The 521,171-nt window shown below is 40.0% G+C and overlaps 1 protein-coding gene across 4 annotated transcripts; it reads left to right on the forward strand.

The window, feature by feature from the left end:
- Positions 1–4,716: 4,716 nt before the first annotated feature.
- On the forward strand, positions 4,717–478,686 carry LOC124593680 (ATP-binding cassette sub-family C member 4-like). Of its 4 annotated transcripts, none has more exons than XM_047131977.1 (26): positions 4,717–4,770; positions 93,944–94,036; positions 109,814–109,924; positions 120,039–120,173; positions 121,209–121,413; positions 128,154–128,376; positions 174,875–175,031; positions 196,761–196,899; positions 232,764–232,874; positions 232,966–233,199; positions 253,849–254,135; positions 273,192–273,375; positions 275,823–275,969; positions 300,683–300,876; positions 331,541–331,818; positions 342,807–342,886; positions 365,153–365,303; positions 374,304–374,410; positions 374,790–374,913; positions 379,085–379,255; positions 382,773–382,900; positions 395,794–396,039; positions 412,016–412,188; positions 453,539–453,668; positions 456,422–456,532; positions 478,465–478,686. In XM_047131977.1, exons 2-26 carry the CDS (start codon positions 93,960–93,962, stop codon positions 478,498–478,500), a joined length of 3,939 nt encoding a protein of 1,312 aa, XP_046987933.1. In that variant the 5' UTR covers positions 4,717–4,770; positions 93,944–93,959; the 3' UTR covers positions 478,501–478,686. The 4 variants fall into 4 exon arrangements, with proteins under 4 accessions (XP_046987933.1, XP_046987935.1, XP_046987934.1 ...); XM_047131978.1 differs by having other exon boundaries at positions 4,723–4,779; XM_047131979.1 differs by lacking the exon at positions 275,823–275,969.
- Positions 478,687–521,171: the final 42,485 nt, after the last annotated feature.

Consider the following 521,171-nt stretch of genomic DNA (forward strand, 5'->3'; position numbering starts at 1 on the left):
CATATACTTCAAACTTGTGCGTTATACCTCATGCAAATACTACCAAATGGAGTGTGGAGGTGATGTCAGTAGATTAATCAATAACCAATGAAAAGTTACCAAATTTCTTTGAGCAAGTTTTTAAGTTGTCCTTTATAAATGCCGACATTGCATTAATTCTTCTATGCACAGTCATCCATTTTTCTCAAGATGTTAATTGATTCTGCACGAATCTTTTTAGTAGCTAACTGAAAACAATTTTTGACTACTTATTCTTCTGCAAATGGCCGCAACTTTTTACTATAAGACGAGATATTTCAAAATCGTTTCTGTTGCAGTTTCTGAGTCTTTAGCAGGTTTTCTGAACATCGCTTGCTGAGATGCCAGTTCTCATTTCAAGGTAGACGTAGTTGTTCTGACAATTCAGAAAATGAAGAATGCAAACTTTCGTAGTGTCTCTTACGTTGTATTCCATTGGGATGGCTACAACACATTTGCAAATAATGCAGACAACATAATTCAGCGATGTATTTTTCGGATCAACTATCTTGAAACTGCCGCTTCTCGTTCTGTAATTTGCACTTTGTAGCACGACAGTCTGTTGTAAAGGGAAGACATTTCATTCAATCACGAACACCCGACCGCGGGCGCACAGACTGGATCATATTCGTGTTGACCATGGAGGTAGAATAAGGGGAGATGGCGCTACAGACTTACGCTGTAAGTTGTTTTGAAACCAGTGGGCGGGGCCTGCCGCCATCTTGGATCCCCCAAAACATTAGCAGACGAGTGTTTACAATTGCTTCTTGTTCGTTATTTCTGTCTTGTGCACTCGATATTTATTCTATATAGTAAATGTTATACTGTTTTAGTGAACAACACAGTATAAGGAACGCAACTTCATACGTTTTTCTGGTCTTAAATGCGTATTCGATACAGTACTACGACACGAAAATATGACGCTTTCTGGTCTCACTACTGTAATTCCTTTTTGTTTATACACTTCGAATAACCGAGAAGAGAAGTATGTGCTATGAAAAGCGTGCTTTCTTAACCAATTTCTATTCACTTTCATTGTGTTTGTGTCGATAATTGATAAAGCCAGAACTTCAAAAGCAATGATTGATAGTTTAGAGGTACCGATTTGTATTCGTTGCATTTTCAAGTCAAATGCAAATTTTAAATTTTTTATCAAAACACTTCACAACTACACGGAATCAAACCACCAGAAGCGAATGTTTTGGGGTAGGTAACATGGCGGATCTTCACTTGGGTTGGCTTCAAGTTTGTGACGTCATGACAACTCCTCTTATTATTACCTCCATGGTGTTGACAGCCGAATTCAGCTTGTCAGGAGCACGTGGAGGGCCAGTCTCACGCTCCACAGATGGGGTTGTCTTTGGACTTCCACACCGGCCGCTAAGGCGACCGCCTGACCGAGAGAATGCTTCCGTTGGGCAGCACAATAGCTGGTTTTTTCTCATGGCTGCATTTCCGGTCCAGTGCAAAATAAAGGCTTACCCTGAAATTGAAAAAAAAAAATATATATATATTGAACCGTATGTATCAGTGAAGAACCAGTAGGCGCATTTGAATCGGAAAAGATTGTAGATTACACCTGTGAACACTCGCCTTCGATATCCGCATTAGTTTATAAGTTACTGTTAAGTTAAATGTTGCAAGTAATTCCTGAACAGTAAAAGTGAATATCTTGGCAATGTATTATCCGACTGCATCAAACGAGGTGTCTACAGATACATCTCATTGAACTGTATCGGATTGTCATAGTAGATTTACTCAAATTATTCACTTATTTAAATGAGAGGCCGAAAAGTGGATCTTGCACAATTAGAAACAGCTTTTCTTGCTGAGTAAATAGAGAAACATTAAAAGTAGCGGCGGTACCCTAACTTTAGATAAGCCAGCTGGTGTGGCCGTGCGGTTCTAGGTGCTCCAGTCTGGAACCGCGTGACCGATATTGTCGCAGGTTCGAATCCTGCCTCGGGCATGGATGTGTGTGATGTCCTTAGGTTAGTTAGGTTTAAGTAGTTCTAAGTTCTAGGGGACTGATGACCACAAATGTTAAGTCCCCTAGTGCTCAGAGCCATTTGAGCCTAACTTTAGATATATAGGAAATTATGTAATGTAAAGTTTAAATTTTTGTCAATACTGCCACTTGTAAATCTGAAAACGGAGAAAAACCATAGAAATTATTGTTTATAAATAAAGTATTGCAGATAAAACTGATAACAGCACAATGTTTCTCAGAAAATTTCCTTTTGATTTGATGTATCATATGTGTATAGAAGGTAAACATTAAGAATTTCAGCATTTTTCACGTGTACTAGTTTAACTGACTTCAGTGGTGCTTGACTGAGGTTTTCTGGGTGAACAGCGGCATTTTGGTGTAAAGTCTAGGTTCAGACGCCGTTGGAGGCGGTCAAGCTATGTTAGTCTGTTATGAGAAAGTTTTATCTGATCAGCGGTGAAATCGCCGCTAGTTCGCGTGTAAGAATTACTCAGAGCTCCTACTTTCGGACATAGACATTTTTCGGCATCTGATGAAATTGTTGCTTTCGGGAAATTGTTACTTTCCGGGTTGCGTGTGAAACAAGCCGGACTTATAAGGCTTCAATGTGTAGCATTGTGGAATTTATAGTTTGATATACTACGAAACTTTATCAGGTTTCTAAAGATAACTCGCGCAACTAATCGTGGTTTATTCAAACGCCTCCAAGATCTTAATAAACTCGGGCAGGTTCTGAAGTTAATTTATTGCGTGACTGTGACTTTCGATTTTTCTGTGTTCTTGTTGGAAATAAATTCGATTTTGTGAAACTTCAAAAAATACGCGTGTGCATACCTGATTTTTGCATAGCAAATCTTACCTGCATTTATATTAGGGACTTTTGTGGAATATTGAGTACATTCCCACGAATGTGAGTTGGTGCCCCATAGACGAAACGTAGCAAAACTCGTAAGTCCAACCACATTTACGGGGGCCCACTGAAGAGTTTGAGCTGTGTCATGTGTGGGTAAATCTTTTTGTGCAGTGGCACATGGGTAAGGTCTTATGGGACCAAACTGCTAAGGTCATGGTCCCTAAGCCTACACGCTGCGTAATCTAACTTAAACTAAATTAGGCTATAGACAACACACACACCCATGCCCGAGGCAGGACTTGAACCTCCGACGTGGGGAGCCGCACAGACCGAGAAAAGACGTCGCGGCGGCGGCGCATGGGGACTCCTACCTGGTGCTGAACTTGTGAACCGTTTAGAACTTTGGTTTCCGGCGAGTTGACGAGAGAGATTGTATTTTATTTCATCATCCACATCACACGCACATTCCCATACAACCCATACGGTCGCAACTTCCCATTTAATTTTAAATCTTCTGCAAGTGGGGCAGTGAATCTTCACTAAAACGCTTATGAAGAGAAAGCCAAAAATACACGTACTCTAACAAACGATTATTGTGTAAAAACTTTGTACAGAATTAGTGAGCGATGACCGTGAGGTAAAAACTTACAGCTTCAAAGAAATACATACACCGTTAGTAGTACCTAGCCACCGGCAAGGTTCATATACCTGAAGATGTCGGACAGTTGCTCGGAGGAAATATTGTGGAATTTGTACAACGTCATCCGGCGGCAAACCCGCGAAAACTTTGGTTCAAATGGCTCTGAGCACTATGGGACTCAACTGCTGAGGTCATTAGTCCCCTAGAACTTAGAACTAGTTAAACCTAACTAACCTAAGGACATCACAAACATCCATACCCGAGGCAGGATTCGAACCTGCGACCGTAGCGGTCTTGCGGTTCCAGGCTGCAGCGCCTTTAACCGCACGGCCACTTCGGCCGGCCCCGCGAAAACTGTTTACAACATATCCGCCGGGAAAACTTGAAGAGTCACAAATACATATGACAGTTGCTTATCTTTTTCGCAAAAAATTCGAAACACTAGTGAGTAGGGCGATGAAGCTCTGTGACGCAAGGTATTGTATATAATGTAGGGTACATAAAACACTAACAACTAAATAATGTCGTTCCCTGCTGGCCCACGTGCAGCTCTTGTTGTGGCTGCACTGTTGTGCAAGTGCGCAAGTTCAAAAATGAAGTGCCGTGAAACAAGTTATTATTCCGGATTCGGATCCCACTGCTCCAACACCCGCTACACTGGCGTGGTTCAAAAGAACCATTTCCCATAAGAGCCCGACCTCTTCTTTCCGGGAGGGAATGAAACATGAGTAAAACAATTTTACAAGAATGAACGGTGACGGGCGGACCGCCACTTCAATGAACGGTGACGGGCGGACCGCCACTTTCTTCAGAGGTTGAAGCATCTCCATACACCGCAATCCACCGTACGATGCATGGCGGAGGCTACCTTGTGCCGCTGCTAGTCATTTCCTTTCCCTTTCCACGGCCGACCGCGTGCGGTACGCGGTCTGTGTGTCCCTGATTTATTCCGTCCGAAGAGATACTTCTAGATATTTTATGTTTTCGACAAGTACAGCGACTGTTCACTGATAAGGAAATCGAACGATATTGAATAATTTTGCGTGTTTACGCACATTACGTTTTATTTTGGCGTCAGCAGCCATTGGACGTGGCACTTCTCGATTCGCGCGATGCTTACAAGTTGGCAGAACCGACCTTGCGCATGCGCACTAGCAAGTTCGTTGCCCATGTCACAAACGTGCAGCGCGTCGGTCCACAGCTGAGTAGCGGCTTTGGCGTCGCAGTAGGTGTGAGCGTTTGGTGCAAGTCGATCTGTCCGTTACGGAGGTAAGTACCGTAAGTAAAAGCATAATATGACAATGCGTATCTTTTATTTCTTATGCCGTGCAGAACTCTGCGTATTGAATTTAGAGCGAAAGATCAGTTCGAGGTTTTTATACTTGCTGAAAAAGTAATTCCGCGATGATCGCGGATGCTAAACAACATACCGCACTCACGACAATAACTGCTGAAATTAGGAATTGATATGTTTCTGTCTACTATAATACATTTATTTCAAGGTTGCATTGGAGTTTCCTGAAAGTTATATCGGTGTGATTTATAGCGGATTTCTTTTGACTTCGGAGGCTAGGTACATCTACATACATACTCGGTAAGCTACCATTTGATGCATGGCGGGGGTACCATGTGCCACTGCTAGTCAATTTTTTTCCTGTTCCACTCGCAATTCGACCGAGAGGTAAAGGACTGTTTGAATGCATTTGTGCGAGACCCGATTTCCTTGTCTACACGGTCCCTGCGCAGGCTATACGTTTGTGGCAGTAGGATCGTTCTGCATCTGTCATAAATGCCTTTTCTCTAATCGTTCGCTTAGCATTTCGCGAAAAGGACGTCTGCTTCCCTTCAGGAATTCCCACACGAGTTCGCCGAGTGTTTCCCTAATACTCGCGTGTTGATCATTCCTACTGCTTACAAATCTAGCAACACGCTTCTGAATTACTTTGATGTTTTCCTGCAATACCACCAGGTGGGAATCCCAAACACTCAAGCTGTAGTCAAGAGGGGGACTTAATAGACAAGTTACGCTGCCCTAGAATTCTCACAATAAACCGAAGTCGGCCATTCGCCTTCAGCATATACAGCTAGACTCAACTAAACAATGTTAAGTGCAAGGGCAGAAGGTACATCTTATTGCACCAGTTATCAGGGCTTCTAGCCATTCCATTCACGTATGGAGAGCGGTGAGGACTTCAAATGCCCATGTGCGAGCTGCAATTAATCTAATCTTATCTTCACGATCTGTACCGGGCCGATACCTGGGGTGTTGTGGTACATTATATAAAGCTTGCTCTTGAAACTTTGTGTGTAGGCTTTTTTGGGATAGTTTACGTCCATCTTCAAGAGTCTACCAGTTCAGTTTCTTCAGCATGTCTGAGACATTCTCTCACAGGCCAAACAAAGGCGTGACAATTCGCAGTGCGTTTTTCTGCACGCCTTCAGTATCCTCTGTTAGTTGTATTTGGTACGGGTCCCAAACATTTGAGCAATATTCTGGAATGGTTCGTACAAATGTAAGCAATCTTCTCTGTAGACTAGTTGCACTTTCCCAGTACTCCACCAGTAAACCAAAAAGTACCATCTGCTTTACCCACAAGTGAGCCTATTTGATCATTGCATTTCATATTACTACAAAGTGTAGCACCATTTATTTGTATGAATTGACCGACTCCAACTGTGAGCCACTGATACAGTGTTATAGTCATAGAATACTACGTTTTTTTTTGTTTTGTGAAGTATAGAGTTTCACATTTCTGAACATTTAAAGCAAGCTGCCAATCTTTACATCACTCTGAAATCTTGACAATACCTGACTGAATATTTTTGCAGCTTCCTTGAGACAGTACAGTACTTCATTTTAGATAACCGCATCATCCGCGTAAAATATTGTCTACAGGATCGCTAAGTACAACATAAGCAACAAGGATTTTAACTTACTATTCTGAGTATCTCCGCAAATATACTTCTACATCTGTCGACGACTCTCCATCCAAAATAACATGGTGCGTTCTCCCTTAAAATAAAAATAAATAAATAAAAACAGGCCAATCCAGTCACAATTTTCGCTTGAGACCCTTGAGACCTTCAAGCGTCATGTTTTTGATAAGAAGCATAGACGAGGTAGTCAAATGCGTTTCAGAAATTGAGAAATACTGCACATACCTGACCACATTGGTCCATGCCTTTCAGTTTGTCGTGTGAGAAAAGTGCAAATTGCCTTACACATGATCAGTGCTTTCAGAACCATGCTGGTTGGCATCGAGAGGGTCATTCTTCTCGAAATACCTTATTAGAATGATTTAGTTTGAGCTCTTAATACGCTGACCGAAAACATCGGAACATCAAAAAATAATTAATGTAGAATAGTGAAGTTCTGTGAATTCTGTCTGGTAATAAAGAGGGATCCAGAAAAATGTAGACATTTTTTGATAGTCATCAACAAACAAAATGACATATCGCTCCAATTTTGCATAGTAGCGTAGTCCATAGTTTTCTTAACAGATCTTGGCATGCGTTTTCCTGCAGATGACAGTGCAACAATGATCCTGAAAAATGTAGACATTTTTTGATAGTCAACAAACAAAATGACATATCGTTCCAATTTTGCATAGTAGCGTAGTCCATAGTTTTCTTAACAGATCTTGGCATGCGTTTTCCTGCAGATGACAGTGCAAGATGAATAAAGTAAGAACATCGTTTAAGCAACGAAAGGCCGTAATGAAGTGGTGCTGGATGTACGAAAGCATGATGGAGGTACAACGGCAATGGCGTAATGTGTACTGAACTCATCCACCGACTCGTAGAATAATTTATAGTGTTCTGAATAAATTTGAAGTCGACGGTACTGTTTAAGATGTGCGTAAGGAAGGTCTGGTCAACCAAAAACATCAACAACTCCAGCTTCCAGCGCTGTTGTGTTGCAAGGTTTTACTAGGTTACCTCAAACATCTTTGAAGCAGGGGGCACGGGGTAAGCCGATCAAGCGAACGATGAATTGTGAAGGCAGCAAAGTGAGAAATGTACGTTCCAAGATCACTGTACGCTGTGAACGAGGATGACCCGGATCGAAGGCTGGAGTACTGCGAGTGGTTTGAAGGCATCCTTTGCGAGGATAAACGGTTTGCAGGGATGGTCATCTGGTCTGAAGAGGCGCAATTCAAACTGAGCCGTTCTTGAAACCACCATAACTGCGTGTCCTGGGCCCCTGAAAATCCTCACGTTCACATGGACAAATATGTTACTCTACCGGTTGTTAACGTTTGGTGTGGTTTGTCATCATGCTGTTTGAATCGGCCATTCTTCTTTGAAGGAACGGTAACTGGTGAGGTGTCTCTTCATACGCTGAAAACACTGATTTTACGTGCCATCGGAGAGGCGTCTCGGAAAGAATTTACCTACAAAAAGATGGTGCTCCGTCTCACTACCGCAGAGATGTCAGAACCCACTTGGGTGAAAAGCTACCTGCATGATGGATAGGTGTAATAGCAGCTGTTGAGTACCCACCACAATCTCCAGATCTTACCACTCTTGACGTCTACCTGCGAGGATCTTGAAAAACGAAGTTTGTCAATAGATACAAGTTACGCTGAACGATCTACGAGATACCATCGAGGCGTTCTGTGCAGCTACCATACTGACAACACTCACAGACGTAGTTCGGTCAACAGTTCAGCATCATCGACGTTATTAGGCTGCTAATAGAGGCCACTTTGAACCTTCCCCCCATACAAGAATTATAACGGTGTTTCATTTTGTTTCATTAATACTATCAAAGAATGTCTACATTTTTCTGGACCTCTCTGTGTATTAAAGTGATTAACACTGTGAGATCATCGGTTAGTGTTAGCGCGAGATGAGTCATTGCAAATGTGAACTACTGGTACGCCGGCCGGAGTGGCCGAGCGGTTCTAGGCGCTACAGTCTGGAACCGCGCGACTGCTACGGTCGCAGGTTCGAATCCTGCCTCAGGCATGGATGTGTGTGATGTCCTTCTGTTGGTTAGGTTTATGTAGTTCTAAGTTCTAGGGGACTATTGACCTCAGAAGTTAAGTCCCATAGTGCTCAGAGCCATTTGAACCATTTTGAACTACTGGTGCATTAACGACGGGTGTAGCTGCCAGAATGTTGAAGGCAAGGATGCAAACGTGTATGCATTGTGTTGTACAGGTGCAAGATATCAGTTTGTAGGATAGAGAACATGCCTGTTGCACTTGGTCGTTCAGTACAGGGATGGTTAATACTGTTTATGGATGACGCTGGTGTTGTAATCTGATGACATGTGCTCCACTGGAGACAAACCTGGTGGTCGATCAGGATAAGGAAATATGTCGAGACGCTGTAGAGTATGTTGGGTTACAACAGCGGTATATGGGCGAGCGTTATCCTGTTGGGCAAAAAACCCCTGGAATGCTGTTCATGAATGGCAGCACAACAAGTGGAATCACCAGACTGATGTACGGAGCTACAGTCACGGTTAGTGGAATAACCACGAGAGTGCTGCCGTTGTCACACGATAAATCAGTTACACGATAAATCAGTCTAATCTGTTGTTGTTGTTGTGGTCTTCAGTCCTGAGACTGGTTTGATGCAGCTCTCCATACTAATCTATCCTGTGCAAGCTCCTTCATCTCCCAGTACCTACTGCAACCTACATCCTTCTGAATCTGCTTAGTGTATTCATCTATTGGCCTCCCTCTACGATTTTTACCCCCCACGCTGCCCTCCAATGCTAAATTTGTGATCCCTTGATGCCTCAGGACATGTCCTACCAACCGATCCTTTCTTCTAGTCAAGTTGTGCCACAAATTTCTCTTCTCCCCAATCCTATTCAATACCTCCTCATTAGTTATGTGATCTACCCACCTAATCTTCAACATTCTTCTGTAGCACCACATTTCGAAAGCTTCTATTCTCTTCTTGTCCAAACTATTTATTGTCCATGTTTCACTTCCATACATGGCTACACTCCATACAAATACTTCCAGAAACGACTTCCTGACACTTAAATCTATACTCGATGTTAATGAATTTCTCTTCTTCAGAAATGCTTTCCTTGCCATTGCCAGTCTACATTTTATATCCTCTCTACTTCGACCATCATCAGTTATTTTGCTCCCCAAATAGCAAAACTCCTTTACTACTTTAAGTGTCTCATTTCCTAATCTAATTCCCTCAGCATCACCCTACTTAATTCGACTACATTCCATTATCCTCGTTTTGCTTTTGTTGATGTTCGTCTTATATTCTCCTTTCAAGACACTGTCCATTCCGTTCAACTGCTCTTCCAAGTCCTTTGCTGTCTCTGATAGAATTTCAATGTCATCGGCGAACCTCAAAGTTTTTATTTCTTCTCCCTGGATTTTAATACATAATCCAAATTTTTCTTTTGTTTCCTTTACTGCTTGCTCAATATACGGAATGAATAACATCGGGGAGAGGCTACAACCCTGTCTCACTCCCTTCCCAACCACTGCTTCCCTTTCATGTCCCCCGACTCTTATCACTGCCATCTGTTTTCTGTACAAATTGTAAATAGCCTTTCGCTCCCTGTATTTTACCCCTGCCACCTTTAGAATTTGAAATAGAGTATTCCAGTCAACATCAAAAGCTTTCTCTAAGTCTACAAATGCTAGAAACGTAGGTTTGCCTTTCCTTAATCTTTCTTCTAAGATAAGTCTTAAGGTCAGTATTGCCTCACGTGTTCCAACATTTCTACGGAATTCAAACTGATCTTCCCCGAGGTCGGCTTCCACCAGTTTTTTCACTCGTCTGTAAATAATTCGTGTTAGTATTTTGCAGCTGTGACTTATTAAACTGATAGTTCGGTAATTTTTACATCTGTCAACACCTGCTTTGTTTGGGATTGGAATTATTATATTCTTCTTGGAGTCTGAGGGTATTTCCCCTGTCTCGTACATCTTGCTCAGCAGATGGTAGAGTTTTGTCAGGACTGGCTTTCCCAAGGCCGTCAGAAGTTCTAATGGAATGTTGTCTACTCCCGTGGCCTTGTTTCGACTCAGGTCTTTCAGTGCTCTGTCAAACTCTTCACGCAGTATCGTATCTCCCATTTCATCTTCATCTACTAAAAGTCGTAAATTCAACTAAATACCTAGGTATTACAATTACGAACAACTTAAATTGGAAAGAACACATAGAAAATGTCGTGGGGAAGACTAACCAAAGGCTGCGTTTTATTTGCAGCACACTTAGAAAATGTAACAGACCTACTAAGGAGACTGCCTACACTACGCTTGTCCGTCCTCTGTTAGAATACTGCTGCGCGGTGTGGGATCCTTACCAGGTAGGACTGACGGAGTACATCAAAAAAGTTCAATGAAAGTCAGCACGTTTTGTATTATCGCGAAATATGGGAGAGAGTGTCACAGAAATGATATAGGATTTGGGCTGGAAATCATTAAAATAAAGGCGTTTTTCGTTGCGACGGAATCTTCTCACGAAATTCCAATCACCAACTTTCTTCTCCGAATGCGAAAATATTTGACACCGACCTACATAGGGCGGAACGATCACCACCATAAAATAAGGGAAATCAGAGCTCTTACGGAAAGATATAGGTGTTCAGACTTTCCGCTCGCTGTTACCAGATTGAAATAATAGAGAATTGTGAAGGTGGTTCGATGAACCCTCTGCCAGGCACTTAAATGTGATTTGTAGGGTATCGATGTAGATGTCATACGAGATCGCACCCCAGACCATAATTCCAGGTGTAGATCCAACGTGTCTAGCACGCAGACGGGTTGGATGCAGGTCCTCGACTGGCCTCCTCCTAACCAACGCACTGCCATCACTGGCACAGAGACAGAACCAGCTTTCATCAGAAAACACAACAGACCGCCACCCTGCCCTCCAATGAGCTCTCGTTCGACACCTCTGATGTCGCAAATGGCGGTGGTTTGGGCTCAGTGGAATGTGTGCTAAAGGAAAACTGGCTCGGAGCTTTCCTTGAAGTAACCTACACTACTGGCCATTAAAATTGCTACACCAAGAAGAAATGCAGAGGATAAACGGGTATTCATTGGACAAATATATTATACTAGAACTGACATGTGATTACATTTTTACGCAATTTGGTTGCATAGATCCTGAGAAATCAGTACCCAGAACAACCACCTCTGGCCGTGATATCGGCCTTGATACGCCTGGGGATTGAGTCAAACAGAGCTTGGATGGCGTGTACAGGTACAGCTGCCAATGCAGCTTCAACACGATACCACAGTTTATCAAGAGTAGTGACTGGCGGATTGTGACGAGCCAGTTGCTCGGCCACCATTGACCAGACGTTTTCAATTGGTGAGAGATCTGGAGAATGTGCTGGCCAGGGCACCAGTCGAACATTTTCTGTATCCAGAAAGGCCCGTACAGGACCTGCAACATGCGGTCGTGCATTGTCCTGCTGAAATGTAGGATTTCGCAGGGATCGAATGAAGGGTAGAGCCAAGGTTCGTAACACATCTGAAATGTAACGTCCACTGTTCAAAGTGCCGTCAATGCGAACAAAAGGTGACCGAGACGTGTAACCAATGGCACCCCATATCATCACGCCAGGTGATACGCCATTATGGAGATGACGAAAACATGCTTCCAATGTGCGTTCACCGCGATGTCGCCAATCACGGATGCGACCATCATGATGCTGTAAACAGAACCTGGACTCACCCGAAAAAATGACATTTTGCCATTCGTGCACCCAGATTCGTCCTTGAGTACACCATCGCAGAGGCTCCTCCTGTCAGTGATGCAGCGTCAAGGGTGACCACAGCCACGGTCTCCGAGCTGATAGTCTATGCTGCTGCAAACGTCGTCGAACTGTTCGTGCAGATGGTTGTTGTCTTCGAAACGTCCCCATATGTTGACTCAGGGATCGAGACGTAGCTGCACGATCCGTTACGGCCATGCGGATAAGATGCCTGTCATCTCGACTGCTAGTGATACGAGGCCGTTGGGATCCAGCACGGCGTTCCGTATTACCCTCCTGAACCCACCGATTCCATATTCTGCTAACAGTCATTGGATCTCGACCAACGCGAGCAGCAATGTCGCGATACGATAAACCGCAATCGCGATAGGCTACAATCCGACTTTTAAAAAGTCGGAAACGTGATGGTATGCCTTTCTCCTCCTTACACGAGGCATCACAACGTTTCACCAGGCAACGCCGGTCAGCTTCTGTTTGTGTATGAGAAATCGGTTGGAAACTTTCCTCATGTCAGCACGTTGTAGGTGTCGCCACCGGCACCAGCCATGTGTAAATACTCTGAAAAGCTATTCATTTGCATATCAGAGCGTCTTCTTCCTGTCAGTTAAATTTCGCGTCTGTAGCACCTCTTCTTCGTGGTGTAGCAGTTTTAATGGCCAGTAGTGTATTTGTAACAGTTCGTTGTGTCACTGTAGTGCCAACTGCTTCTCAGATTGCCGCTGCAGATGCAGAACAATGCTCCAGAGCCATTCGCCAAACGCGATGGTCTTCCCTGTCGGTAGTGCCATGTGGCCGTTCGGAGCCCGGCCTTCTTGCGACCGTACATTCTCGTGACCACCACTGCCAGCAGTCATGGACAGTGGCTACATTGCTGCCAAATCTTTCTGTAATATCGCAGAAGGGACATCCAGGTTCTCGTAGCCCTACTCAGTGAGGTGTTGTTAATGGCTTCTTCGTCGTCTTGAAAGCATTCTCTACTAACATCAACTCACCACATCAGCTCTCAAGGTAACTAACACTCACGACCCTTACAGCGTGTATTTAAAGTAAACCTAATTTACATCCTCGTAGTTGTGCTGCTTGCACCAGTCTTAAGCAACTGGCGCGAAATTATAATATTGTCTTTCAGATGTAGAAACACGCCTACCTACTTTCGTTAATGTCGCACAACTTCTTGGTGTTGTGCTGTTTTTCCGTCAACGTATGTCCCAAAATTCTACAAGAAATGGATGTCAAGGATATGGGATGCAAGTTTTGCGGATCAATTCTGCTACCATTCACGTAGAAGGGTGTGACCTTCTACAACTACACTGCACAGTTTTTTTTTCGAGGGAGCTTCGATAGATTATAATTAAAATAAGGGCTAACTCAGCCGCAGATTCAGTTTAGAATCTGATAGGGAATTAGGTCCTAGAGATTTGTTCAGTTTTAAGGATTTCGCCTCTTTCTCAACACCACTGACTCTAATATCTGTTTTACCCATCTCTTAAATGGTACGAGATTTAAACTGGAGCAATACTACTGTGTTTTTCGTTGTAAAGGAACATCTGAAAACCGAGTTAACCATGTCTGCTTCTGCTTTGCTGCTCTGAGTTTCAGTTCCTGTCTCGTCCAAGACACACTAGCTTTGGTGCCACTAACAGCTTTTACACATGACCAAAATTTCTTTGGATTCTGCGAGAAATTTTTCAACAGTAATCTGTTGCGGTAGTAAATTTATATCTCTATCATGAGAGGGGTTCCGAACTATCTGTTCAAGGTAGTTATCAGAGAAAACATTTAGTAATGTTTCACAGTATGTCTTGTCACACCCACCATTAACAGAACTGTAACTATCCCAGTTGATTGATGGATGATTAAAGTCCCCTCCGATTGATTGGGGAGCTTACGTACAAGCGAACTGAGGTATCCATCAAAGTTTTCAGTTACATCAGGAGGTGAGTGCGGTGGTCGATAGAAGAATCCAATTACAATTTTTACAATTTTACGGCCAGACCTAGCACTGAGTCTTGACCAAACAATCTCACAGCAACTTCAATCTCTTTCTCTATGGATTGGAGTTTCTTGTCTACTGCCACAAATACACCGACTCAGTACCCCATTAGTCTGTCTTTCCTATTTACACTTAAATTTTCCTCTGACCGACGTTATGTGCTCGATCCATTTCAAGTCCCTTTGCAACTTTTCGCTTGGATATTAAATCGACGTGAATATGACAAACATCACACCACTAATAGTGTATTCAGACATTGCTTGATCGTTTTTCTTGTTCATCTACGTTAATTTACATTTAATCACATTTATAGCAAGCAGCCATTGATAAAACCAAATAGATATTCCATCCAAGTCACCTAAAGACAATACTTTTCCGTACACTACAACGCCATGAGCAGTCAGTCACTGATATCAAAAAACTTTTCTGCATAAATTTTCACATTATTCGAACTGCACCATGTAAAATTACAGTATTATATTTTGTTGGCGAAGGAGTTTAGTGGGTGTGCAAATCAGCGGAGTACTCGTAGAAGGATGCTCCTTCGTGCTGCTCGAAACGTACTAACGATAAGTGGGTGACCATTATTTTGCTTGAAATGCAGGTGTTCATATTATACCAGGAGAAAACATGAGATATATTCCTATAAGGTGACTGATACTTTTAATATTTAAAACACAGAACGAGGCAATCATTACTGGTTCACAAGGAAGTGAATTTCATAACTGAGCTTCACTAATGAAATGAAATGAAATGTCGTGTGGCTAGGGCCTCCCGTCGGGTAGACCGTTCGCCTGGTGCAGGTCTTTCGATTTGACGCCACTTCGGCGACCTGCGCGTCGATGGAGATGAAATGATGATGATTAGGACAACACAACACCCAGTCCCTGAGCGGAGAAAATCTCCGACCCAGTCGGGAATCGAACCCGGGCCCTTAGGATTGACCGTCTGTCACGCTGACCACTCAGGTACCGGGGGCGGACAGCTTCACTAATGCCAGTCATTGTTCCATTTGTCCCACTAGACGAAAGAAGCTTTGAAATGGTAGTGACAGTAGATAGTGATAGTGGTAATAGACAGCGGTCGGTCGAAGTGGGATGACTGTGAAAGCTTTTAGTTTAGAAGCGTGGAAGACTACTTCTGTAATCTGGCTGACATTGGTTGTTCTGTAGAACAGCACTTCTACATGTGTGCATCTTTCTTCATTGGTTCTGGCATCTTCCTCAAGCAGATCCCGTGTTGTGTATAACTTCCTTTTTCCACCATTGGCAATAGTGTAACATGGCTGACATACCTCTCGGATCCTTTTCAGTTATTTGATGGAACTATTGCCTTTCTTATCAATATCTACCATTAGAAGTGTCTTACGTGCTTGTATAGCTAAACACCTTGTGAGATTTGCGCAGCAGATTCCCGACCATAGATCTGGTACATCGATCAGACTCCGTGGTTTTTAAGCGGTTTTCCACGCTCGTATAGACGAAATCTGGACTGGTCCCCTATTTCCGACTCAGGAAATACGATAAACAGTTAACTACAATAGCACACAGAATAAAGTTTACGAGATTTGTATAGATATAGCCCTCTCGACTTCCCTGACTTAGGTTAACTGTTGACGGTGGCGATAGGTTGTGCATAAGGCCACAAAATTACATTAAAATAACAAATTTGTGAAATTATGAAAAATAGGAGACCGTGTACCACGAAATGAACGCTAGGAAAGAGAGAGAATTGAATCACATTGTTGAAGCAACAATTACCGCCCATCTTCTTGTTTTCCTTAACCTTGGCCTTCGCTGTCAGACTTGCCTTGCGTGATGAATTTTTGCTAATTTGCTCCATCCCTCTTGACCATACGTCTAAGCAATTGAAGACACTTTTTATGGATGCATGAAAATAAATGTTTTACGGTGTTTTGTCTTTGGACCATGTGCATATTAGTTCTGCTTCCATCTCTGGGTCACTCGCAGTATTCTTCACCGAGGCCCATGTTGAAGGCATCAATGCTGTTTTTGTCATTTACCTCAGCGGTCCAGATTTAGAAGATTCCAAATTTATTATTTTGTTCCGTTTTTATTTTCGTTTCTTCTGTGTATACCTTTACGAGCAAGGAACGATGTCGCTAGTGGTTAATACAAGTACTCGTGTATAGGAGGAGTGAGTTCCATTCACCTCCCTGTCTTCCGAATTTAGGTTTTTTGTAAGTCACCTCAGGGAAACGCCAAAATGGTACTTTAAAACAGTGTGCTAGCGACTTACTTTCCCAATCTTTGTCTAAATTAGCTTGCGCTCTGCCTTACGACTTCGATGCGACGGGCTGTTTAGCTGTAGCTCTCCTTCATGGTACAGTAGCCACAGACCGATGGGATAGAGACGTTGGGCAATGTGTTGGATGTGAATGATTCACGAAGGATTGTTGGAGTACAATGTCTCATCGACATCATTGTTGATGGGGCGTAGCTTAGTAGCAAGATGGAATCATCTGTGGCCTTGGTGAAGACACCGTTCTGTTATTCACTTTAAGAGATTTGGAGTAGCCCCTTAAAACTTAAAGCCGGCCGTTGTGGCCGAGCGGTTCTAGGTGCTTCAGTCTGGAACCGCGCGACCGCTACGGTCGCAGGTTCGAATCCTGCCTCGGGCATGGATGTGTGTGATGTCCTTAGGTTAGTTAGGTTTAAGTAGTTCTAAGTTCTGGGGGACAGATGACCTCAGATGTTAAGTCCCATAGTGCTCAGAGCCATTTGAACCCATTTAAAACTTAAATATGGATGCACAAGTAGGTATTTGAATTCCTCCTCACTAGAATACGGATCTGTGGACCTCCCCAATAGGTTAAAACTACACCTATATCTACATCGATACTCCACAGTCCACCTTACGGCTCGTGGCAGAGGGTATCGCGTACCACTACCAGTCATTTCCTTCCCAGTTCCATTCGTAAATAGAACGAGGGAGAAACGACTTTCTACTTGCCTCTATATGGGCCCTTACTTCTCGTATATTATATTTGTGGTCCTTAAACGAAATATATGTTGGAGGCAACAGAATCGTTCTGCAGTGAACTTCAAATGCCAGTTCTTTAAATTTTCTCTATTGGTTTCCTCGTAAAGAATGTCGCCTTCCCTCATGGGATTACCATTTGAGTTCCCGTAGCATCTCTGTAGTACTTGCATGTTGTTCGAACATACCAGTAACAAATCTAACAGTCGACCTCTGAATTCCTTCGATGTCTTCATTCAATCAGACCTGGCACTGATCTCCAACACTCGAGCAGTACTCACATGACCTACACTTTCCCAGAATTCTCACAATAAACCGAAGTCGACCATTCACCTTTCCTACTGCAATCCTCACATTCTCGTTCCATTTCATATCGCTTTGCAACGTTACGTTCAGATACTTAAACGACGTGGCTGTGTCAAGCAGGACACGACTAATGCTGTATCCGCCCATTAACTAAAAGTTCTCTTCATTTAAAGTTATCTGCCGTTCATCACACCAACAAGAAATTTTGTCTAAGTCATCTGGTATCGTCCACGGTCACTGAACAACGACGCCCTGTTGCACATCACAGGATCATACGCAGACAATTACATATTGCTGCGCGCCCGTCATATCATTTAAATATACAAAGAATAACAGCGGTCCTATCACAGTTCCCTGGGGCACTCCTGACGATACCCATGTCTCTGATGAAGATATTCTGTCGAGGACAACATACTGGGTTTTACAACTTACGAAGTCTTCGAGCCAATCAAATATCTGTGAACGTATTCGATATGCCCATACCTTCCTTAACAGCCTCCAATGGGACACCATTTTAAAAGCTTTCAATAATTCTAGAAACATGGAAACTGCCTGTTGCCCTTCATCCATAGTTCGCATTGCATCATGTGAGAAAAGGTGGGCTGGCAAGCATGTTCTAACTGACTGAGCAATCCAGGCACACCCTATGACGATTCTAAGGTGTAATCTGCCAATACCTCTCTCTTATTTTCAATGTTTCACAGGCTCTCTCATGAACTTTGTTAGATTAGCACCAATGGTAGAAAACCACTCGCATGCTGCCCCACCACACAGACAGATGTATCAGCTCAGTGTTAGTCTGAAGAAATAGCATGTAGTGGCCATTGGCTAGTAGCATCTATAAAATCTCGAAACTGTTACACGGTTTGTCTCATAGCTGAAAACGACAGATCGCTCGAGATACTAAAACCCTCTAGTACCGTACGGCAGAGCGGTGACTTTCTTCCTCCTGGATCCTGAACATAAATAAATGTAACATCTTGCACATAGATAGAAAGAGAAATCCACTACTGTACATCTACGCTATTGATGACAAATTTCTGGAAGTAGTATACAGGGTGTTACAAAAAGGTACGGCCAAACTTTCAGGAAACATTCCCCACACACAAAGAAAGAAAATATGTTATGTGGACATGTGTCCGGAAACGCTTACTTTCCATGTTAGAGCTCATTTTATTACTTCTCTTCAAATGACATAATCATGGAATGGAAACACAGCAACAGAACGTATCAGCGTGACTTCAAACACTTTTGTTACAGGAAATTTCAAAATGTCCTCCGTTAGCGAGGATACATGCATCCACCCTCTGTCGCTTGAAATCCCTGATGCGCTGATGCAGCCCTGGAGAATGGCGTATTGTATCACAGCCGTCCACAATACGACCACGAAGAGTCTCTGCATTTGGTACCGGGGTTGCGTAGACAAGAGCTTTCAAATGCCCCCATAAATGAAAGTCAAGAGGGTTGAGGTCAGGAGAGCGTGGAGGCCATTGAATTGGTCCGCCTCTACCAATCCATCGGTCACCGAATCTGTTGTTGAGAAGCGTACGAACACTTAGACTGAAATGTGCAGGAGCTCCATCGTGCATGAACCACATGTTGTGTCGTACTTGTAAAGGCACATGTTCTAGCAGCACAGCTAGAGTATCCCATATGAAATCATGATAACGTGCGCCATTGGGCGTAGGTGGAAGAACATGGGGCCCAATCAAGACATCACCAGCAATGCCTGCCCAAACGTTCACAGAAAATCTGTGTTGATGACGTGATTGCACAATTGCGAGCGGATTCTCGTCAGCCCACACATGTTGATTGTGAAAATTTACCATTTGATCACGTTAGAATGAAGCCTCATCCGTAAAGAGAACATTTGCACTGAAATTAGGATTGACAAATTGTTGGCTGAACCATTCGCAGAAGTGTACCCGTGGAGGCCAATCAGCTGCTGATAGTGCCTGCACACGCTGTACATGGTACGGAAACAACTGGTTCTCCCGTAGCACTCTCCATATAGTGACGTAGTCAACGTTACCTTGTACAGCAGCAACTTCTCTGACGCTGACATTAGGGTTATCGTCAACTGCACGAAGAATTGCCTCGTCCATTGCAGGTGTCCTCGTCGTTCTAGGTCTTCCCCAGTCGCGAGTTATAGGCTGCAATGTTCCGTGCTCCCTAAGACGCCGATCAATTGCTTCGAACGTCTTCCTGTCGGTACACCATCGTTCTGGAAATATGTCTCGATACAAACGTACCGCGCCACGGCTATTGCCTCGTGCTAATCCATACATCAATTGGGCATCTGCCAACTCCGCATTTGTAAACATTGCACTGACTGCAAAACCACGTTCGTGATGAACACTAACCTGTTGATGCTACGTACTGATGTACTTGATGCTAGTACTGTAGAGCAATGAGTCGCATGTCAACACAAGCACCGAAGTCAACATTACCTTCCTTCAATTGGGCCAACTGGCGGTGAATCGAGGAAGTACGAAACTAAAATGAGCTCCATGGAAATTAAGCGTTTCCGGACACATGTCCACATAACATCTTTTCTTGATTTGTGTGTGAGGAATGTTTCCTGAAAGTTTGGCCGTACCTTTTTGTAACACCCTGTATATCGTAAAATATCAAAGAGTAACTATGCAGAGAGACCTTAAGTGGAATGGCCACACAAAACAAATAGTAGGAAAGCAAATGCCACACTGAGATACACAGGAAGAATCTTAAGGAAATGTAACTCATCCACGAAAGAAGTGACTTGCAAGGCGCTTATTCGACCGATTCTTGAGTACTGTTCATCGGTCTGGGGCCCTTACCAGGTAGGACTGTCAGAAGAGAAAAAGAAGATCCAGCAAACAGCGGCGTGTTCCGTCACGGGTTCTTTAAGTCGGCGCGAGACCGTTACAAAGCTGCCCAACAAATTCCAGTGGCAGACACTACAAGGGAGGCATTGTACATCAGAGAGAGAACACTTTCAGGAAAGAGTCGGATAACGTATTATTTCCTTCCCATACATCTCGCGAAATGATCACGATAGCAAAATTTGAGAAATTAGAGTTCATGCAGAGGTTTTCCGACAATAGTTCTTCCCATGTGCCATTCGCGAGTAGAACAGAGAAGGGCAGATCAGTTAGTGGTACCAGAAGCATTCTCCGCCACACACCGTCAGGTGGCTTACGGAGTATTCGTGTGGATGTAGAAAATGGTTCCAATCATCTTTTGATGATCTCATCTTCTGCAGCAACTCACACGACTGCCCGGTTAGAAAACGAATAATTGTTCTCCACTGAATGAGCTGTAGCAGAAGCAGTCGCAGCAAACGATTATAAAGGGTGCATCAAAAGTTCTCTATTGCTAACTTAACTGAGCTATTAAATGATAAATAGTCTTCCAATGAATAGTGCGATGTACAGGGTGTATATGAAGTCCGGGAACACTTACCATTATTTATTGCACAAGAACCAAACATTGTACAGATATCATACATATGTCATTTTGAAGAGAAACCCTGAAAGTTTTATTTCATGTGTACCGCCACAGCGTAGTTTGGTAATTTGCTGACAGTCAGCGCTAGTCGCAAACATGGCGAGTTCAGGCGTGGAGCGAGCTTTCTGTGTATTGGAGTTTGACAAAAACGAGCGTGCTACAGCAATTCAACGGCTGTTTAGAACCAAGTACGGTAAGAAGCCACCAACAAGGAAGGCCATTTACGACTGGCACAACAACTTCGTTACGACGAGTTGCTTGTCCCGGTAAAGAGAAGCGAACGTCCCAGAGGGAGTGAAGTGAATGTGGAATGTGAAGTGCATATGAGAGACGTTAATAAGGAGTCAAAAGAAATCACATACCGAATGTTTGTAAAAAAAAAAAAAAAAAAAAAAAAAAAAATTTTAAGTGTTTCTCTTCAAAATTCAATATGTATTACATCTGTACAATGTTTAGATCTTGTGCAATAAATAGTTGAAAGTGTTCCCAGACTTTATGTGCATCCTGTATTGTATATACGTAGTCTGAAGTTACAATTTCGACATTGACACGCAAACACATTCACTCTTAGTAGCCAGCTTACGATATTTAACTGGAGTTGTTACCGGAAAGTTTAGGAACAGATGTTCTGTGTTTTCGAATGCTCGCAATTCGGTCACTTAGAATGTTCAGTTCTCAGATACTGCGTGCACAATACGCAAGGTTCAGTTTGCACAGAAAATCCGGAATTCGCACTTCTCTATCACTCTTGCGCAATTACTTTATGGCACTCCACAGTCAAGTCTAACTCACAACTGTAAGTACGTATCAGAGTTCCTGGTACACGAGTATGAACATTATGACGCCTGAGCTCCGAATGAATTCTAGACTCCGCAAAGCATTTCTCTAGCCTAAAAAATACCCTCGAATCTTCTGTCTTCTGATTTGTGAAGAACTTAATATCCAGTCAACTATCAGCATATGTTTCATGCTTTTCCATTACCATGAACTGGCGAATTATACATCACAAATTTTCTCTGAGCGTATGACTCATTGACTCTGTACACCTACAGTTCTCATGCTACCACATAGACCGTTAATAAATGTAACAATATTCATTTATCATATTACTTCGCATTCACACCTTCATTCAAACTAATAACTAAACATATTAAATAAGCAATAATTAATAAGAGATATTATATTAGCAGAAGATAACACACAGTTTCCAAAAAGACATTGATTTGACAGTTTATGAGTTCAATGCCTGTATGATCCTGACATCTCTCAACTGTAGCTGGAACTATTAGCAGCTGCTGGACCACAAGTGCACATCTGTCTATAGAAAGGTACCAGAACTGCTCTCATTAAAAAACGGTCACAACGCCCATATAGTACTAGGGACAGAAAGTTGGCTGAAACCAGACGTAAACAGTAATGAAATCCTAAACTCAGATTGGAATGTATACCGCAGAGACAGGCTGGACAGTGAAGGGGGAGGCGTGTTCATAGCGATAAGAAGTGCAATAGTATAGAAGGAAATTGACGGAGATCCGAAATGTGAAATAATTTGGGTGAAGGTCACGGTTAAAGCAGGCTCAGACGTGGTAATTGGATGTCTCTATAGGCCCCCTGGCTCATCAGCTGTTGTGGCTGAGCACCTGAAGGATAATTTGGAAAATATTTCGAGTAGATTTCCCCACCATGTTATAGTTCTGGGTGGAGATTTTAATTTGCCGGATATTGACTGGGAGACTCAAACGTTCATAACGGGTGGCAGGGACAAAGAATCCAAATTTTTTAAGTGCTTTATCTGAAAACTACCTAGAGCAGTTAAACAGAGAAACGACTCGTGGCGATAACATATTAGACCTTCTGGTGACAAACAGACCCGAACTATTTGAAACAGTTAACGCAGAACAGGGAATCAACGATCATAAAGCGGTTACTGCATCGATGGTTTCAGCCGTAAATAGAAATATTAAAAAAGGTAGGAAGATTTTTCTGTTTAGCAAAAGTGACAACAAGCAGATTACAGAGTACCTGACGGCTCAACACAAAAGTTTTGTCTCAAATACAGATAGCGTTGAGCATCAGTGGACAAAGTTCAAAACCATCGTACAATATGAGTTAGATGAATATGTGCCAAGCAAGATCGGAAGAGATGGAAAAGAGCCACCGTGGCACAACAACTGAGTTAGGAAACTGCTGCGGAAGCAAAGGGAACTTCACAGCAAACATAAACATAAACATAGCCAATGCCTTGCAGACAAACAAAAATTACGCGAAGCGAAATGTAGTGTGAGGAGGGCTATGCGAGAGGCGTTCAATGAATTCGAAAGTAAAGTTCTATGTACTGACTTGACAGAAAATCCTAAGAAATTTTGGTCTTATATCAAAGCGGTAGGTGGATCAAAACAAAAAGTCCAGACACTCTGTGACCAAATTGGTACTGAAACAGAGGATGACAGACTAAAGGCCGAAATACTAAATTTCTTTTTCCAAAGCTGTTTCACAGAGGAAGACTGCACTGTAGTTTCTTCTCTAGATTGTCGCACAGATGACAAAATGGTAGATATCGAAATAGACGACATAGGGATAGAGAAACAATTAAAATCGCTCAAAAGAGGAAAGGCCGCTGGACCTGATGGGATACCAGTTCGATTTTACACAGAGTACGCGAAGGAACTTGCCCTCCTACTTGCAGCGGTGTACCGTAGGTCTCTAGAAGAGCGTAGCGTTCCAAAGATTGGAAAAGGGCACAGGTCATCCCCGTTTTCAAGAAGGGACGTCGAAGAGATGTGCAGAACTATAGACCTATATCTCTAACGTCGATCAGTTGTAGAATTTTGGAACATGTATTATGTTCGAGTATAGTGACTTTTCTGGAGACTAGAAATCTACTCCGCCGGCCGAAGTGGCCGTGCGGTTAAAGGCGCTGCAGTCTGGAACCACAAGACCGCTACGGTCGCGGGTTCGAATCCTGCCTCGGGCGTGGATGTTTGTGATGTCCTTAGGTTAGTTAGGTTTAACTAGTTCTAAGTTCTAGGGGACTAATGACCTCAGCAGTTGAGTCCCATACTGCTCAGAGCCATTTGAACCATTTTGAAATCTACTCTGTAGGAATCAGCGTGGGTTTCGAAAAAGACGGACGTGTGAAACCCAGATCGTGCTATTCGTCCACCTGACTCAGAGGGCCATAGACACGGGTTCACAGGTAGATGCCGTGTTTCTTGACTTCCGCAAGGCGTTCGATACAGTTCCCCACAGTCGTTTAATGAACAAAGTAAGAGCATATGGACTATCAGACCAATTGTGTGATTGGATTGAAGAGTTCCTAGATAACAGAACGCAGCATCTCATTCTCAATGGAGAGAAGTCTTCCGAAGTAAGAGTGATTTCAGGTGTGCCACAGGGGAGTGTCATAGGGCCGTTGCTATTCACAATATACATAAATGACCTTGTGGAAGACATCGGAAGTTCACTGAGGCTTTTTGCGGATGATGCTGTGGTGTATCGAGAGGTTGTAACAATGGAAAATTGTACTGAAATGCAGGAGGATCTGCAGCGAATTGACGCATGGTGCAGGGAATGGCAATTGAATCTAAACGTAGACAAATGTAATGTGCTGCGAATACATAGAAAGATAGTTCCCTTATCATTTAGCTACAAAATAGCAGGTCAGCAACTGGAGGCAGTTAATTCCTTAAATTATCTGGGAGTACGCATTTGGAGTGATTTAAAATGGAATGATCATATAAAGTTGATCGTCGGTAAAGCAGATGCCAGACTGAGATTCATTGGAAGAATCCTAAGGAAATGCAATCCGAAAACAAAGGAAGTAGGTTACAGTACGCTTGTTTGCCCACTGCTTGAATACTGCTCAGCAGTGTGGGATCCGTACCAGATAGGGTTGATAGAAGAGATAGAGAAGATCCAGCAGAGAGCAGCGCGCGTCGTTACAGGATCATTTAGTAATCGCGAAAGCGTTACGGAGATGATAGATAAACTCCAGTGGAAGACTGCAGGAGAGACGCTCAGTAGCTCGGTACGGGCTTTTGTTAAAGTTTCGAGAACATGCCTTCACCGAAGAGTCAAACAGTATATTGCTCCCTCCTACGTATATCTCGCGAAGAGACCATGATGATAAAATCAGAGAGATTAGAGCCCACACAGAAGCATACCGACAATCCTTCTTTCCACGAAGAATACGAGACTGGAATAGAAGGGAGAACCGATAGGGGTTCTCAGGGTACCCTTCGCCACACACCGTCAGGTGGCTTGCGGAGTATGGATGTAGAAGTAGATGTAGATCTGTCACAAGAGATTCGTGACCCATCTACATCTACATGCATACTCCGCAATCCACAACTAGCATCTTCTCTCCCTGTTCCACTCCCAAACAGAACGAGGAAAAAATGACTGCCTATATGCCTCTGTACGAGCCCTAATCTCTCTTATCTTATCTTTGTGGTCTTTCCGCGAAATGTAAGTTGGCGGCAGTAAAATTGTACTGCAGTCGGCCTCAAATGATGGTTCTCTAAATTTCCTCAGCAGCGGTTGACGAAAAGAACGCCTCCTTTCCTCTAGAGACTCCCACCCGAGTTCCTGAAGCATTTCCGTAACACTCGCGTGATGATCGAAACTACCAGTAACAAATCTAGCAGCCCGCCTCTGAATTGCTTCCATGTCCTTCATCCTTCCTGAGCATTCACCGAATTGCGCTGTTAAACCACGGTGGGTCTTTTCCGTCCGTAACCCACTTTTTCGGCACATACTTGTCCAATGCGTGATTTACAATGTGTTTAAAATTCGCCCATAATTGTTCAACGTCCATTGTACCGGAAGTAAATGAAGTCGATTTATTTACTAAGTGGGATGCTAACAACTGCTTATCTGCTCTTTCTAGGAAGAATACTCTCCTAGCCTTCTTGACCGCCTTTTTAACTTTCGTAACCATAGTAGTAATGATAACATCATGATCACTAATCCCTGTCTCAACACTGACACCGTCAACGAGGTCTGGTCTGTTCGTGGCTACCAGATCTAAAATTATTTCCATTACGCGTTGGCTGTCGATTTAGCTGCTCAAGACAGTTTTCGGATAATGTGTTCAAAAGAAAATCACATCGTCTGTATGAAGCTATGGTGTCAGTCACATTAATGTGATCACCTGTCATAAGGTTGAATAACAACTTTTGCAGTACAGACCACTGCTAGATGTGTAGGAAAAGTGTCAGCGAGGTTGTGGAAGGTATCGACAGGGATGTGAAGCCATGCCAACTGGTGCCTTGGCGAGCTGCGCTAGGTTTCTCGGTTGAGGTTCCATGGTGTGAACAGTCCCTCAACTGTGTTTAAGGATACAGGGTACTTAAAAAAGGTGGAAAAATCGAAATTTTTAATGACATTATTAAATTCTATAGTCTTTCCTGATTGCATTGGTACATACATTATAGGGTTTCAATTGAAAAATGACCTATATATAGCAAATTTTAAAGTTACGGGTCATGTATGCCGCCACGCCCCCTTTATTTTTGTTACAGAAACCAGTATTATTTCGAAAAGAACTGTGAACTTTCTCTGTACAGTGATTATACGTATGATACATTGTATATGTTGGTAGCAGTGCAGGTTTCTAGTATCTGTAAATGATCATCTTTGCTAGTATTTACTTTTGTTTTGCTGATGCAGTTTGTTCAAGAGTTACTGAATGTTTGTTGCCCAAGTGCTACATATATATGTGGAAGTGCATATCCTTTATTGTGCAATAAATACGAACTATGCCATGCATTAAGGAATTCGATAAAAGGAAATTCTGTGGTAACCAGTTCACAAACAAAGCAATACACACTGTTGAAAGTAACCTATGTATCAGTTCTTTATGGAAGAAACTCCCACATGGCACACCTCCTGGTGATTCAAATTTTTGTGTTAATAAAGGCGCTGTCTGTAGTGGATTTGTTGTTGTTGATGTGGGCATCTTACCTTCTTTGATAAAGGAAGTGGCGAAATGCAAACAATGTGATGGTGTAGGCTGTCTGAAAATAACAGAACACCAAAGTAGCAGAAAGGGTTTAGCGTCAAAATTAGTTGTTCTGTGTAGATCCTGCAGTAAATCTACCTCGAAAATGACTTGGAACATTGTACATAACTCATATGATATGAATTTGAACTTAGTGTATGCAATGTGAGCAGTAGCAAAAGGAAAAAAGGCTGCTCAAAGGTTTTGTGGTTTGATGGACCTTCCTCCGCCTTCCAGTGGTTCAGCAAGTACATAAAAATACTTTTAGGTGCCTTGAAGGTTGTGTGTAAAGCATTGTACTGTGTTGTGTGTAAAGCATTGTACTGTGTTGTGTGTAAAGCATTGTACTGTGTTGTGTGTAAAGCATTGTACTGTGTTGTGTGTAAAGCATTGTACTGTAAATATTAGTGGAACCAGGGACATTGCTGTTGCACTTGGTGGGACATGGCAACGTCGAGGACATCGTTCCTTGAATGGTGTTTTAAGTACTACTTCTCTTGAGAATGGAAAAGTTGTTGATGTTGAGTGCTTATCTAAGTACTGCCACACCTGCCATGTTAACACTGAAGGACATATTGAACATCAGTGTTCTGAGAATTATGATGGTTACAGCGAAGGTATGAAATGTGATGGAGCTCTAAAAATACTTCAGAGGTCGGTGCCCGTTTATAATGTTAGATATATGAAGTACACAGGCGATGGGGACTCTAAAACTTTCAATAAAATTAATGAGTTCAATGTTTATGATGATACCTTGGTAACAAAACTGGAGTGTTGCGGACATATGCAAAAGAGGATGGATGCTATGAAGAGAAATGAAAGGAAAGTTGCTATCTGATGGAAAATCTCTGTCTGGCCGAGACAGGTTGACAGAAACTGAAATAGACCTTCAGAGTTACTGTCCACCTGCTTAGCTGGTGGTAATGTGCTTGCCTCCCGTGCAAGCGGGCCCGGGTTTGATTCCCGGCCGGGTTGAAGATTTTCTCCGCTTGTGGACTGGGTGCTGTGTTGTCCTCATCATCTTTTCGTCCTCGTCACCAGCGCTCAAGTCGCCTAATGTGGCGTTGAATTAAATAAAACTTCCACTTGGCGGCCGAACTTCACCCAATGGAGTGAGGCCAACGATGCCATACGCTCATTTCCATTTCAGTGTTATTATGGACTGGCCATTAGACGAACTGCACCTCTGAATGATGTTACAGCAGTGAGAAAAGCTGTATCGGCCACCTACTCTCATAAGTTGTCCACAGATGACCATCTTGTTCACGGACTTTGTCCTAAGGAACAGATTCTTGGTGTGGTTACCAGAAAGGAAAAGGAAACATTCTCTTCCTGACCCTGTTATGAATGAAATAAAACCAATTTTTAGATACCAGAGTGACCCTGTTTTGCTTAGTAAATGTCTTTATGGGGGCACTCACAATACAAATGAAAGTTCCAGCCATTGCATATGGGAAAGATAGTCAAGAATGTTTTTGTACGACTAAATACATTAAAAGTTGGTGTACTAGATGTAGTGATATCTTTCAATCGCGGAAAGTTGGAAGTCCTGAGAAATTTAGGCATACAATGTGGCTCTAATATGGAAGACCAATTGCTTGCATGTGACAGATAATGGCTGCATGAAACTGAAAGATTTGCTCTTCAAGTTACCAAAGAAGCAAGAAGTGCTAAAAGGAATGCCAAGAGGAAGCTTGAAGATGAACAAATGCTGCAGTATGAAGACTATGCTTCAGGAATGATCTGAGGCACAGTTTAATTGGTCTCATATCTTCATTCGCAGTTTCTCACTAGTTGTATTTTTCAGAATTCAGGTACAAATATTTCCTAGAGTTTATAAAGCATTGCTCTAATTTTGTTCTTGAACTTGCAGTAGTCCATACTTATGTAGTAGACCTAAGCTTTATTGCAGAATCAACTAAATTATAAAAAATAACATTTTTATTAGGAAAAAAATTATAAAAATTAAAATCTAATGTGTGATATTTTTTATCTTTGTAATATACATAATAGGTGGAATTAAATAGGTCTAGTACCTCAGCCATCATGCCATGCGTATCTGGTAAACATCTGGCCTCCTTCAAATGTATAGCATTGGATTAAATAGTACCTCAATTTGAGGAAGCATTTTGGAACAAAATTGCATCAATTTCATTGTAATTTCTTTAATAACCCTAAGCAGGATCAAAAATATTCCAAATACTTCTAATTTGTTTAGAAAGTGTGTTGAATTACCTGATATCAACAAAAAATCTGTAAAACATATAAATTATAAACAGTGCCTGAAAGAAGTAAGTGCCGATTTTTACATAATATTGAGCTGGAAAAGTACCCTGTATCCGTAAATCAGGAGAGTCTGGTGACCAGGGGAGTACAATAAACTCATCCTGGTGCTGTTCAAAACATGCACGCACACTGCGAGCTGCGTAGCACATTACATTGTCCTACTGGTAGATGCCGTCGTGTCGAGAAACAAGAAACAGCATGTAGGGGTGGAGATAGGTGTAAACTTGTGTAGATCCATTGTGCCCTCCAGAATGACGAGATCATCCAGGGAATTCCACGAAAACATCCCCCAGTGCATAATGCCACTAGTAGGAGACTGTTTACTTTCAGACGTTTCACGGCGTACACGCCAATGGCCATCTGTCCTATGGAGCATAAAACGTGATTCATCTGAAAGGGCCACCTTTCGCCAGCCAGTGGACGTCCAGTTACGGTGTTGGCGTGCAAATTCCAGCCTTCGTTGTCGATGAACGGCAGTCAGGACGGGTGCATGAACCAGGAGCCTGCTGTGGAGTTCCAACAGTTGCAAGTCTATCCATCCAGATACACACCACAGCTGTCGTTCACTCCTGTCAATTATGTCCAGTGGTGCATACAGTTGTCTTTGTACCGGTTTTGTATAACGCCATTTTACCATGCACGGCATCTTTAACCACGCCAGCAACAGTTTACACACTTAGCTGTTTCGGAAATGCTTCCATCCTTGGCCCAAAAGCCAATGATCATGCCCTTTTGGAGATCAGATAAATTGCTCCGCTTCCACATTGCAGCAACGACTGCTTTGTTTCTGCCCCGCCCCCCCCCCCCCCCCCCCCTCCCCACCTCCGACACTCTGTATATACATTTCGCCGCTAGCGCTAGCACCTGCCATTTGTGATGGGTTATCCCACGATAACATCGAACAGAGAACAGAGGTGATGGTCACAGTAACGTGACTGGATCAGGTAGTTGCTATCCTTAAACTGCCATAGGCGCAATGTAAAGGCTCTATGCCTCAACTGTTGTACCTTCAGTTCGCAATGTTATGTAAAACAGGCTGCCAGGTTAAACTATGTGCTAGATCGGAAATCGAACACGGAATCTATCCTTTCACACCAATGCCCTGATGGACTTCCTATGCACGATTCACGACCCAACTGTAAGTAGGCTGTTTAGGTTTTTTTATTGGTAACGCCACGTAGCGCTCTGTATGAAAATCACTGGCTGTGCTGTGTGCAGTGTGTGGCTGGTTTGCATTGTTGTTCGCTATTGTAGTGTTGGGCAGCTGGATTATATAAGTAGGCTGTTTGGGTTTTTTTTATTGGTAACGCCACGTAGCGCTCTGTATGAAAATCACTGGCTGTGCTGTGTGCAGTATGTGGCTGGTTTGCATTGTTGTTCGCTATTGTAGTGTTGGGCAGCTGGATGTGAACAGCGCGTAGCGCTGAGCAGTTGGAGGCGAGCCGCCAGCAGTGGCGGATGTGGCGAAGTGAGATGGCGGATTTTTGAGAGCGGATGATCTGGACGTGTGTACATTTGTAAGAATGGATGTCATGAACTGCTATATATATTATGACTTTTGAAGACTATTAAGGTTGTTTGTTCTCTATCAAAGTCTTTCATTTGCTAACTATGCCTATCAGTAGTTAGTGCCTTCAGTAGTTTGAAACTTTTATTTAGCTGGCAGTAGTGGCGCTCGCTGTATTGCAGTAGTTCGAGTAACGAAGATTTTTATGAGGTAAGAATTCATGAAAGGTATAGGTTATTGTTAGTCAGGGCCATTCTCTTGTAAGGATTATTGAAAGTCAGATTGCGTTGCGCTAAAAATATTGTGTGTCAGTTTAGTGTGTGTCAGTTTAGTAATGTCTGAATACGTTCAGTTTTGCTCAGCTGTTTGAAAATTAAATAATGTAAGAGGTTTATCAGCACAGTAATTCATTAATTTTTCTAAGGGGACGTTTCACAACCTCGCAGATTCACTTCAGCATCCACCTTATGGTGTGGCGGTTGTACTGCCAGTACCTCTCCCACACATACATCTTCAGAGACGCTGTGATAAGATGTTTGAAAACAGCTGACAGTCCACTGCACAGTGAAAGATTCATTGTACAAACCTACCCTTAGGCTGTGGCTAAGCCATTTCTCCGCACTATACTCTCTCCCAGGAGTGCTAGTCCTGGAAGGTGTGCAGGAGAATTTCTGGGAAGTTTGTAAAGCAGGAGAAGATGTACTGGCTGAAGTGGAGCTGTGTGGATGAGCCGTGAGTCGTGCCCGGCTATCTCAGTGGGTACAAGTATTGTCCCCAAAAGACAAGGTTCCACATTCGAGTCCCCGTGTATCACACAGTTTTAATCTGCCAGACTTTTTGAAATAAGTGCGTACTGTGCTGCGAAGTAAGAGATTCATCTGGTATACTGTAGTGTTTCCAGTCAACATTAAATTTTTTTAGAATGTAAATATAGAAAGTACTCGCTGGTAACAAAACATTACCAACTATACTCTCTCGGTTAAGTATGCTGTAGGAACGGGAGAGTGGGGTAATTCCGAACACTTAAGGGAGAACTGAATTAAAACAAAACCAGATAAAGTTACGAATACTATTTATTAGTGAAACATTACTTAAGCGAGTCAATCTCAAGTTCGTATAATCAACGTAGATAAATTTTCAATATGAAATCAAATATTAACAAAGAAATGAAACCTTGGTGTCGAGGATTACTCCACAGAGCATGGGATAGTTTCGGATGGTGGTGATGGTGGTGGGCGAGGGAGGGGGGGCGGGGGGGGGGGGAAATCATGGACATAGTCTAATGATCACATAAGTCACAGTTAAAGCCTCTTGATGTACTTTCACCACTCGTGCAGTTTTCGTGGGCTCATAAGTTACATTTGTAACATTTTATCCAATGACAAACTGCCTGTTGGCTTCTGTCTCTGGTTCTTCGGCCGATGTTCGTCTGATGGTTTTTCTGACATTTCGCCAGCACGAGTGGCTGGCATTATCAAAGTTTCACCCTCCATTACTGGTGGTGGAGTGGAGCAGAGCTCGCGGCCGCAGACTATAAGCACGTGGCGCGCCAACATCAAAGGGCTTCTCCGCTGTCATCGCTAGTGCGGTCCTTTTGCTACCTGTGACGATCGTTCGCTGCAGCACGGGAAGCCAGGGTCCGTTTACCTTGAGGCTTTCTTCTTTCTTGTTGGAGCTATTCTCGTGTTTATGTACTTCTATAGCGTCTCTGAACAAGCGGGTGTTATAGTTCTTCTCTACAGCTAGAAGATCTGTGTCGCGTGCTCTGCCACAGCCGATTTCTCCCCCTGCCCCAACCTGAAATGTCGCTTATGTTCTGTGATCCTAGTGTTGATTGACCGTCCAGTCAGTCCAACATAAACTTTTCCACATATGCACGGTATGTAGTATATTCCCGACATTGGAAGTGGGTCCCCTTTCTCCTTTGGCGATCTCCTTCTCCTAGTGAACTTGTTTTGTTATTGACATCCTTAATGGCTCTCTCTATGTCGTCTGATTTGTATTTGGTGAGATCCGTGTTTCTTTGGTAATTTCGTGGCATCTGAAGCAGATGTAGGTGTAATTCGGGCAGTCGGGATTACCCTACTCGAAATGTCCAGCATTACCCATCACACAGTAACGCAAAACAATGTTTTTCTTTGAGGTTAAACTCGCATGTGCACGGGGCGATGACGTAAACATGTTGTTTAATTAGTTATTAATTCTCAGAAACGATACCTAAAATATTTGCTTGTTCTAGTTTACTCATACGTTATATGAAAGTGTTGAAAAAATATGAAGCAAACTTATTACCTTGTACAGCGAGCACGGTGTCATTTCACACCTGTTTGTTCGGCACTGCGTTCATGCGCGATTCTCGATTGTGCCGTTGGAATTACCTTCATCCTTCTCTAACATAGCCAAACATAGGTATCCTACATTAACTAAAGTCCGTAATTCCCCCACTCTCCACTGGGAATTACCTGTTATAAGATGGTAGCCTTAGTACGTTTGGTGATTAACAAATACAATTTTTAAATTGTTTTGAGATCTATTTTGTAAAAAAATGTGCTTCAGTTCCTCCATTCTTCTCCCTCTTACAAAATTAATGGCTGGTCTCCTCCTCCCAAACCCACCAGGTCAGACTTCGGATATGCTCTGAGTAACTCTCCTGGAAAAAAGGGTATCAACACCACATACATTTACATCTTTGTATTTTCGCTGCATAGTAATTGATCTGTTAGATTTGTGTTGCTTAAAACAACGGATGCGATTTCTGTAGCTTCAGCGATCAACTCATTCTGTTAAGATGACTGAAAAGTATACGCCCGAAATATTATTTCTGGAAATGGAATTGCTGCAGTCGCATGCCCGAAATTTAATGGATCGGCAAACAGATTGCTTGCAGGATAAATCATTCGCTCTACAAGGGAATGTACGATGTGTTAAAACATCTTGCCAGCAAGCTGCCTGTCTAAGGAATGCTGGCATTATCCTATAAGGCTGTTTCAGTACAGTACGCGCTCAGCTCTATAGTGTAAGATTAAAGCGAAAATTGGGTTGAGAGTTAACAAGTGACAATAGTATTCGCAAGTAATTGCACCAGAACTGGCGTAAAGAAACATCCGCTTTCACCAAAGAGAATTGGTATTGTCCCCTAAAAAAGAGCTCGCTGATATGAACGTATATATTTCTACAAAGCTTTGTTACAAGACCAGAAAAATATATGGTCGGACATCATTTCAAGGGGAAGTTATGTGTAACACCAGTCCTGATAACCTAAGCCCTTTCATATAAATATATCAGCTCTTTGGGAATACTGTTTGTTTAACGTCATTATATTCCTATTTAGCATTCAGCAGCTTGTGAGGCGTTCACTTTGACGCTGGTTGATGACAAGAGTTAGCTAAATTTATTTTGCCCTCTACAATTCTAAGTCTCCATCGAGCCGCGAGTGCTGCAAATGATGGCACGGCAGTGCTTTGCCAGAGGACGTCCTCTTGCCGCTAACGGGACTTTCGAGGAGAATGGGACTTCCAGACTGCTGAGTCACTGTACGCTCTCGCAGTAGGCTTGCAGCTAGTGGTTTCGAATCTCAGATATGAAACACCTGCTTTCATCGTTGGAATTGACGCAGAAAGACAAGGAAGTTCGGTAATGCGCTATACATTGTCTCCAAATTGTATTCTGCATTAAATTTGAACCCATTCCACAGTCTTTTATGAAATACGGATACAAGGGATTGCTAAATGAGATTTTTCAAGCAGAGAGACGTCATAGAGGATGCCCCAAAAGTACAGCCTTTTCTTTCTCCCATGCCCGTCATCAAGTCTCTACACACATTCATCACGATCATCTACACTGAGCACAGCTGTCACACTTCGCATAGGAAAGATATCAATGAGTCCGAGTTTCGAAAAATCGTTCTAAATTACATCTACATATATACTCCGCTAGCCACTAAGCGGTGTGTGGCGGAGGGAACAATTCGCGCCAAAGTCATATTCCCTCCCCCCTCTGTTCCACTCACTGATCGCGCGAGAGAAAAACGACTGTCTGAACCCCTCAGTACGAGCCCTTATTTCCTTATCTTTGAATGGTGATCATTGCGCGATTTGAAAGTTGGTGGTAATAATATATGCTCTACATCCCCGGCGAAGACCGGATTTCGGAATTTAGAGAGCACCCCCTTCCGTTTAGCGCGTCGTCTATCTGCAAGTGTGTCCCACTTCAAACTTTCTGAGATTTGTAACGCTCTCGCGATGGCTAAATGCACCAGTCACGAATCTTGCCGCTCTTCTTTGGACCTTCTCAATCTCTTGAATCAGACCCGACTGGTAAGGGTCCCATACAGACGAACAGTATTCTAAGACTGGACGAACTAATGTATTGTAAGCAATTTCCTTTGTTGAAGGAATGTATCGCTTCAGGATTCTACCAATAAACCGAGTTCGCCTTGCCCGTTACTTGAGTAATCTGATCATTCCATTTGATATCATTTAGAATAGTCACACCCAGATACCTGACTGATGTTACCGCTTCCAAAGACTGGGCATTTATTTTGTACTCGTACATTAATGGGGATTTTCACCTTGTTATACGCAATAGGTTACACTTACTAATACTGAGAGATAACTGCCAGTCATTACACCAAGCATTAATTTTCTGCAAATCCTGATTGATTTGTTCACTACTTTCGTGTCATACTACTTCCCTGTAGACACCAGCATCATCGGCAAACAGTCCAGTGCCACTGTCAATACCATAAACCAGATCGTTTATGTAAATTGTAAAAAGGAGCGGACCCATCACGCTGCCCTGGGGCACACCTGGAGTTATGCTTGTTTCTGTTGAAGTCCTCCCATTCAGGACGGCGTATTGCTCTCTGTCTGTTAGAAAACTTTCTATCCAACCGAAAATGTCATCGGATAGACTGTAAGTGAACTACTCACCAGAGTCGACCAGTAAACAATATTTTTTAAAAAATCGCTAGGATGAACCCCAGAAGATCAGGCATTGAAGCCACTGAGCATCCACCGTGTCATCTTCTGCATTATGGCGTCATTTGGATGCGGCATGGGAGCGCATGGGGCCAGCAAACTCCTCTTCCAGCTATGGACAACTTTCCAGACCTAGGAGATGCCACTTGTCGGTCAAGTAGCCCCTTAGGTGGCGTTATGAGACTGGGTAAACCCCGTTCCAGTCCTTCTACCAAGGAAAGTAGCCTTGTCACTGTCGGGAATTGAATTCGCGTCTTTCGTATGGCAGACAGACGTGGTGACGTCTCAGCTACATCAAACAATGTACGATTTTTGCCTTCATCAGCATTATCACGCCTGTCATTTGATCTTCACTATCCTTTGTGGTCTTGAGAGCTATACGCAACTACATTGCTCCTGAATGTTTCCTGATGTTTTCTGCTCACCGTCCATTAGCTTGTCATTTCCATGCAAACCTTTATTAGTTCTATGATAGTTCTGTGGGCGGCAAATAGTGGTACGTCTGCAAATAAAGTTCATAAATGTTCTTCGGATCAAGCTTGAAAGGCTACTATTCTCGATACCCTATCAAAAATTGCGGTATCAGCAGTCCATTTTCTTGCTATATCGTTGGTGTTCTAGAAGGTCGGGAAGTTACGGGTACAACGATAGGGTTCAAATGGTTCAAATGGCTCTGAGCACTATGGGACTTAACATCTATGGTCATCAGTCCCCTAGTACTTAGAACTACTTAAACCTAACTAACCTAAGGACATCACACAACACCCAGTCATCACGAGGCAGAGAAAATCCCTGACCCCGCCGGGAATCGAACCCGGGAACCCGGGCGTGGGAAGCGAGAACGCTACCGCACGACCACGAGCTGCGGACACAACGATAGGGGAAACCCTGAGAGACTGCATGCGTTTCTGCACCGTGAAGGCGCATCGAGAAGGTGGCCAAAGTAAGCCCTTTGGCTCTGGTCCAGAGGCACGAATGAAAGTTTAATCATGCAGTATATAGAGTCTAAAAGTGAAAAGAAGAGGCGTACGAGTTGCATTCGCGATTAAATATCCAAGGGAGTAATATGTCAAGTAAAAGTATGATAGTCTTCTCGAAGGAAATCGACATCGCTGTCTAAGTAAATTCAGTGCTGTGAGACTCTGATATGAAACTATAAGGTTGTCGGCGAATGAATTAATAAATCTGTGTTTGACTGAGTGAGTGTTATCATTTCAAGAGAATCGTTGATTATAATTCCCTGTGTATAGAGGGACTGGCAATGACAAGGAAAGCGTTTCTGAAGAAGAAAAGTGTGTTAACATCGAGTATAGATTTAAGTATTAGGAAGTCTTTTCTGAATGTATTTGTATGGAGTGTAGCCATGTATGGAAGTGAAACATGGACGATAAATATTTTAGACAGGAAGAGCATAGAAGCTTTCGAAATGTGGTGCTACGGAAGAATGCTGAAGATTAGATGGCTAGATCACGTAACTAATCAGGAGGTACTGAATAGATTGGCTCAAATGGCTCTGAACACTATGGGACTTAACTGCTAAGGTCATCAGTCCCCTAGAACTTAGAACTACTTAAACCTAACTAACTTAGACATCACACTCATCCATGCCCGAGGCAGGATTTGAACCTGCGACCGTAGCGGTCGCGCGGTTACAGACTGTAGCGCCTAGAACCGCTCGGCCACCTGGCCGGCGTACTGAATAGAATTGGGGAGAAGAGGAATTTGTGGCACAACTTGACTAGAAGGGATAGGTTAGTAGAACATGTTCTGAGGCACCAAGAGATCACCAATTTAGTATTGGAGGGCAGCGAGGAGGGTAAAAACCGTAGAGGGGGACCTAGAGATGAATACACTAAGCAGATTCAGAAGGATGTAGGTTGCAGTTGTTACTCGGAGATGACGAAGCTTGCAGAGGATAGAATAGTATGGAGAGCTGCATCAAACCAGTCCCTGGACTGAAGACCACAACAACAACAACAACAACAACAACAACATGATGTACAGAGGAATCAGTGCACAGGTTGGTCTAGACGCTCGGCTCAGTCAGTAACCGCCGACGTAGTTGATGTGCCGCACCCCGTTACACTTGTCCGATAGTCATAAAACTCAATGAACCTTACATTATAAATCACTGTAAAAGGGGGTTACAAACTGTTTGAGCCTCACGGGGAACAAAGGAGGCACCAGCATCTCACTGACGTCAACATTTTATCCACATAAAAAGGTAGTCACACTACGAAACATGTGTAACTACGTACAGGAACAAATAGTGGTACATATGAAAGACCATTCTTTTGAAAATGGGATGAATTAGACACTCTAAATTATTGTCTTACATTATATTTATTACATGTTTATCAGAAAAGACAGGGAGTAAAATCTTTTTTTGCGATACTGCCGGAGTCTATAATAGATATCCTAGCGCAAATTGCATCTGCACCATATTGGAGTAATATTGTGTATGTTTATGGGTAGTTACAAACGGAGTTCTGCAGTAATAATCAGAAAATTCTTCGGAAAGCTCCTTAGAGCTCAGTTCTCCTTACTTATTTAGTGTTAGTTTCAACCATCAGCCATGGTTGCAGTATGAGTCAAAGAGTGGGAATACACTACTGGCCATTAAAATTGCTACACCAAGAAGAAATGCAGATGATAAACGGGTATTCATTGGACAAATATATTATACTAGAACTGACATGTGATACATTTTCACGCAATTTGGGTGCATAGATCCTGAGAAATCAGTACCCAGAACAACCACCTCTGGCCATACTAACGGCCTTGATACGCCTTGGCACTGAGTCAGACAGAGCTTGGATGGCGTGTACAGGTACAGCTGCCCATGCAGCTTCAACATGATACCACAATTCATCAAGAGTAGTGACTGGCGTATTGTGACGAGCCAGTTGCTCGGCCACCATTGACCAGACGTTTTCAATTGGTGAGAGATCTGGAGAATGTGCTGGCCAGGCAGCAGCCGAACATTTTCTGTATCCAGAAAGGCCCGTACAGGACCTTCAACATGCGGTCGTGCATTATGCTGCTGAAATGTAGGGTTTCGCAGGGATCGAGTGAAGGGTAGAGCCACGGGTCGTAACACATCTGAAATGTACCGTCCACTATTCAAAGTGCCGTCAATGCGAACAAGAGGTGACCGAGACGAGTAACCAATGGCACCCCATACCATCACACCGGGTGATACGCCAGTATGGCGATGACGAATACACGCTTTCAGTGAGCGGTTACCGCGATGTCGCCAAACACGGATGCGACCATCATGGTGCTGTAAACAGAACCTGGATTCATCCGAAAAAATGACGTTTTGCCAATCGTGCACCCAGGTTCGTCGTTGAGTACACCATCGCAGGCGCTCCTGTCTGTGATGCAGCGTCAAGGGTAACCGCAACCACGGTCTCCGAGCTGATAGTCCATGCTGCTGCAAACGACGTCGAACTGTTCGTGCAGATGGTTGTTGTCTTGCAAACGTCCCCATCTGTTGACTCAGGGATCGAGACGTGGCTGCACGATCGGTTACAGCCATGCAGATAAGATGCCTGTCATCTTGACTGCTAGTGATACGAGGCCGTTGGGATCCAGCACGGCGTTCCGTATTACCCCCCTGAACCCACCGATTCCATATTCTGCTAACAGTCATTGGATGTCGACCAACGCGAGCAGCAACGTCGATAAACCGCAATCGCGATAGGCTACAATCCGACCTTTATCAAAGTTGCAAACGTGATGGTATGCATTTCTCCTTCTTACACGAGGCATCATAACAACGTTTCACCAGGCAACGCCGGTCAACTGCTGTTTGTGTATGAGAAATCGGTTGGAAATTTTCCTCATGTCAGCACGTTGTAGGTGTCGCCACCGGCGCCAACCTTGTGTGAATGCCCTGAAAAGCTAATCATTTGCGTATCACAGAATCTTCTTCCTGTCGGTTAAATTTCGCGTCTGTAGCACGTCATCTTCGTGGTGTAGCAATTTTAATGGCAAATAGTGTATGTGTGGAGTGACCGTTAAGAAGTGCATAACGGAATTTTTGTCGGTTTGCCAGGAAGCGCTGCAGAGTTTGAATGTATTACATCGCTAGTGCAGGCAGGTCCCTCTCACAGAGGTCATGTACAAGCTGCGTGTTAAAAGTTCGGGGAATGCTCTCATAAAATAAATTAAACAAGATTTACCAACAAAATACCTTTTCTGGCCTTCAAAGTAATCACCAGTAACTACAGAGCAGTTCTGGTATCTGTCGTAAAGCCGTTGGAAACGTGTTTACAAACGATTTTTTGTGGAATCGCTCGTACGTTAGATATCCGCAACGTCTGCGTGCTCAACGGGAGATGAATGTTGTTAAACACCCTCCTTATTCTCCATATTCGGTGCTGGCGGACTTCTCCCCACCTTGAATTAGCCCTGAAATGCTTAACCCCTTGCAGACGTTGCGCATGACTACGGTGCTTCGAACAATTCCACGAGAAGCTTTTGGTGACGGTTTCGAACAGCTCTGCAGCTGATGTTAGAATTGGCTTGCAGCTAATAACGGTTACTTTGGAGACCAGTAAAGGTGTTTTGTTTATGTCTTCTGTTTCCTTTATTTTCTGACACCATTCGCCGAACTTTTCAGATGCAATTTGTATCTTACACGTGCTTTTTAAAGGCATGTTGATAATTTGCGTTCGACATCTGTAATGGAGTTGTCTTAAAGCTTTTAAGAGATGATCGCAAGGGCATTTCGCTTGTTGACAAGTGTCACAACTCAAATGTCGCTATTTTTTTCATTATAGAAAATAAGGGATTGCCATCGCAATTTTTAGATTCGTCACTACGGTTCGCCATGTTGTTTTTGATTTTGTAAGTTATGCTGCGGCGGCATTGCGAAATGGCTTCCTAGTACATCAAAGTGAAAATGTCCCTGAAAATCGAATTTTGAGTTATTACGTGCAGCAAATTCTTCCGGTTTTCCTTTTTTTAAATGCATGGTTAATCTTCCCTCATCCTAAGGGAAAATAATTATTGATCGCAAATACTTCTTCTCCGACCAACAAGTACCGGTACTAAAGTTTCCTAGGGTAACTAATTTAAAAAGAGCACCATGATTTGGATATCTGTACTATCTAGAGGTAATGACTCATTTTTACAGACGAGCATAAAATTGTTCGAAATGTTATTACATTCAACAAACTGACTGGTAGTACGCTCGCACAGTACAGAATTTTTCTAGCATTTCGCTCGTTAATACATGGCTACAGAGTCACATTAGTTAGACCTACCATTTTACGCCTTCACTACATTGTGTCTCTAGAATATTAATAACACACCAAGCGTCTCTTATTAGTATGATGACTGTAATTAGACCTTTTTTAATACACATGTGCGGGAAGACACTTTCCTCCATTGACGAATTTTGAATTGCACCCTTAGTAGCAACTGTTCAGCACCGATGCCATTAAACGCGTGAAAACAGAGCAAATAGGTGGGGCAGTAAAGCTTATTTCGTAGGGAAAAATGTGAGCAACAGACCCCTCCCTCCTCCCTCAACGTAAATATTTCCGTGTGATGTTGGCTATACACGCAGTATGCTATGTGATCATAGTGACTCTAAAAGATCTGCATGCATACAGTACAGGCAATTCTACAGTCAACGAAATGCAGCCAACAACGGTAACGGCCAACACCAACGGACGTCACTTTCTACCCCCACCCCTCCCCGACACACACACACACACACACACACACACACACACACACACACACACACACTCCCATTTTCTCAGAAGAAACGGTTGTTTCAAGATTATGTTGGACATAGTCCGTAAATCATCTAATACCTTCTCTGAAGTTCCTTTTGTTTTCATATACATTACACTACATTTCATTAATACTTGTTCTTGGATCACGAATACATTTCGTAAAGATGTGGAACGTGTCAGTTTAACATAAGTTTTCATTAGACATTTTTTTCTTTTTTTTAAGTTAGTACTTCTGTAAGTAGGCTGTTTAGGTTTTTATGTTGGTAACGCCACGTAGTGCTCTGTACGAAAATCGCTGACTGCGCTGTGTGCAGTCTGTAGCTGGTTGGACTCATTGTTGGAATATTCGCTAGGGTAGTGTTGGGCAGTTGGATGAGAACAGCGCGTGGCGTTGGGTAGTTGGAGGTGAGCCGCCAGCAGTGGTGGATTTGGCAAGAGAGATGCCAGTGTTTTGAGGGGTTACTATGACCGGACGATCTGGACGTGTGTCCGCCACAAAAAGGAAATTTGGAAGACTGGATGTCATGAAGATCCCAACGGCCTCGTATCACTAGCAGTCGAGATGACAGTCATCTTATCTGCATGGCTGTAACGGATAGTGCAGCCACGTCTTCATCCCTGAGTCAACAGATGGGGACTTTTGCAAGACAACAACCATCTGCACAAACAGTTCGACGACGTTTGCAGCAGCATGGACTATCAGCTCGGAGACTGTGGCTGCGGTTACCCTTGACGCTGCATCACAGACAGGAGCGCCTGCGATGGTGTACTCAACGACGAACTTGGGTGCACGAATGGCAAAACGTCATTTTTTCGGATGAATCCGGGTTCTGTTTACAACATCATGAGGGTCGCATCCGTGTTTGGCGACATCGCGGTGAACGCACAATGGAGGCGTGTATTCGTCATCGCCATACTGGCGTATCACCCGGCTTGATGGTATGGGGTGCCATTGGTTACACCCCCCCCAGGGGGTCCACAACTCTTTCGTGGATACGTGCGTGGCGAGCACGGGGCCCCGAGCCATTGCAGCCTTCTTTCTCTCCCGGGCTGCATTTCCTTTCCCTTCCCCTCCTTTCCCCTCCATACCCCTTTCCCCTCGCCCTCTCCTCTCCCTCTATTGGTGTCCTTGCTTATGTTGGCCCCCGCTATCCTCCTGGTTCTGTTGGTTTTACACTCCGGCTTTGTTGCGTAATCATCTCCTCCTTTTGGCATTCCTTGGTCCCCCTCTGGGGTTTGACCTCCATTCCAAAATTTCTCTTCCGTAGTGTGAGCCATTTGGGGAAGAGCACCTTACCTAGTGTCTCCGACGTGTGCCCTACTAGTACATTCCGCCTTTTCTTTTACGTCGTTGTCTGATGCTAGGGTGCATAGCCAGCACGGTAGCCAGCCCGTGTGGTGGGGTCGCTATGTACCCTTTTGGTTGAGCCCCCTGAACACACAGGGATCACACTTCTGATACCTGAGCTGTGACCTCCTCATGCATGCCTTGGAGTGGTTGCTCGTCATCCTGGAGCATCGGAACTCCCGGCAGTGGCCGCCGTGCCAGACGGCCCTTGCTGTGGCTGGGTGGCGCCCGTGAGGAGAGCCCCTGATCGGAGTGGGTGGTATCAGGGCGGACGCTATGCAGATGAAACGCATACGGGTCCAAAACTCTGGCCGCTCTTCTGCGGCAGTCTCTCTGCGTGGTACTGATTCCTCAAGTGCTGCTTCTCTTGCCCCTTCGGCCTTCCCTTCCGTGGCTACCCCCTGGGAGGAGGGTCAGGCCCGTCGTCTAGGGGCAAAACCTTTCCCCCGTTATCTAGTTTGTACCAGGACTGATGGAGATACTTTCACCAGTGTCAAACCTTTATTCTTTGTGGAACACATTGAAGACAAGTTCGGCGAAGTGGACTCCCTGAGCAAGATGTGGTCGGGTTCGTTACTGATAAAAAGTGCTTCGGCTGCCCAATCTGCGGCCCTTCGTGCCTGTACCCATCTTGGCACAATTCCCGTGTCCATTACCCCTCACCAGTCCCTAAATATGGTACAAGGTGTGATTTTTCACAGAGACCTCATCCTTCAAACTGATGAGGAACTTCGGGACAATCTCGGACGGCGGGGTGTTCACTTTGTTCGGCGTGTTCAGAAGGGTCCTAAAGATAATCGTATTGATACTGGTGCCTTTATCCTGGCATTTGAAGGGGATACCCTTCCTGAGAATGTTAAGATTATGGTCTATCGCTGTGATGTGAAGCCGTACATCCCACCTCCTATGCGGTGTTTTAAGTGCTTGCGTTTTGGCCACATGTCTTCTCGCTGTACCCAGGACCCTCTCTGTGGTGACTGTGGACGTCCACTCCATGAGGGGAGTCCCTGTGTTCCCCCTCCTGTATGTGTAATTTGTCATGGTAGTCATTCTCCACGTTCAGCAGATTGCCCAGCCTATAAGAAAGAAAAAAAGATACAGGAGTATAAGTCTCTTGATCGTTTAAGCTACACAGAGGCCCGTAAGAAATATGCACGATTGCACCCTGTGTCCATGACATCTAGTTACGCCTTGGTTACCTCTTCATCCCTTCCTCCCCCTTCCTTACCCCCATCCCGGACCCCTCTCCTTCCCCCCTCCCCTGCGGCTCCCACACCTTCTCCTCTGGGCGCCGCTCCCCCTCCCCAGCCGGAGAAGTGTCCCACTCCTTCGGCGTCTGCCGGTCAAGGGCGCCTCTCCCGGGATGCCCCTTCCCGGCACCTTCCAGGTCAAAGGTCTGCTGCAGCGCGGCGACCGCGAGAGCCGCGGTCTATCGGCCCCCAGGTCGCCCGGTCTCTTTCTGTTCCTGATCTTGCTGCAGCTGGCTCCATTATGCCACACAGCCCTCCTCGATCTCAGCCTGAAAAGAAGAAGAAACATAAGTCCCGGGACAAAGAGCCTCTGGTGTCACCGGAGGTCCCTTCCCCGGCTTCACAACCGGATTCTGACCTGTCGTTTATGGATGTCGCCCCCTCCTTGTCGGTGACGGGTGGGGACCCGGCGGTATGACTGGATTTAGCGTGTTCAGCCCTCATTTAAACCATCGTTCTGTGGTTCTCCAATGGAATTGTAATGGCTACTATCGTCACCTTCCGGAATTGAAATCCCTTCTTTCGTCCTACTCAGCAGCTTGTGTGGTTCTCCAGGAATCTCATTTTACTGATGCTCACTCACCGACCCTCCGTGGGTTCCGTGTTTTCTGTCGAAATCGGGTCGGACCCTTGCGGGCTTCTGGTGGCGTTTGTACGTTGGTCTGTACAGACATTGCTAGCACGTGGATTCCTCTCCAAACTACATTGGAAGCGGTTGCTGTTAGGGTCCACTTAGACTCTGCAGTCACAGTATGCAATCTTTATCTCCCTCCTGACAGGACTCTTACACCTGCTGCCTTAACCACCCTTCTTCAGCAACTTCCTCCTCCCTTCCTCCTCCTTGGGGATTTTAATGCTCATCATCCTTTGTGGGGCAGTGCCTTTCCATCTAGACGAGGTCTTCTTATAGACCAATTTGTTGCAGACCACGACCTGTGCCTTCTCAATGATGGCTCCCCTACTCATTTCAGTGCTGGTCATGGTACATTTTCTGCCATTGATCTTTCTCTTTCTTCTCCCTCTCTCCTCCCCTCATTACACTGGTCGCCACACGACGACCTTTGTGATAGTGACCATTTCCCGTTGATTATCACGCTCCCTTCCCGCTCCCCGATGGACAGGTTACCTCGTTGGTCTTTCCACCGCGCCGATTGGCCTCTATATACTGCACAGGTCGAGTTTTCTCCCTCTTTGTCGGGTTGTATTGATGACGTCCTACGTGACGTGTCTGACGCGATTGTTCGCGCTGCTAACCTTGCTGTCCCGCGCTCATCTGGACAATTTCGTCGTCGGCAAGTCCCGTGGTGGAGTACGGCCATTGCCATTGCCATCCGTGATCGCCGTCGAGCTTTGCAACACTTTAAGAGGCACCCATCTGTAGCCAGCCTTTCTACCTTTAAGCGCCTTCGCGCTAAAGCCCGTTATTTAATCAAACAGAGCAAGCGGATATGTTGGGAACGATTCGTTTCTTCCCTTGGTTCCACTGTCCCTCTGTCACGGGTATGGGCTACACTTCGCTCTCTCCAAGGTTTCCATCGGCAGTCCACCCTCCCAGGCCTTCACCTCCCAGATGGCATTTGTACGGACCCATTAGTTCTCGCAGAACATCTTGCGACCCATTTTGCAGTGGCATCAGCGTCGGCCTCCTATCCAGCTGCTTTCCTTCATCAAAAACAGCAGGCTGAAGCTGTCACCTTATGTTTCACCACTTGTGAGTCAGAATCTTACAACGAACCTTTCACTGAATGGGAATTTCTTTCTGCTCTATCTTCTTCTCATGATACGGCCCCTGGCCCAGATTCCATTCATAACCAGCTGCTTCAACATCTCAGTGCTCCACAACGGCACCATCTTCTTCGGGTGTTTAACCGTATCTGGCTCCAGGGTGACTTCCCTTCTCAGTGGAGGGATAGCATTGTGGTTCCTGTCCTTAAGCCTGGTCAGAACCCCCTATCTGTTGACAGCTATCGGCCAATTAGTTTGACCAATGTTGGTTGTAAGTTACTTGAACGGCTGGTAGCCCGTCGGCTCACTTGGGTCCTCGAATCTCGGGATCTATTGTCCCCTTACCAGTGTGGCTTTCGAGAGGGACGATCTCCAATCGATCATTTGCTTCGCTTGGAATCCGCAGTTCGGCAGGCTTTTTCCCAGCGCCGCCATTTGGTTGCAGTGTTTTTTGACCTTCGCAAGGCCTATGACACGGCCTGGCGCCATCACATCTTACTAACCCTTCATCAGTGGGGTCTTCGGGGCCCACTCCCGATTTTTATCCGCCAGTTCCTGATCCATCGGTCATTCAGAGTTCGAGTTGGTACTGCTTTTAGTTCTCCACGGACCCAGGAGACGGGCATCCCACAGGGTTCTGTCTTGAGTGTCCTTCTTTTCCTCATTGCTATCGATGGACTTGTGGCCTCTGTCGGTCCCTTGGTTGCCCCTGCCCTGTATGTGGATGATTTCTGCATTTGGGTTAGTTCCTCCTCGATGCCATCTGCAGAACGGCAGCTCCAGGTGGCTATACGGCGTGCCTCTGCATGGACCCTCTCACACGGGTTTCAATTCTCTCCTTTAAAATCGCGGGTGGTCCACTTCTGTCGCCGTACTACGGTCCACCCTGATCCAGAGCTCTATCTCGCTGCACAAAGATTGCCTGTGGTTCCACAGTTTCGTTTCCTAGGTCTTCTTTTCGACAACAAGCTCACTTGGCTGCCCCATATCAGACTCCTGAAGGTAGGTTGTTTCCGTAAACTCAATGTCCTTCGCTTCCTTGCCCACTCCTCCTGGGGTGCGGACCGTTCCCTCCTCCTCCGTCTTTATCGTGCTCTAGTTCTGTCACGTTTGGACTATGGTTGTCAAGTTTATGGTTCAACTGCTCCTTCCACGCTGCACGTGCTGGATCCAGTCCACCGTCGTGGTATCCGTTTGGCCACCGGTGCCTTCCCTACTAGCCCTGTTGATAGTCTCCTGGTTGAAGCTGGGATCCCCCCCCCTTTCTGTTCGGCGGTCCCAGCTTCTGGTGTCTTATGCCCTTACTATCCGTTCTTCTCCCGCTCATCCTTCCTATTCTATCCTATTCCCAGACCATGGACGTCGCCCGCCTGACTCCCGCCCTCGGGCGGGTTTACCGGTTGGGCTGCGCCTTGCGTCTCTTAACCGTGATTTTCGGCTTCCTTCTTTGTCCTGTCTTCCTCGCTCCCTCCTCTCCACCCCTCCTTGGTTAGTTCCTCGGCCTCGAATTCGGATGGATCTCCGCTGCGGTCCGAAAGATTCCGTTCCTTTTTCCGCCAAATTTTATGGGAGTTTCGGGATGCTGTTGTTTTTTACACTGATGGCTCTAAATCTGCTGATCATGTTGGGTATGCCTTCACGTCCTTTGTTGGAACGGAAAATCATCTACTGCCACCCTCATGTGGGGTGTTTACTGCGGAATTGATGGCAATTTCCCGGGCCCTTACCTTTATTAAACAATCCCAACACAACCGCGTTTTGTTATGTACGGACTCGATGAGTGGCCTTCTTGCTATTGACCGGTGTTTTTCGCGCCATCCCTTGGTCTCTGCCATCCATGACCATCTCGCTGATCTTCACCGTGCTGCTTGTTCCATTGACTTCCTATGGGTCCCGGGCCATGTGGGTATCCCGGGTAATGAGCTCGCTGATCGTTTGGCTGGGGGAGCAGTTACTTACCCCCCGTTTTCTGTAACCCCTCCTGCAGCGGATTTACGGCTTCACATCAAATCTCACTTTGCACAGTCATGGGCCAATTCTTGGGAGGCTACTCCACTGTCTAATAAACTTCGTGCCATTAAGGTGAATCCAGGCCCATGGCGTTCTTCCTTTAGCCTCTCCCGCAAGGACTCGACCACACTGTGTCGTCTCCGCATTGGCCATACCAGGCTGACCCATGGTTTCCTTTTGCGTGATGAGCCACCCCCGCTATGTGGTTGTGGAGCCTTCCAGTCAGTGGCCCACATTTTGGTTGAATGCCCCCTTCTTTTGGCTCTGCGTGCTAAGTACAGACTCCCCCACACTTTACCTTTTATGTTGGCTGACGATTCCCGGATGGTCTCTCTGGTTCTAGGTTTCCTCCGGGAGAGTGGTTTTTATTCTCAGTTTTAAAGTTTTTAATCTCCCTCTGGTGTTGGGGCAGGGCGGTGAGTGTTTGGGTGTCTCCCACTGTAGGCAGTGTTCAGAGATTCCCGATTCACCTCCCTGACCGGAATCCTCTTTTCTTTCCCTTTTACTCTGTTTTTACCCCTTCTTTTTAAGGCTTGGTTAGTTTTTCTATTCCCATACGTACTTTCTGCATTATAGCAGTTGTACCTTTTAAGTCACAGGTGGTCTTGCCTATGCTGCTTCAGCGTAGTGTTGGGTTCGTTCTCTTGCCAACTTCCCTCATTTGTTTTTACTAATGACAACGTGACTGCCCTTTTACGTTTCCCCTTTATCCGTTTTATTTTTCTGACTATACTGAGATGTCCCGTTAGCAGAATGGAGTCTATTTGAAACAAGGGACTGATGACTTTGCTGTTTGGTCCCTTTAACCTCAAACAACCAACCAACCAACCATTGGTTACACGTCTCGGTCACCTCTTGTTCGCATTGACGGCACTTTGAACAGTGGACCTTACATTTCAGATGTGTTACGACCCGTGGCTCTACCCTTCATTCGATCCCTGCGAAATCCTACATTTCAGCAGGATAATGTACTACCGCATGTTGAAGGTCCTGTACGGGCCTTTCTGGATACAGAGAATGTTCTACTGCTGCCCTGGCCAGCACATTCTCCAGATCTCTCACCAATTGAAAACGTCTGGTCAATGGTGGCCGAGCAACTGGCTCGTCACAATACGCCAGTCACTACTCTTGATGAACTTTAGTATCGTGTTGAAGCTTCATGGGCAGCTGTACCTGTACACGCCATCCAAGCTTTGTTTGACTCAATGCCCAGGCGTATCAAGGCCGTTATTACGGACTGAGGTGGTTGTTCTGGGTACTGATTTCTCAGGATCTATGCACCCAAATTACGTGAAAATGTAATCACATGTCAATTCTAATATAATATATTTGTTAAATGAATACCCGTTTATCATCTGTATTTCTTCTTTGTGCAGCAATTATATATATATATATATATATATATATATATATATATATATATATATATATATATATAAATCTCTTTCATTTGCTAACTATGCCTATCAGTAGTTAGTGCCTTCAATAGTTAGAAACTTTTATTTAGCTGGCAGTATTGGCGCTCACTGTATTGCAGTAGTTAGAGTAACGAAGATTTTTGTGAGGTAACTGATTCGTGAAAGGTATAGGGGATTGTTGGTCAGGGCCATTCTTTGGAGGGATTATTGAAAGTCAGATTGCGATGCGCTAAAAAAAATATTGTGTGTCAGTTGAGTGATGATCAGAATAAGTAAAGAGAGAACTGTGTGAGTACGTTCAGTTTTGCTCAGCTGTTTGAAAATCAAATAACGTAGTTTACCAGCACAGTCATTCTTAATTTACGAAGGGGACGTTTCACTTCAGATGTAAAAAATCATCTATTGGGTAGGCGTTGTCATTCAGAAATTCTTTTAATTTGTTTTTAAATGTTGGTTGGCAAAGCTATTTGGCAAATGACCAAAGATTTTTATGGCAACATATTTCATCCCTTGCTGTTCCATAGTCATGATGAGCATGATGATGAGCAAAATATGAATGTATTAAATTGAAACCACATAAATAATGTGACGTAGGAGTACAAAACAAGTAATGTATTCATTTCAGTCTTAAGTCTTAGAACACAAGGCCACAGTTAACAATTATCTGCATCGCTCCACTCCACGGGCTGTTGGAAGCCAGTCAGCGACGTTCGCCCTTCGTCCCACTGGTCAATTATCTCACTTTCTGCGATTGCAGTCTATACAATCTGTGAAAAAGTAAATCCTAATTTCGGAAACAGTTTTCCGCTGTCGTTTTTACAAGGGTCGGTCAAAAAGTAATCCCTCCTTTGTTTATTCTTCTTAAATAAAGGTTGTTAAGTGAAAATTTATATTTTTGGCACTATACCGCAAAGCTTCTGCTCCAATTCACTGCAGTAGTAACTTCCTGCATCAACAGATGCCAGTACTGCAATCGCTTGCAAAATGACCGACTTCGATAATCGTACTAGATAGCATTCTGTGACACCATTATTGAAAGCTGAAAGTGAAACTTTCACGGATGTAAGTATGGTATGTATGTATGTTCAACATACAACATCCTAAGCTACTGGGTAGATTCTGCACTCTTCCAGGTGCCATATGTTGAGATCTTTTACACATTTCGTCAATGAAAACCACTGGCTCTGTCTTTTATTTCAATCATCTTATAAGTTATGGGAGCAGCTTAAGTTAGACCATGAGATGTCCAGCTTTCTATGAGAGCCAATGGATCGAAATGTGTTAATGTCGGTTTAGCATCTGACCCTGACCTCAAAGCCACGGCGAACAAAAAAGTGTGTGGCTGTATACACATCTGCAGTCATACACTGCTTGGATGTGTTACAGTAGAAAAAAATAATGTATCAAACTGTTTATGAAAGAACAACATGTGAACTCTCTCCTTGTGATTGATAGTCTGTGGGATATGGTCTTCTTCCAGTACAGGCAACAAAACTTTACACAGGTCTGTGCAAACAACTTCGATCACAGACCATCTGATCCAATGGACCACTACATATCACCACATATGCCCAATGTCAACGCACAGACTGTATTTGTTTTCGATATATCAGAAGAGAGAGAGAGAGGTGGTAATATCTTGTCAAATCCTGCAGCAGCAAAGTTTTTATAGTTTGTAGTTTTATTCTGCTAGATGTTATAAATATAATGAGGAGAGAGAGAGAGAGAGAGAGAGAGAGAGAGAGAGAGAGAGAGAGAGAGAGAGAGACTGTCCTGTCAACGAAGTCTCTGACACAGTTACGGTGCCATATTTCTATGTAGTAACTTTAGGAATACGGTAAAGGAGATCATGACGTACACTGAGTGATATTTATAGACCATCATTCGATATCGATTAACTGTAGGTGTTCTTCTAAATTTCTTTATGCACTCAGCATACCCTCTGCTGTGCCGGGTGTGAATTTTCTCCTGTATATTAGTGTGCCATTTTTCTTGTTGTGATAGCACTCTACCCTGTCACTGATGGGTGGGGAACTAGACACCCTTCTAACAAGGGAACCTCCCCATCGCACCCCCCTCAGATTTAGACACAGTGGATAGGCCTTGAAAAACTGAACACAAATCAATCGAGAAAACAGGAAGAAGTAGTGTGGAACTATGAAAAAATAAGCAAAATATACAAACTGAGTAGTCCATGTGCAAGATAGGCAACATAAAGGACAATGATAGCTGATGAGCGCCGTGGCCTCGTGGTTAGAGTGAGCAACTGCGGAACGAAGAGTGAAAATTTTACTTTCTTTATTTTCGCAAAGTTACGATCTGTCCGTTCATTCATTGACGTCTCTGTCCACTGTAATAAGTTTAGTGTCTGTGTTTTGCGACCGCACCGCAAAACCGTGCGATTAGTAGACGAAAGGACGTGCCTCTCCAATGGGAACCGAAAACATTTGATCGCAGGTTCATAGGTCAACCGATTCCTCCACAGGAAAACACGTCTGATATATTCTTTACGACACTGGTGACGGCATATGCTTCACATGAAAGGAATATGTTGTCGACCCACCTAACTTGTACACTTGGCGAATGGGTAAAAAGATTCTTCTACCTTGCCCGATTTAGGTTTTCTTGTGGATGTGATAATCACTCCCAAAAAAGTGATGAAAACATAAGAGTTTGTCACATAAACTGCAACAAATGAATGCAACAGTTTCACAGTCGCACAGTTTTGCCTGTGCTCTATCAAAACATACGTTTTTAACGTTTTAAAATTTTTCCGTGTGTAGACCGTCAAATCCTGCATATGTCCAAGCAAATCTGAACGTGTCCTGGAATTTTGGAGAGCGAAGTTGATTATGTGTGAGTGCCTGAACTTTGATAATTGTGTGAAAACAAAAAATTAAACTCCTCTCTCGAGGGTAGACTTTAACCAATGACCTCTCGTTCCACAAGTGCTCACGCTAACCACGAGACCACAGCGCTCCTGAGCTAAGACTACCCTTGATGTTGCATATCCTTCGTATGGACTACTCAGTTTGTATATTTTGCTTATTTTTTTCATAGTTCCACACAACTTCTTCCTGTTTTCTCGATTGATCTGTGTTCAGTTTTTCAAGGCCTATCCACTGTGCCAACGTATAACTAAATCTGAGGGGGGTGCGATGGGGAGGTTCCCTTGTCAGTATGCGTTCCGCAGCCTTCGTGTCTGCGTGTGTCATGAGCATTTACGTGGAAATTTGAGTAGATTCAATATCGATCACTGACAAATGTGGGCACTGGATGTATTGATAACATCTGAATTCCTACCTGTTCGGTCATTCTGGACATCCTCCACAGCTGGGTGGTCTTGTCCAGCAGGTTGAGTCCTGCTGCATTCGTTGTACGATAACGAGAAGCAAGTTCATGGTGGCAACAAGCACTGTGTGGCCTCTGACTTGGGGTACTGCATGTGGACATCAGGATATGAGCATACTGGATGTACTAGCACTTCAGTTATCCCTGACATCTAACCGTGACAATACTACTGTGGAACGGAACATGGTTTAAGTGTATGCTGTGTACTGCTTGTCAGTAGAATCCAGTGGACCCTGCATGAAGCAGAAAGGTGGGAATGGTATTCGTTGTTGTTACCGACCTCTCATGTGTTAGAGCCTTCGTCCTCCTCCTCTTCTTCCTCTTCCTTACTCTTCATCCTGGTGTAGCTGGGAGGACCAACTTAGGGATTATATAGTACTTTAAAAATCAATAACAACGTCCAATTCCCGATTGATCAGTTTTTGTGTCCGATAGTGGTATTGAGAGAACATGTACCAGTTCAGCCCCATGCCGTGTCTCCCGAAAACTGTTTAAGGACATTGCATGCAATTTAACTGAAATTCTCACTACCATTTTCATCTACCTCCAACATATTGGTTGTCCCGCCAAATGATGTGTTGTGCTTTTGTCCACCAATAGGAGACAAGGAAAAAATCCAAAATGGGTAAGAGTAGGGTACAGAAACCGGGCAATTGTGTATCAAATCCGAGAATTTCTCGACAATTACGCCAGTCTTAGCATCCATCAATAGGTACCATGGAAAAACAGCCCCACACAGAGGGTGTTGAATTAATTAATTAGTCAATCAGTTTGATAGAGTTAGGGTAGCTCAAGTGGGCTATTTCCAAGACATACACAGCTGAGGATATAACAGGTACTTGTTATTTTGTTCAGGACAAAGGAGGGGTTTCAAGTCAATAGCAGTGCTGTATTATGGGACAGTTTGGTCTGCTGGTTTGAGGTACAAGTGCTGCTACTGGAAGTAGCCACTTGAGGTGGGAATTCCTCAGCAAACCACTTGAGGTGGGAATTCCTCAGCAAAGACACTGCTGCGAAAAAAGGGCACTGCAGCTGCGGGGTGGCCTGGCGGCTGAACAGCCAAAAAGAAAAATGTAGCTTGCGTCCACAGTCGCGGTCAACGAAGCTCTCTGGCTGCTCAGGCTGCATTGTGTAGTTTCAGTATTAATCAATAGCCATTGTATGGTTGACATGCTAATACTGGGGGATGTGCACTTATCGGTAGACGACCGGCTGTCCTCACAGTGCGTTGCGTTGGACACTGTCGCTCGGCACAGCACAACAGATGGCGTGGCGCACGTGACGACGTTTTCTTCACTAGATATGTTTAGTGGAAATGTTGTGTTGGAAGAGGGTGCCTGTGTTGTCAAACATCGGTGTATACGAGACTTTGGATATATTTAGCGCTGTGATCTATTTGTGACGGAAATTTAATTACTTGACTTGCAAAATGTTTGTGTGTGATTCCCAAACGTTGAAAATACGTTTTGTTTAGAAGAAGACTCATCATAAGGTGACAGTGAGTGTTTTAGGTGATATCTGATTTCTGTAAATTGTTAAACAATTAATTTAAAAGGATATTGAAAGTGTACTATTTCCAACAATTTTTTATATTGCAATTGCGTGAGCTCTCACTTCGTCCCCTGCATTAGCCAGTAGGAACACTGTATTCTGATGGGTGGGGAATACCGCCTATATGTCTTTGGAGATGTTGGTTAACACACAAACAGGAAATTGAGAGAGAGCAGAGCTGGGTTTCCAGGTATCAGATATCAAAGGGTTACCAACACATGAAGGTTTTGTTCAGGGGATAGCAAGATTCCTGGTCTGCGTGTCACATGAGCGGACCTTGTGTGCGAGCCTCTCTTCCGATTTGTGTGCACGGGAATATGTGAGGTGGGTGGCGCATGGTGCGACCCAGTGGATGGCAGACGGTGCATGCTTTTGGATCAGAAAGTTTTTGACAGGGTAATTATGTGCACTAAGTTACGTTGATGTCGATTTCGTGACAGTATTCTTTGCGCCATTGGAAAAAAAGTGATCCATTTAATTATTTCTTTTCAATGTGTTTCACAAGACCTTCATCTACCAAAACAGCAGAGAATGCTGAGCTTTTCCCCCCATGTAAAAGAGAGATTCAACGCCTGCAAATTGAATTTTATAAATAAACAATATATTATTGCTCTCCTGTGAACTCCTTTCTCCCAGGAGTGCTAGTCCTGCAAAGTTCGCAGGAGAGCTGCTGTGAAGTTTGGAAGGTAGGAGACGAGGTACTGGCAGAATTAAGGCTGTGAGGACGCGTCCTGAATCATGCTTGGGTAGTTCAGTCGGCCTTTGGCAGTGCTGCGGTGAGGACGCGCTGTTTGTGTTAATGCTCCGGAGCAGGTGCTCGTGTTGTTTACATTGTACTCGGCTATTTCGCGTGTGCCGTACACAGCATATACACTCCTGGAAATGGAAAAAAGAACACATTGACACCGGTGTGTCAGACCCACCATACTTGCTCCGGACACTGCGAGGGGGCTGTACAAGCAATGATCACACGCACGGCACAGCGGACACACCAGGAACCGCGGTGTTGGCCGTCGAATGGCGCTAGCTGCGCAGCATTTGTGCACCGCCGCCGTCAGTGTCAGCCAGTTTGCCATGGCATACGGAGCTCCATCGCAGTCTTTAACACTGGTAGCATGCCGCGACAGCGTGGACGTGAACCGTATGTGCAGTTGACGGACTTTGAGCGAGGGCGTATAGTGGGCATGCGGGAGGCCGGGTGGACGTACCGCCGAATTGCTCAACACGTGGGGCGTGAGGTCTCCACAGTACATCGATGTTGTCGCCAGTGGTCGGCGGAAGGTGCACGTGCCCGTCGACCTGGGACCGGACCGCAGGGACACACGGATGCACGCCAAGACCGTAGGATCCTACGCAGTGCCTTAGGGGACCGCACCGCCACTTCCCAGCAAATTAGGGACACTGTTGCTCCTGGGGTATCGGCGAGGACCATTCGCAACCGTCTCCATGAAGCTGGGCTACGGTCCCGCACACCGTTAGGCCGTCTTCCGCTCACGCCCCAACATCGTGCAGCCCGCCTCCAGTGGTGTCGCGACAGGCGTGAATGGAGGGACGAATGGAGACGTGTCGTCTTCAGCGATGAGTGTCGCTTCTGCCTTGGTGCCAATGATGGTCGTATGCGTGTTTGGCGCCGTGCAGGTGAGCGCCACAATCAGGACTGCATACGACCGAGGCACACAGGGCCAACACCCGGCATCATGGTGTGGGGAGCGATCTCCTACACTGGCCGTACACCACTGGTGATCGTCGAGGGGACACTGAATAGTGCACGGTACATCCAAACCGTCATCGAACCCATCGTTCTACCATTCCTAGACCGGCAAGGGAACTTCCTGTTCCAACAGGACAATGCACGTCCGCATGTATCCCGTGCCACCCAACGTGCTCTAGAAGGTGTAAGTCAACTACCCTGGCCAGCAAGATCTCCGGATCTGTCCCCCATTGAGCATGTTTGGGACTGGATGAAGCGTCGTCTCACGCGGTCTGCACATCCAGCACGAACGCTGGTCCAACTGAGGCGCCAGGTGGAAATGGCATGGCAAGCCGTTCCACAGGACTACATCCAGCATCTCTACGATCGTCTCCATGGGAGAATAGCAGCCTGCATTGCTGCGAAAGGTGGATATACACTGTACTAGTGCCGACATTGTGCATGCTCTGTTGACTGTGTCTACGTGCCTGTGGTTCTGTCAGTGTGATCATGTGATGTATCTGACCCCAGGAATGTGTCAATAAAGTTTCCCCTTCCTGGGACAATGAATTCACGGTGTTCTTATTTCAATTTCCAGGAGTGTAGATCACCATGGCGCACCAATACAGAAAATCGAAGCTCAAATTTACATTCCGCAGCGAATTTGCGCGACCTAAAGCACTAAAGTCGACCTAAAGTCGAACGATTCCTACGAGAAGAGGCAAAAATCTCGGCGACCGACATTCTTAGCATTCACTTGTCTATTGTGAGAAGCGTCGTATATGTCAAGATCATCAATGATGCAACACGTGAATGGATCCTTTGGGAGACGAAACAGGGGCTCCGTTTCTGCCATGTCAACGTGTGGACTGTGCATGTCGATTATTCTGGCATGGGACTCCGCATGATCAAACTTTTCAAACTTCCATTCGAACTACCGGCGGAGGATGTTGTGGCAGCACTGCACCCCTATGGCATGGTGCATAATCATACTGCGACAAAATGGACGCAATTCCAGACATATCATGTATTGAACGGAGTCTGCCAGGTCCGAATAGAACTTAAAAGACATCTAACTTCACATCTGAATATCGGTGGTTGCCGTTCCATCGTCATCTGCGACAGGCAACTGAAGACCTGCTCTGGTTGTGGGAAGGAGGGACACCTCAGATCCGAATGTATCCAATGTCGAATCACTCAACTGTCGCCGGCTGACGCGGACTGACCATCGCAGTCGACACTGCTTCCTGTGACTTCTGCAGCAGCCCTCACGACTGCTACCACTTCACCACAAAATCCAATATCCACTATTGAGTCACCGGCTCTCTAGAAACGATTACAGGTGAGGTTTGGGGAGATGCGGAGTTGCCAATACACTCCAAAGCCCCATAGACAATACCAATCTCAATGGATAACTTAGCATCTGCGATTCGACAACAAGCATATTGTATCGCCACGATTAACCTCAATATGATAAGAATGGCAGTGAAGATCCAGTTGCTGCGCGAGATGCTTCGTTCTTTGGATGTTGAACTGCTCCATTGCAGGAAGCGTATATAGCAGCCCTCCCCGTTTTCTACAGTTGTGTGACATATATATCACTGGCGGACAGAAATGGCAGCAGTATGGCAATACTAGTGCGCCACGGAATTGCCATCGAAGAAGTGACTTACCTTCCCACCGAGCGAGGTGGCGCAGTGGTTAGACACTGGACTCGCATTCGGAGGGACGATGGTTCAATCCCACGTCCAGCCATCCTGATTTAGGTTTTCTGTGATTTCCCTAAATCACTCCAGGCAAATGCCGGGATGGTTCCTCTGAAAGGGCACGGCCGACTTCCTTCCCCACTCCGATGCGACCGATGACCACGCTGTCTGGTCTCCTTCCCCAAACCAACCCACCAACTTACCTTCCATCAGGCAGGGGGCTGGCGATCACAGCACTGGGCACGTGCATCATTAACATTTACGCTCCATCAGGAACTGACCAACGCCACGAGCGATCACAGTTCTACTCAGAGGATATGGCCCCCCATCTTTATTAGTTGCTTTGATCAGTATATCTTTGGCGGCGACTTTAACTGTGTGCTCCACCCCAAAGACCAAGTCCCACATTTCTCAGCTTGTCAAGAACTTCGGCTAATGGTTCGAGATCTGCTTCTCACCGACACTTGGGAGAAAATGCATGGTGACCGTTCCAGACCCATATACCTTACTAGTCATTCAGCCAGTCGCCTAGACCGCATTTATATCTCACAAGCTCTAGCGCCAGGAGTGTTGGATGCCGAACATTGGCCGCTTGCCTTCTCCGATCATAGTGCTTTCATATGCACAGTCACTCTACAGCAGCAGTGGATATGGCGCAGCCGTGGACCCTGGAAGCTGAATGTGGCACACCTTCAAGACCCAGAATGCTGTCAGATTGTCGCCAGCACGTGGCTGGATTGCGAACATCGTCTTCCCCAATATCCTTCGACTCTGACATGGTGGATGGAATGTGCAAAACCAGCGTTTCGGTGTGTGCTAACACAATATGGAAAAGACATCGCAGCATGGCATCATCAAACATTGGACTTTTATTACACAATGCTCCGCTAACTCGCCACCCAACCACCATCACCAGAACGACAACTGAAAAGCCGCTGAATTAAAGGTAAAATATTGTCTCTTACAAGGCAATGTTTGGAGGGGGTCATTGTGCAGTCGCAACGTCAAGACTGAGCAGGAAGAGAAAACCCGTCTATGCATCACATTGTACTCGACAGCCACTTATGCTGACAGCAGCTGATCATGGACCTCATTTTGCCTTATGGTAGGGTCGTAATGACTCAGGCGGCGGTTGCAGCGGTCTTTGCAGGTCACTATTGCCGGTTTTATGAAGAGGTGACTATGGAGGAAGCGGACGATCACGACATACTGCAGCACGTGTTGCACACCCACGACAATGCAACAGCACCGTCGCTTTTACTTTGGTTCACACAGGACGACATCGAGGACGCGCTTAACAAGGGAGCACTCAACAAGTCGCCCAGGCCAGATGGACTGCCGCTCGAGTCTTATCGGACTTTCCGTGATCTCATGATGCCCCAATATATCACCATGTACCGAGAAGTGATGACCCCCAGTTCCCACGTGCCACCTGGACTCGTGGAAGGTCTCCTCATCTGATACACAAGCCTTCCAGAGGTCGGAGGGTCGAGGACTACTGGCCAATTACAATGCTAAACTCGGACTATAAAATCTTCGCCCGACTACTCGCCAGCCACATACAGAAGGTTCCGCCACTACTCCTATCCATGGAGCAAACGACACAGAGCGGAGTGACCAACATGCAAACAGCAACCAGCGAATGCAGGGATTTAATAGCCATCGCCACATCCTGTCGCCTTCGAGCTGCTCTGATCTCCATTGATTTCGACCACGCCTTCGACAGAGTTCACTACAAGTTCCTTCTGTCAGTTATGCCCCGCATGTGCTTCCCACCTGATTTTTTTCAACATCTTTCAGCGCCTTTTCCACGTAGCTCCATCCTGTGTACTGGTGAATGGATGGATTGCAGGTCCTTTGCCGATCTGGCTGTCAGTTCGCCAAGGATGCCCACTCTCCATGATCCTTTATGCGATCACACTAGAACCACTTGTCAGAGGGTCGAAAAACAGGCTCTTGGGCATGTCATTGAGGGATCACACCTTTCACTGCAGGATATATGCTGATGACCTTCTATTACTTGTCTGATCTGGTGAGCAGGTAAGCTTGGTGATACAATGGCTCAGTCGATGTGGATTGGCAGCAGGAAGCCTCATGAATGTGGCCAGATTGGCAGCAATGCCTATTGGGAGAGGTTTATAGAAGGGCGCTTTAGCCTCACTCCCAATAGCCAACAAGATCCGGTTCTTGGGCATAACATTTACACAGGATGTGCACCGCAGAGCTGCCATGAACTATGAACGATTACTACAGGTGATACGCACAGAAGTTCGCCGGAACTTATTTCGATTGATGGACCTCCTATATTGTGTGGAATGCCTCAACCTTCACATGGCGACTAATATGATCCACATGGCTTAGGTTCTACCAATATCACTAGCAATGGCATGCAGACGGCAAGCAGCGTTTGGATATTACCTTACCGCTGGACTCCTATTCAGAGTCCGCTGTGAAACACTTACCCTCCCTCCGCGTGAAGGAGGACTGGGACTTATAACCGTACAAGCGAGAGCTACAGCGTTATACTTGTGCACAATGATGAATTTGTGGACCCATCAAGATGCTTCCCTTACAGGACGTCTGTTAGAGGAATTTCTGCTGGCGTCTCTTCTGCCACCTGTCACGATGGCACACATTACTCCCTCACTCTCGCGTCTCTCGGTATTTATTGTTGAGTATAGTTACATACACCCAGACATTCCCAACACTCGCACTCCCAAGGCGAGAGACATTTACAGTTTGCTGCTAAGGTCCATCCCTTGCAATGTAATTGAGAGGGAAGCCCAACTACCCTATGGCCTGCAGTTTGGAGAGCAGTCCAGAAGCTGTTCCTCACCACGTGGGTACGAGCCACGGGGTACCAGGTTGCGAATGGAAAGTTGTAACATGGCAAAGGCTGCATGCTATTAGGATGACGGATTCCCCCCTTTGCCCGCGTTGAGACCTCATGGATACTGACAAACACCATTTAAATGTGGATCGGCGTTAGAGGTACAGCTACTAGTGCAGAAGATCCTCGCCTGCTACCTACGTATCGCACGCTGCGCAGTTGAGCCACAGCTCCTCCTTTGTCTGGAGAATACTTATTTCCCGCCTGTGAAGACTCACGCTCTCACATGGTTTAAAGGCATGTCCATATACTACCTCTTTCGAGATGATAAGACGATACATGATTACTGGCAATTTCTCCAGGACAGTCATAGCACACTTGAGCATACACCCCAATAGCAACAGCTATTTGTGAACTATTTGCGCAGTGTCTTCGATATCCCCCATCACAGTTGGGGAGAACCGGGCAGAGAATGACCACCCTTATGGAGTTCCACACACTGCGAAATGTTTATCAACTTGGAACATGGCATCTGTATGCAGATGGGCCATGCACATGGAGTGGTGTGCAAAACTTGCTTACATTTTTCTTTCTCTGTTATCTATCATTGTACAATTAGTTTCAAATTCCATTTCATAATTTTGAACATACCCTTCTTCTGTTATTGCTATGGATGTAAACTCTGATTTTGCTTGTCATAACTGACAGACGCCCTTTCCCTACAAAAAAAAAAAAAAAAAAAAAAAAAATGTGGTAGAGCACTTGCCCACGAAAGGCAAAGGTCCCGAGTTCATGTCTCAGTCCCGCATACAGTTTTAATCTGCCAAGAAATTTCATATCAGCACACACTCGGGTGGCAACGGCCTTGCCGCAGTGGATACACCGGTTCTCGTGAGATCACCAAGTTAAGCGCTGTCGGGCGTGGCTGGCACTTGGATGGGTGACCATCCAGCGGGCATGTGCTGTTGCCATTTTTCGTGGTGCACTCAGCCTCGTGATGCCAATTGAGGAGCTACTCGACCGAATAGTAGCGGCTCCGGTCAAAGAAAACCATCATAATCATAATGACCGGGAGAGCGGTGTGCTGACTACACGCCCCTCCTATCTGCATCCTCAATGAGGATGACATGGCGGTCAGATGGTCCCGATGGGCTGCTTGTAGCCTGAAGCCGGAGTGCTACTACACACTCCAGTGCAGAGTGAAAATCTCATTCTAGAAATATTGAGTTATGTAGTAGACAGGAACAGCTTGAGTTAACTAAAACTGCACAGTTCTTCGGGTTGCCAGCCCATACTGCTTGTATTGAGAGATTGTTCTCCTTAGTACAGGCACAGTGGACAAAGGAGAGAAATAGACTCACTATTGACACTGTAAAAGGGACTGCAATGGTGACATTTAATTTTAGAAATTTGTATTACAAGAACTTTTTTAAAAATTTTTGTCAAGAAAAGTAACTATTAAAAAAGATTAGCCTAGTCAAATGAAAAACACATGAGTTCTAGAGTGTTGTAGGTGTGTGAGATGTGCATAATGTTTTTATCGTTTGTTTCTTAAGTAATACATTTAAGAAATAAAAAGTGTCCTCTTTTTTCTTCCTAAAATATGGAAAAGTCCTCTTTTTGGCATTCTGAGATCTGGCGACCCTAAACTGGTTAATGGTGGTAAGTTGGGAAGAAGGCATAGCTCTTACACAGACACTGTCAACAGCACTGCAGCAAGCACAATAATAACAAGGAAATACCAATGTCATTTTAAAAAAATCCTACACACTGTGCGTTTGCAGTCATTACAATGGCTAGATCAAGTTGAAATTCGTGTCAGTTGTGAGAGAGACTTTAGGTGTGCTTGTTGGTTTGCGTGGTTGTGTCATGGATAATTCAGTTTAACATGGAAGCTGCAACAGAGTCAAGTTGGATTAAACGTTGTGACCAGCGTTCCTGCATCAGAATCGAATCTCTACGTGGAAAGAGCCCAACAGAAATTTGAAACACTTTGAGCGAGGTCTGTTGGAATGGTGTGAGGGATCGTAGCACAGTGTCACTTTGGTCTTCTCGTTTCTGTGAAAGTTGAGTAAGTACTGAAGACAATCTAAGAAGTGGAAGGCCATCAACCACAACAGAAAACGCCTCATAGGTTATTCATGGTAACGTTTTGAGGGAGGATCGACGAAAGACTTGCCCATATGAGGCTAGAATGTCTATCACTTCAATTTAAAGAATTGTAACTGAAAATTTAAAGATGAGAAAAGTTGGTGGCCCATGAGTTCCGCATGATCTGAGCGAAGAGCAGAAAGCAGGTCCCAATAGAATCAGAGAAGAATTGCTTCAACGTTATCGAACAGAAAGAGAAGAGTTTCTGAAGCCCATAGAAGTCTGGTGGATAACAATCTGCCCTTTGTGAAAGTTATTTACGTTGGTGAATTTCCCCATTTGCTTTGTTTCACAAATTGAAGGAACAACTATATGGAAAACGTTTTGATACAGTTGCCAAAGGTTCCAGTGAGGTGACCCGAGTAATCAGACAGCTCAGCAATGATGGTGTCCTATCAGGGATACAGAAGTTGCCAAAACGTTGAAAATCTCTCATAAGTAGGAACTGAGGTTATATTTAAGGCCTGTAAGGATATTTTGTAAAATAAATTACTTTTTTCAGTTCTATCTTACAGCGTGCAGAATTTTTGAAATGAGCCTCGTATATACGTAAATAGCTTTATCGCTGCAAAACTAAAGACTTTTTTGACTCAGTAAGCGATCTCATTTTTCAGTTTTTTTAAACATTGACGAGCCGATGACTGTGGCATCACTAAGGACAGGACAAAGCTCAGATGAACTCGGAAGAAGAAATGGAATGGCGGTGACCTCGTTGTACAAACCATGTGGCATTCTCTGGTTTTAAAGAAAAACGAACCTCTTGCGTAATGTCGATTGGATCATGATTTGTCCCTATCTCCTCTCCATTGCAAATCAAAATACGTTGGAAGTTCAACCTCTCTGTTGGTCCATGCAAAATTCACTGGCGAACCAAAACATTAATGACTACTAACGCAGTAAAGCAACGATTCTGCGTAGTATGGATTCGACAGGCCTTGGTTAGGGTGGTTATGTGGCACCAGGCCCATATGAACTGATCGCGCAGTTCCCGTAAATCCTGGGGGTTTGTGGCCATGGAGCTGGCACCCGATGGCGTCCCAGGTGTGTTTCATCAGGTTCAGATCAGGCGAATTTTGTGGCCAGGGCATCAATGTGAGTTCACTATCGTGCTCCTCCAACTGCTGCTGCGTGATTCTGGCATTGTTACATGGACAGGTATCCTCCTAGGAAATCACATAGCAGTGGGCGAAGACACGAAATATGAAGGGACGCACACTGTCCACAGAGATACTCATGTACTTCACAGCTGTCACAGTGCTTCAATTACTACCATACACTATGTGATCAAAGGTATCCGGACACCTGGCTGAAAATGACTTACAAGTTCATGGCGCCCTCCATCGGTAATGCTAGAATTCAATATAGTGTTGCCCCAACCTTAGCCTTGATGACAGCCTCCGCTCTCGCAGGCATGCGTTCAATCAAGCGCTGTAAGGTTTCTTGGGGTATGACAGCCCGTTCTTCATGGAGTGCTGCACTGAGGAGAGGTATTGACGTCGGTCGATGAGGCTTGGAACAAAGTTGGGGTTCCAAAACATCCCAAAGGTATTCTATAGGACTGTGCAGGCCAGTCCATTACAGGGATGTTATTGTCGTGTAACCACTCCACCACAGGACGTGCATTATGAACAAGTGCTCTATCATGTTGAAAGATGCAGTCACCATCCCTGAATTGCTCTTCAACAGTGGGAAGCAAGAAGGTGCTTAAAACACCAATGTAGACCCGTGCTGTGATAGTCCCACGCAAAACAACAACGGGTGCAAGCCCCCTCCATAAAAACCACGACCACAATACAACACCACCGCCTCTGAATTTTACTGTTGGCACTACACACACTGGCAGATGACGACATTCACCAGGCATTCGCCATACCCACACCCTGCCATCGGATCGCCACATTGTGTACCGTGATTAGTCACTCCACACAATGTTTTTCCGCTGTTTAGTAGTCCAATGATTACGCCCATTGTACCAAGCGAAGCGTCTTTTGGCACATACCGACGTGATGTGTGGCTTACGAGCAGTCGCTCGACCATGAAATCCAAGTTTTCTCACCTCCTGCTTAACTGTCATAGTACTTGCAGTGAATCCTGATGCAGTTTGGAAATCCTGTGTGATGGTCTGGATAGATGTCTGCCTATTATACATTACGACCCTCTTCAACTGTCGGCGGTCTCTCTGATTCAATAGAGGAGGTCGGCCTGTACGCTTTTGTGCTGTACGTGTCCTTTCACGTTTCCACTTCACTATCGCATCGGAAACAGTGGACCTAGGGATGATTATCAGTGTGGAAATCTCGCATTCAGATGTATGACACAAGTGACACCCAATCATCTGACCACGTTTGAGGTCCATGAGTTCTGCGGAGGCGCCACATTCTGCTCTCTCACGATATCTAATGACTGCAGAGGTCGCTGGCAGTAGGCAGTAGGTGGCAGCACAATGCGCCTAATATGAAAAACGTATGTTTTTCTGGATGTCCGAATACTTTTGATCACATAGTGTAGGTCCCACGAAAGCACAAGTGAATTTCCACCGTAGCATAATACTGCTCCCATCGACCTGCATCCATGGCACACTGCTTGTTTCGAGCAGCCATTTTCCTGGTTCTTGGCATACCCAAACACCTCCACCGACCTGATGTAACAAGAAATGTAATTCTTCTGACCAGGCGACACGTTTTCAGTGATTCATGGGTCCTATTACGATTACCCCCTGCCCACTGCAATCATCGTTGATGATGTCATCAGGTCGTAGGCGTCGTCTGCTGTAGGATTCAATATTTAACAATTTGCGCTGGATGGTGTGCTCCAGAATACTTGTTCCTGCACCAGCATTGTGTCCTGTCGTGAAATCTGTCTGAGGTCGCCGCCAATCCTGCTTTACAGAGTGGGCAAGCCACACATCTCTACGTTCTGCAGTGAGATGTAGTTGTCCAACAACTTATCACTAATTTCGTTTCACTGTCCTTCAAATCACTATCCATAGATCCGCACGACAGTGTTACACAAACAGCTGAACGATTTCGCCTTTTCCGAGATGCAGGCGCCAGGCCATAACAATCTGATCTTTGTTAAAGTCCCTTGCATTGGTGGATGCCCCATTTTGGCCCGTAACTCTAGAATGATTCCCATTCGTCTGTGCTCCTTATATATACTTTCCTTGCCGTGTCACGTGATTGTAACGTAGTGGCGGATACTGAAAAACGACAAGGAGGTGGCACTAAGGATATCTTGGACTACCTTCACTTTTCCCTTTTCGGCGAATAGTCCGTATTTATAACGCTACGTATCGAAGGTTCTCTGTACAAAAAAAAAAAAACAAAAAAAAAAAAAAACCAGTAGAATATTCGTGGCTTTTCTCGAACAAATGCCAGACAGAATAATGTATCGCGATCACTAGAATGGCTGCGACTTTTCTCGTAGGTATGTGTTAGCTATCTATGTGCCAGATGGAAACGTATAAAATATGATGCGGACGCGCATGCTACATAGGAAAGCACAACTACTCGATAACTCGATTCGATCAAGTCGACTGACGAAAGAAACAAACGAATAGCGTGCAGGCTGACTGGCGGGAGCGGCGTGGGTGGTAATGCAGGCGGCCCCACGGCTGGGAGGGGGGCGCCACTCGCACCCCGTTATGTGTCCGCCACTGTTGCCAAGTCACCAGGTGGCTTCGATCTCATGGTGGGCAGTGTATTTGTTTGTACCATCCTGAAATGTGGAAACATTTCACAGCTGTTTCGATAGCTGATAATCACAGTAACATGATGTTACACAATATTGCACTGACCGTCTAAAACTGAAACTTGATCACCCGCAAGATCGAGAGGCGAAGAAGCAGTTTAAGTCCAGGGCATTCCTCCCTGATGCCGGAACATTTCGTCGAAATTGGACGGAATCTAAAGGAAACATCATGTCAAAGTAATCTTCCACCCAACAGGAAAGACAAGTGCTCTTACCGGTTCGCCGTAGGACGATCTGGAATTGCAAAGAGTTAGAATCTACGGAATACCTTTCCAACGTGGGATAGCCGGCATTGGTCAGGCAATGCACTCTGTGTGTGAAAGATGCGTTGAACGTGATCACCATACTCACCAGTAAGTTAGCCATGACCGGGCATTGCATCTCCAAAGAACATTCCATGGATTATTCTGCCACTTAAATCTTGGCCTCAACAAGATCCTTATCGGATTCATTTATTAAGGAATGAGTGCAAATACGTTTGGCGAAAGATCCTATTAACTGTGATGGCGGCTTTCATCTGCATGAGGCATGGGACCCGACGATCTCTTTAATATCTACAGGAAGAAAACATTTTATGACTAGTGACACATCTAGTGACAGCTAGTTTCATTAATTAGACATCTGAATTTTAAGTCCACAAGCACGCATTCTGACAGAGATCGTGCACGTAGTATCACTATTACGCATATGCCTGCACGTGATAGATGGAGCAATATGTTCGTCATGTAATGGCTGCTCTTGTGCATACGTCTCTGCCACAATTTTTCAGTATAAAGTTAGTGATGTGAACTAGGGATCTCCAGAAGTAAACACTCATGTGAAGATGCCTGAATGGTTGTAAGCTGAAGTATCATGGCAAGACGTCGACGTCATCCAGCTGAAATCCAGAAACTCAATGGAATAGGCTAAACATGATTTCAATAAATTAGGAAAAACTCTTAAAATGAGCATTAGCTTGGGAAGAAATAAAGCAACTGATTCGAGGGCTGGTCGAAGTTTTGACATATTCTACGAGAATTTTCCTCTTGAATGTTTTCCTTAGTTGTTTAAAAGTAACTCGCATCTTTGGTATGCTCCAAACTGTATACTTGTGTCTATGTGTTTTTTCAGTAATAAATTAACGAAATCAAAGAGTAGGAACAGTCTCAAGGATTCCAGAATGTGGTTTTCACTCTGCAGCTGAGTGTGTGTCATATGAAACTTCCAGGCAGATTAAAACTGTGTGCCTGACAGAGACTCGATCTCGGGACCTTTGCCTTTCGTGGGCAAGTGCTCTACCATCTGCGCTATCAAAGCACGACTCACACCCGGTCCCCACAGCTTTACTTCTGCCAGTATTTCGTCTCCTACCTTCCAAACTTTACAGAAGCTCTCCTGCAAACTTTGCAGAACTAGCACTCCTGAAAGAAAGGATACTGCAGAGACATGGCTTAGCCACAGCCTGGGGGATGTTTCCAGAATGAGATTTTCACTCTACAGTGGAGTCTCGGTCGGGCACACGGTTTTAATCTGCCAGGAAGTTTCATATCAGCACACACTCCGCTGCAGAGTGAAAATCTCATTCTGGAAACATCCCCCAGGCTGTGGCTAAGCCATGTCTCCGCAGTATCCTTTCTTTCAGGAGTGCTAGTTCTGCAAGGTTTGCAGGAGAGCTTCTGTAAAGTTTGGAAAGTAGGAGACAAGATACTGGCAGAAGTAAAGCTGTGGGGACCGGTTGTGAGTCGTGCTTTGGTTGCTGAGATGGTGAAGCACTTGCCCGTGAAAGGCAAAGGTCCCGAGTTCGAGTCTGTCGGGCACACAGTTTTAATCTGCCTGGAAGTTTCAATCTCAAGGATGTTTATCTGACTGGAACAATTCATATGATGACCAACAGTTTTACTTCAAACACTCAAATAATGATACCACTTCATTTTTCCTGTTCACACTTTTTAGAAATCTACACTGAAACCTTCACAAACTACTAACTGGTTCTTCTTTCCTGATAGGTAGCTCAATAATGAAACTAGATTTCCCATAAATACCTGAAAGTTTCCTAGATTGTTACAATTACAATTATCTGCAGTAACAACGCACAGGTAAATACTTCTGCGTTCTGATCTACATAAAAACTGTTTCTTTGAATATTTTCAGCTTTGTGTACAACTTGAACACATGTTGCAACTCCTCCTTTTCCCATTTAACTCTACACAAAAATGATGCTGCTTTATAATCCATGACATGTAACTTCAGTAGTGGGATAAGGGAGTTTCTGTGGCATTTTGCTAGTGTGAATTGCATACATTCAATGTGAAACTTAATTAATTCATAACCCCCTGGGGATTAACTGATTTACGACTCCCTGGGGATAATCAGTCATTCTGAAAAATCCCCACCCATCCCCCTCCCCCTCCCCATTTACCTATTAATATGTTAAATGATTTATGACCACCTGTGAATAATCCATCCTTCTGAGAAACATCCCATCCCTCCTTCTCCCCCTCCAATTAACCTATCGTTATACTAACTGATTTATGATTCCTTGGGGGTAATCTGTCCTTCTGAGAAACCCCTACCCTATCCCTCACCATCCCCCTCTGGGAAATCCCCAAACTCTCCCTCCACCTTGCTGTCACAAGTACTTTTGATATCAAATTAACTGTCTAATAAATAAACTGATAAATTAATTAACTGCTCCTGTCTGGGAAATCCTCCAGCCCTCCAACCTCCACCACACCCCTCCCCTCCTCCACCTGGAAATTATCGGGAAAAAAACGCAGTCTGTGCTGGAAAGGAAGGATCTCATGCCATGAATTTCAAATCAATGCCAATAATATATTGCTGTATATTCTTTGTTTGTGTGGGAGTCAAGGCTTCTCCCTAGCAGGAAATACCTTACAAAATTGACTGAGTGTCTGGAATATTTTAATTTGTGGAAAAAACTCTCGTCATATATCTGTGGTGTTGTATGAACCGACATGTGATTACACAAGCCCACTACCCATATCTAGAGAAAAGAACGTTTGGATTGTGTCTTCATACCAAACATGTTGACAGATGTGAAAATTACCGAACTACCAGTTTAATAAGTCAAAGCTGCAAAATACTAACACGAATTCTTTACAGACGAATGGAAAAACTAGTGGAAGCCGACCTCGGAGAAGATCAGTTTGAATTCCGTAGAAATGTTGGAACACGTGAGGCAATACTGACCTTACGACTTATCTTAGAAGAAAGATTAAGGAAAGGCAAACCTATGTTTCTAGCATTTGTAGACTTAGAGAAAGCTTTTGACAATGTTGACTGGAATACTCTCTTTCAAATGATAAAGGTGGCAGGGGTAAAATACAGGGAGCGAAAGGCTATTTACAATTTGTACAGAAACCAGATGGCAGTTATAAGAGTTGAGGGACATGAAAGGGAAGCAGTGGTTGGGAAGGGAGTAAGACAGGGTTGTAGCCTCTCCCCGATGTTGTTCAATCTGTACATTGAGCAAGCAGTAAAGGAAACAAAAGAAAAATTTGGAGTAGGTATTAAAATCCATGGAGAAGAAATAAAAACTTTGAGGTTCGCTGATGACATTGTAATTCTGTCAGAGACAGCAAAGGACTTGGAAGAGCAGTTGAATGGAATGGACAGTGTCTTGAAAGGAGGATATAAGATGAACATCAACAAAAGCAAAACGAGGATAATGGAATGTAGTCAAATTAAATCGGGTGATGCTGAGGGAATTAGATTAGGAAATGAGACACTTAAAGTAGTGAAGGAGTTTTGCTATTTGGGGAGCAAAATAACTGATGATGGTCGAAGTAGAGAGGATATAAAATGTAGACTGGCAATGGCAAGGAAAGCTTTTCTGAAGAAGAGAAATTCGTTAACATCGAGTATAGATTTAAGTGTCAGGAAGTCATTTCTGAAAGTATATGTATGGAGTGTAGCCATGTATGGAAGTGAAACATGGACGATAAATAGTTTGGACAAGAAGAGAATAGAAGCATTCGAAATGTGGTGCTACAGAAGAATGCTGAAGATTAGATGGGTAGATCACATAACTAATGAGGAAGTATTGAATAGGATTGGGGAGAAGAGAAGTTTGTGGCACAACTTGACCAGAAGACGGGATCGGTTGGTAGGACATGTTCTGAGGCATCAAGGGATCGCCAATTTAGTATTGGAGGGCAGCGTGGAGGGTAAAAATCGTAGAGGGAGACCAAGAGATGAATACACTAAGCAGATTCAGAAGGATGTAGATTGCAGTAGGTACTGGGAGATGAAGAAGCTTGCACAGGATAGAGTAGCATGGAGAGCTGCATCAAACCAGTCTCAGGACTGAAGACCACAACAACAACAAGAACCAAACACAGGGCAGACATCCCAAGGACCATGCCAGCCAGGAGATTACATCATTGCACACCAACTCACCGTCTGCTGGTAGCAGCAGTGTGCACAGGCTTCTGACACCACACCTCAGCATGTGTAGCTGCCAACTGTCCATCATTAAGCATACATCTTCTGGTATTAGGATGTCAGCCGTACAGACACTATTGAGCAATCATGAAATTATACGATACACACTGAGCGCCCAGAGAGATCCGCTGTCTGTAACAGTGGATGCAAGCTACGATTTTTGTGACCGTGCAACAGCCAAGTTATCCAACATCTGTGGCCCTCTTTGTTCACAGCAGCATCTTTTGCTGGGGAATTACCTCCTCAAGTGAGTACTTCTGGTTGCAGCACCTGCACCTCAAACCAGCAGTCCCAGATGGCCCATAATACTGTGCTCCTATTCACTTAAGACCCCTAGTTTTCCTGAATGAAGTAGAGGATACTCGGTAAACACCCAGCTGTGGATGTCTTGGAAATAGTCCATTTGCCCTAACCCCATTTCATCAAATTGATCAACTAATTAATTAAATCGATACCCTATGTGTGGGAAAGATTTTCCTTACTTCCTGTTGATGGATACTAGGACTGACATATATGGTGGGAAATTCTGCGACTATCCACGATTCAAAATATCCACGGGTGCACTGCCGGTCTACAGTGTCCAACGGGCACAATATTTTGGCAATCATACATGTCGGCATCATCAGGTGAACTGACGGACTGAGCTCCTGTGAACGTGCCGGCACGGAGATCCGTACGCTATGGCTGCTCAGAGGGAACTGGGTTCGGTCGCGGCCAAATAACTCCCTAAATACACCCTTATCCCACTATTAACTTCTCCATTCTTTGGTTATACAGTGCTCAGAGGCACAGAACATCATTCACTTCAGAATTTTCCACGTCTTCAAGATTTACACAAAAGTTCATCTATCTTGTTTTTCAGCCTCCTAATGTTCTTATGAAACAATTTTATTTTATTTTTCTGGAAACTGTTTCATACATTATGTTTCTGTTATAATTACTTTCATGACTGTTTTTCTATAACCTGACTCTAACCGAAAAATGTGCCCCTTCTGACTTCAGTAATCACAAGGATTTTGCCTCGTTTGCTTGTGGCATCCCTTATACTTTCTGCAAGGTGCTAAGCTAATCTGCCCTACCCTCTCCTAAAGGTGTGGCCCATGGCTTTTGTATCCCCATCTCCCAATTGTAACAAGGGATACTACACAGATATAAGACTTTGTTTCAGTCAAAAGCGACCTTTCAGCTGTACATAGTTGGCAGTTGTATTGTCCCACGATTGGTCATGGCGCTGCTAAACCCCCACAGACCCCACACCAGTGTGACTGTTGCTGCTCCTGTTTCCTCCAGGACACTTTAATTCTATCTTCTAAGTTGCTCCTGCTACTATTAACGACCTGATCCCTGCACAAACGTCTATGTTGTATCACCTGGGTAAACTCAGCACTATGTTTCATGATGTTTGTAACCAGATATTCTACACCTAGCTTTTTCTGTAGTTACTGTCAAAAATGGTTCTGCAATCAGTGTATTTTGTCCACGGAATTGATTTCAAAGTACTCTGATGCAAGATCACCCACTTGTATCATTCAAAAATTGTGTTACGTTATTCAAATGACCACTTACACCTTATTCTAATGCCATTAATCTCGAACTTTCAAAATGACAATAAGCCTGTAAGCCACCTAATTTCCAATACTCTTCACACAAACAAGCTACAGGTTTCAATTTGTTCTTGAGTCTGGATTTTTTATTCATTCTAATTGTAAAGCAATCTTAATTACAAAAATAAAAGTGTTAGATAATGTGACTAATGGTGTTGTACTGTTTTGGCTATATCATATACATTTGTGCCATTTGGATTGCATGCAGCCCTCTTTGTCTTCTGAATGACTGGACAACTGATTACGATCATTATTTTTCAAGTAGTTCTTTTTTGAAAACTTAACTTCACAAATGCATGTTAATGGAAGTAGTATTAAATAAAGGTATGGTCTCGTAACTTTTTATAATTACTAGGCACACATCCCCTGTTTGTAATGGTATTCTAAAAATAGAAGTTTAAGCTGTGTGTCCTATTGAAGCTTTATTATTTCATTTATTCACAGGACGTGTACATTGGCATGTTTTGCAGAAATGATTTGCATTTGAACCATGTCGGCCTGTGGATTATATGTCAACACTGACATTGTGGCACAACACCACCCACCTGTAAGATATGTCTGCAGTTCTTGTTGTCACTATAAACCAAAGGTAATGGATTAGTGTGACTTGAGTGGACATTCACGGTGTCTCGCAGATGTATGCAGGAACTGTACCACCAAATCAGTGAGTTTGAAAGAGGGTGCTTTATTGGTATGAGAGAATGTGATGCATCCATCTGGGAAACTGGTGCTTGTGTGGGACGAAGTGCCTCGTCAGTGCAATGGGTGTGGGCAGATTGGTTTATGGGTGGCCGTATAACACGATGAGATGGGTCAAGTCACACCACCCAGACCACCCCCAAGAAGATCGCCTCATCGGAATGGCATTGCAGGATACATCTACATCCTCCTTAGCTCTGGTGCAACAGTGGAACACATTGTACACTATCAGCGTTACAGTTCTTTGTCATTTATTGCATGAGTTATGTGTGAGTCGTCCACTTCCCTGCCAGCCTTTGATGAATGTGCAGAAACATGCTGGACAACAATGGTGTATGGAATGACGTCGCTTGGGACAGAATTGGCATCAGACAGCGTTTTCAGACGAATTCAGTTTCTGTTTGAATGTGATGGTCGAATTTTGGTTTGCCACAGAGAGGGGACTGGGACCACAGTGAGTGCATTCGCAGAAGGTGTACAGCACCAACTCAAGGCCTTGTGATATGAGGTACTATTGGGTACAACAGCAAATCACAGTTGGTGTGTGTAAAGGGCACTGTGAGCAGTTGACCTACATGAATGACATGCTGCAACCTTTCTGCAGAACACCCCAGATGCCATTTTTCAGCAAGACAATGCATGGCCACATGTTGCTGCATGAACACATGCCTTCTTGGTGTCACAAGATGGCAGCCTTTTGCCCTGGTCCACCAGATCACTAGACTTGCCGCTAACCGAAAATGTGTGGGATATGGTGAAACAATGGGAGTAGGCGGGCTACAGTGGTGCGACCCCAAAGTACCGTTATCCAAGATGGCGGCCGTGGCATCAGCTGATGATGTCATCGAAGATGGCGGCCGTGATGTCAGTTGTTGATGCAAGTACTGTCATCCAAGATGGCGGCTGTGACACCAGCTAATGATCCAAGATAGCGGCTTTTGGCTGGAAGTTTGAATTTTGGTAGGAAGATAGGTCAATTGGGCTGTCTCCACTAACCTAAGTCATCCGACCACCACCACTCTCTAGGAACTGGAGAGGAAAAGGACTCAGCCTGTGCTGGACATAAGTCCTTGTTTTGCATGCAGTCTTTATTTAAACAATTAGAGGCAGCACCACCATCAAGTGTTCGCCATGAGGTCCAGAGTCCAACTGACTTAGTACACAGTACTGCCACCAGAGGGCACTCTCGTCCCTCCCCTGACATAATCCTAGGTGGCGGTCTGGGGGAAAAATGTTCTAGCAATTTATTTAGGGACGGATTTCACATAGTTTATTTATTACACTGATACAAAACAAACGCTCTGACATGCTTGGGGTCATGCCACACAGCCTACAGACCTGCAAACTACTCATAAATCACTGAAACAATGCGGTACACTGAAGCGCAGACCTGCAAACTACTTGTAAATCACTGAAATAATGCTTATATAACGCTCTGCCAACATGCTCACAACGCTTAAACAGCCAGAAATAATGTAGTTTACAAACACTCATTGACAAAGTCCTCCATGGATCCCCCACTCAAAGAAAAGGAACATGTCAGCATTGGTCAATAATTCAATGCTGCACTTTGTTTTGTTGGGTATTGCGTCCCAAGACAACACAGGTGCCATGTAATAAAAGGTGGGATCCAGAGAATATGTGGTCATGCATAGACTCTGGAATTTCTCAAAAACACCTGCAAGCAAGTGCACGTCTGTGTCCATGTAATGCTGTGCACACTCTCCTAAAGTGGAAATATTGAATTCCCACCAGACATTCACAGCATGCTTATACTCTGCATCTGTTATGGCATGGCCTGTAAGGTTACTGGAGAATGCAACTGTGTCAGGTAGCCTGGTTTCGTTGAGTTTCGGCATACTATCCACATACTCATATTGGAAAAACCCCTTCCTAGTCACAAGCTGCAACTTTTCCTCATCGGGAAATGCAGCTCAAGTGATATGCATATCCCCCCGAGGTAGGGTTTCAATGAGTTTCTGGAGTGGCACCTGCATAAAATGTAGCGTATCAAGGAATCAGAGTGTAAATCTTTGCATGATTTGTTTGGAGAATGAAATGTATTTCTCGACACTCTCAGGTAGGACACTGACCTGATCTTTCTCCAAACCATAATCAGCCAACTGCTCAACTAGAAAGTGAGTGTCATACCCACTGAAATTGTGGAAGAAAACAGGTATGTGTCTAGGTAGCTGGTACTTCAAATTGCACACATTGTGAGCTGCACCACGGAACTTCCCCGTAAGATGACAGTAGTCCCTACGAGTAGTTTCCACTTTTCCATCTAACGGCAGCCCACAAATATGACAGTCAACCATGCTATTATAAAATCTTCATTCTCCTTCGATTTGGTCATGGACATGTTACTGCTCTAAAGCTTTTCGAGCTCAGTGAGCAGCCAAACTGCAGGGCTGTCCCAAAACGTAAGATTTGTAGCAGTTAAGACTGGAATCATATGATGATACAATTTGGTATGCTGCCGCATATGGTACATGTTTTTCTGTAAATGTGGTATGTGAGGCTGCAGGGTCACATTCACAGTTGGTCACAGGAGCGACGAAGCATTCAAAGTCGGCGCACACTACAAACAGGCATCGCTCCTGGTGGTGCGCATTCCTGAACTTTATGAATTTGTTGTCCTCAGTAAGCATAATAACATGTACTGGATCCTTGGCAGTGGAGTCTACTAGATGTGCAGGCAATAACTTGTCTGAGGAGAAATAATTCAGGCACCTTAAGCAAATTTACTTTTTACACTTATAGTTATTCAATTGGCTGTAAAGGAGTCGGGACATGTCTTTGAGCCAAACATAGTGATAATTATCACTTTCAGAAAAGAACAGCATATTTACATGCAGCTCATGCTCACCGGCAGATTTTGAGAAATGGAGTGGGCTGACGACGATATGCTTGTTTTACTCATCTGATATGCTTTTCTTCTCCAGGCCATACCGGTATTCTGCACCTCAAATTTAGGTATGTCCTGGGTCTTGATGGGGAACTCTATACCATCAAAGTTGTAACACCCAAGAATATTATCACCTACATCATATGTACTCGGATGCTCAGGATGATCTCTGTAATTGTACTTTCTTTCGCAAGCCAGGACTGACCATTAATTTCAACATTAATACATGCCTGCTTATTAGCTGTATCTTTAGGGAGCTCGATATAGCTAGACCCTCCATTTACCGGATCATAGACATGTGTATGGATGTCCAGGTGTAGAATTCTGCTGAGTGCTTTGGTTGAGCCTCTCACTTCCATCTCGGAAAATCGGCCCAATATAGCATTCAAAGTGGATTTACGAAACCACTCGGTGATTGATGGGCTCCACTTTATCACACCATTCCCCCCCCCCCCCCCAAAAGATAATGAAGACTCATCTCTTCAACAGCTGACTCAACATTTGGGGGGGGGGGGGGGGGGTGCGATAATTTGATGCAAAGCAGTACACTGCACTTATTGGGGGGATACTGTGGATCAGTCTATGGATGCAAATTCTTTTAAAATTAAGTGGTACAGCTGGCTGTCAGATCATCCATTCTATGACATTAAAGAATTCTTTGAGATGCCTGAGGAGAATATAAGCATTTAAAAGTTGTCTGTAGTTAAACATATTATTTTGTGTTGTGGTTAATCGTGTGTAATTACAAAGTTTATACTATAAACAATAAAATAAAATGGTTGGCTCTGAGCACTATGGGACTCAACTGCTGAGGTCATTAGTCCCCTAGAACTTAGAACTAGTTAAACCTAACTAACCTAAGGACATCACAAACATCCATGCCCGAGGCAGGATTCGAACCTGCGACCGTAGCGGTCTTGCGGTTCCAGACTGCAGCGCCTTTAACCGCACGGCCACTTCGGCCGGCCAACAATAAAATACCTTATTATATTAGATTATAAGATAGCTTGTTGCGTTAGCTTTTAAAAGCTATCCTTTGTAATTTGGTACACGGCCATGCTTCAAATGTATTTATAATGTATTGACCGAAGTTTATTTTGTTATTCTGTATGTACCAGTACATCTTGTATGACGAAGCCAATATCATTGTAAAATGATCTATGGTGAATAAAATTCTTGAAATTCTTGAAAATTCTTGAAATTCTTGAAATCATTGACTAACTTGAGGAGCTCTGTTTCCACGACAGGAATCCATGCCCTTAGAAATCCAGCAGGGTCGCAGTACCCTTCTGCCTTATTCTTGATCCTGGTGAACGAGATTTGCTCCTCAAAAGCATCTGCAATCACAGAATGCTCTAACTGTGGTATGGTATCACTGACCTTACGCCCTTTACTAAAAGGATGAGAGAGGAAACTGCCACTAGCCATAGGATCTTCTCTGTTACTAATACTATAACTACAACTAGTCGATGGAGTTGACGAGGTGGACAGGGGTATGTACTATACCTCATGTGATCAGCGAGGATGTGATGGTGGAGGAGGAGATACTGCGAAATTGGACCACTGCGAGCAGCCTGGTTGCTGCAGCCTTAACCCACTAGCCTGAGGGATAGCGGCCCACGGATGCCAGAGTGATGCTGTGGAGGCCGCGGCTGGGGCAGGGTTGGGGCGTGAGGCAGCGGCGGCGGGGTGGCGGCTCTGTCCTCCTCCTAGTGAGAGCAGCCCGGGCTGGGTGCAGGCAGAGCATAACAGATGATGCTAGCTCGTTTCTGTGGACTCACCCCAGCTTCACTTAGCCTGAAACCACTTGCAGAGGCACCTGCAGCTACCTGCAGCCTCTGCCGAGCAGATGACAAAGGGGTGCGAGCCGGTATGCTAGCAGGGACCTGTCGCTTTCACAGCCCAATGTACATCTGGGGAAGCTGCAGGAGCATGCACCGTGTGCTGAGAGGATGGTTCTGTAAAGATAGGATGGAAGAAATAAGAATTCACATCCACATTATATGAGGAAGGGAACATTTGTTCATATAATAGCAACAACAACAACAACAACAACAATAACAATAATAATAATAATAATCATGGTAATGACCTAATTCACCCTGCTGGCAGGACTGCATCCCTTCCCAAATACCTGCATCCAGGAGAAGGTCCTGCATTCAGTTTGGCATTGTGTATCCCCACTCCTCAGCCATTTCATGTATCCACTCAGGCACTGGGGGTGATGGACCCAGATCTACAGACGTATCCTCATCAATAGACTCTGTAACATGAAGTGCATGAATTCAGCAAAGGAACTTCATTAAACAAACATGCTCTAAAGCAATACAATCTCCATCAGATGTCTGCACATATACTCTAAAGTAGGATGCACAAACAGAACCACAATAATACAAGACAAAGAAATCCAGACTCACAGTATTGAAGTGAGGAAGACTGCTGTTGTTCTCTCATCTCCTCTGCAAACTTTGGATTTATTTTTGCCAACATCTCTAGCCTGAATGCTGAAATGAAACAAGTGAATATAGTGTAGGAGAGAGAGAAAGAGAGAGAGAGAGAGAGAGAGAGAGAGAGAGAGAGAGAGAAATAAAATGTCCGCGACTGTATGCTCAAGAACTGAAACAACTTTCTATTCCATGTGCTGAAGATTGATCACACACAAAAGAAAGATAATCATAACTTACGTTGTGTCTCGGATGAGCAGACACGTTTAATCTCATCAGAACTGTGAGCGAGACCATTTACACTCCTCTTCATGGTGTAAGAATACAGACACATGCACACAAACACACACATATGAATTCTGAGATGAACTAAAGAGGAATGAGAAAGACTGTTGGAAAGCGATTCATTATATAGATGTGATGACCCAGCATCACGTGATCTCAGCGTGAACCAATGGGTGAGGGGGGGGGGGGGGGGAAGGTTTTGGGTGGGGCTGGGCTCACTAGCAGTCCTAGTGAATGAAAGCTGAACCAGCCAGATGCTTCCAGTACCTCGAGGAGACCTGAGCCTCCAATAATTTATGGATTTACAGCGAAAGAATTCATACTGGAATACACGGTGGATGATATTGCATTTGGAATCATTGGGTACAGTACAAGCTCAACTGTGGAGAATGCAATTTGTCTGTGAGCTTAGTGATTTTCGAAGGTAAATTCCAGGTTGCTAGTATTAAAACTAGTGTTTCTTACATTTAGCTTAGCTTTGTAAATGCTGAAGCAAATGATTTAGAAAGTCTTGAGATGATAAAACGTAGAATTTCAGTATTTAGGAATGGTGTACAGCGGAAAACATGAAATCCTGAGCTATTTTCGTAAACAGGTTCTGTTAGCAGAAGAATTTCCATGCAGACAAGCTGAGACATCACGAAAGCTCGTTCAAAAGTGAACGTTAACTGTTTATGGGACGCTATACAATTTCTGAGAGTTCGACTTGGCTCTTATTTTACAAAGTCATGTGATGTCAGTATAACATTGAAAACCTTTTATTTGGTGAGTCACCATGCGGACGTTTTGCGGCGATGCATCAGCCTTGCTGGGTACATGTGCACGGCTAAATGCATCTCATATGTGCCATTAGTATTGGTAGTGAGAAAGGAGCCTGTGCTATTCTGGAACAGATTTCTATAGCGTCAGCAATGGTAAACACACATGCTGCCCAGAGGCGTTTCGCGTATGGGACTGGTGTGAGCACGCCTTTGAGTTCTGTGATGTCAGCATAACACTCGAAGAACTCTAACTGTATACCCAAAAAGAGACGTGACTTTCACCTGCTTGCAGCAGCAGTGTGAGAGTGATGTCTCGCACTGGCTTGCATCAGGTGGTGGCTAGCGGTGGCGGCGACGTGTGCACGCCCTTGGAGCCTCTGATACATTGACGTTAGTTCGAAAGCATTTTTATGTGCAACGTGTGTTTGTGCACAACATTATTTCTGGCTGTTTAAGCATTGTGAGCTTGTTGGCACAGCGTTATATATGCATTATTTCAGCGATTTATGAGTAGTTTTCAGGTCTGCACATCAGTGTAACCCATTATTTCGGTGATTTACAAGTTGTCTGCAGGTCTGTATGTAGTGTAATGCACTATTTTGACAATTTATGAGTTGATTTCGTATCCTCACATCAGTGAACTGCATTATTTACGAGTAGTTTGCATGTCTGTGTGCTGTGTAGCGCATTATTTCAGTGATTTAGAAGTTGTTTGTATGTCTGCAGAGCGTTTAACATGCGTTATTTCGGTAATTTACGAGTAGTTTGCAGGTCTGTAGACTGTGTGGCGTGACCCCAAGCATGTCAGAGTGTGTGTTTTGTATCAGTGTAATAAATAAACTATGTGAAATCCGCCCCTAAATAAATTGCTCGAAAATTAATGAAGTACACTGCTTCCTCTCTCCAGCAGCGCAGCACAGGCTGAGTCATTTTCCCGCCATTTTTCCCCCAGACCACCATCTAGGATTACATCGTGGGAGGGACGAGAGTGCCCTCTGGTGGCAGTACTGTGTACTAGGTCAGTTGGATTCTGGACATCATGGTGAACACACTTGATGGTGGTACTGCCTCTATTTGTTTAAATAAAGACTGCATGCAAAATAAAGACTTGTGTCCACCACAGGCTGAGTCCTTTTCCCCTCCAGTACCTAGGAAGAGGTGGTGGCCGGATGACTTAGGTTAGTGGAGGTAGCCCATTTGATCTATCTTCCCACCAAAATCCAAACTTCCTGTCAAAAGCCGCCATCTTGGATAATGGTACTTGCGTCATCAGCTGGCGTCATGGCCGCCATCTTGGGTAATGATACTTTGGGGTGGTACCCCTGTAGCCCCACTACTGACGGGTGCAGCACTTTGACCCAGTGCTAACCACCACAGATGAACTTTGGAACCAGGTGAATGCAGCATGGATGTCTATACCACAAGAGGCTATTCGCGCCTTATATGCGTTGATGCCATCATGCTTGGAACAAGTTATCAGGGCTCATGGTGGACCCTGTGCCTACTAAGCAACAGGACACATCCTGAACTGAGGTGACTGAAATACTAATCAAATCTGCGGAAGATATGAATGTACATTTCCTGCAAATATGAACACCCTATCTCTAGTCGTTCAAGGTGTTCTGTTTTTCTTCTGAACATGAGTGTGTATATTGCCTGACTAATTCAGCATCAGTGAAAGGTTTCATATTTTTTCGCAAGAATATTACATACTTCATATGATGTTTTTGTGACAGCTTCATTTTGTCTGACTAACATTAGTACAACATTTTATTGATGACAAATTGTTGATTTTAGATGAGCATGCTTTTCATTTGTTTAATTTGAATCTAAAGGATACACTACTCTAAGTGAACTATACTTACTTGTGTAGTGGCGAAATAAATTGTATCTCTTTCATTCCCACAACCGTTTTCTAGCACATTGAGCAAACATCATTACCTTCTTTGTGGTGACATATAAAACAAAATTCTAATTCCCATTTTTTTGGAAACTTCTATTCTATTCACGGGCTCACAGATGGGATGTTTACCTTGCACACTTCTCCCTAAGTAATGTGAACGAGTTTTTGTGATGGGGACTTGAGCTCAGGCCCTGTCAGTCAGAGCACTGTTGTAACGTAAAGAATTATCCTGTGCATGTCTGGGATATAGGACGACTCAATGTCGTGAAAAACCGAGATTGTCCGGTTTTTTCATCATAACATACAGTAACCTGAAAAGTTGTTTCGATATGCTCAAATGTCCCAGAATTCAGTTTCAAACATATTTTACGAAATTGTAAGTTTTTAAAGATTTCGCTCAGTTAAAGAGAATACGACACCATAAATTGATACTATTTAGCTTATTTCTCTAACCTCCATAATCCCACAGTAGTCACAGCATCAATATTGATACACCTAAACAATAGTTTATTTTGAGTGGGTCTGTGGCTGGAGATTATTAATAGTTGTAGTGTTGTAACAGTTCCAGGCATTGCAACTTGAAAAAAGTTGTGAAAATTGTCCGATTTTCGCACTATTTCCCCACTGTCAATGGCAGAATAGTGTAGTTGTTGGTGTTATGGCAGACAAACTGCAGCAATGCTGAAACGTACCTACAAATTCAGAGACAGTTGTAAGGAATGGAATATTATCTAGAAACGTCGATTGATTACGAAGAAAAGTGTTCGGTATGAAAATGTTTTATTAGTATCAGTCATGGTAGGCAGTCTGACTTAGTTGATCATATTATATCAGAGGAATGCTTTAACAGATTTAGTGCAACGAGCTGTAGTAAAATTCTACAAAATTATTTTGGGAAACCTCAGTCAAGTGAAGTCACGAAAGTTCGAGCAGCCAAGCTTACATGTGGTAGAAGATAACAAAACCATTAGGCAGTATTCACACGGGGGTACTTATGTCTCCGAGTGACTGAGATACTCTGCAACCAAGAGACACTGCATGTGTATTTAGATGGGGTCATTCACACAGGGATACTTCAGTAGTGGCGCTCCAGTCACCATGACTTGGATGCTATGTGACCCAACGTGCTAGTCGCCTAGTCTCCCAGTCTCTCAGTTGCATTCGTACCATTGGAATGCGCAATGCGTGGACAAATGTTTAATTTGAAATTCGTGGGAGAAGTGGAGAAATATCTGGAACTATAAAATTACAAATTAAAAGGGTATTCAAGGAAGGAGGTGTCAGAGAGAGCATGGCACAAAGTAGCTATGGAAGTTGATCTATCAGGTAAGTTCATTATCAGTAATTAAAATTTTTAACATAAAATAAGTATGCCCTACTTGCTATGCTTTAATATCAATTTTATTGACAAACTAACCAGCGATTTATAAGCACCCACCATATAATGAATGTAATAAAAATGTAACTAAAGCGTTTTTAATTATGTATTAATACGTAAATGGAAATGTGAAGAAATTCATTTATAAATTTTACAGAAATACACATCACACATAAAAATTTTTGTAAAGAAAGACAATTATAGTAGATCGTGATTATTTTTGATTCAGTATTTCCACTGCCATGGGAGGGAAGCACGAGGTGTCAGAAGGTAGTTGGCTAAATAATTCCTTATTTCATAAGCAGTAGAATGAGGATGTAGTGCAATGTCTTTCCCTTGCTGGATTTCGACTGTTGGCGTTACGAAGCTGTTGCACTGTTGTTCACCACAACTGTATTGGATACCCTCATGTTTTTGCATGAAATTATGCAGTATGCACACGGATTTTGTTATGTCACTACACTTCCTGTAGTTCAAGAATGAATAGGACTGCTCAGGATTTGGAACTTCTGTGTCAGCATTCCAAATGCACATTCGACAGATTTTCTTCCTCTGCTTGATCAATGATAATAAATTCTCTTCACATTATCAAGTGTTCTTTCTGGGTACGGTGGCATCAAGTAGCATGACAACGTAAACACTTCATCTCCTACAACATAATAAGGGAAATTATATTCATTTTCATCATCTGTAAATCTTACATTTGTAATCCAGTGTTTGGTTGCTGAAGCACGAAAAATCCCTCCATCACTATTTCTACCTGCATAATGAGTTTCAATGATAATGGGTAAACCAATAGCATCACTGCATGCCAACAGTACTCTGGTACTGTTTACAGCTGAAGTTAGCTGAATCCGTCCCAGCTAATTTTTTAATGTGGATATGTTTCCCGCCCAATGCGTCTAAGCTATTACGCAACCTTTAACCTACAATTTATATTATTCTCACTGTAAGGATGAACCCACAACTTTTCCTTCTGTACCAACACTAATAATAATACTGTATTATAATATGTTCATCACTAATAGAGTCACTAGACATAGTACTACTGGGGCACAGTGAACAAAACAGCGTGCTACATAAGTTCTTTGCCCATAGCTTTACCAAGTGCTTTAATTTTCTGTTCACACTGCAAGTGACTTGGCAGTATAGGAGACTTGTGTCATGCCTGTGTGAATGTGATTGGCCTCTCGAGTCGTCCAGTCTCTCAGTCTCTCTGTTGTCAGGTAGCTGGGGACCTGATTTGAGTAGCCCCATGTGAATAGGACCTTAGCTCTAGTGATTGTTCTAATGTGCTTAACAGTGTTATGTTTAGATGATTCTTCCATTGCAAAAAAGTTTTGTTCAGCAAGAACTAAAGTATCAGCCTTAGTAAAAGAAGGCATTACTCCCCAGAGTTTAAAGGAAAGCTTAGATAACATCTGTGTTCTACGGGTTATTCACTGATGCTTTCAATCATGAACTGCTAAAATATTTCCGTTTGTTGTTCAGTTTTTCTATGTTAATGAAATGATTCACTCTAAACTTTTGAAAGTGAGTTCTGTACCTAAAGAAACATCTGATGAAATTTTAACATTTTGTATGAATACCGCTGAAACGTTTGATCTTGAAAAAAATAAATGTGTGGCATTTTGTGGAGACAATACAAAGTTCAGCTGTGGTGGTTTAAAAAGACAAAGCAAATGAAATGTATTTATAAAATTAAAGACAACATTGTGTGAAAATATTGAAGGGCTATGCTGCCATGCACATCTTTCGCACATTTGTGTGCAGGCATCTGCTGATGATAGTTTGAGCTGTGATGCTGAAACTATCTCAGATCACAGAAGATCTGGGAAACTATCATTATGAAGGTATTCTCGTACTTTTCTGTATAAAAAAGGTAGAACAGAGAGGCTTAAGGAGCTTTGCGATTATGTAGAGATTGAATATACGAATCTACACATATATGCTGCAAATCACCATGAGGTGCATGGCAAAGGATACATCACATTGTACCAGTTATTAGGGCTTCTTTCCAATCCATTCACGTATGAATTGTGGGAAGAATGATTGCTCGAATGCCTCTGTGCATGTAGTAATTATTTTACTTTTATTCTCACAATCCCTCTGTAAGCAATTCATAGGGGATTGTAGCATATTCCTAGAGCCATCATTTGAAGTTGGTTCTTGAAAATTTGTTAATAGTCTTTCTCAGGATAGTTTACGTCTGTCTTCAGGAGTCTTCCAGTTCAGTTCCTTCAATGTATCTATGACTCTCTCCCACAGACGAAACAAACCTGTGACCATTCATGCTGCCCTTCTTTGTATACATTCAATCTCCCCTGTTAGTCTTATTTGGTATGGATCCCATGCACTTGAGCAACTATGGGACGCACAAGTGATTTGTATGCAAATTCCTTTTTAGACTGATTAGACTTCCCCAGTATTCTAATAATTAACCAAATGTAATGTATCACTCAAAAACCTGCTGGTTATCACTATTTCCAGCAGTTGAATGAATCATCAGGCTGTTTTTAACCCCTGAAATTTTTTTCTCTTAGTGAAGGCTCTGTGTCCCTCTCTTTCTCTCACACTGTCATTGTCTCCACTCTTGCTATAGCACAACCACTGTCTAATGCATTCCAGTATTTATTATTTTTCCATCTTGTTCCCACCACCACTGACTCCTATCTCAGCATAAAAAAGCACTAATATGTTCACATGAAAAAATTTTAGGGAAATTTTGTAAAGGTGCTGAGGAAGGTAGAATGATGGATCTGGTACTGCACTTTTCTGTTAGAATCTTTGAAAACATGAACATATACACTTTTTTTGTGCACCAATAAGAGCATTTTTCGGCTATGCATGATGTGTTCACAGTTGTGAATGTGGACAACCATCAGCTATTTAATGGTGTGTGGCCATGAAAATTTATGCCGGACCGGGACTCGAACCCAGATTTTCCGCTTATTGTGTGTGGCCACCTTACCATTTGGCTCCTCAAGCATAACTCAAACTCGAACCCAAATTTCCATATTTCGTCAACCACGTGTCAACAACCAGTACTCGTACATCCAATATGAATATTCCCGTACAGGGGAGACAGTTTACTTGAAAGTCACATACCTGTTGCAGGTGGATAATTATGATATTGCAGTGCTTGTGTCATTTTGAATTATGATGCACAATATTCATTCAGACATGTTTTTCGGGTTTTCTCAGGAACTACCAATGAACTAAATGGTGCCTCAATAAGTCCCTTAAGGTCCACCTTAGACAACATCTAATACGAAAAGACCCAACCGTTTTGTTTCTTTTGCTGAGCTAGAGGAAATGTGTATTATTCAAACTTTGACCCTATAGGACAGTTACAGGAAAATGATCCTTCTGCTGTGTATGGAAATGGTCCCTAACCCAAAGGCTATCCAAAAGACATAAACTTACACTTCTATCACCAATAGAACCTGAGGTATGAGCCCCAGGAAAATTCTGTTTTTATGCATGGCGTTATGGAACATATCAGGCAGTTCATGCCATCACATGTGTAAGTTGGTGTGGTATCATGGAGTAAATCCATGCATTGTTGATCTTGAAGCTGTGCCTCTGCATCTTTACTGCAGTCAGTCTGTGCAGAGGATGTTGATGCGTAACAGGTAGCCAGCAACTAATTTTTCTGCACCATGCAGGTGCCTAACATTGGTCATGAACCATGCTGTATAATCGAGGTGGCAGAATCATCGAGGATTACAGACCAAATCTGCTAAATGTCAATGGTTGATGTAGTTGTTGAATGGCCTCGTTTCTATGTCACCTTTGAAGTGATGAATTGCTTCGTACATTGCCAGTAGTTAACGGCTGTAGGCTCGGCTCTTACTCTGTGAAACAGTCAGTTTATGTGAGAAACTGGAATGGTTGATGTATGCCTGCCACTACTTGTTACAGAATCGCTCCAACAGCAATGTCACTCAAATCAGTAGTAATCATCCATTGGGCATGCAGAAGTGGGTATGCCAATGTTGTAGGTGTGACGCATGCAAGGAGTTCATTCAAGCTTAAGTTTGGTGGTAATATTCTTGCCTGCAAGAGCTACTGTGAATGGTGCTCGAATGGTGGCTGCATGAGGAAGATGGTGACAGTATAAATTAATTATCTTGAGGAAACAATGTAACTTATGAAAGTCCTCTACTGACAGCAGTTGGGAATTACATACGTTCACTGTGGTGTAGGGCAAATACCAGCTTTTTTGATGATGTATCCAAGAAGCACAACTACAGGTTTCCAAAATTGGCATTTATTATCATTAATCACTACATCAATGACAACAAGTCTGTTGGGAACTTGTTTAAGATGCAGTTTCTGGGTAGCCCATGAACTATCAGAAAGTGCCACGATGCCAGCCTGTAAAAGTTTGACTGCCTCTATGGCAATGTGAAGCTTGTCTGATGGTACTTGTATGGCCTGTGGTCCACAGGATGACCTAGGATGACAGTAAACATGTGGAATGTTCTGTTGTGAGTAGCACATTATGTAAATAACACTTACATTTGCGCAGAGGGCGTATGAGCATTTGATGTTTCAATGGGAGCTCAAGAGCAGGAAGCTCTTTACTGAACTGGGTCATGTGTGGAAATTGTGTGAATGCAGATACTGCTGGGGAGGATGCTGTTGTAATACTGAGATCAAGTGGAGATGGCATGGTGGAGTCATCCAGAACAGGCATGAGTGAATGTCGTGTGTGAGAACCATCCAGGCAACATTGTGTGACATTGAGTTCCTTCAACACTTGGCAGATTGCATGACATATAGCACTCTGTTCATCCTGTGGACCTAATGATTCCATTCTCATGTCAAAATAATGCAGTTGCAGTTTTTGCAGTTTGATGAGGGATACGATGCATTCATGCGGGTGTTGTTGATGTTAATTGGTCAAGACACAATGTTGAGTGCCATCTGGAAGAAATGTGGTAGAGCCGTGCTATGCCATTGGGGGGGGGGGGGATAACCAATGATGCCAATAATGAAATGGCCACTATCCTGATGGATCAGATTACTGCAAACCAAGTCCAGTAACAGTCATAAATTGCCAAGGAAGTCAGCACAAAGCACCAGATCATGGACATCTGCATTAAGGAGGTTCCTTGTAAAGAGTTTCCCAAGACTGAGATCCACGGCATGAGGCTAGGCCTATAAACTGTGATGGAATGGTCATTCACTACACAAAGCTGTGTGGCAGAAACAGCACTCAGTATTTTAAGGTAGACTTGGAGGTGAGGTACTCATGTTGGAACACATTTCAATGAGGAAATATTGTTGACAGATGCTGTCAAAGATGTAGAGTCTGCTACAGTGTGGTGATGGTGGTGGGGAAGAGTTTTAGTTAATGCAATGTGAAGCAAAGTGACTTCAAAAGGCCTTTGTGATCCAGTGCACTTATTACAGACCACATATGACTGTTGGATAGTGACATGATGGGTGGCAGTTCCACACAGTCTCGCTGAATTGCATTTGGAACCAGCAAAACTGTCCCCTTACTACCATGACAGTGTGCAGTGCATGTTTACCAGTTGTGGGGATGTTTGTTGTGGTTGCATGAAGGTCACCATCCCCTGTAGCAGAGATGATGTCATGTTTTGTGGCAGCTGTAGTGAAGCAGCATGTGCAGTATGGCTGCTGTGAGAGATGTTTAGTGGTATTGTTTTTTGCAGTATTTATACATTGCTGAAGTTATGAAATCATAAAGAATCTGCCTGTTTATTTCTGCTTGCAGTGCAGCAACTCATATTCATAAAAAATCATTGCAAGTTTTGCTTGGGGCAGAAACTTGATGACCCAAGGGCTCGGGCATGATGTCTGGCCTCAGTTTGAAATCCACTAGTGTGCGTGGCTGGCACCAAAACTGTGGAGACATCCTGCCCACCATCTATTCATCACAAATAACTTATTGTAACTGTTGCTCCTGTGTCTGGGAGAGACGTTTGAGAAGAGCAGTTTTCAAGGGAAGGAATTTATTATCAGCTGGGGGTGAAAGAATAATGTCACTGATCACATCTGTGTGTTCACTGAAGTGACTGAATAACATGATGAATTTGATGCTGTCATTTGATATATGTGTGACAAGGATGTTCTCAACAGTTGCAAACCAGATAATGGGTTGATCTGGGCGAAATGGCAGTAGGTTAGGTTGTGCACTGTAACAGTTGGGGATGTTGTTGCTGAATGGTCATGCCAGTAACCAAGGCAAAATCCAGAGTGGTACATGGATGAATGCTCAGTACCCAGAAGCAGCAGGGTCATAGATGCACTAAGAACATCTAGAATTGTGTGGCAGTGTGGGCCACATTGTGCAGTGAAATGGGTTGAACGTGTTTGAATGCAGCATATGAATGCATCAACAATAGCAAACATTAAAAACTGTGGCCATTTGAGCAGCTGAAGCACAGTAGTTGTCTGGCCTGTATGCAGAATACAGTCTGGAATGAAATCACCATTTCCTTTGTTTGGTACCATTGTCCAATTCTGTAGTGAGCCATTGACAAAAGTCGTGTTTGGTTTTAAAGAATATCACTTACTGTGGACTCAGCTGTAAAACACTGCACACTTCCATATAGAAATCGTCCTATCTTGAGAACTGCGACATACGGCAGTTGCATAGTGGCTGCATTGTCAGTACGTAGTACCTGAAGCTGGGAACAAAGGAGTGAAAAATGATCCATATGTGGTTGTTGTGTACCACTAATTCAGAATCTTACCCTGGTATAAGGTAAGGGTGACAATTAGTAATGACACAGTGCTGGTTAGAATACTCTTTATTTATCACATGGTGCAGATACAAAAGTATGTCACACTGCTTGGCAGTCCACCTTACTAAGATATGCTTGGCAAGGAGCCAAGAACAAAGTAGATGGTCAAAGAAGTTCCTCTCTCATGGTGTTCCCACATATGGAACCCTCACAGTAATGCTAGCAGTTGTCAGTAACAGCTGATAGTTCATCAGTTCCATGTACACCACTTTCTCCAGCCTCACCAATGATAAATCCACCAATATCACAGTCTGAGCAATACATGCTGCTTACAAACTAGCATGTCTTCACTCCATGGCATTTTTTATATGAACAATCACTACTAAACTGGCTGAGTTCATGAGAGAACATAGAAGAACTGTCCACCTTGTAAACACACAGTTGCTGAGCATTCTGTACATCTTGACTCAATGTATATGAGTGTCTGATGCACCAAAAGGGCTATTTAGGTCCTCTTACCCAGTACTAGTTCCCCTAAGCTCCAGAGATGGGAACTAGTCCCACAAAATTTCATCATACCCTGACAGACTTGTGGACTTAAGCTCCATTAGCACCCCCTCCTTTTTTTACAGTTTTACATTTTTATTTATTTATTTATGAAGATTTTTCTAATTATTTTTTACTTTATTTCTTCTCTCTTCTCTCCTGTATACAATCTTTGGTTTTTCTCTGTCTCTTTTTTTCATTTCCCACCTAATTCTTTATTACATAATATTAAAAATTAATTTTTCCTCATCTTATTTCATCTTTACTTCTCACTCTGTTCTTATGATCAGCTGTGTAGTGAATCCATCACAGTTCTTACCAGTGATTGATCTCCTACTCCATCTGACACCTCTCTGTTTATCTCTGATTCCCTTAGCTTCGCTACAGGTTGGTCCCTCATATCATGGGGCCTGAGTGATCTGGCCCTCCTTTCTTTATACAGGAATTCCTGAGGAATGGATCAATAATTCTGAAAGCTAGGGTAGTTCTTTCTTTATCTGTGTGTGTGTGTGTGTGTGTGTGTGTGTGTGTGTGTGTGTGTGTGTGTCTAGAGACTCTACTTAGAATTTTGTCCTCTGAAGTTAAGTGCTGGCTAGCCATGCTATGTGCTTGTTATTTTGTAGCTTTCTCAAGTGAATTTTGCTTTTGATAAAAATCATTATCTAAGTGACTGATATTTCAGTCATCAAAAAAGTGAGATATTGGAACAAGCAGAAAGATAATGATGACAACAGAATTTGAAAGTTCTTATGCATTGTTGATTTTGGGATTATGTGAATACCATTACACCTTTTGCAAAAGAAATTTTCAGTTCAATAACGAAGAGTAACACAATCCAAAATATGAATATTTTCTTACAGATTGTCTTTCCCTTTTAGATTAATTGCAATTAAGTGTTGAAATTGTCTATTAGTTTACCTTTCAATTTTCTTACCTGGCCAGCATAAGGTATAATACCTGTATATACATAAAAGGAAATACTTTGTTTAGATTTATTTTTACGTGTTTGCTGTTGTTGTTGTGATCTTCAGTCAAAAACTGGTTTGATGCAGCTCTCCATGCTACACTATCCTCTTCATCTCTGAGTAACTACTGAATCTACATCCTTCTGAATCTGCTAATTGTATTAATCTGTTGGTCTCCCTCTACAATTTTTACCCCCCCCATTTCTCTCAAATACTAAACTGGTCATCCCCTGATGTCTCAAAGTGTATCTTATCAACTAATCCCTTCTTTGGGCCAGGTTGTGTCACAAATTTCTTTTCTCCCCAATCTTTTTCAGTACCACCTTATTAGTTATGTGATCTACCCGTCCAGTCTTCAACATTCTTCTGTAGCACAACATTTCAAAAGCTTCTATTATGTTGCTATCTAAACTATTTATCATCTATGTTTTGCTTCCATACATCACTATACCCCAGACAAATACCTTCAGAAAAGACTTCAGAGCACTTAAATGTATATTTGATATTTACAAATTTCTCTTCTTCAGAAATACTTTTCTTGCCATTGCCAGTCTACATTTTGTATCCTCTCTATTTCAGCCGCCATCAGTTATTTTACTGCCCAAATAGCAAAACTCTTCTAATACACTGAGAGTCTCATTTCCCAATCTAATTCCCTCAGCATCAACTCATTTTATTTGACTACATTCAGTTGCCATTTTTTGCTTTTGTTGATGTTATCTTAGATCCTCCTTTCAAGACACTCTCCATACTGTTCATCTGCTCTTCCAAGTCCTTTGCTGTTCCTGAAAGAATTCCAGTGTCATCAGCAGATCTCAAAGTTTTTATTTCTTCTTCCTGAACTTTAGTTCCTACTCCTTGGTTTCCTTTTCTGCTGGTTCAGTGTACAAATTGAATAATGTGGGTGGTCTGCTACAACTTTGTCTCACTCCCTTCTCTACTACTGCTTCCTCAGCACTTATTACTGCTTTCTGGTTTCTGTACAAGTTGTAAATATCCTTTTGCTCCCTGTATTATATCCCTACTACCTTCAGAATTTCAAAGAGAGTATTCCAGTCAACATTGTCAAAAGCTTTCTTTAAGTTGACAAATGCTATAAACATACACTTGCCTTTCTTTAACCAGTCTTCTAAGATAAGTTATAGGGTCAGTATTGCCTCAAGTGTTCCTCATTTCTCCAGAATCCAAAGTGGTCTTCCCCTGTCAGCTTCTATCAGTTTTTCCGTTCTTCTGTAAAGAATTCCTGTTAGTAGTTTGCAATCATGATTTATTAAACTTATAGTTTCATGATTTTTATACCTGTCAGCAACTGCTTGCTTCAGAATTGGAATTATTACATTCTTCTTGAAGTCTGATGGTATTTCATCTGTGTCACACATTTTGCGCACCACATGGAAGAATTTTGTCATGGCTGGCTCTCCCAAGGCTATCAGTAGTTTAGATGGAATACCGTCTACTCTTGGGGCCTCATTTCTACTTAGATTTTCCAGAGTTCTGTTAAATTCTTCTCACAGTATTGTATCTTCCTTCTCATCTTCATCTACATCCATTCCCCTTACTATGATATTACCTTCAAGCTCATTTCCCTTGTATAGACCCTTTATGTACCCCTTCATCTTCAGTTTTCCCTTCTTTGTTTAGGAGTGGTTTTCCATCTCAGCTCTTGATGTTCATACAGCTGTTTCTATTTTCCTCAAATGCCTCATTAATTTTCCTTTAAGTGGTATCTATCTTTCCTCTAATGAAATATGCTTCTATGTCCTTATATTTGTCTTGTAGCCATTCCTGCTTAGCAATTTTGTACTTCCTGTCAATCTAATTTTTTAAACATTTGTATTCCCTTTTGCCTGTTTCATTTGCTGCATTTTTATATTTTCTCCTTTCATCAGTTAAATTCAATATGTCTTGTGTGATCCAAGGATTTCTACTAGTCCTTGTTTTTTTTTTTACGTATTTGATCCTCTGCTGCCATCACTGTTTCATCTCTGAAAGCCACCCATTCATCTTTTATTATATTCCTTTCACCTGTTCCACTCAACCATTGCCTAATGCTCCCTTGAAACTCTCATCTATCTCTAGTTCTTTCAACTTGTCCAGGTCCCATCTCTTTAATTTTCTACCTTTTCCCATTTTTTTCAGTTTTAATCTACAATTCATAACCAATAAATTGTGGTCAGAGTTCACATCTGCTTCTGGAAATGTCTTACAATTTAAAATCTGGTTCCTAAATCTCTGTCCAACCATTATGTGATCAATCTGAAATCTTCAGCTGTCTCCAGATCTCTTCCACTTATACAACCTTCTTTTATGATTCTTATACCAAGTTTTAGTGATGATTAAATTATGCTCTGAGAAAGATTTTACCAGGTGGCTTCCTCTTTCATTCCTTTCTCTGAGTCCATATTCACATATGTTCCAGCCCCCTTCAAAATTAAATGTTGCTCTTCTTTAACTATCTGACTAATTTCTTTTATTTCATCATACATTTCTTCAATCTCTTCCGCATCTGCAGAGCTATTTGGAATATAAGCTTGTGATATGTGCTACCACACAGGGCTTTGTGTCTGTCTTGGCTACGATATTGCATTCACTATGCTGTTCATAGGAGCTTAGCCGCATTCTAATTTTCTTATTCATTATTAAACTCAATTCCGCATGACCCCTATTTGATTTATATTTATAACCCCGTATTCACTTGACCAGAAGTCCTGTTCCTCCTGCCACTGAATTTCACTAATTCCCACTATAGCTAACTTCAACCCATTCATTTCCCTTTTTAAATTTTCTAAGCTACCTGCCTGATTAAGGAATCTAACATTTTCATACTCCGATCTGTAGGATGCCAGTTTTGTGTCTCCTGATGACAACATCCTCCTGTGTTTATCCCTTTTTTAATTGTTTTTATTTGATTTGTGAGGACACAAACTTTCCAATTTATATTAAAATTATGTTGCTAACAAAGATGATTTTGTAGTTTCCAGAGCGCAGCCATGAATGAGGAGGAGGACATTACCACCACACCACATCCGAGGAGTTCAGCAAGCCCACTCTCTGCACTCACATTCTGGTAAGGGTGACTAATACTGTCATTCATGGTGGATAGAAGGGGCAAAAATAAGTGTAATGCACCAGAAATATGTATTATAAAAAATGAATGTATTAGATTCTTGCATAAGTCAATTAGGTTTCTGCATTAGTTACACTACATTTTTGTTTCATAGTCTAAGTACTTAATTCATAAAATTGCTTTACCACTTGTCAACTGGCAGCCATTGTTTGAAGTGTTATATTTGTAAATATGCATTGAGTTTTGTTGACTTCAAAATAGTTCACATTTTTTGGACGACTAAGTAATGTGCAATGATAAACCATAAGTTAAAGAAAAGATCGTGTTTGATAGTTTTTCTTTTTTGAATTCCTGTAAGTACACAGGCAGGTTGAAAATGATGAAAAACAACCAAAAAACTGCAACAAGTGCTGCTGAAACTTGATAATGCATGATAAAACAGTCAGTCATGTCCTCAGTTAGGAGGTTATTTCAGTCCTCTTCCTTATTGTGTTATTGTGCACTCATATTTCAGATGTCCTTGTTCTTTATCCAATTGTGTTTGGTAAATTTCTTGAACAATAAAGAGGTTTCATAAAATGATAATTAATAATCTTCTAAGTTCTGAATCAGCAAATATCTTCAGACATGGAATCAAGAAATTACCCAACATTGGTAGAGAGTCATAGATAATGGAGCAGGATGTATTTTACAATAGTCTCCACCTTGTGTTTTTGTATAGCAATAAATATATTTGTGACAGCTACATAAGTCTATGAACTTAATAAAATTAGATGTTTATGAGTGCACATTTATTTACTTGAATGTTTTGCGTGGAGTCATCAATATGAGGACTTTTGCAAATGTCAAATACATGTAGGTCTTAGCATTACTGGCAGTAATTACAACAATCAATACTGCTGTTCAAAATACATTACAATCTTTAGATGTATTAGTACAACAGGAATCATTTGTTTACCACATACCATAAAAACACTGGAATCATCTTATGTCTAGCTTGCAAATAGAGGGTGAATCAAAAAGAAAGAACAGATTTCAGTTGGTTATCACAAAGAAACTCTGAAAGAAAGAAACAAATTGTGCATGTCACTGGATAGAAGAAGGTTCAGAGTCTTACATCAGGGTGAATATGCTCTGGGACAACTGGCAAATCCAGGAAAAATTCGGGAATTTTTTCATTTGGGACAAGTATAGAAGAAGTCCAGGAATTTTTCAGAATTTCAGGAATTTTTCATTATTTTACTTTTCAGCTAAATTTTTGTAATTTTGAAGAGCTGATACTTTAACAAGGAATGTTACTTTAGCTCACTACTGCAGCATAAAACATAAATGAGAGAATAACACCAAAATAACACTTTAGTTTCAAGGAAAATGCACTATTTACAACAACAAAACAGTGCACATACGAGCATCTACTGGCAGCAAAATGTGTCCGAAGATTATGCAGTAATTTGCAACAACCAGCTGCTTTTGATGCGTCTTTCTTGTGGGCCTCATTTTGGTGAGCATGACTGTTTACATTTGTAACAGGTCGTGGGAAAATTTTCCAAATGGTAGTTTGAAAAGTGTTACTTTCAAAGTAAATATCCGCTTACACAAGATGAATTATGTTACATGTGAGAATGTGCGATGAATATCTTAAATTAAAGTGTTAGATTCTCATTCAAAACTTAACAGTGACGACAAGACATTTAAATAAATTTTAGGTCCAAAAGACCACCTATTTAAGCCATTATTCAATATTTTACTGGCACATTTGTGTTTGATGTTTCTTAAAAAAGGTAACACATGCTAAAAGAGATCAAGTTTCTAGGTCAGTTCTCCATATTTATTTAATTCACTCATAGATTACAAATTATGTAGTAAATATATCTAAAAACACAGATGATGTGACTTACCAAACGAAAGTGCTGGCAGGTTGATAGACACACAAACAAACACAAACCTACACATGAAATTCAAGCTTTCGCAACACACTGTTGCCTCATCAGGAAAGAGGGAAGGAGAGGGAAAGACAAAAGGATGTGGGTTTTAAGGGAGAGGGTAAGGAGTCATTCCAATCCCGGGAGTGGAAAGACTTACCTTAGGGGGAAAAAAGGACAGGTAAACACTCACACACTCACACACACACACACACACACACACACACACACACACACACACACACACACACACACACACACACACATATCCATCCGCACACACACAGACACAAGCAGACATTTGTAAAGGCAAAGAGTTTGGGTAGAGATGTCAGTCGAGGTGGAAGTATTGAGGCAGAGATGTTGCTGAAAGACAGGTGAGGTATGAGCGGCGGCAAATTGAAATTAGCGGAGATTGAGGCCTGGCGGATAATGAGAAGAGAGGATATTCTGAAGGGCAAGTTCCCATCTCCGGAGTTCTGACAGGTTGGTGTTAGTGGGAAGTATCCAGATAACCCGGACGGTGTAACACTGTGCCTAGATGTGCTGGCCGTGCTTGCCCTCACCCACCTAATCCTTCACCTACACATCAACTCAGCCAATGAACACACCCGTCAACTCCTATCCTTAATAAAAGTCCTCAATCTTTCCTCTCCCACATCCACACCGGCTGTTCAGAGCAGCCTCCTACAGGCCAATCGCAAATTAGAACAGCATGCCACCCTCCACCTCAAAAAACTATCCAATCTCATGGTTTCCCACCTCCGGAAAGGCAACTCACTCACCCTTCACAGCCTTTCCAGCAAACCTCAACCTCCTCTCATTGCACACAGACCCAGTCTCTCCCATCTACTCAATGTCCTACTTCCAGCTCCACTCCCCCCAAAACCTCAAAATTCCAATCAACACAATCTGGAACCACAACACCCTAATTCAGTAGTTAACCTTTCCTCCAAACCTCTCTCCCAATCCGAAACCTCTGTCCTATCCAAAGGCCTCACCTTCAGCCCCACTCCCAGATTCAACCAAACAGCCCTTGTCAAAGATTTACTGTCCTACACCAGTACTCTCTACTGGAAATATCACTTTGCCACGAAGAAAAATGATCCTAACCCTACTCCTAATGGTCCAACTCCCCAAGACACTATCCAAATTGAACCCTGCCTGGAATAGTTCCATCCTCCGTCACAGCGGGACCCACCTCCTCTTCCTCAAAATCACCCTCTCCAAACTTTCCAGGAATTTCTGACTTCCAGCCTTGCCTCTCAATCCTTCTTAAAAAACCTTAATCCTACTCCCAACATCACCACTGCTGAAGCCCAGGCTATCCGTGATCTGAAGGCTGACCGATCCATCGTCATTCTTCCGGCGGACAAGGGTTCCACAACCGTGGTACTTGATCGTCGGGAGTATGTGGCTGAGGGATTGCGTCAGCTTTCAGACAACACCACATACAAAGTTTGCCAAGGTAATCCCATTCCTGATGTCCAGGCGGAGCTTCAAGGAATCCTCAGAAGCTTAGGCCCCCTGCAAAACCTTTCACCTGACTCCATCAACCTCCTGACCCCACCGACACCCTGCACCTCTACCTTCTGCCTCCTTCCTAAAATTCACAAACCCAATCATCCTGGCCATCCCATTGTAGCTGGCTACACCAAGCCCCCACAGAACATATCTCTGGCTATGTAGATCAACACCTTCAACCCATTACATGCAGTCTCCCATCCTTCATCAAAGACACCAACCACTTTCTCGAATGCCTGGAATCCCTACCCAGTCTGTTACCCCTGGAAACCATCCTTGTAACCATTGATGCCACTTCATTATACACAAATATTCCGCACGTCCAGGGCCTCGCTATGATGGAGCACTTCCTTTCACGCCGATCACCTGCCACCCTACCTAAAACCTCTTTCCTCATTACCTTAGCCAGCTTCATCCTGACCCACAACTTCTTCACTTTCGAAGGCCAGACATACCAACAATTAAAGGGAACAGCCATGGGCACCAGGATGGCCCCCTCGTATGCCAACCTATTCATGGGTCGCTTAGAGGAAGCCTTCTTGGTTACCCAGGCCTGCCAACCCAAAGTTTGGTACAGATTTATTGATGACATTTTCATGATCTGGACTCACAGTGAAGAAGAACTCCAGAATTTCCTCTCCAACCTCAACTCCTTTGGTTCCATCAGATTCACCTGGTCCTACTCCAAATCCCATGCCACTTTCCTTGATGTTGACCTCCACCTGTCCAATGGCCAGCTTCACACGTCTGTCCACATCAAACCCACCAACAAGCAACAGTACCTCCATTATGACAGCTGCCACCCATTCCACATCAAACGGTCCCTTCCCTACAGCCTAGGTCTTCATGGCAAATGAATCTGCTCCAGTCCGGAATCCCTGGACCATTACACCAACGACCTGAAAACAGCTTTCGCATCCCGCAACTACCCTCCCGACCTGGTACAGAAGCAAGTAACCAGAGCCACTTCCTCATCTCCTCAAACCCAGGACCTCCCACAGAAGAACCCCAAAAGTGCCCCACTTGTGACAGGATACTTTCCGGGACTGGATCAGACTCTGAATGTGGCTCTCCAGCAGGGATACGACTTCCTCAAATCCTGTCCTGAAATGATCCATCCTTCATGAAATCCTCCCCACTCCACCAAGGGTGTCTTTCCGCCATCCACCTAAGCTTCGTAACCTCTTAGTTCATCCCTATGAAGTCCCCAAACCACCTTCCCTAACCTCTGGCTCCTACCCTTGTAACTGCCCCCGATGTAAAACCTGTCCCATGCACCCTCCCACCACCACCAGTCCTGTAACCTGGAAGGTGTACACGATCAAAGGCAGAGCCACGTGTGAAAGCATCCACGTGATTTACCAACTGACCTGCCTACACTGTGAAGCTTTCTATGTGGGAATGACCAGCAACAAACTGTCCATTCGCATGAATGGACACAGGCAGACAGTGTTTGTTGGTAATGAGGATCACCCTGTGGCTAAACATGCCTTGGTGCACAGCCAGCACATCTTGGCACAGTGTTACACCGTCCGGGTTATCTGGATACTTCCCACTAACACCAACCTGTCAGAACTCCGGAGATGGGAACTTGCCCTTCAGTATATCCTCTCTTCTCGTTATCCGCCAGGCCTCAATCTCCGCTAATTTCAATTTGCCGCCGCTCATACCTCACCTGTCTTTCAACAACATCTTTGCCTCTGTACTTCCGCCCCGACTGACATCTCTACCCAAACTCTTTGCCTTTACAAATGTCTGCTTTTGTCTGTGTATGTGCGGATGGATATGTGTGTGTGTGTGTGCGCGAGTGTATACCTGTCCTTTTTTCCCCCTAAGGTAAGTCTTTCCGCTCCCGGGATTGGAATGACTCCTTACCCTCTCCCTTAAAACCAACATCTTCTCGTCTTTCCCTCTCCTTCCCTCTTTCCTGATGAGGCGACAGTTTGTTGCGAAAGCTTGAATTTCGTGTGTATGTTTGTGTTTGTTTGTGTGTCTATCGACCTGCCAGCACTTTCATTCGGTAAGTCATATCATCTGTGTTTTTATATATATTTTTCCCACGTGGAATGTTTCCCTCTATTATATTCAAATTATGTAGTAACAATGACAGAAGTATAATTATCCTTGAAAAAAATAAAAAAAAAAGCAGCAAAAAATTTTTGGTGACCAATATTGTAATGATAGCTTAGCTTTTCTTGTGGTTATACTGTCTGTATATTAATTTAAACCATTAACTTTCTCTGTTTGTGTTGGCACTACTTAATAGTGATGTTTCTAGGAGCTGACTACATTACATGTCCTATGTTCTGTATATCTGCTGTAATTGGCTGGTGAGATCATGTGACACAAGCTACAATTGGCTGACAAAAGTGCATCGCAATTTTTTTTTTCAGTTCTTCAGAAGTTGCCATGCTGTAATTGCTGGAATCCGGGTTTATACTTTTGTAGTGCAAAAATATAATGTAAATGTTGCCGCGCGTCAAAGATCTTTCCAAAATGGAAGTTCCAATGCTGGTGTATAAATCCTTCACCTTTCAAAGGACTGATAAGTTTTACAGCTCCAAGAAAAAGTATATTGTCACTTAACAGGGAAAAAGCATAATTTTACGTATGAAAAAGTGTATTTTCACTGGAGAAAAAGTGTATTTTCAAACGGGAAATCCAGGAAAAACATAGGAATTTTTTTTCTTGTCTGTGTATACACCCTGTGTATTTGCACAGGCACAATGGCATGCACTCACTATGAACGCCATACATTTCTCAAGAAACGTCAATATGGTAGTCCATTTCATTCCAAACATAAATCAACAAGTCACTGTTTATTGAATTGTCAACTTCAGCGGTTTGATTTCTCAGATTTTGAAGCGTAGTTGCCTTATGTGGGACAAAGACTCTGTCTTTTATATACCACCACAGAAATAAATCACAAGACGTGAGGTCTGGTGTCCTGGGAGGTGAAAAACAATGAACGAGATCTTATTGGCCACCTCTTCCAATCCAATGTTGTGGGATGGTGTTGTTAGGATAACACTGCACCTCAATGTGAAAGTGAGACAGTCTGGTGTCATGCATGAAAATGAAATAATTGGAATCTTGAAGTTGAGGAAACAACCAATTTTGCAGCTTCTCCAGGTGTGACAATTCTGTCACAGCTTTCTCTGCAAAAAAAGCAAGGTCCATAAACTTTGTGAACAGAAGTGGTACAAAACACATTGAATTTTAGGGAGTTCGTTTCACGTTTGATGGCGATGCCAAGATTTTTGTGATCCCCAAATTCTTACATTATGGCAATTTTCTTTACCTGGCAGATGAAGTGTCAGTTCATCTTTTCAGACAAATTGTTCAAAAAATATGTCCTCTACCATAGCCTGGAGAATTGAAATGCAAAATTTGTACCTTCTTTTACGATCACCAGGATACAGTTGCTGCAGTAACTGAAACTTGTAAGGCTTTGTCAAGGCATAGTTTCAGAACATGCTACACTATTATTTTTGGAAGTTGAACTTCCTGGCCTGCTCATCTTGTGGACATCTCAGAGCTTCATTTGAACATGTCTTGGAGAGGCTGAACAGTTTCATCAGATTTTTTGGCTGACCACCCTTTGAATATGCAATCAACTTCCAATAACTTTGTATGCCAGTTATAAATCTGCTTGTGCAGAAGTGGCTTCTTGTTGAATCAATGACGGAATGCTCATTTCAATTTTCAGTTGAACAATAGCTTGACTACTTGCAAATTCCAATGATTTCTCTTGTGGTGTGGTTGCCATGTTGCTACAAACCACATCACAACTGTGTCAAAATTTTGAAACTTCCTCCATCCAAAGGCATGCACAATGTAGTTCTATCTTTTATAGTTTGTAATAAACAAATGAAATCTGTTCTTTCTTTTTAAACACTTCTGTACATTATTTTAATGTTTACTCCTTTAAAATTTGTCAAGTGAATTTGGTTTTATTTTGAACTTTCTCTTTCTTTTCCTTGTTCTTCTTCTACTACTTCCTCCCCCCCACCCCTCCCCCCCACCCCAGTACAACTTTAAAAGGACTTTTGAAGGACAGCTTACAGTATTATATGTTATCAAACCATTAATGTTTGGGCTCTGGTCTGAGACTTTTAGTTTAGTTCTTTATCTGAACTAGTTACCATAGGACTTGGTATTGTTGTCATGTATATCACTACTTGTAATTACTTCAGTCGTGTGGGAGATAAAAAAAAGTAATTAATTTATATAGGTACAGTGAATAGATGGTGAAATATTTGTATTGTATGAGAACTTCATGGAAAGAACCTTTATAGCCCAGTCCATGCATAATCCTCAACCCCATTTTTTTGTATCTGCAGGGTATGTCAGCAGCACAACTTCATATTTTTATGTGGTAGCTAAATTATGGATAGATTGTCCCATAATATGAAGTTTTCAGAGTGTGGGTGGGCACCATTTTGGACAGGTACACACACAAATTTCATGCAGCTAATCCACCAAAGATTTGAGTCCAAATGGACACCTAAGAATTTACAGTTATTTGCTTCCACCACCATTATACCACTTAGGTCATTTACAAATGAGTCTTGTGAGCTGCCAGTTGCAGATATTGGCAACTGGGATTTACTTACATTGACCTTTAGTCAGTGAGCATGGAAATATGTACTTAATTCTAATTCACCATTAATTCTTGAAAATTCCACTTCCTCACAGTCTTTTCCACGGAATAAAACTAATGTGCCACAGCATAATTTACAATGTGTGAGTTAAAGAGATGTACAGTGTTATTAATATAAGCTAGAAAAAGGAAAGGGCTAATGAGGGAGCCTTTATGGACTTCTCGTCTCACTGTTTAGCTTGTAGATTTGAAAGCTAAAACCGTATTTTTGATTTTATGTGTAAGTTTGGTACACTATTTCTGTTTCATCCGGACTTGACTGTAAGTTTCATTGATGCATCATTGGTATTGTATGCCCACAGATCTTTTTTAAGAGAAGCCCATGATTTACTGAGTAAAAAGGTTTTCTCAGGTCTAGGAATATTCCAGCAATGTGAATACTGAGTCCTATGTTACTGTATACAGTGGCAGATACAGAAAAACCTCAAGGAGGGGGTGCTAAAGATATCTTGAGCTACCTTTACTTTTACCGTAATAAAAAATGATCAAGTCACATGCAAAGTTTAAGGAATTATTTAAACTGATTATACACATATACAACACAATGCCATCTTACGATATAAAAAAGTTACAATTGTGGTTCTCTTCCTTAAATGATGAATTATATGCACTTATTCTTTCTGGCAAATTGGTTAATTACATCATCAATAGGACAATCAATATCAGGGTAAGTGTTAAGTGGAGCTATGCCATTAAGTCGATCTTCCGTATTTATAAAGCTACGTATCGAAGGTTCTCTGTACAAGAAAACAGTATAATATTCACAACTTTTGTTGAACAAATGCCAGACAGAATAACATATTGAGATCATTAGAATGGCCGTGACTTTTCTCCTAGGTATATGTTAGCTATCTATGTGCCAGACAGAAGTGTATAAAATACGATGACACAGATTCACATACTACATGGGAAAGTATAACTATTCGATAACTCGATTCAGTCGAGTCGACTGATGAAAGAAATGAACAAATAGCATGTGGGCTGACTGGTGGGGGCAGTGTGAGTGACAAGGGAGGCACCTGCCCCGCCCCCGCCCCCCCATATATATCTGCCACTGACTGTATACTTAATGAAGAAACTGATAACAGTAGTGGCCTTGCTTAGGTCTTTCCTAAATCCATGCAGTAATTGCTGAGCATTCCGAGCCTTGAGAAGAAGGCCATAATGTTAAAATAATTATTGTACAGTGAAGTGCCACAGGTTTTACCATTGCTGACTACATGGTTACATTATAAATTGTGTGAAAGATATCTCTCTCTCTCTCTCTCTCTCTCTCTCTCTGTGTATGTGTTTGTGTGGGTGTGGGGAAATGGGGGGGAGGGGAAGCATGTGTCACGATGCTTGTCTACAAACTGAACTTTGGTGTTTAACATCGTTTTTTATATTATCTGCTGCCCAAATATTCCTTCTCTATGTATTGAATGGTTGCCACTTTTAATATCATTGTTACATTTTGTCTCTACAATTTGCTATTTTTATTTTAATTACTAGTGTCCTTTCTCCAACTGAGCTTCAGCTTTCTCTCATCATATCCTGAAATGAGAACTTTTCCTCATTGTCGTTTCCATTTCTCCCAAAGTGGTATTCTACTGCCCACTCAACCACTGTAATATCCTTGACAGGACACATGTTGTAGGCATTTCCTGGCCAACTGCAAAACCAGCCATGTATCCTACCAAGTTCACAGCTATCACTACACTGGATTCTTTATGGGTATGACCAAGAACCAAACTCCCACCTCGATGAAAGTTCACCACATAACTATGGTCAACAGCCATTTAGACCACCCAGCTGAGTGTGCTGTGCAGCATAATAGGCTGAACTTTTGTGGCTGCTAGACAACCAAGGCAATCTGGATGCAACCCTACACCAACATCAATACTATGAAAAGGATTAGTACTCACTTTATAGTGGAGATGCTGGGTCGCAGATAGGCACAAGAAAAAGACTGTCAGCAAGCAAGCTTTTGACCAAAAAGGCATTCATCAGAAGTAGACAAAACACACGCACACACACACACACACACACACACACACACACACACACACACACACATATGCACACAGTCATGCAAACACAGTTCACACACACCTGACCACAGTCTCTCCCTGCTGAGGCCAGGCTGCCAGCCAGAGACTGGTCATGTGGGTGTGAGTTATGTTTGTGTGAGTATGTGTGTATGTATGTTGTCTATTTCTGATGAAGGCCTTTTTGGCCAAAAGCTTACTTTCTGACAGTCTTTTTGTTGTGCCTATCTGCAACTTAGCATCTCTGTTATATGCTGAGTAGTAACTATCCTTTTCATAGTATTGTCATTATTCCATTCTGTATTTTTCATTGTTTGATTTTGTTTACACCAACATCAGCTTTTCTAAACTGCACAAATAGAAATAATCCTTCCACCATTTTCTGGGATCTTCCCACACTCCCTTTTTAGCCTCAGTATCTTGTTAGTCCTTGCCTTTCACGTGTTCCAGTCTCTCTTCTTCTCTCATCCTATTTCGTCCTCCTGCCCCCTATGCCATCTCTCACTTGTATCATCTGGTAACAGCTCAACAGATGTATTGTTATCTCTCTTTTTTTTAGAAATTTTTAAGTGCTATATTGCTCTTTAATTATTTGCTCAGGAAAAACATGTTTTGGTCTAATCTCGTTATAGAATTATAAATTCTACATTTAAATTATAATTAACTTTAATTCTGAGTCCACATTGGCAATGTTTGCCCTTATTTGGTGTCCTTCAGTCTCACTGATTACTTGCCTCATCCAATTATCTTACAATACACATTTGGTGATTTTTTTTTTTTTTTTTTTTTCTTTCATTGATGGTTTTGCTTCTGTCGGGACAATGCTAATGCAGTCTATTTCATTCTTAGATAAGATCCAATGTTTAGTGTGTCATCCATACTTTTACTGGCTCAAGTTTTCTCCTCCATAATTTTTTCTGTGCCACTTTGGTAAATGATATCCTTGATCATAAAATGTAGGCTTTCATGGCCAGTATTGACATCTTTGGTTCCCATGGAACAAAAATCAGTCAGGGATATAAAAAAATATCTCCTTATTGTCTCCCTGCATATAGACCCTTGACATATTTTTTGTCTTATTTCTATGTCATCTAGAGATTTTATGACTTTTTGCTTTTTTAATTGGTATTCCAACTTATCCCTATATAAGTTAGCTACAGAATTCTTAAGCATATTTTAAGGTCAAACATAATAAATTTCTGTGACAGAGGAAAGCTTCTATCCACAAATCAACATGGATTTAGAAAGCATCACTTGTGCAGAAGTCATCTATCCCTTTTATCACACAATATCCTGTGTACCTTGGCTGAAGGGAAATAGGAAAATTTAATAGGCCGTTTCTAGACTTCCAGAAAGCATTTGAGACAGTGGTACAATGCAGACTGTTAACAAAGGTCTGAGCATACGGAATAGGTCATCTGGTATGTGAGTGGCTTGAAGACTTTTTAAGCTTTCTAAGTAACAGAACCCAGTATGTTGTCCTGGATGACAGGTGTTCAGGAAGTGTGCCAGGAAAGTGTGGTAGGACTGCTCTTGTTCTCTATGTACATAAAAGATCTGACGAATAGGATGAGCAACAATAAGAATCTTTGTCAATGAAGTTGTACAGAATAGTGTCATTTTTAAGTGAATGCATGGGGATACAAGATGACTTGGACAGGATTTGTAATTGGAGCAGTTAATTGCAGCTTGCTCTAAAAGTGGAAAAATGTAAATTAACGCAAATTAGTAGGAAAAACAGTCCTATAATGGTAAACACAGTGTGCTGCGTGACACGGTTGTGTTGATCAAAATTTAGGCATAACATTGCAAAGCAACATGAATTGTATGGGTATGTAGGGTAAGCTATAGGGAAAGCAAATGGTCGACGGCAGTTTATTGGGAGAAATTTAGGAAATGTAACTCATTTGTTAAGGAGATCATGTATCAAAAACTTGTGCATTCCATTCTTGAGTGGTGCTCAAGTGTTAGGAAACCCCACCAGGTTGCATTAAAGGAAGAGGTTGAAGCAATTCAGAGGTGTGCTGCAGTTTGTTACTGGTAGGTTCGATCGAAACGTATTACAGAAATTATATGTGAACTCAAGTCGAAATCCCTGGAGAAGACATTATTCTTGCAAAACCTATTGAGAAATCTTAGGGAACTGGCATTTATGACAGAGTGCAGAACAATCCTACTCTCACCAACATCCATCTTGCATAAGGACTATGAACCAAGATGTACATCTACATCTACATCTGCATGTTTAGTCTCCTAAGGCCACCTTATGGTGTGTGGTTGAGTGTACTTTGTGTATCACTATCACTTCTTTCCTTTTCCTGTTCTGGTTGTGAGTGGTTTATGGATAAGACAATTGCTGGTATGCCCCCATGTGATATCAAACCCCTCTGATGGCCTTTTCATGAGATATACGTTGGAGGAAGTAATGTATTGGTTGACTCCTCCAGGAACTTAAGCTGTCTGAACTTTTACAGTAAATCACACCACAATGCAGAATGCCTCTCTTTCAGTGTCTGTCATTGAAGTTGGCTGAGTACCTCAGTGGTACATTTACGCTTCATAAATGAACCTGTAATAAAAACATGCTGCTCTTTCATGGAGCTTCTCTATTTTCCCTATCAGTTCTCTCTGGTTCAGATCCCAGAGTGATGAGCAGTGTTCAAATTTTGGTCAGACTAGAGTTTTGTAATCTGCTTCGTTTGTGGATGGACTTAATTTCCTGAGGATTCTTCAAATGAATCTCAGTCTGGCATCTTCTTTACCTGCGATTAGTTTTATGTGGTCCTTCCATTTTAAATTGCTCCATGGACATACTCTTAGATATTTTATGGCTGTGACTACAATTGCATAATCATACAATGTGGCTCTTTCTGTGTACTCATCTGCAGAGTATTACATTACAAGATAAGAGAAATCAGAGCTCACATGCAAGCATATAAGCAGTCATTTTCTCCAGTTCCTTTTGCAAGTGGAACAGGAAATGGAGTGACTAGCAGTGGTATCAGGTACCATCCACCATGGTGGTTTGCACAGTATATATGTAGAGGTTCATGCATGTCTTCTGTTACCTTTGTTGTTTCTCATACGATAGTAAATCTGTACTTTTCATAGGTCACCTACCCAAGCTTACAGCTTTCACATTATAAATGTAGTAATCTATCATAGAAGTGCTGTGTATTAATCACATAGCCAAAAACAAATTACTGAATGATACTCTACTTTATCAATGAGCTGTGCCATTTTGTTTTGAGTCCTCAGTGCTATGCCACTGTATTGTGATTCAGGGATTTCAGAGTGTATGAGGACAAACAAACAAAAAATTTAATTTATTTTGTTTTTAAGAGGATAATTAAAACTTTATGACCATCCTTTGTACGTCAGTCATTTGCTGGATAATGTTAGATTGTGTGAAAAATTCTCTGATGACAGCAACATTGTAATCACAGATAAAAAAAACAGTAGAACTCTTATATTAGAAAAATCGGATGAGACCTTTATGGATGTTTGATGGCCAATATACAATAAATTAACAGTAAACAAAGAAAACACACTGCATGATCTCCAGCTTGAAGAGGGAAAAACAATGCTCTTAAATTAAATATAAATTATAACTAGATAGACTATGTAGCAAATACAGAATTTTTGGAAATGAATACTGAAGTGGGACAAATGCGTGTGAACATACCAGCCAAGAGAATGCCTTCAGTATATCTTTAGAATCCTATCACCAGTGTTTAGTAGCCAGTGAATAGCCAGTGAATTGTAGTTATATTCTGTTACTATTTGCACTTAAACCTTAGTTATGAAATTGTTTTTTTAATAAGAGTTTTCAATTTATCAAAAATGTGCCTTAACACAGTAACTAAAATAATAATTGAGTTTGCTGTAAGTAGTCTTATCTGCACCACATGCATATATCTACTAAACTGTAACAATTATTAAGGAAAACATTTGAAAAGATTACACTAACAACTTTAATCATGTCCATAGAATAAGAGCTGTATTCAAGTTAAATAATAAAGAAAAAATACTAGAAAAATTGAGACTGTTTTTACCAAGAAATAGTGCAAATAAACTGACCAAGGAATTTGGAAGAGATAACTAAAATCAATATATCTGAGAAGGCAGTCTTAAATAGTTCCTAAAGTACAATAAAGGATTATTTAGATAACATAAAGTAGGTGTTGATATAAGTGTAACATAAATTGACAAACCTGTTATTCTGTGTGGCACATACTGAATTTCAAGCACAGTATGGCACCTCACATTAAGAAATGTGACCACAGACTACAAATCAGTGGTGCTGTGATTTACATTTGTGGATATTTTAACTCAGTGTTACAGCAGGGGAAGCATGAATAGTGTAGAAACTGGTGTCATTCCAGATGTTTTGAAAATGACCGAAGGTTCACCTCTACTAAAGAAAGGTTCTTCTGATAAAATACAAAACTACTTTCCTTTGTCACAGTGATGTTCTCTCTCAAAAAAGCCTATAAAAACTTTTTTTATGGCAGACTTATACATTTCATAAATAAATAATCACCTCTTACCATCCAACAATGTGGCTTTGGAAAGTCTAAATCTACACAAACAGCAGTTTTTGAATTCTTAGACTGTGGTTTAAAATCCACAGATCAATATAAAGTATGGTAACTGCACCTATTTCCTTAGACCTTTCAATCCTTCAGTGTCCTGGAAGACATAAAATTTAGCTCGAAAAATTATAAAGACAGGGTGTAAGAAGTGTAGCATGTGGCATGTTGCATTCATACCTAAAAAATCACAGGCAGAAGGTATAACTAACATAGGGTCATTTTTGGGGACCCTCAACTCATAGCATAAATACTTTAAGAGAGAAACAAAAAAGAACTCTTAGAACAATTGATCAGCTTAAAAAGATGGAGTCCTGTAAATTTCACTTTACTGAGCTTGGTGTTCTGAATGTTCCATACTTATTAGTTTATTAAATTATTTTGTTCACTAGGGCTATCTTTTGAGAACACACGAACTACTGCAGAACAAAAATGTACACAACTATTGTACCAGAAAGAAACCAAATGTACACCAAACATATTCCAGAACAAAATCCTCTCAGAGGAGCATAATTGGTACCATACTACACAATGTGATATCAGAGGAAATAAAAATTGTTACATATCCTACATCTAAAATGAAACCAAAGCCATTTCTGATGAAGCACTGTTTCTGTTCTGTAAAACAGTTTCCACAGATGTGAAATAAATGTTACTTAAAAATTTAAGTGTAGGAAGAGATACTGAATTTTAGTTTGCCCCCTATTTTTCTGATAGTAAGTATTAGTGTAACTTTATTTTGAGCTGTCCTTCAACAGTTACTGATAAACTGAGATTATAAGGATATCTGCTTACGTACTTTCACTTCTTTTGCTGACACTAAATAGAATTGTATCCTCATTTTGACCTGTCCAACATCATTTGTACTATTTGTGCTGTGTGATAAAACTGAACCAATAAAAAATAAAATAAAATGCACATGTATAGGGTTCCATGCATGCTACTGCACAAAAACAACTTCATCACTGTAAGAGAATATGTTTTATGTTTTCATAGAATGATCTAAGTTCAATGCAGATACTGAAATAAATATGAAATATGTATTTCAGGTGGACATTGAGAATCTTCAAAACAGGCTTAAAGAGAGACATCGAAATTGAAGACCTGTATGCGCCCCTGAAAGAGCATAAATCATCACTGTTGGGTGAAAGATTTGAAAGGTACACAAAATAAACACCAGTAATTATCTATTATAGTTATTTTAATTGTGTTTTGTTTAGTGTTTACCCCTTAGGCACATAGAAATTAATGAAGACTCTGTAGAATTCAATTGATGGTAATGAAGATTGTAATGTGAAATGATAACATTAATAGTGCTTCATATAGTACATTTATAATACACAGTGAGCACTACACATAGCTTGATACAGACTAATTCAGCAGTATAAGGCTTCATGATAGTTGTGGAATTGAGTGAGAGAGTTATGTGCGCATGATTGATTGGGTTTAGAAATGTTCGTTTGTTTTCTGTAAAATGAACATAATTGTTTGAAGATTTAACAGAAATTTCAGTTACATTACCTGCTGATGTAACATTAGGGAATTTTGAAAGCATTTGACTCAGTTCAACACCAACACATATTAATGAAATGAACATAATTGTTTGAAGATTTAACAGAAATTTCAGTTACATTACCTGCTGATGTAACATTAGGGAATTTTGAAAGCATTTGACTCAGTTCAACACCAACACATATTAATGAAAGTATGAGCAAATGGGGTATCAAATGAAATTCATGAGTGGATTGAGAGTTTTGTGGTAGGAAGTATGCAATATGTTATATAGATAGGGAGTCAACAATAGATGTGGAAATAACTTAAGATGTGCCCAGGGAAGAGTGTTGGGATCCATATTGTGTGTTACTGACCTGACAGATAATGTTAATATGGAAAGTAAAGAATGTTTTGTTTTGACACCTGACCGTGTCCCCAACCTCCACCACCAACCAACCACTGATGCTGGTACTCATTCACTTCAGTTTGGTGGCAGTCATGATCCAGTACAGTTGTTTACTGCTTTGTTGTGTGACTTTAAAATGTGTGACAAAATTGACGATCCCACCAGGTGTGAAGTACACAGTGTTATCTGCTTTTTAGATGTGCAAAAAGTCTGACCCATCAAAATTTATAGACAGTTAACAGGTTTACAGTAATGTGATGAATGTAATGTCACTTTGGCAGTCGTGTATCGTGTGTAGTGGTGGAAGGAAGAATATGGGTAATTTCATCGCAAATCATACAGTGAATGTGTCACATCACTATTTCAAAGGTTGCTGAAAAAAATCCATGCTTAAGTTCCACATGATACCTCTCCAAAACTACAGTATTTTGATTTTCTGATGATTTGTTAAAACACTGCAGACCTCTCTAAATGAGAGTATTTGTGAAAATGTCATAATGAAAGGGAAAATTGAAAAATTGTAATAAAGAAACCAAAAGCGATAGATATCTGAATTTATTTTCAATATATACATTGTTTTCAATACTATGAAACATGAGATTATACACTGCTGAGCTTTTCTCATTTTCATTTCAATTTTATTATTATTATTATTTAAAAAAAAATAAACTGTGAAAATTTGTAACTTTTTTCTAATTTCAGAATTATGTTTTAAAAATGTGAATGCAATTTTGTCATATGATGACATGTTGGAGACCATGGCTGTTTTTGAAGACAAATGTTGATCGTGTTAGGACAGCAACCAGCCACAAATTTACTTTGAGTTCCTTTATTCAAAGGAAACCGTTACCGGTTTCGTATCATTGCGATTCATCATCAGACGGTTTACACGCTTTCTTTATACATTTGGTGTGTTTTTTACAGATTAATTGTCGTGAAATGCCGGTTTCGAGTGATTGTTTCTATAACGTTCATTCAATCGATGTAAATGCATTCCCACTGCATCCTCGTTGTTGCACACGTAATAGTTCTCACTGTACACTTTAGATTTGTCGCTGAGATCATTCCAGCCATGCACCACATGTTTTGGTTCATACAAAGAGCACAGGATATTAACTGTCTTGAGAAATGGTAAAGTGGAAGGACTGCTACCTGTCAGCTCTGACATTAATGCATGAAATTCTTAATATGTCAAAATATTTGTACATAAAGATGCAAGAATCTGAAATTTATTTTTATTTAGAAAGGTGGTCATTGTACTTAGGGAATGTATAATCAGAATGGGCAATACTTGTCTGTGCAAAATGTGAGAAATTTTTTAGGTAAACCTAGGTCTACTCTCAAGGTCAAAAAAGCATGGCCACTTAAATATTTAAATTGATCACTGGTTTTAAGTAAATGTCATGCAAAACTGATAGTTCTGAATCAAACTAGTTACTTTACAACATTATAAATGAGTGGGAAAACAATTCATAATTTTGTTTCAAAGCATATTATAACAAAAATAAGATATGGTATATAATATTTATACCTATTTTTCTTTTTATGATGTTATTCACAAATTATTATTGTATTCTGCATGGTTTTACTTCTTTATGAGCTTCCATGAATTAGAATTGCCTACAATGTAACAATCAATCTGCACTGTTGGAAATAGTTCATTTGTTCTTTTTTTATCTGCTTCTCATTGAGCTTGTATAGCCAAGCTGAATTTGCACATGGGCAAGGATGATCCAACATGAGAAGCACTTGGGAAATGTGAGCAGCACAGTGATCTTTTGGTCATGGCCATTTGAAAGTATTAGCAGGACCAAGAGATGTCATAAAGGAGATGGTCATATCTTGCAGCTCATCAGAGGCACTTCTCTGTCCCACCCACCACTGATTGTCATACACACAAGAAATGAAGTGGCTCACTACATAGTCTTCTAACACATACTGCAGTCTCTGCATTTCACACTCAGTAACAGGCTGCATTTCATGGAGAACCGTTCTTGCAATGTATGTGCCACTATGCAATGCAACAAACTTGTGACTTGATTGAATTCCTACCACAGGCTTCATAGCGGATTACTCTTCTGTCTTTTTTAATCAGAATTCTCTTAATGTACTTTCATTTAGAATTAAGAGTTCCATGTTTGTTACTAATGTTGACATGTTTTGTACAAATCCAGTAGTACCTCTTATAGTATCAACAACTTGATTCTGGAGATTAAATCTTGTTGCAAGATGTTTACAGAGACCTCCTACCCCATCAAATGCACTTTTTCCATGACCTGTTGCTGAAAACATCCATTTTTTTGTCATAATTCCTGTACTATAGTGTTGACGAAGCTCATAAGGCTGAAAGCAGTTTTTAAAATGAGATGCTGCACCATTAGTCACATACACATGTTTAGGAAATGCATGGCCTCTAGATGCTATGTCATCAGTTATCATGCTGACAGTGTAGCATGCACGTACACTGTCATCACTGACAATAGCAAAACAGTGTGATGTTCCAAGGCAGTGAGCAACACATGTGAATATTGATACCTGTGATGTGTGCCAGTGGTAACTTTGAATTTCATTCAGCAAAGCAACAGACCAGTTCTCAGCAAAGTTGAAATGAAGAACTAATATGTCAGTATTCTAAGATGTGGCTGATTTCACTTCAGCTATGGCCTGTCTCTGAATCTTCAGGATTTGATGGTGAGCTATTCCTTTCATGACCCAATGCCTAACCACTGTAACAAACGTCTCTGGCTCAACTGTCTTCTTCACCAACTCTTCTCCCTCCCACAATGAGTAGGTTACATCATTGTCAGTATCCTGAAGGTGTAACGCTTCAGCAGTCATCACTTCACCATCAGGACCCATTGCACTCCTGCAACCAACATATATAGGTAAAAAAAGAAAGTTTCAAATTAGTGCAGTAAACACATGTGCATACTTCCCTCACTGGCTGGTGTTTTACCCATTTTGGTTGTAAGGAGTAAAATTTTGTGAGACCAGTTTTTAAATTCAGGTTCTCCTTTTTCATTAGGAGATATGCTTCTCTTATTGAACTGGTCATATATCTTTTTACCTTTTTATATAATAGAGGGAAACATTCCACGCGGGAAAAATATATTTAAAAACAAAGATGATGTGACTTACCATACGAAAGTGCTGGCAGGTCGATAGAAACACAAACACACACATACATACACACAAAATTCTAGCTTTTGCAACCAATGGTTGCTTCGTCAGGAAAGAGGGAAGGAGAGGGAAAGACGAAAGGATGTGGATTTTAAGGGAGAGTGTAAGGAGTCATTCCAATCCCGGGAGCGGAAAGACTTACCTTAGGGGGAAAAGGACAGGTATACTCTTGCACGCACACACATATCCATCCGCTCATACACAGACACCACTTTTTTTTGCTGGAAGTGGGAGATTGAGTAGATGGGAGAGACTGGGTTTGTGTGCAATGAGAGGAGGTTGAGGTTTGCTGGAAGGGTTGTGAAGGGTGAGTGAGTTGCCTTTCCGGAGGTGGGAAACCAGGAGATTGGATAATTTTTTGAGGTGGAGAGTGGCATTCTGTTCTAATTAGCGGTTGGCCTATAGGAGGATACTTTGAACAGCCGGTGTGGATGCGGGAGAGGAAAGATTGAGGACTTTTATTAAGGATAGGAGTTGATGGGTGTGTTCATTGGCTGAGTTGATGTGTAGGTGAAGGATTAGGTGGGTGAGGGCAATGGATTGTTCAGTTTGGAACTGGTATAGGGACTGATGGAAAGAACGGTTGCAGCCAGAGATGGGAACTTTAAGTGTGAGGCCTTTGGGGGTAATGCCAAATGTCAGACAAGCCTGAGAAAATAAAATATGGGAGCGTAATCTGGCTAGGGCGAAGGCATGTTTGCGGAGGGAATGTAAATAAAACTTAATGGGGTCGTTGTGGGGGTGTTGCGAGGGTGACATGGTATTAGAAGGTGGAAAGTGTACCATGAGGCTGAAATGAAAAAATATATATATATGGGGAGAGATAATGTTGAACTAGAAAGCAACTGGAGATCTGGTGTGAAAAAAGTCGAAAAAGTGTTGGTTAAAGCTGGGCTGTGTTGATCCCGTGGTGAACTTGGGTTGGTAGACAACAATGTGCATAAAGGTTAGGTGGTTGTGTTGCCACCAAAACACGTTAAAGGGTGGAGAAATTCGGGAAAATTTCGAAAAAACTACGTGTAAATGTATTAAAAGGAGTGGTTTTTGGTGACAGAGTATGAGAATGAGGCTAACAATTGTCTGACGAAGAAATAATGACGTTAAAACCTGTGGGAAGCGGCTAAAAATGATCAATGATGTGTAAAAAAATGGAAATGGAATTAAAGCGAAAGTTATTAGAACTAGCCGAAATGGTTGTTTAATAAGTGAAAGGAACTGTTTGTGAACCAGAAACGGTGGATTTTATAGCGGCGGTAGTGTTGAAAGCGGGAAAAAAATTTTTTTTTGGGTTATGGTTTGGAAGTGGGTTACGTATTATTGAGTATAGATAGGCGGGATAAAATTGTATAGTAGATTATGGTAAAAAGGAGAAGGTGAATACAAAGTGAACCTACTGGCAAAAACAGAAAGAGAAAATAAGATGACAGAAAAGATTTCGAAATGCAACAGTGACAATAACAAACGTGATTGTTGGGTTCAAATAAATGATATGAATATAATAGAGGGAAACATTCCACGTGGGAAAAATATATTTAAAAACAAAGATGATGTGACTTACCATACGAAAGCACTGGCAGGTCGATAGAAACACAAACACACACATACATACACACAAAATTCTAGCTTTCGCAACCAATGGTTGCTTCGTCAGGAAATAGGGAAGGAGAGGGAAAGACGAAAGGATGTGGGTTTTAAGGGAGAGTGTAAGGAGTCATTCCAATCCCGGGAGCGGAAAGACTTACCTTAGGGGGAAAAGGACAGGTATACGCTCGCACACACACACATATCCATCCGCAGATACACAGACACAACAGAACAACAGTAAGCTTATCATCTGGCAACGAATGCGCACAGTAAGAATCTGGGCATGCCCCAATACCTTTCTCATTCTTTATTTTATGAGCCTGTGAAATCAAATAATGTGAGGAAGTGAGTATTTATTTCTGTATCTGCTTCTTAGAGTAGCTACCTGGTATCAGCGTCAGTAACTCTACCTTCTCATTATAGGTGGCTGCTGAGATGGTAGTATTTAGGTTTTGAAACCACACACTGCATTTTGTGCACATCTCACTATCTTCTGTCTGTGCATCTTACCTTTTGTGGAAATTTAAGGGGGGATATAGTAGGGCTCACGGAAGAAATGCTGACATTCAACACATCAACAACTTTACATCCACAAATATAAACATATACACTGTCTTCTTCAGTTTTACATTTGGGTGATGGTGATCATTGAGGTGAGTTGCCACTAAATTTCTTCTTGTAGTGAGTGTAACAATTCCTGCACAATGCATGTGATGCTAATTCTGTTATTTGAGCACCAAGATATTTCTGCATTACTTCTGACAGGTTTCCAACAACTGTGAAGTGTTTTTCACTTTTCTTGACTGCCACCTTCTTGTATTTTTTTTTCATAGTCCACACACCTCACTCTTGCACTACTGTATTTTCTCACTGACATTGTCCCTAACAAAAAGTTCAAACCAAACACTAAACTCGATGCAGAATGGTTTATATGCAAGTTCTCACTCACTCTACACAGAAAAATATTGCCCACTGTGTTTGCACTGACTGCTAGAATGTTAACCATATTGTGTAATTCTCAAAAGTTTTCAGGTGGGAGCTCTCGAGTAAATAATTTGTAAAAACTCATAAGAATGCATTTTTTTATTTTTAGTAATAAATATTTACATAATACAGATAGCTGGAGTCCAGAAGATACTGTTTATAACTACATCAGTAGTATCTGGTAATATTACAGAAAAGACAACGTTCTGTGACTTTCCAAATTAGAAAAAAAAAAAATTTTTTTTAAGTGAAAAAATTAACTTAAATTTTGTATTTTCATCTTCAATTTGTAAGTTAAAGGAAACCCATAAATGTGCTGGTGTCAACTAAATTTCAAAACACTAGAAGGGAGTTTTAATGCAAAATATCTGCCAGGTCTCCAGTACTTTTGGTTTTTAGTTATATATTTTTTTGCTCTCTACTGTTTTAAGAATTATTTACAAAATATATATTTTTCAAAGGGCTGTACCATTTACAAAAATTAAGATAAAATGAAAATAGTTTATTTCTTAACACTTATGATTTAGAGATCTAATATATATATTTTTTCAGAGAAATTCATGACCACATGTTGACAGGACCTATATGATTTGAGATGAAATCACCCATGTTCATGATGAAGGTTGCTCAGGCCATCCCTCAGTAGTGACAATTCAAAGCAAGAGCTGAAGCAAAAATCGAAGAGGATAGATGTTTCACAGTTTGTGGTCTGCTTTCATTTTTTCCAGACATTTAAGAACTGTGTTGCACCAGATGGTTAGTGTAGATCTGGACTATAAAATAGTGTATGTCAGTTTGGTTCCTCAAATTTTGTCAGACAAACATGAAACCAAATCGATAGTGGTAAATTTTTGAATCATATTGTCACTGGTGATGAGACTTGGATATAACATTTCACATGATAAGCAAAGTGCCAATCAGTGGAATGGCATCATTCAATATCCCCAATGAAACCAGAAAAAGCAAAACTAATTTTGAGCATCAGAAAGAATGTGACAATGGTGTTTTAGGATTGTAAGGGTTCCTGCTCAATGACTACATGCTGAGATGTGAGACTATAAATGCATTTGCCTACTACAGACACTTAAATGATTTTGCCACACCATTAAGAATAAGTGGCAAGGAATGCTGACCAGTGGAGTCGTCATCCTTCATGATAATGCACGTCTGCATGCGGCAGGAGTGCCACAGGACTTGTTTCAGTTATTTCAGTGGGAAATGTTTCAACATCTGCCATACAGTCAGGACTTAGCCCCAAGCGATTATCACTTGTTCCCCAATCTGAAAGATTTTTTGAATGGACAATACTATGGAAGTGATGATGAACTTCCAGAAGCTGTTAACTAGTGGTTCAACAACTTGGCAACACCTGAGTATACAGATGGCATAGAAAAGATGTTAAAAGGTACAAGTGCCTAAATTTGAATGATGACTATGTAGAAAATTAGCTTGGGTAGCAAATTGTTTGTAAAATACATTTTTAATTATATCAAACAAAAATTATTTACTTTACGAATAACCCTCATAGTAGCCTAACACTTTTTGCAGATAATCCTGTTATCTATAATGGAGTACCATCTGAAAAAAGTTTCACAAATATCTATTTGGATCTTGATAATACTTCAAAATGCTGCAAAGATTGGCAGCATATTTTAAATGTTCAAAAATGTAAGATAATGCACTTCACAAAGTGCAAGAACATACTATCTTCTGGAATCAGTCACATTATAGAAATACTTGGGTGTTGCGATTTGTGGGGACCTGAAGTGGAATGATCACTTGGGCTTAATTGTAGATAAAGCAGGTAGTAGGCTTTGGTTCACTGATGGGATACTGGAAAATGTAGTCAACTTACAAATACTCATATGGCCTAGCCTGGAAAATTGTTTAAGTGTGGGATCCATACCAAGTAATACTAATAGATGATATTTAATGTATACATAGAAGGGCAGAACAGATTGTCACATCATTGTTTGACTCACAGGAGGGCATCACTGAAATTCTGAAAATGCTTCACTGTCAGACACTTGAAGATAGACATAAACTATTCCACAAAAGTGTACACACAAGTTTCAAGAACCATTATTAATTGAGGAAACTAGGAATGTACTGTAGCCCCCCCCCTCTTCCCCCAAGTGTCTCACAGAGCAGCCACAGAGACAAGATTAAACTGATCACAGCCCACACAGAGGCATTTAAGTAGTCATGTGTTCTGTCTTCCAGATTCAAATGGAATGGAAAGAAACCCTAAAATGAGATACAATGGGAAATACCTTTTGCCAAACACCTCAGTGGTTTTGAAGATGTAGGTATAGATGATGTGGAAAGTTCTTCAGATTAGTTTGTAGAAAGGAGTGTTACCTCAACAGTATGCCAAACAGTAGAATTGTTTCAGCCAATGAGTGCTGTCTGAATATTGTTGTAATTCATAATTTAGTGTTAACCATGTGTGATGCTTCTTCTTTGAGGAACATTGCATCTGTTATACTTTTCCAAACGTTGGGAGACCAAATTGCATCAAATAGTCACTGTAAATTGCAGTTATGCTCATACTGTCATCATTTTCACTTTCTTTTTAAACACCAAACTTAACTGCTTTTCTCAGATTTTGTTTATTGTAAATGCTGCCCCATGTACATGCTTGTAAGTAGATCTGGATGGATGGCAGTGTAGAAGTTTATTCATTAAGAGACACTACCAGAACTGTCTGTATCTTGAGGCAAAAATACATATTTTGCATTAGAAATATCACAAGACAAGAATCAATAACTACCCATTATTCAGTGCAAGACTAATGCAGTTTGTGGAAAACTAATAGGTGCTGCTCAGTGTGGTGTGAAAAATATATTTAGTAGGATGCCTTTTGTTCTGAGATAGATCTGATAGAAACAGTAGATCCAAATACACAATCAGCTAATTCTGTTATGGTTAGAGCAGACAGGGAACTGAATCCTCATATGATGCATGGGTGAATGTTTCCAAGAACTATTTTTACTGAACTGAATGCTAAGTATACTGATGTATTAAATGTTTATTTTGGATGCCTAAACACTTGTAATGCTAATCACATATTCTACAAGGGACAGCAAATTTGATAAATATCTTTTGATTGGTGATGTAGCTGTATTTTACTTTAACATATGAAAAAAAAAATGTTTTGGAAGGCATAAAGACATGGGATGATTAACTATTTCATACCTCATCGTTGCAAAAATATCATCAGTAAATGTTAACTATGTTGTAAGTTAGGAGATTCAGAATGCCTGAAATCTGTTGAGATTTGGGTGGGGAAGGGCTATTAATGCATATATTTCTAAGTGAAATAAGTCTTGTTCAGTATCAAGTCAATTACAGGTGTAAGGAAATGGATGTAGCATCAGCAGTCAATTAAACTGTTGAAGTAGTATTATTCTCACCTGTCTGTTTTGCTTGTTACTAATAGCTTTTTTTTGTTTATCATACCTTCATTTTTTTCAACCCATGATTTTTTATTTGTTCTGTTTCCTCCTCATGACTTTTGTAGCTGCTTTGCATCTCTGATACAGTCTTAATTTGCATTATAATGTTTCATTTTCCATTTATAATTTTCATTTTTTTTATTAATAGTAGATTCCAATATGTTACAGGTTGTGGAAACAAGAATGTAGGAGAGCAGTGAAGAATAAAAGAAGTCCAAGTTTTTTGCGTGTTATACTTAGTGCCTATGGATGGAAGTATATGATGTACGGATGCATTCTAGCTGCCCTTGAGTTGGTTGTCCGGTTAGTATATACAATTTTTGCAATTTTTGGAATATCAAAAATTGCTGTACCAAGAATATGAAGACCTATGATCATTTTTATTAGCATACTTGTTACAAGATTCATACAGTATGCCGTGCTTTAGATGGTGAATTTTTGTGTACAATTGGGTGTTAATATTAGCCTGTATGAAGGCACATCTATGATGAGTCAGCAATAAATATCGACTGAAGAAGCTTTCAGAATTGTACAGTGCTCCATATATTTTGGAACCTCAAGACTAAAGAGGTTGGTAGTGTTTCTTCAGTCCAGAATAAATATTTGTCTCAGGCAGTAGGCTTACCATTCAATATGTGTAACATTATGTGACTTAACTGATACACTCTGAAATAAATGGTTACAGTACTTCAGCTGATTTGCTTAAGCTGTAAAATATTTAAACAAAAGAAAAAATTTCTTCACCATTAAGTGGCCACATGGAGGGTTTCCTGGTCTGTGCTACTGCATGGACTTGGATTCTGTTGCAGTTCCAACACAGAAATTTGACGATTATCTTTTCCATGTATACAAAAATGCAATGTTTGGAAAAGTTTTAAAAACTCCCTTCTTTTTCTCTTCTGTTACTTATAAAGCACCTTTTAATTATACAACAAAATATAGTGACTTGTACTTGCAGCATCAATGACTAAGGAAGAGATTCACAAGATTAGACAAGATAAAATACCAGTATTATACCCTTATTGAAATTTACAACCCAAAACATTCCTTCCATATTAAAATGCTTGAACCATCTAACTTTCAGAGATTTTCATTCACTTATTTTCCCCTTTTGTTTGTAATTTTAGAAATAATCTTAAATACTGAATACTTCCAGTTTATTGAGAACATGCAGGCCAGTGCTTTCAAATGCTCAGCCTTAATTTGATGAAACAATAACTTTCTGTCATGTTCTAGAGAAGTTAAGGTTACACATTTGAATTTTTTTTGTATATTTCTAAAGAAATCAATCTGTTAAGTACTGAGAATGTCTCTGATAACCTTCGGTGATGTGTGAAGGGTGGCACAGCCACTCTTTCTTGGTTTTCTGTTACAGTATTTCTCACCAGGAAGTACCATGCCAATACTGGAAGCATATCTGTATGCTACTGCAGTAATATTGTGTTCTTTGGTAACTACCACTGTCACACATCCATTTGCAATGGCTATGTATCACTTAGGCCTCAAGATGAGGGTTGCCAGTTGTTCACTTCTTTATAGGAAGGTATGTCACATTGCAAATAGACAATGCATTTCACAGCACACTTGTTGTACACATTAACATAGTATAGTGTTCTCATAACTTTTTTGTTGATGGTTCTGGAAAAGCAAGGCCCAAGAGGAAAACAGATGTGTATTAATTGCAAGTTTTAGGGTCTATAACAGGTAGGAAGTATCAAATAAGGAAGGCTGCATAAGAGTGTGGAGAGGATTGGCACAGCATAGCTATATGGTAGTGTAGGAAGAGCACCCATAGGAAGATGAAGGTGATGATCATTTTTCACACAGTAATGAGACTTGCTGGTTAGATAGCATGGAGCCAGTTTTTTTTTTTTTTTAAATGACCAGTCAGAGAACAGAAGAGGAAAATAAAAGAATAAAAGATAGCATTCTGTGACTTTCCAAATTAGAAAAAAAGAATTTTTTTAAATGGAAAAATTAACTTAAATTTTGTATTTTTTTCTTAAATTTGTAAGTTAAAGGAAACCCATAAGTGTGTGGGAGTCAACTAAATTTCAACACACTAAAAGGGAACTTTAATGCAAAGCATCCGCCAGGTCTCCAGTACTGACAAACTTTTTAGCTGACTGTGTATTTGGATCTATTATTTCTATCAGATCTATCTCAGAACAAAAGGCATCCTACTAAATATATTTTTCACACCACACTGAGCAGCGCCTATTAGTTTTGCACAAACTGCATTAGTCTTGTCAATGAATAGTGGATAGTTATTGGTTCTTGTCTTGTGATATTTATAATGCAAAATATGTATTTTTGCCTCACGATAAAAGACAGTTTTGGTAGTCTCTTAATGAATGAACTTCTACACTGCCATCCATCCAGATCTACTCACAAGCATTGATTGGTGATGTAGCTGTATTGTACTTTAACATATGAAAGAAAATAATGTTTTGGAAGGCATAAAAACAATGGAAGAGAAGTTTTACTCAAGCAACATATCCAAAACTTTTTGAAGTGTATAATGTAGATGCACTTGGTGTAGAACCTGAAGACAGTGATATGAGTATGAAATACGATGTGTGGTTTCAAAACCTAAATACTGGTATCTCAGCAGCAACCTATACTGAGAAGGTAGAGTTACTGACACTGATACCAGGTAGCTACTCTATCTCATTTGTTATAAACAGAAGAGTGCTGTAAATGGTGTTGCCAACATGCACATTGTACACTAGAAATTCAATGAAGTGAAATATGCAGAATGCTGAAAAATTTTTAACACTCTACACAGAAAAATATTGCCACTGTGTTTGCACTGACTGCTAACATATTAACCAACCAATATTTTGTGTACTTCTCAAAAATTTTTGGATGGGGGTTTTTGAGTAATTTTGTATTTAGATCTATTGTTTCTATCAGATCTATCTTAGAACAAAAGGCATCCTTCTAAATATATTTTTCTCACCAGACTGAGCAGCACCTATTAGTTTTCCACAAACTGGATTAGTCTTGTCACTGAATACTGGATAGTTATTGGTTCTTGTCTTGTGATATTTCTAATGATTCATTCATAGTTTCCTTATTTTCCCAGTTTGATACCTTTAGTATCACTAATGTTTTACATATATTATCTTTTGTAGACCGGTTCATTTATACCTGTAATTTATGCTGCTGTCCTATGTTTGTTTGGTATTTTTGTTCTCTTTCTTCTTCTCAGCTGGTATTTTCTCACTAATCCTTCTATACATGTATAAAATGTGTCCTGTCAGCATACACCCCCCATCAGCCTTTGCAACTGGTTTTGTCCTCCTACCCTCCTGTTCCCCTCTGCTTCCTCTTATCACACTGTGTAACCTTCTACCACAGTGCCCTTCCTCATCATTCCTATTATCTCAGCCAAAACTAGAATAACAGTTTAAGATTGCAGCAGTGATCCCTATTTGTGTGTATTAAATATTTAGTCTTTATGTTTTCATTTGTCATATAGTGTATGTGCTATCTTCCCAGATTCTGAACTACTCTCCTCTTTTCACCTGTACCACTTTGTTATCTTCTCTTTGTTTAGCAGTGAAATTTCTTGTGCACTCTTAATGTGGACACACTTGCTTTTACTTTCACCAAAAATTAATTTGACTTTTCTATATGCTGAATCTGTCCTGCAGCAGCTTCACTACACTTTCAGTTTATTTAATTCCTAAGTGGCTTATATTGCTGCAATTCTTTCTTATCTTGATCATATTTGTATTTCATTCTTTCATCAATCAATTGAAATGTTTCTTCTGATATCCAAAGTTTTTACTTATATATCTGCTTTATACCTAAATATGTCTGACGAACTTCTTTGATTGCCCTTTTCAGGGATGTTCATTCCTCTTCAGCTTAATTGCATGCTGTGGTATTTTACTGTATCTACAGCGCCTGCGACTTTCAAATGCACCTGATCATTCTTCACTAATTCAGTATCCCACATCTTTAGACATTGGTTTTTTGTAATGATTCTCTTAAACTGCAGTGCCACTAAATTGTGATGTAAGTCAATATCTGCTCCTAGGAAAGTCTTACAATGGAATATCTGACTTCCAAAACTCTGTCTTACTATTATATAATTCTTGAACAGTGTACCTGGTGTTATTAGCTGAAATTAACAGCAGTTCTCAAGGAGATTCTCTCCCTTGTCTCTCTTACGACCTTGCTTGAGAAATCCCATAACTTTGCCTTCTGTTCCTTCCCCTATTATACTGTTCCAGTACCCCATGATTATTAGGTTTTCATATCACTTTACACTCTGAGTTATCTGTTCAATGCCCTCATATCTCTCCATCTGTTCATTTTATGCTTGTGACATTAACCTTTATACGAGGGCTATCCAGAAAGTACATTACATTTTCGTTTGTGTCTGTTAGGGGCGGGGCTAGCGCAGCCATCTTGGTGTCATGGCATTCCGCCGCTCAGTTGGCATCCTGCCTTGCTAGTGAGAGGTTCGTGCTGTACTCCATTTAGTTACTGTGACAGTTTGAAATGTCAGCGTTAATTGAAAATGCCGCGAAGTGTGAAGTACATGCTGTTACAAGGTTTCTGACTGCAAAAAACTGTACACTGATAGAAATCTATTGGCAGCTTTGTGAAGTGTATGGGGACAACATATTCACTAAAGGTGGAGTGCATCAATGGGTCATAAAATTTAAAAATGGCCGAACTAATGTTCACGACGAAGAGTGAAGTGGAAGACCCAGCATAGTGACTGCCGAACGTATCAAAAAAGTTGATGCCACAGTCTGTGAAAACCATAATTTCACAATAACGGAACTCTCTATGAGTTTTCCAGAAATTTCACGAAGTTTGTTGCACAAAATCATTACCAAAAAGCTTGGTTACCACAAGTTTTGTGCAAGATGGATACCAAATACTTGACAGAGATTCACAAAAATCAGCGAATGGCTGCAGCGTTAATGTTTTTGGACGCTTACGAGAAAGATGGCGACTCATTACTCGATCGCATCATTACTGGTGACAAAACATGGGTTAAGCATGTGAACTGCAAGACAGAATTGCAGTCAATGCAGTGGGGGCACACAAATTCCCCCCAAAAACCCAAGAAATGCATGCAGATAATGTCGGCAAGGAAGGTGATGGCGACTGTCTTTTGGGACAGAAGAGGTGTGATTTTTGTGGATTTCCTGGAAAGAGGCACTACAATAAACTCTCAAAGGTATTGCCAAACTCTGCACAACTTCAGAAGAGCAACACAAAATAAGTGCAGGGGAAAGTTGGGCTCAAAGATCTTGCTGATTCACGACAACACCCGGGCCCACATGGCAAATGCCACTCGTGAAGTTCTCGAATCTTTTAAGTGGGAGTTGTTTCCTCATCCGCCATACAGTCCCGACCTGGCACCAAGTGACTTCCACTTATTCCCACCAATGAAGAAGTGGTTGGCTATGCAGTGTTTTGATGACAACGCACAGCTTCAAGAAGAGGTAACCATGTGGTTGAAGGCGCAGGCGGCCGAATTTTACGATGAAGGAATTTCCAAGCTCGTCCATCGCTATGATAAGTGCCTTAATTTAAATGGCAACTATGTAGAAAAGTAGTATTTAAGTGCGGCTTTCATCTGTATATAATAAAAAAAATTCCAATACTTTATTTATTTTTAATTCCAAAACATAATGTGCTTTGTGGATAGCCCTCGTACATAAGCTATTGTTGTTGGATTTGCTTTGCTGTTAATTCTGATGTGTGTGACCCTGTTACTGAACAGTTCACAGTAGCTCACTCTTGGCCCTAATTTCTCATTCAAAATAAATCCTAGTCCCATTATACAATTTTCTATTGCTGTTGATATTATCTTATTTTCATCTGTCTATAAGTCATTATCTTCTTTCTGTTTTACTCCATTGGCCCCTACTGTGTCTATATAGTGAGTGGCTTGATGAATTCTCATGCAGCAGGACATGATGGTCTTAGTATGGACGCTCTTGAGAAATGTATTCATAAAATTTCATCATCTTTATCAACAATTATCAACTTCCATATATGGACAGTCTATTTCCAGATGAGTTGATAATTGGTCATATTGTGCCTATTTTTAAAAAAGGAAGCAGAAACCTAGTAGAAAACTTTCAACAAATATCTGTTCTTCCAATAATATTCAAAATCTTTGAGAAAGTAATATACATAAGACACTGGAACTTCCTGGTAAGCGAAAAAGTGATTTCGAAGGGACAGCATGGGCTTGTAAAGGGATCAGCCACCATTACAGCAGCGTCCAGCTTAGTTGAAGACATCACTCAAGCAATAGACAATAAAGAACGTGTATGTTGCATCTATCTAGACTTACAAAAAGCATTTGACTATGTTGAAATGACCAAATTGCTGGACAAACTGTGGAAAGAACTATGGCATTCGAGACACAGCCCGTAATCTGATTAAATCCTATTTGACAAATGGGAAGCAGTTTGTGTCTATTAGCTCTACAGAGGGAGCATACAAATCAAACACTACTGACATTAATTTTGGTATTCCACAGGAGTCAAAATTAGGACCACTTCTTTTTATTATTTATGTTAATGATATTCGCTCTATAACAAACTCTGCTATAGCTATCTTATATGTAGATGATACCACATTAATATATCATAATCCTAGCTAATCACAACTTGAAGTGGAATCCAGTATTGCAGCAGGCAAGTTATGCAGTATTTTAATGGGAATAAACTAAAATTAAATACAAATAAATCAGTCTGTAATGAATTTGATCTTGGGAGGCAAAAAACTCATGAAAACCAAATTTTAATGGGTGAAGAATACATTAAAAAGGAATACTTGATCAAGTTTCTTGGCCTGACACTTGATGCAGAGTTAAATTGGTCTGATTATGTAAATGATATCTGCAAAAAGCTATCTTCTACCATATATGCCCTAAGAAAACTGACACCTTTTTTAACATTACCACTCTGAAGCAAATGTATTGTGCACTATTTGAATTCCATCTAAGCAATGGGATAGAGATATGGGGATCTAGCAGTAAAGGTAATAAGAAAAGAGTACTTATGCTACAGAAGAAGGCACTTAGAATTATGGGAAAGAAATGTGCCAGGGAATCCTGCAGAAATTTGTTTAAAAAATTTAAAATACTAGCTGTTTGTGATCTGTATGTACTTAAGATAATCATTATGGCATTAAACAGTAACAAAACAAATAATGAAGAAATACACAACCACAATACTAGAGGTAGAGAGAGAACTCACAATATCTCTCATAAAACCACACTTTATGAGAAAAGCCCTCACTATTCAGGTATAACATCCCTGAGTTGCTTCCACCCTAATATCTCCAAATTCTCCAATACAGAACTAAGAAAGAAAATAAAATTATGGCTCCTAAACAATCCTGTGTGTTCTGTAGATGAGTTTCCATATTTAGAACACTTGTATGATGGAAGACCCTTTATCTAAAAACATATGAATCTCAGATCTTAGACTGTGTCACAAACTGTAAATATATGAATCTCAGATCTGAAGACTGCGCCACAAACTGTAAATTTCTTTATTTATGTATTGCAATAGCAAACTATGTCATCCATATATGTAACATTGTTCTCTTGACTAAATTTATAAAAAAATGTGTAGATAACAATACCAGGCACATAATATGTAATTATAGTATGTAAGGCTCTGATTAACCCAGAAGACTGGAACAAAAATTTTTTTTGAAATCAGTTGATGTTGGATCAAAATAAATGAATAAATATTGAGCCTTTCCATTTTCCATTCCAGATTTTTCTAGTTACATTCAGATTTCTGGCATTCCATGCTCTGACTTGTAGAACATTACTGTTTCTTTGGTTTTTCAAACTTTTTCTCATGGTCTCATCTCCTTTGACAGTCCCCTCCATGGGTCAGAATTAGAGACTAATCCAGAATATTCAGGCAATGAAGAGGTCATTCTGACACTTTTTAATTACAGACATATTTCCTGTGGGTACACATCATGTGTGTTTGACGCAGTGATTTCCATTTCCTTCTCTGTTCTCATGCCATTGATCATTGTTGATTCTTCCACCCTTTGGGGCAGTTTCTGACATGTGCTACAATGTAACTACCTGTATATTCATTCTACCTTCTGATATTTTGGACTGAAATTGTTCTGATTGAGAGTAACGGCTGAAATTAAATAAATAAATATAAATGAAAGTAACAATTTTGTGCAAAAACATTTAACTTAATGTATGTTGCTGCTGTCATTGCACAATTTCTTACAATTATTGTTTTATTTGCTATTTTGTAGGCACTGAAGCTTAATGAGAATGCTTTATCAGGTACTGCTATTGGACAGGTGGTAAATCTTATGGCTAATGATGTCCAGAGATTTGATACGATATTCTTACTTGGACATTACTTGTGGCTTGGACCCATAGAAGCAGCTATCATAACATACTTCATATGGACAAAAATTGGAGTAGCGGCATTTGGTGGAGCTATTTGTGTGTTGCTGTTTATTCCTTTACAAGGTTGGTAAGAAAATATAATCGTAATGTAATGTATGCTTAAGTCAGGTTCTGTAAGACAGCAGAGAAAAGAAATATGCAACATATGGCAACAACTTTACTTTCCTATTTTCATTATGATTAGATGTACAAAATTTTGGAATTGCAAAATCTTATGATTTGCATCATTTATCATTTCTGACATAAATAATTACCTCATTGCAACTGGAACAACAGACTGAATGATCTGAATAGTAAAGTTTCTTGGATAGTGAGGGGGGGGGGGGGGGTTGGCTGCAGAATTTGTTTCTATGATTTTCTCAATATTCATAACGTGCGTAATGTAGGAATTTAAACATCAGAATTTCGAAAAGAAAATTAGCAAAAATTTTATATGGACCTTAATATTTAATATAGGTGTGTATGCAGAGTAGGATGATGGTAGCCAGCCTCATTCATCACAAGCTCTACTAGTGTCTTGGCATCATTCTCTGATTTTGGGTTAATGACAAGTTTGAAAAGATGGATGCAACACTACGTTAGTTAGCTTGACGCTTTCCCACATCTATTGACACATGTATTATTACAATGATCATCTCATCCTAGATAATCCATAGAGTTCATTCATCACAGGTTGGCATTCACATTCACCTTCAAAATAGTTGACAGTGGTAATATATTTCCAGTGCTCTTTGTTTTACAATCCTGATGGAAAACACACATTAGATAGGCCCATTTAAATATTCACTGCACATAAAAATTGCCCACAGAGATGTTGATGAAATGAATGCATACCACATCCTGACTTTCGTTGACTGAAGGACTGCCAATTACATGGAAATGACCAATTTTATTAGTAATTGTAACTCAGAGATCTTGACTTTGTGAATAACTACTACAGACTGCTTTGAAGTAGTTTACAAAGATATTAACTCATAACTCAAGTGACTCCGTGATGTTACTGAACTAAATTATTTTCTCAGACCTGAAGTTTGACACTTTGGTATTTGTATGATGATAACTAAATGAGAACAGACTGGGCCATTGTGCAGCATTACTCCTTATAAGAAAGCATATTAATCATTATTAAAATTTGTTATTATGTTTTATGCTATAGACTCTAATAAGTTAGCTAGCACAATTAGTGGACATAGAAATTATAATGAACCAAGAAGTAATCTAGTTTCAATTATAAATGAATAAAGGAGAAATTGATGAAATTTCCTAAACTGAATAATTAACAAACTAACAAATTTCCCTACTGCAAATGGGCATTTTTTAATCAGAAAAATTAGGGCTACAAAGCTAGGTATGCCTAACTGAATTTTGAAAATAATCACCATTTAAAAATGGAACCTTCTGGAAGATGAAAACTTTAATTGCAAATTACATTTGTAACAAAACTTTTTTGGAAAAACTAAAATGTTTACTGAGCTATTTTGTTACATTGAGAGTTACTTATTAGCTGGTAGGAGATATCTAAAGGAATTTCTGAGTTATCTCAACTACAAATGAACATGTTTGTCATAGAGCACAGCAAATAATTTAGTAAACATCTAAATACTTGCATGGAGCATTTTATACACTCAACACACATGGAAGAAGCCATGAATACATCTCAAAGAAGTTTGTACACAGTCATTTCACTGGAGTTGGTCAATTAGTCAATATTGTGGTCACCACGAAAACTGTAAAGGCTACAGTGTGGATTGATTCCACATTGTGCCTCATCTGACTTATATCTGACCTAAGGACTTTGGGGGAGGTAACCAACTCATGCCGGGGACAGGCCACCTAGGTGGATGGATGGCAGAGGTAGAGACAGCTGGAGCAGTAGCGAGCACTTGGGGCTCGCAGATAGGCAGAGTCATTGGAGTTTCAGAGAGCGAGACCATCTCACACCTCCTTTACTGTGCACCTGATAGCCAAGTGCGCCAGAAATCTCTGGAAATTTGCATTTTATTTGTCTGCCAGTGCATGTGAATAGTGGTGTAGCAGGTGGCAGATGTCTGTGTCTCCCAATGAGGGCGTTGCCACAGGGGCATGTGGTGCACGTGTCAGCACAGATGGGTTGCATGGTAGTTCATCTTGGGGAGGAGCAATGAAGGCAGGCTTAAATCTTTCTGTTGATATTGTCTCTGTACCTCCTTCCTTGTGAATGATTCAAGTGTTAGGTCCCCTCAACAGCACTTCATATGGACCAGAGTATGGAAAGTGAGAGGTGGCCAGATTGCATCATCACACAACCATATATGCACTGATGTATGTAGTTCTTTGAAGATGAACTGATTATGTTGACCATGACATTGTGGGGTGCATGAACATATACAACTGATGAGTTGCTCCAATTTTTTTAAGAAAGTTCAGCTGGTCCACAAGAATCTATATAGGTGAAGGTGCAATGAAGTCACCCAGCACACACAGTCGTTCACTGAAGACTACTTGTGCTGGAGAGCAGAACAAATCCTCTTTTAATGCTCAGAGCTCAAGCAGTGCCCAGGGCAGAGCATCAGTCCATGACTCTTTGTGGCACATGATGATAGATTTGCGTGACTGATGCGAGTGTTCAACCATGCCATCACTAGCAGAATGATAGCTTGTGATCCGAAGGAGACGAGTATCACACGAGTTGAGTAGGTGGTTGAATAGCAATGCTTCAGAGTGACAGTTTCATTTAGTTGTGATGGTTAGAGGAATGTCATGGCGAGAAAACCGTATGTTGATGAATGGTGTGGCAACAGATGCAGAGTGATGTCAGTGAGAGATGTGGCCTCGGGCCACCTGGTTTAGTGATCAGTGATGGTTAGAAGATAACATTGGTCGATAATGCATGGTTAGGGTGAGACAGATCTAAGGGGATGTTGGCAAAGTGTGCCGATGGTAGAGGGAAGTCCTGAGTGATGGCATGAACAAGCCGTGAGATTTTGTTTCATTGGCATGCAAGGCAAGAATGGGGCCATGTACGATTGTCCTTTTTGATGCCATGTACAATTGTCCTTTTTGATGCCATGTACGATTGTCCTTTTTGATCCCAGGCCAGATGACCTTGCTTGTCACCAGTTTGACTTTTGCCTTCATACCAGGATGTGACATGTGGATTGCATTGAAGACCTCTGGAAGGTGATTTTGCAGGATGAGCAGATGTAGCTGGTTGCCACCACTGTCACACCACATTTCACATGAGAATCAGTCCACTGGTACACACACCAGATAATGTGAGGCAGAGTTTGCATTGTGGATGTACTGTTGAATGAAGGTGTCTGTACGCTGGCTATCTGTAGTCTTTGACCTGTTCACCTTAGTAATACTTGCCACAGACTGCAAGAGGCTGTCAGTGACAGTATTATCTTTGCCTTTGATTAGGTGAGTGTCAGTTGTGAATTGAGCCACAAAGTCTGCATGCCTTGTTTGACATGGTGAGGCATGTCCTGTTGGAATGGACGTGAAAGACCAATAATCAGTAAACACTGCAAATTGTTGACCTTCTGGTAAAGGCCAGAAATGTTTGATGGTAAGATATACGGCCAGCAATTCCTCTCTATGGCATTCCATTTTGTTTCTGCTTCTTTCATACACTTGGAGAAGAATGCTAAGGATTGTCATGAACCATGTCCTTGTTGTAAGGCTGCACTCACTGCTGCTTGACTGGCGCTCAACTACGAACGGACAATTCTGTCGTAGAGCACACCAAATAATTTATAAGCTTGTGGGTAACACAGATACATAGGCACTAATATATGTTGAAGAAGCCATGAATACATCTCAAAGAAATCCATACACAGTCATTTCACTAGAGATGATTGAGTAGTCAATATTGTGGCCATCACAAGCTCACTTCAGATGCTATCTCCACTTATTTGTGGGAAATATTAAACTATAGACATCTTTCCATCACAATTGTTTGCAGTTCATGTAATTAGCTTTTTGTCACCATATTTGGGGAACTGTGGTGTGAACAATTGGGCCCTGTGTCTAGCCAAGATGGCGCCGGGTAAAAGTGTGCAAATTGCCGATCCTGCAGTTCCAACGAATTTCGACCGTAATAAGAGCAAAATATGTTCAAAAAGAGTTATACAAGTTATTCTTTGTATTAACTGTAATTATTGGTAACACAAAAAATGCGTCAAAGTTAACCTGAAATACTTTAACAGTGAAGATCAGTGGACATACTGCCAATGCATCATACTAGCTACGGAATCCAAAGTAAACAATACTCTAAAAACACAGGATCACATAATTACATCATTGAAACAAGAAATAATGGTCCTCATCCTCAAGCATGAAAACCTACTGGTGAAGTATCAAGAACTATTCGTGAAGTGTAATGAACTTGAACTGGCAGTATCCAATAAACCCATGAACAATGAACTCGTTATGTGCACCCCGAACGTAAATATTGGTAACAAAAACTGGCGTTTAACAGGACAGTGTACAGCATACTACAAGAAATAGTAAAGATGCAAGTCATGCTCAGAATGCAATGCTGAGCCCTAACAGAAATCGTGTGTTGTCTAGCGCCACGTGTGATCATAGCCCTGTATGATATGCATGTAAACGAACTGCCACGGAAAACAAAGCTAATGTGGCGGTAGGCCTATGTGAAATGGATCCAAAAAGTGATTATAGAATTGTAACATTTGATAACCACCTGATGCAAGTTGCTAGCAAGGTCAATTTACAGTCTAACGTTGCACAAGATCTTATGCAAAAATTAACCCAAAGAGAACAATCCGCCACACAGTGTATGAGTAATCCACCAGTGAACGTAATTGCTCAAGCACCAAAATATGTGCAGGACAAAAATGAAAGAAATTCCAGATCATTGCATAGCAGGAATATCTCAGACGAAATGAAAGTGCTAATATTAAGTGACAGTCATGGAAGAGACAGTGCTCAAATACTGCAAGACAAACTAGGGCCCTCATGCCAGGTAAAAAGCATAGTAAAACCTGGCACTCCACAAAAGGAAGTGGTAAAAAATGCAGAAAATTTGACAAGAAGCTTTAGTACACTTGATACTTTGATTGTAATGGGGGGTTCTAACAACAATGACAACTATGGAAGACAATAAGAAACCAAAAGTCAGAAACCATAAACAGATGCTTAAAAGCAATTTGATCAAGACAAACAAGATGGGGAATAAAAAGAACAATAGTGGCCATACAGTGCAAACTACACTAGACAAATGAGTCACAAAGTCACAGAGATGAAACACAAACCACTGACTCCTCAAAAAGGTCAGGAACCTGAAAGTATCAATAATGTGATGATGAATCTTATCAAGACAGCCCTCCAAAATGACAATGTGATGCGTCAGCAGTGTGATGTGCATGTGGATAGTTTTCAGGACCACCTGGAAGATGAATCGGCTGCCAAGGATGACCAACAAAACCAGTACAACTACTCAGAAGTCAACATATCTGGAACACAGCACAATTTAAACTAAAAGTCAGTGACACAGTAAATATGACTTCGAGCCACCTGAGTAAACACCACTCAGACCTGAAAATCTATTAACACAATGTCCAATCCTTAAGCAACAAAACTGATGACTTAAGCATTTTGCTGACCAGTGAACTCAGTGAAATCTCAGTAGTATGCGTAGCAGAGCACTGGCTCTGCACTGATGTAGTTAATCTGACTACCAAATTTCAAGTTGTGTGAACACTACTCCAGATCAAATGATGGACATGGTGGGGTTGCCATATTCATAAAATAACACATTGAATATAGCCCACTTCCTACCCTAAAGGAAATAGGAACAGACAAGATATTTGAATATGCAGCCATAAAGCTTACAGATCTAAATTTAATTGTAACTACAATTTACCGTCCCCCCTTCTGCAGTATTAATGATTTTCTGTTACAAATGGACTTGTTTCTATCCAAAATAAGTCAGTAGAAACAGTAATTATATGTGGTGACTTTAATATAGACTTTCTCACCCACAACAGAAACAGGGAGACATTGATTAACATTGCAAAAACTTATAAGCTGCATGGCCTTGTAAATGAGCCCGCTAGCATAACACCCACATCCAAGACAGCTCTAGATCAAATTTTTGCAAATAGAAATAAACTTAACCCAACACTAGAAGTATACAATGCAGGATTCAGCTACCACCAAGCTGTCATTCTAAAGGTCGATGTTAGCAAAGATACCTCAAACCCAGTCCTACCTAAAACTTTATGAAGGTTTTTCACTCAAGATAACTTGACCAAGCTAAATGCCCTCCTTAGTAAAGAAAAGTGGACAGAGATGTACGCAGCCAGTGATGTCAACATGAAATTCAACATATTTCTTGACACAATGATCCACCACTTTGAAGAGGCTTTTCCACAAAAACCAGTAAGAATAAATAATAATAAGAGAAACAAGACTTGGATTACACCAGCTATAAAAATCTCTTGCAAACATAAAAGAATACTCCACATGTTATGTAAACAAAGTAGTGACTCCCCCTAAATAGCAGAATACTATAAAAACTACACATGTATCCTAAGAAGAGTGATAAGACAGGCAAAAAGGATGCAAAATGATGAGTATATTGACAAATCCAGCAATAAAGTAAAAGCAATGTGGAATATTATAAAAAGGTAAAGAGGAGAAATCAAAGCTACACACACGAACATAGAAATCAAACTCAACAATGAATCTATATCTAATACCTATGTTGTGGTGAACTATTTAAACAAATTCTTTACAGCATAGCTGAAAAATTGGTCAAAAATAATCCTAACACAAATTACCAACCAGCAAACCAAAAATATCACACACGTGCAGAGTCAATTTTCATTACCAAAGTCACTGAGCCGCCTGAAGTGACTGAGTGGTTATAGGCGCTTCAGTCTGGAACCGCAGGTATGGATGTGTGTGTCGTCTTTGGGTTAGTTAGGTTTAAGTGGTTCTAAGTTCTAGGGGAATGATGACCTCAGCTGTTAAGTCCCATAGTGCTCAAGAGCCAGCCAAAGTCACTGAAAATGATGTTGCAAAAGCCCTCAGAGAGTTAAAAAAATCATATTCAGCTGGAATTGATGGTATCCCAGCAGCTGTCATCAAAAATTGTGTACACACAATTGCTGAACCATTAACTCATCTCTGTGACTGTTTTTTTCCAGGCAGGTACTTTCCCTGAAGCTCTGAAACTTTCCAAAGTAATTCCTGTCTTCAAAAAAAGGTGATAATAAAGATATGAATAACTACAGGCCTATTTCAATCTCATCCTGCTTTTCTAAAGTTTTTTAAAAAATTAATGTACAAAAAACTTATGAACTTCATTGAAAAAAAAAAAATTACTAAGTTTAGCTCAACATGGGTTTAGAAGCAACAGATGTACTGAAAGTGCAGTATATGATTGCATAAATATGCTGTTAGATCTGTTAAATAAAAAACAGCCCATAACACGCATATTTCTGGATCTGTCAAAGGCTTTTGAAACTGTTGACCACAAAATATTGCTGGAAAAAATAGAACACTATGGTATCAGAGGAATCGCGAACAATTGAATTGCTTCATTCCTAAACAATTGGATGCAGAGAGTCAGCATGAAATACACTAATAGACAAACCAACTCAATAACTGAAATCCTATTGAGTAATAAAAGTGTAAAGCAAGGTGTACCACAGGGCTCAGTATTGGGACCTTTACTTTTCCTCGTGTATATTAATGACTTGAGCCTGAATGTAGATGCACACAAAACAATAATATTTGCTGTTGACACAACTGTACTGCTCAAAGGGGAGAATACAGAGGCTGTGCAAAAAGCTGTGAACTTGGCCACTGAACAACTCAGCAACTGGGCTAAAATCAACAGATTAACTATCAACACCAAAAAGACAGCTTCCAAGAACTTTCACACAATGCAAAATGCAGTTTCCTCTCACTTATCACTGTAAATAATCAGCCAATAGATACTGACACTGTTTTCAAATTCCTGGGTCTGTGGGTTCAAGATAACCTGAAATGGAATACACATACAGGAAAGGTAAATCGCAGAATTAGGACTGCCTGTTGTGTATTGAGTGTACTAAAATCATGCGCTAGCCTGAAAACATTAACCAGCATGTACTATGCTTACATACAACCCCACCTAAAATATAATGTGATATTCTGTGGAAATTCTCCAACTGCCCTTAGCACATTCAAAATCCAGAAGAGATCAATGATGATTATTACTGGGAGCAAACCCAGAGACTCCTGCAAACCCATCTTCAGAAAGTTGAAAATCCTTACACTGCCTTGCCTATACATTCCCGAGACTCTAAAATTTTTCAGAAACCACATAGCGCCAACTGACTCCAGAGTCATCAAAAATAATCCAATACATAAACACAACACCAAGAAAAACTCAAATCTGCATGTTTTATGTACAAACACTCAACTGTGTGAAAAGAGAGCTTTCCACATGGGCTTCCCACTGTTCAACAATCTTCCCACTAGTATTAAGTCCATCGAAGACAACATAAAATTTAGCAAAGTCATGAAGTCATATTTGTTGTGTCACTGTTTTTACTCTATAAATGAATACCTAGAACAGTAATCTAGCCATTTATTTTAAATTGAAAACATTGAGCATTGGAGTGAAGTAAACTTAACCAATCTTTGCAATATAATACATTAGGATACTATATGTTAATATATGTTAACAACTTTAACTGACATCTTGGGTTGTCGGGTGTTCTGCCGGATATCAGCATCGTACTTGCATGATATTTCGGTCACGTAGCTCGTAACCTTCATCAGGTGCGACCTAAGACTGCTCCTCGAGTGGACCTGGTCCAGTATTTATGCCTATGGCCTTCCCCCTCCACTAACGGCTGCAGGCGCTTCCTCTGTGGTCCGCACCCATTCCCTGCGACCTGCTGGAGCGTTGCTGCTCCGTTTTCCATCCGCTGCGGTTCTAGGTGTTCCCTCTGCGGTCCGCGCCCACCAACCCCACTCCTGGGGGTTTCCTCTATGGTCTGGGGTACCAAGCGTTCCCCCTGCAGTCCGCGCCCGCTTACCACGACCTGTTGGAGCGTTGCCGCTCCATTTTTCGTCCACTGCAGCTCTGGATGTTCCCTCTGCGGTCCGCCCCCACCAGTCCCACTTCTGGGTGTTCCATCTTTGGTCTGGTGTGCCTGGCAGTCTGTCAGGGGCTCGTTTTCCATCTCCATGTCTCTGGTTCTTCTGTTTGTGTAGTGTTGCAGCTGGCCCCGTTGCTCCTTTAACAATTCCAGAGCCGGATCCCAGGCTCTGCTTAGCTGGTACCCTGTGTCACGGTTCATAAGATCATTAGCCATTTTAATTTCTATCGATTCTCTTATAACACTGTCCCAAAATCTGGGTGTTTGTGCTAGAATCCTGGTATCCTCATACTTCATGGCATGATCTAGTTCTAGACAGTGTTCAGCAATGGCTGACTTAGTCACCTGTCTTAATCTAGTGTGCCTCTGATGTTCTTTGCACCTGATCTCCACAGTTCTTGTCGTCTGGCCAATGTAGGACCAGCTACATTGACAAGGTATATTGTAAATCCCTGGTTTTCGTAACCCCAGGTCGTCTTTGACACTCCCCAGCAGTCCCCCAATCTTGTTGGATGGACAGAAAACACACTTGATATTGTGTTTACAGAGGATCCTACTGATTCTGGCAGAAATAGAGCCAGCATAGGGCAGATATGCCACCTTCTTTGTTTCATCTTGGTCTTCTTCAGGAACCTGTAGGATAGTGGCTGGTTGGAGTGCCCTCTCAATTTGTCTGTCCGTGTATCCATTCTTGGAGAAAACTGTTTTGAGACATTCTATCTCTATAGGTAGATTCTCTTGGTCTGACAGGACACGTGCTCTGTGGACCAAAGTCTTCAGAACCCCATTCTTCTGTGCAGGGTGGTGACAGCTGCTAGCCTGCAGATATAAATCAGTGTGTGTTTTTTTTCGGTACACACTGTGGCCAGTTGATCCATCTGCTTTCCTCTGGACTAGTACATCCAGAAATGGCAGCTGGCCATTCTTCTCCAGTTCCATGGTGAACTTGATATTAGGGTGGCATGAGTTAAGATGTTCAAGAAACTCATTGAGCCTGTCCATCCCATGTGGCCAGATCACGAAGGTGTCATCCACATACCTAAAGAAGCATGTGGGTTTAAATGTGGCTGTCTCCAATGCCCTCTCCTCAAAACTCCCCATAAACATGTTGGCAACCACAGGGGACAGTGGGCTGCCCATAGCTACACCTTCAGTTTGCTCGTAATATTGGTTTCTGTACAGGAAATACATGGATGTCAGTGTATGACTGAACAGGTCCAACAGAGCACCGTCAAATTTCTCTGCAATCAGTTCTAGTGAGTCCTTCAGTGGGACCCTGGTGAACAGCGATACCACATCAAAACTAACCATGATGTCCGAATCTGTGATGTGCAGTTGCTTGAGGCGTTGCAGGAAATCTTCTGAGTTGCGGATGTGGTGAATACATTTGCCCACATATGGAGACAGGAGACCTTTCAAGTACTTGGCTGTTGTGTACGTAGGTGCCCCAATATTACTAACAATTGGACGCAGGGGCACACCCTCCTTGTGTATTTTAGGCAGACCATACAGTCTAGGTGGCACTGGCACTTTTTCCCGTAGTTGTCTGATGATCTTATCAGGCATCCCTGTTTCCTTCAAGAGAGCACTAGTCTTCTTGGCCACCTTGTCCGTGGGGTCACACTCCAGAATTCTGTATGCAGGGTTTTCCAGAAGTTGGCGTACTTTCTCATCATAATCCACCCGCTGCAAGATGACAGTGGAGTTCCCTTTGTCTGCTGGCAGTACCACAATGCTGTTGTCTTCCCGGAGTTTCTTGAGTGCAAGCCTCTCCTCGGTTGTGATGTACGATTTCGGCGGCCTAGCCTTGGTGAGGGCCCTGCAGGTCTCTCGGCGGACTTCCTCTGCCACATTAGGTGGAAGTGTGGCTGCAACTTGCTCTACTGCACTGACGAAACCTGAAATGGGTACATTTATAGGGGTCGTAGCAAAGTTGAGACCCTTGCTGAGTACCTTTAAGGTTGTGTCATCAAACTGTATGCCACTCAGATTCATCACAGTGCGTGTCTCTTCCATCTGCTGTGCTTTCTTACTCATGTGGTCAAACTTTGCAGATCAGCTGAAGACCAGGTGGCACGGTCAACCCAACCCCAATCTTCTCTTGTTAAGGAGGCTGCTATGTACAGATGAATGTGTAACAGCTCCCTGGCCACAACATCTAACCTGTGGCGCATATCTCGAATCTTCTCTCTCACCAGTGCCATGTTGGCTCTGCGTTAAAACGCAGACAAAGGGAACTCCACTGTCATCTTGCAGCGGGTGGATTATGATGAGAAAGTACGCCAACTTCTGGAGGACCCTGCATACAGAATTCTGGAGTGTGACCCCATGGACAACGTGGCCAAGAAGACTAGTGCTCTCTTGAAGGAAACAGGGATGCCTGATAAGATCATCAGACAACTACGGGAAAAAGCGCCAGTGCCACCTAGACTGTATGGTCTGCCTAAAATACACAAGGAGGGCGTGCCCCTGCGTCCAATTGTCAGTAATATTGGGGCACCTACGTACACAACAGCCAAGTACTTGAAAGGTCTCCTGTCTCCATATGTGGGCAAATGTATTCACCACATCCGCAACTCAGAAGATTTCCTGCAACGCCTCAAGCAACTGCACATCACAGATTCGGACATCATGGTTGGTTTTGATGTGGTATCGCTGTTCACCAGGGTCCCACTGAAGGACTCACTAGAACTGATTGCAGAGAAATTTGACGGTGCTCTGTTGGACCTGTTCAGTCACACACTGACATCCATGTATTTCCTGTACAGAAACCAATATTACGAGCAAACTGAAGGTGTAGCTATGGGCAGCCCACTGTCCCCTGTGGTTGCCAACATGTTTATGGAGAGTTTTGAGGAGAGGGCATTGGAGACAGCCACATTTAAACCCACATGCTTCTTTAGGTATGTGGATGACACCTTTGTGATCTGGCCACATGGGATGGACAGGCTCAATGAGTTTCTTGAACATCTTAACTCATGCCACCCTAATATCAAGTTCACCATGGAACTGGAGAAGAATGGCCAGCTGCCATTTCTGGATGTACTAGTCCAGAGGAAAGCAGATGGATCAATTGGCCACAGTGTGCACCGAAAACCAACACACACTGATTTATATCTGCAGGCCAGCAGCTGTCACCACCCTGCACAGAAGAATGGGGTTCTGAAGACTTTGGTCCACAGAGCACGTGTCCTGTCAGACCAAGAGAATCTACCTATAGAGATAGAATGTCTCAAAACAGTTTTCTCCAAGAATGGATACACGGACAGACAAACTGAGAGGGCACTCCAACCAGCCACTATCCTATAGGTTCCTGAAGAAGACCAAGATGAAACAAAGAAGGTGGCATATCTGCCCTATGCTGGCTCTATTTCTGCCAGAATCAGTAGGATCCTCCGTAAACACAATATCAAGTGTGTTTTCTGTCCATCCAACAAGATTGGGGGACTGCCGGGGAGTGTCAAAGACGACCTGGGGTTTCGAAAACCAGGGATTTACAATATACCTTGTCAATGTGGCAGGTCCTACATTGGCCAGACGACAAGAACTGTGGAGATCAGGTGCAAAGAACATCAGAGGCACACTAGATTAAGACAGGTGACTAAGTCAGCCATTGCTGAACACTGTCTAGAACTAGATCATGCCATGAAGAATGAGGATACCAGGATTCTAGCACAAACACCCAGATTTTGGGACAGTGTTATAAGAGAATCGATAGAAATTAAAATGGCTGACGATCTTATGAACCGTGACACAGGGTACCAGCTAAGCAGAGCCTGGGATCCGGCTCTGGAATTGTTAAAGGAGCAACGGGGCCAGCTGCAACACTACACAAACAGAAGAACCAGAGACATGGAGATGGAAAACGAGCCCCTGACGGACTGCCAGGCACACCAGACCAAAGATGGAACACCCAGAAGTGGGACTGGTGGGCGCGGACCGCAGAGGGAACATCCAGAGCCGCTGTGGACAAAAAATGGAGCGGCAACGCTCCAACAGGTCGTGGTAAGCGGGCGCGGACTGCAGGGGGAACGCTTGGTACCCCAGACCATAGAGGAAACCCCCAGGAGTGGGGTTGGTGGGCGCGGACCGCAGAGGGAACACCTAGAACCGCAGCGGATGGAAAACAGAGCAGCAACGCTCCAGCAGGTCGCAGGGAATGGGCGCGGACCACAGAGGAAGCGCCTGCAGCCGTTGGTGGAGGCGGAAGGCCATAGGCATAAATACTGGACCAGGTCCACTCGAGGAGCAGTCTTAGGTCGCACCTGATGAAGGTTACGAGCTACGTGACCAAAATATCATGCAAGTACGATGCTGATATCCGGCAGAACACCCGACAACCCAAGATGTCATTAGATCGCCAGGAAAACCTGAAGAGTTACAACTTTAACTGATATTTTCAGACATCTGTAACACAATGTGTACCATCAGATCACATGGAATAAATAAATAAATAAGAAAATAGTTTAGTTATGTAGTAGTCATGCAAGTATTATTCATATAACAGTATCAAAAATAGAAACAAATTATATTACTGTTATGAATAGTATCAGAGCAAATGGATGGTCAACTTGCCCTGTTACATCTCCCCTATTGGGTTATGTACTTAAATATGGAAGAATATTTACAGTACTTGGATGATCCAATGCCAAAGAAACTTTAGTTATAATCCTACATATTACTATCAACATTTAAGTTACTTTTTTTAAATGAGTAACAACATACAGAAAACTTCATATAATATACATAAATTTAAATGCTGAAAGTCAAAAGTAAAGCTGCTTACAAAAAGTTTAGTACAGTATTTCAAAAATACAAATTAGATAATATAGAGTACAAATTTCTTGTATAGTTTTACAATTTTTAACTTTTTACTAATTGTTAGAATCTGAAACAACTTTATGCAGTCCAAATGTTTGTTTTTATAAAGAATAAATGAACTTGCACTTTTGCATATGTTGCACTTACTGAACTGAGGAATTCTGGAAAAAGGTACTTCTTTTCCTTTCCTGACACCCAACCTCTATTCGTCTTCAGTGAGCATCCTCTCTACTACTTTACTGCTGTGTCCCTGCTTACTGAATGTCCATTTTAGTGTGCATACGAAAAAAAAAATAAAAGCAAACAAACATCAGCAATTAGTATCTCAAATTTATGATGTACCTGAGGAAACATTAAAGTACCTGTCTCAGACACACAAAATTATATTTTTCAAATCATTAGCACACTTCTAAAATTTAGTGCATGGAGGCTGTACTGGAAACCCAAGTGGTCTCTTAGTCATAGAAAATTACATAATTTTCAACTTAAATTATTTCAATACAAATGAATTTCTGTTGTTAATTTCTGTATGATTTTTACACATTTTTTTTCTTTTTAGCTGCAGTGATACAAACATTTTTTCCATATTCCCTTAGTGTCTGATATCGTTAGTACAAGACACATTCCCATTATGTAGGAAGCAAGTGGTATACATATCTTATAAACAATTAAGTGATTTAAGATTTTATGCAGCACTTTCAATTTATTTTGTTATATTCTTTCAATATTACCATTATCTTTATGAAAAAGCTAAGCTATTTTTAATCACTGTGCCCCATAACTTTCCTATCAACTATTAAACTGTTGCATCAAACTCCATAGATGTTTTTACTGCAGCAAAAGTAATACTCTCTTGTATATAGCTATACTTTACAATTTTAATAGTTATTATGTTATTTACTTGTTTACTTATAACTGTTAACCGAGTAAGTGCATTCACAACACTTAACTACGGCAGAGACAGGGTCCCTTATCAGTGTCTTAACAGCCACTGCATTGCAGAACATTTTTCTCATTCTTCATCTTCACTCCATGTACCCTATTGCTCCATTAACAATATTATGAAAAGGAAAGTTTCAACTCAGCATATAGCAGAGATACTGAGTAGCAGATAGGCGCAACATAAAGACTGTCACAAATAAAGCTTTCAGCCAGTATGGCCTCTGTCAAAAATAGCCGACACACACACACACACACACACACACACACACTCACACACACACACACACACACACACACACACACACACACACACACACACACATCTCACACATACATGACTGCAGGCTCAGGTAACTGAAGCCAAGCTCCATTAAATACTTAATTAATACTTTGTTGGTTCATATACCTCACTATTCCACTATATACCTCATTGCATCATTTACTTCTTTATTATACCTTGATCAAACACTAAATCCCTGCTTTATCTAATTCAAAATGACTGTGAAGAACGACACTGAACAGCAACAAATAACAATACTGACAAGACTTTAACTTTATTTTCATAACAAACAATACACCAGTTATTTCAGCCATTACTTGCTATAAACAGCATGCTTCTCTTACTCAAGCCTGAGTGTCTACCGTGTAATAAAACTTCCTCTTGATAAAAAATTACTATAGGCAATACAACTTACTTCACTTTACTTTCTTTACACTGGCCAGAAGGGTGGCACATTGTACTCAAAACACGCTTTACTCTTAAATACTTACATCAAAGGGACTCAATTTAATAATTGAAATGCCAGCTAAGACTAGATTGCTGTTTGGCTCAGTCAAGGATGATTTGGGTTTGAGGAAGCCCAGTTTTACAAAATTCCCTGCCATTGTGGGAAAGCCTATATTGGGCAAACAATTCATACAGTCCATGATCAATGCATGCAGCACCATGCATTAATTCAGCCAGAAAATTCTGTGGTTGTGGAATGATGACTTACTGAAGGACATAAAATCAAACAATGGAAAATCCAGGATGGAATGTAACAACACCAGAGAAGGAAAAGTTGCTACTCACCATATAGCGGAAACGATGAGTCACGATAGGCACAATAAAAAGATTCACACAATTAAAGCTTTCGGCCATTAAGGCCTTTGTCAGCAGTAGACACACATACACATACGCACACACACACACTCACATAAACACAACTTGCACACACATCTGCAGACTCAGAGAGCTGAGACCACACTGCAGTTCTCTGAAGCTATTGAAGCTATTGAAATCCAGCTATCTGACAATGCTATAAATAGAGATGATGGGTATCCTTTAAGTAAGAGTTGGAACCCTGTTTTGTGTGACATTAAAAAACAGTGGTCTTTGATTTGGTCATCAAAAGGTGTCAACAGTGTTTGATATCAGTTAATCATTTCTGCAAGTTTTCACCACTAGAGGGCAGTTACATTTGTGCACGTGTGATGGACCTACAGGTGGTGTATAAAGCAGCTGCCACTGCAGTTTCATTTCAGTTCCAGCAAGTTAGTGCAACAGCTTACTCAGCTGAAGGTAGCAGCTGGGTGGACCACCAAAATATTGTGTCAAAATAATGTTATTTCCAGCTGGAGACTTGATGTGAATATCAACAAGAAACATATTATTAGCTAATTGTATCAGATCTATTTTGTTGGTATTCTGCTCATTAATAATGCATAACACTATATCTTTTACACATGACTTAATAAGTTTCTCTCCAGTTGAATGAGCTTCAACATTAAACACAATACAGTAACTTACACAGTAAAATACATTTCCAGTTTTTGCAAAAGTAAGTACTTGATGTTTAGAATTTTCTATTGAGTAACTCTGGCTGTTAAAAAATGAATGTTTTTTTTCTTTTCTTTGTGATCAGCAAGTGCCTATGGAGTTTGCAAGCCTGGTCACAGCAACCAAAGACAGTGGTAATGTGTGTGTGAATTGTACATGTGTGCATGTGTGTGTGTTTTCTATTTCAGAAGAAGCCATTTCGGTGGAAAACTTAAATGTATAGCAGTCTTTTTATTGGGCTTGTCTGTGAATCAGTGGCTCCTCTGTATGGTGAATAGCCATGTATTCTTTTCATGCTATTGTTGTTTGTGAGTTTTGTTTGGCATAAAACATACACTGTTACAGGAGCAGCTGTCTCACCAGTACTTGTGAATGCAAATTTTAAATAGGTTTCATCATACTTCCCTTTAGGTCTATTTGTACAGGACATATGTTCTTTAATATTATCTTTTGAAGAAATCCTGGCTTGTGTACCATTTTCTTCTCCAATAGTGGATACTTTTTAGTAAGATATAAATACTGCAAAAAGAAAAAAAATGTTGAAATGCCTCATTTACAAAAGTATTGAGGCCTATAACTTATGATTTTCCACCTCAAGACAGCAGAGGAAGAAGGTAACCACCCCATGGCATACAGACCTGAGAAGGAAGTGTTGCTATGTTTTTCTTTCAGTAGGGACCATGCAAGCATGCACCCACTTTGCCAACTGTGGTGTAAATTACAAATGGAAGTAACAATTTTTGTGATGTCCACCACAGAGACTTGAACAATCAAACACACCCATTTTTATATTTATTTCTCAATTGACATATACAACATGACTTAGTTATGATAGTGTCCTGAACGACCATCAAGCTATTTCTCTACTGCTCCATTCTCAATTGGCATGTGGAAAAAATGAGCACTTAAATCTTTCTGTGTAAGCCCTGACTTCTCTTATTTTATCATGATGGTAATTTATTTCTATGTAGGTTGTGTCCATAGCAATCTCTCCATAGGCACACAATTTGATAGGAAGTGACTTGTGAGATACTGTGTCAAAAGCCTTCTAAAAATCTAAAAATATGGAATCAATCTGACATTCCTGTTGAAAGAACTCATTACTTCATGAGAATAAAGAGCTGGTTGTGTTTCACAAGAATGATGTTTTCTGGATCTGTGCTACTATTTGTCAATAAAATGTTTTCTTCAGGGTAATTCATAATTAATGTTTGAACACAACATATTTTCCAGAGTCCTACTGCAAATCAATGTTAGTGATATTGATCTGTAGTTCAGTGGATTACTCAAATTTCATTTGTAGGGTATTGGCATTACTTGTAAAACTTTCCAGTCATTAGGTACAGATCTTTCAACGAGTGAGCCATTGTATGTGATTACAAAGTATGGAGCTATTGTATCAGCATATTCTGAAATGAACCTGACTGGTATACAGAGGCCTTGCCTTTATTAAGAAATTTAAATTGCATTGCTACACTGAGCGCATCTACTTCTAATTTAGTAAGGGTCTCCATTACATGCCTAACATTGGAGCTTGCAGCTACCAGTAAACTCACCCAATGAGAATGCTCAGATCTTTCGGGCTGAGAGGCTTCCTCTGCAACATGGTGGGTGACTATGTCTGACTCATGGAGTTAATCAGCTACAGACAGTGCCTGTAACCTGTTCGTCAGATGAATCAGGAAGGTCCTCCAATCAGCCCCTCAGAAAGCCTTTTGCTGCCTTCCACACTTTGGAATGACCTCCCTCTTGACCACAGATGACTGGTTGTCCTCAGTGCAGGCAATACACAGAGTGGCCACAGTATTGGACTGATCAGAGGGATGTGCTGGACGTCCCTTGGATCTAAACATCCAGCGCCTCACAGTGATAGCCATTGGCAACAGGTTCAAGCTATGTGACCATAGCCAACATTACCTGAAGGTGTGAGCAAAGGGTCACTAACTCAGCGCGCATCTAAGCACAGTAATCACAGTTCCTATGTCTACTAAAGATGGCAAAAATATACTATAGAGAGTTAATAAGTGTGAAACTGTGACTGATAAATAAATATGAAATTAACAAGTTTAAACTAAAGAGCACAGATGAAATTTAAAATAAGTTGCTTCTTATGAGTAACTGTGTCAAACTCACAGATGAAAACAACGTCTTCTGATGTGGTGTTGCAGTAATCAAAGCTAGCAATTAACTGAGGGCTGTAACTACTGCACTAGTTGTTCAAACACAAAACAAATACGTGATGTGATGCAGATTGGTACTATGCACTACACAGTAAACAAAATGTGGGACTGTGCCTGATAAAAAAATAAAATAAAATGAAAATTTAAAAAATGCATGAAATTAATAAGTTAAAGTGAAGAGCACAGAGGAACTTTAAAATAAGTTGTGTCTTATGTGAAGCTGCGTCAAATTGACAAACAAAAATGGTGAAATACTCCAAACAATGAACAATCTGTTCAGCAGTTTTATATGGAATTCCAGTGAAATATCTGGTACTGAATTTTTTCTGGCTTTCAATTAACTGTAACTCATTTTTGTTTCTAAAATTCATGAGTTTATGCCTGTGAGTGTAAACTTTAATCCCAATTACATAATTAAAAAAAGTCAGAAAGCAAATTTAAAGCAGTGAATGTTGTACTGAGTCTGAGTGTTAGTGGGTATAATTCAAGTTGGCAAATCTTGTGCTAAACTATCAGCATGTATTCTGCCAACTTCTACAGTAGAATTACAAACATATGGAGGTTAATTAATACTGGGGAATGAAAGACATCTGTTTTGTTTCTCTGTAATGGCGGACCTATCAACAGATAGTTTTCATTATTTTGTAGTATTTTTTTAGAGTGATAGGATCATGGCATACCATATTTTAATTGTATGGGCTACCAATTGTACAGAGTGGAGCAAAGCCTCCCATAGCCAACCATCATCTCGTGTCATTGTTGTAAGAATCAAAGAATAGGAAGTGTCTCCTAATGGTAGATGTGAATTTGTGGGGCATAGAACCACTGACTCTACCCCCAATAATATCACTGCCCTACTGCTGCAAGAACAACTGTATCTTTGCCAGATCAGTTCTCCGTAGTATTTGTTCTATGCTACTCCCTTTGTGTATATGCTCTGAGAACAAAAGTATTTACAGTAAGTGATGGGAGTGCAAGTGATTATTCATCATTGTCATTACCAGGGCTGCTTCCCACTATCTACAGTGGTGGCTCCATTATTTTCTTTTCAACCACACCGTGAAATACCAAGTTATACTTGCACCAGCACACCACCTATCATCATAGGATACAAACTTCACGCCATGAAGAATACACACCACCATGGTGCTTCATCACCTGGCATCACTACAGATGATTTATTTGTGCGCCTATTTGGTGTTCTTGCCAGTTCCCAGATGATATAACCAGTACAATTGTGGTCCTTCAACGGTCGACAATATTCCCATTGTTTCAACAACTGCCAAACCAGGGCATCGTTACCCCTTCGCCAAATGGACGAACACACTAAATCACAAATCAGAGACAATGTTTTTAGTGAAGGTGGTGAGACAAATCTGCCACTCCCTTAAATAACTGTGCTACATCCACAGTGACCATAAACGGTGAACAATGGCTGCCTGCCACTGTCCCCACCTCCCACCTAACTAGTGCTAGTGATATACCAATCAGTGACAGTGTTAATGACCTACACCACATGCATTTTAATTTTAGTGACTCAGTGCATATTGACATTCTGTATGCAACATACCAAATTACGGACATCCTCCAGAGTACCACAACTGACAAACTATCACCACCGTATATGACCACCTTCCACTGCAGAGAGATGACATTTATGGGTTATTGCAGACAAATCCATACTACATGTGACCTTCCTGTTCCAGACCATGTGTTTCCAGGGCCTACGTCTGAGCTTTACATTCTGCACCATACCATACATCACCTGGGTGACGACACACTTCTTATGGCCATGCCGCGACCCGCGTCACATCATCACGATGATGTTACACTGCAACAGCCACACAATGTTGCAGGCCATGCCTGCCATGTGATGTCACTCAACTAGCAGGCACACGTTGTCTAGCTGCAACTACACTGACCGCAACTATGACCCACATGCCATGGGAACACGAGGAGTGCCTACAACAGCCACTGCATTGGGTCACCTATGTTGATGTGCCATCCGTCACAATTGCCACCAACCAATACTCATATACCACGCTGCATTCCTCTTTACCCCACTACAACACCATCCTCCTTGATGCCAACACACCAGCTGTAACACCTGTGCCACGTTCCATGATAATTGGTCATATGACCCACACTACTGATGCACCTATCGCGGTTACTGCACTGCGACACCAGCTGCTGCTTCTATCAGCACCACCAGACAGTGTTCACAAACCTGCACCATTTACTTCACATGATTACAACAACCTCATACTGGTACCAGCCCCTCGCTACAGGCAGATTACCATCGGCCGCTCACCAAGTTACATCTGCCACCACTACAACTTGATTCTCCACAAGTATGGTTTGTATTCTGTGAGTGCACGATGCAGTTGGCTGGGATCAGAGTGACTGTGACAAATTTTTGGTGTTTTTGAACCACTTTCACACCAACACCAATCTTATCAGCAACCTCCTATTGCACGCACCAGCCACTGACAGATATGAGACAGCAAAGACACTCATACCACAGTGCCTGTCGCGTTCACCTCAACAACAACTCCACCTAGCCATTGCTGAGGAGCCACTGGGCCACGGTACCCCATCAGCACTCTGACACAGGTTACGCTTCTGAATCGACACAAACCTCTTACCAGATCGTGCTCTCTGGTCACTATGGCTTCTCAAGCTGCCTGAAAACATACAGATGGCACGAGTACAAACTACTGGAAACTCAGGCTCTGGCACCGTTCTCAACACCGGTTGCATCTACCAGGCAGACTGGGCCAGCCTGCACACCAGCTGCAGCCATGGAGACCACCGTGCAACACTCACTCTGCAGCACCCAGCCAACTGACAGTCACTGAGCTGCTCTGACCTCAGCCGAGCCCTTCCACGCCATCTCCACAGCAGCCTCACAAGACTCCACTGCATCAAGGCACCAAAAATCAGATATCGTGATGGATGCAAGCGGTTGTTTATGACAGAATGTAAACAACCAACTGCAGCATTCACACCTCTCTGCCTCTGCTGGTTCCACACAAGCTTTGTTACTGATGTGTGTTGCTGTCATCCAGCTTTCAGCTACCCAAACTAGTTCAGCGGCCTGACACAGGTGCATCAAGTCACTCCCCTGCTTCTAGCCACCTCTCTATGAAACATGACAACACTCATCATGTCCCACATCTAAATTCTGTCAGCACATGGCTCTTCATCTATGACAACCATCTTAGAGTGTACTTACTAGTCGACAAGGGCGCCAATGTTAGCAAACTGCCACCACAGCTGGCACCTGGAAAACGTACACCATTTGCTATACAACTACATGCCATGAATGATTCAGTGATTCATGCGACAGGCATGGCCTCTATCACAGTTCAACTGGACAACCACATCCCTTGCCCATGGCTGTTTTTGATGGCCAACACCATAGAGCCAGTGTTGGGCACAGATTTTTTGAAGCATTATAATCTTCTGCCACACCTGGGTTGGGCCTTACTACTACATCGTGATGACCATATGCCAATCATTGGAGTAAACAGTGACCAACTACTGATGGACGAGACTCCGCTGCCTGCTCCTACTACTTCTGAAACAGTACTGGACCTCACAGTAAAGTGCCAGGCATTGTTCTAAGAGTTTAAAACCTTGACTACTGCATACACTGACTTCTGCCACACCAATGACAGATCTTGAGCAGCTAACAATCACCTCCACAACTGCTGCTCCAAGCTCATGACGCAACTGCACATCACGCAGCAACAGCTGTCATCACACCACCAACAATGAGAGCCACCCGCCTGAGATGCTGCCACACCTTCAAAACCACAGGTCAGTCCAGTGCCCCTTACTTCTGGTGATGAAACTCCCATGAGCAGGCTGCATGAAAACAGTGATATCGCTCTCGTGAGCGGTCGAGTGTAAACAGTGATATTGCCTCCATGAGGAGATCATGTGCCTCATGTGCTACTCCACATGAGAAAAGATTAACATTGTACAGTATGGTACTGTACACAGAACTAATACTACACCTGGTCCACTGGTCCAATGCCGGCCCCACTGCCTCGGCCCTCACAAACTAGAGGCGGCCAAGGCCATGATCAAGGAACTATTATGTGAGGGCACCATTAGGCCTAATGGTGCCCTCAGTGTGTAGGCCTCACTGATTACTATGAGAATGAAAACAGATAAAATGTTGTGCCTGTGCAGGGACTATAGACATTTGAATGCGCATATCATCCATCATTGATAGTTACCCTGTGTCCAATATTGAGGACTTCTGCAAGGAATTGGCTGGTGCAACCATCTTTAACGTGATCAACTGCAAAAGAGCTTATTTGCAGATCCCAATGGCCACAGAGGGTATCCCTAATATGGCAATAAATACTCCGTTTGGCCTATTTGAATTTCTCTTTATGCCATTTGGACTAAAGAAAGCAGCCCAGACTTGGCAACGGTTCATTGATGGCTTGTTTGTTACATGCCCTTTTGTTACTCTTACTTGGACAAAGTAACTATCTTCTCACAAACAGCTCAAGATCATGAGAAACACCTCCAAGCGATATTTGACAAACTAGCAGAGCATGGTGTTGTGATTAATGTAGACAAATGCCAAATCTGGCAAAAATGCGTTACATTTGTACACCACCTCATTGACACTTTGGGCATCCACCCCACCCCAGGAAAGATAGACCAAATCTATAACCTACCACCCCTGATGGACTATCAAGAGTTGTGCCATTTTTATGTGTACACCTGACACTGAAACTCATAACGGAACATTTCGTTTGGACTAACATTAAATGGGACTGCGCTGCATGAACTAGAGGCTGCAATGCCAATGGGCCATGACAGGATGTCACGTCCAACCGCCCTTCAGGAAATTCCGTATCCTGAAAAGCCATTTCCAGCATGTCCACATAGACCTGGTGGGGCCACTCCCAGATTCAAATGGATACAAGTATATTTTGTCAGCCATAGGCAGGACAACTTGATGGATAGAGGCCACACCTCTGACTGATATCTTGCCCAACACCGTCACCCGAGCTTTCATCACACTATGGGTTGCACACTTCAGCTGCCCAGAGTCCCTCACAACTGACCAGGGCTGGCAGTTCGAGTGAGCCCTGTTCTTCGAACTCTGCCGCCTCTGTGGGTGCCACTGGTTCCATGCAATGGCCCACCATCCTCAATCCAACGGACTTGTGGAATGGTGGCACCACACCATTAAGACAGCGCTCGTATGCCACGACAAGGAGAGGATGGAGGCCCCTGGGTGCTGCTGGGCATACAAGCTGCCTACAAAGAAGATCTCGACACTTTACTGGCTGAGGTGCTCTATGCGGAACTGATCACCCTCCCAGCTGAGTTCATATCACAAATCCCCAACACCATAGATGTCAAACTGCCGGACCTAGTACAACATGTCAGGGACCACATTTGTCATGTACACATCCTGCCGCCATCCCACCATCTTTGTGCACAAGGAACTCCAATCATGTACACACGTCATGCTCAGGACCTATGCCATCAAACCCACCCCCCTACCCTGCATACATTGGCCGATACAAGGTGTTGAAATGAGGGCCAAACTCTTTTGATACCTTGCAAGCTGAAAAATTGACAACAGTGTCACTGAACCACCTAAAACTGGTATGGACTTTAGTGGACACACCCAGTGTTTACCATCCACCAGCCCCAGCTTCAGGACCCTCAAACCAATTTACAGTCGGCCTAGACCTATGAGCCTACCTCCCAGAAGACATCTCTGTAACACTACAGGACTCACTACTTGTGGTTATGGCCAAATTCGACACTGGACAGTTGGGCTACAGCATGGTCTTGAGATCATTTGAGCACTCCATGCCCCCTCCACCTATGATCGACACAGCAGGTCTGAAATCAACTCTTTATTCGAATGGCTACCTGCTTGTACCAGTCCTGGAGCACTTCGTAACAATGGCTGACACTCCGGACACTGCTACTGGACAATGAACCACCAGCCACCAACACCTCAACAGACACCTCCATCACCCCCATCGGCACTGCTGCTGACGTCATGGGCTAGCCGCCCTTATCCGCCCAGGCACCTGATGGGTTATGATATGTTGACTCTTGCCGTCACCAGCGGGACAATGCATCACAACGTACACCAGTCACTGTGCTCTGCACTTGTGTGTGTGTGTGTGTGTGTGTGTGTGTGTGTGTGTGTGTGTGTTTGTGGTGGTGGGGTGTTTCTGTGGGGACGTGGAACCACTGGCTCTATTTCCCAACAATATCGATGCCGTACTGCAGCAAGAACAACTGTATGTTTGCCAGATCAGTTCTCTGTAGTACGCGCTGTATGCTACATGCATTGTGTACACGCTGAAAGAATAAAAGTATTCATAGTAAGTGATGGGAGTGTGAGTCATTATTTATCATCACAATTACCATGACCACTCCCCACTATCTACAAATTAAAGCAAAATTGTATATAGCAAACATACATGTCATCTGCCCATTCTACTCCATGTATAAAAGAGACATAAAATATGGAAGAGAAATTATTACTTCCATCCCAATGGTAATTTATTTTAGTTCTGGTGAGTTTAACAGCCTATTCCTTTCACATGTGGCAATTGCAAGCAGGGTATTGGAGCTCAAGTTAGCAATGCAAATACAGGGATTAATTTTAATCGATAAAACAGCACTTACTAAATAAATGTAAATGTCATGTGACTAGGGCCTCCTGTCGGGTAGGCCATTCGCTGGGTGTAAGGCTTTCGATTTGATGCCACTTCGGTGACTTGCTTGTCAATGGGGATGAAATGATGATGATTAGGACAACACAACACCCAGTCCTGGAGCAGAGAAAATCTCCGACCCAGCCGGAAATGAACCTGAGCCCTGAGGACTGACATTCTGTTGTGCTGACCACTCAGCTACTGAGGGCGGAGACAACACTTACTTACTTGTGAATTATGTATTATTTTCATAAGGTTCATTTCCATCAGAATTTAGCTTTCCATATGATGAACACTTAACAAGTATTTTACTGGTGTATTTTAATCACATTTATGAAAAATATATGAGCAATACAGTCAGTAGTATTACTCTTCCATGATGATTAGCTCTTTGCTGAACAGAATGCTATTAACAGAGCAAATAGAACAAAAAGGGATTGCATTTGCTGATTATGTTGGAGGTGCCATGAAGTGACTTTCTGCCACCTTCATTCTGTACTGACAACAAAATTGCATCTTATCGATCAGCTTGGTTTCAAGAAAGTGGGTTACAGAGACATTCCTGTTGTAATGTGGTGTTTATTTATAGTAATAATTATGAAATGAATTACAGGGAGGCTGATGTACAAGGGTAATCCCAAAAGTAAGGTCTCCTATTTTTTTATAAGTACAGAACTCTGTTTGTGTGGCAGTTGGTCACACTGTTACGAAGAGTGCTTCACGTGCTGTGTGTAAACTTGTGCACGCCGTGCTGAGGCACTCAGTCTTGGCTTGGCAGCTGTTGAGAATGGAGGTCCCATTGGATGTTACTGCCAAGCGTGAATTGTATGCAGTTATTCGGTTTTTGAACGCAAAGGGCACTGCGTTGATTGAAATCCATCGCCAATTGACTGAAGTGTATGGTGAGTCGTACATGGATGTCAAAAATGTTCGTAAGTGGTGTAGAGAGTTTGCAGCTGGTCGGACAGAAATTCACGATGAACAAAGGAGCAAGAGACCATCAATTTCTGAAAAGACATTGTTGAAGGTTGAGCAAAGCATGCATGAAGATCGGCGGATCACCCTGGATGATCTCTGCATGTTGGTTCCTGAGGTTCCCTGAAGCACCACTCACTAATGGAAACATTGAACTACCGGAAGCTGTGTGCAAGATGGGTGCCACGCATGCTGATTGAGGACCACATGCAGCAATGAGTTGATGCTTCCTGCGCATTTCTTCACCACCTTACAGCCAAACAGGGCAACTTTCTGGACTCAACTGTCATGGGTGACGAAACCGGGGCATACCAAATTATACCTGTGACCAACCAACAATCACACCAGTGGCAGCATCCTTCTTCAGCATGGCGGTGAACTGGTATGACATGGGCATACAAAAACTGCTACAGTATCTACAAAAATGCAGCGACAGAAATGGTGATTAGGTCGAAAAATAGCTAAATGTTCAAGCTCTAAAGTGATGGAACCATTGTAGAAATAAACAGGTCTATGTACTTATAAAAAATAGGAGTCCATACTTTTGGGATTACCCTTGTAACTAAATTACTCAATGTAACAATATTATGAGAAGGAAAGTTGCTACTCACCATATAGCGGCGATGCCGAGTCGACTCAGCATCTCCACTATATGGCGAGTAGCAACTTTCCTTCTCACAATATTATTACATTCCATCCTGGATTTTCCATTGTTTGATTTAAATTACTCATTGAGTAGAAGAAGGATGACATTTTGAACATTTGATTAATGTGCAGACAGCATGTAACCACACTGTTAGATCGCATGTTGGCAATTGTTCCAACAGTAATGGCTCCCAACTTCCACTGACCTTATTAATAAGAGAAAGGGACAAAGTTAATGGTGATAGCATAGTATAAATATCTTCAACAAGAATATATTTACATAAAGAATATAAACTTGAGGAAATACCTAATGCTCCTGATGATCTCTCGTATATGATGTTTTGTTGTGCCAACAGCAGTCAGTTATGAAATTTACATTCATTAAATTAGTATTAATAGCTTTTTGTGGAGTACTTAGTTACTTCCTGTGGAAAACCAGTGTTCTGCAGAACACAGTTTGGGAAACCCTGCTCTATTAGATTCTTCCTTGTTTTTTACTAACACTAAAACACCAATTTTTAAACTATTTGGTTTGAAATTACCATCATGCCTTCTTTTTCTCTCCATGGTTTTCTTTTACATTGTCTCCATTGCCATCCAGGTTTTTTCTCTTCAGTTATCTCACTTAAAATAGAAAAATGTATTTCTTCCTCAGTAATGTTAGTAGGCTTATCTGCAAATATTAATTCACAAGGAACAAAACTAGTAACTTCATTCCATAGGTTGTGTGTTGTGTTTTAAAAATTCCATATGTGGCTTGCCCAAGCAGTGTGATTTATGGTACAATAAGTAAAACACTGTCAGTTATTGTCCTCCATGACCCTTTCGGACATATTACCAAATGAAAGCAGTTTGGAATCCTTATATATTTAATTTTGTACATCCTTAAACTTTGCATGAACTTCTCTGAAATGAATAGTTGCCAACTGTCAGATAATAATGCCTTAGGTACAGCCCCCTCCCTTTGTATGAAAATAATCTGTTTCTAAGTTTTCCACAGTTGTTTTGATGTTGGCTTTTTATTGGGTATAATTTTTCATCTTTTGAGAATGTATCCAGTACTATAAATAATGTGTTTGAACCTACCTGAGAAGTAGATAATTGTTGTAATAAATCCACAGCAATTAATTCTTTTGGAGCATTTGGAAGGGCAGAATGCATTAAACCTTTTGATGGAACAGTTTTTTTATTCTCTGACATATATATCATCCAGCCAATCTTTTCTTGATGCTTCTCCACAAATTATTAAATATTACTGATTCTTGTAAATTTGGTACTGTTTTATGAGTCCCATAATGCATAACTTTCATGTAAATAATTAGAAAGTTTGTCAAGATGTTGCTCAGGAAAATGCAGCTTCCATTCCTGACTATCTAAAAAGTTTCTTTTGTTTGAAAAACCTTTGTAATTGCTGCTTTATTCGACAAAAATTATTCGATTTGTACCACTGTTTAATTTTTTTCAATTTGACATCATCATTCTGTTCCACAGGCATGTCTTTACAAATTTTCCTGGTTTATTTTTCATCCTTCACCCCTTTATGTAAAAGAATTATACATATCCCCCTCTTGCATCCTGAGCATCTCCTCCTCTCTCCCCATAGGCTTGCTTGATAGGGTGTCTTCTATTATATTGTCTTTATCCTTTATGTATCTAATCTCAGTATCAAATTGTTTTAAAAACAATACCCATCTAGTCAATTTTGGATGTTTCAAGTCTACACTGTTACAAGGAACTTAAAACTTTGTGAGGATTGTATATCCCAGAAATCAAGATGGTGGTGAGTGTAAAAGTAAATCGTGCTTCTCTACGGATAAAGTAAATTTCAATGGTAAAAAGAAAATGTGTGTAAATTGTAAGGATGAAATTTCAAGGCTTAATGAATGTATTACCAGTTTAGATTTATAATTGGTGCTTTAAAAACAGACATGAAACTTCAATCCTGAATATGTGAGTCACTGATTAACAAAGAAGATTCGTCATCAGGAACCAAGTGGAAAATGGAAGAAAACTGTTCCCAGTAAGTGTAATCTCAAAATATCACTGAAACTTCCATGTGTAAAAACAGTGAAACCTTAGTGCTTAAAAACAATCACAAGTGCATAAAAATCTTATTGTGCACACTGCTGAAGATTCATTGAAAATGCCAGTCGGAGCCGAAAAGTTTGGAAATGAATCGCATAAAGTAAACAGACTGTTGCTAATTGATCCCCCGAGTGCGAAAATTGGAAAATGTGAGAAGATCTGTGTATTAGGGGATAGTCAGGTTCGGGGAATTTCTGCAGCATTAACAGAAAAATACAACTTCAGGGCATCTGGATTCATGAAGCTTGCGGCCCCATTTCAAGAATTAACAAATGTAACAAAATCTAATGAAGTAACTAGCTTGACTAAGGATGATTTTGTTGTTTTGCTCAGAGGAGCTAATGAAGTTTATAGAAATGGATCATACAAGGCTATCACAGAAGTGAGAAATTGTCTAAATAATTTAACTCATACAAATGTTCTCTTTGTGAATGTCCCACAGCATCATGACTTACCGAGTTGGTCATGCATAAACTGTGAAATTAGTGTCGCTAACAAGAGTTTCAAGGAAATATGTAATCATTTCCAGAATGTTGATATTATAGACACAAACATTTTAGAGAGAAGGTTCTATACAGCTCATGGCCTTCATTTAAATGCATCAGTAAAATAGGTTCCTGCTGATAAAGTATTTACTAGTATCTCACCTGACAATAAAGAAACCAGGACACGTAGCAATATAAGGCAAATAACAAACTGAAACTTCCTGACCTTTGCAAAGGTCCCGAGTTCGAGTCTCGGTCGGGCACACAGTTTTAATCTGCCAGGAAGTTTCATATCAGTGCACACTCTGCTGCAGAGTGAAAATCTCATTCTGGAAATAACAAACTGTTTTTGGTGAGCAACAAACAGTTCAGTTGCAAATTACGAAGTGGTTTAAACCCAGTAGGCCAGAAACAAACAATCAAATCATAAAACAACCACAAATTACGAAATGGTTCAAGCCAAAAAGGACTGTGGTGAATGAAGCACAAATTTTGCAAGCGACAAAAATAACTTCACTACTTGATCCTCTCCAAGAAGCAGAGGCCATACTCAACAAACACACCAAGGACATTTTTAGGCATAATGTCACCTACAGAAGAAAAAGAATCAGCACCACCACCATCACCAATGACAACATCAACAAAAACAATGACAACAATAAAAGAAACAGCAATAACAACTAAACCTAAATCAACAGCTGAAGAACCATCAGTAGCTGAGGAAAAACCAACATCAGTTACAGTAGCAGCCCCATCTCCAGCAGAAACAGTGTCAGTAAAAAAAAGCAAACACAGTCACTGTACGAGAAAGCATGTCACCGACATCACCAACAGCATGGCCACGGAACTTCCAACAACAGTAGCAGCTGATCAACACTGCCTGAGCAGGAGCGAAAGGCTAGGAACAGCTGCTTCACTTAGTGATGATTTTTTATGGCACCAAACGAAGAAAAGGAAGAGATTGTGACAAATCAGCCTGAAAAATTGCAGATAAGTGTCAAAAATCAACAAAAAAGCAGCACTTCACTAGGTATTGACAAAATAACAAATACTTGCAAACCTTTCAAGATAATGAGTCAAAACATTCAGTGTCTCAAGAATAAAGTCTTAGAATTAGAAGTCACCATAAACATTTTTGTAGATACCTCTTGTATTTGTCTATTAGAACATTGGTGCAGGGTCAGTGAATTAAGTCTTATAAATATAAGCAATTTTGAATTAGCATCTCATTATTGCCGCAGTGTGTGTAAAAATGGTGGAGTATGCATACATACTAGAGCTCGGCTACAGCATAAAGTTAGAGCTGAAACATACATCTAAATATCAAGAAACATTTTGAATCATGCCATAGAACTAAAATCTGAGGAGAAGTGTAAAAATCTTATAGTCATATCAATATACAGGTCACCACTAGGTGACAAAAACATTTTTTTTTTTTTTTTAATTTGGAAGCCGTGCTAAACATTTTTATTACAATGAAGTGAACTTATTACTATGTGGGGATTTTGACATCAACCTGTTAATTGAAAATTAAGATAAAAGATGGCTTTTGAGTATCCTAAACAGCTTTCACATGAAACCACTCTCCACAGACCCCACTAGAATAACAGAGTCATCTTCGTCCCTATTAGGTAATATCTTTACAAATATCGAAAATGATGTTACTGAGGCACAAAACATAAACTTAGGTCTTTCAGACCACAACAAACTACTAACATGCATAAAGTCTTCTGTACTTGAGGTGGTTAAGTACAAGTGGGAATATAAAAGGCACTTCTACCCAGAAAAGGTTAATATTTTTATCCAATCATTAGCAAAAGAAACCTGGGAAAATGTGTACTCAAAATCATCAAGTGATGAATCATTAAATGCATTTTATAATACTTTCATGTCCATATTTGAGATGTGTTTTGCAAAATAACTGACAAGAATTAATGTCATGCCAAGAAACAGCAGCCAGTGGATAATACCTGCTATCAGTGTATCCCGCCAAAAGATAAAACTTCTCAATCAACTGAGAAAAGACAACCAAGACGATCACTTTACAGAATATGTTAAGACATATAAGAAAGTAATTAAAACAGCCAAGACAATGCACAATGACAAAGCAATCATAGGGACAGCAAACAAGTCGAAACCAATATGGAATATAGTAAAAAAGGAAACAGACAAAAGTGTTAAAAAGCCAGATGACATTGTATTAAAAGATGATCATGGTGTGTTACTCAGAAATGGTACTCTAGCAAATTACATAAATGACTATTTCATAAACATTCCAGTCAATCTGAGTAAAAATTTTGCTAGTAATAGTAGTACCACAGTTCAAAGAGAGCAAAGTGGTGATTCAATATTGCTATGTCCCACAAATAAATTAGATGTTCTTAAGATAGTAAAAACAATGAAGAATAAAATGTCCTCTGTAATTGATGAGGTACCAGGTACAGTCATAATTAAATGTGCTAGTGTCAGAGCAGAACCACTCTCACACATCATAAACATATCATTAACAGAAGGGGCATTCCCACAAAGATTAAAAATTTCAAAAATAAAACTGCTGTATAAAAAGGGTAATATATATGAAGTAGGAAACTATAGACCAATAGCTTTGTTATTTATATTTTCAAAAATAGTAGAGACTGTCATGAAAAACATAATTACAAATTACCTCGAAAAATTCAATCTCTTGTCTGTAAACCAACATGGTTTTCACAAAGGCATGAATACAGAAACAGCAATTACCCAATTCATTGAAAACATTGTAATAGGACTTAACAGAAATAACAGTGCAGTAGGAATAAACTTAGACTTGATACTGTATTTGATACGTTGATTATGATATCTTGCTAGACAAACTAGAAGCTGTAGATATATGAAGAGTTGCCTTAAAATGGTTTCAGTCATATCTCCCCAATAGAAAACAGGTACTAGAAAGTACCTCAGCAAACAATAAAAACCAAAGCATTGTGTACAGATTGGACATGCAGACTGTACCGATCAGAGTATCTCAGGGCAGCGTTCTAGGACCTATCTTATTTTTATATATATATTAATAATATCAAGATCACAATCAGTGGTATGCACATAACTTTGTTTGCTGATGACACAAATATTGTTGTAACAGACATAAATAGGGTATTGCCAACATTTGCAACCAGGGTTTTGGAATACATACAAAACTAGTTTGAACAGAACAGACTAACCTTAAATATTTCAAAAACTAGTTGTATACATTACAGAAAACAAAGTCTTATTACGATGTGAACCTCAAAATTCAAAATAAACAAATTGAAAGGGTAGCTGCCAGAAAATTCTTAGGTGTGCAAATTGATGAAAATTTAGACTGGAAAGCCCACATTCTCTACCTCACTAACAAGTTAAGCTCTGCTTGTTTTGCATCACACATAATTAGTACAGTGTGTAGTAGAGAGTGTAGCAGAACTGTGTACTTTGCTTACATCCATTCTGCTATCACCTATGGCCTAACCCTCTGGGGCCATAATAAGGGAAACATGAAAACCATCTTCACCTTACAAAAACGAGCTGTTAGAATAATTTGTCGGGTCATGGGGCGAGCGACGGTCGGGTTAGAATCCCACCGCTGTCGGGGGCGTCTCCAGACACGTCTTCAGCCTGGAATCTCATTGACTGGAGTAGAACTGTCTTCAGTGGCGAGACCTGCTTTTAATTGAGCCTTGATGACGAGCAAAAAAGTGTCTGGAGATGCCCCAGACAGCGATGGGATGCATACCTGACTGTCGCTTGCCCTACAGCCCGGCAGCCGTGAGTGATGATCTTGGGTGCCATTTCTTTTCATAGCAGGTCCTCATTGCGTGTCATCCCCTGCACCCTTCCACCACAGTGGTACATCGACAATATTTTACATACCACTTTGTTGCTCTATGGCAGGGGGTCTCCAAACTAAGGCCCACGGGCCAGGGCTGGACATCCACAGTATTTGGCCCGCAAAATTTTTGAGGTGGTACCCATACTGCCAACAATCGAGTTTCGAGGCCTATCATGACCAATACACCACGACACTGTTGGAGCTCTATCTTTACAAAGCAGAAGGACATGGTTAAACTTGTGGCTATCCACAATAAACACACACACCATTCTCTGCGATAGTGAAAAAGAAAAGAACGGTTAACAGACTAGTTTGGCGAAAACATTTCCAGTAAAAAATTTCTTTGCATTTTATTCTTCTCACGAGTCTGGGGCAAGTCTTTCAAACGGACGCCACTTCGGCGACTAGCCTTAGTAATCCATAATTATGGAAGATGCTTCTTAAGCAAGGTTTCACTTTCTTTTGATTACATTGTAAAATACACATAGCAAGTAAATCGTATAAAATATTTTTATTTAAAGGCAATTTAAAGAAAATACAATTCCTGGTGTACATAATGATATTGGATATTTTAGTTGTAACTGATGTATAAAAATAACTGTAATTAATTTATATCTTGAAAACTCACAATGTTAGATTATTCACGTAAAGAAATTTAACATCTTAGTGGTAATTAGTGACTTTTATGTAGCTGTAACTTTCCTTTCATAATTACCTCCAGTTATGGATTAAATTTACTGGTAGAGATAATCATCAGCGACTTCAAATGCTCATCACTTAATTTTGATCTGTAAATACTTTTTGCATGTTTCATTTTGCAGAAAGTTTTTTCACCAGCAGCCTTTTCAGTAGTTGCAAGGGCAACAGTCTGGATGATTGACTGATCTGGCCTTGTAACAATAACCAAAACGGCCTTGCTGTGCTGGTACTGCGAACGGCTGAAAGCAAGAGGAAACTACGGCCATAATTTTTCCCGAGGGCATGCAGCTTTACTGTATGATTAAATGATGATGGCGTCCTCTTGGGTAAAATATTCCGGAGGTAAAATAGTCCCCCGTCGGATCTCCTAGCGGGGACTACTCAAGAGGATGTCATTAGCAGGAGAAAGAAAACTGGTGTTATACGGATCGGAGCGTGGAATGTCAGATCCCTTAATCGGGCAGGTAGGTTAGAAAATTTAAAAAGGGAACTGGATAGGTTAAAGTTAGATATAGTGGGAATTAGTGAAATTCGGTGGCAGGAGGAACAAGACTTCTGGTCAGGTGACTACAGGGTTATAAACACAAAATCAAATAGGGGTAATGCAGGAGTAGGTTTAATAATGAATAGGAAAATAGGAATGCGGGTAAGCTACTACAAACAGCATAGTGAACACATTACTGTGGCCAAGATAGATATGAAGCCCACACCTACTACAGTAGTACAAGTTCATATGCCAACTAACTCTGCAGATGATGAACAAACTGAAGAAATGTATGATGAAATAAAAGAAATTATTCAGATAGTGAAGGGTGACAAAAATTTAATAGTCATGGGTGACTGGAATTCAGTAGTAGGAAAGGGGAGAGAAGGAAACGTAGTAGGTGAATATGGATTGGGGCTAAGAAATGAAAGAGGAAGCCGCCTGGTAGAATTTTGCACAAAGCATAACTTAATCATAGCTAACACTTGGTTCAAGAATGATAAAAGAAGGCTGTATACATGGAAGAAGCCTGGAGATACTGACAGGTTTCAGATTGATTATATAATGGTAAGACAGAGATTTAGGAAACAGGTTTTAAATTGTAAGACATTTCCAGGGGCAGATGTGGGCTCTGACCACAATCTATTGGTTATGAACTGTAGATTAAAATTGAAGAAACTGCAAAAAGGTGGGAATTTAAGGAGATGGGACTTGGATAAACTGAAAGAACAAGAGGTTGTACAGAGTTTCAGGGAGAGCATAAGGGAACAATTGACACAAATGGGGGAAAGAAATATGGTAAAGAAATATGAATGGGTAGCTTTGAGGGATGAAGTAGTGAAGGCAGCAGAGGATCAAGTAGGTAAAAAGACGAGGGCTAGTAGAAATCCTTGGGTAACAGAAGAAATATTGAATTTAATTGATGAAAGGAGAAAATATAAAAATGTAGTAAATGAAGCAGGCAAAAAGGAATACAAACGTCTCAAAAATGAGATCAACAGGAAATGCAAGATGGCTAAACAGGGATGGCTAGAGGACAAATGTAAGGATGTAGAGGCTTACCTCACTAGGGGTAAGATAGATACTGCCTACAGGAAAATTAAAGAGACCTTTGGAGATAAGAGAACCACTTGTATAACATCAAGAGTTCAGATGGAAACCCAGTTCTAAGTAAAGAAGGGAAAGCAGAAATGTGGAAGGAGTATATAGAGGGTCTATACAAGGGCGATGTACTTGAGGACAATGTTATGGAAATGGAAGAGGATGTAGCTGAAGATGAAATGGGAGATACGATACTGCATGAAGAGTTTGACAGAGCACTGAAAGACCTGAGTCGAAACAAGGCCCTGGGAGAAGACAACATTCCATTAGAACTACTGACTGCCTTGGGAGAGCCAGTCCTGACAAAACTCTACCATCTGGTGAGCAAGATGTATGAAACAGGCGAAATACCCTCAGACTTCAAGAAGAATATAATAATTCCAATCCCAAAGAAAGCAGGTGTTGACAGATGTGAAAATTACCGAACTATCAGTTTAATACGTCACGGGTGCAAAATACAAAATCGAATTCCTTACAGACAAATGGAAAAACTAGTAGAAGGCAACCTCGGGGAAGATCAGTTTCGATTCTGTAGAAATGTTGGACACGTGAGGCAATACTGACCCTACGACTTATATTAGAAGCTATATTAAGGAAGGGCAAACTTACATTTCTAGCATTTGTAGACTTAGAGAAAGCTTTTGACAATGTTAACTGGCATACTCTCTTTCAAATTCTGAAGGTGGCAGGGGTAAAATACAGGGAGAGAAAGGCTATTTACAATTTGTACAGAAACCAGATGGCAGTTATAAGAGTTGAGGGACATGAAAGGGAAGCAGTGGTTGGGAAGGGAGTGAGACAGGGTTGTAGCCTTTCCCCAATGTTATTCAATCTGTATATTGAGCAAGCAGTGAAGGAAACAAAAGAAAAATTTGGAATAGGTATTAAAATCCATGGAGAAGAAATAAAAACTTTGAGGTTCGCCGATGACATCGTAATTCTGTCAGAGACAGCAAAGAACTTGGAAGAGCAGTTGAACGGAATGGATAGTGTCTCGAAAGGAGGATATAAGATGAACATCAACAAAAGCAAAACAAGGATAATTGAATGTAGTCGAATTAAGTCAGGTGATGCTGAGGAAATTAGATTAGGAAATGAGACACTTAAAGTAGTAAAGGAGTTTTGCTATTTGGGGAGCAAAATAACTGATGATGGTCGAAGTAGAGAGGATATAAAATGTAGACTGGCAATGGCAAGGAAAGCGTTTATGAAGAAGAGAAATTTGTTAACATCGAGTATAGATTTAAGTGTCAGGAAGTCATTTCTGAAAGTATTTGTATGGAGTGTAGCCATGTATGGAGCTGAAACATGGACAATAAATAGTTTAGACAAGAAGAGAATAGAAGCTTTCGAAATGTGGTGCTACAGAAGAATGCTGAAGATTAGATGGGTAGATCACATAACTAATGAGGAAGTATTGAATAGGATTGGGGAGAAGAGAAATTTGTGGCACAACTTGACTAGAAGAAGGGGTCGGTTGGTAGGACATGTTCTGATGCATCAAGGGATCGCCAATTTAGTATTGGAGGGCAGCGTGGAGGGTAAAAATCGTAGAGGGAGACCAAGAGATGAATACACGAAGCAGATTCAGAAGGATGTAGGTTGCAGTTGGTACTGGGAGATGAAGAAGCTTGCACAGGATAGAGTAGCATGGAGAGCTGCATCAAACCAGTCTTAGGACTGAAGACCACAACAACAACAACAGAATAATTTCAAACAGTAAAAGGCTAACACCTTCCAAACAGTTATTTCAACACCTAAATATTCTACCTTTACCATGCCTCCATATAAAAAAAGTCTTGTTAATATAAAAATGCACATTGATAATTACAAAAACAACTCAGATCTTCACTTGTACAATTCAGGAATGTGCAATGACATCCACATAAAAAGAGTAAACAAGGCTTTAACACAAGAACAAACCAACATACAGGTACTAATTTGTACAACAAACTTCCAACTCAGCTAAAAGAAATAAAAACATTATCTACATTCAAGACAGTAATATTTAAATTTTTAATGACCAGCTGCTATTATAGTGTAAATGAATATCTGCAGTAACCTTGTAGCAAGTAACTACATTCATTTACTATATGTTAATAGTACCATAAATCAAATGCTAGCCACAGCCTCAATGATAATTTGTCTGAACAAAAGTGTTAAATCAATTATTTACTTGTAATGTATTTCATATAAAAAAATCCTTCTCATACTTTTATATTATTATGGTAATTAAAGCTGTATTGCCCAAAAATATTGTCATGGGTTCAATGAACTGTAATATTTTGTAGGAAACTGTACGCCCTTATCTTATTTTTGTTATACTATGTTCTTTGACGAAATCCATACAATGTACATTGTTGCTGGATGAACAAACTACTACTACTACTACTACTACTACTACTAATAATAATAATAATAATAATAATAATAATAATACCCTTCAAACTTCTGACTACGATATACTGTGCCAAGTGCTTCCAATTCTGATACACAGTAGTGTTTCTCATGTTCATGTGAAGTTCTACTGGCAAAGGCAATTGTTTTGTGGATGAATCATTCCCTGCTTTTACTCCTAAAATACATCAACCCTCATTCTAAATCAACTTGAACTGTTCTCATGCTTCTAACTACCACTTGATTTCTGTTTTAATAAGTTTCTCTAAATTTCTTGAGAAACTTATACATAAGAGAAATGTAGAGCACCTGAACATCTACAAGGCAATTAGCCATTGCCAGTTCGGATTCCAAGCAGGCCTGTCAACTGATGATGCTATATTTTCATTTACCAATAATGTTTTAGAAGCACCGAACAGCAGATTAGCTTCAGATAGTATATTTTGTGATTTAACCAAGGCGTTTGACTGTGTGAACCACGAAATCCTACTTTCAAAAGCTGTCTATTGTGGTTATAAGTGGCACAATGGGAATGTGGCTTCAATCTTACCTAACTGATAGAACGCAGAGCATATCACTTAATCATGAAGATGGTACAATAGCCTCATCTGGTTGGGGAACCAATAAGTACAGGAGTGCCGCAAGGTTCTGTGCTGGGCCCTTTGCTCTTTCCTATTTTTATTAATGACCTTCCACACTGTACAATAGTACTACAAAATTTACAGTCTTTGCAGACAATACATCTCTTGTCGATGAAAAACACCTGACAGTGAAATTGCAACATCTGCCAACTTTGTGTTCAGCTACCTCTGTAGATGGTTCACGAGCAGTGGCTTGATATTAAATAAATAAATAAAAAATAAATAAAAATAAAAATAAACTCAGTGCATTCATTTCCAAGAGTCTCAGAAAGTGCAGGAGGACACAAGTCTAAGCTTTAATGATCAAGATATACATCAAGTATATTCCTCTAAATTTTTAGGCCTCCACATCAACAATTAATTAAATTGGTTGTGCCATACTTTCAAATTGAGAAAAAGACTTAGTTCAGCAACTTATGCTCTATGTATTATGGCAGCGACTACAAATACTGATGCTGTTAAGGTTGCGTATGCTGGCTATTTTCATTCATTGTTGTCACATGGCATAGTGTTTTGGGGCAATCAATCAATGGCAAATAAAGTATTTGTCACTCAGAAAAGAGCAATCAAAATTTTAAGTGGATTGAGGAGAAATCATTCATGCAGAAATCTTTTTAAAACACACAATATATTAACACTGATCTCACAATATATCCTATCACTTATTTCCATTTTAGTTAAGCTATAAAAGAAGGTGTGAAGCTGAATCATTGAGTGTGGAAAATCATTTTGAAGCAGCAGCTGTGCAGTTGAATGAAATACAGGGAAAGTCATAGTCATAGCAATATACAGACTAACTACTGGTGATGCAGACATATTCTTTAACCAATTAGAAATATTGTTTAACATTCTGTTCACCGATAGAGCCTCTGTAGTTGTGTGTGGTGACTTCAATACTAATCTTATGAGTGAAAGTAGGCTAAAAGACCAGTTCCTAAATCTGTTATGTAGTTTCAACCTGCTTCCACAGTACACCCACCCACAAGAATAACAAATTATACAGTCATAATAGAGGGAAACATTCCACATAGGAAATATATATCTAAAAACAAAGATGATGTGACTTACCAAATGAAAGTGCTGGCAGGTCGACAGACACAAACAAACACAAACATACACACAAAATTCAAGCTTTCGCAACAAACTGTTGCCTCATCAGGAAAGAGGGAAGGAGAGGGAAAGACGAAAGGAAGTGGGTTTTAAGGGAGAGGGTAAGGAGTCATTCCAATCCCGGGAGCGGAAAGACTTACCTTAGGGGGAAAAAAGGACGGGTATACACTCGCACACACACACACACACATATCCATCCACACATATACAGACACAAGCAGACATATATTTATAATATGTCTGCTTGTGTCTGTATATGTGTGGATGGATATGTGTGTGTGTGTGTGCGAGTGTATACCCGTCCTTTTTTCCCCCTAAGGTAAGTCTTTCCGCTCCCGGGATTGGAATGACTCCTTACCCTCTCCCTTAAAACCCACTTCCTTTCGTCTTTCCCTCTCCTTCCCTCTTTCCTGATGAGGCAACAGTTTGTTGCGAAAGCTTGAATTTTGTGTGTATGTTTGTGTTTGTTTGTGTCTGTCGACCTGCCAGCACTTTCATTTGGTAAGTCACATCATCTTTGTTTTTAAATTATACAGTCAGTCTTATTGATAATATGTTTTCAAATGTAGGACACACAGAAGTTGAAGTAACAAATACTGATTTGGGATTATCAGACCACAATGCTCTTGTCCTCAAAATTCCTTCAAGGCCACTGAAAGAGAAAAAAACACACTTCATGTATAAAATAAATTTTTCTACAGGAAACTGAGTAGAATTCATAAATATGCTAACTAATGAGGCTTGGGCAGAAGTACTATCCCTAACAAATACAAATGATGCATGTAACACATTTTCTTCCATTTTCATGGGATATTTTGAAATGTGTTTTCCAAAAAAGCTGTCAAAAATCAGGTTACATGGCAATACAAAGCCAAGTTCTTGGATCACAGCTGGTATCAAAACTTCCTGTGGAACTCTAAAGAGACTAATTTCTAAAATGAAAACATCCACAGACCCACAATTCATGTCAGGAATTACAAGAGGGTATATAGAAAAGTAATTGCCAAAGCAAAATTCATGAGTAATGATAGTTTTATAAGACAGTCTGAAAACAAATCAAAAGCCATATGGGGTAATGTGAAGACTGAAATGGGAAAGAGTTGTGAAAACCAGGACATTAGCCTCAAAAATTTAAAAAAGTCAATATTAATAAACAAGATTTGCCAAATTATATTAACAATTATTTCATAAATGCAACAACTTCATTAAGCTTAAAATTTACAAATGAAGAAAAACTTGAATATCGAAAAACAGCTTGTAGGATGAGGGTAGAGCCAACAAATGAGGGTGAAGTGTTGAAAGTGATACAAAGCTTGAAACCCAAAATGTCGGCTGGCATAGATAAGGTGCCTGTGTCAATCATAACAAGGACAGCACCACAAATCACAAAACCCTTTGCACACATAGCCAATTTATCATTCAGTGAAGGAGCTTTTCCAGAAAGGCTGAAAATTTCAAAAGTGAAGCCATTATTTAAAAACGGCAACAAGTATCAGGTAAAAAACTATCACCCAATATCTCTCCTCCCAGCATTTTCAAAAATATTAGAAAAACTGATGAAGCACCGAATCAACAAATATCTAAATGACCATAATTTACTAAACAGAAATCAGCATGGCTTTCAAGCACATAAAAATACCGAAACAGCAGTAATGTGCTACACTGAACAAATAATCAAAAATCTAGAAAAAGATTATAGTGTAGTAGGAGTAAATTTAGACCTCTCCAAAGCTTTTGACACTGTGAACCAGGACATTCTTTTAGAAAAATTGGAAGCATTGGGTATACATGGGATAGGAAAAAAATGGTTTGACTCATACCTAAAAAACAGAACACAGGTTGTAGGACTGACATCAACTTACACCAACCACAAAATAAATTCAGTATCAGAGGCAAAAGATGTAGAAATAGGAGTACCACAAGGCAGCATCCTACGGCCCATATTTTTCCTCGTCTATATAAATGATTTTCACACCTCAGATGATGCAGCCAAAGCTGATATTAGTGTGATAATAAGCGCACCAAAGAATTGCTACCAACAACTGCTGATAAAGTACTAAATTACATCCACTCTTGGTTCAATGCAAAGAGGTTGACATTGAATGTAAACAAAACAAATTATATGCGGTTTGGGAAAAGATGTCAAAATGTAAATCTCAATCTGGTGTGGGGTGACAAAGCCTTAGACAGAGTGACATACACAAAATTGCTGGGGATTTATGTGGATGAAAACTTAAATTTTAATGACCACGTAATAAAACTTGCACAGAAACTTAATTCAGCCTGTTTTGCCCTCAGAATTATTGCAAATGTTTGTACCTCAGAGGGTTCCAGAGTGGCATATTTCAGCCATTTTCAAACTCTTGCCACATACGGAATAATATTTTGGGGTTCCACAACAGGCCGCCTAAAACTAATTTTTTTGTTGCAGAAGAGAGCCATCCGAATAATAACTCACAGTCATCCACAGTCACACTGCAAACTCATATTCAAAAAGCTTAGAATACTTACTATACCATCATTATACATATACAAATGTGTATTGTATGTCACCACCCACATTGCAGATTTTCAGACAAATGCCGACTTTCATAACTACAATACCCGTAATAGCGCAGCACTCCATAATCAGTGAACAAAAAGAACGAATACACAAAGGCATGTGAGCCAGATCCGTGCAAAACTGTACAACGCACTGCCAGTCAACATCAGGCAGTTAGAAGATGATAACAAATTTAAAACAGAATTTAAAAAAATTCTAGTAGAACAATGTTTTTATTCTGTAAATGACTATGTAGATCAATAAATTTTTTGTGATGATATTTATAAAGGCAAAATGGAAAATACTCTATCTGTACCTAATCATTCATTACCTAATCATTCATTACATTTACATACTTAAAGGACAGCTGTTGTGTGATGTAAATATATACTTAAGCAGTGTTGTGTATATAAGGACTTGCCGTTTAGGGAGGGCAAAACTAAAGCCTTATGAAAAACAGACTACGCATTTAAAATAACAAGCAGGGATGTATATAGGGTATATTAATATCATTCTATTATTGTTAACTACATTGTATCATTTTGTTTTGTACTTTTTTACGTATATATTGTTAGTGTCCCATTTCTTTGAAATGGCTTACATGTACCGTTGACAACATCCATACAATATTTATTGTCAATGGATGGATAAATAAAATCATTTAATGTATAAACCTACCCACACACAAAACCAACAGTGACTATCATGACTATGACACAAGATCAAATCACGACTTGCATGCAGATTGAAAAAATTTGAGCCTAGTACAAAAAGGTATGTACTATTCAAACAAAAAGGTATGTAATGCACTTCCTATGGACATAAAAAATCTTACTAGTGTGATACCATAATTTAAAAGTAAATTAAAAGAATTTCTTATGGAACACTCTTTTTCCTCTCTTGACGAGTTCTCTGACATATACACTTCTATACTGTAAGTTGGATGTGGCACATTGACTTGTAATATTTTCTGTTACCAATTTGTAACTGAACATGACCTATGTCAGAATAACACTGTACTTCACTTCTAGAGAAGTTACAACTTAATATGGAAAATTGTACCTTATTATTGTATTGTTTCATACCTCTGTTTTACTTCAGGACGTGCCCAAGTTTGTAATTGTTAACATAGTTTGTTCCTTTACACATATTGCAATTTGTATCTGTTAGCATCTATAAGTAGGTTACTGTTATTATGTATAATTATGATTTGTTCGACATCCATACAATTCTCTTGTATACTGGATCTATGGAACATGATTAAATAAATAAAATAAATAAATAAATACAAAAAGATAAAGAAAAATCAGGATGATACAGTAAACTGCTGTTAATTATTTCACTTTTTAATTTTTGGAAAGTCTCTTCATATTCTTTACTCCAGATCCACATGACATTTTTCTCCAACAAATTGCTCGAATATAACTTATTAAAATATCGATCTGCTAAAAATTTTCTATGAAGTCCAAATACCAAAACATTGGCTTTAATTTTTTGTTTTGTTTTTAGGAACAGAAAAGTCATAAACTGCTTTTAATTTCTCTGGGTTTTGTTGTAGTCCTTTGTCATTAATTATGTGGACTAAAAATGGACTACTTCTTCTTACAAACTATGATTCACTTAATTTCAACTTCATTATACCCCCTTTGAACTTCTTTTAGTGCTTTGTTTAAAGATTTACAGTAATCATGGCAACTGGAACTAGCTATTAGCATACACATATTCTGCTACTGTATCCAGTAATTCATTCCACAAAATTTTGTCAGTTACCCTGAAACACACACAAACAGATGTATTTAAACCAAAAGGTACCACGCAGTACTGTTAACATTTTCCTTCATGTAAAAATGCTGTCCACAGTGTTGACGCCTTAGCTAAGTGCTAAATGGTATTAAAGTAACATATATGACACCACATGAAATAATGTATAACCATGAAATAATGTATAACCATGAAATAATGTATAACCATGAAATTTTTGTAAGCTTTAATCAGTATTGGTATTTCTCTCACTTACCCTCTCTTTTTTTACTTCATTTAACTCCCTGACATGTAACACCACTGTGACTTTTCCATTCTTCTTAGTGACTACTATTATGGCTTGTTATACCTGCTATTAGATATTTTAACTCCAACACTTGTAGTTAATTTGATACAGCATTTCATTCCCATTGACACTATACTGTTCTTCTTCTTCTTCTTTTTCTGCTTGTTATTATTATTATTACTGTCAGTGAGTTCTTTTTTACTGTGCCCATTCTGCAAACAGTTCCTCAAACGTGCCTAACCTGTGATTGATGGTCCTTCGTAGCAGCACTTCTAGTGTGTTGGCATCTTGTGTTATTTTGGATTAACAAAAAGTTTGAAATGATGGACACAACACTTAGGTAGTTAATAACATTTTCACAGATCTGTTGGCACATGATAACTAGTGTAAGTTGGCACTTTTGTAATCAAAAAAATTAGGGCTATAATAATAAGTAACTGTAGTTTGGAAATAATCGCCAATTAAAAATGGAACCATCTGGAAAAAGAAAACGTTAATTGTGAATAACTTTTGAAATATGTTTTTGGAAAAAGGAGCTTCCGGAGGTGGCGGTCATATGAGCATGAAGTATGCTTGCTTGTGTGACTGTGTGTGTGTTTCTTTTCTGCTGAAGTCTTTGGATGGAAGCTAAATGTGTAACAGTCTTTTTATTCTCCCTGGCTGCAACTCAGTGTGACATCTTTACAATGAGTAGCAATCTATCCTTTTCTGAATATTTTCACAGTATCTTAGTTGAAGGACTTTTTAAAATCTGTATATGAATATTTTATACCCATTTTTCTTAACTCCCTGTTTGTTTTTTAACCCTCAAGTGGACATGCATACATATAAAGTGCACCATCCACAAATAACAGTGTCTCCCACCATTCCATTGTTGTTTTAGAGTTGCGAGCCCTTACCTATTCCTTCATTATTCCTTCAGCTAACACAGTCATATGTCCAAGTGAGCAGCAGTAATATACAATAAACAATGGGCTAGGTGAGAAAAAAATTATGATCCCCACAAGAAAATTACCCAGATTCCAAGCTAGTGGCAGAATCTCACAATGAGGCAGTTGTTTATGAGATAATTAGCAAGTGAATAATCATTTGGCTGTGATCTGATGCAACTACAGTGTTTACTGCTCTGAGTGGGTCATTGCTCTAGGGCAACATTTGTACATGGCAAAAGAGTGATGTAATAAAAGTTTGTTTTATTATTGTGTAATTTAAATTGATTTAGCTAGTATAATTTTACTTTATTTTATAGTTGTTTAATTAAACGAAGATTAAACTGTGATTTTGCTCATATATGTCTACCTTGGTAACATAAAGACAGCTATTCTCTACGTGTGTACAAAGTATGCTGCTCACCCACACATGTTATAAAAAACGGTGTGCCCAGTGGAAGATTAAACAAAGAATACACACATACTTTCATTCAGAACAAAGAATTTTATGGCTCTGAACAAGGCTGAATCTGGAAGGAAACAAAAAAATAAATAACTTTTATACTAAAGGATTAAGTAATTTAATCCGTTCCTGTATTGTATTTTTATAGTTTATTAATTTATCTCACAGGTTAATTTATCTCACAGTTAAATTGTAACTTCTCTGTGGCCATACTGACAAAACTTATCAGGTATTGAAGGTCCAACAATAAGAATATAGCTCCTGGAAGCTCAGCATTCAGTATCTCTTTTTCATATTCATAGATGTCCTGCCTTGGATAACTATAGCTAGTATCTACACTTCATTCTTATTCATGTTGTTGTATTAGAAGAACTTCTCATTCTATGTGCATTTTTAGCAAAGTAAATCTAATTCAAAAATCAGTTAAAAGCTATTTGCTCTTTTCTTTAATGTTCTTGTGAATTTTTCTGTATTAGTAAGGCATTAAAATTTTAATTTTAAAAATGAAGTTACCATGTTCGATATTCTGCAGGTTATCTTGGTAAACTAAGTTCCAGATTCAGGTACAAGACAGCAATTTGCACAGATGAGAGGGTACGCACAATGAATGAGATAATTTCTGGAATTCAGGTTATCAAGATGTATGCATGGGAGAAGTCATTCACAAGATTAATTGCTGCTACACGAAAGTGAGTATGATTATATTCACCATATCCCTATTTTCACTTTAGAAATACACATCTGGAGGGTGTAATGTGAGGTATTATGAGTGTGCGTGTGTGTATGTGCGTGTGTGTGTGTGTGTGTGTGTGTGTGTGTGTGTGTGTGTGATAGAGGGCTTATGCTCATTGTTGATGGGACATTAAACCTCAGTCTTTCCTCCTTTATATCTTCCCCTATGAAGAATATGGATTTCTCAGAACAGCTATCACTGGAGTGTTCATACACCCTGACATTTTCCTTCATAATTGTTTCTTTATTCCAGCATGGCATAAGAATAACACTAACCCTTGTAGACACAGAAGTAATGAAGAGAAGTTTTTGCTCCTCTCGTGTGGGAGTATCTGGTAACACAAAATGTAGTAACACTATAAATGAAATTAATTTCTTCTAAAATTAAAAATGGTCAAATTGTTATAACCTTAGGTACCTGTCATGTATTTATTGCCTGTATTTCACCAGTGAGTGATCATGACAGTTGTAAGGGGTCCAATGTCATGCCTTGCAATGTCTTGTAAACATGAAGTAGAAGGAGTCTGAAATATAGTGCAAAAAGAACATCATTTATATTAGATATTTGTTTTTAACTTTTTTTTACTCTGTTTTTAGATATATTTTTCCCACGTGGAATGTTTCTCTCTCTCTCTCTCTCTCTCTCTCTCTATATATATATATATATATATAGCAGGTATATATCTGCTTGCACATTCAGGAGATGCATATTTTGCCCTCTTTGCCTGTGAGAATGTCATAGGTATAAAAAATAGTACCAGACTTCTTACTGAAAAGACAGAGATACTTGAAAATATCAACTAATGATTCAGGGCATGAATTATGATTAAATTTGGGCAAGACACAGTATATACAATTCAGTACTTCTCGTAGATTTCCTCAAGCTATAAAAAGAGAGCATTCAGATAATGATATTTAGGAAGTACATACTGTTAAGTTCTCAGAACAATAGTTATATACTCGTACTGCTTTTGAGAATTTTTGGAAGCTACTTTTGTCCTTTGCGCAATCTACAAGCAATTTGTAACAAATCAGCATTTGCAATTTAGTTACTGTATAGATGTTCTAACTAACAAATTGTGATACGTCTAGTTTTCCCTTAAAGAGAAGTAACCCTAAATATTAGCTGCATTTATCATATATTAACTATGTATTTGAGTTTGCTAACCACTATAATTAACATCAAAAGATTTTAGGAAATTAGTAATATTTACCACATGTTTTTGTGTTGCCTTAACAGAAATATTATTTTGTGTATCTGCTTCAATTCTTATGGAGAATTAGCAACTTTTTGGCTCAACAGATTAAAAGATAATCAGCAGGTATAATTTAGAGTTATTTGTTCACTGTATTGTAATACATTGCACCAGCCAAACTGCAGCATCGCTTGAATGCTGTTCTCAAACACAAAATGAGTTAGTTGATTCGTAAGCAGCTGGTAAGTGCCCTGACTACTGTCAAGCAATAGGCAGATGCTGCAAATCAGTGTGTTGGAAGAGTTCCCGAGAGTTGTGTACCTGTGATACCTGTAACGTCAAGTACAGTCCTCTCCAGTAAATCCTGTCTCCTCTTCAGAAAGTACAGGATCCATCATTACCCATCTACTTGACTGCGAGAGACATGTCAATGGTAGATATAGCCATACTGTACAGGATGGATGGGGACCAGGGAGGCTTCATGGTGTTGTACTGATCCCACCTATCAAACAAGTTTGAGGTGCTGTCTTTCACTGATATGGAAACTGAATCAGTGGAACTCACTTCACCTGTATTAGGGAAACCTCTTTTGTCCGATGTCAGAAGGAGGCAAACACAAAAGGATTGGAGTCTATTAATCATTGACAATGCAAACATATGGCAAATAATGGTATCCCTTACGGAAATAGCAGCAAGGGTCAGGAAAGGACATCAGGTGCTCTCAATGTGTATGTCTGGGGGCCTCATTCAGCATGTTGAAGAGGCAACCATTGAGGGAACAGGGTGCAGCCCACTGCAGATTGTAGAGCACATTAGACAAATTATGCCTGCCATCTAGGCTCCAATGTCATACTTGGGTCATTCCAGAGACTGGCAGAGAAGGTTGACAAGACAAGTCTTGTGTGTGGAGTTCAAATGAAGCTCCCAATTTGCATCATTGTCCCCAGAACTGATCGTGGCCCTTTGGCTCTGAGTCAAGTGGAAGGACTTAACCAGAGTCTTTGAAGATTCTGTGACAGGTTAGGCTGCGACTCCCTGGACTTGTGCCATAGGGTTGAGAACTGTATGGTATCCCTAAATAGGTCAGGTGTGCAGTACACACCAGAGGCTGCTGCTCAGGTAGCTGACTGTGTATAGGGTGCTCACAAGATCACAATAGCTGTACGAAACGCAGAAGTATCAGTGTAAGATCAAAAGAAATGCCTTCCACAGGTGAGAGTATTAAAATCCTAAAGTATACCGCCAAAGCATTCACAACAAAATTCCAGAGTTTTAAGCACTCATGAAAAGCAGTGAAGCTCACATAATACTAGGTACAGAAAGCTGGTTGAAAACCAAGATTGATAGCAATGAGATTTTTTGGGAAAATTTAAGTATGTATTGAAAGGACAGGCAAATGGTAAATGGAGGTGGTGTATTTGTCATAGTAGACGAGAAACTCAAATCCACCAAGAAAGAAACTGGAATTGCATATGAGATTGTTTGGCCAAGACTCAGTATCAGGAGTGGATGTAAAATGATATCTGGATCCTTCCACCCACTCATCAGACTCTCCTCCTGATGTAACCAAAAGCTTTAGAGAAAACCTCAGCGCACTTACATTCATACTATAATCATTTACTGGAGACTTTAATCATACAACAATCAATTGGGAGAATTACAGTTTTGTTAGTGGTGGGCTTGATAAGATATCCTGTGAAACTGTGAAAATTTCTCTGAAAACTACCTACAACATAGATCGGAACCCCACTCATGAAGGAAATATATTGGATCTAATGGCAACAAATAGACTTAATCTCTTTGAGGATGTCCACATCGAAACTGGTAGCACTGACCATGATGCGGTTGTGGCAACAATGATTACCTAAGTAGAAAGGACAACTAAAACAAGCAGTAGCGTGTAGAGGAACTTTGGCTCAAGCTTAAACGAATAGTTGGCCACACACTGGATAGATATTTACCCAGTAAAACAGTTCATAATTGGAGAAAATCTTATGGTATACAGTCACTATAAAGAAACTTCTATTGAAATAGAGATGACTGCATAACAGATGAAAAACAAAGTGTAGGGCTATAGATAGCGAGTTGCTGAATAAAATGCATTTGGCTGTCAGGAGAGCAATTCATGATGCCTTCAATGACTAGCGTAGCAGACTACCGTATTTACTCGAATCTAAGCCGCACTTTTTTTCCGGTTTTTGTAATCCAAAAAACCGCCTGGGGCTTAGAATCGAGTGCAAAGCAAGCGGGAGTTCTGAAAAATGTTGGTGGGTGCCGCCACAACTAACTTCTGCCGTCGAATATATGTAGCGCCACACAGGCATGCTTTGTAGGGCACAAAGATAAATACTGGTACCAAAATCTCTGCGTCAGTAAATAAATTTAAAAAAAAAAAAGTGGAAGATGAGCCTTTTTCCTCCTCCCAGAGTTTCGACCACTGCGTTTTGGTACATTATCCAACGAAGTAAATACAAATTCTGTATTGTTGATCTTCGAATGTAGCAGCATTTCAATGTACTACGAAAATCTGACTGGCAAGACTGTTTGGGATGTTTGTCAATATGGCCAACTCTACGTTCTGAATTTTTTTCTACCTGTGAGAAGAGATGGTTGCTAATAGGAGCTTTTATGAATTGTGAATCACATGTAGTATTCTCTTCGCCATAAGATTAATACGAATATAAACATTTTGCCATGTATTGTTTCGTGTTTGCTACTATCTCATTTAAATCCTGTCTGCCTAATAAACTACGAAACTAGAGTGAGACAGCAGCAAACGCGGAAGAATATACATATCATGTCATGTTTATATTTGTATTATTCTTATGCTTGATAGTGATACAGTCAGAAATGAAGCACGGCAACTGACTAGATTTTTAAACCTAAGATGACTCTAATTTCTGTGCAGAATGTAATGAACTAAAGAGGCGCCTGCAAAGATTTTCAAACGGAGAAAAAGTTACGCTAAAATTTCGTTCAGAACATCATCTATCATACGCAGTCTATTATTTGGTTCTTGCTGATCATTATCAAAGAAAGAAGTAGTGTAAGTAACAACAAATGTTTCGCTAATGAGACGACTCCTCTCTATTTTTTATTTGTAAGCAGCGGTAGCGCGCACAAAAGCAAGCCACGCGGCGAGCGGCGACAGGCCGTAAACACGCACTATCAGAATGCGACAAACAATGCATGACACAGTACAGTAATGCATTTTCAGCTTAGAGTGACGTAAACACCTATAACAAAGAGAATGGCACTTATCAGATCAAAGAAAAATAAGCAATCAATTCAAACCAGACGAAGCACGTGAAAAAGGAAGGATATCTGTATAAATACGGACGGAGCGCGTGACGCGTAGCAATGGCTACCCGGTAAAGCTTCACTGCTAAGCTTACATCTCGAACCAAACTACTGCAGCTGTATCGTCATTCATTCGACCCAAATTGTGTCTCATATTACAACTAGGCGAACTTTGTTTCGATTTGGAGGTGCGACCTAAAACTTTTCTCTCCCCTTGATTTTCGAGTCTCAAATTTCAGGTGCGGCTTAGATTCGGGAAAATTTTTTTTCCTTGATTTCGAGTCTCATTTTTCAGGTGTGGCTTCGATTCGAGTGCGGCTTAGATTCGGGTAAATACGGTATTGTCAATTGACATTTCACAAAACCCAAAGAAATTTTGATTGTATGTAAAAGCTGTTAGTGGCAGCAAAGTTAGTGTCCAGTCCCTAGTGAATGAGACAGGAACTGAAATTGAGGCAAACACAAGCTAAAATGGGTAATTTTGTTTTCAAACATTCCTTTACAAATGAAGGCCTGAGAAAATTGCCCCAGTTTAATCATTAACCCAATGAAAAGATGTATGAAATAAGTATTAGTATCAGCTTCATTGAGAAAAGGTTGAAATTGTTAAAGCTGAACAAAGCTTCAGGCCCCGATTGATTCCCTGTCGTATTCTAGTCTGAATTTGTGTCTGAGTTAGCCCCTGTTCTGACTATAACCTATCATAGTTCAGTCGAACAAAAAACTGTACCCAGTTTGTGACGATGCTCACTTGCTTTGTTTCTTCATTTGTTGTCCTCAGTGTTGATGTACTGTGTTGCTACACAGGCTGAAAAATGGGGTTGTGGGAGTGCAACTAATGTCTACTTTAAATGATGTAGCTGACAGATGCAGAATTGTGTTTCACAGTCTCTTACTTTCACTGTTCACAACCCCCCAATAATACACAGCTATGGCGAATGCACTATAGTTTAACTTTCGATAAGCCTCATTAATAGTTTTCATGTGAACATCCACATTCTGAAACTTCCTGGCAGATTAAAACTGTGTGCCGGACCGAGACTCGAACTCAGGACCTTTGCCTTTCGCGGGCAAGTGCTCTACCAACTGAGCTACCCAAGCACGACTCACGGCCCGTCCTCACAGCTTTTCTTCTGCCAGTACCTCGTCTCTTACCTTCCAAACTTAACAGAAGCGCTCCTGTGAACCTTTCAGAACTAGCACTCCTGAAAGAAAGGATATTAACTCATTAAATTAACTAGATGTATCAAAAATTGTTTCTTTTTAACAGTTTCTTCTACTACAAGTGTTAGGCCTAATTATTTGTTTAAATCATGAAAGTAACAAATATCATTACACAAACAATACTTTTGACAAAAGTGTTAATTACTTTTGAATTAATTAAGGACTGATTTTGCTAACACGTTTTCAAATGGAGTCAAATAGATCCTTTGAGAATACTATTATTTGTTCCTCACAATGTTTATAATTAGTACAGAATTTTTATTTGTTTATATATCAACAATACAATTTAAGTTATGGAACAATTCCTGATTTAGACCTATGATAAAAGATACTAACTAGTAATAGCCAAAATAAATTAGAAAATCAATTAGGTACCTAAAACTAAGCACAAAACTAGATCTGGTGTTACATTCCTAAAGACTAAGGGCCGACCTTTCTCTTTTATGAAGATACAGATTACACTCACGTATGTTAATCGTAATTAGTTAGACGTGAAAAAGTGAATTTTAAGGAGGCAGATGGCAAAACAAGAGGGGAAATAAAAATAACCCTGCTTGCTTCATCACAATTTCTTGCAAAAAGGAACAGGCCACACCCATCTGCAAGAAGGGTAGCAGAAGTGATCCACAAAACTACAGTCCAATATCCTTGACATCAGTTTGTTGTATAATCTTAGAACATATTCTGAGCTCAAACATAATGATGGATCTTGAACAGAATGACCACCTCAATGGCAACCAGCATTGGTTTCAGAAACATTGATCGTGTGAAACACAGTTCATACTTTTCTCATCTGGCATATCGAAAGCTTTCAGTCAAGCCAACCAGGTAGATGAAGTGTTTCTTGATTTCCAAGAAGTATTTGACTCTGTACCTGACCTAAGCTTATTGTCAAAAGTATAGTCATATAGGGTATCAAGTGAAATTTGTGACTCGATTGAGGACTTTCTGGTAGGGAGGACACAGCATGTTATCTTTGATGGGGAGTAATCAGCAGATGTAGAAGTAACTTTGGATGTGCCCCAGGGAAGTATGTTGGGACCCTTGCTGTTCATGTTGTTTATTAATGACCTTGCAGACAATGTTAATAGTAAAATCAGACTTTCTACAGATAATGCAGTTGTAGATAGTGAAGTAATGTCTGAGAGAAGCTGCATAAATATTCAGTCATATCTTGATAAGATTTCAAAGTGGTCCAGAGTTTGTCAGTTTCCTCTAAATGTTCAGAAATGTAAAATTTTGCACTTCACAAAATAAAAAAATGTAGACCCTATTACTGTAACATTAGTGTGTCACTACTGGAATAGGCCAGCTCATACAAAGATCTGGATGTAACACTTTGTGGGGATATGAAATGTAATGATCACATAGGTTCAAATGTGTGTAAAGCAAGTGGTGGACTTTAGTTTATTGGTAGAACACTGGGGAAGTGCAAAGGAGATTTCTTATAAATCACTTGTGCGACTGGATCTAGAATGATGCTCAAGTCCTGTACCAGATATGACTAACAGCAGATGTTCAACATATGCAGAGGAAGGTAGCACAAATCACCACCCACCAAGCATGTCATATTCCAGCCCTGTCACAAAATAATCCTAACCTAACAAAGGCTGGGGCACTTGTGAAAGCAGCCATGTGATATACCAGCTTTGCTGCAGTCATTGCATAGCTTTTTATATGGGTATGACCATCAACCAGCTGTCGACAAGGATAAATTGCCACAGCCAAACTGTGGCCAAGAGCAAAGCAGATCAGCCACTGGCAAAACATGCAGCTGAACATAAAATGCTTGATTTCAATGGCTGCTTCACAGTGTGGGCCATCTGGATCCTCCCCTCTACCTCCAGCTTTTGTGAACTGTGCAGATGGGAGTCATCCTTACAACACATTCTTCACTCTTGAAATTATTGCATCCTCAACCTATGGCAACCTGCTGTCCCCACACCCTCCACCCAATAGTTTCTGCCTCCTCTAGCTCATCAACTCCTCCATTTTCTCACCTCCCACCCTCTTTGTGTCCCACACTCTGCCAATGCAAGCACATCCATCTTTTTACCACGCCCTCTCCTCTCCTTTCTTTTTTGCTCCCCATCCCCCCCCCCCCCCCCCCCCTTTCAAATCTCTAGGGGAGAAAAGATACATCAAACACCTTAAGGTAAAACACCACATCAACATGGGAACAATCATCTAGCAGTTAGCGAGCACATGTATAGGGTATTGTTGGCTGCACAATGCAGCATTTGGGTGGAAGTGCAGAAGGTGCTACAAGATGATATCATTGAACTCTCAGAGAATCCCTGGTCCTCTCCTGTGGTCCTTGTGAAGAAAAATGATGGAACATGGCATTTCTGTGTTGACTAACAATGACCAAAATAAAATAATGAAGAAAGGTTAATGGAGCGCATTGGTGACAACCCGGACTGCTAGAAAGGAGCAAAGTAGTTTTCACCTGTGGGCATGGAGACAAGCTACAGGCAAATCTAGGATGATGAGGCTGACCAGGAAAAGATGACCTTCACAACATCTGATGGCCTCTAGGTTTTCAAGTTTACACTGTTTGGCCTATGTGACACTCCAGCTAACTTAGAACTTATGATGGACAACCTGCTGGATGACATTGTTGGCTTTTTGATGACATTTGAAGGCCATCTAAACTAACTGATAACTGTGTTGAATTGTGTTCAGATTGCAGGCCTCTGCAAGAATCCAAAAAAGTTTCACCCAAGAAGTAAAAATCTTGTGGCACTTAGCGAATGGAAATGAATTCCATTGCAATTCAGAAAAAATAAGGACAGTCATAGATTTTCTGACTTGTTGGCACATTTTTGTCGTCTTGACGTTTACTTGGAATGTTTCCGTACTACTAGTTATTCATAAAAAAACTCCTGTACAAAGGGATCTCCTTTACTAAAACTACTACAGATAAGTGCCAATTTTCATGGAATGAGGCACAAGAAATATCTTTCCTTGTCCTTAAGGAGGCACTAACATCTCCTTCAGCTCTAACATTGCATGATTTGAATTCTGAGACAGAGCATTACGTCAGTGCTAGCAGTTATGGGATATGAACAGTCCTAGTTAAAATTAAGGAAGGTGCTGAAAAAGATGGTAGATTATGCTGTCAGAATACTCTCCAAGCCCAAAATGAGCTACTCTACAAACGAGAAAGAGATTCTAGCAGCTGCTTGGGTTGTGGATAAGTTCCAGCTGTATTTATTCGGCAAACCTTTCACTAATCACAGCGTGTAGGCTTTCACGGCCGGCGTCTTCAGTAATTAAAACTTCCGGGCTAAGAGGCCATGGTCCAATAGTAGAAATACTTCTCCCTGACGTTTCGTTGCCAGCTGCGGGCAACATCATCTGAGGTGAGTCACCTCAACGAAACGTCAGGGAGAAGTATTTATACTATTGGACCACGGCCTCTTAGCCCGGAAGTTTTAATTACTGAAACCTTTCACTGTTGTGATGGACCATGATTCTCTATGCTGGCTGACTAGTCACAAGGATCAGTCAGTCAACTGGAGAAATGAGCACAGTGACTTGTGGAGATGTCACAGTGGTATACAGAAGTGGATGCAAACACAAGATTGCTGACTACCTTTTAAGGAATCCTTTGTCAGAACACAGCAATGTATTCAACATATCAGTCATCACTGCATTAAATGACATTGTTGTTGGATAGAGGGAAGACCCAGAACTGCTGAAAAATAGAATTCTTGAAGGAGAGGAACCAACAAAGGAGAAATCCAGTTAATAAAGAGAACATATATTAGAGGAACTAGAATCTGATGGGGTGTAAATGACTTCTCATCACCACAGCTCAGTTACAACCAGCAAGCATGAGATGTTTCCATGATGCTCCAGCATCTAGTCTTCTGGAATTTGTGAAAACTTTAGACAGAATTACATACAGGTGTCACTGGCCAGGTCTCTATTTGTTAGACACTGTGTTAGCCTCTATAAGGAATCCTAGTGGTGAAAGCATGTGTCACAGTTACTCTGGGAATCCAGTATCAATTCCACTCAAGATTGCCATTACACTGAGCTCCAGTGGACCTCTTTTGGAGGCCTCAAAGTCAACAATTGAGAACTGATGTTTAATAGTCTGCACTGACTCTGCTACATTGTCACCAAAGCTGTAACCACTGCTGAAACTCCTGAAATTGCAAGGTTCGTTTAAAAGAAATCGTTTTGAAGTGCTCCAGTTCTAAGGTTTTCCATCTTTACCGATATTGAACTTCATCAAATTTTTAAAAATGTCCTTTCAAACTTTGTTGGGGCAGTGAGATGATTTTTTCTGCATTTCTCCAGTATTGTAAACTACTGGATCATAAAGTGGAAACATTAGAGTTTATATATGGATAGAATAATAAATAACTATTCTAGTTAGTACAAATTATGTTTTTTGTTGAAATCTGTTGCACCTTCTTCTTTACATAGGTTGTTGTTGTTGTTGTTGTTGTTGTGGTCTTCAGTCCTGAGACTGGTTTGATGCAGCTCTCCATGCTACTCTATCCTGTGCAAGCTTCTTCATCTCCCAGTAACTACTGCAACCTACATCCTTCTGAATCTGCTTAGTGTGTTCATCTCTTGGTCTCCCTCTACAATTTTTACCCTCCACACTGCCCTCCAATACTAAATTGGTGATCCCTTGATGCCTCAGAACATGTCCTACCAACCGATCCCTTCTTCTAGTCAAGTTGTGCCACAAATTTCTCTTCTCCCCAATCCTATTCAATACCTCCTCATTAGTTATGTGATCTAGCCATCTAATCTTCAGCATTCTTCTGTAGCACCACATTTCGAAAGCTTCTATTCTCTTCTTGTCCAAACTATTTATTGTCCATGTTTCACTTCCATACATGGCTACACTCCATAAAAATACTTTCAGAAATGACTTCCTGGCACTTAAATCTATACTCGATATTAACAAATTTCTCTTCTTCAGAAACGCTTTCCTTGCCATTGCCAGTCTACATTTTATATCCTCTCTACTTCGACCATCATCAGTTATTTTGCTCCCCAAATAGCAAAACTCCTTTACTACTTTAAGTGTCTCATTTCCTAATCTAATTCCCTCAGCATGACCCGACTTAATTTGACTACATTCCATTATCCTCGTTTTTCTTTTGTTGATGTTCATCTTATATCCTCCTTTCAAGACACTATCCATTCCGTTCAACTGCTCTTCCAAGTCCTTTGCTGTCTCTGACGGAATTACAATGTCATCGGTGAACCTCAAAGTTTTTATTTCTTCTCCATGGATTTTAATACCTACTCCAAATTTTTCTTTTGTTTCCTTCACTGCTTGCTCAATATACAAATTGAATAACATTGGGGAAAGGCTACAACCCTGTCTCACTCCCTTCCCAACCACTGCTTCCCTTTCATGTCCCTCGACTCTTATAACTGCCATCTGGTTTCTGTACAAATTGTAAATAGCCATTCGCTTCCTGTATTTTACCCCTGCCATCTTCAGAATTTGAAAGAGAGTATTCCAGTCAACATTGTCAAAAGCTTTCTCTAAGTCTACAAATGCTAGAAATGTAAGTTTGCCCTTCCTTAATCTAGCTTCTAAGATAAGTCGTAGGGTCAGTATTGCCTCACGTGTTCCAATATTTTTACGGAATCGAACCTGATCTTCCCCAAGGTCGGCTTCTACTAGTTTTTCCATTTGTCTGTAAAGAATTCGATTTTGTATTTTGCACCCGTGACGTATTAAACTGATAGTTTGGTAATTTTCACATCTGTCAACACCTGCTTTCTTTGGGATTGGAATTATTATATTCTTCTTGAAGTCTGAGGGTATTTCACCTGTCTCATATATCTTGCTCACCAGATGGTAGAGTTTTGTCAGGACTGGCTCTCCCAAGGCTGTCAGTAGTTCTAATGGAATGTTGTCTACTCCCAGGGCCTTGTTTCGACTCAGGTCTTTCAGTGCACTGTCAAACTCTTCATGCAGTATCGTATCTCCCATTTCATCTTCATCTACATCCTCTTCCATTTCCATAATATTGTCCTCAAGTACACCGCCCTTGTATAGACCCCCAATATACTCCTTCCACCTTTCTGCTTTCCCTTCTTTGCTTAGAACTGGGTTTCCATCTGAGCTCTTGATATTCATACAAGTGGTTCTCTTTTCTCCAAAGGTCTCTTTAATTTTCCTGTAGGCAGTATCTATCTTACCCCTGGTGAGACAAGCCTCTACATCCTTACATTTGTCCTCTAGCCATCTCTGTTTAGCCATTCTGCACTTCCTGTCGATATCATTTTTGAGACGTTTGTATTCCTTTTTGCCTGCTTCATTTACTGCATTTTTATCTTTTCTCCTTTCATCAGTTAAACTCAATATATCTTCTGTTACCCAAGGATTTCTACTAGCCCTCGTCTTTTTACCTACTTTATCCTGTGCTGCCTTCACTACTTCATCTCTCAAAGCTACCCATGCTTCTTCTACTGTATTTCTTTCCCCCATTCCTGTCAATTCTTCCCTTATGCTCTCCTTGAAACTCTGTACAACCTCTTGTTCTTTCAGTTTATCCAAGTCCCATCTCCTTAAATTCCCACCTTTTTGCAGTTTCTTCAGTTTTAATCTACAGTTCATAACCAATAGATTGTGGTCAGAGTCCACATCTGCCCCTGGAAATGTCTTACAATTTAAAACCTGGTTCCTAAATCTCTGTCTTACCATTATATAATCAATCTGAAACCTGTCAGTATCTCCAGGCTTCTTCCATGTATACAGCCTTCTTTTATGATTCTTGAACCAAGTGTTAGCTATGATTAAGTTATGCTCTGTGCAAAATTCTACCAGGCGGCTTCCTCTTTCATTTCTTAGCCCCAATCCATATTCACCTACTACGTTTCCTTCTCTCCCTTTTCCTACTACTGAATTCCAGTCACCTGTGACTATTAAATTTTTGTCACCCTTCACTATCTGAATAATTTCTTTTATTTCATCATACATTTCTTCAATTTCTTCGTCGTCTGCAGAGCTAGTTGGCATATAAACTTGTACTACTGTAGTAGGTGTGGGCTTCGTATCTATCCTGGCCACAATAATGCGTTCACTATGCTGTTTGTAGTAGCTTACCCACACTCCTATTTTTTTATTCATTATTAAACCCACTCCTGCATTACCCCTATTTGATTTTGTATTTATAACCCTGTATTCGCCTGACCAAAAGTCTTGTTCCTCCTGCCACCGAACTTCACTAATTCCCACTATATCTAACTTTAACCTATCCATTTCCCTTTTTAAATTTTCTAACCTACCTGCCCGATTAAGGGATCTGACATTCCACGCTCCGATCCGTAGTACGCCAGTTTTTTCCTTCTCCTGATAACGACGTCCTCCTGAGTAGTCCCTGCCCCGAGATCCGAATGGGGGACTATTTTACCTCCAGAATATTTTACCCAAGAGGACACCATCATCATTTAACCATACAGTAAAGCTGCATGCCCTCGGGAAAAATTACGGCTGTAGTTTCCCCTCGATTTCAGCCGTTCACAGTACCAGCACAGCAAGGCTGTTTTGGTTATGTTACTAGGCTAGATCAGTCAATCATCCAGACTGTTGCCCCTGCAACTACTGAAAAGGCTGCTGCCCCTCTTCAGGAACCACACGTTTGTCTGGCCTCTCAACAGCTACCCCTCCGTTGTGGTTGCACCTACGGTACGGCTATCTGTATCGTTGAGGCACGCAAGCCTCCCTACCAACGGCAAGGTCCATGATTCATGGGGGGGAGGGGGGTTCAGTTGTCTAAAAGAAGTTACTGCTTGCTATTGGTTGCAGTAACACAGTCATGTCTAATCTCTGTGTTGAATATCAATCCTGTATACCTGTATATAATAAAAGTGGCAGTTGTTCCACTCAGTTTTATTCTTCTTTGCAGCAGTCTGACATTTTCAGTTGCAGCTTCATCATACGAATTCAACTAACAAGTCTTTCTTCACACCAAGAACATACTACTTTTTACAACAGTACAGAGTAGACTCCAGTCTACGACTACCACTCAACTTTTAACACATACCGAAATATGATACATAAAGAAGACTAGAGATACGATAACTCACAGCACAGTGATTTTATAGAGTATCAATTTTTATTTTCAGAAAAATGTATATATTATTAATTATTATTTTTAAAAATGTTTTCAAATTGTTACCTACCGTGAATTGTAGAAATAATAGTAATGTCAATAATTTCAAATGGAAAATATGAAAAATAATTATGTTATTTGAAAAATAATTACAGTAATAATATTTATATTAGATTCGTTGTTTGAACACAAATTTTTTATGTGAGTATAAATAAGATAATATTTTACAATCTCTTTATTTGAAAGCTAAAATTTGTGTGATTTCAGTAAAATGTCTGTGTATTGTGTGATCTGGTTGCCTTAGTGCATCGGGTACTTGGAGTATTTGTATGTATCAAGCACTGATTATATTGTGTGTATCATCAAATACAATATGTAATCAAAATGAGCCATTGGTCAGTTGTACCACACAGCTGAGATTAGTGTCAGAGGTAATTTCATGTTGCAACATCACACAGAGGATGACGGCTGCACATCACTCATAGTTAAATGGCCTCACAGAATGTATTAATAAGTTGTCGGCAGATGTTATGTTGATGTACATTAATGTTAAACAGAGAGATTGGGATACAATACTTCTCCTGTGACATTAGCATATAACACAGTAAAGCAAGATGCTAGAGGCCTCACACTGTTCTGTCTGTTCCATGATCAAGAGGCCAAAATGACAGTGGATACACTATTCTCCTTTCAATCAGAAGATACTCAGGATGGCTGTGTTAAACACTTTACCACCAGGATTGAAGGAGCAAGACAACTGGCTTGTATATGGTCCCTGAGGTTGCAGGAGAGGGATCGAGAGTGCTATAACGTGAAACACTAGCCTGTGAGATGAAGCCCAGGAGACTTGGCATGGATTTTTATCATGAGACACAGATCAACAATGAGAGCTTCTTGCTCAAGGAAACTTAAGATCTTCTCAATGACTGTGAAGCTTCAGCAAAAAAGGTTCATCATAATGCAGAGGATGTGACAAAATGACCAGAACACAACGATTCACCAGTGCTGCCATATAGACAACCACTGACAAGATCTAGATTCAGGGAGCTGTAGTCAGCTGCAACGAGAATGTCTGAAACAGCTGTGCAGCCTGTCACCAGCTCAGATCTGACCTAAGCAATTATTTGTTATGCAGTATTTACAACTTTTGGAAGTTTCTCAATTTCTTATATTTGTAATGTTTGCATATTATGGAGTATTTTATCTTAGTATAGATAGCAGCATTCACTGTCACAGTTCACTTATGTTCTGTCTGTATGTTAGTGTTCATAATAATCTTGCTTTCAGTGCTATGTGTTGTACTTTACTGATGATCCTGCTTTCAGATTTTGGTTTGACTCAGGTTACAAAGTGACAATATTTTCAGAATCAAATGTTGTTCTTATATTAAGGAATTAATTACTTGTTGTATATACAGCTAAGGTGAAAAGTTCTTGGCCAGGCAGAAAGGCAGCATTGATGATGATGAAATTATGTGTTTATTATGTTGGTGCATATTCTGTAGTAACATAATTAGAGTGTCAGTTTGTTTTGCAGAATAGTTCTGTTTATATGGCTTCTCAAAGTAAGCATGTGCCTTTTATTGATATTGATGAACTAGAATACATTATTGCAATAAAATTCTGTGTTTTGTGTTGTTAATGCACACATAATTGTTTTAAAAATTGGTGAAAGTGTATAAGGAGCCAACATCTTCATTTTCAAAATTTTTAAATTCGTAACCTAATTGAACCATGGCCACGCTTCTCTTGACGATGATCCAAGTGAAGGACATCTAAAAACTCTAACTGCAAATGAAGACTCAAGAAAGTATGATATAACTGGTATCATAGGCACATCAGGAGAAATAACATGGTACAGTTCACATGAAGTGCTATCTTTGATAAAGCTTAGTGCAGTATGGATCATTCATTCATTGAATTTTTACCAAAAGCAAACACGAAAATATGTATCTCATAAACCTTTGACAATTTTGAAAAGAATGCAACAAATTTTGTGTGCCAGTTTGTTACTGTACAAACAGTGGAAAATCCAGGATAGGATAATGACATTCATATGAATAGGATAGTTTGCTAGTTATCCTATAGAGGAGATGTTGAGGTGCAGACAGGCACAACAAAAAGACTGCTATGCATCTGATCTTTCAGTCAAAAGGTCTTCTAAACTAGAAAACACAGACACATTCTCACAAACACAACTCACATACATATGACCACTGTCTGTGGCCACTAAGGTTGGGCTGCAGGCAACTGTGGGTAGTGTGGGTAAGGTGGAAGTTAAAGGAGGGAGGAGGAGTAATAGCAGGTTGGGGGTGTGGGAGGGTGCAGTTCTCCTTGTGGGAGCATGCAGGGATATGGTGGGGACAAGGCTGCTAGAGCCAGTCTGGAGGTTTGACAGGGTGGGGATGGGGTAGGACAGTGGAAAAGATGAGAAATAGAGGAGGGGAAAAAGATTAGTGGGTGCATCTGTCAAATAGAATGGTGAGTGGAAGCAGGGAAAGGGATTGGTGGGTGAAGGGCAGGAGCTAGCAAAGGTTGAGGACTGGTGGTTACAGGAACGTAGGATATATTGCAGGTAGGTTTCCCACCTGCACAGTTCAGAAAAGCTAGTGTTGTTAGGTAGGGTCCAGATGGAGCAGGCTGTGCAGCAGTCATTAAAGTGAAGTACATTGTGTTGGTCATAATATTCAACAACTGAATGGTCTATCTGCCTCATGGTCACAGTTTGTCAGTGGCCATTCATGTGGACAGACAGCTTGTTGTTCGTCATAACCACACAGACAGCAGCATACTGATTACAGCTTAATTAGTAGATAATATGACTGCATTCACTGCTGTCCTGCTTTTGATGAAATAGGTGATATCTGTGACTGGACTGGAGTAGGTGGTGATGGGAGAATGTAGAGGACAGTTATTGCATCTAGGTGTGTTGCAAGGGACATGAGACATTAGGGAATGGGTTGGGAAGAGGGATAGAGTAGGGACAGACAAGGATATCACATAGGTTTTGTGGGTGGGGAATACTACTGTGTTAGGGGCACAATAAGAGATAGTCAAAACCCTGGCAGAGAATGTGGTTCAGTGCTGTGTGGTACTGAGTCATGAGGGGAGTGCTCCCTTGTGGCCAGACAGTGGGACTGTGGTAGGTGACTGAAGAGATAAAGCACAGGGGATCTGTTTCTCTACAAGGTTGGGACAGTAATTTTGGTCTGTGAAAGCCTCAATGAGACGCTTAGTATATTTGGAGAGCAACTGCTTGTCATTGCAGATGCAATGTTACTATTCTCTAATGCATTACTTTACTCAGTGTCCATAATTTTCTTTACGTGGGCATGACAACCAACAAGCCATCTGTCCGCATGAATGGCCATCTATGACTGTGGCCAAGAGTCAGCTGGACCATCCAGTAGGTGAACATACTGTCCAACACAACATGCTTCCCTTCAATGATTGCACAGACTGTGCAACCTGGATACCTCCTATCTACACTGGCTTTTCTGAACAGTGCAGGTGGGGACCCTGCCCGCAATATATCCTATGTTCCTGTAATCCCGCTGGGCTGAGCCTTCGCTAATTCCTGCCCTTCACGCACCTATCCCCATTGCTGCTCTCACTCTGGCACTAAATAGCCTTGTGTTTCACCAATGCACCCAGTAGTCTTTTTTCCTCTTCTCTATTTCCTTCCTTTTCCTCTATATCCAACCCCCCACCCCTACTCCCCCCTCAGACCTCCTGACCGTACCTAGTTGGTCTACCCGGTCCCCACCACACTCCTGCATGCTGCCAGCACTACACAGCCTTCTATTTCAACAATGCAACCACTAGTATTTTTCCCCTCTCCTGCTTCTTGCTTTTCCTCTCTCCTCCCCCTCCCTCAAATCTCCCTAATGCACCTAGTGTCTCTAACCTGTCCCCACCACATTCCTGGATGCTCCCACAAGCAGTACCGCACCATCCTCCACTCCTGCCCTACTATCCTTGTGCCTCCCCATCCCAGCCCTCCTCCATAACCTTACCACCCACAGATTGTTTCTCCCTTCAGGTGCAGATGCTCACAATCTGGCCTCAGTAGCCAGAGACAATGGTCATATGTGTGTGTGAGTTGTGCTTGCATGAATGAGTTTGTTTTATACTTTAGAAGAAGGCCTTTTGGTCGCTGCGGGGGTAGCCACACAGTCTGAGGCACTTTGTCATGGTCTGTGCTGCTGGCCCCGTCGGAGGTGCGAGTCCTCCCTTGGGAATGGGTGTGTGTGTTGCCCATAGCGTAAGTTAGATTAAGTTAGATTAAGTAGTGTGTAGGCTTAGGGACGATGACCTAAGTAGTTTGGTCCCATAAGACCTTACCACATATACCACCTTTTGGTCAAAAACTAGGATGTACAGCAGTCATTCTGGTGTGGTTGTATGTGACTCAACATCTCCTCTACATAGTGAGTAGCAATCTGTCCTTTACATAATAATTTCATTATTCCATCCTGTCCTTTACATAATAATTTCATTATTCCATCCTGGATTTTGCATTGCCTGTATTTTCCTAGCAGCTTTTCTTCCATCCTGCAACCCAGTGCTGTTTACTTTTGTTACTATTCTCTAATGCATTAGTTTATTCAGTGACTATCCTTTTCTTTCTATTCTTTCCTGTGTTGTACATGTCACCCTCTGAATCTCACACGCTCTGACTTACAAGTCACACTGTTTCAACTCTCTTGTCCATGTACAACACATTTCTATGTGACCACTGTGATCGCTGGTGTTGCATATCATGTCCCACATTATTCCCACTGATATAATTAACCCTAGACCTACCAATTTATCACTCTTCCTGCCACACTCTCGTGTATTTTCCATGTTATTTTCTATACCTTCCTGTGCTACACTAACTTGTTGAATCCTAACTACCAACCTGCAACCCCTTTCTCTTTCTCTTCTCGTATTCCAGCATGCTCATACTAAACTCACCTAATCCATTTAAATCTGCTGTCCCCTTCCTTGCCAGCCCGGGGGGGCCAAGCGGTTCTAGGCACTACAGTCTGGAACCGTGTGACCGCTACGGTCGCAGGTTCGAATCCTGCCTCTGGCATGGATGTGTGTGATGTCCTTAGGTTAGTTAGGTTTAAGTAGTTCTAAGTTCTAGAGGACTGATGACCTCAGAAGTTAAGTCCCATAGTGCTCAGAGCCATTTGAACCATTTTTTTGTCCCCTTCCTTGTTACATGTCCACCCACTGACCAGCATCCCACATCCCACATTATTATCTTGTTATTTATTTTTCTCTTTGATCTCATTGTGTTTTCACAGTTCATTTCCACAATTCACTGCTAGCACCAATCCCTCAGGTTTCACCTATTTTCCCCATAATTCATCTGTTCCATCCTTTTTATGACTTTTCCCATGTATTTTCAAGTATTTCACATATTTTTATGAGTCTTTCTGCTCATGTGTTTACATAATTTATGTATTTTTATGCATTTTGTCTCCACGTGGATCCTTGCTCCTTCCATATGCACTAATACAGAAAGGTTTCCTTATCCCTAGCCAGAGACCAGTCCCACACACTACTTTGTTGTTGTCTAAATCAGTGAAATCCCCCAAAATGGTCTTCCCATCAAATTACCCTTCTCTCATTACAACCCCTCCTTCCACAGTAACCTCTATCTCTCTTCAAATCCAGTCAGCCCATAGCCCTCAGCAACTTAATTCTGCAAAAACATGTAATGAGCCCCAAACCTCCATGCAATATTTCCTCCCTATCTGTAAAATTCTCCAACTCTGCAATCCCAACTTCTTGGATCTGTGTCTCACAATGAAACTCTTGCCTCCAGGAACTAGAGCAGGATGCACAATGTCACCTCAAAAAACTCTCCAACCTGTTCACCTCCTACTCCCACCTTGGATTACCACTATCCTCTGTGTCTACACTAACCTCCAAACATCCCCCAAATCCCCTCATAGCTGATAAACCCTGCCTCACTGACCTACTACATTTACCACATCTCAGAAACTCCTTCCCCCTACCTTACAAAATCTAGAACTTATACAGACCCAGAACATAATCATGAACCTTTCCCCCTACAGCTTTAGTTCCACAGAAGTATCAGCTTTTTCCAAAGGCTTTACCTTTTGCCCCACTGGTCATACTAAAGACCTTCTCTCCTTCTCCCAATTGCCACAGTGAAAACCAACCCTATCAATCAGATTCAACTAAAAGCCAATGTTGCACTCTGTCTGACTCAGTTCACTCCTCCATCTAACTGTGAACCACCTTCACTGCCCAAGAATCACTCCCTGTTAACATTCCAGAATTTCTCAACCTCAGACCTTGCCCCATCATCATCCACAAAATCTCGCAACATGGAAGCTACCCTTACATCTGGAGACAGAACCACAATCCATTGCTTAAAAACTGATCCCAACATTATAATCCTACCTGCCAACAAAGGCTCCAATACTATGGTTTTGAACTGCAGGGATTACCTGGTGGGAGGACTCTGCCAGCGGTCAGATTCATCCACCTACCAACCCTGTTACAGTGACTTCATTCCAGAAATCAAACAGGATCTCTGGTCTCTCTTCAAATCCTTAGGTCCATCCCAAAAGCTCTCCTGAGTTTATCTCTCTCCTCACCCATGCCACTCCCCTCACCCCTACCTTCTACATGCTTGCTTAAGTTCATAAACCCAACCACCAAGGATGCTCCATTGTGGCCAGTTACTATGCTCTCACTGAGAGAACCTCTGCTATCGCTGGCCAACACCTTCAGCCTGTTAACCATAACCTACCCTCTTATGTAAAAGACACCAACCATTTCCTCCACTGACTCTCCAAAGTTCCTGTTCCTTTACCACATAGCCCCCTGCCCTTCACTGTTGAGGCCACCTCCCTGTACACTGACACCCCTAATGCCCATGGCCTTGCTGCTATTGAATACTACCTCTCTCCATGCCTGAGTGACTACAAACTGACAACCTCCTTCCTGCTCACCATGACCAGCTATATTCTCACTCACAACTACTTCACCGTTAAATGCATCATCTACAAACAAATCCAGGGTACAGCAATGGGCATCCACATGGGACCATCCTATGCAACATATCTGTGGACCATGTAGAGCAGAGGTAGTCAACCCAATCCTTGCTGCCCCCTAGTGGGCATTCCAGTGTTCACAGTGGCCTGTGGGCGATAGAGGTTTTATAAACATTTTGATTAAGTTTCCATAAAATTATTACTTAAAGTATTTGGTAAGTAATTATTAGTACATGCTTTAATTTGCTGTAACTCTGGTTACAAATTTTATAAAGTAAAGTTACTTACATACCTTACAGATCACCATTACTGTGGAATCACTGGGCAGTTAGGAAATTTGACTGCTAATAGAGATACAAAACTGGGCAGTAGATAAAATGGGTTGACTACCTCTAATCTATAGGATTCCTTCCTAACCTCCCAGAATCCCAAACTCCTCACATGGTTTACATTCATTGATGACACTCTATGCACATTCTCCAGAACCTCAAAAACTTCTGCCTCATTCTTCATCACCTGGTTCTCGTCAGCCCAATATTCTTGTGCTGTATTTTGCCATAGAGATGACATGGTGTTTTCTGATTTGTGGAGATTATGTTTATTGTATATTAAAATCTGATTATATGAGCAACATTTTTTCAGTGTGTGAAGTACCTAAATACCATTTAACATAACAGAACTCTTTCTCATTCATTCTGTAATGTATGTGTTTTATTTTGGAATTTCGTCACCAAACTGTGTTTGGTGAAGTAATTATAAACAGTTTAATGCATTTTCATCATATGTTGTAGCATGAATGTTCTTTGAATTTCCATTTAGCATCCATGTTCTTTAAATTTGCAGGAAGGAAATGAATGCTATAAGGATTATGCAATACATTCGAGCTGTCACTCTGTCAATGGGCATGTTTGTTACTCGACTGTCAACATTTTTCAGCATTGTAATATTTGTTATGCTTGGCGAAAATGTAACTCCTGACAAGGTTAGTGATAATACTCAGTATGTCTCCAAAGGTTTGATATTGGTCCACTCCTGTCATTTAACTATATCATTAAAAGTCTTTAAACATTTGTTATTTTTGCCAATGATAGAAGGGTTCTGATCAAAGACAGGAACTCAGCCATGTCAGACACAGCGAGTTGGAGAGGCTTGTAATTAGTCTACAACAGACAGTTTCATTCTTTAATCTTACAAAAAATTTATCGTAAACAGTACAAAAGAATAAAAACTCTTTTTTGTGTCTCTGAAAAAGATACTGTCGACCAATTAGTAGATGAAATTTAATGTATAAAATAATTGGTCCTCAAGTTGATAACAGATTGAAACAGTTATTTGATGAAAGTTAATGTGTAAAGTAATTGGTTATCAAGTTGACAATAGATTGAAATGGTGGCAGCACTCTGATAAGCTAACTAAAAAAATCAGGTTTAATCCATTATGCACTCAAACATATTTTTCATTATGTTAAATTTCAGACAAAAATGCAAGCGTATTTTGTACACTTTGATTGCTGTTTGTTGTCTCAAGAAATATTCTTTAGAAAAATACATATAAAATAATTAACATACTTGTTATGCACACGCATTCAGTAAAAATGTTACATAGAGTTTATAACTAAACATCTTGCACACACACACACACACACACACACACACACACACACACATATATATATATATTCAAAGACCTTGGACATTATTATTTGATACCAGTACTTTCATTCTTCACATTTATTTATGTAAAAATAATTTCTATGTTGACTCTGCATTTATTATTTCGATATAATCTATAATCTGCAGTTCTGGTTCAAAGCATTTTTAAATAAGTTGTCTATGTAAAGCAAAGGAATAGAAATCTCTGAAAGTTTGAACCTAGTTACAAAGTTGCTTGCAGCAGACGGTGACTTTACTGATGCAGTTTGCCTTGTCAGTTTAGTGACTAATGTCAATCAGGGTGACAGTTGAGTATTGCCTGTGTTCTGTGTGGTGATGATAAATGCACAGGTCTCATGTCAAACCCACCCTCAGAGACTGGCGGGGGAATCAGGTGATAGAACCCACTGGGCGGTCTTGCCTCTCCTCTCCATCAGATCAGACCTTGGAAGGTCTGATGTACTGACCAGCTGCTGTGTCACCCTCAGCCAGTTGGCATCACTGGATGCAGATACAGAGGGTTCTTGTGGTCATACTGCTGTCTCAGCTGTTATCAGTTTTTCTGATCAGAGCTGCTACTTCTCATTCGAATAGCTCCTCAATTGGCCTCAAAAGTGCTGAGTATGTTAAACACTAATCTCCTCCTCCTCCTACAAGGGCTGAGTGCACCCCAGTCTTGCCTTGGTGGGTGCAATTCAAAGCTTGTAACAATCGGGGCTTGCTAATGATTTGTAGTTCAGCAGTTCCAGCTATACTCTGTATATGTGTCATGTAAACATTACACTATTTCTTCTTCCATGTTTGCTGGAACCTCATTGGATATTGTTTCATTTGGAGCAGAAGCCAAACTGTATAGACTACAGTCAAGTACGATAATGAGGACATGGTTTATGCTATGCGTTATGCATGTATCGACACAGCGATAATATGGGACAACAGCTTCACCACCACAATTAACTTGGACAGCACTGGCGAGCCACCTGGTCCAACTGACCTGCAGTGATGCAAACAATTATACAGGGTGTATACGACCCGGGAAATCTGGGAAAAACCCAGGAATTTTTTCATCCGGGAGAAAACCGGGAAAAACCCGGGAATTTTTCGGAATTCCGGGAATTTTTCATTGTTTTAGCTTTCAGTTAAATTTTTGTAATCTTGACTGCAGAATTGATTCTCTAGCAAAGAATGTTACTGTACCCTGCTACTGGAGAATGATACTGCAGCAATAAAATATAAACGAGAGGGAAAAAAATAAAACTTTAGTGGCATAGGAAATGTGCAATTTATGACAACAAAACACCGTGCACGCACAAGTGTCAGCAGATAGCAAAAATATTTCAAAGGCCGTAGGGCGCAGATTAATTATTCGTAACAATAAACTGCTTGCTATGAGAATGATGTCACAACTGTTCACCTTAGCTTCGTTTGACCAGTTGCCAGCAGTCTGTTGTGCAAGCGCATTTGACTCGCGTATAAGCAGTACCTTCTCCCACTTCCCGCTATTTGAAGTTTGGCTGTAAGCTGTATCGGTAGCAGCAGCAAGCAGCCAGATGCAAACGAGAAACATTTTTATCACGCGCCCTAGCTGCCAGATTCGCGCTTGCACAGAGTTGTCTGAGTTGTATATTGGGGATGGGGCTAGTCTCCACGTGACCCGTCTTTACGTTAAGTGATTTCGCTGCTTCTCTTCGTGTACAGCTCCCACGTCAAATGAAAACAAAAACGGATTTCTGTGGCCGGGAGCTATCAAGTGAATTAAAATACATTCACATAATTACGGAGGGCAAAAATATATTATTAATTTCAGTTTTCTGATTTTATTTTATTTCCAAGTTAGTAGCAGTCAAGCATTAATCGCCTTGCAGAAGAATGACGTTATTTTTGCAAGTTCGTTAAAGAAATTCCGCTGAGGCAATAATTTTATTTGAAACGAAGTGTTTCATTCTACAGTATTGGCTAGTTCCAACTGTTCGCTGAATTTCAAGTGCACGTCATCATCTTCTGCCGTGTATCGCATTATGCCATAATAAAGAACCAATTGATTCCCGGTGGGGTCAGGGATTTTCTCTGCCTCGTGATGACTGGGTGTTGTGTGATGTCCTTAGGTTAGTTAGGTTTAAGTAGTTCTAAGTTCTAGGGGACTGATGACCATAGATGTTAAGTCCCATAGTGCTCAGAGCCATTTGAACCATTTTTTTAAAGAACCAAACATGAGATTGTAGAGTACTGGTACTCCAAGAAAATTTAAATCCCACAAAAAAGCCAATTTGCATTTCAAGCCGAATTATGCATTTTAGTATGGTTTACGAAATTTCGATGATCTTTGGAGTATCCTCTGATGCCCTGTTTCTTTTATGGTGTAATGTAAGCTCTCTTAGTGCTTTATACACACGAACGTGCGGGCTTCCTACACCACTGCAGTTGCACACCCACAATAATGAGTTTTCTGGCGCTCTCTGGCAACTGGTAAATCGAACCTAGTTCTAACAGTATTGCGAACGGTGGTTAGAAAAGTGTTACTTTCTAAGTAAAATTCTTTTTACGCAAGATGAATTATGTTACGTGCAAGAAAGTGGGATGGTAAATCACAGAGCGTTTGAAACTGAACAGTTTGAGGACCAGCCACTTACAAGAATTTTGAGCCAAGGCATTTATGTCATAATTTTAAATTTACTGGCACATTTGTGTGATGTATCTTAAAGTGTAACACACGCAAAAAAGGTCAATATTACATGTGAAAGCTTAGCTTCTATTGTAGCGTGTTAATCTTAGAGACCAATATTATATGTGAAAGTTTAGCTTTTCTTGTAGATATACAGTACTGTGTACATTAATGTGTGTACATTAAACCGTTAACTTTTCCTCTTGTGTGTTCGCGCTATGTAACCAGTGATCTTGCTATTGGCTGACTATAACACGTGTCCTATGCTCTGAATAGCTGCTGTCATCGGCTGGTGAGATCTCGTGGCTTGAAATATGACTCGCTTACAAAAGGACATTGCAACCTCGGTTGCAATGTTCCGGAAACTAACGCGCTGTGTTTGGTGCAATTCGAATTTATATTTTCGTAATGCGAAAATAAGCAGCGTATATGTTGCTGCAAATGAAAGGTCTTTCCAAAACTTCTTTCCTTTTTTTTTTTATTAAAAGTCTCTCCAAAACTTCTCTGCTTCGTCTTTTCTTTTTTTTTCGGGAAGTTGTACACGATTATATAAAACGTTAACCATTCAAAGGATTGATAAGTTTTACAGTTCTGAGGGAAAATCTACGGAAAACCTACTGTCACTTAGCACAGAAAAATATTTTCGTCTGGGAAAAAGCATATTTTTTAAACGGGATATCCGGGAGAAATCCGGGAATAATCTGGGAATTTTTTTTCCTTGTCCCCGTATACACCCTGTTATAGTAAACATGTAAAAAGAGATAGGCAGAGAACAATACAGCCTTGAATGTCATTTAATTTTTGAACAGAAGGAAATAATGGTAAATCTCAGGCAATACACTTGTTAGGTGACCTGATGGAAAACATAACATGCTCTTAATCTTAGCTAACATAATACTGTAATTAAAAACAAGGGTGATGAAAATTGCTAACTTCAACAAGAGTAATTTTTCTGCATGAGCTATGTGTGGTGTAAAAGCACACAGCTGGGATTTCACCGCATAGTTAAATATTGAAGCCACCGAAGATATTACAGTCAGTCATCTGGTAACCTTTGAACTCCTTCCATATTGAACTCTCAGGAATACTGTACGTTTCAGTACTTCTGTGTTCATCACAAAGCTTCATGCATTAGTTCCAGTACATTTGGCAGCTTAATGTCCTTTTATTTCTTGCACAAATCTCTTAGCTTGTCTCCAGATCAATTCTTTAGGATTCAGATTGCAGTGTTAGGGTGAGAACTGTAAAAATGGAGCACGTACAGTGTGCTCAACACCATGAAAATTATTTTTTTCCACATTTCTATGACGCTTATCACTCTGCCTTGGGTGAGATCACATCTACCCTACAAAACTATGGAAATATTCAAACAAAGAGTATTTTTTTCATTTTTTCTCCAAAAAGTTTAATTGTGTAATGTTTTCTTAACTTCAAAATCTTTAACAATCTGTTATAAAATATCAATAATTAAGAATGTGTAATTGCAATGACAGCCAGAATTTTGCATGCGATATGCAATTAGAAACTAGAAGACATGCATTTTGCTTGAAACTATGATGGTTAAGTATGAGTTAATTAGCATATATCTGATATATTTCATGCTTAAAAGATTTAGATATTCAAAGAGAACAAAAAACATAGTAGATCTCAATGAGATTCGTACCACCACCCACTGACCAACAGGGTTATCAATCTTCGACGCTACTGATTATGCCACACATGGGATACTGTTGTGTCTAGACAAGGCAGCCAAGACACAATGAGAGGAAGGATATGTAATGAATGCTATAAAGAAAAGTACGTAGCTTCTGGAGTACTTAACTTTAATCCATCCTTTTGGTACATCTGGAGATTGTGACGATACAAGTGAGACTCTTTAGATACATGCAATGTTACTAATGGCGCCTTGCTAGGTCATAGCCATTGACTTAGCTGAAGGCTATTCTAACTATTGGCTCGGCAAGGGAGCGAGGCTTCATCAGTATAGTCACTAGCTACGTCGCCCGTACAACTGGGGCGAGTCTATTCCGTATCTCGAGACCTGCCTTGTGGTGGCGCTCGGTCTGCAATCACACAGTGGCGACACGCGGATCCGACATGTACTAATGGACCGCGGCCGATTTAAAGCTACCACCTAGCAAGTGTGGTGTCTGGCGGTGACACCACATTGCTCCCCCGCAAATCGGCGAACGGTCGTGTTATAAGGCTTACGCCCGCCATGGGGAGGACCCCATGTTGATGTATGTGATGAGCTGGGGAGCCTAACAACAGGCAAGGCTGTGTCACCCGCACCCGGCCATTCGGTCCGAGGGGATCAAGGAAACGCCTGAAAACCTAGTCCAGGGTGCACGTCAACATGCGGTGCATGCGCCCGTAAAGAGACAGGAGGGGCCGAAGGGTTGACCGCCATTGCGTCGGGGTATCCGACGCGCGATTACGTCATGTGGTCCGGAGCGGGCAAGAGTTCCACGGCAGAGGACAGCTGGTCACGGGAAGCAATCGGCAGCGCATGACCCAGGGAGGCGCTTGGCGGCTGCAGCGAAGCGTCCACTGCGGGCGGCACTGGCGGGAGAACAGGCGGCGGCGGCGGCGGCAGCGGCGGCGGCGGTGGCGGTGGCGACGGTGACGCGTCGCCATGGGGCAAAATGGAAGGCAGCGTCGGTAACACCTGGTGATGAGGCGAGCCAGTAGATGGGTCCCCAGGGCGCTGACCGGCAGAACCCGTGCGACGACAGAGGCGCAGCTGATTGAGATGCCGACGCACCTCACCAGAGGCCCCCAAAACCAAATACATCGCGTGGCCGAGGCAGCGAAGAATGCGCTCTGCGAGCCAACGCTGTGAACCGCGAAAGTTGCCATAGAATACAACGTCGCCTGGAGCAAAAGCAGGAGTCTGCCGCTGCACAGGAACCTGATGCGGTGGGTGCAGCAAAGACATCAAGGTTCGATGAGGATGACCGTGGAGCAACTCAGCCGGCGAGCGACCATCTCGTGGCTGAGAGCGATACGATGACAAAAAGAGCAACAACGCGTCCTCCCGAGAATGCGACTCTTTCAACTTCAACATCTGTGACATGAAAGTCTAGACCAATTGTTCAGCGGCACCGTTTGACTGAGGCGAAAACGGCGCGGATGTCAGATGTTGAATACCATTGGCCTGGCAGAATGACTGAAATTCTGCGGACATGAATTGTGGGCCATTGTCGGAAACAATAGTCTGCAGAAGACCTTCAATGCAAAAGATAGCAGTCAACGCTTGGATGGTGGCAGAGGACGTCGTGGAAGACATCCGGACAACAAAAGGAAAATTACTGAAGGCATCTATCAGAACCAACCATCGAGCATTCCAGAATGGACCAGCAAAATCGATGTGCAAGCGTTGCCAAGGGGAAGTGGCTTTTGGCCATGCAAAGACTTTCCGCGGCGGTGCGGATTGTTGTTCGGCACACGCCATGCAAGAAGAACACATATTCGTAATCGCAGCATCGATTCCGAACCAAGTACAGTGCTGACGAGCAAGTTGTTTCGTTTGCACGATACCCCAATGTCCTTGGTGAAGAAGCCGTAAAACAGAGGACTGTAACGAACGTGGGACCACGACTCTGGACTGATCATTATCAGAACGCAACAACAAAACACCACGTCATACAAAAAGTCTCTCCTTATGAGCAAAAAATCGGCGAACCAACGGATCCACGATCTGAGACTTTGACAAAGGCCATTTCGTAGCAACAAAACGCAAAACGCTAGCAAGGACCGGGTCAGCAGCTGTGGCTGTAGCTACACGACGAAAATCAATCGGAAACGATTCGACCACGTCATCAGTTGCCGCATCAATGAACATGCAAGCAAGTTCGGAAGAATCGAATGCTCTATCTTCAGCAACAGGCAAACGGGACAACGCATCGGCGTTTCCGTGCTTAGCAGTGGACCGATACAAGATATCGTAGCGGTACTGTGAGAGGAAAATAGACCAGCGAATAAATTTCTGCGCTGTACGCGGAGGTACAGGCTTGTTCAGATGAAAAAGCGACGTCAAAGGTTTGTGGTCTGTGATGATGGTAAAGTGACGACCATACAAGAAATCATGGAACTTAGTAACACCAAACACGAGAGCCAAAGCTTCTTTCTCGATTTGTGAATAATTTCTTTGCGCAGACGAGAGCAATTTTGACGCAAAGGCAATAGGGCGATCATGCGATCCATCTTTGTGCGCAAGCACAGCACCGATCCCGAAATCCGATGCATCTACCATCAACAAAAGGGGTTTCTGGCGATCGAATGGTGTAAGGCAAGTATTTGAAAGCAACGCCGATTTCAACTGGTGAAAGGCGCGTTCGCATTCCTTCGTCCAGACGAACGGAACACCTTTACGGCGTAAGCGATGAAGCGGAGCTGAAATGGAAGAGGCATTGCGCAGAAAGCGATGATAATAGGGGCAGATGCACACCCGAATGGCAGTCTTTTGAATCGGTACAAACCAAGATGCGTGTTAACCACCAAGACGCGCTGGGATTCGGCGTCCACTGGGATTTGCAAGTACGCATCTGCTAGGTCCAACTTCGAAAAGTATTTACCCGGGCACAGTTTATCAAAAAGATCTTCTGGGCGGGGTAAGGGAAAAGTTGCAATCACGAGTTGTGGATTCACTGTTGCCTTGAAGTCCACACAAAGTCTCAATTTTCCGGAAGGTTTCGGCAAAATTACTAAGGGTGAGGCCCAGAGAGAAGCTTGCACACGTTCAATTACACCTTGTGATTCTAAATCGTGTAATGTTCTTGTGACCTCATCACGCAATGCGTGAGGAACATTGCGCGCTCTGAAAAATTTCGGTTGCGCGTTGACTTTCAGTTCCAAATGTGCTTCATAGTTTTTAGCGCAACCTAAGCCCTGCAAAAATGTCTGCAAATTCTTCACACAGACGAGAAACACTGTCTGAAGGCACAGTCTGATTCACTGATAGGACCTGATTTACTATAGACATGTTAAACAATTGAAATAAATCTAAACCAAACAAGTTCACTGCAGAAGAAGAACGAAGAACGTAAAATGACACAAGTTTTGTTTGTCCCTTGTATGTTGCAAGAAGAGTGCACTGTCCTAACACAGGGATATTCTGACCTGAATAACTATTTAACTGAACATTTGCGGCACGCAACGGAGGTTTGCCCAGTTGTTTGTACGTGTCGTGATTGATCAATGAAACTGCAGCCCCGGTATCGAGCTGGAATGGTATGACCTTGCCATTAAAGTCCAAATCTACAAAAAGTTTATTGTCCTGCTGATGACAAGAGCGACCGTCTCGTGCAATTTGAACTGATACAGGTACAGCATCACTTGCTAATTGACGTGATTTCCGGTGACGTCGACGCACACTTTGTGTGGGACGAACACAGTCACTGTTAGAGAAAGTGGGACTGGAGGGAGTGGAATTAACTACATGATAGTCCATGGGCGAAGGTTCACGAGCCTGAGTATTCTTGGTTCGATTCCGGCGCGAAGCAAAGGGCCTGGAATGGTTGTGATTGTCTGATCTGAGCCTTTTCTGGCAAACACTTTGAGCATGTCCTTTCTTATTACAGAAAAAGCAAATAGCTTGGCGTGACGGGCTATTTTCACGCGAATGTCTAGTAGCACACCGCGGGCATGATTTCACTGCATTTGTGTGCTGTCGCGGCACACCTGGTTTAGAGCGTGGTGGCAGCTGCGCGGACGTGTGCGAGGGCAGTTTACCGGGCCGTGCAGTGAGCCCGGCGGGCCGGTTAATGTGACACACTGCCGGGGAAGTTTCAAAAGATTCCTGTGCAAAGTCAAGCGTGTCTTGTCTATCCAATGTGTCTATCACTTGTTGAAGGGAGGGATTAACTAGTTTCAAAATCTGTTCCCGTATGCGAACATCAGAAACGTTCTGTGCTATTGCATCATGTACCATAGTATCTGAATAAGGGAGTCCACATTCACACTCAAAAGCACAATCCCTTGTAAGGCCTTGCAATGTTGCAACCCACTCCCTATTAGTTTGACCGGCCGTACGTTTCGTACGAAAGAAAGTATACCTTTTTGCAACTACATTAACTGTTTCCTTGAAATAGGCATCTAAAACAGACAAAAGTTCTTCGTAGGACAGAGTTGCTACGTCACGCCGGGGAAATAATTTCACTATCACACGGTACGTTTGCACCCCTACACACACCAATACATGAGGCTGCCGCTCGTTACCTTGAATTCTGTAGGCGGCGAGATGAAATCCAAACTGGCGTGACCGCTCCGTCCATGTTTCCTGAGCTGGGTCAAACGGCCTAAAAGGCGGTGCAACTGCGAGTTGTGGCTGCGGTAGCGGTGGAGCGGCGGCTGCCGCATTGTTTTGCAGTGCACGTTGACCCTGGATGAGCTGTCCAAGGGCATCCAATAACGCCTGCGTCTGCTGATTCTGCAAATGATAAAATTCGGACAGTACATCTGGCAAAGCCATGACACAAGTAAATGTAAGCAATTAGAAAGAACAAGACCCTTATCCCATCCTCGTCATCAAAAGACAGCCTAGACACAATGAGAGGCAGCCGAAAGGCACGCGCTAAGTTAAAGCTGGATGGCGTGAGGTCTGAAACAGGATACGTAATGAATGCTATAAAGAAAAGTACGTAGCTTCTGGAATACTTAACTTTAATCCATCCTTTTGGTACATCTGGAGATTGTGGCAATACAAGTGAGACTCTCTAGATACATGCAATGTTACTAATGGCGCCTTGCTAGGTCGTAGCCATTGACTTAGCTGAAGGCTATTCTAACTATTGGCTCGGCAAGGGAGCGAGGCTTCATCAGTATAGTCGCTAGCTACGTCGTCCGTACAACTGGGGCGAGTCTATTCCGTATCTTGAGACCTGCCTTGTGGTGGCGCTCGGTCTGCGATCACACAGTGTCGGCATGCGGGTCCGACATGTACTAATGGACCACGACCGATTTAAAGCTACCACCTAGCAAGTGTGGTGTCTGGCGGTGACACCACACATACTGTTTCCCAAAAAATGTCAAAGCTGATTTTTGTCTGTAATCTTCTGAAAAACATTAAGAGCAACTTGTTTCTTCCCATTTACTGTGTTCCACACACATTCCACTATGAAACAGGAAGCAGTGTCATCCATTTTTGCAGTACATATGGGCAGATGGCATAGATTTAAGTGTCAGGAAGTCGTTTCTGAAAGTATTTGTATGGAGTGTAGCCATGTATGGAAGTGAAACATGGACGATAACTAGTTTGGACAAGAAGAGAATAGAAGCCTTCGAAATGTGGTGCTACAGAAGAATGCTGAAGATAAGGTGGGTAGATCACGTAACTAATGAGGAGGTATTGAATAGGATTGGGGAGAAGAGAAGTTTGTGGCACAGTTTGACTAGAAGATGGGATCGGTTGGTAGGACATGTTTTGAGGCATCAAGGGCTCACAAATTTAGCATTGGAGGGCAGCATGGAGGGTAAAAATCGTAGAGGGAGACCAAGAGATGAATACACTAAGCAGATTCAGAAGGATGTAGGTTGCAGTAGGTACTGGGAGATGAAGAAGCTTGCACAGGATAGAGTAGCATGGAGAGCTGCATCAAACCAGTCTCAGGACTGAAGACCACAACAACAACAATGGGCAGCAAATCAATCAGAGCACAATTTCCACTTGCAGAGACTGTGACTGTACAGGATTTTTCAAGAAAAAATTACATTGCTACAATATGATTAAGGAAAACATTGATGGCTGTTAGTACATCCAAATGTCTTAAAGTTTCATTTACAGTGGCATAGTAATAAGATAACTAATACATAGGTTGGACCTACTTCCAAGAGCAGAACAACACCAGTGTATGAGAGCTGTGGCTGCTGACCAATCATTGCATTTGTGTATGTTTACGTCAGGTTTATTACTAAGACCTCTTCGGACAGAGTTTAACTTTAGACAGAGTATAGTTGGTGATGCTGCTTGATGAGTTGGAGGAGTTTAGTTGTACATTTTATCTACGGCTGGTGCCCTGGACAAAGTTACCATGCTGCAGGAATGAAGCTGAGCTGGGAACCTTTATACTCCATGCAATCGTGTTTGTTGTGACAGGCTCCTGTGTTATTCTGAACTATGCACTTTGTGTTACACTACATAGCTACATCATCAGCCATTGATGACAGAATACTATATTGCCATATGCTGTGCTGCATTATTCAGGCCTAGCTGCAGAATTCTGTAAGTGTCAGACCCACAAACACTTGTCTGGTTGTTATGGGCTGCCTGAAGCTCCGTCTTCGACACTCCTCCTTTCCTTCAGTCCTCTGAATTCTACACTTCTGCTGAACCTGTGAACTATTAAAATCACTATTTACCTTTTATGCACTGTGTGTTCTTCTTCCTTACACCACTATTTATACTTTACACACTGTCTGTCCTTTTACCTACACATTCCATTACACACCATATGGTGACAGGTACAAGCAGAATGCTCCATAACTTTGGTTAAATTATGTGGTTGATCCATTCAGTTGGTAGGTAATAAACTGGGAAATATGGTGAGCAGATGGCTCTTTGCTGATGGTGTGCTGATGACTGTGTGCTGATACCTTCTCCAATACTACTGAATGTGGTGGAACAATATTGCCCACCTTGTGCTGCTAGTAGCTTGTTGAGAGAACTATGTGTGGCAGGATCAGTGGTAGCATTCATATAGATTAGGTACTTTGCTGGCAAGATTTCAGAAGTATTATTGGATAGATACAACAGAAGACACATTGGGTTTAGAGTTGTAGACCTTGTCATTGTAATTGGTAGCAGAAAAGTCTGTCCTGATATGTCACACAGTGATCCATTTGGCAGTATCACTCTGTTCCATAATTTCCATCATGTGTTGCAAAGATATGCTTGGGCACGTGTCCATTTCTCTCTACCAAGGAATAGTTCCATTTTGCATATGCCCATGATAGTCTGGTCCACTGTGGAGGAGTATATCACAGTCTGCACTCTCTGGTATTGGCCCAGCTCATCTGCTGCCATGAGTGCATGGGGCTTCCTATCTGGCATAACTAACAGAATCTTGTTTGTTTTCAGATGTACAAATTTCCATAAAGTTTCACACTTCAGTTCATACAACTGTATCACACAGCATTCATATCTGCTGTTGGTGCTTGCTGCAGGTAATCGTGTTAGTACATGGAGCCAGATGTGGGCAGTGATAACCTCCACTGTTGCAAGGTGATTGTGCAATAACATTATATTTCCTTCTGGAAGCTCAGATAGTTCCAGCAGAGTTTGTACCTTGGTCTTTGCCTGGCATAGCCCTGCCAGAAACTTTCCCGAAGTTAGTTGCCACTGCACTGCATTGCACAAGGCTCTCTGTAGTTGCACTGATTCTGTTTGAGTGCTGTTGCCTATACTGTCAGCAATGGCATGCAAAAGTCATGCCACAACCATTCGTGTGTTAAAGGTCTAGTTTTGCTTGTGCAATACCCGAATCCTAATTCACCATATCAGCAGTCCCTTAACACATCTGTTCAGATCCACAGTTAGCCATAATAAGAATATAATTCTGTTCATGACTCCCTGTTTCAGTAAGAAGATGGGAGCAGGAGGAAATGTCCATTGTGAGAGGGGAGGAAGAAAAGGACAGAGGGAGATTTGGGGGGGGGGGGGGGAATATGTCAGATGGAAGGGGTAGAATGAGATGGAAAGAAATAAGGACAGTAAGACATGAACAGCGGAACAGAGAGAGAGAGGAGAAGATGAATACAGAAAAGTGGAATGTACAGTGAGAGAAGAGGAGGAGATGTAACACAGGGGGAGTGAGGAGTTGTACAGAGAGGATGAGAAGGAGATGGTCAGAGAGAGGGTTTGGAGGATGTAAACAGAGAGAGGGGGAGGGAAATATGGTCAGAGGGAAGGGCCAGAGGATATGGACAAGAGAGGGAGGAAGAAGAAATAGAGAAATAGGGAGAGTGTGGTGGAAGAGATGAAAAGATGAGATGGACAGAGAGACAGAGGAGGAAAAGGTGGAGATGTGTGCAATATATATTTTGTAGGATGTCTACAGGCTAAGAAAGTAATGAAAATGGATTGGTAGTCATGAAAGTAATGAAAAAGTAATGAAGCTGAGTGGGCAGCCATGAATTTTGTTTTGTATGTCAGTGAGGTGCAGGTTAGAGCCACCACCAAAATTATTGTATCCAGCTGTTTATTTAATAAAAAATTATATGTAAAGACTCACCAGAAGTCTTAAGACTTTGTTATATATAGGGGACATAATTGCCCATCTGTGCAAGCCATGTTAGCAAAGCTGTTTTAGTGCAGTTTGCAACCTTGAGAGGCAAGTGTGAATGGAGAAATTTGTTGGTGTGGCTTTGTTGAGGTATATATGTTGTATACACGTAATGGAAATGATGTAAAATTGTAGCTCTGCCCTTGATGGTGCTGCCATCTTATGTGTTGTTCGGGGATTATCAGTTAGAACAGCTGTTTCCTTAATTCTATCAACTCCCACTTCTGTTTAAATCTCTTTAATCCCTATATTTTTTGGAAAGACATTTCCTTAAAGATTTTTAATAGTTGATATAAAACTATTGTAATTTTAATCTCATTTTAAAGGTGTTAAGGGTGATCGGAGTAAAATAAATTTATCACTAGCCAAAACATTTCCCACGCCATATTAGTGCCATTCGTGGACTATAACTTTGCATCTGTTGAGCATTTTGTGCAAATGTGACTGAGATTAGCACCAGTGGTGTTTCATGCATACAAACACATGAAAGAGGAAAGAGACATTCAGCATTGGTTCATTCATTAGTTTCAAGGCAATGAAATAAGTTGTCTTATGGTGTAGTAAAAACAATGCCAGCTCAGTCACAAGTTTATTCTAAACAGAATTTGAATGGCAGTAACAAATTACCAGCACTTGCTCCTGCTAGAACTTCAGCTGAAGAAAGTTTCAAAACAAAGTCATTGAAGCATTTCTAGTTACTGGTGAGAATGTAATATCTGAAATTATATGGGCTATGAATAAAGTTACATTTCATTCTTCAGTAAGAAGTTCTGGAAACACAACAGACTTATTCAAAATTATGTTTCCTAATAGCATGATTGCCAGAAAATTTGCTTACTTAAGGATAAGTTGTCATATAGAATTACTTATGGACTTTGCCTTCATTCCCAGAATCTCATAGCTAACAAAGTTAGGAAAGTTGAATTGTTTTGTATGTAATGTGATGAGAGTTTAATCAAAGTTGTCCAAAAGGTACAGATGGATTTGGTGCTTCATTTCTGGGATCAACAGAACCAGCCAGAACCTACAAGATATTTAATGTATATCTTTTTGAATTCTGCTACATCTTCTGATTTACAGTCAAGTATTGGAATGGTATGAATTTGCCGCCTAAGAATATAATTCAAATTTCGATGGATGCACCAAATGCAAACTTGAAGATGTTGCATGATTTACAAGCATTTCTTATCAATGAAGAAGATAATCAGCCACAAATGCTTAATTATGGCATTTGCTTACTTTGTTCAAGTAGTGAATGGTTGGAATGTTCGTGAGTTTCTTTGGATGATATGGTACTTTATGAAGGATTTTCCTTCACGGAGGGCAACTGTCTCAAATATCACTCGGCTTTTCATGTTTCCTCTCAGATTTTGTTCTTTAAGATGGGTTGGAAATATTGAAGTCATGAAGAGAGTACTAGAACTTATTTCATGTTTGAGGAAAGATGTTGCTGAAGTACATAAAAGACAACCTGAAAGTAGAAACTTTGAAAAAATTAAACATCACTTAGAAGGTCTAAACCAGAGGCTCAGATGACTCTGTGACACTATCGGATGCAAATTTCTCGACCTCTGCTATTGGATGCAGAATTGTAGGTTTCCCCTTAATAGGTCAGGTGTGGACTACATGCAGGAAGTGGCTACTAGGGTAGTGGAGTACATGTGGCATGCACATGAGGTTTTTTAAGTTATATAACCCCTCCCATGGGATCAAAGTTGATTTGCCTGTTAAATCATCCACAGTGGCCTCAGAGAATCTTGGTCCTCATAGATCAGAGATAGAAAAGACTAATATGATTTTAGTAAACTGCAGGAGCATCCAAGTAAAGGTCCCAGAATTAGTTTTGCTTAATGAAGATTATAATGCACGGATAGTATTGGGAACAGAAAGCTGGTTGAAACCAGACGTTAATGACAAAGAAATCCTAAGTTCAGATTGGAATATTTATCATAAGGATAGGTTAGTCACCAATGGTGGTGGAGTGTTTATCCCAGTAAAAAATTCCATAAATTCTAGCAAGGTTATCATGGATTCCGAATGTGAATTAACCTGTCTGAAACTGAGTATCAAAGAATCATCAAAAATGGTGATTGGATGCTTTTATAGACCACCTGGGTCACGATCTGTAATTGTAGAATGCTTCAGGCAGAGCTTGCAGAATATCGCTAGTAATTTCCCTGATCACGCCATTGTAATAAGGGGTGACTTCAACTTGCCAGGTATAGATTGGGAGTGTTATGCCATTAAAACTGGTGCCAGAGACAGGGATTTGTGTGGCATTGTTTTGGATGTCTTGTCCGAAAATTACCTTGAGCGAACAGTTAGAGAACCAACTTCTGAGCATAATGTCTTAGACTTCCTGGCAACAAGCAGACCTGATCTTATCGAATCAGTTAACATAGAGGAAGTTATCAGTGATCATAAGGCTGTGACAGCATCTATGACGATGGGTCCTACAAGGAGTGTTAAGAAAGGTAGGAAGATATATTTGCTCAGCAAGGGTGACAGGATACAAATTTCGGAATATCTCAGTAGTCAGCATCAAATATTTGATGATGATGACAAAGATGTGGAGAACAAATGGAAAAACTTCGAAGGCATCGTTCCATATACCCTAGACAAGTATGTTCCGAGTAAGATTTAAAGGGATGGGAAAGATCTGACATGGTTTAATAGCAGTGTTAGAAAAGCACTACATAAACAAAGAGCAGTTCATCTCAGATTCAAGAGAAGTAAAAACCTAGCTGACAAACAAAAGCTGAACAAAGTGAAAAAGAGCATAAGGAGAGCATTGAGAGAAGCGTTCAATGATTTTGAAAGTAAGATGTTGTCAACCGACCTGACTAAAAACTCATAAGAGATTTTGGTCATATATAAAATCAGTAAGTGGGTCAAAATGGACTATTCATTCTCTCAGCGACCACACCAGCACTGAAATGGAAGATAACAGAGAGAAGGATGAAATACTGAATTCGGTCCTCCAAAGTTTTTTCACCACGGAAGATCGTAACACTGTCCCTCCTTTGTCATCGTATGAATGTCAAAATGGCAGATATTGAGATAACTGATCACAGAATTGAAAAGCAGCTATGTTGGTGGTTTGAAAAGTTCTTGGAATCATCACAAGAGGTCAGTGCTAGCACAACAAGTTATTCATGTGATATTCATTGGACTGTTGACTGCAAATACGTGCCACATCAGTGCTCTTGGAAGAGAGCTGTGGTGGTGACGTGGTTCTGTTGTTGTTCCCGTATAATGATTTGCAAAGATGGAAAAAATCGAGATTCAAGCAGTGATTAAATACACCGTAAAGAAAGGTATAACAGGAAAGGACATTCATGCCAATTTCCAGAATACATTGGGCGACTCTGCTCCTTCATACTCAGCTGTTTCCAAGTGGACAAATGAATTTAAATTTGTTCGGGAGTGCTTAGAGATGATCCATGCAGTGGTCAGCCAAGATATGTCACTACAGTGGTCAGCCAAGATATGTCACTACTCCAGAAATCATTGCAAAAGTGCACAAAATAGTCATGATGGGTCACCGATTGAAAGTGCATGAAATTGCTCACGCATGCCAGATGTCATCTGGTAGGGTATATCGCATTTTAACTGAAGAATTAGAAATGAAAAGTACATCTGGATCAAAAGCAAGCGCCGGTGCCATGGCAAAATTACGTGAACTAAGGTATGAATTGGTACCACACCCACCTTATTCACCTGATATGGCTCCTTCAGACTTCTTTCTCTTCCCAAAATTGACATTTTTTCTTGGTGGATGAAGATTCACTTCAAACGAAGAATTGATAGCTGGAGTTGACAATTATTTTGCAGGCCTGGAGGAAACTCATTTTCGAGATGGGATCAAGGCACTGGAACATTGTTGGACCAAGTGCATTAATCTACAAGGAGACTACATTGAAAAATAAAAAAGTTTCAGTGATGTAAGTACTTTTTTTCTATTCCATTCAGTGAACTTTTCAAACCACCCTCGAACAATCGCTAAGTAGTGGAAAGGCTTTAGGACTAGGTGAGATACCTATAAGATACTATGAAGATTGTGCAAAAGAACTTGCTCCCCTTCTAGCAGTAATTTATTGTAAATCACTTGACCAAAGAAAGGTACCAAACAACTGGAGTAAAGCACATGTCATTCCTGTTTTTAAGAAAGGCCATAAGACACACAATTATGGACCTATATTGTTGATGTCAGTCTGTTGTAGAGTTATGGATCATGTTTTATGCTCAAGAATTATGATGTTTTTAGAAAATGAACATCTGCTCTGTAAAAATCAATAAGGATTTCTCAAACAGAGATCCTGTAAAACTATCAATTTTGTTCTGTTAAGAGTGACATGTTGAGTTCTGTCTCCAAGAAAGTCTTGAATCCAATCACAAGTCTGTTTCAATACACCGTAAGCTTGTATTTTTTCATTAAATGGCAATGTGGGACGGTGTCAAATGCCTTACTGAAATCAAGGAAAGTGGCAACAACCTGTGTGCCATTGTCTGCTGTGCTGTGGACCTCATGGAGGAACACAGCAAGTTGCTGTTTACAATATATATAAATATCTAGTAGAAAGTGTCGGATGCTCCTTAAGGCTAATTGGAGATGATGCAGTTGTCTATGCTAAAGTGGCAATGCCAGAAGATAGTAAGAATTTGCAGAACAATCTGCAGGGAATTGCTGAATGATGCAAGCTCTGGCAGTTGACCCTGAATGTAAATAAATTTAACATATTGTGCTATACTATTGATGACAAACAGCTGGAGACAGCATCTGCCATAAAATATCTAGGCATAACTATCCAGAGTGACCTTAAGTGGAATTACCACATAAAACAGATAGTGGAAAAAGCAGATACCAGACTCAGATTCATCAGAAGAATCTTAAAGAAATGTAACTCATCCATGAAAGAAGTTACTTATAAGGTTCTTGTTTGCCCTATTCTTGAGTATTGCTCATCTATCTGGGATCCCTGTCAGGTAGGACTGATAGAGGAAATAGAGAAGATCCAATGAAAAGATGTGCATTTCATCATGGGATTATTTAACTGCTGAGAGAGCATTACAAAGGTGCTGAACACTGGCAGACATTACAAGAGAAGTGATGTGCTTAATGGAGAGATTTAAGATTGAAATTTCAGGACAGCATTTTTCAGGTGGAGTCAGACAATATATTGCTTCCCCCCACGTACATCTCACTTATTGACCATGAGGAGAAAATTCAAGAACTTAGAGCCAATATAGAGGCTTACCAACAATCATTCTTCCCACACACTATTCGGGAGTGGAACAGGATTGGAGGGATCAGATAGTGGTGCCGAAAGTGCCCTCTGGCACACACCATTAGGTGGCTTGTGGAGTATGATGTAGATTTAGATGTGAAGGAGATGTGCACAATATATGACTTGAATACATATGTGGGCAAAGAGTGTTAGAGTAGTATTGGACTGCTTTATCAAACTTTCTTTGCATGCCGGGAAATACGTCAGACTCTGAAATTTAGGTTACCCTGCACAAGAGGTGCATTGGGAGAGTTGTATGGAGCTGCTTTATTAGCATGTTTTGCAAGGGCTACACATGTGGATGGGCACAGCTAGGGGAGATTGAGATGGATAGAGGAGGGAATGGCAGAGAGAGGCTGGAGGAAGAGTTGGATATTGAGAGAAGGAGAAGGAGGGGCTGGACAGAGTGATGGAGAAAGGAGGGGAGTGAAAGAGAGAAGCGGGTCGGAGATGGATTGGGAGAGAGTGGAGGAGGAGGTGAGCTAAGAGAGAGTGGAGGAGAAAAAGGTGGACTTGGGGGGGGGGGGGGAGGGGGGGAGGAGAAGGACAAATTGAGAGGGGAGAAGGGGACAGACAGAGAGAGGGGGAGCAGGAGAGGTCCAGAGAGAGAGGGGGGAGGAAATATTCAGGGAGAGGGGCAGGAGGAGAGGACAGAAGGAAGAGGAAGGAGAGGGAGGTGGAGAAGGCAGGTGGGAAGGTGTATTGGAATTGTGGACAGATGGAAAAGGTGGAGGGGAAGGAGGAGACAAAGAGATACAGGGGTAGGAGGATACTGATAGAGGAAGGGAGGAGGAAGATAAGATCAGAGAGAGTGGGTGGATGACATAGACAAAGAGAGGGAGGAGCAGATGAAGAGAGAGAGAGAGAGAGAGAGAGAGAGAGAGAGAGAGAGAGAGAGAGAGAGAGAGAGAGAGACTGGTGAGGAGGTGCTAAACAGATGGTGATGGGAGGATGAGGCAGACAGGGAGATGGAGGGAAGAAGAGGCGGACTCAGAGTTGAACAGGAGGAGTTGTGTGCAATACATGTGTTGAATACATACATGCGCAAAGCCCTAGGGAAAAGGCTTGTTTTGTGTAAAGAGCACATGCCTTGGTATGTTTCAATCACTACAAAGACTTAGTGCATACTAAAGTACCGTATTCTCATGTACTTTTGAATTGTGTGCTACCACTTGGTAAAATGACTTCTGACACAGTGACTCAATCTGTCCCATACTGTCCTGTGAATTCGTTCTGTTATGCCACTTGCTTGCAGGTGTAACATGCCTATTCTTAATTTATGAATTCATAACAAATGGCAAAGTTACTTCATCTGCTACTAAACTCGTCTTTTGTATTAGCATTCAGAATAATAAGATTTAATAATATTCAGCAAACCTCACCAGAACAGTGGTCTGTTTCTCTAAAGTACTTCTTTATACCTGAATCTCACAAAAGAGAAAATGTTGAAATGTTTATTGAAAATAATAATCCTGAATGGTTTTTTAGAAATGGTTTCCATATCTAATTTTTTCTCTTCTTCAGATTACTCAGTGTATCTCCTTGGTGCAGCATGTCTTGAGGTATATTTCCAGCTGTAAGAAGAAAGGCTTGTTTGTTTATGTGTACTAATATTATAAATGAAATGTTGCAAACCTTTGTGTGGTTAGTTTCCCCACCTTTAATAACTCATTTGAAAAATCACAATATAAATTAACTTGAAATGACACAAATCCATCGAATAAATATGTATGCCTCAAAACCACAACAGCTTACTCCACACTCACAACTACTCAATCCCACCAAAACCAAAATGAACAAAGATACTCCTAACTGTACAGACATAGTGTTTAATAATAAGATCAATACAACAAACAAAAACAATCTCATGTGCAGTTAATAATTTTGACTTGGTTACTATAATAAACATTATGATTGCTGTAATGTTGTTATAGAAACTGTAAATAATAATTTATGTTACTGTTCTTTTTTTTTCACTCTCCAAGATTATAAATTGTGATTGACAATATTTTTTTTGCATTACTAACTTCATCAAAATTGACTCTTCTCTATACATATTTTTACATTCATACATAAATAAATAATACTTTAATGTCTGTTTGGATGTAAATGAAAATAAAAATTAATATTATCTGTCAAAAATTACTGGAACGTGTTCTGAATTTATTGTAGGTATCATGTTGTATACTAGAAAATAAAAGCATAACACCAACCCAGTTCCATTATAACTTCGAATATGAAGTTAGTACCTGGTCTGTATTCATGGTGTCTGGTGTACAGAACTTTAAGAACCAATTGTTAACCATGGTGTGCATCACTGTTTTGAAATAGTTACCATTTAAAGAAGCACAAAAAGTTACATGTTACCATGAACACACAATGATTCCCTGTTAGTGAGTGCCCAAAAGAACCTAAGATGTCCAGCCCAGTCATCTCAAACAGATTGCTGATCTCCAATAATGTCTGCAGTGAAATGCACTGATGACTTAATTCATCTCATTGTGTGCATTGTACACAGTTCTTTACATACTGTTTTGCATCCTGTTTATGCTTCTGCTTATGTTTGGCTGTGGGTCACACTGTTGTTCTATGACTTACATTTCCTACTAATTTGTGATCATTTGTCTGTTTTAACACTTCAGTATTATGAATAGGGTACATTGCTACTCACTATATAGATGAGACATTGAGTCACAGACAGGAACAATGAAAAGACTGCTGTACATTTAAGCTTTCAATAAAAAGACATCCTTTCAATGTAGAGAGCACACACACGTTTACATAAGCACAACTCACACACACATGACCACTGTCTCTGGCCGCTGCAACCAGTCAGCAGACAGCAACTGCACCTAATGGGAGCAGTGATCTTGCACAGATAGGGTAAAGAGGAGGCATGGGGCAGAGAGGGAGAGGGATAGCAGGGTAGGGGTGGGAGAGGTGTAGTGCTGTTTGGGGAGGCATGTGGAGATGTGGTGGGGACAGGGTAGGTCTGCTAGATGCAGTTGGGAGGTTTGGAAGGGTAGGGCTGCTAGGTGCAGTTGGGAGGTTTGGACAGGGCAGGGGCGAGGGGGGGGGGGGGCGGGAGGCACAGTGGAAAAGGAGAGAAGTGGTGGAGGGGAAAACAGACTAGTGGGTGCATTGGTGAAATAGAAAGCCGTGTAGTACTGGAGTGGGAGCAGGGAAGGGAATAGATGGGTGAAGGACACGAACTAATGTAGGTTGAGGAAAAGACAGATGGGCTTGTTAGCAGTCATACCCATGTGGAAAGCAGCGTAGTGGTTGCAGCATAGTTTGTATATCATATGGCTGGTTTCAAAGTTACCCCTTCCTCTGATGAGGTAGGGCGTGCCTGTGACCAGACTGAAGAAGGTAGTGATGGATGGATGTATGATGAGACAATCTTGCATCTAGGTCTATTGCAAGGATATAAACCATGAGGCAGTGGATTGAGAGCAAGTGTGGAATTGACACGGACTGCAATATTGTGTAGGTTTGGATGCTGCAACCTCTTTGCTTCTTTCTATGTGGGTATGCCAACTAACAACCTGTTGTCCACATGAATGGCCACTGACAAACTGTGAACACGAGACTGCTGGACCATCCAGTTGCTGAACATTCTGCCAAAAACAATGCACTTCACTTCTGTGACTGCTTCACAGCCTGCACCATCTGGAACCTTACTATCAACACCAGTTTTTCTGAAATGTGCAGGTGGGAACTTTACCTGCAGTGTATTTTACATTCCCATAGCCTCCCTGGCCTCAAACTTTGCTAGTCTCTGTCCTCCACCTATCTACCTCTTTGTCTTCTTCCACTCCAGCACTGCGCAGCCTTCTATTCGATGAAAACATCTGTTGTTGTTGTTGTTGTGGTCTTCAGTCCTGAGACTGGTTTGATGCAGCTCTCCATGCTACTCTATCCTGTGCAAGCTTCTTCATCTCCCAGTACTTACTGCAATCTATATCCTTCTGAATCTGCTTAGTGTATTCATCTCTTGGTCTCCCTCTATGATTTTTACCCTTCACGCTGCCCTCCAATGCTAAATTTGTGATCCCTTGATGCCTCAGAACATGTCCTACCAACCGGTCCCTTCTTCTTGTCAAGTTGTGCCACAAACTCCTTTTCTCCCCAATTCTATTCAATACCTCCTCATTAGTTATGTGATCTACCCATCTAGTCTTCAGGATTCTTCTGTAGCACCACATTTCGAAAGCTTCTATTCTCTTCTTCTCCAAACTATTTATCGTCCATGTTTCACTTCCGTACATGGCTACACTCCATACAAATACTTCCAGAAACGACTTCCTGACACTTAAATCTATACTCGATGTTAACAAATTTCTCTTCTTCAGAAATGCTTTCCTTGCCATTGCCAGTCTACATTTTATATCCTCTCTACTTCGACCATCATCAGTTATTTTGCTCCCTAAATAGCAAAACTCCTTTACTACTTTAAGTGTCTCATTTCCTAATCTAATTCCCTCAGCATCACCTGACTTAATTCGACTACATTCCATTATCTTCGTTTTGCTTTTGTTGATGTTCATCTTATATCATCTTTTCAAGACACTGTCCATTCCATTCAACTGCTCTTCCAAGTCCTTTGCTGTCTCTGACAGAATTACAATGTCATCGGTGAACCTCAAAGTTTTTATTTCTTCTCCATGGATTTTAATACCTACTCCGAATTTTACTTTTGTTTCCTTTACTGCTTGCTCAATATACAGATTGAAAACATCGGGGAGAGGCTACAACCCTGTCTCACTCCCTTCCCAACCACTGCTTCCCTTTCATGCCCTTCGACTCTTATAACTGCCTTCTGGTTTCTGTACAAATTGTAAATAGACTTTCGCTCCCTGTATTTTACCCCTCCCACTTTCAGAATTTGAAAGAGAGTATTCCAGTCATCATTGTCAAAAGCTTTCTCTAAGTCTACAAATGCTATAAATGTAGGTTTGCCTTTCCTTAATCTTTCGTCTAAGATAAGTTGAAAGGTCAGTATTGCCTCACGTGTTCCAATATTTCTATGGAATCCAAACTGATCTTCCCCGAGGTCGGCGTTAGTGTTTTGCAGCTGTGACTTATTAAACTGATTGTTCGGTAATTTTCACATCTGTCAACACCTGCTTTCTTTGGGATTGGAATTATTATAGTCTTCTTGAAGTCTGAGGGTATTTCGCCTGCCTCATACATCTTGTGCACAAGATGGTAGAATTTTGTCAGGACTGGCTCTCCCAAGGCCGTCAGTACTTCTAATGTAATGTTGTCTACTCCCGGGGCCTTGTTTCGACTCAGGTCTTTCACTGCTCTGTCAAACTCTTCACACAGTATCATGTCTCCCATTTTATCTTCATCTACATCCTCTTCCATTTCCATAATATTGTCCTCAAGTACATCGTCCTCGTATAGACCCTCCATATACTCCTTCCATCTTTCTGCTTTCCCTTCTTTGCTTAGAACTGGGTTTCCAGCTGAGCTCTTGATATTCATGCAAGTGGTTCTCTTTTCTCCAAAGGTCTCTTTAATTTTCCTGTAGGCAGTATCTATCTTACCCCCAGTGAGATAATCCTCTAGATCCTTACATTTGTCCTCTAGCCATCCCTGCTTAGCCATTTTGCACTTCCTGTCGATCTCATTTTTGAGACGTTTGTATTCCTTTTTGCCTGCTTCATTTACTGCATTTTTATATTTTCTCCTTTCATCAATTAAATTCAATATTTCTTTTGTTACCCAAGAATTTCTACTAGCGCTCATCTTTTTACCTACTTTATCCTGTGCTGCCTTCACTACTTCATCCCTCAGAGCTACCCATTCTTCTTCTACTGTATTTCTTTCCCCCATCCCTGTCCATCATTCCCTTACGCTCTCCCTGAAACTCTGTACAACCTCTGGTTCTTTGAGTTTATCCAGGTCCCATCTCCTTAAATTCCCACCTTTTTGCAGTTTCTTCAGTTTCAATCTGCAGTTCATAACCAATAGATTGTGGTCAGAATCCACATCTGCCCCTGGAAATGTCTTACAGTTTAAAACCTGGTTCCTAAATCTCTGTCTTACCATTATATAATCTATCTGATACCTTCTAGTATCTCCAGGATTCTTCCATGTATGCAACCTTCTTTTATGATTCTTGAACCAAGTGTTAGCTATGATTAAGTTATGCTCTGTGCAAAATTCTACCAGACGGCTTTCCCTTCATTTCTTACCCCCAATCCATATTCACCTACTATGTTTCCTTCTCTCCCTTTTCCTACTATCGAATTCCAGTCACCCATGACAATTAAATTTTCGTCTGCCTTCACTACCTGAATAATTTCTTTTATCTCATCATACAGTTCTTCATCATCTGCAGAGATAGTTGGCATATAAACTTGTACTACTGAAGTAGGCTTCGGTTTCATGTCTATCTTGGCCACAATAATGTGTTCACTATGCTGTTTGTAGTAGCTTACCCACACTCCTATTTTTTTATTCATTATTAAACCTACTCTTGCGTTACCCCTGTTTGATTTTGTATTTACAACCCTGCATTCACCTGACCAAAAGTCTTGTTCCTCCTGCCACTGAACTTCACTAATTCCCACTATATCTAACTTTAACCTATCCATTTCCCTTTTTAAATTTTCTAACCTACCTGCCCGATTAAGGGATCTGACATTCCATGCTCCTATCCGTAGAACGCCAGCTTTCTTTTTCCTGATAACGACGTCCTCTTGAGTAGTCCCCACCCGGAGATCGGAATGGGGGACTATTTTACCTCTGAAATATTTTACCCAAGAGGACGCCATCATCATTTAACCATTCAGTAAAGCTGCAGACCCTCGGGAAAAATTATGGCTGTAGTTTCCCCTTTGTTTTCAGCCATTCGCCTTACCAGCACAGCAAGGCCATTTTGGTTAGTGTTACAAGGCCAGATCTGTCAATCATCTAGATTGTTGCCCCTGAAACTACTGAAAAGGCTGCTGCCCCTCTTCAAGAACCACACGTTTGTCTGGCCCCTCAACAGCTACCCCTCTGTTGTGGTTGCACCTAAGGTATGGCCATCTGTATCGCTGAGGCACGCAAGCCTCCCCACCAGTGGCAAAGTCCACGGGCCATGGGGGGGGGGGGGGGGGGGGCATCTACTACTCTTCTTCCCATTCTCTACTTCTCTCATTTTTGCTCCTCTCTCTTTCCCTTCCCCCAGGCCTCCTGACTTCACCTGATAGTCCTACCCTCTCCCCACCACATCGCAGCTAGCTTCCACAAGCAGCAGTACACCTTCCCCACTCCTACTCTGCTATCTTTCCCCCCTTCCATACCATGCCTTCTCCTTACTCCCACCACCTACTCCCGTCAGGCACTGTTACTGTCTGCAGTCGAGTCACAGCTGCGAGAGGCAGAGGTTATGTGAGTCTGAGTTGTGTGAATGTGTATGGATTCTCAATTTTGGAAGAAGCCCAAGCCATTTTGGCCAAAAGCTTAAATGTATAGCAGCCTTTGTTGTGCTTGTCTATGACCCAATGCCTCCTGTATCTAATGAGTAGCGATCCGTTATTGTATATATTGTTCTTATTCCATCATTGACTTCCCCTTGTTTGCTTTAACACTTCATTTCACAACGTACCTGATACCACAATATCAAGTCCTGTTTTTCGTGTAACATACAATGAATTGTGTTTACATTGCAGATAGCTTGTTGTCTGTATCTGCGGCTTTTACCTTCTACCATTCCACAGATATACTTTTGATTAGGTCATCAGAATTTCAATGTAACTTGACAGATCAATGCATTACGTCAATGTCAGATTCACTAAGTTTTACCATACAGCACAATAACTGGATGAATGGGTATTTAAATCCTAATAGTCTTCTCAATGCTGCATGATTGACAATACCTCTCATACAAACATAACCAAAAATATACAAGACTTCACATCTCTTTCTCCATCTTAGAGTATTTCTTTTCCATTCTGTTCAAGTGTTGTGAGACGTAGATGAATTGATGTTCTGCCCCATCCAGTTCCTGATGAAATACAAAGCTGAGTGCATGGTTACTAGTGCATCACATGACACTACCAATTCCATCTCATAATTTGGGAAACATAATATTGGTTCATTTGTTAACAACTTCTGCTGTCAACTGAACACATCCTTTACACTCCTCTGACCAGTGAAGTTTCGCTCCTGTCTGCGTTATCAAGTGAGCAACACTCTCCTGTATGGCTTTATTATCGTGCTGTCTGTACAGATTAATACTGTACTTCCTCCAAAAAAATGTATTGCTTTTCTAAACTGGGTATTAGATGCACCACCAACATCCACTTAAACACTTTGCTTAGCTATAACATGTGCTTTTCCATTTTTGTACAAAGACAGTTATGTCATCTAAACACATCACAGGTTGCCTGGGTTTCAATCCCCATAATACACTGCCTGAGAGGCACTGAAATGAAGCCAGTGCATTTTTCAATCTAAACTGATAATGTTCACACTGGATTGTAACTACTTTCTTTGAGTGATTGTCTGGTGCTATCTCTGTCTGGTGATAGCTATTCCCCAGGTCCTTAGTAGAAAAAAATCTGCATTGCCCCATACCATTTGGATTGGAAAAGCTTCTGTAATCTTACACTTCATTAAGTAAATACTGATAGTCATAAAGGGCAATGTGCCATCATCTCATCTGCATTTTTGTTCAGAATTATTACCTTTGTACCCCCCGCCCCTCCAAGAACTGGTACTGTCCTCTATAACAGCATATTATAACTGTTGGTTAATAAATTCTTCCTTCACTGGTTGCAGGTGATGTGGCATATGATGTGACTTGGGATACATAGGGAGTTCATTTGCCAGTTGGAATTCTGTGCTGTGTCATGGGCTGCTGGCAAAGACCTTTGAGCATTAAACAGCTCCTCTTATTCCAACAATAAATGCTCCATCCAGTGTGCTACTGTCTCCTGTAATGCATCTAAACTGGGTGCTTCCCTAAGCTTAGGGTCAAAATTTGTTCTGTCTAAATTATCTTCCAGCAAGATCTCCAAATTGGTGACTGTCAATCCCTTGCATAATTCCACATCCCCAGTCCCAAAATTACCTCTCCCAACAGTCACTAGTTACTCACCATCCAACCCCTCTACACATACAATACTTCTATGTATGAAACACAGAGCTGTATGTAATTTGATAGATCTTGTGGTGGTTGCACTACATAAAATAAAGTTACCAGAATATTAGTTTCTACACTCATGCACAGTAGTTTTCTCATATCAAATTGTTGTACATTGATCCTTAGTGGCTGCACATGAAGTCCAAGTAGTAGCATTAATAGTAGTTTTATTCATCCATAAATCTCTTTTACAAGAATATGGGACGTGTCTTGGAATTAAAATTTAAGTACAACGGACTTAAAGTAATTCACATATACAAACTTAAGGTCTAATATGACAAGGATGGGATAGGCACTCGGCCGTGGCCCAGCATTTGACTGAAGTAATTTATGGAAAGCACAGGAAACTTAAATCAGGATTGCTGGATCCTCCCTCCTGAATAGAAGGCCACTCTATTTAAAACAGTGCTGCATTAGTTGGCTTACCCCCTAGTGTACAATACTGCTTCATAAATAAAGTATTTAATAATGAAGAAGGCTAATGCTTCATTGTTCATCTTCTTACCCCCAGTCACTGCACATGCAGCAAACATTATAAACACATCGTTTCATTATATTACACACACTATCAACTGATGTCAGGACCATTTTTTGCACTGAAACTTTCCATCTGATAGGCTGAAAAACTAAGTCAGCATCCCTCTATAATGAGTGACATGTTGAGCTCAGAAAGAGGATAAGGTCTTAGTATTACACATTGCATAACTGTTGGAGAAACTTTTTCTGAAAAGGAAAACAGAAGGAAAAATATAGTGTGAGAAAGTTATGTGGAATATTAGATTTTTTAAATTCTGTTATTTCTCATTTGTGTCACAATTTTTACCACACCCCTACTCTGCGTTATCTAAGTAATTTTTCTGTGTATAGTTTATATTGCTTAACAGATGCTTTTTAACAGTGTTTTTTAATAAGTTGATTTTAAGATTTTCTTAATCTCCTTTGGTAATTTAGTGTACAGTTTTATTCCTTGATAGAATAATCTGTTTTATTCTTTCTTGGTAAATGGGCACTTACCGAGTTTAGTAATCTTTAATTTTTTACTGGTTATCATGTATTTGACTAAGCTGATCACAAATATGACATATTTTTCATCAGTTTTGAATCAGTAAAACAACATATTGTCAAATGCAGTCAAATCAGGGAAAATTTTAGTCATTATGAGTTAGTAGAACAAACGCACAGAACAAACACCAAACTAACACTTAACTACAATGTTATTTGACTTTAGTGTAAACTGAATGAGGCAATTTTATCCGAGTGCTTTGATGTGTTATGATTTAGCTTGAATGATGTTTGCAAATAACATATTCGTGGTCCGGTCAAAAAATGAGAGAAAATTTTTTTTCATTTAAAAATTTTTTTATCGGGGATGAAAATAAATAACATCTTTGAGATCAACATAGTTTAACTGATCAAAAAGTGAGAAAAAATGTTTTCGAAAATTTTTTCCTCCTAAACTCGATAAGTGCTGGTAAATTCAACCTAGATCTTGTTCCATGGTCATGGACAGAGCAGTTTGTGCAATGATTATCAATGTTATTTTTTATGTATGCAGCTTATTAGTAAATGTACTCACATGGTGCAATTAAAATCCCCAGTGTTTCGAGCAGATCATTTTTTCATTTAAAAAAAGTATTTATCGGGGATGAAAATAAATAACATCTTTGAGATCAACAAAGTTCAACTCAATAAGTGCCAGTAAATTCAACCTAGATCTTGTTCCATGGTCATGGACAGGGCAGTTTGTGCAATGATCATCAATGTTATTTTTGATGTATGCAGCTTATTAGTAAATGTACTCACATGGTGCAGTTAAAATCCCCAGTGTTTTGAACAGATCCTTTAAAATGAGTTCAGCTACTATTTTTGGTTATTATTCTTTTGGTCCTTTTCTGCAGTTTGAAAATTGTTGCATGTTTTGTGCATTTGTTCCCCAGAAAGGAATGACATAGCTAAGAACTGAGTGTATATATGAATTGTATGTATCTAAAGGACACACTCTGGCCATTTCACACTGATGATATGACTCTAAGGGCAAGTTTTAATTGTAATTTCTGTAAAATTAACTTCAAACAATGTGTAGTTTCAGCATTTATTATTGTGAGGATATATAAGGGCCAGGTTTTTGGTCACAAGATAGTCAATCTATGGCTGAGTTTCAGATGAGGAACCTGTGTTGGTTAGAATGACAACAATGCATCAACTTAACTGTGAAATAAGTGTTACACCAATAGGCCATGTGTTAAAGCAATGACAGTGTGTGTTCCTAGAGTGTAGGCTTTCACGGCCGGCGTCTTCAGTAATTAAAACTTCAGGGCTAAGAGGCCGTGGTCCAATAATAGAAATACTTCTCCCTGACGTTTCGTTGCCAGCTGCGGGCAACATCATCTGAGGTGAATCTACGTAGATTCACCTCAGATGATGTTGCCCGCAGCTGGCAATGAAACGTCAGGGAGAAGTATTTCTATTATTGGACCACGGCCTCTTAGCCCAGAAGTTTTAATTACTGAGTGTGTGTTCCATACATACCTTATAATTCCAAAAGAACTGTGAATTATGTGGTTATGTTTTTACTGCTCGTAGATGTACAACAGTAAATGGAAATGGAAATGGAAAAAAGAACACATTGACACCGGTGTGTCAGACCCACCATACTTGCTCCGGACACTGCGAGAGGGCTGTACAAGCAATGATCACCCGCACGGCACAGCGGACACACCAGGAACCACGGTGTTGGCCGTCGAATGGCGCTAGCTGCGCAGCATTTGTGCACCACCGCCATCAGTGTCAGCCATTTTGCCATGGCATACAGAGCTCCATCGCAGTCTTTAACACTGGTAGCATGCCGTGACAGCGTGGACGTGGACCGTATGTGCAGTTGACGGACTTTGAGCGAGGGCGTATAGTGGGCATGCGGGAGGCCGGGTGGACGTACCGCCGAATTGCTCAACACGTGGGGCGTGAGGTCTCCACAGTACATCGATGTTGTCGCCAGTGGTCGGCGGAAGGTGCACGTGCCCGTCGACCTGGGACCGGACCGCAGCGACGCACAGATGCACGCCAAGACTGTAGGATCCTACGCAGTGCCGTAGGGGACCGCACCGCCAATTCCCAGCAAATTAGGGACACTGTTGCTCCTGGGGTATCAGCGAGGACCATTCGCAACCGTCTCCATGAAGCTGGGCTACGGTCCCGCACACCGTTAGGCCGTCTTCCGCTCATGCCCCAACATCGTGCAGCCCACCTCCAGTGGTGTCGCGACAGGCGTGAATGGAGGGACGAATGGAGACGTGTCGTCTTCAGCGATGAGAGTCGCTTCTGCCTTGATGCCAATGATGGTCGTATGCGTGTTTGGCGCTGTGCAGGTGAGCGCCACAATCAGGACTGCATACGACCGAGGCACACAGGGCCAACACCCGGCATCATGGTGTGGGGAGCGATCTCCTACACTGGCCGTACACCACTGGTGATCGTCGAGGGGACACTGAATAGTGCATGGTACATCCAAACCGTCATCGAACCCATCGTTCTACCATTGCTAGGCCGGCAAGGGAACTTGCTGTTCCAACAGGACAATGCATGTCCGCATGTATCCCGTGCCACCCAACGTGCTCTAGAAGGTGTAAGTCAACTACCCTGGCCAGCAAGATCTCCGGATCTGTCCCCCATTGAGCATGTTTGGGACTGGATGAAGCGTCGTCTCACGCAGTCTGCACGTCCAGCACGAACGCTGGTCCAACTGAGGCGCCAGGTGGAAATGGCATGGCAAGCCGTTCCACAGGACTACATCCAGCATCTCTATGATCGTCTGCATGGGAGAATAGCAGCCTGCATTGCTGCGAAAGGTGGATATACACTGTACTAGTGCCGACATTGTGCATGCTCTGTTGCCTGTGTCTATGTGCCTGTGGTTCTGTCAGTGTGATCATGTGATGTATCTGACCCCAGGAATGTGTCAATAAAGTTTCCCCTTCCTGGGACAATGAATTCACGGTGTTCTTATTTCAATTTCCAGGAGTGTGTTATGAGGCTTATGGAAAGTTTAAACGATAGTGGACTGGCCACATATTAAATGTGTATATGGAGGGATTTGTAAAAAGTGAAAGTAAATATCTATGAAATGCAACTGTTCACCTGTCAGCTACATTATTAGCCATAGTCAGTGTCTAAATTAGAAACCCCATTTTTCAGCCAGTGTAGCAATGCAGCACCTTGACACTGAGGACAACAAATGAAATAAACAAAGCAGGCTAACTGCTTCAATATGACTGATCCATCCTACAAGAGATGTGGGGATTCCCCAACAGATGGCAGCACTGCGACATCACAAAAGGGCAACACAAAACTTCAATAAAAGCTCATAAATTTTCATCCCAATGCACAAACTGAACACTACTGAACCCAGTGAACATATGTCATGTCCACCCACTCATTTTTTATACATCATGAAGGGCCGAGCTTCCTATCCCTCCTTATGTCCAAACTTGCCATGGACACCTGTGAAACTGTCCAATAAAAACTTATGCTTCCTTTTATCCAATAAGTTATCTAAGCAAAATTCCACCATTTCACACATTTTGGCTATGCTTTTATTTACTGGGAGTGCCACAAGGCTGCTCTAGAGTGCCCATTGCCATTTAATGATGGGTTGATATTCCCAAATTGCATCCCTCTGTCACACCCCCTGATAGATTTTCGCAAAACTCCATGGATGCCCCATTTGCTCACATTTCCTACATTGCTGTTCACCACACTCCCACTATAAGTGGCCTGTTCATCCATATCTGTAACTTTCAACTCCCAAGGCGAAAATTCTCTTCCTGTACCAAACCCAGGTCACCATGACTATTTCTTCTAATGCCATTTCAGTTGCTATTGCTTCATCTGAGTCGTTAAAGAACTTTGCCTGTGTCTTTCTTGACAAACTGTGCATCAACTACTGTAAAAACTAATCTAATGTCCACCTGTCAGTTGGCAGTATTTTTGTCTGCCAACTGTTTATATGTTGACATTTAACTTCATAATCCGTACCACAAGGGCTTTGATGGGCTCCCCCTTTCTTTGTGACACACTGTCCAACTGATTTCCGTATTACTTACAGATATTTTTCTTCTATATCACCACACCTCAGAATTTCAAATATCTCCACATTCCTTAACTCCTCATGATACATTACACATGCCTTAGCATCTCCCACCAAACATAATTTGGCCACATATAAAAGGTGTTCTTCTGACCAGCATCCCAGCTTTGCAGCTGTTAACAGGTTGTCTATGAATGGCAATGTGTCCTCTCATGCCTTGCTGAAAAATGGAGAGACTGGATTAGTGGAACTAGGATTTTGTATGGGTACCAAAATCTTGACCCTTCCTGTCCTCCCTCAATGCGTACAATTTCATGCACATCTCTGTATTGTCTGCCTACATTTGCCCCATCTAGTTCAGTAAGGTCTAAACCATCTCTGCAGTGGCAACTTTCTCAAGCTCTGGTTTGTTCATGGCAAATAGTAGGTTTTCCTACCACAGAACATCTGAGTGCTAACCGCAGGAAGACCGCACATTCTCTAGCATAACTGAGTACTGTGGTCCAACAAGTTCCACTTGGTACACTTAACTCAGCACTGTTTCGTTATTGTGCCTTCTAAAACTACTTAAGTCACTGACTTAGCATTTGAACTTCCCATCCATCCTTGCAATCCAGATGATCAGACATTGGGTACCCAACCCTACTGCATGCCAAACAGCTTAATTCCACGTACAACTTTCAGCTGATGCTGCAAATTATCAGTCACTAATGTCACTTGTAGATACTTGGTCTTCTGACACCAATTCCGCACCTTGTGGTCTTACGGTAGTATTCCCACTTCCCACGCACGGGGTTCCGGGTTCGATTGAGGGCAGGGTCGGGGATTTTTCCTGCCTCGAGATGACTGGGTGTTGTTGTGTCATCTTCATTATCATCATTCATCCCCATTCTGGTCAGAGGAAGGCAATGGCAAACCACCTCCACTAGGACCTTGCCTAGTACAGTGGTGTGGGTCTCCCACATTGTCCCCTAAGCTCCTCGGAGTATGGGACCTCATCATCATCATCTGACACCAGTGTTAAGACTGGCAAATTCTGGTTGCAGAGTTACATGTATAGGAATCTGTGGTACGGATTCTCTAGTAGTGTGGTGAACGCAGGGTCAAGAAAGCTAACACAACAGAAACATTTTTTATTAAATAATACAGTATTTAGATGGTAGTTGTCTCGGTGTCAGTTGTAGCTAGTACCTACCGAGTGTCAACCCCAGTGGTATGTGGAGACAGCAGTGGCTTTAATGGTTAGCGACCTTGCTGAAATAAGTGACCTTGTCAGCTTGGTGACATAAGGCCTCATAGGGCAGTGGTCGAGTACCACCAATACTGGCAGGAAACACACTGCTGCCACATCAAACTCAGGACCTTCAGAAACTGGATAGAGCATCAAACAATGGCGTCCACTGGGCAGCTTTAGTGGATCCAGTTCATAGACTGGAACCATCAGGCCGTACTGGCAGCTTATAGATCAGAGCCTTTGTGTATTTGGTCGTGCTGCTCGATGGGCCTGGAGTCGCTTAGACGTACATTTGACTGATAACTGGAACAGAGAATGCACTGGCTGAATGCATGGCACTGAAGAAATGAAGCTACCAGCTGAGCTGAGAGCATTTATGTTCCCTCCAGATGAGTATGATGTGACAAGAGGTAGACTCCCTTCACATACTCAGTCGTGGGAATGACAATGCCACATTGCAGGATGCTAGGCCTAGCTGCAGAATTACATCAATGGCTGGCCCACATATCACTAGGCTGGCTGCGAAGGCAAACCTTAAGATCATGCTGCAACACAATGTTCATTGTACACATACCTCTGTTCTTACAGTTCGTTACATCCGTGATTCTCTAAGATTAATTAGTACACTAACATGATTATTAAGTGTGTAGTAATAGCTAAAACTGCTGGAGAGTCTAATATGAACATCAGCTTTCTTTTTCTGGAATAAATGTGGCAGCTTTTCTACTGATTATGTAATATGTTTAGTTGCCAATGTTTTGAAGTGTAAATGTGATGTAGTTAGTGCAAATGACAATAATTACGCATATAGTTAGTTGTTTATGTGTTCTGAAGAAACAGTTCATCACAACACTAGCTTAGTTTATTTCAAATCATGAATAAGCAAAATAAATGAAAGGTGACCATTCACATATAGCAGGCTGGCATGTAGCATATACACAGACATCAGTATGCTATAGGTGAGTGGTTGCCTTTGAATTATTTTCATATTGTTCCATTCAGGGATTTCTGTTATTGCTTCACATATACGACTGCCCTTCTCATGACAATAACTATGTAACAAAATGTCTTAAGTATAAATGATGGAATAATAAAATTTTGAAAACAGTTTGTGAAAAAAATAGTGTTTTACTCTCCTGTGACACTGAATGTGAATGAAAGTAGATATACCAAGTATATCACATTTAATTATCTGCCTCATTAATTGCTATAACAACACAAAAATCACATATTTTGGGAAGAGAGACATTCTATATTGTGTATACATATTAAATAACACTAAGAAATAATCTACTATTTTGTGATAACCCAAACTAAAAGCTCTATTAAGCTTTGTTTCTTTGTACTGATAACCATTTACTTCAGCTAACAATTATCTTTCTGACTGAGTGTCATAATTACAAATTATTATTTTTACTCTTTGCAATTTTGTGTTGCTTTAGTTCATTAGCTCATTTAGATGCATTTAATTACAGATTATAATTGTTTTCTTTATTTTTTAGGTTTTTGTTGTCTCTGCTTATTATATTATTATGAAACAGACAATGAGTGATTCATTTCCCATAGCTATTACAGCACTAGCTGAAGGTCTCATTTCTGGCAAGCGCATTGAGGTAATATGCTGGACATCTATAAAAAGAATTAAAAGTCTGAGCACCATTATGTATTTGTAAGATAGCTGACCATATTTACGTATCTCCACAGAACTTTCTCAACAATGGTGAAATAAAGCCAGTGAACCTAGGTAATATTCATAAGAGAAGTGTTGTTCATTCGAAAACTGAAAAGGGATATGCAGAGAAAGAAACTCCTTGTATTAAATTAATAGATGTCACAGCCAAATGGGAAAGAAGTGCTGAAGATACTTTAAAGAATGTGACTCTCAAAGTTGTTCCAGGGAAGCTGTTTGCCATTATAGGGCCAGTAGGTTCAGGAAAGGTTTGTACAAAAGATACTCTTTCTCATATGTTTCTCTGTATTGAGGAAAGTGTGAACTACATTGTGTTGTTTAATGAAGTATTTTGATGTAATAAAATATTTTGTTTTCACAGCCATACTTTTTCATATTTAAAGTATTATAATTGAACTTGAGCTTGAAATTTCTGTACCAATCACGAGATTGGAAGTGCGTATTTCAGAACTTAGATCATAAAATTATAACAATGGAAACTTTTCATCATGTGTAAGCGATAGTGGTTGCCATGTTATCAGCCTATCCGGGACTAATTTTTAAAAACTCTCTGCACTGTTATAAAATAGGAATATAATGTGCAGTGATGATTAATAAGTCATAGAGGATTCTTTTTCTCCCACTTTATACTTCTTTTAGATGAACATGCATTATCTTATCTCACATTGCACCCTCTTTCCTGCTGTTATGACTCTCCTCTCATCCCTATTAAGATAAGCAGGCCTAAGAATAATATTACATTATGTTCTTATCAGCCCCAGAAATTTATACAAGCTCTTATAAATCAAAAGATTGAATACATTCCTGTAAACAGTAGATTAATGCTTGTAAGTTAAGTGAGGCTTTATAAGTACAGGCCACTAATCCATCAACGGTTTTAGTATTATGTTGTACTGTACAACATCAACCCTTATTTTTTAGATGGAAATTAAAATTTTGACAAATACATCACTAGTTGAGTGAGGAGATGAGATTATTCAGCTGAATCTACTGCACTTTTCTTAAATAATATGCTGTTGTTTTTGTTTCTGTTGCTATCATTATTTATAGGTATTAGTAATCTCACTACAGAGACAAGGCTAAATCATATAAGTTGCCCTTTCTTTCATATAGCAGCCCATTTTCAGCCTGGGCATTACCAATGTCCATCCCTCTACACTTTCTTGGAGTGTGATGTGCTAGTTCTAGTCACTTCATTGATTAGTTAGTTAGTTACTTTTTCCATACATCTGAAGTGCAGTGTTACGTGCAGTGTAATGCTGTGTGCAAGTGATTGCCATTTGTAATTATTATCTCTGGTGCAGTCTCTGACTTATGTTTCCTCGTCTTTTTTTATTATTATTATTATTTTTATGCTGTTCTGTTGTTTAATTTTCTAGTAAAGGAGTCGTATGAGTTATGTTGTGTTTTTATGTTGCAATTATGTAAATACAACTAGTCCCGCAACACTGATGACCCTGATGTGTAGTCCGACGGTTACTAACATGAAATTTGATGATCACTAATACTCCATATTGTGCCACATCACGTTAAATACGAACATTTGCATCAGCCGCGTTGTGCATCTTCTGTGTTCCATTTTGCCATAACTCACAATGGCAGACCAACCAACAACTGCAAAAGTGTCTACTGGTGCAGTAATTAATCACATGATAGTATTTGCCACCGTTTTGGCAACCGAATCCCGTGCTGTGGTGTGCTCAAGTAGAAAGTTAATTTGTACTAGTGCACGTCTCCACAGACAAAATGAAGTACAGTTATGTAGTTGCTGCACTCAATGAAGATATGGCTACAGAAGTACAAGATATTCTGGCATCACCACTGAGTACTGATCATTACACAACCATCAAGAATGCTGTGATCACCTGGTTCTCGCAGTCCAAGTTGAAGAGATTGGAGAAGCTACTCTGCACAGAGGAGCTAGGTGATCACACGCCATCACAGCTACTATGCCGACTGCTTAAATTAGCAAGCAACACGGTCAGTGACGACTTTTTGCAGAATATCTGGCTATCGCGCCTGCTACCCGACTTGCAGAAAATATTGACAGAGTGTGCCGGCGATCTGGATGCACTCGCGCAAACCGTGTATCGCATAGCGGAAACGTATCCATCCGCATGTGTGTGTCGCAACAGTTTGGTCACAACCTCAAGCAGGTAACACTCTCGCCGCACTACAAGCATAGGTTGCCGAGCTCACCGTGCAAGTAGCTGCATTATGGACCCAGACTACCAGCTGCCAATCTCGTCACCACGACTCACCAGGTAAGCGCAGCCACTCACCTTCATCAACAAAAATCTGTTGGCATCACCAATGGTACGGTTCCAAGGCATGCAAGTGTAAACTGCCATGTGAACAGGGAAACTCAGCAGGAAGTCAGTGATGATGGCCATTGGCTCTCCAGATGGCAGCCGTCGACTGTTTATAGTGGAACATAGCACAACGTTACAGCATTTGGTAGAGACAGGTGCTGACATGTCAGTCTATCCATCTGCCTGTCTGCCATGTCACAAATGTAATGGCTGCCACCTTTTTGTGGCCAATGGTTCGGTTGTGTCACATTAGTTTCGAACTTGGGCCTGCGGTGCAAATTTGAATGGTAATTTGTCATAGCAGATGTGATGCACTCCATACTAGGAGCAGATTTTTTATCATTTTGTGGGCTCCTGCCTGACCTCCATCACCGACGCCTTCTTGACACTATTACCAACCTAGCAAGCCGACGTCGACTGCGTTGTGTGGAAGACACAGCAGTACAAGTGGTTACTGGTGATTCTCCATTTATAGAGCTCCTCAGACAGTTCCCATAGACCACATGCCACACTCCCACACTAGCACCTGTGCAACACTCGACAGTGCACTATATTTTGACTACACCTGGGCCACCACCACATGCTCGACCATGCCACTTGACACCCCAGAAACTGAAGATAGTTAAACAGGGAATCTGCCACCCATTGAGCAGTAGTTGGTCATCTCCTCTACACATGGTACCAAAGAAGAATAACGGATGGTGTCCATGCAGCGACTACAGACAGCTCAATGCTAGAACCATTCCAGATCATTATCTAGTCCTGCATATCAAAGATTTTACCTTCAATGTCCATGGTAAGCGAATCTTTTCTACGTTGGACTTAGTTAGTGCATTTTACCAGATACCTGTAGCACCTGATGATGTTACTAAGACATCCATCTGCATGCCATTCAGATTCTTTGAATTTACCCGAATGCCTTTTGGACTTTGTAATGATGCCCAAATGCTTCAGCGGTTCATGGATGAAGTGACATGTGAGTTACACTTCTGTTATGTGTATATTGACAACATTTTGGTCATGTCAAATTCAGAGGCAGAACAACTATCACACTTACGACAGATCTTCACTCGTTTACGTGCACATGGCCTGCTCAAAAACACATCAAAGTGCATTTTTGGAGCAGCTGAAGTACAGTTTGTAAGCTACACTATTAACGCTCAAGGAGACACTATACTGAATTTTCCCCAGCCTATGGCGGCTAAAGAATTATGTAGATTTCTTGGCATAATGAAGTTTTCTGTCTATTTGTTCGCAATCATGCCTTCTTAGCTACACCACTGAATAAGTTCTTGCAAGATACACCAAAGCTGAAAGACAAACTCCAGTGGGACAGTGAGGCCAAGCTGGCATTTAACAAGCTGAAGACTGCCATTGCGGAAGCTACATTGTTAGCGCACCCAGTTCCACAGGCGCCTCTCACCCTGATGGTCAACACATCTGCAACTGCAATCGGTGCTGCACTGCAACAGCAAATAGACAGGCACTGGGAGACCTCAGCCTTTTTCAGTAAAAAGCTATCATCAACTCAACAGAATTGGTCCACATATGATCGTGAACTGTATGCTATATATGCTGCTATTAAGAAATTTCATCAGGTGTTGGAGGACAGCAGTTCACTCTCATCACAGACCATAGGCCACTAACATATGCTTTCCGCCAGGGTCCTGAGAAGGCATCACCATGTCTGCTGTGACACCTTGACTATATCAGACAGTTCACCACCAATATTGTCCACGTAGAAGGAGAACTAAATGTGCCAGCTGATGCACTCTCCAGGATTGAAGCAATTACTGAAGCAGTTGATTTTGTAGCTCTCTCGCTGTAGTGCAACAATCTGATTGTGAGCTCTGAGATATGTTGGTGCAGCCATCAGGCCTACAACTCCGCTGTATTACACTGCCACTGTCAAATGTGCTGCTGTATTGTGATGTAGCCACCAATGAACCGAGACCTTTTGTGACTATTGACTTTTGCCAACAGGCAATCACATCTTTACATAACTTGTCGCACCCTGGAATATGAGCCACTACCAACATTTCTCTTTTCATTTTGACTGACGACCCTATCACATTCAAGCTTCTGACAGTCCATGCCCCGACTTGTAGAATGTTATCCTTTCATTGGTCACTCAATCGTTATCTCATGGTCAGGTCCCCATTGGCAGTCCCCTCTCAGAGATCTGAATGGGGGCTATTCCAGAATGTTCTGGCAATGGAGAGATCATCATGACACTTTTCAATTACAGGCCACATGTCCTGTGGATATACGTTATGTGTCTTTAATGCAGTGGTTTACTTTGCCTTCTGCATCCTCATGCCGTTGATCACTGCTGATTGTTCTGCCATTAGGGCAGTTCCCCACTCCTAGGACAAGACAGTGCCCTGAACCTCTGTCTGCTCCTCCACCCTCTTTGACAAAGTCATTGGCAGAAAGAGGGTGACTTCTTATGCCTGAAGTCTTTGGCTGCCAATACTGATTTTTAATCAAAATTTAATTAGTGATGGGATTCAGACCCATGACCGTGGACATTTTGGTTACTAACTTTTATTTTAAGAGTAATCTCATTTTGTTCATTGCACTTGTTTGGGGCAGACATCCCATGACACCTGTTGAAATTCTTTGTTGATCCATAAACTCAGTTTTTTTTTTTTTTTTTTTTTTTTTTCTTTTTTTTTTTTTTTTGGAGAGGGCAGCTAGCTGTCTGACTGAACACACTGAGCTATCTTGACAGCTACCCCTAGACAATGGGAGAATAAGCTCTTATCACCTGAAATAGGGTCTCTTTCAAGCAGATCACATTTTCCAGTCGTCCAGGGTCCAAATGATTTGGTCACGGTGTTGTTATTTGATGAAACTCTCCATGCTACTCTATCCTGTGCAAGCTTCTTCATCTCCCAGTACCTACTGCAACCCACATCCTTCTGAATCTGTTTAGTGTATTCATCTCTTGGTCTCCCTCTACGATTTTCACCCTCCCCGCTGCCCTCCAATACTAAAATCGCGATTCCTTGATGGCTCAGAACATGTCCTACCAACCAGTCCCTTCTTCTAGTCAAGTTGTGCCACAAATTTCCCCAATTCTGTTCAATACCTCCTCATTAGTTATGTGATCTACCCATCTAATCTTCAGCATTCTTCTGTAGCACCACATTTCGAAAGGTTCTATTCTCTTCTTGTCTAAACTATTTATCATCCATGTTTCACTTCCATACGTGGTTACACTCCATACAAATACTTTCAGAAATGACTTTGAAACACTTAAATCTATATTCCTTTTAAGACACTGTCCATTCCATTCAACTGCTGTTCCAAGTTCTTTGCTGTCTCTGACAGAATTACAATGTCATCGGCAAACCTCAGAGTTTTTATTTCTTCTCCATGGATTTTAATACCTACTCCAAATTTTTCTTTTGTTTCCATTACTGCTTGCTCAACATACAGATTGAATAACATTGGGGATAGGCTACAACCTGTCTCACTACCTTCCCAAGCACTGCTTCCCTTTCATGCCCCTCAACACTTATAATTCCCTTCTGGTTTCTGTAAAAATTGTAAATAGCCTTTTGCTCCCTGTATTTTACCCCTGCCATAATCAGAATTAGAAAGAGAGTATACCAGTCAACTTTGTCAAAAGCTTTCTCTAAGTCTACAAATGCTGGAAATGTAGGTTTGCCTTTGCTTAATCTATCTTCTAAGATAAGTCGTATGGTCAGTATTGCCTAACATGTTCCAGTAGTTCTACGAAGTCCAAACCGATCTTCCCCATGGTCAGCTTCTACCTTTTCCCATTCATCTGTAAAGAATTCACGTTAGTATTTTGCAGCTGTGACTTATTAAACTGATAGTTCGGTAATTTTCACATCTGTCAACACCTGCTTTCTTTGGGATTGAAATTATTATATTCTTCTTGAAGTCTGAGGGTATTTCACCTGTCTCATACATCTTGCTCACCAGATGGTAGAGTTCTGTCAGGGCTGGCTCTCCCAAGGCTATCGGTAGTTCTAATGGAATATTGTCTACTCCCGGGGACTTGTTTCAGCTTAAGTCTTTCAATATTCTATCAAACTCTTCACACAGTATCATATCTCCCATTTTATCTTCATCTACATCCTCTTCCATTTCCATAATATTGTCCTCAAGTACATCACTCTTGTACAGACCCTCTATACACTCCTTCCACCTTTCTGCTTTCCCTTCTTTGCCCAGAACTGGGTTTCCATCCGAGCTCTTCACATTCATACAAGTGGTTCTCTTTTCTCCAAAGGCCTCTTTAATTTTCCTGTAGGTAGTATCTATCTTACCCCTAGTGATATATACCTCTAGATCCTTACATTTGTCCTCTAGCCATCCCTGCTTAGATATTTTGCACTTCCTGTTGATCTCATTTCTGAGACGTTTGTATTTCTTTTTGCCTGCTTCATTTACTGCTATTTTATATTTTCTCCTTTCATCAATTAAATTCTATATTTCTTTTGTTACCCAAGGATTTCTACTAGACCTCGTCTTTTTACCTACTTGATCCTCTGCTGTCTTTACTACTTCATCCCTCAAAGATTCCCATTCTTCTTCTACTGTATTTCTTTCCCCCATTCCTGTCAATTGTTCCCTTATGCTCTCCCTGAAACTCTGTACAACCTCTGGTTCTTTGAGTTTATCCAGGTCCCATCTCCTTAAATTCCCACCTTTTTGCAGTTTCTTCAGTTTTAATCTACAGTTCATAATGAATAGATTGTGGTCAGAGTCCACATCTGCTCCTGGAAATGTCTTATAATTTAAAACCTGATTCCTAAATTTATGTCTTACCATTACATAATCTACTTGAAACCTTCCAGTATCCCCAGGCTTCTTCCATGTATAAACCTTCTTTTATGATTCTTGAACCGAGTGTTAGCTATGATTAAGTTATGCTCTGTGCAAAATTCTACCAGACGGCTTTCCCTTCATTTCTTACCCTTCCTCTTTCATTTTCCTACTCCCAATCCATATTCACCCACTACATTTCCTTCTCTTCCTTTTCCTACTATCGAATTCCAGTCACCCATGACTATTACATTTTTGTCTCCCTTCACTATCTGAATAATTTCTTTTATGTCATCATGCATTTCACCAATATCTTCGTCATCTGCAGAGCTTGTTGGCATGTAAACTTGTACTACTATAGTAGGTGTGGGCTTCACGTCTATCTCGGCCACAATAATGTGTTCATTATGCTGTTTGTAGTAGCTTACCCGCACTCCTATTTTTTTTTATTCATTATTACACCCACTCCAGCATTTCCTCTATTTGATTTTGTATTTATAACCCTGTATTCACCTGACCAGAAGTCTTGTTCCTCCTGCCACTGAACTTCACTAATTCCCACTATATCTAACTTTAACCTATCCATTTCTGTTTTTAAATTTTCTAACCTACCTGCCCGATTAAGGGATCTGACATTCCACGCTCCGATCCGTAGAACACCAGTTTTCTTTCTCCTGATAACGATGTCCTCTTGAGTGGTTCCCACCCGGAGATCCGAATGGGGGACTATTTTACCTCCAGAATATTTTACCCATCGTCATTTAACCATACAGTAGAGTTGCATGCCCACAGGAAAAATTATGGATGTAGTTTCCCCTTGCTTTCAGCTGTTCACAGTACCAGCATGATGAAACTTCTTTATTTATGTTTTACCTGAACTGAAATAAATGAGAAGTGAAAATTCTATATTATTACTTAAATTCCTTAATGCAACTTCTGAAACTGCTGAGTGCAACTGAATGTACTGTCACTTTGCTTGTCTTAATCGTTTGAACACTGACCTACAAAATTTTCCCTGACAAATACAACTCAGACTTATTTTATTAATTTATTTCCCCCTATATACCAGGATAACGAAATCTGTCTATTAATTAACACAAAAGAATGGCCCTGAATTAGAAAAAATTCTTACAATAACCCATACATTTCATAAGTCACGTACCTCACATAAAATCTTCATGACACAAACTACAGCAAACACAGCAAGTACACAGCCAGCTAAGTGAAAAGCTTCTACCTACTGTAGTCTCTAACTACTAATAGGCATGTGGTTAACAAAGGAAAGATTTTATTGCAGAGCAAATGATGTATTTAGCAGGTTTTACCTTAATCATGTGTCATCCAGTTCCAAAAATTTTATAATCATCCATGACATCCAGTTCCAAAAATTATATAATTATCAATAATTCCATTACTCACATTTTACAATCCATGTCCAACAAATATTAAATCTCCATGACGGACACATGTCCAGACCGTGCTAACACTGCTTCTAACCTCCATCGCTGCTAACTGTTAACTTCTAACAGCGACCAGCCACAGTGTCTCTTACAGAGGATGCACAGCACTGTCAGAAATATTAATGCAGTCTATAGCACTACACAGCACTGCCAACTTACAAACACATAAACAGGCTACTTACAATGAGCCCAGCAGAGATGCTGCATACGATGTCATTCAGTTAGGGAAGACACTTGCGTCTGTTCTCTGCTTCCATAGTCCATCAATCCCATATTACACTGCACTGTCTAAAAGATACATTTGTCTCACTTTCCCAATTGTTTTCTGTGGTTATTTCACACAATGTTGCTTCTCTGTTAACACTGACAAATTTATGCGAACCCTGCTGCTGTCTGCCATTATGTGAAGGCCTTCAGTCACTGCATTGTCTGTGGTGAGAGGTATTGCCTAAAATTTGATGTTCTGGGCACACTATTGACATTGTCAATTGCATAATATTGAATCCCCTAACAATCTGAGCACCCGTCTTAGGTTGTTTGCAGATGACGCTGTCGTTTTTTGACTAATAAAGTCATCAGAAGATCAAAACAAATTGCAAAATAATTTAGAAAAGAAATCTGAATGGTGTGAAAATTGGCAGTTGACCCTAAATAACGAAAAGTGCGAGGTCATCCACATGAGTGCTAAAACGAATTTGTTAAACTTTGGTTACACGATAAATCAGCCTAATATAAAAGCCGTATATTCAACTAAATACCTAGGTAATACAATAACAAACAACTTAAATTGTAAGGAACACATAGAAAACATTGTGGGGAAGGCTAACCAAAGATGGTTTATTACTGGTAGGACACTTAGAGAATGTAACAAATCTACTAAGGAGACTGCCTACACTACGCTTGTCTGTCTGCTTTTAGAATATTGCTGCTCAGTGTGGGATCCTTACCAGATAGGACTGATGGAGTACATCAAAAAAGTTCAAAGAAAGGCAGCATGTTTTGTGTTATTGCGAAATATGGGAGAGAGTGTCACAGAAATGGTACAGGATTTGGGCTGGGCATCATTAAAAGAAAGGCATTTTTCATTGCAACAGAATCTTCCCATGAAATTCCCATCACCAACTTTCTCCTCTGAAAGCAAAAATATTTTGTTGGCACTGACCTACGTAGGGAGAAACAACCACCATGATTAAATAAGGGAAATCAGAGCTCGTACGGAAAGATATAGGTGTTCGTTCTTTCTGCGCATGATACGAGATTGGAATAATAGAGAATTATGAAGGTGATTCGATGAACCCTCTGCCAGGCACTTAAGTGTGATTTGCAGGGTATCTTTGTAGGTGTAGATGTAGAAATGGTGAAGCGAACTTTTGTCTGGCCACATATGGACAAAGAGTGCAAGCAATATGTGCAACAATGTGTGGCCTGTCAACAGAATAAAGTTAGCTGGCATGTTAGGCCACCTCTTGGCACATTTATTCCTCCAATTCAGAGATTTGATCATGTCCATCTAGACCTAGTAGGACCTCTCCCACCATTGGAAGGATACACCTACTGTCTTACAGCCATCGATCATTTTACATGTTGGCCCGAGGTGTTCCCCATCGCTGACATCACTGCCGAAACTGTCGTTACTGCATTCTTCAGGGGATAGATCGCCCATTTAGGAGTGCCATTACGAAACACAACAGACCAAGGGAAACAGTTTGAGTCACATTTGTTCAAAGCACTCTCTATCCTACTGGATGCAAGGCACATTAGAACTACAGCTTACCACCCATCAGCAAATGGTTTAATTGAATGCATGCATCGCCAACTGAAAGTATCGCTTCATTGTCACAACTCACATTGGTGGACAGAGATGTTGCCCATTGTCCTCCTGGGTCTCTGTGTGTTGCTGAAAGAAGACCTGAACGCCACAGCTGCAGAGCTTGTTTATGGCCAGACGATACGACTTGCCGGTGAGTTCTTTGCTAATGTGCCAGACAATGGCATTTTGCACAAAAGCATCATACACAAATCTGGCAACTACGCCCCATTGCTTCAAGGGATCAGCAGACCCGTCGCCCATTTGTGTTTGACGAGCTACAGGAAAGCCAATATGTCTTCCTACAGCATGACGCAGTACGCAGGCTGGTGCAGCCATCCTATGACGGACCTTATCCTGTCATCAGTAGGGAGGACAAGACAGTCAATGTTGATGTGATGGGTACACCAACCACCGTCTCCGTCGACAGGCTCAGACCAGCTTTCCGCCCTCCCTACACTGGTACGGACGCATCTACACACACTAAGGACGTGACCGAAGCTCCAGCCACTCCACTGCACGTCACAGGTCAGCCTCAACAGGCATCTGAGGCTACCTCTAATGCATCATCAGCAGCCTGTGCATGACCTGTTGTAACCCTGTGTAGACAACATGTCCATTTCAACAAAAAGTACTGTTGACACTAAGGGGGAAGTGGTGTTACGTGCAGTGTAATGCTATGTGTGAGTGATTGCCATTTGTAATTATTATATCTGGCACAGTCTCTGACTTATATTTCCTCATTTGTTTTTATGCTCTTGTGTTGTTTAATTTTCTAGTAAAGGAGCCGTATGAGTTACGGTGTGTTTTTATGTTGCAATTAAGTAAATACAACTAGTCTCACAACAGATGAAATTCACAATAAACATTATGATGTGGAATGCATCAACAGAACAAACATATAACACTTATTTATAGCTAAAAATATTTATATTGCTACATGCTGATCATATACTAATTATTTTTTTCCTTTAAAAATGACTAATTATCTCTACTCTAGAATTCTTCTATGGTATAGAAAGAGTTGATAATGAGAAACACATTTAACCTACATTCAAAAACACTTTTGCTATCTGTCAGACATTTTATTTCCATGGGTAGATGGGTAGCTGCATATTTCAACCCTTTCTGACCCAAACTTAGATTCATTAAAGGATAGTGCAGGTCTTTTTCCTTCTAGTGTGGTACTTATGACTGTCTCTCTTACACTCAAACTTAGATGGGCTGTTGGTAACAAATTTCATAAGTGAATAGATGTCCTATGAGACTGTCTTTAATATTAACAGCTGCTTAAAGAGATACCTGGAAGATGTGTGTACTCCACACATTATTGTAATTACTTCTTTTGTACACCCCATCTTCCACAGGGATATCATCCATGTGGCAAGGGGCTGGGATTGGGCGTGACATAGGGATGGACTAGGATGTTGTGGAGGTTGGTTGGGCAATGGAACACCACCACGGAAGGGATGGGAAGAATCTTGGATAGGATGTCTCTCATTGTGATAGATAATCAGAACCATGATGCAGATGTGGTTCAGTTTTTCCAGTCATGGGTGGCATTGGGTGACGACGGAGGTACTCCTTTGTACCTGATTCTTGGGGTTAATGGGAGGTTTGGGGCCGTATAGAGTTATGGCATAGGATATCTGTGGACTAGCTCTTCTGATATCTTTAGCATACTGGACAAGAGAATTATTGTCACTGCAAATATGCTGTCCCTTGGTGGCTAGGCTGTATGGCACGGATTTTTTGGCATGGATGGGATGGCAGCTGATGAAATGCAGGTACTGTTGGTGCTTGGTGAGTTTAATGTGGACTGAGTTTGGATGGAGCCATGAGAGAGGAGAAGGAGGTCAACATTCATGAAGGTGGTACATTGGGTTGAGAAGGACAAAGTGAAGTGGATGGGATGGAAGGTGTTGAGGTTCATATCAATAAACAAGAAGTAGATCAGTGGTTTGGTGTTTTGGAAGACTAGGAAGGTTTCCTCTAGATGACCCATAAACAGGTGGTCATTGGAGGGTGCCATGTGGGTGCCCATGGCTGTGTTGCAGATTTGTTTTTATACTTACCCTTCAAAGGAAAAGTAGTCAAAAGTAAAGATATAGTTTATAAGGTGTGTAAGGAATGAGGTGGTTTGTTTGGAGTCTGAAGGACATTGGGAGAGAGGGATGAACTAGGATGCAGCAAGCCATGGGCATGAGGGATCTACATCATATTCCACAAGCCACCTTATGGTGTGTGGCAGAGGGTACTTTCAGTACCACTATCTGATCCCTCGAACCCTGTTCCCTGTTACACTCATGAATAGTGCGTGGGAAGAATGATTGTCAGTAAGCCTCTGTATTGGCTCTAATTTCTCAAATTATCTCCTTGTGGTCAATATGCGAGATGTATGTGGGGGGGAAGTAATATGTTATCTGACTCCTAGTGAAAAGTGATGTCCTGAAATTTCAATAGTAAATCTCTCCGTGATGCACAACACCTCTCTTATACCTTCTGCCAGTGGAGTTCGTTTAGCATCTCCATAATGCTCTCTCACCAGCTAAACAATCCCGTGATGAAATGCGCTGGTCTTCATTGGATCTTCTCTATCTCCTCTATTAGTCCTATCTGATAGGGATCCCAGATAGATGAACAATACTCAAGAATCAGGTGAACAAGTGCCTTGTAAGCCACTTCTTTCATGGATGTGTTTCATTTCCTTAAGATTCTTCTGATGAATCTGAGTCTGGTATCTGCTATTTCCACTATCTGTTTTATATGGTAATTGCATGTAAGGTCACTTTGGATAGTTACACCTAGATATTTTATGGCAGGCGCTATCTCTGGCTGTTTGTCATCAATAGTGTAGCTGTACACTAGTGGATTTCTTTTCCTATGTATGCGCAATATGTTACATTTATTTATGTTTAGGGTCAACTGTCAGAGCCTGCACCATTCATCAATTCTCTGCAGGACATTCTGCAAATTCTTGCTATCTTCTGCCATTGGTACTTTGGTATAGACAACTGCATCATCTGTAAATAGCCTTAAAGAGCAGCCGACACTTTCTACTAGATCATTTATATATATTGTAAACAGCAATGGTCTTGTCACACTTCCCTGTGGTACTCTGGATATTACCTTTACATCTGTCAGTTTATTTCTGTTAAGAGCAATGTGTTGAGTTCTATCTGCAAGAAAGTCTTGAATCAATCGTAGGTCTGCTCTGATACTCCGTAAGCTTGTACTTTTTGATTAAACAGCAATGTGGGATGGTGCCAGATGCCTTACTGAAATCAAGGAACACGACATCAACCTGAGTGCCATTGTCCACTGTGCTGTGCATCTCATGGAAAAACAGAGTGAGCTGAGTTCCACAAGATCTCTGTTTGCAGAATCCATGTTGATTTTTATACAGGAGATATTCATTATCCAAAAATGTCATAATTCTTGAGCATAAGGATGTTGGTGTATAGGAAGGTGGGATCAACAGTGATGAGTAGGTATCCAGGCGGTAAAGGGATAGGGATGCTGCAGAGTTGGCGAAGAAAGTGGTCATTATCTTTGATGTGCGAGGCTAGGTTTTGGACAATAGGTTGGAGGTGTTGGTCAAACAGAGCAGAAATTCTTTCAGTGAGAACACCATAGACAGCTACAGTAGGACATCCAGGAGAGTTGGGTTTGTGGATTTTGGAGAGCATGTAGAAGGCAGGTGTGCAGGGTGTTGTTGGGCTGCAGAGGGAGATGGACTCAGTGTTAAGGTTCTAGGAAGGACTTATGTATTTCAGTAGGCACTGCTGCACATCTGGAATTGGATCACTGTGGCAGAGGTTGCAGGTGGAGGACTTGAACAATTGGTGTAGGCCCTCTGTCGGGTTGTTACTGTGACTCACTATGGCAGTACTGGAGCTTTAGTCTGCAGGGATGGTGATTAAGCCAGAATCTTTTTCCAGGTTGTGTGTGGCTGTTGTTTCTTCTGCTGAAAGATTAGTTTTCTTAGGGAAAAAACCTGGGGAAGGATGGTGAGGCCAAGCTGGAGGTAAGAAACTCCTGGTAGGGAACTAGGGGTAGTTTTGTTGTTAGGGGGGAGGGGCATGGTTGGAAAATGGTATGTACTGGCATAGGCAAAGGTCAGTGTTGGGGTTAGGTTGGCTTTGGTTGGATGGACTGGTGGCAAAAAGTTGTTTCCACTATAAGGATTGGGAGAAAAAGCATAGGTCTTTGACAAGTTCAGCATGGTTGAACTTGTGTGTGAGGATGAAGATGAGGCCTTTGTATAAACTTCTGTTGGGCTGAGGTTTTTGGTTCTTTTCTTTTTGTGTGTGCCTATTGACAACTCAATACCTGTGCTCTTCAGTAGTGATTGCCTTTAATACAAAAGTATTTATTATCTATAAGTTTCTTAGCATTGTTCTGTTGCACCCTAAATTTCTCTTCATCTGTATGTGGGTCTTTCTTCTCTAATTCTGCTAGCAAGTGAAATGGAATTTCAGGTTTTCTAACAAAATTTTGCCCTGTTTGTATTTTGCTTGCTGCCTTTTACAAGCAGCCCTTCTATTTTTGCCCCTTCAGCTAACATAATTCAAATTACATGTTTTCTAACTCTGCCTGGTGGGCATGAGTCTTTGCTTCTTGTTCCTTGATTTTCCAGTTTTTCTGTGTTAGCCTACAGTTCCATTGGAGGGACCTATTGCTCACCCTATTCCCTTCACCTCATCAATCAACTGTTTTCACAAAACGGATCTTGCTTAACTGATCTGCAACAAGATACACACTTACCACACATGACTAATTGATTTTAATGCTAGATACAATGCAATTACCATTAGAACTGTTGTTGCAATAAGACTTATAAACCTTTTAAACTGTTTTACATTATTTCACATGACACTAATGCTTTCACTGATGTAAATAGACTTATATTTATAATAGCAAGAAATGTTTAAAATTTGCTTGTAATCTTTATTTATGTAATTATTTATAACAGCAGAATTCCCACTCATCAACACCTGTATCTATTAATGATGCATTGCATAATGTGCCAAATCTTATTATGTTTCAGGCCCCTGACTTCAGTTTGCTCATTTTTGCACGAGATTTATTTGCTAATACGTCCTTATTCTGTTCATTCATTTTTCTTTTTTTCTTTATATTTGTTCTGCAGTTGGAAATGAAATAAAAATGAAATTGAAAAAGGATACAATTTGCCCTGGAATTTTTTATTGTAGTCTCAGCTTCAGAGTCTGAGGTATTCTTAAATATTTTTCTTCATTGCCATATTTATGGCATCTGACATTATGAAGAAAATATCAATTTACATAATTAATTTTTTTCTTTGTTTGCAGGTACATGTCTGCAGTCTTGGGGCTGTTCCATATCATGCCTGTAGAGGAGCTAAAACAAAATGCCACAGTCCATTGATAAAGTGGGATATCAAGTGGTAATTCATTTTTGGTAGTAGTATAATCTAGTAATTGTGCCACTCCAATCCAGACAGCTGAAGAACCCACCTGGATTGGTCTGACACAGTTGCAACATTCCTACTGCTTACTGTGTGAAAATCCGCTTTATCAATGGAATGCAACATTTTGTTTTAGCTCCTCTTTTGGTGTACTATGGTACTGTGGCTCAGGGATATTAATGTAAATCATTACTGCAGCTGTACCGTATACCCACGAAGAATCAAAAAATTAATTATGTTACTTTTTTGCAAGTGATAATTAAATCAACTAGACATGCAAAATGGCTAAGCAGGAAGGGCTAGAGGACAAATGTAAGGGTGTCAAAGCATATATCACTAGTGGTAAGATGTGTGCTGCATACAGGAAAATTAAATAGACATTCGGAGAAAAGAGAAGCACCTGTATGAATATCAAGAGCTCAGATGAAAAATCAGTCCCAAGTAAAGAAGGGAAAGCAGGAAGGTGGAAGGAGTATATAGAGGGTCTATGCAAAGGAGATGCACTTGAGGGCAATATTATGGAAATGGAACAGGATGCAGATGAAGATGAGATGGGAGATACGATACTTCATGAAGAATTTTACAAAGCACTGGGAGACTTAAATCGAAACAAGGCCCCAGACGTAGAAAACATTCCGTTAGAGCTACTGATACTCTTGCTAGAGCCAGCCATGCAAAACTCATCCATCTGGTGAGCAAGATGTATGAAATAGGTGAAATACCCTCATACTTTAAGAAGAATATAATAATTCTAATTCCAAAGAAAGGAGGTGCAGACAGGTGTGAAAATTACCAAACTATAAGTTTAATAAGTCATGTGTGCAAAATACTAGCATGAATCCTTTACTTCACTCAGTTGGCGGCTACATGGGTAGCGGAGGCTGTGTGGTGTGGACTGGGCGGTTTTTTAGGTTGGAGGCCTCAGGAAAGTATGGGGTGGGCTGCAATCTCAAAGGCTGCATGGCAAATACAGGACGTGCTTGGATCAAGGAACAGTCGGAATTGTAGTTGTAAATTGTTGTAGTTGTGCTGGGAAATTCCCTGAGCTTCAAGCGCTAATTGAAAGCACAGAAGCTGAAATCGTTATAGCTACAGAAAGCTGGCTAAAGCCTGAAATAAGTTCTGCAGAAATTTTTACGAAGTCTCAGACGGTGTTCAGGAAAGATAGATTAGGCAGAAATGGTGGTGGAGTGTTTGTGTCTGTCAGTAGTGGTTTATCTTGTAGTGAAATCGAAGTAGATACTCCGTGCGAATTGGTAAGGGTGGAGGTTATACTTAACAGCCGAACTAAGTTAATAATTGGCTCTTTCTACTGACCCCCAGACTCCAATGATATAGTTACTGAACAGTTCAGAGAAAATTTGAGTCTCATAACAAATAATTACCCCACTCATACGGTTATAGTTGGTGGGGACTTCAACCTTCCCTCGATATGTTGGCAAAAATATTTGTTCAAAACCGGTGGTAGGCAAAAACATCTTCCAAGATTGTCCTAAATGCTTTCTCCGAAAAGTATTTCGAGCACTTATTCCACGAACCCAAGCGAATTGTAAATGGTTGTGAAAACACACTTGACCTCTTAGCCACAAACAATCCAGAGCTAATAGAGAGCATCATGACTGATACAGGGATTAGTGATCACAAGGTCGTTGTAGCTAGGCTCAATACCGTTTCTTCCAAATCCACCAGAAGCAAACGCAAAATAATTTTATTTAAAAAAGCGGATAAAGTGTCACTAGGAGCCTTCCTAAGAGACAATCTCCATTCCTTTCGAACTGACTATGCAAATGTAGATGAGATGTGGCTCAAATTCAAAGATATAGTAGCAACAGCAATTGAAGATTCATACCTCATAAATTGGTAAGAGATGGAACTGATCCCCCATGGTACACAAAACAGGTCCAAACGCTGTTGCAGAGGCAACGGAAAAAGTATGCGAAGTTCAGAAGAATGCAAAATCCCGAAGATCGGCTAAAATTTACAGACGCGCGAAATTTGGCACGGACTTCAATGCGAGATGCCTTTAATAGGTTCCACAACGAAACATTGTCTCCAAATTTGGTAGAAAATCTGAAGAAATTCTTGTTGTACGTAAAGTACACAAGCGGCAAGACGCAGTCAATACCTTTGCTGCGAAGTGCCGATGGTACTGTTACCGATGACTGTGCCGCTAAAGCGGAGTTATTGAATGCAGTTTTCTGAAATTCCTTCACCAGGGAAGATGAATGGAATATTCCAGAATTTGAAACACGAACAGCTGCTAGCATGAGTTTCTTAGAAGTAGGTACCTTAGGGGTTGCGAAGCAACTCAAATCGCTTGATACGGACAAGTCTTCAGGTCCAGATTGTATACCGATTAGGTTCCTTTCAGATTACGCTGATACAATAGCTCCCTACTTAGCAATCATATACAACCGCTCGCTCACTGATAGATCTGTACCTACAGATTGGAAAATTGCACAGGTCACACCTGTTTTTAAGAAGGGTAGTACGAGTAATCCAACAAACTACAGACCTATATCATTGACGTCAGTTTGCAGTAGGGTTTTGGAGCATATATTGTATTCAAACATTATGAAGCACCTTGAAGTTGATTCTGTATTTCTAGATTTCTGGAAATCTTTTGACACCATTCCTCACAAGCGACTTCTAATTAAGCTGTGGGCCTATGGGGTATTGTCTCAGTTGTGCGACTGGATCTGTGATTTCCTGTCAGGAAGGTCCCAGTTCTTAGTAATAGACGGCAAATTATCGAGTAAAATTGAAGTGATATCAGGTGTTCCCCAGGGAAGTGTCCCGGGACCTCTGCTGTTCCTGATCTATATAAATGACCTGGGTGACAATGTGAGCAGTTCTCTTAGGTTGTTCACAGATGATGCTGTAATTTGCCATCTAGCAAGGTCATCCAAAGACCAGTATCAGTTGCAAAGTGATTTAGAAAAGATTGCTGTATGGTGTGGCAGGTGGCAGTTGACGCTAAATAACGAAAAGTGTGAGGTGATCCACATGAGTTCCAAAAGAAATCCGTTGGAATTCGATTACTCGATAAATAGTACAATTCTCAAGGCTGTCAATTCAACTAAGTGGGTGTTAAAATTACGAACAAATTCAGTTGGAAAGACCACATAGATAGTATTGTGGGGAAGGTGAGCCAAAGGTTGCATTTCATTGGCAGGACACTTAGAAGATGCAACAAGTCCACTAAAGAGAAGCTTACACTACACTCGTTCGTCCTCTGTCAGAATATTGCTGTGTGGTGTGGGATCCTTACCAGGTGGGATTGACGGAGGACATCAAAAGGGTGCAAAAAAGGGCAGCTCATTTTGTATTATCACGCAATAGGGGAGAGAGTGTGGCAGATATGATACGTGAGTTGGGATGGAAGTCATTAAACCAAAGACGTTTTTCGTCACGGCGAGTTCTATTTACGAAATTTCAGTCATTAACTTTCTCTTCCGAATGCAAAAATATTTTGTTGAGCCCAACCTACATAGGTAGGAATGATCATCAAAATAAAATAAGAGAAATCAGAGCTCGAACAGAAAGGTTTAGGTGTTCATTTTTCCCACGCGCTGTTCGGGAGTGGAATGGTAGGGAGATAGTATGATTGTGGTTCGATGAACCCTCTGCCAAGCACTTAAATGTTAATTGCAGAGTAATCATGTAGATGTAGATGTAGATGTAGATGTAGAAGAATGGAAAAAGTGGTAGCAGCTGACCTTCAGGAAGACCAGTTTGGATTCTGGAGAAATGTAGAAAAACACAATGCAATATTGACCCTATGACTTCCCATAGGAGATAGGTTAAGGAAAGGCAAAAACCTATGTTCATAGCATTTGTAGACTTAGAGAAAGCTTTTGGCAATGTTGACAGGAATACTCTCTTTGAAATTCTATAGGTAGTAAGGGTAAAGTACAGAGAGCAAAAGGCCATTTACAGCAAATACAGAAACCAGATGGCAGCTACAAGAGTTGAGGAACACAGACAGGAAGTAGTTATCACAAAGGGAGTGAGACAGGGTTGTAGCCTATCCCTTACATTATTCAGCCTGTATATTAAGCAGGCAGTAAAGGAAACAAAAGAAAAGTTTGGAGTAGGAATTAAATTCCGGGGAGAAGAAATAAAAACTTTGAGGTTTGCCAATAACATTGTTATTCTGTCAGGGACAGCAAAGAACATGGAAGAGCAGTAGAACAGAATGGACAATGTCTCGGAGGAAGAGAAATATGAACATCAACAAAAGCAAAATGAGAATAATGGAATGTAGTTGAATTAAATCAGGTGATGCTGTGGGAATTAGATTAGGAAATGACACACTTAAAGTAGTAGATGAGTTTTGCTATTTGGGAAGCAAAATAACTGATGATGGTTGAAGTAGGGAGGGTATAAAATGTTGATTGGCAATGCCAAGAAAAGCGTTTCTGAAGAAGAGAAATTTGTTAACATCGAATATAGATTTCAGTGTCAGGAAGCCCTTTCTGAAAGTATTTGTATAGAGTGTAGCCCTATATGGAAGTAAAACATGGACTATAAACAGTTTAGAAAAGAAGAGAAATGAAGCTTTTGAAATGTGATGCTACAGAAGAATGCTGTAGATTAGATGAGTAGACCACATAACTAATGAGGAGGTACTGAATGGAATTGGGGAGAAGTGAAATTTGTGGTTCAACCTAACTAGAAGAAGGGTTCAGTTGCTGAGGCATCAAGGGATCACTAATTCAGTACTGAATGGAAGTGGTGGGAAGGGGGGGGGGGGATCATAGAGGGAGACCAAGAGATGAATACAGTAATAAGATTCAGATGGATGTAGGTTGCAGTAGTTACTTGGAGATGAAGCGGCTTGCACAGGATAGAGTAGCATGGAGAGCTGCATCAAACCAGTCTTTAGACTAAAGACAACAACAACAACAACAATTAAATCTTTATGATACCCATCATAAAACTAAAGGTGAATGATAGGTAATATAGAAGTGAGAAATAATTGGGAAGAGCGAATAATGATATTTAATTAATGTGAGCCTATTTTTCTTGTTATTGCCATTAACTGAGCTTTAAATTTTTTCTAGTCATCCTTACTACAGACAATTCTGGGTGAGCTGCCAGCCACTTCAGGAACTCTGGCTGTAAGTGGCAAAGTTTCATATGCATCACAAGAACCCTGGCTGTTTGCTGCTACTATTCGACAAAATATACTCTTTGGTGAACCTTATGACAGAGAGAGGTACTGGCAAGTAATAAAAGCGTGTGCACTGGAGGTGGATTTTGACTCATTCCCACACCGTGATAAGACTCTTGTTGGTGATAGAGGCATTATGTTAAGTGGTGGACAGAAAGCTCGTGTTAATCTTGCCAGGTGGGTATATATCTGTGTATTACTGCAATAATATATCTTGGTCTTTTTGAACCTTCTTACAAATTTGAAGGTAAAAAATTCCATAAGGAAGAAAAGTATCAAATTTTAAATCATGTTAATGATAATGAAAGACTGGATAATAGATTTTTTGAGAAGATGTGCAAAGTTATTTGTCTTTGGTGGGAGAATACAAAGGGGTACCCAATAGAAACTGAACTAATTTTCTGGTGAGCAGAGCTTTTGTAGTACTGCATTTTTGCCACTAGGAGCACATAGAGAGAATATTCCAGAGTCAGTAAGTTGAGTGCTATCACCGAAGAAGCTCAGGACTAGTTTCAACAGAATTTATAGTAACAACTGTTTTGTGTGATTGCCATTTTTGCAATGGTTAATTTTTGTGAACAGTGAAATTTTGATTTTTTGCTCAGAAAAAGTGGAACAGAAGACCTTGGAATGTTAAAAATGGCATGCAAGGGTGATGATATTGGGGAAAACATAAGTATTTGAGTGGTTTCCTCATTTCAAAAATGATGAAATGTCAACTGATGACAAACCTCATTCTTGTCATCCTTCCATGGCCTGAACACATGAAAATCTTGAAAACATTCATGCAGTCACCAACAAAGATCTGCAGTGGACCATTGAAGAAATTATGGAGTTGTCAGGAGTGACTTGGCGTTCAATGCAGTGAACTGTGAGAGATTATTTTGGAGTTAAAAGGTTGGCTGCCAAATTCATGCCACAACTGCTGACTGGTGAACGAAAACAAGATTGCATGGAAGCATGCTATGCTTTGAAACAACAGTTCTGAAATGATTCAAACTTTTTTACAGAAATTATCACAAGTGATGAAGCTTGGTGCTATGGTTACAATCCTGAATCAAAGCAACAATCAAGCCTGTGGAAGAATTCAAGTTCACCTCATTCCAAGAAAGCTTGTCAGGTGAAATTAAACATTGAGACAATGTTGATTTGTTTTTCTATGTGAGAGGAGTTGCTCATTCAGAGCTTGTTCCACTGTGTCATGCAGTTGACCAGCCTTTCTACTTGGAAGTATTGAAAAACTTGCTATGCTATGCAGAAGTGACCTGATTTGTGGCAGTCGGGTAACTGGTTTTTCTATCGTGACAGTGCACTTGCTTATACATCCCTGACTGTAAGATACTTCTTGTCCAAAAATGGAATGACCACTGTTTTGCACCCCCTGTTCTCACCCAAAGTGTTTTGCTGATGTTGTTGAGGTGAAGAAAAAAATGATGGAAGAACTCTCAAATATAAGAAAAGATGAATTTAAACAATGTTTTAAAAAATGGAATAAAAGATTAGACAAATGTGTCAGTGCAAGAGGAGAGTACTTTGAAGGGAATTGATGGTTTATGCTTAAAATGCGAATAAATAAGTTTAAAAAAGTTCTGTTTATTTTGGGTGCCCCCTCATAAGTTACTCATCAAATTTTCATGGACATTCAAACAGTGCAAGTGAACACATTAACCCTAAGACAAGAGTTTGAGAGTAACAGGGGAGTGTCACAGAATAAGCCTGTTTGAAGGAATTATCTGGATACACTTGGAGTGGTTCAAAGAAACCGGAAAAGTATAAAATAATATCTGAATCTTTTGGCTGCTGCATTCTCTATCCAGATAAATAACGAGAACCTTTTTATCAGTGACAAAATTTCTAGGTCTACATACATATTACACAAGTTTCCACATCATTGCTAGTCATTCCCTTTCCTGTTAGACTTGCAAATGAATCAAGGTTAAAATGACTGTCTCTACACTTCTATACAAGCCCTAGTTTCTCTTATCTTGTCTTTGTGGTCCTGACATGAAATATACATTGGCAGCAGTAGAATCTTTCAAAAGTCATCCTCAAATGACAGTTCTCTAAATTTTCTCAGTAGATATTTGCAAAGATATCAGCTTCCCTGAGGGATTCCCATTTGGAATATGTGTATGTTTATCTCACTCGTGACAAATCTAACAGTATGCCTCTGAATTGCTTTGATGTCTGAATTGGCACATATCCCAAACACTCAAGCATCACTCAAGAATGGACCATACTAGTTTTCTATATGTGGTCTCTTTTACATATGGGCTACTCTGTCCTAGAATTCTCCCAATTAGCCAAAGTTGACATTTCACCTTTTCTACAACTTTATGTGTTCATTCCATTTCATGTCAATTTCAATGTTATGCCCCTTGTCTCTTTTGACATTAATTGGCCAGGACAACATATGAGTTCCATTACTTCATTAACAGTATGCTGTTGGGCACTGTGTCAAACTCTTTCCAAAAATCTAACAATGTGGACTCTCCTTGTTACCCTTGCAGAATATCATGTGAGAAAAGTGAAAACTGAGTGCTTTCTAAATCCATCCTGATTCGTGGACAGAAGCATTCTTGTCTCAAGGAAATATATTATATTTGAACTTAGAATCTTCCTGATCATACACATATTATAGTATTAATGGCCACCTTCAACCTAGAAGCTTTAGACTGGGAGACTCAAATCAAAGTACTGACTCAAGAGGGTAACATGTGAGATTTTCTAGTTACAGAGAGGCATGAATTTATGAACTCATTTAAAGTAGAGTGTGGAATCAGTGATCTAAGGTAGTAATATAAAGAAAGGTAGGAAGATAGCCAACCAGAGTGGCTGCGTGGTTCTAGGCGCTACAGTCTGGAGCGCTACGGTCGCAGGTTCGAATCCTGCCTCGGGCATGGATGTGTGTGATGTCCTTAGGTTAGTTAGGTTTAATTAGTTCTAAGTTCTAGGTGACTGATGACCTCAGAAGTTAAGTCACATTGTGCTCAGAGCCATTTGAACCCAGCCAGGTAGGAAGATAGTTGAGCTTACATAGTGCAGCAAGAAACAGATCTCAGATTTATATATCCAGATTGAAGTGACAAATGAAAATTTGTACTAATGCTGGACTTTGAACCAGGATCTCCTGTTCATTGCACAGATGCACTAACCACTACACCACCGTGGCATGGTAGCTTTGCCCAACTACACAGACTTCTTCTTAAATCCAAATTCCCATTCACGCCTCAATCCACTTGGTATTACCCCTAAACGCAAACAGCATTACAGAGGTTTTCCAAATATATTGGGTTAGTACCTCAGCACTGAATGAAATGGGGGATCCTACCCAAAATCCAGCATTCAGTGTTGAAGTGCTATTCCACTGAAGCTGGAGAGCTTCTGCAATGCTTTAAACCACCTATGCCTGGATTTCGTGCAGGATTGTCCATTTTGTTTGATGCCGAGGTGCAATTACAATACAGCTGGAGAGCCTCTGCAATGCTGTTCAAATTTGGAGGAATACAAAGTGGACTGAGGCATGTATGGGAGTTTGGACTGAGGAGAGAGGCATGCTAGGGTGATGCATGCAGATGTACAAAGCCACTGTCCCGTGAAGGTGTAGTGATTAGCACATCTGCCCAGTGAGCAGGAGATCCTGGTTCAAATCCTGGCTTTAGTATAAATTTTCATTCATCACTTCTGTCTGCACATACACATCATAGATGTTTTAGACTTGAAAAGGTTTCTGGAAACATATAGTTTGATTTGAGATCTCAGATTAACTGGGTGGATTGTACAGAGTAGTTAAAATAAAACAGGCCCAGAAAATATTTACAGTAAGACTGATGTGTGATTGAGCCTTGTTAATGAACTCACAGAAGAGGCTGAAAATGGCAACCATTGCCATTGATGTGGCACTGTGCTTGATTTATCACATTGTGAGGCACACGTAGCAGCTCTGCTTGAGAGACAGCAGCAACAGCAGTTTCAGAGTTCGGCTGTAGCTCTGCAAGAGTGTGAGGATATTTGAGTATGTCTGACATTTCGATTTGCCCCACAGCTAAAATAACAGGAAGAGAGATCAGGCAGTCAAGGTGGCCAGGAGATTGCACTGCTTCTGCGGATTGACCTCGCTTCATCAAACACCTTGTGCCCTTGTGATAAGGTTGCCAAGGTGGTGTGTACTGTTCCTCCATCTTGATGAAAATATTCACACAGTTGTTCATTTTCTGTAAGTTGATCCACATGTGGATTAAACTGTTTCTGGACATTCTGGCTAACATTAACAGTGTGGTGAAAGAATTGTTATATGATGTGGACATCAGACATTTCACACCAGACACCAAACATGAGATTTTGCAGCTGCTTTTCAAAGTACTGATGAGAATTTTCTGACATATAATGACACGTGGTCTGTAAATTCACATTTTCTGAGAAACCAGGCCTCATCTGAAGAAGTGAAAAAACTGAGGATCCATAAGTCTTGATTGCATTTCACACAGAAATAACCATCAGAACTCTACATGCTTCAGCTCATGCACAACAGTAAATTTGTAAGGATACAGATGCAGATTCTTTTTGATAATGTTTTGACACTGCAGTGTCTTAATTCCTATGAGTACAAGTAAATGGTGTTGAGATTTTATTAGACTTTGTTTGTAGGATTTCCTTCACACAAGCAATATTTTATAATGTTCAGGCTATTCAGATAGTTACAGTTTTATTTACTACAGAGCCTGTTTCACACCATACTGCTACTCCATATTGCATTGCATGTTTTGATGGAGGTTTATGCCAAAACATGTCCAGTCTTAAACTCATCCACAAATAGTTCTGCACTTGTTTTCCACAAGTTATGCTTCACACAACACTCAGTAATGAACACTGTAAGCTCTACCTTTTGAATCGTACATATATTGCTGTTCATTTCCATTTGTCAGAAATCAATCTTTTGAGGGAGGTGGGTTGCATCAGATCATGTCTGACATGGAAATAAACTTTCTACCTATTGCTCATGACATGCATGTAATTTCTCGCCATAAACTTGGTAATTACGCATGATAAGGATCTGTTATAAATGATAACACCATGTATATAAACTTAGTTTATTGGTTCCCAGCAATGAATGTTCCTAACAATGGTTTTCATACTAACACTTTTGTAATCAACACTTATAATTTGTCATTCCAGAGAAGATACCATTTAATTGATCTCAATTCTTTCATCAATACCAATTTAAAGTTTTACTGCAGTTTCTTACAGGTCATTAATTCATATAAATTCTGATCAGTAGCTTCAGTTCTACTCACTCTAGAAAATCTAACACTTGCTCCTTCCAATTAACTTTTATATATAAGATTATTAATTAGTAACTGCTCAACATTTTAATACAGTTCTTCCTCTCAACACTATATTTAACTTTTACTGTCACTGATCCCCATCTTTATGATGTGACCAACACTTTTACCTCCACACACCTACTTACTTGCATACCCACTCATTACATACAGGAACAATGCCAGTTTGATTTGACAGTGCTCCAACCAATCAACAAAGGCTTGTAGTGCACCAAAGGTTCCAGAATGTCAGATTTGTCAGCTAGTGTATGCTGGTGAAAGAGCATGACTGTAGTTGATGCAGTACTCTTACATTCCCATGCTAAATTGGAAGATCCCTGCAACCAAGGAAGAAAAATTAGTCTCTCTTTCGACAACAAAAGTGCTGTCTCCTCCCTCTTCACACTCAGAGTTTACACATCATCATCATCTTGGACAGTTTCCAGCCACTGGCTGGGTCTGTCGGGAACACAAGCCTCTCCATCGTGTTCTGTCTTTCCACCATCCCCCTCTTCCACCTTCGTCCAGTTCTCTCCTCTTCTCATCACACATTCCTTCACTCCCTTCACCCATCTATCTCTTGGTCTTCCTCTGGGCCTCTTCCCCTCCAGTTGCAGATCAAACATCCTCTTTGGAATTCTTCCCTCATCCATTCTCTTCATGTGTCCATACCACTGCAGTCTTGATTTTTCTATCCTGTCCTGTACTGGTTCCTCCTTTAGTATTTCCCTCACATACACATTTCACAATCTGTCTCGTCTTGTTACACCCAACCTGCTCCTCTGGAACTTCATTTCACTAGCCTGTATTCTACTTTTGTCGCTTTTGTGCATTACCCATGTCTCACTTCCGTATGCCAATATGGGGACAAAGTAGGTTCGGTATATAATTCCCTTGGATTTCTGTGGCACCTCCTTGCTCCAAATAAGCCCCCTAATGAATTTATAGAACTGCCCTGCTTTTCTGCACCTTTCATTTATTTCCATTGCATTTCCCCCCTTACTTTCAATCACGCTTCCCAGGTACTTGAAGTTCTCTACCACTTGTAGTTTTTCCCCTCCACAAGCTATACCCACATTTGGCCTATTCTTCTTCCTTGTTGTGACAATTATTTCACTTTTCTTTGCAGAGAAATGCATTCCATATTGTGCTGCCGTTGCCTCCCATGCATCTAACTGCTCTTGCACCTCCTTCTCGCAATTTCCCCATAACATCAGGTCATCGGCAGAAAGCACTGCTTTCATTTTATGATCTCCAATTGCATCTGATACTTGCTGTAGGATTTCATCCATAACAATAATAAACAATAAAGGCGAAAGTGCACTTACCTGTCGCAGCCCATTTTCAAGCTTGAACCATGCAGTACGTTCCCTCCCCACTTTCACACAACTCTCACTTCCCTCATACATTTTTCTGACTTTTCGTGTTATCTCTTCATCTATCCCTTTTGTGTTCAGCACATCCCAGAACTTGTCCCTACAGATACTGTCATACGCCTTCTCAATATCTAAAAAGGCCATGATTAAGTCCTTCCCGTACTCATAGTGCCTTTCCTGCAGTTGCCTTGCCGCAAATATGAGGTCCGTTGTTGATCTTCCCGGTCTGAAACCGCACTGCTCCTCTTGCAGTCTACTTTCAATACTGCTTCTTATTCTCTTCTCCAGGATCTTTTCATAGATTTTTCCACAGTGACATAGCAGGGTGATTCCTCTGTAGTTCTCACATCTCCTTTTATCCCCTTTCTTGAAGATCGGGACTATAATTCCTTTCTTCGAATGGCTGTTAATTAAATACTCTCAGAACTCCTTACATTCATCCATCCCTGCACTTCAGCATATATAAATTTATAATATTATTGTTTTGTATTTTAAAAAATAATTTAATTAGAAGATACTCTTGAAAAGAGTTTCTTCATTATTAAGGATGTATGCATACTAATGAAAAGAAAAGCAGTGCAATGAAGAAAGCAAAATATCTAAAATATCCCTAAATATAAACACACTGGACAACAAAATTATTCCATTAAATTAATCACCAAAGGCCCTGTCGGTATGAGTTATTTATCTCAGTTCATCAGAATTTTCAGTCAAGAAATGCAGAAGGTATCAAGATTTTTAATCTGGTACTATCACTATTATTAGGAAGCAGAAACATGTTTATTTATGTAAGAAGAAAACGGGGAGAAAAAAATAAGGTTTTTATGCCCAGTTTAAAGAATATGTTTAAAAGACCAAATCTTATTAAACAATGGCATTCATTTGGGAAAAAAATGGAAAAGTTAGTTTGTTGTAAGAAAACACTTTGCACATTTTTAAACCCAGCTTTTTGTTTCTATTTGTTGCACTCACTCATGCTTAGAAAGATGAAATTCTGTCAGGACTGGAGTTGAAATGAAAAGCATCAGTTTTTCAGTGAGTCTTTTCTCCTTTCCAAATTTTGAGAAATAACTACGGTGCAATATACATCAACATTTGACTCCTTTCACTTAATTTATTCATCTGATTATTAGATCTTCACTTTCAAACACTTTCAGTACTAAAATCCATATCAATAGTGATTTATTGATTTCTTATTCTTCTGTCAATGTAGATTAATGTACTTTATTTCATTTCTGCGTATTGATGACTTTTATTACATATGTGCAAGTAAAGATATCTGGTTTGAGCAGTAGCTAAGTGCATACTAAATTGAAAGTTTCACATAAATCATAATTTTTTTGTTAGTATTGTTGTTTTTCACATCCATGCTTTTACATTGGGACGGCATACTCTAAGATCCTCTTGGGCACTCTGTGCAATGATGGTAGCTCCATACAGCACCTGCTGTGATATAGGGATTTGTTCCATTGAACTCCATCCATCATTTGCACACTGCTCAACTATTACCTCCAACAAATAACTGAAACACAAAACAAATATGTGAACATATATAAAGTATCACCTACATGTGAATAATAGAATGAGATTTTCACTCTGCAGTGGAGTGTGCGCTGATATGAAACTTCCTGGCAGATTAAAACTGTGCGCCCGACCGAGACTCGAACTCGGGACCTTTGCCTTTCGCGGGCAAGTGCTCTACCATCTGAGCTACCGAAGCACGACTCACGCCCGGTACTCACAGCTTTACTTCTGCCAGTATCTCGTCTCCTACCTTCCAAACTTTGCAGAAGCTCTTCTGCGAACCTAGCAGAACTAGCACTCCTGAAAGAAAGGATATAGCGGAGACATGGCTTAGCCACAGCCTGGGGGATGTTTCCAGAATGAGATTTTCACTCTGCAGCGGAGTATGCGCTGATATGAAACTTCCTGGCAGATTAAAACTGTGCGCCCGACCGAGACTCAAACTCGGGACCTTTGCCTTTCGCGGACAAGTGCTCTACCATCTGAGCTACTGAAGCACGACTCACGCCTGGTACTCACAGCTTTACTTCTGCCAGTATCTCGTCTCCTACCTTCCAAACTTTGCAGAAGCTCTTCTGCGAACCTAGCAGAACTAGCACTCCTGAAAGAAAGGATATAGCGGAGACATGGCTTAGCCACAGCCTGGGGGATGTTTCCAGAATGAGATTTTCACTCTGCAGCGGAGTGTGCGCTGATATGAAACTTCCTGGCAGATTAAAACTGTGCGCCCAACCGAGACTCGAACTCGGGACCTTTGCCTTTCGTGGGCAAGTGCTCTTCTGCTCTTCTGCGAAGAGCTTCTGCAAAGTTTGGAAGGTAGGAGACGAGATACTGGCAGAAGTAAAGCTGTGAGTACCGGGCGTGAGTCGTGCTTCGGTAGCTCAGATGGTAGAGCACTTGCCCACGAAAGGCAAAGGTCCCAAGTTCGAGTCTCGGTCGGGCGCACAGTTTTAATCTGCCAGGAAGTTTCATGTGAAAAATAGTTTTTATCTTTGGACTATTCTTGTCCTATTTAGTTATTATTACATTTGTAATAAAATTAATTGTACATATGGTTGATCATTAGTAGAAACCAAGAGTACAGAATATTTTCATATTTCTAATGTTTATGGCAAAATACCTAAATTTAATTCAACGAAATCATGCATGCCACCCCCTTTACCCTTATAGGTGCCACTCCATATAAATGAGTTAGCATGGTTCAGTAGTTAAAAGATAAAACAGATGTAATTATTTCAAACAATTGAAAATCCAGGATGGAATGTAACAATATCGTGAAAAGTAAAGTTGCTACTCACCATACAGTGGAGAAGCTGAGTCACAGATAGACACAACAAAAAGACTCTCACAAATAAGCTTCCAGCCAGCAAATCCTTCATTGAAAATAGACAAAACACACACACACACACACACACACACACACACACAAATGCAACTCACACACACATGACTGCAGTCTTTGGCAACTGAAGCCATGCTGCAAGCAGCAACACCAGTGCATGATGGGAGTGATGACTGGGTGGGGGTAAGGAGGAGACTGGGGCAGGGAGGGGGAGGGATAGTAGGGTCAGAGTAGGGGGCAGTGAAGTGTTGCTAGGTAGCTCGCAGAAACGAGATGGAGAGAGGGTAGGGCAGCTATGTGTAGTCAGGAGGTTAGATGGGGGGCAGGGGGGAGGTAGGTGGGGGTAGCAGAAAAGGAGAGAAGTATAAAGACTGGGTATGATGGTGGAATGAGCTCCGTGTAGTGCTGGAATGGGAACAGGGAAGGAGCTGGATGGGTGAGGACAATGTCTAACTAAAGTTGAGGCCAGGAGGATTATGGGAATGTAGAATTTATTACAGGGAAAGTTCCCACCTGCTCAGTTCAGAAAAGCTGGTGTTGGTGAGAAGGATCCATATGTCACATACTGTAAAGCAGATATTGAAATGAAAGATGTCATGCTGGGCAGTGTGCTCTGCAACAGGGTGTCCACTTGTTTCATGGCCACAGTTTGTCGGTGACCATTCATGTGAACTAACAGCTTGTTGGTTGTCATGTCCACATAGAATGCAGGACAGTGGTTGCAGCTTAGCTTGTAGATCACCTGACTGGTTTCACAGGTAGCCCTGCTTTTGATTGGATAGGTGATGTTTCTGACCGGACTGGAGGAGGTTGTGGTGGGAGGATGTGTGGGACAGGTCTTGCATCTAGGTCAGTTACAGGGATAAGAGCCATGAGGTAAGTGGTTGGGTTGTGTAGGGATAAATGAGTATATTGTGTAGGTTCGTTGGATGACAGAATACCATTATGAGAGGGGTGGGAAGGATAGTTAGTGGAAAGGAATTTTCTCATTTCAGGGGACAATGAGAGGAAGTAAAAAACCTGGCAGAGAATGTAATTCAGTTGCTCCAGTCTTGGTTGGTACTGAGTTGCAAGGGGATGCTCCTCTGTGGTGAGACAGTGAGACTTTGGGAGGTGGTGGGAGACTGTAAAGATAAGGCATGGAAGATCAAAGCTTAGGAAGTTATTGATATGTGAACATTGGGTAGTATATTTTTTACTGTCCTAATTATATATTGAGATTATAACCTCAGTTTGTACAGTAGTAACAGGTAATAGTAACCTATTAGCACTAACAGAACAGTGATATGTCATCTGTCAAATCTCTGTTCTGATCAGTTCTTCTACGTTCTTATTTGTAACATATTCTGACTTATCCTTTGTCTCTGTTAATTCATTTTCTAATATGTGTGCTTTATTTTGAAGAATATCCTTAAGTAACTGAAGAGTATCTAAATGCTCAACTTTTCTTCCACTAATCCAAGACAGTCATCCAATTCTTGTACATATTTTTCATCTGTATTAGATAGTCCTCCTACCCATTGATAGAAACTTTTTTCTGTTTGATCCAATGTGTTGTTTATTTTTGAGGTTACTTGCATTTTTTAAAATCTTTCTTTCCTAGCTTGAAGTGCATGTTTGTCAGTCTCCTGACAAATAGTAATTGGAAAACTACAAAAGTGGTATTGACAATAAAAAATTAGATACTAATAGTGAATGACACATGTCAACTGTAATCTAAATGAATAATATAAGCTACATAAGAAACTTTTTAAAAAAGTATTAACATTATTTTTTTAAAAAAATTAAGAAACTTTGAAAACATCTAAGTCTAGTAGAAATATTATGAAACAGATCTAAGTGATCTCTCTCCATCATTACCAGTAAGCAGCTTGACTGACAGAATTCTTGAGAACTATTGTTTTAGTTTCCTTACTCATAAAATCAAACATTTTCCTTAAGGCTCTCTTTTTTAATTCACTGAGATGTATCTCACTATTCAGACTTTGGAAGTGTTGAGTTTTTGTGATTAGGTCACTTCCTATTTGTGCCGAAAATATGCATCTAGTTGCAGCCTGGTTGTGACGTCACCTGAGGCAGCAGGTAAGCTGGCGTTTGACTGGTGTGGACTGATTGATAGCCGGGTGCAAAGTGAAGTGTGTCTCTGCCTCTCAGGCCATATTTATATATGGGTGCGGCAAACGGCTGAAGGTAACACCTGCCGTCATGTGCTCTATGCCTCGGCAGCAGCATCTAAATGGCCGGTTTCTCGAACACACATTATTTTATGACACTGTCATGAATCAATTTAGAATCTGTAATTGTTGTATGATTGTAGTTAAGTTGCCTTTAATCATAGGGAAAGTTTTAGTTCACCTGCATTTAAACTTGGCTGGTTAGAATTTTTAGATTGGAACCAACAGTAGAACATGATGTCTGAACTACAGCTGAACATGTTGTAGCTTTATAATTTAATGGGTTTCATCAATTGCTTTAATCAGAACTTTCTATTATTAATATAAATGATACTTAATCCATTACACATAAGGATCTTTTTGTTCTAAATTTTGTTTTCAGTAAATTACTCAAAAACTATTAGAGGCAGCTTAATGGGGTCACATAGTTAAGGTTCTTATATTGAACTGCAGCTTCATACCAATACATAACTCCATTTTCAAATATTCGTTTGTGGAGGAATATCCAGGAGAATTGCCCCAATTTAATTCTCGTACCTCTGAAAAACCGAATGAAATAAATATTAGTGTCAGTGTTGTTGAGTAACAACTGAAATTGTTAAATCTGAACAAAGCTCTAGGGTCCAATGGAATCCCTGTAGAATAATGTGCTGAATTTGTAGCTGAGTTAACCCCTCTTCTAAATTCTATCATAGATCTCTCAAACATAAAACCATGCCTAGTTCACACCCATCTACAAGAAGGATAGAAATATGATCCACAAACCTACCATCCAATATCCTTGACATCGGTTTATTGTAGAATATTAGAACATATTCTGAGTTCAAACATAATGACCTCCTCCATGCCAACCAGCATGGATTACAAAAACATGGATCATTTGAAACCCAATATGCACTTTTCTTATGTGACATACTGAAAGCTTTGGATCAAGGCAGTAGATAAATGCTGTAATCCTTGTTTTCCAAAAAGCATTTGACCTGTTACCACATCTTCACTTATTGGGTGAAAAGTTTGATCATGTGGGGTATCAAGTGAAACCGTGGCTGGATTGATAGTAACCTCATACTTTTTGCAGATGATGCAGTTATCTGTAATGAGGTAATGTCTGAAAGAAGATGCATGAATATAAGGTTTCAAAGTGGTACAGATATTGGCAATTTATTTTAAATGTCAAAAAATGTGAAATAGTGCACTTCACAAAATGAAAAGTATCCTGTGACTATAATACCAATGAGTCACTGTTGGAACTGGCCGACTCATACAAATACCAGGTGGAATACTTTGTTGGGGTATGACATTGAATGATCACATAGGCTCCATTGTGGGTAAAGCAGGTGATAGACTTCTGTTAATTGGTAGAATATTGAGGAATGCAATCAGTCTACAGAGGAGATTGCTTACAAATCACTCATGCAATCAGTTAAGAATACTTCTCGAGTGTGTGGGATCCATACCAAATAGAACTAACAGGGAATATTAAATGTGTACAGAGAAGGGCAACAGGAATAGTCACAGGTTTGTTTGATCTGTGGGAGAGTGTCACAGGAATACTGAATAAACTGAACTGGCAGACTCTTGAAGATAGACATAAATTATCCTGAGAAAGTGTACTAACAAAGTTTCAAGAACCAGCTTTAAATGATGACATATTGCTCACATAAGGGTTGTGAGGACAAGATTAGAATAATTACAGCATGCACAGAGGCATTTAAACAATCATTCATCCTATGCTCATACATGGGAAGAAACTCTGATACCTAGTTCAAGGTGACATATCTTCTGCTATATACTTAACAGTGGTTTGCAGAGTTTATGTGTCCCATGGTGAGTCAAAATGTTTCTAGCCCAATAAATAAAGAATGCCAGGAATTTCCTAATACCAATTTATTTTTCAGTTTAATACCTGTATACACTAATACACTTGTGGGCATGCTCATATAATTTCTGCAGACCATTCAAATAAAAGGTCTTTGATTTTGAGTCCAACTGAGCATTCACAGCATCAATCACTGCATCATCATTGTCAAATCATTATCATTGAGGTCTTTTTTCAGTTTTGGGAAAATAAAAAAGTCTGATGGAGCCAAATCTGGAGAATATGGCAGATGACGTAAAAATTCAAACCGGTAGTCATATAGTGTTTCCAGTGTTGTGAGGGCTTTGCGCACTGGTGTGTTGCCCTGATGCAAAAGAACTCCACACAACAATTTTCTGTTTCCTTTTTTTTCTTTATCTCTTCTCTCAAACAGTGCAGGAAGGTGCAATAGTATGCTGCATTAATAGTTATGCCCTTTTGCAAGTAATCCATCATAATTACCACTTCTGCATCCCAGAAGACCGATGCCATCACCTTACCAGTTGATTTTTGCACCCAGAATTTTTTTGGGATAGGGGATGAATGATGTTTCCATTGTTGTGACTGTTGTTTTGTCTCAGGATCAAAGTGGTGAGCCCACATTTCATCCATTGTCACATATCTTGCAAGAAAGCTGTCTTCATCGATTTCAAATTGGCGGATGATTTCTTCACAAGACTGCACACACTCCCATGTCTGCTCCGCTTTCAAGTATTTTGGGACCACTGAGATGAAACTTTCTGCATTCCCAAAATATCCACAACAATGTCATGAGCACACTCATGGGAGATTCCAAATGTTGTTTCATTGACCTGCAGCATCGTTTGATGATCCTACAAAATCATATAGTGAATTGCAGTCACTGTTTCATCAGTGGCAATTGTGACAGGCCTTCCACTCCTTTGCACATCTTCCAGACTCATTCTTCATTATTCAAAGCTGGACAACCAGTTTTTCACTGTTACATAAGATGGAGCAGTGTCCTTAAATGTATTCCACATGTCCTCTGCAATTTCCTTGGGCATCATTCCCTTCAAATGAAGATATTAAATCACAGCATGGTTCTTGATTCTCCTGAAATTTGCCATTTTGCTTACATTATGGTATCGAACGCATTCTAGTGGAAAAACTAACGAAGCTGGAGCTGTGAAATTTGACTTGCATACCCACTAAAGGTCACCATAAAAGTAAGTGGTGATTTTTGAGCAAGACATTACGGTAACTATCTCAGGCTAGAAACTTTTTGACTGTGCCCCATGTATGTAGATGTAGAGTGGTGTAACTCTGAAAATTTCTCATGTGAAAGGGACATTCATATGTGGCTGTGATTGATCCATCACCTATCATTTGGTTGCATCATATTTGGCTTGGTTTGTATCTGAATGTGTGTGGAAAGGGGACTACTTGCACATCTAATTGACAGATGCATCCAGTCTAACTAAATCCGTGTCCATCCCAGGGATTTCCAATATGTTTCTCGGGCATATTTTTGGGTTAAATTCTTCCAGAGCTACATTATACATATAGTTTCAGTTGAAACAGTTGCTAGCAGAACAAAACTGCAGCTTTGATGAAGCCCAGGACATTAAAAAAAATTGCAATTAATGTCTTCCCTCAAAACACCATTAATAAAAAAAAAAGGCGTTCTCATATTCACACAAAAATATGAAACTATAGGTGGAATCTCGACAGACGTGCATATCAGAACATCATGGAAATCACTGAAACTGAACAGATACATATTGATGGGTACAATTTAAAATTGTACTGGTATAGACATAATAAAAAGAAATGTGTGGGGTTCTGCTTACGGAAAAAAAGTTAAGTCCCAGGGTTTTTGAATTAATGAATATTGTGCTGAACGACTCTTTGAATGCTGTCACAAAATAGTGGATTAGTAAACACACATTTATTCTAAACTTTCACTCTGCAGTGAAGTGTAAGTAGTGAGTTTTATTAAAAATGGAATTTAGGAATTTATTGTTACTTATCATGTATATTATTACATTTCAATTACTTTGAACATGGGCATTATCTGAGAACTGATTTTTACATATTTTTGGAAAAAGGGTTTATATGTTATAATTAATTGTATCAAGCAGTTACTTGAGTTGATGGAGGTGGGTAGGCAGTAGGGAGGGGATGCAAGAAGGGTGTAGTGGGAAAGAGGCAGGTCTTTGGACAGATGACTTTGTGGGTGCACAACAAGACAAAAAAAGTATGGAGGGTGCAACAAAAAGAGATGTAGGGTACAACAAAAAGAGATGTAGGAAGGGATAGGGGGAACCGAGTTATGTACTTTTTTTATCTTGTTGTGGTGCTGTGAAGACATCATTCTGCCCAAAGTCCTGCTGCTTTCCTGCTACCCATCCTTGTATCCTTCCCAACACCTTCCACACATCCATGAGCTCAGGCAACTCTTTCAGCAATCAAGTATCAATAATTAGTCTTGCTGTGGCCATGGGAGGATGCATTTGGGTGTCTGTGTGGTTGTGTGTATGTGTTTCATGTTGCTGGGAAAAGAGCTAGTGTTCAAAAGCTAGTATGACTGCTGATTTTCTGTTATGTTTACTGCACTCCACACATTGGTTCATTATAGGTGAATAGTTGGCATTCCTTATTTTACATATTGCTCCATCAAGGAATTTTCATTTTCATTATTTACCATAACTACTGTTTGTATTAGTATTTTGTTATCAATAGGTCTTGGAGGTGTTTTTTACATTATATAATACAGAAATAATTGTAGTAGTATCTATAGATTTTTAAAATAAAAAGTCACCTATACTTATGTTATTATTATGAATGGAGCATTTAACATACATCAGCTTTATGAAAATCTCTTATAACTTTCAATATTTTGTGCATTATTCTGTATTTTACATTTTTTGGCATGAGTAAATCAGAACCATACAATGACTGAAGAAAGGATTCTCATGTAATCTTATCAAATATAAATCAAACAATGGAAACTCCGGGTAGGAACATCAGTAGTGTAGGAAAAGACAGATTGCTACTCACTGTAAAGAAGACACACGAAGATGCAGACAGGTACAATAAAAAGACACTAACATAAAGCTTTCGGCCACAGCCTTCAACAGTAACAGAGAGACACACACCATTCACATACACAAGCAAACAGACCTCATGAACACATGACCGTCAACTCCAGCATCTCGGGCTGGAATGCAACTATCACATTGGATGCAAGCAGCAAATTCGAGGCGGTGGGGAAGGGGAAGGGATAGTAGTCTAAGGGTGGAGAGAGAGAGAGAAATGCTGTCTGGTGGAGTGTGCAGGTACTAGACTGCCAACAGGCGCAGCACCAGGAGGTGGTGGAGCAAGGAGCAAAACAGGTGAGGAGTGGGGAAAGGTGAGTGTATGCATTGGCAGAGGACTGCAAATAAACAGGGTGGGAGATAAGAATGGGAAGGAGATGATAGGACAGGGGGTGGGGGTGGGTGGGGGGTGGAAACAGTTGGGTGGAGGGTATGGGGATAGTATGTTGCCATAGGTTGAGGCTGGGATAGTTACGGGAGCGGAGAATGTGTTGTTCCCTGCTCCTCGCCATTTTTGCTCCTTTCTCCCCTCCTCCCTGCCCCACAACCTCCTGACACTGCATCTGTTGGCAGTTTAGTCCCTGTACACTCCACCAGACAGTGTTCATCTCTCTCCTAACCCTACTACCCCTCCAGATTGCTGCTTGTATCCCACATGATAGTTGCATTCCGGCCAAAGATTCTGGAGTTGGTGGTCACGTGTGCATGAGATGCGCTTGCTTGTGTGTGTGAATGAATGGTGTGTGTCTCTGTTTTACTGATGAAGGCTGTGGCCAAAAGCTGCATGGAAGTGTCTTTTAATAGTGCCTGTCTGCAACTTGACTTGCCTTCTTTACAGTAAGTAGTGATCTGTCATTTCCTATATTGTTCATATTCTTTTCAGATATAATTATCAATACTTATACCCAACGTGTTATGTGAGACTTCATCCTACTAACATATGCTATGGCGGGCAACAAACTGCACAGTACTTGTATTGAACACAAGCTACTTATTTATGAACTCTGATTTGCAAAGTTACATAAGTGCTGAGCATTATACCTTCACCATGAATAATAAATGGAGTGGAAACTTCAAAATTCTTTGAAGTCCATGTTGATGAGAATTTAAACAGGAAAAAGCACTTGGAATTACTAAAACAAATTAGTTCAGCAACAATTCAACAATATGTGAGTGCAGGCTTTCTCAGCGAATTTCATATATGAAGTCTTCATAGGTTGTCAGCTGAGTAGCATCATCATATTGTAGCTACTTGGCTGACAACGTGTGAAGACATCATATATAAAAAATTCAAAAATAAAATATTGAGAATGTAATGTAACAATATTATGAAAAAGATAGTTGCCACTCACCATAAAGGGGATATGCTGAGATACATATGCACAGCAAAATGACTGTCAGAAAACGAGTTTTGACCAACAAGCCACCATCAGATACATGACATACACACACCCACACACACACCCACCTACCCACACACACACACACACACACACACATGCAAACGCAACTCACACACACATGACCACACTCTCTGGCTGCTGAGGACACACTGTGAGCAGCTGCGTGTGATGGGAGATGCAACCGGATGGCTCCCTGTTTCCTTACTACCTTCACCATGAATAATCAATAGAGTGGAAACTTTAAAATTCTTTGGAGTCCTTATGATGAGATTTTAAACAGGAAAAAGCACTTTTGGAATTACTAAAACAAATTAGTTCAGCAACAATTCAACAATATGTTAGTGCAATCTTTCTCGGTGAATTTCATATATGAAGTCTTCATGGGTTGTTATTTCAGCCACATTTGCACTTACAATAATTGGGGAGGGACAAATCGGTATGTTGCCGTACTTTGCATATTTTCATTCAGTGTCATAATGAATAATGTTCTGGGGTAACTTGTCTTTGAGAAAGAAGGTCTTCATTGCACAAAAACATGTTGTAAGATTAATATGTAGTGCCCACTAAAGATCATTTTTTTTTAAAAGTTGGGCATTCTGACTACTGCTTCACAGTATATTCATTCTCCTATGAAGTTTGTCGTAAATAATACACTGCAGTTCAGAAGAAGCAATTATGTTCCTAATTACAATCCCAGAAGGAAAAATGACATTTATCACTTCACATTAAAGCTGTCTTCAGCACAAAAAGGGGTGCACCATGCTGCAACTGAAATTTTTGATCACTTACCTAGTGATATAAAATGTCTGACAGACAACAGGGTAAAGTTTTAAAACAAACTGAAAAAATTTTTCCTTGACAACTTCTGCTTTGCCATAGAAGAATTTCTGTTACTGTAATCTGTAAAAGGTGGTGATCAGTAATTACTGACTCACATCTGTATTATGTTTTTAATGAGAGAGAGAGAAAGAGAGAGACAACTTATAAATGTTCAGTGTGCAGCCATATTCACAAATTTGTGAATGTAAAATGGCTAATTCCACATCATTTTGGTGTATCATGCAAAATGATCAATTGAACCTGAAACTAACTAACTAGCTAACTAATGTACTGTATGTGAACATTACCAATAAGTAAATGCTTATAAGCTTTGTCAATCCATTTTATGTCTTTCAGGGCTGTTTATCGCAAAGCGGACATCTATCTTCTTGACGATCCTCTTTCTGCTGTTGATCCACATGTAGCAAGAAATCTCTTTGATCAGTGTATTACAGGACTACTCAAAAACAGCATATGTATCCTTGTTACTCACCAGATTCAGTTTCTACATCATGTAGATGAAATAATTATTCTTCAAGATGTAAGTCATATTTTGTTTTGTAATATATTTTGACAACTTTATTTTTGAATACTGTGACAAACACTGGAAATAAGTCTTGAAATTTATGACTAGATGCAGAAGTAGAGACTACAGCTTACCACTGTAAAGTATACTTTTCCTATCCTGCATTTTATAAGTTGCAATGAAAAACACTTTATAAAGTGCAGAAATTCATAATGACATTATCTCAAAAACAAAAATTGAAAGATCATTAATGTTCACTTGGAATAACAAACACAAAGTTTACTGTCTTGATAAGAGATCCATGGGAAGTGTCATCCCATATGGCTGTAGGGCAGGGTCCAAAGAAGGACTGTGCCAGTGGAGTAGCATAGGCAAGATGACAGTGTGAAGCAGAGGGCAGTGTCCTGGCATGTCTCAGTGACTTCCAATAAATGGACTGTAAGGGCAACTGAACTGTACTGTAACTAGAACTGGAACTGAAACTGACCTTTGGAGACTGTGTCTGACCTTATGTACCCAGCTGGCAGAAGTACATTTGTTTCCACATGATGTGTAAATGGTGTTTGTTCTTTGATAGCAGCACTGCCAGTTTTCTGATGCATTTGTTGTTTTGATTCATAGCTTGTGCCCCTTGGTGGAGCCTGGAAAAAACGATGTATAAACTTACTGTTCATACACAGCACAATGTAGTAATATTTGATGCCTATCTTGGACATTGGGAGGTGATGGAAAGCAACCATGCTTGGTTAAGACTGGCAGTGGACAAGTGTGGCCTATTGCCTATATACAACAATACTAACAAGCAGTAATGATAGCATATGTTTACTCACACCAATAATGATGAGAATTATTTCTTGATTACTTTTTATATGTAAAGGAAAAGAGTATTTGTTTGAAAAAACCAGTGATCTTCTTAATCTGTTCAGCTGTTTTTATCTGTTACTTCATAATCATTCAGAGAATACTGTCAACTGCGTACTCTATAAAAGCTATAAAAGTTAAAACCTGTTTGATGTAAACATTAGTATTAACTGGAGTCTATATCCCTGAGCCCAAATAGTTTGATAAATTGTAGGAGTGCCCAATAAAGTACTCTTTTACTTTATTTTTAAATATTTGGTTATTTCCAGTTTCTGCCTGATCCCTACTGACAACCTGTTAAAGACTTTTGTACCAAAATATGAAATTTCATTCTGAGCTCTAGTCATAGGAATCCACAGTCTCTGTGGAAATTATTTTTACTTCTAGTATTGTGATTTAACCATTCATCCTAAATTTAACATTATTATTAATTACATAATAGAATTAATTACATAATAGTATCAGGAATTAGTCATATTAGTATGTGTATAATAATTACAGTATCCCTGAAGAGGCCTTAGCATGATGTTTGGTTACCATCTGTACACAATATTCTTACTGCATGCCTCTGTCTAATAAATGGTTTTCTGACCTTAGCTGCATTGCCCCTGATGATTTATCGACAGACAGTATTGAGTGAAAGTATTTTAACAATCCCACGTGTAGATCAACATAATGAGGAAGATTTCTAAATCAGTCTGAAGTGAACATTTTCTTTAACTTCTCATAATCTGGTGCCCACCTCAGTGTTTAATCCATCTGGATGCGTAGAATTTTGCACACACAATTTCATTTGATGTAGGCCAGTTTATCTCCACACATATTCATGTAGCTTCAGGTCAGCATGAACTTGGATAATTGAAAGTTTGCTGTATAAAGATGTAAACTTGATGAATCGTTTCTGGTTCTGAAATGGACATTACAGTGACCTTCTCATTGATTAATTTCTGTTTCATAGGTAGCTCAAGTTAAAGTAGTGGATACACTTTCATCAGCAGTGGGATTCAAATCCATGCTGAGTTACTTTATCTACAATTTCAATATATAAATTTATATATCTATATATATTGAAATATATATTATGTAGATCTGCAGGTGGGATTGTTAACATACTTTCACTCAATACTGTCTGTCGATAAATCATCAGGGGCAATGCAGCTAAGGTTGGGATGGTTCCCCTTGAAAGGACATGGCCAGTTTATTTCCCAATCCTTCCCCTATCTGAGCTTGTGGTCTGTCTATTATGACTTCACCATCAGTGAGACTTTAAACTTTAATTTTCTGTTTCAAAACATTCTCACAGAATCCTGGACCCAAAGGTAGCTGCAATGTTAGAAGAAACCTGTGTGTTAAAGGATGTCCTCAATTTTGATGGATTATTGTTACATTATAAGTAATTACTTTAATTGCCTTGAGAAATATTACTTCCTTTTCATTAATATGTGCCATTTCAGAACCTGTAAAATGATGTGACAGCTTAAACCTGTCTGTGCCTGTGCCTTGTTGAGGGGGAGGGAGGGGGGGGGGGGGGGGGGGGCGGGAGAGGAACTGTTTGCAACGTGAGCTAGCTGAGAAAAGGAATTATCTGTTATTATTTTCAGGGTGTGGTTCAAGCAAAAGGCAGTTATTCTGAGCTTCAGGTGTCTGGCCTGGATTTCACTAAACTTATGAATTCTGAGATCAGAGATAAAAGTGCAGAAGAAGACAGTGGGCCTGAAGATGAAATAGAAAAACAAGATTTCATTGAGGTGAGCTACATTCAGACTTACCACTAATCCAGCCTTTGGTGGTAATGCGTATCTCTCCCATCCATAGGTTATAAACATTTTTTTAAGCAATCTGTTGTAGAAAAACTTTTCATCTACTGGGACAATGCTTACTACAAATTTTTCTTCTCATAAATTATCACTAAACCACAAGTTATGTTTAAATAGTGTGAAGAGTTAAGGAAAGTTAACAAAACTTGCAAAATGCACACTGTCAGCAGTGTTCATAAAGCTGTCTTCCTTGCTTGGAGACTTATTGGCAGTATACAGCATTCACATCAGAGACTGTATTTCTTATTATGACAACTTGACTGGTATCCTTTATTATATTGATCTCTCAAGGAATTTTTTTTTCTCTGAAAAATATTAGTTGACTGTATTCTTTCCATTAAACTGCATATTTATTTCCAATTATAAGTCTACCTTATCCATCATATTTTATTGTTTCCTGTTGCACATTCTGTATTCCTTGATTTTAGATGGTACTATATTACCATGGCATCTTTGACTCATTTTACACGTTCATTCTGAGTAGTGTCATATGATTGGAGGGACAAAATAATAGGTACTAATTAATAATTGCTTATTAAATAATAAAAAAAATTATTGGAAAGAATAATTGAAAGAAATTGGAAGGTACACATATGCTGGGTTCGCATTATTTGGTACTAATATAAACAGACCTTCAGTGTCAATACATTTAAGATCAATATTCATCATGTAAATTTACAAACTTCTCCTCACTAGTTCCATTGTGCATAGAGCTGGTTATGACAATGCTGATACAATATCGCTGCTCCTCAAAATTTCTCGTGTCTTGTTTTGAACCTCCTGATGCAGGATTGTCAGTGCAGACGAAATGATGAACAGATGGATGTGACTGATGCAAATATATAAGTGATTAAACTTGCCTTCCTAATAACTTCTGATGATGATGATGAAGTCCCATACTCCGTAACAGAGCGTAGGGGACGATGCAGGAGACCCGCACCGCCGCACTAGGCAAGGTCCTAGTGGAGGTGGTTTGCCATTGCCTTCCTCCGACCGTAATGGGGATGGATGATGATGATGAAGACACAACACCCAGTCATCTCGAGGCAGGTGAAAATTCCTGACCCCGCTGGGAATCGAACCCGGGACCCCGTGCTTGGGAAGCGAGAACGCTACCACGAGACCACGAGCTGCGGACTAACTTCTATAACACTTTTTCACATATGGTTGGAATCCACATTTTTAAACAGTACTGGGATGGCTGAGCTAGTCATACATCTGCCTGCTATGACTTATAGAAACAAACAGGTGAAGATACAGAAATTAATCAGTTGAAGAATGTTTCTCTTCTCTTTTTTTGTATCAAAACATTATCTCTGGCACAATATAACTTGCTACTTTACCATTGGTTTTATATACTCAATAGCTTACATGTGTAAAAAGAAAAGAATGAAGGAAGAAAAAAAAATAATACGAGCCATTATAATTCACTATATTGAAGGCCCTCCTTCTTGATATGATTTATGCAACATGATGTGTGAATGAATGAAAACATGAATAAGAATTCTGTAATTTGCCATCTGCTCACCCTTTGTCTAAAAATGTTCTTTTTGACCATCATCAACATCTCTCTCTTTCTCTCCCTTCCCACCCTTTTTTCTTTCAATTCAGACTGTGATCAAATCTCACAAGAATATGCATGCATGGATAAGTATACTGATGTTAAGAACTTGTAATAATTATTCTGGTTAAAAAAGAAGAATGATGTTTACCACGCTTACATCTTTGTGTTGATCATAGTTTACAACATCATCCTTGTACAGAAAACACAAATTTACACTACATCATGATAATCTTCTTATGAATTTACAACAATTAATACAGTTAAAAAAGCAAATGGATGTTTATAGTTTTGCAACATATTCGTGACCTTAGTTTACAACTTTAGCTTTTCTATAAAAGACACAAATTTGAAAATTAAAAGGTATTTATAATTTTATGATATACACTAATATCGATTGTGTTACTGACTGAAAGATTCTGGAGGAACTCATTCAGACTACAGAAGCTGCTTGCTTCTCTAGTATTTAGTACAGTATATATTCAGCCTAAATAGAAACTTAGAATATAACATGAAAGGTGACCTGCAGAGTATAGGAGCAGCAACGACACTCACGCTTGTGGGTTCGCGGAGGTTTCACGGCACCATAACCAGCCCTGTCTTAACAAGGCTGTTAGCCTTGTTAACAAAGAGCTGAGTGGCTTGCTGTTGACTGAAATGAAGTCTAATATGTGTGCCATGCCTGTTGCTGCAATTGGGCAATGGGGATGCACAAATCATGGCCTGCACTTGGTTGGGAGGGGGAAGGAAAGATTAGCTGAGCATCTTGTAGAAAGTGTTAAGGAGATTATAAAAACAAAAGACAAAATCCCTGTGATTACTGCAGCCAAAGGGGCACATTTTTTAGGTTGTAATGGGGTTGCAGACAGAGATTCCTGAAAGAAATTAGAGCAAAAAAACGCTTTAATGTATGTAACAGTTTCCAGAATAATAAAATTAATTTGTGTCATCAGAAAATTAGGGACTGAAAACAAGATAGATGAGATTCTCGTATGCCTAGAATATGTGTAAAATTCTGAAGGGATTCATGTTCTGTGTGTTTCAGAACACCACATAACCACTGGGATAAAGAAGTTAAATATCTGAGGTTAGAGACTAGCACCATTTTCATGTAGATTATCATTGAAAAAGAAAGAGTTGCAACATAATGTAAAAGTTGGATGCTGTAAAGTTCCTCCCATTATTATTTATATTGAAATTTTTAAACTTTGATGTCATTGCACATGTGTGATGATCACTTTGGTAGCAGTGTTTATTTGCACTGATCAGGCAGAATATTATGATCACCAATCAGGTATCAATATAAACCCATCCAGGTGATTGCAGAATTATTTGGTGAGGAATGACTGCTAGTCAGACACATGCATGATACATATAGTATCAGAGAGGGTACTGTCCATGTGTAGAATGGGGAAGGCACGTGATCTATCTAAGGTTGATCATGAGCAGATTGTGATGGTCCAGAGGCTCGACATGAACATTTCAGAAACTACATGATTTGTTGGGTGTTGCAGGAGTGCTGTGGTGAGTGTCTTCCACACATGGCGAAACCAAGGTGAAACCACATCCAGATGTCATGAGGTTCGTGGTCACCCCTCACTACAGAAGTTGGACATTGTAGGGTGGGCAGACTGGTAAAACAGGAGAGGCATGTGATCAACAGCACTGGACATTGATGCAGTGGCTGAGTGTTGTGTGGTCTGATGAATTCTGATAAATTCTTTGTCATGCCAATAGGAGGATGCTCCTTGACACCTGCACTGCAGGATGGAGACAAGCTGGCAGCAGCTCCATTATGCTCTGGGAAACATTCATGAGGGCCTCCATGAGTCCAGTGGAGCTCATGTAAGGTGCCATGACAGCCAAGGAGTATCGTCCTCTGGTTGCAGACCACATACATCACTTCACAATGATCACGTTCCCGATGGCAGTGACATTTTTCAACAAGATACTGCACCATATCACAAGACAAGCAGTGTGATGGAGTGGTTCAAGGAACAAAGTGGTGAGTTCCAATTGATGTGCTGGCCTCCCAACTCACCAGATCTGAAACCGATCGAACACATCTGAGATGTGACTGAGCATGGCATGAGAAATCATCTTTTCCCTCCATGGAATTTATGGGAACTAGGTTACTTGTGTCTGCAGATGTGGTGCCAACTCCCTAAAGTTACCTACCAAGGCCTTATTGCTTTCCATGCCATGCTGCGTTGCTGCTGGTATCAGTGCCGAAGGTGGACGTACCAGCTATTAGATAAGTGGTCATAATGTTCTGGCTGATCAGTGTATAAAATTCAAGAGGGGTATCTTCACACATATTGTTAATTATTTACTTAATTTGCAAATGGCTTCAGTGTCCAGAGGTCTGTGTAAATGTGAAGTGTAAATGTATTTCAATAGGTCATGGTATAAATACACTAATGAGCTGAAACGTAATGACCACCTGCTTAATAGCTTGTTTGTCCATCTTTTGAATGAAATGCATCACTGATTCTGCATATTAGGAATCCATCAGTTTCTTGATAGGCTTCTGGAGGTATGTGGCAGCAGATGTCCATGCGCAGGTCAAGTAATTCACATAAATAATGGGCCACTGATTTGTGTACATGGTAATGGCACCCAATAGCAACCCAAATGGGATCCAAAGGATTTGCATGAGGAGAATTTGATCATTGAGACAATAATGTGAGTCCACTATAATGCTCCTTAAACCACTGTAGCATAATTCTGGCTCCAAGGCATGGACAATTATACTGCTGAAAGATGACATTGCCATCGGGATAGACATCAAGGATGAAGGGATGCAGGTGGTTCACAGCTGTCAGCGTGTCATTGATTCATTGATTACTACCACAGGTCCCACACATGAGAACATCTCCCATTGCATAATTCTGCTCCCACCAGCCTGTGTCCATGATGCGCTGCACCTTTCAAGTCACTGTCCACCTTTTGCAGATGATACTAGTATTATAATAAATCCCATTAGTCAGAAAGCAACAAAAGAGACTGTGAATGATGTTTTCCAAAGAATTATTAAGTGGTTCCCAGAAAATGGACTGTCCCTAAATTTAAAACAAAGAAAAAGCTCTATATCCATTACTGTACAACACAGTCATACTAACAGTTGATGTAGTACATGAACAGGAGTCAGTATATAGGAGTTCCCCAAAATTTTGGAAAAAAAAGCTCTATGCCCAGCACTGTACAAGAGAGTAGGGTCATACTAACAATTGATGTAACATGTAAACAGGAGTAAGTATATAGGTTAGGATGCTCCAAATTTTTGGGTGTACATATTGTCAAAACCTTGAACCAGAAGGATCTTCTCAAACAGTTAACTCCAACTGCTTTTGTTCTTTGTATAACTGCTAATACTGGAAACAAATGAATTAACTTCCAGACATATTTTTGATATTTCCGCACAATAATATCTTATGAAATAATTTTCTGGAGTGATTCACCACATAATCTGTGGTGTTCATCCACAAATGCTATGTAGAAACCTCTTCAAGGAGCTAGGTGTTTTAGTTGTGCCACACTAAAGAAACTCGTCATAAATCATCCACCATAATTTCAGAACAGTGGATGAGGTCTATACCTACAACACTAGAGGGAAAAGGGACCTTTATTGCCCATTATTAAAGCTGTCAGTGGCGTAGGAAGGGTTCAGCATGCAGCAACAAACATCTTTGATAGTTTTCCCCATGACATTAAATGTTTGACAGGTAGCATGCAAATTTTAAATCTAACCTGAAATCATTTCTTCTGAACAATTACTTCTCTTCGATGGACTAATTTCTATATAAAAACAGGTAGCCTGTAAAAAACTTGTTTTTAAGTGTATTTGCATGAGCAGAACTTAAAAGTAATATGTTAAAAAATGTTAACACTAATCATGTGCAAATATCCTATGAACTGCCTCATTCCATATCACGTTGACAAAATAACTGTTCAAATCACATGAAAAACATGCAACTAACTCAATGTCATAGTACAATTTATTTAAAAGATGCATTTTAGAAGCAATTTTTTGTGTTTTAACCCTCTCACAATACCAATTGGGATGGGGGGGGGGGGGGTACTTATACCCACATTAAAAATTTTTATAATAAAGTCAGTCATTTTAAATTTTAAAAAAAATATTTATTGTTTTCAGTGACTTCTTTTACCAAATTCCATAAATATTTTAAATTTTTCAGTTAAATTAACTTAACAAACATTGCTTTTCTCCCCCCTCCTCACCCCTCACCCTTGTTTCACAAATTTTGTTATGTTTACTGCACAACCTATGCTTTGGGTTATAAGCCCGTTCTGAAGTACATTACTGATTCCAAAGATGATAAAGCAAAGATAAACATGATGATCAGTCCAAGATAAACATCTCAACATCTTAAGGTATTGATCCTTGGCTGACAATTTGCAGCATCGTACTCAGGGTGGCCCAAGGTCATCTTGTTTGGAGTCAAGTGGAGAATGTAAACCAGAGGCTATGTTGACTCTGTGACAAAAATGGTTGTAGATTCCTCAACCTATGCTATGGGGTGGAAGGTTGTAGGATGCCCCTCGATAGATCAGGGGTGTGCTACACACAGGAAGCAGCTACATGGGTAGCACAGCACTTGTGGTGTGCACATGGGTTTTTTGGATTAGGTTCCTCCCCATGGGAAACAAACTGCTGGCCTGAAAAATTACCAGTTCATGACACTGATTTAGGTGTGCCAACTGTAAAAATTGTTAGTTGACCTAAACAGGTCATTCCAAAGGATTTAAATGTGCTAAATCTCATGTTAGTAAATTGTCGAAGTGTCTGTAACAAGATTCCCAAGTTACTCTCTGAAATAAACTGTAGTAATGCCAGTATTGTATTAGCTACTGAAAGCTGGTTGAAACCAGACATAAATAACAGTGAAATTTTGAACTCGGATTGGACAATGTTTAGGAAGGGCAGGACTGATGCTATGGGAGGTGGTGTGTTCATTGCAGTAAAAAGCTGTTTAAATGCAATTGAGATCGATACTGGGTTGGACTGTCAAATAGTCTGGATAAAGGTGTCAATCAGACAAGGAGTGGCCATTGTATTAGGATGTTTTTATAGACCACCAGCACCCACAACAAATGTCGCAGGAAGTTCCAGAGAAAGTCTTGAGTACATAGGAAATAAATATCCAAATTATCCATTAGTTATAGGTGGAGACTTTAATCTTGTGTCCATTGACTGGGAAAATTTCACGTTTATCACAGGGGGCAGAAGCAACGACTTGTGTGAAGTTAATCTGGAAGCATTCTCAACATACAACCTTGAGCAGTTGGTTAGAAAACCAACTCAAGATGGGAACATATTACATATCTTGGTGACAAACGGACATGATCTTTTTTGAGGAATTTATTCTAGAAGAAGGTATTAGTGACCATAATGTCATTGTGGCTTCTATGTCAGTGGAAGTTGCAAAAAAAACAAAACAAAAGAAACAGCATAGAGTTTCCTTGTTTGGGAAAGCAAATAAAAGTGTCGTTAATGAATATCTTCATAGTCAGCTCCAAGCATTCACCATGGGGCACAAAGATATCAAGCATCTTTGGTCAGAATTTAAACGTATTGTCCACCACATGCTAGAGAAATATGTGCCTAGCAAAAATATAGGGGAGGGAAAGGACCCACCTTGGTTCAACAAACATATTAGGAAGTTGCTGAGAAAGCAGAGAATTTTGCACAGTCATTTTAAACGTAATCACTGCCCTGCTGACAAACAGAAATTATGCAAAATGAAAGCAGTTGTCAAAAGGTCAATGGGAGATTCTTTTAATGAATTTGAAAGCAATATTTTATCTGCATATTCTAAAAGTAACCCCAAAAAATTTTGGTCATACATGAAATCTGTGAACACTACAAATAATTCAATGACTTCTCTTGCTGACAGTATGGGTAATGTAACAGATGATGATAAACAAAAGGCCGAAATTGTAAACCTTGCTTTCAAAAACTTATTTACAGTAGAGGACTACAGCACCATTCCCCCTTTCAATTATTGAACAAATGCAAGGATGGCTGACATAATGTTTAGTGTATCTAGGATTGTAAAACAGTTAAGAGCCTTAGATGCCAGGAATGCATCTGGCCCAGACCATATCCTCGTAGGATTTTATGTTGAGTATGGTACAAATATAGCCCCATTCTTATCCATCATCTATCAGAGATAATTGAAACAGCAAAAAGTTCCACAGGACTGGAAGAAGGCCCCGGTCATAGCAATCTATAAAAAGGGTAGAAAATCGGATGCACATAATTACTGGCCAATTTCACTGACATTGATTTTTTGTAGAATCATGGAACATATTTTGTGTTCAGACATAATGACCTTTCTAGACTCTGAGAAGCTCATCTGCAGAAACCAGCACTGTTTTAGGAAACAGCGGTCATGCGAGATACAGCTGGCCCTCTTTGTGCATGATATACAACAGGCTTTAGATACTGGCTCCCAGGTTGATGCCATATTCCTCGACTTCCAGAAGTCATCGACTCAGTTCCAGACTGTCGCTTGCTCCAAAAAGTGTGCGCTTACGGTCTATCCAATGACATATGTGGTTGGATAGAAAGTTTTCTAACAGACAGAGAGCAGTATATCGTCCTGAATGGGGAGACTTCAACAGAAACAAGCATAACATCAGGTGTGCAACAGGGCAGCGTAATAGGCCCACTGCTTTTTATGATTTACATTAATGATCTGGTTGATGATGTTGGCAGCAGCATTAGACTGTTCGCCAATGATGCTGTATTCTACAGGGAAGTAGTATCCCATGAAAGTTGTGAACAAATCAATGAGGATTTGCAGAAAATAAATGCTTGATGTAATGACTGGGAGTTCTCTCTCAATATTAGTAAGTGTAACCTACTGTGTACAACAAAGTGAAAATCCCCATTAATGTACGAGTACAAAATACATGCCCAGTCTTTGGAAGCAGTAACATCCGTCAAGTATCTGGGTGTGACTATTCGAAATGATCTCAAATGGAACGCTCAGATTACACAGGTAACAGGTAAGGTGAACTCTAGATTTTGGTTTATTGGTAGACTCCTGAAACAATGCAGCCCTTCAACAAAGGAAATTGCATACAATGCCTTAGTTCGTCCAGTCTTAGAGTATTGTTATTCTGTATGGGACCCTTACCAGTTGAGTCTGATTCAAGAGATTGAGAAGATCCAAAGAAGAGCGGCAAGATTCGTGACTGGTATATTTAGCCATTGCGAGGGTGTTACAACGCTCTTAGAAAATTTGAAGTGGGATACACTCGCAGATAGACGATGCACTGAATGGAATGGTATGTGCTGCTCCCTAAATTCCAAAATCTGATCTGCACTGAGGTTGTAGAGCATCTATTATTACCACCAACTTTCAAATCACACAACGATCACCATTCAAAGATAAGGGAAATTGGAGCTTGTACTGAGGTGTTCCAACAGTCGTTTTTCCGTCGCTCGAGCCACGAGTGGAACAGCGGGGGGGGGGGGGGGGGGGGGGGGGAATTATGACTTTGGCATGAGTAGTACCCTCCACCACACACTGCTTGGTGGCTAGTGGAATATATTTGTAGATGTAGATATGTAAATAATGTAAAATTATCTACTCATGGATTGTGGCTCAAAGTTTTACTTCTACCTAGGCATTGTGATGTCATCCAAAAGAAGTAAATAATTTAATTGGTTTTCTCATTTAACAATAAGTGTGGGGATATGCACATCTGTTTTTTAATTTCTAGAAATATTAACTGCCTGAGTTTTTCTCCTTTTTGTCTGTGTGTAAGACATCTGCATGTATTATTTATTCGTGGTTTTTGTTGCAGCAGTGTTCTGCAAAGGCAGAATTAGACTTCTTCTGTTCCAAGCTCCTATGATGTTTAAGCCAGGCACAGATTGACCTCCCAATCTGTCCAACATAGTAAGATTGACACTCCCAGCATATGACGTTATAAACTCCACTTTTTGTGATAGCTGGTTGCTTGTCTTTTGCAGTGAATTGTCTGAAGGACATAGGAAAACACTGAGAAACTCTTTACCTTCAAAATGTTACGTATCCTGTCTGACATTTTTTCTCTTAAAGGGCATGTGCAGCATGTCTTTTCCAGTTCTTGCACAATGACATAAAATGTCTGACAGGTGGCATGCACATTAAAAATCCAACCTGAAATCGTATTTCCTGAACTACTCCTTCAAAAACTGGAAAAGAAAATTACCTTTTAAAAAGAAAATATCAAGCAGGAAAAGTAACATTTTGAAGGCAAAGGGTTTCTTGGTGCTTTTATATATCCCTCAGGCAATAAGTAGTTGCTTGTTCAATGCAAAAGACAAGCAACCAGCCATCACAAAAAGTGAGTTTTATAAGATCATATGCTGGGAGTGTAAGTCTTGCTACATTGGACAGACTGGGTGGTCAACCTTTACCAGACTTAAAGAACATCATAGAAACTGGAGATTGAAGAAGCCTGATTCTCCCTTTGTGGAACATTGCCTTAACAAAAATGACAAAGACATAACAGATGTAGAAGTCTTACACAAAACAGATGTGTATATCCCAACAACTATTATTAAATGATCAAATCCAATGCAATTATTCACCTCTTTCAGATGATATCATAACTCCTAGTTAGAAGTAAAACTTTGGGTGTAAATCCACAAGTAGGTAAAAAGTTGTAGGCTGATGCATAACTTTATTCCTAGGTATGTTTAGTCATCTTAGTGTAATTACTGAACTGTGTAATTCCATATGTAATTTGTCAAAAAATGGTCACTGAAATAATTTTTCATTAAGCCATGGATTGATACATTAAGAAGTTGAGATGTTTATCTTTGCCTCATCATCAGGTTTATTTTTGCTTTATCACCTTTGGAATCAGTAATGTATTTGAAAATGAGCTTATAACCCAAAACTTAGGTTGTGCAGTAATCATAATAAAAATTTGTGAAACAAAGGAGAAAAAATAGTGTTTGTTTAGTTAATTTATAATGTTTCACCAAGAACCCGCATTTGATTCAATTGAAATGTTTTCAGTTGAAGTTAACCAAAAAATTTGTTTTAGGAGTAGATGTCCCTCCCCCAGTGAATGTCACATTCAGTATTTTCAAATTCAGGACCCTACTTTCATATCAATATCTATGTACATAGCATATTGTCATTAAAAGTCAACAGCAATTAATGAAATTTGCATTTCTTAAATGGCAATAAAGTTCCTCACCCCTTTTCCTCGTTGGTAGTACTAAAAGTGCATTGATATTACTAAGAGATGTTGCACATGGGCATCATACAGCCATCATACAGCTTGTGGGCATCTCCCATTAAATTAGTAGCTAAGGAAGACAGTTCTATGCAACTGTGTGTAGATTTTAGAACGCTTCACTCATACACTATTTACAACAGTTACCCTTTATCAAACATACAGAACTTTACCCATGCACTCGCAGGGAAAATGTTTTTTCCTGTGATTGATTGTAAAAGGGCATACAACCAGATCCCTATTCATCCAGACTATGTTGTTAAAACTGCCATCATCATGCCAATCAGCTTATTTGAGCTTCTAGTGATGCTGTATAGCCTCAAAACTGTGGTGCAGAACTAGCAACAGCTCATTGATAGGGTATTGTATAAACTGGACTGCTGCTACACATATTCAGATGACATTATAATTTTTCCCACAGTCATAAGAGCCATGAAGTTCACCTTGAATGCATTATCACTGCCCTCTGTGACACAGACAATTCACAGTTATGTAAAAACGATGTCACGTTTCTTGGACATACACTCAATGTGGGGGGGGATTAAGCCCACAGCAGACCATGCTCCACTGGTTTGGCAGCTGCCACCTCCTCACTCATATCATGACCTTTGACAATTCTGGGGAATTCTAAGTTTTTATAGACATTATCTTCCATGTGCTGCACAGGTTGAAGCACCACTGACAATGGCCTTGAGGGTCCTCACATGCAAGGCAAGCATAAACTATTATGGACACCTGCAGTGCAAGCAACATTTGCCCATGCGAAGGAATGCCTGGCAGATGCAGTTGCTCTGGCAGATCCATTACTGGATGCATAGTTTACAATTATGATGAATGCAAACGACACAGCTATAGGTGCCATCCTCCAGCAGGAAGTAGCAGGCAATACACAACCTCTATGATTTTTCTCCAGAAATCTTACAGCCTTGCAGACAAAATTGTTGGCATTTGATGGTGAACCTCTTGCAGCTGCCAAGGCTGTACACCATTCTCATCATGTGATTATCTATGCAGAACATAAACCTCTGGTGGACACCATTCGACACCCATCATCTATGTTCAACACTACACTGTTTCGACACCATAATCTGGTCACACAGTACTTACAGATATCCATCACCTTGATGAGGAATGGAACATCAGCACAGAATACTTGTCATGAGTCAGCACCATCTCCCTCACCTCTGACTTCAAAGTTGCAGAGGAACAGGAACACAATCAGATGATTTGTACAGTGCTCATGGATGCATCAATTAACCTCAAGATTGAATACAGACCAATCCCAGGAAACAGTGTAATTGTATGCTGAGATGTTTTGCAACCCCATTTTCGGCTTATTATACAGGGCTATTACAAATGATTGAAGCGATTTCGTAAATTCACTGTAGCTCCATTCATTGACATATGGTCACGACACACTACAGATACGTAGAAAAACTCATAAAGTTTTGTTCGGCTGAAGCCGCACTTCAGGTTTCTGCCGCCAGAGCACTCAAGATCACAGTGAGACAAAATGGCGACAGGAGCTGAGAAAGCGTATGTCGTGCTTGAAATGCACTCACATCAGTCAGTCATAACAGTGCAACGACACTTCAGGACGAAGTTCAACAAAGATCCACCAACTGCTAACTCCATTCGACGATGGTATGCACAGTTTAAAGCTTCTGGATGCCTCTGTAAGGGGAAATCAACGGGTCGGCCTGCAGTGAGCGAAGAAACGGTTTAACACGTGTGGGCAAGTTTCACGCGTAGCCCGCAGAAGTCGACGAATAAAGCAAGCAGGGAGCTAAACGTACCACAGCCGACGGTTTGGAAAATCTTACGGAAAAGGCTAAAGCAGAAGCCTTAACGTTTACAATTGCTACAAGCCCTGACACCCGATGACAAAGTCAAACGCTTTGAATTTTCGGCGCGGTTGCAACAGCTCATGGAAGAGGATGCGTTCAGTGCGAAACTTGTTTTCAGTGATGAAGCAACATTTTTTCTTAATGGTGAAGTGAACAGACACAATGTGCGAATCTGGGCGGTAGAGAATCCTCACGCATTTGTGCAGCAAATTCGCAATTCATCAAAAGTTAACGTGTTTTGTGCAATCTCAAGGTTTAAAGTTTATGGCCCCTTTTTCTTCTGCGAAAAAAACATTACAGGACACGTGTATCTGGACATGCTGGAAAATTGGCTCATGCCACAACTGGAGACCAACAGCGCCAACTTCATCTTTCAACAGGATGGTGCTCCACTGCACTTCCATCATGATGTTCGGCATTTCTTAAACAGGAGATTGGAAAACCGATGGATCGGTCGTGGTGGAGATCATGATCAGCAATTCATGTCATGGCCTCCACGCTCTCCCAACTCAACCCCATGCAATTTCTTTCTGTGGGGTTATGTGAAAGATTCAGTGTTTAAACCTCAAAGCATTGTGAAAATATCTCAAATAATAAAGTTATTGTAGAGCTGTGAAATCACTTCAATCATTTGTAATAACCCTCTACCTTTGTCAATGCAACACATAATTTTTGATGTACTTCATAATCTTGTACACTCAGGCATATGGCCAACAACTCAGATTGTTAGTGGACATTAAGTGCAATTTTAGGGAATGGACAAGGGTGTGCCTAGACTGTCAATGCAGTAAAGTTTGCCGGCAATGCAGACTCACCTCGGCTTTCTCGAAATTCCATGTGGGCGGTTTCAACATGTGCACCACAATCTGCTGGAATTCTTACTAGAATCGGAAGGATATAAGTGGCCAGCCTGATTGCTAATATTACAGTGGAGTCCATAGCCCACTCTTTTTTGACAAAGTGGATCACCTGATTTGGCTGCCCTGTGACAATGTATCAGGGCCACCAGTTTGAGTCTTTACTTTTTGAAATGTTGTGCAACTTGTGCAGAGTTGTTCACCATCATTTCACATCTTATCACCCCCAAAGCAATGTCCTTGTGGAACAGTGGCACTGAACACTGAAAACCGCAGTCACAAGCCACAAAGGTGAATGGATGGAGGTCCTCCCATGGATGCTCCTCGGAGTCTGCACAGCACATGAGAATGATATAAAAGGGAGACACTGACATTGACAGTAGAGTTTTTGCTGCCTACAACCACACACAAATCATCTGATCCTTTGGGTATGGTACAGGGGGTCAAAAGACATATATGGAACTTATGTGTGCCTCCTACATCAGCAAAAACACTACAGATTCCTTTCATTCATAAAGGACTCACTGACTGTGACTATGTAATGATTTGAGAAGATAGTGTATGGTCAGCACTGCAGCCACCTGATAATGGACCATTTTGGGCACTGCATTCGCATAGTGGCACATTTGTTATTGACTTAAACAACAAGATAACAACAGTGTCTATCAACAAACTAAAGTCCACATACATACTCCACTTCTTGGACTACACAAGTCATCTCCAACAATACCTTAGGCAATGCACCTGCCACTAGCTCTTTGCCAGAACAACCAGCAGATATCACCCTTGATGTTAAAGATTTTCAGCTTGAGGAAGTGTCAGTAAAATTGATTGATGATCACCTCTCTACAGAAGCCAAGCATGAGCATTCTATGACTACACCCATAACTACAATACTGATCCACACTTTTTGCTTGCCAAAATAGTGGACTTCCTGGTGGTGTTGTCACATGTCTCACAGACAGACCAGCTAACAGACTTCTTCCCAATGACTGCCAGGACCGTCAAAATTGCTGTGAGCCCAACAATGTGGTGGCTGTTGCACACAGCCAGTAGATCACAGTCTCCAGCAGACAAGGAAGTGCAATTAGCCCCCTCAACTTCGTGCTATGACCAGCCCTTATGCCTTCCTCCATGACTCAGTCCCTATTGCCTTTAAGCTATCTCCAATCAAGAACCACCAATTTCAATCAGTGCTATACTCCCAACAGCATCCACAGCACTTGAAGCCACAAGAAATGATACGGTCATGTTGCACAGTAGTACCTGCCATGGCACAACTGGTCATCTGATCTCGCACAGCAGCCTAGTATGAAATGATCTGGTCATATCTCACAAAAGTGCCAGCCATGTCACAGCTGGTCATCTCACACAGCAGCCCAATATGAAATGACCTGGTTGTATCTCACAAAAGTGGTAGCCATAGCACAGCTGGTCGTCTGAACTTGCACAGCAGCCCATTATGAAATGAGCTGGTTGTGTCTCACAAAAACAGCAGTCCGTTGTGAAATAATCCAATCACGTCTCACAAAAGAGCCAACCATGGCACAGCTGGTCATCGTATCGGACACAGCAGCCCATTATGAAATAATCTGGTTGTGTCTCAAAAAGTGGTGGTCATGGCACAGCTAATCAACTGACCTCGCACAGGAGCCCCTTATGGAAGTATCCAGTTGTGTCTCACAAAAGTGCCAGTCATGGAACCAGGGAGGGGGGGAGGGGTGAATGGAAGGCTCTAATTGTTTATCAGATAACCTTATGATAGGGATTACACAGTACATAAATGCATAGTTACTGTTTTACTGTTTTTTTCTGCATTTATGGTAAGAGTGTCTGTTGAGAACCAGTCAGTGATGTGTGACATTTGTACTTTGATCTGTGGAGACATTGCCCCAAAGACTGTTTCTGGCTAGAGATATCAGTGCAGAGTGAAATGTCTGCACCCAAAACAATTAGTCTGGACTGAGTAACTGTGATTGTAAGACGTTCATGTATCGTGGTGTGTAAAATTAATGACATATGTTTAGTTTCTACATTTCTTTATATCACTGGGATACTGGACGTCTATGCCACAGAGGAAACAACTCACACATTCTCTGGTTTGTACATAGCTCTCCCTCATATCAGAGTGTTGGTGTCTTCTGCAAATTTTCTTCTGATGGGGCAGACAGGAAGGATGTTGACAAACAGTGAATGGGCCTGCATAGCAGATGATGTCTTTGTATGGATGTTTTAGAGGTATCTCCTGCTACTTAAGTGTTATATAGCATAATGTATGATGTATTACTGGTGGTATCCTACTGACCTGTAGTGTGATAGTTCCACATTGGAGACCTAGCATCTACTGCAGAACACACATGTTTGACATTCTAAACAACCTGGTCTGGACTATTGTGTTGTAACAATGTGGCCATTTCACACCAATTTGTTCACTGTACTGATTTCTGCAGACAACAGCTCAAGGATTGCAGTGCAGGAAGGGCAATGTTTTCCATTGGCCAGTCATATGATTGTTTGTACAGAAACCAGATGGCAGTTATAAGAGTCGAGGGGCATGAAAGGGAAGCAGTGGTTGGGAAAGGAGTGAGACAGTGTTGTAGCCTCTCCCCAATGTTATTCAATCTGTATATTGAGCAAGCAGTAAAGGAAACAAAAGAAAAATTCGGAGTAGGTATTAAAATTCATGGTCAAGAAGTAAAAACTTTGAGGTTCGCCGATGACATCGTAATTCTGTCAGAGACAGCAAAGGACTTGGAAGAGCAGTTGAACGGAATGGACAGTGTCTTGAAAGGAGGATATAAGATGAACATCAACAAAAGCAAAACGAGGATAATGGAATGTAGTCAAATTAAGTCGGGTGATGCTGAGGGAATTAGATTAGGAAATGAGACACTTCAAGTAATAAGGAGTTTTGCTATTTAGGGAGTAAAATAACTGATGGTGGTCGAAGTAGAGAGGATATAAAATGTAGACTGGCAATGGCAAGGAAAGCGTTTCTCAAGAAGAGAAATTTGTTAACATCGAGTATAGATTTAAGTGTCAGGAAGTCGTTTCTGAAAGTATTTGTATGGAGTGTAGCCATGTATGGAAGTGAAACATGGACGATAACTAGTTTGGACAAGAAGAGAATAGAAGCTTTCGAAATGTGGTGCTACGGAAGAATGCTGAAGATAAGGTGGGTAGATCACGTAACTATTGAGGAGGTATTGAATAGGATTGGGGAGAAGAGAAGTTTGTGGCACAACTTGACTAGAAGAAGGGATCGGTTGGTAGGACATGTTTTGAGGCATCAAGGGATCACAAATTTAACATTGGAGGGCACTGTGGAGGGTAAAAATCGTAGAGGGAGACCAAGAGATGAATACACTAAGCAGATTCAGAAGGATGTAGGTTGCAGTAGGTACTGGGAGATGAAGAAGCTTGCACAGGATAGAGTAGCATGGAGAGCTGCATCAAACCAGTCTCAGGACTGGAGACCACAACAACAACAAGTCGTATGATTAAAACTGAGTGAAACATTCAACAGTGTGCACTTCTGTTGCTAACACTAGCCTTGTCATGCCTCATCAATGCCACCTGCTCTGAAACTGCTATTAGGCTTTGAAGATAATACTGCATCCAGCTCTGCCTCCATTCAGCAGAGGCCACAAGCTGTATACAAATCTGTGTTCACTTCTTCTGCATCCTCTGTGCCACACGTTGGAGTCAAGCAACCACTACCCATTCGACCATCACTAGTTGTGCACTGTGCAGATCCGGTGCCGATATTGCATAACGCATTAACCGGTGTGACTGCTCACTTACCATTCTCATTGCAGCAGTCAGGCACACATTTAAAACCACTGCCATTCAGTGCCACTCAGTGACCATTATGGTTCACAACCATGAAATGTTTTTTTGAGACTTTTGGAATTTCTGATAACGACGGCAATTACTGGCACCTACTCTGCCACCTAGCAGTGCAGGCTAAATTTGTTAGTGGCATTATTCTGATCCCAACACATAAGAACAAATATGAGGCAGTGAAAGCCATCCTATTATAGAGACTTTCATGCACTCCAGAACAGCAACTTGCCATGAGCAACAACTCCAGGGAGGCACACCATTGCAATTTTGGTGCCAACTCCATGCAACCATTGATGTGTCTCTTATGTCAGACATGACATAGTAGACCCTAATTGTGGACCCTTTGTCTAATGAAGTTACTGACTGACCTACAACTCACAATGATTGTCCATGAGTCAGCCCTCTTTTGAGATTGATAGTTGCTGGCAGATCACATGTCTTCAGTGATTTGGATAAATCAATGATAAGGATAAATAACAGCCTAGTCATACTAGAAATACACCCAAGCTTGGCAAACTGCCACGGCCACTCACAAAGAGTTGTTGGCAACCTGTCACGGCGTGGACACCCAGCATCCACCTGTTGACAACAATGCACTAGGTACAATCCCACCCCTTGACTGATGCTTCCTAGTCTCACAGCCAATTTAGCAGCACCAGCCATAACTGTCGTGAGCCCTGGTATTATCTAAACACTACCAGCAGTCCAATGTAAGTGTGCCGGCCCTCGCAGATGAAACAAGAAGCCTATGGCTTTCACACACTGCCAGCCTGCACATCACTATGACAACATCCATGTATGTATCCCTCTTTGTGCTTCACCTCTTGATGCACCAATACTTCTAGATAGGCATAGGATCAGACAAAAGCTCTCTGCCATAGATCAGCACATTGATGTTCAGTTCAACAAGGATTTTACAGCTCCATTCAGTAAATGACTCAGAAATCGTGGTCCATGGTGCCACTGGCCACACTGTGCACCTTTCATGGATCCTGCATTGCACTTAGACATCACTGAGACAGTTGTCAGCATGGACTTCTTATGCATTCACCTGCTCTCACCAGTTGTCCATCCTGCTCTCATTCAACATTCACTGGCACTAGTATTCAGGCCCTCTTCACCTTGACCATGCCTACACTGCTTACATCTGTCCCATGTCCACTCAAGTGGCATCATTTCAATAACATATACTGTGATATGCTTCATGAGTGAGTCACCCTAATGGATAATATTCTGAATAAACAGCAATGCTATGCTGACTTTCACATTTAATCCCAGTGGCTTCACACCAGAGAGTGGGACCTGAAGTGCCACATTGATGATGCAACTACAGATCTGCAACTGGCCAGAGAATGCCTCCACATGGCAGAGTGTCAACAACTTGGGATGGCTTGTGATGTGCCTTGGCTTCTATCCCTGCCTCCATCCCTCTCCTCACCAGCCTTGGTTCACACACAGAGCGCTCCCCACCAACCAAGCCAGCTTCTGCCACCACACATCAACAATCTCCCTAAGGTCACCACAATACTGCCCACAGTGTTAGTAAACTGTGTCATCAACTCTGCCACCTCCTGTATCCATGTGCTTGCATGTGCAATTCATAATGGGTCAGTGCATCATATCATGATCACTAATGGTCCATCAGTTTGCCATGTACTTCAGCACATGAGCCCTGTAGACTTACAGAAACTAAGTTGGGAATAAGTAAACTGTTGCAAGCAGGAGTTGTATATCCTTCTGACAGCCATGGGCTTTCCTCATTAAACTTCTGCCCAAAAAAGATGGTTCAGTCATACTCCATGGTGACTATCAGGCACTGAACTGTAGATGGCAGTTTCCCATACCTAATATCCAAAACTTCACACATGCACTCGCCAGTGTGACAGTGTAAAGTGTTATGGACTGCAAATGCATATACTTACAAATCCTGATACATTCAGATGATATACAGAAAACAGCAATCACCATGCCATTTGGGGTGTTCAAATATCTCTACATGCCTTTCAGTCTGAAGAATGCCACTCAGACGTGAGAGCATTTTATCGATTGACTTCATTGCAGATTTCCCTTTGGTTATACATATGTGAATGACTTCTCTTTTTCTCTAAAAATCACAACTAGAACTATTTCTAGCTGTGCTCCAAGATGGTGGTGTGGTCATTAATGAACCTAAATCACAGTTTTGTCAACCGCAGGTCACATTTCTAAGTTACAAGCTCAACACTTTTGGCATCAAGCTTACGACAGAGCATATATCCACAGTGAGCAACCGAGCGAGGTGGCGCAGTGGTTAGGACACTGGACTCGCATTCGGGAGGACGACGGTTCAATCCCGCGTCCGGCCATCCTGATTTAGGTTTTCCGTGATTTCCCTAGATCACTCCAGGCAAATGCCGGGATGGTTCCTTTCAAAGGGCACGGCCGACTTCCTTCCCTATCCTTCCCTAATCCGAGCTTGTGCTCCGTCACTAATGACCTCGTTGTCGATGGGACGTTAAACACCAATATCCTCCTCCTCCACAGTGAGCAGTCACCCCCTCCATGGAAAGTATCATGATCTGTGCTACTTCCTAGGGATTCTAAATTTCTATAATCACCACATTCTGTATGAGGCTGAGCTGCAAACACCTCTCACAAACACTCTGGTGTGCACCGACAAACAGGGCAACAGGAAAATTCAGTCAACTTCAGAGATGGCAGATACATTTTGACAGGTCAAGTAGTGCTTAACACATGGTGTCACATTGGCACACCCCAACCCCGATGCCCAATTGACTCTTAGAACTGACAAGAGGAGTTCCACTACCAGGGCAGTTCTGCAACAGGAACTTGATGGTGAACCTCAGCCACTCCAGTTTTCCTCCAAGAAACTGTCACCCTCGCAGGCAAAGTGGTGCACATGTAACTGGGAGCTTTTATGAGTCTACTCCATCATTTGGTACTTCTGTGAAGACATCGTGGGTCCACAAGTTATCGTATATGAAGATCACGTGCCAGTAGTAGATACCATAATAAGCCCATCTTTGGATGCAAGCCTGTGGAAGTTCTAGGATTAGGACTTTATTTCACAATATTCCACAGACATCAGACATATACATGGCACAAGACAACATTATTGCACATTGTATTTCATAGTTCAGTGCTGTATCAGTACAATGTGACTTCACAGATGAATGACTTGAGTGTCAGAGAGCTGCGCAGCAATCCAGGCATTGGCCTCCATATCAAATGTTGTTAATTCCCCTAATCTAATGAACCATTATTATGTGGTGTGTTGGAAGACTAACTGTGGCTGTTGGTGCCTCTAATAATGTGTATATTCGAGCTTCTACATAGCTTGAGTCCCCTGGTATTAAGATGACAGTACTTTGCATCAGTGACAGACTCGCATGGCTGAATGTGAAATGAGATTGCCATTGCTGGGCTCATGCCAATGGAGCAAGATAAGTCGTCATGCTCAGCCTCAATTTGGATGCTTTATGATCCCAAAAGCATGCTTTAAGCATATACATCTTGAGACTGTTGGCCCCATATCAGAATCGCATGGCTGTCACTACCTCCTTTCAATGATTAACAGAACCACATAATGGTTCGAAGCAATACCTCTACACAACATTACAGCCAAGACTGCTGCTTGTGCTTTCATTAACCTGTAAGGATCACATGATTCAGAACACCAGAACTTGTTACGGCTGATCAGGGCCACCAGATTGTGTGTGTCCTCTTTAATGCCCTGTACCACTCTGTGGAATACTGCATATGCGCACTACCACCTGTCACCCCAAAGTAATGTGCTCAGAGGGAGGTGACACAGGACTATGAAGGTGGCTCTTTTGTGCCACAGAAAGTCCTGGTCTGAAGCCCTTCTGTGAGTTCTACTTGGTATGTGTACAGCGTACAAGGATGACTTGGAGGTGTCACTGGCAGAGGTGGTGTGCAATGAATCTCTTGCCCTTTCAGCAGACTTTGCGTTTCCTTCTACAGATCCCATTTGGGTGGGCTTCCCCTCACTGGCTCCTTGCATACACCAGCCTATTCACACAGTTCACATCCCACCCACAACACTGAAGGTCATTCAACACTGAAGGTCTTTCCACACGGGGATCTGCCCCAGTGCGATTACGTCATGTCGTGGGACCACTCCGTATTGGTCACATTGCAGCCTCTCCACTTGGGCCTGCACAAAGTCATCAGCAGAGTGCCAGAAACCTCCTATATCCTACTGTGTGGTATGCTGATGATTGATTCCATTACCCACCTGAAACCAGCATGGATACTACATGATGACCACACCCTGTCTGAGACTGCTGACCAGGCTTTGCTGATAGTCCAGGGTCCAGGATGACTGGCATGAGCCTTCTCCACCCCATTCTGCAACAGATTCCTTACATGATACCATGAGCGACAAAACAATCCCCTTTGCACATCCCCACCCCCGCCCTTGCATGCCGCCTGGCTCAGTACCTGCCATGTGGCATTCAGGTGACACCCACATTTCATGTGGCTGGTCATGTGCACATGTGCATGTTGACACTCAGTGCTATTAGTAGCATTTTGTCGGGAAACAGTCCAGCTGTGGTGTGCATTTGTGCCAGCTATGATGTGACCAGTCACATGTACCTGTGCGTGTCAACATTCCCTGTCATCGTCCACCATAATATTTCATACTCCTGGAGTGTGTGTGTATGTGTGTGTGTGTGTGTGTGTGTGTGTGTGTGTGTGTGTGTGTGGGACTGGGGGGGGGGGGGGACGTGGCTCTGTGGGGGATACTGACCTCAAGCATTATGGGTACCTCTCTGATGGAGAAAACAGGAAAGTCTTTGACAAACAGTGAATGGGGATGCGTAGTAGATGGTGCTATTGCACATACGTGTTAGAGGTAGCTCATGTTAATAAAGTGTTATACCATATAGCATACCATGTGTTACTGGTGGTGTTCTGCGAGCCCATAGTTTGATACTTTCTAAAGCAATTTGCTTACTTTGCTAAAGAAATGAATTTGTGCGCAACCTAGAGGTTGGTTAGAACAGCACAGTGCTTTACTAGTCATAGTCCTCTCGGAAGTGGTATGCCGTGGCCTTCCTCTGAAGTCTGACTGGCTTAGTCAGTTTTTAGGGGGCCTGCTGCAATTTGGCATGGACTTTAAACCACAATGTAACATGGCATTCCACAAGCATAATAATTTCCAGAGGTGAAATAAGTTATTATTGGTAGAAAAAAGCTAGGATCAACAGAGGATTGAATCCTGACCTTTGTGTTTCCAATCTGACAGTTACCTGCTTAGCCACAGAGTTCCATGCAGAAGTAATATAGTGCTAATGTAGTACAGCACATTTCTTTAAGGATATCAAAAACCTAATTCCATCTAGAATTAAGTTACACTATTATTCTACACTCCTGGAAATGGAAAAAAGAACACATTGACATCGGTGTGTCAGACCCACCATACTTGCTCCGGACACTGCGAGAGGGCTGTACAAGCAATGATCACACGCACGGCACAGCGGACACACCAGGAACCGCGGTGTTGGCCGTCGAATGGCGCTAGCTGCGCAGCATTTGTGCACCGCCACCGTCAGTGTCAGCCAGTTTGCCGTGGCATACGGAGCTCCATCGCAGTCTTTAACACTGGTAGCATGCCGCGACAGTGTGGACGTGAACCGTATGTGCAGTTGACGGACTTTGAGCGAGGGCGTATAGTGGGCATGCGGGAGGCCGGGTGGACGTACCGCCGAATTGCTCAACACGTGGGGCGTGAGGTCTCCACAGTACATCGATGTTGTCGCCAGTGGTCGGCGGAAGGTGCACGTGCCCGTCGACCTGGGACCGGACCGCAGTGACGCACGGATGCACGCCAAGACCGTAGGATCCTACGCAGTGCAGTAGGGGACCGCACCGCCACTTCCCAGCAAATTAGGGACACTGTTGCTCCTGGGGTATCGGCGAGGACCATTCGCAACCGTCTCCACGAAGCTGGGCTACGGTCCCGCACACCGTTAGGCCGTCTTCCGCTCACGCCCCAACATCGTGCAGCCCGCCTCCAGTGGTGTCGCGACAGGCGTGAATGGAGGGACGAATGGAGACGTGTCGTCTTCAGCGATGAGAGTCGCTTCTGCCTTGGTGCCAATGATGGTCGTATGCGTGTTTGGCGCCGTGCAGGTGAGCGCCACAATCAGGACTGCATACGACCGAGGCACACAGGGCCAACACCCGGCATCATGGTGTGGGGAGCGATCTCCTACACTGGCCGTACACCACTGGTGATCGTCGAGGGGACACTGAATAGTGCACGGTGCATCCAAACCGTCATCGAACCCATCGTTCTACCATTCCTAGACCGGCAAGGGAACTTGCTGTTCCAACAGGACAATGCACGTCCGCATGTATCCCGTGCCACCCAACGTGCTCTAGAAGATGTAAGTCAACTACCCTGGCCAGCAAGATCTCCGGATCTGTCCCCCATTGAGCATGTTTGGGACTGGATGAAGCGTCGTCTCACGCGGTCTGCACGTCCAGCACGAACGCTGGTCCAACTGAGGCGCCAGGTGGAAATGGCATGGCAAGCCGTTCCACAGGACTACATCCAGCATCTCTACGATCGTCTGCATTGGAGAATAGCAGCCTGCATTGCTGCGAAAGGTGGATATACACTGTACTAGTGCCGACACTGTGCATGCTCTGTTGCCTGTGTCTATGTGCCTGTGGTTCTGTCAGTGTGATCATGTGATGTATCTGACCCCAGGAATGTGTCAATAAAGTTTCCCCTTCCTGGGACAATGAATTCACGGTGTTCTTATTTCTATTTCCAGGAGTGTATTTATGTTTCATCTTGCATACAAAAGAATATATTCATATTCCACTTCCATTTACACTATTTCAGTCATATACTCTACTTTGTGATGTCACCTTGAGCAGCGTACTGTGTACAGAAAGTTAGAGAAACAGGCAGAAGAGGAAAAAGGAAACATTGTAATATAAAACTATATAATTTGTGCAGTGTACATTTTATCCAAATGTTTGCTTTAATTTATGAGCTGTTATTATTTGTAAACTGTTCCTCTCTGACAATAGATTTTCAAATTTTATTTTTCACTGTGTATTCAGTTTCAGACTAAACAATGTTCGTATTTTTTTTTTTTTTCATTATGCCTTACATTTCACATTTTTTATCCTCCACAGTAATTTCCTATAGACAATAAGTCCAGCATTTACAGGACCTATTTCAATAAAAGCTAAAGTTTCCATATAAATGCATCCTATTTGCAGCGAATGGTGTCAGTTGAAGAAGTATCAGCACCACAACAAGAAGCGGAACTGAGAACTTCGGGTGGGGTTAGAAATTCTGTGTACTTATCATATTTCTCATCTGGTGGCAACTACTGTCTACAGTTATTTGTGGCTGTTGCATTTGTATTGACACCAGTGGTCATTCTGGGTGGTGACTACTGGCTCTCCTACTGGTAATTTCTTATTCAGTCAACTGAAATTAAGTTAATTAAACTAATGTTAAATGTTAATTTAATGTTAATCAAACAATAATGATGTTAAGGTTTTGTTCCCAAAAGAAGTTCCAGGCACTAAATCTTACCTGAGACACTAGTTTTGTTTGTTTCTTGTTTAACACCATAGGTGCCACATACCAGTATGGAATAAGAAGAATTTACAGCTCGGCCAACATTTTTTGTCTATTAACTGTTGTTATATGCATTGAAGTTACAGGATACACTTTCTGCTATATCTATTAGTGCAAATCAGTTAATCCCTTCCATTCTCTAGACAACTTAGTATCATATTGAGAACTCTTTTATTTCATTCAGGTTTGTGAAATACTTCTGAATGTTCCAAATCAGACAGTTGATGCAATACATGAAGTCATATAAACCTTTGTAAGTGAATGTACGTGTAGTTTATGTGATAGTGGCACTTATTGGATTTTGCCAGACATGAGCTGGGTTAGTAAGCATAAAGTGACAGGTCATTATTTGCAGCATTTTGATTCTGCCTTGAGTCAAACTGTAATTGGAAATTTAACTGGAAAATCTGCTTACAGAGTCTACAGTTATTTTGTAAGTTCTGAGGTTCCACACTTACCTGTTTCCAGAACAAACAGGATTGCTGAACAGACTATACGACAAACCATCAAAGAAAATGAAAATAAAGCAAGGAATGCGTTCAGATGAAGTGTTTTATAACAAAAAATAGAATCTTTGAAATTTAACAATATTATGATAAGGAAACTTTCCACTCATCATATAGCAGAGATGCTGTCACAGATACTCACAACAAAAAGACTGTCACAAATAAAGCTTTTTGCCCGTAAGGCCTTTGTCAAAAATAGATGACAGACACCCAGACACAAGTGCACACGCACACACGCACGCACACACATACACACACACACAGCCGGCCGCGGTGGTCTAGCGGTTCTAGGCGCGCAGTCCGGAACCGCGCGACTGCTACGGTCGCAGGTTCGAATCCTGCCTCGGGCATGGGTGTGTGTGATGTCCTTAGGTTAGTTAGGTTTAAGTAGTTCTAAGTTCTAGGGGACTGATGACCACAGTAGTTAAGTCCCATAGTGCTCAGAGCCATTTGAACCATTTTTGAACACACACACACACACACACACACACACACACACACACACACACTCACAGATGAAACTCACATATACATGACTGCAGTCTCAGGTAACTGTAGTGCAGCTACATTTACCTGAGACTGCGGTGATGCATGTGTGAGTTGTGTTTGCATGAGTGTGTGTGTGCATGTATGGGTTGCATTTGTGTGTGTGTGTGAGTGTGTGTATGTGTGTGTGTGTGTGTGTGTGTGTGTGTGTGTGTGCATGCGTGTGTGTGTTGTCTATTATTGACAAAGGCCTTAATGGCCTGAAAGCTTTATTTGTGACAATCTCTTTGTTGTGCCTATCTGCGACTCAGCATCTCCTCTATATGGCGAGTGGCAACTTTCCTTGTCATAATATTGTTACATTCCATCCTGGATTTTCTATTGTTTATCTTTGAAATTTTGCATAAGCTTGGTATATGGCAGTGAGTCACACACAGTCCTGTGCATACTCTAATTTGTAGTAAATCAGCATTTTTGATTTAGTTACTGTAGCAGATATTCTAACTGACATATTGTGTTACATCTAGTTCTCCCTTTAAGAGGGGTGTTTATTATCTACATTTATCACAAATTAACTCTATTTTTAAGTTTGCTAACAACTATAATTAACCTCAAAAATTTTGTGAAACTAGAAACTTTTACCACAGATTTTTATGTTGCTTTAATATAAATCTTGTTTTGTGCATTTGCTTCAATTCCTATACGGAATTTGTAACTTATTATCTCAACAGATTAAAAGATAATCAGCACGTTTAGTTTAAAGTTACTTCTTCACTGTCCTGTATTACATCACACCAGCCAAAATCCAGCCCCACTGTGATGTTTTTCTCAGACATGGAATGAGTTGGCAGCTGGGAATCCCTCAGACTGTTGTCAAATGATTGGCAGCTGCTGCGAATCATTGTGTTGAAAGAGCTCTCGTAGATTATGTACCTGTGGTACTAGTACTCTCCTCTCCTGTGGATCCTGCCGCCTTTGAAGAACATACGGGATTAGTCAGTACTCATACACTTGCCTGTGTGTTTCATTTCAATGGTAGAGCTAGGCAGCATGTACAGGGTTGATGTGGCCCCGGAAGGACTCGAGGTATTATACCAATCACCCAACCAACAAGTTTGAAGTGCTGTCTTTCACTGAAAATGAATCTGAAGCAGTGGGACTCACTTCACCTGTTTTGGGAAAAACCATTTTGTCTGGTGTCAAGAGGAGGCAAATGCAAAAGGGTAGGGTTCTATTCATCATTGGCAGCTCAAATGTACAGTGAATGATGTACCTGTTAGGGAAATGGGAGCGAAGGACGGGAAAGGACACCAAGTGCACTCAGTGTGTATGCCTGGGCACCTCATTCAGCATGTGAAAGAGGCTATTCCAGCAGCCGTTGAAGGAACAGGGTGCAACCAACTGCAGAGTGTGGTGCACATTGGAGCAAATGATGCCTGTCATGTGAACGCCACGGTCATACTTGACAGAGAAGGTTGAAAAGACCAGCCTTGCACATGGAGTTTCAATAAAGGTCATAATTTGCATCATTGTGCCCAAAACTCATCATGGACCCTTGGTTGTGAGTTGAATGGAAGGACTGAACAGGAGACTTTGAAGGTTCTGCGACAAAATAGGCTGCTACTTCCTGGACTTGTACAATAGGGTTGAGAATTGTAGGGTGTCCCTAAATGGGATGGTGTGCACTACACATTGGATGCTGCTACTCAGGTAGCTGTCTGTGTGCAAGAATATGAAGTACTCATGAAAAGCAGTGATGCTCACACCATACTAGGTACAGAAAGCTGGTTGGAACCTGAAATTGATAGCAGTGAGATTTTTGGGGAAACTTTCAGTGTGTGTCAGAAGGATAGGCTAATGGGTAATGGGGATGGTGTGGGTGGGCACAAAATGGTAATTGGATCCTTCTGTCATCCACCAGATGCATCTCCTGATGTAACCGAAAGCTTTAGAGAAAACTTCAGTTTACTTTTGTATAAGGTCCACAATCATACTGTAATCATTGGTGGAGACTTCAATCATTCAACAGCCAATTGGGAAAATTACAGTTTTGTTAGTGGTGGGCTTGATAAGACATCATGTGAAACATTGCTAAATGCCTTCTCTAAAAACTACCTAGAACATGTAGATTGGAATCCCTCTCAAGATGGAAATATACTGTATCTAATGGCAACAAATAGATGTGACCTCTTTGAGGATGTTAGCATCAAAAAACTTATCAGCAGCCATGATGTAATTGTGGCAGTAATGGTTGCCAAAGAACAAAGGACAACTAAAATAAGCAGAAAGATATACACATATTCAGTAAACTAGATAAAAATCAGTAGTGCTGTGTCTCAACAAAGAACTTCAAACTTTCAGCACAGAGCAGGAGTACGTAGAGGAACCACGGCTCAAGTTTAAAGAAACAGAGACTAGTGCATAATAGGTGTAGTACTACAGGTAGAGAGATGCTGAATGAAACACATTTGGCTGTCAAGAAAGCAATGTGTGAAGCCTTCAGTGACTGCTGTAGCAGAATAGAGTCAAAGGATCTTTCACAAAATCCAAAGAAATCTTGGTCACATGTAAAGACTGTTAGTGGCACCGAAGTAAGTGTCCTGTCCCTAGCAAATGAGACGGGGGGTGAAACTGAGGGTAGCAAAGCAAAATCTGAAATGCTTAACTCTGTTTTCAAATGTTCCTTTACAAAGGAAAACACAGGAGAATTGCCCCAATTTAATCCTCAATCCAGTGAAAAGGTGAGGCAATTAAGTATTAGTGTCTGTGGCATTAAGAAACAGCTGAAATCATTAAAATTGAACAAATCTCCAGGGCTGATGGAATCCTTGTCAGATTCTGTACTTACCTAATAGCATCAAAAGTCTGGCAGATAGCCATATAGCATTTAAAAGGAAATTAAAAGAATTTCTTAATGGCAACTCCTTCTACTCATTAGATGAGTTTTTGGATATAGTAAGTGGGTAATTTCCCAACCCCACAAACTAAAAATAAAAAAAATATTTAAAAAAATTAAAAATATTGAGTGTCATGTAATATTTTGTTTAATGTAATATCTTGTATAGACACCTTTTATTAACCTGACACATTCCACATCATTACGAAGTGTTGTATTCATGATCTATGGAACAAGTACTAATCTAATCTAATTTGTGGCTGAGTTAGCTCCTCTTCTAACTATGATCTATCGTAGATAAATCAAACAAAAAAACATCTATTTGCTATAGCATCTTAGATCATATTCTGAGCTCAAACATAATGAGGTGTCTCAAACAGAATAACCTCCTCCATGCCAACCAGTATGGATTCAGAAAACATCAATCACATTAAAACTGATTCATACTTTTATCCCATGACATACTGTTATCCCATGACATACTCCAAGATTTGGAACAAGGCAGTTAGGTTGGTGGAATATTTCTCAATTCTGAAAAGCCATTGACTCAGTACCACACCCATGCTTATTGTCAAAGGTATGATCACATCGGGTATCAAGTGAAATTTGTGAATGGATTGAGGATTTTTGGGTCGGGAGGGAGCAACATGTTATCTCAGATGGAGAGTCATTGTCAGATGCAGCATATGACTCAGTACCATTCCTATGCTTATTGTCAAAGGTAGGATCATATGGAGCATCAAGCGAAATTCATGAGTGGATGTTATCTTGGATGGAGAGGCTTTGTCAAATGTAGAAATAACTTCAGGTGTGCACAAGGGAAAGGTGTTTGAATACGTTCTTTTCAAAATGGCATAAATATTCAGTCAGATTTTGATAAGATTTGAAAGTGTGCAAAGATTGGCAACTGGCTTTAGATGTTTACAAATGTAAATCGTGATCTGCACAAAGTGAAAATCATAGTATCCTGTGTCTATAATATCACTCTTAGAATCAGCCAAGTCAAATGAATACTCAGGTTTAACACTATGTAGGGATATGGAATGGATTGATCACACAGGCTCAGTTGTGGATAAAGCAGGTGGTAGACTTTGGTTTATTGGTAGAGTACTGGGGAAGTGAAATCAGTCTACAAAGGAGATTGCTTACAAATCACTCATGCAACCCATTCTAGAATATTGCTCAAGTATGTGGTGGGATCCATACCAAGTAGGAGTAACAAGAAATATTGACTGTACAACCTCTGACAATAAATTTTGGCGAATAGTCCTGTAACATTGACGTAGATGAACTGTGAACTACAGTTAACTTACTGTCCTTTGAAATAGTCATCTCCCATAACTATGCACCACTGTGCTCTGTGATACATGTCTTAGAAACTTTGCACTAAGTCTTCCTTTGGGATGGTGTTCAAAAGCCACATCACATTTGGTTGTATGTCAGGAATATTGTCAAATCTCTTTGCTTTCAAAGCAAGTTTGGGTCGAGGGAATAGGAAGAAGTCTGGAGGATTGAGACCCAGCAAGTATTGTGGATGTTCAAGTGGCACCACCCCTTTATTGCCAGGAACTGTTCCATGATATTGGCTGTGCGTGGGTGAGTGTTGTCATGAACAAAAAACCAGGAACCTTGTTGTGTGTACTGGGGTTGTACCCTGTGTAGACGTTGCATGTAACAGGTTGAAATTTCAACATACCATGCAGTGTTCAATGTCATTCCCTCAGGTAGAAATTCCTTGCAGATAATGCCTTGACAATAAAAAAGTGATGAGCATCGTTTTGATGTGAGATTTTTTGGCTCTGACATTTTTCTGACAAGTTGATGTCAAAGAATGCCATTTCATTTCAGGATCATACTGGAGACACCAGGTTTCATCCCCAGTGACAATACCATTCAAGGAATTGAATGTCACATCCACTGTTTTTACAAAATCCTGTGAAGCCTCTAAACATGCCTGCTTCTTATCATCAGTCAAGTGATGTGGCACAAGACGACAACACATTTTCGCTTTCCCCAACTCCTGGGTAAGGATTTGTCGCACAGATTCACGGTTCATCTGCAGTTCATCCACTATCATGCACACAGTTAATCAACAGTCATTCGTGATTAATGTCCTCATTTTCTCAGTGTTTTTGTCACTGATGGCTGTCGCTGGTTGTCCGCTACAGGGATTGTCAGAAAAACTTTCCCAGCCTCTTCAAAAATGGGTGAACCACTCATACTCCCACTTCATGAACAGTGCTTGATCTCCATAAACATACCAGCATTGTATGCATTTCTTTCCATGTCTTGCCAAGCTTAAAACAAAATTTTAAATTGATCCTTTGCTCATTCATTATCTGTTCTCAGTTAAGAACCGATGCACTACACAAGCACTTCATCAGACAGGTCTAACATGTAACACACACGATGCTCAACTGAACTACGGTGGGGGCAGGTTGTCAACACCGGGCACTATGCAGGTGCAGCATTGTGAGTCACCAGTGTTGCCTGATCGATCGTTCTGACTTCATTCACCAAACTTTATTGTCAGAGCTTGTATATACAGAAGGGTAGTGGGAATGGTCACGTTGTGTGTTTGCTGATGGGGGTGTGTCACAGAGGTACTGATAAACTGAACTGGCAGACTCATGAAGATTGATGGAAACTGTCCTGAGAAAGGCTGCTAATAAAGTTTCAAGAACTGCCTTTAAATGATGACTCTAGACATATACTACAACAGCCTGTGTGTCACTCACATAGGGGTTGTGAGGACAAGAGTAGAATAACCAATGCACCGAGACATTCAAAATGGCTCTGAGCACTATGGGACTTAACATCTATGGTCATCAGTCCCATAGAACTTAGAACTACTTAAACCTAACTAACCTAAGGACAGCACACAACACCCAGTCATCACGAGGCAGAGAAAATCCCTGACCCCGCCGGGAATCGAACCCGGGAACACGGGCGTGGGAAGCGAGAACGCTACCGCACGACCACGAGATGCGGACCACCGAGACATTCAAACAATCAGTCTTCCCACACTCCAATCTTGGAACAGGAAGAAACACTAATGATGGGGAAGAAGTATTTTCTTGTGCTCCACAATTTTCATTGTTATCAGTGGGATATATTGGTGATACGGTGTCCATTTTCGGCATGAAATTGTAGGAGGTGTCTTGAAAGTACAAAGCTGTGAATATCACATGTTTATTGGCACATATTTGCCAAGCTGACTTCTGGTATTTCCTTTAAGATGACTAAAATCATGTATCTCAAATTAATTCTCTTCAAAAACATAGATCCTAACACTTCACATAAGATTTAAATGTTGTTATTGTGTTAAGTGCACCAAAACTCATGGGTGTGTGTTGCTATTTTGAGGATTTATGGACATTCAGTACCATGAAAAAGTATAAAGTGCCAGAGCATCAGCTATACTCTATACTCATGGTGTATACAATTTTGGCAGTAGTATCCTTGATTTAAAAAATCTTCCCCTCAAATTTCACTGTATATGTACATGAATAAACAAATGTTTTTGAGAATTTATGGAAATTAGGAGTGTTGTGTATAACATATTTTGTAATAAATTGGCATTTGGTAATTACAGTTATTGTAGCAATTATTATAACTATGAATTCTTAGATTTAGTTTTTTCTTTCAATGAAAGTGCATATCATCTGCATTTATCATAAACCCCAGGTATTTTTGAGTTTGTTATGTTAATTCATTAGTGATCATATCAGGGACTCAGAACATCTTAACTGCAAAATTTCTCTTGTCATAACAGAAATCATTTTAGCAGCATCAGGGACTCCATAAATCTTAATTGCAAAATTTCCCTTGTCATAACATAAATTGTTTTGTGAGTGTCGAGCAGTTTAGTTTGTAAAGGGAACTTGCAATCCTTGTAGCTTAACAGATCCAAGAACTGAAAGAGAACAAGCAAGTGTGTTTACTGTTCTGTACAACATTGCACAAACCACACCACTGTGAATAGCTGTACTCAGACAAAAAATAAATCAGTTGCTGTTCATAAGCAGCTTGTAAATCACCTCGACTACTGTCACTCAAAAGGTAGCTTCTGTGAATGGGTGTGTTGGGTTTCCTACACAGAGATGTATGTACCTCAGATACTAAAGGTACCTCAAATACTTTTGTCCCTTGTAGATACTGCCTCCTCTACAGGAAGTACCAGACCTATCACCACCTGTCACCTTGACTGTGAGTGGAACATCAGAGTTAGATTTAGGTGCTCCGTACAGGGGGCTCAGGGACACACAACCGACAAAGTGGCAATGCTGTCTTCTTCTGAAACTGAAACTGAGCCAGTGGGACACACTATACCTGTTTGGAAACATGCTGAATCCTGTATCAAAGGAAGGTAACCACAAAATAGAGGGGTCTATTCATCAGCAGCAGCTTGAACTTATTGCAAATAATGGTACTCCTTAGGGAAGTTGCATCTAGGGAGTGGATCACCTTGTACACTCGTTGTGTATGCCGGAATACCTCATTCAATATGTGAAGGGGCTGTTCCAGAGGCCATTGAGGGAACAAGATGCATGCAACTTCAGATTGTGGTTCACATTGCAACAAAATGTTTATGTCATCTGGGGGCTAAGATAGTACTTGGATTGTTCAAGTGACTGTCATAGAAAGTTGAGGAGATCAGCCTTGTTCATTTAATTTCCATGAAGCTTGCAATCTGCAGCTTTGTCTCCAGAAATAATCATGGCCCTCCACTTCTGAGTCAAGTGGAATGCTTGAAACGGAAACTCTGATGGCTCTATAACTAGCCAACTTCCTAGACTAGTGCCACAGGTCTGAGGACTATAGAATATGTCCAAATAGGTCAAATGTGCACTACAACAATAGGTTGCTACTCAGGTAGCTGACTGTTTGTAGGATGTACACAATAGTTTTTTAGACTGACAACTCTCCATACAGTTCAGGTAATGAAAACTTTGTGAGGCGAAGAAGTACACTCAAGTCCAGAAAAAAGACAGAACACCTCAAATGATTAAAGACAGGATTTTCATATTCATTAGTGTGTTCTACAGAAAGAAAGGCATTTCAGTCAACTTGGTTCAGCAAGTGTCCTGTTGCCTACTAGGCACAAGGTCTGCCAAAGACCCAGATAACTTGTTCCAAAGGTGATAGAACCAATGCTTATAAGGCACAAATGGTATCCTGTGATACAGCCATCCATGCTGCATTCAGCAAGTTCCAAAGTTCATTTGTGGTGATTGGCATTGGGTCACAGCACTGCACTCATTGTTTTACCATATCCCACTCAGCTTTGATTGGTGACAAGTCAGGTGGGTGGGCCAGGGCAAAAGGCTGACATCCTGTGACATCAAGGAGGCACATTTTCATGCAGCAACATATGGTCATGCATTGTATTGCTGAAAATTGGCATCTGGGGTGTTGTGCAGAAAGGGTATGGCTAAGGGTCACAGGATGTCATTTATGTAGGTCACACTGCTCACAGTGCCCTGGACATGCACCAACTGTGATTTATGCTTGCACGTAATAGCACCCCACACCACAGGGCCTTGAGTTGTTGCTGTATCTCTTGTGCAAATGCAGTCACTGTGGTTCTGCTCTGCCTGTCTGTGGTGAACCAAAATGCGGCCATCATTTTCAAACAAACACAACCTTGATTCATCTGAAATCACTACCTGATGCCATTTCTATCCCCAGTAATGTCATTCCATACACAATTGTTGTCTATCATGTTTCTGCACATTCGTCAAAGGTAGAAAGAGAAATGGATGATGCACATGCAATCCATTCCTTAATAAACAGCAAAAGACTGTCAGCCCTGATAGTGTGTGATGTGTTACTCTGTTCCACTGCTGCACCAGAGTGAGGAGGATGCAAATCTATCCAGCAGTGCCATTCAAATGTGGTGTCGATCTTCTCAGCGGGTGGTCTGGATGGTGCAAGCTGACCCATCTCATCGTTTTCTATGGCCTTCTGTGAACCATTCGGCACACACCCATTGCTCTGCTGAAATGCTTCATCCAATGCAAACAGCTGTTTCCCAGATGGGTGCATCATATTCTCTCATGCCAATAATTTGCTCCCTTTTAAAACTCACTGATTTGATGGTATGGTTCACACATACACTCTGAGGCATCCCACATGTCTTCTCAAGTCACACTGATCCATTACCTTCTGTTTATAGTGACTAGAGCCATAGGCACATTTTACTGGTAGGTGGTGTGCTGAAATATTAACATTGACCTCAAACCCCTGGACTGACATGATTCAAACCCTATTCATTTCTGCAGAACATACTAATTTACATGTTCTGTAAATATGAACATCCTCTCTAGTTTTTCTAGGTGTTCTATATTTTTTGATGTGAATGTATTAGCATAAGGTCTAGAGAAATGCCCCCCACAGATGAGAGTATTAAAATCTTAGTGATCAGCTGCCAAACTATTTGCCAGGGTTTGAAAAACTATTAAAAAGCAGTGAAGCTCACACGATACTATCTGTACCAGATAGGGTTGATAGAAGAGATAGAGACGATCCAACAGAGAACAGTGCGCTTCATTACAGGATCATTTAGTAATTGCAAAAGCGTTACAGAGATGATAGATAAACTCCAGTGGAAGACTCTGCAGGAGAGACACTCAGTAGCTCAGTATGGGCTTTTGTTGAAGTTTCGAGAACATACCTTCACTGAGGAGTCAAGCTGTATATTGCTCCCTCCTACGTATATCTCGCAAAGAGACCATGAGGATAAAATCAGAGAGATTAGAGCCCACATAGAGGCATATCGACAATCCTTTTTTCCACAAACAATACGAGACTGGAATAGAAGGGAGAACCGATAGAGGTACACAAGGTACCCTCCACCACACACCGTCATGTGGCTTGCGGAGTATGGATGTAGATGTAGATGCAGAAGGATAGACTAATGGGAAATGGAGATGATGTATTTGTTGCATTTGGCAAGGACCTCATATCCACTGAGATACAATTTGAAGCTGCATATGAGGTGGATCTGGCATGGCTCAGTATTAAGGGTGGCGATAAACTTGTAAGTGGATATTTCTGTCAACCACCAGACTCATTCCGAGGTGTAACCAAAAGCTTTTGAGAATCATTGTTTGCTACTGAATATTTTCCCCAATGTTGTTGTCAGCACAGAGAGAGATTTTAATCAGCCAACAATTTATAGGGATAGTTACAGTTTTGTTAGTATTGCACTATTGCACCCAATATTTGGAGAATCATCAATGTTACGTAGTTGTTTGAAATTTAAAGACCTTTACATGAGAAGCTAACATTACGTCTGGGCCCCATAGGCTCTTGTGAAGTGACATAGAAAAGTTACACCATTGCTTGCCAGTTTCTGACTTTTGGATACATGCATGTTGTTTGAGTTAATTTTGACAGTAGACTTTTATGGAGGTGTTAAACTGTTACTAGCTTACCTGAGACTAGTGACTTTGGGGTAGTGTAGCCTATTTAAAGAGTTGTGTATAGGTATGTCCTGACCACTACATAATGTTTTGAAAATCAGCTACATTAGATTTTACTGTTTTGAAGGGACTATAATACTTGACTGTTTTCTGCTCTCAGAAAAATATCAAAGATTAGCAAGTTATAAAAAAATACTGAATCCTGCTATGACTCCTCATCGGGAATACCTTAACTATGAGTTTGGCACCCATCTTGCAAATAATTTTACATCATTGTACATTATTTAAAAGCTTAATTAGTGGCCTAGTTAAGTATTGAGGGGTGTCTTCTGATTCGGAAAAAATATGGTCACAAAAATATAGTGTCAAAGTTTTGGATCTAGCAAACACAAAGACAAAACTGGCAACAGAAATTACACTGATATACACTTTCAGAGTCAATTATTTTATAAGTTAATTAGTTTCAGTTAATTCAAAGTATGTTTCCAAAAAGAATATCTGCTTTCGAATGAGTGGTAACAATACCTTGGATTTTATGGATTTGCTCGAAATGGTGGTGGTGGTTAGTGTTTAACGTCCCGTCGACAACGAGGTCATTGGAGGGTAAAAATCGTAGGGGGAGACCAAGAGATGAATACACTAAGCAGATTCAGAAGGATGTAGGTTGCAGTAGGTACTGGGAGATGAAGAAGCTTGCACAGGATAGAGTAGCATGGAGGACGGAGCGGAAGCTCGGGTTAGGGAAGGATTGGGAAGGAAATCGGCCGTGCCCTTTCAAAGGAACCATCTCAGCATTTGCCTGAAACGATTTAGGGAAATCACGGAAAACCTAAATCAGGATGGCCGGAGACGGGATTGAACCGTCGTTCTCCCGAATGCGAGTCCAGTGTGCTAACCACTGCGCCACCTCGCTCGGTGCTCGAAATGTTCTTTCCATTAGGTACTGTAGTAGAATTTTCAATTAGTTACAGTTTTTAGCTGAGTGAGCATCACATAAAACTAATTATGATATTTGAATCAGGAACATAAGCAGAATTAACTGAACAATGAATTTAACTGGAACTTTAACTAAGTAACATTCCGGAAAAAAAATGAAAAAAATTAGTTATTCATGGGAGTATAAAACATAACATATGGAGGAGTTCCCAACTTGGTACATCTCAAGCTTGACACCCCAAGCAGCTGCTTATGTTGGTTGGGCCTTAAGCTGGCCCTGACTCTTTTACCCATAGTAAGTTGTATCATAGATTACTCAAATGAAAAACTATGCCCAGTTGTTGGAAAAAGCTCCCTGTTTCTACAAGAAGGATAACAGAAGTGCTCTGCAAAATCTTTAACATCCAACTGTTTTAGAGTCTGAGCTCAAACATAATGAAATGCCTGAAATAAAATGACCTCATCCACGCCAAACAACACAGATACAGAAAACATTGATCATGTGAATTCCATCTTGTGCTTTTCTCAGATGACCTACAGAAAGAGACAGATCAGAAGGGTCATGTAGATGCAGCATTCTTGAATTCCAAAAAGACTTGGACTCATTATCACATTAATAATTATTATTGAGAGTGCAGTCATATGGGATAGCAAGTGAACTTTGTAACTGGACTTTCTTGGTAAGGAGAAAAAAAGTTCAAATGTGTGTGAAATCTTATGGGACTTAACTGCTAAGGTCATCAGTCCCTAAATTTACACACTACTTAACCTAAATTATCCTAAGGACAAACACACACACCCATGCCCGAGGGAGGACTCGAACCTCCGCCGGGACCAGCCGCACAGTTCAGGAGAAAACAGACCATTATATTGGATGGAGAGTCAGTGATAGACGTAGCAGTAACTTCAGGCATGCCCAAGGAAGTATGTTTGGGCCCTTTCTGTTCATGTTGTTTATTATTTACCCAGCAGGAAGTATTAATTGTAACCTTGGACTAATGAAGTATTGTCTGAAAAAAGGTCTTGATAAGATTCAAAGTTGTGTGAAGAACAGCTACTTGATTCAAAAATTCAGAACGTAAAACTTTATGTTTCAAAAAATTCAAAAATGTAGTACCGTATTACTTCAATAGCAATGAGTCACAATTGAAATGAGTCAACTTATACAAAACCTTGGGTTTGACAGTTTGTGGAGCTACAGAATGGGTTGAACACATAGGCTCAGTTGTAGATAGAGGAGGTGGTAGACTTTGGTTTGTTGGCAAGATATTAGAAAAATGCAGGCAGTCTTCAGTCCAAGAACATTACTCAACTATGTGGGACACATACCAAATAGGAGTAGTGGGGGATATTGAACGTATACAGAGAAAGGTAGCAATAATTGTCACAGGCCTCTTTAAACCATGGGATAGTGTCATGGACATCTTGAGGAATTTGAAGTGTCCAACATATGAAGGTAGATGAAAACTATGCTGTGAAATACTGCTTACAGAATTTCAAGGACCAGCTTCAAATGAGGAATTTGGGGATTTAGTACACTATGTGATCCAAAGTATCCAGACACCTGGCTGAAAATTACTTACAAGTTCATGGCACCCTCCATCGGTAATGCTGGAATTCAATATGATGTTTGCCCACCCTTAGCTTTGATGACAGCTTCCACTCTCACAGGCATATGTTCAATCAGGGGCTGGAAGGTTTGTTGTGGAAAGGCAGCCCATTCTTCACAGAGCACTGCCCTGAGGAGAGGTATCGATGTCAGTCAGTGTGGCCTGGCATGAAGTTGGCATTCCAAAACATCCCAAAGGTGTTCTGCAGGATTCAGGTCAGGACACTGTGCAGGACAGTCCATTACAGAGATGTTATTGTTGTGTAACCACTCCACCACAGGCTTTGAATTATGAACAGGTGCTCGATGAGTTGAAAGCTGCAATCGCCATCCCCAAATTGCTCTTCAACAGTGGGAAACAAGAAGGTGCTTAAAACATCATTGTAGGCCTGTGCTGTGATAGTGCCACTCAAAAAAAATGAGGGGTGCAAGACCCATTCATGAAAAACACAATCATACTGTAACACCACTGCCTCCAAATTTTACACTGGCAGATGATGTTCTCCGGGCATTCGGCATACCCACACACTGCCATCAGATTACCTCATTCTGTACAGTGATTCATCACTCTACACAGCGTTTCTCTACTGTTCAGTCATATAATGTTTATGCTCCTTACACCAAGCGAGTTGTCGTTTGGCATTTACAGGCGTGGTGTGTGATATATGAGCAGCTGCTCGACCATGAAATCCAAGATTTCTCACCTCCCGCCTAACTGTCATAGTACTTGCAGTGGATCCTGATGCAGTTTGGAATTCCCATGTGATGGTCTGGATAGATTTCTGCCTATTACACATCACGACCCTCTTTAACTGTTGGCAGTCTCTGTCAGTCAACAGATGAGGTCGGCCCGTACGTTTTTGTGCTGTACGTGTCCCTTCACATTTCCACTTCACTATGGCATCGGGATGTTTAGGAGTATGGAAATTTTGTGTACAGATGTATGACACAAGTGACACCCAGTCACCTAACCATGTTTGAAGTCTGTTAGTTCTGCAGAGTGGCCCATTCTGCTCTCTCACAATGTCTAATGATTACTGAGGTCGCTGATATAGGGTACCTGGCAGCAGTTGGCAGCACAATGCACCCAATATGAAAACATACCTTTTTGGGGGTGACCAAATACTTTTGATCCCATAGTGCGCAACACCACATGTGTTGTTGTTGTGGTCTTCAATCCAGAGACTGGTTTGATGCAGCTCTCCATGTTACTCTATCCTGTGCAAGTGTGCAAGCCTCTTCATCTCCCAGTACCTACTGCAACCTACATCCTTCTGAATCTGTTTAGTGTATTCATCTCTTGGTCTCCCTCTATGATTTTTACTGTCCGCACTGCCCTCCAATAATAAATTGGTGATCCCTTGATGCCTCAGAATATGTCCTACCAAGTGATCCCTTCTTCAAGTCAAGTTGTGCCTAAAATTTCGCTTCTCCCCAATTCTATTCAATACCTCCTCATTAGTTATGTGATCTAACCTTCAGCATTCTTGTGTAACACCACATTTCGAAAGCTTCTATTCTCTTCTTGTCTAAACTATTTATTGTCTACATTTCACATCCATACATGGCTACTCTCCATACAAATACTTTCAGAAACGACTTCCTAACACTTAAATCTATACTCAATGTTAACAAATTTCTCTCCTTCAGAAATGCTTTCCTTACCATTGCCGGTCTACATTGTATATCTTCTCTACTTCAACCATCTTCATTATTTTGCTCCACAAATAGCAAAACTCCTTTGCTACTTTAAGTGTATCATTTCCTAATCTAATTCTCTCTGCATCACCTGACTTAATTTGACTACATTCCATTATCCTCGTTTTGCTTTTGTTGATGATCATCTTATATCCTCCTTTCAAGACACTGCCCATTCCATTCAGCTGCTCTTTCATGTCCTTTGCTGTCTCTGACACAATTACAATGTCATCGGCGAACCTCAAAGTTTTAATTTCTTCTCCTGAATTTTTCTTTTGTTTCCTTTACTGCTTGCTCAATATACAGAATTGGGTTTCCATCTGAGCTCTTGATATTCATGCAAGTGGTTCTCTTTTCTTCAAAGATCTCTTTAATTTTCCTGTAGGCAGTATCTGTCTTACCTCTAGTGATATACGTCTCTACATCCTTACATTTGTCCTCTAGCCATCCTTGCTTAGCCATTTTGCACTTCCTGTCGATCTCATTGTTGAGACGTTTGTATTCCTTTTTGCCTGCTTCATTTACTGCATTTTCGTATTTTCTCCTTTCATCAATTAAATTCAGTATCTCTTCTGTTACCCAAGGATTTCTATTAGCCCTCGCCTTTTATCTGCTTGATCCTCTGCTGCCTTCACTATTTCATCTCTCAAAGCTACCCATTCTTCTTCTACTGTATTTCTTTCCCCCATTCTTGTCAATCGTTCCCTAATGCTCTCCCTGAAACTCTCTACAACCTCTGGTTCTGTCAGTTTATCCAGGTCCCATTTCCTTTAATTCCCACTCTTTTGCAGTTTCTTTAGTTTTAATCTACAGTTCATAACCAATAGATTGTGGTCAGAGTCCACATCTGCCCCTGGAAATGGCTTACAATTTAAAAACTGGTTCCTAAATCTCTGTCTGGGCATTATATAATCTATCTGAAACCTGTCAGTATCTCCAGGCTTCTTCCATGTATACAACCTTCTTTTATGATTCTTGAACCAAGTGTTAGCTACGTTGAAGTTATGCTCTGCGCAAAATTCTACCAGGTGGCCTCCTCTTTGATTCCTCACCCCCATTCCATATTCACCTACTATGCTTTCTTCTCTTCCTTTTCCTACTATTGAATTCCAGTCACCCATGACTATTAAACTTTCATCTCCCTTCACTATCTGAATAATTTCTTTTTTCTCATCATACATTTCATCAGTCTCTTCATCATCTGTGGAGCTAGTCGGCATATAAACTTGTACTATTATGGTAGGTGTGGGCTTCATATCTATCTTGGCCACAATAATGCATTCACTATGCTGTTTGTAGTAGCTTACCCGTACTCCTATTTTTTTTATTCATTATTAAACCTACTCCTGCATTTCCCCTATTTGATTTTGTATTTATAACCCTGTATTCACCTGACCAAAAGTCTTGTTCCTCCTGCCACCGAACTTCACTAATTCTCACTATATCTAACTTTAACCTGTCTGTTTCCATTTTTAAATTTTCTAACCTACCTGCCTGATTAAGGGATCTGACATTCCACGCTCTGACCCATAGATCGCCAGTTGTCTTTCTCCTAATAACAACATCCTCCTGAGTAGTCCCTGGCCGGAGATCTGAATGGGGGACTATTTTACCTCTGGAATATTTTACCCAAGAGGATGCCATCATCATTTAACCATACAGTAAAGCTACATGCCCTTGGGAAAAATTAGGGCTGTAGTTTCTCCTTGCTTTCAGCTGTTCGCAATACCAGCACAGCAAGGCCGTTTTGGTTGGTGTTACAAGGCCAGATCAGTCAATCACCACATGTATTACTCCCAAAGAAATTGCAAAAATGAAGTTAGACTAATTGCAAGGCACACAGATTCATTTAAGGAATAATTCTTTCCACACACCACACATTAATGGAACTGTATTAATAAGTGGTACATGCCATTCACTCCACAGAGTATAGATGTAGATGTATTGATTGGCATGCAGTTGTATTTCCATACCTTTAAATCTACATCCATACTCTACAAACCACTGTAAAGTGAATGACAGAGCCATAGGCTAATCTTTTGTTTGAAGTCCCATCAGAAGTGATACATAGGAGGCAGCAGTATATTCCTGAATTATTCACTTAATAATGGCTCTGGAAACTTTGTAACTAGGCTTTAGTGGCACAGTTGGTGTCTGTCTTCAAGTGCACATTTGTTCAGGTTTTTCAGTTTTGCCCTTAACTCTTCCACGGTCAAACAAACATGTGATTATTCATTATACCTTCCTTTGAATAAGTTCAATATCTCCTGTTAGACTGACTCAGTATGGGTCACACACATTTGAGTATATTCTCAAATGGTTCATACAAGCATTTTGTAAGCAATTTCCTTTGTAGACAGTCTGCATTTTCCCTGTGTCCTACCAGTAAATGAATATTTGTCACCTGCTTTACCTACAGTTGAGCCTATGTGTTCATTCCATTTCATATCTCCACATATTTTTACACCCAAGGATTTGTATAAGTTGACTGATCCCAGTTGTGATACTTTGGTATTGTAGTCATAGGTTATAATATTTTTGTGTTTTGTTAAGTGCAAAGTTTTATGTTTCAGCACATTTAAAGCAGGTTGCCAATTATTGCACCACATTGAAGTCTTATCTGTTCTATCTTCTGTAGACAGTATTTCCTTAATGCATCAACTGTAAAAATTCTGTGTTTGCTATTAATATTGTCTGACAGGTCATGAATATACAACACTGGTAAGGGTGGACTTATAGTAAACACAATGGCATAAAATCCCATCATCTGTATATCAAAGTGATATATCTAAAATAAATAGTCCTATCCATGGTAAATCCAATATTTTTGTGAATGGAAGTAAGTTGCTCTAGAAATTCCATCTACTTGTCCTCACCATGCCATCAAACTATGAATGTCTTATCAACATACCTGCAGCTTTAAAACTACAGAGTTGAGCACTTATTCTTCTTAGTCCTATGCAAATAAATTAGTTACCATGATTGAGAGAGGCATACCCATGGCAACACCATCAATCTGTTAAAAATATTAGTTATCAAATAAAAAGTAAGTGAAGGTTATCCTCAATGTAGCTGCTAATCAGTGACAGAGTGTCAGTGACAGGTACTTTAGTAAACAACCAGACAATGTCAAATCTAACCGGAGCTGTTAAGTTTCAAAGTTTTTAACCTACTAATAAAATCTGCTGAGTTATGAATATGATGTTCACATTTACCTGCAAAAAGTCTCCATAGTGAGGCTAAATATTTGGCCAACCAATGAATGTGTGGTACACGGACCAAATGAGACTAACAAGGAATATTGAACATTTACAGAAAATGGCTGTATGAATGGTTACAGGTTTGTTTGATCCATGGGAGAGTGTCATAGAGATACTTAAAGAACTGAATTGGCAGACTCTTCAAGGTAGATATAAAGTATTCTGAGAAAGGCTACTAAGCAAGTTTCATGAACCAGCTTCAAATGACAATTCTAGGAATATACTGCAACCCCCTACATTTCAGTTTCATAGGGATTGTGAAGCCAAGATTAGCTTAATTACATCATGTATAGAGGTGTTAAACAGTACAAATTGGTACAATGGGACAAGCCCTCTACCATCCATTCACAGTTGTTTGGAGACTATAGATTAAATACAGATGTAGGTACATCTATGTTATTCACTATTCCTCTAAAAGTTAATCCTTGTAGTACCTGCTCCAGGCTTGGTCTGTGACTTCCATTTTGTGCAATTGGTACTCTCCAAATAGAACCCAGTTAGTATGCTTCCTACAGACAAAAGGTAATGCCCCTGTTTTCCTGCCAAGGGATGTCTACATAGAGAAGTTGTACAGCTTATGTGAATACAAAACTTACCATAAGACTCACAAGGACACAATATTCAGGTTAACAGAAAAAACGTATTTGCTTCTGAACTCCATCTCTCTACCAAAAGAAGTTTTTAAAAGATTGATTGGGACAAAGTTCTGTGCCTCCAATAGCCTCAAAGTCATACAGAAAGAAAAAAAGTGGTTCATAAAAAATGGAAGCCATAAACAAAGCTTGGAGCAGATATTACAAGTGTTAACTTTTAGACCAGTAGAGAGCAGAATAGATGAACCTACTTGTTGGTTGGCCAAATATTTGGCCTATTGCTGAGACCTTTTGTACGTAAATACAAACATCATGTTTGTAATTCAGTAGATTTTATTGATAGGTTAGAAACTTTAAAACTTAACAGCTCTGGATAGCTCTGACATCATTAGCTTGTTTGCTAAAGTAGCTATTTTAGACTCTCTGTCATTGATTAGCAGCAATATTGAGGAAGGCATAACCTCATATTTCAGCATGTGCTAACCTCCACTTACTTTTTATTTGATAAACATTATTTTGAATAAATTGATGGTGTTGCCATGGGTAACCCTCTCTCACCCATGGGAAATAATTTATTTATGGAGGATTTTGAAGAAAAAGCACTCAGGTCTGCAGTTTTAAGACCAACAGGATTTTGCATATATATTTGATGGAGGGTCTTGAGCATCTTAATTTCATTCATGAAAATATTAAATGTACCATGGAACAGGAAGTAAATGACTGTCTACTGTTTATGGAAATATTATTTGATATATGGAGGATGGGTTTACAGAGCATGGCATATACCACAAGCCTGCTCATGCCAATTTATGCTTGTAGGTGTCTAGCTGCCACCATCCTTTGCAAACTATGTATGTGCTTCAAACTTTAGTACATAGGTCACATGTGATGTCCGATACTGACAGCTCTTTGGGTGACCTGGTACACATGGAGGAGATATTCAGTAGAACTGCGTATACAAAACATCAAAATAAGAGAGCTCTGCAAGTGAAAATTCCAGATCACTCAAAGGAAGAGGAAGAAGAAAGAGATGTAAAGTCCATGGTTGTCTATCATATGTGGAGTACCAACAGTATTAGGAAAAGGATATATAGCATAAATATGACCCACTGAGTTGCAGGCAGGTGCAACAAAGTAACTGTTACATGTATAGCTTTTGGCCAAAACATTCTTCAGCAAAGGAAACACACACACATTCAGACAAGCAAGCACATGACCACTACCTCTGGTAACTACGGTCAGAGCTGCCAGTGGTAGTTGTTTTGACGACCTCCTTTGTTACACACATTGGCTGACCGTTACTTGTAATAATTGTTCATGGAGTTAAAATATTGTTGGCTGGGTCTAGTGGTAGTTTTAAAGAAAAATACTCATCTTATTACTTGAGGATCTCCTTCAATCCATTGCTTAAATTTCTTTTGTCTTGAAGCCAGGTTCTCTTGTAGGTCTGGAAGCCCTATAGGTTGACACGTTTTTAGAACAATGTGGATGACAAAAATGATTCATATGTAATTTTCATATTTAATGATTCTAGATGCCTTGCTGCCATAAATTTATAATGTTCACTATGTGAAATGCATTCCATTCACACAGAACTCCAGAAAACTTTACATTTCTCCTTCCTTCCTGCCTCACACACACAACATACGGTTGCATGGCCTGGCGTGCAGTTAACATTGTTCCAAAGTACATCAATAAAGATATAGTCATATTAAGATTGAAACATAGAACATTAAACTGAAAATAATTCACAAAAAATGAAATTCACTCAATAGTATAATGCAACAATTATGATAATATATATCACATAAACAAAAATAGATATCTTTTTGTAGTATAGTAATTTTATCAAATTTGTTTTTTAATCAAAGGTGTTAATTGTGTTAGCACAGCATATACTTCTATGTAGTTTAAAACATTTCAAGTAAGATTGAAAAAAGGATAAGATCATAAATTTGAGACTATACATGGTCCAAACGTCTTATTGCTCATTACACCCCCCACCCCCTCCTGAGAGTTTCGCTTGTATTACACTGCATTTACAAATTTGAAACATAGAACATGCAGTAAAACAGGTGTTTTCAAAATCATAGGTTTCTATGGTCTGAATAGTTGAAGGCTTATAAAAAGAGGCATCTGGTGTGTGCTGAATTGTAGGGTGGTGTCTGATGGTTCTCCATACTGCTGATGGTCTTGATGATTTTTTTTTAGGAGTGGACACAGTGCCCTTGGTATTTCCTACAACATTTCACAGTTTATCAGCTTCAGAATCCAATGTTCCCTAATCACACGTATGAAATATTTCATGAGAAAATTGCAAGATAAACAGGGTTCTCAGAAATTGAATTTCAAATAAAATAGAGAAATGTCAAAATGACTTCTTAACCAATTTAAAGTTAAGTGAGAAGAATACTTGGCATTTACTTAGGCAAAAGCAAATACTAACTCACCTTAAAAAAGTTTGAAAATTGGATTTTGTCAGGGTAATTATGCTGTTTAGCAATATTAAAGAGAAACTACTACTCAATTTTTGAAAAGTTAATACTATTTTGAAAAGTCTTTTGCGTTACTTTCATCATAACTGTATAATATGATATCACTTGTAATATTGTAGATTACAATAACAATTTAATTACCAAAAAATGTGATACCATATCTCAGAAGCATGTCCTCAGTACCTTTTTGGCTCTACCATGGTTACAATACCATTTTACATTTTCAATAGTTCATGAAATAACGTGTACAGCATAGACACTACTAAAATGTCAAAGCATTTGATAAAGTTCTGTGTGCTACATAAGCCTACTCAGTGCCAGGGTACTATATTACATGTACTGTATTTCAAATATAAGTCCAGTGTGCCAACATGTCACAACTTCAATTGGGAATACCGTGTAGTGTGTCTAAACACACAGCCAAATTCACTGTCAGTTTGGTTCAATTCATGGCACTATACAACATCAATGAAATAACTTATATTTATAAGCACTATGGTAAGTGTCCATGGAACATGTCATGTAACTAACACTTAAAGCACAAAAATGAAAATGTCCTTTCCAGATCATGGGGTTGTCTGAAATTTACATATCATTTCTGGTTGAAAATTCACTTAAAACTAGATAGGATTGGAAAATGTCCACTTAGGTAATACACAAAATTATATACTGTACATAGATGATATTATGTATCAATAGTAATAGTGCCTACAGATTTCAATAACTCTCCTGACATCTTTTACACACTCTGACGAAGATAAAATTTGTTTGTTTCAGCATTCTGTCATACACATCCTTGTGAAATTGCATGGTGCCTTCTGCACTGTCTACAAGTAGTTTAAAGACGAAGAATAATATACGTATATTACTAGTTATCAAAATGATAAAATGTTATGCAGAGTTTTTTGTGTGCGTGCGTGGGAGGGGGGGGGGGGGGGGTATAGTATTCAATGGGAGAGTAGTCTTGTACCTTTTAGTATCATTTGAGAATCACCCCCTGTTGTACTCATAGTTGGTTACATAAATAACAAATGGGAGAGTAGTCTTGCACCTGTTAGCATCATTTTAGAATCACCCTCATACTCATAGTTGGTTACATAAATAACAAAATATCAAAGAAAAAAAGCAATAGCACTAAGATATTTACAAGTAATTGTGTGGGATATGGTTGTGTTGAAATACTTAAAAACTAGAATTTCTGTACAGATAAATGTTGATCATTACATGTTTCAATAAGTCACTATATGATTGTATCACTTGGTGCACATCAATCACAAGACAAATTTAGTATAAAGTCTCCCATCTGGGGTAAAATGTTTTAAAAAACTTAGCATATACCTCATCATGTTTTCAGAAAAGTAACAAAATAACTCCCATCTCTCATTAGATTTTCATAAACAGTAACAAAACAGTTATATGTTTCAAGTATATAGTCTGATACAATAAGTAGTTCAGTTTATAAAGCCTTTGAGTACTGAATACATCAACCATCAAGTGTTCAGATGTGTCATCCTGACTTACCTTATATGATTCAGTGTAAGTATAAAAAGTTTCATAAGTTCAGAAGTAAGCAGTTTTCACTTCTTCTTACCTGTCAACAGTGTACAAGTATGTAGTGGTGTATAGACATAGTTGTTAATTCACTAAACCCATTCTCCAGTTTACTTCCTATTTTCAAGTGTCATGTTCTTCACATTAATTACCAAAAGATGCTTAATCACTTTTCAGTGTACGGATTACTGACATGCTGCCTAATTACAAAAGATGTCACACTTCACATAGAATCAATCTTTCTGCTTAAATATAACTGAGTATTTACCTGCATCTGTTACTTCAAATCAAAAAAACTTGCATTACAAACCTTGCTGACTATGTGTGTCTTTTATAAATTTTCTCCACAGTAAGGAAAGACAGGTTCCCTAAACAGTACCTACCTAACATCGTTCTCCTCATTACATCAGTAATACATCTATACTTCATTAAATACATCAAATATCTCCTCATTGCATCAACATAATAACTTTCACCTCATATCCTCATAATAAGACCTCATTACTCCACTGAATACTCCATAATAATAATCACCTAAGAAAAATCACCTGCTTCATCTTACACAATAGATCAACCTCACAAAATAACATTATATAGCAACAGACCTCACAACTGATATAGCTTTTCTTCTAACAATAGAAACAGACATTACACTCTTTACATGTTTTATTATTTTACTATATGTAATCATTGCATTGCTTGCACAACTCATTACTGCATACAATCATATTACTTCAACTTAAGGATCAGAAAGGTAACACTCCCTAAAGTCACTTCATTACTTTCAAATACACTTCACTAGGCAACTGTACTTTCTCTTCTTACATTATTCAAACACTTTGAAAATTAGTGCATGACACTAAACATCTCAGGTGTACCTCAAAATTTACCAAAAATTATGTATACTCTGTACTAATCTCATTACTCCTGCAATTATACAATCTTTTACACATACATGTTTACTGGTTACTCAGGGTGTTCAACAGAATTTGATATTTGATATACTTGTACATTTTGTAAAATTCCATTACCTTACCTTTTTGATATAATCAAAAAACTTTTTTCACTCCAAACAGAAAAACATCCTCCTGCATTACTTTTGCACTCAGAAAATAATCAAATAGGTTTTAACTCTCTGAATTTTACCCAATCAGCGTTGTATAGGTTTTATGTTTCTGTTTACTGTTCATCTTCATTTTCAAAAATCGTATCACCATTTCTGTTCCCAGAATTTCTATTCTCATAAAACCGTTGGTCCCCACAATTTGGTCACACACCCTGATAATTTCTAAATTTATTTGGATTCCTATCATTCGTCCCCAAGATGTTGTTGTTATGTCCTTGGTTAAAATTGTCATTATTATTATTTCTATTATGATTGTGGTTACTTAAGTTTGGCCTCCTGAAATCAGTACTATGTTGGCCAAACCTGTTATATGCCCTGTCCAGGTTTTCTTCATATTTTACAAACTGGTCTACTGAATCATGTGGCCCATAAACTAACCCCATTTGAATTCTTTCTGGCAGCCTTCCCTTAAGTGCATGTATTTGAGTTAATTCATCAAAAGGTTGGTCTAAGTGTGCAAGTTTCATGATCTGGTCTTTGCAAAACTCTTTCATTTCCCTTCTCTGCTCCCTGTACATTGCACCATTTAAAAACTCACTTTTTATCCTTGCCTTTTTCAAGAAACACTTTTCAAATTCGTTTATGGATAAATTGCTACAGTCATGTTGGTTGGCCCATGATAAGGCTTTCCCTTCTAATGATCTTTTAATGAATTTAATTTTTAATTGATCACTCATACCAGTGAGAAAACTAACAAGGCAATGTTGTATAAAATCAGCTGGATTAAAATGTTTGTCACCAGGGAAACACTTTAGTGACATAGTAGGATAGCTTGGATGTCCTACATTATAGAATGATTTTAGATAAGCCCCCTCTTGTAACTGTTGCACTTGTTTTTTGACAACAGAGACATCACTATGTAAGTCTGACACATTTGAGTCTGTTATTTTGGCTATCTTCTGAACTTTTTCATCTACATCTGAGGCAACACTATCTATTTTTTCATTTAGCTTATTTGTAAAAGTTACAGCTTTATAAATAAAGATGCTTGGATACAGCAGCATCTTTACACTAACTTCAACGGCACCTCTCTCAGATCTGAGGTCCTTGTCTACTTCCCCTATTTCTGTCTCTAAAGATTGTATTTTGGACTCTGAGGTCTCTACCTTCCCTTTACTTTTTTCACACGTCCATCTGTAGCTTTCACTTGAGAAAACAAACCAACTAATTCTTTTTTAATATCTGAAATTTGCACATTAAGCTCTGTTCTAATAAGATTTCATTCTGAGACTATTGACTTTTCAAGTTTTTCACTAATTTTTTCCTTTGATGACAGTTTTTTTCAAGTTTTTCACTATTTTTTTCAAGTTTTTCACTTGTGGCAGTTATCGACTGCAAGAGTTGACCACCTCATCTTTGAGAACGAACTTCTTTGGAAACTGTTAATCTCAGTGTGTTCCGAACTCAGTATTTGAGCGGATGTGTTTGTGCCGACATGATCTAAATAAAGTTAATTCATTATAAACAAGCAAATACTTAATGTTGGGTTTGATATCACCGTACGTAACATCTCGATTGCCACACATTATTTTCTTTCATTAATGACATTAATACACTAAACATATCTAGTAAATTTAACTGTTTGTTTTTTTTTTTTTTTTTACTTAGCATTGTTTTACTTACATGTGACTGTTCTTATTTCTCATGGTCTGGACTCGAATCTAACACACTACTGTCTAAAAATCTTGACTCTGCACTGATTTCATTTAATTTTTTAGGTTGACTGTTGTCTAACACATCCTGAAACATGTCTTTATTGGCTATGTCCTGTTTAAAGTCACTAGCTGAAGGTGGTAGTTTTGGCATATTCATTTCATTGTTCTGATCATGATCCATTTCTTGTAAAGTTTTTTGTAAATTATCAATGCTGAAAAACTGGTCAAGATGTTCACACAACACTGCACTGAGAAAATACAAAAATAAATGTTATAATTGGTACTTAGCTTGCTATTGTCCTGGATTGGGTAGGTGATGTCAACATTGGTAATAATGTTGCAACCTTTTACAACCATGTATGTCCATAGTGTTGTGTCATTCCAAAACTTCACCACATGTACCATGTCAAATTATAATTGATTTAAAATCATTCCACAACACAATTATATGGTTTTTGGTCACCTGAAATGTAAATACTGTCAATAATCCAAACGTACAAGTATCCTGGTCACAATTGTACCAGTTTAACAACCTCCTTTGTTACACACATTGGATGACCATTAATTGTAATAATTGTTCATGGAGTTAAAATATTGTTGGTCAGGTCTAGTGGTAGTTTTAAAGAAAAAAATAATCATCTTGTTTCCTGAGGATCTCCTTCAATCCATTGCTTGCATTTCTTATGTCTGGAAGCCAGGTTCTCTTGTAGGTCTGGAAGCCATATTCGCTGATGTGTTTGTAGAATAATGTAGAGGACAAAACTGATACATATGGAATTTCCATATTTAATAATCCTAGATGCCTTGCTGCCATAAATTTACAATGTTCACTCAGTGAAATACATTCCATTCATACACAACTTCAGAAAACTTTACATTTCTCCTTTCTTCCTTCCTGCCACACACACACAACATACAATACATTGGCATGCAGTTAACATTGCTCCAAAGTACATAAATAAAGATATAGTTACATTAAGATTGAAACACAGAACATTAAATTGAAAATAATTTACAAAAAATGAAATTCACTCAACAGTATAATGTAACAGTTATGATAATATACATCATATAAACAAAAATATATATCTTTTTATTGTATAGCTAAAAACAAAGATGATGAGACTTACCAAACAAAAGCGCTGGCAGGTCGATAGACACACAAACAAACACAAACATACACACAAAATTCAAGCTTTCACAACAAACGGTTGCTTCATCAGGAAAGAGGGAAGGAGAGGGAAAGACGAAAGGATGTGGGTTTTAAGGGAGAGGGTAAGGAGTCATTCCAATCCCGGGAGCGGAAAGACTTACCTTAGGGGGAAAAAAGGACAGGTATACACTCACACACACACACATATCCATCCGCACATACACAGACACAAGCAGACAGTTGTAAAGGCAAAGGGTTTGGGCAGAGATGTCAGATGAGGTGGAAGTAAAGAGGCAAAGATGTTGTTGAAAGACAGGTGAGGTATGAGCTATGGCAACTTGAAATCAGCAGAGGTTGAGGCCTGGCGGATAACGAGAAAGGAGGATATACTGAAGGGCAAGTTCCCATCTCCGGAGTTCTGACAGGCTGGTGTTAGTGGGAAGTATCCAGATAACCCGGACGGTGTAACACTGTGCCAAGATATGCTGGCCGTACACCAAGGCATGTTTAGCCACAGGGTGATCCTCATTACCAACAAACACTGTCTGCCTGTGTCCATTCATGCGAATGGACAGTTTGTTGCTGGTCATTCCCACATAGAAAGCTTCACAGTGTAGGCAGGTCAGTTGGTAAATCACGTGGGTGCTTTCACACGTGGCTCTGCCTTTGATTGTGTACACCTTCCGGGTTACAGGACTGGAGCAGGTGGTGGTGGGAGGGTGCATGGGACAGGTTTTACACCGGGGGTGGTTACAAGGGTAGGAGCCAGAGGGTAGGGAAGGTGGTTTGGGGATTTCATAGGGATGAACTAAGAGGTTACGAAGGTTAGGTGGACGGCGGAAAGACACTCTTGGTGGAGTGGGGAGGATTTCATGATGGATGGATCACATTTCAGGGCAGGATTTGAGGAAGTTGTATCCCTGCTGGAGAGCCACATTCAGAGTCTGACCCAGTCCCAGAAAGTATCCTGTCACAAGTGGGGCACTTTTGGGGTTCTTCTGTGGGAGGTTCTGGGTTTGAAGGGATGAGGAAGTGGCTCTGGTTATTTGCTTCTGTACCAGGTCGGGAGGGTAGTTGTGGGATGCAAAAGCTGTTTTCAGGTTGTTGGTGTAATGGTTCAGGGATTCCGGACTGGAGCAGATTCATTTGCCACGAAGACCTAGTCTGTAGGGAAGGGACCGTTTGATGTGGAATGGGTGGCAGCTGTCATAATGGAGGTACTGTTGCTTGTTGGTGGGTTTGATGTGGACGGACGTGTGAAGCTGGCCATTGGACAGATGGAGGTCAACGCCAAGGAAAGTGGCATGGGATTTAGAGTAGGACCAGGTGAATCTGATGGAACCAAAGGAGTTGAGGTTGGAGAGGAAATTCTGGAGTTCTTCTTCACTGTGAGTCCAGATCATGAAGATGTCATCAATAAATCTGTACCAAACTTTGGGTTTGCAGGCCTGGGTAACCAAGAAGGCTTCCTCTAAGCGACCCATGAATAGGTTGGCGTACGAGGGGGCCATCCTGGTACCCATGTCTGTTCCCTTTAATTGTTGGTATGTCTGGCCTTCAAAAGTGACGAAGTTGTGGGTCAGGATGAAACTGGCTAAGGTAATGAGGAAAGAGGCTTTAGGTAGGGTAGCAGGTGACCGGCATGAAAGGAAGTGCTCCATCGCAGCAAGGCCCTGTACGTGCGGAATATTTGTGTATAAGGAAATGGCATCAATGGTTACAAGGATGGTTTCCGGGGGTAACAGACTGGGTAAGGATTCCAGGCGTTTGAGAAAGTGGTTGGTGTCTTTGATGAAAGAGAAAGTGACCTATAAATTAGTCTTAAGAGAAGTATGTGGAAGGGAATACAAGGTGAGAAAGATTTCAGATCCTGGATGATGTGATAGATGGCAGCAAATACTGCAACTTTAAGAAGGAAGCAAAGGATAACAGGAAATGTATGAGGGTAATTCAATAAGTAATGGCCCACATTTTTTTAAGCCATTAATATACACAGACAAACATCCTTGTTGGTGCTTCACATTTGATGTTTGTTCTGTGCACCAGTGAAGTTTTGAACCGTTCTGATAGGTGGCAGAGCCATAGTACAGTGGCAAAATGGCATCTACATATGACTCATGTTACAAGCAGCCTGCTGTTATTGCATTCTTGTGCACAGAAAAAGTAACTGTGGTGAACATCCATAAATATTTGTGTGCAATGTATGGCGATGCTACAGTTGATAGGAGTACAGTTGAGTGATGGGTAAAGAAAGTCACAGCCTCAGGAAATGCAGAAACAGAGCTCCACGATCAGCCACGTTTGGGACGTCTTGTCACATCATTGCCTCATCCTCCCTACAGTCCAGACCTGGCACCCTTGGATTTCCATCTCTTTGAGCATTTTGAAGATCCTCTACAGGGAACATACTGTGAAGATCACAAGAGTGTCAGTCATGCAGTGAAAACATGGCTATGCCTACAGGACAGGAGCTTTTACCAACAGGGAATACAGGCTCTTCCACAATTTTGGCATATGGCCATAGAACAGGATGGAGACTATGTAAAAATATAGGACATGGACAAGACATGTTGGTGTTTATTGTCGCCAAATTCTGACTCTCAACAATAAATATGTTCTGAGAAAAAGAATGTTGGGCATTACTTACTGAGCGACCCTCGTAGATGCAAAGGACATGCTAAAATAGCAGAAAACTGATGATGATAAATGGTTAGTTTACAGAAGCTATTTATAACAGCTGTTGCTCATAATCTGCACATGTCAATTGGCCAAATAAGAACCATAAAAGTTTCCTTAAAATGAAATCTATGGAATGTGAAACTGAATTATCCTAATCACATTTCACTCTTATCCTTCCTCTTCTTGCTTCATTCTTAGAAACTTGTTTTCTGCTCATCAACCCAATTTCCAAGTGACTGCAGAAGTGATATTTTTAATTTATAATTGTAAAGTGGTGATTATTATCTATGTTTACAAGACATTTCTCTCTGTCATGCAAAGTCATTAGCTTTGGAGTGAGCATACCATCCTCTAATCTTCATTTACATAGATTACCCACTACAGTAATGCTGATTAATGTACTTATGCTTAATTTTTGCAGGACCAACTCAGAAGAGATAATCCAGACTCTATATAATGAAAGTAACTCAACATGCTACAGTGGCATCAACACATCTTTGACAACATATGGTTGGATACCAGATACAACAACAAGTGTCTATATCTATACAGCAGTTATGGTTGCTACAGTTGTAATTACTACAGTCCGCTCTGTATCATTCTTCATCCTTTGCACACATGCATCAAAGAGATTACACAATCAAATGTTTATTGGTGTAACACAAACAACTATGCATTTCTTCAACAACAATCCTGCAGGTATGTGTTTATTTTTATATTCGTACACGTCATCTACTGTCTATCATAATTACTCTAATTTATAGTTAAAACAGTGTCACCTGTCAATTCTCCCTTTTGCTTGTTTCTGTACCCAGTAAAAGTGAAAATTTTACAAACACACACACACACACACACACACACACACACACATTACAATAAGTAAAAGTAACTTTTAGTTATTCTTTCCATTTAGTTCTTCTTTCCTTTTACAGACTTACAGGGGTCATAGAGAGGAGTTAGTACTAAAGTTGGTAAGGAAAGATTGGATCACTTTCAAATATCCCTCTATAACAGTTTGAGTACTCAAAACATTGCCTGTGGCATGGGCTCCAGTAGAGTACACATGTCAGAGGTCATTGTCTCCACTGTGTGCATACTTTTAGGCAGAAGATTTGAAACTAAACGTGACCTGACCTTTAAACTTATTTTACACCCAAACAGTACCTTACCAGAAATAGGTTCCTTATCAAAATTGTATCTATGAAGGTTCCTCCACAACTTCTAAGAGCCTGTAATAGGAACTGCGAAACACTGAATACAATATGAATATATTACAAATGATTCTATTCTTTAAAAATTATGCAAAAAATAAGTGAAGTAAATTACATGTGTAATTTTTCTCTAGCATATTAGAAAAATGTATGGATAAAGGGGGAAGGATGAAGAGGGGGGGAGTAAATAGTAGATAGAACTATGAGTGTGCTTAAATCTCTTGCACACAGAATTACACGTTCTTGTATCCATATAGTTTGCCTATAGAGTCCACTCATTTAAAGAAAGTGTTCAGAGAAAACAGATATTTTATCCAGCAAATTAACAGGGCACTATCAGTTAAAGCCGAAAACCAGGAAATGAATAAAGAGGAGAGCACCCTGTTAAATTTCTTAGTTTTTCTTCCCTGTACTGAAAAATGTCATACAAAGTACCCAGAATCCTCCAAAACTGTCGGATTAATCTGGTTTCCCATTCATCATATGAGATTGCAGATCTCCTGTGAAATCAGTGAAGAACAATTTGCTTATGCACAAAAAATTTACAAAACATTGTGGCTTAAATAGACCCAGCTGTATACATCATGAAAGAATGCTGCATCAAACATGAACATTGCACTCACCTTCTCAAAACAGCCAAGTCTGCTATTGCTGACACTGCACTAGCCTACTCAAAACAGCCAAGTCTGCTATTGCTGAACATTGTATCTGCATCAGACATCAGTCGAGTATGATTAAACAATAATTTTGTCCACAGCAACAACTTTATGGGAGGCCATTATTAAAGAATGCATGAAAATATGTGTTGCAGAAAATATGATGAATTGTGATAGCAGTTACCAGATGGATAGTGCATGGAACCTGATCATTACCATTATTTGTTCCAAACAAAGATGACAGAGTAGATGGCTATGGTGAGTGAAAAACCTGACAATAATTGAGTTCCACAGTTCCACCAGTGAGGACATTACTCACTAGGTAGTGTGGTCAGACTGTTTCCATGATCTCCACACATGCATGGAATACCCACAGCGAGCTAATGTATTGGGGACAGGAGAAACATTCTCACTCATTGATGGCTCACCTGAAGATGGCAGGTATCGACTAAAAATATCATGAAGTTTAGTAAACAACAACTGGCTCCAAGCCCTACTCTTCTGATAATATGTAGTTTGTTGGGGAAATTTTAAAATTTAGATCAGTATCGAGTTTGGATGATATTTTTTCATGCGTTCGAAAGTTAAGCTTATTTTTACAATAGTAAACACTGTAATGGTGCTTTGTGTTTCTTCATTTCATAATGTTTTTACCTGATAGTAGGTCATCGATGTACCAAGTTTGATAGAAATTGCTCAAGATATACTAGAGCAATGCTGAAACAAACATGCCCTCATACATTAATTTGTACACATTATATGCATATATATTGAAGACCTTTTGCACAAAAATACAGAATTCCATTCTGAATCCTTGATCAAAAAGCTTTTTTTTTTTTTTTTTACTAAGATAATGTAGATTACAATCCTTCTGACACCTAAATATGCCAGTAAAAGAGAGTAAGAATTTGAAGAGAAGAATAATTGGCTGTGCTGTTGTCTATTTTTCACATTATTATTCCATATGACTTTTGATGCATAAATATTTTATTTATGTCAGTTAAATAGTCCCATAATTCTGTAAAACTATGTTGAGTGGGCAAAATAAGCTACTGCCTTTCTCTTCAAGTGAACACAATGTGATATACTTACAAGTGCAGAACATACTACTACAAGAGTTTTCTTTAGTTTGCCTATGTATTGATTCCATTATTGCTTGTTAACCTGCTGTACCTCAAGGTATTTTACACACAGTGTTTCATTATTGTCTGACCATTCATATATATCTGTGTTACCAATAAGTTATTAGTGTTTGAAGTTTTATAAACTAAGGTTTAGTGAGATTAAGACATAAACTGTTGGTTACGAACCAGTTATTGGCCTCTTCAGCTATCATCCCAGCTTTGCCCACCATGGTATAGTTTGGCTTTAATTCGTATTATCATCATCAAACAATATAGTTCTTCAACCATCCTTTAAAGTAATGGGTCGGTCATTAGTATATGTTAAGAACAGAGACAGAGATTTTGGAAGTCAGTATTTTATGTTTTCCCATTTTGATGTTAATTTTAGTCTAGTGATGCCATTTTCCAAAGTAGCCCTCTGCTTTCAGTTTTGTGTTTAAAATTATTCTTGTGTTGTTAGCTGTTGAAGGCAGAAGGCATGCTTTGCTGGTGCTGCACATTTTTCTCAACTTTGACTGAGATAAAATCACTCTTCAAAGGTCTTCTGCCATTATAAAAGATGGCACAGAAACAGCTAATTAAAAACTCCATGCAATCAGCACATTTATTTATATGTAAAAGCCAACCTTGGAATTTTCCTTTGTGGAGACCACATCTGCAGGACTCATGTGCTGATGTGAAATTCTAGATTCACATATTTTACTGTTCATATTACTTCTGCATAATCTATCATTGATTGTACCAATACCTGTTTGTATTGTGGTTTATTGTGAACTTTTGACCATTCACGAGTACTGTGATAAACTCCTACTGCTATTGTCAATTGTAGGCTTAAACTAATTTCTGTTCTTTTAAAATTTTTGAGAACAGTAGCGCTATCAATATCACAGCAGCTGTTTCTGAGTTCCTTGTACAATTATCTGAGAAATAAGTTATTTTGAGACTTTTTGGATGCTTTCAAAACTATATTTTTGTATGATACTGGTATGAGTGTTTTTGAAAGAGTTCCCAAGACTCATGTACATCTGATACTTGTACCAAAGATATCTCAAGTACTATCCTCTCCTGTGGATCATGTCTCCTCTGCAGAAAGTTCAGGGTCTATCATTATTCATCCACTTGACTATTACTTCTGCATAATCTTTGATTGTTCATATCAATACCTGTTTGTATTATGGTACATTGTGAAATTTTGAAAATTCATGAATACTGTGATAAACCCCTACTGTTATTGTCAATTGTAGCGTTAAACTTATTTCTGTTCTTTTAAAATTTTTGAGAACAGTAGCCCTATCCACATTAGAACAGTTGTTTCTGATTTCATTGTACAATTATGTGAGAAATAATGTATTTTGAGACTTTTCAGAAGCTTTCCAAACTATATTTTCTTTGTTGTTGTTGTTGTTGTGGTCTTCAGTCCAGAGACTGGTTTGATGCAGCTCTCCATGCTACTCTATCCTGTGCAAGCTTCTCCATCTCCCAGTACTACTGCAACCTACATCCTTCTGAATCTGCTTCGTGTATTCATCTCTTGGTCTCCCTCTACGATTTTTACCCTCCACGGTGCCCTCCAATGCTAAATTTGTGATCCCTTGATGCCTCAGAACATGTCCTACCAACCGATCCCTTCTTCTAGTCAAGTTGTGCCACAAACTTCTCTTCTCCCCAATTCTCTTCACTACCTCCTCATTAGTTACGTGATCTACCCACCTTATCTTCAGCATTCTTCTGTAGCACCACATTTCGAAAGCTTCTATTCTCTTCTTGTCCAAACTAGTTATCGTCCATGTTTCACTTCCATACATGGCTACACTCCATACAAATACTTTCAGAAACGACTTCCCGACACTTAAATCTATACTTGATGTTAACAAATTTCTCTTCTTCAGAAACGCTTTCCTTCCCATTGCCAGTCTACATTTTATATCCTCTCTCCTTCGACCATCATCAGTTATTTTGCTCCCTAAATAGCAAAACTCCTTTACTACTTTAAGTGTCTCATTTCCTAATCTAATTCCCTCAGCATCACCTGATTTAATTTGACTACATTCCATTATCCTCGTTTTGCTTTTGTTGATGTTCATCTTATATCCTCCTTTCAAGACACTGTCCATTCCGTTCAACTGCTCTTCCAAGTCCTTTGCTGTCTCTGACAGAATTACAATGTCATCAGCGAACCTCAAAGTTTTTACTTCTTGTCCATGAATTTTAATACCTACTCCGAATTTTTCTTTTGTTTCCTTTACTGCTTGCTCAATATACAGATTGAATAACATCGGGGAGAGGCTACAACCCTGTCTCACTCCTTTCCCAACCACTGCTTCCCTTTCATGTCCCTCGACTCTTATAACTGCCATCTGGTTTCTGTACAAATTGTAAATAGCCTTTCGCTCCCTGTATTTTACCCCTGCCACCTTCAGAATTTGAAAGAGAGTATTCCAGTTAATATTGTCAAAAGCTTTCTCTAAGTCTACAAATGCTAGAAACGTAGGTTTGCCTTTTCTGAATCTTTCTTCTAAGATAAGTCTTAAGGTTAGTATTGCCTCACGTGTTCCAACATTTCTACGGAATCCAAACTGATCTTCCCCGAGGTCCGCTTCTACCAGTTTTTCCATTCGTCTGTAAAGAATTCGCGTTAGTATTTTGCAGCTGTGACTTATTAAACTGATAGTTTGGTAATTTTCACATCTGTCAACACCTGCTTTCTTTGGGATTGGAATTATTATATTCTTCTTGAAGTCTGAGGGTATTTCGCCTGTCTCATACATCTTCCTCGCCAGATGGTAGAGTTTTGTCATGAATGGCTCTCCCAAGGCCAACAGTAGTTCTAATGGAAGGTTGTCTACTCCCGGGGCCTTGTTTCAACTCAGGTCTTTCAGTGCTCTGTCAAACTCTTCACGCAGTATCTTATCTCCCATTTCGTCTTCATCTACATCCTCTTCCATTTCCATAATATTGTCCTCAAGTACATCACCCTTGTATAAACCCTCTATATACTCCCTCCACCTTTCTGCCTTCCCTTCTTTGCTTAGAACTGGGTTGCCATCTGAGCTCTTGATATTCATACAAGTAGTTCTCTTCTCTCCAAAGGTCTCTTTAATTTTCCTGTAGGCAGTATCTATCTTACCCCTAGTGAGACAAGCCTCTACATCCTTACATTTGTCCTCTAGCCATCCCTGCTTAGCCATTTTGCACTTCCTGTCGATCTCATTTTTGAGACGTTTGTATTCCTTTTTGCCTGCCTCATTTACTGCATTTTTATATTTTCTCCTTTCATCAATTAAATTCAATATTTCTTCTGTTACCCAAGGATTTCTACTAGCCCTCGTCTTTTTACCTACTTGATCGTCTGCTGCCTTCACTACTTCATCCCTCAGAGCTGCCCATTCTTCTTCTACTGTATTTATTTCCCCCATTCCTGTCAATTGTTCCCTTATGCTCTCCCTGAAACTCTCTACAACCTCTGGTTCTTTCAGTTTATCCAGGTCCCATCTCCTTAAATTCCCACCTTTTTGCAGTTTCTTCAGTTTCAATCTGCAGTTCATAACCAATAGATTGTGGTCAGAATCCACATCTGCCCCTGGAAATGTCTTACAGTTTAAAACCTGGTTCCTAAATCTCTGTCTTACCATTATATAATCTATCTGATACCTTTTAGTATCTCCAGGATTCTTCCGTATATACAACCTTCTTTTATGATCCTTGAACCAAGTGTTAGCTATGATTAAGTTATGCTCTGTGCAAAATTCTACAAGGCGGCTTCCTCTTTCATTTCTTCCCCCCAATCCATATTCACCTACTATGTTTCCTTCTCTCCCTTTTCCTACTGACGAATTCCAGTCACCCATGACTATTAAATTTTCATCTCCCTTCACTACCTGAATAATTTCTTTTATCTCATCATACGTTTCATCTATTTCTTCATCATCTGCAGAGCTAGTTGGCATATAAACTTGTACTACTGTAGTAGGCATGGGCTTTGTGTCTATCTTGGCCACAATAATGCGTTCACTATGTTGTTTGTAGTAGCTTACCCGCACTCCTATATTTTCGTATGATACTAATAAGAATGTTTTTGGAGAACTTATTTTGTAACAAATTAGCATTTGTGATTCACAATTTCTGCCAAAGAATAGATCACACCCGAATTTCATTGCTTATCAACATAAAAAAATGTGCATTTTTGAGAATTTTCAGAAGTTACCATTGTCATGTGCATACTCAAATTTGTAGTAAATCGGCATTTGTAATTTAGTTACTGTAGCAGATATTCTAACAAACATATTGTGTTACATCTAGTTTTCCCACAAAGAGGAGTGTATATTATCCACATTTATCATAAATTAACTGTTTTCAAGTTTGTCAATTACTGTAATTAACTTCAAAAAGTTTTAGGAAATCAATAATTTTTACCATAGGTTTTCTGTTACCTTAATATAAATCACATTTTGTGTATTTGCTGAAATTCTTGTGAGGAATTAGTAACTTATTTAACTCAGCAGATATAAAAGATAATCAGCAGGCTTAGTTTAAAGTTATTTGTTCACTCTCCTGTAATACATTGCACTAGCCAAAATACAGCCCCACTGTGATTACTATTCTTGAACACAGGATGAGTTGGCTGACATTTGTAAGCAGCTGGAAATCACCCTGGTTACTGTCAGATGGTTGGGAACTACTGTGAATCAGTGTGTTGGAAGAGCTCCCAAGAGTCATATACGTCTGGTACTAATACCAAAAGTACCTCAAGTACTATCTTCTCCTGTTGATCATGTCTCCTCTGCAGAAAGTACAGGGTCTATCATTACTCATCCATTTGACTGTGAGTGGCTTTTAAGTGGTAGATTCAGGCTTTCTGTACAATGCTGACACAGACCAGGGAAGTCTCAGGGTGTTATACCGATCCCCCTAACCAACAAGGTCGAAGTATTGTCTGCCACCGAAACTGATACAGAGGCATTGGGACTCACTTAACTTTTTTTGGGAAAACCTGTTTGGTGTCAAGAGGAGGCATACATAAAATGGTAGGGTTCTATTAATCATTGGCAGTTCAAACTTATGGTGAATGATGGTACCCCTTTGGGAACTTTGCAGCAAGAGAAAGGACACCAGGTGGACTCAGTGTGTATGCCTGGATGCCTCATTCAGAACATCAAAGAGGCTGTTTCAGCAGCCATTGGAGGAATAGGGTGCAACCAGCTGCAAATTGTGATGCATGTTGGAATAAATTATGCCTGTTGTCTGAGCTCTGATGTCATACTTGGATTATTCCAGTAAATGGCAGAGAAAGTTGAATAGATCAGACTTGTGCATGGAGTTTCAATCAAGGTCACAGTTTGCAGCATTGTCCCTGGAACTCATCATGACCCCTAGGTTCTGAGTCAAGTGGAACGACTGAAGCTGAGACTCTGAAGGTTTTGTGACAAAGTAGGCTGTGACTTCCTGAACTTGTGCCATAGGATGTGTCCAAATGAGTCAAGTGTGTTCTACACATCAAAGGCTGCTACCAGGGTAGCTGACTGTGTGTGGTGTGCAAACAAGGGTTTTGTATGTTAGGTGACTCAACATCCAATTCAGATAACAATAAAAGAAATGACTCCCACAGGTGAGAGTATTAAAATCCTAGTGGTTAACTGCCAAAGCATTCACTACAAAGTACCAAAATTCAAAGTGCTCTTGAAAAGCAGTGAAGCTCACAGAATACTGGGTCCAGAGAGCTGGTGGGAACCTGAAATTGATAGCAGGGAGATTTTTGGGGGAAATTGAAGTGTGTACTGAAAGGACAGGCCAATGGGAAATGGAGACCATGTATTTTTCACACAGTAAACAACTCAGATTCACCAAGATAGAAATTGAAGCTATATGTGAGATTGTTTGGGCAACACTCTGTATCAGGGGTTGGCATAAAATGGTAATTGCATCCTTCTAGTGTCCACTGAATGTAACTGAAAACTTTAGAGTTTGCTTGTACTTAATTTCCCCAATCATACTGTACTCATCAGTGCACTTCAATCATCCAATTATCAATTGGGAAATTTACAGTCTTATTTTTGGTGGGCATGATAAGGCATCCTGTGAAGGATTACTAGATGCCTTCTCTGGAAACTAACTTGAACAGGTAGTTCAGAACCCCACTCATGATGGAAGTATATTGGATCAAATGGCAGTAAATAGACCTGACCTCTTTGAGGGTGTCTACATAGAAACTGATATCAGTGACCAAGACGTGTTTATGGCAACAATGATTACCAAAGTACAAAGGGCAACTAAAACAAGTCGAATGTTTTTTTTCCCCCCATCATTGGTTCCCACAAAACTTTTGTGAGGTTCGTTTATGAATGACAGAAAATGTTACTGGAGGCATAATATTTATGATTTCTCATGGTTATAATTGATTAAAGTAGTGGCTGTTTTCAATGTAAAGAATGCCTGTTTGACTAAATTTAATACCTCAGTGTGTGGTTGTTTACTAGCAAATAATTTGTCCATATTTTCAGAACTCTTCTTCACAGCTGCACTGAAGCACCAAAGAAACTGGTACAGGCATTCATATCCAAATACAGAGATATGTAAACAGGCAGAATATGGTGCTGTGGTCAGCAATACATATATAAGACAACAAGTGTCTGGTGCAGTTCTTAGAACAGCTACTGCTGCTACAATGGCAGGTTACCACGATTTAAGTGAGTTTGAATGTGGTGTTATAGTAGGTGCATGAATGACAGGACACAGCTTCTCTGAGGTAGTGAAGAAGTGGGGATTTTCCCATACAACTATTTCAAGAGTGTACCACAAATATCAGGAATCTGGAAAAACATCAGGTCTCCGACATCGCTGTGGCAGGAAAAAGATCCTGCAAGAATGGGACCAACAGCAACTGAAGAGAATCCTTCAGCATCACAGAAGTGCAACCCTTCTGCAATTTGCTGCAGATTTCAATGCAGGATCATCAACAAGTGTCAGCATGTGCACCATTCAATGAAACATCATCAATATAGGCTTTTGGAGCTGGAGGCCCACTTGTGTACCCTTCATGAATGCATGACACAAAGCTTTATGCCTCACCTGAGCCCGTCAACTCCGACAGTGGACTATTGATGACTGAAAATGCGTTGCCTGGTCAGTCGAGTCTCATTTCAGATTGTATTGAGCGAATGGACATGTATGGGTATGGAGACGAACACATGAAATCATGGACCCTGCATGTCAGCAGAGGACTGCTGAAGCTGGTGGAGGCTCTGTAACAGTGTGTTCGCAATTGGACTGATATGGGACCCCTGTTATGTCTAGATATGACTTTCACAGGTGACACGTACGTAAGCATCCTGTCTGATCACCTGCATCCATTCATATTGATTATGCATTCCGATGGACTTGGGCATTTCCAGCAGGACAATGCAACATGCTACACATCCAAAATTGCTACAGAGTGGCTCCAGGAACACTCTCCCCAGAATTGAACATTATTGAGCATATATGGGATGCCTTGTAATGTGCTGTTCAGAAGAGATCTCCACCCCTTCGTACCCTTATGGATTTATGGGCAGCCCTGCAGGATTCATGGTGTCAATTCCTTCCAGCACTACTTCAGACATCAGTAGTGTCCCTGCCACGTCATGCTGTGGCACTTCCACATGCTCACAGGGGCCTTACATGATATTAGGCAGGTGTACCAGTTCCTTTGGCTCTGCAGTGTATATACCGGTATGATTCAAAAATGATTAAGTAGTTAATTTTGTATATTTTGATATACCAGTAAGATATCATTAATATCACTTCTAGCAAAAACTATGCTTACAGAGATTCATCATGTTTCAGAAACTTCTAGAACATGATTTCTCCAATTGTCAGAAGATGTTCATGTGGTTAAGTTGTGTTGTAGAGTAATTGTTATCTGTACATGTATACATCTAGCAATATAAGAAAAGGATTGTTGCTGTTCACCATATAGTAGAGATGCTGAGTTGCAGAAAGGTATAACAAAAATACTTTTGGCCAACAAGGCATTTGTCAAAGATAGACTCACCCCCCCCCCCCCTGCCCACACACACACACACACACACACACACACACACACACACACACACATATGCACGCACACGAAACTCACATACAAATGACCACATTGTCTAATATACATCAAACACACACCAAAAGATGATTGTGTAGACATTGTGCAGCCAGTTCCTTGGAGAAGGGTGAAATAGATCAGAATCTGAACACTCAGATTTCCCTATGGGGACATGGAATGATCATATATACCCATTCTGTCACCAGGGTTGTAGGATAACCGGATGAGGATTCAGCTGAAATGGTTCAGATGGTTGTTCATTTTATTTACAACTTCTGTTTGCTTCTCTTTCATTCATCTTTTTCATTGCACATCTTCTGTATGTCCATGTAGACTGAGAAGTGTCCTTGGTGTAGAGTATCAGATGATAGTTCAGTAAGCTATTTTTAACAAAAATTGATTCATATCCTTCTCCCAAACAGGATGTTTAAATTTCACTGTAGTGTAATATGTGCATGTTTGAGCATGCCATCCTATGTTATGTCCAACAGTTAATAGGTCTTTCATCACTTGCTATTTGTTCTTCCACAGATTTCTCTTCAATATTTCTACATAATAAGTTTCATCAATTGGAATGCCATCACATTTGTATCAATATCCTTTAATTGTTATCCCTTTTTTTTAGGTAGAATTCTCAACCGGTTTTCAAAAGACATTGGAAATGTGGATGAAACGCTTCCTCTTACCATGATAGACAGCTTTCAGGTAAGCATTTTAGCTTTAACATATAACTGATCATATGTCTTTAGTTTATGTGATGTAGACTGGTAGTCTACATGTCCAGCTGCCTAACCTATCCACCTCCTTAACGTTTGAGGTTACTTTTTTAAACAGAGTTGCAGCAACTGCCATCTGTGATTGCCAAGCACAGTTACCTACAGTACTGCTATCTGTTGCTATGCTCTGAACTTACAGTACAGGCTACAGTGCAATGCTGCTAGCATGCTTAGCCAAGCTGCAAGCTCACAGCATCGACTACAGCATGGCACTTGAAAGAGCAAGCTGATATAGAAGTAGAAACACAAGACCCTAACAACATAGTTTGTAAGTGCAGTGTCCAATTCCTACCAACTGTAGTTTCATGTCACTGTGTGTCCAATTTTGAGGATCCAGCAAGATTATGAAGCAGAGGAATCAGATGTTTTTCCACCGCTACATCTTTGCAGCAGCCACATACAACTATATCAACACAAAGCCACATGAGAACATGCTGGTTTGTTATGTGTGCTGTGACAACACTGCAATTTCAGAGGTCTCCTGAGTGACAGATTGTGTAGTGTCATCAATGACCACTTATGTGACAGGATATGACTTGATTTCAGTGGTCACCTGAGTGAGGGATTGTATAGTATCATCAGTTGTCTCTGGTGTGGTGTGATATGATGTGGTCACCCAAGCTACAGATTGTGTAGCATTACGAGTGGTCATTCACCCGGCAAATTGTGTACTATTTTTTCAATGGTTGCTCCTGTGACAGGTCGTATGCAGTGACTAAGTGGTCACCCCTGCGGTGAATAGGGTTGCATGAGATTGTGACTGCTTTCATGTGGCTGGTTTCTTGTACCAACAGTGCTATCAACAAGCATTAACTTAATGTGTAATTGTATATTCTGCTTCCTACATAAATTAACTTACAGTGGTGACACCTTGCTGGCACAGACTAATTGCTGTGCATGTGTGGTACAACATGATTAACTATGATGAGGTTGTTCCCGTGGATTGTGCTGCCACTGCTAATATTGCTGCCACATCATCTTCCAGTGAGTTGCATTCTATGGTCTCCTATGTCACTGGCTGATCAACACTTTTTTTGCCTATCCATCCGTCCCTTTGGTTCACACAGGTCGAGGCCTGCTTTCATTGCAATGGTGTAATGTCAGAGCATATGCAATATGCTTATATTGCCGACCAGCTTGACCAGTGCTACACTTTCAAAGTTGCTGAAATCAATAATGTGCCACCATCCAGTGGGCCATACCAGCAGCTCACCTCTCTATGTCCCCCAGCTGAGTGTGTACATCATCTAATTGCAGATGATGACACTGGTGACAGAATACCATTCCAGCTCTTGTCACCTCTGCACACTGTCAACATTGGCATAGTTCCATACAAGTTGCTGCCTGTGCTTTGGCTGAACTGACTGCCTAGTCAGGCTCATGCCATCTTCACAACTCAGAAGACACTTTCACTGCAACAACTAGCTTTCCTTTCTGACACAGTGGTTAAGGCCTGTGTTCTGTTACAGCTCATGTTGCTGCTTCCAGCCTAACTGATGTCAACTCTGACATGACAGCTACAATGTATTTTGCACATTAGACCAGCATGGACAGCCAATAATTACAGCTGCTTTCATTCCAGATTGACATCCTTACAGTTGAAGCATTGCACTTCGTGCCTGGCCAGCTGTTATTCAAACAATGTCACACCCTTACTAGTGCACTCATGAATATTCTTACGACAAAGACCAACTCACTATGTTGTTACCATTGCTACCACTGCCCCCGCCTTGCGATCACCCAAATGTCATTGAAGACCAACCCACTATGTGCAGTACCACTGCATGTTTAGTGAGCATGCTTCCCACTGCCCCCCACCATGCACTCACCCAAATGTCAGCGGCATCTGTGAGTGAACATGCACCGATGCCATTCTGTCTCACAGCACGTGTTCACTTTGGGTAGAAGGCCCAACCAGCATTTCCATATAGGCAATGGGCCTGACCTGTCCATCTGTCTTTGCAAACAGCTACCTTGGCATCGACCAATAACTCCGTTGGGACTGTCAGCTGCCAACAACATGCCTATCACCACTCTTGGTGTCCACATGATGCAATTGGACATAGGACTGCACCACACCTTCACTTTGGGCAGAAGGCCCAACCAGCATTTCCATATAGACAATGGGCCTGACCTGTCCATCTGTCTTTGCAAACAGCTACCTGGGCATCAACCAATAACTTCGTTGGGACTGTCAGCTGCCAACAACATGCCTATCACCACTCTTGGTGTCCACATGATGCAATTGGACGTAGGACTGCACCACACCTTCCGCTGGCATTTCACCATCACAGGTGTCATGGAGCCAGTTATTGGTACCAATTTCTTAGCAAATTTTTGGCTCCTTCCTGATATAGCTGGCCCTCATGTCACTCGATCTTGGGTTCCTGTGTGCTGCACAAAACTTTGCACTGAAGCTCATCCCTCCTGCTAGTGGATGGCTTACCAGTACCTTTTTGACTCTTTCTCAGCCATCATACAAACATCTGGAGTACCACAGGAGGTATGACACAGCACAGTCCACCAGATCCGCACTTCTGGTTTTCAGCAGACTATGAAACCTCTTACCAAAACAGCTTGCTGCTGCTAAATACAAATTTGGGACTTTTCTTCAAGTTGGCTCCATCTGCTGTTCAAGCAGACCCTAGTCCTCTCCTCTCTGCCTCATACTGAAGAAGGATGAATCTTGTGACCCTTCAGTGACTAGTGTCCTCTTAATGGATGCACCAATTCAACCACTTCCTCAGCAGCACTTTGATGTCAGCATCCTTGATTGTATGAAAGCATTCACGTAGATACTAGCCACCATGGAAGACTCTCAAAGACAGCCACCTCCATGACAGTTGGACTCTCTGAGTCGCTTTGCATGTCGTTTGGCCTCTGAAAGCTGCAAAGACATGGCAACAATCCATCAATGGTGTGCTACATGACCTACCCTTTTGCTTCATTGATCTTGACAATATATTGGTATTTTCTTCTTCACTTTCGCAATACCATGACTGTATGACAGCAGTGTGTCAACGGTTCAACAAATTTGGGATTATCATTAAAGCTCTTATATGTATCTTTGGTGCCTCCCAGGTGGCACTTTTGGGCCACCAGATTTGTGCAGATGGCATCATTCGCCCCCCTGAAAAAGCTCAAGCTATTTGGGAAATTCAGCATCCGTGAACCACTCTGAGAACTCGACCAATTCCTTGGAATTATGAACCTCTGCCATTTTCATCTCCCCGGCACAGCATACACTCAAGGACTGATGACAGATGACATTGCTAGTCCCAACACAAAGGACAACAATCCCATTCCTTGGATGGATCAAATAGATACTGACTCCACTACTGCCAAAAACAAGCTCGCCAGTGCTGCAATTATGGCTCACTCAGTCCACGATGCCCAGCTGGCCCTGATGGTCAGTGCCAGACAGCATGCCTTAGATGCAGCCTTGCAGCAACACTTCAGTGGTTGTTGACAACCAATGGCTTTCTTCTCAAGGAAACTCACCCCTGCACAACAGAAATAGTGTGTCTCTGACAGGGAGCTGCTTGCCATCTGTGAGGCGATATGGTACTTTCACCTATCGATGGAGTCTAGGCACTTTATATGATATTTACCAACCACTAACCTATCACATACACCTTCTAACAGACCAAAAATCACTGCTCACCATATCCGTTCTGCCAACCAAAATATATCTCTCAGGTCAGCACATTCATTTGGAATATCTCGGGAACTGACCCTATTGTTGCTGATTGTCAGTCACAAATCCTGGGGTCACTGGTTGCATTGATTTTGTGGCACATGCTGCAGCATGGTTGATTTGGAGCTGTACTTGCTCTCACCAATTGCCAACGACTGGTCTCAGACTGGAATGTGTATCTATCCCTAATGGAGACACAGAATTGTTCTGTGACACCTCCACAGGCAACCCATGATTTTTTCTGCCAGCCTCTTTCCACTGCCACACCTCTGACAGGATTTACAACCTATGCCTCCCTGGTATTACAGCCATTAGCAGGCTTGTTACACATCACTATGTGTGGCCTGGTGTCTGCACAGACTGACATAGTGGGCCCACAGCTGTGTCACTTGTCAGTGCAGTAACATTAGCCAGCAAATCTGTGCTCCCACTGGTGATTTTCCTGACGCTACAGGGAGGTTTATTCATGTTCAGACAGATATTTTGGTCACCTCCCCATCTCTGACAGCCAACAGTGCATTTTAACCATAACTGAACATTTCGTATGCTGTTCAGAGGTCCATAGCCCATTTAGCCCCCCTTCCACATCATCATCATGGATCACAGAAAGCAATTCAAATCCCAGCTGTTCAACAAGCTTGCACAACTCTGTAGCACTCATTGTCACTGCACCACCACCTATCACCCAGCTATCAATAGTATGGTCGAGGGATGGCATTACACTTTGAAGTCTGCTCTGCTTTGCTCAATACAGCATGGAGTACTGCTTCCCCCATTGTCCTTTTGGTCTCTGCATAAGTTTCAAGAGGGAGCTCAATACCTCTGTAGCTGAGCTGGTTTGTGGTGAGCTCTTTTGGCTCTTTTGGGTACCTGGGGAATTTGTTCAGCTTTCTGTTACCATTTCTGGCTGTGACATACCGGAATTCCAGGATTGCACTCCCATGTTGCACGCATCCATCCTCAACCCAGTCCTTGGCATGGCATCCCATCATCTTTTCTTCATCCAGTTTTGGTAACTGCCACACACGTAATGGTGCAGATTGAAGGGATCAGGCCTGGTTTCAAACTTCCATACACCAGTCCTCACAAGATTGTTGGGCATGATTGCCATATGCTGGAGGTTGCCATCAATGGAAACACCCAGACAGTGTCACTGAACTGCATAAAACAGTCATACATCTTTCCATGTGAGCCCATCTTTACACACTCCACTCAGACAGTCTTACCATCACATTATTTGAAGTTGCACAAAGCACATAAAACTGACATGTTGCTCTGCAACTTGAGTTGGTATCATATACACTATTTCATTTATTATATCAGATTAGTTATCAAAAAATGGAAAATCTAGACTGGAATGTAACAATATTATGAAAAGGATAGTGGCTACTCACCATATAGCTGAACACAGGTAGTGTGGCTTCAGCTACTGGAGACTGTGATCAAATGTGTGTGTGAGTTGCATCTGTGTGAGTGAATATATATATATGTGTGTGTGTGTGTGTGTGTGTGTCTGTCTTTCCGATTAGTTGTTTAAGATCAGACAGAGTAGGGCTTTTGCTTGTTTTAATATATCTGAGGATGTTCAGAATATGGACAAAACTGGTTGGCATTGTAATTATAAAAGTGATAATAGACTGTAATAAAAATATTGAAATAATAATTTAATTATCAAGATTTATCTCCACTTGTCACCTTGTCAGCTTTCAAGTATAAGATAACATCACACACCAGACTGGTGCTCTTGAGTAGAACTAGTGTAATATTTTCTTCTTCTGAAACTAAACTGTGGCTTCTGAGATTGAAATCATAAAGCTGATACAGTGTTGCATTTGAGTGTGTGCTTGTTTTTATATATAATGTTGCATTTGAGTGTGTGAATGTTATACACCTTATGGTGCTCCTGTAGGTATATAATAACATAGATATATTCAAACACATTGTTGTGCCAAAGTTTCAAAGCAATTGCAGAAGAACTTTTGAAGATATAAGATTTTGGTCAAATGAGCATTCACATGTGTATAAATAAAAATGTAAATATTCATTTGTTCAAGTGAATCTCTGAAAGCTGTTAACTGAGTGCTTTGAAATTTTAACACACTGTCACGTTCGAATATTTGTGTGTTTTTATTTGCCTACTGGAGCATTGCTTGTGATATATACGTATATATGTAATAATTTTAAGGGAAATCTATATGAAAATAGAAATGTTCATGTATTCAAAATCTTAAATCTGAAGTTCTTTTCTAACTGCTTCAAAATTTTGCCACAATGCTGCATTCGGATATGTGCACATTTTTACTCACCAGTTTCTAAATGTAGATCATATATAAATAAATAAATTTGTTATTTGTAAAAGGAATGTAGTTACTAATAATCTTGAAAAGTTTGTGACTGATTTATTCAAATTTTTACACCGTTCTCTAGTGAACATTTGGATGGACATAGGCTATATATTGTAATATGTATATGGGGATCAAGATGTTACATACAGTAATATCAAACCCAACATTAAGTATTCTTTCGTTTACACTGAATTAACTTTATTATGATCATGTCGATACAAACACATCCACTCGAATACAGAGTTCGGAACACACTGAGATCAACAGTTTTCAAAGAAGTTCATTCTCAAAGATGAGGCGGTTGACTCTTGCAGTCGATAACTGCCACATGTATGATATATAAATATATGTGTAATATGTAAAGAGGAAACATTGTTACCTAAACTCTCAAAGTACTCAACTGATTTACCTCAAATATTTACATGTTACTGTACTGAACAAGTGGACACACATAAGTTACATACTTTTTAGGATAAAAATATGTACATACAATATATAATAGTGAAATATAATCTATGGCTTATCAGCGTATGATTAGAACACTACTACAGAATCTGAATTTGCAGTAACAATGGAACCGCAAGACCGCTACGGTCGCAGGTTCGAATCCTGCCTCGGGCATGGATGTTTGTGATGTCCTTAGGTTAGTTAGGTTTAACTAGTTCTAAGTTCTAGGGGACTAATGACCTCAGCAGTTGAGTCCCATAGTGCTCAGAGCCATTTGAACCATTTTTTTGCAGTAACAATAAACAAGGTTCAAGGTCAGAGAGAGGGGGAAGAGGAGATGGACAGATGAAGAGGAGGAAATGGACATAGAAAGCAGAAACGGGGTGACAGGCAGAGAGGGTGCATGGCAGGAAGAGATGGAGGAGAGGAGGGGGGAGAAGATGAGAAGGAAAGAGGGAGAATGTGATGGACAGAGAGAGAGGGGGGGATTGGTGATGAACGGAGAGGGGAGGAAGGAGGAGGAGATGGACAAAGAGAGGGGAAGGAGGAAATGGACAGATACAGGGTGAGAAGAAGATCGGGACATATATCCAATTACTGTACATATTAGAAATGTGTGCTTTCTCTTTTATTTCTTTTCCATTTAAACAGACTGAACCACAGCAAAAAATGGCTGGGAATGGCTACTATGTGAATAAAAAGTCACTTTGCTTGTAGCTGGGAAGTATTTTCAGTCTTATCAATGATAGTCAGAACAACTATTGTACACAATTATACCATAATGGTATAATACAGCCTCCAATGAATGACTGATTATGTATGTTGATCACAGCAAGCATAATTTATTGTGCTGAGTTTTGAGTGTACAATAATAGTAATTAAGTGTTAAAGCTGGTACTGTAGATGTCAAGTAAAAGACGTAGCTTTACATTGAATAGTTTATAATAATAGTAACCTTTGTGTTACTGAAGATTGTTCAGTAAAGAGCATTCACTTTACACAGAATCTGTCAAATGATTATTTGATGCATTCTGACTAACAATGTCAGTGCTTTTGAAGCAACAAATAATTCTAGTCAAAAGTAAATTGTATGGTGGCTAATAAAATAACCAACTGATACGATGATGTACCTAATTCTGTGTTTATTTTCCCTAGTTCAGATTCATCCCCTTCTATTATAACTTCTTCCAGGTGTGTTGATGACCATACATCTATTTCATAGTCAACATGTTCAGTCATGTGGTTTCAGTTGCATGAGGCTGTAGTTGTGTGTGTGAGTTACATTTGCGTGACGTGTGTGTGCATGTGCGTGTCTATCATTGTTGACAAAGACCATTGACCAAAAGCTTTAAGTGTGGAAAGCTTTTTGTTGTGCCTATCTGTGATCCAGCATCTCCACTATATGTTGAGTAGCAACTTTCTTTCCCATAATATTGTCAACATGTTCAGTGGTATCTTCAAGAAGAAAGAATCAAAACAAGGCAGAACAACTTAAACAAGCTCTGAAACATTTTTCACACTTCAACCCTGTGCTGCCTTGGAAAGCTGTATGTAAATATCAACAAAGCAGTCCAGAAATGCACAGATAATCAACTTTTGATTAGCAGAACACATATCCTGAAATTTAGGGGACTACTCAATCTCAATATGACACTTGTGCCATATCATGTCCTTTGAAGATTAATGTTTCTGGAATGTCTCACAATTGTGACTTAGCATGTGAAAGTGACTGTATCATGACTATTCATGGAATAACCTAAAAGTTTGGTTGGCATACTGTGGAATTACCATAGATACAAGAGTGTGTTGTAGCATGAAAAGGTCCAATTTGACCCATCATGTAGTCTTCCCAGCTCCATCACAGTTTGTGATGGATTTGTAGCCTGACCATGTGTATTTTATGGATAACATCCATGTATATAGCAGTTAAGAAATATGCAAGTATTGTGTTAACAGGGACCATGACAACCATCAAAGACAGTTGTCTATTTCCTTGACTTGCATTCTCACATGTTTCACAAGTACAAGAGTATGTATTTCTCACTGTCAATTCAGGATACAGATGCACAAGCCAATATTATTGCAGCACCCAATTCCCATAAATATATTTTGGAAAATGAATCCACATTGATTGTGAAATGCTGTAAATTTGAAGCTGTAAATGAAGGCTTACGAACATTCCACCATGCCACTGGAGCTACGGTATGCACAGACATTTCTTTAACTTCGGCAGTGAAGCGGTGGTATTCAGCTAATCATATATATATAGAGGATGCCTTGTTTGTGGGGCAATTTCAGATTATATAATTATTAAATACATGGTCATCATCATCAGAGACTCTATGACAAGTCACTTAAGATTAGAATATTTTCAGTTCTTTCTTCCAAATTGTAGTGATGGTAATTTCTGTATTATAATTTGTTAGGCGACCTACAACATTGTGTCATTCACCAAAATCATGAATTATTTCAGTTCCAGAGGCAAGTGAATAGTTCCCTGCCATTATTTTGTGTTTTTTATTGGTTCCCACTATTCAAAATTGTGATTAACATTGATCATTAATATTGCCTTGTTTTTGGGAGTTATTTTTCTGTTAGCAGTCCTAGCAGAACTCAGTTTTGTTGTAATGCTCATCAATATATGCAGAGTTCTGTATATGATAACTCAAAATTACTTACTAATTCATTGATGTAGTTATTCAGTTTATTCCCAAAAAGATTGTATTTTTTCCAGTAGAATATATTAAGGTCAGCATGTCATAATGTGTGCATTTAAATTTTTTGGCATGATTGCTGTCATTCATTTGTGCAGGTACTCCTGAAACGCTTTGTTTTTGTGACACTATGTTTTATTGTTCATGTAGCTTGTTTAAAAAATGGAAACCACCACATAACCAAAAGACCATGCAGTAGTATAACTTCATAACTAATTAGTGCATTTCTACAACTCTGTTCATTTCCTCCCCTCAGAAACATAAAAGATTTGTAGATATGCACCTGTGTAACAACTTGCTGGCTGTGTGGTATGTATACCACATTCAAGAAACTACATGAATTGAATGAACTGTTCATATGTTGTTGTTTAGAGGTTTATAGTGGTAAAAATTAATTGAAGTGAAAAGCTGACAGTTGTCCATTAAAAGAGAGTTCAGCGGGGTGTTAGATCGTACAGTTACATGTAGCAATGTTTGATGCATTAATGTTTACAAAATATTGACATTGGGTAGTTTGTACTATACATTGGTGTTTCAATAACAACAATGAAGACTTTGAAACATTGTAACATCAATGTTAAAGACAAAAAGTCGAACTTCGATGTTTGGGGGGGGGGGGGGGGACATAAGTGTTACCACTGTCAATAATTCTTTCCTCATTTTGTGATGAAGCAATCTGGGATATTTTTATTCCCATCTTGTTTTGTCATCTGCCTCCTTAGAATTCAGTTTTTCACTTTTAACTAATTACCATTAACATACTTGAGTAAAAAATCTGAATTTTCATAAAAGAGAAAGGTTGGCCTTCAGTTGTAAAGAATATAACACCAGATCTAATTTGTGCTCAGTTTTATGTATGTAATTTGATTTTCTAGTTTATTTTGATTATGCCTAGTCAGTATCTTTCATTATAGGGTGAAATCAGTGATTGTTTTGTAACTTAAATTCTATTGTTGACTTATAAACAAATATAAATTCTATAATAATTATAAACATTTGGAGTAACAACTAATAGCATTCCTAAAGAAACTATTTGACTCTGTTCGAAAACATGTTAGCAAAGCCAGCCTTTAATTAATTCCAAAGTAATTAACAGTTTTGTCAAAAGTATTGTTTGCATAACGATATTTGTTAATTTCATGATTTAAACCAATAATTTTGGCTTAACCCTTGTTGTGGAAGAAACCGTTAAAAAGAAGCATTTTTTCAATGTATTCAGTTAATTTAATGAGTTAAGTTTAATTGCAATTTCTGTAAATTTAACTTCGAACAATGTGTAGTTTCAGTACATATTATTGTGAGAGTATATAAGGGCCCAGTGTTTGGTCCTGAGACAGTCAATTCATGGCCGAGTTTCAAATGAGAAACTGTATTGCTTAGAACAACAACAATACTTCAACTTAAATGTGAAATAAGTGTTACACAATTAGGCCATGTGTTAAAACAATGACAGGCTTGCTCCATACATACCCTCTATTCTTCAAGAACTGTGAACTTTGTGGTTATGTTTTTACTGCATGTAGATGTTAAACAGGAAACTATTGTAGCAGTGTGTGGTTTACCTGCAAAATATTAATGAGGCTTATGGTAAGTTAAAACAATATTTCACTGGACACATATAACTGTGTATTGTTGGGGGGAGGGGGGGGGGGGGGGGGGGGTTGTGAACAGTGAAAGTAAAGTACTGCAAAACACAAATGTGCATCTGTTAGCTACATCATTTAAAGTAGACAGTGTTGTGCTTCCACAACCCATTTTTCAGCCAGTGTAGCAGTGCAGTACGCCTACACCGAGGGCAAGAAACAAAGAAATAAAGCAGGCGAACTGCCACAGTTTAAATTAATATTTTGGTGAACATTTCTCATAACAACGTCAGTGCAGTGGTAAAAGGAACAGAAATAGCATTTGGAAGGAAAAGAACATATGTTGTGTTTTGCCTATATGCTCAATATGGTAAAAAAAAAAAAAAAAATCTATTGAAAAGACTCACAAACTGTCTGGGTTGATTGTTGCTTTGAGAAGGACTGTACTCTGCTTCAAACAAAATGTAATAGGAAGTGGTGAACTAAGAAAATAACCAGATCTCAAACTAATTTAAGAAGTGTCCACTATATGGAATTCAGCTTCTGTTCAATTGAAAGATTTTTGCAGCTGTGCCCTAGTGATTAATAATATCATTAAATGCCATTTCTAATGCACCACCCAAGCTAGCAGCCACAGATATTGTATGTGTGGTAGATGACTGTGACTTGATGTGGCTTATAGAAGTGACTACTGTAGAAATTTATGTAGGTAAGTATGTTGCAAGCAGTGAAGTGATACCAGTAACCAATACGCTGTCAAATCACACTGAAGTGACCACCTGTAAAAAATCCTGAATAACCAGCTTTTGCACCAAGGGCTGCTGTGACACGTTCAGCAAGAGAGTCAGTGAGGTTGTGGAAGGTACCAACAGGGATGTGGAGCCATGCAGATAACAGCGCTGTGGGCAGCTGTGCTAGGTTTTGTCGGTTGAGGATCCAGTGCGTGAACAGCATAATTGTTGTGGTCCCACAGAGTCTTGGTTGGGTTTAAAGCGGGGGGGTTTGGTGGCCAAGGGGAGTACAGTAAACCCATTCTGGTTCTCTTTTAACCATGCACATATGCTGCAAAATGTGTGAGACGTTGAATTGTGTTGCTGGCAGATGCTACCGTGCTGAGGAAAACAAACTGCATGTAAGGGTGGATATGGTCCTGAAGCATATATACATATTTGTGTTGATCCATTGTGCCCTCCAGAATGATGACATCATGCAGAGAATACCACAGAAACATTCATCTGCCCTAGAGCCTTCCAGTGACTGCTGCAAGGTGTTTGCTTTCTGACGTTTCACATCATACATGCCAATGGTCATCTGTATGATCACCCGTCGGTACTCGGTGGACATCCAGTTGCAGTGTTTGTGTGCAAATTCCAGTCTTCATCACTGATGGAAAGAAGTCAACATGGGTGTGTGAACCAGGCAACCACTGTGGAGGGCCATACACAGTAACATTCACTGAATGGTCATTGAATAGACATTGTTGGTAGCCCCTTGTTTCATGTGGGTGGTCCGTTGCCCAACAGTTGCACATCTATTCACCCTCACACATCTCCGCAGCCATTGTTCACCTCTGTGACCTATGGCGTGTGGTGCACAGTTGCCTCAGCACCAGTTTTGGATAGCACCATTTGCCATTCACGGTATACTTTAACCATAACTGTTTCAAAACCTGGCCATTTCAGAACTGCTTCCACTCTTGCCCCAAAAGTTAATGATCATGCTCTTTTGGGCATTAAATAAATCACTCTGTTTCTGCATTATGACAATGACTACATTGTTTTACAGTCTCCTGATACACTTTATATACTGTCTACTGCTAGTGCTGACACCTTCCGTCTGTGGGCAGTTGTTGGACATTACATCGAACATAGTCGGTGGTCACATTAATGTTACTGGGCTGTATATGTTGAATATCAAAATATGTGGCATACAACCAGTACACATTACAGGACAGAATGTGAAAAATAAAATCATAACAGAAATAAAAAAAGTACTTACTACCAACTGAATATGTTAACAGGCCATATACATCAATGATGCTCAAGCATGGATTCAACAACATAAACTTCCAAGATGCTATAGCATCTTCAAAGGTAATTAGAAGCTTCAAGGATTTGCTATATATAGTTGTTACAGTAACTATCTATTAGGACAGGCAACACATTGATACATTACAGGAAAGCCAAAATTTTGTTTGGGGAATGAACATTACAAAAATAGCACAAGAAAAGAAGAGTTTTCAAATTGGAACAGAAATGAACTTACCATCACATTTCAGCAGTCACCTGAAAGGTCCTTCTAGATCTTCAACAAGATCCATTAGAAATACAGAATCACATTGTCGGTACTACATATTCAAAGCCATACAAAACTGCACTCAAGTATCTGTAATGTATAGCTACATTAGCTTCTGGAAGACTTTTCTCAACAGCAGGATGTGTTCTCTGTCAACAACATAACACACAGAATGGGAAATTTCTCCCAATAAAGTTATTTTTATAGTCTATATACAAAAAAATCTGTGCAATATTCATGTTAATTATTGATTAATACATATGATATTGCATGTATTTGTGTGTTGCTTTTTATGCCATTCTACAAATTCATCATTTAAAAGTGATACTTTGGGGTCAATTATCAGCCATCAGTGATGAAATCACGAACATTGATGATTTGTCAAATCAGACATATCTAGTTACCTGTATCTGTACCTGCCTTCAAGTACAGAACAAATTATTTTCTGCGTGGGCTGGCACAAACACCACAGTTCCTGTATCATCAAAACCAATTGCATGCACAGTATTCAGAAAAATGATAGTGAGCAAATGTGCTGAGATTATCTGAGAAATTCAGTTATGAGGTTCAGTGATCGATAATACATGCTCAAGTTGTTCCATACAACTGCAGTAGATACTGCAACTTTTTTGCATAAAACTAGTCAACAGAGTGTAGAGGGAAAAGAAACAGGCTCTTTCAGTAATATGGTGTTTTCTTTTTTTCTTTGTCTTTTCCGAAAATGTATTGATGATGCATGTCAGGTTTTTTTTTTTTTTTTTTTTTTTTTTTTTTATATAATGAACTGATGATTAAAGTTAAAGGTGAGCATTTTCCAGCCAAGCTTCTTAGAAAGTAGGAAGCTTCATTTTTGTCAAGCAGATATGATCCCAATATATACACAATGCCCATGACTAGACAATTTTTGTAAGGATGCAATAAGTTACTTTTTGACACTCTTCATGCTTTCATTGATACTGTTGTGGTCAAGAAAAATCATGAAGACAGTTAAAATTGGAAGAAAAAGTCAATCAATATTGCACACATGTAGTGAGTGCAGAGTGAGTCAAAATTCATCTTTTTCACCATTTGAGATAGGTTTGACATTATTTGTTCATAAAAAAATTGATATACTGTTGTCATTGGGATTTTGTTCAACTTTCAATGAAACTTTACATTTTTATTTATCAGCCCTCATAAGTCTACCTTTGAAGTTACATGGACAATACTTATCTGAATTTGTCTATGACAGTATGGATCTTAATGCCAGAATGAATTTTCTCTCTGCACAGAGCGTGCACTGATACAAAACTTCCTGACATATTAAAACTATGTGCTGGACTGGGACTCAAATTCAGAAGCTTTGCCTTTCAAGGACAAGTGTTGTACCAACTGAGTATCCAAATGAGTTGCTCATTTGGTAGAACATTTGCTTGTGAAAGGCAAAGGGCCTGAGTTTGAGTCTCAGTCAGGCACACAGCTTTCATCTGTCAGGAAGTTGGATTTTAAAAGATGACAGTTGATGGTACAACACTCTTTATCTTTTGGGTGGTATTGTTTGTATTAGCTCAAATGTATGACTGTCCAAGATCAAAATTTCCCCCAACTAAAAGATTTATCTCTAGCACCAGGGTAATTACAGTGCTGTTCAGTCAAAATCTTCTGGGTGAAACAGTTAGGTGGGGCTAGCTGTGATTAAGATACAAGATCATCCATCTTCTGAAGCACTTATTCCTTCCATGTGACTTCTTGTGACTTGACTGTCAAAACAAAGACATGTTGGGTATTCCAGGGGGGAATGAATTCAAGTAGACAGTTGCCAAAGATCTCGATTAAGAAATAATCCTTATAGGTTAGCAGCCATTTATCATCACTTCTCCCACTAAATGTAACACCCTGTTCTCATCATTATTATTTGCAGTTGAAAAGAATGCAGATTTTTGTCAGAAAACTTGTTGAATAACATCTGATCAATCATTGCATCTGAAGGCCAGAGATATTCTATGAGGTTAACATAAATACCATCAAAGTTTCAAGTGTTATAATATGACTTGGTAGACTTCATCTCCTAATGTCTTCATAGAAGCAATAGAATTTGTAATGGAAGGGTATGGCCTGATGAAACTGTTCAGCATGATTTATGCCATGATTTCATGTCAAGTCACGTTTATTCAAGACTTGTCAGAGCTCAAAGTTTGGGACATACTATTGTACCCAGAATAGTTAATGATACACTCCCCATCACAGGTTTAGAGGAAAGAGAGTGAATAGTAATGACCATGTGTACCTGAGGCACATCAAAAAGAATCTGTGGAGGAATTTAGGCAAAAATGTGCAACACAGTTTCAACCACTGATCGAACGTGGACCTGTGCCAAACTGTGGGTCCAGTATTTTCCAATGATACCATCATAAAAAAAGTCCATTTAAGCTGAGAGAATCTGTAATTGGCACCTCCATCTTGAAACTGCCCAAAATATATTTTAATGTCAGTGCCCACTTTTTGTATGTTAGTGACTTCTACCTTCAAAATATGTATAGCATGACATTATGGTTGCTGAGGAATATTTATCTCTCATTTCCATCATCATCATCATCATCTAATGAGGATGCATGATTCAATGAAGTAAGAAAGTATGGTTTGATTCATGGAGTGAAATGAACATAAAGCAGTTACTGACAATGATAATGAAAATTATAAGTGGTTTCAATCATGGTAGTGGGGTATGTGAAAGTGTAGTTTCAAAATGGACACAAGGCATGAAGTCACTTCTAAATGTTTGTGAATGAAAAGGGTTGCAGCCAAGTTTGTACCTCAGGTTCTGACTGACAATCAAGAGGAAGATTGAGTTGAAACATGTAATGCTTTGAAATAACAGCTTGAAACTGGTCCAGATTTTCTGTCAAAGGTCATTACTGGTGACGAGTCCTGGTGCTATGGTTACAATCCAGAAACAAAGCAACAGTCAAACCAATGGAAAACATCATTGTCATCCCATTCAAAAAAAGGTTATCAAGTCAGATAAAACATCAAAACAATGCTGATATGCTTTTTTGATGCCAAGGGTGTAGTTCATTCAGAGTTTGTTCCCCCAGGTCAGACTGTCAATCAAACCTTTCATTTGGAAGTTTTTTTTAAATACCCTCTCGTATGATGGTTTCCAAAATGTAAAATTCAGAATGAGCAATGGAATTCATGTCCTTACTGTTATGAGTACTTGCATAAAGATATGGGATAGATTGGTTCCAATCAACCTGACTGAGGTCAACTGGCTGTTGTATGCATCGTCAGCTCCAACTGATGGTGCTGTCTGAAGATGGCCTAAGTATAGGCTGAAACTGGTCATTTTAATAAAGTACCGTTGTGATCTATGCTGTTTTTTCAGTGATTTTATATAGATTACAAGACTGCTGCTGCCCGAAAATGTTACCAAAAATTTTGAATATTCCAAATGGTCAGCACAGAAAAATAATCTACTTCTACATCTACATCTACAACCATACTCCGCAAGCCACCTGGCAGTGTGTGGCAGAGTGTGCTTTGAGTACCTCAATCGGTTCTCCCTTATATTCCAGTCTAGTATTGTTTTTGGAAAGAAAGATTGTCAGTATGCCTCTGTGGGGGCTCTAATCTCTCTTATTTTAACCTCATGGTCTCTTCACGAGATATTTGTTGGAGGGAGCAATATACTGCTTGACTCCTCCGTGAAGGTATGTTCTTGAAACTTCAATAAAAGCCCGTACCGAGCTACTGAGTGTCTCTCTTGCAGAGTCTTCCACTGGAGTTTATCTATCATCTGTGTAACGCTTTTGCAATTACTAAATGATCCTGTAACGAAGCACACTGCTCTCCGTTGGATCTTCTCTATCTCTTCTATCAACCCTATCTGGTACGGATCCCACACCAGTGAGCAGTATTCAAGCAGTGGGTGAACAAGTGTACTATAACCTACTTCCTTTGTTTTTGGACTGCGTTTCCTTAGGGTTCTTCCAATAAATCTCAGTCTGGCACCTCATTTACTGACGATTAATTTTATATGGTCATTCCATTTTAAATCACTCCTAATGCCTACTCCCTGATAATTTATGGAATTAACTGCTTCCAGTTGCTGACCTGCTATATTGTAGCTAAATGATAGAGGATATTTCTCTCTATGTATTCACAGCACATTACAGTTGTCTACATTGAGATGCAATTGCCATTCCCTGCACCATTCGTCAATTTGCTGGAAATCCTCCTGCATTTCAGTACAATTTTCCACTGTTACAACCTCTCGATATACTACAGCATCATCTGCAAAAAGCCTCAGTGAACTTCTGATGTTATCCACAAGGTCATTTATATATATTGTGAATAGCAACAGCCCTACGCCACTCCCCTGTTGCACACCTGAAATCACTCTTACTTCGGAAGACTTCCTTCCATTGAGAATGACATGCTGCATTCTGTTATCTAGGAACTCTTCAGTCCAATCACACAATTGGTCTGATAGACCATATGCTCTTACTTTGTTCATTAAATGACTGTGGAGAACTGTATCAAACACCTTGCAGAAGTCAAGAAAAACAGCATCTACCTGGGAACCCGTGTCTATGGTCCTCTGAGTTTCGTGGACGAATAGCATGAGCTGGGTTTCACACTATTGTCTTTTATGAAACCCATGCTGATTCCTACAGAGTAGATTTCTAGTCTCCAGAAAAGTCATTATACTCAAACATAATATGTGTTCCAAAATTCTACAACTGATCGACGTTAGAGATATAGGTCTATAGTACTGCACATCTGTTCAACGTCCCTTCTTGAAAACGGGGATGACCTGTGCCCTTTTCCAATCTTCTGGAATGTTAATCTGATGTTAATTTTGAGAAATTCTTGACACATGAACTTTCTCCACATCCTTTCTCTTTTTTAAAAATAGGATGAGGAAATGTAGGAAATCTACTACATGCAAAGCAGTTGAACGTGTAAAATAAATAAAATTGAACCTTACTAAATTTGGTATTAATGGTGGGTGGTTGATGCATAAGTTTTATTGAGGATTGGGCTGTAGTTTGAATCTATTTGTGACAGTAAAGTTGAATGTGTCAGTGACCACAGTTGATTAATCAATCTTGCTCCCAATTAGATCCTTCTGGTATTCAGTTATTAAGAAATCTACAGAAATACATTTGGCAGGAAGTTTTCTTAATTCAGAAAACATTTTATGCCCAGTGAGAAGTTTAGTGCCCTTAACTTTATTTTGTTGGCATCTGAACTTTAACTTCATGAGCACACATTCTGACAGAGGGTATGCATGCAGAATCACAATTAGAATGCACCCGCATGCCACATATGGAGCAATATTTGAAGAAGGTGCTAAACTCAACAGAGGATGTTCATGCAGCAGCAATCTTTGTACATGCATCTCGGCACAAGTTTTTGCTATGAACTTAGTGACTTGCACTAGGTGTCCCCAATGTAAAACACTCACTTGAAGATGGCTGAATGGTTGTCAGCCAAAATACGTTGCAAGATGTGAACATTATATGACTGCTATCTGAAACATCATGAAATACTCATTATGTTGGGAAAACTTAAAGAATCACCTTTGGAGAGGAGATGGCATCGCACATTCGGAGGTTGGACATGTTATATTATAAATGAGTGAGATGGTTAAGTTCTTTGCCTTTTTGGCATCAAGTGCCATGGCCTCATTCCAATGTTTGCCAGAGTGATACATATCAAGACTAATGCTGCCAAGTTCATAGCCTGTAAGACAAGCCTATCACTGATGAAGTAGAGGATTTGCTTTACTCACCGAGAACCGGATGCTATTTCGAAAGAAATGTTTTGTCTGCTCATGGAGATTGCAGCCATTCTCCCATTCCTGCGAATGGCTTGACAGTGTGACAGTGTTACCATGGCAGAGTTGTACCGCGTCCATAAAAAGGAATCTTCTTCAAGATGATTATGAAAGGTCCCTATCTGTCAGCAGTGTCACCACAAGAAGTCAACAGTGTGACACTGTCAGTGTTTGGGAAAAGCTAGAAATTTGCCTTTATCTGATTTTATTGCCGCTATTTGGGTACAGGGAACTGTTTGAGCTCTTTCCAGTGACACAGGAGAACAAATGAGATGTGAAACATGCTACACACCTATGAGAGTTCCACCTCATAAGAGTAATATTTCTTCTATGAAAAGGGCCATGCTACAGAAGCTACAAGAAAAGTAGTCTTTCCAGTGGATAAGAGAAATGTCACTGTACTGTTGGCACGTGAGACCTTTGGCCAGTAAAATTAGAGCCTGCTTAGAGAAATAACTTACTGGAAGAATGATAAAGACCTTACAGGGGAGTAAAAAGAAAAACATTAGTGTTAAATCTTCATCTTTTCTGCAGGAAGTTGCAAAAATATTAAGACCGTAAAGTCCTCTTCCACCAAGATTAAATGGTCTTCTAAAACTTCATGAGAAAGGTCTACCATTTCATCCTGTTGTGAGCAGTACCAGTACACTACACATGATTTTGCTAGACAACTTGCTTCATTACTGAGACCTTCTGTGGGAAAATACTCTCATCGTGTTTGCAGCTCTGCTGCCTTTATTAACAGACTGGAATCACTACTGTTCATTGAATCAGACTTATTGGTATGTTTTAATGTCTTTTCATTATTCATTAGGGCCCCTCTCATGGATTCATAGTCGCTCATTAGCAGCAAGTTCAAAACCAATACTACAGCAATGTTTCATCGTGTCATTCCTCAGCTTACTGTTTATTCAGTGCAGAATGTTTTAAGTGAATTGACAGTGTTGCCATAGATAATCCTCTCACCCCTCTGGTAGCAAACATTCTTATGAAGGACTTTGAAGAGAGGGGACACAATTCAGCAGAACTTAAACCAAAAGTATTCTGGTGATATGTTGATGATACTTTTGTAGTGTGGCTCCATAGTGAACAAGAGCTGTCACAATTGTTTCAGCAGCTGAATTCAGTCCATGAGACTATCCAATATACAATGGAAGTGGAAAAAGGTGGCACCATTTTATGACATCTTAGTTAGTCACAAAGTGGATGGGTCATTGGGGCTTATTGTTTACTGTAAACCCACTCATATGCACCTGTATTTGCAGGCATCTTGCTGCTACCATACTTCTCAGACAATGGGTATCCAAACTTTGGTGTACCAAGCACATGTTGCATCTGATAGAAACAGCCTTGGCAAAGGAGATGGAAAACATACACTCTGTGTTCTTCAAAGCTAATGGATAGTGAACAAGAGCCGTCACAATTGATTCAGCAGCTGAATTCAGTCCATGAGACTATCCAATATACAATGGAAGTGTACCAAGCACATGTTGCATCTGATAGAAACAGCCTTGGCAAAGGAGATGGAAAACATACACTCTGTGTTCTTCAAAGCTAGTGGGTACTGTCCACATCAGATCAACACAGTTTTAATGTGGAAGAAATGTGATCACTTATGAGATCAAGAGGAGAAGGACCTGTTCAAGTCCAAGGTGTTCCTCAAATAGGTCAGCAATGTTTTGTTTAAATTTGGCAGAATCCTAAAGAAACATCATATTTAAGTAATCTTACAGCCACCTACTAAGACCTATGTACTACTTGGTTCAGTAAAATAAGATTTGGGATCGCAGTAGACTGTGTCACAAACCTTATGTTGGTCAGTCAACACTCAAAGTACTTGAAAAGTGTTTTGCAAATGTTCACCCACTCACCTTTGCAGCACAGTGATCCAGACACAGCTGAGCATTGTATATCCTCAGGACAATCAATGCATTATCCTGCCATGGAAATCTTGGCTCCAACAAGATTCTTGTGGAATGCAATTATTAAGGAATCCGTGGATATATATTTGGTGGAAGATCTTATCAATAGTGACAGGAGCTTTCAACTGGACAAAGCATGGGTCAGTGATTTCTTTCATAAAGAAAACATTTTATGCCTTGTGAGATGTGTAAAAACAGTTAATTTTATCCTGCTGACACCTGAATCCTGACTCCACAGCCATGCATTCCAACAGAGAGTGTGAATGTAGAATCATCATTATGCATGCACCTGCTCACAACAAATGGAGCCATATTCAAAGAGAGTGTTAAATGCAACAGAGGGTGCTCATGCAATGGTAACCTTTGCACATGACTCTCCACACCATGTCTTGCTGTAGCCTTAATGACAAGTGCTAGCAATCTCCAGTGTGAAACAATCACCGAAAGATGACAGAATGGTTGTCAGCAGAAATAGCTTGGCAAGATGTCACTATCACCTGGCTGCAATCATGAAACTTCATGGAATACTGATTACACTGGGAAAACTTCAAAAATCACGTTAGACAGTAGTTGCTCATATATGAACTTACATTCTACTTGAGAGCACATAAATACACACAGATACAATGACACGACACTGTGGCCCAGTTGTGAATTGCCACATATGCAAATGTTTTGGGTTATCAAATACTATTAGGGCAAGTCCATATATTTGACTACTTGGGCTTTGGTATCTCTTATGCTTATGATAATGATCCTGAAAAGAAACTACAAAGGTACTTACACATTTTATGTATGATTAAGAGAATGCCCCTGAATAGACCAGCAAATAGACAGTACTTTAATTTAATTATACTATAACCATATCATTACTGATCTGTTGATCCAAAGCATGTAGTTTAATGATAAAATAATTATAGTGAATTAAATCAACAGAAACAAGACTTCTGAGGCCTTAGGCAGGACACATATTAGAAGGTAATATGAGAAACAGTGTGAGAAGACAGGAGCTCCATGTTCTAGGAATAGCAAAAAAGATCCAGTGGTACAGAAAGGAATGACATGATCATTGCATGAATCAAAGATTGACACAAGTACAGTAGAGGGATGGGATGATGGTGAAGAAATGGTGCAATCAGTTTTAAATTGCTTGATTTTAGAATTGATTGATGTTCAACCCAAAAATGTACGTGATGATGCAACACTAAGTGAATAAATTTTCCGTTTTGTTTGGCTTGAGAAATCAATAGATAATAATATTTATTTTCTTGCAGTACTTATGTGATATTTGAATCATAGTAAAACATAGAACATTATATGTAAACCTCCAAGTAACGTTATTGCATACTCATGATGTTGTGGTTCTTTCAGATCATCCTTTTGCTTCTAGGAACAGTTATCACAGTTGCTGTGATTAATTTTTGGACACTGATACCAACTGTAGTATTGATTGGAGTATTCTGGGTGATTCGTAAAATATTTCTTTCTGCCTCACGCAGTCTGAAACGCCTTGAATCAATAAGTGAGTACTTTAAAGCATGTGATATTTATTTTTGAAATGGTATGAGTAACGAATCGATCATTAATCTATTTGTTTGCCATGGTTCATGATCATGAATGTAAATGTCTAAGGCAGATTTATTGTAAGGATTTGTGTTCCAACACATTTACTAACTTTGGTAATAGTGAAATATTTGTCAAGTTACATGAAGGGATCAACTGGTTCTGATTATTATTAGAGGAAAAGATGAGAAATTATTAATGAATACAAAGCAGCTCAACTGCTATTTTTTTAAATTTTACTTATTTAGTTATTTAAAAAAAGAAGGAAGAAAGAAAGAAGGGAATAGAAATAAATGATAATTTTTATTGGGTTATGAAATATGGTTGGATGCAGATCTGGTACGGTAAACTAGTACTGTATGCCAACTGCAATTTGGAATTATTTCTCGTGCTTTTAGTCAGCTTTGCAATACTGAGTTTGCAAAACTGTCCATCAAGGATAATTAAAAACACAAATTTTCTATTTTGGTAAAGCTTTTGTTTGAATCATGAATTAGCTCAGTAAATTTGGTAAACAGAATTTCTTTTACTCTGGCAGGCTGTGAAGACAACTGTTATGACTGAAAGAAAACAACTCAGTCACTAACACACATTTATTACATGCACTATGAAAATACAAATACATATCACAAGCAAAGATCCTTTCTGATAAACAGTGTCCAGTTAGTCTGGCCAAGCGTAAACAGTGATCAATATAATATACTAAAATGCTACGCCAAAATTTGGAGCCTAGTTGTAATTCTTGATCATTGGGGTGGGTAACAGTGTAGCACAAAGAAGTGAGATGAACTGGTTGTAATGGCCAACATATTTAAGTAAGGTCATGTGTAGTGTTTGCACTTGCAAGAGCATGATAGTGGCCAAAGGCGAGATTCACTTCCAGGTCTTGATGGTTTGGCATCAACCAAAAATATCGATTTGGACTGTGTGGCCAGCCGACGACTTTTCGCAGCATGGTGTGGCTAGTGCTGTTGTTGCTAATCTCATTGGCAGGTCAGTCACAGTGCTGCCACTGCTCAGACTGTCTTGCTTCTCATATCTGGCTATGACATGTAGTGGTGGTCATTGCAGTAACTCATAAGGAGAATGTGGTAAAGACAACATAATCATAGAGACAGAAAAATGATTGTGATGTGTTTTGTTTATTTGTACCTGTATTAATTCAATGTACATAAAAATAAATTCTACTTTAATAGTTGTATTTATTTTGCTAGTTCATTTCCCAGCTATAGATAATGATGCTGGATAATCCAGTAATTTTTATAATGTTATAGACAAACCTGTACACCATTAAGACAGCGTTGAGGCCAATATCATAACTATGGATGATTACAACAGTGCTTCTGGAGAACTATTTGAAAACTGTAGGAATATATAGCCCTCAAACAGGAGTTGCATACTTGTTACCAGCATGGTTTCTTGGTATCAGTACATAATACAGCAAGAGGAAAATTAAGTTACAGGCTAATAAGAACAACCGTGATGGCAATCAAAAGCAGGTCAACTTTTATCTAACCAGACAGTGACCCACTGGTAATTTGATGCATCTGGATATCTTAGCAAATGCTCTCAACATGCCCATTATTGGCATCAATTCATAAATTAGGCATATTAAAAAGGTACTTGAAGATAGTAAAGATGAGATGCAGGCAAAGTGATTAAGGAATAGTACTTTAGATACAACACCATCAAAAAATTAGGAACAATGCAAGAACGTAAAGGATAATTTACTGGATGCTCTCTCTGTCCAAACAGGCCTTGGTAGGCCTGGCTGCTGTGTCGTCCTCAGCTGATAGGTGTAACTGGATATGGGTATGGAGGTACATGTGGTCAGCACACTGCTCTCCCAGTGGTTGTCAGTTTTTGTGACCAGAGCTGCTACTTCTATATCAAGGAGCTCCTCAATTGGCCTCACAAGTGCCGAGTACACCCCACTTGCCAACAGTGCTTGGCAGACCCGGATGGTAACTCATCCAAGTGCTAGCTAAACCTGATAGAAAATAACTTCAGTGATCTGACGGGAACTGGTGTCACCACTCTGGCAAGACTGTTAGCAAATTACTTGATACATTGAAAAATTATTTATGAGAAATGGCAAGGATCGGTTGAACATTGGAACAACTGTACATTGCATAGAAAAATTAAAGAAAGAATTTCCAAAAAGAAATCTTGAAGAATCATCATCATTAGACATCCACTGCTGGATGAATGTCGCCTTTTCTTTGCATTACTGTCTTCAGCTACATGCATACATGTTGCTCCTGCATGTTTCCCAGTGTGACTTTTTATCTTCCATTGGTTCACCATATCAGTCTTTTCTAATCTCTTTGAATCTAGTTAAGAAATTGTGTGTTCCACTTATCATCCTTTTTCCTGCTCACTCCCATTTAATTTTAATTATGGTCATATTTACATCATCCATTCCTGTCTGTAGTCTGACACACTTGTCTATTTTCCTATGCCCTGTTGTAATTTCCATGACATGTCTTCCTTTCTCAGTGAGTAATTCTCAGTTTTTTAATGTTTTTCACATGGAAAAAACCATCTTTCACTGTCAAAACTCCTAAAAACTGGTATTGACCATAAATCTTTCTTCCACTTTGAAAACTATAATTACTTTACCAAAAGCATTCTGAGCCACATTTACTTTTAGTCCATCCACTCATTATATTCAACTACCCTAATTGCAAAAAGTCATCAAAGTCAACATTAATTTGTTCTATCTTTGTTTTCTTTTAACCTCATTGGGCTGTGTTGGCTGGAGTAGGAAGGGGGAGAAAAGAGGCACTGAACAAGAGGTAAGGTTGGGATGGGTGGCAGACTGCTGGGAAGGAGTGGCAGCAGGGGTGGGAGGGGTGGCGGACTGCTGGGAAGGAGAGGCAGCAGGGCCACAGAATAAGAATATGGCACCAGTGAGCTCACTTTGACTGCAGCCAAGGGGGAGTTGTCTGCAGAGCACAGTGACACGTAGGAATTGATTGAGAGGTGGAGGAAGAAGAAAAGATCAAGGAGACTGTGGAGAGGAGGATGTCAGTGTAAAATGAGTGAAATTAGTCATTTGTGGAGGTGGGTTCTGACATGGGTAGTGGAGGCTGAGGCCAGAAGAGTTTGAGACTGAAGGATGTGTTGCAAAGACAATACCCATCCATGTAATTCAGAGAAACTGATGTTGGATGGAGCATACAGATGGCATGATTGTGAAGCAGCCACTGAAACTGAGCATGTTCTGCTCAGCAGTGCATTCTCCCAATAGGTTATTAATTCCACTCATGGTCACAGTTTGGCAGGAGCCATTCATTGTAATATGCTGTGCAGATGTTACAGCAGAGCTGGTATGTAATATGACTGCTTTAACAGGTGGCATTGCCTCTGATAGATATGGTATGCATGTAGCAGAGTAGGATATGTTGGGTGGGTGCAACAGACAGGTCTTACCATTGGGGCTTCTACAGGGATGTAACTCATGTGGCAAGGAGCTGCGAGTAGGTATAGCATAGGGCTGAATGAGGATAATTCTCAATTTTGATAAGTACTAGAATCCATTTTGGGAGGAGTAGGAAGGTTTGTGGGTAGGATGTTCCTCATTCTTGGGCATAGTGATACATAGTCAAAGCTCTGACACAGTATGCGCTTAACTTGTTCCAGTCCAGGATGCAGTCAAACTGCTGTGCCAGCACAGTACAACTGGGTTGCAAAATATAATTGTGCAGATGTGCTTGTATTGTGCATATATGTGTATTCTCTTAACTCTGAAGAAAAATATGTATGAATTCTTAGCAACATCCCCCCCCCTCTCTCTCTCTCTCTCTCTCTCTCTCTCTCTCTCTCTCTCTCTCTGTGTGTGTGTGTGTGTGTGTGTGTGTGTGTGTGTGTGTGTGTGTGTGTGTTGCTATATACACTGTCTGACAAAATAAAAAGTTATGCACCCAGAGGAGGAAACAAAATGAAACTTCATGGGTTGGGAGGTAATGTGATGTTATTTCGGTGATTACAAAACTGAGTCGAATTTACAAAGAACTTGGAAGTATGAGCCCACTCACCAGCATGACATTGCACCCCTCTGGCCTGGATGTGTGCACTGATTCAGTTGGGACAGATGACGCAAAACCATTGTACCATCTGGGGAGGCAAGCTGACCCACAACTATTGTAACTGGTCCTTGATCTTAGATACTGGCACTGGGACTGAGTTGACAATGGAGCTGGTCCAACACATGTTCTATCAGGGACAGATCTGGTGTTCTTACCACCCATATAAGTACCTCAACATCATGCAGACAGTTCATATAGACACATGCCATTTGGGGACCAGCATTGTCCTGTTGAAAAGTGGAACCACAGTACTTTAGCATGAGAAGTAACACATAAGAAAGCAGGATATCCATGACGTACTGTTTTGCCATCAGATTTCCTCCAGTCACTGCCAGCTGTGACCTGTAGTATACCTGACGGCCCTCCAAACCATGATGCCAGCAATAACTCTGATGTGCCTCTCCAAAACATTGGAAGAATGGGACCTCTCCCCAGGTCACCACCACACTTGTCACACAATCATCATCTGGGGTAGAGCATAACCACAACTCACCGCTCAGCATCATCGATCTGCAGTCCATGCCAGCCAGTAATGACATCACTCCAGACACAGCCATTTTTGCTGTGGTGTTAACAGCAGTCTATGCATGGGACACTAATTCCTTAGCCCAGCTGTTGCTAGCTTCCAACAAATAATTGAATACATGCACAAAAAAACAGGCCAACACTCAAAGGAAAAAGCTTAGAGATAAGTGTTGCCATCTGTTTCAGGGTACAGGAATTGACATTGGTCTCACCCCTAAATGTCACATTAGTATATGAAGAGGTGAGACCAATGTCAATTTTGATATTTCCTGTATCCAAAAACTGATGGCAACATGTATCTCTAAGTTTTTAACTTTGAGGTTTAGCCCATTTTTCCATGCATGTCTTCAATTATGGCATGAAATATAATGTTGCAATGAGCCCATTACTTGTATTAAGATGGCAGGTACAAATATGAAGACAGAACCATGGCTACAAGTATGTCTGCCTTCAGATTCCAACATCAGGTCACCGTCATATCCTAACACCCCACAAATCTAGATATTGAATGACCAGACCAGTTGGCTAAATGGAGACCCACAATGAGTCTTCTTTCAAATTCTGTCATGTGCTTATAACACTGTCTCACATGAGTATGTGGCATCTCATTGCCCTTTACAGTGGTCACTCAACATCTGAGGCTGTTCACATCCATTAAATGCCCTACAAGAACTGGTAAGTTACTTACTCAGTTAGTTAGTTTCATAGTCCATGGATCATTTGTATCATTAATGGAAATAATAGAAATTCTTCTACAAAGTAGGAGAAGTTGTTAAGGAGAAACTTTCAGTTTATTTTCAAATTCTGTATGATCAAGTCAGCAATCAAAAATTTTAGTGGTGCTGTTGTGCACTTCTTTTTGCACTAAAGACAACCTTAATGGGGAGTAATAAATGCCATTTTTTATTCTGGTATCATTGTTGTATACTTCATTGCTCCTTTTTAACTGCAGAGCATTGTAACAACAAATTGTGAGGGAATAAATGCATCGCAAAGTTTTAAAATCTTGAACATGGCCAGAGGCAGCAACTGCAATGTTCTCTTCATGTAGAAAAAGTAGAAAAACAGCCAAATCAGTTGCTATAGTACAAGGTTTACTGACAATTGCTTGCTGTAGGTTTCAATATCTTAAAAAGCACCTTCTTCAGAAGGATCAGTGATTAACACTGATTATACGATGTTGCGGAGGTATGTTAAAAGTACTGTCATAAGCGACAAAGGAAGATAAAATTCACATCTATAATAATAAAACCACCAAATTTCATGCTGGCTGTCATTATAAAGTGCTTCACAAATGCAACTAGTGAACTTCACTTTTGGAAGCACTTTCTGATAACAGCGCAATATTTTACGGTTTTATATTTATGGAGGTGAATTCGATATTCATTTGTGCCTTACGGCTACTTATTTAGTGTGCCTCTACAACATCATGTAACTATTGTTAGCCATTGATCATTCTGAAGAAGACATTTTTAAAGATGTTAAAGCCTAGGTCACGTAGTTTTCAACAAACCTTATACTATTGCAACCGATTTGCCTGTTTTTCCACCTTTTCCTACATGATGATAATGTGAAGCAGAAGTCAAAATGCCTAACTCCTTAAGCAGATGTGCACAAGATGATTGTGGGTGGGCACTGCATATTATTCTTATGGAACATTTTTGAGCAATAAAGACTTTTCCTCTTAGAAATGACTTACCCAGAACATTATTCCACATGACAAAATTGAATGAAAATATATGCAAAATACAACAACTTAATAATTTGTCTCTCTCAAAGATTCGCAGTCATTCAAAGAGCAAACGTGGCAGACAACACTGATGACAACACTAAGTATGAACAACACTAATGCACTGTGATGGTTGTGCTGTCTGTCACAGTGAACTGCAGTGCTACTTATTTACATGCCAAAAAGTTGCATTGACATCTGGCCATGCCCTCGGAATGCTTCACTTATTTTGTCAGGTAGTGTATTATATGTAAGCTTCTGCTTCTGGAAATGTTGTTCCATACAAATCCTTTGTCTGTGGGCTGAATTAGGCTTGTAATGTTAGGTAGGAATAAACTTCACAGTTCTATCTCAATTCAACTGAAATTGAGCTTCTGTTAGCTGAGATGGAGCTGCTCAACTCTTCAGGCTGACTGATGAAACCAGTCATGAAAGACATCTGCTGACAGCCACATGCTTTGAATAATTTTTGTAGTAGACTGAGAGACTCATGGGAGCTTTTTTTTCCAGGTTTGTTGACTCTTAAGATTTGCCAGTGGCCACGTGTGGTAAATGGTGTCTTAAGTAATGGCACATGTCATTACAGTCAGTTGTCCATTATTATGCTTAGCACTCATGTCACTCACATCATTTCATGATCTTAAAGTTATTGTGGATAATGTTCTAAAATTTAAGCCTGTCTCATCAACACTGTACAGCTGCATGAATGTATAAGTCTGTTTCCTCCTGAAATCCTGCGCAATTCTTCACAAAACACAATGGCTACTATGTTGTGTAATGGGAAACCTTCATCCAGGCTTTGTAACTCTCAAATGTTTTTGAAGTGTAGCCACCTTTCACATGCCTGCTATAATTAAGAATCCAAGTACACATACCTGATTCATTGCTCATAGAACTAGATATGAATTGTGTACTGTGATGGTAAAGGTCAATTTTGTGAAAAATTTTAAAATTATTATTTTTTTATATGGAAGAGGCTAAAAGGGTTAACAGTTTTTTTCTGTTCCTTGCCCAGCCACCTGTAGTTTGAACTGATGGACTATACTTACTAGCTCCATAGAACTGTTTCTATAAATTAAGAGTATGTTTTGTTCCTTCTAATTTCTTTTCAAATGAAACCACTACATGTTTCTGTTTTAGCTTTTTTGACTTTCATGGACTTAACATTTGATATGATGCTGTTCAATTGCTGGCAGACAACTAAAACTGCAACAAGAAACAATCACACTGGTCTTTGTGAATGGAGGCAAGTCTTACTACTGCAGAAAGAAAGCAGCTGATAGCACTGTTAAGGCAGAACATGAGAGGATTTTCACTGAAACTAAGTGTTCTTAAGAAACTATTGTGCAACTGAATCAGAATGACAATGATAAAAATCTTGCAATCGCGCTGGCTGGGGTGGCCGAGCGGTTCTAGGCACTACAGTCTGGAACCACGCGACTGCTATGGTCGCAGGTTCAAATCTTGCCTCGGGCATGGCTGTGTGTGATATCCTTAGGTTAGTTAGGTTTAAGTAGTTCTAAATTCTAGGAGACTGATGACCTCAGAAGTTAAGTCCCATAGTGCTCAGAGCCATTTTATTTTTATCTTGTAATTGCAATAAAACCACAACATCAACTCATTTAAAAGCTGAGTAGTAAGCCAAACTTTTCTTTTATCCTGCACCTCTGGATAACACATGGGGGAGGGGGCTTGTCATTAAATCCTGAAAACACCTTGGATAATTGGAAGTAAAAATAACCCATTCAAACCCCAGGTAATTGGGGGCTCTGCTGAAGAAAAGCATGAAAATACTGCTCACTAAGTGAAGCAGACAAGGTGTGAGAAAGTGAGCCACCATGTGCATAAAAAACAAACTATGAATGGAATGAAAAATAAACCATTGTGCTTTAGAAAAATTAATGATGTATGCTGAAGGTACAGAAATTATCTAAATTTTCATCATGAATCTAATTTATTTTATGACGGATCTCACTATGAAATTTTCTGTCAGACAACAAGAACACACACATACAAAATTTCTCATTCATTACATGTGAGTTGGTAAATTTTGATAAAACTTATCACAGTGTGGGAGCACAGTTCAACTTTGAAATACAGTGAATGCAATGACAAATATTTCGTTAGGAGTGTGAGGAGCCTCATTTTGCTTGTGTCAAGGTAGTATGAGAGAGACAGAGATACTGGAAAGATTGGTAGTCACATAAAATCTTAAATTCGAAGATAAAAAAAAAAATTCAGGCAAAACAAAATGAGGAGTTCTATGATATAATGTAAACCTAGAATAATTGCTTTATAAGTGACAAGTTACGTGGTAAGAGAAGTACAAGAATTTAAGAGCTGTTAAATCTGTTCCAAATTAACAGGCTGTGGAAGAAAAAAAATGCAGAAGTTGGGTGCATTCTGTAGTTTGTTGATTTCTTTGTCTGGTGTTGTTCTTACAAGGGAATCATATCCACACTTTGTTAAAAGTCCAATTTTTTCAGATATATGTTTTAAAAAGAGACTATATTTGCATAAGCAGTGAAAAAAATCATATCAGAGATTATTGTCATGCTAAATTTAATTTAGAAATGATATATGTATTATTGATGACCTTATCCCTGTTTTTCAGCACGCAGCCCTGTATTTTCTCACACCAATGAGTCCCTTCAAGGCCTTCCAACCATTCGTGCCTTTGGTGCACAGAAATTGCTCGAAAAGGAATTTGATCATATTCAAGTATGTCTATTTGATACTTTTCAATATTACATAGACATGAGTCAGACTATGTATCAATTAATTATGTTTATGTTAATATTATTAAAAGGAAAGTTGCTAATCACCATATACTAGACATTCTGAGTCGCAGATAGGCACGGCAAACAAAGCTTTTGGCCAAACAGGCCTTCATCAGAACAAACAAAAAACAAACAAACACACACACACACAAACACACATGCAAATGCAACCCACACACTCATGACCACAGTCTCTGGCTGCCGAGGCCATCTGCGACTCAGCATCTCTACTATATGATGAGAAGCAGCCACCCTTTTCACAATATTGTCATTAACTCATCCTCAATTTTCCATTGTTTGATTATGTTTATATTTTACAGGATGTAAATTCATCTGCTTTTTACATATTTACTGCTATCAGTAGAGCTTTCGGACTTTGGCTGGATTTGGTTTGTGTAGCATATCTTGCTGTTGTCACATATAGCTTTCTAGTCTTGGGACAAGGTAAGTTGTTCAAAACTAGATGAAAAGACTGGAATTATAAAAAATACAAATTACTAATGTCAGGAATAAGGAAACTGTCATTATTTATATACATATATCTTCAATTAACATTGGTTTTGATTGCAGTTGCTTAATTATTTATACCTAATTCCATTGTTAATGAGCACTTAAGTTATTAACATCATTGAAACTTAATCAGTACTGGTGTACTTTTTTCAATATAATAAAAGTTTTTGATTTATATTGTCACATCACTTTATCCAACAAACCTATCTTTCCATACTTTTACAAACTTATTCTTTACTCTGCTATGTATGACTCCAGCCTTAAGATATGTTAAAAAAACTGTTTCACACAGAAAGAGAAAAGAATTCTGTCATTTACAAGTAAAGACACCAAAGCTCCTAGAATATCTAACAACAGAGCTATAAAAATCTGGCATTTCTCCAGTGACGACTGTTACAGATTCATACACATTCAAACTCCACAATATTGCACACATTATGTGTAGATGTAATGGTAAAGAACTGCTAAATGAGTAACATAATATCCATGCATATAACTTGAGCAATTCAGAATACCACCTGCAAAAACATAATGACTATCAAAGACAGCATGCGAAAAAATACCTTTCATCTTCACTTTTTGTTCTCCTTGGCCCCAGTGCTGATTTCAGTATTATCAATGCCCCTGAAAACAGAAGTGCATGAGTGCTGAACACACCTAAAATGATGCATCTCTGGGAGTTGTTCAAAGCAGTTGCCTGCGTAGCAGCCCAATGCAGAATAGCAGTGCAACCAGACATATATGCTTATGCTTATATATGCTCAGTGTTATGAAAACCACAAGCTTATCAGCACTAGAAACCAGTAGCTTCAGAAACCGCATGAGGATCCTAATAAATCTAGTGTTGCTTGCAGTGGCTGAAGGCCACAAGTACACAAACTACACTACTAAACAGCCCAACGTTGCACATGCACAAATCGTGGGACGCGACTCAGAGATGCACAGGGGTGCCTTGCACAGAGAACATCCCAGGGTACCTCTGAGAACTACAACACCAAGAATTGCTTCTCAGCTTTTGACAAGATCAATGTGTAGTAGCTTTTTTCCGGGGGGGGGGAGGAGGGGGGGGGATGGGGGGGGGGGGGGGGAGATCAGGGTTCTTTATGATAATATACATCAAATCATCAATAAATTTTACAGCTTCACAAACACCAGATCCTTTACACCACACATAAATAGCAGCATCTTGATCCACCTTATGATGTCTATGAGTCCTCGGTACAAAAGGCATTGCAATAAATATAGATGTGCTGTTTTAGGCATGTTTAGCACTCACATGTTACTGTTTACAAGGTCATCGATAATACTGAAATTAGTATCGGGGCCAAGGAGAAAAATAAAGTGAAGGCGAAAAGCATCGCTGTCCTTGATGTTCGTTGTGTTTTTGCAACTGGATTTTGAATTTTTCCCTCATAAAGGATCTTGGATTTAGTCATCATACTGGATGGCTTACCATGGCCATTGTTCACTGAGTAGGTATTGAGAGAATATATATGTATATAAGCTTTTGTAAAGATCATAAATTAGCAAAGAACAACATTAATGAAGGTGACCATAATGTATATCTTGACTGCGTAGTTGGCTTTACCTAGATATTACCTGTTCTCTTTGGAACTGATGCTGAACATTCATTGACAAGAGACTGGCATATTGCAACTCATCACTGAAATGTTGCACTTGCAAAGCATTTGGAGCATACACAAGGAAGTTTACTTTTTGTTCATTACCTGGAAAACTGTCACAGAACAAAAGAATCCTGACTGTGGAGCAGTTTATTTTATGTTGTGGAGCAGTTTATTTTACGAGGGCCGTTCAGAAAGTAACCTCCGGTTGATTTAAAAAAATACACCAAGTTAAATAAAAATATTTTAATATATACATCTTACAACTACATCTTTGCACTATTTTTCTACATAGTCTCCATAGTGATTGAGGCACTTATCGTATCTCTTCACAAGCTTTGAAATTCAGGCACTTATCGTATCTCTTCACAAGCTTTGAAATTCCTTCTGCATAAAAATCACCCGCTTGTGCCTGGAGCCAGCCTGTGACCGCATCTTTGAGCTCTTCGTCATCATCAAACCGCTGTGACCCGAGCCATTTCTTCAAATGCATGAAGAGGTGATTATCACTTGGCGCCAGGTCTGGGCTGTAAGGTGGATGGTTGATAACGTCCCACTTGAAGGACTCAAGAAGGGCCGTTGTTCTGCGAGCAGAGTGAGGACGGGCGTTATCGTGCAAAAAAACGATACCGGAAGTCAGCATACCACGGCGTTTGTTCTGCATAGCCCGTCGTAACTTTTTTATTGTTTCACAGTACACGTCTTGATTAATGGTTGTACCACGTTCCATGAATTCAACCAACAACACCCCTTTGGCATCCCAAAACACCGTTGCCATCAGTTTTCTGGCAGAAAAATCTTGCGAGGCTTTTCTTGGTTTGGTAGGCGAATTTGAATGTGCCCACATCTTTGATTGTTCTTTTGTCTCAGGGTTCACGTACTTAATCCAGGTTTCGTCACCGGTCACGATTCTGTTTAACAACGGTTCTCCTTCGTCCTCATAACGTGACAGAAAGTCTAATGCAGAGGCCACTCTTTGAGTTTTGTGGTGGTCGGTAAGAATTTTGGGCACCCATCGTGCACAGAACTTACGGTAACCCAATCTTGCTGTCACTATCTCGTACTAGAGAGTCTTAGAAATCTGTGGAAAACCAGTAGACAACTCCGACATTGAGAAACGTCGATTTTCACGAACTTTTGCATCAACTGTCTGAACGAGTTCGTCAGTCACCAATGATGGTCTACCACTCCTCTCTTCATCATGAACGTTTTCTCGTCCACTTTTAAATAAATGTACCCATTCACGGACAACTCCTTCACTCATAACTCTTGGTCCGTACACGACACAAAGCTCACAATGAATAGCTGCTGCAGAATATCCTTTGGCTGTAAAAAACCTTATGACAGCACGCACTTCACATTTGGCGGGGTTTTCTATTGCAGCACACATTTCAAACTGCCACAAAAACTAAACTAGCGCAGGTACGACGTTCACTCGACCACGGCTTGATGCCGACTGACCTGTTGAGCGCGTGAACACACAGATGGCGTCGCTACTCCCCCCACAACCCGCACTGTGACCAATCGGAGGTTACTTTCTGAACCGCCCTCGTATATTGTACCATAAAGTAATTCTTCAGATTTTGGAATGACCTATATTGTTTGGTTTGCTTAATGTTTCATGGGAATTAGTGTCCAACTTTGCTAGTGGGCAGTATTTTCCCATATCAATTTTTTTTAAAATCTCTAAACTCCCTTCTGTTGAGAGTCATGAATTTGGATTAGGATACTAATGTCATATTTGAATATGGAGATTGTGTTGGTGCACTAGTGTCTTTTTAGTCTTCCTTCAATTTACACTTGGTTTGAATCAGACTGTAAGGGTTTCCAAAGTAATCAATATTTGAAAATCTGTAATGTAATTGGATATATAAAAAAATCCACTCTCTAAGCAAAGACAAGAGAACACATACATAGGAAGGAATTTGAATTTTCAAGCTTTTGGAGCCAGTGGCTCCTTATTCTGGCAGAAGGGTTGAAGGGGAAGGAAGAATGGTGAGTAAAAGGGCTTGTGAGGTTTAGGAATGGGGAGAATCTGAACAATTTGCCCAGAACACTGGGTCAGGGGAGACTTAGTTATCTGGTAAGACTACGGCTGATACATTCCCACATCATACTCTAACTAAATTGGTGTCCTGTCTTTAATGACCCAACATCTGATACAATTTGATCTTCAATACAGAAAACGAAAGTTGATGTTGTATACTGTGATGGAAGACTTGCAATTCATATAAAGATGAATCAAAGCTCACTGAATTGTTTTGTGTAGATAATTTTAATTTCATGTGCAGTAGAAAATTTGCAGAATCTGCAATTAATAATAATTAATGTTCATTTGTCTAAAGAACTGCCAAAAAATGTAAAGCATTCCTTTCAGAGGGATAATTACACTAACTCAGGTAACATTTGACCTAAAATCATATTAAGTAACCAGTTTGCGGAATTCCTACAACTGTAATTTCTGTTATTGAATGTTCTTGCAGATGTGTTTGGTGGTAGTGTGGGCTTGGCAATCACTCAGTCTCTCAATCTAATAAGGATGTTCCAGTGGGGAATCCGTCAATCAGCTCAACTTATAAACCAGATGACAGGTGTGGAACGTGTCTTGGAGTTTGCTGGTTTGAAGCCAGAACCATCTCTTGAATCACCTTCTGGTAAGATTATTCATTTCAGGTTTGGCAATAGTATGACAGAGCTAATTTTGCCATTCCTGAATTATGTGCCAGTTATGAGATCAGAGTTGTGAACAAAAACTAACATTTCACATTGAAAGCATGTTTATTAGCACACACACAAGTACAGAAGGGGTTGAACTGCCTGCTTCAGCAGAGAGCGCTCCTATTTATATTTAAATACAGTGTTGGCTTGTGCAGAATTTTAGCAATGTGTTACATTGTGAAGGCCTACAACCGTTAGATTTACAGGGTAGTAATCATAATAAAATTGAATATATTTTACATATACAAATTGAATTGCTTTTATTTAACTTATATTTAAGATTTATAATTAACAGTTTAGCATTGCAAAGAATAAAATAAAATGTAAGAAAGAGGAAAAGAAATATTGATAGCAATGGGAAATGAAGTCAAGCAGACAAACTGCCAGTCGGAACACTTGACCACTTGGCCATGGTGCCATTATGACAACTGCTGCTTTAAAACCCCTCACACTCTACACTTGCACAATACATTATACACAATTTCAAAGAAAAATACTGATCTTGTACTGTGAGCAATATAACAGTCATAACATTGGAAGTGATGACATTACATCAGAGCATGCATACTTCAAACAAAAAAAGCAGCTGTGTCCCTTCTCTTGAGTCAATTAATACTGTTTCTTGGTTACCACAGAGAAAGTACTAATAAACTGTTTTCATCCATTTTATTTGCATATCAGCATGCATCCAAAGAGAAATGGTGTGATTTTAGCATGATTTCTGTTCACATTAGAAGAGAAATGTTGTGATTTCCACATCATATTCAGAGAGAAATGTTGTAATTTAAATGTAATATTTACCACTTCTGTAGCACATTAACACATGATAACTGGACACTGCTGCTTAAATAGAATGTTCTAGTGAACAACAATATTTGATAAATAGGCAAGTTCCAAAAACTTACTAAAATCAGAAATGTAAAGTCATAAATTGTAGAAAAAGGTAGGAATCAAACTAGTGGCCTCCATGTTGTTAACCACCTGTTGTAACTGCTACACCACAGTGTATGACAGACAGCATGCAGCATAGCTCTTTCCCTCCTCACAAAATAATGATTCACTGTTTCATGGTGGATTGTAGAATACTGGATCTGGTCTAGTCAGTGATCCTTATGATGATGCTGGAATTTTGGTAATGTAACCACATCCTCATAATCAACATGACATTGAAATAGCATTCTTTCCATTGAGGTATTGTGAACACAGGCAGACCTTCATTCTTATGGTATGAGTTTCCCCTATCACCAATCTGCATTTCAGGACTTCATGCTAAGGACATGATGATGTCCCTATACTTTTGTTTCCGTGGTGTAAAATAATCATCCTCAGCTTTGTATATGATATCTGACAAGCAATATTGGATTTAGTATGGGCCAAAGTAGCACTATCTGTTGGCCATGTAGGATTTTCACCTGGAGCAGACACAATCCAGAGATGATAACCCAATTTCATGCATGTTTGAGAGTGACCTTGGCTAGGATGCAGTGATGGGCTTCATTTTACAGGCTTATAGTAGCCACTAGCAGTTGCTCAGTGTGCATAGAACAGCCCTCCTATTTGATTTTTTGCTAGTTAATAATCAGTGAACACTATTCTTTTTTCTATACAGTACTGTATGTCATGAACAGAGCATCTACAATGGAAAAATATCTGTGAAGTGTCCTCTGTTTTCCAAATATCTGTTTTTCTGCACAGCAATTGCATTGGTGAGGTAGACAGTTGCATCTGAATCATCAAGAACTTGGATCTTGTCTGAAAGTTACAGCAAATGTCTGGAGTTTCTGACTCCATTGCTCACTATTGGTCTGGCATTTAGAGGTTAGTGACAATGAGTGACAAGGTTATTCTTTGACTAACATTGTTACCTGCTCCTGGGTTGGGGTGACAATCAGTGCTGTTACTTGAAGCTGTGTGGTTTCAACATCAACAGATCTCATAAACCCTCATCTCTCTTCTATTACTATTAGCTGTATTAGAGATATGAGGTCCTGATGGTCTCCCACATCTTTTGGCGTACTCTCTTCTGGTGAATTGCCTCAATGTGCTAGCACCATTTGATGAAGCTTTGTGCTGTCTAGTTTAGGTTTCTGCATGTTCCATGGATCATATTTGCAACAACTCACCATGATATGGAATGTCTAAGTAGGCTCAATGGTGATATCCTTCAAAATCAGTGCTTAGTAAACTCCTCTGTCATGCCCTTCATCAGGTGTGAAACCATGCTGACTTTTGTCATATTAAGTTTCACAGTGCCAAATCAATTTGTACATACAACTGTTGTCATATCCCTCTGGCACTGGGATCCATCTCTTTGTTATTCTTTAGCTGCATGATTTTCTTTTGGTTGTCATGGTTGTCATCAAATGTTTTCCTAATTTCTGGCTGAAATTTCTTCCACGTCTTAAGCTTTTCTTATTATTTCAACCCACTGCTGGCCTGTGCCATCCACATGAAAGTAAAAGACATTGGCAAGACAAATCATGTCTTTCCATCTGCTGTATTTAGCGATACAGTTGAAACCCTTTAGCCATTTCATTAGATGCTGGCCAGCATCTATTGAAAACTCTGAATCATGAAAAAACTGTGGAGAGAAAAACATTTTGAAAACTAGTGAATTACAAAGAGATGTATTATAGTGTAAATGGATAGATAAAAAATCTACTCACCAAGCGATGGAAGGGGAACACACATGCAAAATTATTTAACTTTTACAAGCTTCCACAGCCAGTGCCTCCTTCTTCTGGCAGAAGAGGGGTGAAGAAAAAATACTGGAGAGGTTTAGGGAGAGGGGTACAGTTCAGAAAAATCACCCAGAACCCCAGGTCAGGGAGAGGATGAGAAGGAAGACTGCAGTGCTCTCCTACTGCTGCTTGGTGAATAGATTTCTCATCTATCCATTTACATTATATTATCAAAGGTATGTATTAGTCATTCAGAACACTTAAGAATGGAAGAATAAAACATTTAAATTGAGACTGATGTAAGAAATTGAACTCTGGAATATAAATTGCATTGTGTGTAAAGTGAATTGCAAGTAAACAGTCATTCAAAGTAACACTTACATTGGCAAGCCACCTTCAAATAAATAAATAAAAAGAAAATACAATCTGACTATAGCAAAAAGAGATAGCAGTTATGTGTGCATGAGGTGAGCTTACTTGTGTGAATGTGTGTTTGTTTTCTTTTCTGAAGAAGCTTTTGGCTGGAAGCTCACTGTGTAACAGTTTTTCATAGCACCTGTCTGTAATTCAAGGTTCATCTTTATGGTGAGTAGCAATCGATTTTTTCCTTATATTATTTATATAACCTGGAGTTTCTGTTGTTTGAGAGCCATGATAACATGCATATCTGACAGAACACACATTTTAATGTTATTTTCCTTATATTATTAAATAATGATGCATGTGATTAATAGTTGTTGAGCATTCTGATAATCAGTGTTTAATACTTCAGGAAGAATGCCACCTTCCAACTGGCCAGCAACAGGACAAATCAAGTTTCATCATGTGTTCTTAAAGTATAGTGAAAATTCTCCGCCTGTACTGAAGGATTTAAATTTCACTATAATGCCTCAAGAAAAGGTTTGTTGTGAAGTTTATTGTTTCTTACTTACTATTGTGAAGCACACAAATTACTTAGTTCTGAACCCCTAGCAACTTCATTAACTACCCAAACATTTAAAGAATGTCCCATTTCTTATTAAGTTAATATTGATTATGTGTAATAATAAAACCATACATTTGTTTTATATCAAATAGCCAGCTAAGGACCATGATAAGCCTGCAACTATTACGATGGATGTTCTCAGTTTTAAGGAAGAGTTTTTCATCATTGATAGGTGTCTAGCATGGTTTTCATCTCACCATTTAGCACCAGTTGTTCATTTCTCATCTCAGAAGTCCCAGACATAACTACAACTTTTCTAAAGATGTCTCAGCTTTGTGCCTCTTCTGGTTACATACCTATTTCCTGGAAGTCTTTTCCGATCACAGTATTTTTATTTTTGGTTTTGAGTCAAAGATGCTGAAGATGTCTATTTGGAATCATTCAGTCTTCTTATGTGGTTATAAAACGAAACTCGGAATTGGTGCATTATGTCCATAATATTTTGTACTTTAGAACATATTTCTTAGTTCAGTTTTTCTGTAGATACAATTTTTTATACGAGGGCAGTTCAATAAGTAATGCAACACATTGTTTTTCTCAGCCAATTTTGGTTGAAAAAACCGGAAATTTCTTGTGGAATATTTTCAAACATTCCCGCTTCATCTCGTATAGTTTCATTGACTTCCGACAGGTGGCAGCGCTGTACGGAGCTGTTAAAATGGCGTCTGTAACGGATGTGCGTTGCAAACAACGGGCAGTGATCGAGTTTCTTTTGGCGGAAAACCAGGGCATCTCAGATATTCATAGGCGCTTGCAGAATGTCTACGGTGATCTGGCAGTGGACAAAAGCACGGTGAGTCGTTGGGCAAAGCGTGTGTCATCATCGCCGCAAGGTCAAGCAAGACTGTCTGATCTCCCGCGTGCGGGCCGGCCGTGCACAGCTGTGACTCCTGCAATGGCGGAGCGTGCGAACACACTCTTTTGAGATGATCGACAGATCACCATCAAACAACTCAGTGCTCAACTTGACATCTCTGTTGGTAGTGCTGTCACAATTGTTCACCAGTTGGGATATTCAAAGGTTTGTTCCCGCTGGGTCCCTCATTGTCTAACCGAACACCATAAAGAGCAAAGGAGAACCATCTGTGCGGAATTGCTTGCTCGTCATGTGGCTGAGGATGACAATTTCTTGTCAAAGATTGTTACAGGTGATGAAACATGGGTTCATCACTTCGAACCTGAAAGAAAACGGCAATCAATGGAGTGGCGCCACACCCACTCCCCTACCAAGAAAAAGTTTAAAGCCATACCCTCAGCCGGTAAAGTCATGGTTACAGTCTTCTGGGACGCTGAAGGGGTTATTCTGTTCGATGTCCTTCCCCATGGTCAAACGATCAACTCTGAAGTGTATTGTGCTACTCTTCAGAAATTGAAGAAATGACTTCAGCGTGTTCGTAGGCACAAAAATCTGAACGAACTTCTCCTTCTTCATGACAACGCAAGACCTCACACAAGTCTTCGCACCTGAGAGGAGCTCACAAAACTTCAGTGGACTGTTCTTCCTCATGCACCCTACAGCCCCTATCTCGCACCATCGGATTTCCATATGTTTGGCCCAATGAAGGACGCAATCCGTGGGAGGCACTACGCGGATGATGAAGAAGTTATTGGTGCAGTACGACGTTGGCTCCGACATCGACCAGTGGAATGATACCGTGCAGGCATACAGGCCCTCATTTCAAGGTGGCGTAAGGCCGTAGCATTGAATGGAGATTACGTTGAAAAATAGTGTTGTGTAGCTAAAAGATTGGGGAATAACCTGGTGTATTTCAATGCTGAACAAAACAACCCCTGTTTCAGAAAAAAAATTTGTTGCATTACTTATTGAACTGCCCTCGTAATTTGGACCCAGTATATTACATAGGGTCTTTATCTCTTTTCTTCATAATTCCACTAGTAAACATCTCTCAGAAAGCATAAGACACTCACATGCATACAGGCACAACAGTTTTATGACCGAATTGTAATGATGAACTTTGTTATTTATGGAAAAGCACTTTTTGTTGTAAATGTGTCATGTCGCTTGGAAAGCTATTGACGTTTTTCTGGTCCTTGCTTTGAAGGTTCTTCATCTAGCCTCTTAGCTGCAATCCATTCACCAGATATTTAAACCTGTCTACAGGTTTTATTGTTCTGTAGCCTATTTGGTACTGAATGGGTTGTAGCACTCTTGATATTTGTTATTACTTCTGTGTGTGTGTGTGTGTGTGTGTGTGTGTGTGTGTGTGTTTCAAAATCTTCTATCCTTATGGCAATATGTCATCTGTAAAAATTAAATACAGTAGTCTGTTTCCACACCTTTCTTCTTATTCTCTGAAATGTTTAAACAGATTCCAGAGTTTTAATTCCTTGTGCCAGCTTTGTATTATTTTTTTCCAGTATGCAACTGGACAAGAATAATGAAGATCCATCATCCTGCAAAACTCTTGGTGTGATTCCAAATGTTTAGAGAGACTTCCTCAAAATTTGACATTGTCCTTTATGTTGGCCATGGTTGCTCTTGTACTATAATCCCTAGCATTTTTTAATTGACAACCATTTCTGTCAGTATACTGAAGGAGTCATATGCCTTTCTAAAACCTACAAAAGTAGATACATATTGTCTTCCTCTCAGTATTTGAAATCTTATTAATGTTTTCAGATTTTGTATTTGTTCTGCTGTAAACCAGACTTTTCAGAATCATCCTTGGTATTATCTCAGTTTATTCATGACTTGTTATGCTCCCCATTAAGATTAATTGTGATATTTCATCCTTGTTATTATCTCAGTTTGTTCCTGACTTGTTATGCTCCTCATTAAGATGAATTGTGATACTATCTTGCACATTACTAGGAGTAATGCGATGCCATAAAAATTGTTCAATTCTGTAGTGTGGCCTTTCTTATGCAGGCAATGAATCACTCTTACTTCCAATCATATTGTAGTTCTTTGTTCTGCTGTGGGAACACTGCACCGACAAAGCGGATTGCTGACAGTGATCTTGAAACCCAGGTACAAACACTGTGATAATCAATCTGGCTCATGGCTTTGTTGTTTTTGGTTGCTTGTCTAATGAATGCTCTGTATGATATGAAAAATGTTCTATGTTGTACATTGGTTCTATGATTATTCACCACCGTCATTGCCTATACCCTGTAAAATCACATTGGTGACTGTGTGTGACCATGTTCACATGTAATTTTGTCATTTCTTACTATTGTGTAGCTATAGTGCTGCCATTGTGCCACCATTGTGCACGACAATTGATGCATGTAGACAACAATTTTCATGGCATGACATTGGATGCTACAGATAACGCCCCACATGTAGCTTGTATGGTAAAATGTGACACTCCAATTGCAGACTGTCACACACAGTGCTACATTAGTGTGCAACCCTGCTGAACAGTGGAATGTAAAAACTATGTACTTTGTCATCATGCATGGGACCTTGTTCTTGGTTCAAATGGCTCTGAGCACTATGGGACTTAACTGCTGAGGTCATCAGTCCCCTATAACTTAGAACTACTTAAACCTAACTAACCTAAGGACATCACACACATCCATGCCCGAGGCAGGATTCGAACCTGTGACCGTAGCGGTCAGGCGGTTCCAGACTGTAATGCCTAGAGCCACTCGGCCACTCCAGCCGGCGGACCTTTTTCTATTCACAAACTGGGTAACACCTGAGCCACAGCAGTCCAACTGGTTGTATTTGTGCCTACTCGCTGTAGAAGAGACATGAACCATATCAAGTGTGAATCTGATCATGCTGGTCCTCATGCAACTGGTTGCATCCCTCCCCCATCATCTACGATGCATCATGTCACATATGGACAATATTTACTCAGCTGTTCTTCCATTATGAACATTGCCTTGCCAATCTACCAACTACTGGACACACTTCAAACTACCACCATTCCAGCCAGATACTCCAACATTATGGTTAGCCATTGTGGACAGCATCTAGCATCTTCAGATCCAGTGACATCAGTGACGGCTTGAAATTTGTTACCCGGCTAAGCCAGTTTGGGGAACATGTGGACACAGTAGGTGTTATAATCCTCAGCCTCTCCTCACTGATCCCCCACTCCTCTACCAACTGACCCACACCATCACATCATTTATGAAACAGTTTTAAGCAACAAGACTCCATTTTATTTTTGGCATCAACTCTGCACACAGATCGACCTTCACCTCATCCCTGAGCATTAGTTAAGGTCCGTGTGTGTTGGGAATCTCCACCCTGTAAGACCAACTAACCATGGTCACCCATGAGCACAAACCATTACAAGTATGCCTTAAACTTTCTGACTGGATATACTCTGTCATACAACACAGACATTGCAGCACTAATGTCAGCAACAATGACAGGGTGCATGACTCACAACTTCAATGTCAGTACAAATGATGGCCTGCTAACCTAGCTGAGCCAACACTGCCCAACTTCCACCAATGCTGATGTCACTGCACCCGGCTGAAGCAATGATCTTCATGTGGCATCAACAAACCACATCTTCCCCACCATCCATGCCACACCTGCACCTGTGGAGAACATTGCAAACTACGTTGTGTCCACACTTGCTTAGCATGCCATCAACCACAATGTGCCTGCACAGAATCACTTTCATTAGTATCATGCAACATACTCCGATTCTACCAATTGCCATCCTCCATGCAATTTCCCAAATTACATACTAGATTCATTGTAGATGCTCCAGACCAAACATGATATTTAGATTGTCTCAGTTCTACAAATGACAACGGTGGATTACATCTGCCCTATCTCTTTCTTAATAACAGACTTTTTGTAAATGACCACATCTGGCTATACCTCGTTGACATAGGCTCAGATTTCAGCACTTCACTGCCCATCTCACTAGGCCAAACACTATCCCACAGGCCTGCTCAACTCCACAGAGCAAATGATTAAACAATCCAAGTCTTTTGCTCACAAGTCTGTACACTAGACCTTGTCTTCAACGAAGAATTCACTTGGACATTTATCATCACGGATGTAGCAGAACCAGTTGCCAGTGCAGACTTTCTCCAGCACTTACACTTAGTGCAATACCTGACTAAGGTGTTCTAACTCACACAACCTGTGGCCACTCTGCTTCTGGTGTACTTGGTCATGCCTTTTAAGCGGCCCACCACAACAGAACAGGCCTCTCTGCACTCCTATGCTCCTACCACCACCTCACATGGATGTGTCTGATGCTCATTGGCTTCTCCAGGAATGGCTCCACAACTTCGACTGTATTCAACCCATCCAAGAACTCCTTTGTGACACACGTGAATTGAGCTTCCACTTACATTGCGACAACAACATCATCAAATATAAGAATGTCATGCAACACAACATATTCATGACTGGTTACATCAACTGTCTTCAACTGTTGCCTCCAACTCTCTGATATCTCTACACCACACCAACCCAGCACCTCTAATGCCACCCAAGAATAAGCTCACTACACCACTCCCTGCTACCCCAGAAAAAGTCAGGTCTGCACCGCTTATTTACTACTGAATCTTAGTTAACCCCCCACTGGAGTTACTCAGGCAGCATGCCATTAAGAACAGAACCATCCAAAAGGTACACCTGGGCACCCAGTATGACACAGACCTCACTGGCTGCTGCCTGATCTACTGAGGGCTGCCAAAGCAGCAGTGGATGAGCTCTTACAAGCATGGATAGTTCACACCTCTGATAGTTCATGGGTTTCTCCTTTTTTTAAAAAGAAAAAAACGCCACAACAGATCTCTCATGTTGTGCAATGATTACACAATACTCAGTGGTCGTTTCAGTATGGACAGAACTTCATTCATTAGTTAGTGAACGCCTCTGTTTACCTACAAATACCTATGTGCCCAGACAAAATTCACAAAAGGCTATTGTCATGCATTTTGGTTTGGTTGGGTGAAAGTTCATGCAGTACAGACTTAATGATATAACACAAATATGGCAGTACTTCATTGATTGTTTAATCTTCAAATTCCCATTCTGTTATACTTAACTAATGAGGAATCTCACGATAACCACTTCAGGCAAGTTTTTGATGCCTTCTCTCTCAACAGTGTCATAATCAATGGAGACAAATGTCAATTTTGACTCAGAGAAGTCGTATTCCACAGTCACATTGTCAATTTATTGGGTATCCATACCACACCATAATGCATAGAGTATCCAACTACTGACTCCACCACAAGAATGATAAATTGCTACAGAAGATACCTTCCACAGACAGCCTATCTGCAAGTGCTGTTAACACAAGCTCACACCAGCAAGAATACGAGCACCAAATGCAAACTCGCAAGGACAGGAAGATGGAATCTGCTTTTCAAAGCATTAATAACAGCCTTACCCAAGTCATCACCTTGGCACATCCCCTTCCTCATGCACAGTCCATCATAACAGCAGAAGCAAGTGACACCACTATCAGACTGTGCAACGACAAGAGGTGGGATGCATGCGGCAGCCACTCCATTTCTTCTCACTCAAACTCACATCTTCACAAAGTAAGTGGCCTGTGTATGACAGGGAGTTACTGGTAGTTTATGAAACAGTATGCCATTTCAGAAGGACATAGAAGGTTGCCACCTGTTATCTACACCAACCATTGCGCACTTAGCAGATTATTTTTCATGCATCAGCGCCTTGTCATCAACTCTTGACTACGGTCAGTTTGCTGAGCCACAACAATGTGTTGAACTGTTGCAAGCCCTCATTCATGACCCATCCATGAATCTACAGATTGAATCTCATCCTGTCCCAGGGGTGACCTGCCCTTTACTCTATGACATTTTCAAAATTGGACATGCCGTCCTGTAGCTTAACAATTCTGCCATGTTATACTCAAACAGCTCCACAATTTGTCATAACTGGGCATTCACCCAACCACCCACCTAGTGACAGACAGATTATACACTTTGTGCTCATGTATGTGTCCCATGTCAAAAGAGCAAAGTCTCAAGACACCGCAGCTGCCCGTAGGACGTTTTGAAATCCATAAAGGGTGCTTACAACATGTACATTTGACTGCCCCATGTCCGTCACAACAATCCAAGTGGGAAGTTCAGATCTGCACTCTTCCTTGAACTATGCAACATGACAGAAACTAAGTGATTCAGAACCACAGCATACAATCCTCAAAAGTGATGATCTGGTCAAACAGTGACGCCAGATGTTAATGGTGGCCCTGATGTATCATGGAGGACTGTGGACTGAGGGATTCCTGTGAGTCCTCCTGAGTTTCCAACGCACAAAAACAAAACCTTGAAGCCTCACTGGCCAAAATTCTGCACAACCAGACATTACCCCTGTCAACACCCTTCACACTCCCAGTCCTGATGCTGATATGCACTCATGCTACAGCTGGCCCTTCTGCAAGCCAACCACTTCCACATTTACTGCCTTTACGCCATCTGATATATGCCACAACCCAATGACCTCATCGCTACAGATCACACTGCACATGGAAGCCCTACCCATATCTGTACAGCCCCACTGACACATCACTCCATGCAGCCTCCCTCACAGTGCTGTGCACTAAGCCCACCACCCCCTCCCCCACCTGGCTCTGTGGGAACACTGTACCTACAAATAGGATAATTGTCAGTCGACCGGAGTCCTTGGCAGTAACTCACTGAAAGTCAGTCTGCCTTATGGCTTTGTTGTGTTTGGTTGCTTGTCTTGTTTGTGCTCTGTGTGATAACAAAAGCATTCTACATTGTATCCAGGTTGTGTGATTATTCACCACCATCACTACTTATATCCAGTCTCATAAACTGATGGAGAGCTGCATGCTGAAGACATGCCCCTCCATCTCTGCATCCATGACACCTGTGGGCTGAGGATGACATGGCAGCTGGTTGGTACTGTTGGCCTTCGTGGCCTGTTCGGACAGAGTTTAGTTTTTTATCACCACTTATACCCTGTAGAACAATATGCCCATATGTTTTTCATGGTTTAATGTGAAATATTTATTGCTTTTTGAGGTGGAAGCTTCCATAATTCTGCTATTGTGGAGTCTTTCCCATCAGCCGTTTTGTATTTTAGTCTGTGAATATTGTGTTTGATGTCCTTGTAATCTGGTGAAGGAGACAGCCCATTTTTACCGTGTAGTTTATTAGTTCTGATTGGATTAATTAATTTTTCACAACTTAAAAGTTTCTTAAGGTATTTGCAAGTGTAATAGTCTGTTTTTCTTCTTGTTCCATTAAGATTCCATCTTTCATTTGAAAACATGTGGGGAGTTTTATCCTCCTCTTAAAAATTTCTTTAATATTTGTGAGGTTCATTTAATTGATAGTTGTCCAATAATTCCTTAGCATACTTATGATTCCCACTATGAATTTGTTTTGTTTGGTCCTGCTTCTCATAGTGAATTTGTTTTGCTTTGTGTGCTCACTGGCTTTCATTGAACCAGATGTCTTCTTCCTTGGGTGTATGATATTTTCTCCAAAGAGTTAAATGATCCTTTTGTGTCAGCTTACAATTAATATCCTCCTGAGTGTGTTTCTTTCTATTTTAGTCCCTGCTCTCTCTCTCTCTCTCTCTCTCTCTCTCTCTCTCTCTCTCTCTCTCTCTCCCTCCCTTCCTCCCTCCCTCCCTCCCTCCCTCCCCCTCTCTCTCTCTCTCTCTCTCTCTCTCTCCCCCTCTCTCCCCCCTCCAACCCTCTCCCTCTCCCTTCCCCCCCCCCCCACCAGGAGGTAACTACCTAGCTCCCTACCTTCCTATGTACCTATCTATTTATGCTGTGTATGATGATGTCCATGTCGTTTTTCTTCTTGGCTAGACATCTACATCTACATCTATACTTTGCAAACCACCATGAAGTGCATGACAGAGGGTACATCCTATTGCACCAGTTATTACAGTTTCTTTTCATTTCATTGACATATGGAGTGTGGGAAGAATGATTGTTTGAATGCCTCTGTGCATGCTGTAATTATTCTAATCTTGTCCTCACACTCTCTATGTAAGCAATATGTAGGGGATTGTGGTATATTCCTAGAGCCATCATTTAAAGCTAGCTCATGAAACTTTATTGATAGACTTTCTTGGGACATCGTACATCTATCTTCAAGAATCTGTTGGTTCAGTTTTGTCAGTATCTCTGGGAGACTCTCCCACGGATCAAACAAACCTATGACCATTCATGTTGTCCTTCTCTGAATACATTCAATTCTGTTGTTAGTCCTATTTGGTATAGGTCTCACACACTTGAGCACTATTCTAGAACCAGTCACATGAGTGATTTGTGAGCAATCTCCTTTGCAGACTGACTGCACTTCCCCAGTATTTTACCAATAAACTGAAGTCTACCACCTGCTTTGCCTTGCCACAGTGGATACAGCGACTCCTGTCAGATCACCGAAGTTAAGCGCTGTCGGGTGTGGCTGACACTTGAATGGGTGACCATCGAAGCCGCCATGTGCTGTTGCCATTTTTCGGGGTGCACTCAGCCTCATGATGCCAATTGAGGAGCTACTCGACTGAATAGTAATGGCTCCAGTCAAAGAAAACCATCATGACAACCGGGAGAGCAGTGTGCTGACCACATGCCCCTCCTATCTGCATCCTCAGCTGAGGATGACACTGTGGTCAGATGGTCCTGATGGGTCAAATGTGGCCTGAAAATGGAGTGCTACCACCTGCTTTATCCACAACCGAGACTATGTGATCATTTCATTCCATATACCTTCAATGTGTTACACTCAGGTATTTGTATGATTTGATCAGTTCTAACTGTGACTCACTGATACTGTAATTGTAGGATACTTCATTTTTTCATTTTCTGAAGTGCAAAATGTTACATTCTTGAACATTTAAAGCAAGTTTCCAATCTTTGTGCCATTTTGAAATCTTATCAAGATCTGACTGAACATTTATGCAACTTCTTTCAGACAGTACTTCATAATAGATAATTGCATCATCTGCAAAAGTCTGACATTACTGTTAATATTGTGCTCGAGGTCATTAACGTACACCATGTACAGCAAGGGTTCCAACAGACTTCCTGGAGACACATCCAAAGTTACTTCTGCATTTGATGATGACTCTTCATCCAACATAACATTCTGTTTTGATGCCCCATATGATCATACTTTTGACTATAAGTGTAGGTTTGGCACTGAATCAGATGCCTTTCAGAAATTAAAAATACTGCAAAATTGTGTGGACATTGTTGAAGATTATATTTCTCAGGTAATTCAATGAGTTGTTTTCCATTTTAGTTGACCCTTTTATGCACCATGTAGAACTCAACAATATTCGTATACTTTGGTTTCCATCCAACTTTTGCATTAAAATCACTCAGTGAGATTTTTGTGTCATGATTCAGGATCTTCACTATTCTGGTACCTGCTGTACTCTAGAATTAATATGGCTTTTTTTTTCAAAGTCCTTATGGTTTTTGTCACTGTTGGGCCTTAGATCTTAATAAAACTACAGTATGTGTTTTTCTTCACACGGTGCATTGTTATCAAATAGGATGTGTCATTTATTGGTTCAAAGTTTGAGACAGATCTAAGGATTTTGTTGTTGACAACAAAGGATGTGCTGGAACACTCGATGTCCTTCATAACTCTCTTGTGGGATTTGCTCTTAAAGAATCAGTATCCATCTGATTTAAAAATTTCTTTATCTGTAAAGTGAGTTTCCTCCAATACTACTACTAAAATTTAATTTTACTGGAGAACTTTAGTCAGTTTTTTCATCTTCACAGTTCATACTAATGAGCTTATGTGATGTGTTGTTAAGATCATCCTACATTTGTGTTAAAGTGTATGGGACATTTTGGGACTTCCAAGACATTCTGTCTTGTCTTTAGCATGATGTCACTTCCATCCGTTACACCCTCCAGAATCTGAACAGGACACTTGCATTGCATTTCAGTGACCAGAGAATTATCATATGGGGTACTAATTTGATTTCATTGTGCCATTACGCTCTTTTATCTTGAGTTTGTTTGGTAGTAATTACTCACACCTAACGCAACCCAGTGTTGTCAGTCCTGGATTGCCTTGATTTTGACATCTACATTGCACCTTCTTTTATATGAGCTTACGTTCAACAACAGCATTACTGGGTTTTTCATTCCAGCTTGCAATACCCCTGGCAGAGTTATTACAATAATAATTATAATTATTATTACTGCTGTTACTAAACTGTAATCTTGTGATTGCACTAATTTAATTAACATCCTCAGTGGTATATGCATTCTTGCTTTGCCGCTTGGTGATACTCATGTGAAAACTCAGAGTCTTGTGGCTTTGTTACTGGCTTCAAGCCCAAACTAACAATGTCTGCATCTTTTGTAGTTGCTGCAGTTGAATATTTGATCTGTGTACATAGTATAAGAAGCTAGATTTTGGGACTGGATAGTATAAAAATCTGGTAGGGCATGTTGATACATGAACTGAATGACAGCACAATAATGCTAGATAATTTACAGCAAATATCTTTTTAAGGTACTGAAGGATAATGTAACTAGAAAATGTGCCAGACAAAAGAAATAACAGAAGAAAGAGGAAAACACAGTTAGCAGATACAACTAAACAAAATTAAGCAAAAGAATGAGATCACTGAGTTTCTTGATTTTTATCAGAGAGTGATTTATAGGAGATTGGTTTCAAATTAAACTGCCATAATATTTTAATATCCTGAGACTTGGTAAAATACATTTAAGCCGTAAAATACATTTAAGCCTATGGAAAGAGAATAAAATATCTACATATTCGTGGTTTAACTTTACAGGAAAATACGTGTTCAAAATGTAAATTTCTGGGGATATATATATAGATGACAGACTTTCGTGGAATCAGCAAATAGATCATGTCTGTGTAAAATAACATCTAGTCTGTATTTACTAAGAAGATTAGTTCAATATCTAGATATTGAAGCAATAAAAATAGCGTATTTTGGGTTGCTGCATCCCCATCTATCTTAGGGAATTGTATTGTGGGGTGGGTGTAGCCAATACAATATAAGAAGGGTATTTGTATTGCAGAAAAGAGTAATAAGAACTATGGCAAAAGTAAGACCCAGAACTTCATGCAAAAACCTGTTTATTAATTTTAATATCATGGCTATCTATGCAGTATATATGTTTCAATCAGTATTATTAGTGAAAAAAGACAAAAAAGTGGCAAACAGAAATATGGAAATACATGATTACGATACAAGACACAAATCAGACTTTCATATGGTGAGTAGAAGATTGAATCTAACAATGAATACCCCATTCATTAAGGGAGCAATATTTTATAATTCTCTGTGAAACAACCTGAAACAGCTTTCTGGTAGAATTTTTAAAAATGAGTTGAAAAAATGGCTTATATTGAAGTGCCCATACAGTATGGTGATGACATGATTTGACCTCAGGAATGCTATGTTAAATATACTTAAATGATCTTTTACTTAATAGCATGTAATCTATATATATTGTGTATCAATAACCTCAATGTAATTATTGTAACATTGCCCATGCATGTTAAATACATGTTTCGAGCTGTAAGATAAATAAATAAATAAAAAACAGTGTTCCATGGAAATCACAGATAGAAATATTCTGAATGATGCACAACAAAGGAAAACTTTAATACTGTGGTGGTCAACAATAAGACAAATAATTCATAATCATGTTCTTAATACCATGTATACATTGCACAGTGTAAAATTCTCCATCATGTTCTTAATATCAAGTATACATTCCACAGTGTAACTGAAGTACTTAAAGATAGATTAATGATAGCATTATTCAGTTAATTTATAAACTACTAGACTGTTCTATTGGGACTAATTGTTGCAAAATTTTCATTGCAGGTTGGCATAGTTGGTCGAACAGGAGCCGGAAAATCCTCCATTATTGCTGCACTTTTCAGGCTAGCTAACATAGAAGGAGAAATTATGATTGACAACATAGACACAGGTACTATAGGCCTCCATGATTTCCGCCCTAAAATCTCAGTCATTCCTCAGGAACCGGTGCTCTTCTCTGGATCTCTCCGTAAGAACTTGGATCCATTTGATGAATTTCCAGATGCTGAACTTTGGCAGGCTCTGGAAGCAGTAAGTTTTTCAACAGTGACTTACATGTCTGCTTTACACACTTACATTTATATTCTTAGAAAAATGTATTTCTTGTAGCTTTGCTTTCTTGTAATTTATACAGTTGAAGAATTATTTTCAGAGTACTGTATAACTGTCTGAAGTTGGAATATTTATTCCTAGTTTCAAATGTGTAGCAATATTATAATCAAACAATGGAAAATCCAGCATGGAATGTAACAATATTATGAGAAGGAAAGTTGCTATTCACCAGAGATTCTGAGTCGCAGATAGGGACAGCAAAAAGACTCTCACAATTATAGCTTTCAGCCATTAAGGTCTTCGTCAACAATGCACACACACACACACACACACACACACACACACACACACACACACACACACACACACGCACACGCACACGCATGCACACACGCAACTCACACACACATCTGCAGTCTCAGGCAACTGAAACCACATTTATATTTGTGATTTAAAAGTTACAAACTTTATACTAGTAGACTGTACAGACAGATAGTAGTGCAATCTGAGGCTGCAATTTGTATTGCTAAACTGATTTCCCAATAGTATGATGACAACTATTATGCCTACCAAACTGTTCTGAACATATCACTATTGAAGAGAGAAGATAACAATTTGTCAAATATTAATATAGATATTGTGTGTAGATTTTGTTATTATCATTCAGGAACTGTGTAATGTGCATCTGTACCTTTACTGTAATTGTATCTGTTGTATAGGAAATTGTAATTTATGTAAATGTAAATGGCGGGTGAGCCAGAACACACCTACAAAACTTCAAGGGTTGTTCTAAGTATATGGGTAGATCATAGTATGGGCCGGTATTTATGGCTATGACGAAGAACAAATGCAGCAGTTACATCTATGTAAACTTTATTAGCCAACATAAATACATGCAACTGCTTTGGACCAAGACTCAGTTTGCACTACTGTCTGTCTGCACGGTCCAAAGATTGTTCCCTTCTTGTGGCATAAGGTGTCTGGAGACTGTGTTGAGATCAATACTTTCACAGACAGCCCCCCCCCCCCCCCCCTCCGCTGCTGGGAGTGTGGAGCACTGTAGGTTATTGCTGTGCTGTGTCAAGTGCAAGGCTGGTGTAGGTCGTGGATGGTGCATGAGCAGACATAGCCGGACCACTTATCATGCGGCCTGCATCTTGCATGGGTTGTTGCTCTTTAGTGGCACCAAGTGCAGCAGTAAGTGAGAAGATGAAGGCACAGGTGCATTTGGCCAGCCGTGTCATTGCTGGTTTGTGAGCAGACACAGCTGGACTGTTTCTCAAATGATTGTTGTAATGGATGCATAGATTGTAGACATGGTACAGTGCCAGATGTTGCAATGAATGTCATGGGTGCTGTAGCATGATCTGGATAGCAAAGCTGGGGGAGATGGTAGATCAGCAGGAGATCGGTTATTGAGAGACAATTCTGCTGGTGGAGAAAGAAGCAGCAACATACTTTGGTTACCAGTAGTGCCAACCAAGGTCTCATACTCGGGATGTGGTGTATTCGGAACAGCTTGTGGGGCACAGGCAGGTGTGAGGCAGGAGAGGGGGAGGTCATGGACTTGCCACAAAGCAGGATGAGAAATGTCTGCAGCCCGTGTTGGAGTATGGGTCAGTGTATGGGGGCTTCTGGGCTGCCCGAACCATGTCATCCCTCACTATGACAAATTCACATATAGAGAGCTCTCCATCTGTGAATACCTTGAGGGTTGTATTATGAGGAGCTGGAGCTGGCAAGTGCATCTTCTGAATGTGCTGACAGATGCACTGAATGAGTTCTGGTAGGTCCTGTTGATGTCCATCGGTAATAAGTTGTGCAAAGTCAGCTGGTAGAACTAGTGGTTCCCCATACACTCCCTGCTAGGGAGACATATAAGTCTTCCTTATACGAAGAGCAAATGCTGAAAACCCAGGGCAGCTTGGTCCACAAACAAGGGCGACACATGAGGACCACCTTCATGCTCCTGTATCAAATCCCCATAAGGTCATTGCTCTGTGGGTGACGCCCTGTTGTCTGTGTGTAGGTAATTCTGCAGAGCTAGCACAAGGCACTGAATAGATCCAACTTGAAATGGTGGCCCCAGTCAGTGGTGAACAACTCAGGTGCACCAAAATGAGTGATCTAGGTTTCCACTAAAGCACATGCAGCCGATTCAATGGTGATGTTACACAGGGGTGTTGTTTCAACCCAATGGGATGTTATGTCAGCGACCAGAAATAGATAAAGGAATCTCTCACAATCTGTGAGTGATCCAATGACATCCAAGTGGATGTGACAGAATCTGGTCTTGAGAATCGGGAACCGTCTGAGTTGCAGTTGAGTATGGCCATTAGTTTTTGAATGATGCAAGCAAGGCAGCTCTGTCTCCAGTGACAGCAGTCACACTTGACATCAGGCCACAAAAACCTGTCTGTCACTGATCATACCAATACTTTGATGCCCAGGTGGCTAATGTTGTGAAACATTTCTTGGTGCAAAGTGAGTAGAACTGTGGACTGTGGTCTGTCTTGAGAAACATCACAGAGCAGTGTCATATTAGCAGAGAGCAAACTGCAACAGTCAGTCTCCAGTTTTGTAGCTTTATCATTGAGAAGATCTGTGATAATGGAATCTTTGTTTGCTCATCTTCCATAAGTCGATAATCACACTGTAAGGATATTGCACAGATTCGGGACGGATAGTCAGCGATGATGTTCCCATACTGTGAATGTGGCACACAATAGTAGTACACTGTGCAATAAAGTCCAAGTGTCTGTACCACTGAGGGCTGAGACTTTGAGAGGAGTTTCTAATGGCAGCAACTGGTGGCTTGTGGTCAGTATGTATAGTTACCTGACATCCTTCAGTGTCTTCTTGAAAATGTTTCACAGCTGTGTACACTGTGAGAATCTTACAGTCAAAGGCCAATCATTTAGACAAAGACTGTGAAAGTTTCCTAAAGAAGAATTGTGATGGTTGAAGTACTCTATCAAAATCTGCTGAAGTACTGTACCCATCACAGAGTCACTAACATCAGTGGTCATTGTGAAGTGACCTTCTGGGTTAGAGAAACAGAGAGAGAGAAGGCATACACCAAGGTGTTCTTTGCTTTACAGAATGCCTCAGATATCTCCACTGTCCAGTCAGTTTTCCAATTACCCTTTTTTCTTTGCCTGACAAGCTGTCTGTAAGGGGAGACTGAAATTAAACAGCATACAGGAGCTGTCTGCAATAAAAATTGAGAATCCCAAGGAAATTATATAAGTCATAAGTTTTGGGAAGAGGCTAGTTTTTAACCATATCCATTCGTTCATTGGTTGGCTTAATGCCTGATATATTAAGTGTTAAATAAGAATGTTAGTTCCGACTGACATAGCTGTGACTTGTCAATATTGATGATAACACCGCCCTGCTGCAGGATGGCTCAGAATTCTTCTAGGTGAAGTGTGTCCTCCTCTGAGTAATACAAGAAAAGCAAAATACCACCAAGGTAAGTTTATCAATATGGGAAGTAGCAGAGGAGACCGTCAATTACCTCCGGCTATGTTTGCACAACATTCTTTAAGCCATAAGGTGTTATGATGGCAGTCTTGTATGTTGTCAGGGTGCATCAGACTCTTTAGATATGTGTAATTGCAGCCAATGATGCTAAAGATTTGAAGCTTTGGGACAGGGTAGTTGTCATGGATTGTTCTTGAGCTTGGAACTCTTTACTCACTACAAAGTCTTACTCTACCATCTTTTTTGGGAACAAGTTTAATTTGTGATGCCAAGGGTCTGTCAGATGGGCAGACAATACCTTATTGTAAATGTTCGTGAATGGTGTTTTTAGCTATTTGTAATTCTTCTGGACACAGTTGATGACATTTGTGTCTGATGGGAGGACCATCTGTTGTCTCACTACTATGCACTGTACCACTGTGCACTGCACGCCCCAGTGCAGGTGATGGCCAAGGCTAACACTGCAGGTAGTGGTGTTGTTGTCTAGGAGTGGTGGTGGCTGTGGTGAATGCTGCACTGAGACCAGTGTTTACACTGACACTGAGGAGGAGACGACCACTGAAATATGCTCACTATTTTTATATACTTGAATTTAGCATATTTCGTGATAGTATTCAGTTTTCTGTGGATGTTTATAGGATGATATTTGACTTTTTTGTGTTGGCTTCAGTCGTCTAGTGAAAGTATGATTCCATAATGCTGTTTTGTCGGCTGCGGAAATGTCCTGGTTCAGTGCATTTGCCTCATTTTTGGTGCTTCAAATACCATTTTTCCGAATGTGCTTCCTTCTTGATGTTTATATAAAAAAGTAGTAGAATAACTCATTTTTGCTGGTCACTTGCAAATTATTGCAATGGGGACCTATACATTGTTCCACCATCACACACCAAGTGTTTACTGCTAACTGACTACAGTCAAAGATGACTCCAGCATCAAAGACATTTCACACAACACACAAGCTTCCACTTGTAACCAGTCTCTTTGATATTATTCGTCACATCTACTAATATTAAGGGGCTCCGGAATGCCCTATACTTGCAATGTTAAAATAACGCTTATAAATTACATCTTTCCTCACAAAGTATTTGAGGTAGGAAGTTGAACTTTTTACAGAGTATTTATTGGAATATGGGCTACAACTTAACACAGGGATTTTACAAAATTTTAGTTCAGTTATTAAAGATGATTTTTTTTCAATTGTAATGAAAATTCACAACATTTTTTTGCAATTTTTTATTTATATATTCAAAAATATACAGTTTTTTGGAAAAAGGCTGTGTTAAATTATGCAGAAGGTACTGGGTAACATTTACTGAAAGTTTGAAACAAATATGTTTGGAAGATCCTTAGAAAAAATGTAATTAGTATGAGAAAATAAAAGTTTTGGGAATCGAGCGACAAAGATTGGATTAACTTTTTAGTGCATTCCAGGCCCATAGGATGGATTATCTTTGCAAACTCCTCCTCCAGCTTCCTCTTGTTCCTCCTCCTGTTTACTCTTGCTTGTATTTCTAGACTCTTTACAGCCCTGCCTGCAGCCCGAAGGCGTTCCTTGTCTAAAGCAAGCATCGTTCGTACCATGTTAGAACCTATCTTCATTCCCATATTTCTAAATACCTTGCACCTTACAATGTTGCCATCATTGAAAGTCGCAACAGCATCGTACACACCAAAGTGAAATGTTTCTATTCCAACAAATACAGTCTTGGGGATTCTCGACCATATAACACTATTTACACTTTCATTGGGGTTTTGAGTTTTTCCGTGAATACACTTTTTCAACAGTTCAGGTGCTGCTAAGTCTCTGAAAATAGGTTTTATCACCTCCATTATTGCATGGGGTAGACTATGCTTAAGAGTGTACACTTCACCAGTTAGCAATCCGTTGTTATATTTACACCAACTGTCTTCTTCTTTGGGACACAAGCTATGTTGGGGATTTTCATCGGTTGAAGAAGCATGAAAAAAAAGAGCCCAAACAGCCTTCTTCATTTAGTCGACACTTTGTGTATTTTGCCTAATAGCCATTCCATAATAGTTCTGTATTTTGTCAATTACACTGTCAGTTAACCTTCCCTTCCCATCCAACCCTTTACCATCACAGAGTTTTTGTTTCTGGTACGAAGCTTTCAGTCGCCGAAGTCTTGTTCCCATTCGCTTCTGTACGTGTCCAATACACTCAAATTTCTGCACTACAACATCATCACCATAGGGCTTCAGTCCTTGAACATGTTTGAAACTTTTAGAATCATCGTCACCAAGGTAATTAACATATCGCACTTTATCACACGCCTCTGAACGCTGGAATATACTGGCAACACCAGCCACTTCCATTCCTCCACTACTGCCACTATAGTTAGCTTTGCAATTATTTTCATGTGTACCTTTATATTTTTGTGGACATCTACAATACTTTGATATTACTGCTACATCTAAAACGTTCCCTGTATACATACTGGTGGCAGATACTACACCATGAAGAGATGTGTGTCCCCATTTATGCCAGGTACCATCGAACGCTGCAGTCAAATCTCTGTTACCATTATTTTCCATTACTGCCTCTTCCACAGCGTTCTTCATAGATTCTATACAGACATCTCCTACTTTAGACCCTATTAATTTATTATAGGTTGTAAACTTGGTTGGGGGAGTTGGAAGATTCATGATGCCACAGAAAATTGCACCTGCAGTAGCACCCTTACCAACTGAACGCAAGGAATAAACAAATCTAATGTTGTGTTCGTAGATTTTACTACCATTTTCTTCAGTTGCAGTTACTGCAACACTGTTCCAAAAGGTGGTCATGTATGAACACTTATCACATTTCAGTTGTATTTCACTAGCAAGTCCTACGTGCTTTATTATGGAGAGTTCCAGACCAACTTCACTACAATGAATACATCTTACACAGTTTGAAAAAATTCCTTTGAGAACCGACATATCAAATATTTCATTCACATCCGATTCGCCCATAAAACATTCATAGTTTTCACTCATTGAACCAAGCTTCTTCTGTGAAGTATTTTCTTTCCCACTTTGACTGCTATGGGCAGGTGTACTTGAGAGGTTAGGTTCACTCACTTGGTTATCGTCTTTATTGTTTACAGTAATAACACATACCTTTGGCTTTCCAACATTTCTCCTTTTCTTAAAAGCCTTCATAGGATTTCTAATAACTTTACTTTTACTCATTATTATACTTCAACAAAACAGAGACTCAAGAAACAGAATTAATTACGAATATTTTCGAGATAATGACAGAGTAAATAAACATGAAACAATCGACAATCACACCAGCGATATATATTGAACCATCACAGGTTAGCCACAACACATACTTTATCTCACATCACTAAAATGTACCTGATGAACACGGACGTTAATAATAACACCATTTGACAGCAGTTTAACAGCGCCACAGTGGGTCACGCCCACGTAGAACACATTTCAAAAAAAATTTAAAAATAGTTGTAGTCTTCGGAATTGAATAAATTATATATCTATTAAAGGGTAATAGTCTGCAGATTCAGAAAACGCAAAAAAGTATAAATTGAACTTTTCATGATTTTGAGCCTTTCCGGAGCCCCTTAATCAATATGCTGTCACTCTCAAACATGTAAGCAAATTAGCCTAAAATAAGGCAAATTACAATTCACAAAAAATATTCTGACAAAAATATAAGAAAATATTTACAACCTCCCTCATTAGATTTGGTATCGACAAATCCGGTAGAAAATAACACATCTCTCAGATCCATTACACCACCTCATCTGTGGCAGCTGGTTTGAAATGATTGTTTATGTCCAGTGTCTGTGAATGTTGTGAAAGAATGCCTATGAAGTCCAGGCCCATAGGTGCGAGAGTAGTGCACAATGCGGGATGTTGTCCCGTTTGACACAACTGATCATTGTGAAGTGAGCTCACGTATATGTATGCATGCTGATGCAAGTTCAGCTTACAAAAGGCTGATGCAGTGGTAGAGGTCAGAATTTTCATTGTGAGGTAAACGTGCTTCCATGAAGTGGTCAATGAATTGCTGTTGATTGGAGAGAAGCACCCTTGAACACAAGCTCCAGTACAGTGGTTCATTAACACCACGTTCACTATGTCGGTTGAAAGATTGTGGTGGCATAGGAAGCCCATATCAACAGTAGGCATGCACATGTCTATGACATAAAATGTTCAGGTGCATTGTAAATCCTCTGTAAGCTGAATGGTGTGTGGTGCCATGGATAGAGATTTCCACATCATCTGCTGAGTGTAGACTAATAGCAATGATGGTTCAAAAGCGAGCATGCTGTCATAGGGCAGGCAATTGATATCAGAGCCCACATCCACAAGGAAGAATTGTTTTGTAGGTATGCCTTGAATGAAGAGGCATCTGCCACAAGTACCGTAGAAGTGACATGAGCCTGTGCAAAATATGAGACTGATAGATGACTATATTGTGTTGAATAGGCTGAAGTGCCTATTTCGGCCCTCTGAAGGCATTGCATACTCAAATGGTTTTCAAAATTTTTGAACTGTCTGCTCAGGGTAGCATGAAATCAGCAGAACAATGGTTGTGAAGAGGTCATGTCACTGGGTATGTCCTTTCCTGTGATGGTGGTGGTGTGTTCTTGCTGCAGCATGTTGGAGCCAGAGGGCAAGGTGTGACATCACTGTCAGTTTACATTGAGCTGGCTCAGCTGGCAGTAGTTGGCATTGAAGAGAGTAACACCCCTGTGTTGCCTGGTGTGTCATCAACCTGGTTGTTTATCAATTGACGGTGACAGATATTGGAGAACATACAGTCAACAAACATGAATCGTATGTCAAGAGGTTCAGATTCATGTGTAATGATCACTAGTAGTAGTTCCGTTGGTAGTTTAATGGGCTTCCTATGCCACCACAATCTTTCAACCGACATAGTGAACGTGGTGTTAATGAACCACTGTACTGGAGCTTGTGTTCAAGGGTGTCCATAATTCCATGTCTGTCATGAGGGCATGGTCAATGGTAGCAAGGAGACATTGCCAGAGATGTGATGGAGTGTTGTTGTGCAGTTGTTGATTGTACACAGCCTCCAGCACTTATCATTCAGGGATACATGAAAGACACTGCAGGAGTGTGAATGTCACTGCTTTGTATTTGTTCATTTGAGGTGGCAACACTATGACGTCAGTGATGACTTCTGCTTGACATCCTGGATGGTAGAGTAAACTGATGTGTCTAGTACCATCATTGAGGAATCCTGTTGCTGTAAAAATTTTGTCAATCATTGCGAACTACAAGATGGGACTGGCAACATCAAAAGGTGGGATTGAGGTGAAAACTAAGCTTCAGACATTAAGTGAAGGCCAAATTTCCAGTATTTTCTCTTGTAGCCGACAAGGTGGCTGCTGACTGTGTATGAAGCCCTATTTGTTGTGGCAAATTGGAAAATGACTGGATGTTTGCATTTCATGATGTGAAAGATTTAGGAGGCACACAATTTGTGTTACACATATGTTGCACTCAGTTTCAATTGGGAGCACTGCCATAATGGCACTGTCTTCCAAATCTGAAAGTAACTACTTAGTGTGAAGCAACATGGCTGGCAATTGTTAATGTTGCAGGACATTGTGGAGCAGCATGCCAATGTTCATATTGCACATGCAATGCAGAATGCATGGATAATGTAAAAATGTCCCCACAAACACTCTGGAATCATTGCACACTGGTAACACTATTAATAGTGGTGCTGTACTCACGGTATGAGAATAGAGTCATAAGTGGTGGGAATTATTGATGTACTAAAAGTTTGATGATGTCAGTATGAATGAGTCTTAAGTCATTGGCACACTCAGTTTCCAGAACAGTTCACATAGTACATTGCAATCCTTTCATCATTGCAGAAGCAGCACACTGGTTGGAGCATTGTGTGACAGCCACACAGTTGTGATGAAAAATGGCAAAAATGTGAAGAATTGCATGTTTCATGACTGATGTGAGGTCACCAATGTGAGTAGATCATAGTACGGGCCAGTATTTGTGACTACCATAAATAACAAATGCAGTGGATGTATCTTCGTATACTTTACTACCCAACATAAATACATGCAACTGGCTCAGACCAAGATACAGATCACACTACTCTCTCTCTGCATAGTACAAAAATCATCCTCTTCTCATGGTGGAGAGTATCCGGATACTGCATCAAGATCAATATTCCCACCAGTATTTTGGTGTAAGGAACCCACAGTCCCTGGCAGCTCATTACAGAGTAATAATGTAATAATGATTCATTCAGTTTGTTACCACAGTTGCCTTTGTTTGTGTGAAAATACCTTCACAAAACTGAAAAAGCCTGTAATATGTAAATATTGAAACGTGTTTAAATAAACCTTTTTTTAAAGAGGAAGACCTTTTATTCATAAAGTGTACATTGGTTTGAAATATTGTTGTTATAGAATATGAGAAAATTGTTCAATGCTACTTTGGTAACAATACCAACAGAAACAAGCTACAAATGTGTGGCAAAAATTTGATCGAGCATTGCTGAGACAATAATGTCCCTGTTGCTGTATACCATGGCTTAAGGTATGTGTGTACGTGCAGGGTGCTAGACTTGCCCCCACTTGCTCTGTGTCATAGTTTCTTGCTGTCATCCCAGCACAACCATTGTATTGCCAAATGACACCAACACTAGTCTGGAAATATTTTTATGAAGTGGCATAGCAATGAAGTACAATTCTTCATTTGCCTTAAATGATTAAAGATTTGTCTGCCATTTCTATAAAATAACAGAAGAGGAAGGGAACAGTTAATAAATTAAAAACTTAACAACAATTCATTCATAGTACACAATAAAAATAGAAAGTAGCTGACCTGCTGCCTGTTTGTCCACATAGTAGTCTACGAAATATGGCTTCATCTGCTTGTAGCCCTTGAAAGCAGACAAATTACCACGAAAAAAAGAGTCCTTCAACCTCAGTCTTCACTCTTTAGCACTGACTATTTGTAATGCATAAAAAGTGGTATGATCTGCAATTACAACATGATTTTTAAGCAGAGTTTCAACTTTTTAAGAAACTGGCAATGGTGGATAGGCTAAGATTTTTTATTTGCATTTTTAATTTAATATTTTGATTCTAAGTATCTTGAAATGGAGTAATTCAAAGTTTTTCAGTCTTCATTCACTGTCTAGCTTTATTACTGAAAAAAATAGGAATAAAAAACCAGGCCTTGGTTAGTACAGAAACTGGTTATTTTGAGCGGTTTTAACAGTCAGGTAAAACTGGAATGGGACAAAAAAACAGAGATAACTGCCATCCCCAATAGATACACAGACACACATCTCAAATAGACACACATTTGCACTGTTGTGCACTATTTTCAGTGCAGTACAGACACAAAGCTAACTGGGACAAGAAACCAAATGAAATTCAATAACCCTGTAATGAGCCCCCAGAGACCATGGGTCCCTTACACCGAAATATTCAGAAGGTATTCTTAAAATACCTTCAAATGTTTGTTGGTGGAGTTCTGGTTCATCTTGTATGTAAGCATAATTTTGATACATCCAACATCCATGGTGAACTTGTAGCCATATGGGCCCATTGAACATAGAATAAATAAATAAATAAGTGATGACCAACTGGAAGATAAGGAGGTGAATAAGGGAGGGAGAAATTACACCCCTCCTTCCCCAACCACACACACACACACACACACACACACACACACACACACACACATGAAACTTGAATTGTATGAGAAGTTACATGCCTTAAGTATGTTAACATTTATTTGTGATACACAACACAAATCTATAGTGAAAAATTCCTTGGTGGGACCAGAACAGGATCCCATCACGAAAGAGAATCTTTTGAGACATGGAATACATTACAAAAGAGTGTCAACTGTTCAGAACTAATCTGTACATAATCAAGAAAGGGATAATTATTCTATAGTATACTATTTTCATTGTGTGGCTAGGAACTGTCTTTGTGAGCTGGCTAAGGAGATATAAGGCAATACTGACTTTTCCCAAACTGCAAATCTTCATCAACGTACACACCCCAAACTTTGTAGCTCCCTGTTTCTGTTGCTGAGATGTTATGTACATTCTTTACATTCTTTTGGTCAGAACTAACCACTTTAAATACCAGTAATTGAGATTTGGCAACATTCACCTTGGTGGATTGGAAGTTCACTATTTTAATCATTTAGTTTGTTTGTCATGATGTTAAGAAAATTTGGGACACGGTGTTCCAGTTACCATCCCAAAGGCACACAGCTGATGATGCAGCTGAAATGCAGAATGCACCACATGTTTTGTCAACATTTAGAAGTCCCTCATAACAAACCACTGACACAGCAATGCGTCAACCAGAACTGCAGTCCTTTGCCACCAGGCATGCAGACAGTCACTGGGACATTATTTATAAGTAGCATTTGAGCCACCAGGCAGAGGTTCAAGACAACAACAGTAAGCAATGACCACCATGCTGCAGGACTGCTCCAGCATCTGCCAGACAGCCATCGTCATATCAGTCTTTCACTCGTATGTCAATATCCTGAGTTTGGGGTGCTGTGCTGCCCTGCTTCTGCACTGCTGCTTTGCTTTATGAACTTTAATCAGCCTGTGCCTGATGCCACTGTGGGGACCTTGACTGCCAGCTGCCATCTCAGCACATGATGAATCAGCACTAACAAGCCATCACACTGCCTCCTAGACAATGCACCACATTGCAGTGTCGCTTCACTGTGGGCCATGAGATTGGTGCTTAAGTGCACCTGTGGAATATGGATGCTGTGTGCAGATGCGGGGCTGTGCCACTGGATAAGAGTGCATGCCTGCAACTGCTGTAGCTTGGAGAAATAAAGCATTTACACGCATGCCATCTGTCTTGCTGTAGCCAGCTTCTCATGCTGGATTCCCATAGATTTTGCCAACCCATCGAACCCATAGTGTTCAGGTTGGAAGAGACCCAGCATTCCTAACAACTGAAGAATGGCTCTTCCACCCCTCCATAGAGGTCACTGCACCCCCAACCAACATGAGGCATGTCACTGTCCATCTTACTGAACTGCTATAATACTATATTAACAACAAACTGTCACTATACTGCTAAATGCTAGTCATGATTAAGTCATGTAAATTTAATTGAGTAAATTAGAAAGATATCTGCTTTTGGTGCCATCTCAGTTATACTATGCAGATGCTGTTTATTTGTTGTCAGTAGCTTAATATTTACTTAATCACAATGGTATTTCTTGGACAAAATATGTACCAGTTTCTGTAAGTTCTATTTATGGTACATTAATTCTTGTCATGCAGATTAACTATGAACACCATTACCTGGCCCATAGCTAACAGAAATTTTCAAAATCTGAATCCAGATCTTCAGATAATTTTAAAGAGAGTGGCTAAAGAGATACATTTTTAATTTTCTTTTGGACTGGTAGGGGTTCACAGTGGTTTAGGTGGCTGGCCAGTACTTAAATTCATGAGACAAAATGCCAAGTGACAGACACACCTTCAAGCAGAAAAAGTTATCACCTTGGTTTTGAAGCTGTTCAGTTTCTTTTTCAGAGAGGAAAGAGAGATGGGGTTGGGAAGAAAGAGCAAGTCACTCAGATCCCAGGTTACGTGGCTAATGGGAGAGCCACTTCCCATTACTGAAGTTGGCACTGAGTTGGAAATGGAGATTAAAATGGTCTGAGCAATGAATAAGTATATATGTTCTTGCTGCTACCATCCTCAACATGTTCCATATGATAATTTTGTATGTTGAAGGTGTAGCCAAATTTGTAACCAGCTGTACTGACTAATAACTTGGGGGCATCACACCAGTATATAATAAGAAACAAAACTTACATGTCAGTTGGTATCACATGTTGTCTCACAGGTTGCCACACTTCTGATGCTGTGTTTCACTGATATGGTGGGAATGGCTGGGGTGTAGAGAAGATTTCACAATGGAGTCGTTCTTGTAATAAGTAAAACAAATGAGCTGGAGAACCAGTTTGCATGTATGGGTTTACATTAAGGCATGTTTTAGTTTTCTCCATAGACTTCACTGACCTGATGATAATTTCAGCCACTTTCACACCTTTAGCTCCAAGAAAACAAACACAGCACGTATTTCATAATTGGTGGGATTCTCAATCAGAGGAGGGATTTCAGATACTCACAAACAAATGTAAACACATCAAACGTCGGTGGAAATCATGTAAAAAATTAGATTAATGTACAGTTCATCTAGAAATAAAATTCCTGAGAAGAGTCTACTTGTTATATTTTTGTTTCAGAATGGTTAGTACTTAAAAGTGCCCCATATTTATTCATCAGAAACCTCTGTATTCACTTTTTGAATTCTTACTTTCACGTCACTACACATTTACTCTTAGAAGGTTTTTATTTCAATTCATAGTCATAAACATTCTCAAACGCGCAGAGTGCCCCCCTCCCCCCTTTTACACACACACACACACACACACACACACACGCACACACACACAAACACACACACAGATGTGTGTTTGGGTGTTTGAGTGTGTACCCGAACTGGAAAAAGAACAGTAGTGTGGTGTTCTATGCATCATGAAATAATCAACTGTAGGTGAGTTGTCTTTCTTCTGCCCTATTTAAAAATAATTTTCATGTACTCTGTGTTTCCTTGTATAGAGCTGGAAGGGCAGTTCTATATGCTGACTTTAAGATCTTCAATATGCCCCATTTTGTGGAAAGAAAAATTAATAATCTCTAGAAAATAAATAAAAAATTAAAATAATTTGTTACTACTCACAACTTCTGCAAATTATTTGATTTCAACATTCCATAATAAAAGACCCATGTTACCTGTAAGAAATGTGTGAGTGTTTAATTGAAACAAGCTTTTACTCCTACAGCATTTAGGTAACAACTGTTTCTTTATAATGATCTATTTGGTCATTTAAACCTTAAGCTAACAGTAGCAGGCAGACAGCAGCTAGAAGCAACAGCAACTTCCCCCCTTCTCTAAATAATGACTTTTCTGCTAATTTTAGTATTTTAATTTAGTTTTTGTAAGTACAAGTACTACATATCACCATATATTGAACTTTGGGGGCTGTGTAGCGGATGTCCACTTAAAAAGATTACTGCCATTACAGAAAAGAACAATATGATCTATATAAGGGGTAGTCATACAGGTTCATGTATGGAAGTGTTTGTGAAGCACAGATACCTAATAATATATTCTTCATATATATTTAAATTAGTTATGGTTACCTACTAAGGAGACTGCCTACACTACGCTTGTCCATCCTCTTTTAGAATACTGCTGCATGCTGTGGGATCCTTACCAGGTAGGACTGACAGAGTACACTGAAAAAGTTCAAAGAAAGGCAGCACGTTTTGTATTATTGCAAAATATGGGAGAGAGTGTCAAAGAAATAATACAGGATTTGGGCTGGACATCATTAAAAGAAAGGCATTTTTCGTTGCCACAGAATCTTCTCACGAAATTCCAATCACCAACTTTTTCCTCTGAATTCGAAAATATTTTGTTGACACTGACCTACATAGGGAAGAACGATCACTACAACAAAATAAGGGAAATCAGAGCTCGTACAGAAAGATATAGGTGTTCATTCTTTCCTCGCGCTATACGAGATTCGAATAATAGAGAACTGTAATGGTGGTTCAATGAACCGTCTGCCAGGCACTTAAATGTGATTTGCAGAGTATCCATGTAGATGTAGATGTACATGTAGAGTCGACTAATGCAAGTTATCAAGCGCAGTGATGTAGATTACATTATCACAACAGCAGGACAAAATTTAACTATTTCCTGAAAAGAGAAACATTAAAAATGACGGACAGATGCTCATAAATCAATGGTTTGATTTGGTTTAAAAAAACTACCAAACTGTCTGAGATCATTCATATATGAGGAATGGTTTTAACAGAAAATTAAAATATTTCTTAATAATTTTTTTTATGTCCATTCGACCAATTTTAAGCCATAGATTGTCACATAAACTAGTAGCATATCAACTATAAAGTAAAAAATGTATAAAATAGATATAAAATGAAACAATTGCAGTATGATTTTGTAAGTATAATTATTGTCATACTATTATTTCTCATGTTTGCAAAACCAATTATTGTGGTTGCTCCATGATAAAAGATGTTAATAAATAAATAAATGGAAAGTTTATTATCAACATTCTTAAATCTAAATCCTGTCATCCAGTGCAATATTACTTTTATAACTTGTGTCTGTCTTTTGGAGCGACTTTTCATTTTCCTACCATGTGTAAATTTCTTCCTATTGCCTCTCTGCCTTTCTTAAAATAGAAGATCTATGTAGGATGCTAAAAATTCGGTATCTCTCTTGCTCCAGCATATAAGTTCTATTAGTCTGCTCTATTTATTGCTGTTTTGGCATTGTAAATAATGCTTCTTTTTTTCTCATATAAGGTTAATATTAATACTCAGTTTTCTCTGTATTTGCAGGTTGAACTGAAAGATGTAATAAATGAAACTCCAGCAGGGCTTAATTTTCAAGTGTCAGAGGGTGGATCTAATTTCAGTGTTGGCCAAAGGCAGCTGATTTGCTTAGCAAGAGCTGTTATTCGTAAAAACAAAATACTTGTTCTTGATGAAGCAACAGCTAATGTGGATCCTGTGTAAGTTCCTTCTGTTCATTGTGGATGCTTGTCACAAATGAGAAAATAAAAGATGGTTGCTTATTAACAGATGAATGATACATCCATTGGAAATTATTAACAAGGTTTCTTAAAATTACTGCAGTCAGACACCTTTTGTTTTGTTCTTCAATTTTTGTTATTGCATTACCAGTTTCAAACCACCTAGCAATTCATCATCAGATGCTACATATGTATAATATGTACCATCTGATAATGAATTGCTAAGCAGTTCAAAACCAGTAAGGGGGCAGTAACAAAAGGTGATTGGTTGCATTAATTTCAAGAAGCTTTATTCATCATAGTCATAGTGATCCTCATCCATAATGGATAAAAGTTTTAATTATTAACAAGTTCTTGATAAGAACTGCATATAGAATAGTAATAATCTCAATTTGCTCATAATAACTTTACAGCCTCGGACATCATCACTTTTAAATTACCTTGAAAAGGAGATGGTTTTCAGTTCATCATATATTCTTATTATTCAGGTTTGAATTCTACTAGACCACCCAGTGTACAACAAATGGCACTTCAGAGTTTTGCTTTAGCTTTGGTTTGTGCCTCATTCCCTCAGAATGGGCTCATTTCCTGTCATTAGTTGTTCTGATATTCAGGGATTGTTTTTGTCCGGCCAACTACCCAGGTGTGAACTTTCTGCCTAATTTTGTTCAGGCAGATATATCATGTTGTTTTATTCTTGCTTCTTTCAGGCATTCCTTTGTTGCACTGATTCACTTTACTGTCTCAGTTTTAGCTTTATTGCAACTATAGTAGAAGTCTATGACCTAGCTAGTTAAGCTGGTTGGTTTCATTATTTTAGTATACCCATAAAATTTACATCCAGGTAACTATTAACATACTTTTCAATTTGTTTATTTGCTCTTGTCTGTGTGTTCATTCTTCAGTGTACTTGGAACCTTAAGTATTCTTGAGTACTTTTCATTCTCTCTTTTGGATTGCTTCAGTGCTCTTATTTCTGCTTCACGGGTGATTCAGCCTCGTAAAGACACTCTAGTTTGATGACTGTGTGATAGTGTCTCCGTTTTCTTAATTTTGAGATTAATTTTTGTTATGGATATCTTTTGTAAACCTGAAAGGTGTTTCATTCTGTAACAACAAATTTTGTAACCAGGTCTTTCTCAGTCCAGTGTTCTGAATGGTTTCACCTAAATATTTGAACTGAGAAACTCTCTCAATTTTCCTGTGTTTAGGTTTGAGAATTTTGGTTATCTAATTGTTGATAGACATGTATTTTGTTTTATAAATGACATTTGGAGGTTTCCCTTACCACTGTTTTTTTAAAGAGAATTTCTGTCTGAATGTCCTGAAACAGAATCACTATGCCATGCACAAAAGCTTATCAATCTATTCTAATGCTGGTTCTTCTTTTTTTGATTTGTTCATCAATTTAACCATCGATTTTATTTTTTGCCGCATTTAGATTACATTTTGAAGACCAGAGTTTAAAATTAATGAAGAAAATTGATCACCTTGTCTCACTCCTGTCTAAATTTCTAAATGTTCCCCAAACTTTACTTTAGATTTTGTACTATTTAGTGTTTCACTAATAATTGGAGTAATTTTGAGGTCCAGATTCTGACGAGAGACTTGTAGCCCACCAATTCATAAACTTCTTAAAAAATTTACTGTGATGGAAACTACTTCCATATTTTAAATTTTTTATGTCAGTGAATTGATTTCAGAACTGAAATTTATTGTGGTGAATATATGTTTGGCCTGGATACTGTTGCACTCATCCCATTCTGTATTATTATTATTATTATTATTAACAACATCAGTTCCATCTCCCATCTTATGTTTCAGTTTGCTAAATGTTCTGCATGCACACTAAAACTACCTGCCACAGTTTATCCTTGTTAGTTTCAATAATGCAGCAAAAGAAAAAAAATCACTGTTTAGGCAAATAAATAGTTAAATGTCGTAAATGTCACACTGTGTGTTGTGTCCCATTCCAATAATTAAGTTGTTAAGCCAAGGGGGTGAAATGTCACACTGTGTGTTGTGTTCGATTCCAATAATTAAGTTGTTAAGCCAAGGGGATGACTGTGGATTGATGAATCAAGACTGTACTGTTAGTTTGTGGAAGTGGGTGCTGCCTCATCTTGACCCCAGATTGCGCCAGTTCAGTTCTGTTGTACAACCTCTATATAGTTTCCAGGTGGTTATCTGCATTTGTCCAAGCAATGGAGGATGAGCATTTTCCCCTCAGTTATACACTATACAGTCCACATGCTTATCTGGGTGGTAATGTGCTTGCCCCCCATGAAAACGGGTCCGAGTTCGATTCCCGGCCAGGGCGGAAATTTTCTCCGCTCAGGGATTGGGTGTTGTGTTTTTCTCGTCATCATTTCATCCTCTTCATTGGCATGCAAGTCGCCCAATGTGGTGTCAAATGAAATAAGACTTGCATCTGGCAGCTCAGCTTCCCAAAATAGGGGCCTCCCGGCCAATGATGCCATACACTCATTTCCATTTATACACTATAAAAACAGGGAAAAAAATACATCTATATTATAACACTATAGCACATTGATATACCTACCTGCTGATTTTATCATAAGTTGTCATGTTTTGACAAAAGATAATCAGAACATTTATACAAAGAGAGAGAGAAACAGAAGAATATGTCACATCTCTGCTATTTGTGTTGGTACTCTCATTAGAAATTAGTTCCTCCTCCATGCTGTACTATGTTCTTCCATTGCTCCTGAAACCATCTCAGTGGTTCCCATCGTATATTAATGATGGCACAGTTGAGGATTTTTAATAATAACTACAATAATAACAACAATATATAAAGGGTAGAATTGTAAGTTATTACGCAGTATCTTTGTATCAGGTATTGAGAGTTTGAATAGATCCAAATGTAAGCAGCATTTGGAAAGGTTTCACAGATGAAGGATAATAAATGTAACTTATTTTAAGGTTTTAGGGCAAGCAGACTTGGGAGTTCTGCAATAATTCCATCTTAAACAGATGCCTCATAATTTTTTTAGCCTTTTAATTTGTCCATCAATTTCCTATTCACTTGATGCTTGTCAGTTTGGATTGGGTTTTAGAGGAATTTGTGGTGGAAATCATTACACGGGCTCAGCACAATTTAACAGTTTCCACGAATATACTCTGCAATTGTCTTGTTTGTCCACCTCCTATCTTGATGCAGATGTTTGGTGCTGGTACCTATTTTGCTTTGTTTTAGTTTTATAAATAGTTCTAGTGTAAATCTTTTGAAAATTTTATTCAATTTTACAGACATAACTGTTCTCATATTGTCTCTTTGTTTGTGTAATTGAGTTTGAAGTTTCTTCATTTGTTGCTAGATTGTAAATTTACATTTTTTATTTGATGCTATTTGTAATGTAACCCATTAAAAAGGAATGGATGAAATGAAATGCTTGTACTTAATTTTTCCAAATGCTTATTGTTCAGAAGTGGGATATATCTCAGTAACCACAGGATGAGTACAATGAAAGAACCTAATCATTAGATAAACAATGGAAACACCAGGTTGGAATATCAAAAATATAAGGAAAAGATAGATTGCTAACTACTATAATGATGACATGTTAAGTTGCAGACAGGCATAATAAAAAGACACACATTAGCTTTTGGACAAAGCTTTCATCAGGAAGGAAAACACATACACACATTCATTCACACAAGCAAGCACACCTCAAGCATTCATGACTGTCATCTCCTGCAGCTCAGATTGGAATGCATCTGTCATGCAGAATGGAAGCAGCAATCTGGAGGGAATGGGGAAGGGGAGGGAGGCTGTGGGGCAGGGAAGGTGTGTGGGGGGGGGGGGGGGGGAGTGAAAAAGGAGAGGAGTTGGGAAGGGAAAGAAAGGCATGTGCATTGGCAGATGCAGATGGCAGCACTCAAAGAGGGTGGGAGACAAGAAAAAGGATGAGATTATAGGACAGAGGGGGTGGAAACAATTGGGTGGAATGTGGATGACATTAGATTACCATAGGCTGAGGCCAGGATAATTTCAGAGAGGTCAACCCCCGTTTGCACAGTTCAAAAAATCTGATGGTTGAGAGGAAGATCCAGCTGGCTCTGGTAGTGAAGCTGCCATTCAAATAAAGCATTTTACGTTCAGCTTCATGTTGTGTCGCAGGGCAGTCTACTGTCAGGGTTGCCACAAGTTCTGGAAATCAGGTAATTTCAAATGTATAGGGGAAATCTGGGAAATATCAGGGTAACTTGAAAAATAAATAAATAAATAAATAAAAACACTGGAAAAATCTCATTTTTGTCTCTATAACATGAAATTGTTTTTTACTGATATGTCATGCTTTGCCTCTTGCTGGGTGCAGCTGCTTCCCTACTCTCTCATTCTTACTGCTTCTCCCTTTCCTACCCCTACACTCAGCTTGCAGTCAGTGCTGCCACCACTACTTGCTGCCAGCCTACAAACTACTGATGTGAGGCAGGAGGCACGAGGAGTGGTTGTTTGGATCTTATTCTCAGATCTTGTGGATGCAGCAGCTGGAGACAATGGTCATGTGTGCATGAGTTGTGTCTGAGTGATTGTGCGAATGTGTGTGCACTTTCATTTTCTGTGGCCAAAAATTTAATAGTGAGTGTGAGTGTCTTTTCCATGTTCCTGTCTGTGGCTCAGCAATCATCTTTAGGGTGAGTTGCTACCTGTCCTCATTAGTATTGATTCTCGGGTTATTCATGCAAGTTATCTGTTGTGTGGATGATAACTGCAGTCTCATTCCAACAACATCTTATTTGTGACACATGAATAGCTGGCCACACGAGTGTTCTTCCATGACGGGCCAAAACTGCAGGCCATTTCTGTGGGTATCTCTGATGGATCAGGTCTGCCGATCTGAAGCCCATAGTTTCCCACTAACATGTGGGCCCTGTTTGTCAGATTTAGTCTCACTGATGTGGCAAATTTTCATGGTTTATTCATGGACCTGGGACCGTGGTGCTCCTGGGCAGCTCAGAGATGGATTTCAGGAATTTCAAATGCCTCACTACAAGTACATTGTACAGTGTGACGTTCTATAGACATGTTATTTATTCCAGTACATTTTGGCACTTTGAAAGTAGTTTATATATTAGAAAATATGGATGACAAGAAGAAGAAAATTGTGGCAGTCACTGGCAGTTTGAATGCTACGTACTTGTATATTTCTTGAAAGAAACATCACACAATACCTGTAGAACAATAGACATAACACAGTGGGTAATAACCAACAATAACAAACATAGTAGAACCAACATTTTATTGGCAGTCACCTATAGTGTTGATTTGCACAACTCTTCCCCATCTTACACCTTTCTTTCAAGAGGCCTACTTTTTTCTGAGGTTTTTTCTGAAAGCAGTGAAGGTGTTTTAAATCTGTCTTGCCACTCCAGCAAAATCCATATTTTTGTCACCAGATGTGTTTTGCTTTATTGAAACAAAAAACAAGAGTGGTCTTAATGAAACATATATACCATTTGGCTTGCTTTCTCTATCTAAACCAGGTTCATTACAAAAGATGTTCATGTTAGTACTTAAGATTTTTGCTCACACATTTAGTAATACAGAAATCCTTGTCAACTTATGTCTTTACTTACCCTTGAGATCTCAAAATTTATCAGGGAAAAATGCTAAAACTTGTCTGGAAATCAGGGAAATATCATGGAAGTTTACTTGGGGAAACTTGTGGCAACTCTGACTTTGCTCTTATCCACAGTTAGTCAGTGGCCATTAATCCTGTCTGACACCTAGTTGGTAGTCATGCCAAATAAAATGCTGCGCAAAAATAGTGGCAGGGTTGGTATATGACATGGCTGGTTTCACAGGTGGCTTGGTCTCTGATGGTGAAGGGTAAGAATGTGACAGGACTGGAATAGAAAGTGCTGCATGGGTGGTTTGGACAGTTCTTGCACCGTGGTCTTCTGCAGGGATATGATCCCTGTGGCAAGAGATTAGGTTTTGGCGTGACATAAGGATAGACTAGGATGTTGAGGAGATAGGATGACCAACTGAACACCACTTTAGGAGGTATGGGAAGGATCTTGAGTAGGGTGGTCCTCATTTCAGGGCATGATGATAGGTAATCAAAGCCCTGGCAAAGGATGTGGTTCAGTTGTTCCAGTCTGGGGTGGTATTTAGTGAAGAAGGGGGCAAAACTTTGTAGCTCGTTCTTGGGGGTGGTGAGAGGATTGGAGATGTGGGGAGAAATGGCATGGGTGATCTGTTTGTGGACTAGGTCTGTGGAAAACTGTCTGTTTGTGAAGGTTCAGCATACTGGGCAAGGGAGTATTTGTCACTACAGATACACCATCCCCAGGTGGCCAGGCTGTTGTGGGAGGGGTTTTTTGGTGTGGAAGGGGTGACAACTATCAAAATGCTGGTACTGTTGGTGGTTGGTGGGTTTGATGTGGACAGAAATGTGGCTGGAGCTATCAGAGAGAAGGAGGTCTGCACTCAGAAAGGTGGCACTCTGGGTAAAGGAGAACCATGTGAAGCAGATGGAAGACAAGGTGTTAAGTTTGTGAAGTAATGAAGAGAGAGTGTCTTGGCCCTGAATCCAGATCATGAAGACATCATGAATAAACCTGAACCAGACTAGGGGTTTAACATTTTGGAAGTTTACGAACACATCCTCTAGATGGCCATAAGCAAGCTGACGTTGGAGAGTGCCACTTGGATGCCCATGACTGTGCTCCAGATTTGTTTTTTTATACCTCCCATTCAAAGTAGAAGTTGTTGTTAGTTAGGATAAAGTTAGTAAGGTGTATGAGGAATGAGGTAGTGTGTTTGGAGTCTGAAGGGTACCGGGAAAGGTAGTGTTCAGTAGCGGTTAGACCATGGGCATGAGGGATGTTGGTGTATGTGGAGGGGGCATCAACAGTGGTGGGTAGGGATCCAGGAGGTAAAGGGGTTGGTATGGTAGAGAGTCAGTGAAGGAACTGGTTGGTACCTTTGACACAGCAGGCTAGATAACAGGCAATCAGTTTGAGGTGTTCGTCAATGAGGACTGAAATTTTTTCAGCACAATAACCAGCTGCAATGGGGTCTCCAGGACTGTTGGGTTTGTGGATTTTGGGGAGTATGTGGAAGATGGGTGTGCATAGTGTCATAGAGATCAGGAGGGAAATGGATTCAGGGGTGAGGTCCTGGGAAGGGTCTAAGACTCTAAGGAGGGACTGGAAGCTATGTTGGACTTCTGGGATGGGATCAGTCCGGCAGGGTTAATAGACGGTGGAGTCATATAATTGGCAGATGCCTTCCACCAGGTAATCACTCGGATTCATAAGAACAGTGATGGACACATTGTCTGCAAGTAGGATAATTAGGTCAGGATTTGTTTTGAGGTTGTGTATGGCTGTTATTTCTTCTGCTGAAATGTTGGTGTTCTGAGGAAGGGACTGCCAGGGCTTAGATTTCTCATCACCATGCCCTGAAATTAGGTACATCCTAGCCAAGATCCTTCCCACTCATCCTAAACTGGTATTCCACCACCCATCCAATCTCCACAACATCCTAGTCCAATCTAATCCCACTCTCAATCCCACCCTGTTGCCAAAGGGATCACATCCCTGTGGAAGATGCAGGTGTAAAATCTGTCCAATCCACCTACACCAAATTTACTATTCCAGTCCTGTCACAAGTTATCCTGCCCTATCAGAAGGCACAATACCTGTGAAAGCAGTTATGTCATATACCAGTTCATTGCACGGCTTTTTATATTGGTATGACTATCAACCAGCTGTCCACTAGGATGATTGGCCATCACCTAACAATGGTGAAGGCCAAAGTAGACTACCCTGTGGTTTAACATGCAGGTAAACATAACATTCTTGAAACTTTCTGGCAAATTAAAACAGTGAGTCGGACTGTTTCCAAAGGGATCACATCCCTGTGGAAGATGCAGGTGTAAAATCTGTCCAATCCACCTACACCAAATTTACTATTCCAGTCCTGTCACAAGTTATCCTGCCCTATCAGAAGGCACAATACCTGTGAAAGCAGTTATGTCATATACCAGTTCATTGCACAGCTTTTTATATTGGTATGACTATGAACCAGCTGTCCACTAGGATGATTGACCATCACCTAACAATGGTGAAGGCCAAAGTAGACTACCCTGTGGTTTAACATGCAGGTAAACATAACATTCTTGAAACTTTCTGGCAGATTAAAACAGTGAGTCGGACCGAGATTCGAACTTGGGACCTTTGCCTTCCATGGGCAAGTGCTCTACAATCTGAGCTACCCAAGCATGACTCACACCCTGTCCTCACAGCTTTACTTCTGCCAGTGCCTCGTCGCCTACCTTCCAAACTTTACAGAAGCTCTCCTGCGAACCTTGCAGAACTATCACTCCTGAAAGAAAGGATATTGCGGAGACATGGTTTAGCCTAGGGGATGTTTCCAAAATGAGATTTTCACTCTGCAGTGGAGTGTGCACTGATATGAAACTTCCTGGCAGATTAAAACTGTGTGCTGGACCGAGATTCAAACTCGGGACTTTTGCCTTTCGCGGGCAACACTTGCCCGCGAAAGTCAAAGGTCCCGAGTTCGAATCTCGAACTGGCCCACAGTTTTAATCTGCCAGGAAGTTTGATAACATCCTTGATTTCAGTGGTTGCTTCACTACCTGAGCCATCTGGATCCTTCCCTCCACCACCAGGTCTTCTGAACTGCAAAGATGGCAGTTACCCTTACAACACATTCTCCATTCCCAAAATTCTACCAGTCTCAACCTATGATATCCTACTGTCACAACATTCGAAACCCAATATTTTCCACCTCCTAGGTCCTGTGCCCTACTCCCTATTCTTGCCTCCCACCCTCTTTGTGTGCCACCCTCTGCCAGTGCACTCCCCATCTTTCCTCTTCCCCGCTCCTCTCGTTTTTGCCTCTCCCCCCCCGCCCCCCCACCCCCCACCCACCCATAGCCTCCTGACACTCTGCCTTTTGGCAGTCTAGTCTCTGCACATTCCACTGCTGGACATTGCTCCTGTCTCCCCTCACCTTTACCCTTCTACTTGCTCCTCTTCCCTGACCCTTCCACATTACTGCTTCTGTTCTATGCACCAGATGCATTCCATTCTGAGCTGCTGCTGGAGATGGTGGTCATGTGTGCATGATGTACGCTTGCTCGCTTGTATGAATGAATGTGTGTGTGTTTCCTTTTCTGATAAAGGTGTTAGCCCAAAGTTAATGCATAAGTGTATTTTCGTTGTGCCTGTCTGCAACTTATCACGTCATCTTTACAGTAAGTAGCAATCTACCTTTCCTTATACTGTTGATATTCCATCCTGGAATTTCCATTGGCTGATTTTGCCTAATGTTTTTCTTCCATCCTACAACCCTCTGATGTTTACACAACACATGGCTACGTGACAGCAAGGATTGTTGATGCAGCTCTGATGTCCCACATTCTTCCAATTGATAATTGTATCTATTCATACTGATCCCACTTTCCCTCCCATCCTCACGTATTTTAGCTTTTTATTTTCCACACATACCTTTGTCCCAAGTACTTGTATCATTGACCTAACCAATCCCCCTACCCCCTATCTAACCTTTTTCAGTCTGGTACCCCATCTGCTCCTTTTCTCCCACGTTTCTGTACATTTTTAACGTATTTGTGCATATTTTTACGTGGTTTAACACAGTTACATGTATTTATACACAGTTTTACATCATTAGTGCATATTTTTACATATCTGTGCATATTTTTTCATATTTGCACGTATTTTTACGTACTTGTAGGTATTTTTGCATATGTGTGCGAGTGTTTGCATGTCTATATGTATTCACCATGTGTCTTTTCTCTTATCCAGCCCCCCCTCACAACCATCTAACACCTTATTTTGCCCATTCTCTCGTCATTCCTCTTTCACCTTTCCAAAAATATCGCATTCCTTGGCTAAAACCCAGCCCCACATCTAGCTTTTTAAGTGATACCAAAACTATGGATTGCACCCCTTCCCCCAATGGCATAACCATAAAAATTCCTTTCTACTTCACATCTAAAAGATCTCCTATTGAGTATATGGAGTTATCCTTCTGAAATTCTTTTGATTTCTTGTTAAATGCTGGTTGGCTATCTGTCAGAGTTTTAATGACTGTGAATATCCCTAGTTCTTAAACAAATTTCTGCAAGATGATCTTGGGTGGGCTCCAAAATTCTGATTACACTTATTTATTTATTTTTGCATAGAATCAACAAAAATGATGACTATTGCAAACATCAGTGTTGTTTACATAAGTATGAAGATGTTCTTAAAATACAAACAAAACAAATTGTTGATATAAATTAGCAAGACTATAATACAAGTACACAAAGGGAATGTAGTGTCACAGAAGGAGGTATACAACTAAAATATTTCTAATTTCTAATACAAACTATAAGATCATGTGTGTTTTCAACTTAGAATTCAGACAGAGAGTACAAACATTTCTTTGCCAGGAATAATTTGAGTTTCGTTTTAAAGATATTTCCATCATAGGCAGATAAGTCTTTTGGCAATTTGTTAAGCAAAATTTGACCACTGATGTATGGGCCATGATCTGTTATTTTTAACTTTGTTCTTTGCCTAAAGTAACTATTTTTATTTCTAGTGTTGTGGTCGTGTATGTCATTGCATCTTCTTGAATCTTTTTGATGATTTACAAAAAATAAAATTACCTTACATAAATACAGGAAATACACTGTAAGGTACTTATGTTGCACAAAAATCTCTTTAACAGAATCATTATGACCCAGATCATGCATTATTCTAATTGCCTTCTTCTGCAACAACATTAATCTATTGAGTGTGTATCAGCAGCACAGCCCCAAAGTTCAATACCATAATTTAGTAAAGGGTATATTGTTCCATAATAAACAGTTTGAATAGTAGGGTTTGTAACTATTTTTGTAAGGTGACTGAGTAGATATAATCCACTACTAATCTTTCCACACACAAAGTTAATATGCTTTGACCACCTCAAGTTTTCATATAAGTATAAGCCCAAGAATTTGCAGCTGTTAGTGTCTGCTGCCTCAATTCCATATATATTATTTATAGAGGTATGATGAGAGTTAAAGGTCTTGAATGATAACAATTGTGATTTATTAACATTGACCTTTGGCTCTTGTTATTGAAAAATACTTAATTATAGTTATTAATCCATCTGTTGCAGAAGATGTAAGTTCACAGGTATTTTTGCCAAAAATCAACAGAGATATGTCATCTGTGTAGCTCACTATTATAGAGTTTTGTGGCTGGGTGACATACCCAATTTATCATTCAGTGAAGGAGCTTTTCCAGAAAGGCTGAAAATTTCAAAAGTGAAGCCATTATTTAAAAATGGGGACAAGTATAAGGTAAAAAACTATCACCCAATATCTCTCCTCCCAGCATTTTCAAAAGTATTAGTAAAACTGATGAAGCGCCAAATCAACAAATATCTAAATGACCATAATTTACTAAACAGAAATCAGCATGGCTTCCAAGCACTTAAAAATACCGAAACAGCAGTAATATCCTACACTGAACAAATAATCAAAAATCTAGAAAAAGATTATAGTGTAGTAGGAGTAAATTTAGACCTCTCCAAAACTTTTGACATTGTGAACCAGGACATTCTTTTAGAAAAATTGGAAGCGTTGGGTATACATGGGATAGGAAAAAAATGGTTTGAATCATACCTAAAAAACAGAACACAGATTGTAGGACTGACATGAACTTACTCCAGCCACAAAATAAATTCAGTATCAGAGGCAAAAATTGTAGAAATAGGAGTACCACAAGGCAGCATCCTAGGGCCCATATTGTTTCTTGTCCATATAAACGATTTTCACACATCAGATGATGCAGCCAAAGCAATAATATTTGCAGATGATACTAGTGTGATAATAAGTGCACCAAAGCAATTGCTACCAACAACTGCTGATAAAGTGCTAAATTACATAAAAAAAAACATCCACTCTTGGTTCAATGCAAACAGGTTGACATTGAATGTAAATAAAACAAATTATATGCAGTTTGGGAAAAGATGTCAAAATGTAAATCTCCATCTGGTGTGGGGTGACAATGCCTTAGACAGAGTGACATCCACAAAATTGCTGGGGATTCATGTGGATGAAAACTTAAATTTTAATGACCACGTAATAAAACTTGCACAGAAACTTAATTCAGCCTGTTTTGCCCTCAGAATTATTGCAAATGTTTGTACCACAGAGGGTGCCAGAATGGTATATTTCGGCTATTTTCAATCTTTTGCCACATACGGAATAATATTTTGGAGTTCCACAACAGGGCGCCTAAAACAAATTTTTTTGTTGCAGAAGAGGGCCATCCAAATAATAACTCACAGTCATCCACAGGCACACTGCAAACCCATATTCAAAAAGCTTAGAATACTTACTATACCATCATTATACATATATAAATGTGTATTGTATGTCAGGACCCACATTACAGATTTTCAGACAAATGCCGACTTTCATAACTACAATACCTGTAATTGCAGCACTCCATACTCAGCGAACAAAAAGAACGAATACACAAAGGCATGTGAGCAATATTGGTGCAAAACAGTACAATGCACTGCCAATCAACATCAGACAGTTAGAAGATGATAACAAATTTAAAACAGAATTTAAAAAATTTCTATTAGAAAAATGTTTTTATTCTGTAAATGACTATGTAGGTCAGTAAATTTTTTCTGATGATATTTATAAAGGCAAACTGGAAAATACTCTATCTGTACCTAATCATTCATTACATTTACATACTTAAAGGACAGCTGTTGTGTGATGTAAATATATACTTAAGCAGTGTTGTGTATATAAGGACTTGCCGTTTAGGAAGCAAAACTAAAGCCTTATGAAAAACAGACTACGCATTTAAAATAACAAGCAGCGATGTAATAGGCTATATTAATTTCATTGTATTATTATTAACTTCATTGTATTATTTTGTTTTGTACTTTTTTACGTATATATTGTTTGTGTCCCATTTCTTTGAAATGGCTTACATGTACCCTTGAGAACATCCATACAATATTTATTGTCAACAGATGGATAAATAAAATAAATAAATAAAATAAATCATTCACATAGACTAGAAAGAGAAAGGAGCAAGACTAGATCCCTGAGGGACTCCTTGTTTGACAGTTTCATTAGAAGACTGGGCGATTGCAACTCGGTCATTATGTGCACTGCTTCCGAGTTGTCAAGTAGTTGGTTAGCAGTAGTATTGCTGAATCTTTTAAGCCATATGCCTGAAGTTTCTCTATTAATAGGTCATGTTTAACTGAGTCAAATGCCTTAGTTGGATCAAGGAATGTGGCTGTTGCCAAATTTCCTTCATCTAGTGCACTATGTACATTATGTAAAAATTCATAGATTGCTCTGATGGTGTTGTGGTTTTTCTTGAAACCATGTTGTGTTTCAGTGAGCAGGTTATTTGTTGTGAAGTACCGTAGTCACCAAATTGTGAAAGTGAGACATATTCAAAGATTTTGCTAAATATGGGGATTAATGATATTGGCCTAAAGTTTTCAACCTGTTTTTTAGATCCTTTCTTATATACTGGCTTTACTACACTCTTTTTTAATGAGTCTGGGTAGGTGTTTTCCCTAATACAGCAGTTAATGAGATGGGTAATAGGTTTAACTAATTCTTTAACTAGGTCACTAGATATCTCATCCCATCCAGCTGAACACTTGGTACTTAATGTGCAGATTATTTGACTTATTTCATGTTCATTCACAGTTCTGAATTCAGTGTTTGTACATTGGGGTGAGAAAACGTTTATCTTGCTGTTTTGGTCAACAGGTTGAGTTGGAATACTGCATGGAGTGATGAAGTATTTATTAAAAATGTCACAGATTGTTCTCGGATTATCTTTCAATTTTTCCTCTTGCAATATGCTTTTTCTTCTGTATTCACATTTGATGGTGCTTTCCAGTATTGATTGATGAGCTTCCGATATGCTTTACTCACATTGTCAGATTTAATGACTGTATCACTGTGCACCTTTGTCCTGAAATTTCAAAATCTCTGCCTTAAACATTTTCTTGGCTTTACAGTACTTTTCCTTAAGGATGATATCCTCTTTTGATTTATAAAGAAAGAAGAGGTCATGAACATTCTGCTTGAGTTTAATCAAACTACTTGGTAGTTTCAGATTTAGTTTCTTTCTATGTATTAGAGTCCTTTGTACATCTTTAACTGGGCAACAATGATTAAAATGTCTCAAACTTGTTTCATAGAATTGATCCCATTTCTTGTTTGAGCCTTTTACTTTATAAACTGAGTTCCATTCCTCCAGGGCTAGTTTATGTTTGAGGTGATTTGTATTGTCATTGTTCAAGATTCGTTTCTGTTCAGTGACATTTGTTTACACCCATGTACCCAACAGACTGACAATAGTGGTCAGAGTAGTGAAACTCTATATTTCTGTGACTAACACTGTTAGTAGCAAGTTTACTGATTATCACATAATCTATCCTGCTGGAGGTGTAGTTTGTCACTCTTGTATCAGTGTCTATTATGTTTACAATGTTATATGAATTCAGTATATCTGTTGGCCTCAAGCTAGGCATATTGTGAGAGTTTGCATTAATATTCAACTTCCCAAGTATAGTAGTAAGATCACTGGGGCCACATAAACTAATTACTGATCTGAAACTATTAAAAAAGTGAGACACATCTGCATTTGGTAGGTGATAAATTCCTATTACTTTGTGCTTTGTAGAATTACTACCTGTTCCCTTCAATTTAAGAGTAATTCCAGTAATTTCTAGATTTCTTTCACTACTGTGTTTATCCGGGAATGACATTTTAGTAGTAATTAGTGTTTCTTGGACAAAAGTAGCCTTTATGTAGCTGTCTACTATAGCTGTTAGTGAGAATATAACCCTCTAATTTACAAAATTTTAATTCCTCAGCTTTAAGACCATGTTTAGTAATCACTCTTTTGTGCAAAAATACTTTTTCTCTTAATGATGAATTACACCAAAATATGATTCCCTATGAAAGCAGTGAATGAAAATAGGCATATTGGGCTAATTTACTGATATTTCAATAATTCTAATAGCATAAATAGCTGAACTCAAACATTTCACCAGATCATGAATGTGTTTCTTCCAATTCAATTTCCCATCAATCCACACACCCAAAAATGTTCAATATTATGCCTTGGCAACAGACTTCTGTTCGAAGTCTATATTTATCAATGGTGTTATGCCATTTACTGTATAAAACTGTTTATACTGTGTTTCCTCAAAATTTAGTAAGAGTCTACTTTCACACAATCACTTAATAATTTTCTGAAAGACATTATTTACAATTTCTTCAGGTAATTCTTGTTTGTTGGACATGATTACTATATTTGTATCATCAGCAGAAAGAACTAGCTTTGTATCTTCATGAACACAGAGTGGTGAGACATTAATATATATTAAGAACAATAAGGGACCCAAGACTGTATGCTGTGGGACACTGTTCTTGATACCTCCCCAGTTAGAGGACTTGGCTGATTTTTGCAGACAGTCTATAATGTCAATTTCAACTTTTTTCCACATTCTTCCATTTAAATATGAATTAAACTATTTGTGCACTGTCCCACTTGTACTACAATACTTGAACTTATATAGAAGAATTTCACGATTCACACAGTCAAAAGTCTTTGAGAGATCACAAAAATCCTCATGTGTGATGTTCGGTTATTCAGAGCTTTTAATATTTAATCAGCGAAAACATATATAGCTTTTCTGCTGAAAAGCCTTTCTGAAAACCAAATTGACATTTTGTTAGTACTTCATTGTTACAAATATTTGGAGCTACTCTTGAAAATATTATTTCTTTCAAGATTTTGGAGAAAGCTGCCAGAAGTGAGATGGGGTGGTAGTTGTTAGCATCAGACCTATCCCATTTTTATTGCAATGGTATAACAATAGCATATTTCAGTTAATCTGGAAAAATGCCCTGTTTCAGTGAGCTATTGCATACGTGGTTGAGAATTCTACTTATCTGTTGGGAATAAGCTTTGAGTACTCTGTTGGAGCTTTTATGTTTGAGTGAATTCATTGTTTTCCTAATTTCAGTAGGAGAGATGGATTGAATTTCAGTTTTATCAAATTGCATAGATATTGCCTCTTTCGTATACAGCCTTGCATTTTCTAATGAACAGCTGGATTCTATTTTCTCTACAACACTTACCAAATAATTAGTAAAATATTTTCTACTTCTGACTTTTTGTTAGCAAAATTTTCATTGAGTTTTATGGAAATTCAGTCTTCCTGTGCTCTCAGTTGCCCTGTTTCCCTTTTAACAATATTCCAAAGTGTTTTAATTTTATTATCAGAGGTTCTAATCTCAGACATAATGCACATACTTCTGAACATTTTAATAACTTTTCTTAATACACTGCAGTAGTTTTCATAGCATTTGGTTCTGATCATTACTCCTTCTAGCTATAAGATACATTCCCCTTTTCTGTTACAAGATATGTTTATCCCTTTAGTGAGCCATGGCATTTTAGATGGTTCCTCACAGTTATGTTTCACTATTTTGTTTGGGGAACTGTTTTCAAATATAATCACAAAGACATCAGGTTACCTATACACCTCATCATAGTCTAACTATTGCAAGCTTTCTGTAAAAGTTGCAGTAATTAAATTGTTAATTGAACATACTATTTTGGAGGACTGTTTTGCATTACTATATGGAGCTATATCATATACTGTCACTACCTGTGCATCATGATCAGAAAGACCATTCTTAACAGGAAAAGTTTTTATTTGATTAAATTTATCGTGGTATGTAAAAACTTTGTGTATCAGTGTGCTGCTTTCCTGCACTACCCAAGTAGGAAAATCAATAACTGATGTCACATTGAAAGAACCAAGTAATACTTTAAGGTCATTCTTTCTGTCAGACTCTTTCAGGAAATCTACAATGAAATCCCCACAAACAATAATTTGCTTCCCTCTGTCTGACCGATAGCACAACAAAGAATCCAAGTTTTTCATAAATAACTGAAAATTCACCATTGGGAACCCATACACAGCTACAATTTTAAAAGTTCCATTATTTAGTTTAATCTCACAGGAACATGCTTCGATATGTTGCTCTACACAAATTTTTTTAGTTTCTAAATTTTTCACACTGTAATAAATTTAACATATACTGCAACTCCTTCTTTTCTGATAGTGTGTCTACTTACATATGCTGAAAGCTTATATCTATCTACATTTACTGTTTCCATATCTGTGACTATATGATGTTCAGACAGGCATAGTACGTCTATTCCACCCTCAGGTTCTAAATATTCTAAACAAAAAGGAAGCTGATCTACTTTGTTGTTTAATCCCCTGATATTCTGATGCAATACACTAACATTATTTTTCACTGTACTTTTATGAGAATCTTGTGCTATTTTAACATCTCTAGTATCTCCCTGTCTGAGCTTCTCATTAAGGTTAACTTAATCCAATGTTGACTCACTGGACACTGATCTTAGCGCTATAAGAGGTTCTCCCATCAGTTTCAGTGCCCTGCCTTAAATATTTTGCTATCATCCTGGTCATTTTACCCTTCCTTTTCCTACTGAGAAGCAGACCACACCTTGTGAAGTTCCATCTACCAATAGCATCAACAGGAACCAAACCCATGCCTGACAAAGTAGCCACCTGAAGCAGCTGATCTAACTCCATATTGACCTTCTTGGCAGAACTGTTTAATTAGGGATGATCATATCACATGAATGTAGGAACTGAGCCAACATTTGTGTGGTTCATTGCAGGTGCTATTTTTACTAGGTCACACTCAATACTGTATCACTGATCCCTATCAATATTGTTTCCTGCTGCACCCCTCTTCATGATCCTGCTTTGTGAAACCCTGGCACAGTGATCTCTTTTACATCCTCTGTCACCTGGCAAACACATGCACTGGGCTTGTAAAAGCATGTGACCTGGCATCCGTCACCAAATTTTTTTGTGCAAGATCTGGCCCACACCTCTTTCATGACTATTACCTAACAACAAAACATTCATCCTATTTTCTACTTTTTTGAAACATTTGGCTCCCTGATGAAAGTCTGTTTAGCATTAACTACACTTACATCTACTTGTGCTTCTTCCTTAATGAAATGAAGTAGCAAGGCAAATCCATTGTTTGTGCTAATGATGAAACTGTCAGATATTGTTCTCTTTCTACAGGCCCTGTTCCTTGCTACCACTTCCCATCTACCTTCACAATTCTCTCCCCTTAATGTCATCAGTTCCTCGCTAGCACTATCAAATTCAGCTGTAATGGCTGTAATGTTCCCTTCCCGTTCAGCTATTTTCCTATCTCTTGAACATACTTTGAAATACCATGGAAGAGAGCCCTTTACTTTCCTCATTCCCGTGCCACTACATTCCCCCCAAAGTAACCAACTGTCACAACAGCTGCACAGAATACCAGAAATAATTTTTCTATGACAGCTCAGACACTTCTCACTCATGGTTGTTTATAATCATTTTACAAAATATATCTATTCTTTTAACTACAGATCACAAGGGTAATTAAAATTAAGTGGAACACTAATATATGTGTATGCTACTAATATGGTAATGAACGCACTTAAAATAACATCTCTCTTTCTTTCTTCCTATTTCTCCCTCTCTCTCTCTTTAAAAAAAATAAAATAAAATAAAATAAAAAAGTTGAAGACAAGTGAAACCTTCAATAGGCTCAAATTGACTTCCTTAAGGTGTAACATTAGCTTAACTGACAGTTATTACAAAATTAACCACTTAACTTCATGAGCTCAATATTCAAGCATGTGCAGTCTGCACCAGGGCTGCCAACCTTTTCAGATTCTGCCAGTCCCAGGCCCTCACAAACCTGATCCCAGAACCACCTCTGCTCCCTCCAAAAGATACTGCTACTGTGCAGTCGCTACTACATACATCACATTTCTGAAATTGAATTCCATGCTCCAGCACCTGGAAGAGCATTCCAGACACCACCACTGTAAGTTATCCAATCTGCTGACATCCTACTGCCACCTTGGGACACCACTATCCAATCCCCATCCTTTCCACAGTGTCAACGCCACGTAGTACCCAGATCCTGCCTAGCTGATCTTTCCAACTTGCCACATCCCCCTAAACACCCTACCAACACTCCACCAAATCCAGAGCCAAAACACTCCCATGACACTTTTGTTAATCTTTCCACCAAACCATTCAGCCCTGTAAGTTAACTGCTATTGTAAAATTTGCCATATTTAATCTACTGTTTGTTTTGAATGATTACAGCTCAGGCATTAATTCACTCTCTGCTAAAGTAAGGGTAACAAACAATGCAAATGTTACCTTTTCTTTTACATTGCATTGTAGACAGCTAACTTTCAATAATATTAAATTCTCCAATTCATTCAGTTACATGATTTTCAATTTTGTTATTGATTTACAATGATTTCTGTAATGATTTCTGCTACATTTCCATTTACCTTTTTTGGTATTTATCAAATGTATAGTATATCAAACAAATGAAAGAAACTCACAGCTATGTGAAAACATAAATGCTTTACATACCATGTACATAAAATTTATATACAAGGTCAGTTCATAGTATCACCAGTGCAGTCAGTGTATCCCATTGAAACGGAATTGATGAAATGAAATCCTTGTACTTAATTCTTCTGAAGACAAATTGTGCAGAAGTGGGCTACATCACAGTCATCACAGCTAGATTACAATAAAAGAATCTGATTATTATGTTATCAAGGTTTGTTAATCCATGGCTCTGTTATCTGTTGGTGTCATTTTTTCCATACTTGGATGTAGAATCATCACTGGGAAGCAGAAAAGCTTGGTTATGCAGGCTGTGATAATATGATTTATAACACAGCCAAATTATAAAACAGCAGAATAATGTGCACTACACAAATAAAAACAGTAATCAGACTTTGTGACAAGAAATTTAGATTTCTAGCTTTGACTTAACAAAAATATGCTGATGTGCATCCAATGGCATGGGGATGGGGCACGTTCAACACGTCACCAAATTAATCATTTCACAACATAATTAAAAACCAAAACATGAAAAGAGGCTTTGCATATTATTAGTAAAGGATAGTGGTGCATTTTCTAATAAATAAAAGCATAGCTCAGTTTAATTGCTTCTATATTTAATGACAGTATTACAGATAATAAGAAAATGGCGTGCTTACATTCTGCAAGATGCAAGACAAGAGAGCAACAAGAAGAGAGCTATATTCCTTACTTTGTTTTAAAACAGATGATAATTGAAAATCTGTTGTAGATACGATCAGTACAATGATGTAACTTAGGCAGAACCTCAAAATTTTCAGATTGTTGACCTTAGTACTGTATTACATTAATTTATTACCAATTCCATGTTTTTTAGACATTGTGTCAGGTTATTACTTTCTCATCATAATCTGCATCCCACCAAAGATGTTTTTCCAATGTGAATGTTTCTCTTCCCACTTCTTTTAAGGAATTTAGCTTTGGGTAGTTTTGACAAACTTCTTTAAGTTCTTCCCAGTGTTGTGTTTTCATTTTGTCACTGACATCATTTTCCAAACAATGGAAAAATCCAGGATGGAATGTAACAATATCAGAGATGGAAAGTTGCTGCTCACCATATAGCGGAGATGCTGAGTTGCAGATAGGCACAACAAAAATATTAACATAATTATAGCTTTTGGCCATTAAGGCCTTTGTCAACAAGACACACACACACACACACACACACACACACACACACACACACAAATGCAACTCGCACACACGACTGCAGTCTCAGACAACTGCAACCACACTTTACGGTTGTTGCTGAGACTGCAGTTGTGTGTGCGACTTGCATTTGCATGAGTGTCCATGTGCATGTTTGTATGTGTGTCTATTGCTGACAAAGGCCTTAGTGGTCAAAACCTATAATTGTGTGAATCTTTTTGTTGTGCCTATCTGCGACTTAGTATCTCTAATATTGTGACATCATTTTCCTGAATTTTTGGAGCTTTAAATCTAGTTTCACACATGTTGGGTTCTACTCTGTATCAGTTTGTGCTCCTTCATGGGCTTGAAGATTTAATATCTTCTTGTGATGTTGGCACAAAATTGTTATTTGACTAATTTGGGATTTACCTATATTCTTGTCAGATGATGTTATTTGTTTCAATTTTTTTTTCTAAAAATCAGTCAGCATAACTTTGAGATTGAAATGTCCACACAGTTGCGCCAGTTCTTTCTATTTTGACGGGCCGGTCTGTGCATGGCAAAATTTCTTTCTTTCTTTAGCTGCGGTTTAAAATCACACATTAGAAATTTTAGGTGATTATGGAAGTTTGGAGATTATATTTTCTAGCACATCCCATGATTATATTTTCTAGCACATCCCATGACTTATTTAATTTTTCTGGCTTTGAACTATTTTTGTGATTGATCAGCATATGCGCATTAGTTACTGCTTACATTTAATTTTCATATTTAAAGAAAATTGTCTTTAACCTATTGTTCTCATGGTTACCTCGAGTATGGAACCAAGATTACCTTGTGAAACTGCAAATGCAACACCCAGATGGGTTGTGTTTTTAGTGATCTTTTGTTCGTGTTACTTTTGATTGGTCTTTATTTCCAAAGTACATGGTGTTCACATCTGGCAGTCTTGTGTTTTGCATGGCTAAGATTTTACTTTTTTTCTGATTTTAGTGTTTTTCCTAATGTATACAGGGTGTTACAAAAAGGTATGGCCAAACTTTCAGGAAACATTCCTCACACACAAAGAAAGAAAATATGTTATGTGGACATGTGTCTGGAAACGTTTACTTTCCGTGTTGGAGCTCATTTTATTACTTCTCTTCAAATCAATTTAATCATGGAATGGATACACACCGCAACAGAACGTACAAGTGTGATTTCAAACACTTTGTTACAGGAAATGTTCAAAATGTCATCCGTTAGTGAGGATACATGCATCCACCCTCCGTCGCATGGAATCCCTGATGCGCTAATGGAGCCCTGGAGAATGGAGTATTGTATCACAGCCATCCACAATATGAGCACGGAGAGTCTCTACATTTGGTACCGGGGTTGTGTAGACAAGAGCTTTCAAATGCCCCCATAAATGAAAGTCAAGAGGGTTGAGGTCAGGAGAGCGTGGCGACCATGGAATTGGTCCACTTCTACCAATCCATCGGTCACCGAATCTGTTGTTGAGAAGCGTACGAACACTTCGACTGAAATGTGCAGGAGCTCCATCGTGCCTGAACCACATGTTGTGTCGTACTTGTAAAGGCACATGTTCTAGCAGCACAGGTAGAGTACCCCTTATGAAATCATGATAACGTGCTCCATTGAGCGTAGGTGGAAGAACATGGGGCCCAATCAAGACATCACCAACAATGCCTGCCCAAACGTTCACAGAACGTTCACACAAGCACCGAAGTCAACATTACCTTCCTTCAATTGGGCCAACTGGTGGTGAATCGAGGAAGTACAGTACATACTGATGAAACTAAAATGAGCTCTAACATGGAAATTAAGCGTTTCCGGACACATGTCCACATAACATCTTTTCTTTATTTATGTGTGAGGAATGTCTCCTGAAAGTTTGGCCATACCTTTTTGTAACACCCTGTAGAGTTTTCCTGGCTTTAGGAATGATTTAATGTTGATTGTGCCAAAGCAAGTCTTGCTTTTGGTCTTGAGCAGGCCATAAGACTGATTTCCTATAATTTGAGACATAGTGTATCAGCCTAGTCTTCCCAAAGCCAATAGGCTAGTTGCATCACTGGTTGGTTCTTTCTGAGGTAATTTTGTATTGACTAAAACCATCTACCATTGTCCTTGGAATTGCAGGACTGGAAATGTAAAAATGCTTCATAGTTTAAGAATGGACAGTTTGGTTCCAAAATTTAAGTTCCGGACTCTGGTGAACAGATGTCAGCCAAAAGACCTTTTTCTCCAAGTCTAATATGAGATGGATGTGCAGTTTCTTTTATTTCTGATACATAAGTTAATTTGGAAAAAATGCTCCAACTTCTTTTTTTAATGAGTTACTTGACAACAACCACTCTAGGACTCGTATTACTTTCTCCATATTACTACAAAATTGTCTTGAACAGTGTAAATTATGGAAGATTTTCTACTGCTGTATCAGTTCTGGCTTGATTCAGCTTATGTGGGAATTGTTCAGCTATTTAAATTACATCTTTGCCAAACAATTAGCCATCCATCACATCAATCTTGGTTGAAAAATTCTGAGCTTTGTTGAATTTGTGGAAAGGTAAAACTATGCATAAGAGTATTTTTTCAACTTAAGGTAAATCACCCAATTCTGCAGGTACAGACATTATTTTAGTTTTCTTCTAAAACACCTGAATATTTCTTAAGATCATTTGTGTATCAAGAACATGCTACAATGTGTCTTGTCCCTGATACGTTGTATGGCGACTAAGAAGCTAAATTACTAGCACAAATATTGTATCACTGCTATTTGAGTACACAGTTTTCTTATGTATGGAACAAGGTACATCAGGAAATGCATTGATTACTTATTTAAAAGCTTCTTCATCAGAGGACATCCCAAATCGATTGAGATGAGCCATATTTTTTAAGTGATTATTTGTGTCATTACGTGTTTCTTTCTTGATTATTCGGCAGTTATGATTTCGCACTACAGTTAATCAACATATATTTTGTTCAGCAGTCCTGTTGTCAATCTTTCATGAACCAAATTGAGCTGATGAGAATATTCTTCAGGAGCCTCATTGAAAGCCCCTCATGAACCAAACTGAGTTTATGAGTATATTGCTGAACAGTCTCATTTGAAATGCTTATGTGTTGATACGTTTTTCATAGATAGTTTCTTGATGCGCCTTAGAACTTACAAACTCATGCAATCAGAGAACCTTTGTTTATGTACAGGTTACTTCCTGCATCACATTTCATCGTGTTCCCTTTTCTTAATTTTTTCAAACTTTTTGCTTGTGCAAACAGGTTGGTACTTTTTTTTTCAGCTGCTCTTGTAGGCATTCTCATTGTAAACAAGAAATGTATAAAAGCTAAAACAACATGAAATAAAAATATTGGAATCTATTCATTTTTATTTTATGACATTATTTATTATACAGAACAGGTTAAACAAATCTCTTTGGGGCTGGTGCAAAGTTGAAAGAAAAAAATTAATTATCATAGTAAGTAGTTAAACATAATAATCAAGCTAAGTTTTTTAAATAAATGGTTCATTCAGTAATTATTTGAGAAATTTATTCAAGCAGCTTGTGGAAACACAGAATACATCATAATGTGTGCATGCCTCTATTAATTCACTGAGAAAATCGCCAAAATTTGTATTATGGGAGAGAACTCCCATTGATGTTGACACAGACCTACCTTTTTTTTTTTTTTTTTTTTTTTTTTTTTTTTTTTTTTTTTTTTTTTTTTTTTTTTTACCAAGCTAGTCCCTTCACATACCTGTAAAATGCATTGCTGTGTTGCACATTTTATTTTTGCTAATTTCTGCCTCCATTCTTGCCTTTTCCATTATCACGCCTTGTAGCTATTTAAAGTTATCCACAAACTCAGCATTCTTTAATGTTCATTTGTGCATACCCTTCTCTGCCTCCTCGGTTACCAGTGTTGTGTCATGAGAATATAGTAATGACAAATGTACCAACTACAACTTTATTTCTCATCTCAGAACCACACATATCAATAAATATCAACAACTTGGAAATACTCTACCAAAGAATAAATAGATGGTCTCTAATTCTCGGTGAATATCTAATTCCATGACACCCTCCCCACACTGGTTATCTCTAAAGGTATGACTAGCTACACAGGATGGCTTATCGTGTTATCTTCTAGTGTTTGGAGGATTATTGTTGCTATCTTCTCATCTGATAGTGCTCTCTCCATTCCCACCTTCCACCCCATGTGTCGTAGGTGCATTTCCTCTTGTATCAGAATGACATCTCCAGGGTGGAATTCGATGGGTTGTCCCAGTGGACATTTAATTTCATGGAAGTTCCTCAGCTCTGACAGGTATTCTTTCATCCAACATAACCAAAAGGAATTGTTACAAGTTTCTTCCCAATCAGAAAAATGAAAAGAGGTCAGTTTGTGTTCGTCTCCTTATGTGACAGGCCTCGAGTTCATAGTGGCTTCAATAATAATCAAAGTGATGTTTAGCTGTATACTGTATAACCCTACCACTACTATTGTAATTTAGTGTACCTTTTACCTAAATAAAAGAAAACCCTGTCTCTATGTTGCCACGTATAGCTGTCTCTCTAAATTTAGTTTAGTTTCCAAATAAAGTACACTATGGGAGGATAATCCTGTTTATTGGAAAGATAATCGATAGAGTTACGCTTTTTACAGGATTTGACTGTGTGTTGTGTCTAATGGATAAGTAAATCAGACTATTCATTCTTTTCCTACGATCTTACTCAGCGTTTAGACAGAAATGCATTATGAATAATATTATACTGAAACTAGGACAACACAGCTCCAAGTTCATTTAGTGGTTTAAAACATGTACTATTGGTCCACAGCCTAGCCAGGCAATGAACCAGTGAAGTACTGGAAAAGCACAAGTATGAATTTTGCCTACTTTCTTGCTACTGTGTAAGTTGCTTCTTCAAATAAATATTACTCCATGTAAACAATGTTGGTGCAGACTCTGGAATTTGACTACTACACCCTCATACATTACATTTTTAAAATAGAAAAGGCCCAGTCGATAACTTCAAGGAAGCTAAAACATTTTGGCCAGGGGGGATCTCTAGAAAAGCACTTTCCATAATCAATAAACTTAAATACTAAAATATGGTTATAATAGAGGGAAACATTCCATGTAGGAGAAATATATCTAAAAACAAAGATGATGTGACTTACCAAATGAAAGTGCTGGCAGGTCGACAGACACACAAACAAACACAAACATACACACAAAATTCAAGCTTTCGCAACAAACTGTTGCCTCATCAGGAAAGAGGGAAGGAGAGGGACAGACGAAAGGATGTGGGTTTTAAGGGAGAGGGTAAGGAATCATTCCAATCCCGGGAGCGGAAAGACCTATCTTAGGGGGAAAAAAGGACGGGTATACACTCGCACACACACACATATCCATCCACACATATACAGACACAAGCAGACATAAGTCTGCTTGTGTCTGTATATGTGTGGATGGATATGTGTGTGTGTGCGAGTGTATACCCGTCTGCTTGTGTCTGTATATGTGTGGATGGATATGTGTGTGTGTGCGAGTGTATACCCGTCCTTTTTTCCCCCTAAGATAGGTCTTTCCGCTCCCGGGATTGGAATGACTCCTTACCCTCTCCCTTAAAACCCACATCCTTTCATCTTTCCCTCTCCTTCCCTCTTTCCTGATGAGGCAACAGTTTGTTGCAAAAGCTTGAATTTTGTGTGTATGTGTTTGTGTTTGTTTGTGTGTCTGTCGACCTGCCAGCACTTTCATTTGGTAAGTCACATCATCTTTGTTTTTAGATATAAATACTAAAATACTTAGATACTAAAGCACACACTTTTTATACTGAACATTTCACTTCAATAAAACCTCTTTCTTACTGTAATTTACTTTCAAAAGCTATTATTCTTTGAAATAACTCTGTATAGTCACTTTACAGATTCTTGTAACTTGGCTTCACTCTGACTGAATTTTACATAAGCAAAATTTTACTATAACACTTTGTAATAGTTAAGAAAACTTTTTTTTATTATTTACCCAAAAACCATTTAAATGGTGCCTCTTTATATTAACTTGGCACTTCATAAGTCTGTAAAACAGGATACTTGAATTAATCAAACACCAGGAAGGAGCCCTATATAGGAGTATGATTAGGATGAAATGACAGGATGAACCAGTTTCTTTAAAGTTCAAGAATGATTATTAAAACACAGTTTAAATTAATGGTTTACATTATACAAAAATGAAAATACAAAAACAATCCTATCTGGTGGCTGTAGGTTTTGGGTGTGGCAAATAATTATGACAGGTACACTATCCGCAGTGCGGCCTGTAAGTATCTTGCTGTATGGGCTCAGTTTCTCTTCTTGGCATCATTCAATTTTAAATACAAGAGCCCAACAACTTGCAAGTATGTCATCAGCCATTTGCAGTCTTCATCCGAGGCAATATTGTGCAAATTTGCAGGCAAAGCTTCTCCGGCTCCACAGTGGCGTTGCCTCAGTATCTGCTGCCTACAGACTGTGTAACTTACTTGCCACACTTGCTCTAGGTAGCGCACCAATTCATCCTTGCTACCTTTTCCACTCCCCAGAGCCACTTTTGTTTCAAAACAAAAGCACACTGGATTTTACATAACACTTATTTCTTACATTGTTCCTAAGTGTGACCGTTTCTTAAATTGTCAGATTTACATCAACATGAACAATTTATACACACAAACATTTTTAAATACAAAATGTCATCAGAAAATTATTTAATGCAATAATAATTTACATACATTACTCACATACAATGCAAAGAACTTCAATCTCCAGTATAGTACACTTTACTTTAATATACCAATATGCAAAAATTGTAAAGAAAACAAATTATAAAAATTTCAATGAACCATAAACAAATAATGTTATAACTGGGCCTTGTGAGTTCCAATACCTACCATAGAAAACATTTTATAGTTCCCACTATTCTTTCCCACTACACTCCCCACTAAGCTGTTTATGCGGTAACGAATTTCTGTAAAATACCATGGTGTACAAGGAACTAGTAAGTCTTTGCGGTGGTTAACACTTTTCAGAGTTGCGGTAGTTACAAATTTAAGGCATAGAATGTTTTTGCAGATAGTATAGCAGGTGTAACACATTCAAATGACAGTGATGTTTCAATTTGTTACCTTCCTGGGTCCTTCTGGATATTACGTGTGAAACAAGAGTGCAGGACTCTATTGATTGCCAGACGAATTCGGGGATCAAAAATTCAGTTCAAACAGTACGTAATGAATGCCAGGGTGATGGAGGTGGATGTTTGTCTCTCAACTATGTAAAATGATGGGAACTATCAAAAAGCACTGGATGTTTTTATTCCCTGTTGAAGCTAGTGCATTTTAGTCGACCTCCTAGGCATATCAGTCCATCTTCCATGAAAAAGTTATACCGTGAGATCTTGGACTCTTTTAGCAGTGGTAAGTTACTTTGAGGCATGTGTAGTTTTCCAATGAAGGATTCTCTCTGTATTACTCATATCCAATGCCTTCAAGCAGCTGATAGTTTAGTGACTATAAGCTCTCCCACGGATTTCTCCTCCTAATGAATATTGTGTACAAAACGGAGAGTCCGTGCTGTAGTATGAATGAGCCTGCAGCATGAGCTGAATTTAGATAGGTCCATGAGGCTGGTCAGTGTAGATAATGACAGAACTTGACTGTGGTTTTTCTTCTGCTTCATCTCAGGAGGTAATTGGTTTACTGTCAGATTATCAGACGGCCAACACTCAAGTGGATGTGCAAGGCAAAGCAGTCCTTACCACCATAGTTTCAGGAAATGTATTGGACCTCCAAGAAGTCCTCTTGCTAGATGATCAGGTGGATTGTTTGGTCCTGAGCTGTGTCTCCACTATGTGGGAGTTAGTAACTGTATTAAATGATTACAAACAAAGGTCTTCAAACTGTTTTGGTTGCTGTGAATCTGATGTGGCATGACTGTAGTGTCTGTCCACAATATTGCATGAGAGATTTTAAAATCTGTTGCATGGCAGAAGTAATACTGTAATTGGGTTCCTATTACTGCTGCTAAAAGTTCCAATTGTGGCATGGTTACCTTGTTAATAAGATTATGAGCTAGGACATTATTCTATAAAACTGTACAAATGTACAGAGCTGCTCCTATGCCTTTTTGGATGCATCATAGATTATGTGCACTTGAATGTCTCTTCAATGAGCAATGGCCAGCCATCTGCAGGCACATACCTGTGAAAATGATGCTAAGTTAGACATCCAAGTGTACCATCATTTTTCTAGGTCCCATGATTTGGGTTCATCCCAGGCAATTCCTAAGCACCATGTGTCCTGCAGTAACAATTTTCCAAGAACACAGGCAGGGGAGAACAATTCAAATGGGTCATAGGACCTTGCCAAACAGTACTACAGCTGTTGTTTGGTGATTGGCTCTTCTGATGACTTCCTGGTGATTTCACAGGGGTTGATACAACAGTACTTATCCTCAGTGTTCCAGTCTACACCTAAAACTTGAGTTTGTGAAGGGGGTTCTCTCCCTTTGGCCTTCCAAGTAGTTTTAAGTTGTTCAGAGATGGTAGCCAATTTTAATAAGGGGAGAATGATCAGTTTCATCAGCACTACAAATTCATAGTATATGGTAATCACCTAATCATCGCTTTCTGCTGGGATCACAAAGCCATACATGTATGTATTCCTGTTTATGAGAGATGCCACAGTGGGAAATGATGTCATACATTTGTCTGCGTTTTCTCTTAAAGTTTCAGAGAGTCAGACCAAATGGGAGCCTAGTGAAGCAGTATTTTGTTATATCATCCATCACTTGAAGGGCTCCTATTTAGTTCTGGTTAGTTCTGAACTGGAAGAATCAAGTTAAGTCTTTGTCTTCTTCATTAAAGACCAGCTGAAGGAATACCTGTGTGGCAATATCAGTGGACTGCAGTCTGAATCGCCATAAAATCTCTAGGATCTTCTCAGTTAGTAGAGTCAATCCTGCCTCTAGTACCTCGCACATAGAAGGTGCATTGCTTTGGTGACATGACACGTCAAGACTATCCTCCATTTAGTCTTTCTGTGTTTCTGTTTCCTTGCTGCATAATGAGGGAGATAAAACAGTGCCTTCTTGATAGTTGAGTGGGAGTGACCTCTACTTGCCCCTTTGGAATGCATTCTGGCACATTAAAACATAGTAATAATATTGTTACGTTCCATCCTGGATTTTCCATTGTTTGATGAAATCATAGTACATTTTCTTAAAGGCTTCTTGATGTTGAAATCTTGTCCTTAGGTGGTTGAACCATTTCTCTGCAGTCATTCTGCTACTCACAAGAGTTTTATCCTGTGTTTTGGGAAGTGAAACCACTGATCATTGACCCCTTTATACAGAAAGATGCCCTCAAATCCTCAAGAATTCTCATGTCCTTGCTGCTCACAGATTGATCTCGAATGGCAGTAAGCCCTATAGCCTCAAAGTCCCAGAATGGTCTGAAGTCATTAGCAGAGGACAGAGAAGACTAATCAGCATGAACAAATTCACCACAATTGCATGCACACAGATACCTGACTTATTCCCAATAACGTTTGAACAGCAGGGATTTTAGTATCATTTCCTTCATCACAAATGGACTTTTGCTGTAGCTATCTACACATAGCACACGTTTTTTTCCTTCTTCTTACAATCTGAAACTGTATCCCATTTTGGAGATGAAGAAAATATCTATTTGCTCATTTCAGTTTATCTGTTAGATCACTAACACATACAATCTTCTTACAGCCCTGTGTCCAGTGACTGCAAGATTTATAAAAGATGGTGAATAGTTCTGGTACTCTGATACCTTTCTGGGTTGGTCTTTTAGATTTCATGTGCATGTAGAGTGTGGCAGCTGTGGGGTTGTGCACTAGAGGTGGTGGAAATATACCACGTATCTTCTGCGTGGTAAGCACCCCATGCACTTCCTCACTCAGAAGCTCCATCAGCTGCAAAATGCCTCCTTTGGATGCTACTGTCCACTTGGCATGGATTATCCAGTGGCAGCAAATGTCATCTGGAAAAGCTGTGTCCATTCATGTCTCTCCTAAGAGGCTGGAAAGCTTTAATATGTTGCTGGCATTTGATGAATATTGAATTGAGTTCCTCTGGGCTGGCTAACTGAAGGAGTTTTATGGCTACCATGTAAGGTAGGTGGCCCTGAAGTGTCCGATCCTTGTTCCTCAAATGAGAAAGGAGGATAAGAAAGGAGGATAAGAAAGGAGGATACTCTTCATTTCTGTGCATGTCTCAGCAGTCACTGCAGTACCTTCTGCTAAATGCTTTAGCTCTCTTGAAAGATAGCTACAAAGAAATATGCATTTATTGATGGTAGTACTGGTGGGTCATTGCTGACTGACTGACCAAATTGCTCCCAGACTGTGCCCATGGCTCCAGATCACCTGAAAAGAGCTTGTATTACTCATCATCTAACAGGACATAATGCCCTCATCTAGTTTGGTGAGCCAGTCCACAACACTTTTTAGTATCTCTGTAAAGTATTTGTAATCTGTGTATTTCACAGCGTCTGACAACTTTTCAACTTCTGTGCCAAAGCACCTAATGTTCTCTCTCTCTCTTTCCCCTTCACGCCATGCAATTGTGCTTCCGAATTGTTGTCCACATATCCTATCCTTCACATTATTCAGTAGTGTACGGCAGTGTCAGCTCATGATCAGATGTTCCTGAATCATTATTATCTGAAGATAGGTAGCCTGAGTAGTTCAATAAACAACAGTCTGATGGCAGCACTAGTTATATGCGCATTCTCAGTAGCATTTCTGAGTAGCACCTATTATTGTTATTAATGAAACAATAGCTTCATTTTAACAGCAATGGAAGCACACAAGCAATATCTTATCTCCTTCATATCCTGAGTATACAATTACTTTATTACTGCCATAAAGCCTGTGTAGTACTCCTAAAGTACAACAATGTTGTAGTTTTACTTATCTCTGTTCTAAGAGAGATGTGTGTGCCCTCCTGTTGTTCAGTTCATCTTTGTTGTTCTGTACTTTTCTTCTTGGTTCACTACATCCTTGGTTTCAGCACCAAAAAATGTTATGCCACGAAAATGCAGTAATGACAGAGTGCACTAATCACAACTTTGTTTCTCATAACAGGACAACACATATCGACAAAAATTAACAACTTATAGATACTCCTCCAAAGAACAAACAGATCATTTCTCACTCAAAGCAACTACTCATTCCACAACAACCATCATAGCCTTCCTTTTCTCCATACTGCATTTCATTCCATATCTCTCAACTTTCTCCATTTAAGGAGTCTAGTTGTTCTTGTACCTCCTTACTGTTTGTTCCTCACATCACAATATCATCAGCAAATAGTAATAACTTCATCTCCCTTTCTCTGTGAGCTTCTTTCATCTCTTCCATTATTTCAGTCATCAACATTATAAGTAATAATGTGTGACACCTCAGTTTCTTGTCTGAACCCTGTAACATTTCTAAACAAATCAGTTCTTCCAACTTTCTTCTGGACACAGCTGAAGTTTTTTTTCATTTATTGCTTGAAGGATTCAGTTGTTTGTTTTCCAACTCCCTTTATCTCCAAGGTTTCCCATACCTTTTCTCTGGGGACAAAATTGTAAACTTTCACTAAGTTAAGAGTTGTCATCACCAGATTTTTTCCATAATCCCAATGCCTTTCCATCAACTGTCTCATACTAAACGTCGGATCCACTGTTGACCTACCAAGTCAAAAGCCATACTGCTCCTTTTCTAACTGGCCTTCCACTTTTCCTTTCATCTTTGTTCCCGTATTCTCTCCATTATTTTTGCTGCTTATGATATGAATGTGATCCCCTGATAGTTATCACATATTTTTCTGTCTCCCTTCTTGGTCAGTGGAATTATTATGTCCTTTCCCCATTCTTCAGGCACACATTTATGAGTCCATTTGCATCTTAGCAATCTGTATAACCATTGTAGCTCTGTAGGTCTTGCAGTCTTTATCATCTCCACACTTATTTAATCTACCCCAGGTGCCTTTCCTATTTTTATTCTTTTCAGTGCTAGTTCTGCTTCTAACATTGTAATGTCTTTCCCTTATTCCAGGCCCAGGTTCCCATATCATACTTCTATTACCTTTTCAGTGCTGTTTTTCACATGTAGTAGTTTGTCAAAGTACTCTTTCCATCTTTACCCTATCTCCTCTGGTTCCATTATTAGCTTTCAATTTTCTCCATTCACCAGCTTTGTGTAAGTGCTTTCCTTTCTCTTCCTTTGTAACTCCTTACACCATCCTTTTGGCCCCAGTAGCATTCCTTTTCCAACTCGCATTTGAATTCTTCCTGCCTTTTCCTCTTTTCTTCCTCTGCCACTTTCTTACACTCCTTTTTTACTTTTTGGGTATTTCCTGTTACTTTTTTCGTTTTTATCTCTGTTTCATTCATGCCATGCTTTCTTCTTTTCTTTTACTGCTTCCTTCACTTGCTCATTCCATGTTAGTCTCTCCTTATCCTTTACCACACTGGATATTGTGCCACAGGTGTTCTATGCAGAGCCTACAAATGCCTCTTTAAACTTACCCCACTCCTCTTCCATATTCAGTGCATAGGATTTTAAACTTAAGTAACACCATGAACTTTCACTGTATACCAATGCCTCTTCTTTTAGTTGTCTTCTTTTTTGTCCCAGCTTCTTGAGATCTCTTGATGAAGAGACACAATATAATAAGTTCCATAGTGATACAATGAAGTTACGTAACAGTTGGTAATTTAACTTCTGAAACTACCAGTTTATTGGCATTTATGGAACGAAAAACACTCTCATACTCTCATGTGGTCAACTGTAACATTTTGTGTGTGTAATGGGACTTACTGTGGTGCAATTCCTTCTGATAATTTAATTAAGCTGCATTAAAGTGTTGCTAGGCAACATAATCAACACGGTGATATGTGTCTCAATTAAAACCGAAGCTCGACATTCTAAATAAATTTTCAGTTCATCCCTGTCAAAATCAGTATTGTCTCAAAATCAACTTCCAACATGGTACATTAAGTCCAAGCGCATTGGCAAATATTGTATGTGATTTACAGGATAGCTCAATTATGCACTGGCGTGCAACATATTTTAAATAGAGTGCGCAAGTTTCAGTTTTCCATAGTGGGCTTAATGACTCTTTTGTAATAACATGATCTCACATAAAGTCTAACTCGAACTGGATTTGTCTCGATCCGAGGCAAAATCATATAATCAAATTCACCACACAGGTCAACGAACTGTACACATGCACTTTTGCACTCCAAGTGATAACTTGTCTCAAAGTAAAAGCCGCACATAAATTCACACTTCTTTTTATGCATACAAAAAATCAAAACACCTTTATACTAAACAGATAAATTATGGCATGCAATTACTAACTAAACATTTCTGATTCCAAATAAACTTCAAGAACTTGTATTTCATAATCAGTAAAATTTATTGCCTGAGAGAAACTATTAGTTTGCTAAAGCAGATTCATATTACAGTCAACTCATGTCTGGATGATGACATCATGAATTGACACTTGCTTGGAATGAATGAAATACCTGTACTGAAAAATACTGTCCATTCAGTGATTTACTGACTTTTATAACAAATTTGGGTACCCCTTGCATCGCTACACTTGTACCTTCCTATCTTTTAGTTTCCACATTTTATTCTCCCTTTCTGTCTTTATTCCTTCCATTTTACCCACCCTTATCTTTTCCACCACTACTTGATGGTCTCCATCAGAAGCTTCTCCTAGCAGCACAGTTACATCCATCAACTGCCTACAATTTTGCTTTTCCACCAGTAAGTAGTCAATGACCATCCTCATCCTTTTCTCTCCCCACCTATATCTTGTTTTCTTCATTAAGAACATATTGCCTACAGTCAAACCATTTCTGTCATGGAACTCAATCAGTTTATTTCTTTCCTCCTTCTTTTTCCATATCCATATGGACCAATTATCTTTTCCTTCCCTAGTCTTCCCTTCCTCACTGTGCATTTCAGTCATTCATCACTGTTGCTTCCACACCTGTAATTTCATTCTCTAATTTCTCTAGAAATTCCTTGATGTTCTTCTCTTCATTACCTGTCTGTAGTCTGTTTACTTCACTCCATTATTTATCCTCAGCTGAATTTTCATTATCCTGTCACTTGTGTATTCTGCTGCTTCCATGCATTGTTCTGGGTTTGGTTTTACTATTGTACCCACTCCATTTTGGTCCTCTTGTCAACCATTCCAATGAAGTGTGTGTATCCTTTTCTTATTTTCCTCCTTCCTCTTCCTTTCCACCTGACTTCACTAAGCCCCAACATTCCTACGTTCTACAACTCCATGAAGTCTAGCATCACTTCTGCCTTTCCAAACAGGGTCATCAGATTTAGGATGCCCACTTTCATTGCATGGGTGACTAGCTGCCGATTTCCCACAGTTCCCCCAGCACCACAAGAACAGCTTATTGCTTGCAGTGTAGGCCCTAACTTTTTTGAGATTGGTTTTGAAGTACCATTTCATATATATGCTATTATTATTATATCCGCTTCAAAAGGTATTTTAGAGCTACTGCCATCATAGGTTTAGGCCGCTCCTAAAATGGAGAACTGATACCTTTTGTAGAAACTTCGCTAGAGAAATATATGCTATAGGTAATATCAGAGGAAGATAGTTCTTCTGCTTTTTCTATAGTGAGACTGTTGTATTCTCTTCCACTTTCAAAACTGTCGACTCTCTTCAATTTCTATGCTGGCAAGAGGCACAGAGTGCTACCATCCGGAGCCAAAGGGACCAAGGTTTTTTTAACACCTTCCTCCTTGCTCATCACGTGCAAGGCAAGGCTCCTGGCTTGAGATTGGGATTGGTGGAGTACACTCCTACAGTGTAACCAGTAATCCCTGTTTTTTTTTAAAGAATCAGACTCCTATGTATAAAATAGCTTCAAACTTCTGATTACTTTACAAATGAGGTAATGTGTTAAATATTTGATGTTAAACATTTAAGTCAGGAAACATTTTGAAACGGGGTTGAAATTATGTTTAAAGTTTGTTCGAAGTTGCTAGATGCTATCACTATCGGATACTGGATGAGTCTATTGTGGATAATTAGCACTTTGTTTTCATACATCTCCTTAACTATGTGTCATTCAAACACAGTCAGTGCTGTATGTGATGCTGTCTGCAAAATGTGTAGTGAATACAGTTAGAAGTACAGAAGAAAGAAAATTGAAACATCATACATAATGTGGCAGTTTTACTGCAGGGACAGTGAAAATTTAGTAACACATTAACTTTTTTCCTTGTGTTATTTAGTGGCTGGTGTCAGCAAGAAGTAGTTTCTTAAAGCTTTGAAATTAGATGTAAATTTTTTTGCAAGTCAATAAGTGCACTCCTTCTCAAATATAGCGTGAATATAGTCTAGATATTTGCACATTGTGAGTTACACATATTTATAAACTATGTACATAGTTTATAAATATAATACTTGTCTTCCTGTGTTTAACTTTTCACATAACTCTTAATTAGGAGATTATGTCAGCATTTTAATTTTTAAATTCGGTCACTATTTATATGAAATATTGAAAATAAAATTTTGTTGTGTCTGGAGGCTATTAGATAGGTGACCTGAAACTGGGTCTGGGTTCTGTACCTCAAGATAGTTGCTTATTAATATAGACAGTGTAATCACACAACCTGGTGGATCTTAGCAACTGGGAAATCGTATCACTCTTAATGTATCACAGTGACAAGCTATCTGGGAGCGGTACCACAACACACAGAAGTTCATTGTTTGCAGTTTATTAAACACGCCAGTTTCAAGTGTAGTCTGAGCTGAGAAATATCATTTAACAGCTATATGTGAACTGAATACAACTTTAGCAAGCTGAACTGTAATATTTCACTAGTAATTTATCATATTTTAAAAACTGCAATCATGATCTTTCTGGATTCACATGTGATCTGTGTGTTTTTTGTTGGTTTGGAATGGTGGGGAAAATTGCTCAGGGAAATATACCATTGACTGCATTACCTACAAATGGCAGCAATATAGGTCAGCTGCAAAAGTCAAGTGAGACATCAACTTTACTCCTTGGAAACATAAAAAATGTTTACCTAGACATACACAAGTCTCTAATATTTTTTGTCTAAGATATATCACTCCACAATAACCAAGTTTGTTGGAAGACTCTCATTGGCTGCAAAGCAAATGCTGTGGCCAGAAATTCACTCCCATATGTTCCCAATTGCATTTCCTTCTGGGTCACTGTCATTTCGCCTGTTGTTTGGCACAAAAAACATACAAAACCCTTCTTTTGTCCTACAATTTTATGAGGGGTGACTGAAAAGTTCTTGACCCACCCAATGAAGGTTGACAGCAGTCCACATGTATATCGCTATTTATAAACGTAGTCCCCTTTTAGGGCCACACACTTTTGCAACTGTTGTTGTAAGTCCATTATATCCTCCGTGTAGAATACTTATTCCTGCATGGCACAATAGGCCTCCACTGCAGCCATGACATTATCATCTGATCGAAAATGAGTTCAAACTAGATGTTTCTTGAGCTTAGGGAAGAGATGAAAGTCAGAGGGGCCCAAATCAGGTGAATGAGGTGGGTGCCTAAGCAGTTAGAAGCAACAGTACTCGATGGCAGACATCACAGTGAAGGATGTATTCACAGCCACATGGTTCAGATGAAGGAGCACACATTTTGTCACATTCTGAAGCATTTCACTTTGATGGCCTCCCTCAGACACATTAGTTGAGCAGCATAATATGCTCCATTCACTGTTTCACCCTTTTTGAGGTGTTCAGCTAGGATAACACCTGGTGAATCCCAAAAAATAGAGACCATCACCTTGTTAGCTCATGTAACAGACTTGAACGTCTTGGAGGTGGGTGAGGAAGGTTGTTTCCACTGCTTCAATTGAACTGTGGATTTGGGTTGAAAGTTGTGAACAAATGCTTCATCCATTGTCACAAAACGTTTGAGAATGTCACAGGATCTGGCTCAAAAAGAGTCAAATTTTTGGTAGACATCACGTGTCCCTTGTGTTTGTTTTCTACTGTCAACATTCTTGGGACCCATCAACATGAAACCTTGTGCATACGAAGTACAGATCTTATAATGTGTCCAATGAGATCCTGAGATATGCCCACTCTCTCTGCTACATGCGGATCTCCCATGATGATATCCTGAATTGCAGTGATGTTTAAACTCCATACTGGTCATTATGTGTCTTGCACTGTCAGGTGCACCTCGGACAGACATGTTGCCCCACTTGAATTCTACTACCTACTTTTTCACAGTGGAATAGGAAGGGGAATCCTCCACTAACATTTCCATCATATCATAACAGATCTCCTGTGCACTCATGCCGTTATACAGTGGATATTGCAAACTGCATGCTTTCTCTCTTTATCCATTTTTCAAAATGTGTACACTGTGGACATCAAACTGAAAAAGAAAAATGAAAAGTATTGCATGTAACCTAGCAAACAAATGTACTGTTAGTTGTTGAACTGACATCCAGCTAGGACAGGTTTTATTGTGGGTGGGCTGAGAACTTTTCAGTCATCCCTCATATATGCAGGCAAATTTTAGCTGGAAATATAGCTTGAATTGTCCCTTTGTTGACAAATAATTTGAGTTTATCAACCATATTTTATTCTTTGAGACAATGTAATTTTATGAGTCACGAACACTACATAGGGGAATTAAGAATGAGATCAATTTCCATCTACAGACCCATAGTTCATAGAATATGTAAGGAATTGGGAGAATGTATACCAAAAAGTAATTGCCAAGTTAAAATTTACAAATAATGGTAGCTTAATAAGACTAATGGAAGCTTAATAAGACAATCTGAAAGGATTATGCTTATCCATTATGGATATTTTAAAACCGTGACTGTATATTGAATGTAAATAAGTTATACACAACTGCAATCAGTCACTTTTTTGAATAATAATGCTTTATTCCATGAACCAGTTTTCGAACCTTTTCAGGTTCATCTTCAGATGGTTTCGGGAGGATCCAGGAAGTTACATCATTACTGGTAGTAGCATAATGCTGGGTGCTGGTTTGCGACAGAAATCAAAAGCTATATAGGGTATTGTGAAAGCTGAAACTGGGAAGAGATGCAAATACCAGGATGTCATTCTCAAAAATGCAGAAAATGTCAGTATCAAAAACCTAGATTTGCCAAATTATATAAACAATTATTTCATAAATGCAACAACTTCATTAAGTTCTAAATTTACAAAACAAGAAAAACCAGAAATTACAAAAGCTGCTTCTGGCATGAGGGTGGAGCCAACACATCAACATGAAGTGTTAAAAGTGATAAAAAGCTTGAAACCTAAAATCTCTGCAGCGTAGATGAGGTGGCATTGTCTGTCATAACAATGACAGCCCCAGAGATTGTAAGAGTCTTGGAACACGTTGCCAATTTACCATAGGAGTGTTTCTAGAAAGACTGAAAATCTCAAAAGTGAAGCCATTATTTAAAAAAAAGCAACAAGTATAAATTTAAAAACTATCAGCCAATATCACTCCCTCCAGCATTTTCCAAAATGCTAGAAAAATTGATGAAGCACAGAATCAACAAATATCCAAATGACAATAAAATGCTAAAGAGTTATGAACATAGTAATCAACAAGGCTTCCAGACAGGTAAAAATACAGAAACAATTGTAATGTGCTACACAAAACAAATAATCAAAAATCCAGAAAAAGATAGCAGTGTTGTAGGAGTACAGTTAGATCTCCCCAGAACATTTGATGCTGCCAATCATGGCATCCTTTTAGAAAAACTGGATGCATTAGGTATTCAAGGAATGGGCAAAAACTGGTTTGAATCGTGGCTACAAAACAGAACACAGATTGTAGAACTGATGTCAGCTTGCTCTAACCACAAAATAAATTTAGTATCAGAAATAAGAGTAACACTAGGCATTATTCTGGGTCCTATATTGTTTCTTGCCTATATAAATGACATCCACACATCAGGTGGTGCAGCAAATGCCATACTATTTGCTGATGATACTAGTATGATAATATGTGCACCAAAGCATTTCTCCAAAAAATAGTGATCAAGTCCTAAAGAACGGTCATTCTTGGTTCAACACAAACAGGTTGACACCAAATTCAAGTAAAACAAATTACATGCAGTTCAGAAAAATAAGCCAAAATATAAATCTTGATCTGTTGTTGGGTGACAAAGCAATAGACAGAGTGACATCTGGAAAATTACTGAGGATTCATGTTAATGAAAACTTAAAATTTAATGACTGTGTAATGAAACTTTCACAGAAACTAAATTCAGCCTGTTGTGCTTGTAGAATTATTACAAATGTTTGTACCTCAGAGGGTGTGAGGATGGCATATTACAGCTATTTTTTGTCTCTTGTAATATGCAGAATAGTATTTTTACATGCCAGCATTTGCTGCTTAAAACAAATTTTATTGATACAGAAGAGGGCTATATGAATAATATCACACAGGCATCCAAACAGGCTCACTGCAAACCCACATTCAAAAACCTTAAAATACTAACAGTATGTTCATTATATATACACAAATGTGTTTTATATGTCAGGATCCACCTTGCAGATTTTGAAACAAATGTAGACTTCCATAGCTACAATACCCTAAGTAGCACAGCACTCTATACAATGAACAAGAAGAACAAAGCCTCAAAGGTATGTCAGTCGCTACAGTACAAAACTTTACAACAGACTGCCAGTCAACATCATAGAGTTAGAAGATGAAAACATATTTAAAGCAGAATTTAAAAAAATCCTACTTGAACAATGTTTCTACTTGGTAAATGACTATGTAGGACAATAAACATTTTATGATAATGTTTATATTAAGGCAAAACTAAAAATATTGTCTTTCACCCCTCCTTTTTATTACATTAACCTATTAATGGACAGCTCTTGTGTGATGTAAAATCTCTACTTAATGACTGTAATGTATATAGGATGTGCTGTCTAGGGAGGACAAAAATAAAGCCCTGTGGAAAAAAGATGCAATTTTAACACCACAAGTATACATGTATATAAAATTGTTCTACTATGTATTCTACAATTTTTTTATTATTCTGTGGTATTATATATTGTATGATCTTGTATTATTCTGTGCTACTATGTATTGTATGACCTTATATATTTTTACCTGTACTGTTTTATTTGTATATTTCTGTGTTCCATTTCCTTGGAATGGTTTCCCTTAAATTTACATTACACTTGGACAATATCCATACAATATTTATTGTCTACAGATGGATAAATAAAATAAAATAAAATCTTTCTCTTTCTCTCTCTCTCTCTCTCTCTCTCTCTCTCTCTCTCTCACACACACACACACACACACACACACACACACACACACACACTGATAATGATACACTATTATTGGCAAATGTACAAAAGTCACAAAGTAACATGTATGTGATCAATGGCATCAATGCTTATTTCAGAGGATAGTTTACCAGCAAATTATAATGTAATAATTATGCAGCTTTGCTAGATGACGACATTTAGAAATCTTATTTCCACTGAATGATGACTGTAATTTCAGGACTGACTCACTTATACAGCAAACAGTCCATGAGAGGTTTACTGATTGCACAGTACTTACCATTGCTCATCGACTGCACACAATTATTGACAGTGATAAGGTTCTAGTTATGGACAATGGTAATCTGAAGGTAACGTTGCATTTTCAATCAGAAAACAATATTATTTTAGAAATATGTAAAGGTAATCCATGTCTTTTGAGATTTACAAGTAGAAGATTACATGCTAATAAGATATCAGACATAGCTCAAGTTGGGGCCCTATTCTAGGTTTTAGATAAACCTTCAGGTCATAGTGCTTCAACAAAATAATTAAAAAAAGCAACTTTGCTGGACATACCAAAAGATGAAGGACTATAAAAAAATATGATTTATTGTGTAGATCCAAACACATCAAATTTTCATTTATGTACATTAGTTACTGAATTGCTCAGCATACTTTGACAGAAATTTTACTATAAATACTTATGGAAAAATTTAACACAAAAGAGTAAGTGGCTGTTATTATTTTACTCTAATACAATAATGATTCTTATTTACATAGTCTTTTGTAGACAATTTACATTACATAAATGTCATCCAATGTATGTAAAATAGTTAATTTTTCATCACATGTGAAGGTAGAAACAGGAACGTATTTACACTCTTGTTCTTTTTCATTTCTTCTTCTTCCTTCCACAAATTAGGTGGGGTCTTGGACCTGAATCCAGATCATGAAGAAATCATTAATGATTCTGAACCAGACAAGGGATTTAGGGTTACAAGAGGCTAGTGAGATTTTCCCTAGATGGCCCATAAAAAATTTGACACAGGCGGATGCCATGAAAGTACCCATGGCTGTGCCACAGATTTGTTTACATACTTTATCCTCAAAGGAGACATTGGAATTTTAGGACTTGCAGACATAAGTGCCACCACTGTCATCATGAATCACAGTGATTACTTGACAGAAGGCTTTTACCAACTGCCTGACTCCTCCAACACAAGCTCTGCCAGCGATCCCATCCCAGATGTCCACCATAACGTCCAATCCCTACCGAAATGCAGGAGCCCATCCCAGGATCTCTCTCCTGAGTTCATCTCCCTCTTCACACCAATGGCATGCCACACACCCAACAAACCAGCTTCTCTATCCCAATTCATCAGTGTTGATACTATCTTCTTATACATAAGCATTCCCTCTGCCAATGGCCTTACTGCTATTGAACACTACATCTCCTGATTTCCTTCAGACTCCAAACCCACTACCCCATTCCTTGTGCCACTTACCAGCTACACCTGACACACAACTACTTCTCCTTTGAGGTGGAGGTATATAAATAAATTCACGGATCCGCATGGCATCCTTCTATGCTAGCCTTTCTATGGGCCATCTAGAGGAAACCTTCCAAGCCGCCCAAAAACCCGAACCCCTTATCTGGTTCAGATTCACTAATGATATCTCCATGGCCTGGACTGAGCGCTATGATACCCTATCCTCATTCTTTTGCAACCTCAACATCTCTTCCATCCACTTCACCTGGTCCTCCCAAAGCAATGTGTCACATTGCTTGACTTCACATTCACCTATCTGATGGTTCCATCCACACCTGTGCCATATGAAACCCACTTCCACATGAAAGAATCACTCCCATACAGCCTGTCCACTCGCGGAGGACACATCTGTAGTAACGAGAACTCCCTTGTCCATTACGCCAAAACCTTTATGAGGGCCTTCACAGACAATACTACATCCCTATCCCTACCCCCTACCTCAAAAACCTTGTCCACAAACAGATTTTCCATGCCATATCCTTGCACATCCCTAATCCTCCCACCACCTGCAAGAATCAGATATCAGCTACAAAGGAGCAATCCCTTCATGATCCAATAATAGCCTGGACTGGAACAAATGAACACCGTTCTTTGCCAGGAGTTTTATTATGTATCATCATTCCTGGAAATGAGGGATATCCTACCCAAGCCCCTTCCCACCCCTATCATAGTGGTATTCCGTCACCCACCCAAACTCTCCAACATCCTGGTCCACTCCACTCCTAACACTTAACACTGGGATCATAACCCTGTGGAAAACTGAGATGCAAGACCTGCCCAATCCATCCACCAAGCACTCCCTACTCCAGTCCTGTTACTGGCTTATCTTGAGGCAGGGACACAAGTGAAAGCAGCAATGTCATTACTAACTCTGCAGCAATCGCTGCACAACTTTTATGTGGGCATCACAACCAACCAGCTGTCCATAAGCGTGAATGGCCACTGCCAAACTATGGCCAAGAACAAAGTTGACCATCCAGTGGCATAACATTCAGCTGTGCACAACATGCTTGATTTCAGTGGCTGTCCTGCCACTCCATCCCACTCCGCATCTCCATGTCACCCTTGTTGTGTGCTGTAGCCCACTGGCTGTAGTACCCATGCATCACATGCCTAACTTGCACCACTGCCATCCCTCCCTTCTACATTCATAGCTAGCAAACCTGCTGTCTTCCTCTGAGCCACTAGCTATCCATCCCAGCCTCTCTTTCTGCATCTTTTCTCTCCTCCCTCAAAACCCACCTCAACCTAGTCCCCCTATCATCACACAATCCTGGTATGATGTAGGGGCAAAGGTGTATGTGTACATATTTTGTTTATATCAGTACTCTAGCATGACAATGGATTTATTCCAAAGACTAGCAAGTTTTCTTTCTCCTATGTGTTCCTGTTGACAAAATCAATGCTTCTGCTATTCAGTGAATTTTCTCCTTTTCTCATAATTCAATTGTCATTTTGTTGTTATTCCCTCTTGTATTTTGCACTGTTATAAAGCATGAGTCAAGCAAGAGGTATTCTCATTTTTTTACACTGTTTCTTTCATTAGTGCATACTTTTGGATTTAATTTCAGGAATTTGACCATCCGCACATTCTGCTCAGTGACAAGAACAGTATATTCCACAGTATGGTTGAACAAGCAGGAAAGGTGGTATCAGAAGAGTTGAAGAACATAGCAGAAGAAGTAAGTTATTCAAAACTGGAAATATATCTTACACATATACACTACCTGACAAAAAGGTGAAGCACCCGTAAGACAGGGTTGGATGTCTGTGTAACTTTGTACATGTACATGTCATCAGTGGACAGATAAATGATTAAAGCTGTAATTCTCTTTGACAGATAGGAAGGCTACCAGAGTCCATTGTAGCTGTTCATGTTTAATGTTGTTACATGACTGGTAGGGTATATAAGGGACATGAACCATTAGTATCAGATACTGAATGATCACTATGAAGGACACAGTGATGCCAAACACTCATATGAGACAGTGTTATCGGAATCTGACAGAATTTGAAAGGAGCCTTATTGTGGGTGTCCATTTGGCAAGCTAGTTGAATCATGTAGTATCCAGATTTGTGTATGATTCACGTGTGGCAGTGACCTGATGTTGGACTGTATAGAAATACGAGGGCAGGCATACTCATTGTCAAGTTTCTGGCTGACCACATCTGACCGCCATAAGGGAAGGATCATTGTACTGTGCACCAAGCACATTGTAACCTCTTCACTGGTGACTGCTATCTGAGAACAAGTAATGGACTCCTTGCATACTGAGTCATATGGCAACATTGGTTGGAGACTAGCATCAGCTGAACTATAGAATTATTGTTCCATGCTTAGGCAGCTGTTAACACAACAGAAATGGCTGCATTGGAGTGGCGCCATGACTACGAAGCATGGACTGCTGATGGATGGTGTTGCATGTGTTCAGCAATGAATTGCAGTTCCCCACTGTTACAGATGAGTGTTGTCACCAAGTGTGGCAGTGACCAGGGGTGCGGTCCCAGTTTCCAGTGATTGGAGAGTCACCATGGAGTTATGGAGTTACTCCTGGCATTATGTTGTGGGAAAACATCAGGTATGATTTCAGGTCATGGTTGGTAGCAACTGTGGAAACTTTGACAACACAGTAGTATGTCATGGGCAACCTGTGTCCCCATACTTCGAGCGGCATATCGTAGAGCCATTCCTGAACAGCACAATGCCTGTCCACTTGTGGCACATATATCTATTAATTGGTTGTGTGGTACAGAAGTATTTCCATGGACAGTAGGTGCCTCATATCTGTTCTCAATAGAACATGTGTGAGATCAGCTCGGAGGTTAACTCCATCCCAGTGCCAGTATCCAGGATACGAAGGACCGGTTATAATACTTTTGGACCAGGTTGCCTCATGAGAGGGTACAATGGCTTTATGATACTTTCCCCAACAGAATCATTGCATGCATCCTAACTAGAGAGGGTGCAACATCATATTGATAAGTGGGCTCATACTGTTCTTTCTAAATTTAACTCAGTTTTGTAACCATTGCAATACCCTCTCATCCCCTTAAGTTTTATTTTGGTTCCTCCTCCCCTTCTGGGTGCTTCACTCTTTTTGCCAGGCCTGTGTGTGTGTGTGTGTGTGTGTGTAAGCTTTCTAGTGGAGACTACTTTTATTTATTTATTGCTGGACTAGTATCAGGGCATGATACATTTATCTCGGTTATATAGTGTTTTGTGTTACTTAATGTGACTGCTACTTTTTCATGTAATTAACTAAAAAACTTAAACTTAAAATGGAAAAGAAATATGTCTTATAAACATGCATAACACAAATCTTACAGTATGTGTAATTAAAGAGTAACTATTACTACATACATTCCTTTAAGGTGCCAACATGTTTTTCTTTGACATTTCAGTAGCATTATTAACTCCATCAAAAAATACATAAAACAGGCCTACTGCATCACTGTGATACTATTATCTTTGTTTTTATCTCATATTAGCTGTACATTTGTTAGCAAAGGATTTTCCCTTGATATATTACTCTTTTCTTGTGTAAGTTGTGTGCTAAACTAGTTATCAAACAGTGCCATCCTCCAAGTCCCCCTGCAGGGACTTGATCCTTCATTTAAATTTAAATTGTCAAACATAGCTGTGTTGAGAGTTTTTGAATTCATTACCTCTTTTGTTACTCATTGCTAGTGTTCTTCAATGGTGACCACTCATCTCTCCTCTTTTAATTCTTCCTTCTGCTCCAGTGTGTGTTTTTCTGCTGAGATTGTCATTTGCTGAATCTCCATACCCATGTTCAGGAGATCCTCTGCACCCTGCAATTCCTGATTGTGTAACTTCACACCATTGGGAGACCTCCTCGCTCCCTGAATGGGCCATTATCCATATTTATTGTACCACTATTTGTTCTGATTATGCACAGTTTTGGTCCTACTTTATTTAACACACTCAGTTTATTTGTGATAACTATTGGAATCCTATTACTCAGTTACTAACCAAAGACACATGTTACTTGTGGAGAGTTATGTGGAAACAGAGAGTATGTGTCATCTTTGAGGGTGTAATGCTAACATAATTGAAAACATTTAAATAATACATAAATGTACACAAAAGGAAACAGAATACTAATTATTGGAAAAACAGTGTGTGTGTGTGTGTATGTATGTGTGTGTGTGTGTGTGTGTGTGTGTGTGTGTGTGTGTGTGTGTGTGTGTCTGTGCGTGTGTATTAGCACATCTGTATGTTAAAAAACTATAAAATGTAAGAAAATTTGAATATTTATCTAATGAGTAAAACAAAGAAACCTTAAAATATAATTCACTGTGCATTCCACACTCAAAAGGGATATATCACATTACAATAAGTCTCAAAATGCTTTGGGTATTGTTACTAATAGTCTCAATTTCTTAAACACTGCAGATAAATTATATCTCTGCAATTCATTTTCAGAATTAAAAGTGGAATAATCTTCATTTCTATGTTGTTGTATAAAGCCACTTCATTGCAAACAAAATCCTATTGTTTGCAACACAAAGAGACTTAGTAAACTGATATAGTTCAAGGTCCTCCTCAAACAATCAAAGGCAAAAATGTTTATTACATTCATGTACTAATGAATAATAATGTAAATCACAATTCATACTTAATGAGTTAATTATTTTGACACATAGCAAGCACTGTCTGTACAGTACAGTATGGGCATAATTAATGATTTATCTTTTCAGTTGACCACAATATCTAGCACACTTCATATTGTATGCAGACAACTTGTATAACCACTGGAGTATATATTCCACACTTCTAAAGTTATATTATTATAGAAGCTACTGATGTTTTCTGTTTGGTTTTTGCTTTTTAAAGTGAAGCAAGACTGTCACCAACTTGAATAATTATTTCATTGTGGTAATAGGTAATGATGACATGAAATAAATTAGAGTACACAAAAGCAGGCAACAAAAAGTTTAGGATGGAGTAACAACGATATGGAATGGATAGACTGCCACTCATCACATATGATTCATTGAGTGGCAGATAGGCTAAATGAAAGAGACCATTAAATATTATTCAGCTATAGGACAAAGTCCTTTTTCAGGTGCAGACACTAAATTCACACACATTCACATAACAAAAACAGTTCACATACTCATGGCCGCTCTTTCCGAGCCCTAAAGCCAGACTTAGGGGCTTCATACTTACCAATATGAAGTGTTTGTTTATGATTGACTTCTCAATAATTTTAATATTGCCAGTTGACATAAAACCATGGTGTGCTACTGAAATGTCAAAAAAACATCTTGGCATCTTAAAGACAAAGGAATGTATGCAGTAAAAGTTACTCTTTAATTACACGTACTGTAAGATTTGTGTCATGCATGTTTTCCAGATGTATTTCTTTTCCATTTTAAGTTTAATTTTTTTAGTTAATTACATGAAAAAGTAGTAATCACATCAAGTAACACAAAACACTATATAACAGAGATAAATGTATTTTGACAGATATTTTCTTTTCTGCAATCCAGGTGCCACTGATATGGGCATGCCCTGACACAAGTCCAGCAATAAATAAATAAAAGTAGTCTCTACTAGAAAGAGTTAAATTTACAAGAACAGTATGAGCCCACTTATCAATATGATGTTGCACCCTCTCTAGCTAGGATGCATGCAATGATTCTGTTGGGGAGAGTATCATAAAGCCATTGTACCCTCTCATGAGGCAACCTGCTCCAAAAGTATTATAACCGGTCCTTCATATCCTGGATACTGGCACTGGGATGGAGTTGACATCCGAGCTGATCTCACACATGTTCTATTGAGAACAGATATGAGGAACCTACTGTCCATGGAAATACATCTATACCACACAACCAATTAATAGATATATGTGCCACAAGTGGACAGGCATTGTACTGTTCAGGAATGGCTCTACAATATACCGCTTGAAGTATTAATACATGAGGACACAGGCTGCCCATGACATACAACTGTGTTGTCAAAGTTTACACAGTTGCTACCAACAATGGCCTGAAGTCATACCATTTGGTTAAGGAACGATAGCTGTGGAAAGCCAAAGGAAGAAAAGATTGGTATCTTTTATACAGAAGAGTAGGTTATGGGTAACAGGCTGAAGGTGTTGGTCTATGAGAGCAAATTTTTCTCTCAGTGGGGACACAGTAACTGACCACAATGGGACACATTGTGTGGTTGGGTTTATGGACTTTAGGAAGCATGTAGAAGGTAGGAGTGTGGGAAGTGCTAGAGGCGAGGAGAAAGATGGAATCCAAGGAAAGGTTCTGTGATGAGCCTAATGATTTGAGGAGAGAGTGGATATCTTGCTGGATTTCTGGTATGGGGTCACTGTAGCAGGGTTTGTAGGTGGATGAATCTGAAAGCTGGCAGAGTCCTTCTGCCAATCAATCCTTGCATTTGAAAACAACTGTGATGGAGCACTTGTCAGCATGTAAGATTATAAAGTTGGAATCAGTTTTTAGTTGGTAGAGTGTGGTTCTTTCTGTGGATTTAAGTTTAGCTTGCTTGTAGAGGGATTTTGGGAATGATGGTGAGGCAACGTTCGAGGTTGAGAAATTGTGGAAAGTTAACAGGGGGTGATTTGGGGTCAGTGGGTGTGGATCACGGTTAGATGGAGGAGTAAACTGAATCAGGTGGGGTTCAACATTGGTCTGTGATTGAGTCTGATTGGTAGGGTTGGTGGCAAAAAAGTGTTTCCTCTGTAGGGACTGGGAGAAAGAGAGAAAGTCTTTTACAAGTCTTTTGTGATTGAATCTGGGAGTGAGGCAAAAAAAATGATGCCTTTGGAAAGGACTGATACTGCTCTGGGGTTAAGCGTTTTGGAGGAAAGAGTTGTACCTGTGTTTTGGGTCTGTTAAGGTTCTGACTTCTGTATGGTAGTGGGACGGGGTTTTTGAAAGAGTGGTAAATACAGTAGTTCTGCAAGGCACTGTTTGTCAGCTAGGATAATGGTAGTCCAAGGTGGAATTATAAAGTAAACAGGTTGAAGATTTTTTAGAGATGGCACTGTGTAAGCTGCTCTAGTTCATGGAGGGCAAGAGTTTCAATGTGTAACATGGGATCCACAAATTTGGGACTGCATAGCAGGAAAATATTTTGGATGTAGAGGAGGTATGGTTTTGCAGGACTATGTTGTTGAGGTTTAAGGACTGACAGATTCTGAACAGATTGAGGCCATTTTGGAAGGTCGGGTTGCAGAGAGAGATGGTTTGGGGACGATTCCTTGAACCAAGCAACAATGCAGGGATAGTACGTTGGACTGGGTTCTGGCTAGAGATAAGGAAACTTTTCTGTATTGGTGAAGATGGAAGGAGCAAGGATATATGATGAAGGATAAAATTGCATAAAAATAGCTAAATAATGTAAACATACATCTGAAAAACTTTGTAAACATCACGGAAAGGATAAAACGGGTGAAGTGTGGGGGAACAAGATTAAATATGAGGAAGTAAGCTGATAGTGAGAGGTGAAAAACAACTAAAATTGACATGAAAACTCTATGAGATGGAAGCAAAATAAATAAAAAGATTATAATGTGGTTTGTAGGTCTGTGGGTGGATAAGTGTAAAGAAGAGGGATGGCAGATGTTACTAGATTAGGTGGAGTTAGTATCTGCGAACTGGAATAGAGAGGAGGAGTGCAGTTTGGAGAGGGGTTGGTAGGGTAAGATACAAGTTCTTAGGACACAGGAAGATATGGAAAATAACACATCAACTTATGTGAGAGTGACGCAGGAAGAGTTATCAGTTTGAAAGTCTGCGATTAATGATATCAGCAAGAGTAATGTGGGACATGGGATGCTGCACCAACAAACAACTCAGTCCAGTAGCCATCTGTTGTGCACAGCCAAGATGGCTGATACAAAATGGCCCATAAGTAGAGAGTACAGCTGGTTTTGAAGTCAACAAACAAAACACAGGAAAGAAGGAAAATAAAGACAGACTTTGATTATAGCAATGCAATAGAAAATGCTAATAAAGGAAAACAGCACTGAGTTACAGGATGGAAGAAAAGCCGTCAGGCAAAATCTAATGGCAGAAAATCCAGGACAGCTACCGGACCGTGCTGATTGTTGGTGCAGCATCTCATGTCCCACATTACTCCGGTTGATATCATTAACCATAGACCTTCAAATTAATCACTCTTCCTGCATCACTCTTGTGTATTCTCACATGTTATTTTCCATACCCTCCTACACCATAAGGACATGTATCTCACCCCACCCTGCACTCCTTCTCCTCTCTATTCCAGTTCGTACATACTAACTTCACCTAATCTAGTCACATGTGTCATCCTCCTCCTTCACACTTATCCATCCACATACTGCAACCCACATTACAATCTTTTTATTTACTTTTCTTTGATCTCATAGTGTTTTCACATCAATTTCAGTTGTTTTTCCCCTTTCACTGTTAGCATACTCACTCATATTTCATCCTTTTCTTGTTTTTTCCCATGTGTTTCAATGTACTTTGGCTAATTTTTTGGGTGTATTTTTACATTATTTACCTATTTTTATGCATTTTTATCCTTCATTATATATCCTTATTCCTTCCATCTGCATCAACACAGAAAATTTTCCTTATCCCTAGCCAGAACCCAGTCCCATATCCTGTCCCTGCATTGTTGCTTGGCTCATGGAATCCCCCCCCAAAATGGCCTTACCATCAAATTACCCATCTCTCACTGCAACCCCACCTTTTGCAATGACCTTAATCTCTTCAGAATCTGCAGTCCTTAACCCTCAACAACATAGTCCTGCAAAATCATACCTCTTCTACATCAAAATATTTTCCTGCTATGCATCCCAAATTCCTGGATCCCATATTACACATTGAAACTCTTGCCCTCCACAAACTAAAGCAGCTTACACAGCGCCATCTCTAAACAATCTTCAACTGGTTTACTTTCTAATTCTGCCTTGGACTACCACTATCCACCACCTTTACACCAAAACTCAAATCTTCCCCACATTCCTTAATAGCTGACAAACCCTGCCTTGCAGAACTATTACATTTACTGCTCCCTCAAAAATTCCCTCCCACTACCATACAGAAAACAGAACCACAGCACAGCCACAACTCTTTTCTCCAAAAGCCTTAGTGCCACAGAAGTATCAGTCCTTTCCAAAGGCCTCATTTTTTGCCTCACTCTGAAATTCAGACATGCAAGACTTGCAAAGGACTTTCTCTCTTTCTCCCGGTCCCTACAGTGGGAACACTTTTTTGCCACCAACCCTACCAATCAGACTCAATCAAAGACCAATGTTGAACCCCACCTGATTCAGTTCACTTCTCCATCAAACCGTGATCCAACCCCACTGCCCCCAAATCATCCCCTGTTAATTTCCCAGAGCTTCTTAACCTCGAACCTTGCCTGACCATCATTCCCCAAATCCCTCAACATGCAAGCTAACCTTAAATCCACAGAAAGAACCACAATCCACCACCTAAAAACTGATCTCGACTTTATAATCTTACATGCTGACAAAGGCTCCATCACTGTTGTTTTCAATCGCAAGTATTAATTGGTAGAAGGACTCCACCAGCTGTCAGAGTGATGCACCTCCAAACCCTGCCAGAGTGACCCCATTCCAGAAGTCCAGCAGGATCTCCAGTCTCTCTTCAAATCATTAGGCTCATCACAGGACGTTTCTCTGGATTCCATTTTTCTCTTCACCCCGTACCACTCCCCACACTCCTATCTTCTACATACTTTCTTGAGTCCATAGATCCAACCAACCAAGGCACCCCATTGTGGTCAGTTACTGTGTCCCCACTGAGAGAAAAACTGCTGTCATAGACCAACACCTTCAGCCTATTATCCACAACCTACTTTTCTAAATAAAAGATACCAATCTTTTCTTCCTGCACCTCTCCACAGTTCCTGTTCCTTAACCAAATGGTGCCCTGCTTGTCACTATTGATGCCAACTCCCTTTACACCAACATTCCTAATGCCAATTCCCTTGCCACTATTGTACACTATCTTTCCCAACACCTGATGGATTCCAAACTTACAATCTCATTCCTGGTCACCCTGATCAACTATATCATCACCCACAATTACTTCTCCTTTGAATGCATCACCTACTAACAAATTTGGGGTATGACTATGGGCACCTCTGTGGCACCATCCTGTGCCAACCTATTCATGGACCTTCTAGAGGAGTCCTTTCTAACCACCCAGAATCCCAAAGTCCTCACCTGGTTCAGATTCATTGATGACACTTTTGCAATTTGGATTGAGGGAGAGGACACCCTGTCCAGATTCCTCCAAAATCTCAACATCTTCTTTTCCAGTCACTTCAAATGGTCATCCTTAACCCAACAAGCCACCTTCCTTGATGTTGACCTAGACAGCTACATCAATACCTCTGTGCATATCAGTGCTACCAGCCACCAGCAATACTTTCACTTCGACAACTGCCACAAATTCAATAGCTGTTGCATCTGTAGTGACAAGCAGTCCCTCTCAAAACATTTCACAGGTCTCACTGAGGCCTTCAGAGATGTTAATTACCTTCTACACATTATACAAAAACAGATCTCCCCTGCCTTATCCCTCCTGTCACCCACCACCTCCTGAAGTCCCACCCACCGGCCACAGAGGAGCATTCTTCTTGTGACTCAGTACCACCCAAGACTGGAGCAACTGAATCACGTTCTCCACCAGGATTGCGACTACCTCTCGTTGTGCTCTGAAATGAGGAATTTCCTACCCAGTATCTTTCCTACTCCTCCCACAGTGGTATTCAGAATATGTAAACAAAAGACCTTATGCTGCTGTGGCAGAGAATCTTGGTAAGAGTAAACCAGAAAAAAATATTCAGCACAGATTCATGGAAACTGTTCACCACAGTAGGCCAAAATAAATAAAGGCTATGCCAGCTCCATGTCCTCTTTCTGCAAACATCGATCTCCTATTAAAGAGAATCCAGATGCACCATGACCATGTACACCTGAACCACAAGAGGCAATTATATCAATAGGGAAAGATAAGAATACAGTGATAAGTGAACAACTGGTGGTTAGAATAACAAATCTAATAACATAGCTTACATCATTAAACAAGGATAGTTTGAGTCAAGCTAATATATACAATACTGTTGCTTCAGTAATATCAAGAAAATAAATACAGATCATGACAGAAACAGGCTACATTTTCGATCTACTCATATAAATAGAATAAAGGATGTTAAAGTTCTCCTGTGGAATACCAGATCCATCTATACTAATAGAGAGTGTTCATGCACGAACTTTATACTAATGACTATTCTATTGCTGTTATAAGTGAAACCTGGATTAAACCAAACATGTCTACTAAATGTTGATGATATCAAATAATAAAATCAGATTGAGAGGAAAGGTGGAGTAGCCATATCGATTAGTACAAAATTCAACTATAAACCAATTATCATGCCACTCCCTAACCTTGACTTTCAAGCAATAGCAATAGAAGTAAGTACTAACAAATGCCAATTGTCAATTGCATCCGTATATTGCCCCCGACCTGTAGTAATTTGTGAACCACACATCCACACAATGTTGCAAAACATACCACAACCCTTCTTAATCTGTGGGGCTCCAGTGACCACCACAAAGCATTGGGCTGTAATAAATGATAAGACAGGGGAGTACATCATGTCTTGCATTGATGATTATAATATGATCATGTACAATGATGGATATGTAACATTAAACCAAGGACCATGGATGAGACCAACTGCAGTGAATATAATATTAGATTCTCCCTGGACGAACACAGCATGGTCGGTTCTGCATGATACCATGGGATCAGATCATTTCCCTATAACTATGAATACATTTGCAAGAAAATTAACCAAGTACATATTGCCAACAAATTGACTTGGAACATGAACGAAGTGGACTGGTATATTATCATCAAATTCTTGAATTAGAGGTAAGATCAATAGAGAAAACCAACTTTCACAAAGGGCCTACACACAACTACAAAACAGAACATATCATGCAGCAAATGACTCCATCCCAAAATGACTTTTATCTACAAAAGCAAGACAAATGGATAATCCATGACAGAATTAAGACTGTGATAAAGCAATACAAAACAGAAGGGCAGTGTTATGTGGATATGTTAAACAACCTAACATGAACAACTTCTTGCTTTATAAACAAATGACACTTAGAACCAAGACAATACTGAAATCCATCAAGAAGAGTTGATGGATAAAATACTGTAATAGTTTGACCAAGAATACTAAATCATCAAATACGGTAGAAGATCAAATTCAGGAATATTGCCCCTGTAATATACAATTATGTGAGTGGATAGAAGAATTCTGTGATCTTATTGCCCCACCAAGTGTTCGCAATAAGTTATACAGGAGACAAAGGGAAACACCTGCAACTCAACATGTGCTAACTATGCAGTTCAGTACTGATGACTTGACATCAGTCATCAAAGAGAGCCTTAACACTGACCCAGAAATGGACTACATCACATATTCCATGGTACAAAACATGCCTGACAATACTGTAGAATTACTTCTTCAAATCTGTAATGGAATTTGGATGCATCAAGAATTAGTCCCAGAATAGAACACATAAATCATAGTCCCCATACATAAAAAAGGGAAAGATCCATTATTAGCCACTTCTTACAGACTGATTGCACTGTCGTCATGTGTTGCTAAACCACTGGAAAATCAAATAAAAAGGCGATTGGAATAGTTGGTAGAATCTTCATCCTAACTAGCTAGATTGCAATTCAGGTTCCGTAGAGGTAGAAGCTACATAGACAACATTTCAGTATTAGTTTCCTCCATGTTTGGTGAGAGCAAATATACAGCAGCACTATTTTCAGATATTGCAAAAGCATATGATAATATTCAGACAAATATACTATTAGGTAAGTTCTACTTTTAGGAACATCACCTCAGTTTGTAGAAGGTATGTAATCATTAATCAGTGAACAAACAGTATATATTAAAAGGATACTGGATTCAAGTCCTCACACACGGTGGTCAATGGCATACCACTAGAATTGGCACTCAACCCACTACTACACTATGTGATCAGAAGTATCTGGACACACCCAAAAACATACATTTTTTTTTACATTATGTGCATTGTGCTGCCACCTACTGCCAGGTACTCCATATCAGCGACCTCAGTAGTCATTAGACATCGTAAGAGAGCAGAATGGGGTGCTCCACAGAACTCACGGGCTTCGAACGTGGTCAGTTAATTGCGTGTCACTTGTGTTATCGTCTGTATGTGAGATTTCCACATTCCTAAACATCCCTAGGTCTACTGTTTCTGATGTGATAGGGAAGTGTAAATGTGAAGGGACACGTACAGCACAAAAGTGTACAGGGCGACTTCGTCTGTTGACTGACAGATACCGCCAACAGTTGAAGAGGGTCGTAATGTGTAATAGGCAGACACCTATCCAGACCATCATACAGAAATTGCAAACTGCATCAGGATCCACTGCAAATACTATGACAGCTAGGCAGGAGGTGAGAAAACTTGGATTTTGTGGTTGAGCGGCTGCTCATAAGCTACACATCATGGCAGTAAATGCCAAACAAAGCCTGGTTTGGTGTAAGTAGCATAAATATTGGACGATTGAACAGTGGAAAAACATAGTGTGGAGTGACAAATCATGGTACATAATGTGGCAATCCAATGGTAGTGAGTGGGTATGGTGAATGCCCGGTGAACGTCATCTGCCAGTGTGTGTAGTGCCAACAGTAAAATTTGGAGACAGTGGTGCTATGGTGTGGTCACATCTTTTATGGAGGGGACTTCCACCCCTTGTTGTTTTATGTGGCACTATCACATCACAGGCCTACATTGACATTTTAAGCACCTTCTTGCTTCCCACTGTTGAAGAGCAATTTGGGGATGGTGACTGCATCTTTCAACATGACTGAGCACCTGTTTATAATGCACTGCCTGTGGCAGAGTGGTTACAAGACAATACATCCCTGTAATGGACTGGCCTGGACAGAGTCCTGACCCGAATCCTATAGTACACATTTGGGATGTTTTGGAACGATGACTTCATGCCAAGCCTCACCAACCGACATCGATACCTCTCCTCAATGCAGCACTCTGTGAAGCATGGGCTGCCATTTCTCAAGAAACCTTCCAGCACCTGACTGAATGTATGCCTGCAAGAGTGGGTCAACACCATATAGAATTCCGGCATTACCGATGGAGGGCGCCTCGAACTTGTAAATCATTTTCAGCCACGTGTCCAGATACGTCTGATCACATAGTGTATATGCAATATACACCTATGATATGGAAAGGGCAGTAACTCAACCAGTTAGAATTACATAGTTTGCAGATGACATGTGTGTGTTTGCTTAGCATTTAGTATTACAAGAGGCAGTGAACAATATTACATCATTGATAAAGAACCTGAGTCGGTGGCTTCATGGAAATGGCGTGATGATGGCACCAGAGAAATCTTTGGTAGTCTTATGCAGTGGGAATGGTTATGTATGAAGAAATTGTTTAATACACGTGGATAATAAAATAATAAAAGTTAAAGCACTTATTCAGTTCTTAGGAATGGACAGCAAGCTTACTTGGACAGCACGAGCAAATGCTTAATATTATTTGATCACCCACTACAACATGGTGGGGAGTGTGTCCTTCAGTGCTGCTGCTCCTATATCGCTCTCTCATTAGATCCAGATTGAATTATGGATGTACCTACTACAAATATACAACTTGAAAAATGTTAGAGAATCTGGACAGATTGCAGTACTGCTGTACACAGACATGCTTAGGAGTACTGAAAACCACACCAACAAATGCACTCCTGGTGGAGTGCAAGAGATGCAACAACATATAAGAAGGAGGGTGCTCATGGAACAAGAAAGAGTAGAGACATTGTCAGACTCACAGCATCCAACTCATCAGATTCTATGCCTGTACCATCCTTCTCCAGGAACTTGGAGCAGAAAACCTTTTGATTTCATTTCAGCATATAATGATTTGGTAGGCGAATGCAAAGATATTTCTGCAAGTATACAGTGGCCTGTGTACCAGTATGACTATTTAATCAGCAGGGATCACTTCTCATTCCAAATGACAGAAGGAAAGACTGATTTCTTGGAGACAATTACAGCAGTGCAAACACAAATGGAGGAAACAAGACAATGGGTAATCCACATATACACAGATGGATCAAAGACAGCAGGGGAAGGCAATACAGGATAGGCTATATTTAGTCCACAACTGCAGATAACCCAAAAATATACAGTAATGTTCAAAAGTATTTCAACAACATAAAACTCATTATTATTTCTCTTAAAATAAAACACTATCAAAAAGTGTCTTGAATATAGCGGACAGTATGACTGCAATTATTTAAATGTGTCAGGTTGTGTCTTGTTTGTTTTAACTTTGTGCTGCCTGATGAATGTGACTATCAGCGAGCTCAAAAGTATTTTGATGCACTGTTTGCTCCATCAATTCGTAGACTTACTTGCTTCTTAGTTCTGATTTGTACTGATATTTACTCACAGTGATTATTTCAATATGCCGAAGGAATATTCCAGTGATTTTAGAAACACTGTGATAAAGTGTGCTAACAAACTCTTCTTCAGTCTTTGTTCCTTATTTTTGTAATGCTCTAGGTTTCTGGTCATTAACCCATTAGCTAACACCAAACATCACAAAGATTTTGTTAGAACACTGTGCCACGTAATTATGCAATATGTAGCCATCATTTGCAGTTAAGAAGTTTGAAATGGTTTTATAATTCCCTTTACACAGAAATTTGCCATTTACTAAATAATTATTAGTAAAACTGTTATGAAACTGATCATGATATAAGGTTATTGGCCTGTCATGGTATTCTTCTGGCAGCTTCCAGCTTTCCATAAAATTACTGAGAGCTTGACAACTGCAGCATAGCCCAGGAGCAAACAAAGAATGGTGACTAAACAAATGCTGAACATGTTTTATGTCAGGAACCTTCGTCTGCCCTCACAGGCTTATCAAGCATTAGTGGAGGAAATGTAGTTCTTGTATATCGGCACTCAAATAACCTGTAATTTTTATAGGCTTCTTTCCACACCATATAAATTGCTTCAGTAGAAGGAAGAATACAAAGGTTACACAGAAGAGCAGAGTGTATATGCCCCGGGACAACCGGGAAAGACCCAGGAATTTTTTCATCTGGAAGAAAACTAGGAAAAGCCCGGAAATTTTTCAGAACTCCAGGAATTTTTCATTGTTTTAGTTTTCAGTTAAACTCCTATAATTTTGGCTGATAAGAACTGATACTCTAACAAATAACATTACTGTGTTCTGCTGCTGCAGAATAGTACTGCAGCAATAAATCATAAATGAGAGAAAAACAAAAACAAAATAAAACTTTAGTTGCAAAGGAAACATGCCATTTACAACAACAAAACATTGTGCAGGCACAAGCATCTGCCAACAGTAAAATGTGTCAAAGGCCTGAGGACAAAGACTTCATAACAACAAATTGCTTCTCACGAGTGATTAGCGTGACGTCACAACTGTTTACGTTAGGTTCATTTGAGCAGATGCCAGCAGTCCCATGTGTATTTGGCAGTTCAGCGCCAATTATTAGTTTCAGTTTTCTGATTTTATTTTATTTACACTTTTTGGCAGGCAAGCAATAATTGCCTTACAGAACAATGAAGTTATTTTCATCAGTTTGCTAGAGAAATTTGGTTTTTTTCATCTTTTCCATTGAGACAGTCAGTTTATTTGAAACAAAATGTTTCATTCCACACAATTGGCTGATTTCAGCTGCTTGCTGAATTTTAAGTGCATGTATCCATCTTCTAGCACATATGGTATTATGGTAAACCCAACGTGAGATAGCACAGCACTGGTATTCAAAGAAAATCTACATCCTGAAAACCGCACTGAAAAGCTTAATACCAGGTTGGGACCTACTTCATTGTTTATATGGACATACAAATGTGCATTTCAAGTTGAGTTGTATCTTTGAGTATGATTTACAAAATTCCAATGCTCTTGGAGTATCTGCTAATGTCCTGTTTCTTTTATCTCTTAATGCTTTATATGTACAAACATATGGGCTTCATATGCCTATTTCTAACATGTTGCGGGAAAATAATGCGAATGGTGGTTTGAAAAGCGTTACTTTCAAAGTAAATTTCCTTTTGAGCTAGAGGAATTCTTTTATGTGTGAGGAAGTGCAATGAATTTCTTAAATCACAGAGTGTTTGACTCCTGTTTAAAACTTAACACTTTGAGGACCGGTCATTGAGAAGAATTTCTAGCCCAAAAGTCCAAACATTTATGTCATTATTTTAAATTTTACTGGCACATTTGTGTGATGTATCTTAAAGAACAGTACACGCATAAAAAGACCAATATTACATGTGAAAGCTTAGCTACTCTTGTAGCTTATTAATCTTCGAGATTAATATTGTATGTAACAGCTTAGCTATTCTTTTAACTTCATTATGTATATTTATTTAAACCATTAACTTTTCCTATTTGTGTTCACCCTACTCAACAATGATGTTACTATTTGCTGACATCATATGTCCTGTCCTCTGAATATCTGCTGTTATCGGCTGGTGAGATTACTTGACATAAGCAGTGATTGGCTAACAAAAGGGCATCACAATCAACTGCTTTGGAAACTAATGTACTGTGTTTGGTGGAATTTGAATTTATACTTTTGTAATTAAGAGATTTGTAGCTTATCGTAATAAGAAAAGATGAAGTGTAGATATTACTGCACATCAAAGATCTTTCCAAGATTTTTTTTTTTTTCTGGGTTTTATTTTCTAAAGCGGTGGCGGGAAGATCGACACGTGTGTAAAATGTTAACTAGTCAAAGGATTAACAAGATTTAGAGTTCCGTGGGAAAGTATATTGTCACTTAACACAGGAAAAGTGTATCTTCACCCGGAAAAAACTGTCTTTTTTTTTTTTACCAGGAAATCGGAAAAGTTGGAATTTTTTTCTTTTTCTTTTTTTTTCCCTTGCTCACTTATGCACCCTGAAGAGTGATTTTTCTCATCTTCCTGTTGAAATGTTTCTTAGATTAGTCTTATCTTTCCACTGTTGATGCTTCATTCGGATTGTCATCAGTATTCTTGGAGGGTTGGTATATACCATACAACATTGTTACCAGCTGTTACAATACTTAGCTCTAGTAACAGCAGTATTACATTATTTTTTATGTAAACAACCCATTTTTTAGAGAGGGCACAGTAGATTTCCTACTCAATTTTCATGCTACCACAAATTGTCTATATTCATGCTGGATATGCTTTTTTTTTCTCTTTTATGGATCAGCATCTTGGTGATATTGCCTTGCAAAATGCTGTGGTTTCCAAATAAATCTTTCTTTGGTTACTGTTACAGTTGTACATGTGCATGAAGGTTGTTCAAAGCAGAACATACATCCTCTTTTGCTCTTCCTTGTTCATTGACTTAACAGCTGTTCATATTATCACCATGCCACGTGCTTTTTTCCTTCAATTTCATTAATATAACTTCAAAGGTGACATAATTGTCTACATAATGCACTACCTTAGTAGTCAGTGTTCTTTAATGCTGAAGCTGTTGTTTGCTTCCATCATAGGTCCAAGCTGGAGTTGAGATTTATTCTGTATCTTCAGAACTGCATGTTGTCGTTTTGTAATGGTATTATACATATTCCTCATTTGAGGAAAATTGTAGATATTTTGTATCTTCTGTGCAGATTATACTCATTCATTATCCGTAGTATCAACCCTGAATATTGAGTTCTATAAGGTGAACTGTTTCATCTATTCAGTATTTACATTTGGTATGAATTCTACTTCTTTTAGGATAAGCAACATCTAATATGGATTGATATTGTGTCTAGGACAATAGAATAATAGTAATTTATTGTCAAAAATTAAATACAGTTAAATATGCTTGAGAATATAAACCTTATATGATAATTGTAGCCTCACCAGGGGATACCGGCTTGTTGAAGGCACTTTATGTGTTGAGCGGGGACAATTATGAGCTTTGGAGAAGCTGGGGGGAGGGAGGGGAGGGGCTATGCTGGTGATAGCGTAGCTGCTGGCAGGGTCACTCAAGTTGGATTGATAGAATACCTAGATATGACTCCAAAATAGTCCATAGTGACTATAATGCCAAACTCAGCAAAGGAGAGGATTTCAGAAGTGCATTTGGTAAGGAAAGTCTGCATGATGAAACTGGTAATAATAGTATGAGGTTTGCACCATTTGCTTCTGCGAACAAATTAAAAGCAGTCAGTACTTCTTTCTCAAGGAAAAATATCTACAAAGGGGCCTGACAAATACCAGGAACAAATGAAGCAAACCAAATAGACCATATATTGGTATCAAAGAGGTGGGCAACTGATTTGGAAAATGTGTGCACTTTTCAAGGAACTAATACAGATTCTGACCCTTATCTAGTAGGAACCAAAATGAGGCAGAAACTAGCTACGGCTGCCAGGGGAAATAAAACCAGAATAAAAAATGGTTCAAATGGCTCTGAGCACTATGGGACTTAACTACTGAGGTCATCAGTCCCCTAGAACTTAGAACTACTTAAACCTAACTAACCTAAGGACATCACACACATCCATGCCCGAGGCAGGATTCGAACCTGCGACCGTAGCGGTCACGCGGTTCCAAACTGACGCGCTTAGAACCGCACGGCCACACCGGCCGGCTAAACCAGAATAAAGAAATGCAATAAATAACAATTGTAAATATGTATACTGTTCTAGAGTATCAGAAGAGACTGAAGCAGGAATTACAAACAAACAATGAAGACCATATAGACAAAGAATGGAATGCTATTAAAAAATGCCATTCTGATAACAGCGCATGAAATACTGGGGGAAACAAGGAGAGATAGAAATGAAGTGTTGTATGATGATGAATGCAGACAGGCAGTGAACCAGAAAAAGGAAGCAAGACTGAAGTGCGTACCATGGAATACAAGGTCAAATCAAGGATTATATAATGAAAAGAGAATAGAGGCAGCAAGGTTGTGTAGGAGAGAAAAAAGGGAAGCCATAAGGAGAAAGACAGATGGGATGGAAGAGCACTACCAAATAATGGGAGCAGAAAGTTTTATAAGAAAATTAAAGAAGGAACTCAAGAATATAGACCCAAAATAACAGTATGTAAGGGCAATGAGAGGAATTTGCGGGCAGAAAATCAAGATGTTCTGGACAGATTTTTGTGTGAAAGAGATGACTGCAGTCAAAATGCAGGTACTGCTTGAGTTTGGTGAGCCATCAGAGAGGAGGACATCAACATCTAAGAAGCTGGGTTGAGGAGGGCCACATGAAGTAGATGGGAGAGAAGGTGTGCCAATGCATCTGCCTGTCTTTCTCTGCTCCTCTCCTTTGTTGTTCCTTTTTTCCCCTATCTCTCTGTCACACAACCTCCAGACGCTATATGTGTTGTCATTCTAGACCCTGCACACTCCATCAAACAGTGTTTGTCCCTCTACCCTGCCATACACTACTATCCTTTTCCCTTCCCCGACCTCTCAAGTTTGCTGCTAGCATCCCACATGATATCTGCTTTCTGGGCTTGAGATGCTAGAGTTAGGTGATCACGTGTGCATGAGGTATGCTTGCTTGTGTGTAGGAATTGCGTGTGTATGTGTCTCTTTTACTGATGACAGATGTGGCTGAAAGCTTTAAGTAAGTGTCTTTTAATTGTGCCTGTCTGTAACTTAATGTGTCTTCTTTGTGGTAAGTAGCAGTCTGTCTTTTCCTACAAATTTCCATTTGATTTTGTAAATAACAATGAAAAGCAGGAAAATAGCCAGGCCTGGACATGTCCTTAGAATGATTACTGGACAAATAACTGGAAAGGTTCTTGAATGGAGGCCAACTGGAAGAAGGCAGAGAGGAAGGCCACAGAAGTGGTGGATAGATGATGTGGAAGAAGATATAAAATCTTTCAGAGTTAGATTACAGTGGTGAACTGCACTGGAGAGAACAGAATGGAGAAAACATGTTGAAGAGGCTAAGACCCATGAAGGGTTGTAATGCCATGAGAAGAAAGAGAGGTACTTCTCTACAGAGAAACGAGCTCATACTAGACAAAATAATCCACAGATTAACTGTAGGCTATTTATGTCCCTAGGGCACAATACTTAGTATTGATCATCAAAAAAATGTGCCATCTGGACACTAACATCCAGAAGTACACCTTTGGATCATTGTTTCACCCCCCTCTGCTAACCCTTCAACAAAAATCTCATTTGTTAAATATCCACATACACGCAGTGCTTAATTTAATTTAATATATTTATGGTGGAACTCAGAATGTGACAAAATTCATGAAGAAAGACATCATGAATGATTAAAATTTCAAACACACAAAAGAGAAGAAAATGCAACCAACCTCAAAAATATCAGGAAAAGGTTCACACAAATTATCAGGCAAACCAAGAGACAATCACAGAAAGATCTAATCGACTCAATAGAAGAAAATTACCACAAAACCAATTCCAGAGACTTTAACAAAATGTTTGGAAGACAATTACAAAAATTTGCCCCTCCCATATTAATTCTGAAAAGGGAAGATGGAAAAATGGCACATAATGACAAGGAAAATGTCAAAATTATGGCAAAAGCAGTTAGTAAACTTTTGAATTGTGAAGAACCCAAGGAACTTTTAGCAACACCCATCAAGACTCCACCTGATCTCATAAATCCTCCAACAATCCAAGAGGTGGAAATGGCACTCAGAGAGATGAAAAATTATAAGGAATGCGGAGAAGACCAAGTTTTTGTAGAAATGTGGAAATATGCCAGTGATATAGTTCGAACATCCTTACACATAGCCTTAACAAAAATCTGGATAACAGAAAAGCTGCCCAAACATTGGATCACTGCCATAATCCACTCACTCCACAAAAAAGGAGATAAAAGCAACCCAGATAATTACAGAGGTATCTTTCTCTGAGACTGCACATACAAGATTTTCTCCAGAATCCTATACAAGAGAATCAAAGAACAGTTAGAGGAAGAATTAGGTGAATACCAAGGAGGCTTCAGACCTTGGAGCAGCTGTGCAGAACAGATCATCACTTTAAAATTAGCCATAGCATATTACAAGAAACGAAATAAATCTCTTGTAACAACCTTCGTGGCCTTTAAAAAAGCATATGACTGTATCCACAGACCTTCAATGTTAAAAATCTTAAGAAATTTCGGGTTCCATACAATATTAATCAAATTGATAGAACTCACCGTAACCAACACTGTATCAAAAGTCAAGTTCAGGGGGGAACGCTCTGAGCCATTCATCATAAAAAAAGGTTTAAGACAAGGAGATTGCTTGGCACCCCTCCCTTTCAACTGTGCTTTAGGATACACAATGAGGGAATAGTACAAGACTAACCCAAAGAACATCCAAATTGGAAGACCCAAAGACAACATAAGTTTAAATTGTCTAGGATTTGCTGATGACCTTGCTCTCTTGTCCAACACTATTCAGGAAACCAAACAACAAGTTATCTCACTGCAGGAAATAGCACAGAAAATTGGTCTGGGAATGTCGTTTGAAAAAACAGTCATTATGTTAACTGACAAACCACTCATATACAAAATTGCCATAAGAAACCAAGAAATCAAAATTTCATAACATATAACCTCAATGAAAAGCCAACATGCCATAACGGAATAAACAAATTTACCAGAGCACAATATATCACCAAGAACACCTACAAAAAAAAGGACCTGTCAATAGCAACAAAATTAAAACACTAAAAAACAGCCACTCAACCAGAAATAACATACGCAAGTTAAACCATCTTCCAAACAACTAACACTGCACAAATAGACAAAATACTCAAAATAGAGAGAAGAATCATCGGAACATGTATCAACAAATCGTACCAGAAAGATGGGCACTGGAGAGTAGCTACAAATGTTCAGTAACAACCAGCCACTATGTCTCTCTGTGCCAATGGCATTATTCAGATGCAGAATGGAGAGGCATGTTGCCAACAAACCACTCTCACAGCTGTTATAAGTTTCCCAGACCTGGGAGCCACTACTTCTCACACAAGTAGGTCCTCAGTTGGCATCACTAGGCTGAATGCACCCTGGGATTTAGAGCAACATATAAAACATACTAAGCAGACTTCATGTTTTGTGGAGCTGAATGAAAAACTGGAGAAAAGAAAGTGTAGATAGATTATTTTATATACTGTGTGCTATTTCTTGTTTGATATATATTATGCTGATCATTAATACAAAACATCCATGCCATTATTTCTTTGATGTACACAAATGTAGAGAGAAATTGGAGATACATCTACACACTGTTGCAGTGAACCAGATACATCATTGCTATACAAACCAATTCCTAAAAACTATTAAAACACTGTCATAAGATTCTAGTTACTGTAATGTAACACTAGCTTAAACAAAATGTTATGAAGACTGTAAAATAAAAGATAAACACAGCCAACTATTGTGATAAGGTAATAAAAGGGCATAATTTTAAATAACACTTATTTTGTGCATGCAGCTGTGGCATCATACACTTTCTACTTATATGACTAACAGATTTTTTTTTTTTTGTTTTCTTCAGTCTTACAGAAATAGAATGCATGAAAAATCATCATGAAGAATAATTAATGAAGAAATATGAAACATCATTTGGTCATTAGCAAACAAATGAAATCCTTAATGGGAAACAGAACAAGGAAGAGATGGTGACATTGAAAGGAGTCTTCAAAAACTGTCAGAAAAAATTCATTATTCATGATAAGTGTCATCTTATTTCATTTTGTACTGTTTTGAGCAATGTTTAGTATATAATAATAATTTATAATAATAATAATAATAATTTTATTGTCATTCGGCCATTACAGCAATAGACAGCGTCATATACATACTAAAATACAATTAATAGTTTGATAGAAACAACAGGTTTCTTGTTAACATTATAGTATTATATTACAGTTGATAAATTCTCTTATGTCATAGAATGGGTGGAGGACTAGCCAGTCATGAATTGTTTGTTTGAATAATTGTTCAGGTAATTCTTGAACAGATTGAGGAAGTTTATTAAATAATTTGTACCCCATGATTTTGTAGCTGTTGAGTGACTTTGACAACCTGCCACTATTGTTTCAAGAAATCAATTGCATGATTGTGTTTGTGTAAGTGAGGAGAGCTAACACAGAAAAAACCTCCAGAAATCCCATATACTAAAATTCAACAATACAAAATGTACTATATATGAAAATAATGTGTTTCACCTAAAAAATATTGTACTGCAAACCATATGTTCCACATACAAAGTATTATTGCATAAAAATACCACATTGTGAAAGGAAATTTTAAAAAAGAAATAAATACAATAATGAATATTAATTTCTATTATTTTGCAATTATCAGCTTAATTCTTTGTCTCGTACCTAAGAATCAACTCTTCATACAACAGAGATAGAAAAGGCTAATAGAAAGGATGGGTGACAGAAGATTCTAAATGTTGTCTTTGTTAGTGTTTATAATAGTAACTGAATTGTGAAATGCAATTTATTCATCTCGTGACAAGCAGTTGCAAACCTTTTGGTTTTCTTGCAGGAGAAACCTCAGGAATTTGATGAGCAGTTGAGTAAATGAAAGGAAACACAGTAAAACAGCACTGATGTTCACTGTAGGATAATGATAATATGTTATTGAATAAAAATGATAAATAATGGACACAGAGATTAAAAAAAAGAATGTGATCTCTGTACCACCGAGTTCACTGTTTGTTTAAGTCCCAAGTAGCAACACACTATGAGCAAATGGCAAGTGGGTGAAATATAAATGAAACAGTATAACACTGTTCACAAATATCAAAGAAACAAACAACACAAAATATTTTAAATTGATTATCATAACACTCCATTTCAATAAATGTTTAAGACCTTCACTGTCTTTTTTCTCTGAGATATTCACTACTGACAACAAAAGTAGCCATCTTTGTGTGCCCAAGTTGCTTCTAGTTAGTGGCTTGGTGAAAATATCTGCTTGCTGATCTGCACAGCTGACATGTTCCAGGTTGAAGATGCTAGAGTTGAATTTTTCTCATATAAAATGATGCTCCACATCTAAGATCTATGTGTGTTGTCCATTTACGATGCTCAGGGCTCTTGATCAACCAAACACCATTTTTGCAAGATGTAACATAGCAGATTATTCCAAGTCTTTATTTCTTTATTTCTTGCTATGAAGTATGTACTGTCCTATGAAGTTATATAGCTGGGGGGGAGAGAGAGAGAGAGAGAGAGAGAGAGAGAGAGTAGTTACTCCCCCCCCCCCCCCCCCCCCCCACACACACACACAGCTGACACTGAGCACTGGACTGTCTTAGTGTGTTACTGATATATGATGCACACTTCCTATGAATTAAAAGAAAGAGCATTGAAATTTATTTGATCTTTTCATAGACTGGTACTGATAGTACAGCTATACTTTTAAAAATCCCAGTTCATGACCTTCATTATTTTCAGAGATATAAAATTTTACCTGAAAACAATAACATCATTTCTGGTACTATAAAAACCAAGCTGGGTATCATAATGTGTTCATTTATAATCTCAGATGAAACAATAACTGTGAAATACTCACGTCATAGAAATTGTGTGTCTAGGATTTTCTTTTCTTCTGTTTCAATAGCTTGATGATGTAAAAAAAGATTGTTCCAAAATTATTATTAAATTACATTTTGTTGTGTGAGGATTGTGAAAGAGTGAGAGAGTGTATGCAAGATATATGTAAACTGTGGCTATTTTATTTTGCTGACAACTATGCAGAGGGTGTTCATAATTAAAGCTCCAATTTCAAAATGCTGTAGAAAGTAAACCACTGATCAAAGTGATGTCAAATTTGAACAGCATATTATTGATGCAGAAGGGATGGGGCGGGGGGGGGGGGGGGGGGGGGGGGATGAAGGAAGGAATGTCACACAGAGAGGGGAGGGGAGGGGGAGAGAAATCAACAAAAATTTTATCAATTGGTGGCACTGTAGCAGTAATAGTAGCAGTAGTAGTAGTAGTAGTATTTGTTGTTGTTGTTGTTGTTGTTGTTGTTGTCTTCAGTCCAGAAACTGGTTTGATGTAGCTCTCCATGCTACTCTATCCTATGAAATTTTCTTCATCTCCAAGTAAATGTTGCAACCTACGTCCTTCTGAATCTGCTTAGTGTACTCATCTCTTGGTATCCCCCTACAATTTTTACCCTCCACACTGCCCTCCAATACTAAGTTGGTGATCCCTTGATTCCTCAGAACATGTCATACCAACTCATCCCTTCTTCTAGTCAAGTTGTGCCACAAATTCCTCTTCTCCCCAAGTCTATTCAATACCTCCTCATTAGTTAAATGATCTACTCATCTAAACTCATCTAATCTTCAGCATTCTTCTGTAGCACCATAAGCACTGTAAGTGTCTTAATGTTAATGTTGTGACTCGCCGATCATTCAAAGTGCCGCTGCACAATTACGTGCATCATCTACATGCGGCGCTGTCTGCCAGCCACGCAGCAGCCGCGCCACCTAAGCGGCCAGCCAGCCAGCGGCCGCTAGACTTGGACTCAGTGCTCATTCGAATGTTACAGTGTTCACACATCTTGCTTTGTCTACTTGCTCAGTGACATATATGTGTTGTATTGTTTTGAAATATATGCTTTCAATTTGACATTATAACAATTGGCGACGAGGTAGTGGAATTTTCCTTCTCATCATTGACCCACGGGTTTCCATGGCTACTGTCGAGCAGCTATTGTAAGGTCTCATTGAACAGCAAACGCTTCTCACATCGGCGATTCGCGATTTCGTCGTGGCATCAAATGCGGGGCGTTTCTCGTCATTGTCTATAGTTCCTTTTTCTCCTTACAACGAGACGGCAGAAGACTGGTCTGATTACGAAAAACGTCTTCGACAGCACTTCTTGGCCTTTCATGTCACGGACGAACAAACATGTAAGTCTCTGTTCCTTTCATGGATTTCACCTCAAATGTTTCGGCTGTTGTCACAATTGGCTCCTTTGAAAGATCCTGCGTCTTTGTCTTTTGCTGAAATGTGCTCACTTCTGTCCGCATATTTTCATAAGCAAACGCACGTACTAGCCTCTCGTGTTGCCTTTTATCGTTGTCAAAAACAACCGCATCAATCCTATCGCGCTTGGGCTGCTGAACTTCACAGCCTCAGTCAAAAGTGTCAATTTGTTACTGATTTTCACAAAGAATCCTATGCCGATTCCATGGTACGGGATGCTATTATCCGGTCGGTGCCTGACAAAGAAGTTTGGCAACATGCCCTTCAGTTGGCAAATCCAACTCTAGATGAAGTCCTATCCATCGTGCAGTCTTTTGAAATTTCTCGCGCGGCTGGGGCGCAAATAGAGGGATGGGGCGACGTCGGGGAAATACAACCCCTGTGCGCTGTTGACGACGCATGTGGTGCGTCCCCGCTGGCCGGCGTGGCCGCAGTATGCTCCCACGCGTAGCCTCGGCCTACCCGTAGACAACCCTCTAAGAAACTGTAGAAAAACCCCAGGCAACTTCCTTCATGTCCGCAGTGTTTTACGAAACATTCACAGGAGGACTGTCCCCAACATTGGGCCGTGTGTCACAATTGCAAAAAGAAGGGTCATGTGTCTGCCGTATGCAAATCTGACCGCATACAGGATGTTCATGACTGTTACAATGATTATGCTTCTGTGTTGTCTGTCAATTGCACTTCTTCCCTTTCAGGGAAGTTATTCCTCACTGTCCAAATCCTTGGTCGGGATGTTCGCATGCAGATGTATACTGGTTCTGCTGCCACTATAATTAATTCTCAGACGTATCTTCATTTGGGTTCTCCACTCCTATCACCTGTCACTCAGCAATTACAGATGTACAATAAACAGAAGATTTCTCTCTTGGGACAATTTAATGCTGAGGTATCTTACAAATCCGTCGTTCGCACTGTTCCCATATTTGTGGTTGACCAGAGTAACGCAGAGAATCTTACTGATTTCGATGCCTTTCGCGTTTTTGGGTTCTCCATAGATGACTCTGTCAATATCGTCTCTGATGCTATTCCTTATGCTCAATTGGAATCCTTGTCGATGACATTTTCGTCCCTTTTTTCTCCTGGGTTAGGCCGTGCAAACTACTTTGAAGCTCATATCACACTCAAACCCACTGCTCGGCCTAAGTTTCTTCGGGCTCGGCCCATTCCTGTGGCCCTTCGGGATCGGGTAAAACGGGAGCTGGATTGTCTCACTACTTCAGAGGCCTTGCTTCCTGTCACTTCCAATGGGTGGTCCTCTCCCGTTGTTGTCGTTGCTAATCCCAATGGTGATATTCGTCTCTGTGGCGATTTTAAAGCCACTGTAAACGCGCAATGCCTCATCGAGACCTGGAGAATTGTTCACTAAACTTGTGGGAGGCCAGTATTTTTCTAAAATTGACCTGTCAGAAGCTTATCATCAACTTCCTCTCGATGCTGCTTCCCGGCAGTTTCTGGTCCTTAACAGGCCTTTCGGCCTTTATCAATACCAACGATTGCCATTCGGGGATGCCTGCTCTCTTTCAGAGATTCTTGGAACAATTATTGCTCCCTGTCCCTGGGTGTATAAATTACATGGACGACATTGTTGTCACTGGCTCCACCACTGAAGAACATCTTCAGAACCTCCACACACTTTTTCATGTCTTACAGACTGCCGGTCGTAAGTGTAATCTTCAGAAGTCACAATTTTTTCAGGCATCTATCACGTACTTGGGGTTTTAACTCTCTCGGGATGGTATTTGTCCACTTCAGCAAACTGTCACTGCAATCGATGCCCTTCCTCGCCCAGCATCTGTTAAGGAGCTGCAGGCCTTCTTGGGGAAAATAGCAAGTTTTTACCGTCTGCTGCTTCGGAGGCTCAGTCATTGCATCGCCTGTTGCATAAAAACGTCCCTTTTCACTGGTCCACGTCATGCGATGCGGCTTTCCAGAAATTGAAGACTATGCCGAAACAGGCCCCGTGCCTGGCTACTTATCGATCTGGCCAACATCTTGTTCTTGCCACGGACGCCTCTCAATACGGGGTCGGTGCAGTCCTTGCGCACCGTTTTTCTGATGGCTCTGAACAACCAATTGCTTATGCCTCCAAAACACTCACGGATGCCCAACAAAACTATTCTCAAATTGAAAAAGAAGCTTTGGCCATTATTTATGCTCTTCATAAGTTTGGTGTTTTCCTCTATGGATCCAAATTTCATCTTGTTACAGATCACAAACCACTTGTTTCCTTGTTTCATCCATCATCGTCACTTCCCAACAAGGCTGCACACTGCCTCCAGCGTTGGGCTCTTTACTTGTCTCGTTTCAATTATGAGATTCATTTCCAGCCGATGGCTCAACATGTGAATGCTGATGCACTGTCTTGCCTTCCCATGGGTCCTGATCTGGCATTCGATAGGGACAAACTTTTGTGTTTCCACCTGGATGTTGCCGAGCAGCGGGTTGTGGATGGATTCCCCATCACCGGGGACCGGCTGGCGGCTGCTACGGGTTCTGATTCTACTCTCTCCCGGGTTTTACGCTGTATTCAGAAGGGTTGGCCAGATCATTCGTCCACTAAGACTTCTGACCCGTTGCGGAACTACTACGCTTTGCGCTACCGCCTCACGGCTCGGGATGGTGTTATCCTCCTTTTCACTGACAATGCTTCACCGCGTGTTGTGGTACCTGCGTCTCTGCGTGCTTCAGTCTTTCACCTCCTTCACCAAGGGCACTGGGGTGTCTCTCGCACAAAATCTCTGGCGCGCTGTCATGTGTACTTGCCTGGCATCGACTCTGAAATAGCACACATGGTCGCTGCCTGCGGCCCTTGTGCGTCACAGGCCGCCACCCCGAAGTCATCTTTGTCACCGTGGCCTTCGCCTGAGACGCCCTGGGAGTGCATTCATGCTGACTTTGTGGGACCTTTTTTAGGTACTTATTGGCACCTCATAATTGACGCCTACTCTAACTTTCCTTTCATTGTCCGTTGCACGTCGCCTACCACCGCAGCAACCACAAGTGCTCTCGCCCATATTTTTTCTTTGGAAGGCCTTCCCTCTACTCTTGTTACTGATAATGGTCTGCAATTTGCAGAGAGAAATTGGCTTTTAATTGTCCTGAGGCCAAAAAACCACATGAAAAGCAAAATGACATTGGTTTTTAATTATCCTTAGGCCAAAAACAACATAAAAATAAAATGTTTCTAACAGTCGTGAGACTGGCACAGACTTTTTCAATATGCTTTCCAGTGTTTTGTGCCACAAGCTGAAACTGAGAAACAGCATATCCCACAACAGATCAGAGTGTCTTGGAGGGTAATGTTCAGAGTGTGTACCTTCAATTCAGCTACATTCATAACTGGAGCACTGAACAGCGCATCTTCAGTTAACCCCACAGCCAGAAGTCACAGGGACTAAGATCAGGTGATCTGGACTGCCTTGCCATATGGAAATGACAGCTGATAATTCTAGTGTTTCCAAAATGCCTCTGCAGCAGCCACTTCACTGACTGTACAAGTTACAAAGGAGTGCTATCTTGCATAAAAATGTTCTTATGACATCCTCGATGTCGAAAGGTTGGAATGACACTGGTGCACAGAAGACTCTCATAGCATTTACCATTGATGATTCAGGTTACAGCACCCACAAGACTCAGCTCCCCAAAAAAATATGGCCCCATGAAAAATAAGGCCATCAACCCACCCCACACAGTCACCTTTGCACAATGAAAGTGTGCTGGTTGATGTGTGTGTGGATTTTATGTTGCCCATACTCTGCAATTCTGCATATTGACATTCCTTGGAGATGGGGAATGGCTTAGTCTATCCACAGAATGTTCCATGGCCATTCACTGTCCACATTCATACTAGAACATTTGTCTTGCTGGCTGATCAGCGGGGAGCAGCTCCTGACCATGGGTGGTTTTGTGTGGGTAGCAATGCAGGATGTTTCATAGGATTTTATGCACCATGCTCACAGTTCTGTCCATGAACTGCATTTTTGCACACCACGATTCGACCACTCCTGCAGTGCAATGGCCACAACTTTCATAGACATCAGATAAACTGCTTTCCTTACTCTGTCACAATGCACTTCAAAAGACATGATCTTTTTGAATTTTGTAATCATTTTCTGCAGACCCTTAGCAGACATGGGAGCAACACCTTTTTTCATACCCTGAGTACCCAGAACTTCTGCATGGCTACTGGCACACAGTCACTGTTCTTGTAAATAAGTTTTACCAGCAGGTGTGTCCTTTCATGGATACAATCATGTTGGGCATCTCAAACACAAACTGAAGAACAGATGCGCCAATCTGTTGGTGTGCATATTCTGAAGCTACTGATCAAATTTTCATTAAATTTGTTTTTGTTCCATCACATTTCCCCCTGCATCAATAATACACTGTTCAGATTTTATTCATTCTGAGCAGTGCTTCTCTTTCTAGTGTTTTGAAACTGGAACTTTAATTATGGGCACCACGTAAATGGTTATATGGAAAAATTCTTGTGCAATTATGAGTTACATGACATATCTCCTGTGTGCATGCTTTTGTGTAAAAACAGCCAGAAGAAAAGTTTTAGGTGTTAAATCAGCTAGTATTTAATTGTGGGAATAAGTCAAAATGTGTTTTATATTACTTAAATTTAGTTTTGTGAATTCTGATGTTCTTTTATTAACTGCCCTTTGTAATCGTATTGAATGAGTTAGGAATTGCAGAGATTGCCAAAAGTATTTAAGGGCTAGGGCTTTTCTGATTGGCTATCTAAATCATCAGCCAATAGGAGTAAAGTATTTCCCACACTTACAAGGGAACATTTCCAAGTATCAATAAACAATTTTGATCAAACTTAGTGAGTGATAAAGTGGGGGCAAAATAGTGCAATATGTATTATGTATGTTTTGTTTGAGGGGTAAAACACATCCCAAAAGGTAATTTGGCATTTTAGGTTTAGAGAAAATATCTTCTAAATGATGATATATAAAAATGTTTTTCATATAAAAGTTTATATGTAATTAATGTTCTTGAAAACTATATAATTAATGTTTGAAATAATTTAAAATTTTGCAAAATACCCTACCACCATTAATTAATTTTGAAAAATGGAAACTCTTGTTACAACACAAATTAAAGAAGCTTTCAAGCCACATACATTCATGTGTAATAAAGCTAGTTTCTGAAATACCATTTTTGGAAAAAAGCTGTACACATTGTGCTGTTGGAGAATTTTCATCGTATGTAATTAAAATATCTATACATTCATTACTATTCCAAGTATTTATTTTCCTCTATTTGTTTTATGTTTTAAATGGTTATTTTATGTCTAACATTCATTGCTTTAATTTTTTTAGTTTGCCATTTCATAAATGTGTATTTTGTTAATTGAAGATATAAGTACCTCATTATTATGATAGAAAATAATTAAAATAATGATACTCTGTAAGGAAATGTTTAAAACATAATATTTACTACACCATGTACATAAAATGAACAAAATTTCCTCATGTAATATACATGACAGAGAAGACAATATAAAACAAAATTCAGCAGCATTTCAAATCGTCACAGGTGATCCTGTAAATATCCTGGTTTGTGTCAGGTATATTTCAGTATATTGGTAAGCCTTGGCAAACAGAAATGATTAAGTTCTAGTGACTGCTGCTTGATTGTATTGTTTCTCAAGTGGAGATTGACATTATAATCATACAACAGAACTAGACATGAAAGTCTTCTCACAAAGTTTATCCAACATTGAAAGCTGTTTGCATCCCATTGCTGTACCTGTGCCATCGAGTACTCTGAGGTCACCAGTTGAACAAATTCCTTGTCCTCGTGTATGATGTTCTGAACAGTTCTTTCACATTGACCACTGCTAGAATCTAACAACAATACAGATATTAGTTCCTCACTGGGGAAGAAAACGTCTTTCAAGTACCTTTTGACCTGATCAGATGTTTTTTTACCAGATTTTGATGCTGTCAAAGGAGCATTTGGGGCTTCCAAAAGAGATTTGGTCCAAACTCACCATTAGTTTCTTTTAAAGTTATGAAAAGAATGGGTGTTCATCGTGAAAAAAATTTAATTCTCTTCAACAAGGCGTACCAATGTACTGAATAATTCCTGACACAAATCATAATACAGGGTTTATCAAAAAGAATCATCAGATATTTAAAAAATCATAACTATTATGTTATTTGAGATATAGTGAGGGAACAATGTACTGTTGGAAAGAGCAAACTCTTGAGTTTTATATGGTTCCCGCTAGGTAGCAGCAGTGTGTGCCCAATTCAGTTCTTGTAAAAATGGTGTCAGGACAACAGAAAGTATTTTGTGTTCTACATTTTGTGCAGTGCAGTTAGTAATAACTGTTCAGCATGGCTTTCGACCGATGTATGATGTAGATTACAATGGTACTGGGCACTATGCACTGAAGATTGAATTGTTTGGCTCTAGCCCCCACGTGCTTTGTTACAAAAAAATATATATTTCTTACACTCACCACTCAGCTTATTTGAGCGGCCCAGAGATGTGGCTGGTCTCAGTGTTTGGCTACGTTTTTCATTATAGGGTGCCAGCTCTCACCTCTTGTAAACTCAATTTTCAAGCTGGAATGAAATATACATAAAAAAAATAGTAAAAAAATGCAGGCAGGCATTGCGGTGAAATTTAAAAAAATATTGAGTCACTCATGTTGATTTATAACCTGAACAAGTAGTTTATTTCTATTTTTCCACGAACAGTCTTCAGTATATCGACCAAACACATAAAATGCAGACTAAGGGACTTTTACACAAGGGCAGCCATTAATAGATGATGCTATAACACCACTATAAGAGTCATATGTCGCAATCACGGCACTCAACAGTCTGTTCACATTTCACAAAATGTACTGTTGTTTGCTGTCCTAAACCACTATACTGCACTCAACTTGATCATTTTTGAACATCAGTACATACATACTTGTTCCCGAAAGTGGCTACCAAGCTACTACTATCCCCAGATGGGCAGCACTTCCGGCTCTTAGCATCACTGACACTCCACTGTCCTCAAAGATGGCTGCCCTATCCACCCTTGAAACGACTGCCTATCTCAAAACAATGTTTGACAAAAAAAATTATAAATATTCTAAAACTAAATACAAAAACACTTATGACACATTGAAAAATATGGAAAATTTCCAGGCAATAACAATTTAAAGACCAATTTTCTGTATCTGCCACCATTTTTTCACAAATAATGTTCTTGTGGCAAGATTTTGCTTTTCCTGGATTTTTTGATACTAAACATAAATAAACATAAAAATACATACTTATTTACTCATTTATTTCTTTAATCTTTGGAATACTGCTGCTAGTTTTGTCTCTTTAAATTCATTTATTACCAAAAACACAGTTTCTCTCAGTCGAATCCCATATTCTGGCCTCTCATTCAAAATCGGTACATATTCTGATAAATCGGCTATGACTGCTTGCTGCAGCTCTACTAGCCAAATACATAAACACATATTAATTGGCCAAAGCATTGCTGAGATATTAGCTTTTGAACTTCCACAAATTTACAATTTTTAAGAAGACAATAACTTTTAAACTATTATATATTTTTGTGGCACGTCTAGATAATTTAGCTTTACATATTTTTCTGTCCATGAGTGCCAATGCGCACCTCCGTGTCACTCTTAGTTCTGTTTTTATCAATTTTCCTTGGGCATATAAATTTCTCCAAGCATGCAAACATGGCCATATGCACCCCTGACAAGTTTCTGCTAGGGTTTTTCCAAGGCTATGTAATTGCTAGCCACGTGCTCTGCGACAGAAAACTGTCATTCTAAACTCCCACCATGGCTTGTACGCTCACAGGATCCTCCAACAGCACATAGCATTAGATGATGGCATAAATAATTCCAAGAAAAGGTTGTTTGTGTAAAGGCAAATCGCTGTGCCGGCCCTGAGTGTCTGACACAGACATCGAACGCATCCACCACAGTTTCATAAGGAATTTACAGAAATCTGGTCGCTGAGCACCTCCACAGCTTAACATGCCCCTGATGACCATCTGGTGTGTGTTGCGTTGACTTCATGAAGGTGACAAACAACAATGTGTGGCGTTCTGTACTTTTGTTTATGGCAAGATGTAGGATGACAACTTTTTCCACACTTTAAGTTTAGTGACAAAGCAACATTTCATTTAAACAGATAGGTGAGCATCATAATGTGAGAATAGGTGATACGAGACAACCACATGAAGTTATACAACATGAGAGGGACTCTCCAAAATTTAATGTTTTTTGTGCAGTTTCACGGGAAAAGGTGTACGATCCATTTTTCTTTGCTGCAAACACTGTTAAAGGAAGCATGTATCTCAATATGCTTCAAAACTTTCTTTTCCCACAGTTGGAGGCTGATTCGAACAACTTCATTTACCAACAGGATGGGGCACCACCACCCTCTCATCTGGAAGTGCGGGGATTTTTAAATCAAAGGATAACTGAATGATGGATTGGTCATACTGGACCAAATGACTCAGTCTTACATTACTGGCCTCCAAGGTTATTGGACCTGACTGTATGTGACTGTTTCTTGTGGGGGTTCATAAAAGACTCTGTTTAAGTGCCTCCATTACCAACAATAACGAATGAACTGAGACATCGTATAAAGGCAATTGTGTAAGCAGTAACTCAAGACATGCTTGCTGCAGTGTGAGAACAATTTGAATACCACATTGACATATGCCATCCATCTCAAGGGACATATATTGAACACCTATGAAAAAGCAGAAAAAATACCCTTCTTGAGTTTCCAGTTCATTAAAAAACAAAATTCATTCTACATGTTTATTAGTTTCAGAAATATAGACAGGCCAAATCAGATGATTCTTTTTGATACACCCTGTATTTAGAGAATCACCCATGACAATTTGAAATCCTGCTGAATTTTGTTTTACGTTGGCTTCTGTGTCAAGTATATTACATGAAGAGATTTTGTTCACTTTAAGAGCATGGTGTAATTATTATTTTCAATAAAAAAAAATGCATGTACGTGAAACAGTAAAGAAAAAAAACAAAAATATAGAACACAAAATGATAATTTAAATCATAAAGCAAATATAAACAAAATTATAACAGTAATGAGTGTTTAGATATTTTAATTAGTTATGCTGAAAATACTCTGACAACATAATGTGTGCAGCTTATTTTTCAAAAATCTCATTTCAGCAACCAATATTATTACACAGGGAGGTATGTGGCTTAAAAGCTTATTTAATTTATGTTGTAACAAAAGTTTTCGTTTTTCAAAGTTGATGGTAGGGTATTTTGCAAAGTTTCAGATTATTACAAACATTAATTATAGAGTTTTCAAGAACATTAATCACATATAAATTTTTATATGAAAAACATATCTTATATATATCATTTAGAAGATATTCCCTCTTACCCAAAAATGCCAAAATACCTTTCAGTGTGCGTTTTACCCCTTAAAAGTGAAATTAGCCACAGACAAAAAATACTTGTTGCACTATTTTGCCCCCTCCACATACCCATCAAGTTTCATCGGCATCCTTTCTACATCTACATCCATACTCCGCAAGCCACCTGACGGTGTGTGGCGGAGGGTACCTTGAGTACCTCTATCGGTTCTCCCTTCTACTGCAGTCTCATATTGTTCATGGAAAGAAGGATTGTCAGTATGCCTCTGTGTGGGCTCTGATCTCTCAGATTTTATCCTCATGGTCTCTTCACGAGGTGTACGTAGGAGGGAGCAATATACTGCTTGACTCCTCGGTGAAGGTATATTCTCGAAACTTCAACATAAGCCCATACCGAGCTACTGAGTCTCTCTCCTGCAGAGTCTTCCACTGGAGTTTATCTATCATCTCCATAACGCTTTCACGGTTACTAAATGATCCTGTAACGAAGCGCGCTGCTCTCTGTTGGATCTTCTCTATCTCTTCTATCAACCCTACCTGGTACAGATTCCACACTGCTGCGCAGTATTCAAGCAGTGGGTGAACAAGCGTACTGTAACGTACTTCCTTTGTTTTCGGATTGCATTTCCTTAGGATTCTTCCAATTAATCTTAGTCTGGCATCTGCTTTACTGACGATTAATGTTATATGGTCATTCCATTTTAAATCACTCCTAATGCGTACTCCCAGATAATTTATGGAATTAACTGCTTCCAGTTGCTGACCTGCTATATTGTAGCTAAATGATATGGGATCTTTCTTTCTATGTATTCGCAGCACATTACACTTGTCTACATTGACATTCAATTGCCATTCCCTGCACCATGTGTCAATTCGCTGCAGATCCTCCTGCATTTCAGTACAATTTTCCATTGTTACAACCTCTCGATATACCACAGCATCATCTGCAAAAAGCCTCAGTGAACTTCCAATGTCATCCACAAGGTCATTTATGTATATTGTGAATAGCAACGGTCCTACGACACTCCCCTGCAGCACACCTGAAATCACTCTTACTTCGGAAGACTTCTCTTCGTTGAGAGTGACATGCTGCGTTCTGTTATCTAGGAACTCTTCAATCCAATCACATAATTGGTCTGATAGTCCATATGCTCTTACTTTGTTCATTAAACGACTGTGGAGAACTGTATCAAATGACTTGCGGAAGTCAAGAAACACGGCATCTACTTTACACTGGCTAATGTTCCCTTGTTATTGTAGCATTTCATATTGCAGTTTTGTCCCCTAAGATTCACTTGGGAGCCATGTCACTTTGCAACACATATGGAATCATGCCGCACAAATTTCAGCTAAAATGAAAATCATATATTCTTTCAGTTCTTTCACCATTATTATGAAGCAACTGCAGTATTAAACCTTCTAGTGAAGATCTGTGAACTTTAAGCGATATTTATAAAAATGACATAATTTCAGAGACGTTATTGGTCTCATACACATATGACTTTAAGTATATTGACTGAAGCAGGGAGTTAAAGTTTGTACCAAAGCCAGGAATCGGACCTCAGCAGTGTGAATTTGGGATGAGGAGGGAGTTGTGCAAGGGTAATTCATGCAGTTGTGTGAACCACTGTGCCAAGATGGCTTAGTGACTAGTGCACCTACCTAGCAAGCAGGAGACCCAAGTTAGATTCCCAGCCTTGGCACAAATTTTTGTTCACTGCTTCAGTCTATATACAAAAAATTATGTGATTCTGTTTGGAAGTAACTTGTGTGTGAACTTTCTGGTCATACAACAACTCCGCATGGTGTGTTTCAGGAACATGGCAAGAACTTCTTTTTAAGAAGACAACTCAATGAATTGATGTATTAACTTGTAAATAAGAACATGGATCATTGACAGCTGAGAGCATAGAATTTATTCAGGTTGGACTGGTAGATGCCTGGCTGCCTTTGTGTGAAGACTTGTACTAAAACAGTAACCATCTTGCAGTGATAAAAGTTTTGGCAGTACACACACATCTGATAGACATTTCAAACTCGGTTCAGAGGCAATAAAGCCTAATTAACTGAACATTAAAACTTTTATACACATTATTAAAATCCTGAATGCCTGATATTTTCTCATGAACTTAACAAATGCTGCCTTCGCGCTTGAGTTATGCAGTCTCAGATCGGTGGTATTTCGTCGATATTTCTTAAACATTGCTTTTTGTCAGCTGAGCTAGTATCTAATTAACTAAACTATAAACATTTTTTTAAAAGTTATTAAAATCCCGAATGCCTGATACTTTCTTACGCAACAAATGCTGTCGTTGAGCTTCAGTTATGCAGTCTTAGTTTGGTAGGTATTTAGTTGACCTTTCTTTAACACTGCTTTTTGTTGGCTGAACTGCTAACTTTTAATGCAGAGTGCAGGGGGTGATTACTGAAAACCTTATCAAGGTAGGTGGACTGAAATTTCTGCACCAGAACCGCTAACATTGGCATTTGGGTCAAACTGTCATCTGAAGTAGATATAGAAGGATGACCCCTGCTGGGGTAGTTATTTCTTTTAGCATCATGATATTTTGCAAACCTGACTGGATCTACACAATTTCTTTTACAGCTTGACAGAAAGATAGATATTCTGCTTCTGTTATTGACAAGACTATTACTTTCTGCTGCTGAGGGTTGCAGGCCATGGTGGCTTCATCAAGATTAACAACAAAATCTGTGGTTCATTTTTGAATAACAGCATCTTGAAAGAGCTCCAGTTGCAAATTGAGATAATGACTAGCTCTGCTCATTGTTACATCAAATTCCAGTTCCATATCATTCAGCAATAGATTGAGGAATTCTCTACACTTTAATACAACCAAATTATAGCATAAAGAGACACAGTACATAATTAACAATATTTGATAAATGAGTTTCACTTATTATGAAGCTCCCAAAATTCAGAGATAGGGTAGAAGCAGTGGTCATACAAGAACTGTTAAAGGTTTATTTTAAATGTATTAAATGAAGGCATGCATTTTAAGCAAGAAACCATATCCTTATATAACATAATCTCAGAATAACTCCATGATCTGATGAAATAATATTTATAGAAAAATTAACACACTAATTTTGCAGTTGTCCAAATATTAACAACATAAAATTATAATTGTAGGTTATATTCGCATAGATATAAGGGAAAATAAGAGAAATGTTATCTATATTCTTAATTCTTTGAAGTCATTGAACTATTATTGCCTTAATGAAAAGCCCACCAGACAGAAAGCATGTCTTGATAACATAATTAGTAATGTATATAAAGATGCTCTTGAATGTGACGTAATAGAATTAGGAATATCAGATCATGCAGGACTATGGCTTTGAATAGAAAATTCAAAACTCAACACTAAAGAAAGACAAGTGACATACAGACTTCCAGGAGAATCCAATGTAAACAACATGTTTAATGAGTTACAGGAAATTGATTGATCTCATAAAATCAATAATAATAAGGCAACTGATAAATGCTTTACTATTTTCCTCACAGAAATTAAGCACATTGTAGAAAAGACGTGCCCCACTGTAACCAAAAGACAACATCCCAATAATACACATAAGCAATGTCCTACTAACAAGTGGTACACTCCAAAACTTAACAAACTTAGGATACTACTTCTAATTCTGAAGGATAAGTCTAATAAAAGTGATCAAGACAAGGCAAATTACATAAATATACGAAAACTTTACAAATATGAAATAAAAGGGGCTACGTGCAATACAAATGCTGAATACATTTTGAATTCCAAAAATAAATGTAAAGCAGCCTGGAATGTCATAAAACAGAAAATTAAAAACATCAATAAGGGAAACAACATCCCTATAGACTGTGATACACTCAATGATTATTTTGTAAATAGTGCCACTACCACTCCACTCAATAATTCTACCATCCATACAAAACAGACTAGTGAGAAATTTACTTGGACCCCTATCACACTAAATGACATTTGCAAATCGAAAAACAAACTAAGCAATTCCAAAACAGAAGACTATTATGGACTCAGTAATTTCATCATTAAGGCGTATAGCAAAGGAAATCAAAATGCCACTTTTCTCACTGTCAAACAGAGTACTAGATGAAGGATTTTTTCCAGAATGTCTTAACCTCACAGTTACACTACATATGTATAAAAAAGGTGATAAAAACCTCCCAAACAACTACAGACCCATATCAATAGTACCAATCATATCCAAAATAATAGAAAATTGCATGCATATGCAGCAATACAGCTATTTTGAAACGAACAGACTATTAAATGAACAGCAATTCAGATTCAGGTCTCACCTATCAACTGTAAAAGCAATTGAAGCCTTGGTGAACAATGTATATGAAGCATATGAAAAGAGGCTGCATATATCTGGAACACTTATTGATTTAAGCAAAGCATTTGATTTAGTGTCTCATGATATAGTCATTAAAAAGTTAGAATACTATGGCATTGAAGATATACCACTCACCTTATTCAAATCTTATTTAAGCAATAGGTTACAGCCTGTATATGCAAATAAACAGAGATCAGCAATACTCCCTATAAAAAGAGGGATACCCCAAGGCTTGGTTCTTGGGCCTTTCCTGTTCATTGTCTATATTAACGATTTCTCAAATTATATACCATGTAAGAATATACTGTACACTGATGATATAACACTAATAATCTTAGGTGACAATTTACAAACTGTGCTGGATAACAACAGAGAAATAATGCAAATGACTAGTCACTAGTGTCAGGCCAATCAACTGTGCATAAACAATACAAAAACAGAAAAAATAATTTTTAATCTAAAAGCTACAAAAAGTAAAAATAAAGCAGTGAAACTACTTGGATTGCACATAGACCAAAAGCTGTCCTGGGAAGAACACACCAATCACCTGTGCAGCAAACTAGCGCGTGTACTTTTTTTACTGTACAAATTGAGAAACAGTGTGAACAAACAGCTGTTACTCCACTCATATTTTGCTTTCTTCCATTCCCATCTGGAGTATGGAATTGTGCTCTGGGGTAATTCCTCAGGGGCTAAATGTATTTTCAGATAGCAAAAGGCCATCAGATGTATACTAGGATTAGCACCCAGAGATTCCTGCAGAAACCACTTTAAATATCTCAGTGTAATGAAAGTACCTAACATGTACATATATAACTGTTTAATGTATGCTACAGAAAATCTGGACAAATTCAGCACGAGATGTAATGTACACACACACAATACCAGAAATAGTTGCTTGTTGGATTCTCCTTTCTCAAGGCTAGCTGTTGTCCATATAACTATAAACATTTGGGCATAAAATTTTTTAATAAGTTACCTTACTCAGCTCGTACAGCCCCATTTAATAAATTCAAGACTGAATTGCAAAATTGGTTAAAATGCAGTGAATTCTATACAATAGAAGAATTCCGAGGAAATACTCATTGTAACATAAGCTTTTAATAAGTGATAAAGAAATGTTTTCAATTCTTAAATAAGCTAAATAATTCTGTGTATGTAAGTGTTTACTGTGCTTAACTGTACTACATACTCCATTGTAAACTTTGACGAAGTCAACTGTATGAAAAATACTGAAAGGCAAATAAAAATATTCTATTCTAGTCTTTTGCATTAGTTCGGACGTACTGTGTTTACGTGTAGGATAAGCTTCTACCTTGCACAAACAAAGGAGAGATGGTATTTTCAGAATTTTAAATAAGGGTCTACAGAAATCCATGCATTTAGAGCTTTCTTTATCACTCTGATAAACTCCCCCTCCCCCCCCTCCCCCCCTCACTGTCACCACCAATGGCTACCTCGTCAATGAGTAGCTCATATTTTAAGTGAGAATCCTAACAGCATACATGAGTCAAGTTTTTTTGTTTAGATTGCTAAGACACAACTTTTACTTCAAATCCTCTTGAATATGTATGCCTAAAAATCTTGTAAGACTCACATCTCAGGAATTTTTTCCTTCAATGGTGAAAACAGGATCTGCAGGATGGAGGTTTCATGTGGTGTGAAAGTTGACTGCCATAGTTTTTCAGAATTCTTAATGAGCCTATTGGTCCTGAACCACTGATCTACACTATGTATAACTGATTTTGCAGTTTCCTGCAGATTTTTGTCATTGTGTGATTTAATTAGAACATTAGTATCATCTGCAAAGAGTACCATACTTGGATCATGTATTTTATCAGCCGCATCATTCGCAAGCAGCAGAAAGTGCAACGGTTATCTAGATGTGACTGGAATGTACCATGAAAATCGCAAAACCAATGTATTAGAAACACTGCAGAAAGAACTCCAAGCCACAAGACAACATGCTCTACTACTGGAAAGCATGATCAAAAAACCTTTCTGAACCGCCACATACAGAAAAACTTCGAAATTTGTACAGTGATGTTGTTTTAAATATTTGTACTAACAAAAGAAATGATGCTCCATTGAAGAAGAGTGAACATGAAAAATGTGAAACAGTAAACAAATGTAACCTACAAAGTGCTTCTGAACACTTCTCATGTAATTTGAAAATGGTTAAGAGAAATGACTGCAGTAAGTTGAAAACAAATACGAACATGAGTCAGCTTACAAATAACAAAAAAAAAAGGTACTGTTACTTTCAGATAGTCACAGTAGGAACTATGCAAAAGTACTGAACGAAATTTCAACAACCAGCTATAAATTTACATCTTTGATAAAGCCAAACGCTATATTCAAAGAAACAACATGCAATATACAAAACAAAATGTCTAGTCTAGGACAAAATTATTATGTTGTCGTCTTAGCTGGTGCAAACGATATTAATGGATCAAAACTAGGCACACACAACTAATTCTATGCACAATACCGTATAGATATGACATGCCAAATGAAAACTGCAAAATCTACCAAATGAACAGTTACTTGATGCAGAAGGCATCTTACAGTGAACACTTCAGAGTTTTAGATGTAAATAGCTTCCTCCAACAGAAAGACTTCACCAGGCATGGGCTTCACTTACATAAAAATGGGAAAAAGAAACTGAATGCCATCAAAAGTCCACTGGTAACAAGAAGTGCCATAAAACGTGTTACACCAGGACATCAAACATATTTGTGCTCCAATGAAGCTAAATGAAGCTAATTTGATGGACAATCTCAGAAGAATGAGCAATACTGCAGCTGAACCAACAGCAACACCAGGAGCTGAAGAGCCATCAGTAACAACAAAAAAAGTGAATATGCAGTCAGGGTCATCAAGGAAAACATCAGAAACAGTTTTAGAAAAGAAGAAGGCATCCACAGTCAGCACCAAGTCACCACCAACATCCTATGCAAATATCTCGTCAAGTGCCACAAATCAGTCAGCCCACGACATCCAAGTGGAAACAGCAAAAAATGTGCAGCCACACTCCAAATCAGTACCACTGGAAACTGTGACAAGGTCTTCAACACAAAAACGCAGACCTCCAGCCTACAGCCAGGATTTTTTATAGGCAAGAACACCAGTAGCTCCTTGCTAGCAGCAAACCAAAGGAAAACAGATGCAGAGCAAAATCTTCATGAACCAAAACCACAAGAAAACCCAGTGAGTGGTGTCAAAAATCATTCCATTGGAAAACAGTCACTATTATCCTTTAAAATATTACACCATAATGTGCAGTCAACGTTTAATAAGTTACTAGAAATAGATCTCTTCCTAAAAACAAAGTCACACTTAGATGTTCTCTGTATTACTGAACACTGGTTAACAGAAGACAAAATTTAAAAAATGCCACTTGGCGAATTTACTCTAGCTGGTTATTCTTGTCGGAACAAAAGTAAGGGAGGTGGTACAGCAATCTATGTCAAAAAAAATTTAAGATACAAAAGCCTCACAAAGTACAATAATATGCAAATAGAAACAGACTTCGAATTCTCCTTAATTATCTTAACAGACTATAACCTATTGATACTGAATGTATATAGAGCCCCTGATGGGAACATCCAAACCTTCAAACACTCCCTCGAAGCACTACTCACAAAAATTCACTCACTAAACAAAAATCTATTAATAAGTGGAGATTTTAATATTGACTTCCTCAAACCTGGAAAAAAACAAAGATGAATTGTTGAATATTACAAATTCATTCAACCTATCCCCAACTGTAAACACACCAACCAGGATCACAAAGAATTCAAAAACAGCTCTAGATCAGATTTTCATAAACGCAGACAAACTACACCACTCAATCGAAGTCATCAGCACAGCTTACAGTGACCATGAAGCCCAAATACTAACAGCGAATTTAAATTTCATAGGACAATATCCCACAATAACTAAAATGCAAAGGCAATTTAATGATGATAATATAAGGCTTTTTAACTATCTGTTAAGGGCTGAAAACTGGGCAGAGGTCTATAAAGAAAATGATGTAAACTACATATTTAATTCCTTCCATGAAACATTTCTCCACCACTTCAATACTGCATTTCCACTGAAATCCAGGAAAATCGGAAACAAACACACAAACTCATGGGTAACAAAAGGAATAAGGATTTCCAGCCAAAAAAAGTGTGACTTAAAAAATCACATGAAACACCATGACGTCGATGATCAGTTTAGGTCATATTGTAAGACCTATTATCCAATCTACAGAAAAGTTATCCAACAAGCAAAAAATTTATACAATGATAAATTTATAAAGGAATCTAACAATAAAATGAAAGGCTTGTGGACAGTTGTAAAAAATGAAACAAACAGTAAGCAGCATGTTATAAACAAAACATTAAAACTAAACCTAAATGATGAAGTCACATCAGATCCCCAAAAAATAGTAAATGGTTTTAATGACTATTTTAGCAAAATAGCAGAAAACCTGATAAAGAACAACTGCCACAGACCAAATACTCAACACCAAACACTAATAGAAACCATACCATCAATGTTTCTTCACAAAGTCTCCAATACTGAAGTACTTACAGCTATAAAAGGACTAAAGAATAAGTACTCCAGTGGTAGTGACAACATTCCTGATTTAATTGTAAAGAAATGTGCAGAATCCATTGTAGAACTCCTAACCCACATAATAAATGCATCCTTTACAAATGGAGTTTTCCCTGACCTTCTACAGACTTCTAAAATTACCCCACTTCACAAAAAGGGATCTAAAAATGATGTAGCCAATTACAGGCCCATAGCACAACTCAGCTCATTCTCAAAAATATTTGAAAAATTATTTTACACCAGATTGGAAGACTTTACTAATAAACAATGCTTATTAAAAAATCACCAGCATGGTTTTAGAAAGCAAAAGACAACTACCACAGCTATTTATGAATATCTCAAAAAAAAAAAAAAAAAAAAAAAAAAAAAAAAAAAAAAAAAAACCTTAAAAGCACTGGATAGTAAGGAAATCACTACTGGTATCTTTTTAGATTTATCCAAAGCCTTTGATGCAATTGACCATACCATACTCCTTAAGTAGTTAGCAAATAAAGGTATAAGAGGAATTGCAAACAAATGGTTAGAATCTTAACTGTCAAACAGATTTCAAAAAGTTGAAATTAATTTTCAAAAAAAAGAATACAACCACCCATCAATCTACTGTCCACTCCTCAGACACAATGCCTATTAGATATGGTGTGCCACAAGGCTCAATCCTGGGACCCATACTGTTTCTGCTATACATTGATGATATAAGCACGAAGCTTGCTACAGGACATACCACACCATTTGCCGATGACACAAGTATACTAATAACAGGTACTGATACAGAGGACCACAACAAAAAAATTAAACCGCTTATGTTTTCACTCAGCAAATGGTTCAACGAGAACAAACTGATTATAAACATACAGAAAACAACGTACATCAACTTCAGACTCTCATCCCAAAAACAAGAAATGCCTGATGTGATTCTAAATAACCAAGAGCTTATGTGTGTGGACTCTGTCAAGTTTCTTGGCATATGGCTTGAAGAAAATCTTAATTGGGAGACACACAAATTATATCTCAAAGAAGCTCTCAACTGTGTGTTACATTTCAAGGATACTCAAAAAATCAGTCACAAAATCTGTTCTCATACATGTATATTATGCTTACTTCCATTCTACATTACAGTATGGAATCATATTCTGGGGGAACTCACCTGGAGGTAGATATATTTTCAAAATGCAAAAAAAGGCAAAACGCATAATATGCAATCTAAGACATAACGAATCATACAGACAACATTTCAAAACAAATGGCATTATGACACTGCCCTCTGCTTACATTTATAATACCGTCTCATTTGTCAAGTCATACCTGTTAAACAATGACTGCACACTAAAATTCAATGGAGATATTCATAACTATGCAACAAGGCAGCAATCTGACCTACATATGATTCATTCCAGAACTGCCTGCTACCAAAAAAGTGTTTTAAATGTTGGCATACAAATGTATAATAATTTACCCAATGAAATCAAAGCAACAAAGAACCCAAGAGCCTTCACACATAAGTTAAAAAAATATCTCTTGGACCATTGCTTTTATGCAGTTGATCATTTTTTTTGAAATGGGTTAAAAATGTAAACAATATAATAAATGTTCAATTAGGTCTGAAAATTATATACTGTGCATGTCTATGAAATATACTGGATTATTATATACTGTGCATGTCTATGAAATACACTGCACTACTTTACTATTAAATTTGTATTGGCTGTTTGTATTTTACCATACAATATTTGTATTTACTGTTTTGTTAAAGATAGCTAACTTCCTCATTGCAAAATAATGTAAAATCAATTTATTAAAAATTACTTGTAAATATGTTCTCTTGACCTGTCCAATATCGTATGTACAACCTTACAATTCTATGATTTGTATTAACCGTTTTGTTTAAGATAGGTAATTTCCTTGCTACAAAATAATGTAAAAATCAATTTGTAAAAATTACTTGTAAATAGCTCTCTTGACCTGTCCAATATCATATGTACAGCTGTATTTATTTATTTATTGTTCTGTGGGACCAAATTAAGGAGAAATCTCCATGGTCATGGAACGAGTCAATACATGAAATTATAACACAATATTAGAAACAGATAAAATGAAATATAAAAAAACATATTCAAGTGACAAGTCGTAAGTTTAAATAAAGAAAATCAACAATGTAACACTGGAATTTGCTCAATTTTTTAGCTCTTCCAGGAGCTCCTCGACAGAATAGGAGGAGTGAGCCATGAGGAAACTCTTCAGTTTAGACTTAAAAGAGTTTGGGCTACTGCTAAGATTTTTGAGTTCTTGTGGTAGCTTATTGAAAATGGATGCAGCAGAATACTCCACTCCTTTCTGCGCAAGAGTCAAGGAAGTGCATTCCACATGCAGACTGGATTTCTGCCTAGTATTAACTGAGTGAAAGCTGCTAACTCTTGGGAATAGGCTAATATTGCTAACAACAAACGACATTAAAGAAAATATATACTGTGAGGGCAAAGTCAGAATTCCGAGACTACTGAATAGGGGTTGACAAGAGGTTCTCGAACTTACGCCACACATAGCTTGAACAGCCCGTTTTTGAGCCAAAAATACCCTTTTTGAATCAGAAGAATTACCCCAAAAAATAATACCATATGACATAAGCGTATGAAAATATGCGAAGTGTCACTTATTTCAGATATTGTTCTAATGGTAAATAAAGCAGCATTTAGTTTCTGAACAAGATCCTGGACATGGGCTTTCCACAACAGCTTACTATCTATCCGAACGCCTAGGAACTTGAACTGTTCCGTCTCGCTTATAATACACCCATTCTGTCTGATCAAAATATTGGTTCTTGTTGAATTGTGAGTTAGAAACTGTAAAAACTGAGTCTTACTGTGATTTAGCATCAAATTATTTTCCACAATCCACGAACTTATTTCATGAACTACATTATTTGATACTGTTTCAATATTACACAAAAGATCCTTCACTACCAAGCTGGTGTCATCAGCAAACAGAAATATTTTTGAATCACCTGTAATACTAGAAGGCATATCATTTATATAAATAAGAAACAGCAGTGGCCCCAGCACCGACCCTTGGGGAACGCCCCACTTAACAGTGCCCCATTGGGACTGAACATCACTACCACTCTCAATATTGCGGAGAATTACCTTCTGCTTTCTGTTCTTAAAGTAAGAGGCGAACCAATTGTAAGCAACTCCCCTTACTCCATAATGGTCAAACTTCTGCAGTAATATTTTGTGGTCAACACAGTCAAAAGCCTTTGTTAAATCAAAGAAAACACCTAGCATTCGCAACCTTTTTTTTAATCCATCCAAAACCTCACAGATAAAAGAGAATATAGCATTTTCAGTTGTTAAACAATTTCTAAAACCAAACTGAACATTTGACAGCAAATTACGTGAATTTAAATGCTCCAGTAACCTTGTACATACAACCTCCTCGATAACTTTAGCAAACACCGATGGCATAGAAATAGGTCTAAAATTGTCAAAATTATCAATCTCTCCCTTTTTATAAAGTGGCTTCACTACCGAGTACTTAAATCGGTCAGGAAACCGACCACTCCTAAAGGAAAAGTTACAGATATGGCTAAGTACTGGGCTAACATACATAGAACAATACTTCAGTATTCTGCTAGATACCCCGTCATATCCACGAGAGTTCTTGGTCTTTAGTGATTTAATTATTAACTCAATCTCCCTCTTGTCAGTATCATGGAGGAGCATTTCAGATAACAGTCTCGGAACACTTTTTTCTAAGAGCGCTATATGATTCCCTGTTGGGACTAGGTTTCCATTTAGTTCACCTGCTGTATTCAGAAAGTGATTATTAAATACTGTACATATATGCGACTTATCAGTAACACGGACATTCCCACTAAGCACTGACTCTATATCCTCGACCTGTCTCTGCAGACCAGCCACTTCCTTTACGACAGACCGTATGGTTTTAATTTTATCCTGAGACTTGGCTATTCTATCTGCATACCACATACTTTTTGCCTCCCTAATAACATTTTTAAGCACCTTACAATACTGTTTGTAATGGGCTGCTGCATTTAGATTTTGACTGTTTCCAACATTTTGATATAATTGCCACTTTGTTCTACAAGATATTCTTATCTCTCTAGTCAGCCATCCAGGCTGCCTGTTTGTGCCAGTAACCTGTTTTGAACGTTCTAACGGAAAGCAACTTCCAAAGAGCATGAGAAAAGTCTTGAGAAAAGCATTATATTTATCGTCTACTGTATCAGCGCTATAAACATCTTGCCACTCTTGTTCCTTGATAATGTTTACAAAGGTCTCTACAGCAACTGGATCAGCTTTCCTAAACAGCTGATGACTATATTTAACACGTGTTGCAGCACAAAAATCTTTTAGAGTTAAAATTTGTGCATCATGATTTGAAAGACCATTCACCTTTTTGCTAACAGAATGCCCTTCTAGTAATAAGGAATGAACAAAAATGTTGTCTATGGTTGTTCAGCTGTTCCCTTGCACTCTCGTTGGAAAGAATACGGTTTGCATAAGATTATATGAATTAAGGAGGTCTACCAGCATCCTCTTCCTTGCACAATCACTTACACGATTTATATTGAAGTCATCACATATAACTAACTTCTTGTATTTCCTATAAAGTGAACCAAGAACCTCCTCTAGCTTTAGCAAAAATGTTGTGAAATCGGAGTCTGGGGATCTATGAATAACAACAGTTACAAGTTTAGCTCCACTAAATGTAACCACACCTGCACAAGATTCAAACACCTTTTCAGTGCAGTACTTAGAAACATCAATTGACTCAAATGGGATGCCGTTTTTCACATACATGGCTACTCCCCCACACCGCAAAGAGCTCCTCGAAAAGCTGCCAGCCAACCTGTATCCTGGTAAAGGAAGCCTCTGAATTATCTCCTTATTTAAGAAGTGTTCAGATATACCAATAATTTCAGAGTCAACATCTATAAGCAGTTCACTAACTTTATCTCTAATACCTTGTATATTTTGATGAAATATACTAATTTCCTCATTACTCGGATACCTAAGCTTTGTCAAAAGTGGTTCCTTTGTGAGAGAGACTTCCCTTAAGCAGGAATACCTAACAGCTGACTTCAATCTAAAAAAGGTGCAGCTCTAACACCCACTACAGCAGGAATTTTCCCATGAGTGATCCCACCAACCCCACCTATGCTGTCACCTATAAGCTTTGCCAACCTCCCCTTCCCATACCTGTTGAGGTGCAGGCCATGTCTAGTGAAACCCGTCCTGCTGATAGACTCCACCGACACCACTGAAATGTGACCCATGCTTTCTGTCATCAGTGCACCCCCAAGTCTCATTTTATTACGCCTGACGGCTGTATTAAGATGAGGCCGATTGTGACGCTGAAACAGTTCCACGAAATGCACATTCGTGTTGCCAGTCTGAGTGGCTATCTTTTCCAGGTCACCATCTATGTCATATTCCCCATCCCTATCAACACTATTACGAGCCCCACCCACAATCACTACCTGATCCTCTTTACTAAAATCCCTACATAACCCCCCTATGTTAACAGTCACCTGAGCCAATCCTGCATTAGGCTTCACAATGCTGGTGACCTGGTACTCACTCCCCAGCACTTCCTGCAACTTATGGCCTACACCTCTGCCGTGAGAACTACCTAACAGCAGAACCTTCTTCTTCCTCTTCGACTTTGCAACTGTTCTAGCCACTGTAACTACTGAGGTCTGCTGTTTTCTGCCTACATCTACAGCTACTAGAGATTCCTCTCCACTAGACTCTGACAGTTGGTCATATCTATTGTAAACACCAATAGTAAAACTATCTGAAAATCTTCTTCTCCTAGCAGATCTCTTGCCAACAGCCAGCTCCCATTCCCTAACCCCCTTCTCCCTCCTCATCCTATCTAGCTCCTCCTGTGCGTTTTCCAATTGCACCTGAAGGGCACAGATCTTACGCTCCTGCTCTTCTATCAACTTACTCTTGCTACATAACCTGCAGTTCCAGGAGAGGATTTCACCAGAATGCCCACTGGCTTCCCCACTGCATTCCCCCCAGTGAAAATACTTCGAACAAGTCTCACACCACAATCCACTACTCACGAATCTGCGGCAAAGCCCACACTTCTCACTCATGGTAAAATTTTACTTTTTCTAAGTTCCGCTACTACAATAAGATGATGTTAAAAACCTGACTACAATAATCACAAACTTACTCTGCAAGGGAAGTAACTACTACTATTAACAGTATTAATACACAACAAATGTGAATATAACAAAAGACTAATACGGAAAGAGAATCAAATGTCTAATGACACAGTAACGAAGCTGGAAACAGTTCCCAAAAGGTTCTTCTGAAGAAAACACAAAAAACACCGGTTGAAGACTACTAAAGTTCCTAAATAAACCACTATACACAAACAATTAATTAGTACTTAGCTTTCGATGCGGCGATACAGCTGCAACTGGTCAGCGCGGAATGTAAACACAGGTAAGAGGTTACGTTGCTCGATACGAAACACTCCCAAATATCAGGTCACACCACAAGAAAGGCAGAGGTGAATGAAGAAACCACTAATAAGTCACTAATATAGAAAAATATTATCACAAAAACCGTTAAAATATGTATCTGAAACCTAAAAATATATAAAAACTTAGAGAGCGATCTCACACGCAGTCACTCGCTTGTACAATACTATGATTGCCTGTATCAATAAAAATACAATACAACACAATAGAATACAAATAAGACATGTACCAAAACTGACCCTAGTGGGGATATCTTTTTTCCTTTCTAATTAGTGCAAAAACTAGATTTTTTATCTTTGTATTTTATTTCTGTAGCCTGCTAATGGTTTCTGAGGTAAGATTGGATCCACCTTTCAGACCAGCTTGCAATTACTTAATTTGTGGAAGAGAATATCATGATCAATAATATCAAAGGCTTTACTAAGACTGAGAAATACTCCAGATACATGTTGCTTATCATCCATTGCTGTCAGCATTTCATTTAAAAAAGGAATAATTGCTGACTAACTGACTTTCCAGCTATAAACCCATGTTGTTAGTCATTTATAAGTCTTTATTTATTTAAGAAGACTGTTAATCTTTAAGAAGACTGTTAATCTATCCAGGAGCCTCTTCTCCATGATTTTGCTGAAACCTGACAAAATTGAAACTGGCCTATAATTTGACACTTTGCACCCTTTTATGTAAAGTTGTTACTTTTACAGTTTTTAGTCTGTTTTGAAATACACCAATCTCAGATGATGAATTTACTATGTCTGCTAGTGGTTCTATAATGGATGTTGCACTAGCTTTGATGGAAGCATCTAGTAACTCATCAGGATCCACTAAATATTTATTAGATAATCCGAATATAATTTCACATAGTTCCTCAGGTGTTGCTGGATACACAAATAATGAATTTGCTTGAATTTTATGATATGACTGGACACTCTGGCTGTTTGTTATCATGTGCCAAATGTGAGAAATAAGCACTAGCCACTAGTCTGGGGTAAATTAGTTTATTGTTATTCATAATCAGCTCTATATTATTGCAATTAACCACCTCAGTTACAGTTGAGCTGATGTTGAATGGCTGTAGTAAATTTATAATATCATCTTTGAATTTATTGGATTTTGGAAAATCAGTATTGAAGTCACCACATATTTTTCTTGCAGGAGCGAAATGTTCCTCCATGAGATTATGAAATACTTTGTTATATCCATCTGGTGACCAGTACCTCCAAATAATAGTTGTATTTTGTCTTGGTAGCTCAACTATAGAGGGTTCTATAACTTCGCTGGACAGATTATGATATTCAGTTATGTTGTTGAATTCAATATTTTCTTTAACGTATACACAGGTACCCCCACGCAAGTTTGAACTGAGAGAGGTATGTCAGCTCTAACGTATCTTGGTTAGGCAGTGTTCAGCAAAGCATAGAGCAGAAATAACACTCAGATGATTAACATCATTTCTATTTCATTACATTTATTGGACAGCGATTGAACATTCTGACAGAGCAATTTTTGTTTGTGTGTGTGTGTGTGTGTGTGTGTGTGTGTGTGTGTGTGTGTGTGTAGGGGGGTATCAATTTCATTGTATAAAAATGCAGCTTCACCATCGAACTGCCTCATGTCCATGGCTTTCAATACTGCAATCAATAAGGTTATTTGTATGAATTCAAATCTTATGACTTGACTGAAGATTTTAGTATAGTCCGATCTATTCAGCAACAAGCTGAGCTCTAAATCTATCCACAGTTCCATCCGTTTTTTCTTCACTTGGAATATTCATCTATTGCCACGATTTCTTGTTTTTCTTGGGTTTCAGTCATGATCCAAGTTTCATTAAGGTTAAGTGGATGCACTTCTTCTTGCATGATCTCTTACCAATTTTCTGAATTGTTACAGACCATTGAATCTTGGTATAAGACGAGTTCATAATACTGAGTCACATAAGCATTGTTTTCATTACGGTTGACAATGTAAGGAAAAGATAAATTGCTATTCACCATAAAGACGACACGTTGAGTTGCAGACGGAAACAATGAAAAGAGAGTTACACACTAGCTTTCAGCAAAAGCTGTCCACCATGACACATGACAAGTCATGTTTGCATGATGTGTGCTTACTTGTCTGAATGGAAGTGTGTGGGTGTTTCCTTTTCTGAAGAAAGCTTTGGCCAAAAGCTAATGTGTAACTGTCTTTTCATTGCGCCTGTCTCAAATTCAATGTGTCACCTTTATGGTGAGTGGAAATATATCTTATCCTTATATTGTTAACACTCCAACCTGGAGTTTCCATTGTTACATTACAGTTGATAGATCTAATAAGCATTTTGATTTGTGCCGTTTCAAAAGCCTCTTCCTATTTGGTTGACAGACTCCGTGCCATCTTTATTGACATTGCATTTAGTACAGCTGACTTCAAAATGTGGTGGTTCTCCAGGTGATTTAATTTATTCTTCTTCTACATGATTCAGGTTTTTTCTTGAATGGAATGTTCATTCGATGCTCTCGAATATTATGACAATATTCTTAGATTGACAATCCTTTGGATAATGTGTCCATGAAAACAACATAACAGTGTATTTTAACTTGATCTTTATGTAAAAACAAAACATGATACTCTTTTACCTTTATATCAGACCAAAACAGAAGAACCTTTTCAGCTTTTGAATCCCATTTCTCCTTTGGGATGTGAGTGTAAATCATCTCTCCAAATATCCTGAGTTTCATCACATCAAGTCCAATCCAATCCATAATTTGCAAGGTGGTTTCCCATCAATGCTCGTGACTGTTCTTTGAAAATATAATTTGCCATGTTTATGGCTTTGGTCCAAAGCTGTGTTGGCAGGCCCTTGTGTGAAGCATTGTCCTTGCAATCTCCAGCAGAGTTCTGTTCCCATGTTCAGCGGCACCATTCTGTTGGGGTCTAGAGGCTCCCAATTCTGATTCTGCATTATTTTATGTACCTCTTGATTAATAAATTTTAGTCCATTATCCATTTGAAACACTTTAATTCCATGCTCAGTTTGCCTGTCACTGGTTTTTATGAATCTCCCAGGTGTCTGACCTCTTCAGACTTCTTATAAGAAACACACAGTTTGCCAGGTGGGAAGAGTCATCTTTTAACAGAAGAAAGTACCATGAACTGCCAACTAAATAACTTGTATATGGCCACACAAATCACTGTGAATCACGTCACATGTCTGTGTTGACTTTAAGTCACTTTTGTGGGAGCGCAACTTATGAATTTTGCCCAAAATGCAATCATCATATAAGCTTTTTAGTCTTCTTCCTTAAATTGAATTTGTCTGGCTTTCAAAATCTTTCTCACATGTGGAAAGTTTTGGTGTACAAGACTTTTGTGCCATATTTTAAAATCTACTTATGTAGCTACATCTGCATGAATAATCTCATTTTTACTCAGGGAAATCTTAAAGTTCATCCTATACAACTTTTCCTCACTTATCCTTCTTCAACCATTTTTCTCCCCTGGAAAGTCTGCATGTTGTCTTACCACATTTAAATTTTATACCTTTGTAAAGAGCTGGTCCAAGTCAGAAAACACTGAACTGAATTGCTGGCAAATACAAAAATTTTAAAGATTTTCTTTTCCACCTTTCTCCATAAAAGGCTCATTTGTAAACAACTCAGTTTGATTGCAGATGTGGTCAAACACCTACATGCTTGCCTGCTATTGACGAAAGAATTTTGCTTATCTGGGCATCCACTCTCAAATATTGATTCTGACCTTGAACCTCTCAACATAGAATTTCTGCACTCTTCTGCACAATGATCAGGTTTATTCTGCATTTGAAGCATTTACCTGATTTTCTCGAATTTTTATTTTACTGAGAAGGGCTAGTTTTCAAGTGTTTCTCTGTTGTTTACCTGTCAGGTCTCTCTTCATATCTTCCTGTAGATTTAGGTGTTTTTCTTCCCTCAACTATATTGAGATAGAATCTGCTAGTGTTTGTCGATCAGCCTGAGTTAACTTCAGCGCACTCAGAAATTGGTTGCAATTTGTTGGTATCATCATTAACACTTTTGTGATCATCACAGAGATTGAAATATTTTCACGTCAATTCCTCAAGCAATGTACCAGGTCCTTTAATTGTGAAATTTATTTAGCCATGTCATTTAAAACATTTTTTTTTTTTTTTTTTTTTTTTTTTTTTTTTTTTTTTTTTTTTACCATTACTACTGGAATAAATTATAAGCACTTTGGTCCACATGGCATTTGAAGCTTCCAAATTAATAACAAGGACACTGGCTTCTCCTCAGTTGACCTGATAATTTTTTGAGCAGCTCTTTCCAGTTCTGTACACCTTGTGCTGCCATCTGGGACTTACGTAGCCACCTGGAGCTTCTGGAAATTTCAAGTGCCAAGAGGGCTTGGGGTAGTGTCAAAGACCGATTTCATTAACTAGTGTGTAATAATGACATTAATACTGCAGCAGTACAGGTCACTGCGTAAGACCCAGGTGGCAGCAGAATATACGCAAATGAGAAGTGCACCAAATACAAATGTGCAAATATAGCAATAGCAGATAAACAAACAAAGCATAACATCTATAACTGATTACCACAACACCTCACATATTTCTCGTCAAATGTGCAAAGAGATATTAATTTCACAAACATATAGGAATGGGACTGTCAATTATTTTTTCTGTATCTTCAGTATTCAAACAATGTTAGCTGATTTTCCAATACAACAATACCATACTTAATAATACAAGGGCGGTTTGACTGGTCTGGTAAAAAATCGAGAAAAAATGTTTAGTTTGTAAACAGCTCATCTTACTTCTCAAAATAGTCTCCTTTGCAGGGGTTTACACTTCGTCCAACAATCATCCTACTTTTTCATCCTGTTGGAAAACTTGGCTCCATCAGACTCTGCAAATTATGCACTGGCTGCAATTATCACTTCCTCATTTGACAACAATTTTCTCCAGCAAGTTTCAAGTTATGGAACAGGAAGAAAGCACTTGGGGCTCAGCCTATCAGAATAGGGTGGATGAGTAATCAGTTCAAAGCCCAGTTCATGTACTTTCACCATTGTTATCACTGGTGTGTAGGATGGTGTGTTATCCTGGTGAAAGATCACTTCTTTGCCTGCCAACCTTGGTCTTTTTCCAGCCAACACAAGTTTCAATTGATCCAACAATAAAGCATAATAGGATCCAGTTATAGTTCTGCCCTTTTCCAAGGAATCTACGAGGATTATTCCTTGGGAATCCCAAAAAAAGTGGCTGTCACCCTACCAGGTGACAAAATGGTCTCTGCTTTCTTCGGTGCACTTTCACCAGCCTTTATACATTGCTTTGACTGCCACAGATCTAAGTTCCATCAACACTCACAAATTGGAGCAAAAAGTCTTACAGATTGTGATCAAACATCACCCAACAATGTGTTGAAATGATGTGCCACATGGACTTTTGTTTGACTGTGAGCAATTACAGCATCCACTCTGCACATACACTATGTGATCAAAAGTATCCAAGACACCCCCAAAAACATACATTTTTCATATTACATGTATTGTGCTGCCAGCTACTCCATGTCAGCGACCTCAGTAGTCATTAGACATAATGAGAGAGCAGAATGGGGTGCTCCGCAGAACTCATGGACTTCGAACATGGTCAGATGATTGTGTGTCACTTGTGTCCTACATCTGCATGCGAGATTTCCACACTACTAAACATCCTGATGTGAGAGGGAAGTGGAAACATGAAGGGACACACATAGCATAAAAGCGTACAGGCCGACCTTGTCTGTTGACTGAGAGACACAGCCGGCAGTTGAAGAGGGTCATAATGTGTAATAGCCAGACATCTATCCAGACCATCACATAGGAATTGCAAACTGCATCAGGATCCGCTGCAAGTACTATGACAGTCAGGCGGGAGGTGAGAAAACTTGGATTTCATGGTCAAGCGGCTGCTCATAAGTCACGCATCACACCAGTAAATGTCAAATGATGCCTCGTTTGGTGTAAGGAGCATAAACATTGGACGATTGAACAGTGCAAAAATTTTGTGTGGAGTGACAAATCATGGTACACTATGTGGTGATCCGATGGCAGGGTGCGGTTATGGCGAATGCCCGGTGATCATCATCTGCTAGCATGTGTAGTGCCAACAGTAAAATTCAGAGACGGTGCTGTCACAGTCTGGTCGTGTTTTTCATGGAGGGGGCTTGGACCACTTATTGTTTTGCATGGCACTATCACAGCACAGGCCTATATCGACATTTTAAGCATCTTCTTGCTTCCCACTGTTGAAGAGCAATTCGAGAATGGAAATTGCATCTTTGAACATGGTCGAGCACCTGTTCATAATGCACGGCCTGTGGTGGAGTGGTTGCACGATGATAACATCCCTGTAATGGACTGGTCTGCACAGGGTCCTTACCTGGATCCTACAGAAACGTTTGGGATGTTTTGGAATGCCAACTTCGTGCCAGTGCAGTACTCCATGAAGAATGGGCTGCCATTCCCCAAGAAACCATCCAGCACACGACTGAATATATGCCACTGAGAGCGGAAGCTGTCATCAAGGGTGGGCCAACACCATATTGAATTCCACCATTACCGATGGAGGGTGCCACGAACTTGTAAGTCATCTACAGCCAGGTGTCCAGATACTTTTGATCACATAGTGTAGCTTTTTCATAGCAAATTCTCCATGCTCGATATTATACACTCACTCATTCAAGATGCGCAAGTCTCAAGCAATCTCACGAATTTTTATTCAGTGGTCTTACATTGTCAATGGTTTCCTTTGTGGTGATCTCAATTGAATGGCAGGAGAATACTTCATCTTCAGTGCTTGTCTGACCACGTTTCCATTCATCACTGATCTTCATCCAATTCTGTTTTGATTTGTGTGGCAGACTCTGCAACCCTTCAAATGAAAATGTTTAATAACAGCACAAAGCATTGTTTTCTCCATTTTCAGTCGCAGTGGTCACACTGACCAATTCAGACAGCTGAACTGTACACAGTACATTGTTGGAATTCCTTATACAGTCCTTGGAATAATCAAGCTTACTAACCATTAAGATCCAACAAAAATGTTGCATCCTCTGATGGAAATGTTGTAATTTATTAACTCTCACAGCACAATAAATAACTTTCCACCAATTTACCATCCTGATTAACTGTCGGCATAATTGGATACAAATGTGTTAAGACATTGATGTTAGATGATCTTGATACAGCCCCCTTGGTATCTCTAATTTCCAGGGCTTCCCTTAGATGCATTTCCTCTTTGTATCCCAATTGGTCAGAGTTGAAAAAATCCTTACTGAGCAATGGGATGAGTTTTTTTATCTCATCTACAAATTTTTGGGCCAATTCCGCTGTTTGCTGTTCATCATCAAGTTGATTCTTTGTTTGAAATCTTGTTATCTTATGTCTTTCAATCCTTTAGTGCAGTTGAAGTTATGCAACCATCTACTGTTCCTTTGAAATCACTGTAATCTTAGTCACCCGTAATATTATGAGTATAACATAAGAAGTCACTGTCATGCACATCCTGCAAATTGTATCAAGTATCCTTAAAACACTGGGAACACCAGTTTTTGTAACACGTGTGACTTCTTGTCCATTGAATGTCTAATTTTTCTTATGCAGTACATGGTCATATTGCAGCAGGCTTATTCGAAAACTGTTCTTTTTTTTATATGCTACGGATAATCTTCTATGTACATAATTATGTTTAGTGGCTGCTCTCTGGACACTGATCATCCTTTCCTGCGTTTCACTGGAGATGGGATTTGTGGCTCCCTGACCAAGAAGGCTGATGAACTACATTGCTCGACACCTGTTTAAAAGTCGCTTTCACTTGTTAAGCAAGTATCCTCATCTATATACTCTGCACAGTCAAACATATACGACACCATACAATCGACTGATTCATCTTGCAGAAACACTACTATTTCATCTGACACTTCTTTCTCACTCTGCGAAATTTGTATGGTTCCTTCCTGATGAAATGTCTACTTCGGCAACAATTGTTGTAGATATAACACAATGTTTGCTTTGTTTATCATTGCCATTGCTCTACTCTCCATCAACATCATTAGCACTGTAGCACTGTTACTTGTCAACTAAGCATTTCAGCTATGATCTGTAGCGTCATGCTGCGCTCACCTTTGGACATCATGCTGCGCTCACCTTTGGATGTCTCCAGTCCTGCCCACTGTTGCCATTAACAGGTAATATTGTGGTTACATGGCCGACAATATGTGGAGTGTCAAATGCCATCAAAACATCATTGCCCTTTTGCAATTGTGCGCTCAAGGGATTCCTTGCAACCCTTCATTGTTCCTCCTTCAATTTTAGACCCACAAATTTCCTAAGTCTCCATGATGGATTCCCACGTTTTTAGCACATAGAACAGAACACTTTATGCCATTCTGGTCATTGGTCACAAGCGATGGATTGATCCCAGTTTCCAGTCATTGAGTATTTCATTACATTGGCAATGTTTACTCTCTACTCTGCATGTGCATTATTTTCCAAGTCCCATCATCATCTAAATCTACATGGTTACTCTGCAATTCACGCTTAATTGCCTGGCAGAGGGTTGATCGAACCATTTTCATACTACTACTCTACCATTCCTCACTCGAATGGCGCGTGGGAAAAAGGAACACCTAAATATTTCCGTTCGAGCTCTGATTTCTCTTATTTTATTATGATGAGCATTTCTCCCTACTTAAGTGGGTGTCAACAAAATATTTATTTGGAAGAGAAAGTTGATGATTGAAATTTCGTAAACAGATCTCGCCACAAAGAAAACCACCTTTGTTTCAGTGACTGCCACCCCAAATTGCGTATCATATTAGTGACACTCTCACTCCTATTGCGCGATAACACAAAGCGAGCTGCCCTTCTTTGCACTTTTTCGATGTCCTCCGTCAATCCTACCTGGTAAGGATCCCATACTGCGCAGCAATATTCCAGCAGAGGACGGACAACTGTAATGTAGGCTGTCTCTTTAATGGGTTTGTCGCATCTTCTCAGTGGTCTGCCAACAAAGCACAGTCTTTGTTTTGCCTTCCCCACAATATTATCTATGTGGTCTTTCCAATTTAAGTTGCTCGTAATTGTAATTCCCAGGTATTTAGTCTAATTGACAGCTCTTAGACTTGTGTGATTTATCGTATACCCTAAATTTATTGGATTTCCTTAAGTACCCATGTGGATGACCTCGTGCTTTTCTTTGTTTAGTGCCAATTGCCACTTTTCGCACCATATAGAAATTCTCTCTAGATCATTTAGCAATTGGAATTGATCATCTGATGATTTTACTAGTCGGCAAATTACTGCGTCATCTGCAAACAATATAAGGGGGTTTCTCAGATTATCACCTTGATTATTTATGTAATCAGGAACAGCAGAGGGCCTATGACACTACCTTGTGGAACACCAGATATCACTTCTGTTCTACTCGATGATTTACCGTCTATCACTACGAACTGTGACCTCTCAGAGGAAATCACGAATCCAGTCACACAACTGAGACGATACTCCACATGCATGCAATTTGATTAATGGTCACTTGTAAGGAACGGTATCAAAAGCCTTCTGGAAATCTAAGAATATGGAATCGATATGAGATCCCTTGTCGACAGCACTCGTTACTTCATGGGAATAAAGGGCAAGCTGTGTTGCACAAGAACGATAGTTTCTGAATCCATCTTGGTTATGTATCAATACGTCATTTTCTTCAAGGTGATTCATAATGTTCGAGTACAGTATATTCTCAAAAATCCTACTGCAAATTGAGGTCAGTGATATGGGTCTGTAATTCAATGGGTTACTCCTGTTTCCTTTCTTGAATATTGGTGTGACCTGTGCTACTTTCCAGTCTTTAGGAACAGACCTTTCGTCAAGTGAGCGGTTGTATATGATTGCTAAGAAAGGCGCTATTGTGCCTGCATACTCTGAAAGGACCTGATTGGTATACAATCTGGACCAGAAGACTTTCATTTCTTAAGTGATTTGAGTTGTTTCACAACACTTTAGATATCTACTTTTATGTCACGCATGCTAACAGCTGTTCTGGTTTCAAATTCTGGAATATTTACTTCATCTTCATTAATGAAGGAATTATGGGAAACTGTATTTAGTAACTCTGCTTTAGTGGTACCATCATTGGTAACATTTCCAGCACTATCACGCAGTGACGGTATTGACTGTTTTTTTTTTTGTTTTTTTTTTTTTTTTTTTTTTTTTTTTTTTTTGCCACTGGTGTACTTTACATATGACCAGAATCTCTCTGGGTTTTCTACCATATTTTGAGACAATATTTTATTGTGGAAACTATTAAAAGCATCTCACACTGATGTCCGCACTAAATTTTGAGCTTCCATGAAACTTAGCCAGTCTTCGGGATTTTGCGTTCTTCTGAATTTGGCATGCTTTTTTCGTTGCTTCTGCAACAGTCTTCTGACGTGTTTTGTGTACCATGGTGGATCAGTCCGATCTCTTATTAACTTATGCGGTATGAATCAATCTACTGCTGTCGATACTGTATCTCTGAATTTGAGCCATATCTGGTCTACTTACATGATTAGTTTGGAAGGAATGGAGACTCACTCTTAGGAAGGCATCAAGCGAATTTTTATCTGTTGTTTTAAATAGATATATTTTGCATTTACTTTTAATGGTTTTGGTTGATATCGTTTTGAGCCTCGCTACAATGACCTCGTGTTCACTAATCCCTGTATCCATCACTACGCTCTCTATTAGATCAGGATTATTTGTGGCTAAGGGGTCAAGTGTGTTTTCGCAACTATTTACAATTCATGTGGGCTCATCAACTAATTGTTCAAAGTAATTCTCAGAGAAATCATTTAATACAATTTCGGAAGATGTTTTCTGTCTACCAACAGCTTTGAACATGTATTTTCACCAACAAATCGAGGGTAGATTGCAGTCTCCACCAATTATAACTGTATGAGTGGGGTACTTATTTGTAATGAGATTCAAGTTTTCTTTGAAGCGTTCAGCTATTATATCATCTGAGTCGGGGTTCGGTAGAAGGAGCCAATTATTATTTTGGTACGGCTGTTGAGTAAAACCTCTACCCATAGTAACTAGCAGAAACCATCTTTTTCAGCTTCACTACAAGATAAACTACTACCAACAAACACAAACACACCACCACCTACTTTATTTAATCCATCCTTCCTGAACACGGTTTGTGCCTCTGTAAAAATTTCAGCAGAACTTATCTCCGGCTTTAGCCAGCTTTCTTTTCCTATAACAATTTCAGCTACAGTGCTTTCTATCAGAGCTTGATGCTCTGGTACTTTCCTAACACAGCTACAACAATTTACAACTACAATACCGCCTGTTGCTTGGTCGATTCTAGTAATTTCTTTGCCCTGTACCCTTTGAGACTGGAGCCCTTTTTGACCTATCCCAAAACTGTATAACCTAAAAAACTGCCCAGTCCACACCACACAGCCCCTGCTACCCGTGTAGCCTCCTCCTGTGTGCAGTGGACACCTGACCTATTTAACAGAAGCTGAAACCCCACCACTCTATGGTGCAAGTCGAGAAATCTGCAGTCTACACGGTCACAGAACTGTCTGCGCCTCCGATACAGACCCTCCACTCGGCTCTGTACCAAAGGTCCACAATCGGTCCTGTCGACGATGCTGCAGATGGTGAGCTCTTGCTAGCAAGACTGGCAGTCTTCACCAACAGGGCAGATAGCCGCTGGAAATCCAAGAGAATCTCTTCCAATCCATAACGACAAACATCATTAGTGCCAACATGAGCCACCACCTGCAGTTGGCTGCACCCTGTACCCTTCATGGCATCAGCAAGGACCCTTTCCACATCCTCGATGACTCCCCCTGGTATGCACACACAGTGCACATTTGCTTTCCTCCCATCCTTAGCTGCCGAAGTACTTTCAGCAGTGGGTAACACTTCAAACCTGTTACAGAGGCATAAGGGTACAGCCTTGCGGCCAGCACCAACTTTCGCCTTCCGCCCAGGTATTCGCAAGCCCCTCCACAGTTGACCAATCACCATCAGGCAAGTGACGACCGACAGGGATCTCCAAATCCGAGGGTGCAGTGGCATCACAGATCCCAGGCAATGCTACAGGTTCGAGAGACACCATAGCGCTCGCCTCGGGTGTCCCAATGTCACCGTGACTACAAATCTCAAGTACTATAATACACCTGAAATTTATGAATTAAACTATGAAAGTACCCAGAAAAATGCAAAGAATTTAAGAATTAAACTATGAAAGTACCCAAAAAAATGCAAAGAATATTTTGTGAAATATGTCTGCTTGTGTCTGTATATGTGTGGATGGATATGTGCGTGTGTGCGAGTGTATACCTGTCCTTTTTTCCCCCTAAGGTAAGTCTTTCCGCTCCCGGGATTGGAATGACTCCTTACCCTCTCCCTTAAAACCCACTTCCTTTCGTCTTCCCCTTTCCTTCCCTCTTTCCTGATGAGGCAACAGTTTGTTGCGAAAGCTTGAATTTTGTGTGTATGTTTGTGTGTCTATCGACCTGCCAGCGCTTTTGTTCGGTAAGTCACCTCATCTTTGTTTTTATATATAATTTTTCCCACGTGGAATGTTTCCTTCCATTATATTGATATATATATATAATATGGATTTCATGTATTCATTGCTGCTCCTTTTGTTCTTGCAATATTGTCTCCGAGTATAATTTTGATCTGCTGATTTCTATTTCTAATAGCACTTTTCACATCAACATTCCTTAATATCATTTAATCTTTTCTTATATTACTCTGCTGCCAATGTAACTTCTGTGCTCATAAACATAGGCTTTCAATCTTCGGTGATTTTTGTTATATGAGCGTTAGGCCATGGTACAAGGCAAATTTCTGTGCCTGACATTAAGTCCGAGTCTTTGTAGCCTCTCAATTTCTCCAGCATTAGGAGACCAAACATTAGGCACAAAAACATGCCTTTCACAAAGGTCTAACATCTAATTAGTAAAAACCAGTCAGCCAATTTGTCTGGAATGTCAGACAAGACATCCGCACATTCATTGTAAATAATCGTATCGTCTCTTTTGTCTGCCATGATGAAAGGGTACAAGTACAAACAAAACAGCAACAGAATGCAAAAGATACTAAAGTGCTGTCACCTGCCACTGCGCGATACCATGCTAATGACACCACTTTGGTGTTGCCAGGCACTGAGCGAAATTATGCACAACACCATGTGGTGTCGCCAGCTGTTGACCGCAATTTCGCACGACACCACTGTGGCGACAATGGAGGGCACAGTGTTAAAATATCCAGATTTCTTACAAGAACTGAAAACCTACTTTATCCTTGCACATTTCCAATAACAGTGCCAGTTGCAACTGTCACACTGTTGCTACAAGGATGGAGCAGGAGCAAAAAATAGCAAAATTGTCCACAAACTAATAATGCTATACTAGTGACATTACTCCAGAAATTATATCACTAATTTTTGTAATATACATTATTACACTTAAATGATTCTTTGTCATGTGTGTTTGACAGAGTGAGATCTGAAGAACTATCAATGAGGGCAGGACAATGTGAAGCTAGCATGTTATCAGAAGCTTCATAGGGAACTATTGAGATTAAGCCTACCTGGGGAAATGTCACTCAACTTAAAACAGTGCAGTAGTCAGTCTTCTGGAATCCAATTTTCATAATGCTTACAAAATCCCATTAATGTACACAGCCACTGCCAATTTTCACAAGCTGACTGCTGCATGCATGGTGACACATGTTTTCCTGCCAGGACACACACACACACACACACACACACACACACACACACACACACACACACACACACACACACACACACACAAAATAATAATAAAGAAAATGCACAGGAGTTTTTGTTTCTATGAGGACTTTCCTTCTGCAAATATTTCAAGCTTTATTTTCCAAAACAGTCATAGCTTGTTTATCTTCTGCCCTCTATAGGCTTTCAAATACTCATGTTTGTTGACAAGGAGTGGCAATTTTTCACCAGTAAATGGTGTGCTTCTCCAATTCAAGATGTTTCTTTACATTATCGTTCTTTTCCAACCCAATTCCAAAAATACAAAATCTGCAGCACATTGGTATCCAATCTGCAGCCCGGATTAGCATATTACAGAACCTTTTTACAAGCATTCACAACTATCCAACCCATACTTGTCAACACTACAGACAGAATAAAATGGAAAACAGCTCTATTTGCACTTTACAGGAAGACACTCAGCACAGTCAAAATAAGTGGACTGGTTTTATTTTCTGTTCACATGCTTACTAATGTGGCAGTTAGCCTCAGCCGTAAACAAATGAGAACTTAGAAATTTGAAGGAAGAGGAAA

Source organism: Schistocerca americana, chromosome 2, assembly GCF_021461395.2.
Source record: "Schistocerca americana isolate TAMUIC-IGC-003095 chromosome 2, iqSchAmer2.1, whole genome shotgun sequence".
Classification (NCBI taxonomy): Eukaryota; Metazoa; Arthropoda; class Insecta; order Orthoptera; family Acrididae; genus Schistocerca; species Schistocerca americana.

Bases quoted from the DNA above. Each gene is read 5' to 3' on its own strand.
- LOC124593680 (XM_047131977.1), top strand. From the start codon at position 93,960: ATGAATGAGGAGGAGGACATTACCACCACACCACATCCGAGGAGTTCA. The intron at 128,377-174,874 runs GTTGGTAAGAAA...GATATTCTGCAG, and splicing joins GCTGTTTATTCCTTTACAAG to GTTATCTTGGTAAACTAAGT. The intron at 365,304-374,303 runs GTGAGTACTTTA...CCTGTTTTTCAG, and splicing joins GAAACGCCTTGAATCAATAA to CACGCAGCCCTGTATTTTCT.